The sequence below is a fragment of the Lycorma delicatula genome, chromosome 11 (genome assembly GCF_047948215.1).
Source record: "Lycorma delicatula isolate Av1 chromosome 11, ASM4794821v1, whole genome shotgun sequence".
NCBI lineage: Eukaryota > Metazoa > Arthropoda > Insecta > Hemiptera > Fulgoridae > Lycorma > Lycorma delicatula.
Window position 1 is genome coordinate 41,013,680 of NC_134465.1, and position 497,266 is coordinate 41,510,945.

General features: G+C 31.8%; 3 protein-coding genes and 1 pseudogene across 4 annotated transcripts; 2 read left to right on the top strand and 2 right to left on the bottom strand.

Annotated features, from left to right (window-relative positions):
* The first annotated feature begins 18,700 nt into the window (after nt 1-18,700).
* On the top strand, nt 18,701-91,074 carry LOC142332490 (alpha-crystallin B chain). 2 transcript variants are annotated; one of them, XM_075378939.1, is made up of 4 exons: nt 18,701-19,212; nt 39,093-39,113; nt 65,677-65,860; nt 88,905-91,074. In XM_075378939.1, the coding sequence occupies exons 1-4, from the start codon at nt 19,028-19,030 to the stop codon at nt 89,097-89,099; spliced, it is 585 nt and encodes a 194-aa protein (XP_075235054.1). In that variant the 5' UTR covers nt 18,701-19,027; the 3' UTR covers nt 89,100-91,074. The 2 variants fall into 2 exon arrangements, with proteins under 2 accessions (XP_075235054.1, XP_075235055.1); XM_075378940.1 differs by lacking the exon at nt 39,093-39,113 and having other exon boundaries at nt 18,853-19,212.
* A 36,931-nt stretch (nt 91,075-128,005) lies between these two features.
* On the bottom strand, nt 128,006-482,013 carry rk (G-protein coupled receptor rickets). Its single transcript, XM_075378867.1, has 17 exons — nt 481,744-482,013; nt 278,054-278,125; nt 244,251-244,322; nt 237,347-237,418; nt 217,736-217,879; nt 198,527-198,598; nt 194,809-194,880; nt 182,476-182,544; nt 176,541-176,684; nt 171,780-171,920; nt 166,567-166,632; nt 158,674-158,817; nt 145,258-145,329; nt 141,373-141,665; nt 139,669-139,860; nt 136,635-136,829; nt 128,006-131,877 (listed from the first exon to the last, which is right to left on the bottom strand). The coding sequence occupies exons 1-17, from the start codon at nt 482,004-482,006 to the stop codon at nt 130,340-130,342; spliced, it is 3,621 nt and encodes a 1,206-aa protein (XP_075234982.1). The 5' UTR covers nt 482,007-482,013; the 3' UTR covers nt 128,006-130,339.
* On the bottom strand, nt 203,123-209,276 carry LOC142332229 (uncharacterized). The gene is made up of 2 exons (XM_075378522.1): nt 209,152-209,276; nt 203,123-205,112 (listed from the first exon to the last, which is right to left on the bottom strand). The coding sequence occupies exon 2, from the start codon at nt 204,588-204,590 to the stop codon at nt 203,316-203,318; it is 1,275 nt and encodes a 424-aa protein (XP_075234637.1). The 5' UTR covers nt 204,591-205,112; nt 209,152-209,276; the 3' UTR covers nt 203,123-203,315.
* LOC142332676 (5S ribosomal RNA) lies at nt 462,783-462,900 on the top strand (annotated as a pseudogene).
* Nucleotides 482,014-497,266: the final 15,253 nt, after the last annotated feature.

Here is a 497,266-nt window from a genome sequence, read left to right on the forward strand (position 1 = left end):
TGTTTTAGCTAATAATAAATAAGGAAATTTTTACGATGCATTAAAAAAATAAGTTTTTCATCTCTTGAATTTAGGATCCGATGGGAAACAACATAATTCTGAAGTACAAAAGTCTCCTAAAAAATATTAAATTATGTGAAAAATTTATTCTACTCTTGTGTAAAATGTTGAGCTACAGGATCCACGGCGAATTTATCTCCCCATCTCTTAACCAATATTAAAACATATCACTGACCCTTATTAATTTTATAAAATTTCATAAAAATCGGTAATGCAGTCTGAAAATATGAAAAAAAGCTGACAACATAGTTGTAGGACTTTCCTGTCATGCGGCTGAAGCCGCGTTTCAGGAAAGTCTTAAAACTATGGGTTTTTTTCTGATGCACGACTTACGCACACAATTTAATACTTGCCATTTTATATAAATATAATATTTTTTTCGTTTATTTAATTCAACTAAAGCGGGCATATACTGTATTTAATTCGCGCGGCTGTGGCAGTACTAACGGTGACGGTCAGCACTAACTAAACTAATGTAATTTCACAACCTACATCGAACAAATTTCGCTCGTACGGTCGGAAGACCGGTGTAGCCGCGAGGCTTAACGCACCAGGTACCGAGTCGACCGGGCGATCGAGTTCGAGACCCGTTACACCGAGTTACTTTTTTATATTATTATTCAATTAATTTAATGCTACTATTAACCTGTGACGTCACCACACAGCAATAGTTTATTGATTTTACAAAAAAAATTATAAAAATATTGTAATTTTTTAATCGTTAAAAAATGTAGTCTAAGATAAATATGACCTTAATTAGGCGAAATGTTGAGATACTGTGGATGACCTTGCTTTACAGCCTCATCCCCTCCACCTTTTAAGTTGAAAATTTAATGGTATCAATGCCTCATATATAGAAGTAATCTGACCAAGTTTGATCAAAATCGGTCCAGTAGTTCTGGAGCTATAAGGGGATTTAGAGGCCGACACCGTATACACACACACACGCGCGCGCGCGAAGATTAACATCCGGAAAATTTCCATCCGGTTATTTGTTTTTTGTGTTCCTAGTGAGTCAAAACGTGAAAATCTGGTGAAAACCGCATTTGCTCAGATTGGACCAATTTTTGGTCCAAGTAGAAATAGTTTTCTAGTTTTCTTTATTTCCTAGTAGAAATAGCTATAAGTCTGCTACAGCGATATCTAGACGGGAAAGTAAAAAATATTTTTACTCTAATTTTGACGTTTTTCAGGAATTTAAATTGTAATAATATATACGTAATAAATATTTAATCAAAAAAAAAAATAAATAAAATATTCTAAAAATGTTTAAGGTTATTAATTTTTAAATTAACATATCTCAAGGATACAACTACCTACGGTTAACCATGGCGGAAGAAATTTAGAGGGCAAGCTTGACCTGTTATAGCCTAATATTATTTTTATTTTTAATAAAATATGTCTTTTTACGTATCTTTCACTTTTTATTTTATTGAAGTACGCTTAAATTTAAATCATTTTTTTTCATCATTATTATTATTACTGTTTTTTTAGAAATTTGATTTTTTTTACTCGTAATATTTTAATTTAATGGAATAAATAAAAATAAAAATGAAGAATGATTTAGTTGCATGTTTGTTTATTATAGAGAAAAGGAGAATGTAAAGTGCATTGTCCTATAAAATATGTTTAGTAATAAAAAATATATATAGTACATATTAGACCTAGATATAACAGAATGAATTAAATGGATTTAAAATGGTACTGTACTGTCTAGACTTATGTGTATGTATGTATGTACGTATGTATGCTTGTTATACACGACATATTTGAGTTTAATCATATGTATCTACTAGTAATGTTTGCACGAATGAATTGTTGCATGCGATTAGAAAATGACTTTTTTTGTTTAAAGAATTATTTGATATAAAGCTAATATTTTTTTATCATTTTGCGTATATATATGCATCTCTCTCTCTCTCTCTCTGTCTCTCTCTCTCTCTCTCTCTCTCTCTCTCTCTCTGTGTGTGTGTGTGTGTGTGTGTGTGTGTGTGTGTGTGTGTGTGTGTGTGTGTGTGTGTCGGAAGATTTCTTTTTTAGACCGAAGACAAGTCTGCTGACAAAATTTAGTTCATTTTATTACGTGCTTTTATTTAATTCGCTCTTTGTGTCTGTCGTTTTGTCGGCGGCGGGTGGTGAAAACTTTGTCATCGATTTTTAACCTACTTCTCGATAAGCTAGCGAGCTCAAAATTGGCAGACATATCTATTATGGATGACAGTGCAGTGTGGTGCAGTACTTTTTCATGAATATGTATATATAGTATCATCTCCGTCACGGCTTCGCCAGCGCTAAATGATAATGCGTTTCCCGTCGCGGTCAGGGGATATTTAGTAGTTTCTGTCTAACCAGTTTGCTCTGCCCCTAGGAGCCCTCCGTGTTAATTAAACTCATGTTGGTGAGAATAATAATAATAATAAAAATTAAACCCTGTTCAATTTAATAAAAAAATATAATTTTATTATAATTTCTTCAGAGAAGCAGTTTGGCCGATACCGGACCCGAGACTGAATGATCTAAAAATGGTGATTTCAGAACAGTTGGCATTCATCTTAAAAATATTAGTTATGCTTTTACCCGTTCTTCGTACTGATAAAAATGTAATTTTTCCCAGTTTTTAGCGTTTCCCGAGAAACACTACTGAGAGGTAACCGTTTTTTAAATATTTTTTAAATACTTTTTACTCAAGCAACCGGAGGCAGGTGTAGCAAGTCACTTTACACATACAATAATTAATAGTGGCTATGTTGGTTGATCTGCTGCACCGGATACCGTCGCACCACTTAAAAGTAGAAATAAAAATGGTTTTTAAATATCCCCATTCTAGGGAATATCTCGTTTAATATAGCCGGAAATGGGAAAAATTTGCAATCATTTTTAAAATTATTTTTTTACCTTTCTTCATCCCTTTCGAGAAATCTAAAAATATATTTTTAAATATTTACATCAAGATTACACACAACAAAAATTAAGATGATATTTTAATTTGTAACCGACAAATTAAAAAAAAAGTTGCGATTCAAAAAAAGTTCAAAAATCCATTTTTTCCCTTTAACTCGGAATTTCAAATAAATATAGAAATTAATTTTTAGATATCTACATGTAGATTACACACACATCAAATCTACATTTGTTACAGAGAAATTAAAAAAAAATTATAATAGTAAATTTAATTATTAGTCCATTTTAATCCTTTAAACTCGGAATTTCAAAAAATCCTTTCTTTGTGGGCACTTACACCGTAAGAAGAACATGTATATACAAATACATTTTCATCAACTTACCTTAAGTAGTTATTTCTGGGCCTTGATTATGAATCGCTCACGTATGTTGTTTCTTTAAATATATATATATATATACACAACTGCACCATCATCTCGACTATATATTTGCAGTATTTTTATTAATGTACTTTTTAAAGTAAATAATGCTTCGATGCTTAGAGACTGTTGGACCCCAATATTCACAAAATTTCAGAACAAGTAGTCGCACGCGATTAAATCTGTAGATCATGCTGACCATAGAATGTCTCTATTTCAATAAATGACTTGATTCTTAACAATTGTTTGCAGTGCCCTATGAACACACAAGGAGTATGTAATGTTGCACTGTTTAAAACTCACCTGAATCGAACCGATTAGTTAAAAATATTTCGGCAGTTAGCGTATAGTTCTTGTATGATTATATTCATTTTCTGGTCCAGTAATTGACAAAACACCAAAGAACTACTTTTTTTCTTAAGAAACATTCATTTGTACACCCGTTTTCGATTTTTTGACGCATAATATCGATAAGTTTATTTATGAAATAGATTATGTAAAAATTTTGTCCGTCTGACATCCATAGATTAGAGAGAAAATTTTGGTTACGTCAATCTTATGTAATTAAAATTAACTCAAAAACCTTTTGAGGGTTTTTTGAGTCCTGATGTTTCAATTCTTGAACGAACTGCAATCGATATGGGTTTTAAGAACCCGTATAAAAAAATTTATTCAAATATTTTTACAATATTTTTTTATAAACTTGCATGCCATTTTTTGAAGTGATTTTGAATGATTCGGGGCGATCGCATCGTACTCTGAAAATCATCAAGTCTTGAAGGTTTAAACATTTACAGGTGTGAGAACTGTTTTTACATACAAATTTTTTTATCCAATATTTTAATATTTTTCTCAATTGTACTCTAAATATTGAAACATTACGTCAGTGATTCTCATCCTTTTTAGCTCCACGACACCCAAAGAGTAAAATAAGTTTGTAATGAATATTTCACGAACCCTCGACCACGACCCAATGAAACATAGTTAAAACTATTTAGTTGCGTTGGTAGTGACGGATATGAACATCCATCCATGTATGAGTTGTATAAACCTAAGAAATTTGCAGGTTCCAGTTTCTGTACGTGTTTCTTGTAATTCGGTCTGCTTGCATAATACTCGCTGTGAGAGCGTCATGTTCGAACATATATATGATACGTTTGAACACGTCGTGCTCTCAGCGGTATAAAAGAGGTGTAAAGGAATTGCAGAACGTCAGTTTAGTTACGAATGCATAGGGTGCGTCTGGTGCCTTTATTTAAGTTTTTAAAAGCGTAGTTTCATTGAAAATAATTGAGGTTTCGACTTTTTAGAGTGCGGTCAGACGGTATAATTGTTTTTTTTTTTCAATTAGATTCTTATTCAAAACGAATAGATTTTTGGAAAAACGAAACGAATTATCTACATCCAGGATCGATCGGTAACAAGACAAGGTTTTACGATGACAGTTATTAAGTTTCGGTTTTACCTCGTCGAATGGAAAGCCGCAGTGCTTTGTTTGCTTTCTCTGATGAAAGCATGAAACCATCAAATTGAATTCGACGGTTGAAAATTAAACATTCGGATCTTAAAAGCAAACCCTTGAAATTTTTCGAAAGAAAATTACATACTTCGAAAAATCAACAAGCGTCTATTTGTAAATCATACCGTACTGATAAAATACACTTGAAGTATCTTATCTCGTAACATTAAGACTAGTAAAGATGTCTAAGCCCCATAAAACCTAATATTGCCTGCTAAAATCGATACGGTAAGGTTTAAGTAGGCGTGGAAGAAGCAAAAAATTCCGCATTCTAACGATACGTGTCAAGGCGAATCGATGATATAGTTTGCGATATTACTTACCAGAAATGAATAAATTTGATGAATCGACAGATGTGGTAAACATTTATCATTTCTTGTCACGTAAGATATGAATGGGACAGGGGCAGATCATTCAAAGAAAACATATAGTTTTGCAAATCAATCGTGTAACAGGAGGATACCTTTTAATGTTTTTTTCTGAAGCTACTGAACACTATAACATAGAATTGACAAAATGTATTGCAGTACGTAGTGATGATGCAAAGGCGATAAAAGGAAAGAACAGTAACTTTCTGAAAAAATTAAAAGATCATCTTATACCGACGGCGAAATGGAAGCATGTTTGCTTCACAGACATGCTCTTTTCACAAAAAAAATGCCGGAAAATCTCAAACAAATTCTTTGTAAAGCTGCAAAAATGGTTAATTTTATTACTAGTCGACCGTTTCATAATAGGTTGTTTGCTAAACTACACGATGAAATGGTTGAAAAGAAAAAAATCTCTTCTTTTCCGTACAGAAGTCAGGTGGTTACCGCGGGGGGAAAGCGTTAACCCGGTTATTGGATTCGTGAGTTGAATTAATAATATTTTTCCAGGATAAACAAACGCCATTCTAAATATTTTTACAGAATATTGAGTATATGTTGCTGTGATTTACTTAGCTGATGTATTTTCACATTTAAATTACTTGAATGTACGTGATAAGAACATTATATTAATAACAGACAAGGTTCACATTCTTATTAAAAAGCTTTATATCTGGATTATTCACCTTCAAAGCAAACATTTTGCTATGTTTCCACTCACATCAAATTATATTGAAAAAATTTTGTTTAAAGAAGGCACTATTTATTCACCATAGTTTGGATATCATGAAAATCCATTTTCGTGAGCTAAAATTCGTTTGGTGGAGTATTTTCCGAAAGATAAAAATTTTTGGAAAAGGTGAAGCCATTTAATGAAAACGTTTTTGTACATGCTAAATTATCAATTGAGATTAATGATCGGCTCATAGAAATGTCTGCCGATAAAACGTTACGACTGAAGATTTAGATACGTTTTGGGTTGCTCGTCGAACTGAATATGGAAATTTAGTTACAAAAGCTTTGAAATAATCTCTTTCGTCACATCTTAACTTTCTGAAAAAGGTTTTCCGTCTACGGTTTCGCTAAAAACTAAATATAGGAACGTCTTTTACCACTTGAAAAAAACTTGCTTTTGTGTTTGTTTCTAACGTAGATTCGCGAATAGAAAGACGTTTAAATGAAAAACAAATGCGACCATCACATTAATCAATTTTCTTTACATATGTACTTATAAATGCAATTAAAATGTTTATGATAAATGATTTTTAAAAGCTTTTATTTAATTTGCTTTAGGAATAATCAAATCTTGCAACTGCTATATTTTTTGAGCTAACTTATGAAAATCAATGAAATTTGGTACACGTATGTAACTTCGATGGCAATACAACACTACGGTGTCGGAATTTGATATGACCCACCCCCACGCCTTCATGCGCTACCGCTATGGTAAATTCATGCATTTAATTGAAAATTTTCATTTCTCATGAACTATCCTATGAAAATGATTGAAATTTGGTATACGTATGTAACTTCGATGTGTAAAAATAAATATTTTTACTATTTTTAGTCTTAAAAAAATACAAAAAAAAATTACAAAAATATATTTGATTACATATAAAAAATTATTTTTTAAAAAAGCTTTTATTTAACTAATATTAATATTAACATTAATAAAAGAAAAGGAAACAAATTAGAAAAACCCTCTAAAAAGTAAAAAATAACAATTAAATCAAATTGAGAATTTTAAACAAAAAAATATAATATATTAACAAATATAAAAATGTACTGAAAAGTAAAAAATAAATTATATAAATATCTAATAAATAACCAATAAATAAACGTAATAATTATTAAATTTTAAAATTAAAAGTAATGAAAATATTTAGTTAAATAAAAGTAAAAGCGTGGCGCAGTTTTTATAATTAATTTAAAACAACACAACATTTATTTTTACAACAATTAATCTTCATTTTCATTTTCAATAACGACGCGAGGAAGCGGAAAGGTCTGCTGGAACCTCTCCAGCAGTTGAGACCGACGAACTACAAGTAACAATCTGGGAAAATGCACCCACTCGCTTTCTTTGTACGTGTTCTCATATAATTGAAGTTCATCTTCGAATTCTGCTTGTAATCTAAGCCAAATTGAACGCACTCTTTCCGCTAAAAGTTTCATTTCAATTAATTATGAATTTTTATTTAACGAATTCATAATTAAGATTACAATTATAATAATGATAATAATTAATAATTTTTCAGATTACCGTCAAAATGTTTGATTTTTAAATTTAATTTTTATTTTTAATCTTATTAACCCGTAAAGGTCATCTCGGTGCAAATTTGAACCGTCAAAGAATTAAAACTTGAGTTATTTTATTACAGATAAATAAAGTATATTCATATACTAAACAACCTCATTAAACAAAAAATATATTTTAAAATACAGCAAATGTCTATAAATACTTATTCGAAAAGATTGTTATAAAAACTGCGCCACGCTTTTATTTAACTAAATATTTTCATTACGTTTAATTTTAAAATTTAATAATTATTACATTTATTTATTGGTTATTTATTAGATATTTAAATAATTTATTTTTTACGTTTCAGTGCATTTTTATATTTGTTATATATTTTTTTTTTCAAAATTCTCAATTTGATTTAATTCTTATTTTTTTACGTTTTAGAGGGTTTTTCTAATTTGTTTCCTTTTCTTTTATTAATGTTAATATTAATATTAGTTAAATAAAAGATTTTTTTTTTAATAATTTTTTATATGTAATCAAATATATTTTTGTAATTTTTTTGTATTCTTTTTCTCGTAATATGATTTCAATTTTGTTTACGTGTAAACTTGTAGGCTAACTTTGCGACCCCCTTCATATCATCGCGACCCCCAGATTGAGAAACGCTGGATTAATTCATTAACATTTAAAAACCCTATGGATTATTTAAAATAAGATAAAGTGTAAAGCGGGAAGTTATGCGACGCCGGGTTTGGCCAGCTTTAAGTATCTGGGGTTCCTATAATGATTTTCACTGCGAATACGTTTTGAAATCGTCACCTGAATAATAACATTAAGCGAAAACTCTAACCGAAATTCGAAGCAAGTACCTTCCGGATGAAGACTCCACGATATCATTTTACCGTAAAAGTAGCGAAAACTAAAATTAATTTAATTGCTTATTTATTTAGTTTAATTAGTACTTTATGTCATTCCTAATTATAAACGACAATTTAAATAATGATACTCTTAATTAGGATGATTATTATTTTAATGACACTGGCACTTAACTTGTATTTTTTTATATAATATATTTTACAGAAGTTGAATATAGTCTCTGTATAAACAATGCCAAAACAATAACCTAAACGACAGCTGCAAACCAGCTCGTACGAATATATACTATGTGCTCATTTTACATAAACAGAAGGTGTCGGCGGACTTTTCTAGAGTGACCTTCACGCATTTATATGTTTTTTGTTTGTTTTTTAACTTTATAATTAAAATGAGATGAAAAATGGGTAGATATGTTACTATCATTTTTTTACACCTTTACACCTACTCATTCGTTTAACTTTATTCTCCTTTAATATTTTATTTTTTTATATTATTGCTTTCAGAAATTTAAATTGTTTTATTAGTTAATTGATTCTGTATTTTTAATTATAAAATAATGCAATAAATATGCATGTGTTTTGTATTGTGTAAGTCATCGGATTATTTATAAATTTAGCAGAAAAAATGTGAAGAATCACATTTTTCCACTTTTCCCTCCCACAAGTTCGTCATTTTTTTAAATACAAGTTCGTCAGTATTCTGTGAATACAATTTAATTTCCCCATCCGAGGCGAAATAATATATATACGTAACGTATTGTTTTACAAATGAAAAGGGATTACATTAATTGCTTGCTTTACAGTATCTCCTCCAGTCCTATTCGCTGTAATGAATGTAAGATAACACTAGGTCATTAGTAAGAATTATATTTCTCTGAGAGTAATTATGTTCGTTATTCAGTCCGCCTCCGTGTTGAACAGAGTAAACTGTTGTTTGTGGGGTTGAATATAAGTTCCATTTTAGTAGACTTGGCAACATAATATACAACTATATATTTAGTTGAATAAACGAGGTAATAGGAAACCACTTCACTCCTAACTTTTCGTAACAAGTTTGGCACTAAATACTCGTTAGTCTTGAGAATGGTTGTATTATTAGTTTTCCGTCTAGATAGCGTTATAGCACAGCTATAGCTCTACAAGGAAAAGTATTGTAATCGGTCCAATTTGGGTATATGCGATTTTCACCGGTTTTGACACTTAAGAACCCAAAAAAAAAAACAACCGGATGGAAATTTCCTGTTCATTAATGTAGGTGTGTTCGGTGTCACTCTTTAAATCACCTTATACCTCCAGAACTACTGGACCGATATTACGAAATTTCGTAATATCACATTTTCTTAGGCACATTTGTTAACGATTAAAAAACAACAATATTTGCAAAAAGATTTTTGAAAAATCGCACCCCTATCCCAAAAATATTCTAAACTACTGCTATATTGTGATGTCACAGGTTAGCGGTAGTATTAAATAAATTAAAAATATTTAAAGTGTAAAAAAGTAACTCAGCTTGGCTGGGTCTCGAACTCGATCGCCCGTCGATTCGGTATCTGATGCGTTAAGCTTCTTGGCTACACCGGTCTGCTGATCGTACAAGCGAAACTTATTCTATGTAAGTTGTGAAATTACATTTAGTTAGTACCAAGCGTCGCCGTTAGTACCGCCACATCCGCGCGAATTAAATACGGTATGAGCGTGCGCTTTATTCAGAATCATTGATTAAATAAACGAAAAAATATTATATTTAAATAAAATGATAATTATTTTAAATTAACTTGTGTGTGTAAGCCGTGAAGCAGAAACAACCCAAAGTTGTAGGACTTTACCGGAACGCGGCTTTGTTACAACTATGTTGTCAGATTTTTTTCAGAAGTGACTTGAGATTTATGTCGGATCGGCTATAACCTTTACGGTTATAACCGCTGAAATATAGAAATACTGGAATGGGAACTGCCTATGTCCAACGTGAGCGGAAAACGAACGTGAGACAGATTGATTTAGAGGTGTAGTTGTCATTGTCGCACAGTGCAGCGCATGCGCATTGTACCTAACGTACCGTCCCTTCAGAAAGTGATTCCATAAACTTTATTCCAATAAAACTTTATTGTAGTTAATATTAATTGATAAAATCTCATAATTCTATTTAATTAATAGAAAAATTTCAATGCTTATGACTATTAAATAAATGTTGAGTTAATCATTTTATCATATCAATGTTTTTATAAAAACTTTCTACAATAACTTGAATTATGAAAGATAACTTGCGATTTCTGATGAGAGAGATCGTCACAAGCGGACTGTAGACAAAGAGAGGTATACCTCTAAATCAGGTATCTTTGTTGGCACGGATTTCTAACGCAAGTGCACATTCCAGTATTTCTATATTTCATTGGTTATGACATATAACGTAGTATAAATCTGTTTTTCCGAATTTTCGGTTAATACAGGTCGATAGTATAAAAACCGTGTAAAATTTGTAAGAATTTGGAAGAAAATCGAACAGCGGAAGTAATTAAAATTAATTCTGATTGATCATATTAATTGAAGAAAATGAATAACGCCTGTAAAATAATACAGGCACCTGGACACCCGACTGCTACCACCGACATTTTTTTCGGATCGGGAATGGATTCTGATTCTAAATAAAAGGAATGCATAAATGAAGTGCGAAATATTAAAATTGTTATCTCATGTTATATAGCTGGTTCGGTTTGTTCTGTACATTTATAGAGTATATGTTCCTTCACATTTCATGCGCCCTCATATCGTTATGAACATGTAAAGTTGCAAACGTTTTCGCGGGTGGTATTGGACCATCTTCTGTGTAATCTATTTTTGGTAAAATGTCTTTTTCGTTAAAACATATTACAATCTTTTTTTTTATTAAAACTCTGTGTCGAAAAGCAATTTTTTTTTTTTGGTTTGTACTACGATAGCTTTGTTAAATGACTAATAAATGCGAAAGATTTAGTAACAAAACTTGTACAGAATTTAATTCTGAGCAAACTAATGTAAATATAGCCCATAAATAGTAAATAAAATCTTTTAAAATTCATCTTTTTATTGAAGTAAAACAGAAGAAAAATAGACAGAAAATCGTATTATTCTTTCTCTACCTAATAAACATTATTCTTAATTTTTTTTTTGTCTTCAGTCATTTGACTGGTTTGATGGAGCTCTCCAAGATTCCCTATCCAGTGCTATTCGTTTCATTTCGGTTTACCCCCTACATCCTACATCACTAACAAATTGTTTTACCTATTCCAAACGTCGCCTGCTTATACAATTTTTTCCTTTTACCTGTCCCTCCAATATTAAAGCGACTATTCCAGGATGCCTTAATATGTGGGCTATAAGTCTGTCTCTTCGTTCAGCTATATTATTCCAAATGCCTCTTTCTTTATCTATTTGCCGCAAATTAATTTTTGATGTAAACAAATTATATTTCTGACTGAAGGCTCGTTTCGCTTGTGCTATTCGGCATTTTATATCGCTCCTGCTTCGTCCATCTTTAGTAATTCTACTTCCCAAATAACAAGATTCTTCTACCTCCATAATCTTTTCTCCTCCTATTTTCACACTCAGCGGTCCATCTTTGTTATTTCTACTACATTTCATTTCTTTCGTTTTGTTCTTGTTTATTTTCATGCGGTAGTTCTTGCGTAGGACTTCATCTATGCCGTTCATTGTTTCTTCTAAATCCTTTTTACTCTCGGCTAGAATTACTATATCATCAACAAATCGTAGCATCTTTATCTTTTCACCTTGTACTGTTACTCCGAATCTAAATTGTTGTTTAACATCATTAACTGCTAGTTCCATATAACGATTAAAAAGTAACGGGGAAAGGGAACATCCTTGTCGGACTCCCTTTCTTATTGCCTTTCGTGCGTAACAAGTGTTACGCACGACGAAGGAGACGAACGACCGTTTATCGCCACAAATGAAGAAAACATTGAGCGTGCACGTGACATGAATTTCTTAGACAGACGAGTAACTATCGATGAAGTGGCACATTGTATGCAAATTAGTCACGGATCTGCCTACGAAATCATCCACAATAGACTTGGGTTTCATAAAGTCTGTGCAAGATGGGTCCTGAAACAACTCACACATTTGCATATACAAACGCGCTTGGACATCTGCCGAAAACATTTGGATCGCTATGGTAACGAACGGGACATCTTCTTAGACAGAATCATCACTGGTGACGAAACATGGATCCATCATTACGAGCCGGAGAGTATACGGCAGCGTATGGAATGGAAACATCCAAATTCGCCCTGCAAAAAAAAGTTCAAGACCCAACCGTCCGCAGGAAAACTGATGCTTACGGTTTTTTGGGACTCACAAGGACCAGTACTGGAACATTATGAGGAAAGGGGCATGACAATAAACAGTGCGCGTTATAGTGAGATGCTTACTGCCAAGCTGAAGCCTGCAATTCGAAGTAAACGCCGAGGACTGCTGTCGAAAGGTGTTGTTTTGTTGCACGACAATGCTCGTCCACATACTGCAGCCCACACTGCTGAAACGCTCCAGAAACTCAACTTTGAAGTACCGAGCAAACAGTGAAAGAAGCGGTGCATTCCTGGCTCGCTCAACCGAAAACCTTCTTTTATGAGGGCATCAGGAAGCTTGTGCAACGATAGACCAAGTGCGTTGAAATGCAAGGGGACTACGTTGAAAAATGATGACATGTAAGTTTCCTATTTGTATTGCAATAAAATTTATAACTACACTGTAGATAATAATTGACTTACCCTCGTATTATTAAATGATGGTCTAATAATATAAATGTAAATAAAACCTGATTGTAATTCGTTATTAATTTTGGACCTATATTGATTGGAACTAATTATGACATAAGTCTTGATTATATCAAGTTTCTACTGCATAGTTCATTTCCGGTTGTAAATATTGCCATTTTTGTTTATTGTTTAAAAAAAGATTAAATTGCTATAAAAAAAAAAAAAAAACAAGAATTTAATTGAACAATATATTTGTAATAAGTTATTTGATAAATACACGTAATTTTGTGACAAATTTCGAAAGTGTCACGTTTTGTTATGAAATGGTGTAGTATCATATTAAACGGAGAATTAAAAACAAAATAATATTACTAATGTGAACTTTAAAATAATATTATTAAAATATTTAAATAATAACACAAAAAAAAAAAAAATACTTAGAATAAAATAATACGGGGGTTACGGGATGACTTATTTACTTTAAATAAATCGACCGTGAGTAACAAACAAAATACACATCATGATAAATACGAGTATGTGATTAATTTATACTATGAAAGTAAATCTAAATCTGGTTTCTTGCTTAGCTTATAACCTAATTTCTTAAAAATCCTTTATTATTATCACCGTCACTCCGCCAATTTCCTTGGGGTAGTAGTAATAATAGTATCTATCTTTCATAGGTGGTTTTGAGTTCAAGTCCCGGTTAAGCATGACATTTTTCTCAAGGTACAAAAATTCAATTGTCATCCATCAAAGTAACTATTATTGGACGTCAGCCAATAAGAGTTACATAACAATAACAGTTATATGTATAGATTATTATTATTAATTTTTGTCCTTAAGGACAGTGTTTGAACTTGAATGTTTCACGATTATGCGATCCTAAGTTGTTTTCTCTTCCCAAAATCTTTTCATTCTTTGACTGTGTTCCTTTGTTCAGTCCACTTCGCTCCTGTTTTCTTCTTTTCGAGTTCCTGATTTTATTTCTAACTTTTCTTCTTTCTCCCGTTACTTCCCTGTTTCCCTGCTTGTCTTAGATCCTTTTCTATTTCATGATGCCGATTAGTTTTCCTGATTTATCCGTTCATTACATCAAAGATCCTCTTATTGAGTCTGTTATTGTTCCTTCGCTGTATGCGCCTGTAGAATGTAAGTCTGCGTTTTCTGATAGTGTTCCTGTGAGTGTGTCCGTTCGTTTATATAATTCTTTGGTCGGTCTCTTCGTCCATTTGCCATCTCTATGAACTGCTCTAAAAGTTTTTCTAAGTAATTTCCGTTCTATTTTTTTTCTGTTTCTGTGATGCCCGATGCTCCGATCGTGGTAGTTTCTAATGCGTGCAAGGCCTCGGGTAGCATAACTGTCCTGTACTGTTGAGTTTAGCCTGACTCAATATAATTAACTTTTTACAGTGTGGCCGTGCGAGTCCGTATGCTTTCTGAAGTTTTTTTGTTCTTTTTACGTCAGATGCCCCTTGTTTGATCATCCCATTTGTATATATTCTCCTAGGTTTTTGAATTTTTGGACTTTCCTTACGTTTCCGTATTTTGGTTTTTGTGTCGCTTTGCCTTCCTGGTTTATTGGTTTTTTCTTATGATATTTGTAACCTCATTTTGGCAGCGATTTCGTATAAGAATTCCAGTGGTTCTAGTGCTTCCTGTATATTGTTGCTGAGTATCGCCAGGTCATCTGCAAACGTCAGGCGTCTGATGATCGTTTTGGTATCTTCTACTCTTCCCAGACGTATCTTCTTGATATATTTTTCCCACTCTTTGATAATTTTGTCCGAGACTACTTCGAATAACAACGGTGAGAGCCAGTCTCTTTGTCTGACTGCAGTTTGTATCTCGATTGGTGCTGAAGTTTCCTTCATGAATTTTATCTGAAAGATGATGCCCGTGAGTTTCTATTGCATGAGTGACTTTGTTTTTCCGTTTACGCCGTATTCCTCTAAAGTATCAGAGTATCTATCTATGAAGTCCTATGCTTTCCTAAAATGTACAAAAGTGACCACATAGTTGTTTATCTGTCTAACCTACAACAGTGTTGTCAAGTTCCAGATCTGTTCGACGCATGATTTTCCTTTTCTGAAGCCTACCTAATATATTCACCTAACAGTGGATCTGCCTGTGGTTCTAGTCTACCGAGCAATGCCTTGGAGAGAATTTTGTAGGTGCCTTGTGGTAGTAATGAGATCTCCTGTAGTTATTGGGATCTTCCTGTCACCCTTCTTTTGTAATGTGTGCATCAACACACTTCCATTCCTGTAGAATTTCCTCCGTGACCCAAATTCCCGTGAGAAGTCTGTGAATTTTCTTTGTGATGTTATTTTTATTATTGCCGACCTGCTTGGCAAGATCGAAAGCGTCTTTGCGTTTCACCTGAATGATTGTGATATGAATCCCGATTAAATGTGGTATTTTTTAAATTCTACAAAATTTATTTGTCATAAAGCGTCTCTAATTGGACGTAAGCTTGCTATATTCTTTCACTCAGCGTGTTTCTAAGAGTGTTTTAATAAACTGTTCAGTCTTTCTAACCTCTCTCTCCCTTCCGATAAATATTTACCCCCTATTTTTTGAGTAATGCTTATTTTAAATATTTTGCATACGTTTTTAAGCAAAGTATACGTACAAAAGATTCAAGTTCAAGATATTCAAGATATACGTTCAGTTCTCAAGGTCAAATGAACTCCAAATTAGTTGTTATATATTTTTTTAAAGAAAGTTCAACTTTTTAAGATCTAAAGATTGTGAAGTGCTCTTCTCGATGACTTGCCTAAAATCGTACGTAGTGATTAAAATAATCATCGCTGACTAAAAGAAGGGGAAAAAGTAATTTTCATCTAATAAATAGGGATAGATAGATAGATAAATAAAGAGAGAGAGAGAGAGAGACATATGTACACTGTCGCATGAACTGTCGGCCAAACTTAAGAGACTAATTCAAAACATCAAAATAAAAGCTGACAACAACGCAGTTGTAAGAGTTTCTCCTAACGTGGCTAAAGCCGCGTTCTGGAGAAGTCCTTCAACTGTTGTTTCTGATGGAATATATTCTTTTTTATTATTTAAGTATAATATTTTTTAGTTTATTTAATTCAGTGATACTAACTAAAGCGCGCGCGCATTCTGTATTTAATTCGCGCGGGTGTGGCGGTACTAGTGGTGACGGTCGACACTAACGAAAATAATGTAATTTCACAACTTAGACAGAACAAATTTAGCTTGTACAGTCGGCAGGCCGGTGTAGCCTTGAAGCTTAACGCATCAGGTTCTGAGTCGACCGGGTGATCGAGTACTCGATCTGACCAGATCGAGTAACTTTTTTACACTTTAAATATTATTAAAATGTATCTAATATTATATTAATTTATTTAATTCTACCACTCACATGTGACGTCACAACACAGCAAACTACTACAACAGCATTTATTGGGGTGGGGGGTTGCGATTTTGCAAAAACCTTTTTGCAAATATTGTTATTTTTTTTAATCGTTAATAGATGTACCTAAGAAAAATATTACCTTAATTAGGGGAAATCTCGAGATACTTCGGGTGACCTTGCTCTACAGCCTCACCCCCTTGACCTTTTAAGTTGAAAATTTATTGTCATCTGTGTCCCATATATAGAAGTAATGTGGCTGAGTTTGGTGAAAATCGGTCCAGCAGTTCTGGAGATGTAACGTTATTCACAACCCGACACCGAAAACTCTCTCTCTCACTCTCTCTCTCTCTCTCGCACACACACAGTTTGTTTAAATCTGTTGATAAGTAGCTGATTTTTGACATTATTAGTAAAGTAGATGGCAAAGATTATTCACTGTGACAATTATCTGCCTTTTTTCACTTCCTTAACTGAATAATAATTTCGATTACTAATTATTAATTATTATGAATAATTTTAAAGAAAAGACCGTTGTTTTGGCGATTTAAAAATATCAAAATTAAAATAAAACAATACAAAAGTTAAGATTAAAAAAATAAGAAATTATTTGTAGTTATATTAACTTCCCGTAACAAAAAAAAAAAAAAAAATGTTATAATTGACCTGATGTTTGATAAGATACTAATTTACTTTCTCTAAGAGTACTAATGTTTATCATAAATGTCATCCCTTGTAGAAAGTATAAGTGAAGATGACATTTATTGTGTTGAAATATCACTTACATTTAGGCGGGCGTGATATGCGAAATAATATTAGCATTACCGACGAAGGAAATCTGAAACCTCTTCACTTTTTCTAGGCCTGACACGGAATGCTTGTTATCTTAAAAAATTATATTTTATTTAATACTTAGTTAAAATCTGTCACATTTGGTTATGTTTTGTTTATATAAACTTGGAAATTCTTATTTTGTATTTAGTTTCTGGAGTATTTATTCATTACATTTTATTAAAAATCAAATTCTCTACAAGTTTTGTTTAGAAATTTACTTGTTTATTACCCGTTTGACAAAATTATTTTACGGCAAACATAAAATAGTGTCTACTCTTTGTCTTTTCTCCCAGATTTCTCGAAAACTAAAAACACGTACAGTCTGGGATCTTTTTTTTCTCCAATTTTTCAGGTTAGATTTCATATAAAACCTCTAAATATACCCCATAATTTGAGTTACACTAATTACAGTCTGAATTTTACCGAAGGCGCAAAAATCAGGCGAATTCTTCTTCCGACCGACACTCGCTGACGAAACGTTTCCGAGCCTATGTTTGTATAAACTTTCTTCTTTATTTTCACCGGTAAAACACGTTTTGAAATTTGTTACATTTTTCGTGAATCGCTGTGTATAAAAATTATAGTATTATTAAACTGTCTTTGATAAATCGGTTTTGAAATTTGAATGTTTATTTATCCTAATGACTAAAATTGTTTAGGTAAATTTAATTTATTATTAATATTAAAATCAAAACGTAAAATTATAAGAATTAGTACAATAAACTTTTTCTTTTTTATTAACCCGAATTTTTAGTGTTGATTAATTAATTATTTATTATAAAACAGAAAGAAAGTAGCCGTTACTCATTGTTTGAGAACACAGAACATTTATTTGAACTGATTTACTTTGTTTTGCTATAAATAAATCATTGAAAATAAGGATAAATAAAAATATATTACTTAGAAAATATGTCGTGACTAGTTATGAATAAAATTAAACAAAATTGTGAAAAAATAATTAAAATATTTTTTTATTGTTTATTTAATAGCCTCAAGTTACATTGAAAAGAATATCCATAATTATGCTATTACATCAAAGTATTATTAAATTAAAGATAAATAAATTTAAAAAAAAGAAAATAATTATAAATTAAGGTGTGGAAGTCACGATGTTTGCAGAAAAAAATCAGCAAAGTATACTGCAACTAAGCTGTACTTTGATTATAGTAGAAGTTTTAAAACATTCTAGAAATAAAAAGATGTTAAGTCGAAATATAAATGTAGAATAAAAATTAAGCGTGGGGGAATATTCTTAGAGCATACTGTACTATATTTCTTTCTATGATAACGTACGTATGGTGTATATGCCTGCAACGAGTTGAAACGGATGAAATAGTGTAGTTTGTGAATGCGCGATTGTGAGTAGGAAGATCGCTTATAGAGGGGAGGAATAGTCAGTAGTGCGAGTTGGAGAGACGATGACGTAATGATGTACGTTGGCGTTAACGCGCATGCGTCAGGGCTATTAGTGGAGGGGAAAATTGTAGCCGAGTCAGCTAACGCTAGCCGAGTCCTTTACTTGTTAATACACCTACATAGGTCGGTATCGCCTTGTCGGTTCTTAAAGCTTGTATTACCTTAAATAAATCCATAACGTGTTTACTACGCGTTTAATATTATTTAGTCTTATATCGGACGCGGTTTTAATATTTATACATTTATAATTCTTGATGGCTGACAGTGGTATCAGAAGAACCATTCCCATAAGGTTGGGTGATTTCAGCGTTATAGATTCGGAATTTAGTAATATAAGAGAACGGTTTGATGCTGAAATGCGAAAAATGGAAGAAGAAATGACTAAATTCAGATCTGAACTTATGAATCGCGAATCCAACTTCTTTAAAACTTCTTCAAGGTAATGATATTCTTTTATTATTATACGAATTTCATTACATTTAGGTTATATTGCCGGTATAAAATAATTTTAATTATTTTGATTATATAGCTTATTAATTTAAAATAAACAATTTCTTTTTTTAAATTTATTAGTTTGTTAACGAAAATATATGTATACTAATAATATAATATAATATATAAATATATGTAGATTAGACTTGTTTTAATATAACGAAAAACTCTATAACTCGATTTTTTCAAATTGCCAACGGCGTGTTAGTAGTAAATATTAGTTTTTGAAACAATGTTTTACATTATTGGTGAAAAAACTGCATAATAATTAATGTGGTTTTTAATGAATTATTTTACTTTGATTTTAGGTAATTTAAAAAAAAATAAAAAATACATTGGAATTCTTTTAAAAAAAATTGAGAGCGTTATAATTTTCTCGTAATAAATATGTAAGAATTCTTAACTGGCTTCTGGAAAGTTAAGTAGTCTTAACGCCATTAAAATTTTAACATTAACTGTTATATAAAGCTTAGATAATATTTATTAGGTGTATTATATCTTAACGTTATAGAATATTTATCTCATCGTTTTATCAAACAATTTCTACGACATAGCTTTTTTTTAAATTTGCTTTATCTTTTGTCGTATGAGGGAGTTTGTTATTTCCAATTGTTGAATTCTTGGGAGTCTGAAGTTAACGGGCATGAATGGGCTGAGATCCAGACAAACTGGAAGTAGTGTAAAAAACCAATACTTGAAGTGTATTTGTGCATGTTTTTCTCAGTTGAATTCTTACCCTCCCTCCACTGCTCTCTGAAGTGTTGGACTTATCATCCTAACTTGTACGATTAATTACCTATTTCTGTTTTCACTATTATTTTTGATTTCAAAATCTTGTTTCAAATACATTCTTCACGACTTCCTCTTTCATATACCAAAATGTTTTTGACTTGCATTCATACAACCCAGTTTGGATAATGTGGTTACTTCAACAAATTCCTTATAATTTTATTTATTATTATTATTAAAAAAAAGATATTAATAATATTTTTGGTATTATTTTTATTATTCATAAATCATTTCGCGAATTATGTTGATTCAACAGTTTTTAAATTTGTTTGAAGTTTTTGATCTCTTGCTGAGTAGAGCCATATATATATATATGTGTGTGTGTGTGTGTGTGTGTTTATGTGTGTGCGCGCGCGCACGCGCGTATGTATGTATTCTCGATAAATTAATACAATGTTTTGATTTATAAATCTGTCCCGGTTTTTATTATGGTTGTAATCCATGCATCTAATGTTTAAGTGAAACTAAGATTGCTTTCTTTGAGAGTAATAGTGTTAATTATACGGTCAATTCCAGTGCGGTAAACGGATGAAAGGTGCTGAGTATTACATTCATTCTGGTGTCTCGATATACGACTTATGTTCGGTTCGGTTTAGAAGGCGATCGGGTATCATTTATTTTTCCTTAATAAACCTGGCATGAGATGTTTGTTATCCTGAAAATAATCGTGCCTGTTTAGCCAGTGAGTTGTATTTTGTATCGTCTTCTTCTTTTTCTCTTTAGCCTCCGGAACCATCGTAAAGTATTACTTCAGAGAATGATATGTATGAGTGTAATCTTTTGCACCAGGTTAACCATTCCTGAACCCACCGGGTTGGTCTAATGGTGAACGCGTCTTCCCAAATCAGATGATTTGGAAGTCGAGAGTTCCAGCGTTCAAATCCTAGTAAAGCCAGTTATTTTTACACGTATTTGAATACTAGATCGTGTATACCAGTGTTCTTTGGTGGTTGGGTTTCAATTAACCACACATCTCAGGAATGGTCGAACTGAGAATGTACAAGAATTACACTTTATTTACACTCATACATATCATCCTCATTCATCCTCTGAAATATTATCTAAACGGTAGTTACCGGAGGCTAAACAGGAAAAATAAAGAAAAGGTTGACCATTCCTGAGATGTGTGGTTAATTAAAACCCGACCACCGAAGAAGACAGGTATCCACGATCTAGTATTCAAATCCGTATAAATTAACTGTTTTTACTAGGAGTTTGAACCTTAAAACTTTCGACTTCGAAATCAACTGATTTAGGATGACGAGTTCACCGCTAGACCGACCCGGTGGGTTGTATTTTATATCAGATTGCCTACAACTTACTTGTTTATGGTATCTGATGACTTACATCTGTCTTACTACGATGTTTATTAAATAGGTTATCCTACTGTGAGTGTAGACAACGTGTGAATGTAAGCGGACATTATTTCACCACAGAGACTGGTACAACAATTTGTTATTTTACACTACCCCAGTTTTTTATTTTGGTCGTGTTAAGGAGTTTGATCTAGTCAGAGTCGGATTCTTTGAAAACAGTGATTTTTTAAAAGGTAATCCAGTTTCTACGGTGAAGAGAGAATGAAAGTGTTTATTATAGGCTAAATTTCTTAAGACGTTTCGAACGAGTATTTTTAATATTTTGTTTCAAGGCATCGGGTTGGTCTAGTGGTGAACGGTTCTTTCCAGTTCAGCTGATTTGGAAGTCGAGAGTTCCAGCGTTCAAGTCCTAGTAAAGTCGGTTATTTTTACACAGATTTAAATACTAGATAGTGGATACCGGTGTTTCTTTGGTGGTTGGGGTTTCAATTAACCACACATTTCAGGAATAGTCGAACTGAGACTGTACAAGACTACACTTCATTTATAGTCATACATATCATCCTCTGAAGTATTATCTGAAGGGTAGTTACCGGAGGCTAAAACGAAAAAAACAAGGCAACGGGAAGTTAATTTTCCCCTTATTTTGATGTTGTTCTTTAGCACGGTTTTGCTATTTCATGAGCAAATTATGTTCCCTATCATCATTTATTTATTATTATTATGCTTTTACGGCCAACATGGGACCACTTAAGTCAATTTTAGTTGGATCTTTTCTGAGAAAAGCGTGTTATTTTACTCTTTCGAGCTGCCCAGTAATTCTTCATCCGTTCAGATCTTGCTTTCTTTTCTTCATCCGTAAACACCCTCTTCGTTGTATTTTGTAGTTTGTCTGTCTTTTGTTTAAATCTAATGCTCTTATCTTTTAGCTTTGTAATTTTTCCAGTTTTATTCTGTAGGTCAGTCAGGGAAATTCCCAATTCTTTCATATCTTCTCTAATTTTTTTGATCCATCCTACTTCTAGCTTTTGGAACCAGAGCTTTTCAATGATATTTCTTGACAGTCTTGTTTGCGGTGTCCTTATGAGATGACCGAAGAAAGAGATTCTTTTTTTCCGCATAGTATCAGTAACAGGCTCTATTTCTCGATACACCACCTCATTTGGCACAATCCACCATCGGCCTTCTTTTTGGTGTTTTTTATTGATACACGTTCTGACAATTCTCCTCTCTATTTTCAGAATTTTTTCAATTCGGTTTTTCTGAGTGATTTTGAAAAGGGTCTCGCTTCCGTAGGTGACTTCTGGCTGTACTACAGTTTTATAATGTTTAAGTTTTGTTTTAGCAGAAAGGGATTTTTTGTTATATGTTGACCGAGTTAATTTTTGGGATTTAATCATTTTATTTGTCCTGTTTTGCCATGTCACTTTTTCATTTAAATTATAAGTTATTATTTCCCCTAGATATTTAAATTGTTTTACTATTTTAATTTTCTGATTGTTTACCGTAATGTGCTCTATTACCAGAGGATCTATGGCCATTAGTTCAGTTTTTTCGAAAGAGATATGAAGCCCTATCTTTTGTGCTAGGTTTTGAAGGCTCATGATTTGTGTTTTGGCTTCTTGAATATTATTTGCTAAAAGAGCGAGGTCATCTTCAAATCCTAGGCAATTTAGTGTGATGGAGTTTTTCTTAGTACCCATTTTTATATTTTTGGGATTTATTTCATACCATTTTCTCATGACAAATTCGAGGGCGCAGTTAAAAAGGAGTGGTGAGAGGCCGTCTCCTTGCCTCAATCCAGTTTTTATGTAGAAGGGTTGAGAGAGTTCACCTCTGAATTTCACTCTGGACTGGGTATTGGTTAAAGTTAATTTTATCATGTTTACGAGTTTAGGGTGAATCATCATTTATAATAATAATAATAATTTGTTGGGCAATAATATTTGTTGGACAAGTTATTGTAGGCAAACGGTTTGTATTACCAGGATTCGAGTTTACCAATAAAGCGTGTAACGAGACATTTTTAAATCGATATCCAATATCGTTGTATACCCTTATGTGAATATTTAAATAAATGCAAATAATTTTCGCTTCCCCGGGATTTGAGTTAGGGTCCTCAAATAATAGCTACTACAAATAACTGGTGTTTATTTGACCACTGAGACTGGGTAAATGTATTTTATTTATATTGCTTTATTTTTCTTTAGTTTACGATTATAGTAGCAGCTTATATAATAATGAATTTAGGTATGCCATCTACATACGGCAGATATTTCATTACATAAATAATTTTTATTACATAAATAATTTCATTATTTTTGTGTTTAAAAAAATCACTACTGATTAAAAAAAAAAATGTCAGTGTCCAACGAGCATTTAAAGACCTTATTTCCTCCTAGTTATTATAAATGATTATATAAATAAATAATATTTTTTTTAAACTTTGAATTGATAGGTTACTAGCTCAAAAATACAGTAACTAATTAATTATTTCCGCTGTGAATTCTACAAAATTTCGTCATCTCTAAAATGATGATTAAGAATTCCCGGTATTTCATCTTATTTAACAATAATATTGAGGTTTGTCTTCAATTAAAAAACTGTTTCATTTAACATACTTCGGAAATTCGTAAGCGTTTGATCATCTTCCATTCTCAAGACAATTTTATTATTATTTTTCGTTCAATAAAAATGTATATTGTCCAATCATAAATCTACATTATAAGAATTTAATTTCACAACAATATACTAAAATACTAAACCAAGTGCAGTCCAGATTTGTTGATTTTTTTTTTAATATTTCAGTTTTTAATTTTACTCTTACATTTATGCTATAAAATTTTAACCTTTTAAAAATTTCGTTTTTTAACAATATTTAAAAAAAAAATTATTTCTATTTTTCTGTGGTTAGTTGAAAAGTTTCTCGTACGGAAACCTACTTATTAATTTTTTTTTTTGTCTTCAGTCATTTGACTGGTTTGATGCAGCTCTCCAAGAATCCCTATCTAGTGCTAGTCTTTTCATTTCAGTATACCCTCTACATCCTACATCCCTAACAATTTGTTTTACATATTCCAAACGTGGCCTGCCTACACAATCTTTTCCTTCTACCTGTCCTTCCAATATTAAAGCGACTATTCCAGGATGCCTTAGTATGTGGCCTGTAAGTCTGTCTCTTCTTTTAACTATATTTTTCCAAATGCTTCTTTCTTCTATTTGCCGCAATACCTCTTCATTTGTCACTTTATCCACCCATCTGATTTTTAACATTCTCCTATAGCACCGCATTTCAAAAGCTTCTAATCTTTTCTTCTCAGATACTCCGATTGTCCAAGTTTCACTTCCATATAAAGTGACACTCCAAACATACACTTTCAAAAATCTTTTCCTGACATTTAAATTAATTTTTGATGTAGACAAATTATATTTCTTACTGAAGGCTCGTTTAGTTTGTGCTATTCGGCATTTTATATCGCTCCTGCTTCGTCCATCTTTAGTAATTCTACTTCCCAAATAACAAAATTCTTCTACCTCCATAATCTTTTCTCCTCCTATTTTCAAATTCAGCGGTCCATCTTTGTTATTTCTACTACATTTCATTACTTTTGTTTTGTTCTTGTTTATTTTCACGCGATAGTTCTTGCGTAGGACTTCATCTATGCCGTTCATTGTTTCTTCTAAATCCTTTTTACTTTCGGCTAGAATTACTATATCATCAGCTACTTATTAAATGGAGTGGAAATTATTAACGTGTGAACGTCAGAACCTTCGGACCGTTCTGTTTCCCTATTGGGATCGAAAACAAAATAAAGTTACCCGAAATTAATCTGATTACAAATACTGAAACGGGGTACGTTTACGGGAAAGTAAATAAATTATTTTTCAGATTCATCCGTTACGGTAAATTAAAATAAGTGTCTTATTTAAGTTTAATAATAAATTAAATCTCGTTTGTAATGACTCATGTTTCCCCAACCGGATGTTTATGATGGATTGTTTCTCGATAAGGAATCTGTAGATTACTTTATTGTCTGTGTATTTATAAGATGAGTTTGCATTGAAGGTGCAGCAGGCACCAAACAAATTTTCTTTCTCTAAAAATATCATGTCCATTATACAGTCCTTCCGGTGAACAGAATGATTTCACTTGAATACAGCTGCTTATTGGCTAGTTTACTTACCGAAGTTTGAAAGCGTGTTGGAGATCCATTAGGATTCATCTTGCTTATTAAACCTGGTATGGGACGCTTGTTATTTTGAGATCAGTTATCCAGTTAAAATCTTACATTAGGCCGTCAATAATCTTTTTGGTGTATGTATAAAAACAGAAATTTGAACTTAAAAAACGTCAAGCTACGTCATCTGTAACCGAAAGTTTTACTGACCGTTTAATATTTTTCATAGCTAGTTTTAAAAGTGGCCCCTTAAGCACAACCCAAGCAGTAGTCTTTCGAAAAGTAGATCGTTTTCTAGGTAGGAGCATTTCCGAAATTTCATTTTTAGTTGTATTGTAATGCAAAAGTATTGTAATCGGTCCAATGTCAAGATTCGGTGAAAACAGCACCGGATCTTGACATTTTGACACCTAAGGAATCCAAAAAACCAAAAACCGGATGAAAATTTTCCGGATGTTAATGTTCATATGTACGCGCGTGCGTGTTCAGCGTTTGCCTCTAAATCACCTTATGTATCCAGAACTACTGAACCGATCTTGATCAGACTTGTCCAGATTACTTCTTCATATGGGGAATTGATGCCATTATATTTTCAATTTAAAAGGTCAATGGGGTGAGGCTGTAGAATAAGTTCACCCTCAGTATATCGAGATTTCGCCTAATTAAGGTCATATTTTTTAGGTGCAATTGTTAACGATTAATAAATAACAATATTTTCAAAAAAAAAAATATTTCGCATCTCCACCCAAAAAAATACTGTTATAATCGTCTGCTATGTATTACATCACAGATGATTACTAGAATTAAATAAATTAATAATATTTAAAGTATAAAAAAGTGACTCGGTCTGGTCAGATCTCGAATTCTATCGCCCGGTAGGTTTGGTACCCGGTGCGTTAAGACACGCGGCTACACCGGTCTGCCGACTGTACGAACGAAATTTGTTCTATATAAGTTGTGAAATTACATTAGTTTAGTTAGTTGGCGCTGGTATCGCCTCACCCGCCCGAATTAAATAGGGTATGCGCGCGCGCGCTTTAGTTAGAATCATTGGATTACGAGTAAATAAACGAAAAAATATTACATATAAATAAAATGATAAATGTTTTAAATTAATTTGTGTATATGTGGTGCGCGCGCGTGTGTGTTAGTCGTGCATCAGAAACAACCCATACTTGTAGGATTTCCCGGAACGCGGCTTCAGACGCGTGACGGGAAAGTCCTACAACTGTGTTGTCAGCCTTTTCTGTCTTTAATACATAAATTAATCTTTAATATTAAATTTAACCATTTTTTTAATCTTTGTTTTTCAAAGTTGTCCTAAAATTGAGGGAAAGAGCTCAAAGTACGAGTAACACTTACTTTCTTTGAAATTAAAGATGTTTATTATTTATCCAATCCGTGTAATAATAGAGTGATGTACGGTTGAATATCGTTTAAATTCCTTTGGGTTGTCGTGCTGATAATGCGACAGTCGATCCGGCTCGATGAATAAAGAAACGAGAAGCTGAATCCTATGAAAGGATACTTATTATCTTTGGATTGGTTACGTCATTTTCGTATCTGTATTCTTGTCATGTCTTAATGTAAGGTCTCCTGCGACCGTTAAGTTATGACATCCAACATATATATATATATATATATTTTGTCCTCTGTTAAATGTGCTATAACTACGTGGAAACACGTAATGTGTTATTGTATTGTTAAATACTTAATTGGAAGGCGTACGATTATTATTATTATTTTTCTTCCACTTATAAAAACGGTTGTAGTTCGAGATTTGGAATTATCATTTATAACATATCGATATTTTAAGTTTGAATTTACCTTAATTAAAAACTAAAATTAATTGTTTAATCGATTAAAATTTATTATTATTGATTTTTATTATATAATATGCTGTTGTAATAATAATAAAAAAAGCAAAAAAAAAAAAAAAAACGGCGTCAATTCACGGTTTTATACTGTAGTTGCATCTAATGAATTATATTTGATAATAGAGACAACAGACTGCGCCGGCGCAGTAGTAATTGAATGCAGCTATAAATCAATTAGATGTAGCAGGCAGGGCTGGTGTAATCTTACTAGATATCAGTTGCTGGAGGTTTTTCTTATTTCCTAAATTAATTGGATAATCTTTTATCTTTCTTCTATTGTACTTATCTGTTAATCCAAAACCTGATTTACCATATTGAAAAAAAGAAAAGAAATAATTCCCGGAAAAAATACGTTTTAAAATTTATTTCTTCTAATCTCATAAATCTTAGCCGAAAGAAGATTATATTCGAAAAGATATCTGTGTACAAAATTATTGTTCGTTAAAGAACGTTTAAGTGATATTTAACATGCATCGTTAAAAAAATTTAAAACAACTATTTTTATTTTTTACAAAATATGTACGAATAATCATACGGGGTGCCGTTGAATGACTATACCGTTAAAATTGGAAAAAAATGATATAAAGCAAATGCCCCTTTTTCGAAACGACCTTTATTTTATCTAATATATTAATTCGCCCGATTTATTAGATAGATTCCCGTAATCCTTCATGGGAACGGGTACCAAAAAAAAATTTTAATCGAAAATGTAGGGTTGTAGCACAGTTTGAAAGAATTGAAAAACATAAAGTCTTAACGTAAAACATTTCGGACAACCATTATCCTTACCAAAAGTGGCGGCAATTTAATATTTTTCATAGCTAATTTCAAAACCGGTTTACAGTACTTCTGAAATAACTACTCGATAGTAAAATAAAAAAATAAAATTTACAAAATGCTCCTGGTTCAAAATGATCCATTTTTTCGTTAGTTACGAAGGTATAAAGTATAAGAACTTTAAGTAACTTTTCAACAATTACGTAAAAAATAAAATTTAACAAACGCTCGCATCTCAAAATCTATTTTGTCGTATTAGATGGCTTACACCCTAAGTTACCAAGAGGCAACACAAAAATTGTAAACGAAAAAGGTATTGTTTTGACCGTTTTTATTTATGGATCTGTTGTAGAAGTAGCACTAAACATCTCTGCCTTTTAAATTGACGATATTCACCTAAAAATTTAGTCCCTTTGGTGAATAAAGTGAAGATAATTTAATTGTTAAGCTTTTTATCGTATGTAATTTATGATTTTTGGCATGGTGACACGTAAACAGTATATTCGGGTCTGTAAAGAAATCAACGGGAAATCTCTTTACTCTTTACTTTTCCCTACCAAACCTGGGAATGTATACTAGTTATTCTTGGTAATGGTATGGATATAGTGAATTAATACGATATAAAAAATGTATTTTATATATATATATATATATATATATATATATATATATATATATATATATAAAAAATGTATTTTATATATATATATATATATATATATATATATATATATATATATATATATATATCGGGAAATGTCGATCAAATAAAAAGGCCGACTCAGGGAATTAAAATAACCAAAACAATTTCCTGCAGATAACTGCCTTATTCCGCTTTATTTTCCCCCCCTGTTCGCAATTTGTGTTTTTTAAATGGGATGCCATTTTGTGAATTAAAAGAAAATAGACGTATTTTCTTTAATCATTAATACATCTGTAAATATTAGTTTTCCTAAATTATGTTATATTAGACCAAAAGTTACTTCTTTCATCGTGAACAAAATAATACCATACATATATAACTGTTGAGATCCTTTTTAACATTTTGAGCCATAACTCAGCGGTTTATCAATCGATTTAAACATATGATGTATTATTTTCTTCACAATAAAAGACGTAACTTTTTATCTAATATAAAATAATTTAGGATAACTAATATTTAAGGATGTATTGATGATTAAAGAAAATACATCTATTTTCTTTTAATATATATATAAAAGTTCAAAATTCCATTTATAAAGCTACAAAATTCCATTTTAATATTGCCACGCACAAGCTTTCTGGCAAAATTATCAGGCAAAAAAATCCAGAAAAATCCTTAGTTTTCGAGTTACGTATAACAAAAGATTTTATACAAACTTCTGCTTTAAATATCAAAATCCTGCTATACTAAAAAGTTTACGTGTACGAAGTAGTAAAAAATATTTATAATTTTATATTATATATTCTTACATAAAAAATTGAAAAAAGAAATGGGTCCGTATACTGTACTCTCTGTTGTTCCCAAGAAAATTGTTAAGTTTGCACAATACCTCCCAGAGTCCCTATTGTATACAGTGTCAGGAAAGTTTGGAACGGCTTAATTATAGAAAGCTGAGTGTGACTACGGTATCAAAATAAATGTAATTAATTGCTGTGTAAAAGAAACTACTTTTGTATTGTGTTTGAAATTACTGTCGGCCAACTTGGATCTGCCATATTGAATTCAACTTTATTTTTACTTCCTTGTACGAAATAAAGGAAGTATTGTGATCTCGAAAAATTTCGATTTGCAGATTTCAACGAAAATATCCATTTTAACCATCCCTGAATACATTTTGACTAGTTTCGGGGTGATGTCTTTCGGTACGTACGTATCTCGCATAACTCAAAAACGATTAGCCGTAGGATGTTGAAATTTTCTATCTAGAACTGTTGCTACATCTAATTGTGCACCTCCCCTTTTGATTGCAATAGACTGGATCAAAAGTGTCCAAAAAAGTCCGAAATTCAAAATATTTAGATTTTGGACTTTTTCTTAACTGCGGTAATAAACCCTCATCGAGAGCTTTTCAACGATATATCATAAATGGTACTTATTTTCATTGATTCCAGAGTAAAAGCCAAATAAAATTTTAATTAATGAAATATTTTGATCTTGCATGGGAAGGGGTAGGCACGTCGGTTCGAATCAGACTTCTACTTTTTTTTTTTTTTAATCTATGTTATTGATTTATTAATAATTTTTAACCTCTCATTGTAAAAAAAAATTACAATAATTCAATAATAACTATAAGAAAAAATATCACAAGTTATTAATGAAATAATATTTTATGTACTTACAAAAAAAGTTTTTAAATGTACATTTAAAAAAAATGTGTATATATAGTTTAACAGGCGTATAAAAAGATTACGCCTTAATAAGGAATACGGATTTGAATACTAGATCGTGGATACCGGTGTTCTTTGGTGGTTGGGTTTCAATTAACCACACATCTCAGGAATGGTCGAACTGAGAATGTACAAGACTACACTTCATTTACACTCATACATGTCCCTCATTCATCCTCTGAAGAATTATCTAAACGGTAGTTACCGGAGGCTAAACAGTAAAGAAAGAAGAAGAAGGCGTATAAGGAAGTCATGTGATACCCAAATCAGATTTTTTTTTAAGTAGCGTATTCGATAACGATAAATCAGCTGTTTCTTAATTTATTATTATTCGTTATCTAAAATCGTAATGATAAATTTCGAATAATTAAGTAATGAGAAGAGATTTTGGAAAATGGTTTCCAGCATGAAATTGCAGTCCTAAATGATCCATAATTATCCCCCCCCGCCCCTTTTATCTTGAATGGTGGTTGGGGACGGCCGTTTTACCCCGATATGGACGCTTTTAATGTTCAGTATCTAAAACACGGATGAAGCTATCGATGGGGGTTTTCAATAAGGATTTTCCCGTTCAAATCTACATTGAAATCATGTGTAATGTGACCATTATGATGTTTAAAAAAGTGAAGCTGAATTCAATATAGCGGATCCAAGATGGCCGATAATAATTTCAAACAACTCAAGTGTAGTTTTTTTTTACCTAGTAATCAACTACTTTAAATCTGATATCATAGTTACACTCAGTTTACTATTTCTATTCTATTCTTCGTTTCCAAACTTTCCGGATTTAAAATTAATAGATGTAAAACAAATTGTTAGGGATGTAGGATGTAGGGGGTATACCGAAATGAAACGATTAGCATTAGATAGGGAATCTTGGAGAGTTGCATTAAACCAGTCAAATGACTGAAGACAAAAAATAAATAAATATATATATATTTAATACATTTGTATGTATTATACAATATATTTAAATTTGTATGTTGTATCATTACAACATATTAAATTGCTAACGTGTTTTTAGCCAAGTGAACTTTAGCGGGCGGCGAATTTTTGTGCACATAGGCTGACGGCTGGCTTACCTCGTTATTAACTATCCCGACAACTCTGACATGTACTATGCATACTACGCTACGTAAGTAAATACGGAGCTATACGAGATGTTTTCATAAAGGAATGACTAATTAACTTTTCCACCCGTCCTATAAGTTTATCTTTCTCGCACGCAATTGCACAGCTATACGCCGCCCGCTATATATTTATCTAATAACTCTTGATTCAGTTGTTTACACTATAATGCGGTGTATGCTTTCTTTGTATTTAATTATTGTCAACGGTAATAGATTTTAAATAGCTCAAAAGGCTGATAATTTCTTTCCTAATACTATATATATGTACATTATAGTAATACTATATATATATATATATGCACTCGATTGTGCGTTCATCCTACACACACCGGATGTAATTTCTTTAATGGTTTTTAATTCTGTTGTGGTAAATTACAGCCTAAGAACAGTATTTTATTTGATTTATTTTTATTATACTGGATTAGCGTTGTGTGTAGATTTTTTAATTTTTTTAATTTACAAACGACTCTGTGTAGGCGCAAGTAGGTATGCTGCTAGCCCAGATGTGTTGTTTACTGTGTGTATTGGTGAGGAGGTTTCATTTTAAGGCTAGTTTATTCACCGCTTTTTAGTGGTTTATATTGCAGACGACTGTATACTATTCCTTTCTCTGTTAACGAAGAAAAAAACTAACTTTGTATGTAGGTTTGCTAACAGTACTTCAGTGTTCTATTTTTCCAATAAGAAATATCGTTTATATAATATTTTTTTTATTTTAAATATTGTATTAATGGATTGTTTCTTTTTATGATATCAGTATAAGTGTGTGTAATATAAATAATAAATTGTTAGATTAGATATAACAACTTTTTATATATGTTTATATACCGGTGTATATATATATATATATATATTTAAAATGTACGTACCTATGTATATAATATTAATTTAATAGCTTAGTTTACTATTTTAATCTATTTTGAATTTTTCTTATTTATTTATTTATTGTTTTTTGTTTGTATAAAAAAACACAATTTTTACTCTTTATTCTTTTTCAGGCTAATAAGAAATTACTTGAAATAGGGAGAATAAAAATTATTTTGATTATAATAGTGTGCCTAAACATATAACATATATTTCTTTTGAAGTAAATTGTTATTTTTTTTAAATTTCGTACGGGATCCACAACTTTATAACAAATTTTTTTATATATATATATATATTTTATTAGCCGATTTAGAATGAGCTGACACAGTTGTAGGACATTCCCGTCATAGGTTAAAGCCGCGTTCCAGGTAAGGCTTACAACAGTGACGACTTACACACACAAGTTAATATAAAATATTTATCATTTTATTTAAATATAATATTTTTCCCTTATTTAATTCAATGATTCTAACTAAAGTGCGCGCGCATACTTAATTTGCCGAGTTTGACAGTACTAGCGGCGACGATCGGAACTTACTAAACTAATTTCACAAATTATACAGAACAAATTTCGCTCGTACGGTCGGCAGACCGTTGTAACCGTGAGGCTTAACGCATCGGGTACCGAATCTATCGGGTTCAAACAGTATAATTCATTTCATTTTAGTGTCTCTTTTTCTATTACTTTTTGTTTCTGTCAATATCCCAGTCATATTTCTTCTTTTTTTTCTATACTACCTTCCATCGATTTTCTCCTATATGTCCCTGAATACATTTGTTATTATCGGGATAACATATGTTCGTAAAAATTTGCCTTATCTATCAAATTTTGTAACTTCTTTTTTTCTAGTTTATCCATTCTACTTTTTACATTTTTCTGATAAATATCCAAGCCTTTTCTTCATTTTCTTTTGGATCATCCCATAGTTAAAATCCAAGCGTATCTTGTTCGTTAAGAGATATAACTAACCGTAATGGTTTTAGGCGATCTGACTATGTAAAAAAACGTTGTGAGTCGGTGAATCTTTAAAAAAAATACTCTTGATTATCTGTAGTAGTTTCTGAAGTACGATTTTTTAAAATTATTGCTACCTTTTTCAATGACCCGTATGTTCGCTGCGTTTAAGTTGTACTCGTATAATTTTGATGTAAGAAAAATTTCAACCACCTACGGTCTAAAAACAAACTACGGTCTAAAAAAAGTGACAACAGCATTCATGTATTGTAAGGCCAACTAAGTCGAGTTAGGTCGGATGTTTTTATTGTTGCCAACTTTGTAAATTATAAATAATTATTATTAAATATGATATGTATTTTAAAAAACAACATTACTTTGTTGGCAACATTAAAAGAATGATACGGTTTTAATATTTATATAAAAATGGTATATTAATTATATTTTAAAAGTTAAATCTTGGTTTTAACATCGTCATTTTGTAGATAATAAATTTTTATTTTTTAAAGATTATTACTCTTCTTTTTTTTTTTAAATTAATGCAGTTTAATTAACTGAAATATCGTTTTCTAAGAACTATTGATAAAGAACCTTGACCTGATATTTATTTACTTTTGAAATTGCAGTAACAAACCTTAGATTCGGTAATTCTTTTTTCTCGGGAATAGCTAGCTCTATTCCCGAATAGTTTCTCATACTTTTACGTCTATATTATTTTGAAAATAATAAATTAATAATGTAAACAGGTACTTCCTTTTTTGAGATAAAAATAATTTTTAAAAATAGGCATTGCAATTTTTTATATATATATTTTTAAAATTTTTACTTTAAATAAGAATCGTGTTAAAAAATACTAACAATTTAGTAATTTATAATTCTACGTAATTTGAAAAACTAATCGAAATCATTGAATATGAAACGCATTATTTTTTTTTTGTTTTACTTTTTAATGAATTTCTTTAAAGTTTTCAATTCAATTCTCTTGAATTTTAGTTTTTTTTTTTTTTAGCTTCCTCTTTATCACCAAGTAGACCCATTCGGTAATTTTATTTTTTTATTTTGTAACGGAAGGTGTTGTGGTATAAGATGTTTCCTAATTTAAGTAAGATTTTATTTTGACAAAAAAAAACGTCTTTTTACGTTCCCTCGGTCAGCCAGAATTTCGGAGACAACTCGTGGCCAAGGGACCTATCCCATGATGGCAGACCTCGTTTCGGTCGCCATTCCCGTTTACCTTGAGGGTTCCGCCTACCTGGACTTTCTCGCTGTTCGTTATTTTCACGGTTGTGAGAATAATACTGATAAATAATAATTATAATATTCAGGGTTTATAGAAACCAGAAAAAGAAACTAAATTTCAAAAGACAGAAAAATAGTAAATACGGTAACTAAAGTACACAAACATTTGACGATTAAAAATTCATAACTTATTTCTTTGCCGTGGTGGCAGAAATGTAATAACGATGTGAAAGGATTAGTCTGATTTTTTCTTTAATGAATATCTTTAATTTATAACCTCATACTTCTTGGAGGCGAAGAAATAATTAATATCTTTAATATCTAAACCTTCAAGGGAGCTAGGGCCTTCATCGATGGCTTAAACCTTCCCCGGGATAACAAGAATGTATCCTGAAAATTTGAAAGTAATCGGTAGATCGGTTCTCGGGTGAGCTTTAACAAATAGACAAATTTATATTATATATATATATATATATATATATATATACATACATACATTTTCGAATAACTGTGATCTGTTAGCTGGAGAGTGTACTTGATGCATGCAAAAGTCACCCTTCAATTTACTAACAAACACTCCGTTTGAATTTTGAAAATCGGACGATCGTTTGTAGAGATATTATAAGAGCACCCCCTTGCACCTACCAAAATAGAGATCCAGGGGTACCAGTTTGTTACCGGTTAATTGTGACGATTCGTCTACTTTCCCACGAGGAGCTCGCAATTCCAAAAAAAACCCCTGTAGCCTCACATACAGTTCCCACGGGAAGCCCATTATTTTAAACAGAATTTTTTAAAAATTTATTTAATATTTTATTTAACGTAAATTTAATTGTAGTATTTTTGTAATATTATTCATTCGATTGATTCGAATCGTTCAGTTTAAACCCAGCTCATACAATGATACACTGTCACAGTTCACAGTTCATTAATTCAATTCATTTTATTTTGTGCTTCAACCGGCAAATCTCCACTACAACATATATATTTTCGTGATGAAATATATATAAAAACATTCTCTTGGTTACGCCAAGAGACATGGATAAAAATTTGGTTGGGATTTCGTGTTTGTCCCTATCAAACAATAACCCTGTTCTGTTTATATATATATATATATATATAATTACAGTTTTAAAATGCAAAACTTAAAATGGACAGGTGATTTTTTTTACAAAATGAACAAAAAATACTTATATTTATGTATTTGATACAGGCTTAAGTACGTAAAAAAATAAAATGTGTATCGAATTGAGAATTTTTTTCTCTATTTATATACTCGGTTATAAAAATTATTTCGAGTATAGCTCTTATAGACCAGTTTATTCGCTATAAATTGATGGTAAACTAAATTTAAGCCCTGAAAAATTAGCGTCAGTTTTGAAATAAGGAACAGAGAGAGTATTGCTGGGAAAAAGAGCATTATTAAATCCAAATTTTAAGTGTGTTGTTTTTCTTCTTAACATTGCAATACGGGTGATATTTTAACCTATGAATTGATAACAATTTCCATAATTTATACAGTTAATAATAATTATTACGTGGTATCTTAGGTCATATTAATTATTATAATTTATATTTTGAATTATGTGCAATTATCAATATTTTATTTTTGCTATATGCTTTATTATTATGTATAAACTTTATGTAATGTTATATTTAATGTATTAGCTCATAATTAGTAATTATTCATTTTGTAATATTTCATTATTATTGTAAATTTTCATCTTATTTATTTTTTCTCTCCCTTATGTCATTTATTATTTTAATTTTCTTTCGTAATTCTATATTTATTTATGACATAATAAGATAATATCCTTGTATACAATCATTTGGTTTATATATGCGCGTGCGTGCAACAAGTATACGTCCATATTATGTACGTTAATTTAATTGATAATAGAATTGTTGTAGAGGAACTTTATTGACAGGTTTTTAATGTTGCTTTCGAGAGATATTGAAATCTTAAATGACGTCATAAATAAAATACATTTATGTTTTATTATAAATGAAAGTTGTTTTATTATAAATAGTAATATGTAAAGGGGGCATTTCTCCCTTTCCCCCCGTACTAAATCTCATTTTGTAAACTTGTTACAAAAAAAAAGAATTTTAATTTTGATAAAAAGTATTATCGTATCTTAAACCGTGTTATTGTATTGAGATTTATTCTTTAATTGTCTCTACCAATGAAATATTTCGTTGCATATATAAAAGTTGTTTCCATACTAAACAATTTTGTACGGTTTCCTTTGAAACCTAATTTTACTGCTTATATCGTATTTTATATTATAGGTTTTAAAATCGATCGGCTTTTATAGAAAGCCGATAACATATTTTATATGTTTTTATAGAAAAAATATACCCTAAGATCATTCAGACACACACACGCACACACACACACACACACACACACACACACACACACACACACACACACACACACACACACACACACACACACACATATTAATTGAAACCCTACCACCAAAGAACACCGGTATCCACGATCTAGAATTCAAATCCGTATAAAAGCAAATCCGTATTTGGGATTTGAACCTAAGAACTCTCGACTTCCAAATCAGCTGATTTGGGAAGTCGCGTTCACCACTAGATTAACCCGGTGGGTTTATTTATTATGCGATCTAAAAACGAAAGCATTACCTTACGCTAAAAACGGCTGCTTAAATTGTTCTAGCTACATACGAATACATTGAACTCCTTTTACGGTAATACAACTTATCGTGGATAATGATTTGGACAGTATCAGTACTCGTGCAAATTTCAGCAATTTCCAAAATTTTTACGCGTCTGTCTACGCGAATATCATTAATGCGATTTTGTAAAGCTTCAGTCGAAACTTCCACCGGTCTTCCGCTGAGATAATAATAAAACGGTAATAATTGTTCTTCCGATTTCATTATAAATGTATTATAGTACTGGAAATTTTTTTTAAACAGTTGATATTTTCTATGTCAGAGATGCCAACTCGAACTCAGACAGCCTCAGTTTATTCGATTAAATAGTTTTTCCGCTGTTGTCATTCGTCTCTAGTTATTAAAATTACCATAGTAAAATAACATAATAAATTATGAAAATTGTTTAATTTGGGTAATCTTTTTTTTATCAACGAAACAGCTTTGTTATATCTGATATTTTTAATCTTAATATTGTTTAAGAAGAAATTTATTCCATAACGATTGTTTTTCTTTGATGTTGGTTATAAAAAAAAAAAAAATTGTTTCAGAATATCGTAATAATTTTAGTCGCGGCAAGAAAAGTTACGCACGAGTTAAAATAAGTTCGTACAACTATAATTTCTCTTTTTGTTCAAAAAAGAAATAAATAATATTGACTCGTGGTAATTAGATAACTATATAATAATTTTACAGTCTCGACCTCAAGCTTTAAAATGGATATTTGTTAACAGATTAATAAAACTATCGACTCGTAAGTCTACGTCAGAAAAATTTAACTTCCTTGCTTCTATAGTAGGAGGATATAAGCTCGGTAACTTTTTGTGGTTCGACTACAGTGTTTAAATTTACTTCTCTGGTGTCTCTCCAATAAAACCGCATATGGTGCGTTGGTTTATTTGTTGTATTTGTTCACATTTTTATTTTACTTGCTATTAGCGCAGAGCAAACCACGTGGTGCGCTGACCGGCTTCGCGCAGCCGTTGTTGAGTGCTACCATCTAGCGGAAACAAAGTTGAACTAACAACTGTATAATATATATTATGTACTTTAAAACGTTGTTAATTTATTATACTTATTATTTTTTTATATTTTGTTAAAAAAAGTTATTTTATACTTACGTTTTTGAAACTGTAAGAATAAATAAGTATGGAAGCACCGTGCTTCTTGATAAGAACGATGTATACATGTAATATGCAAATGTATTAATGCTTTAAGTTCATTAAATTTCTGTCACCGTGGGAAGAGAAATATAATTAAGTAAAATTACTAATATTTTTTTCTGTAATGAATAAAAGTACTTAATATTCTCACAAACATGAGGATATGAACGCGTCGACGGTCAGGGGGATGGAGTCCCCTAACCGGTTAGTATTGACTAATAATGAATTATATTATTTTAAAATTATTGCTTAGATATTGTAGAGAAACTATTCACCGTTCTCCAAATATTTGTGAAAATATTTATTTCGTTTACAGTTATGCTATTTTGTTTATGTTTATTACATACCTGTAATTATATTACATTTTTTAAGAGTATAATAATTACGATATTATATTGAAATTAAAATAAAACAATAAAGTAAGGTATTTTATATAACATTTCTCAGTCATCATTATTGTTAAATGTTTACAGGTCTACCGAAAGGACTTATAGGTATGTGTGAATGTCTTATATAAAAGAAATACGAAAAAAGCATATGGTAGTAAATGTTTTTTTCATTGGATGTTGTAGCATTTTTTCTTTTCATATAATTTGTTTGTTATTTTAGCACTGGTGATTTTAATTCAACTATGTTTTATTTATTTGCAGTCTGCACATTTATTAGCAAACGGTAAAGCATGGCCTCTCGTATGTGTTATTTAATTATTTATTTATTTATAAAAAATATGATATTTATGTGTAAATGTATCGTAAAAAGGTCCTAAGGTTGGTTTTATTCGTTCATTGATATTAGTAGCTTTTATAAAAAAGGCTAGGCAGTACATAAGAGATGTTTTCGTGAATTTATGAGATTTATCGGCCGGTTCCTTCCCGATGAATTAAACGTTTTAAATAATTTTCCGTATTAAACAAAATTTACTGATTATGTTACATTATCGATCGGTTCAGGTCATAATGCAAATAAATAACTTTTAGATACTTCGACCTGAAAACGATCTTCACGCGTGTATTTTATGTGAATAATTCACCGATCTGTAATCAATGTACGCTTTCATCTGGGAAAGGAACTGTATTTTATTTTTATTTTTTAAATATATAAACCGAAACAACTCGTTACGGCTGCGTAAGCTTTGTGTAGAGTAAATAATATTAAAACCAACCCACCGGGTTGGTCTAGTGGTGAACGCGTCTTCCCAAATCAGCTGAATTGGAAGTTGAGAGTTCCAGCGTTCAAGTCCTAGTAAAGTCAGTTATTTTTACACAGATTTGAATACTAGATCTTGGATACCGGTGTTGTTTGGTGGTTGGGTTTCAATTAACCAAGTATCTCATACGCGGTAAACCTGAGACTGTACAAGATTACACTTCATTTACACTCATACATATCATCCTCATTCATCCTCTGAAGTATTATCTGAACGGTAGTTACCGGAGGCTAAACAGGAAAAAGAAAAAAAATAATAATATTAAAACCAGCCTTCAGGGCGATTGTAATGCGCGCGTCAGCTTTGAGGTATTTGGTTGGGAGTGGACGATCAAAGTATGCATTTATTTTATTCGTGCGGCATTTATGTATTGCCGTTATGCTTTATCGTTTATTTGAAAGACATGACGTCATGCATCTTTGCAGGTTGCAGTTCCGGTTAACTTGTTATATCATGTCCACGTTAGTATTACGATGACGTAATAAATTTTTGATTATTTATTACAAAAATAAATTGGTTTTTTGTGTTCAGAATTATTGTTGATTCGTAATTGTTTTTATTCTTAATGATTAATCAAACTTTCAGTTTTCTTAAATTCATTTCCTTGTTCGTATATACGGTGGTCATCGAAAAGGGTTGCAGCAATTTAAAAAAATCGTATCTCAAACTAGAGATAATCAAACGAGTATTTTTTTTTTAAATTCACGCAGACTTAAAAAGTTTTTTTTACATATCTTAGAATATTTCAATATGAGCTCCGTCGGTCATTTTGTAAACATCCAGCCGATAATCGACCGACTTCTGCCCAGGTCCGCTGGATCATCAAAGGTGTAACTATGCAGATAGCAGGGTCACCCGTTGTCTTAAATGTACATTCTTGATTCTCTCACTATAAACAATGTTTTTAACATATTTCCATAGAAAAAAAATCTAGGGGTGTCAAATTTGGGATTCTCGGAGGCCAAAGCACAGGACATTCCCTACCGATCCAACGATTATCGAGAGCGCGTCGAACGCCTAGGCTAAAGTGTGGAGGCGCACCGTCTTTTTGATACATTACAGAGATGTTACTTTCTTGTTCAGAGGGGTCAACATGCGGGAAAACGTTCAAAAACTTTGGCGTATATCTTCAACCGCTTTGTCATTCATTTTGGGCCGAATACGCGTTCTTCAACGGTTAACCGCATTTTAACTAACAACAAAACACAATTATGCAGTCTTGTTCGAAAGCCGATGCTCGACACAGACTGGCAATACTCAAATGCGCAAGCAATAAACTGTCCTCTCCACTCCACTCCAGTCGTACCAACATCTTCCTCATTACTTTTTATCCGTATCACACATATATTTGCATTTTAACAAAAATATGCGTTAATATATACTACTGAGTGATGGGACCTCTTATAAGTTGAACAATATATAAAATCAACTATTCTGGTGCTATTACAGTCTGTTGGCAGACAATGAAAGGTTTTATTTTGTTGTAAGGATTGAATAGTTGGCAAGTATAAATAACAAAAGGTTTGACACTCGGATCGTAGTTTTAGTATTTTACATATATCTTAATAGTGTACTGTCAGTTTATATCATTTTTAATGCACCTTGACACGTTAATACATACGTGTATTGTTAATAATCCAAATTTACATCATACAACATTAATTGTAATATTTTTATTTATCTTTTAATCACTTTGACGTTTTTTTTTTTTGTATTTAAAAGCACCACTAATCGTTATTGTCGTTTTGAAATTAATTTTTTCAGACTTAATCTCAAATTTAAGTTTGGAAATTTTTTTTTTTTTAATAGTGTTTTATTATTCTCAAGAATAACTATCATCCAGTGCCAAGTGTATTTACAGCATAAAAAGTGAAATAGTTTCCTATTGATTTATCTACTTACGCGTAAAAATGTCTATCTTTATGTTAAACGCAGGGATCGGTTGTATAATAACAATTTTAGTTATACCTATGATCGATATCTTCTGTAGTTGTGGTTTAATTATGATTTAGGTTTCACTCCGTTTCAGGAGCTGTATCAGTATAATTGTGCAGCCAGGCAACGTTTGAAATATGTAAAACAAATTATTAGTGATGTAGGATGTAGGGGGTATACCGAAATGAAACGACTAGATAGGGAATCTTGGAGATCTGCATCAAACCAGTCAAATGACTGAAGACAAAAAAAAATATATAATTGCATTTATTACTACCGTCATTAGCCCAATAATAAATTTACGCGGTAAAAATGTTTTTACAATTTTTTTTAAACTTCGGTAATCTAGGGGGGGGGGGGAATTGGTTTATTAATTATAGATTTTTCATCGTTTAATTAATTCTTAATTCACTTCAGGTGTAGTGAAACCGTAAAAGGTGGCTTACAGTGTAGTCGATTATTCTACCTGTTTATTTAAAATAAAATGAAAATACCTTTCGTTTCACAGAAATAATATTACTTAATTATAATTTAAAAAAATAATAATTAGACAAACGTGTATTTTCTGTATCTCCATGTTTTACGCATGTTTCAGCTAATGCCTTTAAAACCGTTTATTATTTTATATCGACTTATTTGCATCTTCAAACATGGACTTTCCGATTTTTTATTTATTAGATTTTATATCGTGGTGGTTTCTCAGATCCAAGTTTTAAATGTAGTTTCCCTTGAGCCTTCCAGACAATTACTAGAACGATTCTTTTAATCGCGAATACCACACCTATTTGTTCTTAAAATGTTGTATGTACTGCTCTTGTCAACCTGATGTCGCCGCTTTAAAAGCAGGTTCTAGAATCGAATCCCGCGATCAGAGTATTTTTAAAGTTTCAAAATGTTGAGATTGTATTTTGATCAACGATGAAATGTCTTATCACGCTTAATAAATATGTACTGATGTGGATAAAATATTTATTTATTACTGTAATTTACAACAGATCACTTTTATTAAATATAAATCGATTATGAGATTATAATTTTTACAGAAATTAAAAAAAGGAAGGAAAAAAATTCAAATTATTTTTGTATAAGATATATGAACAGAAAGTTTTCCTTTTTATTTCATTTTTTTTTTTTTTTAAAGGAAACCCTAACGATAAAACTAAAATGTTATTACTTAGTCGAGTTGCATTTTATTGATATAACTTTTATTATGTTGTATTTAAGTGTAATCTTTTATGTAATATGTTGAAATGATTTCAATTTAAGTTTTTATTTGCATTTTTTAAGCTCTGTTTTTTTTTTACGATTTATTTATTAGTTCATTCTTATTAATAACACAATGACGCTATATGTATGTTTATATTTGCTTTATGGTGCACTTAAAAAAAACAAAAAAAAAAAAAAACACTTCAATTGCTTTTAAAATTCGCACTTTTTGGTTTAATTTTTACACGCTTAATTAAGCACTTATTTAATCGCCTGTAAAATTTTACGTCTGGGAATGAAGAATGTTATAACTGCATTATTTGTAAAATATTCCATTTTACGATCATTTGAAATTGTCTATGTTGGTTAGTAAATATGAACTGTGTCTTCTATCGGTTATATTTGTCGTAAGCAGAAGGTTATGACCAACAAGTCGGTCCGGCCCAGGGGAGCTGAGAGAAAAAAAAAAGAGAAGGTTATGTAGGCTACCCGATAATGAAATGCCAGATGCTCTTAAAAATGCTGTGATCTTCAAACCAAGAACGACAAACATCTTATGCCGTTTATACTGGTGAAAGATAACAGTGAAGTAAGTAGCTTCCCTTCGATTATTGTTTTAAATCGAATATAATACTATAAATCGGCCCGGTAAGCTTACCGAAACGCTGCAGGTAATTTTTCGACATTCATTCCGTTAGAAAACAACCTATCCTTTAGGTAGGAATACGTTACGTATATCACAGCTATAAAAAGACTTGAAGTATTTTTTTAAAAAAACAATCTTATAAAAGTCCTGTTTTTTCTTTCATTTTTACTTCCTTGTACGAAGTAAAGGAATTATTATTATTATTATGATAAAATATCAGAGTTTTTAATAAAATAAAATTTTATGTAGTTTTCATTAAAAAAAAAAAAAATGTGTAAAAAGAGATAAATCTCAAACGTACACAGTGTTCAAAAGGTAAGGAAGAGTGTAACGAATCATTCAATTAACAGTAAGGACATTTTTTTAAAAATATTACTCAGAAGTATTGTCATTTGAGATGTTATACATGGCGTTTCATAATGTTCTTAGGAGTTACAAAAATTCAATACAAAAAAGTATTTCACTTACCTAAATGAAAGTTGTACGAGGTGATGCAGGGACTCAAACAGATTTTATTAAAATCTGTAAATGTTCAATATGTGCTCCTCTGGTGACACGGCACACATCAACACGAAAGTCTTGCCAAACTCGTTCTAACATGTCATTTTCGATAGATTTGATTGCATCGATTATGCGATCCTTTAGCTTAGCGATATCGTGGTGCGGCATTGGTGGGATAAACACTCTTATCTTTCACGTAACCCCAGAGAAAGAAATCACATGGCGTGAGGTCTGGTGATCTTGGTGGCCACAGCATAACGTGTTGGTCTTCTTCAGACGCACGTCCTATCCAGCGCCGAGGTAATTTTGTGTTAAGGTACTATCGAACCTCGTTATGAAAACGGGCAGGACAACCATCTTGCTGGAAAATGAAGTCGTTGAGTAGCTGAGGCGTAAGCCATAATTGTAACATATTCAGATATATCATGCCGGTTACTGTCGTTTTCATAAAAAACAACGGCCCATACACTGCCTCACTAGAGATCGCACAAAAAAAAAAAAACGTTTACTTTCGGAGAATCCCGAATGTGTTCCACATAAGCGTGTGGGTTTTCAGTTACCCAAACTGGCACGTTATGACGGTTTACTTTGCCGCTAATATGGAAAGTAGCGTATACCAAGGACCGAAAATTAATTTCCGAATAACCCTCGTATTAACCTAGTGTAGAATTGATTGAAAATTGTACGGTATACTTCACCGTACTTCGATTTTCTAATCCTGAAGTGAACGCTCATCCGATGAGACACTTTCAATCAAAGATTATGAACATGTCCAGATAAAAGAAACGTGCCTTATCTGATATGAAATACATCATCGTGTATATCTGTATATCGACTGTGTTTTTGAGAATTCGTTAATAATAATTAACACGTTTTGTTTTGTCTGTTTTTTAAGTTGTTAGACGATAAAATTTCAAATTTACATCGTGAAGAATCTTACAGCAAGTTGTGATAATTTAAATGTAGATTTTTTCGGACCGGCCTAAATTCTTTGAATTTCGGATACGGTCTCTGAAATCGTAACTGAAGTTCGCCAATTTCGTTTTACGGTTAAAATCGACGATCCCGTTATACGACACTCCTTGCTTGGATACTGGGTTTCGGAAATTTTTCTTCAGATTTTTGACGACTTTCTTGAAAGGATAAGCTTTCACAATATTGCGACCCTTTCCTCGATCGAATAAGACATTTTAGAATTAGATTTTACGAACTATAGTTCTTTGTAAAGAACTAATTTTATGTAAAGAACGTATTTTTTTACAAAGAACTATAGTAGAACTATATTAGTTCATTAAAAATGAACAATAGATTATTTTTTTCATAGTAGTTTACTGTGGACTTTCTTTTTAAACGGTTTTTTTTTTTGTTGAGAATGGGGTGACTTTTTGCTAACAAAAACGCGTCATTTCGCTGTACATTATTTTTTCCATTGTACTGTTAGCATCGACAACTTTATTTCAGATGCTCGAGGTAGAAAAACCCACCTCTGATTACGCTTTCTAAATTGCGATTGGTAAAACTAACCTTTAACTTATTGCAGGTCATTTTATTGAGGTTAGGTTCGTATATTTATCGTATTATTTTTACCAACTAATGCTGCAGTTGTTGAGCATCAACTATCAAATTTTTAAAAAGTAAATACGGTAAAACGATTGGTAAAAAATTTATCGACTCTTTTATTCGGTTTCCTATCATCGTTATTAATGAAACGAATATCATTTCGCTTTCTCTTCTTACATAGAAACGCATTTTATTTGTGTAAAGTAATATAAAAGTTGTACGTTTTTATTTTTAGGTTAATTGAAATCGAAGAATTAATATTAGTTATCATTTTACAATAAAAGTATAAATTACATCTGTCGGAAACCTCTTTATATAAAATATATTTTTTCGCTTTACATATTATAATATCCGTTTCTCTTGGAACGAGAAACAGATATCAGGAGAGAGAGAGAGAAACTGGGTGAATGAAGAATAACGACTTTTAGTTCCTTAAGTTAATGCAGTTAAAGTAATTTATTGCTTACATTTACTCCTACGTGCTTTGGATTTCGTCTTAAAAAGTTTAATTTGTTTATTTTTTGTTTAAAAAAAATGGCAAGCACGCAAATGCAATTTAAGTGACCTTTAGTATTTTACATAAATTGTTCCCTATATATATATATATATATTGTCTGGCGTCTTCTTTATTTCAGTGATCGTTATAATAATACTACATTTTATGCAATTTTGTACGATACGATGTGTGTTTTATTCTTAATGTATCGTGATTTGAATAGTTTCACTAATTTTTTCTTTAGAAATATTATGTTAATCTTTATAAAATATCACGTTGTACCATATTTACAAGGATGATCAAGTTTGGCAACCAAAATAAATTTGTATCGATTGAAGATTGAAAAAACATTTTTGGAAATGCTCCTTATCACAAAATGGAATGGAATGGAATGCAAAGTTGGCAGGAAGTCTATTACTCCCTACTTTATCGCAGAACCTGGACAGAGTCCCTTGCTGCTGGATCATTCTAATCGGGCTTGTTTTTTAAAAGGTTATTTTTTAATCTCGGATCTAATTTTTCAATTTTTGTCTATTATTATTTTAGTGAATTTAAGACGGATTTAATTGCATTCCAATCGGTTGTTAAACCAGCGTTATCGAACCCATTTCATGGGCCGACCGCGGAAGGCTAGGCTTATAAAGCTTGTCCTCCCGACGTAATTCCCCTTCAGACCGTCCACTGAAGCCCTTTCGGTGCTAACTCTTTAATAGGCTAGCAGGAATACGCCACAACGGGACACTAGCTATAAGGAGGGAGCAATGCGTCTCCTTTTCCGGAGGAGTCGCAATTGCTGGGTTATTTTGTCTTATTGTAAGTTTTGAAATAGGAGAGGTTGTGTAGAAGCTCTTCATCCGCTTCTGGTATGGCTGCCCTTCAGGACGCATCTCTGCTGGGCTCTGTTCCGGACTCCAGTCGGTGATGTTGAGGCGAGTGGTTGGTCTTCCTTCTTCTTCTCCCTCTTCTTCTTCCGAAGACATCTTCGTTCTTCTTTGGCCTGCACTTTCCAAGAATTGGTAGTAACCGAAGTTACATACCATTAACCTTGTAATTCCCGAAGCCCCGAAGGGCTGAACGGGGGAAAGTGCAGGTTTCTTCGTTCTTCTGTGCTGTCAGTGGCTGCTGGGCTTGTGACTGCTGGGCTGATGGCTGCTGGGCTCGTTCCCTCTTTCTTCTTTCTTGAAAGGAAAGGAAGGTAATAGGGAACTTACAAATGGTGATACCTATTCGCGATCGCGGTTTTGGGGCGGCGATTATCACAAAACAATCTGTTTTTCAGAATGAGACACCACACTTCCAAGACTACGGGGGACTAAAAATACGGTACTTACGTATTAACGCCACCGCAGCTACAGCTTTATTTAAAAACAAAGTAGTCAATCGGATTTCGGTGGAAAATGGGCCGATATAGAGTTTAACATAGATTCAATAAAAATAACTTTTATTTATTTTATAAATATAATTAACCAAACTTAACGTACGCTCGCTTCGCTCGCTAACCTTGACTAATTAACAGGAGTGTTTTGATTATTTAAATAATAAATAATTGCAATAATCACAGAATTTATTAAATAAATACTCAAAAAATTACGGTGTTGATTAGTCAAGGTTAGCGAGCGTAGGTTAAGTTTGGTTAAATTATATTTATAAAATAAATAAAACCATTTATTATAATTAATAAAGAGACTGTTCATTTTCCACCGAAATCCGATTGACTACTTTGTTTTTAAATAAAGCTGTAGCTGCGGTGGCGTTAATACGTAAGTACCAAAAAATCTAATATTTTAGAATTTTTGTAATATTTAAATTTTTAGAAAATTTTTTTGATAACAGAAAATATTACATTTTTAGAGATCAAACTATGTCGATTAGGTTTCACTTCGAATGGGAAAACAGCTGTCGGTTTCTACGTTTTAATAAACAGACGTAAGAAACAATGTTTTACTACCCTTATTTTTTAAAATAAATACACGCAAATGAAGCGGCTAAAGCCACGTTCCAGGAAAGTTCTACAACTGAGCGTTATTTCTGATGCACGGCTTACACACAACTTAATTAAAACTATTTATAATTTCATTTAAATATAATTTTGTTCGTTTGTTTCATTCAGTGATTCTAATTAAAGCGCGCGCACATACCGTATTTAATTCGTGCTGGTGTGACGGTAAAAGAGGCGACGGTCGGCGCTCACTAATGTAATTTCACAACTTATACCTCGGGTATAGCCACGAGGTATCGAGTCGACCGGGCGGATCAAGTTCGAGACCCGCTCAGACCGAGTTACTTTTTAAATATACATATTATTCATTTACTTAATTCTACCGTTCACCTGTGATGTCGCAACATAGGAAACGACTACAACAGTAATTTTTTGGGGGTGAAGGTGCGATTTTGCAAATATTCTTATTTTTTAATCGTCAATAAATGCGTCTTAAGAAAAATACAACCTTAATTAGGCGAAATCTGGAGATATGAAAGTGACCTTGCTCTACAGTCCCATCCCTTTGACCTTTTAAATTGAAAATTTATTGATATCAGCGCCCCTTATGTAGAAGTAATCTGAGTTTAATCAACATCGGTCTGGTAGTTCTGGAGATATAAGGTGATTTAGAGGCCGACACCGAACACGTACGAAAATTAACATCCAGAAAATTTGCATCCGGTTCTTAAGTTTCTTAGGTGTGAAAACGTCAAGATCCGGGGGAAAACGCGCATAACCAATTCGGACCCACTTTTCCTTCTAGAGCTGTACATCTAGACGGGAAAGTAATAAAGCTTTAAATTTGGACAACGTGAAAAATCTGATGTGAACACCACATGACTTCCTTGTACGCCTGTTAAATTACATACATATTTTTTTTTTTTATAATAAGAGTACATAAATTTTATTTCACTTCTAACTTTTGATTTTTTATCATTTTATGAATTATTTATTTTGACATTTTTTTTATAATCGGGGGTTAATAATTATTAATAAATCAATATATTTAAATTAAAAAAAAAGGAAATGAAGTCAGATTCGAACCGATGTGCACACCCCCTCTAAGATCCACCAAATATTTCATTAATTAAAATTTCATTTAGCTATAAATTCTGGAACAAATGAAAATAAGTACCACTTATGATATATCGTTGAAAAGCTCTGAATGAGGGCTTATTACTGCAGTTAAGAAAAAGTTCAAAATTAAAAACAAAAATTGGATTTTGCGCTTTTTTAAGACATTTTTGGTCAAGTCGATTGCAATCAACCGGAGTGCACAACTACATGTGACAATAGTCGTAAATCTAGAATTTCAACATTCTACGGCTAATCGTTTTTGAGTTATGGGAGATACATACGTACGTACAGACGTCACGTCGAAACTACTCAAAATGGATTCAGGAGCGGTCAAAATGGATATTTCTGTTGAAATATAAAAACCGAAATTTTTCTCCATTATAATATTTTCTTTACTTCGTACAAAGAAGTAAAAAAAAGGTATAAATTTATATTATATAGTATACATAATGCATATTTCAAAATACGAATAAAGTACCATTGCTGTGTGAAATATTGTCAACCGTATAGTTTTCATTACGTTTGTATTGTCGGTCTCTGATCGTTCAGTAATATAAGTACGAGTATTTAGTCTATTCCATTGAACTGGTGAGCCGAAATTCGTATAAGTTTTTCATTATTTTTGGAGCAACTGGTTCAAAAAACACTTTAAGATCCGACTTATTCATTTTCAGGAAATTACAAAGTGGACTTCCATCGTTAAACAATAATCCTTTCGTTAAATTATCCCCTGAAACTTCATTTTTATTTAATTTTTCCCAATTTTTAACGCAATTTTATTATAATATAAGTAATTTACTACTACTTATTACACAGCTACGAACGGGAAACTGCGTGAAATGTTTTAGACGAAAAACATCGGTGTTGTCTGTGTCTGTACAAATCGGTTTATCTCCATCAAGCGGTATATGTTGCTGACCGACAGAGCTTTATAAACTTTTTTTCCCATTAAATAAAGTTTTAAAAAAAGTTTGTTTTTGAATCGGAAGGGGGAAAAATCATTCCATTTAATGGTTCCTTCATTATATAAATAAAATAATTCTATAATATGCACGTCTAAAGATGGTATTTTTATAATCGATAAAGATGTGATTTTAATAGAACTTTTAAAAAGAGTAAAAAAATCGATCCTAAGAACTGAAGTTTGGACGCCGATGTATCGGCTACCGATACATAACAGACTTCATTATTGGATCTGCTATTAAAATAAATTTTCAGTTCTGTTCAGTTTTAAGGGGTATTTAATCATTTTAATTTATAAAAACGAACCGGGTTCTGAATTTGTGTTACGTATTTGCTGCCAAATATTTGTTTAGTGGAAGGAATTTGGCTCTGGCGCGAAGTGCATAGCTGTCAACATGTATATTCCTGAAAAAAAAAAAAACAAAAGCACTGGAATGTTCTCAAAAGACCGTTAACTAAAATGCTTATATAAATTTATATATAGTATTCCTATTCATTACTTTTTTCAAATTAAACATTTAAAAAAATGTTAAATAACGTATTAAAATAATAGGTTATTATTAAATTCCCTGTATCCACGTTTACTTATTTTTTTCTATTTCATCACAGCTCGAAGCTTGTGCCGGTGGAAATATGAAATGGAAGTTTTGAAGCGTATGAAAAATGCCATTACTAACCGGGATTCCAATCCGGGACTACCGGATGAAAACCCTTGTCGCAATCGCTGCGCCACGGAGATCGAATTGCATTTCATTACACATTAGCAATAATCGAATTATTTTACAATCATTAATTTTGCGTACTTATATCATAACTTGCGCTGTTTCTTTACTGATTAGTTTCGGACTTAGTAGTATATATATATATATACTTTACTTTTTCACCTTTCAAGTTTTCTTTTTAATATTAATTGAAGCGGGTATAAAATGGGTATAAAAAAATATTTTAAATATATGCCTTGTTAAGGTACATTATAATTAAACCTTTATTCATTCATCTCACCCTATTTCGGATGTTTTTTAATCAAACAATTTTCATTTATCGGTGATTATGTTTAAGTAGCCATTTTATAGTCTAGTATTGCTGTTTAAATTTTGTTTTTTTTTTTTTAATAATTGTTACGTTCATTTAAAAATAAACTAAATGTAAAAAAAAGCCGACGACAGTTGTTTCTGATACACGGCTTACGCACACGTACACACCAACTTAAATAAAATTATTTATATCATTATATTTAAATATAATACTTTTTCGTTCGTTTAATTCAGTGATTCTAACTAAAGCGGGGCATACTGTATTTACTCTGGTGGGGCGGTACTAGCGACGACGGTCGGCAGCTGGTGTAGCAGCGGGGCTTAACGCGTCAGATCGAGTCTAGTCGACCGTCCGATCGAGTTCGAGACCCGGTCAGACCGAGTTACCTTTTTACATTTTAAATATTATTCATTTATTTATTCTATCGCTCACCTGTGAGGACAGAACATAGCAAACCACTACAACATTATTGAGTAGGGGTTCGATATAAAAAAAAATGTTTTTACAGATATTGTTCCTTACTTTTAATCGTTAATAAATTTGGCATAAAAAATACGACATTAGTCGAAATCTGGAGATTCTATCGGTGGTGACCTTGCTCTACAGCTTCACCCCCTTAATCTTTTAAGTTGAAAATTTATTGGCATCAATGCCCCATATATACAAGTAATCTGACTTAGTTTGGTCAAAATCGGTCCAGTAGTTCTGGAGATATAAGGTGATTTAGAGTTCGGCAACGAACAACGTACATACGAACATTAACATCCGGAAATTTTCTATCTGGTTTTTTGGGTTCATTAGATGTCAAAACTTCAAAATCGCATTTGACCAAATCATTCCGATTACAATACTTTTCTTTGTAGAGCTATAGCCCTATATAGACTGGAAAGTAAAAAACCAGCAGTTCGTCATTGAAACATATTACTCGGGAATATCCCTTAATTGAAAAAAAAAATGCTGACGATAAGGCATCGATGGGAAATATTTTTATGTTTTTTAAAGCGTGGATGATTTGTATTAGGTTATGAAGCATACTAAAAAAAATGTTTTCTGTTTACACTAATGAAATGAAATAGGTTGATTTCCAAGTTATTTTTACTTTTCAACAAGAATAAACACTTTAATGCAATTTGGTTGTCTATGTATGTTTACTTTACTGGTATTTTTATTTAATGAATTTTCTTTTACGTAATGGTTTTTTCTTAATTTATTTTGCAATTCCTTTTTAAGCTGACTTCGTAATAAAAAGAAATGTGCAAACGAATTTCAAAAGAGTAAACATTTTATTTGTATTGTATGTATATAAGTACAAGTAAGTTTTAATATGTACATAGACTTCTCTTTCTCTCTACCAGTGCTAAATGGAATCGTATACTTTTAAAAGAAGCAAAAGCTAGCTAGCCTAGCTATAGTAGATGTTTGGCGGCTGTGGCGACCCGTATACCTTTTCTTAGTGTGCGTGTGTTTTTTAGTTACATATTATCCACAACAGGGGCCGTGGTTGATTATTTTAAGCTACCAAGGTTGATATGCTATGACGTAGTATGGCATCTGTATCTTTTTCTCGTCGTATTTTCTGAACGAAATAACATAGCTTCGTTCATATGTAATATATATTAAATAGTATGACGCTCTATCCCTTCGGGTACGATATCTCTTTGAAAAAACTAAAACAAAAATGTTGAAAGCTAATTTGTTATTTGAACTGTACATAAAAAAGATTTGTATAAGGTTTTTCATTTTTTTTTAACGGTTTTTATTGTTTAAAAATATGAAAATTTATTATAGATGTACGATTTCTGCTGTACACATCTTCAGGTCCTAGATTACGATGTATTAAACAAAAAATGTGTAAAACAATACCGGTTTTTTTTATCGGCTTGAAAATGTAAAAAAAAAAACATATATTTTTTACAAGATTTTCAAAAAATAAAATTTAGACAGGTATAAAAAAATAACGGACGATAATAAAAAATTATTATAGTACGTCATGTAATCCTTATTATGTATCAGTTTGATTCTCAAAATTTCCATGACGTTTTTGTTTGTTTTTTCTCCAAAAAAGTATATTTCGACATCTGACGGGCATTTTGAAATAACGTTGTTAAATTTGCAAACGTAAGGTTCAACTGAAATTCTACTCTTAATAATTTGAATCAAAATCAAAATAATAGTGACCCGTGATGGATGTACATCTGAAAACATTTTATGAATTAAAAAAGTGCTCGTGCAACACCACTTCTTTTCCAAGTACACACAGTTTCGACTGAACAGTACTAAAACATTGTGGTAAATAAGATAATAATAACGAATTTAAATTATATAATCCTTTGTAACAAGATTCCAAGATTCTACTTGAACGAAAGAGTTACCGTTCCAAGAGAGCCATAAAGTAATTTAAAATCTACATCTATTACGCGTCTTTATCATTTTATTTATTTCAATTTCCAATGGTTTCAGTCAAATTGATGCATTGACGATTTTTTTCGGCGACAGTAACACAACAAAGCCGCTCGTCAACATATATAATAGCGCGTAATATGACAGTGTTGTTGTAGATTATTACATAGTTCAATAGGAAATACGTGGCCTATATATTCGGGGAAAAAATAAAGTTAAACGATAAAATTGTTTTTCTCAGAACAATTAATAACTGCGTTAAATATCTACGATTGACTTGAAGGAGTGAAAGTCCAGCAGTTAACTGCTATATATTCCATTTATTCTGTTTGACACCCTGTAACGGCTCCAGATGATTGATTTTATTTCCCTATCAAGATAACACTATAGCTATAGAAGAAAAAGTTTTGTAGTTGGTCCGATTTAGGCATATATGTTTTTCACTGGATCTTCACGTTTTTCACACCTAACGAACCCAAAAGACCGGATGTAAATTTTCCGGATATTAATGTTCGTATGTACGTGTGTATGTTCGGTGTCGCACTCCTTATATTTTCATTATATCTTATAAAAAAAAATTATTATTTTATTTAAACATAATTTTTTTTTGTTTATTTAATTTAATGATTCTAACTAAAGCGCGCGCTCATACCGTATCTAATTTGCGGGGGTGTGGCGGTATTCACGGCGACGGTCGGCACTAACTAATGTAATTGCACCAGTTACATAGAACAAATTTCGCTCGTACGTTCGGCAGTCCGGTGTAGCCGCGACCAGGTACCTAGTCGACCGGGCGATCGAGACCCGGCCAGTCCGACTTTATTACTTTAAATATTAGTAATTTACTTAATTATGACGCTCACTTGTGACGTCACAACATAGCAGACATCTACAATAGCATTTTTTTCGGATGGCTGTGAGATTTCATACAACTTCGATTTTACATTAACTTCTGTTTATGCATTTAAGTTGTGTAAAATCACAAGTTATGTAATTTTACACAAACTCACGTGGTTGGTCTAGTGGTGAACGCGTCTTCCCAAATCAGCTGATTTTTTTAAGTCGAGAGTTCCAACGTTCAAGTCCTAGTAAAGCCAGTTATTTTTACACGGATTTGAATACTAGATATCGGTGTTCTTTGGTGGTTGGGTTTCAATTAATCACACATCTCAGAAATGGTCGAACTGAGAATGTACAAGACTACACTTCATTTACACTCATACATATCATCCTCTGAAGTATTATCTGAACGGTAGTTACCGGAGGCTAAACAGGAAAAAGAAAAAAAAAGGTAATTTTACACATTCCAGAATTTAATTAAAGAAATATTACTTTTTCGAAAATAAAATAAAATTTAGTTTTTTATAATAGTTTTTTTCTTTTTATCAAGTGGTAGTATTTAGCTTTGAACTCTTTTAAGAAAGGTTTTTTTTTGTTACCCGATGAATACAACACTAAATTTTTTTCAGTCGTTAACAACTTTCCTTATTTGTTTATTTCTTATTATATTATGCTTTACAAATTTATAACGTGTAAAATAATTTATGGACAATAATTCGTTTTATTTTTTACGTTGAAATGTATAAAACAGATGTTTTTAATTGATTACCGACATATGTTCTAGTTAAAAATAATTATTTTGATTGCATTTTTTCTTTCTTTAATTTTTGTTTAGATTTAACGATAAAACTTGATGTTAATAATTATTATTGCTTAATAGTAATCAATATAATTAATGTATGACAGTTGCCGTAGTCGTTATTTTAGCGTACTATTTGTTTAAGCCTATCTGTTTGTATTACGTGTGATGTACATGGTTTTTTATTGCGGATAATATTCTACTTGTTTTTGTTTTATTCATTTTAGAATCGACGTGTCGCTATTTAATTTCTAGCTATATGCAAATGTTTCTTTAGTATTATTATTTTAATGTTACAATCGCCTGTAAATTCTGAAGTACCAACATTACGATGTAAAATTATCAGATACTGTATTTGTATTTTATGTAGCATATCCCATTAAGAATTTTAAACAATAAAATCATCGATTATTAAAAAATTAATATTTTATTTTATTTTTTTTGTCACTAATCCCGGGAAAGTATGGTAGGTCAAAGTTTTGGATGCGAGGACTTTTGTAAAACTTGGAAGTTTTCATGACCCTCTTTAACCGAAAATCAGCGGATTTTGAAGTCGAGACTTCTCAGGTTCGAATCCTATTAAAGGTAGTTGCTTTTATTTGAATTTCAATACTTAGATCGTGGATACCGGTGGTGTACTTTGGTGGTCGGGTTTCAATTAACCACACGTCTCGGGTACGGTTGGCTGAGTTTATATTAGACTACACCTTTCATATACGTCACGAACAAGGATACTGCTTCCGGAATATTCATACGAAACTAAATTACCGAAAATCATGAAAAAAAAACTTTCGGATGGTTGTATATATGGGTGTGTATTTTGATAAACGTTTCTGTATTTCAGTCTTGAGTACCGTTTACCTTTCTTAGTTTCATTCTTTTGTTATATGTAGACGCGTTTCGGAATAATTCCATTGTCGCAACTTATTATACTGGTACTTTTATGCGTCGGTAAAAATCCGCAGTTGTAGGACTTTTAAATTCCTACAACTGTGTTATCAGGTTTTTTTTACATCGCATAATTACTTCTGATGAAATTCAACTCGTCATTTCGAGGCGGAATCCAGACGTTCGTTTACCGGAAACGTTCGACAGGAAAAATTCAAAACCGACGCGTCGGCAGAATAAAGTGATACTAACGGTATGTTGGAACTAAAATAAAGCGAAACCCGCATTAAGGAGGAAACGTACCTCTTATTTCTCAAAAGGCGTTATTGTTTTGCACGATAATGTCCGTTCACTTACTTTTTCCTGTTTAGCCTCCAGTAACTAACTACCTTTCAGATTACTTCAGAGGATGATATGTATGAGTGTAAATGAAGTATAGTCTCGTACAGTCTCAGTTCGACCATTCCTGAGATGTGTGGTTAATTAAAACCCAACCACCAGAGAACACCGGTATCCACGATCTAGTATTCAAATCCGTGTAAAAATAACTAACTTTGCTAGGACTTGAACGCTAGAACTCTCGACTTCCAAATCAGCTGATTTGGGAAGACGCGTTCACCACTAGACCAACCCGGTGGGTTAATGTTCGTTCCCATACCGTTCAAAATACACGCTAAGCTATTCAAAAGTACTGTCGTTAGGTGTTACACATCAACTTTACAGTCCCGATCTTGAAACGTCAGATTTTTTTTTTTTGTCCTATCAAAAAGCGTTTACGTGACATGAGTTCGGTAATGGTGAGCAGATCAAAAATGCGGTACAATAATTGTTCAAAATTCAAGATGAACAATTCTTTACTACTGGAATAAGGATCTCGATTTTTATGCGTAACTATAAATTGTTTTAATACGCTGTTTAAAAAAAGAAACATTATTATTATCTTTTTTAAAAGTAATTGCGTGTTTAAAACTTTGTACAATGGTTTAATTTCTATCATTTTTATTAGTTATTAAAAAGAAAACTAGTAAAAAGTGAAATGAAATAGCTTTTTTTTAATTCGCGTTAGGAAGTTATACTCCTGTAATTTTTTTATTTTTACGTAGTACTACTGCTAATTAAATTTAATATTAATTTTCTGAAAAGCACTTAAAATGAATGAAGAGTGTTGCTTAGTTCTTAGTATTAATTATTATTGTTGTTAAGTTTGTTTTTAATTACCTTTTTAAAGAGAATAATGGGTAATTTCTATCTACATTATGTTGTTGTTAATCACTTATAGTTTTTGGTTATTACACGCATGGAAGTTTATATTCACACGTGACTTTTTTTTTAATAGAATTTGTTAACACGTGAATACGTGTTGTCTTTACCATAGGCGCAGTTTAGTTAATACAGTATTGAATTTAATTAAAATGGAGATAAAGTGTTGTTATTTTACTTCCTGTTGTTAATTGAACAGCAAGTTATTTTCATTAATATTATCATAATATGGATTTTAAATTTTAAATAATTTTGTCGTATAATTTTTTTTTAAATACCCTGCACATTGATTTGCATTTATTTATTTATTTAAATGTTTACGCCGCAACGTAATTTTTAAATAAAATTGTAATTTACTTTGGACATATACCGGATGTACAAAAAAGACTGTCGTGGTTTTAAAGCTATCTAATATCTTTTAATTTAAACTTACAGTAATAAATCACAAATAAAAGGAAAGAGTAATTCTTGGAATTTTATCTACGTTTCAATGTGAGCATCCTGCTCCCGTAGGAGAAGATACCCGCCTTGTGACGATCCCGGTCGCCACACCGCTCCTCCGTTGCTATCCCTGATGGCCTTTATAGGAGGTCGTCTTTCAGACCATCTGAACCTGATAACACAACACAGTCATCGGTTTGGTTTCTGTCAGGTTGCCATCAATGCAAATGCCTCCGCAGACATTTCCATCGGTGTATTTACACGACCTACCTCCTAAGCGGTCGACTACGACCGCTTACCGTAACGTACAACCGTCAGGTATCAAATAAATCGATTCGCGGAAGCGCGATCCCCGCGGCTTCCTCTAACACCGAAGGTTTCATACGAACACTCTTCCTATATCTAGCTTTAATTAGACCGTGCTTTCAGATCATTACTTGATCGAGTCTTTAAATTTCAAAAATACTATCTTCGTGCCAACAAAACAAGTGTTGATCGCAACAAGGATAATTTTGTCCTACAATTCAATTTATTCAAAATCCTCTTGATTTACTTAAAAATTAAGAAACAGATTCGCAAATTTAATAAGCCTCTAATGAGGACATACCCTATTTCTCTCTCCTTTCGTCCAGCATGAACAGCTTTTGTCACGCAGCACACATTAAAACGATAGGAGAGTTCGTTCCGTACTTTACCCGGCATGTCTGGATTAATAGAAGCGACAGCTGCTTCAATTCTGCGCTTCAAATCGGGTAGATCGATAGGTTTTTAAAACTTACATAATATTCTGTATATAACCCAAAGGGAAAAACTCATACGGAGTCAGAGCGAGTGACCTTGAAGGACACCGCAGACAAGCTCTGTCATTGGGTACGTTCAAAAGTCATTTGACCTATCCCGTACTGAGTTATGCCGTTTTAGGAATAAATCCAGGAAATCAAGTTTTTTTAGTCAATCTTGCACGTAAGGAAAGAGCTGTGAAGGTATCATATATCCTCTGTGACGCTAGTGGTAGCGTCTCGGCCTTTTATCAGGAGATTCCAGGTTCGAATCCCGTTCAGACATGGGATTTTCACACACGCTACAAATCATCCTCCAAAGCAATACCTAACAGTGGTCTTGAGGGTTAAAAAAAAAATAGGCATATATTTTATTTATGTTTGCTTCAGAGAAAGAAAATTAACGGCAGATAAACATGCCGTCGGAATATCGCAAAAAGAAATTAATTTTGGGAAGTTCTTTTCGTATTATAAATGTTTATGGAGCTTATCTGACGACCAGAGAAGAACATTATGTAAGTTAATTTTTCTGCTAAGTTGTAATGTTCATCACTAAATACAATACGATCAAGAAAGTCATCCTTTTCTTTTTGGAACATTTCGATCGAACTAAATATCGACCAAAAAACAGGTTTAAATATTTTGAAGAAGGCTAAATGTAAAAAAAAAATCGATGTTCGAATGCCACATGATTTAACAATGAAAAATATAATGGATGGAATTTCTATTACCCGAGAACAAATCGACCGATTGCTTTCAGATTTGCAGGATACGTTCATGTCATCCCGGGAAAGGCCATCGATCGAAGCCTCAACTCCCTTGAAGACTTGAGGATGAAGTTGTGAATTAAAGATATTCATTAAGGAAAAAATAGATTAATCCTTTCACTTCATTTTCTGCCTCATGGCAAAGAAATAAGTTATGAATTTTTCATCGTCAAAGATGTGTGTACTTTAGTTACATAGTTGCTATTATTTTGTTTGGTAATTTAGTCCTTTTTTCATGTTTCTTTAAAGCCTGAATACTATTTATCAGTATTTTTCTCACGACCATAAGGATAACGAACAGTGCGGGGGTTCAGGGGGTTGAGCCCTCTGGGTAGATGGGAATGGCGACCGAAGCAACTCTGTGGGTGTCCAGGGCGATGATATCCCTGGTAAATTGTTGATGGCGAGTGGAGCGAGCTCTGCGACCATGGTGTAGGCTCTGGGTAGTGCCGAGTTGCCCCTGAGTTGGCTCTGGGTTCGTCTGGGCCCCGAGGGTCACGGTTCTGCTAGGCGGGTCGGCTAAGATTAGCGTTTTAAAAAGAATATATTTCTTTTATAGTATTGTATAATGCATGATATACGATTTCTTTTTTTAATTATATGTGGAGGATTATTTTAAAATGATTTTATTTTAGGTGTCCTTGATTTTGTTATTTTATCCTTTTCAATGCGATTCATTTTTTATTTTTGTGTTAGATGTAATATAATGATACTATAAATTGGTATTGTTATCCTTATGAAGGACGATGATTATTGTATAACCTTCTGAGTTTTATATTATAACGAATTGAAGTATTGTTATATATATATACATAATATAATATATTGCAATTTAGATATGACATGTTTTAATAACATTACATTACCCGTTTTGTGTAAAAAAAGAAAAGAAAAATAATATCCCGGTCGGGATTCGAATATAACCTCATTTGTACTTATATTATTATGAAAACTAGAAGAAACTGGTTTAAACTAGAAAAAAACTCTTTATTATTGTAATTTAAAAAAAAAATAGAACTGTTATTTCGCTATTTTAATTACGTAATCATGCTATTTTTGTATAATTATAAAATTCTATGTCCTAAAAAAAAAAATACGATCTTTTCCTACGGGTATGTTGGCAAACATGTGAGAACATGGTAATCAGTATTATTTTCTATTTGTTTTTTAATATTATATAAATATATATAATTTTTATGAATTTATAATAAACGTTTAAAGGCTATATCTATTAAATTATTGTTCATGATTTTATTCTAATTTTAGAAGTTAAAAATTTGTATCTATTTTCATTCTTTTTAAACACGAATATATTATTTGTCGATAACTGAACCGAGTAACTTAGTGCATCGTACCAAACGTTTTTCAAACGTGAATTCTTTTTTTGTGAATTTATACATTATATAAATTTATATTTTTATTACTTAAAATTGTACGGTGTTCCTTCGTGTACCAGGATTTTGTTTCTACGGTATTACCTTTATATAAATCGGCGATCATAATTACGAACTGTGGTGGAGTGGTACATCTTGTCCTTATATTTGGTGGTCCAGATTCGAGTCCCGATCAGGTATGGGATTTTTCATATGATCTTGACGTTTTCACACCTAAGGAACCCAAAAAACCGGATGGAAATTTTCCGGATGTTAACGTTCGTATGTACATGTGTGTGGTGTCAGCCTCTGAATCACTTTATATCTCCGGAACTGCTGGACCGAGTTTTATAAAACTCTTGTCAGACTACTTCTATGTATGGGGCATTGATGCCATTAAATTTTCAAATTAAAAGGTCAAGGGGTGAGGCTGTAGAGCAAGGTCACTTTCATTATCTCAAGATTTCGCCTAATAAAGGACATATTTTTTTTAGATGCATTTGTTAACAATTGATAAATAACGATATTTATAATAAAACATTTTTTTGCAAAATCTCACCTCCATAACAAAAAATGCTGTAGTAGTAGTCGTTTGCTATATTGTGACGTCACAGATGAGCGTTAGAATGAAATAAATGAATAATATTTTAAAGTGTAAAATATTAAATCGGTTTCGAACGCGATCGCCAAGTGGACTCTGTACCTGGTGCGTTAAGCCTTGCGACTATACGGGTCTGCCGAAATTACAAGCGAAATTTGTTTATGTAAGTTGTGAAATTTAGTTTGTGAAACATCAGTTTAGTTACTGCCGACCGTCGCCGCTAGTACCGCCACACTTGCGCGAATTAAATACGGTATGCGCGCGCGCGCTTTAGTTAGAATCATTGAATTAAATAAACAAAAAAGTATTATATTTAAATAAAATTATAAATATTTTAAATTGTAGCTTTTATTTATAATTGACATAACTGGATGGGGTTTCCGGGCATTCTTACTTGTACTGAGGGACAACTCCAACGAACGTATATTTCACTGTTTTTGATATTTTTTTTGGGGGGGGGCAATGGTTATTTGATATATAATTTAGAAGAGCTCGATGAAACAAGAAAAATAATACAATTAAAACTAAATCCTGGTCACCCAATCCAAAATGGGGGTCAACATTGTGTTTGTTTAAGATAATTACGGTTTTATGTTCCCCTTTAATCTTTTCGTTAATCGAGTTATCCCGATTTTCTCTTTGGAAATCTTTTCCGATAAGATAGACTGACTCAGTAAACTCCAATTTAGAATATTCGGCCTTCATTGAATGCGGGAGGCAGGAGCGGCTCAAAAATATTAAATGGGATTTACAGTCGTGCGATCCTTTGTTTTAAAGGTCTTTTTCAGATAAGCAAAACCGTATCAAAAATTCTGTCGATTCTACCAAAATGCAAGAGATATTAAGCTCCATCTTCATTCTGTTCACTATAAGGTACTGGCTGGATATTGAATTTCATTACTTTCAGAGTAAGAGGCTTTGACCGGTGATTTACAGCAAATAAAAATTTCTGAAAAATTAAATATTACTCTTCATGGGAGATATTATGTATTGCATATAATATTTTCTCCCACTTCCGGAAAAATTAATTTATACTCACAAAATTTAAGTACATACAATTTTCAACAACTTTTATTATAAACGTATTTTTATTTAAAACTGGGTTTAGAGCTTTCTTCGTTTGTAAAATGTTTTATTTCATCAAAAGTTTCATACAAAAACAGTGTCTTGTGTATTTTCAATTTTTTAACAGTTTTTTTTTTTTAATTTTGAGCTGGGTCTCAATCTTTTTTTTTTTTTTTAATTTGAATAGGCTTAATCTCCTTTTCGGTGAACAATTATTAAAAAAAAAATGGTACTTACGTATTAACGCCACCGCAGCTACAGCTTTATTTAAAAACAAAGTAGTCAGTCGGATTTCGGTGGAAAATGGGCCGATATAGAGTTTAACATAGATTCAAAACAGTCTCTTTATTAATTTTAATAAATGGTTATTTATATTTATTTATTTTATAAATATAATTTAACCAAACTTAACCTACGCTCGCTAACCTTGACTAACTAACATGAGTGTTTTGATTATTTAAATAATAAATAATTGGAATAATTAATTTATTAAATAAATACTCAAAAAAATACGGTGTTAATTAGTCGAGCGAAGCGACCGTAGGTAAAGTTTGGTTAAATTATATTTATAAAAAATAAATATAAATAACCATTTATTAAAATTAATAAAGAGACTGTTCATTTTCCATTTTCATTTTTATTTGAAAGAATTATTTACCATGAAGATTTCAAGACTGCAAATTTTGTTGCAACAGCCACCTGTTTTACCCTAATACATTTATTCTAACTCTTTTATGATTTCGGTCCAAAATAATTATAAAAATGGTAACGCTGCATCTTATGGTGCTTTATATTTTATTTATTTTATATTCACCAGATTTAACAATTACTGTTTCTTGAAGATAAATAAATTTCGTAGCGAAATAAAAAAAAAGTCAAATATACTGGAATTCGAACCCAAAACGTTTAGATAAAAGGTAAAGGCAGACTTTAATTTTGCATTTTCCTCTTACGATTTGTGGTTCAACCTAATTATTTCTTAAGTTTATTTAGTTACTGTGCCTTATATTTTAATTTTATGAACCGAGTTACTGGATCATAAAAAAAGGTTGTAAAACCTAATAAAAAAGTACAGTCTGAATAAAAAGTGAACTACATAAAATAAAATAATACGAGAAAATCGATTAGTATATGTAGAGAAAACCGTGGACGGTGAGGAAGAGGTTAAGTTTGACCTAATAATATATTTTGTTTGTTTTCTTTCATTATGTGTACTACATTTGGTATCCATGGGAACCATTTGTAGACAGACATACGTATTTAATTCATTTTTACACGACTGCCCCAAAAAGGAGTTTAATGTATTTCGTGTGTATGTTTTTTTCCACCGTAACAGCTCAGCGGCTAAACCAATCTAGATGTATGATCTCGCTTTGGAATCCTTACGTTACCGAGAATGTTATACACACACACACACACACACACACACACATATATATATATATATATATATATATATATATATATATATAGATATAGATATATGAGTAGTGGAGATTTGGGAGTTGAAGCACAAACTTTATTGAATTGAATTAATGAACTATGAACTGTGAGCCTCTATCATTGTTAGCTAGGTTTGTACTGAATGATTCGAATCAACCCTTATGAATATTACAAAAATAATAGAATTAAATTTACGTTAAATAAAATATTAAATAAATTTAAAAAAATTTCTGTTAACAATAACTGGCTTCTCTTAGGGACTGCTTGTGAGGCTAGAGAGGATCAGCCAGTAACAAACGGGATGCCCCTGAGGCCCTGTTTTGAGAGGTGCAATAGGGTGGTCTTATAATATTTCAGCAAACAATCGTCCGATTTTCAAAATTCAAACAGGATATTTGTTAGTAGGTTAAAGGCTAACTTTTGCATGTATCAGTTACACTCTTGATCTAACAGATCATGGTTATTCAGAAGTGTTGTTATATCTTTGCGACCGATCCTCCGATTTTCAATATTCAAACGGGATATTTGCTAGTATAATACAAATTTACGATGGAACTAAACCAGAACAAAAAAACAATGTTTTTTTCAGCAGTTGTGTTTTTTAATATTTATCTCTTGTTATACGATTGCCCAAAAAGGAGTGTAAGGTATTTAGGGTGTATATTCAACTGTGGAATCTGAACTGTTGAACCGATCTAGATGTATGACCTCGGTTTGGAATCTCGATGTTACCGAGTGTCATAGGCTAATGGGTTCTATAAATATATACGTATGTTTAAATAAGTTAAAAAAAAAAATAAATAAATTATACTATACACAAAATTGTCACTTTTTAATTTTTATTTATTTATCTTTTGTTGTGAATGCCAGATAGTGATTTATTGCGTATTTTTTAATACGAAAACGCTGATAACATTTTAAAGGAGATCGTAGATAATATAATATAATAGAGTTTGGTGGTTAGAAACTGGTGTACATAAAAATATAGATTTAGAATAAAAATTACAGTAATAATAATATTCTGTTAGAACTGCAACATATTTATAAACTCAATTTTTGAATAAAGTTTAAAAAACGACGCGCCGCATTTTGCACCTTTATTTTCTATGTAATCGGTCTAGGCCCTCCGGGGGGTTGCCGTGGTGGGCGGCGTCTTGAAATGGGATTATTAGGTGTCAAAATTGATTACCTCTTGTGTAAAAATTTTTTTTTTTTTTTAATTATGAAAATTAAATTAGAAATTTAAGTATAGAAAAATCGATGCTAACGAACCAGGATTTTCCGCTAGTTATCGGTAAATTTCAGTGCCTACTTTTTGGTTATTTTTCATTATTTTATGAAGAAAAACAATCACATAAATAAATTAAATATAGGTAAAAAAAAAATTTTTAACACCACTAAAATTAAACGCACTAAAATGTATAAAAATAATTTTAGGACGCTATCTCAGAATGGATTTGACAACAAGCTTTGATGGTGATGTGTAAGATTATGTAAAAGTCATAGCTTCAAATTAAAAATTTGATGTTTCTGCTAATTTTTTTATGTCTGTGATGAATGGCCTAAACAGTGAGGTGCTGCAGACACCCCACTCAAACTAAAAAACCGAAAATTCAATTTCACCCGCCAATCCCACCGTGCGACCGAAAATAATACTGTACTACTTTTCTTCAAAAAGTCGCTAAAAAATTAATTAATTAAATTTTTTTATTTCTATAGTAGTTTGATTCTACTATTAATATTGCTCTTTTTAATGTCTTTATTTATATATATATTTTTTTTTTAATTTTACAGCACCACCAGTAATACAGTATCAACAAACGATGGTTTGAAAGCAGGACCAAATACGTGGCTTGATAACATCAATTCACCATTAATACAAGAAGATGGTGATAATAAGATGTTGAAACTAAGATTTGATGTCAGTCAGTATCAACCAGAAGAAATCATTGTTAAGACTGTGGACAACAAACTGCTGGTATGTATTCTATTTTTATTTATATTATTATAAAGAGTTTCCCAAAATGAACTTATATTTTAAATTTTCCATCAATTTTTTCACGGTAAAACCAGAGTAGATATCTTTGTGATGTCATCAGTATACATTCAGCTTAAATTATGGAAAAGTACACGCTTGAACAACATGTAATTTTTGAAAAAATCATATGGTACATTTATTTCCTATGCATTTTAACGGGGTCATGGTTTGGCGCAGATTTTGGGCGGGGGGGATTAACTGGAGCTTACTTCTTCGAAAATGAAAATGGAAATGCCTCTTTATGCTTTTTTTTTCTGTTTAGCCTCCGGTAACTACCGTTTAGATAATTCTTCAGAGGATGAATGAGGATGATATGTATGAGTGTAAATGAAGTGTAGTCTTGTACATTCTCAGTTCGACCATTCCTGAGATGTGTGGTTAATTGAAATCCAACCACCTAAGAACACCAGTATCCACGATTTAGTATTCAAATCCGTGTAAAAATAACTGGCTTTACTAGGACTTGAATGCTGTAACTCTTGACTTCCAAATCAGCTGATTTGGGAAGACACATTAACCACTAGACCAACCCGGTGGGTTCTTTATGCCTTGTCAGACCAAAACCATTCATAGAGTTCTTCCTCATCTGGCATTACAGATGACATGAACCCCTCTGACAGAAAGCTACATATTTTCCAGTGTCTGTAGATAACAACTTGTGAACAACACGAATTCTGTACGGATGCATCTTTATACACCTGCATGATGCTATGTGGGTACTAGCAACGAAGAGACCAGACCGGCTAGATAGGCATCACACAAATTTCTTGACTAACAGAATATGCAGCTTGCACGTCAATCTACTTTTCTCTTTCAGTTGACTGCTTTTGGCTGCATCTGCTGCATTCCCTGCCTCTTAAAACTTGCCATACAGCTGCTTGTTGGAGGACCTGTTTGGTGCATTCACACCGTACTTTTCTGTGAAGTCATTCTGAGTCCAGGCATAACTCGCACATCTAATGCATCAAGAGACAATCAATATTCTCTGCTGAATTTTGTAATCCATTTTTCCTCAGTTAAAATTGCAACAAAAGAAACATTCTTCCATAAGTTTGCATCACTTTTTGAACACCATATATATATATATATACACACACACACACACACACACACACTTATAAGAATATTAGTGTAAGAATATAAGTATATGCTACATATATTTTGTGTAAAGTATTCGTATATTAATGTGACTTTTTTTTTATATAAAAAAATCAAAAATTCTAGGAAACAATAATAATAATAATTTTAAAGCTATCTTTTAAAATTATGTTCTGTTTTTTCTTTAAAAAAAAGAAGTTTTTATTATTCAATATTTGTTTTTCATTAATGTCTCTTAGTATTTCTTTATTTATGCATATTCTACCTGTGCATACAGGTATTGAAGGTTGTATGACCTTGTATTTTATTGTCAAGTCTTTAAGAATGAAGAGAGAAGTAAGTTTTAGTTTTGCTGCTGGTTTTAATAAATGTTATGTTATCTGAATGACTCTTGAGTGACTGTGTAAACACACATACCACACAATAAGCTCAATGTCTATGACCAAATAAGGTCTTCTTCTCAGACCAAGACAGGAGTCTTTCTACTAGATTAAATGTGTATTTGTGTTATAATATTACGTGTATAATTTATATTGTACATATTGGCAAAATAACTATGCTATAAAATCATTTTTTCTGTCCCTACCTCTCTCTCTCTCTCTATATATATATATATATATATATGAGTGTGTGTGTGTGTGTGTGTATATATATACATATATGCCTTGTGAAAGAGAGATAGAAAGTGTGACCTGATTATATGATTTATATGTATATGCAGTAAAACACACATGATATACACTTCATAGTTCATGTTCCTTTTAATTTGAACTCCATGTAGTATTACTTAAAAAATTTCCAGTTAATTTTTTTTATTTCAAAATAAAAATAATCTAATATTGTATCAAATTTTAATTCATTTATTATTATATTTTTTATAAGAAATAATCATGTCAAGCTTATATTACATCATCGTATTGTAATAATGAGAATCTGTGATGATTGTGTGTGTATAATATTTATATATATATATATATATATTTATGAATGAATCTGTATTTATTAAGATGTGAAACCATAATAAATATTAACTGAAGGGAAAAAATAAAATATGAAATTTGTTAGAATTATTATTTTATGAAATGCTAGAATGGCTTGAATGAGAATAGATTCAATTGTAATGGAACTGTTATTATACAGTTAACCTAGAGACTATTGGATAGAAGCTGAAAAAGTAAATCTAGTAAAACGTCAAATAGTGAGAAAACAAAATTTTTTTAATTTTATAAATTTGGTACTGAATTAAAGACTGTTATCAAAAACCTAACCTTTAAGTTGGCATTAATTTAAAAAAATTAGAATTATAAGAAAGAATTGCAAAAGTATTTCATTCTGTTTTTCTTTCTGTATAGTTATACTGTACTTGAAAAAGAAGGGACTAAAAGTACGGTTTGTAAAATGGAAACAACTTATTGATTGACAGCGGATGTTTACAATAAGAAATTCTTAAGGAATAAAGCTAATATAATGCGCTACAAAACAGTAATTTGCCCAGAAGCCTTGTATGCAACCAAGTGTTTAGGAAAATTTAATGTAAAAAATCATTTAATAGATATGGAACAATCTTAATGAATATTTTTAGACCCAAAAGAACGGAGGAAGGTTATAGGCTAAAATCTAACAAGGAAATTTACCAAGAAGTAAACGATTTTGAAACAGAAATGTGGAAAAGAAGAATGAGGTTTTTTGGCCATATTTATACAATGAGTGACTTACAAAACAACAGCTGGCCCGTCTAGCTAGAACCTGAACCCTCAGAGCTCAGGTCAGTCCAGGTGAATCTCTGAGCCAACTCAGGGAGCTCCTTAGAGCATCCTGGGGCCAAGGGGCCTACCCCATGGCTGCAGAGCTTGCTTTCCTTGCCACTCTCAGATTGCCTGGGACCGGTGCCCTGGATACCTGCAGAGCTTGCTTTGGTCGCCATTTCCATCTACCCAGAAGGCTCCACCTCTTGGACTCCTGCACTGTATGTTATCCTTATAGTTGTGAAAATAATACTGATAAGTAATAAATACTATAATATTCAGGCTTTATAGAAACCTGAAAAAAAACTAAATTACAAAAGATAGAATAGTAACTATGGTAACTGAAGTACACACACCTTTAATGATGAAAAATTCATAACTTATTTCTTTGCTATGGTAGCAGAAATATAATAATGAAGTAAAAGGAGTAATCTATTTTTTCCTTAATGAATATCTTTAATTCACAACTTCACCCTCTTTGGGGACAAAGGAGTAATAAACATTTTTTATATCTTAATCTTCAAGGGATCTAGGGCCTCGGTTGATTGCTTAAAATCTTGCGTGGTATAACATGAATGTAACCTGCAATTTTGAATGTATTAGACCAGTTGGTTTTGCATGATGGGATAACAAACAAACAGGCAAACTTTATATAATAGTATAGATTTCTGAATAACTGATCTCTTAGATCAACAATGTATCTGATGCATGCAAAAGTTAGCCTTCAACCTACTAACAAATACCCCATTTAATTTTGAAAATTGGACAGTTGTTTGCAGAGATACAGAGTACCACATTGCACCTCCCAAAATGGCGTCCTGTTTGTTACCAGTCAATGATGATCGGTCTAGCCTCCCATGAGGTGCTCGCTTACTTTACCACTCTCGCCTTACATGCAGTCCCCACTGGAAGCCCATTGTCGTTAAACAGACTTTTTTAAATTTATGTAATAATATATTTAACGTAAATTTAATTCTGTTAGTTTTGTAATATTATTTATTCGATTAATTGAATCGTTCAGTTCAAACCCAGTTCACACGATAGAGACTCACACTTCACAGTTCATTAATTCAATTCATTGAAGTTTGTACTTCAACCGGCAAATCTCCAATACTATATATATACATATATACAATTTAATTCAGTCAGCATATGCGACTCCCTTCGGAGAAGTGGGCGCAATGCTCCCTCCAAATAACTAGGGCCCTGGTAGGCGTATTCCTGCTAGCCCTTAAGGTGCTGGTACCGAAAGGACTTCAGCGGATGAACTGAAGGGGAATCACACCATGAGTACTGGGCTCAAAAGCTTAGTCTCCCAAGGTCAGACCTAGTAAATAAATTTCATGCTGGTCCATACGGATAGGTATGCAAATTACCAAATCCGCCCATAAATAAAACTTAAAATTTATAACTGCCACTAAATAACACATGAAACCTGCCCGATAATAGAGATATGCAGCAGCAAGGTACATTGTCCAGGCTCTGCGATCTGTAAGGAGAAATATTGAAACTCCCGCCATTCTTGTGTTCCGTTCATATATATATATTATTTTTTCAGATGAAATATATCGTTAGATAACTTTGTCAGTTATGCGAAAAACATAGATAACAATATGCTTACAATTGATCGATTAGTTTTTCGTTTATCTTGAAAGAACAAAAACTCTCTTCCTCTTTATATAATAATATAGATTATTTAACTTTTACAAATGTAAAGATAGAAACTGGGTGGCACCAGGAAGTAAAACCAAGTACTAGAAAAATTAAGTAAAGATTGGGAAAAATAATAACAGAAAAATACTGGAAACGAAGGAGAGAAAAGGAAAAGAAGAAAATGCAACGAGATCTAAAAAGATCTAATCGAAAGAAGAAGAATTTATACTATAGCCGTATATTAAATACTATATTTATTACTTTTATGTTTGACTTGTGCATCTATAATTATGGGACAATGAAATAAGGCTGTTGCTGAAAGAAATTGGCTGTAAATCTCATGGAAGATTTATTCTTAGGCATAAAAAATTTATATTTAAAGATTAATAATAAAAACCGATTTCAAAAATAATTTAAAAGACACAAGTTTACTTCATTTAGAGCGGCTTCTTCTAATTAAATTAAGGAAATTTTAAATAAAAAGAGATAGCACGTGCTAAACAGAGACAGACTAACAAGCAAGTGTAGGTGTTAGTACGTGTATGCTGTAGTTGTGTGTGTGAGAGATTAAGACACTAAATTATTTTTAATTTTTATCTCACGTTATTTAAAAGTGGCCTTATTATGTCACTTTATGATGAAATTGTAGTCTTCTTTCTATTAATTTTAAAACTCATTATTTTAAGATTTAAAGCCCCTTATTTCCTCTTACCTCTCCTTAATTCTTGTCACACCCTCTCTCATTTGCTCATTTAATATAAATCCTACGCTATCATATGCCCACTTATATACATACACATAACGACACCTACACAAATCTCCTTTATAATTCCATTTAAATTTAATAAAAAATTGAAATAAATTAACTGAGAAATGAATATATACGTAATATAATTTTTTAATTAATTAATAAATTAAAACTACTAATTATGTAACGTGAAATTTTATTTTAAATTTGAATATTAAAAACATTAATAAATCTTTTTGTTTAAAATGGTTTAATAAATTATTCCAATTTCGCCCTGACTGTTTTTTTTTAAATATACAAACCAATCTACATCAAATAATCTATCCATTCTTATTTTCTAATCTTTCCATTATATATTAATTCACGAAATCATTGTAATTTGTTTACAGACTTCTAAACCCAGAGAATGTTTGCTCAGTTTTCCCCATCCATATGTGTATATACTTGTATACAATGTAAACTTTAAATTAGTTGTGGATTTTTTTTTTATTGGCCAGTAACAGGATGAAAATTATTCCTGAAAAATTACCATATCATAGTTTTCATATATGTTTAATAAAAACCTGAAATTTAAAAAAAAATGTATGTTAACATTACGTTATAAAAAAAAAATAAAAGCTTAAATTTTATGTCAAAAAAGACACTAAGAAGATGGAAAGTAGGATTAAAATTGGATTTGGGTGTACCTTGCGATTATAAGTTAAAATTTAACATGAATTCTAATTTAGACATTCTCAGAAAACATATTTCTGTGTTTGCTTTTTGACTTTAAGAACTATCAGTATATTGACATGCTGTTTTTTGTAACTCTTGATTAATAGTAAGTTTTCATGTTTGATGTACAGTTTCCATTATATTAATTTTTTTTTCCACCATTAAGGACTCCAAAATAGCAATAATAAAGATGGTGATTATTGTTACTACTCACGGCCACTATATGTTGTAGACTTCTGTTGTTTCATTATTATTATTATTCCTAATGAATACATTACAATCTGTTCATCTAGTGAATAATAATCAATTTCCCATGGCTCGAAGAGATGAGGATAATATGTATGAAATATAAACGAGGTATCTTTTAGAGGTTGTCTATCTGCTCGTGGTCTCCCATTATAGTATGGGAGACCACGAGTGGATAAAAAATAATTTTCTTCACATTTTTTGAATGAGAGATGGATTAATATTACGAGTTAAGTAACAGCAGTGGGCGATTTGAAAAAGTAACTGATGGTACCACTTGCTATAGGAGAGGAGCAATTTGCGGCGAATAGACGTAGTAATACGAGACAGACCATGAACAGTTAGACATTTGAACCTTAGAACCTTCGACTCTAAAAATCAGCTGTTAAACAAGTGAAACTTTCACATACGAGGTGAAAGATTTGTTATATTTATTTGTGAAAGTTGGTAAGACTTATGCAAAGTCTCTTACCATGTTATATTTTTTAGTAAATTTTTGAATAAGTGGAATAACACAAAAGATCATTAATTTAATCAAAATAGTAGTCTTTAAAACCTAATTAATGGTATAACCCTACTTCCATTAAATTGTATACTGTTACGATCGCTTGTCGGTTTTTGTTTATGAGATTATGATATAATTGTGTAGGCTTGAAAATGCTTAATTATGTGTTATTAAATTGCATACATTAGTAATTACTTTAAATGCAGAGGTGTGAAAATTAACAATTTTTAAAAAAAATATATTCGAAATTCAATCGTAAAGAAATAATTGAAACGATTCCTACATAAGTACTATTTTTTTCTTTCTTTTTTTTATGAATTATTAACAATATTTGCTTTTATAAATATGCTAACAAATATCTACATTAGTATCAAAGGTCATAGCAACAAGTAAATGCAAATAAGTTTAACAAAATAAGTCAAGGATATTAGGATAAATAATAAATAACTGTGTTAAAAATAAGAAAATGCAAAGGATTTATACATATACATAACAGAATAGAAATTATAATACGCTTATTTTAATAATAATAAGGTTAATGTGATGCACAAACATGTCTTGAATATTTATTATTGTGATAAAATCTTTAAATTTACAATCAAGAACAATTGATGATGAATCTTACATAGAGTATTTACTGTGTTTAGAACACAGCTTATAAAATGCTTCTTTGTAGTTAAACAAATTGTTCTTCGCATATAAACATATCATGACTGTTTCACGTAAAGTTATATCGTAATTTTATTTATTATTTGAATTAGGTGGGCTCCTCCCCAGTTTATAGGTTTGTATCTTAATAGAAGGATAAATTCTTTATCAGAAGTTAAATAAATATCTTTTCAGAATAAATAGCCAAATTTTACATAAGCTAATTTTTGTATTACAATGTACTCTTTATTAACCACTCCGGTACAACTACTGTTCACTGACATTCTGATTTTTCATTTCATTTCACATCACTTAGTTGTGTTTGTTAAACCCTCTGCAAGATAATATTCAGTTCAATTTTTCAAGATTGTGAAATTTTTTTTCAAGGATTTTTTTTTACTTGTGTATTCTTTTATGTTTTTTCATTGTTAATCTTTGTTTTATTTTTTTGTAATCATTAATAATTAATTATATTTATAAAATTATTATTCTAACTATGGAACAGTAATGTTGACATAAGCTAATCTGTAAAACTTGGAATGGATTCTTTTATATATATATATATATATATATAGAGAGAGAGAGAGAGAGAGAGCAGTAAACTAAAATAGAAAATTAATGAAATTTTTGCCCATTTAAATTGAGTGTGAAAAATACTTTTCTCTCGCTGTATATTTAAAAAACTAAATAATGAGATATTTGATTGTGCGTTTTAAAGGAGTGTTGTGAAGGAATATTAATTAGTGTACTGATTCTGAAGGATAGATTGTTAATCTTTCATTCTAAAATTGAAAATTGTAATTTTCTGTTAGCTAGAGATGGTTTACATAATGAAAAAACTGACACAGGATATATTAATTTATAAAATTGTTCATATTTCTGTATAATTGTAGATTATGATTGTAATTTTATTTCTGTAATTTATGATTATTATTTTATTTTATATGATCGTAATTTATATCATGACATAGATACTTCATCAAGTTACACATATATTCTGATAAAGGACCATGAAATGCCAGTACTTGACAAAAAACTGATTACAGAAATATGTTTGTTGGTCTTTTTTTGTTTTTGCTTAAGATTCTATGAACTTGAAATTTTAATGAACAGGTTCCATGAATATATATCATTAACCAACCATTTCATTCTTTTTTTTATTTTATAGAATTCATGTTACTTACTCTATTCTTTAATATGTATATTAGACTAATAATGACCTAATATACAATTTTAAGCAATTATTTTGCATGAAAAACAGATTTAATTACAATTATAAGAAATTTAAGATTATCTTTCTTGCTTGCAAGATTTTATTGAAATATCTCTGTAGATGTTTATACATGTTATTGTGGTTGTATTTTCAAAATTTTTTGCCTCTGATTAATCAGTTTAAATTATCTTAAGTTGTTTTTAATAGTCTTTCATGGATGAAATATTCTGAAACATCAGTATGTCACTTATTAGATGGCTGCACATCGTCCTGTCACATTCAGAACACTGATATCTTGTGTAATGCAGTTTTTTTGTTGTGGGAACATAAGACACATCTTGATGCATTTATCTTTTTACTGTGTCGTATTTATTCAAGAAAGTGTCGTTCCTTCAAACTCAGTGGTTCTTTTTTGACATTGCCTTCCTTTTTTGTGTTTCTCGATGAAGTGTTTATCAACAATTGCTTTGACTAAAGCCTTTCTAAACTGTAAGGATGTGTACTTTCCTTCATAATTGCCGTACAAAACATGTGCGTTGAAATCAACGCATTTGCATTATTTCTTGTAACAAATCTTCTGTTTCTTACATTCAAGAGGATATATGGCAGGTCCATTTTGTCAACTACTCTTGTTTAAGAGGAGTTGACAAAATAAATCCTCTTGTTTAAATATTATAACGAATGGAACAATGACATTTTGATTCTTAGTCTTTACTTCATCTAGGCAAATTTGATAAACTGCATAGTTGAAATACCATACCACCTGTATTTCATCACAGCATTTTAATAGCATAATTTTTTTCTGATTTTTCACTGACCGCTGTCTTTCATAGTCTTTAAACTTTTACGCAGTAAAATATTTACGGACATCCTTTCTATTACAAAACATCATATTGCTAACTGTTGCCTTAGATCTGTCATTATCTTATCAGTAGCTACAGTGCATTCGGAAAGTTGCTGCACTGGATGGAAGTGTAATGAGAAAACTTTCTTAATTATTACTTTGTATTTTTATTTCATTATTTTATAGAATGGATATTATAACAACTGGAATATTTATAAAAGGTGTTTAAAATGAATTCCTCCAACATTATTGTTACACTGCACACGTTTCAGTTAGTTTTGACACACTTAAACCAGTTGATGTAATGGAATTTATGCCTTTATTGTGGTTTTTAGTTTGTCAATTGTGTATGGTCGGTTGTGATAAACTGATTTTTTGCTGCCCCCACAGAAATTAATCTGGGGGAGTCAAATTGGGTGATTATGCGAGCAACAAACCTCTTGAAATGATTCGTTCACCAAAGACATTTCGTAAAAAGATCATTGACCTGCGCGCTGTGGCATCATCTTGGTAGAACCAATTGTGATTGATTTCCACTTCTGTTAACTGACTACTGAAGTTTGTTCAAAGTAAACAGCACAATACAGATCACTATTAACTGTATTTTCAAAAAAAAGATTGGACCCACAATGCACAATCTACTCACACTGATCCAGACTCCAATTTTTCCTTCATGTAAAGATTGCTTCTGTAATTCATAGGGAATAGTTGTCGACCACAGTCATTTATTTTGTAAATTAATTATAGCTCCCAGATGAAGCCACATTTCATCTGTAAAAAAATGCCATGTCAAGGATACCTACAGAATTTTGGTCAGTAAATCATTTAAACCTTTGACAATAATGTAGCCTTTTGGCATGATCTTTGCTTGTTAAACACACATTACTTTGTAGGGGAAAAGTTTCAAATCTTTTCTTTCAACTTTATGTGTGGTAGTAAGTCCAACATCTTGCTGCTGTGCTAACTTATGCATTGACTTTGATGGACTTTTGGCCATAGCATCAAAAATATCAAACAGCTTCTGTTTGTTTAGTTTAGGTGGTCTTCCACTTTGATCTGCATCTTCAACAGAGCCTCTTGCCTGAAATTTTTTGATAATAGTTCAAACTGCATTGTGGTGAGGAACAAGAGTATTTTGACATTTTTCAGGAAACTTGTGTTTCACTAAATCAGTATAATTTTCACCTTCACGAAAGACTTGCTTAACAAGAAAAATGCGTTCCTCTACCGAAAGAAACATTAAGTTTCTCGCAACTATTGATCCTAATAAATGAAACAACATGAAATGAAGCATGTTCAATCAGTACTGAACAACTGACATCTTAGTTTAATACTGAGCAACACCTGACAAATCCACAGGACAACTGACCGAATGCCAAAAGAACGGAATACTTTGCATAATTCTAAAGTATAATACACAGTGACTTTCCAAACTGTAGTTTGTTCACTGTAGTTGTGGACTACAGTAAAATTGTCTAAATACACACAGTAACTTGTGAAGCGGGTCATTTGTTGAAGAAAGTACACTATTTGTCGCGTGCCTGTAATTGGGGTTCTTCGTTATATCAGCTTCACTCCCTGTATATACAATTGTAATCTGACATGGGTTGAGATAAATCATACGTTTTGATGCCAGTTCTAGCCAATTTGATTCTGATAATCAATTGAAATGACAAAATATAGATAGCAATCCATTTTTATTTTCCTGGAGTGGCTGTGAAGCCTCTGGGAAGTGCATGTGGAGCCTTTAAGGCTCGGCAGAGCATAGATAGGGAACCACTGTTTTAAACCATTACGTACTTGACTGATATAAAAATTAAAAATATTAGCATTAAATGCAAAGTAATTTCTAGATACTAATGACTGCACTTGCTTTATATTCTAGTAACTTATACTTTTTACTTTTAAATGATTTACTTCAAAATGATTAAAAATATTAAAACCATTTTAAGTAAATAATTAAATTTCATCATAAATTCTGAGAAATTAAATGTTAGGATACAGTACATCAAAATACAATACATCAGAAGTCTGAGAATTAAAAAAAAAAATTTTTTGTGGTAAAATTAAAAAAGAATGGAGGAAGTAAACAAGATATCAAAAACAGACTGGCCAAGCAAGCAGAGCTTTCATGGAAAAAATAATTCTGATGATATCATATGTGAATCTAAGAATTAAAAAGAAATTCTGGAAAAAATGTTTTGATTTTCACACTTACTTCATTAATGGAATATGAAAAATGGGGAAAACAAATTAAAAGTAATTTTTTATATACAGTATTATAAAAGGTGTTGAAAATTTGATGGGTAAATAACTTCATAATATAAAGGTGTTACAATGAATTTCAAAGGATAGAAATTTGTGGCAGAATCTTAACAATTCGATCAGTTATATGTTAAAATGTAAGTGCTAACTTAATGCGGTAACTAAAGGATGTTTGTATAAAATAGTAAAAACTGTAGTAGAAAGTAAAAGATAAAGAGTACATAAAACAGATAAGGATGTACGATTTAATAAATATAGTGAGGTTAGAAAATTAGTGCTGAATAGAAAGGAATTGAGAATAGCATAAAACCAATCTGTGCTACTTTATTATGTGGTCTAAAGTAGCACCAGCCCACCTAATTTATTTTAAGTAAAAATGATATATAATTTACATATTTAATGGTAATTAGATGAGGTTAGCAAATGAAGTGAGTGTTAGGTTAAGTTTGGTTAATAATATCTTTTTTTTCCACCCCACCGGATTGGCTTAGTGGTGAACATGTCTTCGCAAATCAGCTGATTTTGAAGTTGAAAGTTCCAACGTTCAAATCCTAGTAAAGGCAGTTACTTTTATACAGATTTGAATACTAAATTGTTGATACCGGTGTTCTTCAGTGGTTGGGTTTCAATCATCCAAACATCTCAGGTATGATTGAACTGAGACTGTACAAAACTACATTTCATTTACACTCATACATATCATCCTCATTCATCCTCTGAAGTATTATTTATATGGTACCTGTTTACCAGAGGCTAAACAGGAAAAAGAAAAAGGGAAAACATCTCAGAAATGGTTGACCTGAGACTGTAGAAGATTAGACTTCATTTACACTCACACATATCATTCTCATTCATCCTCTGAAATAATACCTGATGGTGATTCCTGGAGGCTAAACAGAAAAAAAAAGAAAAAAATAATTTTTCCATGTACTGAACCTTGTACGATATCAACATAATCTAACCAAACTTAACATTGTCTAATTAACATAAACAAATTATCAACATAAACATTAAACATAAACATAAACATTGTAAAATAAACAAATATATACACCATGGTATGGCAGACTGTGTGTATTGTAGTAGTGGACTGCTTACTAAAGTTGATTGAAACAAAAAAAAGAGCAGATTGTTTATTTTAGCTCGGCATGATGATTTAAGCAAGAAAACCCAAAGGAGATTTAAAATTGCTTTTCAGCTCTAACATCTCCCCACTTAATTTCATTCAAGAATGTTACTTCCCAATGTAATAGTTGTGGTATAATGGTCATTATTTCAGGCATGGAATGTTACTGTCTGAGTGTTGTCAAGTGGCAATCACCATTGACAATGATACAGTTACTATTGTTGGATATGGTGTAACAGTAATGTGTTAAGAAAATTCCTTGATACAATAAAAGTTCAATTAGTATTTAACGATAAAAATATGAATAATTTATATATGTTCATTGGTTTTTTCCAATGAAAACAAGATAATTGCACCTTATAACAAATTTTATTTTAAAAACTTACTGAAAAAATTTTTAATACTAGTTTCTTCCAAATAAGTTTTCATTTATTTATTTTTGTTTACTGTTTCTTAACAGTATACACATATTTATATATCAGCATATATGTTCTGATTATTTTCTAAAGTAGCTGCCCATGACCTGTTTACTTTATATGTGTATTATTTGAATTAATTATTTATTTAATTAATGTAGGCGTTGCTTTTAATTACTGTTAATATGCACAAAGAATGATTATTATTATTACTTGGTTTTTAACCTTTGGAATTGCATATTATATGTAAATTTTTTCTTCCTTTTCATACATTTTTCAATTACTGTATGTAAGGACATACAAATTGAAAAGTTGAAAAATATTTATAAGGTTAAACAGGTTTATTAATTCCCTTTTCTAACTGCTTTATTGTAACTATTGTAGCGGGTCAAAATAATGCGAGTATCAACATTTTGTATTCCCAACTAGTGTAGTATTTTATTTGTGTCTATTTTATTTAATTTTGGCAGTTTGGGTGAATTGTAAATAATTTAGAATACTTAGTTAATTTTTTTTTTGAAAATGTTGTAAAGAGGTGAGATCGTTTCACTGCAAAACTGACTGATGACTACTACTTAAAGATAGTGCATTTTAGAGAAAATTCCTATCGGGAAACTTTGAAGGCTATTGTAATATTAATTTAAGAACAAAATTTGCCTATACAAAGAACCAGAAAAAGTCGGTCCAAAAAATCAGATTAGATTGTGAGTTGAACTCTTGCAGGAGTCATGACTTGAGTGCAATGCAGTTAAACATTTATCAGAAACACTTAAATCATATTTTCATGGATGTAAAATAAAAAAAATTGCAAAACATTCTCTCTCCCTCAAATCAGAAGAATAACCTAAATGTACAGATTTTAATCTTAACAGGTTTTTTTTTGTGATATGGGCATTGACTGCTTCAATATTTTGTCCTATGAGAATGGAAATTTGTAGCTTATGAAAAATGAATGCTATGCCTGACTAGGATTTGAACCCAGGATCTCCAGATGAAAGGCTGAGATGCTACCAATCAGCCATGGAGATCGGCAATTAAGAATTAAGTTTTTAAGAGAGGTATTACTCATCTGGAAGAGGCATAACTTGGCTCCTTTTGCAGGTTGAAATAAATAAGGTCCAAAGGTTAATAATTTTCAAATTTTATCTTTTTATAGAATGATTAAATTTAAACATATATGCAAGGAAAATACATATAGTCATATAAATTTTATATAAACAAAAATAAGTAGTATCAACTTATCTTTTTTTTTGTTTTCAGATAATTTTTTTCTTATATTTTATCATTAATTTTCATTTATAATAATAGAAATATGTATTTAATTCTGTAAATAACGAATTATTTGACTGTCATTATATATAAAGATATAAAGTATATAATTTTCATAAGTACTTATTTAGTTTTTGTCTTTTAATTCTTTTTTCTTTTTTTTTAAATAAGGTTTAAAGATTTTAATTGGTCACCATTAAAAATTTTATTATTTTTTTCATACAAAGTCAAAAACAGATTGTAAATACTGAATTCAAATTCAATGCAAATGAAAACTTAAAAACAAAATTGAACAGGCAGATGAAAATAGAAAATAATTTTATGAGCAGCCAAAATGAACATAACAGGACAAAAGCATCAGGTGTTGTGCCATCTTGTAGTTTCTACTACTAATATTTCAAAATTCATTGATCATACCCTGTTGAAAAAACACCTCCATTGCCACCTGATTAGGCATATTGAAAGAAATGAGTAGGACACACTATTACACAATTGGGTTATTGTGAAGTATGAATACCGTGCATGCCACACTATCTTGCAGAAAAAAACAAATAATGAAAAGGATGTTGTGAACAGCTTTTGAAACATTATGACAAGGGAGATGGATTTTCCAATTAAAGAGGAAGAATATCATTTCACCATGAATGATGAACTGAAAGGCACAGCGAGGTCATACATCATAGGTCAAGGAAAGACAACCATCATTCTTCGTTGAGGGATGAGAAAACTGGTTCACCATTGGTAGAAATATGTTGATGTAAACAGTGACTATGTGGTTAATATTAAATTAAGTTTCTTTTGCAAATAAATTAGTTTTATTGTCATCAAATTTCATTTGCAAATTATGAGTTACTGTGCATTACATTTCAGCCACTCCTTATATATATGTTGAATTGGGCTTTTTTTCTCTTCAATTTGATATATACAACCACAATTTCCCAAAGCTTTTCATGACCTTTTCTACAACATTTAGTATAAAGTAAAGTAGATATTAGTATTATTGTCATCTTTTATGACTCCTTACGATCACTTCAGTCAGTCCATTATCCAAGTCTCTTCGATGGGACTGTTTGGGCCTTATGGTTCTCCCAGTACTTTTTCTACGTTCTGATCTTTGTGCCCTTTCTAGTGTTGAAAATGTTTGTGTGTGAGTGTGAAACGAGTGTTTTTGTTCTTCATTTTCTTGTTTAATTTTATCTTATCTGTAATGTCTTCAGGTGTAAGGCTGATTTCAGATCCTCTCTTATTTCTCTGATCCATCTCAATCCTGTCTTTGTGCTTTTCATATTGAGATTCTACTGTACTAGCTGTTTCAGAAGTCTGGAATCTTGCATCCTCATGGTATAACCTAAGAATGCTAGTCTCCTCTTATGCACAGTATCAATGATGAGTTGTAATTCTTTGTACAAGACTTTGTCGGGCACAATCCACCACTGCCCATTTTTCTGGTGTTTTATTGATGCAGGTTCTTCCAATTACTCTTTCAGTTTTCTGAAATTTGTCTGTTTCTGATTGTTCATTTGGGTGTTTCTGCTGTGGATTCTGATTTTATAATGCTGTGTTATAGTGTCATATTATTGCATTTATCAATAGGCATTTTTTATTTTAAGTGTACAAAGTTAATTTTTGTGCTTAGCTAGTTTTTTCTTTTTATTTGGATCGAGGTTTTTTCATTTACGTTGTTTGTTATTATTTCTCTGAGGTATTTAAATTGAGTTACTATTTTGATAAATAATTTTATTATTAAGTGTACAATAACAGTTTTATTATTTTTATTGCACAACCACTACGTGGAGCTGCATAGATCACTTTTAAAAATAGCTGTGAAAAATATTAAATGGCCACCATTTTCTAGTTAGGGTTGTAATCTGATGTTTTTTGCATCAAAAATTTTTTTTCTTTGTTGCCCTTTAGAATGATGGTGTCACAATCCTAATCTCTCAATTTAAAGTTATTGAGTCTCCCCCCTTCCCAATGCTGGGTTGGTTTTGCGATATAGTCTTATACATCAAAATAGATTGAAGTAGATATTTTTTTTATCAGGAGGTAAATAGATTGTTTTATTTTACAAATTTAATTTTTTTATGTCTTTTCTGTGTCTTGGTTGAAAAGTTATTAGAGGATCTCTATATTTAATTTATACCTGTCTGTATATAATATATATTATATTTCAATAACATTTTTATTTATAGAAATCTTCAAAACTATTTCGCCCTTCTCCCATTTGTAAAAAGAAGTTTTTGCCCCCAATCATGATACAAACTCTATGAATCCTTAAACTTCAAGTTAAATGATCACTACATCAGTAGCTTTCCCCCTCTTTGTTAAAAAAAAAATTATATGTACAAAATTGTCACCTGCACATTCTTTAATTATCCTATATTCAAGAGCAATGTTTTTTTTTTTTTGGCAGTCGTGTTTTTTTTAATATTTACAAATATTACGTATTTTAATATTTACAAATATTACGTATTTTAATATTTAAAATATTTACGTATTTTTTAATATTTATCTCTACTGTTTTTATGTAAGATACATTTAATATCAATTTATTTTTTAAAGTAAGATGGAATTGCAGTTTATATAAATGGATAATATTTGTTAATATCATTACTTTTTAAATGAATTATTCAATTTTTATAAATTTATATATATTTTTTTATACTTAAATATAACAATTAATTAAAATTTTAAGGGTGAAAGTAAAAATAATACCTGTTAGCAATATTCACTGATATTGTGCAATATTTCCTCTACCTGTAATTATATGATCGATGAATAATTTTATATTATTTCATTTCTATTGTATTTTATGTTTTTTATTGTAAATGAAATTTACTTAACGCAAGCATAGTATTATTATAATTGATTTGTATATTTTTTAAATGTTTAATCATCATCAGTTGTTATTTGTTTGCGCTAGGTATCGTGCTATATTTTTTTTTTTTTTTTTTTTAGGATCTAATAGTTTTCTTTTTTTTTCTAATATGTATTTTCATTACATGTTTATTCATTTGTTTCTTCTTTTTCCATGTAATTTTCATATTTAATTTACTTAAAGTAATCTTCACTGCTAGATAATAAAACTTATTTTAAATCTTGTTAAATGTTTTTTTACATATTCTTTATCTTAAATTTAACATTTTTATTTGTTTAGAAAAGAATTTTATGTGTTTGGAATGAACATTAAAATATATTAAGATGGATTTCTGCCAGATTTTTTTTTTTTTAATTTTCAGATTTGTCTATTTCTCTTTATTTTACGATTATAGTAATCCAGATACATGCCACATCTTTTTTATAAATGGTAATTCTTGGATAATTTTAGGGCTTATGAATTTTTTCCGTAAAATATACGAATGATTGTTTCCAAAAATAATGAATTATTTTCTAACATTTATTTATTTTATTAGTCAGGTTATATCCAATATCAAGTTTAATGAAACTTACACCTTAAGCAGTGAAGTACTTAAAGACTCAGACCGGTTTTCTTAACTTTATGTTTATATTTTTTTATTGGGTTACTGCAGTTTTTATAACGAAATTTCCTCCCGGTTAATGTAAGTATCATAAATTTTAACTGGTATCAACTGCTGTGTGTGGTGGGCATTAGTCAGTGATAAATATCAAAACCGTGCAGTAATGTTGCATCTGATATTATTTAATTTCACAACTTTGTTTTATTGTAACTGATTTATTAAAATTGTCTTCTGAGACATCTTAGCTTTTCATCCAGAAAGATATGGGATTCAAATCCAGTTGGATGATATTTAATATATTATAAAATTTCTCTATTGCATTACTAAAGCATAAGGTTTGAACTTTTACAATGAATTAATCAGTAAAAACATTTTCTTTTCAAATAATATTTTATCCCTATTTCAAGGACACTGCCCTTGAAATGATCCTGAGGGTTGCAGTTCACTGTTTTATCTAGAATTCAGTTATCTTTCCCTTAAAATTATTATTATTATTTTTATCTTGTAAGTTTGTACACAGATATGATAGAGGATTGTGGTTGTACCAAAGAAAGTCTTCTTCCTGAAGGATTGTAGGTTTGGATGAAACCTATTGCTTGGAGATACTCCCTTGGGCGAAATTTGATATGGTTTTGTTGTCTTTCCATGGGTAAATCATCTCTTATCCCTTCCCAACTTCTTGACATCCTTTACTCATGTTTTTTGAGTTTTGGATGAATATTCTTAGGACCACTATATCTTGATACTAAATGGTTTAATTGGGTAGTTCTGCTGATGGGCTCGACTAGGTATTCTGTTTCTTATTTGGTTGCTGCAAAAAAATGACCTACATGGAGTTGAATTACATTTTAGGGTTGTTGTAAACTTAAGCTCAAAATGTTCAATAAATAAATTATTAGATTTCTATATTAGAACATAAAGTCGGTCTACTTTTAAGTATTTGATCAAATTCCATTCTTAATCAGAAAAGAAATATATTCTGGGGTGAATATTAAATTGAGAAGTTTCATGTACAAATTCATTTCATGATGCACCCACCACCACTTGATCAGTTAGTTGTTTGTTTTTTTTTGTATTTGTTTTTAATTGTTAAAGAAACTTTTTTATAGTTTTTTAAAAAAATATTTCTAACCAAGTTTTGGATTGACTTACAAGGTGTTGCTGGCTACATGAAATTTATTTATAAAAAAAAATTGTAAATCGCAGATATTCATTAAATTTTACAACCATTTTTATAGCTGTAACATTTCATATTTGTGTGTTTCTGTATATATTTAAAAACTTTTCAAAGTTTCTTATTGTTTAATTCCAGTAAATTTAAATTTAGAGTTAGCACAAGTTGTTACCCATCAATTTTTTCCTTTCAACAAAGCATTCTTTTTAAAAATTATATTTTATTTTTCATCTGTAAACAAAAAATGTTAGATGCTATTTATTTATTACCCTGTTTATAGATGAAAATGATGTATTTTTATTGCAGTCTTATGAAATTTGTTTTTTTATTACTTTTAGTTTTGATTTTATAGCATTTGAATTATTTTTGTAAATTTATAAAAAAAGATAATATTATTCTTCTTGTTAACACTTAACTATTTAGAAATAATTGATGATTTATTTGTTTGTGATCAACACAATTGTAATGATGCCAAAAGTTTTGTTAAAAAGAAAAAAACATTTTTTTTAAATATTTTGTGTAAGCTATCTTATTTTAAAATAAATATAAATTGTTTTTAGTAGTAATACTACATCTTATTAAACATGTGTGTAGTGTGTTGCAATTAACTAAAATTACATATGAATACCCTAAATAATGAACTGGTAAGGTTATTTATGTAAAACCCTTCTGCAGCCATGGTTTCATAATCAATTATAAAATATTATTCACTTATGCTGATAGTTATAATATCATTCAAAGCAAGTCGCGTAAAAATTAATGTAATTTTATTCTATGGTGATATTTAAATTTTTTAATGCGTGTTTTTGCTGTTCGAACAGAAAAAACAACCATTTTCGAGTTTTATTGTGTAGCTTTCCTAATAAAGAACTACCATAAAAACCCCACTTAAATTTTTACACAAGAAATCTAGTTCTACTAACTGTCATTTAAATTTCAAATCTGTACTGTTAACAAATTGCGAACTGTTGTTATTCGATTTGTAAAACCATTTTACTTTCTGAACTGTATTATGTTGAAACACGGTCGAGGCTAGTTTTTTGTCATTACTTTTTAAATTGATTAATTTGGTATTTTATAAAAGTTATTGTTATGTACAAAGAAATGATTCTCTGAATTAATTGCTTAAGGGGTTAGGGATTTTTGTATACTTTGCATGTTAATTTACTGATTTTTCGATACCATTTACTTTTCTGTTTTAGATAGAGCTTTCAAATAAAAAGCTATGACTCGTAACTTTTTCTATACAAGGTAGAGCAATTGGATTTTCTCTTATCTCATCATATCTCTTTTTTACATATTTAATGTTAATATGTGATTTTTTTTTTTTTTAAAAAAGAAGGTACATTTTTTACCAATTTACATTTCATTTTAAAATGTGAGGTATGTTTGTTACAACAAATTTATGTCTGGGTAATGGTAATGCTGAAGAGTTTTTTTTTTCGCCCAGAAAAAAATACATCTCTGCTGATTTTATTTAAAAAAGTTATAAAATGTTATTTGAACTACCTTATAGAGCAGGAAGAGATGATACAGTGACAAAAATTTCATCTAGGTATCTGGAATAGTTTTTGAGAAAATGATATCTTAAGTTTAAAAAATGAAATTTACAGTAATTACAAAAATCTGTTACTAATAGAGTCAAGCATGATGTAACTTAGAATTACAATTCTAATGAAGACCAGCACCGTGTTCAGGATCACTATCACCTTCCTCCAACACCTTCGATTTATTAATATTTACATCATTATAAGTTGTCTTAGCATCCAAAATCCATTTTCAATGTATCACTGCTAACAAAGTCTGTTTTTGGTACTCGCTTCCACACACAACTGTTGAAATTTTCATTGATATAACACCATGTAAGGAAGGACCTGTCTTCTGCCATGTTCCATAATTTTCTTCAATTGCTTTAGCAGCAGCCTGCTTCATTGAAATTTTAGCAATACTTTCTATGGTTGGACCCATAATTTTGTTATACCTCTGAAACTTTTGAGGAGGAGATGACAAATCAAGCATCGAACACAACATTCTACTTGCAACCACTCCTCGGTCAATACTACACAAGGCATATACTAATCTAACATTAATTTCATAATATGTAACAACTTGAATTATGTTACAATTCCAAAACCACAATTGTGGTAGAGTTTCTCTACCTCAATTTTAAATGAAACGGCTAAGCCAAATCTGCAAGCTTCAGAAAGAATAAGTTCACCTATCAGACAATATTTACAAACACAAGAATCAGCCATAGCTAGAAGTAAATTATCTTAATTTATAATACAGTGATAAATGTGCCCTTCCACATTTTTAGGATCACTTGCAGTATATTCATTCTATGGTGATGAAAGTTTACTTAATGATATACTGCTTATTGTATTTTTCGATTCAGAAACTTGTGATTGAGATTTCATTTTGTTACCGTGGGATTTGCGTTTATCAACCTTTTTAATTCTGGTAAAATAATATTTGTAAAAAATAAAGTATGTAATACACTTTGTATTATAGATAAAATAAATAAAAATAACACTAACAGCACAGCAATAATCTCAGAAACAAAACTCACTTGTAACGGAGAAATAGGTTATAACTTCAAAACATTGCATTATTTTCCGTTTTCTCAAGTTAAACTTGCAAACTGTGTAGGGTACAGTCAGAATTAAAGATCAGGTGTTATCGAAAGCCCATAAAATTAAAATATGGTACAATGAGCTAGGATAAAATAAAATAAGAAACAATGAAATTGGGAGTAAAAATCTTCTTTGCAAGGTTTTACTTTTTATGATATTAAAGCTTTAAAAAACAATTTGTGTGTGTATTATACACCAAATTAATCATAAAAAAATAATGAACAAAATAAAAATTGGGAATTTTTTTATTTTTAAAGGTTGCTCTAACTTTTAAAGAAGGAAAAAATCAGATGATGGGTTTAATTCTCCTGGCTGCTTACCTGTGGTTACATGATGCCAGATGTTTTTATTATATTTTGAATAAAATACTATATGGTATGAACCTTCTAATTCATTTTGTAGTTCTCAAAACTATTTTTCTGTATTTAATATATGCAGCTTTTATTAAATAAGTAAAATTTGGAATGTCGATAGGAAATTCAATTTTCTTTCCTTTTTTTCCTTGCTGCAGAATAATATCACCTTTATTCTATGATATGTACTGAAAGTTTTTATTTGCATAAGTGTGCTAATAGGAAATAGTTATTACAGTTATAAGAGAAAAAAAATATGTTTTCACAAAACATTCATGTTCATATAGATATTAAAATTCAAATGTTTGATTTTTTTACTAATGTTTTCTTTACATTGCTAAAATTAACTATCGTCCAGAAAATGTAGAATATACATAAATTAATCACTAAACAAAAGAGAATGGAATAAAATGAAAGACCTGTGACAGTATCTACTATTACATACATAGTTTTTTTTTATAAGGTTTGAAACTTGAGCGCATATAGTTTGTGTGCCAACAGTGAGAAAATCTGTTTTTAATCAGTAGCTATTTATTTAATATTAATTCATATTATCGCTGTAGGAGAGTGGTTTTTGTATAATAATAATAATAATAATAATAATAATAATAAAAGTGAGTTTATTGAATCTGAATTGCATACAGTATGATACAATAAAACAGAGTTTAACATTTGGCACATTATTTATAGTAATTTGGCCCATAGGAGGAAAGTTTTTACTAAATACAAGTAGATAATTGATGTCACTGCTTTTATATTTTGTTTCTCTTTAAAGTAAACACATGCATTATATCTATTGATTGCTCAAAATATTTTGTGTTCTTGTTTTAAAATGTTAATTTTTTGCTTTTACAGGTCCATGCCAAACATGAAGAGAAGTCGGACAGTAAATCTGTTTACAGGGAATACAATCGGGAATTTTTGCTTCCAAAAGGAACCAATCCTGAAAATATTAAATCATCATTGAGTAAAGATGGTGTATTAACTGTTGAAGCACCGCTTCCGGCTTTGAATGCTCCAGAAAAAATGATTCCCATTGCACATCAGTAAATTAATTTAAAAAGAAAATAATATGAAAAAAAATACATAATTAAAAAAACAAAAAATAAATAACAAAATATATATAAAAAAAATGTTATATTGTAATACATAAATCAGAATCATTCACTCAATACATTATATTACAATTTTTACGTACATTATATTAAGTTATATTATTATTTATGTTATATTGTACAGGCTATGTCATTGTTATTGTTTGTGTAAAATGTAATTATTATTATTTTTAAATAACGCCTCTGTAATTTGCAAAAGCACAACAATCATGAAATTTATGAAGCTTTCATTGTGTGTCATATTTATATATATATATATATATATATATATATATATATTTATAAACATTAATATCTACGAATATAGGTGTTTGTGAAGTCATACAATCCTTTTTATTGATATATTTAAAAATAATTCACTTTTTTAACAAAAGTTTGAAATAATGTAGTAAAATTTTACATTTATGATATGAGTTTAAATCTAGTTCAGTCAATATATATATATGTATTTATTTATTTTTTGATGGCAAACCGTAGATGGAGATTTTTTATAATTATTCATTGAAGATTGTTAATGTAAGTCGAATATTCAATATTTTTATAAATCTTATTACATATTATTGAAATAGGTAGTGTAACTTCCTCAAAAGGGTTACAAACCGGGTAAAAATCCTACATATTGTTCAAGGAACAATTGTTTTTCTGTTAATACGTAGCAATTGCTATCTGTCAATCTTTACTGTGGAGCAATAGCATCTCTGTCTTTCATTCGAAGATTCTACTTTTGAATCTTACCTAGGCTTAGTGGTTTTCACACGGTATGAAATTCATATTGTCAAAAAAGTGTACCGGTTGTAACCAGCTATCAGTCTGTAATTGCAAGTGTTAATATATATATATATATATATATATATATATATATATATATATATATATAAGAAGAGGTATTATGTATGTTTGTATGTATATATATAAATCCTGTGTACCTAAAATTATATGATTTAGGTTTAAAAGCGACAATTTTTGGTGCTTTAAAAAATGAAAATAAATTGTATAAATATTTTTTTAAATGATTTTACAAACATTCTATATCACTATTATTAATAAATTTAATAGTGCCTAGTATTATTATTATTTTAACTGTGTAATTCTTACTGCATTAAGTAACTTTTTTCTTAGGTTCAGCTATATTTTTGTAGTAGATAATTAAATAATATTCTGTAATTAAAATTAATAGCTAAATCGATTCGATCATATGTTTTTAGAAATTATTATTTGTACTCATAAGGATATTATAAAAAATTTATATTTTTAATAATAGTAGTATAAAAAGAATAAATATATGTTATAATATTTTAAATGTTGACTATAATAGTGGTTAGTCATTAATGTCTTTTTTCTCTTTGTTTCGTTTTGTGTTTGTCTTTAGTATTTGTCAACCTTTATTGTATTCGTAATAAATTTTGTCTAATTTTTGTTATATAATTGATATTTTCAACGCTTACAATATTTTGTAAATTACAAAATTTTTTCATTTTTTTCTTAATAGTTTATTTTTAGCAATTTTAAAATTATTTTAATTAAAATCAATTTTTTCTATTAGTAATAGATATATAATTTTTTTAAATAAAGGGGCACAAGGTATATTTAATTTTGTTTCTTCTTTTTTTTTTTAATAACTTTGGAATTAATTTTTTTTGTTCAAAGTTAATATTCAAATAATGTATATTAATTTATTATATATTTGTTTTATATTATATTTTATTCATAGTAATGATAATAATGTAATCGATTGCAATATAATAAATAAATAAATTTCTACTTTATGTTATGACATCTAATAAATAAATTTTAATTTATTAGTTTTTTTATTATTTATAATTAATAATAATAATAATTTTATTTTAAACATATTGTTGTCTTTTTGTTCTATTTTTTCCAGTATTTATTAAATTATGTTGTTAACTTTGCATGAGTATTCTTTTTTTAGTCACTAAACATTTTTTAACCTTTAACATCGATGATGGTAGAATTTAAAATTTTTTTGTAGGTAGTGAATCTGCCATACCGAATTTTTAATAAATTGAAGACAAGAGTCTTCATTAGAACTTTCAGTGTCATTCTTAGGTATGGTTAAGGAAATGGCAAATTATGAAGTTCTTGAGCAAGTATGTCTACTGGATTTTAGAAGAAAAAAGCTGGCAAAGCTTTTTTTCTTCTAAAATTCTTCTGGGTCAGTTTGGAAACTTTTTAATTGAAATATACAGTATTAAAAATAAAAAATTCCTCGTTATTTAATTAAATCATCTGTTTATCTTAAAATTAACTTAGGATTCGTTAAAAAGTTGGCTTAGTTCCATTTAAACAATAAAAGATACATATTTTAAAGTTGTGCCTTTTATTTTCTTGGAAACTATCAGATTTTTAATCAGCAACGTTCCAAAAATAGAAATTTTTTAATTGTGATGAATGAATTTCTTATTATAAATAATAAAAAAAGAAAAATGTTATTGCAAACTGATTACAAGAAATACTGAATGATGATAAGTTAATTTATTATTTTTTTTAAAGATTTTAATAACAAAAAAAAAAAAACAGATTATAGGAGAGGAAAATGTTTGTATATTATTCCTGTTGTATTTCATACAACACTGTTTCACTGGTAAGGTCGTCGGTTGTTGGCTAAAATTAGCCCATGACAGATTTGATTTCAAACGAAGCCAACTATTTCACAAGTCTTACCAAGACTTAAGAGAGTCGTCTGATTCATTTAACTTACTGAGTTCCTTCTGCATCACATCATTTTCTTTGGCTTCGACTAAATTACTTTAAGTATGTAATTAGTAACGTGTGTAACTCATCTGCTTTTAAACTTTTAATAAAAGTATGTCGTTATTCATAATCTGTACAATGTTCAGATTAATATTGTATAACAGTATTTGACCAAATTAATGGGAAAATGTTTTTGTTTATTACTTGATTAAAATTATCTTATAAAATCATGTTATACAGAAAAAAATGAAATTTTGAATAAATATTAATTTAAAAAGAAACACAATACTTTAACAAATTATGCCTGAAACGAGAATGACATTTACAGATCTAAACATGCTTTGTAATAGTGATTGATTATCTTTGTTATGCAATGCATTCATCAGTGACACATTAATTTAATCCAAACTGTTTTTATGTTATATTTATTCTGGGTTTGATGAGAAAAGATTTGTGTATTTTGTGTGGTGTGAGCATCATCAATTTTTTTCCAGTAGTTCAACATTTTACATGACTACTTCCCCTTACCCTGTTACATTGATTGTCAGATGAGTTCTTGTTAGCAATAAAAATATAATAGACTACATATGTTCAAAAAGCTACAAACTCTATAACAAGAGATTAGCATAGGAATCAAAATCCAAGGGATAGAAATAGACATGCTGAGATTTTCTGATGACATAACAGTCATTACAGGAACTGAGCATGACATCAATGTTACTATTTCAAAAATGAATGAAATTTTTACCAATAACAACAATCTTAAAATCAATAAAGCAAAAATAAAAGTAATAGTCAGTTGTGGATGAGATTAATAGAGGCATACAAATACAGTTAAAAACGAATCTATAAAGCAAATCGAGGGAAATAAGTTTTTATCATAATACCAAAAGTGATATAAATACTTCAAAAATCAGCCTAGCAAAGTTAGCCTTCAATAAAAAGAAGGAGCTACAAAGTGCCAACATTAGTTTAGAAATACAGAAACAATTTTTGATAATATACGTCTGGAGTATAGCTATGTTCCACCGTACAAGAGTGGAGAGCTAAGATTATTAGAACTCCAGAAAAAAAGAATTTAGAAGCATTTGAGATGTGGTGCTATAAATTAATATTAAAAATCAAATGGAAGAGAGGTATTCAAATGATTGAAAGAGAATAAAACCCTAACGAAGGCTGTAACAAAAAAGAAGAGACACACTGATTGTAATATTTACTGAGATTTGAGGGGATGATTTAAGAAAAAACCAGAGGAAAGCATAAACTAGAGTAAATAAGACATATCATGGATGTTGTGAATTGTTAAAGCTACAAACAATTGAAGAGGGACCTGGGAACTAATTGCCAACCAATCTGCAGAGTGATAACAAAGCAGATAGAAAAATAGAATGAAGTTCTCAATTTGAGCTGTATTATATATTCATGCAATATGTTAACATATTATGGCAGTTCTTAAATAAACTTTCATCAATGACATAAGAAAAATAAAATTTGTCAATTCTTTCTTAAAACTATCTATTTTTCAGTTTGGGTGCTCACAAGCACCCAGTCATGGGGTGTTATCACTGCCGAGGAGTTATTTAAGAGATGTTGTACACTACTTTTGAAACTACGAGTAGTGGTGAAAAATATTAAAATGGCTGCAGTTTTGCTTAAGGTTATTCTATCTTGGAAGTTATTACATCAAATTTTTTGTTTTTTAATGCTTTTCTAAATGATGGGCCATAATCCTACTTTTCCAGTTAAAGTTTCTGAGTTCTCATCATGCTTGATGGGTGTAGTGGTGTCATACTCAAAAATAAAGAGCTTCTGCTCTAGGAGCAGTGTTTTGAGGTTGTAGAAGATGTTAAACCTCATTTTTCTATCTTCAACAGTTAAAAAGGAATTTGAAAGTAAATTAGTTTATAAAAAGAAAAAAAAAATTTAATATTTCTTCATTAAATCCTTAGCTTACATTCCGTTACAGGTTATTACTAACTTGTATGAAGTAAAGTTTATTGTGATCGCAAAAAATTTTGGTTTTCAGACTTCAACGGAAATATCCAGTTTGACCATCCCTGAATCCATTTTGACCAGCGTGACATCTGTACATACGTATGTATCTCGTATAACTTGTGAGATGAAATTTTAAATGAAAAGAAAAAAAACTTTTTAGATGAAATTTTTTGAGCAAAATGAAATTTTAATTAATGAAATATCTGGATCCTACAAGAGCAAGGCATGTCGGTTCGAATGCAACTTAATTTCCTTTCTTTTTTTTTTTTTAATTTAAAATATTGATTTTAATAATTATTAATCTCTGATTGAAAAAAAATATTTACAATAATAAAAAAAAATATGAAAAAATCAGAAGTTATTAGTGAAATAAAATTTTATATAATTTTTAAAATGTGTATGTAATTTAATAGGGGTATTAAATTTTTTGGATACATTTTGTTACTATTATTTTTAACATTTTACTTTTAAAAAGTAAAAAATCAACAATTTTTTATCAAATACTATTTTTTTTTTTATCAAAAGCTATTATATGGCATGGTACACCTTATAATTATAAGCAGTTAACTGATATATATTTATGTAATTTAACTATTTCTGCATTAAAACTTTTAATTCTAATTAATTACTGTTAATGTTAAATTATCACAAAATCAACTCATTTTTGCAGTCAAGAGTTCTAAGTCTGAGTCCTAGTAAAGGCAGGTGCTTTTACATGGATTTGAATGCTAGACTGTGGATGCCGGTGTTCTTTGGTGGATGGTTTTCAACTAACCACACATCTTGGGAATGGTCATCTCGATTCCCTCCCGAGGGGAGAAGATCCCACCTCGTAGCGTGTCCGGTCGCTACACCACCCCCTCCGTTCCTAGCCAGTAGTGGCTTTAACAGAGGACATCTTCTCGCCCTCAAACTGATTGCGCACCACAGCTTTCAGTCCAGGCCTCGCAGAGATGCCACCGATGCAGATGCCCCGAGGGACATCTGCATCGGTAACGTTCACCCCGAGATAGTTTTTCGTGTTTATGCCTTCAGAATGAAGACAACGGACACCTGCAGCTACCACGTCGCCCTCAGGAACTAAGCTAGAAGCCTAACTGCGGAACGAAGACCCTGCGCCTAGACCTAACTATTAAAGAGCCAATTACTGAATGTCTCAGATCTGTACTAATAGCCTCAACAACAAACTTTCCCACTAAAGTTTCATACATCGAAATTTAGACCTAGTTCCCTTAAGAACCCCGCTTAATACTCAAAATGAGTTTCTATCTGACTCCGCTCCGGTCTGCCCGGGAGAGGAGAATTAACGCCTACTCCCGCACAGCGCCATCACGGAGTCCCGCGTGACATTCACCATCTTTTGCAGACCGCCGTCAAGACTCCCTTGCATACCCGCCCGCCGACAGCGTGATTCTTAAATACATGCCACCAATACATCTAACCGAGGCACACTGCCTTAAGCGCCTACCTTCGGCCAGTCAACTGCCCAGGCGGTCCCTAGCCACCCAGGTTCCTATCACCTATTAAATCCCTTCGGCAGCCCTGCTCAGGGCGAGGAAGGGAAGGAAGCCAGCAGCAACTATTGTCCACTCTCTACGAGTCCTCCAGTTGACTCGTAGATCCAAAATAGAGTTTACTCTCTCAAGTTCCCTAGCAACTCTGGTACGCTCAACTTCGTACCGGGGACATATGTGAAGGACATGGTCCATGGTGTCATCGACCCTACAGCCCGGACAGAAGCCGGAATCAACCAACCTAAACCTTGCCAATTTATCCCTAAAGGCACCATGTCCAGAGAGGAACTGAGTGGTATGCCGATTGGGGGATACCCAGCTAACTTGGGAATGGTCAGCATGATTTTGTTCAAGACAGCACACTTACCGGTTAATTTACATTTACATTTACACTGGGCTACATCAAGCCTGGCAAGCTGGTAGCAGCCATTGCATTTGCTTATACACCACACATGCACACCCAGCAATTGCTGGAAAACTGTTTGGGAAAAAAAAACAGTTTTTATAAGAGGAGATTGAAGTTAGAAGTGATGTAGCGTACATCTCTAACTTAAGATGTACCCTACTTGAAAAGGAATAGGTTCCTTGATATCTTTTCTATTCCTTCATGTTAAATTTTGATGAATCCATGACAATAATAAAAAATCACAAAACATCATTCATTAAAAAAAAAAAACCCAAAAAATGGAGATTAAAAGGTAATCCAAAATAAAATTTCAATTTTTAAAATATGTCTTCCTTACTTAGTGGTTTTAAAAATTTGAATTTCATTATTTGTCCGTTTTAAAAATAAGAGCTTTGAAAACCTTGAAATGATATAAATTAGTTCTAATAGAGGAAAAGTCTTTTTACAACTTTCCCTTTTTAAAAATGTACAAGTTTTTAAAGGTTTCAATTAAAAGAATCTTTTTTTTAATATAAATCATCTTTATGTGTGGGATGGCTAAAATGTAATGCAAAATCTGGCAAATAAAAAGAGATAATCAAATAAAACAAATGTGGCATAGAAGTATATTTTATGCCTTATTTGGATATATAGAATTATTTATATTTAATTTTCCATTTAAATCTACATATTTTTTCCAGTGGTGAAACTTTTTTCATTTCCATTCAACTATTTGTATTTTACATCATGTTGAAAATGATGAATCATGATTCATCATTATCAATAGGACAGTCTGGATTAGAATAGTTTTACTTTATATATATATATATATACCAATTATCACCTAAAATTAATTATGCATGAAATCAAAAAGTAGTTTACTAATTGTCGAGAAATGTTATAGATGATAGTAAATACAATGACGATAGTCATGAGAAACAGCTGTAAAAGAAACATTCTCTTTACTTAAATATACAGAGAAAACAAAAGTAAACAAATACTGATGAAAAAGCAAATGCCTGTCAAATGTTAGCTTACGTTGCACAAAAGCTAAATGCGTTCAATTTAAATTTGTATAAAAACTAAACTCATCATATTCATCGCCATATGCAATGGAAATCAAACTAATTAACTAATTTTCATCATAATAAAATTTACTCAATTCTTTTATTTACATAACATTTTTATGGACTCAGATACTCCGATTGTCCAAGTTTCACTTCCATATAAAGCGACACTCCAAACATACACTTTCAAAAATCTTTTCCTGACATTTAAATTAATTTTTGATGTAAACAAATTATATTTCTTACTGAAGGCTCGTTTAGCTTGTGCTATTCGGCATTTTATATCGCTCCTGCTTCGTCCATCTTTAGTAATTTTACTTCCCAAATAACAAAATTCTTCTACCTCCATAATCTTTTCTCCTCCTATTTTCACATTCAGCGGTCCATCTTTGTTATTTCTACTACATTTCATTACTTTTGTTTTGTTCTTGTTTATTTTCATGTGATAGTTCTTGCGTAGGACTTCATCTATGCCGTTCATTGTTTCTTCTAAATCCTTTTTACTCTCGGCTAGAATTACTATATCATCAGCAAATCGTAGCATCTTTATCTTTTCACCTTGTACTGTTACTCCGAATCTAAATTGTTCTTTAACATCATTAACTGCTAGTTCCATGTAAAGATTAAAAAGTAACTGAGATAGGGAACATCCTTGTCGGACTCCCTTTCTTATTAGGGCTTCTTTCTTATGTTCTTCAATTGTTATTGTTGCTGTTTGGTTCCTGTACATGTTAGCAATTGTTCTTCTATCTCTGTATTTGAACCCTAATTTTTTTTAAATGCTGAACATTTTATTCCAGTCTACGTTATCAAAAGCCTTTTCTAGGTCTATAAACGCCAAGTATGTTGGTTTGTTTTTCTTTAATCTTCCTTCTACTATTAACCTGAGGCCTAAAATTGCTTCCCTTGTCCCTATATTTTTCCTGAAACCAAATTGGTCTTCTCCTAACACTTCTTCCACACTCCTCTCAATTCTTCTGTATAAAATTCTAGTTAAGATTTTTGATGCATGACTAGTTAAACTAATTGTTCTGTATTCTTCACATTTATCTGCCCCTGCTTTCTTTGGTATCATAACTATAACACTTTTTTTAAAGTCTGATGGAAATTCCCCATTTTCATAAATATTACACACCAGTTTGTATAATCTATCAATCGCTTCCTCACCTGCACTGCGTAGTAATTCTACAGGTATTCCGTCTATTCCAGGAGCCTTTCTGCCATTTAAATCTTTTAATGCTCTCTTAAATTCAGATCTCAGTATTGTTTCTCCCATTTCATCCTCTTCAACTTCCTCTTCTTCCTCTATAACACCATTTTCTAATTCATTTCCTCCGTATAACTCTTCAATATATTCCACCCATCTATCGACTTTACCTTTCGTATTATATATTGGTGTACCATCTTTGTTTAACACATTATTAGTTCCTTTTTACTTTCTTCATCACTAGCATTCTTATATTTTCTACGTTCATCCATCAGCTGCAATATATCGTCTGAAACCCAAGGTTTTCTACCGGTTCTCTTTATTCCGCCTAAGTTTGCTTCTGCTGATTTAAGAATTTCCTTTTTAACATTCTCCCATTCTTCTTCTACATTTTCTACCTTATCTTTTTTACTCAGACCTCTTGCGATGTCCTCCTCAAAAATCTTCTTTACCTCCTCTTCCTCAAGCTTCTCTAAATTCCACCGATTCATCTGACACCTTTTCTTCAGGTTTTTAAACCCCAATCTACATTTCATTATCACCAAATTATGGTCGCTATTAATGTCTGCTCCAGGGTAAGTTTTGCAGTCAACGAGTTGATTTCTAAATCTTTGCTTAACCATGATATAATCTATCTGATACCTTCCAGTATCGCCTGGCTTTTTCCAAGTGTATATTCTTCTATTATGATTTTTAAATTGGGTGTTGGCAATTACTAAATTATACTTCGTGCAAAATTCTATAAGTCGGTCCCCTCTTTCATTCCTTTTGCCCAGCCCGTATTCACCCACTATATTTCCTTCCTTGCCTTTTCCAATGCTTGCATTCCAATCTCCAACTATTATTAAATTTTCATCTCCTTTTACGTGTTTAATTGCTTCATCAATCTCTTCGTATTGATGTAAAAATAATAAAAATGTATTTTGATAAATGTTGAGAATATTAAACTTTTAGTAACATGTAATATGTCATATATTAATAGACATCTGCTGTTTTATAAATATAGAATTCAGTGATGAAAATTTACACAATTGAATTTAATAAAAGTAAAAGAAAATAAATGAATTCAACAGAAAAAAAAGTTATGTGTAGTGAATGATTCAGAAGAGGAAAAAAATTCTATGATGTCAAAAGTTGATTAGAGAATGAAATCATACAGCTAAACTGTTTAAAGCACGGCAAACAAAGCAGTGATTGGGGGATATCTCTATGTTCATCTGTATAAACAAGAAAAAATCTAACACCTATTTATGGATAATAAGTACATACATGATAAGTAAAAGGAAATAAATAAATTGACATGAAATTTGATTGAATTCTGAGACAAGTATATTGTTAAGAAAAAACTATACACCATGATTTTGTAAAAAATTAGAAAATCATACTGCTCCATCTTATTGTACGAGGTGCTACCCAAAAGTTCGGGGAATTTTACCATAAAAATAAAATAGCTTACCATAACTTATAATTTCCACTGTCTCATTCAAAGTAATCCCCTTGAGCATTGATACAGTGATCCCAGTGTTTTTCCCATGATTCCATGCATCCCTGGAAGTCTGCAGGTGTAAGTGTTCGAAGCACATTCTGCGTTTCTTTCTGAATCTCCTCAATTGTGTTAAAACGACGGCCTTTCAATTGAAATTTTATTTTCGGAAAGAGAAAAAAAGTCGCACAGGACAAGGTCAAGAAAATAGGATGGATGGGGAATCACTACCGTCTTTTTGGAAGCCAAGAAATTCCGAATGGCTAGTGATGTGTGCGCAGGCGCATTGTCATGGTACAGAACCCAGCTGTTGTTACCACAGATCTGAACGTTTGCGCCTATTGCTTTCACGTAACCGCTTCAAAACTTCACAATAGAACATCCTATTGACAGTTTAACCAAGAGGAACAAATTCCTAATGGATAATGGCAGCAGGTCGTACCAGCAATGGTTCGTGCGCGAAATTCAAATTCCCCAAACTTTTGGGTAGAACCTCGTATATTCTATTAGGGGTTGCTTCCAGAATAATAAAATTGTAGTGAAAAATTGTTAATTTTAACTCTACGTAACAATATATTGACAATCCAATTTTTGTGAAAAAATAAAAAAATTAACCCAACTTTTTTATTTATTCTTTTGATAGATTAGATAGTACATGACACAAAAATGCAAATGAATGATTACAGTGATATTTAATTTTGCATAGGGAAAGGAAAATCATTTTCATACAAATTTTCAAATCACCCTTTTTTTAATAATAAATGAAATATACAGCAACATATTGTATTTCTGGTTACTACTACTCACCTAATACTATTGGTTTACAAAATATGAAAAATGTCTGTATCAACAAACATTTCTACTGAAAAAATAGAATTCCAATTCCAATTTTTGTGAAAAAGTAAAAAATTTAACCCATCTTTTTTGTTTATTCTTTTGATAGATTAGACAGTACATGATAAAAAAAAATGCAAATGAATGATTGCACTATTATTTAATTTTGGCATAGGGAAAGGAAAACCATTTTCTTACAAATTTCAAATTAATTTTACTATGTTAATGAATAGTAAAATAAGTTTACTGTGCTAATGAATGAAATATAGAATAACATATTGTATTTCTGGTTACTACTTACCTATTGCTGTCAGCTTACAAAAAAAAAAAGAAATTCTGATGACAACAAACATTTCTCTTGAAAAAAAATTGTTGAACCCATTGATGATTATTATTAATCATCCAATTTTTACGAAAAAATAAAAAAAATTAATCAAACTTTTTTATTTATTTTTCTGTTAGAAGACAGTGCATGATACAAAATAAGAAATTAATGATTGGACTGTTATTATATATTATATCTTAAGAAGAGACAGACTTATAGGCCACATACTAAGGCATCCTGGAATAGTCGCTTTAATATTTGAAGGACAGGTAGAAGGGAAAAATTGTGTAGGCAGGCCACGTTTGGAATATGTAAAACAAATTGTTAGGGATGTAGGATGTAGAGGGTATACTGAAATGAAAAGACTAGCACTAGATAGGGAAAATGAATAGTATATTATAAGGAAAAATGGAAAATGAAAAAAAAGATTTAATCATTATCATTGAATATATTTCACATAATTTTTTTGTTGTTTTTGTATTAATATTAAGAACAATAATGTAATAACTTATAAATACAATATATATATATATATATATATGAAACAGATTACCTTTCATACAACATAATTATATATATTATAAATTTCACAAGTATCAAATAGTTTAGTTTAATACATGATATTATAATACATTATACAATTAAAAATTAACATATGTTGTTAATTTAATGTTATAAAAAAATCTATTTGTCACTTTTATTTTCTTTTTATAATAAAAATTATTTATTCTACTAATAAACTATTTAAAATATATTTACTTAAAATTAGACAATACATTAAAGATTTATTTAAAAATGTTTAATACAATTATAAAACATTCATGCAATATATGCTTTATTTATTTACATAACAAATAACACAAAATACAACATAATAATTACATTATATTGGAAAAATTACATTTTTTTAAAAATAATTAATAATTTTTATTTTAATAAAATCACAACCAAATTCATAAATACAAGTTGTTTATAAATGATCATTAAACAAATAAATAAATAAAAATACTAAAAATTCCCAATAAAAATGTGTCATTTAAAAAAAATTAAGCTCTTAATTAAATTATATTTTTATATTAATAATTTTAAAAATAATATTACCTCACAACAGGCTCTTACTTTAAATTACAGGTTTAATTGCTATTAGAAAGTCTTTGGTGATTTATTTCTAAGCGAGAGCCAATAATTGTATGAACCATTCTAATAATTTCTTTTTTTTTAAACCACGGCAGCTCATTTTATTATAGGGAAGAAGTAGTAGACTGGTTTAGATGAAAATTACTAATCGAAAACGGTTGATGTGTTGAATTAGCGGTTTTATATATTATATAATATGTCTAAACAACAGTTAATTCTCTTTGATATATACCGTACTTCTCAAAATAAGTAAAAACTTATTTACACTTAAAAAAGTGTAAATTTACTGATTGATAGTAGTTGCAGTCTTTATTTTTCTTTTGAATATAGTTGAAGTGTTTTTTTCTAGTATACATTACTTTATGAGCAACAAATCAAGACGCCACAAAAAAAAGACCCAGGTAAAATTAGCATGTGTGAGAGTTATGTACAATATATATATATATATCAATAAGGGAATGTATATATTTAAAGTGGGCAAAACAGATCCTATCAATTGCAGGGGAATCTCACTCCTAGACACAACATACAACATTCTTTCATGAATCATCCTCAACAGAATCATAACTCAAGAAAGAACTAAGAGAATAACAAGGAGATTTCAGACCCTGGAGGAGATGTCTGACGCATGATCTAGTATGACCAGATCATGTGTTTCAAGCTAATAAAGCAACAGGAAAAGAAACAGACATGGTGATAACATCTGTTGATTTCAAGCAAGCTTATCCACAGAGAATCCCTGCTAAAAATTCTAAGAAACCTCAGACTACATACCAAATTAATAAACATGATAAAACTGACCCTCACAAATGCTAAATCAAAGATAAAATTCAGAAGTGAACTCTCTGAACCGATTGAAATCGAAATAGGAATACGTTAAAGTGATGGGCTCTCACTGCTATTATTTAACTGCAATCTAGAAATTTAAATGAGGGAATGGCTCAAAAAATTCCCCCAAAAGAAAAAATAGGTCAAAAAGTCAAAACAAACTGTCTGTTTCACTGACGACTTGGCACGGTTAGCAAACAACATCGACTAAGCTAAATCACAGATATTAGAAATTTAAAACAGTGGCCTCAAAATATCATTAGAAAAGACAGAAATTATGCCTCAACAACCAACACGATTAAAAGAAATAAACATAGATGATAATAAAATCAAAATAGTAACCCGATTTAAATACCTCGGAGAAATAATAACAAACAAACTAAATGAAAAAAATCTTGATCCAAATAAGAAGAATCAAACCAACTAAAGCTCAAAAATTAACCTGGTATACTTACAATAAAAAAAGCCTATCAATAAACATAAAAATAAGACATTACAACACAATTATAAAACTGGAACCTACTTTGCGGCAAGAACACTCTCCACCTGAACAAACAACTATCAAAAACAGATTCCAGAAAATCAAAAGAAAAATTGGAAGAACCTGCATCAATAAAAAATACCAGATAGGTGGGCAGTGGTGGATTATACCTGACAAAGTCTTGTACAAAAAGTTAGAACCCATCTCTGATACTGTATATCAGAGGAGACTAGGGTTTTTTAACATATCATGAAGATGCAAGATTTGAGACTTCTGAAATGGCTAGTACAGTACAATCTCAACTCGAAAAACACCAATACAGGATGTAGATAGATCAGAAAAATAAGATAGGATCTGAAGGAAATCGGCCTTACACCTGAAGATACTACAGATAAGATAAAATTAAACAAGAAAGTCAAGAACAAAATCACTCGCTTCACACTCACAAGAAAAAACTTACAACATGAACATTTTCAACAACATGAACATTTTCACAAGATCGGAACGAATTAAGAAGTACTGGAGGACTACAAGGCCCAAACAGTCCCATCACAGACTTGGATAATGGATGGACTAAAGCGATCCTATGTGGTCATAAAAGATAATAATATATCAATAAACGTGTACCAATCTTTTAAAAGTTTTGTCATATTTTACATTAATATTTATACATGGAAAACTGTTCACATGTAGGCGTGGTATTTGATTATATAATTATTGTTAGCTAGTTCTTTATTTAAACGATCAAAAGCATTGTTTACTTCTTTCTCTTCCTCCTACACACCAGACTTAACAGTTTGGTCTATTGTTTGTTTTTAAATATAAATCAATATAGTTAGTCATAGTTAAATCAATATAACCAATATAGTTATAGTTTTTAAATATAAATAAATATAATTAGGTTAAAATAACTGGCTTACTGGAAAGAGATTTGTGCAAAATGATGAAAATTGTCAAAACACCTGCCTATTTTGAAGATTTGGATAAATCATACTATAAAGATAAAATACAAAACTTGATTAAATGATGAATGAGTAAACATTTCCAAAAAAAATTTGGGGCTGTTTCAATTAATCGAAAGGAATTTTTTTTTACTGTTTCATAAAGTTGATGAAATTTGCATACACAACTGACATGAAACCAATCAAAACATGGATTGCAAGTGGAAAACTTGCAATGAAGAAGGTGGAAATTATTTCATCAGCAGAAAAGAAAGATAATGGTCAGTTCTTTCAGGATTTCATCAGCACAAAAGAAAGATAATGGTCAGTTCTTTCAGGATCGAATGACATTAATGTCATTGACTTTCTAGAGAACAGTAAAGTAATAGCTGAGCAATATATATTTGCTGGATTGTCTAAATTAGTAATAAAAAAAGAAAATGACCAGTACTGATGAAAAGGAAGGTCCTTTGACAAAAACATGATGTATAAGCTCACTCATCTGTAAGTATGAGAGCAAAATTGTTTGAATTACACTACAAAATTCTGCTGCATTCTTCCTATTTATCAGACCTAGCACCTTTGGATTATTACCTGTTTTGAAACGTGAAATAGCTTGCTGGAAAAATCTACAAGAAATAAAGTTACTATCAAAACATCTGTCTATTTTGAAGGATTGGATAATCATACTTTACTATAATGATGGGATCGAAAAACTAGAGCATTGTTGAACTAAATAATTGTTAAAAAAATATTAAGTTGAAAATTAAAAGAGATTTGTTCCTCAAAAACTGTGTTTTCTTTATTTCTGTACAGACAAATCAAATACCTAGGTATATAGCAAAAACATTAATAACACAAATCAAATCACATCATGAGCAAGTCTGGCTTTACCCAATGCATTTGTTTTTAAATTGGGTTTGACTCCCAGATTGGAAAAAATCCTTGAACAGTTTCACAGGTCCAGATGTACTGAGCTCTCTACGGTTCAAATTCTTGTAAAGGCAGTTACTTTTATATGGATATGAATACTTGATCATGGATACCGGTGTTCTTTGATGGTTGGATTTCAATTGACCACACATCTCAGGAACGGTCAACCTGAGACTGTACAAGACTGCACTTCATTTACATTCATACATATCATTCTCATTCATCCTCTGACGTAATACCTTATGGTGGTTCCAGAGGCTAAACAGAAAAAAGAAAGATGTACTGAGCTTTGACAAAAGATTGTGTTTTGACGGCTACGAAAAATATCAACATAATAATACAGATGGTACAAGATAGTGCTTACCTAATTTCCAAGGCAGGAAGTAAGAATTCAAGGATTAGGGAAATTCAAATAATTCAGTAATATATTGACCACTATGTTAATAAAATTTAACATTATACGAAATATAAATTCCAGTACTGGATAGAAGAATTTGTTTTACATTCATAATAAATAAATATTTTTTTTAAAAAAGAAAAGAATTTTGACAAATTATACAATGAATAATTTCAATGTAATTATATAATTAAGTAACAACTGAAGAGGCAGGAACTTGCAAAAACCGTTTTTTTTTAAATAATATGGTAAGTTTAACTTATTTATTTAATGTTTTGGTAGTTTATATTTCATGTAATATGTATACACTAAATAATTTGCATACACGTGCACGCGTGCACACACTCGCACACACACGCAAAGATTTATTAAACTTTACTATAATTGCTGCTACCTGCCCCTAGAGCAAATTGTTAATAAAAATATTAAAAATTATAAACATAGATAAACTAAGTCACGCTCTCTCTACTCTTGATAAAATGTTTTACTCTTGTAAAAGTGTTTTTACAGTGTATATATATATACACTGTAAAACACTTCCATCAGTAAGTAAAGAAATCCAAATCAGTACAATTAATTTTCTTTTTGACTGATGATTAATTCACCGCAGAAGCTTGTACATGGGAATGTGAAAATGTAAATTTGTAGCACATGAATAATGAGATTTGTAATGCTTGACTGAGATTCGAACCCACGGCCTCCGGATGAAAGGCAGAGATACTACCACTTCGCCATGGAGAATATAAGTTAATTCATTTTGTACGTAGAGTAGCCGTCACGTAACAGCGAGCTTGGATGATCAGCCGAACGTCACAGCTATACTATTGTTCTCGATTCATCGGCGCACCGTTATTAGTCATCTCTTAGTAGCATAAACATGACGCGACTGTTGTTTACAAAGCGATGTATTTTTCTGTGTTTACAGCGTTAAGAAAGTGATATCATGTTTCAAATACAAAACAATTATTTTTATTTTATATTTTTGTTTCTCTTTATTTTTACGTCAGGTAGAAATCGTGTCTCTCCAAGCTCGCCGTTACTTGGCGGTGACTGTATACTAACACATTTATTTTCCTAAAGAGGTTTATAATTTACAAACTTACAAAAAATTCTGAAAATCTTGAAACTTTTCAGCGGTATAAAAATGACACCGGGCAAATAATATGAAAAGTTTTCATTCATTTGGTAAGATCATTTTATAAACATCATCGGCAAAGTAAATAAAAGATGCAAGTACTAAGTCTAGATCTTACTAGAATTTTCCCGAGGCTTAGTAACTACTAATAGTTTTTGCTGAATAAAGACTAATAAATATCACACGAACGTAGCAATAACTATTCTTTTTTTTACGTCTGATGAAGAGTAGAATAATTTTAAGTTAGACGTAGCCACGACGATGTTTATGCCGGTTCGTGAGAGGAAAAATTACATCCCAAGTAAAGCGATATTAAGGTTTGAAAATGTAGATTTTCTAGCAGAAGAATTTTTAAATCAATTTTGAAGAGGTGCTTTATCGTCCAGGAAAAATATGGGAATTCTTTTCAGATTCCTTGACGACTCAGGCTTTCAGAACGAGATTGCACAGGATTTCGGTTTCGATCGTTCTACTGTGCGTAAAACAAGTTATTTTGTTACGGATAAGATTATCGGTAAAGTAAATAAGTGTCCATTATGCTATGATATAGCGGCGAAGTCCAGTTAGATCCGTAATCTCTCAATACAACGGTTCAGCGTGCTTACCGGGGGGATTCAGTGTAATAACAACGTTCAAACTTCCTCGTAACGCGGAAAAGCAAAATTTTAATCATCTGCATACCAAACAAAGAGTCATCATAGAAAGATTCTTTGGCCAAATCAAGCCGGTTCTGATGAATTACGTTCGAGTATCGGTTGAGAAAGTACCAAAAGTTGTCGCTTGTACATAATGTAACAAAATAGTCGAATGACAGATTTGATTTTGCAAATAACGTGGTAGTAGAAGACGACGACGAAAATTGTGAATATAAAGAACAGAAAAATGAAAACGAAGGAACAAAAATTCGAGGGGAATAAAAGGGTCAAGAAATGTCAATTTCTTGACCCTTTACTAAATGCATATTAACTTATTTTTTCAATCTTTTGTATTTCGTAAATTTGTACTTTTTAGCTTACGTCCTTTTTCTTCTCTCAAAATTTCGTTAAAAATTTAATAAAAATATATGAAAATAAATAATAAAAAGTTTTAAAATAACATGCTAATAACAACATCTAAAAAGTCGCTTTTGCCCGCTTTATGCCCGTTTGAAATTACAGTGAAAGTACGTGTAAGTATAGTGTACTGAATGTACTTTATAGTGTAAGTGCATCAGCCTGCGCGTATGCACCAACGGGTTAAATATTTTTTATTTCATCCATTTAATTTTTTTAATAAACGAAAAAGGTTTTAAGATGTATTTTATTTTAACTAAAGAGGACAAAAAATTACAAAATTTCCCAACTTTTTGTAGTTTGAGTCGACGCAAAGAGCGGGAGCGGTTTTTATTTTTGACATCATTAATTTCATTTTCTATTTGCATTTAATTCAACTCTGTTGAAATAGAGTTACATACTGCAATGAAAATGTAGATAATCCTTTAGTATCATGGTTTTCATAATTTTGCAGCACTTATTTTGACATTAATAATTTTCTTTGAGAGGTTTGTTCCTTTCTCCTGGCTCTTTCTGTTGTTACAGATACGAGTAAGTTACCTTTCTTCGTGCTAATCGCTAAACCGGCGTGAACTTTTGCAAATGCAGGATTCTTTTTTTCATTCATTATTTCAAGAAAATCTTTCACCCGCTGTTTTAATTTTACCTCTTTATTTCCTGTTTCTTTGAAATCAATTTTTTTTTAACGGCTATCTTCGTATTGTTTAATAGTTTAGACAACCGACCAGTGGCGCCTCGCGTATAGGCACTGTAGAACTGCAGCACCCCCTATTTCCACTTGATATTATCGATAAAATTTAATATAATCCTTTTTTCTTTAATTCTTTCTTTATACTTGAACAATATATAATCCTTAATGTCAGTAGCTATCGTCCAGTATATGAAAAAGATACAAAAATCTTTGTATGGAACTGTGCACTTCACAGTTCCAGCGGCGTGGTGTTTGGCTGTTGTGCACATGCGCAAATATGAATTTGATTTAAAGCTGCACGCGAGGCTACGAGGGAGAAAGAGCACTGTTGCTCCCACAGTGCCGACCCTGACGTGCTGGTGGAAGGAAGTTCTTTTTTTAACTCCGCGTGTGTTGTGCTTAAAAATCGATTATTGTCCTGCATCCAGCTATTCTATTTGATTCATTTTTTTCGGTTCTTTTATTTTACAGAGAAATATTGATCTTTTCGTGCAAACGAAAACAAGAATGGATTTCATTTTTTAATGAACAGATCAAGCTTGAACTGTAAAAATTTACGTTAAAGTAAGTAAAAATGATTGATTTTGTTGTTTTAGGATTTTATCAAGTTTCTGAATAAATTTCCTTTTTATACATGTTTGTTTCCTTTTACACAATTTTAAAACAAAGGCAAAATATTTTCTGGAGCAGGACCCCCCAATAATTTTAGCTACGAGTCGCCACTGCAACCGACTGACATTAACCATTTTTGTGACATTTATGTACGAGGTCTAAAAAACGTAATGAGACTAGTTTTTTTGGTAACCGAAGTGTCAGTACTGTGAAGTTACTAGTAAACATATGGTTATATGAACAGCTGATTTATATTAAGTATTAATATTTTTAGTCGATTGTTGCCATTTAAGACGTAAATAAACTTTTCGTGAAACGAGTTTTTGTTATGCGTTACAAAAATGAGTGATACTAATTATGAGCAACGTTGTGCAATCAAGTTTTGTGTTAAACTGTGTAAGAATGCTACTAAAACTTTATAAAAATTGAAAAGGGTGTACGGAGATGCTCTGTCACGACCCCAAGTCTTTGGGTGGTTTAAAGCATTTTCCGGTGGCCAGGTTAATTAGTTGCGGGCGATCCACGCTCTGGAAAACCGTTAACATCAAAAAGTGACGACAATGTTAAGCGAATCACGAGACTTGATATGGTACGACCGGCGATTAACTTTCAGAATGATTACAGAGTAATTGGATTTGAACCGTACAACAGTCCATCAAATTTTGATAAACGAATTGGAACTGAAAAAAGTTTGTGCAAATTTGGTCCCAAAAAATCTCGCTATTGAACAGAAAAACAACAGGGTGGAAGTCTACCGCTATCTTCTAGGACGAATTGAAACTGATCCTGATTTTCTAAAAATTGTTATTAGTGGTGATGAATCTTGGGTATTTGAGAACGACCCAGAAACAAAACGTCAGAGAAAGGAGTGGCACGCTTCAAATTCACCACATCCAAAAAAAACAAAAATGAGCAATTCAAAACCATGCTAATTTGTTTCTTCGATAGTAATGACATTGTCCATAAAGAGTTTTTGCCTACAGAACAGACTGTAAATCAATATTTTTACCGAGAAATTTTTAAAAGATTATGGAAAAGAGTCGTCCGTGTGAGACCAGTCAGCAAAGGCAATTAGATGCTGCATCATGATACTGTACCTTGTCACACTGCACTCTCAATTAATGAGTTTTTGGCAAAGAAAAACATTCCTGTAGTTTCTCAACCACCTTATTCACCTGACTTGAATCCCTGTGACTTTTTCCTGTTCCCGAATTTAAAAAAAAAAAAACATCTCAGAGGACACCATTTTGAACAGTAGAAAACATTAAAAAAATGTAATCGACCATCTGAAGGATATTTTGATTTCTGAGCTTCAACACTGCTGTGAAAAGTGGGAAAACCATTTGAAGGGTTCCCATGGGAACTATTTTGAAGGTGACAGAGTCCACGTATAAAAAGTTTTTCTGAACCAGTTTCATTAATTAATTTATCAGGACCTCGTATACTCCTGAATTATAGTTTTCCAAGTCTTTTCTTTCCGGCCGATACAGAACTCAATTTTGACTTATCTAAAATAACTGAATTTTTAGCCGACAATCTAACGAACTAATTTCTGTCGATTACTTTTCCTGATTCATCTTCATCGTTGTTTATCGACATTTTTGGTGCACGTATCTGACGCAAAATCACGAATGTTATACATCGATTACACTCTACACAAAACAAACGTGTTCATTTACAAGGCTGTGTGCGATACAACTTAACAACAAATAACATTAGTAATATTACGATTTTTTCGGCCGTTACTAAATTCATTTAGTTAAAGTTATTCATTTAGTTTAATTTTTCGGCCGTTAAATTCATTTAGTAATTGTTTAATCAACAAACATTTTGCAAATACTAAAACCGGTTAGTAAGAACTACACATTAGTTACTAACTTTTATTCACTTGACCCCATGTACTATAACACATTATATAATTAATACTTCATTATTTGGTTTTAATTACTTGTAATCATCTTAATATCGTTAATGTATAAAATCTAATGGATTTAATAGTATAAAATGCTTATATTGTCATTCATCGTTCTATATACAGATACATTACAATTAAAAAATATCTTTTTAGAAATTATTAATATAGGCCTACTAATGTATTACAAATCAAATACTAAATCTAATTACATTATTGTATTTAAAAATTATATATCATATTTAAAATTTTGTGCTATACTCTTCCAGAAATAGCTCATGGATAAAAAAATTCAGTGAAACTTAAATTACGTGATAAAGTCGCATAAAATGTGCAGTAAAAAAAAAATTGATTTCATTTATTTTCCAGCTAAGAGTATAAAACTTTATAGGTAGCCACAGAAAAGTAATAATAAAACTTAAAATTATTCAGTACAAACTAGATTAAACAAATAAACAAGAAATATATATTTAAACAAAATAAATCGTATAATAAAAATCTGATTTGGGCACCACATGACTTCTTCGTACGTCTATTAAATTATATATCCAGATTTCTTTAAAATGAAAATTACAAAAAAAATTATTTCATTAATAATTTCTAATATATTTTTATTTTTTTATTGTTATTGAATTATTATTTATCGTAAAAAATTTGTTACAATCAGAGGTTAATAATTATTAATAAATCAATATATTTAAATTAAAAAAAAAAGGAGATGAAGTCTGATTCGTATCGATGTGGCTACCCCTAGTAACAACCAAATATTTAATTAATTAAAATTTTATTTGGCTACAACTCTGGAACCAATGAAAATAAGTACCACTAATAATAAATCGTTGAAAAGCTCTCATTAAGGGACAATTACTGCACTTAAAAAAAAAAGTCCAAAATCCAGATTTTTTTTTTTAATTTTGGACTTTTGGTTCAGTCGATTGCAATCAAATGGGGAGGTGCACAACTAGCTGTTACAACAGTCCTAAATCCAAAATTTCAACATCCTACGGCTAATCGTTTTTGAGTTATGCGAGGTACATACGTACGTACAGACGTCATGCCGAAACTAGTCAAAATGGATTCAGGGTTGGTGAAAAGGAATATTTCCGTTGAAATCAGAAAATCGAAATTGTCAAATAACAATTAAAGCTTCATACTGACATGTTCCTGATGATGAATTAATATCCGAAAGCGCTCGGACATAATAAAAATAGTTGGCAAGTGGAAATTATTATATAATTAAACATATTATGTTTTTACCAATTTTTTCATATGCGTGATGAATTGCTTAAAGAGTGGGCTGCTCTGGTACCCCACTCTTTAGTAGCAAGAACATTAGATTTTGAATTTGAAGCCATGACTTTCATATAATCTTACATATCACCATCAAAGCTTGTTGTTAAAGCCATTCTGAGATACCGTCGTAAAATTATTTTTTATCTTTTAATGCGTTTAATTTAAGAGTGGAGTTTAAACATTTTTTTTTTAATATATTTTTTAATTTTTAATGCATTTAATAAAAGATTGATTTTTCAAAAGCTTATTTTATATATTTTTTATTTTCTACTTTTTAGTCTTCATAAGTTTATACTTTACAGATACGGTAGCGCACAGGTTTGAGCGATTTTTTGAAGTTCTCATGCCTTCTATTTCCAAAACCGCAGACAACAGTATAGACAGCTTTAAAAGTTCATTTATCTCAATTATTATTATTAGTTTACAAAATTATTATAAAAGTTCGATTATTTCAATAATTATATATTAATAAACAAACTTAAAAAAGATTAAATTTACAATATGATACTTTTGTTTGAGCAGCCCTTTCATCGGTCACAATAAGGATAAACGACTCTCTCTACGAGTCCCTCGAAATCCTCAACCTCCACAGCAGGGTTAGGTATATACGTATAATTGAAAGTAGGGAAAAAAGGAATAAAATTAAGGAAAAAGGTGAGAAAGGATGATAAACCGGTACTGCAGCGCAAACAAACAATACTATCCACAGAAAAGCTTGATACCATTTCTACAACCGGTAACGTCCGCCGACAATCCTTCAAAATATCGAGGCATTTTTACCCAGAAGGAAGTAGTAAATTCTTTCTTTGGCCTTACAACCCTTATGAGCCTTCGATGTTTTCCTTCACGATAGCTTTCTACACTACTCTTTAACCCCAGCCGTTCCCTTATTAGCAATTTTGTACCGACTACATCGCTAAAAAAGATTAAGGAATAACCTAGAATTTTATGGTAAAAAAAAACCTTTCTACCGTGCTGATGTACGACCGGCGATAAAAAATTGATGATTAAAAGATTAATGCGATACGTGAAGCTACAAGATTGATTTATTGTCGATTAACTAAAAATGTGTCATTCAAAGCAAATTTAAGTGAACAGACAAGCTGTCTTAAAAGCGGTTTAAATTTTATGTAACCTAGTCAACATAGACGTTTGAAAACAAAACAAAAATAAGACACTTATTAAATAAAAGAATTCTTTTAAAACTAAGATCGAACAAGAAATGAAGTTAAACAAACGCAAATATAAAATAATACTGATAAATGAACGTTAAACAAAAGATATGTTTTTGCGTACAGTTCTGAATTTTAAGTTGCACTTACAAAAAAAAAAGAAGAAATTATAATTAGAAAATAATATAATATAATATTTTGTAATTATTATGCACGTTTTTTAACCTTTGATCAACTTAAACGTACATTTGACTTTTGAAATTTCTCGAAGTCGTTCATCGCATTCATCATGTACTTATAACATTTTAAATCTGTTGATATAAAAAACGTTTTTTGGGGCTTCTTCAAGAAGTCATAACAGTTTTTAAGACACAATTGTACCACTTTACACTTTTTTTTTTTTTAGAAATAAGCCTTTAATATCATGCTGTCAATTACAACCATTTGAAACTCCAAATGGTTAATTTAAACACACTCTACAATATGACAGAATAACTAATTAATTTTTCATATTTTTATAAATGCAAAATAATTAATTTAAAAGTTTAGTATTATGCAGCTCTAATAATAAAAAATTTAAACTGAAGTGTATGTTTTTACAAATTCATAAAATTGTAAAAATATAAAAGTTCTTTATCGTTCAATACAGTCAATTCTGCATTTGAGGTGAACAAAACTTTACTAAAACTATAAAGTTAATACGTTTTTCCATTTAAGTATTTGCGATTAGCATTTCATATATATGTGAAGTCTATTTACTACAATTTATTTCAGGGATTACTTTACTCAGTGTTACTGAGCGAGCGTCAGGTAAGGTTACGTTTGTTTTACTATATTAGTCTAACTGTATTAATAAAACATGTTTGGTATCTTGTCTGATTTAACCTGTACTAAATTCTATAGAATATAAAAGTTACTTTTCATTTATCATTAGATTTTCTATTATTACGTATTCCTTTGTGTTTTATCTATTGAATATTTCTTCTTCCATATTTTGAGCACCTTTGAATGGCATCAACGATTATAAAATAATTTCATTATCGCTGTCTCCCAGATGTCAAACCATTTGGGTTAATCTGGACATAACTTCATATATGCTGCTACATTATATCAGATTATTCAAAAAGGAAGGAGCAGTTATTAAAATCATTAATTATGTTCAAAAGTTATACTGTATAATTATTATTAATTATAAAATGATATCACAAGAATATCATTTTTGAATGAATGATTTACAAAAAACTATTAATATATAAAAAACTTGCTGCACATTTCACACATATCATGAGGAATTAGTAAAACAAAATATAATTACAAAACTTAAATGAAAAGTATTAATCAACTAATAAATAAACAATCAGTTTACCAAAAATTATAAAAAAGGGTATTTCTATCTTTGTTAACATTACATAAAAATAAAAACAACTGGTTTAAAAAACTAAACTAGTATAATTTTAGGCATTCTAAACAAAAAGCATAAATTTATCTTAAAAACAGTCTTAACCACTTAAAAGTCACTGCTCAGTCTGGACACCATTTCACTTATATTGGGTACGGTGAGCCCTATTTTAAACAAAGGACCTTATTCATAATGCCGGGATTAATTTTTCTTCAAAGCTTTGTGAAAAACCAACAAATTAATAGCATGTTTTGTAAAAAGAATTAAATTTTGAAGATTTTAAAATGCATTTATAATACTATAAAAAAACTGGATGTACGTATTTTCAGGAAATAAAAGTGCACTTGTTCACAAATTGAAAAATAATATGCAGTATTTTTGGATTCTGTATATTAATTATACATTTTTGGTTTTATGAATAATTACTTGCATCATTTTTATAAATAATTTATCCAAAATTTGACTATCGTCAATATAGTCTTTTTAATTATAATGGTCAAAAAGTAAACATCAAAATAGCACATCTGTTGTAAAACAAGGTTTTATTTTTATATTTCAAATTAAGTTTATTACACTAAATGTGTGCTGTTTTCATCGACTATCTTTTGCCATTTTTGGGATAAGATCATAATCCCTTAACTATAAGACTTCTATGTTTTCTGGATCAAAAGGTGATTTTCACAAGCCTTTTTTGAAGCTAACTTTATATTGTTAAGTGATTTCTGTATTGATCGAAACAAATAGTGTGGTGGTGCAAAGTGAGAAATATACAGTGGATGCATCAAAACTTCCGAACTAAGCTCTCTCAGTTTATGATGGGTTACCGAATATATGTGGGTTTCTGGCATTTTGGATGCTTTATCTCAACCACTTGACATAATCTTTACAGTTCTTTTACAATTGAGGTTAGAATCAATCATTTAACCGAACAGCAGCAGCTCGTATTGAAAATTCTTTTCTGATCCCACTATACACATAACAACTTTTCTTGGTGAAGAATTTCACACCGCTTCTGGAATTTTACCTATTTCAACCACAAATTTTGCAGTACATTATTGTAATATACCATGCAATTTTCATCACTCATAATGAGTCATTTCAAAAATGATTAGATTTCATTCTGTTTTAGCAACGATTCACAGATGGAAATTTGATCCATTAAATTTTTTTTTATTATTAAATCATGTGGAACCCAAACATTGTTTATTTTTGTATTCAGCCTTCTTCAATAGGTTTAAAATTGTTTTCTGGTTGATATTTATTTTGTTACTGAAATCACAACTACTAGTGTGCTGGTCTTGCTCAGTTTTTCATGAATCCCATAGACTTTTTTAGTCACTGAGGTGCTTCAATATCAAAGTTTCCAGATTGAGGCCTCAGTCAGCTTTATGCCATATATACTGATACTGCAACATGTATATTAACATGTTGCAATTTTTTTTAGCAGCTTGAGTTGCATTCTTTCCTTTTTTTGTAATAAAACTACAAAATGTATAGAATTTCTTCTTCATCTTCACTCATATTCAAGATTTAGTACCTTTTAAATAAATCTAATACATTTTAACCTTTCTAAAAATACTCAGTAGTAAAATCTCACATTTCAAAAGCATACAAGTGTTTAAGATTTGATTATTATTACTAAAAGTTATGCAGTCCCAAAACCATCTATCAAGAAAACACGAAGAAACTTTTCCCCAACCCCAATATTATTACTAAAAGTTCAAAAGATGTCAAACTCACAACTGCAATGGTTTTGGAGAAAATGATTCCAAAAATTAATAATTATAATATTGGCATAGGCACTTCCCAAAAGAATCGAGCATCCCAAGATATAGTGGTGATCACCTTTCCTGCTGATGGAATGGTTTCCACCTTCTTTGGAAAAAATTCTTTGACTACAGCCAGATGTTTAAACTGTTCCTTGTATTTAGGTTGGTAATGGTGTTGCCAAGTTCCATCTACTGTTATGAAATGACCCAAAAATTTTACTTGAATATGTTGAAACAGTCCCAAAACATGTTTAGAAATATTTACTTGTTCACGTGTTTGATCTTGCAGACAGCTTTTACATTTGTAAATATAAGTGTGAGATATGATGATGAACTTGTTTATTGTTTTTGAAATGCCTATTGTCTTAACAGTTTTATGTGCTTTCAATGTTCAACCTCCCCATCACCATATCATAAACTTTTTAATATTTTCTGTAATTGTACCCCCAACAGGCCATCTGGAACATTCACCCCATTTGTTTTCATATGATTACTCCAAAAATAAACAAATCAGTGGTAAACAATTCTAATTGTTGGAGCTGACTCACCATAACATTTATTTGGCTTGGCTTTAGTTTATTATGATTATCTTTTATAATCACGTAGGATCACTTCAGTCAGTCCATTATCTAAGTCTCTTTAATGGGGCTGTTTGGGCCTTGCAGTCCTCCAGTATGTCTTCATATGTTCCGATCTTTGTGCCCTTTCTAGTATTAAAAATTTTCATGTTGTGAGTTTTTTTTATGATTGTAAAGCGAGTGTTTTTGTTCTTGATTTTCTTCTTTAATTTTATCTTATCTGTGTCTTCCAGTGTAAAGCTGATTTCCTTTAGATCCTCTCTTTTCTTTAGATTTCTCTGATCCACCTGCATCCTGTTTTGGTGTTTATCGAGTCGAGATCGTACTGCACTAACTATTTCACAAGTCTAGAATCTTGCATCCTCATGATATGTACAAAGAATGCTAGTCTCCTCTTACACACAGTATCAGTGATGGGTTGTAACTCTTTTCACCAGACTTTGTCAGGCACAATCCACCACTACCCGCAGGAGGTTCTTCCAATTCTTCTTTTGATTTTCTGGAGTCTGTCTGTCTTTGATTGTTTGTAAAGGTGGTAGAGTGTTTCTGCCACATAAGTGGCTTCCGGCTTTATAACTGTATTGTAGTGTCTTATTTTTATGTTTATTGATAAGCACTTCTTATTGTAATTATACCAGGCTAATTTTTGAGCTTTAGCTAGTTTGTTTCTTCTTATTTGGATCGAAGTTTTTTTTTCATTTAGGTAGTTTGTTATTATTTCTCTGAGGTATTTAAATCGGGTTACTATTTTGATCTTATTACCATTTATGTTTACTTCTTTTAATGGTGTTAATAGTTTTAATTCTTAATAGTCTTCTAATTGTGATTTTAGTTTACTGGATGGTTTTGCTTTTTGAGAAGTAACGTATGATCATTGCAAGAAATTCCCTTTCATCCGAATCACAACTGATCGACTCAACCAGTAACCGAATTAACATATATCTTACTGAAAATTGATGTTCACTTTTAGCAGAGACAGGAAATTAAAAAGTACTTCAACAATATACTAAAAGCGCCATCTTTTGAGACTTCGCCCAGACTTATCAAACATCATAAACATAATATTGGTGAATAGATTTATTTCTATTCATTTGAGATCAGTAGAAAAGAATTATCAGTAGTGATCTGTTTACAAATAAATACCAAATAATTTTGTGGTGATCTGACAATTAAGATACAGTTACAGAATATAAATCTTCATATACTGTTGTAAAACAGTCTAATATGTACATAAGTTAAATAAATTTTCAGCCAATAGTTATTAATAAATGCCGAAATCATAACAGTAAAAATCTAACCACCATTGTTCACCTGTGGTGGCCTACAGGAGCCAGTTAATGAAGTACAGGTTTCAGTTGCCAATATTTTATCTTCATCTAATGTTTCAATTTCCTTGAAGTATCAGTTTTTGAGACATTCAACGTGTAACACAGCTTTCAGGTAATAAGAGGAACAGTTTTCTATTTCTACTAAATTATGGTTTTTACACTCTCTGAACTTAACAAATAATGAACCAATAATGCAATAATGTTGTTACTTATAGTTTCCATACTGTGTAATCTTACACACAAATACAAATTTTGTTTGCTTGCATCACACGAGAACCAGTCAACCAACTGCTTTCAGATTTTCAGAATACATTCATGTTATCCCAGGGGAGGTTTTAAGTCACAGATCAGGTCCCCCAGCCAGTTGTGACTTAAAGATATTCATTAAAGAAACAAAAATTAATCCTTTTATTCCATTGTATTTCTGTCATCATGACAACAGAAATATAATGAAGTAAATGGCTAATTCTTTTTTCTTTAATGAATATCTGTAAAATATTTAATATTCACACTGCTAACTACTAATCTTTTGTAATTTAGTTTCTTTATTCAAATATTTGTAAAGTCTGTATACTTACTTTTTCATAGTTTCCTTTCTTAACTTTTCTGTTTTTGTACATAATATCCCCTTTCATTGTTAATTTATTTTCTTCTTCCTTCCATAAAGTTTTTCAGTCTTTTTTATTATGCCCTCTAAGAAGTCTAGGACGATCAAAGTGTTGCTAAGCGTAGCTGAGTTTCACAAGAACAAGAAACCAAAAAGGAAAGAAATCAGTGCATGAAGGTTGAACAAGCGAGAAATGCAAACATTTCTCACAACCATGAGCCTAACGAATCAGTTAGGGGTGCAGGGGATGGAGCCCTTTGGTTAGACGGTCAGGCCAATGAAGCAAGCCCTAACCGGCTAGTATGAGATTAAAAATTTGTGTATCATAAATCATGAAGTAGTGATTTTTTTATTTATTCACTAAAATTTTAATTTTTCACCCTATTTTTCTTATGATGAGAATTGAAGTTTTATGCAGTGTATAAAAAATACCAAGCACCACTGGTATTTATAGTCTATTCATTGACTCTGAAAGGCAGAGATATAGCCGCTTCATTGTAGATGTTGACACTCTAAAACATGATATATATAAGATTATTATATTCATAAATAGTTATTTTGTTCTAGTAAGTACATTATAATAACTTCAGGAAAGGTAGGGTAGGTGTGCTACTTTGTGGATAAAAACAAGGAACTGTCAGAGCATCAAGCAATTAAGTGAGAGCAAGGGAAACTATGATGTAATGTTTGTCATAGCACAGAATTAATTATAAAGTAAAAATTAGACATTATTCAATTTTAAAACTATAAATACATAAATAATAAAAAATTGCGTAAATGAAGGTACTAATTAAAATAAGTACAAAAAAAATAAAAATGTTGATATAAAATATTTTTGAATATTTATTATTTTTACAAAGTGTATTGCCTAAACAAAGATATAGAAAAGATTATCTAACTATTCACAGACATTGTAATGGTGGTAATAAGATGGGATATTGTGTAATTTACTGTTAATTTGTTAATGGAAAATCTTTTTGCAATTTATTTAAATTAATAATAGGACTGTACTAAGGTGATTCCTTATACATCAAAGTATTATCTTGAGTTACATGAAAACAGTTTTTTTATCTAGTTTGATTGATGGTTATTTATAATTTTTTTTAAAGAATAATTGTTTTTTGTTTTTACCAAGGTTTGGCATGTTTCTGTTGCCTATAAAGCAATACTTCTGGATGTTTAATTAAATGTGAAATTTGTTTGGAATTATTCTGTTTTCAATGAAGTCAAACTGTTCAGTATCACTCTGAATCGTCTTAATAAAAGGTCATTATAGTTATTAAACATTTATTATATATATATATGTGTATGTGTGTGTGTGTGTATGTGTGTGTGTGTGTATGTGTATCCTATCTGAAGAACATCATCTCTTGGGCTGACTCAAAAAGTCAGAATGAGTTTTTAAGATATAAAAATTGGCTGTGTCAGATACTTGTTTGGCTGCTCATAAGTTTTGAAAATTAAAAATGTTAACTTATCCTTATGTTTGTATTTATGAATATTTAATCTTTGCTAAAAAGAATGTTCACTTATTATTAAAAATGAATAATACTCACCTTTATCGTACCGTGCCATGAAACTGTTTTCATATAACTTAATATAATATTCTGGTTATGAGAAAAGGTCATATTATTCTTCAAAGTTACATAATCATTTAAAAAATCTTCCCACCAATTTATTTAGAATATAATAAAAAGATTTTCTTCTATATAAACAATAATACTGTGTTAATGAATTGTTAAGATCAGTAATACTAATGAAAATGATAAAACCTTGAATTCTTTGCATCCTGTTTATTATGCATGCTCAAGTAATTTTCATTAATGCTTTCAGAGTTGTGAATTATTTTGTTATTTTTTGTATTTAGTATCGTCTCATTTATGCTAACATTATTTTCCATGTGTTAATAGATTAAATAAATATGGATCAAATTTATATTTCATTTTACAATTAATTGTGCATTTTACGGTGCTGCTCTAATCAAAGTTTTACCGTGATTTTCTTTTATTCTATTAAGATAAATGTTTGAGCAGTTCCTTTTTTTCCTCTGTGAAATATATTAAAAATATATTTTTCCCTGTTCACTACTGACGTGATATATATATAATTATTTTTTTGTTATCAATAATAAAAAATTTATTTATTCATAGAAAACCATGTGTTTACACTCATGGATAAGAAAGAATTTTTAAATTATTAAATATTGTTCTAATGATTCATATTGATAGTTTCCAAAAAAAATGATCTTCAATAGCTAATTTTTATATCTAATAGCTTGCTGTAACGTTTTGAATGAGATGCAATAGATGGATACATTCCAGACAGAAATGTACGTTAACATTATATAATTATTACCATTAGAATTTATAAATATGTAATAAAAACACATAATTACATAATTTTGCTAAACGTTTACCGTGTTGTTACATACACAATAAATATTGTGTTATGATAATATAATAATATGCTGATATTTTAATTATTTAGATATGTAAATTAAATTAAACAAAGATAAATGATATTTTTATTATGATTTATAATCTAATGAAGTGTTAATTCTTTCCGTATTATTTTACTTTTCTAACCCCGATGATTTATTACAGTTCAAGTTAACGACAACAATCGTTATGTTTTCTCACACTACTTTTCTATATCGCAACAATTTACACACTTTTTACATAACTTCATGTGAGCTGGAATCTTCTGCTAAGATTTGTATACTCTATGTGTCAGGATAGTCGAGAAGTTATATTTTAACGCTAACGGTTCCAGTCTGTTAGATTCTAATTAACGTCACATCCTAATGTAGTAAGCCATGGATATAACAGGTTACATGTGCATTGATTATATAAATAAGGGAAACATGCCTGAAAGATGTATGGAGTATAAGGGTGTATGTAAATAAAAATATCTCAAAATTCCTGAAGTATTGGATAAAGTGAATAAAAAAAGCATTTATTTTTAATGGCCTGTTTTTAGCAAAACTTTGCTTCATGTGAATAAAAATAAAAAATTTCTGTTTTTGCATATTCCAGTAATATTTACTGCACTGCATAGTGTTTACAGTAAACTACAAATAAAAAAGTTTTATATTTTTAAATATTTAAAATGAGTTGAATAAATATTCCTTTTATGTTTACTTTTAAGTCGATATAATATCCATTTAATAATGCTACTACAGACCAAGTTGAAAACTAGAAAGGAGTGTTTGTTTCGTAAACATGGTTGTTTTTATGATACGCAAGATCATAAAAATTATTATTAACTGCAAAGGACTATTATCTCATATGATTGTAGATGATTACTACATTTCCAAATGTAGTTCCTTTCAATTATCTTTTAACCAGAGCCAAATGAAAGATGAGAAGGTGCTGTAGAATTATTTTTAAGATGTCTTGTCGATCCTGGCTTTCAATTGCCATAGGAGAGGACTTTAGTATATATACTAAAGTCCTCTTTACAAAGAGAAGTTGCTAGACATGCTAATAATTTGTTGCTTTTTAACAAAGCTGTGAAGAAAAAATAATCCCGGCATTATGAATAAGGTCCTTTAATTAATACAGGTCTCACCCTACCCAATATAAGTGAAATGGTGGCCAAACTGAGCGGTGAATCAAAGTGGTTAAGATTGTTTTTAAGCTAACTTTATGCTTTTTATTTAGAATGCATAAAATGATACTTGTTTAGTTTTTTAAACCAGTTTTTTTTTTATTTTTATGTAATGTTAACACAGATAGAAATACCCTTTTTTATAATTTTTGGTAAACTGATTGTTTATTTATTAGTTGATTAATACTTTTCATTTAAGTTTTGTAATTATATTTTGTTTTACTAATTCCTCATGATATGTGTTTAATGTGTGAAATGTGCAGCGAGTTTTTTTATATATTAATAGGTTTTGTAAATCATTCTTGAGTATTTGTTTATCTGTAACTTTTTTTAATAATTATTATTTTTTTGTTACTTTCATTAAGATGGAGTGTGATATCATAATTAATAATAATTATATGTTATAACTTTCAAACATAATGTTTGTTATAAATGATATAATGTTTACATTGATAAATAATATACGTATTAAACTTTTAGAATAAGATTTTTTTGCGAAATATATATTTTTTTAAAGAATATATAATGTATTATTTATAATCTATTATCAATTTTGTGTGAAGTAAAGGTAAATTACACACTTTTTTCTTTTCATTATATCGATGTACTTTTGAACAAAAATAATATGCGTTATCTTTCAAATAAACATTTATCCACTCAAAGCAGATGAAAAATTAAAAAACTAAGTTTTTCATTTTCCACCTCTTATATAAATATATATCGCATGTATAAAATCATTAATATTTATTTAAACAGATAAACAGAAAATAATTTTGAGTGTTGATCTGTTAACATGTAAGTACTGATTATTTTATCCATGATGTTTGCACATATCTTACGTTATTTTATGAAAAAAAGTATATATAATTGTAAAGAATAGAAAATTATGGGTCTTTTGAAAACACACATTATATTTATATAAAATCCATACATATTTTAAGGTCTTTTAATATCTAAAATATTCATTTTAACCTTTAATTGAGGGTTACATTAAATTTATTCCAGTTATCAGTTAAAAAAACATAAATTTTATCTATTAGGCCTAATAATAATAATACTAAAAAAATACTAAATCAATAACTAATAGAATTACTGATAAAAATTATACAACAAAAAAAAATAATAAAAAAAGAACTCCTGGAATTTATAATTAATTATACTTTTATCTGGGATAAGTAAATAAAAATCATTATTCTGTTATAAGATGGACCTAAACATAGGTGAATATTACTTGTAATTCAAGATTTTGTAGAAAATATTTCTATGAATGAGCTAGTGGCTAATGGTTCCTAAGCTTTGTATTGCGTATGGACTTCAGGCTGATAATAAATATATTCAACATTCACTTAAATTCTTACAGTTTTAATTAATAATTGGACGGTCATGTAATTTTTTTTCCTTGTACACCTGCAGTTCTTAATAAAATTAAATAACAATTATAAGCCTTTAAAATTTTTTTTAATAATATATGTTTTATTATATTTTTCGGTTATTTATTTCAATAAGCAATAATTAAACACAAGTATAAGAAAGAATATCTGTTTATTGGCAGAATGTCAGGCAACATGATTTTTTCAAATTGTAATGATGCATTTAAAGGTATTTATGAAAAATAAAATAAATCTTTATTATTATCATATAGTAAAGGTTTAATACACTATCTTATGCAAATTAATGGAAACACTTAACTGTAAAGGGAAATTTCTTTTAAGTTGGTCACACTGTTGTTTTCAAGGCCGCCTTTGTTGGTAATTAATAAGCTGTACTCACAGTTGTTTATTTTTTATAATCTACTCTGAATTTAAGCATGCAGTATAATGTAAAGTTATTAATTAGATTTAAACTTTATATTGAGCATGTTTAGTTACTACTTTACATCGTGTAATTTTTTGTTGTGACATTTGATTTAATTTCTTACTAGCTTTTGCACAAAAAATGAACCGATATCACAACTCTATGAAAATTATTTAATGTCACAGTGTCAAATTGCAGCATACTGTGGTGTTTAACTGACAATTCCATTATTTGCTGAAAAAAAGAAACTGATTTTATTGAGTCATGAAGAAAGTGTGGCAAAAAAAGAGAGACTACTAAAAGAGAAATATTGCTGACTAGATTATCTAAAGTTGAGCCTCAAAAATCAATCTTCAAAGGGATCTTCACAGGAAAATGGCTGGCTTTGATACTGAAATTTATGATTCAACTGTGCAAAAAGGATGACATGACATCAGTTGAAGAAACAGTTCCTGTCAGGAAATAAGAGGAAAAAAGAAATTGCAATGGATGTCTAATCCATTTACATCATAGTCTATATGATGTAAATAGCAACTTTTGAAGAATGGTCAAAATGTTTTTAGAATTTTTTCAGATGAAAAACTTCATGGTCTTGTTTCTATCAAAGGAATGATGAATAAAGAAAAATATACAGTGATTCTACCTGTTGTGGAAAAAACAGATCTCTATCTCTAGTGAAAAGTAAAAACGTTAAATTTTTACATTTTTATGTAAATGAATAATATCATTGACATAAAATAAATTTAGATTATATATTTTACAATGAATAATATGATGATAATGGAAAATCTCAAAAGCACTATTTATTTATTTATTTTTTTCTGATTTATTAATTTGCACCAGAAGCTTACAAAAGAAGCTTGTATGTGGAAAAATTTAATTTTTTAGCATATGAAAAATGCCATGGTCAACTGAGATTTGAACTCAGGACCTTTGGTTGAAAGGCCAAAATGTTACCACTTTCCATGGAGATCGGTTATATTTTAATAAGTATTCTTACATACACAATTTTTACACCCTTTTTTGATACCTATAAGCAATTTACAATTATAATAACAATTCTGCAAAGTAGACAATTGCAGTCTTGCGCAAATTAATGTGAACAAGAAGTAATTTTTAGTTAGTTATGCTGTATCATTGATTCCGGATGTAGTAGAGCTGTTTCCCTCTATTTCAAGTATTGGCTGAAAATATTTTGTTTATTTTGAGAGGTTATGTATATCGCTTACCTACTTTATTTTGGTTTCTTTTAGTGTAAGTGATCTTGTGATTTCATTAATAAATTACAAAAGTAGTAGTATGGATTTAACTTCTAAGAAAAGCAAGATAATAACATTTTGATGAGCATACTCATATGATTCAAATACAGATAGCAGTAGAATGTAAAGTTAGTCTACATGTAGTTAATAAGATAATTAGACAAAATCTTGGGATGGGTACAATTTCAACCTGACGAAAAGGTCGCTGTGGAGGAAAATGTAAAACCACCTTAAAAGATGATGATATTTTACGTAGAATAAGTAAGATTAATCCTCAGAAAAATAGTTTTCAGTTACAAATTACTTAAAGACTTAGAATCAGCTGGTGTGAAAATTCACAACTCTCCTGTATGCAGAAGACCTTTGGAAAGCGATTGCAAAGCACAAAGGCCTATAAGAAAACACCTTCTTACAGGTGGAATAAGGAGGAAAAGGCTTCTTTGAGCCAAAAAGAACAAAAACTGGAGTGCTGAGACTTGGAGAAAAGTCCTTTTCTCAGACGAGAGTCGTTTTTTAGTTTAGGGTGTAATCATATCATGTGTGAAGAAGTGATGATGAGCAGGTTTCTCCAAAACAGCAAACAAGTTGTAAAAGTGTCCTTTAAAGAAGGTATTTTGGGGTTGCTTCAGCTACTTTGGACCTAAAATTTTAGTACCCTTCTGTGGGACAACGAACAGTGAAAAGTACATTCAATTATTGGGCCCTACCAGAACTTCAAAAACTTAGAAATTTACTTGGAGTCAACAACAATGTTTTTCAACATGTTTTACAAGAATGTGAAGACGTCTTCAAATCTTGTTGAATTTGGTCAACATTTGGTCCCCTGATTTGGTTAAAAAATCAGGGGACCAATTGATGAGTGGCACTCATCAAAGAATGTTAAAATTTTCATATCTAAAAGGAATTCAGCATTTGGACTGGACTGGAAATTCACCAGACCTGAACCTGATAGAAAATTTGTGGGCAATTGTAAAGAAAAGACTGAGAAAAATGGATTGCACTACCAAAGAGAAGATGATTTTTACTGTGATAAAGGTGTGGTTTTACAATCAAGAAATTAGAAAAATATGTAAAAAACATATAGATTCAATGCCTAAAAGAATTAAAATGCTTATTAAAGAGCGAGGAGGACGTATTAAATACTGTAATAAACACTGTACATTCTTTATATATAATAAATTTGATTATTTTTGAAAATATAATCTTGTTCGCATTAATTTGCACCAGATTGTAATAGACATTAAAATATGGTCTAATTTCTTTATTGTCATTAAATTTCAAGTTTCTTCGATAATTATTTAAGCAGTAATAGATGTTTAAAAAATATATATAGCTCTATCTCTATTAATTGAATCGAAATGATATTTTTAAAAGTAATGAATATTTATAAATATAATCATAGATTATTTTAGAATAGAAAAGCATGATGTTCTGTGCTAAATTAGAATTTAACTGGGTAACTGGGTAGAATAGTTAAACATTTTTAAAAAAGATCACAAAATTATTTAACCTCCTGGCTTAGTCTAGTGGTTAAACTCGTCATTGCAAAATTAGCTGATTTTTGAAGTCGAGAGTTCTAAAGTTCAAGTCCTTGTAAAGGCAGTTGCTTTTATATGGATTTCAATACTAACTGTGGATACAATTGTTCTTTGGTGGTTGGGTTTCAATTAACCACATGTCTTAGGAGTGGTCGGCCGAAGTCTGTTCAAGACTACACATTTACCAGTATATTTACAATTACACGACAGACTGTGCACAGATGCCTTTACATCATGTCACTATGCTGTTACTCTGTAACCTGGCATAAATAAATAAAAAATAAGTCGAAATTATTGATTTTAAATCAGTACCTCGCTAAAACAGTTCAAAGAGGAAAACGGCTGAAATACTAAAGATCCTGAATTTAATTCCTAGCTTGGAATACATAACTGATCTAATAGAAAAAAAATCACATATTTAAGAAAAAAGAAAAACAGATCACAAGTATATTATTCCAGAGTTCTTTTTTTTAATTATTGTTAGTTAAAATTAAAATAAATATAAAAATTATGAAATATATTACTAAACAAATAAAATAATTGGATTTTAGATGTACAAATTTTTAAAATAACTTTTAAATGAAAGTAACATTTAGAATTATACTAGCTCTAAAAAATTGAGCAATAACATTCATTCACAATAATAAATACACACAAAATAATTTACAAAATAATAAATATTTAATTAAAAAGAGCATTACCAAAGTATTCTCATTACAATACTTTCCATTCCTACAAATAAAAATGAAATTTTTGGATTTTATTTGATCAGGTGGATTTACAAACAAAAACTTGTCTTTAAATATTTATAATGTTCATCAATATTCATAGAAAACTTTTTTTTTTAATTGTGGTTTAGATTTCTATTTAGTTAATAAATCAATATTGAATAACCGGAGGAAATGAAGTAAATCAGATATACTGTACATTATAAAAGACAAAGCCTGTCATTAGAATTTCATACTTCATCAGTGCAAAGTAATAAAAAATTGAGATGAGGCTAGTTACAAGAGTAAGTTTCATTACGACGAAAAGGTTAATATGCAGCAAGAATTGAGCTTGAACTTGAAAGTTTCTTTAGCCAAATGCTATATCTTTCCTAATTTTCTTTATGGAATGGAGGCATAGCTCCTGAACTCCACAATCATTAAAAAGCTTTACTCTTTTGGATTTATGGGAACGTTTAAGAATATTTCAGGCAAATCGAATCACAAATGGTTAAGTTTTGAAATGAACAGGAAAGTGAACAGAAATTATAAAAACAGTTAAGAACTCTAAACTATTAAATCTTGATTGCATAATATCAGGGATAAAATATGCTACTCTACTCTATGCAGGGAAAGTTCCAAGGAAGGAGAGATATAAGAAGAAAAAGATGAGTATCCCAGCTAAGTAATCTGACAGGGTGATAAGTGACTTGTTACGAGCAGCAGCTTCTATAATTAAGGTCACGGTCACGATGATAATTCCAGAATTCCAATGCAGAAGACAACACTTGAAGAAAAAGAATATATACTATATAAATACTATCTATGTCGAAGATAATCTAAGCAAATTTTTAAAATCTTGGTAAAATTCAATAAAAAAGTCTCAATATAGATTTTTAGTATAATGTTTATTGCTTTTACATTTAAAGTGTTCTAACTTTTGAATCCTTTGTGGTAGAACTCAATATCATTTCTGATAAACTCAAAAATATCCCTGTTAAAGAAATCTTTTATGTCAAAAATCCTTTGTTACAGGGTCTGAAAAAGTAAGGAGGGGAAATTGGGTACTTTTTAACTTAGTAAAGGCTGTGACATTTTCAAATAACTTTCAAAAAGCTTATGTTTAAATTTAAAAAAAAAATAAATCTACAACAAAGTGAGCTATTTTTTTTTTTGTCTTCAGTCATTTGACTGGTTTGATGCAGCTCTCCAAGATTCCCTATCTAGTGCCAGTCGTCTCATTTTGGTATACCCCCTACATTCTACATCCCTAACAATTTGTTTACATATTCCAAACGTTGCCTGTCTACACAATTTTTTTTTCCTTCTACATGTCCCTCCAATATTAAAGTGACTATTCCAGGATACCTTAGTATGTGGCCTATAAGTCTGTCTCTTTTTTTAACTATATTTTTCCAAATGCTTCTTTCTTCATCTATTTGCCGCAATACCTCTTCATTTTTCACTTTATCCACCCATCTGATTTTTAACATTCTCCTATAGCACCACATTTCAAAAGCTTCTAATCTTTTCTTCTCAGATACTCTGATCGTCCTAGTCTCACTTCCATATAAAGCGACACTCCAAACATACACTTTCAAAAATCTTTTCCTGACATTTAAATTAATTTCTGATGTAAACAAATTATATTTCTGACTGAAGGCTTGTTTCGCTTGTGCTATTCGGCACTTTATATCGCTCCTGCTTCATCCATCTTTAGTAATTCTACTTCCCAAATAACAAAATTCTTCTACCTTCATAATCTTTTCTCCTCTGTTTTCACATTCAGTGGTCCATCTTTGTTATTTCTAATACATTTCATTACTTTTGTTTTGTTCTTGTTTATTTTCATGCGATAGTTCTTGCGTAGGACTTCATCTATGCCATTCATTGTTTCTTCTAAATCCTTTTTACTCTCAGGTATAATTACTATATCATCAGCAAATCATAGCATCTTTATCTTTTCACCTTGTACTGTTACTCCGAATCTAAATTGTTCTTTAACATCATTAACTGCTAGTTCCATGTAAAGATTAAAAAGTAACGGGATAGGGAACATCCTTGTCAGACTCCCTTTCTTATTACGCCTTCTTTCTTATGTTCTTCAATTATTACTGTTTTTTAAAGAATGTTTATATATTTGCACTGATGAGGTACTCTGTTCTAAATTGAGGTGTCATTTTTCATTGTAAGCAACATAATTTAATATATTTTAGTAGCACTGTAACCATTAGGCATACAGTTTATTAACATAAATTACATTAATTTTTAGATATCTGGGCGTAAAACTTGGCCCAATTCCTCCAGTTTAAGTCACGATCAACTAAAAGAAAAAAGTGGCTATAAAAATGTATTAAAAAATCTATTACCATATTATGACAAATATTTGGATATGCTCTTTACCTAAACTAATAATTAAGTTACATACATACTAATACATAAATATAATATTAAACCGTACAGATAACATAATATTTATATTCATGAAGGTAATTTTTTATCACTAATTGGCGAATGTTTCTTGGAAGGTTGATGACTAGGAGGTTGTTGCTGAGAATTACTAGCAGTCGACAATTCAGGTGCAGGTGCCGTATGTAAAATCGCATAACAAGGTGTCGATTCATCGTCTTGTTGTACGCTAGTTTCAGCGGCCGACGGAATAGTCGTTAGAAATCTAACGGTCAATCGTGCAGGCGAACCGGGCGGTTCCGAATCGTCTTGTACGGCGCTTTGACGAGTAAGTCTCGGTTTAGAACGGATATCGCTCGAAGCGCTCGATCGTGATACGCGCGACATGGTTGTACTGGCTGTCGTCGCAGAACCTGACGAATCGTTTCTTGAACTGGATAGATTAGAATCCTGCGATGTTTTTCTCGTAACGATCCAAGACGACGCTCTTCGTTTCGGATCTAATAAACGCATCGGAATACCGCAATGATGGTGATTTTGTCTCCACGAATCCGATCTCGACGAACTGAAATTTTCACTCGAGGAAACCGATGAAGCTCGTTTATGCTGCTTCTGTTGAATTTCAGCGATCTGATAAGCATACTGATCGGATCGGGTATGACGTCTGTTATCGTTATCCCTTTGTAAACAACGCGATAACCAACTTAACTTTTTATACACCCACATTCTCGAATCTTCTTGTTGGGACGACTCGTCGCCCAAGAGTTTCATATTACAGCTGCAAGGTTGACAAGGCTGATGAGGATGATTGTGGTCTCTCGACGATCTATCCACTAAACTGTTTGTATTCGCCGGTGTCTGTCGATTACTGAAATTTGAACTGTGTCGACAACGTCCGATACCGCGCGTAACTCGTGATTCTTCGATAGCTTTACATATTAACACGCAATCCTTCTTAAACTGTTTCGTTAGAATAGCGTAAAGGAACGGATTACAACAAGAATTCAAAGGCAAAACGAAAACTGTAAACACTTTAGCCTGCTCTAATGTCACTAACTGAAGACCTAACGCGGCGGTTGTGGAGAAAAATGCGATCGGCGACCAACAAAGAAGATCAGTAAAAACTAATAACGCCATACGTTTTGCGATTCTTGAATCGTTTGAATTCCACGCCTGAGAACCACGAATTGCACAATACATCTTCAGATAACAGCCCATTAAAATAAGGAACGCAACACCGTTAATAAACATTAAAAATACAACGTAAAAAAGACTCCAAGGGCTCGTCGTCGTTTCAAACGGAAGGCATGTCGCAAATTTACGATAATCTGATATACCGAATAACGGTAATATAGCCATAACGATCGCAAACGTCCAACCGCATAACATGATATAACTGGCGTGTTTTAAGGATAATCTCTTGTTAAGGTGCATGGCATGTGTTATCGCATAATTCCTTTCTAATGTTATAACCGCTAGCGTATAAACAGACAGTTCTGAACTTAAAACACCAAGAAATCCGGCTAACTGACAACCAGCAGACATCTGCCACGGAATAGCATACATACGGAATTCACCGAGCGTAGAAGCATCGACCACTGCCAACATACCTGAAATCAAAGATTATAAAATTAAAATCATTAAGTATAAAGCGATAACCATGAATTATTAGCTATCAAAACTGGAAGAAAACCTTTCGTCAGCCATTCTTCATACGGCACTATATGAGCAATCATATGTAAACAACCTACCTGTTGGACATGTAACAAATTTCACTCAAGTCAGCGTTTCTCAACCATTCAGTATTTGCGACCAAATTTCAATCATAATTTTCATCGCCGTCCCCCTCTCATACAATAACAATATATACGATAATAATGTACTTTGAGAATTTTAACGCTAAAGTTACACTACGACCTTAATTACAAAACTTAAGAATTACCAAGAATAAATAAATTTATTGATATTTGGCAACACCGATACGCTACATTGACAAAACAAAATCGATGGTTCTCTATTGCTCTGTGTCTTACGTCCACATCATATCGGACATTCTCGTGGCTTGGCGAGAAGTTCCGATTTGTCTCAAACATTCTGGAACATCTGCGACCGTGTATAAATGATGCATCTCGTTCAATTCCAGCAAGGCTCAGTCGACTCGATCCTTCTATCGTGAATGTATATTTTTATAATTTGCGTGTTAATTGAAATTCACGGTATTAAATATTCACGGCAGTGGATTTATATAGAATCATGGATACATTTTTAAGTGAGCCTAAGCGAGCGTTAGGCGATAGTGAAACATCAAGTGCACAGACGAGCGTGGTTCCGAAAATAAAATCAAGAAAATATTCTCAAGAATAAATAAATTTTAGGTTTACTAGTACTGAACTAAATGAAGAAGAAAAGCCCCTGTGTGTCATTCACTCAAAAATTTGGCAGCAGACAGCATGAAATCTAATAAACTTAAATGACATTTGGAAACGCTTCATAGTGAGTATGTTAACAACTCTCCGAGAATTCTTTGAATTAAAATTAAAATCATATGAAAAGCAAACATCATTTAAAAAAAAAATTTCTGAATGAAAATGCTTTACTTGCCTATTACAAAGTTTCATGTAAAATATCGAGATGTAAAATGCCTCCGCAGTTGAGATTATAGAAACTATGTTTGGAGATAATTTTGCCAAACAACTGCAGTCCATACTTCTATCAATTGATACTGTTGCCTGTCAAATCTCTGACACATTGCATGATCAACAAAAAAAGTTCTGGCTTCCAAAGAAATGAGTCCAGGTCTGAATATTGTGCTAATGATGGTTGTAACCATAGTAAATTATATAAAAATGAGACCCTTAAAATCAAGAATATTTTCTACACTTTGTAAAGACATTGGTACAGTACAATCAGCATTACTGTTTTATTGTGAGGGAAGATGGTTATCACACGTGGGAAATTTTTACAATGTGTTTATAAATTAAGAGATGAAATCGCAATTTTTCTAGAAAAGGAAAACCGACCAGTAGCCGATAAGTTTTGAGATTGTTTACTTGTGATGGAATTGAGCTGCTTGGTCAACATATTTGAGAAATTAAATACTTTGAATCTTCAACTCTAAGGAGCAAATATACATATGTTGGATACTGGTAATAAAGTTAATGCTTTTTGTAGAAAATTGGAATTGTGTAGCAGAAATTTAAAGCAAAAAACCTAGAAATGTTTGCAAATGTGGATGAATGTGTTAAAACTTACAAGACTGAAGAATATCTGAAAGATGTTTTTATAACCACTGAAAATTATTTAGCTGTTGGCAAAGAATTTTAAAAAGTATTTTCCTGCCGACATCAACTTGGTAGCAAGTTATAAGTGAGTTAGGGGTCCATTTCAAAATACTCCCAAAGGGCTACCAACTGCCGAAGAAGAAATCTTCATAGACTTTACAGTAAGTGGCGAAATCAAAAGATAATTTAGTTGTAAACCATTCTTTGAATTTTGGTCAGGTGTGGTTGATGAGTTTTCTGCACTGAAAACAAGAGCATCTGGTATACTATTATCATTTTCAACATTCTACCTTTGTCAAACTGGATTTTCTGCGGTGGGTGCTTTGAAGACAAAATATAGATCTCGGGTAAATATGGAAAAAGAATTCAGAGCGTCTATTTCTTATATTAAACCTTCCTTTGAAAAAATTTCAGGCCCAAGGGTGTTTCTAACATTTATTGAACTTGTTTTTAATTTAGAATTGATAAGTTAAGAATTATATTGGTGTAAATGTGTATTTTATTATTTATTATGTCAGAATGTATTTTGTTTTGCTTTCCTTTCAATAAATTAATAAATTTTTTTAATAATATTTTCTTTTTGATAAGCTCATGCTCCCCCTAATGGAGTGTGCTCCACAGGTTGAGAAACACTGCTCTAAGTTATTATCTTACAACAGTAGGTGTTTTCAACTATGTATAAAAGTGTAAGATCTCAATGCTTCAGTGACAGCTTATTTAAAGGCAATGCATCCATCAAGTGGTTAGTTGTGTGCATGCATGCGTGTGTTTATGTGTGTGTGCATGTGCACATATCACTGCTAATTATCCCTGAAAGGGTTAGCAACTATGACATCTGATGTTCTATCCTATGATGTTCCACAAGTCACTATAAATCTAATGTGGGTTTTTGATTTTGGACCTCATAGGCAGTTGCATCCCTTGTTTGGGTAGGAAATAAAAATGTAGCATTTATAACCCTGGATCAGCAGACCAGGATATATTTTAATCAAGCAGAACATAAGAATTAGCTGGAAGACAATATCAATGATCCTTTAGGGTTAAAATATAAAAGCCTCAAACTACTCATCTACCAAACAGTACGTTTTATAATTCTTAGGACTAGAAAAACTTTTTTTTTATTTTATAAAGTTATAATTTAAAATACAAATAAATCTGACATAGATTTTAATCATAAATATATTTATCGTAAATTTTAAATTATTAATATATAACAAATGATTAAAAATTCAGTAAAATCAAATAATACAAATATTACAATACTACAGTTTAATACTGTAATTATTATTACAGAGGGTGTTCAAAAAGTGACGCAACCGTATGGAAGAATGTTTCCTTCTTTTGTAGCATTGATGAAAATTGAGGAAAAATGTGTTGCACAATGTAGCACAGAATATTCATTGTTTCCTAATACATTAGAAGTGCCAATTATGTCCAGACCTAGAATGCCTTCACAAAAAGGTATGGTGTGGATGCACCAAACAAGTCCTCCAGCTGTATGATAAGTTCAAAGAGCCAGGGAATGCAGCAGATGCAGCCAAAAAAGGTAGATTAATAGCACTAACACCAGAAAAGTCGATCAACATGCAAGCCGCATATTCTGTTAGTCCCAAGAAGTCTGTGTGACGCCTAACTAACTGGTCCAGTCTCTTCATCGGTACTACCCACATGGCATTGCAAAAGTGTTTAAAGATGCATCCGTACAGAATTAGTGTTGCTCACGAGTTATTACCCACAGTCACTGGAAAATGTGTAGTTTTATGTCAGCGATTCATGTCATCTGTAGCGCCAGATGAGAAAGAACTCAATGATTGGTTGCAGTCTGACGAGGCACAGTTCCAACTTGATGGAAATGTGAATGCATCACAGAATTCATCCATTTGGTGTAGGGAATATCCACATCGGCTGCACGAGTCCCCTCTGTATGGATAAAAAGTGGGTGTTTGGTGTGAAATGTCACATAGGCGAATCTTCATGACATTCTTACATGGCGCAGTGAATGGTGAGCACTACATATAGATGGTGCAACAATTTGTTAACACTATACCTGCAGATCAGGTAGAGTACACATGGTTTCAATAGGACAATGCTACAGCTCATATAGCCAACAACACTATGACTTTCTTGGATCAGTGTATTGATAGACAAGTGATTTTGAAGGGATTGTGGCTCCCCTCGGTCTTCTGATTTATCCCCTCCTGACTTTTTCTTGTCGGGATACCTTAAAGATGCTGCTTACAAACCTCAACCTCACACTATTCTCGAATCACACACCAAAATTGAACGATGTGTTTCTGCAATTCCTCAAAAAACTTTACAACATGGGTTTAAGAGCATGCAATGTCGTATTCAATTACGTGAATCGCATAATGGAGTCCACTTTCAACAATTATTGTAACTTATTCATTTTCCCATAAGGTTTCATCACTTTCTGAACACTGTATTATTATTTATATATTAATTTTTATTAATATTCAAAATATTTATTAAAAATGTTGTTTGGAAAGAAATTCTACATTCTTTCTTTTAGTTCATTGTATTTACTATTTAAGTACCCCATAATTAAGTGTAAATAATGTATAATAATCTAAAAATATTATTTTTTTATTTCTTATACTAAAGTTCATAATTTACGAAGCAATAGAGAATACTCAGGTAAATACAATTCTAATTTGTATGAGATTACGTTGTTATGAATCATTTAAAAGCAGTTATGATAGTTTCTCTGCCACCGTTTAGCTATCTGAAAGCTCTGTATAATACAAATATAAAATATTCTGTGAATACTAGGGAGTTTTTAAGCTCCAGCTAAAGTAAGGTTTAATTTTTACTTTTGACATAAATTCATTAAAACTAGACAAATAAATATAATACGCTTAATAATATTATTTCACCTCTAATAATGCACAAATACTGGCAAATGTTATAGAAAAGTTAATTCAAAATGCATACTGATGACTGCACTAATAAATTAATCAATAATTAAATAAATTCAATTAAAGGAAAACAAATTTATATGTATATATTTTATAACAAATTAATTAATAAAACTAATTACAATACAGAGATGAAGTAGTAATATTTACCGAGATAAACACCCATAAAGAAATCAGCTGCAGCCAAATTACAAACAAGAAAACGAGGCACATCGATTTTACTTCTTGAAAATATTAATACGAATACAACTGTACCGTTGCCGAGCATAGCCAATAAGAATACAACCCACACACCGCAACGTAATGTCCACCAATCAAACAAATCAACACATGGAAGAAATGGACCTGAAAAAATGAATTAATAAATAACTTAATTCTAATTATGAAAATATTAGTATAAATTATTTATATATTACACTGTTAATTAATGATATACAAGATAGGTTCAAAAAGTTCCCAGAATTTTCTCATACCATTAATCATACCATATTAATGAGGAAATTATTATTTGGTTTTTATGTTGCTAGCACTCTATCACAATACAGATGCTTCACAAGTTTCCTGTTTTGAATACAACACTAAAGCTGTTTTATTTCATATCATGTGTGTTGCAGCAAAAAATGTCAGGAACTATAAAGTCCGCAATTATAAAAATTTACTTTTTACTAAAAAAAATCATCATCAGAGACATTAGTGATGCTCAAACAAGAATATAAAGAATCAGTTGGCAATGAAGAAAACTAATTTGTTAACAAATTAGTTAACTGAAGAAACATATAGCATGTTGAAAATGTTAGAATAGACAGAAGAAAAACTGGTAAGAAATAGTGTCATTGTCTGTGACCACAAGAGTGGTTGCAGGTATTTAGTTTGGATAGAAGCGAAGGAAAAGTTATGTTCGAAGATGTTTACATATGCAGGATATTGTTCACAATGAATTCATTTCCTGAAAGAAAGATAATAAGGAAGTGAATAAGGAAATGTATATCGATATCCTTTGTTGTTTATTGGGTGAAGTCTGAAGGAGGCATCCTGAAAAATTGGAAACAAAGAACTGAATTGTTTTTGATGACGATTCATTGAAAATTGATCCATGCTTATTAAAGGATACCTAGCATGATACAATTCAACAATTCTGGAGCATCCAACATACTCTACAGCTGATGCCAGCTGATTTTTACTTCCTTCTTTGTCTGAAAAATTCTCTTTAAGAGAAAATACACAAGAAAGCTGATGGACAATGGGATGAAGCAACTGAAGACAATATCTCAAAATAGATCACAGGGGAGTGTTTCTAACAACTTTATAGATGTTGGCAAAACGTGTAATTGCTGAAGGAAACTACTTTGAAGGAATTATACTCTTAAAACTTTTTTCAGATAAGTAGTTTTTTGAAAACTACACTGATTCTCAGCTTCTATGATGGCATCAGTATTCTTTTTATTTTTTTAAAATATTTTTTAAATACTTTTGTTTTATAATATTATCTGGAGTTAAATATGATTTAACTCATTTCATGATTATTTCATTTATTTTCACAACTGATTTTCTTAGTTTTTTTTTTTAGTTTTAGTTCTTTTATTTTTTTCTAAATTGACTTCTTGAATTTTCGAAAGAGATATTTGATTTAAATTTTACATTACTTATGACAATAATCTATCCAATGAAAGAAAATAATTACGAAAAATATTAAATAATGTAAACTAGTAACTGCACAAATATATAATATAAAGTACATAAGATAAAAACAAAATGTTTGATTAAAATAATGCGATAAATATAGTAAAACAGGTTCATGAAGCAGTTCAAATAACATAAGATAATGGGTGTTTTTAAATCTAAATCCTGCTGTAGAACATGCAATTGATGAGGGTTTTCAGCTGTCAGAAATCTGCAATTCTGCTTGTTTACACACCAGCTGATTTAGAAATGTGCCTCATCCGATATGAAAAGACTGTTATCAAAATTGGGGTCGTCATTGTTCTTCTCAATCATTTTATAACAGAATTGTTGTCGCATCACATAGTCTGATGGTTTCAGTTCCTGTACTACTTGAATTCTGTAAGGGTTAAACTTTAAATCACTACGGAGTATTTGGCGGATGGTTGTTCGATTTAGGTTCAATGCTGCTGCATGTTTTCTTGCCAATCGTTGTAGGCTCCATCCAATTGAGGCCCAAACTGCTTCAATGTTATCTGAGGTTCGTTGACCTCCTAGTGATTTCTTTTTAAGAGCTGAACCCATCTCCTTGAAATTCTCAACCCATGCCTTGATAGCATGGCAAGATGGAATGCGACCATGACATTCTAAATTGTAATGACGTCTGAATTCTCATTCAGCAGCAGTCTTACTGTCACCATTCTTGTGAAATGCTTTCACAGCAAATGATCATTGTGTACCGACTCACTGGTCCATGATTACTAAATGGCAGATATTTGTGCACAGAAGGATGCCACTCCCACCTTTCTACCAGCTCCTCAGGGCTGCCACTACTACTTTCAAAATTTCCCATTTTTGAGTGGCAAGCCACTCTGTAATATTCATTTATGTTACTTGGGAAAAACAGAAAAATGGGGATTGCTAAAAAAGTTGATTTCCCAATTATTTTCTAATCTTTCAGAAATAGACAGAATTATGTAAATTTATGAACTTTTACTACCTTCTGTTAGTAATGCTATTTGATTAATACACCCAAAATCTGGAACTAAAAGTTATAATTAATATTTTATTCAATTAATTAAGAATATTCTTTACTTATTACAAATACATCTTCATAAAATTAAGTTAACAGTGGCAAACGGCAAAATATGTGTATTTTACACATTTTGGAGTGGTAAAATTCATAAATTGAATAGAACAGTAAACTGTAAAACTGTTAACCTCTACAGTAGAGTGGTCTTTAATCCAAAAATTCTAAATTTAATTCATGGTTAAGTAAGGTTAATGTTTTTCATATTTAAACAATTTCACATATCAAATAATCATGAATTACCCTTCAAACTTCCTGAAGTAAAAAGCATTACTGATGCAGAAGATTAACAGAACTAATGAAAAACTGAAAAAATAATAAAAATAATTTCTATTTTTGATTGATAACTGAAATACCCAAAATAAAAATAAGAAATAAAACCTAGGACGGTTTAATAATAAAGAAAATAAAAAAAATAGATTAATTATGAATTACCGGGAGCAGGAAGGCACTGTATATGTCCTGGATGTGCATCGGTTTGGGATTGTTTACCGTTGGTACCACTGTTTTCTTGTTCTTCAAAATATTCTTCTACATATGCTGGTAAATTTCCAGGATATGTGAAGTCAGAACCAAAATTATCCCACAATTCATTAATTTGTGTACCAAATTTTTTACTCAGATTTTCTGGAACCAAAACAAAAAATATATAAATAATACAAAAATATTACACAATAAAACAAATTAATGTTGTAACAGAATTAATTAATTATTCTGAAAAAAACTGACGTACATCAAGAAATATCTCTGTTGCATACCAGCTACATAAATATACATTTAATTGCATTCCTTGTTGATAACATTTTGGAAATAGACATCAGATCATCATCCATTTATTTTATTTTATTTGTGCATTTGGAAATTTCTTTTGGAATAGATCTTTTCTGATTTTTACGTTTAATGATTCATTTTACTCACTTTACTAAAAATATTAAAAAAAAAAAAAACTTTTTGAACACTCTTTAGTATGCACAAAGAACACCTGCTAGTTGATGATTCAGTGAGAGAGGGCTGACAGATGGTGTTGCCCTTCTAAAAAGCTGTACCAATCACTCAACGTTTACTGAAAACTATCTAAAAAGTGGAAATTTTATTGAAAATTACTATACATATGTCAGTCTGCCTAATAGTAAGGAACCTTTCTGTAAAATTTCATACAAGTTGTTAAATTTTTCAAAGGTTTGACAAGACAAAGAACATTTTTCAAAAATGAATGAAAAATAATAAGTATATTAGTGGGTGATCAACAATTAGAATTATTGTGTTTGTTCTCTACTTTACAGGAAGACTAGGCAGCCTGTTTCAGCACTCATCTTTTCAGAGGTCTTCCTTTATCTCTTCTTTCATCGGGTTTGCGTTTCAGAATTTTATCTGGCATGTGTTCTTCCGACATTCTATTAATGCGGGCACACCAGTTCAATTTATATTACTTATTGGTCTCTAACAGAGCAGATATCTCTAGCTTATTCCGCACTTCTTCATTTCTCTTCCTGTCTAACCTAGTGATCCAATTGTTGCTCTCAGGAACTTCATTTCTGCTGACTGTATTAAAAAAATTGATCTTTTCATTTTGATCTACATCTTACTATCATATAATAATACAGGTATGGCAAATGTTTTGTAGAATTTATCCTTGTTTTTTTCTTTAAAAGTTCTATGACCAGTTGGTCTACACTTGAGTTGTTTAAAACTTCCTCATCTTTGAAAAACAACACTTCACATCCAAGTTAATTAAAATATGAAATTTTTTCTGATCTTTTTCCTAATCTGATATTTCCCTATAAAGGCTTCAATTTCAAAGTTGATATTTTCATCTTATATTTACAGCAGACCTTTTTTAAGATAAAAATTGCTTTCAGCAGATTAGAATTTAATACAACTAAATCTAAAGTGAACACTATTATGTAATTATCTCAATAATTTATAATAACAGGTTAGGTTAAAGAGGTAAAGAGTGATTGTATTTAATAATTTAAGAGATTAACTGTCTTGTGCTGTATAGGCTTAATGTAGCAGCAAGTAGTAATGTTAAATATTTTGAATAAGTTTGTGCTTTTAGGTCCAAAATAAAGATATTATTAACATAAATATTATATGCCAAAGTAATTAACTAAAGTAAGTAAATATTTAAATACTAACGTAATTGAGGCCATATATCTGTAAGGCTGTTGTTCCACAAACTCATATCAAACTCATTATCAGTTGGAAATAGAACAGCTTCATGAAGAGGTACACGAGGCGGTGGCTCAGCCGGTATTAAAGGTAGGAATGCGCAACAATGGTAAGCATATGATAATACTAATGTCTGTATACGAGGAAAACTTTCTGGTGGTGGGAATTCACGCAACCTTGGATTATTAAATGTTTTCAAATGAAGTAACCGATCCAGTCCAGCTGTCGGCAAACTTGGAAATATATTATTCCCAAGATTCCTGTAATCAAAAATTAAAAGTAAAAAAAAAAAATTTATGAATACCTCACAATTACATTTTATTTTACCATATAAAAATTTATCTGTAGTACTGTTCTTAGCATGAGTAAGCACTGAATTTTAAGCATAAAAATCCTCTTTTAACAATCTAGGGATTATTAATTAAATTAATTTTCTGTTATTTTTACCTACATAAGAATACTAAGAATAACTATGTCTAATTTCAACTTTCTAGCTGTTTGATATATTTTTTTATTTTTGGTTTTTCTGGGCTTTTGTGTTATAATCTCCTGAACACAATATATTTTTTGTAAAAAATATATGTTAAAAAAAGGGCAATTAAAAATTAATTAAAAACTAAAAACCCAGCAACAAAAGACACATCTTCAAAGTAAAAAGCCTGTAATGCATGCTAAAGTGCAAATCTTTGTGCTAAAAGTACAAAGATATATTGCATTATTTATCTCAATTAAAATAATAAAAGTAACATCTGCTTTACAGCAAATGGCATAAATAATTGAAACACATTACAATAATTTATATATTTGATTATAAATGGACGGCCTTAAGAAATCATAATCAGACTTTCATTATCCCCTAGAATAGTTTGCACGTTCGCCCCTACTTTAAACTTGCAACACAATGCCGCATGACAGATACAATCCACAGGGATGTGATGCACTATTAGTTGGCAGTTGCAGTGGGCACTAACTGTTACATTTATTTGATCAACAGATATCCATGAGTGAGCCTATTGTGCCCTATTCACAAATGGTAGATAATAACCTCCCCTCGACAGTTATTTCTGCATGAGGAGCTTCACAGTGACATAATGTTCTTAACTGGGTGAAGTTTAATGCTTATGGTAGCATTCCATTCACTTTGCCGCTTGTCATGAACCACCCTCTTCAGGAAACAGACAAGATCATTGGAAGCAAGACAAGATTGGTGAAAGGAGGCTGAAAATAAGCCTCTTTTTTCCGCATTATCAGCACGCTCACTGTCTGAAATCCCAATATGGCTGGGGGTCCAGCAGAAGCTCATAGTTGTATTAGCGAAATAACACACTCAATTTCATAGATAACAGGGTCGTCTGGAGTACTAATTGCCACTCATGGCACTCATGTTCAGGCATGTACATGGCCTGAACATGGCAGTGTAAGGCACTCATGGTGTCAGAGAAAACAAATACATGTCAAAATGTTGGACTAATTATATTTAAGGCCTTATTAATAACAAAAAGCAAGCGATGAACATAATGGCGATGCTGGAGAGGCCAAACATGTACGTTCTGTTGCCAACCACTAAAGCACAACCCACAGAGTTAATGTTTTTTGAGCCATCTGTATAAACTGTAGCATCAGGATTCAGGCTATTTACAATGTTATAAAATTTGTTTTGCAAAATAACCGGTTTTGTGTTCTTTTTAATATACTGACAAAGATCAAACCAGTAATTAACAAGGGAAGGCTTCCAAGGGGGTAATAAAATGATTAATAATATCTAGCTGTTTGAGAATTGTCTGTTTGAAGAATCAATCATCGTTGAGTCTGTAATAATGGATTTCCCAAATATGAATCACATAGATTTAGTACCTATTCAGTACAAAAATCCATTGTCAAATAAACTGTTTCAGAACTTTTGAAATATGAAATGGATAATCTACTTTTCCTACTTTTTTCATTTAATAAAGAAAATTTCACAATGAAATTTTTTTAAATTTTTTTCATGTTAATAAAGAAGTAAAAAAAACTTTAAAAAATTTTCATAAAATTTCATAATTAGTATATAAGTTTATAAAGCACAGAGTTCATTATGGATTAAACATTTCCGTAGAATTAGGGAAGCCACTGTAGTTTGGATTATTAAAATACGATTATTAAATTGTATTATGCACAATACAATGTTTTTCAATTAGGATACATTACATAATCCATGAAAATACAGTTTAAAATATGGGAAATTAGCATAAAAGATGCTACTGTTATAAGAAAAACTGTTGTGAATGTAAACACATAGGTTAACCAATTTCACATCTCTTCCTAAACCACAGGATTAATTTCAACCAAACTTGGGACAATTGTTACTAACCAAGCAAAAATATTGTGTATTTTAGACATTCCTATTGCAACTGCTGCTGGAGGGTTAGAACCCCTTCCCTTTGGAAATATTTTACAAAATTTTCAAATAGTATTACATTATTTATATATATACAAAAGACAATAGTATAAAAAGTTTACCACCAAGAGTAGAGATTTCAATAATGACTCTTTTCTTATGCGTGTTATTATATAAAAGCGCTTTCGAAGATTTCCCTTATCATCAGTTAATAAAATATATTCTTTTTAAAAATCACACATTAAAATTTAAAACCTAAAATTGTACACATATAAAAATATGTAGTCATAAAAGTTAAAAAGATTAAATACTTTTATTATATATGTTATAATAAAATTTTTTACTGTATTATATTCCTTACTACAGGGCTGCCAATATGAAATTCAACATTTCCTGTTACTCTGTGCTATTCTGTACATGCCCTTTCTTCCAATTCTTTGTGTTTTTATTCAAAACATTATGTTGTAGGGTAACAAACAGGCTAGATTTGACAGATTAAATTTAACAAGGAGGCAAAAAAAGGTTTTACATTTGTTGTGGAAAGTCAACAACAATTTTTGTAAAAAAATAAATGAATGGGTTTATAAAAAAATTATATCCCAGAGCAACACAAGGGGTACATACTACTACCTAATAAAAATGGATGATTCAAACAAAGCAGTGAAAATTGATGAGAGCCCATTCTTGTGACAGAAAGATCACATTAGCTTTGTTTTATCACAACAGCAATAATTTGATGGATGTTCACCCAGAAACAAGATTGTTTTCTAGTTGTTATAATCAGAACAACAGCACATTCACCTATTATCAGAAAATGAATCCTTTCTTCTGGTACTGCTATTATTTCAAATAAGCAGAAAGTATACAGTAATATTAAATTTGATTATCGACATAAAACTGTAAATCATATATATAACTAGTAGACTTATTCTCAGGCATAAATACAAGAATTGTTCTGAGCAAATGAAGATTTGCCAAGCAATATGATAAGGCACAGTACAGCATCGCCATTCTCTAACCAACTCATGCAAATCCATGTGGTGTCGGTGATATATAAAGAATGAGTCCATTCAAAGGATATTGTTATGTTTATTTTGAACACTATTAGGAGACACAAATTTTTTCTTTCTTAAAAATACTCATGTAAATGATAATAGAAAATATCCCACCCTTTTCTACCATTTGTAAGAATTGAGTGAAAAACCAACTCTTTTTAACGGTTGCTCGCTACAAAATGAGGACATACTTGACATGTTCAAGTTACCAGCTCTTCTGATCCTGTCACTCTTTTTCAATCCCTACTTAATTTAACCCCTTAAAAGTTATTAAAAAATAATAATTTTTACTTATTTTTTCCCTAAAGAACCCTTAAGAAAAATTTTTCTAACGAATAATATAAATTCAAGACATTTCAATATTGATTTAAAAATAATTATTCCAATTAAATTAAAATTATATTCTTTTATTTTACTTACAGATCTTCAAGTTGATTAAAAGCAAGGAAAGCATCTGAATGGATATCGCTAATTCTGTTATTCTCAAGGTCTCTATAAAAAGTAAAGAATAAAACATGAGATATTTAATTAAATAAAACAATTAAATATATTTCCTAATCACAAAACAAGCTAATTATTGATCTATTATTAATTGTTATTAATTATTAAATTGAAATCACTTATCACATTGCAATAATTAACATTGTTAATTATTTAAGATGAACAGGTTATGTATATTTGTTTTAGTAATGCGTGAAGACGATAACCGTTACTTGCCGCGCTGTCTGGCCTGCGTCTCTGTTATGTACGGTTACGTAATCTTTCCCCCCTCCAACCGTGTCTAAACGTTCAAGGTTAGACAGTCTATCACTTTAATACATCCCTTATACAATAGCAGGATTGAATATGCTACTTTATAAAATAATTAATCAACAATTCCAAATAAAACGTGCAACTTTACGCTTTACGTTTGCTTTCATTTTTATTTATTTTTGAAATTGTTCTCTGCTTAAGTATTACTTTATATGCAAATTAAAAATTATGTTAAAAAAATCGCTAATTCAAACAGTAGAACCCAATACATTTAGTTTTTTAATCTGATTAAATTGTAGATTTGTGAGCTGATGTCTAAGTTAAGAATCGAACCCGACCCCTTCAGCGTATCAATCCTTTTTTTTCCAGCATATTAATCAAACTTATTTACAGATGATACGTAAATAAAATTGAACAGTCTGGAGAACAAATCAATTCCGTATCTAATATTCACATGAATATAAGCAATCTGAGATAGAAGCATTACGAAAGTAATTATTTGTAGTGACCAAGAATCAATCCCGGGGCCGTAAGATTATGAATAGTGTTTTTTAAAGATGATACTCGGATAAGCATATTATACTGTGAACTGTCTCCAAGATGAGAATAAATCCGGAACTTTCAGTTTGAGTATGCTATTTTTAATTGGCAATACTCAGACAAGCATTAGACGTATAAGCTAATGTTCAAGCCGAGAATCGAACCCAAATCCTTCAGTATATCGTTTGTTATATTACAGAGGTGACAAAATAGATTATAAAAATGAAAATGAGACCCGACAAAATCTAATTTCATGTCTCTTAATGAACTTTCAATAGAATGTTTGGATTATTAATGTTTCATTTATTGATAGCCAGGTATTATTTAAGAACAAAGAATTATATTTTAAAAGATCTAAATAAAATTAAATTAGGCTTCACGTATATACTAAAGTTTATTTATAAGTTTATACGTTTATTTATATTTATAATTATAATGAACGTGTGTGTGTACGTGCGTGCACACACATCCATTGGATTTGAATATTGAATACTGCTGAACTGTAAAATATGGAGATCGGCTAGATATAACTTTGAACTTTAGAAATAACATTAATCATTATCTCCTTACGTACCACTCATGAAAAGATGTGGCCCTGTTATTTATTTATTTTTTTTTTTGAGCTGATAACTATAAAGTCATTCATTAGAGACTGCACTATTATAAATTATAGTATTTTTTAAATACTATTTTAAAAAATACAATTTTTTTAAAATTCCTGATTTGATATTTAAAATATAATAGTAACACTAAAATTATTGACGCGCGCGCAAATTATTGACATGTACGAAATATCAAGCTTGATTACATACATAAAAATTTGTTAGATATAATTAAATAAGAGAAAATCTCATTATAACGCTGGCTGTTTTAGTAATAGGTGCATTTATGAAATGCATTTTAATATTTTCTATAATTATTAAGTTCGTCAAGTCTGATAAATAATAATAATAGTAAAAATAATTTAATATTAGGCAACCTATACTGGATGGTCAGTTGTTAAAAAAAAAAAAAATTGGTCGTGAATGAAACAGTTTGCGAACCGAATTTTTGATGGAATAGTTTTTTCATAACTTTGATTTTTAAAAGGACTAGTTAGAAGATTTGTTGTCAACGGTCGTGCCGTAGTGGGGGGAAGACAGGCCAACGTGAGTGTAAAAGAAATATCTAGAAATCCAGCTAGCAACTGTGTCGTACTGACTGGCGGGAAATTGTCGGTAGATTACTCATATGCATTAAGTGCTCCAAGTTAACATTCACTTTTTTGTTTAGCGTAACCTAATCCATTTATTAATGTCATCCAGTGCACATCTTTTGATTGAGACGTCCCTTATTATTGATTAAGGTGAGTTTTATTTTTTTTTATTAATATTATTACGGTTTTTGAAACAATAATTTGCAGTTGTTTTATTTTGTTTGTGTTATTCAAACTATTTGTGGATTAAAAACGTTAGAACCCAGTTTTTACTCATTTATCTTTAAAAAATAAATTAATAATTATTTACTGTATTTATCTGTTTATAATGTATCCAAATAGTTCTAAATAACAGCAACCAGTATCGCAAAATTAACAAATAAAAATTAAACAAGTTATATGTTTGGTTATATTTTAGGTTATTTGGCCATTAATTAACCAGAGAAGTAAAATTTATAGTACATCTAATTTAACCATATTGATGTAAGTAAAGTGAATTTCATGTTTTTAAAAACAGCTTTTCACGTAGAATTTATTATATTTCATTTTAGATACATTAACAAACTTTAAGTCGGTTCAGTAACTAAAATCATCAGTGATTACATTGAAGGTTTAATTATATTTCCGTTATAAGTTTTAGGGACCCTAATCGGAATCAAACAGGGGGCCTTCTGTTTAACAGTCAAACACGCTTATGCCATCGAATTGGTAAAAAATTAATAATTTTTAGATGTGTATTTAAATTACAAAATAATTTGTTGAGAAACAATGTCAACTTTTTGCAATCAAAACTTCTGAACCGTACGATAAAAATAAGCATAGAAATACTATTATATATATTTTTTTAATTTTGTATAATGTTTTTTTATATATTACCAGTTTATTCGTTTATGAGAATGAATGTGTGCTACATGTGCTGAAAAAAGTAGTGACATTCCTAAAAAAAAAAAAAAATAACTTTATTCACCTCTTTCAAATTAACAGAACGGGTTTTTTTTTACTGCACATACTTCGGCTTACAAGAGCCTCAGTTTATTTCCCGATAACTTTTTTTAATAAATTACAAAACCACTTAATAGGTCCTTATCGCCTATTCATTCAAAATAAAATTAAATGATTTTACTTTACGGAACCCATATTAATCGGCTAATGAACTTTTAACGGTACTTATTTAAAAAAAAAAGAAGAAAAAACTTGAATCTAATCTTCTATTAATATGTACAAACGATGTACAGGTGTTCCTGGACGTATTCACCCAACTTCAAATACCGTACAGGATACAAAAACGGGAAAAAACGTTTATAATATCGACATAAATCCTACTTTGCTTTGTTTTCCTTTTGGACGCCATTTTGTGATTTTTAACCAAAAAAATTATTTCTCTAAGACTTGTGTCTTATTCTACAAAATAAATAATTTAGTCACCTTCAAAAATTTCAATATGGCGGCCTTATTAACTTTTTAATTTTCATTTGTAATTATTTGTTTGATCAAATATTTACTTATTACAAAATTTATTAATTTTTTTATTTTGAACAAAATGACACCTCATTTGTAAAAATCCGTTGACAATCTTTTGCGCACCGTAATGCAAGCTGATCATTCTTTGCCTGTTTTTATTTCCTCCACTAAATGTAATAAAAATTAATCACCTTGGATTACGGTACGCAAGCGTACTGCGGGGTTAACAACTCGATCGTTTGTCAACGTTTTTTCTCATTTTGGGGTCCTAAATTTATACGTCCCGGAACAGCTCGTATAGTCAAATAATTTTCATTAACGCTTTATAAATTGTATATATTTTATAGACATAACATATTTTTAATGTGAATTATGCCATTTACGAGTAAGTAACGTATTACTCATTTCTGCCTACCTTATTTATTTTATACCGACCACAATAAAAAAATTAGTTAAATTATTTGTTTTGTTAAATAAAAACTTAATCAAGTATAATAATTAGAAGCGAGTAAAGGATGTTGTACATGTATGCTTAACAAGAAAAAAATTCACAACGGTAGCGTTGTCAAAAATATACTGATAAACTGCAGCTCCTTGGTTCGATTCGTAAGTAGCTTAACGTTTGTACACCGATTTCAGTTCATGTCATTAATTATTCATAAATGAATATACGAGGTGCGACAATAAAGTAATGAGATTGATGTGAATAAAAATGTTGCTTACCGTTTTAGTCATGTTTAGTGTTTTCTCCTTCAAAGTAGTTCCCCTCTGATTGCACACACTTATTCCAGCGCTTCTGCCATTGATGGTAACATTTCTGGAACTCATCTTCTGTAATATCCTCCAAGACCCTCGTCACAGCTTTTTGGACATCTTGTGTTGTTTGAAAATGGTGTCAATTGACCGCCATTTTGACTCTTGGAAATAGAAAAAAGTCGCACGAAGCGATATCGGGTGAATAAGGTGGCTGTGGTAGTACTGAAATTTGTTTTGAGGTTAAAAATTGCTGTACTGACAGAGCGGTATGGGATGGCGGATTATCGTGATGCAGAATCCAATTATCAGCAATGTTGGCACGCACGCGAAGAACTCGTTTACGAAGTCTTTGTAAAATTTCTTTGTAGAAATATCGGTTAACTGTTTGTCCAGGAGGCACCCACTCTTTATGAACAATTCCCTTGGAATCGAAGAAGCGCACAAGCATGCGTTTCACTTTTGACTGACATGCGAGCTTTTTTTTGGTCTGGGTGATCCCTTTGAGCACCACTGCGAACTTTGGCGTTTTGTCACTGGATCGTATTGAAAAAAATCAACTTTCATCACTAGTGATACGTGTTATCACTGGTGATAACCGGTGTGGTGTTGATCCGTGTGCTCAACAAATCTGGATTGATTTCCGTTTGCTCTAACAGATCAGCTGCCACATTTTTCCGTGTTTCTCGCTGTTGTGTGAGATTTTTGGGGACCAATTTTGCACAAATCTTTCTCATACCAAGATCTTCAGTTAATATTAGACGAACCGTTTCTCGATTGATGGTGAGTTCTTCTGCAATCATTTTCACGGATAATCTTCGATCAGATCGTACGATTTCACGCACCCTGGTCAAGTTGACATTATCCAGGATGGTCGTGCACTGCGGTCTTCATCTTCAACATTCGTTCTGCCTTCACTAGAAATTTTATGCCACCGAAAACCTTGAGCTCTTGACATAACCTCCTCTCCAAAAGCCTTCTGAAGCTTACCATAAGTTGTCGTCGCGTTTTCACCCAATTTAACGCAAAAAGAAATGGCATACCGTTGCGCAATATTTTGCGGTTTTTTTTGTGTGACGAGAGACACAAACACGTGTTCACTTATTACAGCACAACTCACGACTGAGCAGTTGCATCAATGTGCCGCTTGGACTAGAAGTAGCTTATAGACCAAGGTCAAAGATGGTGTGCCTACGCAAGCTGCAGGGTTGCCACATCTTGCAAAGAACAATCAGTCTCATTACTTTATTGTCGCACCTCGTATACTCAGGAATAATAAAAAAAAAATTTCCTTGGAAAGAAAGGAACAAAAATAAATAATATTTAAAATAATATTAAAATGTTCAAGACATTGCCATAAAATTAAACGAACCGTGAAGGCCCGTATAATCGACTGTTAAATAAATATTTATTTCCAAAACAATTATTTCTAACGAAACATTAAAACTAATTTTGGTTATTAAAAATATTTTTTTTTTTAGATATATAAGTAACTTGGGAATTGAAAAAAACGCCAGTATTCGGATAAATGAACATTAGAAATCCGGGTAACTGCAAACCATCTAATTAAATAATTTATTATAATTAACTGAACGCGCATTAAAAGTGATTCGATTGATATTTGAAGTCTGGAATTTAAAAAAAAATATTCTTTATCCAGATAAATTTTCTTGTGTATACTGGCAGAGCTAAGGGTTTTTAATTCAAGGATGTCAGGTTCGAATCCTAATCAGACTCATTAAAAGCGATTGTACTAATACAAAATTTCCATTCAACCAAATTGTAACGGACACATTATTTACAGTGAAGGAAATAAGAAGCATTTGAGGATCGAAATGGATACATCACCTTCGTATGTACCTTTGGCTACGAATTACAGTAGCGCTATGTTTCTTGTCCCTTTTCTTCTCCTTGGGAAAAATCTTTAGAAAAGAGGTTAAATTTTATTTATCTTTTAATTTACCGTTAACAATTTTTTATTATAATTCTAATGAGAAATTGTGAATCTTTTTCACTTGCGAAAAGGTATTAAAAAATTTAAGAATGTTTTACAAAAAAGCGTCAGAAACTTTATCAGTAATTTTTTTAATTACAAAGTTTTAACAAAAATGCACTTTGAACAAGAGAATTAAAAAATAACTACAAACAAGGTTTAAATATTCTACGGTATTGCGCGCGCGCGCGCATACACACTAAAAAAAATTTATTAAAATTGAGAATTATCGCTAAGATAAATGTAATAATAGTTTTTTATATAGAAAGCTTAATCACTGGAGACGAATAAATCTCACTATAATAAATTAACACTGAATACGGATACTAAAAATTAGTTATTTCTTAAAACATGTAAAATAAATATATTCCTCTGCATACACAATCTCCTTAAGATAAATCTTGTATTAAGAGCCGAATAAACGACTCTAACACTAAAATTAATTTCGAAGATACGGTACCTACTTCGATGTAAATATTTAACCATTACTTTGGTTAAAATAAATAAAGTATATTCTTTATCCAAATAGATTGTAAGATACCACGACTCTATCGAATAACAAGATATTAAGAATAAAATATGGGAAATAAAAATATTAAAATACGGACGTAATTCCAATAAAAAATAAATTATATATGAAGAACCGGATAATTGACTGTTACGTAGATATTAATTTCAAAGTATATTTATTTTGATGGAAATATTAAATTACTATTTTTTTTAAATAAATTAAATATCTTTATGACATACATTTTTTACTGAAAGCTTGAAATCGCTGAAGAGAAACATTTTTCTATATAATATATTTCAAGCTGTCACAACTATATCGGATAATCAGTCGATAAAAATTATTTTTGTAAAATAAAATATTACAAAACATAATTAATTTAAAAAAAATGAAATTATGTATGAAGCACGGATAAATCGATTGTGACATTGGTATTAATTTTAGAACGTATTTATTTTTATGCAATTATTTAATCATTATTTCGTAGTAATAAAAATTCTTAGATATTAGCAATAGCTCTCTCTATTCACTCCTTTTCTTCTTCATGATGGTAAAGCTTTTGGTTCAGGGAATAACTTTAATTTTAACTTATAACTTTTAATATATACTTTTTTTTTAAATTCTGTACAATTATATCATTTTTACTACCGATCAAATCTAAGAAAATTTTATCAGTTTTTATGTTTGTAATTACAAAGGTTTTGCTAAAACAAATTTAAACGACAAAAGTTTATTAATCGTACAACGGTATTGGTAAATGAGAATATAACTTCGATTTAAATATTTTAGAGAAATTGTAATTTTTTTATTATAAATAATAAAATTATAAATTGACTCGTTATTAAATTAAAAAAAAAAGTAATCAAAATTTTACCACAAATATTAAAAATATTTTTTTTTACATTGTCCTTATTTGTTAGCTTAATAAGATTTACTCTATACAAATGTGTTGAAAAGACAAACGCGGCGTAGTAGCGATTTACCTTGACACCTATTGAGAAGGTAGTGAAGTCAGGGGGGAATAAATAATCCGTCTAAATGACAACACAGCACCTGTCAATCACATTGATTGTAAAATACTGATAGAAATTTTCATATATAGCCTGCCTGTTAATATTATACATGGTATGTTAGCCGAGAGATCGGAAGTCTTAAATAATTTTCTGTTTCAGTAAACCTTATTATCTGTTAATAAATAATACATTAATTTATTTATTCGTGTGCATGCGTGTGTATGTTGCGCGCGCACACGATTTTATGTAAATATTTTTTTTTTTGTTTTAGCAAAACCTTTGTAATTACAAACATAAAAACTGATAAAATTTCCTTAGATTTGATCGGTAGCAAAAATGATATAATTGTACAGAATTTTAAAAGTACGATTAATAAACTTTTGTCGTTTAAGTAATTCAAGTGTTACAAATCACACTTCAATAACTTTTTTATTTTAATTTTTTAAATTGTATTTACAGTTAGTAAAATAATCACTGTTCTTATACATCCGACCTCTCGGTTGCCCGGATTTATACGTTTCAGTTAACCGTAAAATTTTCTTAAATTATTGTTGCCTTAAGTATTACTCGAATTAGCAGAGATTTTCTTTTTAGAAAACTCAGAGATCAATTCTGATTCAAACTCTTACTTGTGATTCAAATTTTTACATACAATGATGTATATAAAAATTAAATATACATGTGTTCACATTAAATATACATGTTGAAACAGTTGATTTACTGAAAAATTCAAGTAAAACATATGTTTTAACTGCAAACAGCATGATTAATTTTAAATTTATGATGATGGTCATCATTACTTTCAGCGATGTGTGTTATTGATAAATTTACTGTATTTTGCGGCTTTATATCTGAAGGAACATTAACAATAAAAAGAATCATTGACAAATGATGTTACACTTTGTTTTTGCTGAAAGTGATGATGACCGTTTGATGCAGAATCTCATCACAGTTTTTCTTAAATTTACAAGATGAAGAAGTAGATTTATCGAAAAAATGATAGTGAAAAGTGGCTTTGAGGTGAATTGACATTGCGAATTTCGCTCGCGCTAGTATCTCGAGAACGGTTGGACCTAGATGCATGGAAATAGAACCAATCGTTTTGGGTGGTCGCATACCCCTTTTGGGTAAAGCCTTTTAAAAATGCGTTAAAAATGGCCTAGGACGCACCGTTTTCGAGATACGCCCTTTTTTTTAATTTAATGAAAGGTTTACTTGAAAAATCCCGTTTCTTACGTATTATATAAATAAAATAACAACAGCTGTCGATAATTAGCTATTACAACTATAACAAACCCCACCCGCTTATAACAAACTCCACAACACCCGCTTTCGCTGAAAGTAATGATGACAGAACATCATTATACATTTACAGCGTTAACCGAGTAGCTGTTAGATTATCAAGTTTGAACCGTAAGTAACGATCACTGTATGCATTAAATAATGATCAATGATATAACATATATCGCTGAAAGTAATGATGACCCATCATTACTTTCATCATATATTTAAAATTAATCATGCTGTTTGCAGTTAAAACATATGTTTTATTATGAATTTTTCAGTAAATCAACTGTTTCAACATGCAAATTTAATGTGAACACACATTCATCATTAAAAGTAGTTTAATGTATTCAAATAAACCCGTGAAAAGAGACCCTCATATTCGAACGTCATTTTACCTGTTGGTTACTTGTAATTTTGGAAGCATCTCAAACCCGTGTTTTAGTATATATTTTGCAGTAAATCCACTCTTTCAGCTTGTAAATATAACTAGAAACACATGTTCATCTTAAAAAACATGACCACAGGTTCGAGCGCCAAATTGTTGTCCTGACAACAATTCGAACGTCATGTTGACCTCACACCCTGGTGTGAGGTCAACATGACGTTCGAATATGAGGTTTCTGTGCTACTTATCATTGAGTTTGATACCATTTACCTCAAAAACTACTGGATCGGTTTTTTCGTTACATATGTTTCACCTCAGAGCAAGTTCTTAGATTAGTTTTATGGTTATAAGCCGCCAGAGGGCACTGCAGTAGATATGTTTCTTCAAAACGGCTTAATGGGTTTTTCAAATTTTTAATTTTATTAGTTGTTCATAATGTAATAATTAATTTATTATATGTAGTTAATTTACGAAAAATATTCCCATTAATATTTTATATATTGTAAATTATTATTATCTCTTGTACCTAAGCGCGAGCATGGGAACGCATCCGTAAGTTTGGAGAACTTTGGATCTTTTTTATTGAAGATAAAGAAGCCTGAGTAAGCCTTGTGACACTTGTCTTTCCCGATCTCTGAAAATGTTTGATAACCAGGAGAACGAATATTTTTAAATATACAGGCAACTTCAACTGTCATTTAGTGTTTTTATTTTTTATATATGTACTAGCAGATTATATATGTATAGCGAAGCAATATGCTTTGCTATTGCTAGAATTGAATAGATTTGAATCTCTCAATGACAAGAACATTATGGAACTTCACAAAATTTAACCTTTCTGTTTTTCCCTTTTACCCTTTCTCCTTTTCCAGTTTTAATTTTACCATTTTTCCTTTCCCTTCCACATTTCCCCTTTCCCTTTCCTCTCTCACTTCACTTTTCCTCATTTTCGTTTCCTCTTTCCCCTTTCCATTTATTTTTCTACGTTTTCCGCCTTTTTTCCATTTTAACAGATAGCGCTGTTTAAAAAAAAAATACATGTTTTTACCTGTCAAAGAGGTGACATCTTAGGTATATAAAAACATGCGCGTATTCGAATGCAACGTTGTATTAAAATTTCAAAGCAATCAGTGGAAGAACTTTCAGAGGTTTAAGATTTTGAACAAACGAACATTTTCATTTTTATTTATATAGATTGTATTTTTAAAAAAATTACGGTTTGAATTTTTTTTTGTTAATCGATGCTTTCACGTAAGCTGCGAGGTAAATTTTTTTGAAAAAAGAAAATCACTAAAGAAGAAAGCAACTTGCTAACGTATTTGCTTCCAATAAGAAAGGGAAAACTGAATGGATTACGTTCATAGCGATGTTTAATTCATTTTTTTTTATATTATGTAAGTTCTATATTTATTTATATGTTTAACGTCCAGATTTATAATTTTTTTTTCTTTTAATATAACAGAGTGGTAGACAACTTTTTTGATACGTAAACCATTAGCGGATAAATAAACTAAACTGGTTTAGTCGTTGCTGAGTTATGCTCAATTTAATGTCAACAACAGAGAACGTAACATCAATTTGAGGTATTTTTTTGATCGTATGGTCGGATTGGATGGTGAAAATGAATTTTATTTATGTTTTGAGGAATGAAGGTTACAAAAATATCATTCATGTATACGGCTAAAAAATATCTAAAACTATTAGATCAATTTCATTGAAATCTAGATATGCTGTAGTAGTATATCTGAAATTGTGTTTAGTAGTTTAATTTTGATGCTTGTCTGTAATGTCCATTTGTTATTCATAATTATTTTATGAAATTATAATTATAATAATTTAATTTTCTTAAAATCAATAAATATATATTAAAATATTAAATAAAAAAAGATACCTCTTTAGTTTTCTCACTTAATTTATGCTTTGTATATTTCTCATGCAAAAAAAATATTACAAAAAATATACAAAATAAAATAACAAAAAGTCAGTCTTTCTTGTGCAAAACTGCGCTAGAATTTTTTTTCTACTCCTAACATGTTCAACTTTGGAATAAAAACCTACCCCATGGCCAAGTGAGATGATGATAATGATGACAGGTTTAGTATTATAGACTCATGCTGACCATTCCTGAGATGTACAGTTAATTGAACAACCAAAAAGTGCAATGGTGGTACCCACTGTCTAATACTCAAATCTAAATAAAATAAAATTACTTTTACTAGATTTCAACCTCAGAGCCTTCGATTTTGTCAAAATCTTCGAGGGCTGTTAACAACTGATTACGGAAATCTGACTTTTAGCCTATCTGGTATTTATTTCATCATATTATTTCAATTACCAAATAACAGAAATCAAATTAAATCAATCAGAGATCAATGAAATTATCTATCTGTTTATTCATGCAAGAAACACATAATAAAGTATACGCAACTGTATTTGCTCTATTTTTTATGACAGAAAAAGAAATGATTTTTATACTGTTTGAAAACTGCAATCTCTGAACAGGCTTTAAATCCAGAAATATCAGGATAAAAGGAAAAACATTACTGCTTCATCATGAAGTATTCAAGCTGAGTATTTAAACAAATTAATGAGGTATTTATATCATCTTCCATTAGCTTTTGAGCTGTAGGAAATTTTTAAAAGAAAAAAAAGTCTTAAATTTTTTATTGCATGCAAATCATTTATAAAAAAGCCTTCTTCAGAAAGTATAATTTTGAATTGTAATTAAATAATTAAGTCAAATAATAATGTATAATATTATAAAAAACGTGTTAAATCTTATGAGGCAAAACTCATTCGAATGTTTCATGAGAGTTACTCTGTCACAAATATTAATTGACAAGCCTTTTTGTTTTAGTTAATGTTTAGTGAATGCTTTTCATTCTATTATTATTTTTATTACCTGACAAGATCTATAAATAAATTTAATTATTTAATTAATGAAAAAATAATTATTAATAACAGGACAAATCCAACCTCACTACAAATTGGCTTGTGCACAATAAATAAATATCAACATTATTCACACAACTGTTACCCACGTTCATATTATTTTATTCTATTCCATTTATTACTTTACCAAATCTGAACACAACGGTCGATAGATGTGCACGTAACACAAGTATTAATTAGTGGGGTTAATATAGATGTTTATTGTTGCTAGGCCAGTTTTTGTTGGCCTCTTTGAAAATTTCTGCTACCAGGGTATCCAGTCAGTTATTTGTACGATCCATGGGCCCCTTTTTAATCTCAAATGTGCTAAGTAACCGGCCAGACCTTGAACTTGAGAAGAGATGTAATCACTCAGCACAAGTCTGGTAGAGGGTCGGTAAAAACATCTCACACGAACTGCCTTTATACAACCTGTAAAATAGATTGTTATACAAAACGACAATCTTTGTGAACTTTCTGCACCGTTCATTTTAGATTATCAATATAGATTCTACAGAATTTCATAGTGAACTTCTATTTTATTGGGAGTTGGCTATCAAAAATTCTATCACTAAAATTTCTTTATGATCCCAAAACACTGCAGCCATCACTTTTTTAGTTTGAAAATGCCTTCTTTATTTTTTCTTATGAATGAATGAGTAAACTACTCGCTTACACCATTATTGATTATAACATTATTAAATTAAACAAATTATCAACAATGGATCAAGGAGGCACCATGTCTTTCTGGTCGTAAAAAACTGATCACACCATGCATTTATCAACCAATAGGACTACCAGTGACAACTTTCATGTTTAAGTAACCATCACTGAACAGATTCATCTACCGACTCTTGTTGCCAACAAATGTGCTTCGTCACAAAGGTAATTAATTTAATTTCATCAGTTGATCGATAGTAAATGTAAGAATAATCTTTGTTATTTGGTACGACTAATAAATAACAGGTATACTAAGTACATTTTTACTTAAAAATAATGTTTATAATAAAAACTTACAATACTTGAAGTCGAGTTAAACCGTGAAATGCATCTCTTGGTACTTTTGTTATTAAATTATGTGAAAGTAGAAGATCATGTAACTGATTTAATCCTTTAAACAATTTACCTTCAAGCGATGTTATTCTATTACCGGCCAAATCGCTAAAACATAAATAATAAGATAAACATACATGATAATATAGGAGCTTCATAAATGAAAATATATATTGCAGGTTAGATGATAAAAATTGTTAAAGCCATTGATAAACAATATAAATAGTAAGGAAGAAAGATGGAAGAAGAATGGAAGCATTTTAAATGATAATTGGCATGGGAGGGACCGAAGAAGATTTAGCTGGAAGGGAATTGTGAAATATCTCGCTTTCTCTCTTTCAGTAAGCTCCGTTCCGTTAATGTAATCAGTAGCCTACCTTTTTATTATTTTCAGACCAAAAAGAGCTGGTTATTACATAGATATTTATAAATTTATTTACTACATTCCTATTATTTTTTTAATTCGTGTAAGTAATCAAAAGTAGTAAATTCATATTTGCAAATGTTACATTATAAGTTTAAGTTAGATTTTTAATTGAAAACAAAAGAATTAAAAAAATGGGCCTTAGTCGAAAACTAAGTTGCAAACAAATTTTGCAAGATAGATGCAATTTCTATATTGAAAAACTTCAAAAGTTAATTTCTTGAAACTGGCTTGTCCAATTTGAAAAAAATTAGAATGAGTATATTAAATAAAAACTATATTTAAATTACAAGTAGAATAACCATATTTCTGTATACACTTACCACCTTCAAGTGATTTCCAGAAAATTACTATTTCTTTAAACAAGGATGTAATGCAAAGTTCTTGGATGATGTTTAAGTAATAAATTAATGCCTTATTTAAAAATTACAACCATTCCTTTCAAAATAGTGACCTCGAGAAGGTATTGAACAATCCAATGCCTCTGCTATATCTAAAAAGTCTGAATTGCCAGTAATTCTTTTATTCTTGGCAAAGCAGCAGTGTTTCAACTTTTCTTGGATGATGTTAAAGTAATAAATTAATGCCTTATTTAAAAATTACAACCATTCCTTTCAAAATAGTGACCTCGAGAAGGTATTGAACAATCCAATGCCTCTGCTATATCTAAAAAGTCTGAATTGCCAGTAATTCTTTTATTCTTGGCAAAGCAGCAGTGTTTCAACTTTTCTTGGATGATGTTAAAGTAATAAATTAATGCCTTATTTAAAAATTACAACCATTCCTTTCAAAATAGTGACCTCGAGAAGGTATTGAACAATCCAATGCCTCTGCTATATCTAAAAAGTCTGAATTGCCAGTAATACTTTTATTCTTGGCAAAGCAGCAGTGTTTCAACTTTTCTTGGATGATGTTAAAGTAATAAATTAATGCCTTATTTAAAAATTACAACCATTCCTTTCAAAATAGTGACCTCGAGAAGGTATTGAACAATCCAATGCCTCTGCTATATCTAAAAAGTCTGAATTGCCAGTAATTCTTTTATTCTTGGCAAAGCAGCAGTGTTTCAACTTTTCTTGGATGATGTTAAAGTAATAAATTAATGCCTTATTTAAAAATTACAACCATTCCTTTCAAAATAGTGACCTCGAGAAGGTATTGAACAATCCAATGCCTCTGCTATATCTAAAAAGTCTGAATTGCCAGTAATTCTTTTATTCTTGGCAAAGCAGCAGTGTTTCAACTTTTCTTGGATGATGTTAAAGTAATAAATTAATGCCTTATTTAAAAATTACAACCATTCCTTTCAAAATAGTGACCTCGAGAAGGTATTGAACAATCCAATGCCTCTGCTATATCTAAAAAGTCTGAATTGCCAGTAATACTTTTATTCTTGGCAAAGCAGCAGTGTTTCAACTTTTCTTGGATGATGTTAAAGTAATAAATTAATGCCTTATTTAAAAATTACAACCATTCCTTTCAAAATAGTGACCTCGAGAAGGTATTGAACAATCCAATGCCTCTGCTATATCTAAAAAGTCTGAATTGCCAGTAATTCTTTTATTCTTGGCAAAGCAGCAGTGTTTCAACTTTTCTTGGATGATGTTAAAGTAATAAATTAATGCCTTATTTAAAAATTACAACCATTCCTTTCAAAATAGTGACCTCGAGAAGGTATTGAACAATCCAATGCCTCTGCTATATCTAAAAAGTCTGAATTGCCAGTAATTCTTTTATTCTTGGCAAAGCAGCAGTGTTTCAACTTTTCTTGGATGATGTTAAAGTAATAAATTAATGCCTTATTTAAAAATTACAACCATTCCTTTCAAAATAGTGACCTCGAGAAGGTATTGAACAATCCAATGCCTCTGCTATATCTAAAAAGTCTGAATTGCCAGTAATTCTTTTATTCTTGGCAAAGCAGCAGTGTTTCAACTTCATTTTACTTTCCCATCTAGATAGCGCTATAGCTCTAGAAGGAAAAGTATTGTAACCGATCCAATTTGGGTATATGTGGTTTTCACTAAATCTTGATGTCTTGACACCTAATGAACCCAAAAAACCAGATGGAAATTTTCTAGATGTTAATGTTATATGTATGTGTGTTTAGTATTGGCCTCTGAATCACTTTATATCTCAAGAACTACTGGACCGATTTTGACCAAATTTGGTCAGATTACTTCTACATATGGGGCATTATACAATTAAATTTTCAACTTAATAGGTGAAGGAGGGGCAAGGCTGAAGAGCAAGCTCACCATCATTATCTCGAGATGTTGCCTAATTAAAGTCATATTTTTCTTAGGCGCATTTTTTAACGATTAAAAAATAACAATACTCGCCCAAAACTTTTTTTGCAAAAATTACACCCCCACCCAAAAAAAATGCTCTAACTACTGTTGTGTTGTGACGTCACCGGTGAGCAGTAAAATTAAATAAATGAATAATATTTAAAGTGTAAAAAAGTAACATGATTTGGGTGGGTGTCGAACTCGATTGCCCGGTCGACTCGGTGCGTTAAGCCTCGCGGCTACACCATTCTGCCGGCCAAACAAGTGAAATTTGTTCTATGTAAGTTGTGAAATTACATAGTTTAGTTAGTGCTTACTGTTGTCGCTAGTACCACAACATCCATAAAAATTAAATACGGTATGCATGCGAGCTTTATTTAGAATCATAGAATTAAATAAACAAAAAAAAATATTATTTTTAAATATTTTAAATTAAAGTTATGAGTGTAACCCGTGAATCAGAAACTACCCACAGTTTTAAAATTTCCCTGAAACGCGACTTTAGCCGTGTGGCAGGAAAGTCCAAAAAATATGTTGTCAGCTTTTTTCACTCCCGGTAACAAAACAAAGTCAGACCTACCAACTCACTTACTTTATGCGTTTTTTTTCCACATAAGCTTATAACTCACGTACATCAGTATCGAAAACTAACACTGCTGCATTTTGGTAGAGAAGTGAACTTTGGGTAATTTTAATTACAACGTGGTGATTTTAATTATAACATATTTCAATAACTGGTGATGATTCACTGAATATTTCAGTAATTGTGGAATTAGTTGTGTGATAACAAGTTTGAGAAGAAGAAGCATATCATTGGGTTTGTATGAATGGATACAGCGCAGAACCACAGTCTTATAAAGAATGTGCCGATGAATCCTAACTACTTAACCTTCAGTTGGTGAGGTGACGTCATTCTGACATCCCTTAACGTTTGTTAGGGTAACAGGCCTGTTTTTTACCTTTTAATTTTTAGGTACTAGGAATACTTATAAAAAAAATTGGACTGTTACCGCATATCCTTTATTAAAAAACAATGCTCGCCAAAACTTCCCTAAGCCTTTTATTATTTTTTTTGGGTCCAAAATCTGAAATAACCTCAATTTGTAAACGTAATTTCAGTAAAAATTACAAAATTTGTCTACGTAACAAAATGAAATTTGAGTACACAAAGATGAAGTTCCATCTTTATTCTTTCCAGAAAGCCCTTTTTGACCTGTATATGATGTAAAATAAGAATGCTATAGCTCGTGGAAAAAGTGACAAAAATTACTGTATTACCTGTCTGAAAGTAAGAAAATAGTTAATTTCCCAAGAAAAAACATTTTTACAAATATAAAAAAATATTTTTCGGCAATTACACGGAGGGTAGTTATTATACACTAAAAATCATCAACTTCAAAAATAGTGACGCAAAAAAATTATTGAAAATCTGTTAAATTCAAACGGCATACTCCTAATCACCCTCACAGGTTAATTCCGTAACTATCTAATCAAAATAATTAAATAAAGTAAACACACATTCCCTCTTTAAAACCACAGAAAATACGTAACATACACCGTCATAACAGATTAAATCCGTATAGGAAAATAAACTAATGGCAACACACATTTTCTCTTCAACTCTGGAGAATACTCAACATTCACTGCCCTCATAGATTACTTTGGTGGTCTCTCCAAGAAAATGTGATAACATTGGCGGCTGAACTCATTCTGATTTACAGCCTTTTCCATTGTTACATGATTGTCTGTAATTTCAAAGGAATTGACGGAAAAAAAGACTCACATGATTTTGAATCCGAGGAATTTGGTCTTGTAATCCCAAAGAAGGAGAACCAATATTAAAAAAGTAATAAAAATAAGAACAAACAAAGAATTTGGATATCGTAATTTCGAGTTTGTGTTTCTTTTGCTTTTTTCATTTCATTATGATTTGAAATCATACAATTATATTTTATTAATATTATATTAAAAAAAACCGGTAAATATAATACGATATAATAACAATAAAGTATTAAAAAAAAATTGTAGTTTAGTCTTCATAGCAGTTCGTGCAAATCTTTTGCAGACATACTAAACATGAAGGGTTTTTACATTCAAAGCACAAATACGATGTCCGTTTCTTCTTTTTTTTTTGCAGGGCATATACTGCATGTCTTTCGATCTTGCAGCCTTCCGGAAGTTGTTGGAAGTACCTCAGATTCTTGCAATTTAAAAATTCTTTTTAATGAAATTCTTATAACTTGAGAAATTCTTTTATTATAGAATCTTGGCGTTGTAAGGGCTGAAACTAACTTCATTGCCACTACACTCAAATTGTCAAAGCGTCTGTCATAAAACTTGCATGTCTTACGATTGGTAAGCGATATAGGAATTCACTGCATAAGTATCAATTGATCTGTAGAACAAAACCATGGCCACCTCTTTGTACGTTGAATACAAAATTACTAGACATCTTGTCTAAACCATTAACACCATTTTTTTGTGGCATTATAGTAAGATATAATCTGAGGCATATAATTTTTATGGTCATCACCTTTGTTATTATACGTATGACTAATAAGTTTTACTGCTCTGTTACGTTTTGGTACATAAGAAATCAAGGTCATTTGTTTAGTAAAGCCGTATAAACTTTCCTCAATTTTTGGTTTTTTGTCGGGGAGAAATTCAGCTGGGATTTATCGTTTTCTTTTACCAACAAGTTAGCCCTTTACCTCCCGGTTTTTCAACCAAGTCAATTGATGAAAACCAATTTTCCCCAGTTATATTTCTATATGAGCCATAAAAGCGTTTTCCTAGTCGAATTGCGGACTGTGTTGGTTTAGAAAAATTTTTTCTTCTGATAATCCAATTCCATCAGAATCCTTACCGCTGTAAATGTATGCGTTATATAAATAACTAGTTCGAGTCTGTAAAACACATAAATTTTAGTCCGTTTTTATTTGGTTTTTTTTTTTTTTTTTTAGCATAAACAATTTGAATGCGCATCTGCCGCGGAACGGGACTAACATTTCATCTACGCAAGCATTTGAACTAATGGAGTAAATGCGCTGACAGTTAGGAATAAAAACGTTAAATACTTTTGTATACAAAGGTGCCTTTTCAGTGGTTTTCGTCTGAACTCTTGTTTCAGAATTGTCAAATATTAGAACAGTAACACAAAATCGCATTTTTGACATTACCAATCGAAAGATTTCTTGGCCTCTGCCATAGGGTAAAAAAAATTGAGTTGATGCTTTCGCAGTTACATTGCTGTAAGAAGCAGTTTCCTATAAGTGGTTTCAATTCAACAATATCGAGGTCATTCGGTTCAATGATATTTGGATTTTTGTATCTTCTTCTCAAGAAACCGGTTTTTGTTTGTCCACTCCAAAATAAAATGTAAAATATCGTCCGAAAATAGTTTATTCCCTCCAATTTCACTTTCATTTCGAATATTATGCCTGTTACCAGTTCGTAATATATTATGTGCAATCATTCCGATCAACAGTCTTTTCCTCATTTCCTATGGCATCCACCCCTCGATTTCAATCTTTAGCCCGTTCTTGACTATCATTTGCATTTTGTTCCCTATTTTGACTTGTAATTGGTTCATCAATATCCAACCCTCGTTTTCCCATCCATCCAGTTCACGAAGAATTGCTTCTTCGAAATTCTGATCATTCGCGTTCATTTTTACACTGGAAAAAATTAATACGATTTGCTAATAAAATTGAAACAACTAAACGCAAAGAAATTTATATTTAAGTAATAATCCGCATTATTTTAACGTTTTACGAAAAGAAACCGTTCTTACATAAATGGTGAGCACACGTCAGTTTGACATCGGACACTCGCTTGAGAAAAAACAGACTGTATAAAAACCCTTAGTGCACGGCAATCTAACTATAACTAGAATAGATTCAGCTACTACAAAGCACGTTTCATTATGCGATCAATGGTGAGGGTGTACGTAGCGACCAGACGCATGCCATTTGACGTCACCTCACCAGTTGAAGGTTAAACTTTTTTTTTCTTTTTCCTGTTTAACCACCGCCGAATTATCGTTCAGGTATTACTTCAGAGAATGAATGAAGATGATATGTATGTGTAAATGAAGTGTAGTCTTTTACAGTCTCAGTTCAACCGTTTCTGAAATGTGTGGTTAATTGAAACCCAACCACCAGAGAACAACGATATCCACGATCTAGTAATCAAATCAGTATAAAAGTAACTGGCTTTACTAGGACTTGAACGCTGGAATTCTCGACTTCCAAATCAGCTGAATTGGGAAGACCATCACTAGACCAAACCGGTGGGTTAAGGTTGAACATCTAGGAACAATAATCGAGATAGTAGAATTTTATATGTACTCCAATGCTTTCAAAGAATGCATTTTTACTGAATATTGATATGCCTGCTTCATCCATTATTACTGTAAAGTTATCTTCTGAATATTGAGGATTTTGAACCTTCGGTTATACTTATACAAAAAAAAGCATCTTCGGCACGCAGTAATTAAAAACAAAACACAAAGTAAAGAATCATTTGATTTTATAACCTATTTTATATTCATTATAGTAAACTTTTAAATAGTTTAGATATATTTTATTTTTTTCAAATTGTTTTTTTTTTGTCTTCAGCCATTTGACTGGTTTGATGCAGCTCTCCAAGATTCCCTATCTAGTGCTAGTCGTTTTATTTCGGTATACCTTCTACATCCTACATCTCTAACAATTTGTTTTACATATTCCAAACATAGGGTAGGTTGAAATGGGACTGGTTTTACTGATATAAAACATATATCGTAATTCAATAACATGATAAAAATTTAAGTAAAAACTTCAATTTTATTTTACTTCATTCATTCGGGTTCATTTTTACTTTTGAAGACTAATAAGGAAAAATTATAAAATTAACAATGTTATGAAACAGAATTGGGTATATAATAACATAGTATTGCTTTTGATAAACTGTGGCTATTAAAGTTCGGTCACGTGGAATCATTTATATTTTAAATATAAATCAAATTCATATTTAAAATACATTAATCAAAATTTATATTAACATGAGATTTCTGATAATATTTAAAAAAATATATAAATATTTATAAGCATTAATAAATAAATAAATAAAAATGGTACACAAATTTAATAATTAACTTACAGAACTCTAAGATCTCTGCATCCGCCCAAATCAGGAACTTTACTCAAATTATTTGACTTAATATCCCTGTAATAAAAAAAATAAATATAAATATTCACAAGGTCCCACAAATTAACGGAGTACCTTTCAGGACGTGTTCTACTGGAGAAAATAATGAAAAGGTTTATATAAACATAGGTCTGGAAACGCTTTGTTTCCGAGTTAGGCCTAGCAAAAGATTTTTACCCAGATTTTCAGCTCTTCTAATAAAAAGAAGCCTTACTGTAATTTTTGGGATTCAAATTAAGGAGTAAAGTCGGTAGTTTCTTATGTAATTTGAGCTAGTAAATAGGATAAAATAGGTCCCAGACCTGGAGTTACAGGTAGTAACTCCAGGTATGGGACTCCAGATATCCAAGGCAAAACATAAAATTCGGTGTTGAAAAAGAAGTTTTTTTAGGTTTGTAGTACAATAGCTTTGTTAAATGACTAATAAATTCGGAAGAGTTAATAACAAAATTTGTAGAGAATTTAATTCTGAGAAAATTAATGTAAATACAGTCGATAAAAAGTAAATAAAAAATCGTTTTTTTTATTGAAGCAGAACAGATGAAAAATAATCAGAAAAATGTATTATTTTTTGTGTACCTAATAAACATTATTCTTAATATAGCAAAATAAAAAATTAAATACATGAAATGTTAAATGGTAACAGTATAACAAACCTCAACTACAATAACTGTTCGAAATTCTCACCTTCACAATGTACACAGCACTCAGTCCCATGTAAAATATTTACGGTGGCTTTCCATATCATCTCAGTTTCGTTTCTTATAAATTGAATAGTATTTCGTGTTTTAATGAATAACTCTTCTTTAGTACTAACTTTTTATCAGTATACTATAGTTTTCATGCGGCCCCAAATTAAGTAATCTAGCGGCGTTAACTCGGGCCATCGTGGTGGTCAATCAATCGGTCCAGTGCATCCAATCCGATTTAAGAAATTAGCATTCAAGTGATTTCTAGCTACTAAAGAAAAATGTGGCATTGCAACATCGCACTGGAAAATTATTTGTAATATAGTTTGTAAAGGTACATCCTTCAAAAAAGCCGGCAAATTATTTTTCCTGAAATGAATTTGTGCACCTCATATAAGGTTTTAATTGAAAACAAATGGTACCAGAATTTTGCCATAATTAATGCCACACCAAACATTAATGTGAAATCTATGTTGAAAAATAGTTCCACAGTATTCGTTCCATAATTGACTATTTTTAGAATTGAAGACTAAGTTTTTCATGAAAGTGGTTACATCAGTAAATAAAATTGAATTTACCTTATCAGCGTTGTCTAGAAGCCAATGACACAAGTATAACCGCTGGGAATAATTTGTTGGCCGCAAATTTTGAACCGTCTGCAGGAGGAAAGGATGAAGATTTTTTTTCTGTAGGATGTGTCATTTTGTTTTTGACAAATCGATGCGACTTGAAATTTGCCTCGTACTAGTGCCTGGACTACGCTGAATATGCTGAGTCACACGATATTCATCATTACCACCTTGCTTTACTTGGCGTTCAACAGAAAACGAACGCGTTGGAAATAACCCTTTCGCTCGTAAATGTTAATAAATTCAAAAATGTTTAAAAAGAATGTTTATTAGGTACTGAAAGAATAATACGATTTTCTGTTTATTTTTCGACTGTTTTGCTTCAATAAAACCCCGATTTTTAAAAGTTATTATTTACCTTTAACTGGTGTTGTATTTAAATTACTTTTCCCAAAATTAAATTTTCTACAAGTTTTGATATTAAATCTTCTGCATTTATTGGTCGTTTAACAAACCTATTTTACAACAAACCCTAAAACTACTTGTGTTTGGAAACAGTTTTGTGTTTTTTGTTGGATATGTTAAAAATTACTAGAGTTACACTTCTGGTACCCGTTTTATCATATTTCCCAGCTCAAATTACATGAGAAACCACCAAATTTATTCCTTAATTTGGGTTCCAAAGATTACAGTAGGACTTCTTTTTAAAAGAAGTGCTGAAATCCAGGTGAAATCTTTTGCCAGCCATGACTCGAAAACAAAGCGTTTGCAAACCTATGTTTATATAAACTTTTTTTATTAATTTCACCAGTAGAACACGTACTGAAAGTTTCATCGTTTCTTTGTGGGGCACCCTCTTTTTATAAATACAAAGAATTTCTAAAAATAGTGAAAGGTTATGAATGTGTACATGCATATATTCAATTTTAAATTACATTTTTAAATCTAAATCTACTCTGAATAATTACACTTTCAATTGATATTACTTTTATTGCTGAAAATGTTTTCAGTACAGTCGAACAAGTTTTCCTGATAATAGATAAGCTTAATAATCACAACATCTAACAGACACTGAATAAATTGACTGATAACAGAACACTGTTAAAAAAGTTACAATATTAAAGTAAAAAAAAATAAAGTAAAAATAATCTGCCCATGATAACGTACTGCAATGGAACAAATTAGTAGATTACATATGAATATTAAATTTTTAATTTCTATTTTTTTTAAAAACATAAATAATATCTAACTTACTCGTATTTTAATGAACAATTCTATCAGAAATTTGATATTGAACGATGAAATTTGAGATTCCAGGGAATATGGGTTTATAATTCCTGAGTAGTTGGGTACACAGATGTTATAAACTAAATTGTTCCTGAAATATTAGATTTTATGTAAAAAAATAAAAAACCAAGCGGATGATTCCCACGTTGATTAGTAGCAATTATAAAATTTAGGAGTAATTACTTTTCTTTTCTTTTAAATTAATGTTTAAAACAGGTTACACACAAGAATCAAGAAACCCAACCATAATCCTTGCAATGGAAGTACTCCGGTTATCTATAACCAAAGAAATTCAAAATTGAAGTCAGAAAGAATTGTCACAGTATAAGCGTAAATATTCTATAAAAAGGAGGTATTTTATGACCAATTCACCGCCACTGAGTGTTTGAGTGTATACAAAAGAGTATACCTTTACAAGTTATAAATTAAGGAAAGATAAGTTTTACGATATTCTACTAATCAGATTGAAATTCTGTAGTTGAGAATAGCTAGTTGCCTATACCACTAATAACCTTGTTATGAATTAATGTCATTTCAGTATCCATTCTTTTAAGCTACTGCCATGAATATTTAATACTGTGAATTGCAATTAATACACAAATTACAACTTACATATTCATGATGGATTGGATAGTGATATAAGGATCGACTCGACTGAAACTGGCTGGAATTAAATGAGGTGCAGCATTTATACACATTTGTGCAGACATTCCAGAATGTTCGAGACAAATCGGAACTTCTCACGAAGCCGCGAGAATGTCTGCTATGGCAGACATTCTCGCGGCTGTAAGACAGAGAGTAACAGAGACACATCGATTCTGGTTTTGTCAATGCAGCAGTTGGTGTTGCCAAATATCAATAAATTTACTTATTCTTGGCAATTTTTAAGGTTTGTAATTACGGTGGTAAGTATAGCTTTAGCGTCAAAATACTCAAAATACATCATTATTGTATGTGAGGGAGGGTGCATTGAAATTTGGGTTGCAAATACTGAAAGATTGAGAAATGCTGGCTTAATAGCATAAACTGAGCATGTCTGATGTTCAAGTTGTTATTCCTGACAGAAAATATCAACTGTTCAAAAAGAAATTTGATTATTGTAACTTGTTTATTTTAAAATGTGTACAGTGAAGAACAGCATGCTATGTTTTAAGATTTTTATTTGCTAAAAGGGTAAAACTGGATGAAAACAAAACAGTTATCATAGATTTTCATTATAGCAAAAGACCAGTGGAAATTTCAACTGACACTTTACAAAGTCGCATTAATGATATTATTTGCAAGGATGGACTCATAAAAATTTGGGAAACTCAGATATAAATATGAAGTATCGGTACTGTCTAACCCATTATCCAAGTTAAGATGAATTATCGCATGCGTTCAAGGTGGATTCTTAGACAGTCAACTAAAAATCATAGACACCCAAATTCACATTTATACAAAACTTACATGGTGGTTTTTAGCAGAAAATAGTCCTCCTCTTTTAGATCATATAATAACTTGTGATGTAATATGGATTCATTATTTTTATCCAGAACCCAAATGTCAAGTATGAATTGGAAACCTGAGTTCTGCCATGAAAAAATACAAAACCCACGTGTCAGCAGGTAAAGTGATCCTAATGGTGTTTTAGGGCTATAATGGCCCAATTAATTGTTTTTATTTGGAAGAGCACTGCACAATCAAGAACAAGTACCATTGTGACCAGAGCTGGATTTACCATGTTTTGTGCCCGTGGGCAATGGCGAAATTGACTGGATCATTCTGATGGTTAAAACCTGAATCTACAAGTTCTTTTCCTGTTTGGCCTAAGTTTTTAAAAAATTGACAAAGTGTTCTTCAGGATATCCGGAATCATTCACATACCTTAGAATGAAAGGTAACTGGTCATTATGTGTAACATCAGGAGTTCAATCAACGATTATTGAAAAGTATTTTGAGATTTTCCTTTTCTTTATACTCTTTACAACACTTCTACCTATTACCTCAATCAATTTGTCACAAATTGTAGATGAAAGGTAAGATGATTTACCTTGACCAGGGTTTCCATGCTTATCAATGTGCGGTTTTAAAAAAGGTCACTTTGCGATCGGTACTAGGCACATCGTATGTTGTTTCCATTATTACTAGAAACAAAATTACACTATAAAAATTATACCTGAAGATTGCCTTCAGCAAGACAGTGCCACTGCTCATGACTGCATGGACTGCCATGCTCTCGGTAGCACAGTCACCCACACCGTCAACAATGGCTCCGCCACCCAACCCTTAACAACTATATCTCTAATTTAACTGCATGACATTTACTCCATCACATTCGAAGGCCACTCTCGGCAAGACAGTGCCACACCTCACCGCTGCATGGACAATACAACCATATAAATAAAAAATAGTACTCTGACAAAAATGTTTAATTTTTATAAAAGTATTCTATAATTCGTTGGCCAATTCAATATCTATTGACTTAACATGGAAATTATTTATAAATAAATAATTAATACATGAAATTTAGATTCTTCAATTTAAAATTATAAATAAATTAATAATTCTACATCTTATTTTATTTATTTTCTTGAGATGTATATATGCATTGTTACAATGATATTTATTATTAACTCACAAGCTCTTCAGACGTGGACATGTTGAACAAAGTGTACTTGGAACAGAATACAGACTGGCCCGATCCAGCCGGAGTATTTCCAGTGCTGTTGTTCCATTTAAGCTTGGGAACTCTGTTAATTCCCTTGCTTCTGACAAGATCCTGAAAAAAGCAAACAGAAGTTATCATTGAAAAAATATCATAAAATTCATAATCTTTATGTATGTATATACTACAAAAAATGTTATAAAACATTTCTTAATAGGATAGAGAACATAAAACTTGCAACTTAAGTAAAATATCTTGTTATATATATCATAAAGAAATCGCATAATGTTAAAGTTTTATCCTTAATCCTCTTCTTTTTTTTTTAGTAATTAAGAGAAAAGTAAGATGGTCTAAAGGTCAGATGCAATCACCAGAAAAAGATATACATTATTTTTTATATAGGAAGGCAATATCAGGGGAAGGATCAGATAGGAAGTAACCACGGGTGAGTGGATGTAGATCTCAGTTTCATAAAATCTAAATTATACAGTTGATTAAAATAGTAGGAGATATATTGGAGCAACTTAAAATCAAACTGCTACAGATTAAAAAGACAGTTGTAACATGTAACAGTTTATGAATGAAATTAAAAATAAAAACAAACATTAAATTCTACATTTACATTAGCAAAAGTTTACCATATTATCTTTACCATATTTTTACAAAAGATGTTCAAAGCAAGTGATCTGTACAGTGATGGAATTTTGTGATAATCATATTGATCATAATGTTGATGCAAAATGTTGTCAATGCTGTCGATTTCTTGCTAAACGCTCACCTTCACTTCATCTACATTGTGAGGATTTGATTCATAAATTCCTTCAAACAGTCCTGAAGAAAAATATTGCAACTACACTAATCTGAAAAACAAGGAGGCCACTGCTCTCTGCTGACAGTTTGTTTTTCTATAAAAGCCACATGAATGCATGGTAGTAAATCGTTTGATTGCAGCATGTTGCTCCGTCTTCTTGAAAGAAGCTGTACTCTTTTTCAAAATTTGTTAACTATGGTTAAAACTTTTTGAAAATTGTTTAATACACTTCTGCACTAACAGTCTGGTAAAAAATATTGTCTTACTACACGCGATTACCATACTCCATACATCATACCGTACACCAATCTTCTCAACTTGAAGTGGATGTTTTCTTGGTGAAGATTTTCAGTCATCTGATACCTGGTGTTGTACGAATTAACCTGTCCAGATAAATGAAATCGTGCCTGATCTGATATGAAATATATCGGTTCTATCTGTCCATTGATAATCTTTTTGAGAAACCAATTGCAATAATTATGACATTTTGATTTGTCTGTTTTCTTAAGCAGTTGAACAATTATTACACGATACAGATTCAAATTTAAAACATGAAGAATCTTACGGCAAGAAGTGTATTTTACAGTGCTTTGTTGTGATAACTTACATATAGATTTTCTTGGACTGGCAGAAATTCTGTTTTGAATATAGACTATGACTTCTGGAATTCTAACAAAAGTTAGAACTTTTGTCGGTCCCATATTTTGTTTTGTGTTTGAAACCGACCCCTGTATGACAATTTTTTACCCGAATCGTGTATGGTACTCTTTGCTGAGAGACTGGCATTTGGAAATTCTTATATAAATATTTTATGTGTTTCTTGAAAGAATCTAGAACGTACATAAGCTTCCACTATAGCAATCATTTCTTTGATAAAATAAGGTACTTTAGAAAAACACAATCGAAAGAAGAAAACTATACTGCACTTAAGCATGAACAATTTACAATTGACACAATAGATGAGTTTAGTAACATATACAACCATTAGTGGCACTAGTAGTAACAATGATATAGGAGCATTAAAGATAAACTCAAAGAACTGCGGTTTGAGTTGACTTGGTTTGATTTTAAGTTGTTCACTCTGTATAATGGATGATAATGAAAAAAATTTACATGAATAAAATCTATGAAAAAAAATTTGATAGACCACTACATGACAACTCCTCAAATGAAAGAATTTACTAGATATTACTCCTTATGTGATGAAAGATGAAGGAAGAAATAAGATTATATTATATTTTATATGGGGAAATAAAATTTTATCCCATGTAAAATTAGTTATTTTTTGGTTTGGTAGAGGTAGGCTACTGCATGCAGTAATTAATATATTATATTAAATGGAGAATAAAACTGGAATAAATAATTCAGTTATGTTCTACCAGGAATATGATTTAGGAAAACTTTAATTGATACGTTTAATTATTAAGAAGTTCTTTCATTCATAAAAAAATTCTTTTTCATTTATTCTTACTGGATATGTTAAAATTATGTTTATTACAGGTATGTACAGATGTGTAGATATAATATTTACTTGTTAATCCAGAAAATGACCTTTCTAATCTTGCGTACATGTACTTTGTTTTTGTTTTATTTTCTCTTTATTTACAATAAAGAAAATCTTTGCATTTTAACAGTATTTATTACTCATATTTTATGGTTTTATTTCATTTATTTTTCTATACAATACAGAACATCTTCATTTGTATTTAATTTATCTGAGAAATTACAAACATCTCTATTTCTATTCTTCATAATAATTAAGTAAAATTGTAAAATATTATCATGTGTAAAATCACTGGCAAACTTAGGATAAAAATAACATATAATCCCTTTTCCAGAAAATATAACTCGTGTTTGGAATGATTATATTATTTCTCTACATTTCATTTTCTTCTTTACACTAAGATATTTCTCATTTTTGCATTTCTTACAAACAGGTTCTTTTCCTTTCATGACAGAATTCTTTATTGGAGAAACAATATTTTAAATAAGAATAAAACTTAAAAAATGTAAAATAAAATAAAGTTTTACTACGTTAAAAAACGGCAGAAATTGAAGAAATATTTTTTTTTAAAAACTCTTCAAATCCGACTTTTAGTTGTCTAAAAGTCTCAATGTACTTTTAAAAAAGTTCATTTTTTTATATGTAATTTCTTTTATCATTAATATTTCTCTCCCCCCCCCACCACCGTGTAATCAATAAAAAAGTCTTAAATCTTCTCGATTAGGTCAAAAGTGAATTAAACTGACATAAAACAATTAGAACAAATAGAATCTTCCTACAGTTAAACCTTAAACATCCAGAGCTAAAAGTCAAATATACAGTGTCTGAAATGTCCCACACACCGTAGCCAAAATTTGAATATTTCTGTTTCATTTTGTGTTTCAAATAATGATGCTCTTGCATGAGGAACATAAAGAAATTATCCTGTTGTATGGTCATTAATGTTATTCACATTATGAATAACCTTGATGTCAGTAATGAGTTTAATCGACATCATCCTGAATGTCAACCAGTATCGTAACACTGTGGGAAGATTACTTAATGAATTTAAAGGGACGAGCAATATTGTCCTGATCAGAACATGGACTGATGACACAGTTCAAAAAGCTCTGTGGGAGAAAGAAGTCGACCTGGCAAATTGGTCTGGAACTGAACATTCCTCAAATCATTGTCCATGATATCCTTGGAATGGAAAATTTCACCCATTCAAGTTCCAACTCCCTCAAACTTATCAGAAGATGATCTAATTGTAAGATAGAAATGTATGGGTGGTTTTTGGAGAGGATCAAGGATAATCCAGACTTCTTATTCTCTGTACTGTTTTCTGATGAGGCTCTAATTTTTATGTGAAAGGTAAAGTCAACAGACAAAATCTGTGCTACCAGTTGCTGGAGAACCGACATCGATATGAACCCTCCTTAGAGCAGGGGTCTGATCACGTAGCGGTGCAATCTGACATCTGAAATGATCACATCATTGGCTCATACTTTTCTGAAGGTAATGTGGGGGTAGCAAAAAGTACCTACAAATTTTTAGAGATTGGCTAATGTCTGCATTGGATATCATTAAAGAGCATCCAGAATGGATTATGCAAGATGGAGTCCCACCATACAGTGTCGTACACAAGTGGTATATGACACTAGCTGGATGACACCTTCCCTGAACACAGGATTGGTTGCAAGGATTTGTTGATTGAGTTTGAAGATCACCAGATTTGAATCCAATGGGCTTTTCATTCTGTGGGTATCTGAAATTACAGTTGTGCATTTGTGATGTAGCCCATCTACACACCAGGAGGATGAATTCCTGCCATAAACAATCATTATGGCAGGCTGTTTAATACCCTAACCCACCGGGTTGGTCAATTAACCACACATCTCAGGAATGGTCGAACTGAGAATGTATAAGACTACACTTCATTTACACTCATACATATCATCCTCATTCATCCTCTGAAGTATTATCTGAACGGTAGTCACCGGAGGCTAAACAGGAAAAAGAAAGAAAGAAGAAAGAAGGATGTTTAATACCCTAAGGCCATAACAACCTAAAATTCCACCTCCTGACTAGAAATTAACAGAGGATATATTGAAAAAATGTTTTGTTTTCACCTAAGGTGGGAGACTTTTTGGGCAGCTTCACAAGAAATCCTGTTCTCCAGGAAGAGATCAAGTCATTATAGCAGAAGTTCATTGTAATAGCTTTCTGAAATCTTAGCTTTATTACGTTTTTTTTACATTTTTTTGCATTTTTAGTTCAGTTCACGTCTTCAGCAGACCTATTTCTATTTTTTCAGATTTGTGTGGTCACAACAATGATGAAGAAAACGAATAACAATACAATCAATATATTACAAAAAATTAACTATTATAATAATTATAAAAATGATTATTTATATTAAAATAATCATAATACTTACAATTTCCTGAGTTTAGGTAAAAATGAGAATGCATGTGGATCAACGCCAACCAGTGGATTCCCTTTTAATTCAAGTAAAGCTAATCCATGAGACCTCTGTAGTATACCGCTTGGGATATACTTTATTCTATTACCGGACACTGACCTTAACATAAAAAGACATTCAATTACTAAAAACAAAACAATTGACTCCACCATAATGCATTAGATACTTGCCAGTTTGTTGATGTAGGAGTCAGCATACTGGTTTCTTAAGAAACTAGTTCTAGGTTTAATCTCAGCAGTTGACTGTTACCTTTACATCCTTCATCCTGATCACCACAACAAAAGATTATCTTAATAATTCAGAGTATGCCTGTGAGTAAATTAATTAATAAACAAAATAATTAAAAAAGATAACTGAAACAGATGATCAAGAACCAAACTTTTTTTTATTACGAATATATTGCTTTAATAAAGTGAGTAATAATAAACTGGAATATAGGGTCATCGAAAAAGGTTGCAGTAATTTAAAAAAAATCATATCTCAGAAACTACTAGAGATAATCAAATGAGTATTTATTATAAATTCACCAACTCAAAAAGGTTTTTTTTACATACCTTAAACCTGTGGATTGTCCTAAACATCTTGAATTTGCAAGTAAAATATATGCTTAATAACACTGATGATGATAAAACATTTTTAAAACATGTTATGTTTATGTCCATGTCAGTATCAACCACGATAATTTTAGGATACGAGGATCTCAGAAACCCAAGAAAATTATTGAGTACGTCGAGATTCCCCCCAAAAAAAGCGTGGTGTGGTTTGATGTACTATCATGCGATCGGCCTATTCTTTTTTCATGAGCCTACTTCACAGGGAATGTTTATTTAGAAATGCTACAAATGTACATTTTCCCACAAGTTGACCAAATTGAATTAGAAAGTAATGTTGCTCTTATGTTTCAACAAGATGGTGCACACTCACACTTTAGCCTAGGCATTTGACGTGCTCTCAGTGAAAGATTCCCTAAAAAGAAAGATCGCTTTCTCCTGAAAGATTTCCCCTTGTTGGATCAATAGGGCCAGTTCTGTACTTTGGCCTCTGAGAAGCTCAGATTTGACACCTCTAGACTTTTTTCTATGGGAATACATTAAAAACATTGTCTACAGCAAAAAAATCAAGGATGTACATTTAAGATAACAGATCTCCATTGCTATTACCACAGTTATGCCTGCGATGATCCAGCGGACCTGGGAAGAAGTTGATTATCAGCTGGATGTTTGCAGAGCAACTACAGAGCACACACTGAAACACTCTAAGACAGACTGAAGATTGCAAGAGTAAAAAACAAAGATATCAATGTCAACACAAAAGATGCACTTCATAAAATACTGATTGGTAAAGTGAATTAAGATTGTAAAAGCATCCAGAAACTCCTTTCAAAATTGAACTTTTGAAAGGATTTATTTAAGTATTTCTCATCAACAAAAAAGAAAGAAAGGTACTAGAGTTTATAGTTTCTTTGAAAGGATAATATATGTATTTTGAAAGGAAACCAAATCTGTTTATTGTTGCAAGGGGTGATGACTAAATGGATAGTAGTGCGTAAGTTGTATTGTTCAGCCTTATAAAAGGGAAAGCTGAAATATAATGCACAAGAGAACAAAATATTGCACAAAGCGACAGGTGCTGCCATCTTGTACTTTCATTCCCCTGTTAATAATATTTCAAAACTTGTTGACCTACTCCCTCCTGATCATTTTTACGGTATCAGAGTTGAGTACATCTGGTATGTCAACATGTCTAAAACAACATGCAACGATAGAATTTTTAACAGCGCAAAACGTGATTGCTAATGATATTCATAGTCAAATAAAAGCCATATAGTTGATCAAAGTATTGTGAGTCAGTGGGAAATAAAATTTTGCACCTTTGGACGTTTTGACACCTAAGGAACACAAAAAACTGGATGGAAATTTTCCGGATGTTAATGTTCGTATATACATGTGTATGTGTGTGTGTGTGTGCACGCGCGCATGAGTGTGTGTTTGGTGTTGGCCTCTGCATCACCTTATATCACCAGAACTACTGGACTGATTTTGAACAAACTTGTTCAGATTACTTCTATATATGGGGGCATTGATGCCATTAAATTTTCAACTAAAACAGTCAAAGAGGTAAGGCTGTAGAGCAAAATCACCCTCAGTATATCAAGATTTCGCCTGATTAAGGTCATATTTTTTTAGACGCATTTGTTAACTATTAAAAAATAACAATATTTACAAAAAAACTTTTTGCAAAATCGCATTCCCCCAAAAATGCTGTTGTAGTCATTTGCTATGTTGTGATATCACAGGTGAGCAGTAGAATTAAATAAATGAAAAGTATTTAAAGTGTAAAAAAGTAACTCAGTCTGGCCGGACTTGAACTCGATCCTTGGTGCATTAAGCCTTGCAGCTACACCAGTTGACTGACCAAATAAGGGAAATTTGTTCTATGTAAGTTGTGAAATTACATTAGTGCCAACCGTTGCCACTAGTACTACCACACCTGCACAAATTAAATATGGTATGCACATGCACGCTCTAGTTAGAAACATTGAATTAAATAAATGAAAAAATATTATATTTAAATAAAATTATAAATATTTTAAATTAAGCTGTGTGTATAAGCTGTGCATAAGCAATAACTGTGTTGTCAGCATTTTAAAAAAAATAAAATCAAATTAATAATAAAAATATAAATAATGTAACAACAAAAAAGTATATAATTCCTTCATTAAAAATCAAGCAAAAATGTGATAACATGTTAAACTAATCAAAAATTAAACTACTTGCTATCAAATTAATAAAACTTTTGTTTCAAATACTTTTTAGAGCTAATTATCAGTTCCTTCCTCAGTGGAGAAACTGGTAGTTCTGTTGGTAATAATGCGATCTTAAAAATCTTAGGAAACCTATCAAGTATGTAATCAAATAATATGTTTAATCTTTCACGCAGAAAATAGGTCTAAAGTCTTTCATGCAGTAATATTTATCTAGAGTGCATATTTTTTTACAGTGAAACACAGGCAACAAAGGAAACAGAAAGGTAAAGAACAGAGAGGCCCTTCAAAACAAACGATGTGTATATTAGTGGAGGATATTGAAAAGTAGGTGGGTTGATAAAATACAAAATGAAGAGGTGTTAAGAAGAGTAGGAGTAAAAAAGTATGAAAAATTTGTACAGAGGTGCAATAAGTCAGTGGACCATAAAATAAAATTAGGGGCCCAGTACAATTAATTTATGATAGGATGGATGCACAAAATGAAAAAACGTAAAGTTATACAAAGCCTAACATAACAGATAATAGAGGAAATAGGTTGTAATAATTATGTTGGGGTAAACAATTAGGTAATGACTGATGACCAAAAAAAAAACATTTCATTTATGTAGTTCATTTAATATTATTTTTCTTAAACATAATATTCAAGGGTATTAAAATCATATTTTTTATCTACTATTTGTAGAATTTTCATGTAGTGGTTAATATCTGTGTATACGTTCTGTTCCTAGGAGGTGATTTGTAAAATCTGATGTACTGCTATACGTATGTGAGATAAGGAAAATGAATAAAGTAAAGTTGCAGACATTAGAAATTAAGAATCATAGAGAAAGTAAGGTCAGAAAAAAATAAGTGAACAGGTAGGGTGAAAGATGAAGAAATAATGAGAAGAATAAATGAAAATAATAACTAATATTTCAAACAGTTTAGAACAGGAAACTGACAGGCAGGAACATGGCAAGAACTGAGGAGAAATGAGTTGATTAAATAAGACTAGAAAGATCAATGAAAGATAAAAAGAAGAAAGAATGAAATGGATAAAAATTTTAGCTAATCAGAAGGTAAAAGTATAAAATACCAAGAGTTCAACTGGACAACATACCTACCTTCAGGTAGATAATTATATTTATTATAATAATGAAGTTAATCAAATTCCTGCGGAGAATGTACAAAAAGAATAATGAACCATGCTACAAATTTATCAACTGCCTACTGCAAAGTGGTGGCCAATGGAGAGTTGTCATTTTTAAGAAACAGGATTTCATCATGGTAATTTGAATGCTTTAATGAATAAAATTTTCTCCTAAAATAAAAGTCAAATAAATTAAAGAATTTACTGAATATTAAATTTTATTTTTAATTTGCTGGCGTTACTGCTATACAAAATCTAAAGGAAAGTTATATAGATCGGTCCAAAATTTTATTGACATTTATGCAAATGTCGACGTTTCATGACACCCTGAATCGAGAAAGTATTAAAAAACCATATAAATACCCAGAAGATGTACATATGTGTATTGGCCTGTTTTTGATTAATACCTCCAAACTGACTAAAATAAATTTTTTGAAAATGGCTCAAAAAATTATGCGGTATTGACAAATTAAATTTCGGAGAAAATTAAAAAAGAGGAGGGTTAGTCTTCACCATTTTGAATCTTTATATAGCAGTCATAGAAAACTGAGCATTAATATGATGAAAATATTTATTTAAAATATATATATATATTTATTTAAAATTTCAAGATTTAAGTCAATAGGATTTAGTGGTAGGGAAATATTCAACATTATTTTGAATCAGGTTTTTCCCTATATCTTGAAAAACCATTGACCAAACAAGTTGATTTTGAAATCATGAGGTATATGTACATATTTCATCAGGTACAATAGGGTTGAAAATCAGGCCTGATTTTCAACCCCATTGAATTACAGAGCATCACAGTACCCATATTTTTTCTCCATGGCAATAACTGTACAGAGTGTCCCAAGAGATGTTGGACATCGATTCCCCCACGAGGGGAGAAGATCCCGCCTCGTAGTGTGTCCGGTCGCTATACCACCTCCTCCGTTCCTAGCCAGCAGTGGCTTTAACAGAGGACATCTTCTCCCCCTCAAACTGATTGCACACCACAGCGTTCAGTTCAGGCCCTGCAGAGATGCCATCGATGCAGATGTCCCTCGGGGCATCTGCATCGGTAAATTCACCCAGAGATAGTTTTAAGTTTATGCCTTCAGAAGAAGACAACTGACACCTGCAACTACCACATCGCCCTCAGGAACTAAGCTAGAAGCCTAACCGTGGAAAGAAATGTTGGACAAACAAAGGGACTGATTCAGGATATAAAAAATCAAAAAAAATCCATGTGAACAAATCCATAACTTAATTAATTTTCCTGTCATCAGCCATTTTGGGGTTTTCCAATAAAAATGCTCACCTTAAGAAAGAATTAAAATATTTTAATGAAATATTGCTAACCATGTACCCATCATCTTCTAAAACATCAGTAAGTTTGAAAATTTTACCTTTAAAAATAAAAAATTTATGGCCATTAACATTTTTTAATTAGTAATAGCTCTTTTTAACGATTAAAAAGAACTAGAGTATGTAGTTTGTAGTTTGTATCTTTACCATCTAGTGGGTAATTATCTCCTTTTATTTAATTTTGATAATAAAACTGTCATTTGATTGAGGGGGTCAACTGGGACCAAAGATATTTTACTAAGAATTTTGACTTTTTTCTCAATTGTACATTTAATACTGCATAATTTTTAAGGTAAAGCCATTTTTTGATCAAGGGGATCAAATCAGACCCAAATGTTTTTACTAAACAGTTTGATTTTTTCATTTTTTCACAATTGTAATCTAAATGTTACACAATTAGTAATTAATAATTAAAAACCATATGGCATATTTGAAATAAAAATCTGTCAAGAACAAACCCGAAAAAATTATGCAATCCTTTTGCCTTTTTTATTTTTATTTTTATTTTTAAATTGCCCAATTCAGTGAAAACCTGTACATATCCTTAATATTCCTTGTATATTTATTAAAAAAAAGTTGTACTATATAAAGTTACATCAATAATGAATTAAAGTTAGCAAAGTATCAAAAATAATAAAAAAACTTACAACTCTTGCAATGCAGTCAATTTAGTTAATGCTGCTGGAATGTGGGTCAGGAGATTATCATCCAGTTCACTAAAACAATTTTTTATTTATTAATTTACTTAAATGTAAAGATTACCAATAAAAATTAAAACATTTCAATCAATAAGAGTACAAAAAACTATTAATTAATATAATGAAATCAAAATAATATTGAAACAGAGTTAAGTTCTTACGCTATATTAAAATAAACATCAAGATTGCACATTTATTCCAAAGTGATACAGTATATGAAGTAATACAGTATATGAAGTAACTTCATATAGTAGAAATGAACATTCATTGCAAATGCATTTGCAATAACTGCGATATAAAATGCTTACCTCATCCCTCTTAATCAAGCAAAGTCGTTAGAAATATAAGTTTATTTATTTGTGTACATTTATTAATTTTTTGTTGCTAACACTTCAGAGTTTGGTTTTTGTTACATAAATTCTATTTGAAATAACTAAAATTCTTCCTAATTTCAGATCAACTGAGTTGTTCAGATAATTTAAGTCAAGTAATTATCAGGTAGAAGCATTTGAAAATAAAAACTACATAAATGAAATTATTATTTTTTTATTATATAATTTAATTATATAATTTATTTTATAATTTTAATCATATTTTTATCAAAAAAATAAAATAGTCAAAAATCATGTTATTTTTTTATTTATTTTATTGGATGTTTCTATTTGATCATAGACGTTCACTTCTCTGTTTGTTGTATAATGTCTTAAAATTGTTTTATTATTTCTATAAATAAATATATTATTTCAAAGTTGTAATTTCTTACTTGTAAAAACAGTTGTGTAAATTAATTGTATATCAAATTGATATACTCTCATGAAAAAAATTTATGGGAGGTGATAACAATTTAATGTTTATATGATTGAAAAATTTCACAAGAATTTTTTTTCAATAAATTAAAACTTAAACATTAATGGTTCTATATTCTTCACTATCTAATTGCCAGCTTCTTAGGATTGGACATTTAATTTTTTTTTTTAAATTATAACTCCTAACAAAAAAATTTAAACATCTGCCAGGAAATGAACTCTGAATATTTTACACATGTTATGTTAATTTGTTTAATAATTACTCTAAAATTTAAAATCGTTTAAATATTTTTATTTTTCAAATTTAGTGTTTTTAAAATAGAGTTCAAATAATCTCAATTTGCAGCTTTTAATTTAAAATTTATATGTGCTTCTAGTTTTTATAATGTGTTTTGATGCCTGCTGCTGCAAATAGTTCTTATACATATTCTTTGTATCTATGGATGAATTTGCAACCAGTTTACCCAATATAGTATTTACGAAATCACTATAGTTTAATTTATCATTTTCTTATCGTTGAACTGTTTACTTATATGTGCTTTGTTAATATATCTATTGATTATGATAATGTTGACTGCAGTATATTTACATTACATAATTTTTGTCATAAACCTCCCACACTGAGAGCAATATCTTTATAAAATATATACGTAACAAAAACAGAATATAATTATTGACAAAAATAACACAATAACTCCAGTGATTGCACTAACTACTATATTTGGTAAAGAAGATTAACCTACATGTTTTTCATAAAAATAAAACATATAAGCACTGTACAAATTAGCAAAACAGATCTTTGTTGCAAAACCGATCTTTGTTAACTCCAAATTGAAAATATAAAGATATTTATCACAATATGCAAATTTAATAAAGAACATAAGCATCTTGAAAAATATAAAATTTACGATACTGAAACTGAAAAAAGATATGAATAATTAATTATTAACTTAAAATCAATTAATATACGAATTAAAACAAAAGAGATAAATTCATATCATTAACCAATTATGAAATTGTTTTTATAAGCTCAATACTGAGAGGTTATAAAGGTTAACTTTAAGAAGTTAACTCTTAAAGAAGGGTTATACCTACAAAACCACAGAAAAAATAACTGCTTGTTCTAAAAATATTTTTCAAGAAATATATATATTAAGTTAGTGATACACATTTTTATATTTATTTTTCATAAAAATTTAAATCAAACTTTTATCCACCGATTTTAAACAATTTTTATCACAATAAAAATCTTTCTTTATAAAAAAAATAGTGAAAATAAAACAAATTGCATAACTAACTGCCTGACGTTTTACATTTTTTTTCAGTTGATGTACCTTTACGAATCGCTTTGCTAGATAGCTGTACTTGATAGTACTAGGTAGTGTATAAAAACTTGATAATGTACTTGCAATAATAAAATTAAAAAAAAATATATTACAGCTTCTTTTAATAGTAAATGTTGTTATGTAAATGAAAGTACTGAAGATGAAACAATTTTTTTAATTTCCATCACTTCTTTAAAAAAAATAAATGAAAGTATTAATTTACAAGAGATTATACTAGTTTTATTAAAAAAGGAAAAAAATATGATATGAAGTGAATGATATGACTATCAACAAAAAAAAACTGGCTGTGAAATTCAAAAATTGTATATTTGTTTGTTCTAGAAAGGCAATAAATTTTAATAATAAATCCGTAAGATAACAATCAGTAATTCATAAAAAAAAAAGAATAATCTAACAAAACGCAGTGATATCCAAAAAAATTACAATGAAATTGTAAACCGTACAGTAAGAGTCTCGCAGATATCATTTCTTCCGCTCAAAAAACAAAAATTTTTGTAATATAAATAAAACTGTCTTTAACAAAATGATACTGATATCAAAAAAGGTAAGACACTACATCTCTATTACCAAAATCTGTTATTAATTTAGAATTTCTTTAAAAAAAATACATGTTAAATATATGTAATAGACAATAGATATACAATAATTGATAATGAACAACGTTTAAGTGTTCCATATAAGCAAAAAAAAAGAAAAATTTGTTACAAAACTCTTACCGGCTCAATTTAATTTATATGTAATACATGTCACATTTAGAGAAATAATACAATTTTTATGATTATTTGTTGTAATTAAAATAAATAGATAAAATAAAATTAAAATAATTAATTTAATTAAATTAAATCAAATTAAATTTTAAAAAATGTAATAATGCTAAAAATTTTAGCTATACATTGAGGTGAAAAAATTTTACAAAATAGTGTTTGCGATCCAATACTAACACCACAATACATCTTACGAAGGCCCATTTACTGTTAGGTAATGAAACAAATGTTATGCTAAAAGGATAGTAGAATGATTTGAATTGTGGCTGTTACTCCCATGGCATCAAGTATCAAGATTAGTTGCACTGCATGTACAGCTGCTGTAAAAGTAACTTTGTATACCTCTATAGGATTTTATACTAGTATAAAATATGTAATGTTTTTGAGATTAAATAAATTAATATCCCGTTCAGTATTCATTATCTCTAATGAAAAAAATATTTGGTGACAGTAAAATCCTAAATGATGATTACATTGTTTTAAACAAAGAACAACTACAAGAAAATGAATTAGTTTTTTTTAAGTTTTATTTCTCAACAGTGAAAATTTAATTCTTTCTTCTCCCCTTTGGAAAAAAAACTACAAAAAAGCCAAATATTAACACATAATTGCACAAGACATAGTACCACCCCCCCTCTATCCTTACATGGCATCAGAAGGATGAGCTCTAAATACAAGAAAGAGAAGTATTAACTGCAAAGATAAAATCTTTTGAGCTGTGAAATTGGGAAAACTAGGAGTAAAATGGTAAATTAGGAAATTGAACAAGTTATAAATACCAGTGGAGATGTGGAAAGAGAAGGAATCTAGAGTTAGAAAAAGATGTTGATTACAGAATAATTAGGAAAGAGGACGGATTCAATCAAGTTGATGTGATCACAAAAGAGTGTTTGAAAATAAGTGGGTTTTTCAAACCATGTAGATCTATTATTGATTGCCCAACCTGCAGCATTGTAAATCAGGAAAGCATATAAAACTGAATTAATTTTATTTTTAATTTTATGTGAATAAAAAAAAATCATCTGCTTTTTGAAAAGCAGATGGTTTGTATTATAATATAGGAGGCCCAATTTCAGTTGATAGGCAATTCAATTATTAAGATTATTGTGCAACCATTGGACAAGAAACAAAAATTCCCAGGGTAGTTTACAAATTATGTGAACAAATATGAGATCACACAAATGATAAATTGATTCTGTAGGTCCCATGATGCTTAGCATGGAACTAATAGGATGTGACCTATAACCATAGAATTAAAAATGAAGAAGAAGGAATCAAACAAAATAATATGAAGATATTTTGATATCAGCAAAATAATATGAAGAGTAAATAATTTACTAGCATTCCTTCTACTGCCTCTCTTTTGGGTTCTCTAATAGCATACAGTTTGTTAATAGGACGGCTCTTATTTTTGCAAAATTAGTTAATGACATTTTATTTAAATTAAATTAAACGTAAACTAAACTATTACATAACAAATATTAGTGTATCAAATCAGATGTATGTTCCTCACCACCCTCACATTCTGGTTTTACCTAAAATATTTATTTTTATTGTTTTAAAACAAATAAAATTAATTACAAAGTAGCTTAAGAGATAAACTACCGTAAGCCAATTTAGGTAAGTTACATCTACCTACAATTTCATTTATCAGAATGAAGTTGTAGGTAGATGTAACTTACTATCTAAAAAAAATTTAGATAGTGATCAGGTCCATTTCATGGGAGATGACTATGTTTTCTCCAGTGGAAATAGGCAGCTCAGGTCAAGTAAACCTGGTTAGAGAAAAACTCAAAGCCATTTCCAGGTAACAAGAATTCACACTCTTGCTGAAGGCTGAGTAGTTTTTATACTCAGATGGGAACAGCATATCAACAATCTTATGTTGACCAGGTTAATTATATGCCACAAAATAATTAATTTTCCTTCAGAAACTAACAATTTACTGAAAATAAATACAGTGTTTGTAAAGGAAAAACTCAAGCGTTCCCAGAATTATTTAGTACGTGGACAAATCTAACAAAACTATAAACCATAGCTACAGCTCTTCTCCATAAATTAAGATAAATTTCAAATCTCAATTTTTCATCCAGCGTTTGAAATCTCATCAGGCATAGAATTTTTTTATAAACTACAAAATCTCCATCCCATAATCTCATGCACAAGATTTATGCTAATGTAGTAAATTAATCATAAAAAAGCAAGAGGGGGCTAAAGTAATTTAAAAAAATGTTTAGTTGATCTACCTGTTGTAACTTTTCATTCTGTAAGTACCCCATTGATCCCATCTTAGATAAATATTGAATTTTTCTGTTGAATGCATCATTTAAAATATCTTTCAAGTCATCTTATGTAATTTATATTCAGCTGTAATAGGATATTTAAATTTATTTTTATTATATGAATATTAAGTAATTTACTTAGAAATCTGAAACACATAATGTGTGTTTTCTGCAATAAAATAATGTAAAAGCTTAAGGAGAGCGCAACAGAATATTTTATATCAAGTTACTACTGTAATACTATACAATATACACTCATACACATTTGCCTGTGTTGTTTTTTTTACCATAATTATTTATCAGAGTAAATTTTAGTTAACAAACTAATTAGGAAACTGTAGTCATAAACCAGACTAATCACTTATTTTAAAGGGTGTTTCCCCAAAAAGAGAATAACAGTTGACGGTTTCATGTTTTACCAACAGCAAGATTCATGTGTTCTTCCTTATTATTTATTTTCTTCAAAATCTCAGATCTCCTTTTAGATTTCTCATTACTATATTACTGACTTACAGGATAGTATACCTGATTTAATGAAAGTAGTACATTACACACAATATTACTTATTCATGAACAGTTATTAATTTAATACATTTTTTTACAATCAATCATGTACCAAATGATGTGTCTAATTATTTTGATATGTTTATGACAAAAAACTTTATACTCATAAAAACTCAATACTAGTATAAAGCTTTAACTTAAGTGAGAGATTTCATTTTTTTATAAATAATTCATCACTTACGTGCTCAAGGCTTGTGTGTGGGAATGTGATGTGAAATATTTGTAAAATATGAAAAATGCGAAGTCTGACCAAGATCTGAACCCAGAACCTTTAGGATAAAATATGAAAACATTGACGCTTGGCCACAGAAGTCAGCAACTAAATTTAGATATAACCATTTTAATATGCTTCTCGGGTAAATATAACATTTATAATTAAATGAACTATACTTCCATTAATGATAAAATATTTCTACTCTTCACAAAGGAAAAATTGTTTGATCTCTTGTTTGTTAGATGATATATACTTGTTGACAATTAAATTAATTTCAACTGTAAAAAAATTAAATTCTTTTTCACCTAATAAAGACATCTTAATAAAGCAATAAAGCTTGACATTGTTATTAAATATTTGTTAAATCTACATAGCAAACCACATATATCAGAATTTTATTATTATATAATAAAATTACAAAGAATGGAAAAGTAATGATATTAAAAATAATTTGGCACAAATAAAGATAACCTTTTAGAAAAAGAACTACTAGTATTAAATATATAGAAATATTAGAAAGAAGTTCGTAACAATTTTTATGTGGAGTGTAACATTTTATGATAATGAAATGTAAGAAAAAGGATAAGAAAAGAATAGATGACCTTGAAATGTGATGTTGCAGAGAAATGCTGGAAATTTATTGGATAGATAAAGTACAAAATGAAAAAATCCTAAGTGAGAAAATAAATTTGTGACAGTCTCTTGTGAAGAAACAAACTAGGTTGGAGAACCATGTATTAAGACATCAGGTTTAATTTATTTTGTAATAAGAACAGACAGTAGAAAGTTCTGTGAAAAGAATAAAACCTACAGAAAAAGACAAAGTTCGAATGTATTCAGAGCTAGTCAAAAGTGTGGAAATCCCTCAACAACTTTAAAAACTGTTCCAGATAGAATACTGTTACTTTCAGGATAATGTATCGCTCAACTACTTCACCTTTTGAAGAGAAATAAAATTTCAATCCTTACAATAAAATTTCGGTTGGGGGGGGAGCATGGCCCAGAGGTTGAAACTCAAATATTTTAAATGGTAACACCCTTTGTCTGATAAATAATATTAAAGGTCTTGTTAAGACAGTAAAAATGGTATAAATAAAAAGTTGATGTGATGTCTACCCAAAAAATGATGGTAGGGGTTTGAAAATTACTAAATTTAATAAGTTCAAATAATAAAATTAACTAAAAAGAAATTAAACTGAATTAAATTAAAGTTTATACTAAAAGTTAAATTTAAATTTTAAAAGATTAAAAAAAATTTATTTTTCAACACAAAAAATTGTTTAGGTTCCAGTTTTTTTTTGTCTTCAATTATTTGACTGGTCTGATGCAGCTCTCCAGGATTCCCAATCTAGAGCCAGTTGCTTCATTTTGGAATACCCCCTACATCCTAAATCCCTAACAATTTGTTTTACATATTCCAAACGTGGCCTGCCTACACAATTTTTTCCTTCTACCTGTCCTTCCAATATTAAAGCGACTATTCCAGGATGCCTTAGTATGTGGCCTATAAGTCTGTCTCTTCTTTTAACTATATTTTTCCAAATGCTTCTTTCTTCATCTATTTGCCGCAACAACTCTTCATTTGTAACTTTACTCATTCATCTGATTTTTAGCATTCTCCTATAGCAGCACTTTTCAAAAGCTTCTAATCTTTTCTTCTCAGGTACTTCGATCGTCCAACTTTCACTTTCACATAAAGCTATGTTCCAAACGTATACTTTCACAAATGTTTTCTCCTGATGTTTGAATTACTACAGATGACTAATTAAGGTAAACTTAATACAAATGACTACGATCAAAAACTTGAGTTTTGCAAAATTACAATGAACAACATTTGTGCAGATTTAATAAACAATTTATTAAACAATATAGTTTTTAGTGATGAGGTCACATTTTTTTAAATGGCAAAGTAAATCGCCATAACTGTTGATACTGGACCGATATTAATCTACATTGTGAGGCACATACACAGTATCCAGCCAAAGTAAATGAACAGGCAGGTATTATTCTGGTATGATTGATAGGGCTTATATTTACTGATATAAATTTAAATGCAGTTAAATATGAGGCTTTGGTTCTCAACCATATCGTTCCAAACATTCAAAATTTTGTTTGCCTCAACTTTCAAAACATTTGGTTTCAACAAGATTTCTGCCTCATTTCGGTCTTGTGGTACATAAAATTTTAAATAAATTTTTCCTGGAAGATGGATGACCAAAGGGATCAAATAAAATGGCCAGCAATGCAATGGTCTGACTTTTGACAGTTGGATTACTCTACAGGGCCACTTAAAAAGTATTGTTTATCATAATAAGTCCCAAGATATTGATGATTTGCAAAACAGAATTTAAGAATCAAAGCAAAATATCACTACAGAATCATTGAATAATTCAGCATTGTTCTTTTACAACTGACTGGTGTACTTTCATACAACAGATGGAGGAAATTACAAATTTTTTAATATGAAATCTAAGTAAATAAGCAAATGTTATGCTTAATAATTAATTGTTTCCAAATAAAATTATTCTATAAAATCCCTTTAATCAAATCTTTATCAATTTATTCATTTGCAGTGTCTTAAATTATAATTATCAGTGTAATTTTTCTCAAAATCCAAAATTTATCCTGCCACCATTTTTGGTACAGACATCGTACCAATGTTTTATTTATACCATTTTTTTTGTCATAAAGATACCTTTAAAATGATTTATCACACAACAGGTGTAACAATTTAATATATATAAGTTACAACTCCTGAGCTATCCCCAAGAACAGTTGAAATTCTATTTCTCTTCAAAAAAATAAAGTAGTTGACCGATATCTTACACTGAAAGTTATCTGGAATGGTTTTAAAGTTGTTGAGGAGTTTCATACTTCTGACTCACTCTGTGCAAAACTGATAATTGAGGATGTAAGATACAACAAATGTGTCGTGATTAAACAATGAACACGAACAAAAAGAAACAGAGAACAGCATCAAACAACTGGTGATTCCAAAAAAAAATCTTCATGTGCTTTAATTACTTATACTGTAATTATTATCTTTATGTAATAAATAATATGAACCATCAATTTTTTAAATGTATTTTGTAATTTGGATTTGGGAAGAGAGTTTGTTCGTATTTTATTGCAGAAGTAAAATGTTTTTTTTTTTTTAATATTTCAAATGAAGTTTATAAACCAAATAAATGTCATTTGATCGACTTCCTTTTGCCATTTTTGAGGTATAATCATAATCCCACCACTGTAGAACTTTGTTGTTATCTGGATGATAAACTGTGATGAGTAATTTTCACAGGCCTCTTTTATGGCCAACTTTAAACCTTTAAAAAAGCTCAGGTGAGATCAAAGCAAATTGTAGTCTGATGGTGCAAAGTCAGTACTTTACAGTGAAGACCAAGCTCTCTCCTGCCAAAACTTCCTTGTCAAGCTCTCTCAATTTTTTATGGGTGACCATAAAAGATGTGCGTAGTCTGGTATTGTCATGATGGAAAACAACACCTATTTATATCCTATTTATCAATTCTGGTCGCTTATCCTTGATCACTTGGTATAATCTTTCCAGTTGTTGACAATATAAGTTAAAATCGACTGTTTGACTGGCCAACAGCAGGTCATAGTGAACAATTCCTTTCTAATCCCACCACACAAACACAGCATTACTTCTTTTGCCATGAATCCTGGTTTTGCTACTGTTTGTGGAGCAAATAAAATACATTACTGTCATATGCAATGTATTTTTCATTGCCTGGAGATGTTTAATAAAAGGTTCAATTTTGTTCCATTTAACGATTCATAGATTAAAATTTGATATATTAAATTATTTTGTAGTTAAATCATCTTTGTACCCAAACATCAATTTTTTTTTTGTATCCAATCTTCTTTAAACAGTCAATGTTTAATTCATTACTGATATCACAACCATTAATGTGCCAGTGTCGCTCGATTTTTTCTATGATTTCATTGATTTTTACAGTCATGGACCGATCAGATCAAGATGCATCATCAACATAAAAATTTTTTGATTGAAAGCATTTGATCCATCTTTGTGCCACAAGTACTGATATTTCATCATGTACGTAAACATCAAAAATGTTAGTTAGCAGCTTGAGTCTGATTCTTCCCTTTTTTGAAATAAAATTTCTAAATGTATCAAATATTTTTTCTATTTTCATACATTTGGAAAATGCAGTAATCTTTAAATACACTAATATAGTGATAACCTTTCTAAAATTACTCAGTACATGTATTTATTTGAAAAAAATACTTATTACAATCACTGAGTCATCATAAATAATTTCTGAAATACAGGACATAGATCCATTCAATTATTGAGAATATACAAAGAAATTGGTAGAAGGAATCATCAATATACAGTTATGTATTATTTTAATAAACTGCCTCAATAAACTAAAAGTTTAATTTTGAGAATTATAAAAAAATATTAAAAAAACTATAAGATATATTTATCTTGAATGAAGGCTATAACATAGATGAATGCTTAAGATAGTACACTCAGATATTATCATTATGTTTTTTTACCTTTAAATATTAGTTGTAAGTTTTTCTTTTCTTCTTTTTGTATTTTTACTTCCTTGTTTGAAGTAAAGGAAGTATTGTGATCGTGAAAAATTTAGGTTTTCAGATTTCAAAAGAAATACCCATTTTGACCATCCCTGAATCCATTTTGACTAGTTTCTACTTGATGTCTATAGATATTTATGTATGTGTGCATTTCGCATAACTCAAAAACGATTAACCATAGAATGTTGAAATTTTAGATTTAGGACTGTTGTAACATCTAACTGTGCACCTCCCATTTTGATTACAATAGACTAGACCAAAAGTGTCCAAAAAAGCCCAAAATCCAAAAAAACTTTTCATTTTGGAATTCTTCTTAACTGCAGAAATAAGCCCACATTGAAGAGCTTTTCAACGATATTTCATAAGTGGTATTTATTTTCATTGGTTCACAAGTTATAGCCAAATAAATTTTAATTAATGAAATATTTGGATCTTGCAAGGAAGGGACATTGGTTCGAATCAGATTTCATCTCCTTTTTTTTTTTTACATTTAATTTAAATATATTTATTTATTAATAACTAGCAGACCCGGCAATGCTTCGCTATTGCTAGCTTTGAGTGTATATATGTATATATTAAATGAACACAATTGAAAATTTGATAAAACATTACGGAACATCACAAAATTTAACCTTTCACTTTATCTCTTTGTCCCTCCCCTTTGTCCCTATTTTCCTTTTTCTCTATTTCCCTTTTTCCTTCTTCACTTTTCCCCTATTTCCCTTTTACCTATTTTCCTTTTTACCTTCTTCACTTTTCCCCTATTACCTTTTTACCTATTTCCCTTTTCTGATTTTTCCCTTTTTCCAGTATGTAAATCGGTCCAGCAGTTTTTAGTTTATAGCGGACATACATATGAACATTACCTTTTATATAAATAGTAGAAGAAAGTCTGTTTGTATATTTGTTTGTTTCATAAATATTTCGACACCGGCGTCACCTAGCGGTTATAGTTTTTTGCAAAAATTTGTCTTTTCACATAACTATATATTCTGAATATGAGCCAAATCGGACCATGAATATAATTTTTCGAAATATATCAACCCCAGTGCCACCTAGCGGGTCCAAACTAATTCAGAAACCTTCGCAGGCATGCCCATAACAACTCACCAAAGTTTCATTGCAGTCGGATGAACGGTTTAGGAAGGCATAATAGACATACAGACAGACAAACATTCATTCTTATATATATGGATTATTAACCTCTCATTGTAAAAAAAAATACGATTAATAATAATTCAGTAATAACAAAAAAACGTATGAAATTAATTATTTATTTATTTAATAGGTGTACAAGGAAATCATGCAGTGTCCACATCAGTTTTTTTTTTATATATGTATATTGGACTGTGTACAGATGCCTTGGCATCTCTGCAGAGTACTGTTGAGATATATCACTGTACTGTGTTAAACCTGGTATTAAATAAATATTTCCCCTTTCAAAAACACAAAAATGTTATTACATTTGATTAATATTACCAGATTTATGCGTTCCTAAAGTCATCTAATTTTCTGATGCTGTTCTGATTAAAACTTTTCCATAGTTTTACCTTTAATTTTTCCTGGCAAATGGTGGGGAAGTCCTTTTTTTATACATGGAGTAGATACATTTTATCCCATTTATGACATGATCTACATAACACTGATCTAAATAATATTTTTTTAAATATTTAGGTGATATAAAATTTATTTACATATAAAATATGGAAATGTTGTACTTACAGAACTCTAAGTGCAGTCAAATTTGAAAAAGCTTCATCATCTATCGTTGATATTTGATTTCGCTTCATTAATCTGAATTTAAAGAAAAAAGGAAACATTAAAACAAAAAAAAAGATTATAATATACTAATAACTAAAATAAAACAATTACTTTACAATACCTAATATTTTTTTCAATAACTTAACAGCGTAATTAATTTTTAATCTTTAACTGCCTTCAAATTGCTTAAAAAGATTAATAAAATGTATAAATTATCTCAATTCAATCTATCTTGTAATTTAAATTTAACAATGTGTTTCAAAAACAAGTTTCATCAACAGGTGTAAATAAATATAACCAATTTTAGTATAATATTTTATTGAAGATAATTCCTCAATGTATTCCAATAAATACACATAATTATATAAAACATATTGAATTATTATGATTTGCTGCATTTAGTGATTACACATCAGAACTGACATATAACTGCTGAAGAGTGTTGCTTTGTAACAACTCTGCTGCTGCAATTTTTGAGTTTAGGGCAGCTATTTAAAAAACTACATAAAACAATGTCAATAATATTATTATCAGTTACATGGTTTTTTTTTGTTTTTTTTATATTGTTTGCTTATTTAATACTTTGCATACTAGCTGTAATTTTTTATTTAGTTTAATTTTTAGTGGTGACTAACCACTAAAACAACTGTTCATAATGATATTAGTTATAATCAGTTCAGTTGTTAACATTCAAAATTTTATAGATAATATTGTAATTCACAATTATGGTGATGTAAAATTATGTACTAGTAAAACAAAATGTATTTTCTTTCCTTCTTCATTTTCTTTTACAAAGACTGATCAATTATAATATACAAATATATACAGAAAGTTAATAATTAAATAAGGGGACTTTTCGGTAACTTTTAAATATTTAAACAGAAAAATTTAATTTAGCAACGTCACTACTATTTCAAAATGATCTATTTTTTAGTATGAGAGCACTATACCTCAAACATCAGGTGAGCAATTCAAACATTTTTAAAAGAAAGGGAAGGGTTATGAAAGATTATTTTACAGGAATTTTGGAAACAAAAATGTTGATCTTTATTTTTCCAAACATATGTTGTCTAAGGTAACATATTTTACCTTAGAAATTTAAAATATTAATTTTGGGAATGAATTTAATTTGCTCACATTTTCTACTTGAAACAAAAAATAAAAACTAAATTATTTAAGTAAAACTGTCACATGTTCTAGTTGCTTAATGTTGACTTCCAATTACTAGTATTTAGATAAATTTTATCTATCCATTAGAGAGTTAAGACTCCTCTATCTTATATTTTCCCTATTTAAATAAAAAAATGTAACAAAGCAAATTTTAATGCACTATTAAACATAATGCTGTATTTGAAAAATTACTTCTAAAAAGAACATAACCATTTCTAAAGAATAACAACTATCTTATGCTAAGATCATAACATAAAATGGAGTGAAATAATCTGCAATTGCTTTTTTCATTGAACTGAATGTAATATTAAATACCAGGTAAGCAAATCCATCAAAATGCAAGTGAATTCGCCTCTGCTAGAGAATTTTCATTACAAAATTCTGAATTTTGGTATCCATGACATATTGAGTTTAAAAATATATAACAGTTTTGAAATTTATTACAGTACAATTTATTTTAGAGTGATATGTTTAAAGAATGTTCTTGTTTTAAATTATATCTGTTTACGTTGTATTTTTTTAAACATCTTATCTCTAAATAAATATAATATAGTATATAATAACATCACAGCTCTTGAACTGAAAACATTTGAATATAACAACCACGAACAGTGGTGTAATTATAAAATTCCAAGGTTTTTGTCATTCATTCTTTACAATTTTATTGTGCTCTTAACCGGTACAAAGTGTTTATATTCTTAAATTTCTTATCTCTAAACAATAAAGTACAACTAATTGACACATTTGAGTTACTCATAATTTGTGTTTAAACTGGATATATTTTTCAAAAACTCAAAATATAGATCTCAGCAAAATGATGATCTATTTTTATTGGTAAATTATCCTTTATAGGATATCTAGGAATCTAAATATCCTTTCTATGAATCTATTATAAGAGTAAACGGTGAGATATATCACCATTTATTCTTATACTAAATTTCTTCTTCCCTCTGTCAATTCTTTGGGTACAGATCAAACCTATCTAGGTTTTGCATGTTGTGAAATGCAGGGACCTAAAGAAACAGTGCACAATTGTCATCCGGAAAGGAGCTGCTTATGGACTTCATTTCTTATCAAATAGGTGTATAATATGTTTAATGGTTTGAGTACTAAGCTCCCTCTTAATCCATCCCCTCAAAAAAAAAAATGCATAAAACAAGCTTTGAAATTAACAAAGAATCTTCAAAAATCAATGATCCTTCAAAACCTAACCTAAATAGTAATGCCATATAAATCGGCATGAAAATAACAGTTACTTTTAGTTGCAGTCGCTGAAGAAACTTGATTTAGAATAAAAGCTAGATTTTGGTAGTTTTTACAACTTTCACCTTAAATTAAAGTGTACTGTAGCCAATTTAAAAACTGATCTTTGCCTTCTCTGTGCTCATTACTAAGAATATAATCATTCCCAGAAAAAGGAACATTGACTGTTGCTTCTTCTACTTTATGTACTTTAAAAAAGTACATAAAGTATGGACTAGAAAAGTTTTTCAATGCGACTTTAGTTTTTATAATTTTTCAAAATAATTTCCCCCATACGTGGATGGTGGGTGGTGAGTAGGTGGATGGTGGGTGGAGAATGGGTCCTGAACATATTTAAGAATAAAAGTAAATTGGTGCTTCTAATAATGTTCGGTGATTGTATAACAACAACAATTTATTTATTTGTACAGCACTGATAGATGATAATGAATCAGCATTTGTACAATTACTGATAGATGATAATAAATCTTTGTAGCATGTGAAAATTGCCATGCTTGACTGGGATTCGAACCTGGGACCTCTGGATGAAAGGCCGAGATGCTACCTATTTGTTGCAATAATCAACATTACTCAACACATTCTAAAATATATTATTAACTGCACTGTGTGACTGCAGTTTCAGGGTTATCTTGTTTTAAGTTTACATATAAGTTGCTGATAATTTTTTTCGGAGGTACTTAAGGGTTTTTCTGGTTTTTTTTCATGACAGATCACTCATTATTACAACCTGATTGGCACAAACTGTTATAAAAATTAACTGTAAAACTGTTTCAGACCACATAGAATAACACAATAACACAGACTGAAATAGAATCTTTCACTGAACTGAATAATGATGTAAAGCATAACAAATGATGTTATTGTTATTAAATATCAACAACAAAGATTCAACAATATTTTTAATTGCTTATCATCGTCATATTATGGCGCCAAACAAGTGATAGCTTACACTATATTATTATACACATAAAACTTGCACGTGGGAGTAACAGAATAATTCAGCCTAAACTACTGAGATATAACTGATACATGCTGAATTAATATTTATTTCTGTTGCACTGTATTGTGGCATAAGGATTACTGTCCTTTGTACCAGTCATAAAAAAAAAATAGTACAGAGTATAAATCACCAAAGTAAAATGATATTTTTGTTTTAAAACAATATATTACAATAAAATACATATTTTCTACTCAGAAGAGGAATTAATTTTTAAAAAAGTAATAATACTATTAAGTTTTTACTTACAATATAATTAAACTGTTTAAGTCAGGGAATGAGTTGACTGGAATTGATGACAACAAATTGTTTCCAAGATTCCTGAAAAATATCAGTGCAAACATTATTTTACAGTAGTTATAAAAAAAAAACAAAAAAAAAAAAACATGCACTCATTTATATGAAAACTAAATAATAATAAAAAAATAATTTAAAGTGTGTTTTATTTACCAGATTACAAAACAATTTATAAATTAATTCCATATAAATGACATAAGCATCATCAATAAAATAAAACAAAAGAAACTCTCTTAAAAAAAAAAAAAGAATAAAAATATTTTTCATAAAAAAAGGAAATTAATACCAAACTAGATGTGGCTGCTGAAGTCATCAGTAAGGATGGCTACACTAACTGTACACCAAAAAGTAAAATAAAAGCACTAAATCTTCAAACCAAATAAAATAGTAAAACAAAAAAAAACAAAAAAAGGAGAGAAACAGAAAACTTTTTTAATAATTAAATTTGCCTATAAGGTAACCTATATATTTCATTCCCTCTCTTATTTAAATCAATAATTTAGTCTGAACAAAATCCACATTCAGGAACCCCACAATTTCATCAGTTTCAACACTAACCTATAAAATTTTATTTCTTATGCCGCTTAAAACCGAACACCTGTCCGGAAAATGATGTAGTATTGTATATACATCAGATTACAAGAAATGCAGTTTTAATGTTTTGCTCAGGCATCAGTTATCTTATTTATTAATCTGTTTCCTTTTCTTTAATTAATTTTAAGTAGCACCAACTATTATGTTAATTACTATAAATTCCAACACTAACATTGCAAATAATGTAATTTAATTTCTATGTTCTGAAAAAATCAGAATATTAAACATTCTTCTAAGAGAGTGTTTACAGCTATAAAGGCTGTCTCTCACATCCTGATCACCAAATTGTTCTACGGCACCAACTTTTTTTCTCCAAATTCTTTCTCTCCATTACTCCAGACATCCACTGCTTTGAAGATTATCCATGTTTCCTCCTCTCTCCTGGATTCCATTCCAGCATCCTCCAGGCCATCTATACTCCTCCATTTTCTGAACATGCACATACTATTATAGTCTTCTTCCCTCCAAAACATCAATCACTATACCAGTTGCCCCGATTCTTCTTCTGACCTCCTCATTTCTCACACACTACAGTCTAGAAACTCCACAACTCCTGCGCACCACATCCAGTTTCACAGCCAACAAACCTTCCCTCATTTTTTTTTCTAAGTTCCCAAGCATCTGACCTGTAAAATAAAATGCTCTCGATAACATTATTGTACAATCTGTACTTAGTTAATTTCCGTTATCACTTCCGACCATCACAAAGAATTGCACTTCTGGATAGCCATCAGCCCCAAAGCTGTATGATGATTTATATCTTTTACAATATTTCCTTTCTGTGATAATATAAAGCCAGGGTACTTAAAGTCTTCACATGCTTTAATGATATTCCCATCTGTTGTCAAGTCATCTTCTTTTGCACCAGCCACTAGATACTTCGTCTTACTAAAATTTATCTTCAAACCCCATTTAATAAAGGTTTCTATCAATTTTCTTATCATATAGCTAATATCAAACCGATGGTATGATGACCTGATCATCTGCAAACAACATATGTATATGTATATATATATATATATGTACACTCACCATCCACCTCCACTACCATACTTCTACATTTTTCCACCATTCTTCCAATACTTTATCCAAGTAAAGCTTAAACAGAGTGGTAGAAGAACAGCAACCTTGATATAAACCCTTATTAATTTTTTAACACTTTGAGAGATGTTTTTTTCTTATTAAGCATGTCTTTGGTAAGCTTTTTTGATACTTTTATCTCTGTTTCCATGATGTAGTTGCCTGATAAAGTGAAGTTTGCAAAACTTCACTTGAAGGTGTGAAGGGTGTAGTTTATCAAATCCAGGGGGTTCTGAATACTAGATCGTGGATACCGGTGTTCTTTGGTGGTTGGGTTTCAATTAGCCACACATCTCAGGAATGGTCGAACTGAGAATGTACAAGACTACACTTCATTTACAATCATACATATCATCCTCATTCATCCTCTGAAGTATTATCTGAACGGTAATCACTGGAGGCTAAACAGGAAAAAGAAAGAAGGTGGTTCTGAGGCTAGCCCGCCGGGCTAGTCTAGTGGAAACTAGTGTGAGACTAGTGGAACTCGTCATTGGAAATCAGCTGATTTTGAAGTCAAGTTCTAAGGTTCAAATCCTAGAAAAGGCAGTTACTTTTACACAGATTTGAATACTAGATTGTGGATACCGGTGTTCTTTGGTGGTTGCGTTTCAAATTAACCATACATCTCAGGAATGGTTGACCTGAGATTGTACAAGACTACACTTCATTTACATTCATCATTCATCTTCTGAAATACCTTACGCTAGTTCTGAGGCTAGACAGAAAAAGAGAAAAAAATATAATAATAATCTGATATTGCAGTCTTAAAAGGAGAAAAACATTTATTTGATGGTACGAGGCAGAATAAAATAAAGATTTTAAAAGTGAGCAAAAAATCTGAAACATGAAATCCTTCTTTTGTAATTCAGCAACAATGATATTTATAATCTGAAGAGTGGCTCACAGTTGGAACATGATATCAGAACTCTATACTATGATGTGGAAATAACAATAAAAAGGAATAATCTTCTATCATTCATATGCATGTCTGTGACTACAATAAAGGTACAAGTGTGCTAGGATGTTCCTAGATTGCATCAATTCTACAAAAGGCTTTTCTTCACCGGCTCAGGTAAATCAAATAGTGATGTTAGAGAAGATTGAAACAATTGAAGTCATAGTACAATGAAAAAGCAGTACATGTATAACATCTTTGTCTGTATAATTTTATATATTATATTTTCCTCTTTTTTGTCATTACAGAATGAATAGAGATGCTCAACTCTCCCTCTCTATTGAACCTACAGTTCAAGGGGCCATGACTAAGTTACTAACCTTACACATAACATCCATGAAACTTTATACTTTAAAGAAAAGAAAAAAAATACAAGTCATGTTATATATTTGTCTATAAATTTAAAGTTTAAAATCCACTTCATAATAGTTCTATTACTTTTCTGCGAACATTAAAGTATGCCATTTCACTTTCATTTTTACTGAAATTAGTTTTTAAATACTGAAAAAAGTGTACTTTTTAACCAATTCAAAATCTAAGCCTATGTAAACTTACAAACTTTTAAAAAAAGAATGTTGCAATTACTGTTTAATAATTTTTGCTCACTGTTCTTCAAAACTTTTGGGCTTATGGTTAATGATTTTCAAGTAATATCTTTTTCAGTCAGAGATGAATTTTATATGAAATAGATTTTTCAAAAAATTTTTTTAAAAATTTTAATCAAAATGTGCTTAACTATTATTACAGCAGGGTTGGAGTGGTATATGAAAATAAACATTTTTATAAAAGGACTACTATATTATCTACAGTGGGAGAATGAAATTATAATTACTCATTATAGTGCAGTTTTATTTTAAAAATATACTACTTTTAATATAGTTTTCATTGTTAAAACATTATTCATATGAAAATAAATAACCAGCTTCAAAGATAAGACCCCATTTTCATATGACATCTAATGTAATATGACAGTTAGGTATAACCTGCCCAGACTTAGGCAGATTATTTAATTATATATTATTATATTTCATATATCAATTTATTAGTGATTTAATAGTTGTTGTTCATTACTTCACAGATCTAACTGCTCAAATGAAGCATAACAGTTAATTGTTATTCAGATATATATATATAAGTAGATAGAATATGCCGTTCCTAGCACACATGGCGCCAGACTGTCTGGAGGTCAAAGTCCAAGGTCAAGGTCAAAGTCCAAGGTCAAGGTCAAAGTCCAAGGTCAAGGTCAAAGTCCAAGGTCAAGGTCAAAGTCCAAGGTCCAAAACCTAAAACTAATATGATTACTAGAAGATTACAATCATTTATAATAAGTAGTGCGATTTATTCTATTTACAGCTCTACACGACTTTTTAAAAATATACATATTGTTCTATTTTCATAAACCTATACTAACTAATGTAATGTGAATATTTTTCATAAACCTATACTAAACTAATGTAATTACTAGATAGAAGATTATGTTTGCTTTTTTTAATGTGAATAATTAATTTATTTATAAATTTTAAACCTATCCTAAAAACCTAAAACTAATATGATTACTAGAAGATTACATTCATTTATAATAAGTAGTGCGATTTATTCTATTTACAGCTCTACACGACTTTTTAAAAAAATATACATATTGTTCTATTTTCATAAACCTATACTAACTAATGTAATTACTAGATAGAAGATATGTTCGCTTTTTTTAATGTGAATATTTTTCATAAACCTATACTAAACTAAATGTAATTACTAGATAGAAGATTATGATACTTTATCTATTTTACATTTTATTACTATAATATTTTTATAGATTTTACATTGTTTTTAATCAGAATCCAACATAAAAGATATAACAAAAATAAATATATAATTAAAATTTCATATTAAAGAGAAGCAAATGAAATAAAGTAATCATTACTATCCTATTTTATTCTTTTCTGTTTAAGACTTGTTCTAAAAAATCTTCAAATAAATTCCGCAAAGGAATCTGCTGGTTAGCACTTTCCGCTGCAAACACTCCTATAAAAGGGGTGGATTTGTTTGACGTTATAGAAGTAATTGCTTTAGAGAGAGAAGCAAATGAAATAAAGTAATCATTACTATCCTATTTTATTCTTTTCTGTTTAAGACTTGTTCTAAAAAATCTTCAAATAAATTCCGCAAAGGAATCTGCTGGTTAGCACTTTCCGCTGCAAACACTCCTATAAAAGGGGTGGATTTGTTTGGCGTTATAGAAGTAATTGCTTTAGAGGTAGTATTTACCATTGAAGAATTTATTGCAGCATCAGCAGATGGTGGTGTGAGTGAGGAACAAGCGGAAGATATAGTTGCCCCCACCACTGTTTCAGAAAGGTTTTCTACATAGGTGTTGAGAGCACTTGTCATATAACGCTCCTCACCAGTAGTAGTACTAGCAAAACTTGAAGTGGATACGTTCGATCTACAGCTAGATGGACGCATAATAATCGTAGGGGCGGGCTCGTTTTCTGCTGTAGAAGTAGTTGCTTTCGAAGTAATATTTACCATTGAAGAATTTATTGCAGCACCATCAGATGGCGGTGTGAGTGAGGAACAAGCGGAAGATATAGTTGCTCCCACCACTGTTTCGGGAAGGTTTTCTACATAGGTGTTGAGAGCACTTGCCATATAACGCTCCTCACCAGTAGTACTAACAAAACTTGAAGTGGATACGTTCGATCTACAGCTAGATGGTCGCATAATAATCGTAGGGGTGGGCTCGTTTTCTGCTGTAGAAGTAGTTGCTTTCGAAGTAATATTTACCATTGAAGAATAATTGTCTACTGTAGCACTAATAGATGATGGTATGGGTGATGAGCTGGCGGAAGATATTCTACAGCTAGATGGTTGCATAATAATCGTAGGGGCGAGCTCGTTTTCTGCTGTAGAAGTAGCCGCTTTCGAAGTAATATTTACCATTGAAGAATAATTATCTACTGTTGCACTAATAGATGGTGATGTGGGTGATGAGCGGTTGGAAGATATTCTACAGCTAGATGGTCGCATAATAATCATAGGGATGGGTTCATCATCGCAATTTAACACTATAGGAGAGTTTGTAGCTTTAGTGTAATGATGAGTGGTTGCGGTGGTGGAGGATGTAACTATTGGTTGTTTTTCCAAAGCTTTAGTAGCAAATCCTCTTTTCCTTCTTTTAGTTGGTTGATACATATTCTCATCAGCTCCATCATCTGTTAAGTCTATCATATCCATTAGCATTTTAGATTCAGTATCCTTTTTTATTTTATCCACAATATCTTGCATTATAACGAGCATATCGTTGATTCTATTTAGTTTCTTGAACATTATAATGAGCATGTCGCTGATCCTATTTAGTTTCTTCAACATTATGTCCGTGGATGACATCTGAAAAAATCAATTTAAATATTAATTACTTTTTCCCAATAATCGCTTACTAAGTCTTGAAAACAGGTAGAAATTTCTTCAGTCAACCAAGAATCATCAATTTCATCCATCCCTTTCCACTTGACGAGATATTCTATAGTTCCACAATTATTTCGATGATTTTTTATATATTCCACCTTTAGTTTGTGAATATGTACATTACAATCAGGAAAACTATGTGAGGAGGAAGGCTGCGAGTTGTTATCTGTTAGATCGATTAAAGGAGGATCAGGCTTCGGAATAAGTTTCACTTCATCGCAGTCTACATCTATACATTCAAATCCTAACCATCTTCTATAATTACGCTCAAATTCTTTAATTAGCATCCAAGAACTCAACCGTTCAGTCTGTATCCACTCCACATTCTCATAACCTAAACCTTCCCATTTTACTAAATAATATGTCATCCCCTGATGAATGGTTCTATCAAGAATTCCTTCAATATCGACCTCATTAAAGCTTTTGTTCATATTAGTTCCCAACCTGTAATAAATAAAAGTAAATTAAAAAAGTTTTTTTCATGCTAGTTTCCAACCTATAATAAAATAAAAAAAAAAAAAAAAAGTCAATTAGCACCTCTGAAATTTCAAAATTGATATAAACTCAAACACCTCCCTCACCATTTTACATCATTTTTGATGAAGGCCTGGGGAACCGATACGCATTCATATTGCGCAGTGGTTTAGGGTGTTTGAGTTTATGTGAGTGTGAATGTAATGTGTTTTGTTAAGTGTGAATGTGTAGATATGTTGTTGTGTTAGTGTGTAGATGTTATGTTGTTCTTAATCATATTGAAACAGCTTTAGGTAGTAGTGAGGAAAAACGTATACAATGGACATTGCGTAAACGATATGTAGTGAAAGACCTTGATGGTTACGATTGCCCTCCTATCGATTTATTTAGTTCTTCAACAAAAAAAAAAAAAGTATGCCCTTTCGGTGAAAAACATGATTGAACATTTTCCAGACTACTCCCATCCATTCAATACAATTATGAGTTTTCATACAACCTTTTGAGTTCTAGCGGCATATTTTGATGACCATACGCTAATGTATTCTTATAATCTATAGCAACACGCTTATCATCATAGTTGCATAGCGTAAGTTTATTGTGAACTATTGTATCAACTTGATGTTTCTTTGAGCGAAACATTACCATATCCCTATACAGCTGTATATTAGGGTCTTCCAAACATCGTTTATAGTCACTGAAAGATAAATTATTTTTCACCACATTCTTCTTTATTCCTTTCGCCTTTTTCTTTTCTATATTCACAGTTCTAAAAGAGTACATTTTCGCCCGCAATCCTATAAATTCTACAATTGGGATACCATTACACTCATCTTTATATTTACCGAGAACCTTTTTGTTAACTAATGAGAAACATTGGTGAGTTGGAGGATAATCAGAGGTATCAAACCATAAATTAAGTATGGGATCTTCTTTTATATCGTTATAGAAATCATGCGTTCGAATATCGTAAAAAAAGCTATCGGTATCCATATATAGTAGATCTATAGCACTTCCATACCTATGTTTCATAATATCATAATGAAAATTATACATTAAAGTTTTACTCAACTCTAATACCGTCAATCCTACGTATATGGGTTTATTTAACTTTATATTCGTTTTCTGCATCTGGACCGCGCATAAATTTTCAGAATAAATTATTCTATCTTGAAACGTAGGCTTCGCGATCAACTTTAATAGACGTGATTTTGATGATACTAGCTCAATATTAATGCGTTTACGCACATTTTCCATGCATTTGCCGAAAACTGCATTATTCATCAATTTAAAGAAATCTTTCTCGAAGCTGTTTTTAGCCAGCTGCCTATTTGCAGTATTAAACTCAATATATGTCTTCATCCACGCCTTCTGTAAAAATTGAAGTACTCTATATACCTTAGTCACTACTAGGCCATGCGCTACCGCCTGCTTCAAATTAGCATAGTGGCAGACATATCTCTTTTTAGACCAAAGAGTAGTTAAAAGTTTTGGCTGATTGGATCCTGGTGGTTTTCCATTTTCAGGAAGAAAGGGTAAATCATTATGCTTCTCATGAAGCCTCGCTGGATACTCAATATCTACTTCTAGAATGTAGCCTCTTTCAGATTCGTCTTCTGTTTTCAAAACAACCTCAAGCGCAGTAATTAATTCTACATCAGACAACCATCTGAAGTCTTTATACGGCAACCGTTTGCACATTGCCCAACCATAAAGGTTATTGGCATCTATATACATTAAATAGTTTGTTAACTTGTCAACTTTATAGCCTTTCACATAGGGATTATTCGCTACGGCGTGTTTTTTAACACATGTAGTTATACCACCTCGAATTCCTTTCTCAATAAACATATGCATATCATAATCCGTAATAAGATCAAGTTCGACCTCGGTCTTTAGTAACATAGCATCGAATGCGAATCCTGGGGCTGTGTAATAATGTGCGCAATCTAATTGATATTCCCTAATACATAGACTTCTAAAGCTCTCGAATACGTCAGCTAATAGGAGGACATCGCATTTAAGATACAAATCGCTATATTCACCTAAAGTTTTTATATTAAAGCGATGCCAAATTTCTTCCGCTCTCTTATATTCTTCAGCAGATATATGCTTTCCGGTGAGTTTACTATAAAAACTTTCTATTGGAGGAAGTACTGTTTCATCAAGCGTGCTCCACCCAGTAGTATATTCATAGGGGTATACCCCTTTAGTTGTTACGTATGGGAGATCATCTTTTGTGAAAAATCTACCAATATGATGAAACATCTCTAATGGGAGATTTTTCACAAGAGCGTCTAAACTCTCAGCCATGAATCGATATGAGTCTAGAAATTTAACTGATAGATTTTGAGTAATATATTTTACAAATGTGATATATTTCTCTGTACTATTAGCTATTACATCTATTTTTCTATCATCGTAACCTAATTCCTTCACTATGAAATGGAAGTCGTAGTTGGAGCCATTATGTATGAATATAGGTATTGGTTTTTTATTTTGTCGTCTAAAGTTACAATTTCGACATAACGCACCCCGATACTCTCCAGTTAAGTAGCAGTAGTGCCTAATAGGTTTAGTCTTAAATGGATCTAAACATATCTCACATCTGGATGCCGACTGAAAAGATTTTCTATCCTCTTCAGTGAAAATAATCTTTATGTTCTGACATAATGATTGATCTAAAGGTTGGAGTATATGTTTAAGGGTATTGATGAAATGTTCTGCAGCATTTATACCTCTATAAAGCAATGGTTCTGATGGAATAAACTCTCTTATTAGTTCTGGTAGAGTGGAGTTGGTAACGAAATATAAACAATAACTCATTGGTATATGTTTCTCAGTAGTAATTGTGAATGATGATGAAAGTGAGGGCACGTTCTCATCAGATGGAGTCAACAGGCACTCAAAGTCTGCATAGGCTACTATCGGTAAGGGTAATTTGTGGTGATAATTTTTAAATTTCAATGTTGGCGTTCGCCCATCCTCAAGGTATTTAGGTAGAATAACCCTACAGGGGTGATTATTCTTACACAACCCAAGGTGCTCCTTCAATTTTAACTCTGAATTATAATAAGTAAAACATCTTCTACAAATGCTTATTTTATGCTTATGTTTTGTAAGCTGAGAACTGATTAACCTTTCAAAATTTTTTATATAGCAATAATGTCTTTTTTCTCCTGTAGAGAGAAGAAGAAGATCAAAATGCTCCTCTTTCTCCTCTTCTGTAATAAGTAGAGGTTCTATTACCCCTTTTTCAGAGATCTCATAAAGATTAATGGATACCTCGTTTACCTTAGCAAATTTATGAATCTGGTGGATGGGGGTGGGGAAATTAACTACGTTAAAATTGAACTTATTAATAAGTTTAGTGTAGCGCTCATTCACCCGCTGTTTATTATTTCCATCGACATACCTACAAAGAATGGCCCACATGAAACAATAATCATCATAATTCTTAGGGTTTATAATTGCTTTTTTGTCAGAAATACATTTTGGTAAAGGAATGTATGATGAGGATCTAAGAGGGATATAGCGGTTAATTCTTACAAGTAGACCATCTATACTATATAAGGTCCATCCGCTACCTCTACCAATAAATTCCATCTCCTCATTTATTAACTTAGCGATAGACTCTCCTATAACATCATGATAAATACTATATCGCATGTTAATAGTTTTAAATGAAACATCGCGATATTCAAATATGTTCTGTTTAAAATATGTACAATCTAATAAGAGATTGAACTTGATTAATCCAAGACGGATAGAGGCGTTTTCTAAAAGATTAGTTAATTCATTTCTTTGTGCATATAAGAAAGTAGGGATATCGGTTGATACCGTGTTTTTAAAATAATATGTTAGAAGATTGCAGGCGAAAGCGTGCTCTATTTCCTCGAATCTGTTGATAGAGTCGACATATGACAGTCTCGCCCTTTTTGTGTTGAAATCCATCTGAAAAGAAATACTAGCTATAGTAATATATTTTTATTAATTAAAGAAATAAATTTACCTTTTTTAAAAAATCTTCAACTCCACATGTGAAAATGGATAGTAATGATCTCTCTGGCAGGGTTATGTCGACGACCAACTGTTAGATGTAATAGCTGAAGAGGAAGATAGCAAACCTATTATCACAATCTTCTGAAAACTATATCATCAGAAGATATCACCTAACTCATTTAAGAAGAGGTCTAACAACTACACAATTAATCATAAAAATGTAAACAGCAATCCTGCAATTAAGTATATATTTTAAAAATTACATAAATAAGCAGTGTGCAAGTAACTATTCTAAGTGTTATTGAAGAAAGTTAAGAATATGAAAATTAATAAACGGCATAATTAATTATAACCAATTCATAATGAGTTGTAAAATGTAATCAAATAAAAAAAAAAAAAACCACATAATGAATCGTAAGATTAAATTAATAACATTATCAGCTTGAAGTAAAGTTAAAAAGGAAAGAAAAAAAGAAAAGTAAAAACAAATCCTTTTATGGATGAAGAAAATAAGTAATGTTGAAAACAACTATTTCAAGTATTATAGAGAAAAAATTGAAAGAACAACCCTTTTAGTCGCCTCTTACGACAGGCAGGAGATACCGTAGATGTATTCTATGCCCCAACCTACTGGACAAATCATCATGAATACAAAGCATTAGTTAAGAAAGGAAAATATTTAACAGACGATTAAAAGGTTTTTCACAAGCGGTACAACATTTTATTGTTGGTGAGCAGGAATTGCATATTTCTAAGTGACAGCATGGCATAAAAACTACATTCCTCTGATTTTTGCAACATATTTTACATAGTAATAATTTCTTAGTTTCCTCATTTTTAAATCTTTTTCTCATACAATTGCAGACTATTTTATTAGCTCTTTCATCTTTACCTCCATTTATCACATCTCCCAAGTCATCATCACTACTAGCTTTATCGAATGAGGTGACTAAAACCTGCTTTAAATTTTTTCTACATATTATACACTCTTTCACTGAGAATAAACATGATTTACAAACAGCTAAATGCCCACATGGTAAGAAAACTATATTCCTTTCCTTCTCGCGACAAATTAGACAATCCAATTCAGATGCTACAGCCATATCCTCATTTAAGTTTCTTATCCTTTCTCTCATCTCCTTAAATATTTTTAGTACTCCATCAATATAATGTAAACCTTTTTTTACTCTAATAAAAAGACAATTATTACCATAACAACGCGTATGATGAAACCATGGATTATCATCTGCAATCTGATAATGCAAAGCTCCTCCACAACAGAAACAATTAACATTATCACCTCTACCGCTATAGAAAAACCCCGCTTGTACAAGTTTATCAGTTTTAACCTCTTTAATATAAGGAAAAGTTATATAGCTATTTAATCGTGCAGCTTCTAGCGTATACATAGGGAATTTAGGGGCGGTATATTGATATATATTATCCCCATCAATCTCGGCAAAATCGGATTTTTTCTCCATCCTGAAACAGAAAAAATATTTTCCTACAAACCTAATATCATATTTAGACCTTTTAGGTTTTTAGAAGCGCGCACGCTAGCGTGTAGGCTTTTTACGCTTTCTCAGAAGCGTGCACGCTAGCATGCAGGCTTTTTCAGGCTTTTTTTACGCTTTTTCAGAAGCGTGCACGCTAGCGTGCAGGCTTTTTTCAGGCTTTTTACGCTTTTTCAGAAGCGTGCACGCTAGCGTGCAGGCTTTTTTCAGGCTTTTTACGCTTTTTCAGAAGCGTGCACGCTAGCGTGCAGGCTTTTTTCAGGCTTTTTTACGCTTTTTCAGGCTTTTTTTTAAGCTTTTTCAGAAGCGCGCATGCTAGCGTGCAGGCTTTTTTAGGCTTTTTTGGGTTTTTTTTTCAGGCTTTTTTACGCTTTTTCAGAAGCGACTGCAAAATTATTGAGAAAATTCAATTTAATTGAGTGAGGTGATATATCCTGACAGATCAACAGAAAGATTTTTCTTTATGATGATTTACATGATTACAAATCTATTTAATAGGTTAGCTATCAATCAGAATCACCCCAATTACTAGATTCATCCTCCTCCTCTCCTGCAGGGGTTCCACGTACCACATTAAATCCTCTAGAGAGCGCATCGGTACTAATTACATGGAAGGGATTAGATATTATTTGCTCAATAATATTTTCATAATCCCTCGCGCTAATTAATAAGGCGAAACGTGTGTCGAGAGCGATTGCATCGACAGTGAGCATATCAGCAAATCCCACAACACGTTCTACTGTTACTACCTCACCGCAGTGGTAGCAAGGATCGTTCACTTGTGGTGAACTTATATCCTCATCAATTAGTAGAACCTTGTGGAAACACTCATCTTCCAATCTGGAATATCTGTTTCCACGGCTTCGATCAATGAGGGCATGAAGGGATATCACCTCATTATTTGTCAAATTCTTCTCTATGCGCAACCCAAATCGCAATAAGAAGAATGCTCGCACCACATTTGGACGTCGGGGGCATTTGCATAATACAACGCAGTTCTCCCCAAAATCGGCGAGGGAATAATGATAGCGGACTACAGGTTGGTCTTCAGAGGGTGAGAAGTTAGCCCCATACTGCTCTACCTCTGGTTGGGGAGATATGCTACCTCCAACATTATGCCCCTCTCTCATCAAAGGAACAGCTACACCAATTTTTTTCTGCATCCGCTCAGGTAATACCTTCACAATAGCCATCCATTCAAATGGAGGATTTATCACGTCTACAACAGACGTATCTGGTGCGATTACTTTTACCGCTACGTTTGCATATCTAGTAGATGATCTGAATCTAGTAATTTGAGGCTCATCTGACCCCTCTTCTATTACAATCTGTTGGTTGCCAATGCAAACAAGAACCGCTGTTTTTTCCATCTGAAAAACAACTGGTTTAACTTTCATCATATCTATAACACTCCTAAAATTTAAAAGTGCTTCGTTAACACCGCTAGGTATCCGCACTTATTTACATCTAAAGGAGCGCTTCGTTAACACCGCTAGGTATCCGCACTCCCTATAACTAAAAAAGTGCTTCGTTAACACCGCTAGGTATAACTAAAAAAAGTGCTTCGTTAACACCGCTAGGTATCCGCACTCCCCTATAACTAAAAAAGTGCTTCGTTAACACCGCTAGGTATCCGCACTTATATACATCTAAAGGAGTGCTTCGTTAACACCGCTAGGTATCCACACTCCCTATAACTAAAAAGTGCTTCGTTAACACCGCTAGGTATCCACACTAATTAAAACTGTACTCACCTTTTTAGTAGTAGTAGTAGTAGTAGTAGTAGTAGTAGTAGTAGTAGTAGTAGTAGTAGTAGTGGTAGTACTTAGACTTGGTTTTCCACAATGCATGCTGGCTATGCATCAGGCGAGCCTTTATATACCAATTTCAGATCCCCCACCAATGGGTATCAAGCCTTGTACTTTACACTTTCTATTAGGCTTCGTCCTCGGACTTTGATCGTAACCTTGGACTTTGACCTTGACCTTGGACTTTTTGACCTTGAATTTTGACCTTGACCTTGGACTTTTGACCTTGGACTTTGACCTTGACCTTGGACTTTTGACCTTGGACTTTGACCTTGACCTTGGACTTTTGACCTTGGACTTTGACCTTGACCTTGGACTTTGACCTTGACCTTGGACTTTGACCTTGACCTTGGACTTTGACCTTGACCTTGGACTTTGACCTCCAGACAGTCTGGCGCCATGTGTGCTAGGAACGGCATATTCTATCTACTTATATATATATATATATATTAGAGTGGTCCCAATAGGGCAAAATTTTTGTCGAAAAACGTGCACCCCCTGATTTAAAAGTACTCTCAAAAACAAGATTTTTGACGCGTTGATGAACCCTTTCCGTTCGAAAAAAGTCATCCCCCACTCCACTTGAATTTTAAAGGGGATTTAATATGGGTTTTAGGTTATTTTCAAGTCGTGACGATATAGGGCTAGCATGTTTCATCACAAAATTAAAAAAATAACGTATATAAGGGTTTTTGGGGTCGGAGAACACGAATTTAAAGTCAAAAACTTATTTTGACACATTGTAACTGTCAAAATCGCTGTCAATCAATTGACAACTAGCGTTCTTATGAAGGAAAAACAATGTTAGACATTACAAACAACGTTAATTAGGGTTTTTGGGCTCGGAGAACACGAATTTGAAGTAAAAAAACTCATTTTGGCTAGGTACGCTAGCTCTTATTGATGAAGACATCTCAACTGAATTAAAACTGAAAATGGTTGAAAAACTAGCAATTTCGAGTGAAACTTACAAAAATTTATTATCTGCGACAGATGATGATTGTGATTATGATAACGAACCTGCTCACACGAAACTAAAAATGTTAACGAATTGTTAAACAAAGAAATCGACTTTTTTGTCAACACGGAGTGCTTGAATTTTTTTAAACGATTCGAACTTGCGACTAGCTTTCTAGAAATTGATCCATGTAAGTGGAGCGAAAACGAAGATTATTTGGCTGCTTTGAATTGTGTTAAAAATCTAAAGGTCGTCAATGACTGCTCAGAAAGAATGGTGAAGTTGGTGAAAGAATTTAGATGTAAATTCACTAGAGATGAAAGTCAATCGCAATATATACTACAAATTGTAAATGATCATCGCAAAAAACATCCAAATGTATATAACTACATTACATATGTAATGTAATATAATAATAGAAAAAGAAATCATAAAATTTTAACAACATTATTTGAATAATTATATACATGAATATAAAATTTTAAAAATAAAATGAAAGTTGAACTTTTTGAATCTATCCTTCAGATTTTTTTTAATTGACAACGACTTCAACAGTTTTAATGTATCAAAACAATTTTTTCACTTCAAATTCGTGTTCTCTGACCCCAAAAACCCTAATTAACGTTGTTTGTAATGTCTAACATTGATTTTTCTACATAAAAAAGCTAGTTGTCAATTAATTGGCAGCGATTTTGACAGTTTTAACTTGTCAAAATAAGTTTTTAACTTAAAATTCGTGTTCTCCGACCTCGAAAACCCTTATTAACGTTATTTGTAATGTCTACCATTGATTTTTATACATAAAAATGCTAGTTGTCAATTGATTGACAGCGATTTTGACAGTTACAATGTGCCAAAATGAGTTTTTTTACTTCAAATTCGTGTTCTCCGACCCCAAAAACCCTTATATACGTTATTTTTGAAGTTTTGTGATGAAACATGCAAGCGCTATATCGTAACGACTTGAAAATAACCTAAAACCCATGTTAAATCCCCTTTAAAATTCAAGTGGAGTGGGGGATGACTTTTTTCTAACGGAAAGGGTTCATCAACGCGTCAAAAATTTTGTTTTTGAGAGTACTTTTAAATCAGGGGGTGCACGTTTTTCGACAAAAATTTTGCCTTATTTGGACCACTCTAATATATATATATATAAATGTGCAATTTTTGCTAAAACGATTAGTCTCTAATTCTTTAAAAATAAGACATCTACTTCTATTTGTTTTTCATGTAACTCAACACAATACTTCGGTTTATGAGAAAGTAGTTTCACTTATCGGCATCTCTTTTCTTTTGTTCCTAGTTGTTTTTCATTTTGGTTGAGTGTTCTTCTCACCTTTGTCGGGTCCATTCTATTCTTTTTTTCTTTTGAAACCTTTACATGTTTTTAGTTTTCATGTGAATGTGTCTGTGTCGGTGATTCTATCTTTGCTTATTTTAAATCTTCTTTGACTTGTTTAAACCGCTTGGTGTTATCTTTATGTTGTTTTCTTGGTCAGCCTTGATTAGTCAGATCTCCATTCTCATCAAGCGCTCATAGAAGGCAAATTGTATTTCATAATAGAATATGATAGTTTTTCTATTTTCTAGTAAAGTTCATCGTTTTTTCACATTTTCAGACCATCTTTTGTTTTTCTGAGTCCTAGTATTTTTGCTTCCATGTTTTCAAGTTTATTTATTTTTCCCTGGTCTAAAATTGTGCATTTGCTACATATAGAACGTTGGTCTTACCATTGTAGTATAATGCTTAAGTTACAGTCACTACCAAGTAATGGCAAGCTTGGAGCAATGACGAATACTACCCAACGTAAGTTGCATCATGTCTATGCTACTAAGAGATGACTAATCATGGTGTACCACGTTTCAGAGAACAATAGGTGTAGCAATGATATGTAGGCTGATCAGCCAAGCTCAATCATCCTTACATCACGGCTACTGTATCTATTGAGATGGGGAAAATTAATGTATACTACAAATAAATAGTAAAAGATTTATTAATTTATTTATTTATTTACTTTTTTAAGTATAACCATTTTTTACTGAAATATTCATTATTTAAAATGTGATGAAAACTGGAGAAGTTTGCATAAAAATAAAATAAATAAATTAGATAATGAAATGAGAAAAAAATATTTAATAAACAATATTTATAGAGATTTTTTATGTTTTTCATAAAATTTCAAAAAAAACAGTTAAATAACAAAATATAAGTAAATAGTGTTTCGATTGTTTTTATTTAAATAAATTTTAGTTATGCAATAAAACTACAACATATATCAGAAAATTAGTTACTGAATAAATTAGTGTTTTTCCATGAAGCATATTAATTATGTGGCTTCAACTTATAGTAAAAAGATTAATACAACTAAACACTAAGATGTGCATTGTGATAAAGTTGAGGCTTTAAACGTTTCCCGCGTTACAAATGTGTAGCGCAAGTTACATATCTACACCTATAACAACAGAAATAATTCGTATAAATGCCTGTTAATAACTGGCAGTGTATTTACATCGTTTTAATTAACTATTTATCTAATTACCAGTCCTTATATAATGTATATTATCAAACAGGTTAAATAGATAAATAATTTTTAAAAAATTCCCTAAGGACTTATTTTGAAATTCTTATGTATTTAAATTTTTATTCCAAAATCTAGATTTCAATCGGAATTAAAATTACTCCATTCTACATTTCATTAAAAATAAAAATCGTTGCTCTTGTCTAAATAATAAAGAAACTAACAGAAAAAAAATACATTAAAAAAAATCACGATATGGATTAATTTGATTTAATTATCATGAGTAAAAGAAGTTTTCATTTTTCTTGAAACATTGTATTTACTTTTCCGGTTGTAACTCTACTGCTGTTGAAGCAGTATAGATGTAAAGGGAAATAATAGAATTCGACCAACATTTTGGTGTCAGAATGTTTGAAATGTCGATGTTTCAAGATTCCCTTTATCCAAAAAAACATAAAAAAATGTTATAGAAATTTCTGGTTGTATGTATCTACGCACGTGTGTTGGCCTATATTTGAATTAATATCTGCGGATTGGCTCGACATAAATTCTTGGAAGATGGCTCAAAAATTTCTATAAATGTGACATTAAATTTTGAGCAAAATTTAAAAGTTAGAATAATTTTCGCTATTTTAAATCTTTGACTGTTTATTTAATGATCATAAAAATTGAGCTTTACTACGATAAAAGTACTTATTAAGTTATCTACAATTACAAAGTTTTAAGTCGATCTTTTCTAAGTTAAAATATTGAAGATAAGTAATCGATCAGCAATTAAACATTGCATCCGGTTATGAATTTTTAAAATATTTTAACTTATAAAAAAAAGTTTAAATAAAAATGCGCAAAATATAAAAACACTCTTGCGCAGAACTGCGCAAGAAGTCCAACATTTCTTTTCCAACACCCTCACTATTTCTTAATCAGGAAAGCATTGATTTTCAAGCACGTATGGAAGACCAATTCAAATTCAACATAACCTCAATTTGAGATTATGTTGTCTGTTGTCAACCTTTTGAACGTAGCTGAAGAACGACTCAATCAATCTCCATAAAATTTTCTGATGCACAACTTCAGATATACTACTAAGCATATATACAATTAAATGAATTTAATCAAATATTTTTGGAGATTTTCGAGCCACAAAATTTTGTACATTAATATAGTATTTTCGTACTTCTCATATCTCAAAACATAAAGAGATTCAATTTCACCCCAAATCTCACCGTACCACCGAAAGTAATAACGTACTTTTCTTCGAAAAACTGGGGGAAAAAAATCTAAAATATGTGAATGTATTATTAGTATATACTGCATCTCATCTATTTTTTTTATATCTTCATATTTTTATTTTTCTAATGTGTACCTTCAATCTGTTCAACTAGAGAACAACAAGCAACCATTCCCTCTCCATAGTATGATGAGGATGATATAAATGAGATGTAATCTTGTACACACTCAGGTCGACCATTCCAATTTTTTCTAATAAACCAGGTGGGCTATGTCATGTATTTGAGATAAAAAAATTAAATAAAAAATGACGCGATTTCTTACAACCAATTATAACGGCTGAACCACTTCTTTCTTTATTTTATTATTATTAGTAGTGTTAACGACAAACTGGATAATTTTTTTTAACAACTGGATTTCACGGAATTCACATAATTGTAAGAACAACATTCCTAATTTAATTTAAATATTTATATATCGTATAAATAAAAAAAAAATTAAAACGTAAATATCTTACGTAAAAATATACGTACACACTAAGGTAACAAAATGAAACCTAACTTACAAAGCTTCAAGTTGTGTAAGCGATGCTAGCGCTTCAGTCGGTAACGTTCGCAATTTATTATTTTCTAATCGTAATGTATGTAACTGCGTTAAATGTTTAAAACTTCCAGCTTCTACCTTCACTATTTCATTTTGATCTAACTGTCTGAAACAGGAAAAAATTACAAATTCAAAATAGATAATATAATAATAGTATTAATAACAATATAACAATTTTAATGTATAAATATTATGAATTAATATTACATTATATTGTAAATAAAATTGTAAGAAATTCTTTAATATAATGAAATTAATAATATAAAAAACCTGTCGGTTTTTACTTTTATGTTTTTCCAAGGTATAAACAAAATAATAATACTTTTTTAATTCGTCTTTAAATTTTGATTCTTTGAAGTCAGCAAAAATTAAAAGCAACTTTTAACATTTGATTTTTATTGTTGAATAAAAATAAAATACAATTTTGAAGAATCGTGGAAAAAAATAGTTTTATAAATTTTTGAATGTTTTGTATTTTAATTTTCCCGTCTAGATAGCGCTAAAGCTCTAGAAAGAATAGTATTGTAATCGGTCCGATTTTGGCACAAGCGGTTTTCATCGGTTCTTCACGTTTTGACACCTACGGAGCCCAAAAAACAAAAAAAAACTGGATAGAAATTTTCCGGATGTTAATGTTCATATGTACATGTTTTGTGTCGGCCTCTAAATCATCTTATATCTCCAGAACTATTGGAGCGATTTTGTCCAGTCCGGTACATACTAGATAAGTATAGGTATACTTCTATATAAGGAGCATTGATGGCATTAGATTTTCAATATAAAAGGTCAAGGAGGTGAGGCTGTACAACAAGGTCACCACCCTTAGTATCTCCAGATTTCGCTTGATTAAGGTCATACTTTACTTAGGCGCATTTGTTAACGATTAAAAAAATAACAATATTTGCAAAAAAAATTTTCAAATTCGCACCCTTACCCGAAAGAATGCTGTTGGATCATCCGGTCGACTCGGAACTGGTGCGTAAAGCAACGCGACTACACCAGCTTGCCGACCGTGCAAGAAAAATTTGTTCTATGTAAGTTGTAAAATTACATTGGTTTACTTAGTGATGACCGTCACCGCTAGTAATTCGGGCACATATGCCCGAATTAAATACAGCATGCGCGCGCCCTTTAATGGAATAATTTATTTAAACAAATTAAAAAAATATATTTAAATAAAATGATAAATATTTTAAATTAAGTTGTGTGTGTAAGTCGTGCATCAAAAACAACCCACAGTTGTTGGACTTTCCCGGAACGCGGCTTTAGCCGAGTAACGGTCGGCTAAAGTTGTTTTCAACTTATTTCTTTTTTATTGGGTTTCGTTTTTGATGCGGATAAGTTTGTTGTTTTGGAATTTGGAGCCTAGGACTTTTATTAAGATATTCCCTTTTTTGAGCTCCATCTGTTGATCGGGCCGTAGTCAGTGATGGATAATGTTTCGGCGGCACATAGGGCTTCCGGTTTGATTCATGTATAATAGTGTTTTCATTCAATTATAGAGATTTTTTATTGTAAGTGTTTTTGACGAGTTGAAAGGCCAGTTCTACTTTGTTTCTTTCTGTTTCCATCGTTATTTCGTTCTCATATGTATATATATATATATATACACCGATTTGGTTCGGTTATGAGAAAGGCTCTTTTATATTTCTGTTCCATTTTTTTTTTAATAAATAATCAAACCATGTAAAAAAAATCTTCCCATAAATTCATTTAATATAAAACTAAAAAAAAAACATTTTTCTGTATCCTGTTTAACATGTACATATATGTGGTCAAATTAAATTTAAATAGCAGCGCTGCACAGTGAATTTCTTCAAAATAATTTTTATGTTAATAAAATAAATAATTAACAAAATATTTTTTTTATATTTAATATATATATCTTAACATTATTTTATGTGTTTACATTTAAACAATCGATATGGATTTTAATCACGAATATCTTTTATCTTATATTTAATGTTTGTGTATATATATATATATATATATATTTTTTTTTTTTTAATATATTTCTACATAAGCTTGAGACTTGTACGTGGATTATAGAAATGGAATTTTTTAACGTATGAAAAATACCATGCAGATGGCCCAGGCGCTACTACTCCGTCACGGATAATTTATCTTACAATAATGTTATCAATAAAATGCACTATTATGTAGCAATTCAAATAAAAAATTTATTAGTTAACTTTCGTTAAAACTCATTTTGTTAATCATACGTAGTGCTGTACAAATATAAAAAAAAGAAAATTAATACAAATTAAAAATTAATTGTATTAAAATAAACGCCCTTCTGTTGTAGTTTTCTATGAAACGCATAAAACAACATAACATTTAATTTATTTTAATAATGTGTATGTTCAACTAGTGAACAATAAACATCCCCTCCACCACGGCCCAATGAAGATGATATGTGTGACATATAAATGAGGTGTAGTCTTGTACACACTCAGACCGACCATTCCTGAAATGTATGATTAATTGGACCTCAACCACCAAAGTACACCGGTATCCATTGTCTTAACATTCAAATCCGTATAAAAGCAACTACTTTTTACTAGGATTTCAACCTCAGAAACTTCATCTTCGAAAATCAGCTATTAAACAAGTAATAATATGATATGAAAACAAAATTCAGCTGTTCAATATTATTTCAGGATATAGATTTAATTAAGAAAAAAAAAGCCGTAATAAGAAAGGGAGTCAGACAAGGATGTTCCCTATCCCCGTTACTTTTTAATCTTTACATAGAACTAACAGTTAATGATGTTAAAGAACAATTTAGATTCGGAGTAACAGTACAAGGTGAAAAGATAAAGATGCTACGATTTGCCGATGATATAGTAATTCTAGCCGAGAGTAAAAAGGATTTAGAAGAAACAATGAAAGGCATGGATGAAGTCCTACCCAAGAACCACCGCATGAAAATAAACAAGAACAAAACGAAAGTAATGAAATGTAGTAGAAATAACGAAGATGGACCACTGAACATGAAAATAGGAGGAGAAAAGATTATGGAGGTAGAAGAATTTTGTTATTTGGGAAGTAGAATTACTAAATATGGACGAAGCAGGAGCGATATAAAATGCCGAATAGCACAAGCGAAACGTGCCTTCAGTAAGAAATATAATTTGTTTACATCAAAAATTAATTTAAATGTCAAGAAAATATTTTTGAAAGTATATGTTTGGAGCGTCGCTTTATATGGAAGTGAAACTTGGACGATCAGGGTACCTGAGTAGAAAAGATTAGAAGCTTTTGAAATGTGGTGCTATAGGAGAATGTTAAAAATCAGATGGGTGGATAAGTGACAAATGATGAGGTGTTCCGGAAAATAGATGAAGAAAGAAGTATTTGGAAAAATATAGCTAAAAGAAGAGACAGACTTATAGGCCACCTCCTGGAATAGTCGCTTTAATATTGGAGGGACAGGTAGAAGGAAAAAAAAATTGTGTAGACAGGCAACGTTTGGAATATGTAAAACAAATTGTTAGGGATGTAGGATGTAGAGGGTATACCGAAATGAAACGACTAGCACTAGATAGGGAATCTTGGAAAGCTGCGTCAAACCAGTCAAATGGCTGAAGACAAAAAAAAATTAATTATATTTACATTAATTAAATAGCCGTTGGCAACAATAAATTACGACATTCGTTTACGTAAGAAGTCGTGATATAATAATTTTTATACGACTGCCCAAAAAGGAGTGTAGTGTATTTAGGGTGTGTGTATGTAGATTTGTTCCATCGTAGCAGCTCAACGACTGAACCGATTTAAATATATGACTCCCGCATTGGAATCCTTACGTTACCGGGAGTGTCATAGGTTATATACATATACTAGCTCTCCGTCGGAGCTTCGCTCGCGTTATACGGTTACTTGCATTTCCCGTAGCGGCCCATCTTTTTATTTTATATTTTGGTTGCGATTGATCGGGTAATTATTTTATTTACCCTAAAAAATAAAAAAACCCTCTTCCTCTTTATCTAATAGTATAGATAGATTACTTTATTTTATTATATTATTATGCAATATTATTTATTCGATTGATTTTAATTATTCAGTTCAAATTTATTAATTCTATTCATTAAAGTCTGAGCTTCAACCAAGAAATATATATTTATATATACAGTGGATTTAGGTTAATAGAACCACCGGTTATTCGGGGCAGCCTTGTAATTGGGGCATTTTTGTTAAAACAGAAACGTATTGGTATAATTCATGTAAAATTACGTCGGCTTAGAAAAATGCCGCTTAGAAGGCTCACTAGCTCGTTCGTTTCGTTCTTTTATTTCTAAAATATCACAATTTTATTAGCGATTTAAATCGCTCGACTGTTGTTGAATGTTGTATTGAGGGAGGTGACTTCCTTTTATCACTGGTCTGCACAGTACGTAGTGCGTGGCGACACAGTTGACATCATGTAGTTACGACGAGCAAAATGTTTTTAATTTCTTCATTGCGAGTCCATAGTTCATGGTGTATGGTGACGTTGTTATCGTTTTCCCGTAATTAATTTTAATCGTGGGCCTCTCTGTAATAAACACATCGTGTTATCTAACTAAAAAAAAACTAACGGTTCGAATTATTGTGTTTTGTTGCACGAATACGTCCTTTTTTTTTTGTCTTCAGTCATTTGACTGGTTTGATGCAGCTCTCCAAGATTCCCTATCTAGTGCTAGTCGTTTCAATTCAGTATACCCTCTACATCCTACATCCCCAACAATTTGTTTTACATACTCCAAACGTGGCCTGCCTACACAATTTTTCCCTTCTACCTGTCCTTCCAATATTAAAGCGACTATTCCAGGATGCCTTAGTATGTGGCCTATAAGTCTGTCTCTTCTTTTAACTATATTTTTCCAAATGCTTCTTTCTTCATCTATTTGCCGCAATACCTCTTCATTTGTCATTTTATCCACCCATCTGATTTTTAACATTCTCCTATAGCACCACATTTCAAAAGCTTCTAATCTTTTCTTCTCAGATACTCCGATTGTCCAAGTTTCACTTCCATATAAAGCGACACTCCAAACATACACTTTCAAAAATCTTTTCCTGACATTTAAATTAATTTTTGATGTAAACAACTTATATTTCTTACTGAAGGCTCGTTTAGCTTGTGCTATTCGGCATTTTATATCGCTCCTGCTTCGTCCATCTTTAGTAATTTTACTTCCCCAATAACAAAATTCTTCTACCTCCATAATCTTTTCTCCTCCTATTTTCACATTCAGCGGTCCATCTTTGTTATTTCTACTACATTTCATTACTTTTGTTTTGTTCTTGTTTATTTTCACGCGATAGTTCTTGCGTAGGACTTCATCTATGCCGTTCATTGTTTCTTCTAAATCCTTTTTACTCTCGGCTAGAATTACTATATCATCAGCAAATCGTAGCATCTTTATCTTTTCACCTTGTACTGTTACTCCGAATCTAAATTGTTCTTTAATATCATTAACTGCTAGTTCCATGTAAAGATTAAAAAGTAACGGAGATAGGGAACATCCTTGTCGGACTCCCTTTCTTATTAGGGCTTCTTTCTTATGTTCTTCAATTGTTATTGTTGCTGTTTGGTTCCTGTACATGTTAGCAATTGTTCTTCTATCTCTGTATTTGAACCCTAATTTTTTTAAAATGCTGAACATTTTATTCCAGTCTACATTATCGAAAGCCTTTTCTAGGTCTATAAACGCCAAGTATGTTGGTTTGTTTTTCTTTAATCTTCCTTCTACTATTAATCTGAGGCCTAAAATTGCTTCCCTTGTCCCTATACTTTTCCTGAAACCAAATTGGTCTTCTCCTAGCACTTCTTCCACTCTCCTCTCAATTCTTCTGTATAAAATTCTAGTTAAGATTTTTGATGCATGACTAGTTAAACTAATTGTTCTGTATTCTTCACATTTATCTGCCCCTGCTTTCTTTGGTATCATAACTATAACACTTTTTTTGAAGTCTGATGGAAATTCCCCATTTTCATAAATATTACACACCAGTTTGTATAATCTATCAATCGCTTCCTCACCTGCACTGCGCAGTAATTCTACAGGTATTCCGTCTATTCCAGGAGCCGGAATACGTCCGACGATGACAAATTAAAACTTCTTGTTATCGGTAAACCAGGTAAACCACGATGTTTTGGGCGGGTTAGAATGGAGAGTTTACCTGTGCATTACTATTTTAATTAATAGGCCTGAATGACGAGTCTAATTTTTTGCGATTGACTGAGCGCTTGGGACATCGCGTTACAGAAAAAACAATCAACAAATATTTGTCGGTTTATTGATGATAACTATGCTGCCCATCCTAATGTAGATTTACGAAACATTCAAAATGAGTTTCTGCCACCGAATACGACGTGTTTAATTCGACCACTTGACATGGGAATAATAAAAAATTTATTTACCAACGTAAACTAATAAGTTACATTTTACTAGAAATTGAAGGAAATACATTGCTTTCCTCGGCTACGGCTAAAGATTTAGTCCACGTATAAATTCGTTACAGGCTATTCAGTTCGTATCGGATAGTTGGGATGAAGTAAAAAGTAGCACTACCAGAAATCGCTTTACTAAAAGCGGTTTAAAAGTGAATACCGTTGATGAAACTGAAACAATCGATGCTAATGACAATGATTACGTTTTATTTGCAGCACCAGGTCGAAAAGTTTGAAGAGTTTTCAAATACAGACCAAAAAATAGAATGCTATGATGAGAATGAAACCGATGATGAAGAAATAATTAAAAACAATACTGGTACTCGACAACTGGAAGAGATTGAAGAAGATGACAACGAACCCGATATCAAGCGCGTATCTATAAAAGTTGAAAAAAAATTCATTGACGGACTTCAGCAGTATTTTATACAAGAAGGTAGTGAAGGAAGCCCGCTAGAAGAATTAAGAGTCTGTGCGAAATTTGTAGAACGCTAAGTATTAAAAGATAGACGCAAAATAAAATAATTTTTTCAAAACTTTTTTCAACAAGTAAGAAATATTAAAGGATTTTTTTTAATTTTACTATTCATAACTAGCAACTATAACTGTATTTTGTACCTCTATTTTGTTTATCAATCGTTATTTTGTTTTTTTTTTATTACAAAAACTATTCAGTAAGGCATTGTTCCTTAACAGTAGTTCTTTTTAAATGTAATAGGCCTGATTTTATATGAAGCTATGTAATGAAAAAGGATATTAAGTAATGTATTGTATTTTACATTTTATTTTTTTTTGTTGTTTGTGGGCGAAAAACGATTGGGCGTTATCATCGCCCGGTAGTTATTATTAAAAGGGTAATATAACTCCAAAATAATAAGCTATACAAGGTGCAAAGGTAATATTAATCATATAATAAAAATTTACTAAAACAAGCCGAGAAGGCAAAATAAAACCCAAAACTAATATCACAGACAAAGCTGATAAAATAATAGAATAAAGAAAGTATAAAAACTTACCTAACTATGATGGGTTGTGCAAAAATCCCCACCCCGGATAGTAAAATTAAACACATAGAACTAAAAAATCAAATCGAAAATAAAGGTTAAAATTATTAAAAAACTCTCCTTACAGAAAAAACATATATAAGTATATTAATCCTTTGCAGTAACCCAGTACTATGCAAAAAGAGAAACATTCGTTCCAAAACCCTACCATCATTGCCCAAGATATCACGAATGCTGCTGGGTATATTAAATTGACAACGCAACGCCGCATAACATACGCAGTCCACGAGAATGTGGTGTACAGTCATGCGGCAGTTGCATCGTGTGCACAAGGGTGGGTCTCCTCCTGACATTAGATATTCGTGTGTGATCCTCGTATGCCCCAACCGTAACCGGCAGAGGACCACTTCCTCACGACGAGAGTTCCTGCAAGAGGAGCCCCACGGAAACACTTGAGTCTTTAATCCGTCGAAGTTTACTATCGACGGCAGCCGTCCAGCCACTTTGCCACCTTGCTCGCAGCGATTGTTTTATATGATTAATAAAATCAAAGGTAGTAACTCGGGTGGTGAAAGGAGGCTGAATACACGCATCTTTCGCAGCAGAATCTGCCCTCTCATTACCAAGAATCCCAACGTGGCTAGGGATCCAGCAAAAACCTACCCTCTTGTTTCGTTTTTCTAACTCAGCGATTTTATCATAAATGCCAACGACGACAGGATGTCCGGAATAAAGGTTTTCCAACGCCTGGAGAGCACTGTACGAGTCACTGCAAATAAGAATGTTCCTATATTTAGGGCCAACGATACTTAGAGCCCTATCCACAGCGAGTAGTTCCGCGGAGAACACACTCGTAACACCGGGTAGGCCAAACATATAAGTCTATTCATTGAAAACAAAAGCACAACCAACGTTACCGTCATGCTTCAACCCATCAGTGTATACCACCACGTCTGGGTTCGACTTGGTGAGGAGAAACTGGAACACCTGCTGGTAAACAATAGGTGGCGTTGATTGTTTATCATACGTTGTAAGATCAAACGTAAAATTTACACGGTTTATTCTCCATGGGGGATTCGAGCACGGACATGATGGAAAGAACGAGGGAGTGCCAACATTCATACGCTGCAGCAGACGTCGTGTACGGACACCCACAGGCGCAGTACAACATGGACGGTCCTCATACTTCCTCAAATTAGGATTCTTAAGAACCGGGTCAAAAGCTGGGTGATTCGGCTGTCCGCTGAGACGGGCAAAATAAAATAACAAAAGCTGGTCTCATCTATCCCAAAGTGATGGCTCGCCACTGTCTACAAGTAAGCTTGCGATAGGGCTCGATTTAAACGCACCCGTGGCAAGCCGAAGAAAAGAATGATGCACACTGTTCAGCATCTTAAGTACGGTTTGACGAGCTGAGGAATAGGCGACACAACCATAATCCAAACGGGAATGAACAAGGAAGTATTTTATTAGAGTATTTACATTTTTATGTTGTAATTTATAATATTGCTCATGTAATCTTAATGTTAAAAATAAAATCGAGAACAGTAAATCGCTAATTCTAGTTTAAAAATTAGAATACATCTGTATACCGAATTTGTGCACAGCTCCTCATTTTTCGTTAATATCGCTTAATAGGACCAGACGTTTAAAAGGGCCGTTTAGCTCCGGTCCCAAAGTGATTCGATTATCCCGAATTTACTGAATAAACATATTTATATATAAATATTTCGGAAAAAAACACACACACATATATATATATATATATATATATATATAGGTTTTTTCGAAATTTTTCGAGAAAGAACATTTCCAAAAACCTTCTCAGTTATGTCAAGAAACATGGGTAAAAATTTGGTTGCGATTGATCGGGTAGGTTTTTTGTTTATTTCCAACAAACAAAAACCTCTTTTCTGTTTATATAATAGTGTAAATATGCAGCTGAATCAAAAGGAAAGAGAAATAACCTGGAAACTGATTATAGAGCTTGAAATAAGTAAAAAAGATAATACAAACGCATGTCCAAAAACTCTTTGATATCGAGTTACGGCTAGCGAAAAGTTTCGCGCGGATTTCAGTTCCCCCGGTGAAATTTCAGTCGATCAATAATTATGAAAAATGTTGTTTTTAATTATTTAACAGAAATTCACCTTCAAAGCTTCAAACCTTCAAAGCTTTTTAGCTCAAAAAGTATTGTATGTATCAAAAAGTTAGAGAGATAAAATCGTAGCAAATTTTGCTCTACGGTAGATAGAAAAGGAGATATTGAGCAAAAATAAAATAAACCTGCGTAAATTTCCACGTTTTTTCGCTGTAACGTTTTTCTACAGGGTCTCAGTTTCCGCAAATTTGGTTTTTTACTCTTCGTTTTGGTCGTCACAAAATATTCAAAAAGTACAAATACTCGAACTTTTTTAAGATAGCATGTATAATAATTTAACTGGATTATTCGTATCTAGAAGCATGGTGGGTTTGTTTGTTTTTTGTATGCGTTCACATTTTTATTTTGAATGAAGCGAGGTTTCCGAATCGTTCACAATAAAGCGTTGAGATGCGAGTTATTCAAAAACGACTGATTCATCTAAGAAATTTTTCAATTTTTAAAAAAAATTATTTAAATTGTTTAACTATGAGTTTTTTGCTTATTTGTTTGCGTGTTTGGACGCCTCCATTGAAGTAAAACCATTCGAATTGACCATTGTTTCATGTATCGAAGGATCGTTGTTTTTAGACACGCACTGTACACAAGCATCATTACTCCATTAGTAAAATTATATATAATTGTTCGATTTATATTTTAATTGTTTATTTTCAATTTATTTTTTAGGTTTTGTTTATAAATATTTATTTAAAATTGTATTGGTGTTTTGGGGATAATAAAGGAAAAGATTGGGGTTAGAACCGTGTTAAAAAATCACAACTCAAGAAAAAGTTAAAAAAGATCAGAATTTTGAAGCTCTTCGTTGTAAAGGGTTTTGTTGTTGTTAGTACGCTAAATTCATGAACGTTATTTAGTTACAGTTGGCGCATTTAACAAAATCATGTGTAATGAAACATAAACCATGTAACATGTTTGTGGCAGGCCATAGACCTTCTTCTAGTATTAATAAAAAATTTATTAAGGATTGATTAAACAATTCTTGAGATTTAAATTGATATCAATACAAAAAAAAATCGTAAATACTCATCGTGTTAAAAAATGATTGTCAGAGAGTTAAATTGAGGAAATTACTCGGATAATTATTTTCGTCTTGTAACAAAGATTTTTTTTTACAAATTTTATTAAAATTGATTTAGATTTTGATTTGATATTTAATTTAAAAAAAAAAATAATAAACTAAAATTATTAAAAAAAATTGTTTGTGTTAACAGAAATAAATACCAATAATTTATAAAACGTTATATTTTTCATTGTTCGAGGATTCTCAAAAAGTAGATTATATTCTTTGAAAATTCCCACTAAGCGCGCGTAGGGAAAGAAGTACAGAACGATAAAGAAATACAGAGAAAGGAGTTAAGAGAGAAAGAGAGAGAGAGAGTGAGAGAGAGATAGCGGTTTATGCGTGTATGTAATATGATGTAAGACACAAAAGGCGGCGGTATGCGGTCGTTGAATCAAGCGTGTTACAGAAGTACGTCACTGTTCAGTACTAGTAACGGCGGTAGAAAAGCAAGAGGGGCTGAATCGGCGGGTCGGTCGTGTTATACGTAAAGGCACGAAGAGCAAATATATATATATATATATATATATATATAAAGCGTATATATACAGCGAGTGGAACGGGAAAGGACTTCGGTTATATGAAGCGGTCGTTGACCCTATCTATTTCCAACCACCCTTACCCTGTTTAACAATCCAGCCCCTACGTAAAATCTTCCCTTCCTTAACTTTCAGTTACGTTGCGCGCGCACACTTACACATACGCGCCGTTTACTAACATCTCGACACTAGTACATAGTAGGAACGACGACTCGACACACTCCGAGATTTCATCTTAGATGCTACAAGACCCGTTCCACCCCGTCTAACAATTCCTTCATCGCCACTTTCTCCCGCTCCTTTTGCACATACCACCACACTATTACTGCTAACCGCATCCCTTAACCGCACACATAACCCCGGTCACAATATCACCCCCTTCCCTAAAAACCTACCGAACAGGCGCTTTCAAACACCCACATTGCGCACACAAGTATAACCACCCTCAATAATATTAAACGGAAGTAATTGTATGTGTGCGTTTGATATAAATAAAATTGCATAAGTAAATCGATGCATAATATCTTTTATAAACATTATTTCGTAGAATTTCAGTCTAGATCATCTACTTGCATTCAACGTACTGTAAATTAATTCTGTTCAGAATCAAAGTAAATCTAAATTTAAAAAAAATATATAATAAAAAAAGTTATAAACGAAAAAATAAACCCAAATATCTAACACAAAATATGGCAAAATCAAAAGAGCTCTTCAGCTCGAAGTAATACAATCCAGTGGGCTGGATAAAGAAGCCAAAAAAAAACAGGATCACAAACCTCACAAAAGCTTATTTAAATGACTAAAACAAGAAACGAATCTTAGGGTTGAGGAAACTGAGACGTTACACGACAATGATAAAGCCCGAGGTACCCTGCGTGGGCGAGAAGGTAGAAAAGGTAAAGAAAGGTAGAAGGTAGAGGCTTGAGAAGGTAGAAAAGAAAATACTGAAGAAAATACTTGGATCTGGAAAAGCAGAAGACGGTTAGAAATAATGAAAACCGATGAATAATGGAAAAACTATGAAATATACCTGACAGTAGACAAACTATCAGTCGCGAATAGAAATTGGACTTGTCCTGCAGGACAATCGATGTGAATTGACGAAAACGATAGAAGACAATTACAAAGCGGTTCAAAAGGTAAAGAAAATCTAAAAGAAACAAAAATAGAAACACGCGAAATCATAGACCGAGGGTACTTTTTCGTTTTATGCCCCCCACTTTTTTCAAATTTTTTGACATAAAAATTACTTAATATAGCATGTTTTATAATAATATATGAATAAAACATAAGAGAAAACACACTGAGTTGCTGTTTTGTAACGGTAATTTTAAACATATTAACGTACCTTACATATTAACATATCAGTCAAGGTTAATTAGTGAAGGGTAGGGAGCATAGGTTAATGTCAAGCGAAGCGATAACGAGTTGGAAAATCTACCTGAGAGAGGTGTCTGTGATGAACATTTATTAAAAAGGTGGTCCAGGAATGACGGTAGAAATAGACGAGTCCTCGTTTTCAAAAAGAAAGTAGAGGCGGAATTCTTTCAAATCAGTGAGTATTTGGAGGTATTTGCAGAGAAATTATAAATATAATCTAACGAAACTTAACCTACGCTCGCTAACCTTGACTAATTAACAGTAAAGTTTAGATTATTAAATATTAAATTCAATAACTGTTTTTTAATATGGTAATATAGAGAATGTTTAAAATGACCGGCATAAAACACTGTGTTAAAAAGCATTAGATAGTGTATCTAATGTATTATCGGGTTATTTTTATCGCGTTCTAGGGTTACTACGGTATTTCTCTAATGTTTTATTCATCAATTATTGTAATACATGCTATATTAAGTAATTTTTATGTGAAAAAATGCGAAAAATGTGGGGAGCGTAAAACGAAAAACTATCAAGATATTGACACGTTCAGACGAAAACTCTAAACGTGAAAAGGATTTCAAAAGAAAAGAACAAGAACAGAATGGACTCAGCAAATTCGAGAAGTAGACTCAAGCAAAATGAAAAATCACTGGAAACAAAACAAAAAAGATGTTAGTAAGTGATACCAGTTATGGTAAAGACAATTTGAAAATCTTCTCACTAAAGATTAAAACAGTAATATTTTTTCAATTATTACTTAAATCTTTATTTTTATAAGTTAGTGATATTTGAACCACCACAAACCTGTTTATCCTATTTATTCTGTCATTATGTATGTCTAAATTTCTTTTAAATGAAAGCCATTTACTTTCAAATTAAATATTATATAGATTTAAATAAATCAAAATTAAATTTTACACTTATGTTCTACATTGCAATAAAGTTCATTTTTTAAATTTATTCATGTGTTTATACAGAGTGATTTTTTAGTTCTGTTACCCAATTGTTAATGTCTGGTAATTTTTTTCTAAGAAAAGGAAATTTTGTTTTGTGACACGATGTTGGTAACGCTACTTAACCGGTATTGATACGGCAGTGTGAGTTGATTCTCCTTGAGCTGTGTAAACGTTTTTGCCGTTTCCGGTCGTGTTGCGAACAGAATGTCTTTTACCATTGAACATCCAGTTTTCATTATTGAATAATATTTTACTACGAAATCGTACGCGAGTGTAAAAGAATCACATCAAATTAAATTTGTTGGTGTTCCTCCGCCAGAAAAAATGTCAATTTCTAGGCTAGCAAACCGATTTCGAGAGACAGGTAGTGTTTGCAACAGAAAACGTAGCGGTCGACCAACTCGCTTGACAGATGACGTTTTAAAGAATGTGAAAACAAGATTGCTCAATTCTCCACGGAAAAGTTTAAAAGCTCCACGCAAGTCGGTTTGTCATATTCGAGTGTTCAGAAAGCCGCTAAAAAATTGTATCCGTATCGCGTACGATTAGTCCAAGAGCTTCAGCCTTCAGATTTAAACAAGCGATTGCAATATTGCCGTTGGTGTAGGTCTCTCGTAAACGATAACGGAATCGAATTTTTAAACACAGTGTTCTTTAGTGATGAAGCTTGGATCCATCTCGACGGTTATGTGAACAGTCAAAACTGACGAATTTGGGCGGTTGAAAATCCTAACGCTTTACAAGACAAATCTTTGCATCCTGAAAAAGTTGGTGTGTGGTGTGCGATATCTCGTCATCATACAGTCGGACCCATATTCCTCGAACAGACAGTAAATGGTGAAGTATAAAGGAATATCGTGCGCCAATTTGTGTCCCTCCTGGAACCTCAAGAACGGTATTGCTGGTTTCAGCAAGACGGCGTTCCGTGCCACACGTCTCGAGAAACCACAGATTTTCTGCAAGAGTTCTTTTGATGATCGAATAATAAGCAAGGGCTTATGGCCTCCAAGGTCCCCAGACCTCACATCTCCTGACTACTTTTTGCTGGGCTATATTAAGTCCGAGGCCTTCAAAAGCATTCCTCACACTATTGATGAACTTAAAGTCAATATTACAGACTTAATCACGAATATTTCCAATGCGACTCTTAAAAAGGTTTCTGCTAATTTGCTGAAAAGTGTCCGTGCATGTATAACCGCAAGGGGTGGGCATTTTGAGCCTATTCTTTAACAATTATGTAAGTAATAGCTATTTATTAAATCTCTTTTGTAAGTAACAAATAAATTTCTTTATTCCACCTAAATTTCCCTTTCTTAAATTATATTTAAAATTGGGTAACAGGACTAAAAAATCACTCTGTATTTATGAATATACAAAGTATTAAAAAAAAAATTAGTCCCTTTTTCTTAAAAAGTAGCAATATATTTACTATACAATTCTACCAAACCAGACAACAGAACTGTTTTCCTATTACTCAACACAATACTTGAGCGTAAAAAAGAGACATATTACGGTACCGTCGCTATTTTTAATAAATTTCCTAACTATTTAAAAAAATTAGTTATTTCAAATATAATTAAAAGAATTTTTTTTACAGATAATATAATTTTCTCAGTGAATTAACCATACTTATTTATATGATAAGAAAATAATTTGTTATTAAATAATGCAAATTAATTAAACATTTTAAAAAGCTCTAAATCTTTTACTCATTTTTTAATGGATATAAACATTTATGCTAAAATAATTTTCATTAATGCCTTCTGAATTATTATTGTGTTTTATTTTTTAATAATTTAATACTTTAAAATATTTCATTTTCTGTTAATTATTGAATTTACATTTTAAATTATTATTACATTTAACCATATCGATTTTTTTCTATTTGTCCAGTATAAACCGCATTGCAGCTTTTTATTTCGCCTTAGCTCTGTTGTTTCATCTTTTTTCCAGTATTCTTTCATCGTTTTACACTGTCGTTTCTCACTTTTAAAATTGAATCCTCTGCACTTTTCCCCGGTCGAAAATCATACTGGTCTTTGAATTTCAGATTCAAGGAGCACTTTCAGAGCATCGCTAAGAAGGCGTGTGATGACTAGGGTGGTCCACCTCGAACGGGATTTAAATTCTAAAACAATGAAAATTTTGTAATAAGGTGTATGCTAGGCGATTACGCTTTACGCATCGCCTGTTTGAGCGAACAGAATGAGGTATAAAAGCTACCGAAGTATTCTGTTGAGGGCTAAACGTCACCTGTTACTTATTGTTACTGTTACTTAATTGGGGCTATATTTCACATGAGGCAGTTATAGTTATCGCGGGTGTTAAACCGATTGACGTCCTTGCGTCGGAACGCCGGTTACGTTACGCTGTCGGGTGAACAGACTGTGCAGCGTATTCGGGAAATAGAGGAGAAAGGTTTTAGTATTCGGCAGGACGGGTGGGATGAGAGGGCAGACGGGCGGCGGTACACGCACGGTCTCTTTCCAGACATAAGGGCAGTGGGTGTCACCTCATGGATTTCCCCGAACCGGCATATGACTCAGTTCCTTTCAGGGCAAGGCTCATTTCGGTACAGTCTGGCTCGAGTGACTCGGGTCAATGACCTTGAAGCTTAGTATCGATGACGCATCTCATGTGCTGTACGTCTGCTCAAAATATAAGTTTAGATGTACAGAGGTGGTCAGGGAGCTTGAGGGTATCGGTTCGAGTCTGGATCTGCGGGCTTACGGGAAAGTTAGAGAAGAGTGGCGCATTGCTGAAAGACTTTTAAGGTTTTTGGCGCTTGGAAGGACTGTAAAGAAGAATAGGAGCCTGGGTGGCTAAGGACCTGTTTGTGTGCTTTTCCGCCAGAGTAGGCGCATTCGGCAATAGTACCCGTTGTTATTTGGTATGTTCATGACTTAATTGGTAATTTTAGTTGCTTTACTACGGTAGGTGTCAAAATTGTGATGTTGCGAACAATTTTTGAAGATATGGGATTGATGTTTTGTTATAGCTCAATTTGTAAAGTTTTATTTGGTTATCAGTTTTTCAATTTGGTTCTGATTTTGGACAATTCGGTTTAGAAAATACGGAATATAATTTAATCTTTGTTATTTAATGGGTTTTAACACCGATGGAGATGTCTTTCGAGGCATTTGCATCGGTGTCATCCTGATAGAACCCGTATTGATGACTGAAATATGTAATCAAATATTGAGGGTTTAGAAGATGACCTCCGGTAAATCTCATCAGGGCTAGGAACGGAGGAGGTGGTGTGGCGACCGGGATTGTCACTAAAGGAAGACCGGGAGTGTCTTCCTTTATGGAAGGGGGTCAGGGTGTTACTTCTTGCTTTCTTCCGACCAAGGATCTTAATTTGTAGTTTTGTCGATTTTGATTCAGAAATCCTCCTCCTTCTTCTCTAGATTCAGAAACTAAGATTTTTTCTTAATTTTCCTACACCTCTTGAGAGATCAATTCTCCCAATATAAAATTATTCTCAGTATCTCGAAATTTCACCTAATTAAAGTCATATTTTAGTTACGCGCATTTGTTATATTCTCCCGCTATAACGTCGCATTTACGAAAGTTAGGCAAAATACATAACAGCGGAATAAGATATGCCACAGGCGCATTCAGTACAAACCCGGCGACTAGTCTAATGTCGGAAGCCGGAGTAATTTTACTGCATTATAGAAGAGAGATCCCACTGCTAACATATGCAGCAAATGGGCCTTCCTTACCCGTATAAACATCAAAATGTTTAACGATCATCCTTTGGCTGCATTATATGAACATCGTGCTACCTATTCCAGACCAGCAGGTATCACAAATTGACAAGAAAATAAGAAATTGCTTTACCAGAGACATTAGAAATTTCTACAATAAAAAATAAAATAAAATACGACCATGGGTTTTACTAGTGGTAAGAGTGGATCTTTCTCGTGAAAAAATAAAAAAGAAGCCACCAGTAATCATAAGCCGTGGACTTAAGAGCTTTTTACCACCATGGATTCTAAGTCAGGAATATTTATCAACCGTCAGTAGCTACGAAGAACACATAAAAATTTATACCAACGGTTCTAAAACAGAACTTGGTGTTGGATGCTCCATGAATGTAAATGGAGAAGCCTATTTTTGGAAACTACCAGATATGGCCAGTGTTTAAACGGCAAAACTTATTGCCATATAGCAAGCTCTTCGCTACTCGGAACACTAATGCGAAGAGAGAGTGCTAATATGTTCTGACTCTCTAAGTTCACTTACTGCAATTCGGAACAAGAACATTAAGAAAGTCCTTATTGGAAAAATCCTGTCCATTTTGTATGTTATAAATCAACGATGACTGCGATATGTATTTGTATGGACTCCAGGACATGCAGGTATTGCAGGGAATGAAATGAACAGACGAAGCTGCCAGAAAGGCGACAGTGTGTGATAATCTGGATATAATTCCTGTACGAGTGGCAGATGTTAAAAATTTTCTAACCAATACAATAAGAAACCGATGAAGTAATGGTTGGAGAAGATATAATACCGAACTAAAGCAGTTGAAACTTCTCCATTTAAATGGAAAAGTGATGTGAAGCTGACTAGCCGAGAACATGTAGCGGTGACCAGACTTAGAATCGGTCACACGTTAATAATAAATTCATATTTTTGAACCAGCGAAGAAAGACCAACGTGTGGTGTTTTTAATAAAGCACTTACAGTCGTGCATCTATTGGAAGAGTGTACCATATACGAGGGCCTCAGAAAGAGATTTGGACTAAGAAAGAGTATTGGTGCTGATTTGGAAAAAGGATATGAAGAAAAAACAGTTGCTTATCTACACGCCAGTGGACTGCTAAAAGGTCTATAAGTATATAAATCAAACTGTGTTAAAGAATCTCTAAAAGAGTAGTTAATTCTATTTATACAAAAGAAGTCTTGAATCGTAGCACGTACAGGGCTGGGAGATAGCCCTCTTGCCTAGACGCCTGGGCTCGCCTGCATGTAAGAATGGGGTTTCGGGACGTATCCGATGATGGCATGACAAACCCTCGAGGGTGGACTGATGGCGGGGGGGGGGGGGCAAAGGATATGCGCAAGGCATGTCTGAAGCCAAGTAGGATAGGATCGGCAAGGGCAGCCTCCCCGCCGAGGGGTTCTTTGACCGTCCTAAACTTGTCAAATTGCTCTTATGATGCGGGGGGGGGGGGACACCGATGGGTTAAGTCCTACGTGACATTTTATAGGGGGGCAGTCAACTTCCACGGCATCCTGGGGCGGCTGATGCGCTGCTTAGCGCGGTTTCAATTGCCCCGGGGGTGCTTAAAAAGAAGAGAAAGAAAATAATTTTTGGCTACGGACTTTTTGGATATGAATAATGTTGGTGTTAATACAATCTTTTTTACTTTTGTTTTGTGTTTTATTTATTGTTTATTTTTAATGTAAAGGCCCTTTAAACCCTGTAAGTGTTCTCAGTGGTTGTGTTTAATGTTTCTGTGTTGATAATTTTGGTGTTTTTAAATAAAATGTAAGTGTTCTTTACACCCTTACAAATGACGAACTTGATGATAATTTAAACCTTTCTTTTTCCTGTTTAGCCTCCGGTAACTACCGTTTAGATAATACTTCAGAGGATGAATGAGGATGATATGTATGAGTGTGAATGAAGTGTAGTCTTGTACATTCTCAGTTCGACCATACCTGAGATGTGTGGTTAATTGAAACCCAACCACCAAAGAACACCGGTATCCACGATCTAGTATTCAAGTCCGTGTAAAAATATCTGGCTTTACTAGGACTTGAACGCTGGAACTCTCGACTTCCAAATCAGCTGATTTGGGAAGACGCGTTCACCACTAGACCAACCCGATGGGTTGATGATAATTTAAACCTAATTTTAAAGAATGTGACGAGGGCTAATGACCGCAGAAGTCGATGTCCGTCTTAATATATATATATATATATATATATATAATTTATATATACATATATTTATATAAATATAATAATAATAGTAATAATAAATAATAACAATAATAATACGAATAGCAATACTTACAATGAGGTTAACTGAGACAGAGGTTCAAATGCTTCCCACGGTATTTCAACCAGCCCACAATTCCGTAATGAGCTGAAAGAAAATAAAATAACATTAATTAATTAATAAAATTAAACACATATTTTTGTACATAAAAATAAAAAAGAGAGGACCCCCGGAGGAGCAAAGCAAATTTACAAGGGTTACGAAAATCCGAGCTTTGTTCTACCTAACTGCAACATTATGAAAACATCATTCAGATATTCGGCATCATCACTTTATATATAATACATTTAAGGTAAGACAAGCAATGGGAAGTCAATTATCCGAATGTCGATTTTCCGGATATGAAACTAGGAAATTAAAAAAAATTAATACACTACAGTATTTAAAAAAATATACAATACTACTCAAATAATACCTTGCTTCAAGAGGAAATATATTTTTATCGATGTGTGTTTTTATTGGGTCTTTTAATTAATCTTTTTGCATTTCAAATAACGCAAAGTAAATTTAGGCCTGTGTTAAAGTAATTATAAAATTAACGTCTGAAAAGATTGATGAAAACACCACGGTGGAGCGTGAACTATGATGTAATGACTTGCATCTAGGGCCGGATACGTGAAACTTCTCTTGAATGTTTGACTGTCGCTGTGGAGGAGTGATCCTGTGGAGGAGTAAAACGATTACGTGATCTTTCAGCTCATAAACGAAATTCAACATTAAAGTAAGTACAGATTATAGGTATTTTGTTTTAAGAAGAAATAATGTTTTTAAAGCTATGATTTGATTGATGACTATCAGTAAGTTTCATTTAATTAAATGTATTGTAATTTTTTAGATTTTTTTTGTAATTTTTAATAATACAAATTTTGTAATACATACAACTAACTCAATTTTTCTACAGTACTATTTTTTTTTGTAATTTTTACTTCCTTGTACGAAGTAAAGGAAGTATTGTGATTGCAAAAAATTTCGGTTTTCCGATTTCAACGGAAATTTCCATTTTGACTAGTTTCGGCATGACGTCTGTACGAATGTATGTCGCATAACTGAAAAACGATTAGCCGTAGTAGGATGTTGAAAGTTTGGATTTAGGACTGTTGTAACATCTAGTTGTGCACTTCCTCTTCTGATTGCAATCTACTGAACCAGAAGAGTCCAAAAAAGCTCAAAACCCCTAAAAAATTTGATTTTGGACTTTTTCTTAACTGCAATAGTAAGTCCTCATTGAGAGCTTTTCAAGTGGTACTTATTTTCATCGGTTCCAGAGTTATAGTCAAATAAAATTGTAATTAATGAATTATTTGGATCTTACAAGGGGAAGGCATATCGGTTCGAATCAGACTTCATCTCATTTTTTTAACATTTTTTTTTTATTTTAAATATATTGATTTGTTAATTATATTTGAGCTGATTGTAAAAAAAACTTTTTACACTAAATAATAATTCGTTAATAACGATAAAAGAAAATATGAAAAAATATGAGAAGTTATTAATGAAATAAAATTTTATGTACTTTTCATTTTAAAAAAAAAATGTGTATATGTAATTTAATAGGCGTACAATGAAGTCATGTAGTGTTCACAACAAACATTTTTCTTAATAGATTATTTTTTTAATGAAACTTTTTAAAAATCGGTTAGGCAGTAAATTTTAATTTGTTTCAGATAATTTTTGTAAGTCCCGCTTCCTTTTTTTTGTAAATCTCTACTCAATGGTAACGTAAAGAGAGTTCAAAATGTGACGCAACCTTACGGAAGAATGTTACCTGCAGACGCTGGAAAACATGTAGCTTTCTGTCAATGCTTCATGTCATCTGTAACACCACACGGGTACGAACTAGACGATCGGTTTCGGTCTGACGAGGCACGGTTTCGCCTCGATAGATAAGTGAATTCACAGAATTCGCGAATTTGGTGTACAGAAAATCCACATTGCCTGCACGAGTCTCCTCTGCACGGACAAAAATGAGTGTTTGGTGTGCATTGTCACGTTGGCAAATCTTCATGACATTCTTGCACGGCACAGCGAACAGTGAGCACTACATACAGATGGTGCAACAATTTGTAAACACTATACCTGAAGAGCAGGAGCGATATAAAATGCCGAATAGCACAAGCTAAACGAGCCTTCAGTAAGAAATATAATTTGTTTACATAAAAAATTAATTTAAGTGTCAGGAAAAGATTTTTGAAAGTGTATGTTTGGAGTGTCGCTTTATATGGAAGTGAAACTTGGACAATCGGAGTATCTGAGAAGAAAAGATTAGAAGCTTTTGAAATGCGGTGCTATAGGAGAATGTTAAAAATCAGATGGTGGATAAAGTGACAAATGAAGAGGTATTGCGGCAAATAGATGAAGAAAGAAGCATTTGGAAAAATATAGTTAAAAGAAGAGACAGACTTATAGACCAGATACTAAGTAAGGCATCCTGGAATAGTCGCTTTAATATTGGAAGGACAGGTAGAAGGAAAAAATTGTGTAGGCAGGCCACGTTTGGAATATGTAAAACAAATTGTTAGGGATGTAGGATGTAGAGGGTATACTGAAATGAAACGACTAGCACTAGATAGGGAATCTTGGAGAGCTGCACATCAAACCAGTGAAATGACTGAAGACAAAAAAAAAAAAAAAAGAAAAAGAAAAGAGACCTGCAGACCGGGTAGAGTACATGCGGTTTCAGGAGGACAGTGCTAGGGCTCGTACAGCCGACAAACTAAGCCTTTTTTGGATCAGTGTTTTACGGAAAAATGATTCGAAGGGGTTGTGGTCTCTCCTTAGGGTCCTGATTTATCCCCTCCTGACTGTTTCTTGTGAGGATACCTAAAGGATTCCACTTACACAACTGATCCTCACACCGTACCCAGATCGCAAGGCGAAATCGAACGATGTGTCGCTGCAATTGCTCAATAAAACACTTTAGAATACGTGTTTAAGACTGTGCAACGACATATTCAATTATGTGAATCGGATAATGGAGGCTGCTTTCAACAACTATTGTAAGTAACCTATTTTCCGCTAGGTTGCGTCACTTTTTGAATACTGTATTACTCTATCTGTTTTTTTATATATGTTTTGAACTCTTTTTAATTTTAATGAAATGAATTTATATTTCTTTACATTTTTGTTTTTTATTAGGTGTGATATCCATTAAACTTGCTAATGACATGATTAGTACTATGAAAAACGTTTTTAATTTTCCATTTATCCGTATTCGGTCTTGAAAGGTCAATCCGGATCGAGCGTTCCACTGTATTTAAACACATTTTTTTTAAATTACTTTTTTTGACTACTATTACTTAGTTTAAAATAACAGACTAAAATAAAGACGTTTAATTAGCGTAATAAAATAAGAAAAGTTAACAGAAAAGTGACTGAGGAATTAAATAAGATCATCTTAGTTTAAATATTGTTATTATGAAGCGAAATATTACGATTCAAACTGATGGGAAAAAATAATAAATCTCTATGTAAATTAAAGAACAGTTAATCTATTTTTAGATATCTTCATTATTTTACACAGCTATTTTATTACTTAGAAATTCATTATTATAACGATTTCTAAAGTTAGTTTTAAAGTTGTTAGTTACGAAGTTAAAGTTAAGTTTAGCTATTCGACGGAACTAAATATAGGATTTATAACTTATTTTAGCAAGCATTAACAACTGTAATTAATAACTGTCCAAATTAGACATTAACCGATTAATTATAGAGTTAGCTGTTTAATATGGATTTATTCTAACTAGTTCTTGTCAATATTATCTCGGATTTTCTTAGATCGGGGGAAATTCAAAATAATCCAGCCGATTTTGAGGGTACTTAAATCTATAAACAGGAGAATTACAGTTTTAAAAATTAATATTACATGATTGTAAGCCTTTTAAAAAGTTTGTCTTCTCTTAATTAGGTCCCAAAAATAGAGCAGGGAAATTAAAAATATAAATACAGAACGATTCACGACAAATGTAACAAAAATTTTACGACGTATTCTAATGGTGAAAATAAAGAAGTTAACATAAACATAGATTCGGAAAAAAATTCGTTAACAAGTGTCAGGTGGCGAAAAATTTCGGACTGATTTTTGCTCCTTCGGAAAAATTAAGCCAGAATGGAATTCTTAGAATTAAAACTGAGGGCTAATTTAGTGGTTTTATTTTAAATCTGACCTGAAAAATTGAAAAAAAAAAATAGATCCTAGCAGGATATTTTTAGTAGTTTTAAAAAAATACTGGATAAATGACAAAAGATTGGGATCAAAAAAACTATTATAAATTTAGTTTAAATAACCTAATTAAACGGGTAATAAACACGTAAAAGTTAAACAAAACTTGTAGAGAAATTGATCCTGGGTAAAACTCTTTGAATAAAGTCCACAAAAACTAAATACGAACTTTCGAAGTTTATATAGGATTTCGAAGTTTATAAAAACAAAATATATCAAATTTTTACACATTTTAACTTCATATTAAGACGACTAGAGAGGTGGATTATATAAATAACCTAATAGTTTTAGAATTTTTTAATATATTTCCAGAAATTAATTACTAAAAATTCATAAAACTCTAAAGCGATATTCGTTCATATAAGTTTTATCTCGCGTTAAATTTTGATCCCATACCGAAAAGGGAATACGACCGTACTCGAAATAATTGGGTTTTAGATTTTGCTTAACATGTCTAAACCGTCAACAATTAATCACGGAACTAAGCCAAAGTATTTAATTTGTTAGTTAAGGGTGTAGGTTATGGTAGATAGTCGTGGTTGGAAGAGGCCATACGAAGGCGATTGTAGGTTGTGCAAATATACTGATGGAAATGTCTGCCGAGGCGTTTGCATCGGTGGCATCTTGACAGAGGCCAAACCGATGACTGTTATGTTATCAAGTTTAGAGAATTACAGTCTTTTGAATGTTCTCCAGAGTTCCAAAATGACGTTCTTTTAAGACACGTTTCAATTTCGGGAAAAGAAAAAGGTCACAAGGACAAAAATCAGGTGATTGGGGGGAGGGGATTGAGGAACCGTAGGAATGCGTTTTGAGGTCAAAACTTCCCAGACGGAAATGGCCGCGTGACACGGGGCATTGTCATGATGAAGCATCCACTTGTCTGCAATGTCTGGTCTCACGAGAATCACTCTTTTCCTGAGGCTTTTAAGGACACCTTTGTAAAACACTTGGTTGAAAGTTTGTCCTCGAGGAACAAATTCTTTATGCACGATACCCCTGCAGTCAAAAAAGTAAATCGACACGGTTTTGATCATTGATTTGCTCATTCGATATTTTTTCGGTCGAGGAGATGACGGAGTGTGCCAATCTTCGCTTTGCCGCTTTGTTTCAGGATCGTACTCAAATATCCAGGATTCATCACCTGTGATCACACGATTGAAAAATTCTTCATTGTCAATCCTCTCAAGAAGATCGACGCACACGTTTCTTCGATTGTCCTTCTGTTCCTTCGTGAGGTTTTTCGGCACCAATTTCACACAAACCTTTCGCATGTCCAAATCGTTTGTCAAAATTTGATGTACGGTAAAAGCGTTTAAATTTAACTGTTCACTCATCATGCTTATTGTTAAACGACGGTCTGATCTCACAAGAACACTCACACGCTCAACGTTTTCGTCAGATTTTGAAGTTGAAGGTCTCCTTGAGCGAGGTTAATCTTCAAAGTGTTCTTGGCCTTCCAAATATGATTTGTGCCGGTGGAAAACTTGTGCTCTTGATAAGCAATGTTCCCCATAGGCCTGTTTCAACTTTTCAAAGGTCACACTCGCGGATTCCCCAAGTTTAACACAAAACTTAATCGCACAACGTCGCACTAAATTCTGATGCTCCATTTTCGTAACACACAAAAAAACACAACTTCACTGATGGCGCTGTCAAAACGGCTGAACGAAGTTGAAACTCGTACTGAGCATGTGGAAGGAATGAACAAACCGGTCTAGCACAGACCGGTAGACACAGCGTTGCCAGATCGCTCGCAGTGTTACCAATCTCATTACTTTTCTCACACACAACGTATATAGTAAACATAAATAATTTAATTACATACAATGTTGAGTCCAAAGAATACTGGAACGAAAACAGTAAAGAAAAAACTACAAAAAATAGTCTTATTAATCACTCGGAGAATAATTTAATCAAAGAAACAGTGAAACAAATCAAAGAACCGATAAAAGTAACTGGCGGAACGAAATGAATAATTTTAACAATACACAACACTACAGGGTAGCTGATTCACCTGAAATCTGGGATAACTTAGAGATCTTATAATATGCATGGCTTTAGACACCGAACGTCTTCGCTGTTATCCAGGAGATTGACCACGAACTAGTTCACATATTAGTTCAGCCTCATTTTTTATCTTGTACCGAATTCGAAAGGCGAGGTATCTTCTCTCGAACGTTTGGCAATCCCAGATAATCGTGTATTTCAGTGTTTTTTTGCCAACCACGGCGCTTCCGTTATATTTCTCAATAGTTTGTTCTGGAATCGCTGTTCGACTTCGATATTACTGTTACTTGTGCCCCGTATTTAGATTCAGTAGATGCAAACTGGTTTCGGAAACCCCGAGTACAGCAACTGCTTATTAGGTTCGAACCTCTACATAACTATATAAGTACATCTCCCTGAACTTAATTTTAAGCTTCCTCCTTTTCTCCCTGACATGAATCCTCCACGTTAGATGACGATCTAAATCCTATAGTTTATTTGAAGAAAAAAAATTATGTCAAGAGCGAAGCCCGAAAAGATATGAAACCCTTTGTGGATTTTTTTATAATTAAAATATTTTTTAATTCCTCACGAATTTATGGAAGGAATCTTCTCAGATGCCCCAAAATATGTGGAAAAATTAAACAAGTAGTTGCAGATTTTTTAAATAGTATAAGAAAAGAAAAAAAAAAGTTGTATTTTAATACTCACAGACGTTTTAAACGTTGATTTGATGAAAATGTTTTCGGATGAATTCTATCTAATTTATTATCCGCTAATATTCTGTAAAAAACAAAATTAAATTCACATTAATTAAATAAAATACGGTAAATAAATAAATACAGTACTTAAATATTATGACTACTATAATACTACAGATTATAATGAACATCAGATTAAAGTTTCTTCAACGACAATTTCAATGTAATTTATTTCACAAATACATATATATATATATATGACGGGTATATATACCGTCTTTAACGACCGGTGATAACACTAATGAAAAGCGGTCACTTTAAACAGATCAATAATAATATAGAAAATATCCATTACACACCTATTATTAATCCCGTAACTGCTGTTAACGAGTTTACTCGTTTGCTACTAAGTAACGCGTGCTACTACAGAATAGTATAATCGTTTTTACGTTTTCCCGTTCGTAGCTGGAAACGAATTAAATGATTTCATTTCTTATTATACGTATACAAGATGTATAGACTGTAATATAAACTTTATTATTTATCATCGTAATATAATTGTAGATTTACGATGAATACAGGCGGCATTAATTTGTTTAAATCTATCGAATTCATGCATTTATAGGTGTTTAATTTTTTTTAGTAATTTCTCTATGGAAATTTAAAACAGATATTTATGAATAGGCTGATATTGTTATAGAGCACATGGAGTGTTTCATTTGAAATAGGGTAGTTGCTGGTATTATTAAAAACGTTTATCAGTAATAAAATACGAGTTGACTGTTAATAATATTATATATCATCTTGAAAAATAAGTAAATATTCAGTTTTCAAATAAGCAGTTATTATTTTTACTTTCCCGGCTATATACAGAATTTCCCACGAAGAAACCTTCAGGACATGTTCTACTGGTGAAAATAATGAAAAACGTTTATATAAATATAGGTCTGGAAACGTTTTGTTATCTAGTTACGGCTAGCGAAAGATTTTGCCCGGATTTCAGCTCTTCTGATAAAAAGAAGCCCTACTGTAATTTTTAGGATTAAAATTAAGGAATGACGTTGGAGGTGTCTTATGTAATTTGAGCTAGGAAAAAGGATAAAACAGATCCCAGAACTGTAACTCAGATAGTTTTTAAGATATACGATGTAAAACACAAAATCCGGTATCGACAAACATATTTTTTTTTTAGGTATGTAGTACTACAATAGAGTTGTTAAATGCAGAAGATTTAATAATAAAACAACATTTAATTATGAGAAAATTACTGTAAATACAGTCAATAAAAAGTAAATAAAAACTTATAAATCGATTTTTTATTAAAGGAAAACAGACGAAGGTTTTTATTGAAAACGAACGGTTCCAAAATACTGTCATAAATAATGACACACTAAACGTTAATGTGAAATCTATGTTGGGAATTACTTTCTACAGTAACGTGTGGATTTTCTTCGCTCCATAAATGACTATTTTTCGAATTGATGAATCATTTTTCATAAAAGTGGCTTCACCAGTAAATAAAATTGAATTTATTTTGGCGTTATCTATAAATCGATGACAGAAGTTTAACCAACGGGTTAATCTGATGGCCGCAAATTTTGAATCTTCTACAGGCGGAAAGGAAAAGATTTTCTTTCCGTAGGATGCGACACACTTTGTTTTTTGACAAACCAGTGCGACATGAAATTTCCCTTGTAGTGCCTGGGCTATGCTTAATATGCTAAATCATACGATGGTCATCATTAAAACTATTATTTACTTCGCGTTCAACAGAAAACGAAGACTTTCCTTCGTAAATGCTGATACACTGAAGAAAATGTTTTCGTATTTGGAATCCGTCTTCCAGGAATTTTCTCCTGATATTTATGTCGAGCAACTTCAGAATTTCCGTTACAAAATCCATAAAAAAAATTATATTAGCATATTCCTCGTTAGAAAATTGAAACGGCATTTTTACACTATGATATGATAACACCTTCATCTATAACACCACCCTTTATCTGTACTATAATCTATGACAGCAGATTCACACAAAGCACACAATTTTATTGTTGACCAGTTGTTAGTATTAGTATTGCCAACCTATATAATAAAAAACTTTTTAAATATTTCTATAACGTAACATACATTTCAATTTAGTTTTTCTACATTTCGTTTTACCTGTGTAAATTATTAAATATACACAGCTAAAATATTGTTTTACAAATTTCGTATTTCTTTTAAAATTATTTTCAGTAATTATTTAGTGTTTTTGTTTTTAAAAAGAATGTTTATAAGGTACAGAAAGAATAAAAAGATTTTCTGTCTATTATTCGTCTGTTTTGCTTCAATTAAAAAGTTTTTATTTAATTTTTATAGGTTATTTAAATTAATCTTCTCAAAATTAAACTATAAAAATAAATTGTTTTACTAAATTATTGGTATTTATTAATCATTTAACAAAGCTATTGTACTACAAACCTAAAAAGAAATATTTCGACATCAAATTTTGTGTTTTACGTCGAATATCTTAATAACTACAGGAGTTACAGTTCTGGACCTAATTTATCATATTTCCTAGCTGAAATTACGTAAGAAACTTTAATCCTTAATCTTGGTCGTAAAAATTATTGTAGGGCTTATTTTTATTAGAAGAGCTAAAATCCGGACAAAATCTTTCGCTAGTCGTAACTCGAAAACAAGAATTTGCAGACCTTTCTTTATCTGTTTAGCCTCTGCAACTATCGTAAGATATTACTTCAGAGGATGATACGTATGAATGTAAATGAAATGTAGTTGTACAGTCTCAGGTCGACCATTCCTGAGGCGTGTGGTTAATTAAAACCCGACCACCAAAGAACTGGGAGGCCATTTTTGGGGTGATGAGGGATAGTAATGTTCCGAATTAATTAAGAAGGCTGATCCAACGGTATTTACAGGACAGGGTTCTTATTTACCGTACTGGGGCTAATGAGCTTCAATTTGGAGTTTCGAGTGGGGTTCCCCAAGGCTCGGTATTAGGTCAGGTTCTATGGAACCTTGTGTTTTAATGAAGCATTGCATTTGGAATACTCAGAGGGCGTACACCCTATAGCTTTTGCCGACGACTTGGCATTGGTGAACACAACGAAGAGGGAAGAAGAAGTGGCCGCGGCGGCGAATGAGGCGATAACTGTGGTCGGCGGCTGGATGTTGATCAGAGGGCTACAGATGTACCGAAAAACCACAATGATTGCAAGGACTGGAAGAACAAAAATTAACCGTTCTGGGAACTACATAGTAGGGCCTGGTTCCCCTCCTGGTGGTTTTGGGACAAGCAAGAGGATACACAGAGACCATGATAAAAGTCCTGGAACCCAGGTGAAGAGCTTGACTGGAGAGCAAAGGGGTGACGGACAGCCCCCTGCCGATCTGCCGTTCGTCTGCACTTGTGCGGATGGGCGGTGGTAATGAGGCACGGGGATTCCTGACCCCACGATTTCAAAGGCACTCCCGGGGTCGTGCTATGCTCAATTGCTGATCCCGCCTCGGGTGGGGAGAAACGGAGAACTAGGAGCTTTAGTTGGTACAGTGCGGGAACACATCGGCTTAATAATAACATTCAGCCAAACCCGTGCGAGCCCGATACTCCCCCACTTTTGGGGGTACGTAAATGGTATTTCTTCGCAATACCGAAAAAAAAACACCAAAGAACACCGGTATCCAAGATCTAGTATTCAAATCTGTAAAAAAGTAACTTCCTTTACTAGGATTTGAACATTAAAACTCTCGACTTCGTGATCAGCTGATCTCTGATGACGCATTCACTACTAGACCACCCGGTGGATAAGACCTATGTTTATATGAACTTTTTTCACTATTTTCATCAATAGAACATATCCTGAAAGTTTCTCGGTTTCTTCGCGGGACACTCTGCGTAAGGGAAAGTATATAGTAATCGGTCATGAAATCAGCCGGTGGGTTTTTGATAGATTTCGAAAATTCACCTCCTGAGAAATCCATTAAGAGTCCGTCTACACGAATGATATTTTACAAGATGATTCTGCGTTATTGAGGTGGCTCCACGATCTATAACTTATCGTATTAAGACTTTATATTCTAGATCATAACACTCTTGGGCCCGGCTCGTTCCAATCGATTAATTATCGAATCGGTATCCTATCGATTGCCTTCACGTACATTATTCATGGTGTATTAAGCGACGGCTTGTTCCTCTTTTGCTTGCGACATTGTGTTCTGTAATCAAATATATCTATCGTTTTTTCTTATTTTTCAGATATCATTGTTGAGGTCGGCGTACAAATAACAATGATAAAGCGATTATCAAATTAAAATTCAATTTCTCCACGGTCACGTATAAATAAGAATAATTTTCTTATTTAGTACGTAAATCATAAAACAACCGTTACTAGAACCGTGGCTTCAGAATATCGTAAATGGAATCGGATCGTTACGTTTTGAGTACGATTTACGTACGATAAGTGGAACCGGGGTATGCGATACGTTTTAAGTTCTTCTTAAGTTAGCGGCTAACTTAATTTAATTCCCATTTACGATAACGCTAGTATTTCTGTCGCCCGTAAAGAGAAATTACTGGCTGTATTATTAGATGACAAACTCTCTTGGAAAAATCAAATACGAATTCGTTTGTAAAAAGAATCAAACCGTACTGTTTTGCACTAAAGCGCCTTAATAAAATGATAAGTAGTTACATTTACTACGACTACAAATATTCTCGTACAGAAATATAACGTCATCACTTATGACATCCTCAAAAAATCTGAACTTAAAATACAAAATCTGACTGTCAGATAACATTTATGCGCCATAAATATCAATCATGTAGACGAATAAGAATGCTTAACTTACACCTATGTTTATATTTATGAATTTAATAATCGGTCGTTTATCTGTAAAAAATAATATTATTCAACTTTACCAAATAACAACGAAACTATTTCTGTATAAATCAACACGACACTTTGGCTTACGAAAAAAGATCATTATTATGCTAACTTAGTCAATTTTAAAGTCGATAGATGGGTGGAATACATTGAAGAGTTATACAGAGGAAATGAATTAGAAAATGGTGTTATAGAGGAAGAAGAGGAGGATGAAATGGGAGAAACAATACTGAGATCTGAATTTAAGAGAGCATTAAAAGATTTGAATGGCAGAAAGGCTCCTGGAATAGACGGAATACCTGTAGAATTACTGCGCAGTGCAGGCGAGGAAGCGATTGATAGATTATACAAACTGGTGTGTAATATTTATGAAAAAGGGGAATATCCGTCAGACTTCAAAAAAAGTGTTATAGTCATGATACCAAAGAAAGCAGGGGCAGATAAATGTGAAGAATACAGAACAATTAGTTTAACTAGTCACGCATCAAAAATCTTAACTAGAATTCTATACAGAAGAATTGAGAGGAGAGTGGAAGAAGTGTTAGGAGAAGACCAATTTGGTTTCAGGAAAAGTATAGGGACAAGGGAAGCAATTTTAGACCTCAGATTAATAGTAAAAGGAAGATTAAAGAAAAACAAACCGACATACTTGGCGTTTATAGACCTAGAAAAGGCATTCGATAACGTAGACTGGAATAATATGTTCAGCATTTAAAAAAAATTAGGGATCAAATACAGAGATAGAAGAACAATTGCTAACATGTACAGGAACCAAACAGCAACAGTAATAATTGAAGAACATAAGAAAGAAGCCGTAATAAGAAAGGGAGTCCGACAAGGATGTTCCCTATCTCCGTTACTTTTTAATCTTTACATGGAACTAGCAGTTAATGATGTTAAAGAACAATTTAGATTCGGAGTAACAGTACAAGGTGAAACGATAAAAATGCTACGATTTGCTGATGATATAGTAATTCTAGCCGAGAGTAAAAAGGATTTAGAAGAAACAATGTACGGCATAGATGAAGTCCTACGCAAGAACTATCGCATGAAAATAAACAAGAAGAAAACAAAAGTAATGAAATGTAGTAGAAATAACAAAGATGGACCACTGAACGTGAAAATAGGAGGAGAAAAGATTATGGAGGTAGAAGAATTTTGTTATTTAGGAAGTAGAATTACTAAAGATGGACGAAGCAGGAGCGATATAAAATGCCGAATAGCAAAAGCGAAACGAGCCTTCAGTAAGAAATATAATTTGTTTACATCAAAAATTAATTTAAATGTCAGGAAAAGATTTTTGAAAGTGTATGTTTGGAGTGTCGCTTTATATGGAAGTGAAACATGGACAATCGGAGTATCTGAGAAGAAAAGATTAGAAGCTTTTGAAATGTGGTGCTATAGGAGAATGTTAAAAATCAGATGGGTGGATAAAGTGACAAATGAAGAGGTATTGCGGCAAATAGATGAATAAAGAAGCATTTGGAAAAATATAGTTAAAAGAAGAGACAGACTTATAGGCCACATACTAAGGCATCCTGGAATAGTCGCTTTAATATTGGAAGGACAGGTAGAAGGGAAAAATTGTGTAGGCAGGCCACGTTTGGAATATGTAAAACAAATTGTTAGGGATGTAGGATGTAGAGGGTATAGTGAAATGAAACGACTAGCGCTAGATAGGGAATCTTGGAGAGCTGCATCAAACCAGTCAAATGACTGAAGACAAAAAAAAGTCAATTTTAATAAATTGTGGAACAATTTGCAAACAGTTCAACTAATACACAAATACGCTGCGCTCAAAATAAACTTCAATACCGACTTCTGAATCGTGAATTCTTTTTATATTTAAAATTATATTTATCTTATCATTATATCATGTATTTTTATTTAAATAACTAATCTGGACTTTTAAATACACCTACTTTTTTACATTCCCGTCTAGAAAGCGCTATAGCAAAGCTACAAGGGAAACTGTGTAATCGGTCCGATTTCGGCATATGCGGTTTTCATCGAATCTTGACCTTTTGACACCTAAGGAACTCCAAAAACCAAAAAGCCGGATGGAAATTGTCCGGATATTAATGTTCGTATGTAACAGTGGGCGCGTGCTTTAGTTATAATCATTGAAATAAATAAACGAAAAATATTACATCTAAATACAACGATAAATATTTTAAATTGTGTAATCAGTGTGTTGTGTTTAAGCCGTACATGAGAAACAATCCACAGTTGTAGGACAACAGTAGATTGTTTCTGATGCACAGCTGAAACACAGCACACTAATTATACAACTGTGTTGTCAACTATTTTTATTTAATTTTTACTTCCTCTCCAAAAAATAATCGATATATATATAAAAATGAATGTATCTTATGCCTTCCTAAACCGTTCATCCGATAGCGATGAAAGTTTAGTGAGTTGCTGTGGGCACGCCTGCGAAGGTTACTGAATTAGTTAGGACCCGCTAGGTGGCACTGGGGTCGATATATTTCGAAAAATTGTTTTCATGGTCCGATTTGGTTCATATTCAGAATATATATTAATTATGTGAAAAGACAAATTTTTGAAAAAACTATTACCGCTAGGTGACGCCGGTGACGAAATATTTACGAAACAAACAGATATACAAACAGACTTTCTTCTTCTATATATATATAAAAGGTAATGTTCGTATGTATGTCCGCTATAAACTAAAAACTGCTGGACCGATTTACATGCCGGAACAAGGGAAAAATCAGAAAAGGGAAATAGGGAAAAAGGTAAATAGGGGAAGAAGGTAAAAAGGTAAAAGGGGAATAGGGAAATAGGGACAAAGGGAAAAAAGAGAAAAAGTGAAAGGTTAAATTTTGTGATGTTCTGTAATATTCATTTTTTTTTTATGTTATATCATATTTTCAATTGTGTTCATTTAAAATATATACACTCAAAGCTAGCAATAGGGAAGTATTGCCGGGTCTTCTAGTTCTTTATATATTTTGCTCCTTTTTACCTATTTGTTGTTTCAGAAAAGAAGTTAACGAGAGTTTTTTATATCTATATTTTTTCTACATCAACACAGGATTTTAAATCGAAAAAATCTTTATACTACCCACTGCAATGATCTGTGGTGACAAGAAATTTTTTTTTAATTAAAAAAAAATTATTTGAAAATTTATTTAATCTAAGTTACTCATTGTATTTAAAATTAAATAATATTAATTTTTTGATAGTCCTTAGTCTTAGGTATTTCTTGAAAAAAAAAAATTACTGAAAAAATATTCTCCCCTTCCTATAAAATTACAACTTTATTTATTTATAATTATAGTTATATGTTTGTATTTTTAAAAATAAATTTTCTAAGTTTATAATCATAACTTAAGGATTATTTTCTTAAAAATTAATTTAACCCGAATGTTTCTACGCATAATTTTAATGTAATTTACTCATTAAATAACTTAATCGGTTAAGTTAAACTCGTAAAAAATAACTTATTTTAAATTAAAAATTACTCTTTTAATCATTATAATGTTTTTCACGTAAAATTACATTTTCCTGGCAATCATTGTTTTTTGAAAAGTGGAGTATATATATATATATAACGATGTAAAGTAATTTAAAAAAGGTAAATTAAATAAAAACAAAGAGAAAGTAAACATGAAATATAAAGAATAAAAAATAATAAAGAAGTATAGGGTTGTAAAGAACACGAAAAGCTAAGTCATGAGATTAATAATGAATCTAGTAAAACAACATAAACCAAAAAAAAATTCAAAAATTCTGTAAAAAAAACACATTATCATAAATTGATATGCAGGGGATATTTACGTGGTTAGCTTTATAACCTATGATGTCAATATGCAATGCTAATTAAAACAATAATAATAATAATAATGATTAAAAAAGAGAGCAGTCGAGAGGAAATAAGAAAGAGTTTTAACGGGGAAAGGAGGGTATATACTTAGAGCAAGAGAAATGTCATGTAAAATAGCATTAAAAAGATTACAGAGTAAATTAATTAACTGATGTAATCACTGTAGGTAAGAAAAAACTGCACAGCTTAAACGTACACACAAAAAAAAAACACTTAGGAAATGTAAAAGGTCAAAATAGAATAGTTTAAGTCAAACGTGATACACACGATTATATACAAGAGTAGAAGTAAGTTTATTTGATTTAGCGCAAGTTTATGTTTTATGCACATGTATTAACATTCTTGTTCTGTTTTATTTACTTATTTATTTTCTTCAGCTGTATCGATTATATTAAAGTACTAGTTGAATTAACCGGCACGTACATACGTCGATTGTACTGTTTTTTTAAGTATTGTATCGAGAGGAACAATAATTACGAAAATTTTCTAATCTGAAACTCCTTCAAATATTTATTTTCTTTGAATTTAATATCAGATCTTTTTAAGTTTTCTAATGAAACGCTACGCTTGTTGCCGTTATTAAATATCTATTGCGCTTACCCTATCTATACTATTATTCAAAAAAGAAAAACGTTTTTGTTTGTTCGAGATTAAAAAAAAACTACTCGATCGACCGCAACCAAACTTTTACTCGTGTTTCTTGGCATAACTGAGAAGGTATTTAGATATATTTTATCTGTAAAATATATATGGTATATATTTAGTAACTAGCAGACCCGAAAATTCTTCTCTATTGCTAGATTTGAGTATATATATGTAGACTACATTATATTGATATGGAGACGACATTTACGTGGTTAGCTTTATAATCTATCATGTCAATATGCAATGCTAATTAAAACAATAATTAAAAAAGAGAGCAGTGGAGAGGAAATAAGAAAGAGTTTTAGCGGGAGAAGGAGCCTATATACTTACAGCAAGAGAAATGTCATGTAAAAAGCATTAAAAAGATTACAGAGTAAATTAATTAACTTCATATATATATATATATATATATATATATACAGAGTCATTCACGGGAACCGGATGTTTTTCAAGTGGGTTGTACTCGGGCGTTCGTGGTGGGAGGGGCACGTGGCTGGTGTCTGATGTTTCCTTTGTTCATAGCATTTACATTTTAGTCGTTGAGATGGAGCCGTGGACGCTAGACCAACGCCTGCACGCGTATGACAGTTTTGTGCGAAATGACGAATCCGTAACTGCTGTTCAGCGAGATTTCCGCCGTCAGTTTAATATCCATCGTAATGCAAGCGTCCCTTCTCGTAACACAATATTGCGACGGGTAAACAACCTTCGAACAAGGGGTTCAATATTGAAGAAAAAACCACCGGACCCCCGACGAACTGCTAGTACTCCGGAGAACATCGAACGAGTATGGGAAGTCATTGTCAGAACCCCACGCCGCTCTATTCAGAGGCATTCAGCAGCGCTTCAAATGAGCACAAGTACGGTAAGACGAATTCTGCATACATAAGGATGGATCTGCATTTCCATCCTTACAAGATAGCCGTCGTTCAGCAGTTAAACAAACAATATTTCACGCAGCGATTACAATTTTGTCGACAAATGCTTACCGTTTTTGAAGAAAATGAAAATTTGTTATTGTTAATGAGTGACGAAGCCCATTTTCATCCGAATGGCTTCGTCAACAAACAGAATTGCCGGTATCGGGCAGAAAGAAACCCACATCAGCTTCACGAGAGACCACTTCATAGCCCAAAGGTGACTGTCTGTTGTGCAATAGGAAAGGTCGGTGTTATTGGACCATATTTTTTTTGAAGAAAATGACGCTGCCGTAACTGTAACAGCTGATCGTTACATTGCGATGATGAATACGTTTTTCATCCCCGAGTTACGAAACCGGGGAATCGATTTTCAAAATGTGTTATTCCAGCAGGATGGAGCTACAACGCACACAGCGAGGACAACGATGGCTGTTCTCCGTAACTTATTTCTGGGACGGATCGTTTCCAGATTCGGTGACATTCCTTAACCCCGTCGGTCCCCCGACTTGAGTAGTTGTGATTTTTTCTGCGGGGGTTTCTGAAATCGCGTGTGTACGGCAATAAACCGCGTACATTGGAAGACCTAAAGATCGGAATTCGTCATCACGTTACACAGATTGATGTAGACATGCTGCAAAGAATTGAGGCCAGTTACCGTGAAAGGCTACAACAATGTATTGCCCAAAATAGACATCACCTGCCGGACATAATTTTTCGTTCATGAGTAAGTAACAAATGCTTTGATTTAACAAGTCTTTCAGTATCAATAAAACTTTTTTAAAGTAAATATTCAATTTTTTATGATTATTTTAAAAACATCCGGTTCCCGTGAATGACTCTGTATATAGATTAAATGAACACAATTGAAAGTTTGATAAAACATTAACAAAATGAACATTACGGAACTTCACAAAATTTAACCTTTCCCTTTTACTCTTTCTCCCTTTTATTTTTCGTCTTTTTTCCCTATTTTCCCATTTTAATTTTTACCACATTCCATTTCCCCTGTTGTCCCTTTTCTTCCCTCATTTATCTTTCCCTATTTCTCCTTTCATCTTTCTCACTTTCCCCTATTATTTTTCTCCTTTCGCCTTTCCGTTTACTTTTCCCCTTTTTCTATTTATCTTTTTTCCATTTTCCCCTTCTACCGTTTTCCGATTTTTCCCTTTCTCCCTTTTTCTCCACGCGTAAATCGGTCCAGTAGTTTTTTAGTCTATAGCGGACACACATATCGGAAACACTGAAAAAGAACCGTAAAATATTTAGTATAGAGCGTGTTGCTTTTACGTCCAACAGATAGCGCTGTTTTTAAAAAAAGCTATTTTCACCTGTCACAGGTATGACATCTTACCCATCGGGTTGGTCTAGCGGTTAACGCGTCTTTCCAAATCAGCTGATTTGTGAAGTCGAGAGTTACAGCGTTCAAGTCCTAGTAAAGCCAGTTATTTTTACACGGATTTGTACTAGATCGTGTATACCGGTGTTCTTTGGTGGTTGGGTTTCAATTAACCACACATCTCAGGAACGGTCGAACTGAGAATGTACAAGACTACACTTCATTTACACACTCATACATATCATCCTTATTCATCCTCTGAAGAATTATCTAAACGGTAGTTACCGGAGGCTAAACAGGAAAAAAAAGAGAGGTATGACATCTTAGGTATATAAATAGTAGGTTTATAAAAATACGCGTGTATTCGAATGCAACGTTGTGTCAAAATTTCAAAGCAATCGATTAAGACTTTTGGAGATTTAAGATTTTAAAGAAACGAACATTTACATTTTTAGTAACATAGATGAAGTTTTTCCGGTTGAAGCACAAACTTTAATGAATTGAATTAATGAACTGTGAGTCTCTATTGCTTTGTGAGTCGGGTTTGAACAGAATGATTCAAATCGATCGAACGAAAAAAATAATAGAATTAAATTTACGTTAAATAAATTGTAAAAATTTATGTTTAACAATAATGGGCTTCCCATAGGGACTGCGTATGAGACTAAAGTGGTGAGGTATGCGAGCACCTTCTGGAAAGCTAGATCGTGACTATCGACCGGGAACAAACGGGGTGCTCCTGGAACGCTGTTTTGGGAGGTGAAATGGAATGCGTTTATAATATTTTTGCAAATAATCGTCCGATTTTAAAAATTCAAACGGTATATTTGTTAGTAGGTTGAAAGAAAACTTTTGCACGAATCAGGTACACCCTCGATCTAACAGATCACGGTTATTCGGAAATGTTATCTGAAAACGAAAAATTATTTATTAAAACGTTTAAGTAATAAATAATCCGTTACGGTGCTGTACTTCTCATTCGGGCTGCTAAATTCTCATGCTCCTTTCTTACAGCGAGTCATTTCCAAGATATTTTTCAATAGAGGTCTTATTGAAGACAACATATCATGAGTGATTCATTACCAAAGCTAAGCAAAAACTGCTGAAGATAGATTGATGAAAATTTCTATACATGTTCTACTTACAGTGTAACAAATCACTAAGAAAATATTTTTTGAAATTCCGATTTCAAAGGGGTAAAATGGGATAACATGAAAATTTTTTTTTTTTAATTTCGGTAAAAAATGAGGAAGGATGTCATCTTGGTGTTTTGTGTATGTAATCTTCATGTGAATATCTAAAAACCAATTTCTAGATTTTTTTTTTAAATTCCGAGATTCAAGAATTAAAATTGATTTTTGAATTTCTTTTAAATACTGATATTTTTTAATTTATCGGTAACAAATGAAGACCTGAATATTTTGGCGAATTTAATCTTCAAGTGAATAAACCAGTTTATAGATTTATGAAATTTGACTTTGAAAGGAAAGTTAAAAAATGTAAAAAATATTTTGAACGATGATTGTAAATTTTTCCAAACCAGACTATGCTACTAGATATATTCAGTATATTTGGGCATGAAAATACTTTTCAGATAAATATTTAAAAACCACTTTCAGGTTTATCTGAAATTCCGAATTTTTTAATGGGTGCGAAGGTATACGGCGTTGTGGCTCAACCAACAGCCAATGCCACCGTTATTGTATATATGACTGGCCTCACCTGCCTCCGGTTAGTTGTCTACAAAACCTAAATGTGCCGCCGGAACCCTACTCTTTAGTAGCAAAAACTTCAGATTTTTAATTAGAAGCTATGACTTTCACGTAATATTTCTATCAAAGCTTGTTATCAAATCTATTCTGAGATACCGACCTAAAATTATATCTTATCTTTTTCTCCGTTTAATTTAAGAGTGGCGTTTAACATTTTTTTTTTACATTTTTAAAATTTATTTATGTGATTTTTTTTCTTCATAAAATAATGAACTATAACCATAACATAGGTGCCGGAATGTCTCGATCACTAGCGGAAAATGCCGATTCGTTAGTATCAATTTGTAGAGTTAAATTTCTAATTTAACTTTTGTTATATCAATTTTTCATCATTAAAAAAAAAAAAACTTTTATACAAGAGGTAATCAAATTTTGGACCCCTAATAATCCCATTCCGAGACGCCTACCGCCAGGGCAACCCGCCTGGAGGGCTTAGCTACGGAAGCGTGCCGTTGGCACGCCCTGCAGTTAGTAAAATATCTAAAAATCATTTTCAGGTTTTCTTTAATTTCGATTAATTAAGGAGTGGGATGGAGTACCGCATGGATACCAACCAACACTGCCACTGCCATTGTACTGTATGTGAAACGCGACTGGCTGCACTTGCCTCCAATTACTTGATTAAAAAACATGAAATACAAAAAAGTTAAAAAAAAATAAAAAATAAATGAGCAACGAAGTTCGGTAAGATACCTTCTACATCAACAAGAACCTTTTTTCCCTGTTTAGCCTCCGGAAATCACCGTCAGGTATAACTTCAGAGGATGATATGTATGAATGTAAATGAAGTGTAGTCTTGTACAGTCTCAGATCGACCATTTCTGAGATGTGTGGTTAATTGAAACCCAATCACTAAAGAACACCGGTATCCACGATCTATTATTCAAATCCGTACAAAAGTAACTACGTTTACTAGGATTTGAACGTTGGAACTCTCGACTTAGAAATCAGCTGATTTGCGAAGATGCGTTCACTACTAGACCAACCCGGTGGGTTTAACAAGAACCTGGTAAGATACATTTTTACCCGTACGAAGGTCAGGTAAGCAACTATAACTAATATTTTTAAGACGGGAGTCCGACTACTTTGAAACCAGCATTCTTCAAATCGCTGAAGGTTCGATTTCCTTACTGACCAAACTGTTGCTCACAAGAAATTACAATATATTGATATTTTTTATAAATTGAACAGGCTTTAGATTTTAATTGATCATTATTATTCTTACAAGCATGATTTTAATGAACAAAGGAAGGTCCAAGGGGCACAGCCTTCCTGGCTAGAAGGGAAAGGCAAGCGGAGGGAGCCTTGAGCTGCTAAATAACACCAGACCGTGACGGGAAACGCAAGTAACCAAATAGCGCAAGTGAAGCCGCGGTGAGTTGCTAGTATATATATAAAAAAATTTATTTTTAATACAACTAATTTTTGTTTAGTACCAAAAAGTAACGTTATTTGTGTTTTTTGTTTAATTTTTTTTGTCTTAGAGGAGGACTGAAATGTTACTTATTTTTACCGATTTAATAAATTATTATAATTGCTTTTTCTTTTTCAACTTGGCCAGTGTAGACCATGTTACAACGTTTATTTCGCCTTATTCTATTGTTTTCTCATTTTCCAATGTTCCTTCATTTAACTTTGTTATTTCTTTCGGCTAAGCATCTTAACTGCTGGATTTTAATTTTTTTATTTTAGTCTGAAAACTTCCATTTTTCGAATTTTTTCCAATACAAATTCCCTATACTAGATTACCTTTTCAGAAATATATTTTCTTCCTAGAAAAGGCATACCTAGAATTTTCATACCTAGAAAAGGCATTAGATAACGTAGACTGGAATAAAATGTTCAGCATTTAAAAAAAATTAGGGTTCAAATACAGAGATAGAAGAACAATAGCTAACATGTACAAGAACCAAACAGCAACAGTAATAATTGAAGAACATAAGAAAGAAGCCGTAATAAGAAAGGGAGTCCGACAAGGATGTTCCCTATCTCAATTACTTTATAATCTTTACATGGAACTAGCAGTTAATGATGTTAAAGAACAATTTAGATTCGGAGTAACAGTACAAGGTGAAAAGATAAAGATGCTACGATTTGCTGATGATATAGTAATTCTAGCCGAGAGTAAAAAGAATTTAGAAAAAAACAATGAACGGCATAGATGAAGTCCTACGCAAGAACTATCGCATGAAAATAAACAAGAACAAAACAAAAGTAATGAAATGTAGTAGAAATAACAAAGATGGACCGCTGAATGCGAAAATAGGAGGAGAAAAGATTATGGAGGTAGACGAATATTGTTATTTGGGAAGTAGAATTACTAAAGATGGACGAAGCAGGAGCGATATAAAATGCCGATTAGCACATCGAAACGAGCCTTCAGTAAGAAATATAATTTGTTTACATCAAAAATTAATTTAAATGTCAGGAAAAGATTTTTGAAAGTATATGTTTGGAGTGTCGCTTTATATGGAAGTGAAACTTGGACGATCGGAGTACCTGAGAAGAAAGATTAGAAGCTTTTGAAATGCGGTGCTATAGGAGAATGTTAAAAATTAGATGGGTGGATAAAGTGACAAATGAAGAGGTATTGCAGCAAATAGATGAAGAAAGAAGCATTTGGAAAAATATAGTTAAAAGAAGAGACAGACTTATAGGCCACATACTAAGGCATCCTGGAATAGTCGCTTTAATATTGGAAGGACAGGTAGAAGGGAAAAATTGTGTAGGCAGGCCATGTTTGGAATATGTAAAACAAATTGTTAGGGATGTAGGATGTAGAGGATATACTGAAATGAAACGACTAGCACTAGATAGGGAATCTTGGAGAGCTGCATCAAACCAGTCAAATGACTGAAGACAAAAAAAATATGATAAAATAGTAGTAATAAGAAGGAGAGATATTTAAACTTTAATCTGTATGAAACTGTTGGGAAAGTTCTACAATATTGTTACCTTTATTATTATTATTATTATTAATAAAATGCACATAATAAGATTGTGCATGCATTAAGTGAATAAACACTGACTGTTTAAAGAGTAGTAAATCTAGTAGTAGTAGATTGCAAATGAATAGCATCGGCTACAGTTTGTATAAACGACAAAACTGGCAAGGGACAAGCGACATGCAACATGGTCATTATAAATTTACATTGAATTAAACATTTATTCAATAGATCTACATGTTACCACTCATTACATAAATAATTATAATAATAAATTACTGTATTCGGTAATACATTAATAACTGTGTTAATGTTTAATACCGTAATACATTTATTTCTGAATATACAGGGCGTTTCATAATGTTTTTCGGAGTTTTGAAAATTCATTAACAAAAAAATATTTCAATAATAAGAATAAAACAAGTACTGTACGAAAGAGTACTTCAAATAGTTTTATCCAATATACTAGGCAGCTAGTAAACCATTTGATCGTTAGGTGTCGACAATAGAGAAAATGGCTGCCACGGAAAGCGAGAAGTCGCTTTGTGTGTTAGAATTTCACTCGTCAAGTCAGTAATTTCTGTGCAACGTATGTTTCGGTTGAAATTTCGTAAGGAACCATCAAGTAACAATTCAATTCGTGCACAGTATAAACAATTCAGTGAAACTGGTTGTTTGTGCAAGTGAAAATCAAATGGTCTTCCATCAACCTCAGAAGTCAAATTCGAACGTGTGCGTGCAAGTTTCATTCGCAGCCCGTCAAAATAGACTGCGGCTGCAGGCAGAGAATTAGGAATTCCGAAAACAACAGCGTGGAGAGTTCTCCACACGTTTATTATTCAAACCGTACCGTATTATTCAAACCGGTACGGTTTGAATTAATCCAGCGTCTTTCTGATGGAGATAAAACACGTAGGCTCGATTTTTGTTTACAGTTACAGGAAAAGACATTGTTAAATGAAGGTTTTCTAAACAAGATAATTCTCAGCGATGAAGCTACTTTCCATATTAGCGGCAAAATAAACCATCATAACGTGCGAGTTTGGGGAACTGAAAATCCACACGCTTATGTGGAACACACTCCGAAATTAAACTTTTTTTGTGCGATCTCTCGTGAGGCAGTGTATGGGCCGTTCTTTTTTATGGAAACGAAGTAACCAGCATGATATACCTGGATATGTTACAATTATGGCTTATACCTCAGCTACTCAACGACTTCATTTTCCAGCAAGATGGTTGTCCTGCAACCGTTTTCATAACGAGGTTCGACAGTACCTTAACACAAAATTACGCTGGATAGGACGTGCGTCTAAAGAAGACCAACACATTATGCTACGGCCACCAAGATCACCAGACCTCACGCCATGTGATATCTTTCTCTGGGGTTACGTGAAAGATAAGGTGTTTATCCCACCAATGCCGCACGATATCGCTGAGCTAAAGGATCGCATAATAAATGCAATCAACTCTATCGAAAACGATATGTTAGAACGAGTTTGGCATAGACTTTCGTGTTGATGTGTGCCGTGTCACCAGAGGAGCACATATTGTACATTTATAGATTTTAACAAAAACTGTTTGAGTCCCTGCATCACCTCGTACAACTTTCATTTAGGTAAGTGAAATACTTTTTTGTACTGAATTTTTGTAAAAATAAATTTTCTTATTGCAAAATTAAACGAATATTTATCTTCCTTCTGTTTTTTAACAGAGTTCAAGAAAGGAGAAACTCCCAATACGACTATCGAATATAGTCAAAAATAAAAGATACGTAAAAATAATTTTGAAAACACCACTCTTAAATTAAACGCACTAAAAGGTAAAAAATAATTTTTTGAACTTAAACCTTCAGAAAAAATCACGATATTGTGGCAATTTTCGATATGTTAATGATATTTTTGTGTTATATAATGAAAGACAAGTAATGAGTAATATAGTATGAACAGTATGAACTAGTAGTATGAAGACTATCGATAGTCTGCACCACAATGTAAAGTTTATTTTTAAAGAACAGAAAAAAAAACTTAATTATTTAGATTTCACCCGATAGAAGTCATCACAGATTGGAATTCAATATTTACAGAAAGCCTACTGACGTGGATATAACGATATGTGATAAATAAATCCATCCGATTAGCCAAAACATTTCGGCCTATACAGGTATCCTTAAACAGCATTGAAATTACCAATAAGCGGCGCAAATTTTGAATATGAACTTAAACACATAAAGCAAGTACCAATGTTTAATGGTTATCGTCCAGACATTAAAAGTGAATAATCAATTACGGATAAATAAATATACACAATCAAGTTCGCAGAATAGTATTATAAGGGACAAAAAATATATTCAATTTAAATATATAGAGTTCATCGATTTCTAAACGAAACACTGCCTCAACGCCAGAGGGCGTACGGGAGTCCGAAGACTTGGCACTACACTGTCAGCCTCCGAGAACCCGTGATTTTTTTTGTTTTAGGCATATGTGAAACAAAGCGTTTTTGTTCAACCACAAAGATCAGAGTCACAGATACAGAAAAGATATTTGGGACGCATTGTACAAGAATTCAAATACCGTCTCGATGTAATCCATGCGACTTAGTGGGCATATCAGAGAATATTTTTAACTAGGTAAGTGAAATTTTAAACAAGTTTTAATAGTACGAGTATGTGAGAAAAGTAATGAGACTGACTTTTTACTTAACAAAGTTTTTATTTTTTTCAAACAACAATATTATCCCCTTCAAAGTTGTTCCCTTGGGTAGGTATACACCGGCAGAGTTGTTGTTCCCACTCCTGGTAGCAGCGCTGGAAGGCTTCAACTAGTAGGGCTTTTAACTTGTCGGACACAGTCTTTTGAATGTTCTCCAGAGTTCCAAAATTACGTCCTTTTAAGACATGTTTCAATTTTTGGAAAAGGAAAAAGACACAAGGACTCAAATCAGGTGAATAGGGGGGTTGAGGAACCGTAGGAATGCGTTTTGAGATCAAAAATTCCCTGATGGAAATGGCCGTGTGACACGGGGCATTGTCATGATGAAGCATCCACTTGTCTGCAAGTGAATCCAGTGTTTGGTCTCACGCGAATCACTCTTTTCCTTAGCCTTTCAAGGACACCTTTGTAAAACAGTTGGTTGACAGTTTGGCCTGGAGGAAGAAATTCTTTATGCACGATACCTCTACTGTCAAAAAAGCAAATCAGCATGGTTTTGATCTTTGATTTGCTCATTCGACATTTTTTCGGTTGAGGAGATAACGGAGTGTGCCATTCTTCGCTTTGCCGCTTTGTTTCAGGATCGTACTCAAATATCCAGGATTCATCACCTGTGATCACGCGATTGAAGAATTCTTGGTCATTGTCAATCTTCTGATGCGCACGCGCATACCGTATTTAATCCACGTGGGTGTAGCGGTACTATCGGCGACCATCATCACTAACTAAACTAATGTAATTTTATAACTTACGTGAAACAAATTTCGTCTGTACGGTCGGCAGACCGGTGTAGCCGAGAGACTTAACGCACCAGGTACCTAGTAAACCTGCCGATCGAGTTCAAGACCCGGCCAGACCGAGTTACATTTTTTCACTTTAAATACTATTAATTTATTTAATTCTACTGCTCACCAGTGACATCATAAAATAGCAGTAGTTTAGAGCATTTTTTTTGGGTGGGGGTGTGATTTAAAAAAAATATTTTTTCATAATTGTTATTTTTTAATCGTTAACCTAAGAAAAATATAATCTTAATTACGGAAATCTCGAGATACTGAGGGTAACCTTGCTCTACAGCTTGTCCTTTTAAGTTGAAAATTTAATGACTTCAATGCCCCATATATAGAAGTAATCTGACCGAGTTTGGTAAAAATCGATCCAGTATTTCTGGAAATATAGGACGATTGAGAGGCCGGCAACGAAGACATACATATACGTACGAATATTAACATCCGGAAAATTTCCATCTGTTTTGCTGAGTTTCTTAGGAAAACCGCATATGACCAAATCGGACCGATTACAATACTTTCCCTTCTATCTAGACGGGAAGTAATATTTTCAAAATCATCAACAAAGACAACGTAATTTTTCGATTAAACGTTTTTTAATTTACGTTGTATAGCAAAAACATTCATCGGGACGATCACAGAATTGTACAAAATAAAAAAAAAGATTCATTGAAATCGAACCAAATGCATCAAACGAATCAATGCAAATCGGACTACGAACCTCCTCCTTTAAGCCCGTTGAAAATAATTAAAAAAAAGAAATTTAATTAATTTTTTCTATTCCTTTTGAAATTGTAACAAACTAAAGACATAAGATTTTATATATAATACCACGTAAATTAATTAATTAATGTAATACCGTTCCTTTGTCTGTGCTGGGGTGTATACGCTGTGGACGAAAGTTATATTAAGTTAAATCTCTCTCTCTTTCCTTCTCTTTACATATATATATATATATATATATATATATATATATATATATAAAATAATAATAATAACAATTTTGCTAGGGTTTTTAAATTACAACAGACTGCATTAGGGGTCTACACATAATACCATTTAAATTAATTATAAAGAAATACTCGTTCAGTATTTGTGTGGGTGCGTCTGCACGAGCGTGCAACAATTAAAAAAGAAGAAGGTTAAATCATCTATCATTTGATTCCAAATAATAATACAGAGAAGGGTGGTAGAAGATTTTTCTAAAAGAAAATCTGGGTCATAATAAGAAAAGCTATGATGAAAATTGAAGAAGATGGGAATTTACTAAACGAGAGCGCAGTGAGAATAGAAGAAGCGAGGTTATGGTGGGGGGAATAGCGACGCCTTTACTTTCTTTTTGTTGTCAGTAGGCTCTGTTATACATATATATTTCAAACCTTCCCCCCTCTAAGCTTTCAAAAATTTATGTCATCATTTCTTCTTTTTTTTTTTTTTTATCTAGCGTAGATTTATAAAATCAAATATACTGTGTAAAATAAATACTTTCTGATTTCTTTTTTACGGACTAAAAATATTTTTATGTTATTTAAAAAAAAAAAAAATACATATTTATACGTTATCTTCGTTTGATGAACGAATCGATATTTTTTGTATATTTTTCTAAGAATATTTCTTTCTTTTTTCCCAACCAATATTCCCGTTCGACGAATCATAGATGACTATCTCCCACCACTTTTCTTTAATTACCCCTCCTCTCGTCTTTCACGGTAATTATTTTTAACCGACCAACTTTTATCAGATTTACCTCTAGATCGCTTTGTCTACTTATTCATTATTATAAATACTTTTCTATCATTTCCCGGGTTATTTTTAAAGGTCATCTATTAATTAAATGACTACAAAGAACAAAGTATGTGTACTACTTCAAGGTAATCTATTCAAGGTAAAATTAATTTTTCCCGAAAGAGGAGGTATTTGAAATATTATTACGTAAGATTAGTATAATAAAATTCATCTTGTTCCACAAACAGTGTATTTACAATCTGCTCCTTAAGTGGAACCATAAATAAATCGTTTGATAATAAGGACATGATAAGGAGTTCTTAAGGAACTCCCATAATAAGTCAATCTATAACAGATTTTATCAGTAAGCAGTAAGTACATTCGTAAAAAAATATATCTGCCAACACTTCACAATCAAAAAAACAAATGAACAAATAAAAACCAATAAACAAATAAAAAGTCAATAAAAAAAACAAAAAAAAAAACACATAATTACGCGATAGCTAGTTGAACAAAGAACAAAACAATTTGTAGGTGTAACAAAACTTAACAATTATTTTTACCCACGGAACGGAGACGGTATATACGTTTGGGGTACGAGATTGTGTGTGTTAATCATGTCTGTTAATCATGTCATAATGTCTGTTATCATTTTCCTCAAAAACTACTGCACCAATTTTAATGCGGTTTTTCCGTTACATAGGTATCATATCATTGCATTGCATTATATAGGTATCATCTTAGAGCAGGTTGTTAGATTAGTTCGGTTATAAGCCGCCAAGGGGCGCTGCAAAATCCACCGGGTTGGTCTAGTGGTAAACGCGTCTTCCCAAATCAGCCGATTTGGAAGACGAGAGTTCCAGCGTTCAAGTCCTAGTAAAGCCAGTTAGTTTTACACGGATTTGAATACTGGATCGTGGATACCGGTGTTCTTTGGTGGTTGGGTTTCAATTAACCACACATTTCAGGAATGGTCGAACTGAGAATGTACAAGACTACACTTCATTTACATTCATACATATCATCCTCGTTCATCCTCTGAAGTATTATCTGAACGGTAGTTACCGGAGGCTAAACAGGAAAAAGCAAGGGGGCGCTGCAATAACCCACCGGGTTGGTCTAGTGGTGAACGCGTCTTCCCAAATCACCTGATTTGGAAGTAGAGAGTTCCACCGTTCAAGTCCTAATAAAGTCAGTTATTTTTACACGGATTTCAATACTGGATTGTGGATACCGGTGTTATTTGGTGATTGGGTTTCAATTAACCACACATCTCAGGAATGGTCGAACTGAGACTGTACAAGACTACACTTCATTTACACATAAATATCATCCTCTGAAGTATTATCTGAACGGTAATTACCGAAGGCTAAACAGGAAAAAGAGAAGGAGCGCTGTAGTAGATATGTTTCTAATTCTTTCTAATTAATAATTTTACTTCCTTGTCCGAAGTAAAGGAAGTATTGTGATCGCGAAAAATATCGGTTTTCAGATTTCAACGGAAATGTCCGTTTTGACTAGTTTCGGCGTGATGTCTGTACGTACGAGAAACCACTTTAGCACTTTTAACACTTTTGTTATCGCGATAACAAAAAGTAACGGAAAACTATTTTCTTATTTATTAGATTTTATAGAAAATTAATAATCCTGTGTATCTCGTATAACTCAAAAACGATCAGCCGTAGGATGTTGAAATTTTGGACTCAGGACTGTTGTAATATCTGGTTGTATGCCTTCCCTCTTGATTGCAATCGACTGAACCAAAAGGATCCAAAAAATTGCAAAATTCAAAAGAATTTTGATTGTAGACTTTCTCATAAATGCAGTAATAAACCCTTATTGATGGCAAAGATATATCATAAGTGGTACTTATTTTCATTGGTCCCACAGTTATAGGCAAATAAAATTTTAATTAATGAAATATTTGGAAGGGGAAGGCATATCGGTTCGAATCAGACGTCATTTCCTTTTTTTTTTAAATTTAAATATATAGATTTATTATAATTATTAATCTGCGATTGTGAAAATCCTTTTACGATAAATAACAATTCAATAACACAAAAAAAAAAAAAAAAAAATGAAAAAATATCAGAAGTTGGTAGAAATAAAATTTTATGTACATTTAAAAATGTATATACGTAATTTAACAGGCATACAAGGAAGTCATGTGGTTCTCACGTCAGATATCTTTAGTAAATTATAGCCAAACGTTTAGATATCTACAAATGTATTGAAATAATTGCCTTTGCTTTGATTATTATGAAGTAAAAATTTAAAAAAAATTGAACCAACTTTAGATTAAAAAAAAATTTTAAATAAAACACTGCACTGAAAGGAAAGATGGTTCTACTTGTTTGTTATTTCACTTTTATTGATGCAACTTCTTCAAATTTCATGAGAAAATGAATAAAAACGTTTATTTAAGGTAGTACACTTTTTAATGATAAATAACATTTACAAAATACTTAAGAACTTTTAACACTTTTGTTACCGTGATAACAAAAAAGTACCGGAAAATATTTCCTTATTTATTTGTTTTAATAAAAAAATATAGTATTCACTTACTAACGATTGTGAACATAATTATCCAAGCGCTTTCGGATTACTCTTCCGTCATCAGGGATTATTGATTAATTATGAATTTTGTAGTCGTGCATAAAAATGTTTTATAAGTAAGAATTCAAACGAAGATAAAAATTCAAATTATTACGTTCATAACAGTTGATTGTCAAATGCTAAAATAAGTCATGCGTTAAAAGAAAACGTTTTGTCGGTAAGATGTTCACAACTGTTATAAAGTATAAATTAAATCAGTCAGCTAATTTACATTATACATTATTTATGCATTTTATTATTGGTTGTAAACGCTGTTTCTAATTGAAATATTTTATTAAATTTATTATAATTTATATTATATTCTAATTTAACGTATTCTTTTATAGCATTACTATTTGATAATTTTATTTTATCCGTTATATGTGTTTTATTTTGTTATATAATTTAATTATTAAATTTACATCATATCCACTATTTAATGCGATGTTATTTATTTCATTCTTTAGTTTTTTATTGTTGTGTTTTAAGTATATTATTGCTCTGTAAATCAACGAATTAAAAGTTGCTATTTTCTGATTTCACGGATGAAAAGAGTTGAAATGTATTGTCTTGTTTGGTTGGCTTTCTATATATATATCTATATCAATTTTATTATTATTAAAAGTTTTGTTAAATTCTGTATCGAAATAAAACTGATACAAACAAAAAAAAATTTATAATGTTTCTCTAAGCGTGATACTATTTTTTGAAATGATTTTTAGCGTAAATTACAGATCTGTAAATACAATTTTTCTATCAAAATCATTGTTGTCTTCTTCAGTACTGCTTGATTCTTCATCGGTGTTTTCGAAACATATATTCACAAGTGACTCAGGAATTGGAATGATTTCACTGTGAGGTAAAGGCCTGATTGCAGATTGTAATGAAGGATATTTTACAGTATGTTTAGATATTTTAGAAATTCCAGACACACTTGTTAAACAAAAGAAATGATCGGTTACATGTTCCTTTGGTACACGCCAAACCATGCGTACATGTCATAATATGTGACTACGATATGATTTAATTCTTTATCTAGTATCATTTATTTATAGCTTACAAATTATGTCAAAAAATTTAAACAATAAAAAATGAGCTAACAAAATACAATATAGGAGTTTAAAATATTAACTGTAAGTTGAAAAATGAAAAATTCTTCAATTAAAATTTAACGTTTTTTTCAAAAATGGTGAGTGATACAAAGATTCTGAGTTCATATTCGTTTTCAGCATCAAAAGGGAGATTTATTGCATGTTAGGAAACAAAAATTATGTTTATCAGTGTAATCAATGTTCCCTGTCTAAAGCAAATTTAATTTCATTGTTTAAAGAATTCATTCCTTCAATTATTTTTACTTATTTGTTACCGCAACGACACTTTTTTGATGCAACTTCTTTATCAAAAAAAAAAAAAAACAAACAACGTATTAAACAAAAAATATGTCTGTTTCTGTTGTGTGCGTGCGAAGCGAGAATAGGATGCTTAAGATTATGTTGACTTCGTGTATTGACGAATCGTACGTACATCAACATAATCTAACCAAACATAAGCTAAGCTCTTTTCGCTCGCTAACCTCGTTTAATTATCATTAAATAACCTATATTTAACGTTAATTAGACGACGTTAGCGAGCGAAACGAGTTTAGGTTATGTTTAGTTAGGTTATGTTGACATATATATTTTGATATACATTCGGAGAAAACAGCACCTGGGTTAAAAATAAGAAGACCCGTATAGGCAAGGGGCCAGAGATAGTCACCCCTATTAGAGAGGACTATGGAAAGACCCGAACCAGCAAGGGCCAGTACTGGGCACCTCCTGTTTCAGTGGCAATGAACAGATCCAGACCGGCAGGGGGCCAGTAATGGTACCCCCTGTTTGAATGGGCAACAGAACAACAAAAGATCCAACCGGCGGCCCGACGTACCGGACGTACAGCCGGTAGGCGGGAAGGGCCGTTTGAGTTTAAAGCCCCTGCATTGAACCATGCTTTATTTCTGATCCGATGCGGGGGTGTAGGGAAAAAATGTTGATATACATACGATTCGTCAATACACGGAGTCAACATAATATAAAATGATAAGTAATTTTTATTTATCATAAAAAAGTGTACTTTTTCCACCTTAAGTAGAAGTTAAGTTGGAAACACACACGCTACAGATCATTCATCTCATCCTCTGAAGTAATGCTTAACTGTGGACTCGGAGGTTAAACAAACAAAAAAAAAAAAAAAAAAAAAAAAGGTAGAAGTTATTATTCCATTTTCTCGTGAAATTTGAAGAATTTGCATAAAAAAATGTGTACATTCTCAATACAGTGTTTGAAAGTTATTTTTTGAAAACGGCACCAAATTTTAAATGAATTATGAGTGATAGAAATATGGATTACGGTTTTTTAAATTAAACGCTTCAGGCTAATTCCAAATTTTGCGCCGATTTCAAAATGTATGTTTCAAGATATCGTATTGAGGATATATAGGAAAATTATTTTTTCCTTTTCGGTGCTTTTTTATTTGTTTTTTGGAGTCTGTTAAATCTTTTTTTAAAAATCATTTAATTTTTATTTTTAGTTTTGTAACTTTGACAAATATCGAAATATGGGAAAACCTACAAAATAAACCGCTCGTAGAGAAAATAACAGTCTCTTGAATAACAGTCCTTTTTCTCTTGAAAAAGGGTCTTTCAAAACGACTACAAGATTCCAGGGAAAGGATTTGTAAGATTTAAATTCAAGAGTCTGATACCGTAAATGCGCAGAATCTGTCTAAAATGCTGTAATACGTAAAATGTAAGTCGTCAAAAGAGGCTAAGTTAGAAAGGATAGTTGACATGTTTTGACCCACAAGCGCTTTTCAAATTAGATTCAAGAATAAATATCACACTGTTTTTCATAAACGTATTTCTAATGAGATGAAGAAGTATTACGTATATGGACTGTTGTAAGAGAGCGTCGACGAGAAAAAATGCGAACGAAAGAGGTCATGGAAGACTTACTCGTTAACTCAGAATCAAAAATCAAGGGTCGAGTAATCTAAGGCACGTATCTGATTTAGAACCTTTCGAAAAGCAGTAAGAATATTCTACTGCCCAAATTGAAATTTTTTACCCGGTAATTTTTGTAATGTTTCAGTAGCAGTGGGTAACGGCGTGTAATCATTTCGTATTGTTTAAAAAACGTTCATTCAAATTGGTGCTCTTGGTAAAACGTTATGCCGCGACAAATATAAAAAAAATATATTCAGTTCGAAATGGAAACCTCTTGCATTTTTTAGGTTAAAAAATAGAAGACTTATTACATTACTGCCAGAGTCGTATAGAGAACTTGTGAATAACACTAAACGAATTTACACGACCTAATATAATATATTTTATTACTTTTCCGTCTAGAAGTGAAAGCATTGTAATCGGTCCAATTTGGGCACATCCGGTTTTCACGGGATCTTCACGTTTTTACTCCTAAAGGAAACAAAAAACCTGATAAAAATTTTCCGAATATTAATATTCGTATGTATTTGTGTGTCTCTGGTATATAACCTTTTATCACCCTATATCGCCTGAACTACTGGATTGATTTTGACCAAACCAGGTCAGATTATTTCCATGTATGGGGCATTGATGCCATTAAATTTTCAACTTAAAAGGTCAAAGGTTTACGGTGCAGAGCATGGACACCCTCAGTATCTCGACATTTCGCCTAATTAAGGTCTGTTTTTTCTAAGGAGCATTTGTTAACGAATAAAAAATAACATATTTCCAAAATCGCAACCACACAAGTGAACGGTAGAATTGAATAAATAAATAATATTTAAAGTGCAAAAATGTAACTCGATCTGGCCGGGTGTCTAACCCAAACACTTGGTCGACTCGGAACTTGGTGCGGCTACACCGGTCTGCCTACCGTACAGGTGAAATTTGTTCTATGTAAGTTGTGAAATTTCATTAGTTTACTTAGTGCCGATCGTCGCCGTTAATATTGCCACACCCGCGCGAATTAAATACGGTACGTGTGCGCTTTAGTTAGAATCATTGAATTAAATAAACGAAAAGATATTACATTTAAATAAAATGATAAATATTTTAAATTAAGTTGCGTGTATAAAAACCGTTCATAAAAAACCCATAGTTGTAGCCGAAAATTTTATATATATATTTCTTTCTAAAAAAATTTAAACTATACTAAATTTATTGTAATAAATTTAGTATAATTGGAATCGTACGTGCTATACAAATTCGATTACAATATTCCGAAATAGAAATAAGAGTCTGCAAGTACACTCTACTTGAAATACATTACGTAGCTGCAATTGTGTTTATTATATTGACTTGTATTTTACCTTGATTAATTTCGTATTTTACTATTTGGAGTAGGATGTATGTTCAGTTGAAACTAAGCGTATTTCAAAAGAGAACTACTGTTCCTTGTGCGCCCTTCTCATTCAATCTATTTCAACAGCGGAAAATATTTAAAAACAAAATCCATAATTAAAAACAAATAAATTCAAAATAAAATGATAATTTAATAGCTTCAAATTAAATATGATATGAAATTGTTTATTTAAATCTTTTTAGCTGTATTAAATCTTGTTAATTTAAATTTTTAATTTTGTAATTGACATCGTATTTAAATTTATAACTAAGATTTTTTTTAACGTTTTTAATAGATTTGAAAAAAGTAGATTTCCCCAATTCGATCCCCATTTAATTTTTTTTATACATGTTTAACCCTTATTTTTTTATCAATATGCTGATTTCGATCATTTTTTCTTCCCTTGATGATCTTGTAGAACAGGACATTTAAATAAGGAATTAAATTTCCTAAGTAATAGATCTGAATACGATTTTTTCATTATGCTTCGCAAGGGTTTATTATAGAACAATATCATCCTGACATTCCAATTATTTTCACAAAAACAATTGTAAGTATTAGGATATACAGATTGCATCACAACTGTCTCTCGGAACTTTCATAACCTATTCACTTGTAAAAGTAATGTAAAAATATCACATAAACATACGTTCTAAAACGCTTCGTTTGCGAGTTACGGAAAGTGAAAGATTCCGCTCTGATTTTAGCTACCCCGGTGACAAAAAGTCGTAATGAAATTTTTAGGACGTTAATTAAGAAACTCAATTAGAGATTTCTTATTGGTTTTACCTGAAAAATTGAATAAAATAGATCTGAGAACCGTAACTACAGTAGTTTTTGAGAAATCTAGGGTGAAAACCAATAAATTCTGTAAAAAAAATCCCTGTTCTTATGTTTGAAATACAATAAGTTTGTTTAACGGGCAATGAATACATAAAACCGTTAAATAAAACTTAAAAGGAATTTAATTCTGAACAAAATGATGTAAAAGTTGAATAAAATAAACTTATCAAAAAGCAGGTAGGTCAGTTTTGTCTGATCAGCATAGTTAAACTAAAGTATAGTAATATATTTTTATAGACATACTAGCCGGTCAGGCTCGCTTCGCTAGCCGGACTGTATAGCCAGAGGGTTCTGCCCCCTGGACCCTCGACGTGTTCGAATCCTCATGTTTTTGTGCCAATATTAGGAATTTTACACAAATATTTTAAGAAAAGAAATATTAATGTGTACAGAATACTTTTCTGAACATTTTGATGTTTTTGTGTATAAAATAGGCTCGAGGAGTGAGTAGATATAGATTTTAATAGAAATATAGTGTTTAACGTTAACTATGTTGAAAGTCTTGTGTGTGTTAGTGTGAGCTTGCCAGTCTAGCTGCTGCTATTGATGCAGAACGAACCTCGTGATGTGCCGGATGGCTGTGCACAAACGACTCTCTCCCGCTAAATGTAAAAAAAGGATTTTTTTTTTATTGCTAAATATTAACTAATAATCCCTTTCTTTTATTAATAAAATTAAATCAATAAAAGTAATAAATAAAAATTCAAACATTAAATTTAAATAAATATACGCTTAGAAATTAAATAAAATAATCTGTAAATTAATTGACAACGGACTGCTTCTAGCGGAAGAGAGTCGTGGAGGGAGCGGAGTCATCCGCCCGGCGCACCACCATTGGTCCGCTCTGCACCAATAGCAGCTAAAGTAAAAATGTTAACACATATACACCAAACAAAAAAACCCTTGCACCATCATGATCCATCATTTTTTATACCTAGCGATATATTTATATATATAAAATTATTAAATTAAAAAAAAAAAAATGTAGGAGGTACTTTTTTAGAATGATCTTAAGTGAAAATCTGCAGTAATGTGGATGACAATTTATTAATTACACTAATTAATTTTACGACGTTTTGAATTTTTAATTAAATTTTTATCAAAAATCTCAATATTTAGTGAACATAAATATTAACCATACTGCATGTAGCGTATATATTCGACTATCCCCCGCCTACGAATAAGCCACGCACCTCGATTTTCCGGACCGAAAATCTAAAAAAAAATCGAGTATATACCGGTATTTTAAAGTACAATAGATATGATAAAAAAATACGTAAATACGAAAATATTCAAAAGTAAAGAATTTAATTCGTTCATTAAAATTACAATATTAATATTACATTAATAATTAATTACCGTAAGTACTAGTTTAATTTAGAATCAGTAGACCAGTAAAACGAAAAAAATGTATGACGTTGAAAAGGATCATTTCAATACACTTTTTAATCACTGTCAATGTCTGTAGAAGTGTTACCGGTAGTCTCCACGTCACCCTGCCAAAGGTGATCGTCTACATTACCATCAAGTTCATTAGATATTCCGCATTTTTTAAAACTTTTTCTTACTAATTCCATGGAAATTCCAAGCATCTTTTATCCAAACACAAATCTGGGAGTTTGATTCTTCCTGTAGGCGTGAGAAAGAAATTTTCATCAGCCATCCATTTACTGTAAAGTTGTTTTAATACAGATTTGAACGGTTTATTAATGCGTGACATCTAATGGTTGCAATAGATATTCCAATCCGCCTGGATTTATTACTCGGTCTATCATACCCTTTTTTAAACGTCTTTCACTTCGTTGTATGTTCCCGATAAGTATCCATTATTAGCATACCGGAATTTTTTTATTAAGTAAATCTCCTGATCGCTTTCTCCATACACACCTGATTTAATTTAAAATTAAGGTTTAATCCATCCTACCTGATTTCTGTGCTCTGATAATAACTCCATTTACCTGTACGGTGGAAGAACAGAGATAGAAGAACAATTGCTAACATGTACAGGAACCAAACAGCAACAGTAACAATTGAAGAACATAAGAAAGAAGCCGTAATAAGAAAGGGAGTCCGACAAGGATGTTCCCAATCTCCGTTACGTTTTAATCTTTACATGGAACTAGCAGTTAAGGATGTTAAAGAACAATTTAGATTCCGAGTAACAGTACAAGGTGAAAATATAAAGATGCTACGATTTGCTGATGATATAGTAATTCTAGCCGAGAGTAAAAAGGATTTAGAAAAAACAATGAACGGCATAGATGAAGTCCTACGCAAGAACTATCGCATGAAAATAAACAAGAACAAAAAAAAAGTAATGAAATGTAGTAGAAATAACAAAGATGGACCACTGAAGTGAAAATAGGAGGAGAAAAGATTATGGAGGTAGAAGAATTTTGTTATTTGGGAAGTAGAATTACTAAAGATGGACGAAGCAGGAGCGATATAAAATGCCGAATAGCACAAGCTAAACGAGCCTTCAGTAAGAAATATAATTTGTTTACATCAAAAATTAATTTAAGTGTCAGGAAAAGATTTTTGAGAGTGTATGTTTGGAGTGTCGCTTTATATGGAAGTGAAACTTAGACGATCGGAGTATCTGAGAAGAAAAGATTAGAAGCTTTTGAAATGTGGTGCTATAGGAGAATGCTAAAAATCAGACGGGTGGATAAAGTGACAAATGAAGAGGTATTGCGGCAAATAGATGAAGAAAGAAGCATTTGGAAAAATATAGTTAAAAGAAGAGACAGACTTATAGGCCACATACTAAGGCATCCTGGAATAGTCGCTTTAATATTGGAAGGACAGATAGAAGGAAAAAATTGTGTAGGGAGGCCACGTTTGGAATATGTAAAACAAATTGTTAGGGATGTAGGATGTAGAGGATATATACTGAAATGAAACGACTAGCACTAGATAGGGAATCTTGGAGAGATGCATCAAACCAGTCAAATGACTGAAGACAAAAAAAAAAAACTGTACGGTAGGAAGAGTTTTTCTTTTAAAAACAATGTACGGAGGTGGTAATTTTGATCCATCAGAGTAATGCAAGGCATAACACTACAGCTTTTTTTTTCATTACCACCAGTGCGAATCGTAACACTTTTTTCACCTTTTTTGTTTACGGTTTTGTAAAATGCCATTTCAAAATATACGGTGGTTTGATCACCGTTTCCTATTTTAGAAGGCAAATATCATTTATCTTTTCTAAGATTTATTATGTATTTGTGAAAATGTAATATATTTTGTTCATATACGTCTAGAAGTCGTTGAGAAATGGTCGTTATTCGTCTTATTAACAAATCATTTCGCGCAAAAAATCGTGTTATACATCCACGGCTTGCTTTATTTAAAATAGCAGTAATTAAAATAAATCACCTTTTGAGTTATATGAAGGATAGAATTTATGAAGCGATCGCCAGGATATAGATGAACTTAGGGCGAACATTTAACAAAAAATCGAATGAATTCACAATATTTGCATCAGGTGACCGATTACGATCACACCAACATAAAAGCGCATCGCTGCGCAGAAGAACGCTTCGAACGACTTTTATAAAAATGCGATAAATATGTAAACCTCTGCTGATGCAAGTAGAGAATTTAATTTAATTTACGTTTTCATTTTTTAATTCCGTTCATAAAATATTACATGAAACTGTTTTTTTTGGTCTGTAGCTGTTCAGTTTTAAGTTGCTCATCCGATATTACTGTTTCATGCAGCACTTAGTAAATGTTTTATTTTTTTAAATTCATTTTTATTGACTTCAATTTGAAACCGTAATTTTTTTACCCTGCGCTACCACTGCGATTACCCCGGTTGCCACACCACCCTCCGTTCCTAGCCTTGATGTAAAATCGTCCTATAAACCCTTTAAACTTGATAATAACATGGTCATCGGTTGGCCTCTGTCAAGATTCCGCCGATGCAAATGCCTCGGCAGACGTTTCCATCAGTATATTTAAACAACTTACTATCGTCTTCTTCTGGCTTTTTCCGACCACGACCACGACCACTTACCGTAAGTTATAACCCTTAACTAACAAATTAACCGATTCGCGGAAAGGCGGTCCTCGCGCCTTCCTCTAACACCGATGGTTTCACAAGAAAACTTTTCCTATATCTAACATCAATTAGACTACGCTCTCGGTTCATATTATATTTTCTTTAAACATAAAAAAAATATAATATCGTTCGCGCTGTTAAAATAAATTGTAACAAATTGTTTAAATAAATATAACAGATTTATGGAAATCAATGTAACCGTTTTGTTATATTATAACCTCGTACATGACCAAACAACTACGTCACCAAACGTATTTTCTTTTCCACAAGAAGTCTGATAAAAATTTAATTTCTTCGATATAATAACAATATGTTACTCCTACAATAAATATATACTCGTAATATAATGAAAAAAATAATTAAAACTCACAGCTCTTCAAGATCCGGTAAATTAGAAAATGCAGTCTCCCCAAGCTCCGTTATATTGTTACCAGTCAAATCTCTGCAACAACAAAATTAAATATTAAGTTAATATCCATAGTTTAATTATTAACTAAATAAAAGGTTGGTGTTCTAATTATTAATAGATAAGAAAATTAAACGTACCTTCTAGATTATTCCAAGTTCAAATCTACAGAAATTTAAAAAAAGATACACACACACACACAGAGAGAGAGAGAGAGAGAGAGAGAGAGAGAGAGAGAGAGAGAGAGAGAGGAGAGAAAGACAGACAGACAGAGAGAGAGACAGAGAGAAAGTAGAGAAACACACACAGTGTTAATAACGAAAGAAAATCCTTAAATAAATCCCCAACCATTAAAAATAGAAAAGCAAAGTTTAGCAAATAGCTCTACCCTAACATCCCCGAGACTCCAAGTGGGAAGGCATGTAAAAAATGTCAAATGGAAAGAGTAGTTGTAACGTATCATTTTAAAAGGCATTAAAAAAATAAAAATTTGACATAAAAAACATCGGGCTACGATAAATCTAACCAAGATAGGAGCCATTTAATAATTATCATAGCTAATTTCAAAAGTGACGTAGAGTACACCCTCAAATAATGGTTTCATACCTCAAAATAGATCATTTTGAGGTAGGAACACTTGTTAAATATGATTTTTCTTAATATTAACAGTAGAAAAGTTATTTAACGAATCATATGCTTCATTAAAACTTTATATATATTCGAGGGTAATTATCCGCAATTTAGATATGTTTCTGTTTATGTTGGTAGTACTGTTGTGGTGGGTAGATGACGCATGCGTGGTTTAATTGTTATGTCTGTGCAGGTTTGATGCTGCTAGGTTAGTTCCATTATCGCTGCCCTGCCGTTAACCATGGTTTTCTGTTTGCACCAAAGATGAGAAACGTTCAGTGATCCGTTTTTTCTGGTCGGAAGGTGTATCAGGGGCCGAAATTCATTGAAGACTTTCGGTACGGTACGGGAACAGTGTTTTGTCGCAACGGAGTGTCTACAAATTGATTGAAAAATTCAAAAATGGTCGCCCATGTGTTACGCACTTCGAAGGAGCCGGACGACCGTTTACCGCCACAAATGAGGAAAACATTGAGCGTGGACGTGACAAGGTTTTCTTAGACAAACGAGTAACTATCGATGAAGTTGCACATCGTCTGCAAATTAGTCACGGTTCTGCCTACGAAATCATCCACAACAGACTTGGGTTTCATAAAGTCTGTGCAAGATGGGTCTTAAAACAACTCACACAGTCGCATAAACAAACGCCCTTGGACATCTACCAAAAACTTTTGGATCGCTACGGTAACGAACGGGACATATTCTTACACAGAATCATCACTGGTGACGAAAAATGGATACATCATTACGAGCCGGAGACTAAACGGCAGAGTATTGAATGGAAACATCCAAATTCGCCCTGCAAAAAAAGTTCAAGACCCAACCGTCCGCAAGAAAACTGATGCTTACGGTTTTATAGGACTCACAAGGCCCAGTATTGGAACATTTTGCGGAAAGGGGCACAATAATAAACAGTGCACGTTACATTGAGATGCTTACTGCCAAGCTGAAACCTGCAATTCGAAGAAAACGCCGAGGACTGCTGCCGAAAGGTATTGCGTTGTTGCACGGCAATGCCCGTCCACACTGATGAAACGCTCAGAAACTCAACTTTGAAGTAACTGCTCATCCTCAGTATAGTCTTGATCTTGCCCCTTCTGTCTACCACTTGTTTGGTCCACTCAAAGAGGCATTAAGGGATCGTCGATTTACCTCGGACGAAACAGTGAAAGGATTCCTGGTTCGCAGCTCAACCGAAAACCTTCTTTTATGAGGGCATCAGGAAGCTTGTGCGACGATGAACCAAGTGCGTTGAAATGCAAGGGGATTATGGTGAAAAATTATGTATATGTAAGTTTCCTATTTGTATTGCAATAAAATTTATAACTACATTGCGGATAATAATGAGTTACCCTCGTACATATATAGAAATTTTTATAATACAGGCATATAAAACAATTTTCAATCCTAAAATTACCATCACATTATAATATTTTTGTGTGAAAATAAATAATTTCTATCTTTAGAAATATAATCGGATAATTGAAAATTTTAATCGTTATTTTTATTATTAAAAAAATTAAATTATACGATTAACTGATGATGACACTATAACACCGAAAACGTATTCTTTTTATATCTGAGTTAATTAAGTAAAATGTAAATGGTTAATCAAAAGTCATTTAACAAAATAAAAAAAAAATAAAAAAATAAAAATAAAAACAGGAAAACTATATATTATTTATCACAATACATAATAATAACTTTAAATAGCTTAGAAAAATAAGCTAATAAATAATAATTAGCTTATATGCGGCTAAGTTATATGTATTTATATGGTTATATAATGTTATACGGTTATATGGTGGTTAAAAATTGATCTCTATAAAAAACAACATTGGCAAGTGGGTAGAATAACATTTTAAATAAAATAACCCACAACAAGACTAATGTAATGCGTTGTAAAGAGGCAGAAAATTCGCAGAAGAGATACCAAGCTATTCAGACAGCGATTTTGAGAGTATCGATAAAGGAATCATCAGCGATTTAAGTGACAAAGAGATTGCAGGAGAAAATGATTAGCAAACAACTGAAGAAGAAGAATAAGACGAAGATTTGCATTTGGGGCCGTCACACGTAAAAGCTCATGAAAGTTTGATAAACGCGATGAATTCCTCGAAGCGACAAAAGAAAGCAATTCTACACAGATTCTATGAGTAAATTATTATACGATTTTGTACCTCATAAATTAAAATCAATATTAATAAAGTACTCATTAGAATTTTTTAAAAGAAATAGAATTTTTAAAGGAATCCTTTTAATACCGACTGTCAATAAGTTTTATTCTATCAAACGTTCTGTAATTTTTTTCGATATTTTTGTAATTACTTTACCGTCTAGATAGAGCTATTGCAAGTTCTAGAAAGGAAAGTACTGTAATCGATCCGATTTAGCCATATGCCGTTTTCATTGGATCTTGATGTTTTAACACCTAAGAAACCCAAAAAACCACAAGGAAATTATTCATATTTTAGTGAACGTATCTGTGTTCGGTGTAGGCCTCTAAATCACCTTATATCTCCAGAAATACTGGACAGATTTTGACCAAACTCAGCCAGATTACTTCTATATATGGGGCATTGATGTCATTAAATTTCAAACTTAAAAGGTCAAGGACGTGAAACTATAGAACAAAGTTACCCTCAGAATATCAGAGATATTGCCTTCATAAGGTCATATTTTTATTAGGTACATTTTTTAACGTATATATAATAAAAATATTTGCAAAAAAATAAACTTTTGTAAAATCCTACCCCTAGTACAAAAAATGCTCTCAATTACTTCTATGTTGTGACGTCACAAGTGAGCGGTAGAATTAAATAAATGATGAATATTTAAAGTGTAAAAAAATAACTCGGTCTGGCCAGGTCTCGAACTCGATCATCCGGTCATGTCGGTATCTGATGCGTTAAGCCTGGCAGCTATATCGGTCTGTCGACCATGCGAGCGAAATTTGTTCTACGTAAGTTGTGAAATTATATCAGTTTTGTTAGTGCCGACCCGTTGCCGCTAGTAGCGCCACCCGCGCGAATTAAATACGGTATGCGCGCGCGCTTTAGTTATAATCATTGAATTAATTAAATTATAAAAATTAATATTTAAATAAAATGATAAACATTTTAAATTAAGTTGTGTGTGTTAACTGTACATCAGAAACAGCCGACAGTTGTAGGAGTTTCCCGAAATGCGACTTTAGCCGCATGACGGGAAAGTCCTACAACTGGGTTGTCAGCTTTTTTTTAAAAAATGACAACTTGCAGTAACTGATCTTAATTTTTCTTCAATACGATTTTTGAGAGTTTTTCTTATTAAGTTTTTTGGATAAAATTTTTAATTGAACATTTTTTTAATAAAATAATTTGTATTCTCCGAACAGTTTTTCTTTACTGCTGAGGTATGCATATATAGATTATCAACTGCAATCACCACTACCGGTTTGCCACGGTTTTATGGTAGTAAATTAGGTAGATTTCATAAGAAAGCTACCTATTGTAGTGGGTACCATGATTCGACTTCTAGAAAATTTCGACATATCTTCGCATTTAACATCCCCCAGACCTTAAAACCACCGTCAATTTAAAAGTTTATATATACATTTATATATATTTCACTTTCTTGTGGACACGATAACTGCCGTAATTTTGCGCCAATCATTTTCAAATTGATACGTAAAATATAACGACCCAAAATATCGGTCTAGTTTGTTAATGGGCAAAATAGGACCATAGGGGTGGAAATGTGAGAACTTTTTCGAAAAAAAACAAAATATCGCTATAACTTTCATATTAAGTAAAATATCGAATTCGTTTTAAGTTCATACTATTCTTTGGAAAAGGGCCTAAATCTTATTTGGTAAAAGTTTTTGATATCACCAACCATTGGCCCAGGGGGTGGAAAAAATGGGGTTTCGAAGACAAAAAACATCATACCTTCCTTAATAGGTACAGTATCGAATCAGTTTAAAGGGGTCGTTAGTCCTCTAAACATTACCTAAAACTCTTGTCTGTAACGATTTTTGATATGATCGACCCTTACGGTAAGGGATGACTAAAATTTTGGTGGAACTGTAAGAAGATGGGGCTTGTCGTATGATAAACATGTGAAACTTTTTTCACGTGCAACCATTGTCGTATTGAGTAAATTTTAAATTTTTCTTAACTTTAAGGTGGAAATCTTTTTTATTCCCTACTTATCACCGGTGAAATCTAACTCCGGCTTCCGGCGTACCAAAAGTGATTTTTGTTTTAATTTAATAAAGGTAATTTTTGTAAATTTTGACTCTTTTATTAACAAATTTCTACAAATATAAATATTGTAAGGTATTATTGCTATATTTGTTTTTTATTACATTTTATGTATGATGAGTATCTTTTTAATTTTACTAAAAAGTATAAAGTTTTACCTATTTATTACGTGTGATACACGTTAAACATTAGAATGATATATCCAGTACTTATAATTTTCTAATTATTCGGATTTTTTATTATACGGTTTGGTCTTGCAGAAATGTATCCGGATAATCGGCGTCCCACTTTATGTGGGTTTTTTGTTTCAAAAATTAGTTCATATTAATGGTGAATTTATATTTTAGATTAAAATACGTAACCCTCCGGGTTGGTCTAGTGGTAAACGCGTCTTCCCAAATCAGCTGATTTGGAAGTAGAGATTTCCGACGTTCAAGTCCTAATAAAGTCAGTTATTCTTACATGGATTTGAATACTAGATCGTAATACCGGTGTTCTTTGGTGGTAAGGTTTCAATTAACTACACATCTCAGGAATAGTGGAACTGAGATTGTACAAGACTACACTCATACATATCATCCTCATTCATCCTCTGAGGTAATACCTAATCGGTAATTCCCGGAGGCTAAACAGGAAAAAAGAAGATTAATATACGTAGAACATTTTTGAGTTAATCAGATGTTTCCATTATATTATTAATATATCACTTTGGTTTTTATTTTTTGAATTTTTTTCGACAGTATCATCGTTAACCATGATTTCTTTAGACTCGATTAACCGATTTTTATAAAATTTTGTACGATGATTTTTCAATATGCGTCATTTATATATTTAATTTTTCTTACAATCGGTTCTAAGGGAACGGGGTATCTGATAATTTGACTTCTAGAAGAGATTTGGATTTACTATTAGCGGTAATTAAAAAAGTTACTATTAGTAATCAATAGAAAAGATTAAATTATTTTTATTATTACTATAATATCAATAAAGATTCAACTGATCGATATGGAAAATAAATCTATCGACGTTATTTGAAACGACTAGAGGTATGTGTTATATATCTAAAAAAGTAGATTGATTTATTTTACTTACAATCCATACGTATGAGTTTATGCACGCGCACGCGTGTAAAAATAATAAATAAAGGGAGGTAGGAATATGAATTTAAACATAATTAGTTAAATTGATTAAACATATGTAAACATTAATTGTAACAACACAATTGTAAATATTCGAATGACTATAGAATTTATTATAATTGTTCATCGGTAATTAATAGGTTGTTATAAAACAAGATCGTCTAATTATACGTACTATAAAACAACGGAAAAAAAAAACGTGTTTGCATATTATACAAACGTTACATAAACAGTAAATACTGAATTTACAGTAGAAAATATTTGTTTTATGCTAATTTGTTGTACACATAAAATTAACCATAAATTGTTAAATAAACATCCCACATCGGTTAGCGGTTCATTGATATATTACAGAATATAACCTATGCCACACATATATACAAATATATTTATATGTGTATTTTTTATCGGAAAGAATAATTTTACAGTCATTAAATTGCACTAATTTTAATTTAAATCCCGTTAAAAGTAGTAGTTTAAATAGGCGAGTGGATTTTAATTTTTAAAAGTTCTAGTTCAATTAGAAGAGCAATTATTTAAGATAGGTAACAAGCCGCTTCGTATCCGGCTATAACGTAACCGAATGTTAATGCATAATAATAATCAATGATGCAAATCAAAAATGTAAAACATGCATCACCTGTGGGGATCTGGACGAGTAATTTAGAATTCAGATTTCACGAACGATATTTTACCGGGTGATTATTATGTTAAAATAAAATATTAAAAACTTATTATTTATTTCAGCGCTAAGTGTCGTACATAAAATTTAACGATCTGATTCCATAAACGATATCATACCGGGCATTTCTCCAGAGATTGTTAAAATGTTGCTAGTTTTTCAATGTACTCATTGCATTACCTTGCATCATTTTAAACAGAGCGATTACAATTGAAAATTACATTTCTCATTATAAAAATGTTCAAAGAGATAATTTTAGAACGTAAATTATTATCTCCTCTTCTTTTTATATCAAATAAAAATTTAATATCATCATATTTAGAAAACTAATAAATTAGTTTTTATCTCAAATCGGGTTCTTGCTGGAAAAAATATTTACGTTTATAATAAAACTAGCCGGCCCGTCTAGCCAGAACCTGGGCCCTCGGAATCATCCCAGACAAATCTCAAAGTCAACTCAGGGCTCCTCGGATTCGGGCCAATGGGACTACTCCATGGCCGCTTCTCTCGCCGTTTCCAATTTTCCAGAGGGACGGGGCCCTGGATACCCGCATAGCTTGCTTCGGTCGCCATTCCCAACTAACTAGAGGGCTCCACTCCCTGGATCCCCGTACCGCACGTTATCCTCACGGTTGTAGGAACAGTACTGATAAATAATATCCGTGGCGGAAATCGAAGGAATTGATGTTATTTATTTTATATGAAAACGCTACCGTCCGACCATCTGATCAGATGTTATATCTTATCTCGTTTGAAATTCACGAGAAGAAGGGGTCAGTCGACGAAGGGTAGACGTATGATAGACCGATCCAGAGCATCCAGAGACGGCTCGACCGCAAACAACGGGAATTGGGGTACGAGTTGACCCAATTATTTACCGTCCACGGTTGTTTTTAAAGTATACCTCTGCGCGCGGACGTTTAGAATGTGATTACTACGTAAAGCAGTGTTTCTCAACCTGGGAATCACGGTGATATGAAAGAAGGTCGCGAAATTAGCATATAACTTTACACGTAAAATAATGAAATCATTTTATTAGAAAAAATCATTTATTATAAACATTTTTCTTACATAAGTACACGTGAAAAAAAAAACAAATTAATGAGATGGTTGTATTTGTTTATTATTAATTTAGTTTACATTAATACTCGGAAAATTTTTATCCGGTTTTTTGGGTTCTATAGGTGTCAAAACGTTCCGTATCTTGACGTTTTGACACTTAAATAACCCTAAAACCGGATTGGAAATTTTCCGGATGTTAATGTTCGTATGTACATGTGTGTGTTCGGTGATGGCCTCTAAATCACTTTATACTTTCAAAAATATTGGATCAATTTTGATCAAACTAGATCAGATTACTTTTTTTTATAGTGATCATAGATGCCATTAAATTTTCAATTTAAAAAGTCAAGGAGGTGAAGTTGTAGAGCAAGCTCAACCTCAGTATTTTTGCATAATCAAGGTTACATTTTTCTTAAGCAGTTTGTTAAGAATTAAAAATAACAATATTTACAAAAACAGTTTTTGAAAAATTGCACCCCCCCCAAAAAAAAATGCCTTAAACTACTGCTATGTTGTGACATCACAGGTGAGCGGTAGAATTAAATGAGTGAAAAATATTTAATGTAAAAAAGTAACTCGGTCTGACTTGATATTGTACTCGATCGCTCGGTTGAGCGTTGAGCCTCGCGGCTACACCGGTGTACAGACCGTGCGAGCGAAATTTATTCTACGTAAGTTGTAAAATTATTAGTTTAGTAAGTGACGACCGTTACCACTTATACCGCCACAACCTTGCGAATGGGTAATACGGTATGCCCGCACGGTCTAGTTAGAATCATTAAATTAAATAAACGAAAGAATATTATATTTAAATAAAACGGTTAATATTTTTAATTAAGTAATATGTGTAAGCCGTGCATCAGAAACAACCCATATTTGCAGGATTTTCCTGGAACGCGGCTTTAGCTGCGTGACGAGAAAGTCTAACAGATGTGCTTTTTCTCCTTACTTGAGGCCCACCCATTGTTTCTCTGAAAATTTAGATTCATTTACTACTTTTCTTAAAGTCTGTCGAAAGTTATTTCTTTAGAAACATATAATTGCTCTTACATTTTTATTTATTTCTATGAAACATCTTATTTTGGTTTTCCTTTTTTCGAATTGTTTTGTTAATTTAGATTCAACCATTTTATACGTGACGATGATAAAATTTGAGTTTTTTTCGTTTTCTCATTGTACTTCTACTTTTTTCAAAATTTTGTTATGTTTCTTCTGATTTATTATTTTTTTTGTCTTCAGTCATTTGACTGGTTTGATGCAGCTCTCCAAGATTCCCTATCTACTGCTAGTCGTTTCATTTCAGTATAGCCTCTACATCCTACATCCCTAACAATTTGTTTCACATACTCCAAACGTGGCCTGCCTATACAATTTTTTCCTTCTACCTGTCCTTCCAATATTAAAGCGACTATTCCAGGATGTTTAGTATGTGGCCTATAAGTCTGTCTCTTCTTTTAACTATATTTTTCCAAATGCTTCATTCTTCATCTATTTGCCGCAATACCTCTTCATTTGTCACTTTATCCACCCGTCTGATTTTTAACATTCTCCTATAGCACCGCATTTCAAAAGCTTCTAATCTTTTCGTCTCAGAAACTCCGATTGTCCAAGTTTCACTTCCATTTAAAGCGACACTCCCAAATATACACTTTCAAAAATCTTTTCCTGACATTTAAATTAATTTTTGATGTAAACAACTTATATTTCTTACTGAAGGCTCGTTTAGCTTGTGCTATTCGGCATTTTATATCGCTCCTGCTTCGTCCATCTTTAGTAATTCTACTTCCCAAATAACAAAATTCTTCTACCTCCATAATCTTTTCTCCTCCTATTTTCACATTCAGTGGTCCATCTTTGTTATTTCTACTACATTTCATTACTTTTGTTTTGTTCTTGTTTATTTTCATGCGAAGTTCTTGCGTAGGACTTCATCTATGCCGTTCATTGTTTTTTCTAAATCCTTTTTACTCTCGGCTAGAATTACTATATCATCAGCAAATCGTAGCATCTTTATATTTTCACCTTGTACTGTTACTCCGAATCTAAATTGTTCTTTAACATCATTAACTGCTAGTTCCATGTAAAGATTAAAAAGTAACGGAGATAGGGAACATCCTTGTCGGACTCCCTTTCTTATTACGGCTTCTTTCTTATGTTCTTCAATTGTTACTGTTGCTGTTTGGTTCCTGTACATGTTAGCAATTGTTCTTCTATCTCTGTATTCGAACCCTAATTTTTTTTAAATGCTGAACATTTTATTCCAGTCTACGTTATCGAATGCCTTTTCTAGGTCTATAAACGCCAAGTATGTCGGTTTGTTTTTCTTTAATCTTCCTTCTACTATTAATCTGAGGCCTAAAATTGCTTCCCTTGTCCCTATACTTTTCCTGAAACCAAATCGGTCTTTTCCTAACACTTCTTCCACTCTCCTCTCAATTCTTCTGTATAGAATTCTAGTTAAGATTTTTGATGCGTGACTAGTTAAACTAATTGTTCTATTTTCTTCACATTTATCTGCCCCTGCTTTCTTTGGTATCATGACTAACACTTTTTTTGAAGTCTGACGGAAATTCCCCTTTTTCATAAATGATACACACCAGTTTGTATAATTTATCAATCGTTTCCTCACCTGCACTGCGCAGTAATTCTACAGGTATTCCGTCTATTCCAGGAGCCTTTCTGCCATTTAAATCTTTTAATGCTCTCTTAAATTCAGATCTCAGTATTGTTTCTCCCATTTCATCCTCCTCAACTTCCTCTATAACACCATTTTCTAATTCATTTCCTCCGTATAACTCTTCAATATATTCCACCCATCTATCGACTTTACCTTTCGTATTATATATTGGTGTACCATCTTTGTTTAACACATTATTAGATTTTAAATTATGCACCCCATAATTTTTCTTAACTTTCCTGTATGCTCCGTCTATTTTACCAATGTTCATTTCTCTTTCCACTTCTGAACACTTTTCTTTAATCCACTCTTCTTTCGCCAGTTTGCACTTCCTGTTTATAGCATTTCTTAATTGCCGATCGTTCCTTTTACTTTCTTCATCACTATCATTCTTATATTTTCTACGTTCATCCATCAGCTGCAATATATCGTCTGAAACCCAAGGTTTTCTACCAGTTCTCTTTATTCCGCCTAAGTTTGCTTCTGCTGATTTTTAAGAATTTCCTTTTTAACATTCTCCCATTCTTCTTCTACATTTTCTACCTTATCTTTTTTACTCAGACCTCTTGCGATGTCCTCCTCAAAATGAGGACAAAATGATTTATTCCTCAAAATGATTTATTTAATTTATAAATATTATCTTTGAGTTTTGGGCCGTGAAATTTTCTTAATTTTTTTTCTTCACAATTCAGTCTATTTTGTTTTTTTAATAAAGTAAATCTAATATCCTGTATTTAAGTTTTTCTTAAGTAATTTACATGAATTTTTTCAGAATTAAATTTTCTTCATATTTAATTGAAAAAATTAAATTTTATTAACCATTTAACAAAGTTGTCTTACGTTAAACCCAATAATGTGTTTATTTTAACCCCTAATTTTGTGTTTTGTCAGATATTTTTAAAACTAACGAAGCTACAGTTCTGGGACCCATTTTTTTTTTTAATTTTCAGATCAAAAACCATAAAAATAACTAAATTATTCCCTTAATTTACCTTCTCAGAATTAAAGGAAGTCTTCATTAGTTCGAGGGGAAACTGAAATCCGGGATAACTCTTTCGCTAGCCGTAACTCGCTAAGTTTTTTGGAGCCTATGTTTATATGAACTTTTTTTTCCTATTTTTAGCTATAGAATTAGCTACCGTGATATTTCCGTATAGTTTTGAATCACTCTGTATAAAGATTACTGTAAAACTAGGTTTTATGGTTGTTTTAATTTCGCTTTTTTTGGATAAGGATTTTTTATTGTAAATGTTTCTTGTAAGATGATAAACTACTTCAGTTTTTGTGTTCTGGCTTTTATTCCTTATTTTTCTTAAACAGTAAGGGATGATATTTTACCTTATTATTATATTTTTGAACTATTTTGATCGATTATTTCTCTGATATTTCTATTTTTAGGATTCTACTTTTATTAGAAAATCATGTTCATACGAAATTTTAGACCGATTTTGTTTGCACAATTTGTAATATTTGAATTTTATTTTCTTCTCTCTAATGTCTTTTACCAAAATTACCACATTAATAGAAATCCTAGACCGTTTAAATTTAAAGATTTAAACGATTTTATATTTTTGTTTTTCTTAAGTGTTTGGATTCTTCATAGAGCAATCGAACAATATTCATGAGAGACAATTCACCTTGTCTCACTGAAATTATCTAATGTTTTATCATTGATTTTAAATTCTTTAAATATTTTAACAACAAATTCTTTATGTATAAAATCATATCTTTTTTGAAGTCCACAAAAATAACTATTAATTATACCTTTCTAATTTTTTGGCATTGTAAAATGAATTTTAGATTGAAGATTAAAACATTATTATTATTATATAAATAAAAACCATTAAGAATTAAAAGAACAATACGTGTTTAGTTTAATAAGTAATCGTAACATTATATTTAAAAAATAAATAACACATTAAAGAATAAAATAAGGCAAAAAAAAAAAAAATGGGACGAAAGAACAAAATGAAAAAATAGAAGCACAGAAGATGATATTTACGTGACAAGAATAAAACAGATATGGAAATGAAATGCAAGGATATGCAGAGAATGAAAGACACTCGACTGGAAATTGTAAGAGAGAGAGAGAGAGAGCTAGAGATATTGAGTTTAAAAGAGAGGGTGCACAAGTAAAGAAAAAATGATAAAAAAGAGACAGATAAATAAAGGAATAAGAAGAAGAATAAAGTTGAAAAAGAAGTAATATTAAAAGAAATTTGGTTGATTCTGATAGCAATGGTGATGGTTTTAAATCTATCACAGGCAATAATTCATCACTGAAAATAAAAAAATATTACAAGGAAGCAAACTAAAGCATATATATATATATATACATACACAAGAAATAAAGAGAGAGAATGACAGAAAAAAAGGACGCTAGTGACCTATAATCTATAAAACGTTAAGTTTAAAATTAAAAGTTCAGTTTAGTATCTCATGGCTTAGAGCAAATTAATACAAATATGATATATGGCTTAAATTAAAGGTGTACACTTCACTTTTTTATTTATTGAAACACAAAACCCTTTATAAAAGTGGTATGAAAACTTTATAGTTTTCAGTAAAATCAAAAAATAAAAATTTTACAAAAAAAAAGTTAAATGGCTTACGACTAAGCAGCTATTAACCATAAAGTATTTGATATTACGTATTGTATTTGAATAACTCTTTCCGTAGATATCTACAAAACTACAAGAAAAACACTTCTATATAATGATAATTTTATTTAGTAAAGTGTTTTAATTACTGAAACTTCCTAAGTAGAGTAGGAGGAGTAGTTGTCTTAGTAACGCGGCTAGTAGGGACTGTTGTCATGGTAACTTGGAGTTAGTGTTGTTGCCAAAGGTTACGAAGTAAAAACGACTGAATAGATGGCTGTCATTACGTGTACAGTCGATTTTTTTTGTTTCTTTATAGTTCTAGATAGGAAGCCACATAACAATATCATAGCTTCTTTTAAAGTCGAGTTACACGTAAAACAATCAGATCACAAATTATATCTATTGATTATAGCAATCTGAGTGTTACGGTAGGGTTAAAAATTAAAATACCGTTCCATTTTTCTTTCATTTAAAGTCTACTCTTCAGCACTTCAAAAATGCATTCATTGTTGAAAATTAATTCCAAAACCGAAAAAAAATAATAATGCTACCGAATCAACCAAATAATGTATCGATCATTAGCGGAAAATCTCGATTGTTAGTATCAATTTCTAGAGTTAAATTTCTAATTTAACTTTCGTTATATCGATTTTCATCATTCAATAAAAAAATATTTTTACACTAGAGGTAATCAATTTTGAACACCTAATAATCCCATTCTGAGACGCCACCCGCCAAGGCAACCCACCCGAAGGGCCTAGATGCGGAGGCGTGCTGTAGACACGCCCTGCGCAGTTAGTATATAAATAAAACAAACATTTGTATGCTTGTCTTTAAGTGGATAAATGTATATATAAAAAAATACAAAAAAATTTCAAAAATATATTTGATTACATATAAAAAAAAATTTTTAATAAAGCTTTCATTTAACTACTATTAATATTAACATTAATAAAATAAGAAAACAAATTTGAAAAACCCTCCAAAAAGTAAAAAAATAAGAATTAAATCAAATTGAGAATTTCAAACAAAGAAATATAATATATTAACAAATATAAAAATGCACTGAAAAGTAAAAAAATATAAATATCTAATAAATAACCAATAAATACATGTAATAATTCTTAAATTTTAAAACTTAATGAAAATATTTAGTTAAACAAAAGCGTGGCTCAGTTTTTATAATTTATTTAAAACAACACAACATTTATTTCTACAACAATTAATCTTTATTTTCATTTTCAATAACGACGCAAGGAGCCGAAAAAGTCTGCAGGAACCTCTCCAGTTGAGACTGACTAGCTACAAGTAACAAATTTCGAGTGGGAAATGCACCCACTCGATTTCTTTGTACTATATTTTAAAATACAGCAAATGTCTATAAATAGTTATTCGAAAACATTGTTATAAAAACTGCACCACGCTTTTATTTAACTAAATATTTTCATTACTTTTAATTTTAAAATTTAATAATTATTACATTTATTTATTGGTTATTTATTAGATATTATATAATTTATTTTTTACTTTTCAGTGAATTTTTATATTTGTTAATATATTATATTTTTTTTGTTTAAAATTCTCAATTTTATTTAATTCTTATTTTTTACTTTTTAGAGGGGTTTTTTAATTTGTTTCCTTTCTTTATTAATGTTAATATTAATATTAGTTAAATAAAAGTTTTTTTAAAAAATAATTTTTTATATGTAATCAAATATATTTTTCTAATTTTTTTTAAGACTAAAAAAAAATAAAAATATTTATTTTTAACCATCGAAGTTACATACGTGTACCAAATTTCAATCATTTTCAAACGATATAGTTAATGAGAAATGAAAATTTTCAACTAAATGCATGAATTTAGCGAAGGGGTAGTGCGTGGCGGCGTGGGGGTGGATCATATTAAATTCCGATACCGTAGTGCTGTATTGTCATTGAAGTTACGTGTACCAAATTTCATTGATTTTCATACGATAGATCAAAAGATATAGCAGTTGCAAGATTTGATTATTCCTAAAGCGAGTTAAATAAAAACTTTTAATAATTCGCCTTAAATATTCTGCGATGTGACTAATTCTTTTGTAAAAATCACCATAAAACATTTTTTGATGCGTTTAGCCCTTAAATTACTCACTTTTCTGGTTTAATTAGGGTGTAGTAGAACGTAAACAGAGAATGAATATTCTATTAAAGTAATATTCTCGGATTAAAAAAAAAACACCAGAAATTGCAAATGAAACAAGGAGCTTAATGAATTCGATAATCATAGAAAATGATGTTTAAAATACATCTGCTACCGTAAAAAAATATAAATATCAACCATTTTTTTAAGAAAATTTTGCGCGCATCAGGTACACTCTAGATCTAACAGATCAAGGTGAAATATATATATATATATATATATATATAAAGTTTGCCTGTTTGTTATTGCATCACGCGAGAACTCCTTTTACTTCATTATAATATTTTTGCCACTACGGCAAAGAAATAAGCTATGAGTCTTTCGTTGCCAAAGGCGTGTGTACTTCAGTTACCATAGTTACTATTATTCTATCTTTTCCAATTTGGTTTCTCTTTCAGGTTTCTATGAAGCCTAAGTACTATAATTATTATTTATCAATATTATTCTCCCAATCATGAGGATAACGTATAGTGCAGGGGTCCAGGGAATGGAACCCTCTGAAGTAGCGAAAAGAGCTCTGCGGCCATGGGGTAAGCCCCTTGGCCCCGGGAGGCCCCGATATGCCCCTGAGTTGGCTCTGGGAATCGCCTGGGTTGATCTGAGCCCGAACGTTCAGGTTGTGGCTAGATGGATCGACTAGTACACAATACGTGAATATCTGCAATAGACGCTTGTAAGTAAAACATCTGCACCTATTACCATATAATTGCTGAGTCAACTGGTGGTTAAGAAGTCTTTAGTTTAAATTTTTTTCAACATCTATAACTTGGTAAAAATCTATTTAAAACTAATATTTTAGGAATTTTTTTAACGGTTAGACAAAAAACGTAAAAAAGATCAATTTATTTAGATTTTTTTTTACCCATCTAAATAAATAAAAAAATTGAAATAAATATTAATAAGAATAGTACTTCAGAGATGTAAAAGAAAAGAATTTATAGACGAAAGAATAATGAAACGATCAAATTTCTTTGCCTTACTTATAAAAAGCTTAAAACGGATAACCACAATATACAAAACGTCATTTAAATTGGCGGATAACGTTGCTGTATTGCATTATCATGAAAGAAAAATCGTACAAAATATTAGATTATACCATTAGATTCAACAATCTTTCTGCGTAAACTGTATAAAACAACGTTTGCATGTATTTTTCATTTTTTCTTTTTATTAGTGTGAAAAACCTCTTCGAGAGAATGTAACACATAAAGAGCTGATGGTGCAAGATCGAGAGTCTAAGGTGAATGTGAAAATACCTTCCGACTTATAGCTACCTTTTCGACTTATAGCTTCCCATCTCTTAAGGGTATGGGGACGAGCGTTCATACAAAAGAGCCTTTCAGAGATAGAACCGAGACATTTCCTTCTTATCAAAGATTTCACTTTATTTTCTAATACATCCCAAAAGTACTTGATGTGGATAGTACATTATTCTTCTAAATGATCGCGATGAATTGGACCTTTTATAGTCTTAAAACACCTTTATTAACCCTTACTTTATCGGTTGACTCATAGGTTTTGAATTTTTTACTTCTTCGTCTAAATAGCGCTATACCTATAATAGCGCTACCTATGGGTCTAGAATGAAAAGTATTTTAATCGGTCCAATTTGGACATATGCGGTTTTTACCGGATCTTCACATTTTGACATTAAGAAACCCAAAAAACCGGCTGGAAATTTTCCGGATGTTAATGTTCGTATGCACGTGCGTGTGTTCCGAGACGGCATCTAAATCACCATATATACGCAGGACTATTGGAACGATTTTGACCAAACTCGGTCAGATTATTTCTATATATGGGGCATTGATGCCATTGAATTTTCTACTTAAAAAGGTCAAGGTGGTGAAGGTGTAGAGCAATATCACCCTTAGTATCGAGATTTCGTAGACGAAATCTAGTTTAAGTCGTATTTTTCTTAGTTACATCTGTTAACAATCAAAAAATAATAACACTTGCAAAATTGCTGCCCAAAAAATGCTGTTGTAATCGTTTGCTATATTGTGACCCCACAAGTGAGAGATAGAATTAAATATATTAATAACATTGAAAGTGTAAAAAAGTAACTGGGTCAGATTAAGATCGAATTCGATCGCCCGGTCGACTCGATACCTGATGCGTTAAACCTCGCGGCTATACCGGTCTGCCAACCAACGTATTTAGTAATGATTCTAACTAAAGCGCGCGCATACCGTATTTAATTCGCGCGGGTGGCGGTACTATATAAACTAATATAATTTCACAACTTACATAAAACAAATTTCGCCTGCATTATAAAGAGTGTCCCATATAAAACGCAATCCATCAATCACTCATCCATGAAATTTCAAACGTCAAACTTACTCCCCTACTCGTTACTGAAATGGACTCGTCCAACATCTGAACATCGCGGCGACGCAGTAGAACACTACTGATACAACAACAATGCAATCATAACGTTCAGTGTATTGCTAGAGACAAGATGGTGTTTTCGCTAGATGAACGTGTTTTCATTGTTGAGTCGTTGTTGAGTACGAAATCAGTGGTTGCAGTGCAAGATTTGTTTCGCCATAAGTACCCAGATAAACCGGCTCTAACAAAATATCAGTATTAAGGTTAGTTGCGAAATTTAGTGAGACCGGTTCTGTTAATAACAAGGAACACAAAAGATCTGCGTCAGTGTTGAATACAGATACAGTCGCTGAAATCAAAGACCGATTACTCGCCTCGCCAAATAAATCGATCAGACGTTTGTCTGCTGAAATTAATTTGTCTATTTATTTAGACAAACAATCGGGCGACCAACCAATTACAATTACGACCTTATCGCATCGCATTCAAACGGTTCATCAACTTCTTGAGCCCGACAAAGAAAAACGGCTACAATATTGTCAACGCTTCCGTCGATTTCTGCGTGAGGGAATTAATGTTATGGATTCGTTATTTTTCACACATGAAGCGTGGTTTCATCTGGATGGCTACGTAAACGGCCAAAACAGTAAAATTTGGAGTGCTGAAAATTCCCACGTTTAAAATGAAAAACAATTACACCTGCAGAAGTCGGGCGTGTGGTGCGCGATATCGCGGAAGAAAATAATCGGTTCTTTTTTTTTCGAGTACACCATTAATGCAGATCGACATCAGTTTATTTTATTTCAGTTCATTGCAATCTTGGAAGTGGAAGACCGGCACTGCTGGCTACAACATGACGGTGCGACATCGCACTACGCAGGTATAACTTCTGATTTCGTCGAGGAATTCTTTGGTAATCGTGTTATCGGTCGAGGCTTGTGGCCACCAAGATCTCCAGATTTGACTGCGGTGGATTTTTTTTACGGGGTTACCTCAAAGTAAAAGCCTACAGCGACAAACCACGAACACTTGAACAATTGAAAGTCAATATTGATCAAGCTGTATTAAATATCCAGCCACAAACTTTGAAAAAAGTTGCAAGAAACGCTGTAAAAAGAATTGAAGCTTGTATTCAAGAAGATGGCGGCCACTTCCAACATTTATTCTAAATGTAAGGTAACGGATGGTAATAATAAAAATTACATTTACATTTACACATGCCTTTTTATTATTACAAGCAGTTCTGGAGATATAAGGTGATTTGGAGACTAACAACGAACACACACACGAACATTAACATCCAGAAAATTTTCATCCGGTTTTTGGGTTTGTTAGATGTGAAAAATCAAGATCCGGTGAAAACCGCAACACTTTTCCGTCTAGAGCTACAGATCTATCTAGAGGAGAAAGTAAAATTTTATCCATCTCGTTTTTCTTCCACGGATGACGTTGTAAGCGGAGCCGACACTTTTAAATAAACAGAAGATAAAATAATAATGAATTTTTTTTTTCAAGTACTGACTTTTTTACGTTAGTGGTGCCAACCTGAATGTCAAACGACTTTAGATAATTCTGTTCGATAGTTTTTCTGAGTTATCATTTGTTTCTTTAATTATTATTGGACGTCCTTTGTAAAAAGAATTGAAAGGAGTTAATAAATTAGTAGTATAAATAAATAATTTAAGTATTTTGAACAAAAATATAGTAAAACTACATAATTATTAATAATTTAGTGTTGTTTAAAAATTATGACACAAAGAATTAATTTTCCTCATCCTATGAAAAACAATAAATTATATTATTATTTTAAAAAAATAATAATAAAAAGTAGTACAATGATAAGGAATTCCAATTAGAATAGATTATACAGACGAAAAGATAAAAACAAGTTATAAAATAGTATGAACGTTAGGGAAAGTGGGAGAGGGGCAGACCGTGGAAACGAGGAAAACAATCGATGGAGAAAATAATGATAATAAGCATACTCGGACTCTTTCCTTAAAAATAAGTATCAAAAGAACAAAACCAATCGATTTATTTTTATGGGTTGTCACACCGAGGAGGATATCACCGAACAAAGAATTCTGGGATTTATAAAACTTCCTTCAAATGGAAATCAAATTTTTGAATGATGATTTTTTTTTTCTCTCTCTTATATATAGATCATTTTTGTTGATATAGAATAAGGATATAAGGGAGGGAGAGTTGAGAGACAGTGACAAAAAAGATAGGATAAAGGAAATAAAGAAAATAAAATAAAATAAAAAGATCGGTATAAAAATGAAAAGGGATGAAAATGATACTAAACCGTCCTAGTCGGTGCTATAAAGTTACCATAGCAACGGGGATGACGATGACGTCATCGACTGCAACCAAAAAGAGACATTACGAAATAATGTTTTAAATTTCCTTTTTCGCACTATATTCTTTTATTGCTTCTTATTATTTATTTCTTTTTCTTTTTAGTATTATTATATTATTATTATTATAAAAATCAATCTATAAAAATCCTGTTCTTTTTCATGAACTTATTTACTATAAAAATATATTTTGATAAGCCCATATTTTTTTTTTTCATTTCAAAAAGAGATTAATTTTCTTTTCTAGTTTTATTAAATATTTGTATATTTTAAATTAAAAATTATTTTATTGTAAAATAAAATTTTTTCAATGGTTTTTTTTTTTAATTGACTCCAAAAAATTAAATGCTACTCAAATCTACCAATATATATATATATTTTAAAGATGTGGTTCCGTTTTAATTTTTTCCATACAAACATAAACAAAAGATATTTTAATAACGGAGGCATTGAAGATGTACCACGTTCAGGTACGCTTAGAAGTAGTTAAAATTTAGAGATCAAATAACTTGTTGAAGACATAATAATAAAAATGATTTTCATTTAGGATAAAATATCAAGAAAAATTTAACGGAAGTTGTATAGACCGAGATTACTTAATTTCGTAAAGATGGTTTTGACAGAAGGTTGAAATTTTATAAGGATCTATTATTCGATATGAAGCAGATCCTTATTTCTTTAGTTTAGAAATAAGGTCTAGCAAAACAAGTTTCAAACTAAAAGGCCTAATAAACCTAATAATTGTGTTTATCGGTCTAGCGGAGGTCTTGAGTGATTACAGAGAAGGAACTTTCTTTAACAGGAATTTATATTTAGTGTATGATCTCAATAAAGGAATTTTTAACCTCTTTCTTATTTCTTATGGGATTCTTGTAAAATAATTTCAGAGTAATTAAACAATCTTGTGTTTATATCGGTCGTCCACAATGTTTGTCTGTAAGATGGAGCCTTCCACTTTTATCTTTTTCTGTTTAGTCTCTGGAACCACCGTAAGGTATTACTTCAAAGGATAATGTATGAATGTAAATGAAGTGTACTCTTGTACAGTCTCAGGTCAACCGTTCCTGAGATGTGTGGTTAATTGAAACCCAACCACCAAAGAACACCGGTATCCACGATCTAGTATTCAAATCTGTATAAAAGTAACTTGCCTTTACTAGGATTTGAACCTTAGAACTCTCGACTTGCAATGACCAGTTCACCACTAGACCAACCCGGTGAGTCTCTCCTCATCACGATCTGTAAGTAATAAACTGCCTAGATCAAGCTTTTTCTGAACAGTTAGGATATCGAAGAATAACTATCGCGAAATGACCGTCACGTTCATTTGATTTGATGTTTTGCGATTTTTCCTTCTCTGAAAATAGTAAAAGAACGATAGTTTTTTTAAAATTCAAATCGTTGTTTGAAACGCTTTAAACTGTCGGCTTTTTTTTTTGTCTTCAGTCATTTGACTGGTTTGATGCAGCTCTCCAAGATTCCCTATCTAGTGCTAGTCTTTTCATTTCAGTATACCCTCTACATCCTACATCCCCAACAATTTGTTTTACATACTCCAAACGTGGCCTGCCTACACAATTTTTCCCTTCTACCTGTCCTTCCAATATTAAAGCGACTATTCCAGGATGCCTTAGTATGCGGCCTATAAGTCTGTCTCTTCTTTTAACTATATTTTTCCAAATGCTACTTTTTTCATCTATTTGCCGCAATACCTCTTCATTTGTCACTTTATCCACCCATCTGATTTTTAACATTCTCCTATAGCACCACATTTCAAAAGCTTCTAATCTTTTCTTCTCAGATACTCCGATCGTCCAAGTTTCACTTCCATATAAAGCGACACTCCAAACATACACTTTCAAAAATCTTTTCCTGACATTTAAATTCATTTTTGATGTAAACAAATTATATTTCTTACTGAAGGCTCGTTTAGCTTGTGCTATTCGGCATTTTATATCGCTCCGGCTTCGTCCATCTTTAGTAATTTTACTTCCCAAATAACAAAATTCTTCTACCTCCATAATCTTTTCTCCTCCTATTTTCACATTCAGTGGTCCATCTTTGTTATTTCTACTACATTTCATTACTTTTGTTTTGTTCTTGTTTATTTTCATGCGATAGTTTTTGCGTAGGACTTCATCTATGCCGTTCATTGTTTCTTCTAAATCCTTTTTACTCTCGGCTAGAATTACTATATCATCAGCAAATCGTAGCATCTTTATCTTTTCACCTTGTACTGTTACTCCGAATCTAAATTGTTCTTTAACATCATTAACTGCTAGTTCCATGTAAAGATTAAAAAGTAACGGCGATAGGGAACATCCTTGTCGGACTCCCTTTCTTATTAGGGCTTCTTTCTTATGTTCTTCAATTATTACCGTTGCTGTTTGGTTCCTGTACATGTTTGCAATTGTTCTTCTATCTCTGTATTTGAACCCTAATTTTTTTAAAATGCTGAACATTTTATTCCAGTCTACGTTATCGAAAGCCTTTTCTAGGTCTATAAACGTATGTGGGTTTGTTTTTCTTTAATCTTCCTTCTACTATTAATCTGAGGCCTAAAATTGCTTCCCTTGTCCCTATACTTTTCCTGAAACCAAATTGGTCTTCTCCTAACACTTCTTCCACTCTCCTCTCAATTCTTCTGTATAAACTGTCGGCTAAAAAGTCATTAGATTTTACAAAAAGGGACAAAACCTTATTTAAAAATAAATGTAATTCTTTGGTTTTAACAGTTCTAAGAATGCGTAAGGATAAAAGGTCGATACTTTGTGTCCTTTTCTTAAACATGTAATAATAAAATACCTTTAAAAATGAAAAAAAAAAAAACATAAATAACCTTTAATTAAAAACAATTAATAAAAAAAACAACTTTTTTTAAACTTTTTCTTATTAATAATAAGAAAACTTCATTGTTACCCCATCAAGGGGTTTAAATGATATTTCAAAAAATAAAAAATGTATGTGTTTTACAACAATAGGTGTAACAGAAATAATAGGTGTTTAAAAAAAAATTAAGAATATTTTATATGATTACCGTGTTTTTTATACGGAGACAAAATAAAATGAAATTCGAAAAGACAATACTGTCAACAACAACAAAAAAAAAAAAATGGTAGGAATCGTTAACAGAAAAGAAAGTATTTATTTTATTAATCATAACCTAAGTTTATACTGTAATAAATAACACTTATTTAATAAGAAAACAAAAGAACAAAGAATACGTCATCAAATCAAATCAAAATGAGTCTAATACGAAAAGAAATCACACTCGCAGATAAATTCACATTTAGGAAGAAAAAACAAACAAAAAATGATGATGAAATAAACGATAATAATAAAGAATAAAGGAAAACAAAGACGTAGAAGAACCACTGCAAAGCGTATAACGTTATTACAAAGTTATGCGCCATGTTATTTTATAGATACGATGTTAATAAGTAGATACAGTTGTTTAGAAGAAGGTTTAAAAGAAGAAAAGGGTTAAGATTAGAAGAGAATTGGAGGACTTTGAGTTGTGGGGAGGCGATGGTGAGTGGTAGAAAAAGGGATAGACAATTTTAAAGGGTTGTAGATAGAGAGAAGTATGTCGGTGCGGTACGGATTGAAATGAGTAGTTCTCGTTCGTTCCGAGAAAGAACCAAAAGAGGGGAGGTGAAATGGTCTATGCCAGTAAACTATGAAAAGGGGATGCAGGGAGGATGTAGCGATAAAACGGTCGTTGCCGCGGTGGCCCCCGTCCGTCGGTCGAGTCGGCGGGGCCGCAATGCGCGCGCTTTTAGGGTGTCCCCTCCTGTCTGTCACTTTGGCTTTTATTGCCTCTTATCAGAACCCCTCCGCCCTTAAACCCGACTAAATCTCTTTGTCCTTATCCGCGTTCCCGAGTTACTGTATCTACTACGGTCTTATCCCGGCGTTGGATACGGACTCGTCGACCGTCGACAACAGTGTCTAGCAGCGGCACCGCTTCTACTTTAGCCATTATATTGGCGATGGCTTCCGTAACCCCCTATCCGATAACATGCCACCACCGACCTCTTCAAAACTATGTATATTAACTTTACTGCAGTACACATTAAGTGTACGTTAAACTGTTCTGCTTCTCTTGCAGGAGCTATCGAGGTGCTTGTCGAATGACACTTAACATTAAACCGATTTCATTGTTGTAACCTAATGAAATTCTTTTAATTATGTTTAACGATAGTTTCACATGTGTGAGTGTGTCTGTGTAGCGCGCGCATGCAAGAGCTATCATATGAATATGCATTTTTACTTCCTTGTACGAAGTAAAGGAAGTATTGTGATGGCGTAAAATTTCGGTTTTCAGATTTCAACGGAAATACTCATTTTGACCATCTCTGAATCCATTTTGACCAGTTTCGGCGTGACGTCTGTACTATATATCTCGTATAACTCAAAAACGATTAGCTGTAGGATGTTGAAATTTTGTATTTTGGACTGTTGTAATATCTTGCTAACACCTCCTCCTTTTGATTGCAACAGACTGAACCAAAAGTGTCCAACTAAGCCCAAAATATAAAAAAAGCATTTTGATTTTGAATTTTCTTAACTGCAGTATTAAGCCCTCATTGACAGCTTTCCAACGATACATCATAAGCGGTACTTATTTTCAATGGTTTCAGAGTTATAGCCAAATATAATTTTAATTAATGAAATATTTGAATCTATAAGGGGAAGGCACATCGGCTGGAATCAGACTTCATCTCTTTTTTTATTTTTTTAATTAACATTATTATTATTATTATTTTTTTTAATTAAATATATTGATTTATTAATAATTATTAACCCGTGATTGTAAAAAAAACTTTTACAATAAATAATTATTCAATAATAACAATAAAAAAAAAATCAGAAGTTATTAATGAAATTAAATTTTATGTACTTTTAATAATGTGTATATTTAATTTAATAGGCATTATTAGATCTGTGTATATGTAATAGGGTTGATGAAACATCTGATTATGTAATATTAATTGAAAATTATAATTTAGAATGGCATTATTTTTATATTCTATTAGCAAATTCTTATAAAAATTGTATATTTATTTTTAAAAAAATAATTTTATTTAATTATTTGATAGGAAAATAAAATACATTTTTGAATTGTATTCAATTTAGAGTGATCGTTGACAATTTTTTTACACTTGCACGCAATATGCAAAAGATTTCTGGTGTGTCGTAATAATTAAACTATTCCGTTTAGTAAACTTCATGTGTACCGGTTACAAATATTAATTTTCACCTTACGGTGTAGAATAATCAGTTTTTATTACTGGATTATTTCGTAAACAATTTATTTAAGGAGTAATCAAAGGAATTTTACACTAACCTAATATTTCAATATTTGATGTTAATAAAAACTAATATTTAGCAATTGGGTAACTGTTCACTTTTATTAAAGAACTGGAGGATCGTATCTTACTTTTAAATGAAACAAGATTAAATGAAGTGCAGAAAAATGTGTATATGTAATTTAACAGACGTACAAGGAAGTTATGTGATGTTCACATCACTTTTTTTTCCAAATACTATGCATTTAAATAAACATTTACGATATTACGTAATACTTTTTTATTATTTTTTAAAATTTTTTATTTTAAAATATTAAAAAAAATTAATAAATTTCTTTAAACTATTTTCATTGAATTAAAGATATTTTAATCAATAAAAAATAAATCTAATTTTTTCAGTGACTTAAATCATTTTTAAATTAATACTACATTAATTTTATTTTATTATTTTTGAACTTTGGGGTTGTGTACAAATTTAAGAGGCGTGTTTTTAAAGTAAGGTCCGTTCTGAAATAAAAACAAAACTTATCATTTGGTGGCCAACCTGTTGATTTTGAAAAATATAAAAATATATAAATAAAAGTAAGGCCTGTAAAGCCTTCTAAGACATATATAGAGTGATTCAGGAGGATAAGGCAATACTTTGACAACTCATTCTAGAGGCTAAAAATAAGAAAAAAGTTCATATAAACATAAGTCCGAAAACGCTTCGTTAGCGAGTTATACAGGGTGAAAGATTTCGCCCAAGTTTCAGTTCCACCGGGTAAATTAAGGCTTTCTGAAATTCTGGAAAGCGCAATTACGGGACAAATTCAGTTGTTTCTTATGGTTTTGAGCTGGGAAATCGAAAACAATAGGTCCCAGAACTGTATCTCTGTTAGTTTCTATGATATCCCATGTAAAACGCCAAAAAAAGTTCAATAAACACATTTTTTTTACGTTTGACGTACAAATAACGTTGTTAAATTGGCAATAAATCATACACTTTTTAAACATAAATTGTGGAGAATTTAATTATAAGAAGATTGATGTAAATAATGTCAACAAAAAAGAAATAAAACTTTAAACATGTCGACTTTTATTAACAACAAAACCGACGAAAACTTAGAAGAAAATGTTAAAAAAAAAAGAAATGTGAAATGTGTAGGAGCTCCATCAAGTTGGTAATACATTTCAATTCGTTTTGCTAAGGGGATATTTTCCAGCAATATAATAAATTCATTACGTAAAAATTCCAGATAATTCTCCCTGTGACACAATGTTGTAGTATGAAAGGATCAATTAATTGGTCATCTATGATACCACACCAAACATTCACTGAAAATCGTTGCTGGAAATTTTTTTCCACTGTAGCATGTGGGTTTTCTTCAGACCACCGATTCGCATTCTGTGTATTGTTTATTCCGTTACGAGTGAAAGTAGCTTCAACCGAAAAAAGTATAAATGGAATTAAATGTTGATTCCTATTTAACCCATTCACAAAACTGCAGCCGGCTGGAGTCACCATGCTGGAGATTTTGCACTTTCTGAATATGAAAAGGATGCAATCCATTATTATTTAATTTCCTCCATACTCTACTTTTTGAAATATTGAGCCGTGTTGCAATTAATCGGGTGCTCTTTGCCGGACTACGTTCAACCATCTGCAGAATGTTTTCACCTTCATCAGCATGATTTGCTTGTCGTTCAGAGGAAGTATTAGCGCTGGGAAGTGTACCATTCTCACGAAGATTATTAAAAATTATAATAAATACTTTACGATTTGGTACAACACGAACAGGATACCTATGTCGATATTCCGTAACCGCTGCCGCAGCACTTCCATTGCAAAATCCATAAATGAAAATCGTATCGATATAGTCGGCATTAGTGAAGATACGCGGCAATTTTCAAAACAAAACTAAACAGAATTTCACTTTTTTTAACAGACTTGATTTTTATGCACTGTCAAATGAATACAAAATTACACTTCTTAACAGTGTTTTGAAATTTTTACGATAAGAATTCGACGTAATACTGAAAACACGATTGATCAGCGAAAGGTTATTCAACACATTACCACAATTAACTGACAACAATGTATTTAAACAAATTGTGATGAAAAAAATCATTGTTGCCAACTTGTTTTCCGTAGGTTTAAAATTATTGTACCTACTAGACACGTCTGTTTTCTTTTTTTTGTAACATTTTCTTCTAAGTTTTCGTCGTATTTGTTATTAATAAGAGTCGACATGTTTAAAATTTAATTTCTTTTTTGTTGACATTATTTACATCAATATTCATATAATTAAATTCTCTACAATTTATGTTTAAAAAATGTATGATTTATTACCAATTTAACAACGTTATTGTACGTCAAACGTAAAAAAATGTGTTTTTTGAACTTTTTTTGGCGTTTTACATGGGATATCTCAGAAACTAAGAAAGATACAGTTCTGAGGCTTATTGTTTTCGATTTCCCAGCTTAAAAACCATAAGAAACAATTGAATTTGTCCCGTAATTGCCCTTCCCAGAATTTGAAAAAGCCTTAATTTACCCGGGGAACTGAAACTCGGACGAAATCTTTCACTCTGTATAACTCGCTAATGAAGCGTTTTAGGACCTATGTTTATATGTACTTTTTTCTTATTTTTAGCTTCTAGAATGAGTTGTCAAAGTTTTGCTCTATCCTCCTGAATCACTCTGTATATATATATATATATATATATATATATATATATATATATATATATATATATATAAATTACACTGTTAATTATTTTACATCATTAATTATATTAACTTTATTTTACTAATTATTTTACGAGAGTAAAATTTTGAGTTACGGAACCCATGCTATTGGTACCTCTCTACACGGTTTTTTAATTTTTGTAACCAAAAATTAAATGGCATCAGATACCCGGATTCTGAAATAATCGTACAAAATTCCAAAAATGTCAGTTAATTCGCTCAGAAGATACCGCGCAAAACTTATGAAAAAAATTAGGCTTACTATCCCTCCCACCATACCGTGAATAAAATTACCCAAATATAACCAAAGCGACTTGGTAATGTAATAAAATTATATAATTAACAAGAATAAGAGATCATGTAAATTACAAGATTTTATTTTGAGTTCAACGATTAAATAAAATTAAACTTTTTTCCGTCACCGCTGATTATGGAAATGTGAATAAGAAACACCAACCAAAAGTATTTTAGTACCTAAATGACATTAAATTACATGAGAAAAATTGATTTACTCTTCGACAAAAAATTTCTAGATACGGAATCTATAAAGTAAATAACAATATCTCTCTGCTTCTTCGACCGATTATGGGCAAGATTTACGGCTTCAACCAATCCCATATACATAAATAATTAAGCTAAATTTTATATCAGATTTTTTTTTAAAGTACGGTTCGTTTTAAATTTGTCATCTATATACGCGATGTAAACAGATGGCGCTTGCGTCGTTCAGTTATATCAATCGACAGTCAGCTGTTAGCAATAATAACGTAGTAATTTTGTTGTTAATGGTTTTTATTTATGTGCTGCAATTCGTGATCCTGAAAAGTGTGATGCCGTCCACCATATACGAGAAATAATCCAATTTTTGATGGCCAAAAACAATTCTTTGCTGAAAGTCGATAATATTAAGAGCGACACTAAAATAAGATGGCGATGCTCTTCGTTTTGAGATGAGCGAAGAAGAACGTTCACCATGAAGAACGTAGCGGACGACCGTCGGTGATAACCGATGACTTGATTGAAAAGTTGACGAAAAATTTCGAGAAAATCGGCGCTTCACCGTGTCACAGTCGTCTCTGATGTTCCCTGATGTTTCAGGATCATTGATTTATGAAGTTTTAACTAAAAAGAAGGGCTACAAAAAATTGTATGCCGGGTAAGTGTCCGAAAAGTTAAACCGATAGACACGAGGAAAAAAGTCTTGCTGCAAAGCATGAATTTTTTCGGCGTCAGAAAAAGAAAGGCCTAAAATGTTAAAGTAAAGGCTAAATTGTATGGTCGTGACTGGATACGGAACCTGAATTTTTTATTCGAACATCGAGATCAAACAGCAGTCGATACGATAGCGGTATTCATCATTTCCTTGAATGAAGAAGTTTAAACAACAACGTTTGGTAAAAAAGCTTACGGTTACTGTTTTCTGGGACAAAACGGAAGTTTCGGTCGACGAGTGATCACGGAACTACGGTGAACACAGATACGTATTGCGGAACTTTAAAAAAAAATCTTATTTAAGCTATAAAAAATTAAACGACATGGGATGCTATCCCGCGGGATTTTGTTTTTGCATGCGAAAATTGCTATCCCGGCTACTTACGGGGAATCAAACGGTGTAGTAATTGGAAAAGTTTAGTTGAAAAATCGTCAATCGTCCACCATATACTAACTTTTCTTTCTTTTTTCCTGTTTAGCCTCCGGTAACTACCGTTTAGATAATTCTTCAGAGGATGAGTGAGGATGATATGTATGAATGTAAATGAAGTGTAGTCTTGTACATTCTCAGTTCGACCATTCCTGAGATTTGTGGTTAATTGAAACCCAACCACCAAAGAACACCGGTATCCACGATCTAGTATTCAAATCCGTGTAAAAATAGCTGGCTTTACTAGGACTTGAACGCTGGAACTCTCGACTTCCAAATCAGCTGATTTGGGAAGACGCGTTAACCACTAGACCAATCCGGTGGGTACCATATACTAACTTACCATATCTAACTTAACTCCCGGTGCTTTTTTTTACCTTAAATACGAGTAGCTTTATTCAAAAAGGTTTGATGATCACAACGAATTGAAAAATGGTGTTACTGCCTGATAAATCACTGGTAGAGGAATTTCTTGAAGAGGCTAGAGAAACTCAATGAAAAATTTGTTAAAGTTGAAGGCAGCTATTTAGAAATGTAGTTTTTATGCGTAAGAAATAAAGTTTGTTCATATTTTCACTTTCATGTAGCATCCGCAGAGCTATAGCTTTAAAAGGGAAAGTATTGTAATCAGTCCAATTTGAGCACATACGGTTTTCACCTGATCTTGAAGTTTTGACACCGAAAGAACCCAAAAAGCCGGATGGAAATTTTCCGGATGTTAATGTTTGTGTGTATATGTGTGTGTTTCGTGTCGATTTGTATATCATCTTATATCTCCAGAACTGTTGAACTGATTTTGACCAAATTTTTTCATATAACTTCTATATATGGGGCATTGATGCCATTACATTTTCAACTTAGAAGGTCAAAAAGGTGAGACTATAGAGCAAGGTCACCTTCAGTATCTCGAGATTTGGCCTAATTAAGGTCATATTTTTCTTAGGACATTTCTTAACGATTAAAAAACAACAATATTTGCAAAATCCCACTTCCACTCCAAAAAATACTCTAAATTACTGCTATGTTGTGACATCACAGGTGAGCAGTAGAATTAAATAAATGAATCATATTTAAATTTAAAAAAAAAAGGAACTAGGTCTGGTTGGGTCTCGAACTCGATCGCCCGGCAAACTCGGTATCTGATGTGTTAAGCCTCATGGCTACACCAGTCTGCCGACCGTACAACTGGAATTTGTTCTATGTAAGTTGTGAAATTGCATTAGTTTAGTTAGTGCCGCTACACCTGCGCGAAACGATATGCGCGCGCGCTTTAGTGAAAAAATATTATATTTAAATAAAATTATAAATATTTTATATTAAATTGTATGTTTAAGCCGTGCATCATTTTATTATAAATCGGACGTTACTTTAAATACACGTCTCGTACATAGGTAAGTACATACATATATATATATATATATATACACAACTTTTCGACATTTTTCAATGGTAAGAGTTGTATTGATTAGAGAAGGTCATGAAACAAGAAGATTTTCTTGATATAGTATACGGCATAACTACACAGCCGAGACTGAAAAAAAAAAATACGATAAAATAAAAAAGTATAGTTTACGAGTATATTGCATGACAGTAAAACATAGTAATAAATAAAGAATTTAAAAAAAAACATCTTTTTGATCTAGCAATAAGTAACGAGAACCGTATAGCACAGATTAATAATAGTAAAAATTGTCTCATGAATATACTGGTAGGTATAATTTATATTAAAATTTTCTTTTATTTCAAAGTAATAGTATAAAAGAGAAAGGAAAATTAAATAAAATTAGTAAAGGAAATAAAATATAACGACTCGTAAAGGAATTTCTTTGTATTGTTTGAAGAAACGAAAGACGAAAGAAATAATGCAAAATAAACTTTCAAATAAAAGCAGTTGTTCTATTATCTATTTAACTAAGTAAAATAATAATAATGTTTCTTTGCATGCTTTATTAAATTTTCCCCTTCTTTATCGACTATATTTATTTAATAGTGTTACATTAAGTTAACAGTTATTACAAATAGATTATTACCTACTCTTCCTGCGTTACTTTCATTCATCATACGTTATTATTATTACTATGAAGTATAATTAATTACGATAATATAAATAATAAATTACTTTAATCAATCAAATAAACGATATTACGTATTTATGTATTTACATAGTGTAATAAAGAAACAGAATAATACTAATAAATAAACGTATTTAATTTAGTAATTGCTTATCATCAATGAAGTTCCGGGTTTGAATCCCAGTCAGGAGTACTATTTTATTTATAAATTCTAGAAATTTCACATTATGTTCCCATAAATACCCTTCAAATTTATATTAAGAAAAAAAATAAATAAATGAATTAAAAGTAATGGTTTAATTACCATTAAAGAACCAAAATGAATGTCGGGTTCATCATCCGACATTCATCTCAGTTGAAGTCGATTTCATTCCAGACTGTAGCAAGTCGGGCGTTACCTCCACAACTGCGGCGTTAATTTGAAACCTTAGTTCGGAAAAGATCAACAAACAATGAGGTAGATAAACCTGATTTTTAATGAACCAACAAGAAAAGATATAGCGAGGCAAATATGGGAAGCGAGATGGCCGTGCAATTGAACCTTCAGACCGATTCACCGACCTGGGAATCGAGTATCAAGAAAATTTCGGATTTCTACGCGGTAGTAAGGTGGTGCCCCGTCATGCTGATAGTAATGGCGCGTCCATCTTGGTCATCATTTTGAAGCATGTCTAGATAAGCGATACCATTACGGTTGCTTTTTGGAAAAAGAACGGATTATCCAGTTTTTTTTTTGCTTAGGACACAAAAACCATTGACCTTAGGGCTATTCCGAATGTGCTGCAAAGTTTCACGAGGGTTTTTGCTACCCCATATTCGGCAGTTATGGATGTTCACTTTGCCACTGATGAATGACTCATCACAAAAAATTAAATCGTCTAAAAATGTATCGTTATCTGCACCCATAATTTCCACAAAAAACTGATTCCGGGCAACTTTGAAATAGTATGTACACTTAATTAACTAAATTTTAAATAGTAAAAACAAACTTTTTATTTATTTTGGGGCTCCCGTACTCAATGAGAAGCATTCGGGTAAAATTACTTTTTAAGAAAATAATTCTTAAGTGCTTATAATAAATTTGGAACAAGAATTTTTTTTAAATTGTTTAAAAAAATTCAAAGATACATCCGTAATTCTAAATAAACAAAGTTGTAATTTTCTAGGAAGGAAGTGAAAATCTTTGAGTAATTCCTTTTTTTTTTCAAGAAATACTAAAGAGTAAGGGTTATCAAAGAATTAACATTTTACAATTTTAATGGCGTGGATGACTAGGAGATGGATTAATATGTAAAATATTATAAAACGTTTTGCTTGTTTGTTATCACAACCATTAGATTGGGACTGGCAAAAAATCTTTACAACGGTTTGAAAACCTATCGATGTATAAAATATATAGATGCAAAAATCCCATAAACTCTTTTTCTGAAGGAAGATTTTGGGGGTGGGAGGTGAATATTAATAAAAGCTTTTGGTGATCTGTGATTTTGATTAAAAAAAAACTTCAACTTTTGTAAGAAAATGTTTTTGCTAAAGTGCTCCGTTAAAAATTTGAAATTTTATTTCGGCCAAAACACCCCTTTTTCCAGTTTTTATTCAAATTTAATACACTCTTTCTTCCCGAAGGTAATACGTATTTACCAAGTTTGAAGAAAATCGGCCAACGGAGTCCTGAGTTAGAAGCCCAAATACAGGACAGCATACATTCATACATACGCACTAACATCCGTTTGACAAAAATAGATTTTTTGGACTTGCAAACATAGGAATAAAAACGTTTTTTCGAAGATTTTATGCACTTTATCTAATTTTTTGTTTTTCATTTTTAATGTCTCTTTAAATCAAAAAAACTTAGAAATAGACCAATTTTCTAGATTTCCTTTTTGACAGATTTGTATGCTTTTCCGTTATAGGTGTAGCTGCTATCTCAGCATATATCACTATAGCCGGGAAATTCATTTTTTTAATTTTGTAAAGACAAATTATTCAATTAATAGATACATATTTGAACAAAATATGTTAAATTTAAAACACCCGATATACTTATTAGGATGACAAAGAACGGAGTGGTAGTACCTCACGGAAATTTCGGGTTCGTATCCCGGTCAAGCATAACATTTTTAACAAGATACAAAATTTATATATGTAATAAACTTAAAATTTAAATCAAACTTGAAAGCTTGTTAACTTAGATTAATTTTAAGTTAGTTGAAGATTTATTAGCTTAAATTAAATACGAAGCTTGAATTAGTAAAAATGGAAAATAGATTAGTAATTTATAAATTGAAATACAATTTACAATGAAGGAGATGACATGTCGTTTAAATTTTAAAAAAAGTAGCAGCGTGGATGAAAGGTTGGCCGTTAATTAGGTGCTATTAAACCAACCCACCGGGTTGGTCTAGTGGTTAACGCGTCTTCCCAAATCAGCTGATTTGGAAGTCGAGAGTTACAGCGTTCAAGTCCTAGTAAAGCCAAGTTATTTTTACATGGATTTGAATACTAGATCGTGGATACCGGAGTTCTTTGGTGGTTGGGTTTCAATTAACCACACATCTCAGGAATGGTCGAACTGAGAATATACAAGACTACACTTCATTTACACTCATACATATCATCCTCATTCATCCTCTGAAGAATTATCTAAACGGTAGTTATCGGAGGCTAAACAGGAAAAAGAAAGGTGCTATTAAATCAATAAAAGCTGAAACCTTTTGACATGAAGAAAACATTTTTTTTTTAAATTAAAATTCCTTTCCCGTGCTTGCATAAAAGAGATTTAATTAATTTTCACAAGAAATATTAAAAAATAATCATTATATCATAAATACCATTAATCAAAAAACATTATTTTATAGATGCGTGCATCCGAGCATTTATTCGTCCGTTTGTGCGCGTGTGTAAAAGAAAAACGTGCGCGCGCACGTGTATGTGTAGAAAACGATGTAGAATTAATTATCCTATTCTCAGAATTAAAAAAAAATATTTATACGAAATGAAATAAAGTGTCACTTTACTAATTTTTATATAAAAGAACTGACGGTAGGGTACAGGGATAATTTCGATATCGGAAAATAAACGATGAAGTACGAAAGAAGGGTATTGCAATCGATGATTTAATGCGGGTTAGTTTGAAAATCATTATGATCATAACGATGATGATGATGATAACGATCCTTGTTACGAAAGGATAAGAGAAATATAGAAAGAATTGAAGGGGATAAAATAACGTTGATAAAGTAGAGTAGACGGTAAAGGGAAGTAAAATTCTCTAAAGTGGCAAACGAAGAGAACGAATGAGAAGAGATCAGTCGGGGTTGCGGGGAATGGAATGAGAGAAGTATGAAGTCGTACGTCACCGTTTCACAGCCAGGCAAACTTTTTCCATTTACCCCGCACGAGTGAGCAGTGATTTAGTATAGCGGTTAATTAGCCCCCCTCCAAATGACTCGACTTAACACACTCACACGTTTCAACAAGCGTCGCGACGCTGTCAACCGCAGCTGACGCTCTTAAAATACAATACAACCCATAAATATGCACTTTGTATTACTTCTGTACCGTTCATTTTCTCACTTTAAATAATGTAGGAAAAAAACCAAATAATAAAAGTAATTTAAAAATAATAAAAAATTCTAAAAATCATTTTAAATACGATTTTATTCAAGAAATATATATACATTAAAATGCTGTTACAATTATATAACGACTGATTTTATTTACGTTAATCCTAAGTAATTCAAACAAAGTTTCCGAAAATGAACGACGACTGGTAGTTCCGATGTATCAGATTGTATCCGTTTGACCGATTTGAAAACGTTCCGACAAATTAGATATTTGTGAGTATACTCTTATAAAGATGAAAATACAGAAAAGTTACTTTTTATCGAGTTTATCGTAATAAATTGTTACATTTATGCTTACTTACTATCTTTTGTCAAAATTTCTAATCGTTATTTCAAATATGAAATGTAACCAAATAATAATTTATACTCGTACTTTTTCTTATTTGAAATGAGAAATGGATAAAATATTTAGCAAAACAGGAAAAATAGAGAAATGAATATAAATAGATATGCACTTAAATTGATCTCCGTACCCCGCGTTTAATATTCCTTCTACATTTTAATCCACCTTCCATTTTCCCAACCTATCCCAATACATATGCTTCGTGAAGACTCGATTCCATTAATTTTAATTACGATCTCACTGTATATAATAAAAAATAAAAAACTCCTATCGTCTTTCAGCAAATATTTTACCATTTTCTATCAGAGACAAATCCAAACAGAGTAGTATACACATCCTACTGATGGGTCGAAGCAGAATGATACCGTTGGGTTCGATTTTGTTGTAAATGACAGAATTTATATGTTTGGTCTACCTGGTATTACAAGTGTCTACAGTGCTGAACTGAACGCCATCAAAATGGCCTTGAATATCATTAAATCAAAATATTGTCACATCCTTTTCTGTGGCGATTAGTATAGTGTTCTCCAAGCTTTAGAGGATTTGTATTCCAGACATCCTATTGTCACCGAAATACAGAATATAATCTCTGAATTAAATCGTCGCAGCACACTGGTGAATTTCTGCTGGATCCGTAGCTGTGTGGGAATTCTGGGTAACGAAAGTGTAGATTCCGCTGCTAAAGATGCATACAGCCGACCGTCTTTCACCACTCGAGTTACAACTACCGATTTTATTAATTCCTTTAAACATACAATTCTAAGTAGGTGCCAAAGTGACTATACTGCGGATAATAAACCCCGACACATCAAAGATACGGCGTTACCACGGGGCTCTTCATGTAGAAAAATTCACCGAGAGGAAGTGATCCTCTGCCGATTGGATACCAGAGATATTCACGGATACCTGATATCAGCGGAGAGCGCACCACTGTGCGTTCGATGCGACTACCGCTTAATTCTGCACCACATCCTTGCGGAGTGCGTGTATTATGCAACCTTACGTCTCAAATTTAAATTTCCGCGGGACATATGGCGCGTACTAGGAAATGTATACTAGACCGGGTATTGTTACTTCTATAAAGAATAATATACTCTACAAGATGTTTTTTTACAAGAAGGGTGATCAAGTTGAATCCACTGCATTTCTTCTAGTCTTCAGACCGTTAGAGCTGCAGTATGGAGCCTGGCGTTGTCGTGGATAAGGATGGCCCCCCCAAGTCGTTTGTTCTCGTCTTTTACAGCGATCTCGTTCAACAGCTCGCAGTAGTAAGCAGTACTGAATGTGCGTTAATCATGTAAAAAATCAATGAGCAAATGCTTCACCGGTCGAAAAACACGGTAGAAAAAACCTTGTCAGCTGACAGGCGAGTCTTGGCTTTCACTGGGGCTGACTCCCCTCTCCTCTGCCTCACCATACTGGCTTCTTTCGACTAAGGAATTTAGTAGTAGACCCACGTTTCGTCGCAGGAGGCGCTCTGACTCTGAAAAGCATCACCTTCTTTCGTAAACCTTGCTGTAAACCTCTGATAGACCTCCAAACGCCTCAACTTCTGATCTGCGATCAAAAGGTGAGAAATCCATCTGGCACACACTTTACTCAAATGTAGGTCGTTTGTGATGATCGCTTGACAGTTCCCGTAACTTATTCCTACCTGTTCTGCAATTTCTAATATTCTCACCCGTCGCTCGTCTTCAAGAATGTCTCGAACCGCGTGAATGTTTTCGTTTGTAATCCTGGTCCGAGGACGGCGATCATGTTCCTGATTTTCCACTCGTTCTCGTCCTTCCTTGAACTATTTATGGCAGACAAACATACAAATCCTTGATAATTTTGGTCCCTAAACTGTGCAGTCAATCTACGGAAAATTTCCGTCGTTTGAACTCCTTCCCGAGCAAGAAATTTTATAATTATGCGTTGTGCAGTAGAGCTGTGCACCTGTTGCTTCGACAAAGTGAGCATTACTGACGAATTGGTTGGAAGTGTGGGATGGCCGACTCTCCCCACTCCTAATCACCCCATCCAAGCACAGGCCCAGTCCTACCAACGTAGATGCTCAGAAGAACAAAAATACCGTTTGTTTGATTTACTGTCGTAGATAAATTTTGTAAAGAAAGTTATTTAATCCATGATTTTCATGAAGCTAGATTATTTTCGTAAATAAAGTTTTTCATTCGTAATTTTCATTAGATAAATAAATTTTATTAATAAAATAAATTAATACTAGCTGGTCAGGGCTCGCTTGACTAGCTCTTCTTGTCTACAAAGGGCTCCACCCCCTGGATCCCCGCTGTGTTTGTTATCCTCATGGTTGTGAGAATAATATTGATAAATAACAATTAAAACCTGAAAGGTCCCCTTGCTCAAAAACGTTTCCCCTCATTCTTGACATTATGATACTCACTTCATAACACCCTCCCCCTCACCGGACGGGGACTGCAGTCTCGATCTATAACTTAGACGCTTCTTATGAATTACAATATGAATTTATCCAGAAGATTTGAAAGTAATCGGTCGGTTGGTTCTCATGTGAAGCTCTAATACCCCCTCATACCTTCCCGAACGATTATTTCGAAAATTATCAAATTTGATGCAAAGTGCCGATTGGTGTCATTAGATTTTTTCGGCTTTCTTTTTGAATTTCCACCCCAAGATTTTTCTAACTTTTTTTGAACGATATATTACTTGGAATATTGTGCAATATCATAAATCCAGTAAAAATGCATGTTCTTTTTAATGATTAAATAAATTATTTTGGGTAAACGAGAGTATTATTATTAGAAATTCATATAATAAATAATATTTCTTATAAATCATAATTACAATTACTTTTATAAATGTAATAGGATAGTTATTTTACTATACGATAGTTCTATCTACTTCAGGATGAAACTCATACATATATTGAAGTATGAAATTGAATTGAACAAATCTTCCTCATCCTTACGTTGGTAACGCCGTAGAAATTCACATAAATAAGAATCTAACAAATTCTACTTTATTAGCCTTCATTAAATATTGCATCATTGTTGTACATAATTTTTATATTTAACGTTAATTAGACGAGGTTAGCGAGCGAAGCGAGCGTAGGTTATGTTGATATACGTACGAGTCGTCAAAAAACAAAAATTGAAAAAAACAGAAATATAGATCGTTAAAAAAAAAAAAAATTGGTGGGGAGGAAGTTCAGAAAGAGTACTAGTCATTTTAGGTCCTCTATTAGAATATAAGATTTATTTTTGTCGACTTTGTATTTTATTTTTCACAACAGTTTTTTTTTATAGTTTAGATTTTGATTCTATAAAATTAAATGACATTATTTTTCTTTTTTTAGTGTATATATTACTTTATAAAGTTTAAATAAACCGTAATTTTATTTAATTTTTTTTGTATTTTAAACTTTTTAGTTCCTGAAATGAATAAAATTATTCGATTAGAAATTTATTTTATAACCACACTTTTGTAATTAGTCACGGCATAACCCAAAAATATATAAACAGTTATAACTTTCTTTCACAAATAAAATTATAGAATTAAATGACAGCTTTTGTACAACGAATATGAAAATCACAAAAGACAAGTAAAAATTAATAAAGTTTAGAAAAAAAACAAGTGAAATTAAAAAAAAAGAAGAATTAAAAGAGGAAGTGAACCAAGTGAACAATCTGAGAGTAGATTAAAAAATACAATACAATGTTTATCAGAAAAAATAGCTTTAAATTCAAAACAACGTTATAACGATACATTAGAATGCGATAGTTTATATCGCTCATAAATAAACTAATAGAAACATCACAACAACTGCAATGTGAAGCTAGATAGGAACGTGATCGTTTACGTCATTTGCAAATTGGACTGAATTTCCCGTAAAATTCAATTCAGAGACTGTCTGGAAATGAACTTTTCAACAAAAAGAAACAAACTTATCGACCTCAGGTTGAAGTGTTATATAGAACTTAAGTAGCTTACATGTACAAAATACTGCTAAACACATCATTAACATTAAGAAAATCTGTCGAACAACTATTCCGCCGACATAGAGCCGACTTTGAATGCACGCAGTCGTGGATGAAGTAAATCAACAAAATAAAAGAGAACAATACACACTCTGTCTCTCTTCTTGCACTTACTCCTTCTCCCTCTTTCAGACAACTTCAAGGATATAAGTTAGAAATCGCATACCTTGGAAACAAATAATTCTCTATTGAAAACAATTTCGTGAAAAGTTTTCCACCACATTGCATCGTTAACCTCAATGAATTCGTATGCAAATTTTGAGATTGCTAACTTTATCAGAAAGAGATTAAAATCGACGGAAAAGCTTTTACCATCCCACTTGCGACAGAACAATAGATACGAAAAGCGAGTTAAATAAAAGCGAATAAATAGAAATTTATAAGACACAAGATAAAACCGCGTTTTAAATTAATCCGGCTGTTGTAAGAACACAAACACGTTAAAATTTAAAACCAACGAAAACAAATTTATTTGTCATAGCCTCCTACGATCCATATTTTATTCTGATGAAAACTCATGGGTTTTAGAAGAAAATAGCATGACGGCGTAAATTTGATTAACAAATATATTTGATTTGGAAATAAAAAATATAACATGTAACTTTATATAATTTGTTATCATATCGAACCTAAACTGGGAAAATATCAGGATAGATTTAGGAAAAATAGATTTTGCGAAAAGCAAATTTTTAATCTCAAAAATATTATGAAATATTGTATATGTCAAAACAGAATATATGTTATAACATTTATTGATTTACAAAAAGCTTATGATTCGGTAGACAGAAGACCACTTTTTTCAAAATTAACAGAATTAGGTTTAGATAATAAAACCGCAAACTTAATGAAATACGTACTCTAAAATAAAATTTCTGAGAGAATTATCTGATCCTCTTCCCATCGAAAGCGGCGTAACACAAGGAGATGGACTTTCTCTATTACATTTTAACTGTTCTCTTGAAAAGGTAATTAGAGATCGGAGAAAAAATTTAGACAATAATAGTGCAATACACTGGGAAATAAAGAACTAAAGATTAGCTAAAAAATGGAATGAAGCTAAACAAAAAATTAAACAATTAGAAAAACAAGATGCTAAAAATCGCGTTTGAGAAAACAAAAATTTTGACTGTTGATAAAAACTGCCCGAATTTCCTTAGTATAAATAATACTAAGGGCAGAATTAGTGGTAAGGTTAGAGTAAGTGGAGTTTTCAGATGAAAACTCGGAGAACGGATCGGTTGGAATTCTTTAGATAAAAAAGCGTTAACTGTTTGAGCTAATAAAATGGAATTAGCTTTCTGGCTAACGAAAAAACGCACATAACAAAGGGCTTTATCATGTAACTCAAAATTCTGGCACTATATAACAGCCCTATATGCGGCAAAAACTCTTTGCAACAAACGGCTACTAGAAAATCTAGAAAAAAAACTGATGTGGACACCACATGACTCCCTTATACGCCTATTAAATTACATTACGCATTTCTTCTTTTTTTTTTTTTAAATGAAAAAGTACATAAAGTTTTATTTCATTAATAACTTCTGATATATTTTCATATTATTTATATTTTTATTGTTATTGAATTAATATTTATCGTAACTATTTTTTACAATAAGAGGTTAATAATTATTAATAAACCAATATATTTAAATTAAAAAAAAAATTTCAAAAAAGGAGATGAAGACTGATTCGAACCGGTGTGCCTTCCCCTTATAAGATCCAAATATTTCTTTAATTAAAACTGATGAAAATCTGTTATAATCTTTGGAACTGATGAAAATAAGTATCACTTACGATATATCGTTGAAAAGCTCTCAGTGAGGGCTTATTACTACAGTTAAGAAAAAGTCTAAAATCTAAATTTTTTGGAAGGGAGGTGCACAAACGGGGGGGGGGGGGGTGCACAACTAGATGTTATAACAGTGCTAAATACAAAATTTCAACATTCTACAGCTTTTGAGTTATACATACGTACAGACGTCACACAGAAACTAGTCAAAATGGATTCATGGATGGTCAAAATAGATATTTCCATTGAAATCTGAAAACCGAAATTTTTCGCGATCACATATTTCCTTTACTTTGTATAAGGAAGTAAAAAGAAAGCAAAACTATAAGAAAAGTTTTAGCTCCTAAAATTCAAAATAATCAGGTAAAATTATTTCCAAATAACAACTTTATACTTGTCCTCTTTTTTCTTTCTTTTTTCCCTTACACCCTTGGACCGGGTCAGCAGTCAAGCATGACTCAGTCGACGGAAGTGTCCTTGCGATTCTAACGGGCCTCCCCGTCGGCCAGCAGTAGTTCCGGCATGGCAGGTCGGCCCGCCGGTTTTGGATCTTCTTATTTTAATTTGTCTGCCTCTAACTTCAGAGGAGGAGGTAACCGGGCCCGGATATGCCATTCCTGGGAGCCCGCACCATCCGCCGGGACTCGGTCTTTTCTTCTACTTTTTTTTATTTTTTTGACGCGGGAGGTTCTGAGACCCCGTGCCTCTTCACTGCCGCCCACCCGTGCAAGCACAGGCGAACGGCAGCTCAGCAGGGAGCTGGCCTTCCAATCCGGCTTCAGTCTGCCCCTGTTCTTTTTAATCGTTCTCCATCCGCTTTAGGATGTCTGTAATCAGCTTCTCCATGTTTAGCCATTCCTTTAAACACTTCAACATGTACGGTATAGCGGTTTCAGGTGTCACCCATTCAAGATTACAATTTTACTTAGAAGTTATGGTAGGGGTTCCTGCAGCCCGCACTATATGCAATTCTGGAACATCCTTCTACCAGATCGGTAAAGATATTCTCCAAATTCTCCGTGACCTCAGAGGAACTGTGTGATATGATATCCAACCTTTCCTTGTCCTCTCTCCAGCCACGGCTCCAACCTGGATATGAGTCTGCGCATCCAGGCGCCATTCCACACCGTGTCCTATGCCTCCTGTCATTCTTCAGGTATTAGTGCCGTCAAATCTTCTTTGGTCATTCCCTCATATTGTCTTTTTCTCTGCAAAGCTCTGAGACGAATCAGGGGACCCCAGCTAGTATCCCCACCGACTCTGCAGACACCGTTCTGTAGAGACACCTATTTCTTAGTGAAAGATAAACTAGCCTGTTTCGGTAAGTTTGTATCTAAAATTCGCGATCATAGTTTTGGGAAATTTAGTACTTTTTAACCAGATCCGAATTTTCGGACGAAAGTTATAAACATGTCGAAAACGGTCGGTCCAGAATTTACATGCCTTGTCGCCATACGCGCCTACGTTGCTGGCCCCACGCCTCAAATTTGTCGGGAGCCTGCAGTTTTTTTAACTTCGACCTTTTGGGACCGGAAACCTGCCCCCAAGGTAATTATTCACCCCTGGACATCTTCCGCCAACGTGGATAGGATAATCTTAACCGGCATCGTCAACACCGGGTGCCACGATCGTTCAGTTTGAAGCATAAACCCAATTATGTTCTCTGGGGTAAGCACGCCTAATTTTTCTCAAATATATGCTTCCCTACGTAGCAGGAACCAATGCAAACGAACACAATCTGTTTTGCGGTGACCTCCTCCCAGCAGTAATCGCAATCCGCGGAGGATCTCAGCGTTCGCGCGTACAAGTACGCCTCGAAACAATCGTGATCGGTAAGGAACCGGGTCAACTCGTTTCCTAGTTCCCCATGTTTTCGGGACAGTCATCTCTGGAAGTCCTGGATCAGTTTACAGTTCCATCTGTCTTTCGTCGACTGATCCCATCTCTCCTGCTACCTTTGGAGAAGCGATGTCTTCGCACCCGCCTTTCTTGTTCCCCTGTAAATTTCCCTCTTCCAAACTAGTCGACCCAGGGGCTCAAGTCCTGCCACTACACCGGCGGCATTGCCTGATATGGTCCTATACCAGCAGCATACACTCCATACATTGTATGTTTGCTAACCTCTTCCTTAACTATTTCCAGACGTTTAGGATATATAAATAAATTGATTATTATAGTAATAACTTATAAGAGGTAATATCGTAATTTCCTCCTCTTACTGAAGGCTTCTTTTTCCATCGCTACTCTTCATTTTTTTCCGCTACCCTCTCCCAGTTCAGTCATCATAGAATCCAAATATCTGTAATTTTTTTATTTTTCTTATTCTTCCTACAATGGTCTTTACCGCTAAATCCTCTTTGTTATTTATTTCCAGTATTTTAATTTTTCCTATATTTATTTTTATTCCGTACTTCATAGATTTTTTTTTCATAAAAAGGTACAAGTTAATAGTAAGTAGAATTTTTTTGTAGTTTTGTAAAAAAATATTAAGTGGTAAAGAACAACATTAAGAAAAATTTCAATATTTAAAAGAGGGAACGTGGATGGAGGAGGTAGAGAGACAGAAAGGGATATGACTATAATACACAGAGAGAGAGAGAGAAAAAGAGAGAGTTGTAAGGGGTTTAAAATCTTTCCTTTACGTATTATAAAACAAAAAAAAAAAACGAAATCAAAAACAAAAAAAAAATATAAAGTAACCAATCGGAAATGATGCAGCTGGTCCGTAAAACTTATATTTGTAACCCTCTCTGTGATGGATAAATGTGGTCGAATGGTTAAAAGAATCTTTAAAAAAAATCCGATTTCTAGTATTGGAATGGTTTTATTTTTTTGGCACAAAAACACTGAGTCTGAAGAATAAAAAATGATATAAAATAGCATTTTTATTTAAGTTCAAAACTGTTAAAATTTTATTTTTATGTAAATTTTCGTTCTATTTTTCAAATAAGTATTATTATAAATTAACATACATAAAAAATTATTGTAGCACTGGAAATAATAATAATAATAATAATAATAATATGAAATGGTAACGGATGTAGAAAATGGAGATCAACAAAAAGGTTGTTATATTTCAAAGTGTATAAAGTTTTTTTTAAAAGGTAAAATAAGGTTTTTATAGTTTCACGTTAGATTATATTGTTTTTTTTTCTTCTTTTTTTTTAATACTCAATTTCCGTTGTTAAATTACTAAATCAATAAGTTAGAAATACAGATTTTAATCCTATCGAATGAATTGATACGTTTGATTTGATATGATATAATGGAAATAGTAATTTATGTATGTTAGATAACAATACACATTTAATAATGGCTTTTCGCTCCATTTATTTTCAATACTACCCACTACATCATTTCCTATTCAGTTCATATCTGGTCTATATCCGTTAAAACTGCTTATTAAAAAAAAAAATACATATTTTTTTTAACAGAATTGTCTTTGTAGTAGGCTTTACCCTGTCCCCTGCTAATCGAATAGGGGGTTTACATTACTACGTTAAAGCAGTATGTTAATATATACTATTGAATTAAAGGCACTGTCTGATAAAAATATGTAGAGTTAACCTTGTAGAACTACATAATTCTATAACCGACAATATAAAAGAGGGTGATGATACTAGTCCACAAGAAAAAAATAAAACAATTTTTTTTTTGCAAAAATAAATAAAGCGGATCATTTATTACACATAATAATACAACTATATTATATATATATATATATATATATATATATATATATATATATATATACATATAACATCAGAAACGATTAAATATACTTCAATATGTATAAAAAAAAGCTTAAGTATTCGTCAGAATGGCTCGACGGAAAGCACGGTAAACCTTAATCAGAGCAGCATAACAAAACACCCGATTAATTATAAAATTGTAAATAAACGTATTTATTTATTTTTGATTTTTTTATAAATAGAATTAAGGGAAGGAGACGGATTATCTTTTCTGCTTTTCAACCTAATCCTGGAAAAAATATTAAAGACCTTCTGGGAAAAGAACGAAAACGAAATAAGGATAGGGACAAAAACCAGCGGAACCCGGCCTGAGTAGATGCCTGGCCTATCCGGATGACTTACTTATGTACAAGGAACAGAAGAAGAAGCGTTTCAATGGTCACAGGATCTAAAACGGACGGCTGAGCGAGCATGCTTACAGATATCCTTTTGAAAAATCGGAAATAATGCCAAGCATCATAAAAGAAAATTAGCATAGAACACGGAAGTCTTAAAGCGGTGTTTAGTTTTAAATATCTTCTTTTTCCTGTTTAGCTTCCGGGAATTACCTTTCAGATAATACTTCAGAGGATGATATGTATGAGTGTAGTCTTGTACAGTCTCAGTTTGACCATTCCTGAGATGTGTGGTTAATTGAAACCCAACCACCAAAGAACACCGGTATCCACGATCTAGTATTCAAATCCATGTAAAATAACAGACTTTATTAGGATTTGAACGCGGAAACTCTCGACTTCCAAATCAGCTGATTTGGGAAGACGCATTCACTACTAGACCAATCCGGTGGTTTAGCGTTTAGGTTTAAATACCTAAGGGAAACGATAAATTACAACGGTACGGATCGAGCTGCTATAAAAGACAGAAGAGACAAACCTTTTCTTGACCGACGACATCTACAATAAAAAAATCTCTCAAAAAGGGCTGAACTCAAGACTTAAAAAAGTGAAAACTTTAACTGATCGACCTTTTTTTTCTTTTCTGTTTAGCCTCCAGAACCAACGTAAGGTATTAGTTCAGAGGGTGATATGTATGAATGTAAATGAAGTGTAGTCTTGTACAGTCTCAAGTCGACTGTTTGAGACGTAAGGATAATTGAATTTCAACCACCACAGTACACCGGTATCTACTGTCTAGTACTCAAATCCATATAAAATCAACTAAGCTTTACTAGAATTTGAACATCAGATCCTTACAAACTTTCGGCTATATACAAAAGATAATTAATTGAATTCTCGGGTATATATAAATTTACTTCTGAAATATAATCTCTACCGTTAAATATTAATTTATTAAAAACTTCTGTATCGTTGTCGCCACCCAAACTTATCTAAGTAGTTACTTTTATACGGATTTACACACTAGGGTGTGGATACCGGTGTTCTTTGGTAGTTGGGTTTCAATTAATAACATATCTCAGAAACGATCGATCTGAGACTGTACAAGACTAGACTTCATTTACATTCATGCATATCAATATCTGAAGTAATACCTTATGGTGGTTCCGGAGAATAAATAAAAAAGAAGAGACGCACGAACCGAGCATTTTGTCAATTTAGGATTCATTGCACTACTTCACTATATTACGTAAGATATTATTATAAAAATTGTGATTAAAGAAAGGTAACAATTGTGAAAAATACCTCACCCTCGAGATTATTCGTCGCCTGACGTAATTAAACTACGTACTTTTAAAAGTGTTATTTATTACAGGAAAATATTCTAGGCTAATCAACTTTAAAAAATTCCTAGTTATAAATCAATTTACAATAACTACTGTATTCACTTTTTTTTTACTAAAATTTAACTTAATATTTTATACTGGTATTATTATTTATATTAATTGCACTTCAATTATATAATTAAATAGCAAAACTGTATATATTCTTCTTAAAATTAGTAGTCTTTCATATCAGAAATACATAACAAATAGACGTTAATAGTAGCATGCCAAGCCAAGAAATTTTATACCAAATTGCCCGCATTGTCTATCCTCTCTTTAAATATATATAAAATAAATAAAATATTACAAAATTATATGTTATTCAACAGTTTGACTGCTATAAGACCCGTTTCTGGAGCTTAAGTTATATGTGCAGCCGGTCTATGAGACCCGTTTTGATGTCTCAGTGTAATAGTGATTTCTATCTGCAAGGATCTTTATAAAAACTCATATAACAAGACGAAAACATTATATTGGAATAGGGAAAATTATAACGACCTAAACGGATTTCTTAGCTTCTTTTGCACTGCCTCGATCAAAAGTTAATCAGCTTATTTTTCTAAAAATTAAAAACTTACATTATTGTTATAAAATAACACCTGATTTTAACAAAATAGATTTATTATGTACAATAATTTTATTATTTAGGTCAGCAAACACATTAAATCGCGATGTCGGGGATGTGCTGTGCAATATGTGTTTGGATTCTATTTCTAAATCCCTATTAGTTATACATATAAAAAAAAAACTTTAAAATAGTGTACTTATTCTTTTCCGTTAGAAATATTTTATTTTACCGATGTCAGAGTACCTTTTGAATTATGTTATTGCAAAGTGATAGATAAAATAAAAATTGTTTGGTGATATAAAAAAGAACTGACACAGTATCGCACGACGTACCCAACTACTGATAGTTTTTTTCTATGTGTACATTGAAATCTGTTCAACTACTGAACAATAAGCAACCACCCCTCCGCTGAGAATGATATGAATGACATATAAATGAGGTGTAGTCTTGTACAGATCCTGAGACGAGTGGTTAATTGAACCCAACCGTCAAAGCACTTATTTTTATTCTATATTTTTTTAGCAACAGTACTTTTTTATGCTATATGTTTTGACGGATTGTTTAGACTCGACTTTCCGTAGGGTATAGAAATTATTGCAGTTGCTGACGACCTGGCATTGGTGATGAAGGCCAGAACCGAGGAAACTTTATGTTCAATTGAACTTAACCGAAATTGGACTTTCAGAAATGAATGCACTGGGTAGAAGCAAGTACAGGAATAATAAAATTAAATGAATTCCAAGAGGCTAAGAAAACAAAAATAAAACTAACAACGGATCATCTGGCAAAAATGGCAGAAGGTGGAAGAACAGCCTTAGAAAAGAGGAAAAATGTGAAAAAGAATCTGTTCCCCGTTCCACAGTAATACAATTCGTCCTTAATAATAATGAATAACTGATAAATTGTTTGTAAAAACCGTCATAAATAGAGCAGCAGGACAATAAGAAAAAAGCTGGTAACACAGTTGTTTCTGATTTACCGCTTACACAAATATACACGGACAATTTAAAATATTTATCATTTTATTTAAATGTAATATTTCTTTCTTTTTTTTTTACTTTTAAGGCCGCAAAGGACCACTTTAGTCAAAATAATTCAAGTCTTTTTTGCCAATCTTTTGGCCTTTAAGTTCTTAGCTTTTACTTTCCCCCAATATTTAGTAATTCTTAATGATCTTGCTTTACGATCCTCTTCTGAATAAATCTTTTTTGTATAATTAAAAGTTCTTACTTTAAAGTTGGTATTCGGATCTTTAATAAAAAATTTTAATTTTTCGGATTTATTAAGTAAATCTTTGTAAGTCAAATTTAATTCTTGCATGTCTTCTTTAATTTCTTTGATCCATAATGGCGGATTTTTTAAAGACCAAAATCGATCGATAATTCTCTTAGTAATCCTATCCTGCCGTAATCTTAACAAGTGTGCACAGAAAGAAATTCGCTTCTTTTTCATAGTATCGATTAAGGATTCCAAGTTTTCGTACAGAAATTTATTAGGCGATAATCTGTACTGATTTTCGCGTTTATATTTTTTGTTTATGCAGGTTTTAAGAATCCTGCGTTCAACTTTAAGCAAAGGTTCAGTCCTATTTTTCTGATTTAATCTAAATAAAGTCTCGCTCGCGTAAGTAATTACCGGTTTAACCAGAGTTATGTAATGTCTAATTTTAGTGTTAATCGAGACCGATTTTTTGTTGTAAGTATTTTCGGTTACCTGTAGCACATTAAATAATTTATTAAGTCTTTCGATCCAATTTTGTTTTTCGTTACGATTACAAGTAATGATCGCTCCAAGAAATTTAAATTTTTCTACAAGTTCTACTTTGTTTCCATTAATATTCACAGAATTAATAACTAAAGGATCTATAGCCATCATTTTAGTATTTTCGTAAGAAATTTTAAGTCCAATTTTATTCTCAAGTTCTTCTATACTTGTTATTCGTAATCTGCTTTCTGCGATACTATTAGATAATAAAGCTAAGTCGTCGGAAAATCCTAGGCAATTTAAATTTAAGTTATCTCTTTTGTATCCTATGTGAATATTTTTTAGATTAATTTTATACTATTCGCGCATCAGAAATTCTAGTGCACAATTAAATAATAAAGGCGAAAGTCCGTCGCCTTGTCTCAGTCCGTTTATTTAATTTCTTTCGTTTATTTAATTCGATTCTAACTAAAGCGTGCGCGCATACCGTATTTAATTAGCGTGGTACTAGTGGTGACATTCGGCGCTGAGAAATTTATGTAAATTCACAACTTGCATAGAACAACATTTGCTTGCATGATTAGCAGATTGATGTAAACGCACCAGGTACCGAGTCGATGGGGCGATCGAGTTCGAAACTCGGCCAAACCGAGTTACCGAGTAAATATTATTAATTTATTCTACCGTTACCTGTGACGTCACAACATGAAAGACGACAACACAATTTTTTGGTATAGGGGTGCAATTTTGTAAAAACTTTTTTCGGCAAATTTGGTTATTTTTTAATAAAACAAAAAAAAAATGCACATTTTGTTAACAAACGTGCCTAGACTTTAATTAGGCAAAATTTCGAGATATTGAGGCTGATCTTGCTGTACAGCCTAAGCCCTTTGACCCTTTTGGTTGAAAATTTAACGACATCAATGCCCCATACATAGAAGTAATCTCACCAAGTCTGGTCAAACTCGGTCCAGTAGTTCTGGAGATATGAGGTGATTTAGAGGTCGACCCCGAACACACACACGTACATTAACATTCGGAAAATTTCCATCCAGTTTACTGGGTTCCTTAGGTGTCAAAACGTAAAGATCCGGTAAAAACCACATATTCCCGAAGTGGACCGATTATAATACTTCCCCTTCTAGAACTGTAGCTGTGCTGTAGCGCTATGTAGACCAGAAAGTAAAGTTAATTGTTATGGAGTCAGTTGATCATTTGTAAAAAAATGTTTTGTGTTTCGTATGGACCCAAAATTTGCGTTAAAAAAGTCAAAAATGGTATTTTTTCGTTTTCTTTAATTTTTTGATGATAAATTAATATCATAAAATACATACAGAATAATAGAAAATCATTTAACTGTAAAATCAAACTACTGTTGATATTTTACCATTGTTATTAAATGAGTTAAGAATTAATCTTGAAATTCATCCAGAAAAATGTTTACGGTATCATATTATAAATATATCGTAATGTAATCGCTTTGGTAAATTTTATTGTACAATCTTTAACTGAATTTTTATATTTTATTCGGTTCACTTCCTTACTTCTTTTTTTAAATAATTTAATTGAAGTGATAATTGTGTTAAAATTAGTGTGTAAGGACGAAATTGGGTTCACAATTCGTTAAAGAAAATCTCTTTGAAAAGTAATTACTGGTGTTGGCCTGCTTTTTCTTTTATTTTATTGAATTTGGCCGTTAAGCCAAATTAAATGCGAGTCGGAAAATGTTTTCCACGTTTTTATCCGTAGAAAAATAATTTGATTAAAACATTACGATTTCAAATAAATAAATTTATTGTATTAGAAAAAAAAATTAATATTAAAATAACCTATTATTCTCCAATGATTAGATTCTAATTAGTACAATAATTTTTTTTTTTCTTTTCAATTTATTATACAATTTACTTTTATTTTAATTAACTAATCAAAAGGTTTACACATAGCTACTACAGAAGATATAAGGTATGATAATCGATTAACATTTTGAATGTAGGAGTGTTTTTTTAAAAATCGAAACGTTTCACGATCCTTTCTTCCCGAAAAACACAATAAAAAAAATCTGATGTGGATACCACATGACTTCCTTCTACGCCTACTACATTACATATACACATTTTTACTTTCTTGTTCGAAGTAAAGGAAGTATTGCGATCGCGATGAATTTCGGTTTTCAGATTTCAACGGAAATATCCATTTTGACCGTCTCTGAATCTATTTTGACTAGTGTCATCGTGTCACATCTGTACGTACGTATTTAAAAAAAATGTGTATATGTAATTTAATAGTCGTAAAAGGAAGTCCATGAGGTGTCCACCACCAGTTTTTTTTAAAATGAAAACTATATAAAATATTATTTAATTAACAACTTCTGAAATTTTTTCATTAAAAAAAAAAAATTTTTATTGTTATTACAGAATTATTAATTATCTTAAAAGTTTTTTATACAATCAAAGGTGAATAATTATTAATAAATAAATATATTTAAATTAAACAAAAGAAAAGTTAAAAAAAAGGACATGAAGTCTAATTGGAACCGATGTGCCTTCCCCTTGTAAGATCCAAATATATCTTTAGTTAAAGTTTTATTGGGCTATAACTCTGAAACCAATAAAAATAAGTATCACTTATGATATATCGTTGAATATTCTCAATGAAGGCTTATTACTGTACTTAAGAAAAAAGTCCATAATCCAGATTTTTTGGATATTAGGCTTTTTGGCCAAATTTGGTCAAGTGGAATGCAATCAAAAGGGGAGATGCAAAACTAGATGTTACAACAGTCGTAAATCCAAAATTTCAACATACTACGGCTAATCGTTTTTGAGATATGCAAGATGCATACGTACGTACGTACAGACGTCACGCTGGAACTAGTCAAAATGGATTCAGAGATCACCAAAATAGTTATTTCCGTTAAATCTGAAAACCGAAATTAAAATACTTCTTTTACTTCGTACAACGAAGTAGAAAATGAAAAATTGCGGAAGGATATTTGTGTACAAGTCATACTCTGATAAATATTTCAAAACTGCTAAAACATTAAAAATTTTAATTTGATTCAAATATTTTTAGATATGGGTCATTAATGCCGTTAAATTTTCAACTTAATCGGACAAATAGGGTTAGATACTTACCTCCGTTTTAAAATTTCAGTTTTCAAAATGTAGGAATTTGAAATTCGGAACAGTAGTACTAATAAATTAGTTATTTACAGTAATGAAATTTTAAGTCGTCGGACTTAAAGGCGGTGAATATTTCTGTCTTTTTCTTATAAAGTATGTTTAAAAATGAATATCGGGATTTTAAAGCTATGTAATATTTTTCACCTTTTACCTACATCCGTTAGTTATACATAAATTGAAAGAGAAATTTAAACAGTTTTAGCTGTGCACAAGCTCATAAACTGTTTTCTGTATCTTTTGCTAGGTAGCGCTGGTAGCAAAGATGGCGATCCCCTGACAGAAAGCGTCTTGGTGTTTCGTAATTTGCAAAGTGTGAATCTGTAATTGCCGTTCAAAGAGCGTTCCTTTTGAAGTCCCGTTGTGTTCCGCCGAGGGGAAATAACATTGGTAGATGGAAAAATCGAAACCGCTGGCTGTATTTGTAAAGGGAAGAGTACAGGACGATCGAGTGCATCTGAAGATAATGTTGAACATGTAAGAAAGTCTTTTGTGCGTAGTCCTAAAAATCTTTTCTCAACGCAATACGAACCGCAGAACCATATTTGGCAGCAAGATGGTGCGACTCCTCGTTGGCATAACGCTGTACGTGATCGGTTGAATGAAATTTTCCCTGACCGCTGGGTCGGTCAAATTCAGTTGGAAGGTAGAAAAAAGTTGTCAACGTGGGAGTAAATAGACGGACGTCGTATTATTCGATTCGATTACCGTCGATATGGATATGAAAGTTATAAAATTTAAAGAGCTCAAAAGAGAAGAGGAAAAGAGAAAACAACGTCTGGTTAGAAGGGAAAAGGAAAAAACAGAGCGAAAGAATAAAAAACTATTGAAACACCAGAAAAGGTACAAGAGAGAAAAACGAATGCAAAATGTTGACTAACGTGGTCCTCAGTCAAAAAAAAAAGAAAACCATCAACGAAAATAAGGCACGAATACGTAAATAAAATCAAAATACACAGTAACAACTAACTATTAATTGATTGTGGGGGACCAGTTAATAAGATTGTCAATCAGCTGTTGTTACTGTTGACCTGATTGGTGCAGGACTCCAAATAAAGGTATACAGTTATTTTAAACTGGATTTCAGTGCTACTGTTATCTAAGTGTAATTATAATACATACTCTATATGCAATTTAATTATAATTAATTTTTTTTTGTTCAGTCTTTTCATGTGCTATTTCCTTCATTATTTCATCTATTCTTCGTTTATTTTTTTAATTATAACAAATATTTTATATCCTTTGTTTTCAATTTTTTTCATTATTTATTCTAACCTTGTCTTCACAAACTTTTCTCTTTTACATTTCTTTTCATAAAAAAAAAAATTAACTACTGTTTAATTATTTAATAAAAACTTAATAACTTATTTCGTCTTATGTAAGCAATTCTATCAAAGTTTTTTGCGGACTCGTTTTAATATGACTTCATTTTTTAACTCTTCCAGTTAACTTTAATTTCAAACATCTTTATTTAATTTATTTACTAAAAAAATTATATTTTTTTTGTCTTCAGTCATTTGACTGGTTTGATGCAGCTCTCCAATATTCCCTATCTAGTGCTAGTCGATTCATTTCGGTACACCCCCTACATCCTGTATCCCTAATAATTTGCTTTACATATTCCAATCGTTGTCTGCCTGCACAATTATTTCCTTCTACCTGACCCTCTAATATTAAAGCTACTATTCCAGGATGCCTTAATATGTAGCCTATAAGTGTCTGTCTCTTCTTTTAACTATATTTTTCCAGATGCTTCTTTCTTCATCGATTTGCCGCAACACATCTTCATTTGTCACTTTATCTACCCATCTGATTTTTAACATTCTCCTATAGCACCGCATTTCAAAAGCTTCTTCTAATCTTTCTTCTCAGGTACTCCGATCGTCCAAGTTTCACTTCGATATAAAGGGACGCTCCAAACATATACTTTTAAAAATCTTTTCCTGATATCTAAATTAATTTTTGATGTAAACAAATTATATTTCTGACTGAAGGCTCATTTCGCCTGTGCTATTCGGCATTTTATAACCTGCTTCGTCCATGTTTAATAATTCTACTTCCCAAATAACAAAATTCTTCTACTTCCATAATCTTTTCTCCTCCTATTTTCACATTCAGTGGTCCATCATTGTTATTTCTACTATATTTCATTACCTTCGTGTTGTTATTGTTTATTTTCAAGCGGTAGTTCTTGCGTAGGACTTCATCCATGCCGTTCATTGTTTCTTCTAAATCCTTTTTACTCTCAGCTAGAATTACTATATCAGCAAATCGTAGCATCTTTATTTTTTCACCTTGTACTGTTACTCCGGATCAAAATTGTTCTTTAACATCATTAAATCCTAGTTCTATGTAAAGGTTAAAAAATAACTAGGATAGGGAACATCCTTGTCGGACTCCCTTTCTTATTACGGCTTCTTTCTTATGTTCTTCAATTATTACTGTTGCTGTTTGGTTCCTGTAAATGTTAGCAATCGTTCTTCTATCTCTGTATTTGAATCCTAATTTTTTAAAATGCTGAACATTTTATTCCAGTCTACGTTATCGAATACCTTTTCTAGGTCTATAAATGCCAAGTATGTTGGCAAGGTTAGATTTATTTTTCTTTAATCTTCCTTCTACTATTAATCTGAGGCCTAAAATTGCTTCCCTTGTCCCTATACTTTTCCTGAAACCAAACTGATCTTCTCCAACACTTCCTTTACTCTTCTCTCAATTCTTCTGTATAGAATTCTAGTTAAGATTTTTGATTCATGGCTAGTTAAGCTAATTGTTCTGTATTCTTCAAATTTATCTGCTCCTGCTTTTTTTGGTATCATGACTATAACACTCTTTTTGAAGTCTGACGGAACTTCACCTTTTCCATAAATATTACACACCAGTTTGAAACACAGTTGTAGGATTTTCCCGGAACGCGGCTTAGCCGCTTGACGGGAAAAACCTACAACTACTAATCTTGTCTGTTTTTTAATTACTATTTTGTATGTTATTTAGATACATATTATCATTATTACTGTTATTATTATTGTTATTGTAATTATTATTTATTTTGTTTATCCGAGTATGTTTACAGAGTAATAAATTGTATTTTTAATCTCTCAGTATCCTCGAACCGTGAACACGCGTCAATACGTTTTAATCTAATTTTTAAAAAATTATCACTTACTATCCGTTATATAATGTTAAGATTTTTTTTAGGTACAGACTTCAGGTCTATGCCGTTAGGTAATCCAGAGAATAAGTAAATTGAGAAATGCTAATTCAAGAAGCACATCAAGGCCAGAAGCTATCTGATCTCGTTTTTATTTTGTGGTTACAGTTCTATTGCTGCTGTTGCACTATATCTTTAAATAGCAAATATAACAATAGAAAAAATATATATATCAACTAAATTTTGGGTATCAGGTTTTTTGTTAACGTCGACTTTTAAAGGATCTCTTTGTTCAAAAAACATAGAAAATATTTAGAAATTTCCGAAGATGTATGTACGTACATATAAATTGGTCGGCGTATATTTTGATCAACACCTCCGGATTGGCTTGACAAAAATTTTCAAAAAAAGTTCCTATATATTGGGCACTGATGGAATTTTATTTTGAAAGGAGAGTAGTTTTGGTTTTTTCAAATGTTTTACTTTTTATATAGTGGTCGTAGAGAATTGACCGTACAATCAAAGTGGTTACTAGATTGTTTGAAATTGAAATTCCAATGTTTTAAGTCAATCGGATTTAGGAGTGGAAGATTAAACATTATTTTTAAACAGTCTTTGCCTTTATGTAAAAAACAGTGGATAAAAATAAAAATTAAATTGGCAAAAAACATATATATATATATATATATAGAGAGAGAGAGAGAGATAGAGAGAGAGAGAGAAAGGTCCGGCAGAAATAACTTCCCGATTTCCAATCACTGTTGGTAGAGCGCTAATACTACACGGCGTGCTGTATCGGTACCCCATTTTGTAGCGGATATATTGCAATTTCAGTTACGACCATGGCGTGGAGTAGTGAGAATAGCGTTACCGTTATTGAAACGTATTTTAAAAATGGTGATTTGTTATCGACACGCAACGATTATTTCATTCACAGTTTCGGCTAGGTCGACACGCCGCGGTACCCGATAAGAAGACAATTCGGTTATGGGTGCCAGTTTTAGAGCTACCGGTTCAGTTTTGAAGAAGAAACCACCTGGTAGACCACGAAGCGTTTGAACACCCGAAAATATTGAAGCGGTGAGACAAGCCGTTACACAACCTTTTTTCGTCGCTCAAACACGTTACTGCGTTACAAATTTTTGATCAGACTGTAAAGAGAATTTTTCACGACGACATACAGTTTCATCCATACAAAATGATAGTCGTGCGGCAGCTAAATGAACGTGACTGGATTAGCCGTATCGCTTCTTGCCACGTTATTCTGGAAAATGTTCCGGTTAACTCGATTGTTATATCAAGTGACGAAGTCTATTTTCATTTATGGGTTGTGTTAATAAAAATATTTTCGATTCTAGGAGGAAAAATAATCCACTTCAACTTTATGAGCGCCCTCTGAATTCTCGAACGTGTTAGTTTGTCGCTCAAATTCGAATAACAGGGCCATAATTTTTTGAGGAAGAAAGGAAATCGATTACGGTAACTTCCAAACGTTATACAAAAATGTTACGCGAGTTCCTGCTACCAAGACTTAATCAATTCGGAAATCAAGCCGAAAATTTATGGTTTTAACAAGTTAGGTTGCTCCTCACACAGAAAATCGATGAATTTTCTCAAAGAAATGTTTTCCGGTTGTCTTACTCTCGACTAGGAGAAATCCCTTGGCCCGCAAAGTCACCCGATCTTGCAGCATGTGATTTTTTCTCTGAGGCTATCTAAAGGCTGAAATATTTAAACAGAAGCGTAGATCATTTAAAAGCTGTTAGCCATCAACATATCATTGCAGTACCATTTGAAATGACAAGAAAAGTAATGCGGAATTTCAGGGAGAGGTTAAAGACCTGTATAAATAGTGAAGGTGGGCGTATGAAAGATATAATTTTTAAAAATTAAATAAAAAATAAATGGTAAAAAAATGTTCTTTCAGAATATCTTTAATTTTTTTAGAATCTTGTTGTAATGTCTATTTTACTTACATTTCAAATCGGGGTTTTTATTTCTGCCGCACTCTGTATATATATATATATAAATATACAACATTATTTATTTTATTAATATTATATATATACAACGTGTACATAAATATGTACTGAAATAATTTTCAATAGCAGCTGCAGAGTTGAGAACTATTTTTTATATTTTATATTTTCATGTATTTATTTTAATATTATTTCTATGTCTTATACTTTGAAAATTTAATTTTATAATTGTGTCATTAATGATGCTGCTATGACCAACTTTATATAATAGTTTCCCTCAAAACCATCCAGGCAAATATTGCCTGGAGGTTCCTTTTTATCTGTGGAATAACATATTTATGATTTGTGACGTGATCTATATATTATATATATTATTCCAAGTCGATCAGAATAAAAAAAAAAAAAAAATTATTTATTGGAAACTTTGATAATTATCGAAAATATTCAATTATTATATTAAAATTAATTTTAACTATATTTCTGAAAATATATAACTATTTTTTAACGCAAAATATAAAAAGTGAAAAAAATTAAACTATATAATAAATAAACAAAGAAGATATAATTAAGGGAGAAACGAAGCGAAATAGCACAGATAATATATACATATATATTACAACATGAACAATTGACCCGTAACAAGTCACTTAAATTAATGCGATAGAAGGGGTTTAGATGAGGAGAAGGGTGAAAATGGAGAAGGTGCAACGATACAGATAGCAGTGGTTATAGGGAGGGATTATATGTTCAAGGGGGGAAAGAGATACAACGAGAGAGCGGTAAAGTAAATGAATGGAGGAGAAAGAGGCGTTGAAGATAGGGGTTAGTTTAAAGTTGATTGTACTGTGCTACATAACTACAAATAAACGTATATACTACACTAACAAATAGTAGTAGTAGTAGTTGAGAGAGAGAGAATGGTGATAAAACCGACTACTGGCGGAAGTACGTGTTATATGATATTGTTACACTAGTATCTATCTATCAAATGTGACTCGACTCAAGAGTTTACGGTAGTAAGGTTACGTACACCCGACGGTAATGATGGGAGATAGAAGACTGGTGAAAGGGATAAGAGAAATTACTTTTGTCGTAAGTTATACCCTGTATTGTATGGCAGCCGCAATCGTAACGTATTAGTGTAATGGCAAAATGCACGCGATTTAAAACCAAAATAAAGGAATAAAGTGGTCTATCCCGAATAATAATAACAATGAAGTTACTGATGCGCAAACTAAGAAAAACTCAGGAAATACAACTCATTTAACAGGATTCCTGGATTCCATCTGACTTCTCCCACACACAAAAAAAAGAAAAATTAACAAATCATAATATTTATAAGTATAAACTTTTATTACTATAGAGATAATAAAAATAAATAAATTTATTTAATAAATATTTATATATCAATGGTTTAAATCAAAACAACAGAATATTGCATTGCACCAATTATTCGACTGATTATATCTTTGCTGATTATTTTGAAGAATAATAAATTGCATTAAAATAATGAAATAACTAGTAGATTAGAGAAAATAGAACTCGACAATTTTATAATAAATTCCAAAAAATTAGCTTTAAAATTTAAAAGTAAAAAAAACTGGAATTAATGGATATAAAAAGTCAAATCAACTCAAAAAAATAAAATTTATACGTTAGAAAATAATTTGATAAATTATTAACATAAAAAAGCATTGTTTCCAGGAACGCTGGATAATATCAATTAATAAATGTCAAACAAATACTTCAATTATATCATTTTATTTTCCAAATATTTATTGGAAAGTTAATTTTGAAAAATCTAAAAACTGTTTTTTTTTTTTTTATTTTTACATGATAATTACACACACCAAAAATTAAGTTGATATCTTAATTTCTTAGCAAAAAAAAAGTATATATCCGGTTTAAAAAAAAAAATCCATTTTAACTCTTTAAACTCGGAATTTCAAAAAATCTATAAATAGGTTTTCAGATATTCACATTACACACACCAAAAATCAAGTTGCTATCTTTATTTTTTAGCGAGAAATTAAAAGAAAACACAGTAAATTTCAATGCTAATCCATTTTAAAACTTTAAACTCTGAATTACAAAAAAAATGCCTTTTTTAGTATGCACTTTCACTGTAAGAAGAACATGTACAAAAATTGTCATCAATTTATCTTAATTTATTTTCCTGGGCGTTGATGAATCAGTCAGTCAGGCATGTTCTTTTATATATATATATTGGTACCGTGATGATCTCATGACCAGTGAAGCCAAAAATCAGGCCAAAGATGGAATATACGAGGTGTGTGAGAAAAGTAATGAGATTGCTAACACTGCGAGCGATCTAGCAACTCTGTGTCTACCAGTCTGTGCTAGACCGGTTTGTTTATTCCTTCCACACGCTCAGTACGAGTTTCAACACGGTTCAGCCAACACATTATTTTTGACAGCGCCATCAGTGAAGATGTGTTTTTGTTGTGTGTTACGAAAATGGAGCATCGGAATTTAGAGCGACGTTGTGCAATCAAGTTTTGTGTTAAACTTGGGGAATCCGCGAGTGTGACCTATGAAAAGTTGAAACAGGCCTATGGAGAACATCGCTTATCAAGAGCACAAGTTTTCCGCCGACACAAATCATTTTTGTAAGGCCGAAAACACGTTGATGATCGATCACGCTCAGGGACATTTTCAACTTAAAAATCTGACGAAAACGTTGAGTGTATGAGGGTTCTTGTGAGATCAGACCGTCTTTTAACAATAAGGATGATGAGTGAACAGATAAATTTAAACGCTTTCACCGTACATCAAATTTTGACAGACGATTTGGACATGCGAAAGGTTTGTGCGAAATTGGTGACGTAAAACGTCACAACGGAATAGAAGGACAGTCGAAGAAACGTGTGCGTTGATCTTCTTGAGAGGATTGACAACGACCAAGAATTCTTCAATTGTGTGATCACAGGTGATGAATCCGGGATATTTGAGTAAGATCCTGAAACAAAGCGGCAAAGAGAAGAATGGCACACTCCGTTATCTCCTCGACCGAAAAAATGTCAAATGAGCAAATCAAACATCAAAACCATGCTGATTTGCTTTTTTGATAGTGGGGTATCGTGCATAAAGAATTTGTTTTTCCATGACAAATTGTCCAACCAAGTGTTTTACAAAGATGTCCTTGAAAGGCTCAGGAAAAGAATGATTCGCGTGAGACCAGACATTGCAGACAAGTGGATGCTTCATCATGACAATGCCCCGTATCACACGGTTATTTCCATCAGGGAATTTTTGATCTCAAAACGCATTCCTACGGTTCCTCAACCCCCCTATTCACCTGATTTGAGTCCTTGTGACTTTTTCCTTTTCCCGAAATTGAAACATGTCTTAAAAGGACGTCATTTTGGAACTCTGGAGATCATTCAAAAGACTGTGACCGACCAGTTAAAAACCCTACCAGTTGAAGCCTTCCAGCGCTGCTACCAGGAGTGGGAACAACTCCGCCGGTGTATAGCTGCCCAAGGGATCTAATTTGAAGGGGATAATATTGTTTTGTTTGAAAAAATAAAAACCTTAGTAAGTAAAAAGTCAGTCTCATTACTTTTCTCACACACCTCGTAATATATAGCCTAATATCTGAGCTAAATTTCTACTATTTTGGTCGGCGGGTTTTCAATATGGGTACTAAAAACTGTTTATAAGTAATGTTGAATATTCCCCTTATCCTAAAATCCGATCGACCTATAACTTTGGAATTTTAAATAACGATAATAATTTCTAATAAATACTTTCATCGTACTAAACTCAACTTTTTACGATCGCTATACAAAAAGTCAAAAATCCAAAATTACGAAAACTATCCTTAATTCCACTAATGATCCATTTATACGGTTTTACCCGTTTTCGAAGAATTTATTTATAACCAATCCGGATATATTAATCAAAATACAGGTCAATACACGTACGTAAATATACGTACATTTTGAAAATTTCTATAAACGTTTTTCACTTTTTTGGACTAAAGGTTTTTTTTGGACTACAGTATAGAAACGACAACGTTTATAAAAAATCCGAAAATTTTGGATAATCGCTGTACCTTCTCTTTATAGCTATGCTGCTGCAACAAAAAAAAGTAATGTAAAGATATTAATAATGACATTATTACAAGATTAAAACTCACTAATTAAAAGAAACTGTAACGAAATGACATTTACTGTATTTTTATTAAAAAATTGAAAACAAAATTAAAAAGGTAATGAAAATTAATTAATAAAATCTAATGATTTTAATTCAAATTAATAATAATAATAATCTTAGGTCGAAGTGAGAATATATTATTGCAGCAATAGAAAAGTAAACGAAGTCTTATCATTGGTTTAAAGGTTGACGTAAATTGATGTACAGTAACCATGACAACCACTATAGATCAACACGAACATCAGCAATTGTCATATCTCTCTCTCGTCTTCCTCATCAACCCACATACCTTAATGTACCTCTAAACCGTATAAACCATTCCACCGTTCTCATTAAGTACAGTATGTGCGCTTGCACGCGGAAACATTATATCTTCATTATATTTCACCTGCGAAAGATCGAAATTAATAATATTTCTCTTGTTTAGATTAACGAAAATGTTTTGACGATTTCAAACTACATTTTTTCTTTTTGTCGTTTTGATGAGAATATGGCCTAATCAACGCAATTTATCGATTTCCAAAACTAAAACGGTTAATTTACCTTAAAATATAAATGAATTGTAAAGATAATTAATTTTTTGTAATGAAACAAATAGACGTAGATGATCACTAACGCAAAATGTTGATTTCCAGAGTAATACATTTTATGAAAAAAAAAATTCTTTAAGGATAATTTAAATTTCGAATTTTTAATTAATTACAAATTTTTCCTATAGAGTGGTACATTTGAGGAAATAGTTAATATATATTCTGGAGGAGGAAGTCGAATCTCTTTTTATAATAATTATAATAAATACGAGTAGTAGTTTTCGTTTTTAATTTATACGTTAGAATCTCAATTACTTTCTGGCTTAGTTAACGCTACAGGAAAGCTTTAGCTCTAGAATGAAAAATATTGTTATCGGTCCGATTTAGATATATACGGTTTTTATCGGATCTTGATGTTTTGACACGTAAGGAACAGAAAGAAAAACCAGTTGGAAATTTTCAGGATGTTAATATTCGTATTTAGGCGTGTATGTTCGGTGTCGGCCTCTAAATCACCTTATATCTCCACAATTACTAGACCGATTTTGACCAAACTTGATCGGATTACTTCTATATATGGGGCATCGATGACGTTAAATTTTTAACTTAAATGGTCGAAGAGGTGAGGGTGTATAGCAAAGGTCACCCTTAGTATCTCCAGATTTCACCAAATTTAAGTCATATTTTTCTTAGGCGCACTTGGAAATGATTAAAAAAATAACATTATTTGCAAAAAAAAACTCGCAAAATCTTATTCCCATCCCAAAAAAATGCTGTTGTAGTCGACTGCTATGTTATGAGGTCATAGGTGGACGGTAGAATTAAATAAATGAACAATATTTAAAGTATAAAGAAATAACTCGGTACGGCCGGGTCTCGAATTCGATCACCCGGTCGACTTGGTAACTGGTGCGTTAAGCCTCGCGGCTACACCGGTCTGCCGATCGTACAAGCGAAATTTTTTCTATGTAAGTTGTGAAATTACATTAGGTATTTAGTGCCAACTGTCACTGCTAGTACGCTCCAACCGCACGAATTAAATGCGGTATGCTTTAGTTATTAATACACTTTAGTTGGAATTACTGAATTAAATAAACGAAGAAGTATTACATTTAAATAAAATGATAAATAATATAAATTGTGTGTGTAAGCCGTGTATCAGAAACATCCGCAGGACTTTCCCGGAACGCAGGTTGTCAGATTTTTTTCTGAGCGCACAACGAAGTATCGTCACCAACATCTGGACACGATATTTGTGTAGCAGAAAAATAATATTAAAAATTAAATTAAAAAAATAAAACCCAGTAATTTAAAACCATAGCGTACGACGTATGCTAAGTGCGAAATAAAACCAAAATGAAATGTTACATTAAGAATCGAAATTAACACAATAAGATTACCATCTGCCATACCCTAAACGATATAACTAACTGAAAGATATTATACAAAAATCAAATATTTGAATAAAAACGGACGGCCATAAGGAACGGCCCTAAGAAACTGTAAAACAATCGATTACATGTCTCATTGTTTTCTAAGATATTTCGAAAGTTAACCTCAAGTTTAAACTTCCGACGCAATGCAGCGTAATAGACACAATCAAAAAGGGCGTGGTGAACTGTAAGTCGGCAGTCGCAGCGAGCACATAGGGGTACTTCTGTTTGTGTCATCAGATATTCATGAGTGAGCCTTTCTTTCTTTTTCCTGTTTAGCCTCCGGTAACTACCGTTTAGATAATACTTCTGAGGATGATATCTATGAGTGTAAATGAAGTGTAGTCTTGTACATTCTCAGTTCTACCATTACTGAGATGTGTGGTTAATTGAAACCCAACCATCAAAGAACACCGGTATCCACGATTTAGTATTTAAATCCATGTAAAAATAGCTGGCTTTACTAGGACTTGAACGCTGGAACTCTCGACTTCCAAATCAGCTGATTTGGGAAGACGCGTTCACCACTAGACCAACCCGGTGGGTTTCATGAGTGAGCCTAGGTTGCTCTATCTTAAACGGCAGATCATAACCTTCTCTCGACGGTAATTTCTCCATGAGGAACTCTAAGGTGACACGGCGTTCTTACTGGACGAAGTTTATTGTTGACGGTAGCATTCCATAAACTTTACCACTCATCACAGATTACTCTCATCAGAAAACAGACAAGATCTTCAGAAACAACACGATTAGTTAAAGGAGTTTGGAAATAAGCCTCTTTTTGCCTTAAAAATTATAATATGTCTGGGATCCAGCAGAAGACAAGTTACGTTGAGTCATTTGAGAAATAGCACACTAAATCTCACAGGATCTCTAAAGGCTAAGAAAAAACTTCAAATGGGAAATTTCATTTCTTATTCCTTTAAAAGAAAAAAAAACTACGGGGTTTCAAGAAGAAATAAAGTTTTTATTTTGAGATTCTCAATATTATTTTATATGTAAACTTAAAGCGACAACAATTAAATTTTTATTTTACACATTCTCAATCAGATATCACCTTAGTTAGCCTGTTGTACAGGACAATCTCTGAACCCACCAGTTTGGTCTGGTGGTGAAAGCGTCTTCCCAAATCAGCTGATTTGAAAGTCGAAAATTCCAGCGTTCAAGTCCTAGTAAAGTCAGTTATTTTTACACGGATTTTAATACGAGATCATGGATACCAGTGTTCTTTGGTGGTTGGGTTTAAATTAACTACACATCTCAGGTATGGTCGAACTGAGACTGTAAAAGACTACACTTCATTTACACTCATACATATCATCCTCTGACGTTTAAACTGAACGATAGTTACCGGAGGCTAAACAGGAAAAAGAAAGAAAGGCTAAGTTCCAACCTTTTAAGTCGAAAGATTAACGCCCTCAATGCCCCATATATATAAGTAATCTGACTAAGTTTGGTCAATATCGGTCCAGTAGTTCTGGAGTTATGAGGTGATTTAGAGGCCAATATCGAACAAATTATATACAAACATTAATATCCGGAAAATTTCCGGATATTAATCCGGTTTTTTGGTTTTTTTTGTTCCTTAGGCGTCAAAATGTCATGATCGCGTATACCCAAATCGGACCGATTACGATACTTTCCAGTCTAGAGCTATAGCGCTATCTATACAGAAAAATAAAATTTATGATTTTTTTTCATAAATATGCGCACCTGTTTTTTTCGTTACACCTTAATTTTTATTTAGTGGTAAAAGTAATTGAAATTTTCGCACACACACACACACACACGGACGGACGGACAGACAGACAATCAATTAATCGGTAAAACATATATTCAGTATTCTAAAAAATGACTGTTATTCTTTATACCTTTCAATTTTCCTTTAATCAGTTAGTTGAAAAAAATATTAATAAATAAATATTTTTAATTTAACTAAGCGTTTATTTATACAAGAAAGTTTACACAAGTATTCACCGATCGATTACAACACTTCAGTTTTAGTACTTCCTTCTCTAATACACAAACACACCCGCAATCACAGAAATCAATTGAAAAGTTTCAGTAGTTAAGTGGGATCTCTATTTAACCGAACAGAAACTAAAATAATTATTAACATTACACGGGCTAAAATGGCTGTGTAGTCTCCATGAGATTACTGAACGCTACAACATCCCCTCCTTTCTTCATATTAGTTAAAGAGAAGTGTATCCCCACCCGTATAAAATGGGTACATTTCCCTTACGAAATACAGTTAAGATTATATAACCGAAAAGCTTATCATCGTGATCCCATCATCAAACCGTATCCTATTGTCCTCCGATTACAGTCCAAACGTTCCCACTCTTTAAACGTTATTACAACCGAAGAAAATTGCAGATATAGTTAAACTTGTGGGAAAGGATTTAATTAACAGTGAGAATTGTTAAACGGACCCCGCTTACTTAAGCTTAATTAGCTAACCGTATACGGTTAAAGTTTCACTGTTATCCCTGGAGGAGAATGGGTGTATATAAATAAATAAATAAATGAAACAACATTACTCGGGTACAACACTTAACCTAAACCTGGTTTTAGGTTTAACCAGCATGTAAACATTCATTCACGGTCGAGCAAACGAATCGGTACATTTGTGTTCTCCTACGCGCTTGTGCGTCTGAATGAATACAACAGATAAAAAAGTATTATAAATTATTATTGAAATAAAATCGTTGTTATATGTGCAAAAAAAAATTACAATAATAAACAAATAACCTAAAAATATACGCGCATTTCGATTGTTAAACGATTATCATCAGTATATCAAGAAATATTAAAAATCTTATATATATATACACGATGTCTGGTCAAAAAATACGTAGACTAACGTCATAAAACAAAATGTATTTTATTTAGAAGTTACTTGTCTGGATCCCCTTCAAAGTACTCTCCTCCCAGACGCACACACTTATCCCAACGGTGTTTCCACTTCTGGAAACAGTCTTGGAACGCTTTTTTTGTGATGTTCTTCAGTCCCATCGTCGCATTTGCCTCAATCTCGTGAATCGTCTCAAATATTCTTCCTTTCAAAGGTCTTTTAAGTTTGGGGAACAAGAAGAGGTCAGAAGGAGCGATGTCAGGTAAATAGGGTTGGTGGGTAAGAACAGTAATCGAGTGTTCGGCCAAAAACTTACGAGTTCTGAGGATTGAATGGGCTGAAGCGTTGTCATGATGAAAAAACCATTCAACACTCTTCCACAATTCTGGCCTTTTCCACCGGATAGCGTCCCGCAGACGTTTTAGAACTTCAATGAACTACTCTAATGGTTAAACGTCGATTTGCCCGAACCCCAGGGTGTTGATTTTGTCTACGTGTGAGTCGTCAGTTGACGTGAAAGGACGTCAAGGACGTTCATCGTCTTCAATCGACTGACGACCACCTTTAAAACGTCCATGCCACTTAAAACATGTCGCTATGCTTCATAACAACGTCACCCTAAGCCGTCTTGAGCATATCAAAAGTTTCACTTGCAGATTTTCCGAGTTTCACACAAAATCTCACAGCAACTCTTTGTTCGTTCAAGTCACTCATTCTAAAATCCGCCAAACGAAAAAAAAACACTTCACAAACAACCGCATAGCTAAGCAACTAATAATGATATTTGCAATCAAAAAACTGCGTTGTAATCAGCTGATCTGTACGAACATGGCGACGCCAAGCGGATTTGACTGGAACCAACTGTACCCGCGCAATTCAAACAGTCTAGTATTTTTGAACAGTACACACACACACATATATATATATATATATATCCTATAACCAAAATGGTTTTACTTAAGACCTGATATTAGATATAAATAATTTCTGAATCGGGAAAAGTAAATTTCCAGATTCAAAGTATATCATTTCAAGCTTACTGATGAAATTTATGAATGTAGCGGTTTATCGTTTGCTCCACATACAAAGCCAAAAAACGAAGAATAGAATATATTATGCGCAATAGAAAGAATATGTAGCTGTACAACTGAAATCTTCATTTGGTTCAACAAATAGGAACTGGTTATAAAATAAAAAATTACTAATTTCAAAGAAAGCCATTCTTAATAGGCCCTATTTTATCTGAGGTATTTTTCATTTATTTATTTCACAAATCCCAATAACTACAGCCTTGTAAGCGATAATAATTGATTTTTTTTTTGTCGCAATGTTTAATTCAGAGTCGGTTCCAATTTACTGAAACCATAAGTAAATTTGAATATAAAAAAATGACATGTAGAGGTTTTCATTGAAATCGCTAAAAAACTTGTTTGTTTGTTTGTGTGTGTGTGTGTGTGTGTGTGTGTATATCTTACACAGTATACGTATATATGTAATAAACAATAAATACATAATAAACATAAATACATTAATAAACATGAGTCCAAGTTACATAGATAAAGGTCAACACATAAAAAGCAAAGAAAACACCCACCAAGTGTTATTAATCACACAAAGAATCACTAATCAAATAAATAAACACTGAAACAAATCAAAGAATTGGCAACAAAAGTAACTGGCGAAACGAAATTAAGAGTTTTTGATGAAGCACATCACCCTAGAGAAGCTGATTTGCCTCAAGTCTTGGGGAATTTACAGATCTAATATATTCTGTCGCTTCAGGCACCTGTCGTCCTTGCTGTTATCCAGGAGATTGACTACAAGCCAGTTCACATGATTATTCAGTCTCGTTTTGTATCTTGTACCGAATCACCGTATCTCCGCTCGAACGGTTGGCAATCCCAGATAATTGTGTATTTCATTGTTTTGTTCTGGAATCGCTGTACGACTTCGATGTTACTCTCACTTGTGTAACCCCGTAGTTGGATTCCGTAAATCCAAATCGGTTTTAGGAATGCTGAGTACAGCAACTGCATATTAGGCAACGATAGTTGAGACCCCCTGCCTAACAACCAGTACGTCTCCCTCAACTTAATGTTAGGCTGCGTCCTTTTCTCCTTGATATGAATCCTTCACGTCAGACGACGATCGGATGTAGTCCTAGGTATCGCACGCTGTTAACATGCGGGATGAAAACGCTGTTAAACTGAACTCGTGAGCAGTTCTAACCGTTCGTTAATTAGAACCAATATAGTTGCAGTTTTGCAGAAGCTACGAAAGGATTAGCATCCACAGCCAGGGCTGCTGTGTCATCCGCAAACGATGCAACTGTGATGTCCTCCGAAGTACGAAGGTTCGCTGTGAAGACCGATTATAGAACCGGCCCCAGAACTGAGCTCTGAAGAACACCCGACCCAGACTATAAGAATTCAGACAAGCCTTGATTGTACCCCACCGGGGAAAATATCCTTTCACGTAGCTGTAGAGGATCAAGTAATACGGTTGAGAAAGTCTCTGTTTCAATTTATATAACAGGCCAGGATGCCTTATCAAAGTCCTGCTGTACATCTCAAAAAACAGCCGAACAGTACATCTTCTCTTCTAGGCACTTCCTGATATAGTTGACAATCCTGTATGTTCGTTCGATTGGAACAAATATGGTAAAACGATGACTCAACGTTTTTTGAAAAATAAGCAAGACGTCATGTTTAAGATAAATAAAAATAAAGTCATGATAAAATTTTTATTAAAATCGATTCAACCGTTTTAACACCAAGTTGAATTAATGAAATAGATGGAGAAATTAAAAAAAAAAAACATTATAGAAGTGATAGGAATTGGTTTCAATCTAAGGGAAAGTACTTGGGTATCTGCTTTTCATCCGGAAGGTCCTTTGATCAAATTTCGATGTAGGGCGCATTTTTCATATACTACAAAAGTTTCCTTTCATATTCCCAGCAAAAGATTTAAGCTTACATGGTGAAGCAATAATCGATCAATGAATAACATTTTTTTGTTGATACCTTCAAGGCGAACGTATCTCCACGTCCTTTAGACCGATTGTAGTAAAAAGTAAATGGCACCAGTGACTTATGCATCGTTCCAAATTTCATCCGAATCGATCTGTCCAGTCTGAAAATAACAACCCACCGGGTTGGTCTAGTGGTTAACGCGTCTTCCCAAATCAGCTGATTTGGAAGTCGAGAGTTACAGCGTTCAAGTCCTAGTAAAGCCACTTATTTTTACACGGATTTGAATACTAGATTGTGGATACCGGTGTTCTTTGGTGGTTGGGTTTCAATTAACCACACATCTCAGGAATGGTCGAACTGAGAATGTACAAGACTACACTTCATTTACACTCATACATATCATCCTCTGAAGAATTATCTTAACGGTAGTTACCGGAGGCTAAACAGGTAAAAAAGAAGAAGAAGAAGTCTGAAAATAACAAGAAAGTAAACAGGCCAAGAAATACATATGCGTGTAACTTTCAAAGTTAAATTTGTTATATTTATATTTTTTTTAGAGGGGGTAATAATGAAACGGCAAGATCTACAAAAACAACCCGGACATGTAAAAAATTATCCCTATTATCGTATTTTTATTTATATACGAGTATAACGTATACCATTACAATATAATTACGCAGCCAGAAAAATAAAAATGGTGAAATGATATCATGCTATTATTTTTTTTTTAATAAGTAATACATTTATCTTTTATTCAATAGTTTTACGGTGAAAGTCACGAGAAGGTAACATTTTTTTTTTTTTGTTAAGTAAATTCAGAACACGTAAGCAAAGTTCTAAGATTATACGAGGCTTATCAATTTCAAAGAAGGTGAGGTGATTTGTCCCTTCTATAAGTAAATTTATATGTTACAAAAAATAAAATATTAACTTACTTATGTTTAAAAATATTTCGTTTAATATCATTTACGTAATTTATTTTTATCTAATAATATCACGACATAATAATTATAGAACGTTTTTTTAAAAAAAAATAATATTTTAAAACATTTTATTTGATTAGAATAGTAATTTTTTTGTCACTAAAAATGTCCAATTAAAGATTAAAAAAAATGTTTAAATTTTAGTATAATTATAACAGTAAGATGTTTTCTAAAAGATAAAGAGCTAATTTAGTATGAACCTGTACGTAATATAACTAAGACTTTATACGTTACAATAATTAAAGACTTGACCTACGTAATTTTACTGATAACCCGTTTAATTAGTTGCACGCTACCGTGCACTATACGTTACTTCCTGTACATGTGATAATAATACAACAATATAAAATATAAACACACAAATATACGTATAAACGCACAGATAACCTATATAGACGACAATGAAAAAGAATGTTTAAAGGGTCAACTAACTTAAAAAGTCACAAAAAATTTTAAATAACGACAAAGAGTAGAAGTATCAGGAAAAGTATTTTTATTATCGCGAGTATAAGTGAACATATATTACAGTTACTTATACGCTGTATATTTATACACATATACTCTGTTTTATTACAACAGAAAATTTAAGTGCAATTTATGAGTCCTACAAGTGTGGGTTGTTTCTGATGAACGCCTTACACACACAACTTAATTAAAAATATTTATCATTTTATTCAAATATAATATTTTTTCGTTTATTTAATTAAATGATTCGAACTAGAGCGTGCGCGCGCGCATACCGTATTTAATTCGCGTGGTTGTGGCGGTACTAGCGGCAACGATCAGCACTAAGCTAATGTAATTTCACAATTTTCAGAGAACAAATTTCGCTTGTACGGTCGGTAAACGGGATGGGTATAACCCCATTCCCGGCCATTTAACAAAGTTATTGTAAGTCAAACATTAAAAAAATGGGTGTTTTACACCAGATTTCACAAAAACTACTTCAGATACGATTTTGGGACTTATTTTATTCATTTTTTTTTAGGTTAAAAACCATAATAAATCACTAATTCTGCCTATAATTAACGATCTAGAAATTTCACGACCTCATTTTACCGGAGTATTTGAAATCCGAGCGAAATCTATCACTAGCCGTAACTCGCAAACGAAGCATTTTAAGACATGTTTATGTGAACCTTTTTCGTTAGTTTCACGAATAGAATAGGTTATGAAAGTTCTGGGAAAACTTTGCGATACACGCCTGTATATATTCTGATTATTGAACATAGACGTCCGATATATATTACTCACAAAAAATGTGTGTGTGCGCGCGCGCGTCTGTTTTGATTCTTACTGCGCGTAGGATAAGGTTGATATCACACAGCTTTAGCCGGGTTCCTGAAAAGTACTAAAACTGTGAATTTTTTCTGATGCACGGCTTACACACACAACTTAATTTATAATTTTATTTAAATGTAATACTTTATCGTTTAATTCAGTGTTTCCAACAAAAGCGCGTGCGCCTACCGTATTTAATTCTCGCGGTTATGGAGGTAATACCGGCGACGGTCGGCACTACTTAAACTGATCTAATTTCACAACTTACATGGAACAAATTTCGCTTGTACGTTCGGCAAACTGGTGTAGCCGCAATACTTAACGCACCAGATACCGAGTTTGCCGGGCGTTCGAGTTCGAGACCCATCCAGACCGAGTTACTTTTTTACACTTTAAATACTATTCATTTATGTAATTCTACCCCTCACCTGTGACGTGAAAACATAGTAGTTCACAAATTTTTTTGAGGTGGGGGTACGATTTTAAAAAAAAACATTTTTGCATATATTAATCGATATATATTTTATATATCGATAATTTTATATATCGGCAATTAGAAAAAATAAACGGCATTTGTAGAAATAACCTGACGAAGTTTGGTCTAGATCAGTCTAGTAGTTATAGAGATATTAGGCGATTTAAAAGCACACACCGATCACACACACACACACACACACACACACACCACATACATACGAACATTAACATCCGGAAAATTTCCATGCGGTTTTTTTGGGATTTTTACGTGTCACAGTGTCAAGATCCGGTGAAAACCGCTTATGCAGAAATCGGACCGATTACAGTTCTAGAGCTATAGCTCTACTGTAGCGATATCTAGACGGGAAAGTAAAAAAGCAGGCAAAGCGTTGCCAGCTATATAACGATAACTGGTTTAGTCCTAGACAATTCTTTTTTCAAATATACCACAGGATTTTTTTAATCTTGTAACTCTTATTAACACACCGGTTTAGTCTAACGGTAAACTTTTCGCCCCGAATCAGCTATACAACACCAAATTTTCCAAGTCGAAGGTTGTGAAATTTAAACTGTAATAAAGGTAAGTGAATTTTATATGGATTTCAAAACTAGACAATGGTTAGCGGTGAACAACAATGTGAAAATTAATAAAATTTTTAGACATTTTCGTAGGTATTGCAACAGGACCAGTATAATGAACCAGGGTAACGGATTCCTTCCAATTAGAAAAAAGTATGAGAAAATAATAATGAAAGGAATCCAGAAAGGAACTGAAGGGAATCCTTTTCTAATGCTAACAGATTCGTTTAACAATCTGTTTTTTGTAATACCGACATTAACACCTCCATCAGCTGTTCGACGAGAAAGGTTACCGGACCGGAATTCACGGGAAAATGTTAGGGCGCGGACGATGAGAATCATTACGCTTCAACAACGAAGGAATGAGACGGGGACAGGTTCCGCAGGCCTGGATGTACTACCAGGTACAAGCGGGAAACCTACCGGGTTGGTCTAGTGGTGAACGCATCTTCCCAAATCAACTGATTTGGAGGTCGAAAGTTCTAGCGTTCAACTCCTAGTAAAGGCAGTTACTTTTATACGGATTTGAATACTAGATCGTGGATACCGGTATTCTTTGGTGGTTGGGTTTCAATTAACCAAACATCTCAGGAATGGTCGAACTGAGATTGTACAAGACGACACTTCATTTACACTCATACATATCATCCTCGTTCATCCTCAGAAGTAATACCTGAAGGGCAATTCCCGGAGGCTAAACAGTAAAAAGAAAAAGGTTCCTGCGGGAACAGTCAGTAGGGAAGTCATTAAGCGAGAAGTTTAAACTTTTGTAATTTTATCTTGTTGTTAATGCAATATTAGGTGTTATGATTATGTTTTCAGTAAATTAGGCTGTATTCTGGTTTTTAATAATTTAACAGTCTGTAAGCAAATCTTGTCCTTATTTAAATTACTATTTTCTATATTAGTACAGGCAATTTGTCATCAAAATAGGCTGTATTTGAAAATCCTTACCTACCGATTGATGTTTTTTCCATATGTTAGGGGTGATGAAGGAAGCTTAACTCCAGATTTGTAACTTCCCCCTCCAATAGATTTTTGAAAAACTCAAAAAGTTTTTGAAATGCGTTTTTCTCTGAATCTATGCATTTTAGAGAAAAGTTTTACAAACAAAAAATGTAGAGGACATTCTCCTCTACAATTAATGACTTTGAAGTTATGCCGTATAATTTGAAATTGAAATACTATGTGGCCCTGAAGTTGTAAAAAACGTGTTTTTTTTTTTTGGTTTTTCACCAGAAAAAAATTGTTTTTCGTTTGTATTGCATTTGGAAAAGTTGTTAATCTCAACAAAAAAAGACAACTTTTATTCAAACAATTTTCTTGTACGACTTAGCATTCTAGAGTTATAGCGGTACAATGACAACGCAGCGGTCCTATTGTTACTGTAGCCGGGGAAATCGGGATTGTTCGCGACTAGACCGGTTTCGAACAGGTGCCCAATTCACAACATTTTCACAAGCTACAGCTCCAAAACGGTAAAACATTCAAGAAAATTGTTTAAATAAAAGTTGTCTGTTTTTTTGAGATTAACAACTTTTCCAAATGCAATACAAACGAAAAACAATTTTTCCGGTGAAAAAACACGGTTTTCAAAACTTCAGCGCCACCTAGTATTTCAATTTCAAATTATACGGCATAACTTCAAAGTCATTAATTGTAGAGGAGAATGTCCTTTACATTTTTTGTTTGTAAAACTTTTCTCTAAAATGCATAGATTCAGAGAAAAACTCTTTTCAAAAACTTTTTGAGTTTTTCAAAAATCTATGGGAGGGGGATGTTAAAAATCTGGAGTTAAGCTTCCCTCATCACCCCTAACATATGGAAAAAACATCAATCGGTAGGTAAGGATTTTCAAATAAAAATTACAAATTGACTATACTATATCATATATTAACTATTATTATAATCGTTATTGTTATTTTGCTGTTGTTATTATTACTATTATTATTTTTATTTACTTTATCTTCTATGTTTTTAGAGTAATAAATTGTATTTATAACAAATTTTTAGTTTGTTAGTTTCTCATTATTCTGGTACAACCGCGGACACGTGAAAATATGAAATTTTTTTAAAGCGATTCTTGTTTAATGATTTGATTGTATAGTTTTCTATTTTTTTTTTTTTTTTTTAAATTAAAAATTATACTTCTTATTGTAATTAATGTACATATATTTCTCTATTTCCTCTGTTTGTTGAGCAAGCGTGCGTAAGAGTGTTTTTGTTTTTTATGGAATTAGAAAAAGATGACAGAGGATTTATTTCAGCGGACAGTCAAGTTGGACCATCAAATACGGATAATGTTAGTACTATTGTATGTGACTTGAATTTAATAATGGATATCTTCTTTGTTTTCTCATTTTTTACTTTTTTTTTGGTTTTGTTTATTATTATGTTTATTATACCTTATTCCACTCAGTCAACAATAACATAGTAATATTATTATCATTACATCCTTTCATAATAACAAAGTACGAGTGAAGAAAGAAAACACTGCGTTTATACAAACAAAAAAAAACTGATAAATATATATAGATAAGATATATATCAAATAATAGTCGGTGCGGCGCCTATTTAACTTTTCAGTTCACTGACTTCTAAAGCATGATTGTTTACTAAATGTTATTTACAAACAGAATACTAAATAGTAATTATTTCACACTCTGAATAATTTAATTATCAACAACAACGGGTGAGAAAAAATTATAAATTTTACGCAGGTACTAAAATAAAATAAAAAAAAAAAATTGGCTCAAGGTAAACTCGTTCAAAACTTCCGCGTATCAAAATTACCATAAAAATATCATGTCTGATATTAAAACTAAAATATGCTACATGTGTTATTATTTAAATAAATGATTTAATTTTTCAGATTTAACATTTTAGTTTTTATTGAAACCAGAAATAAATAATAAAAATAAATAAAACCGCATGATTCTGTGGACAGAGAACTGTTTTTCAAACTTTGAGAGAATACAAATTCGACCAGAAAACTTCCTTAAACTAACTCCTCAAACACAATCTCTAAATTTAGATTTACGATAGAAAAAATCGAACCTTTCCTAGTCGCAATTGAGATAAGGTGGTATTTTAATATCACCGATCCTATTTCGACTTGGTTTTGGACAAAATAATTGAAATCTTTTGACAGATACGGGTGCTAAGATCCAGAAGCCGAAAAGTCAAAATAAGATGCCTAGCCTTTTTCACGACGTGGCTCTTTTAGCGAAATCGAAGGAAGACGCAGTAGCACAAACAGAAAATTAAACAGAACTAGACCAAAAAGCAGGCATACATGTATCCTTCACCATGACTAAAATCATGAATAACATTAAATCATATTTATAAAAGACAATATGGGACTAAATACGGAAAGATAAATGTCACCGACCGCTTTAAGTGCCTAGGAGAGATTATAGGCAGAACAGGAATAAATAAAACGTCGATTGAAACTGGAAAATCTTAGATTTATCATCAAAGATATCTATAATAAGAAGAATCTATCAAAGATGGTAAAATTAAAGATATACAACTGTAGTAAGACCAATAATTTTAAATGGCACTGAAACATTACACCTAATCGACCTCGAAAAACTATTCAAGATCGAAAGAAGCTTAATTGAGGAAAATCCACGGTTCAAAGGTATATAGTCTGAGATCTAACAAAGAGATCTCCCAAAACAAAAAAAAAAAAAAAAAAAAAAACTAGCGTTAAGAAAAATAAAATTAAATTAATTGGGGCGTACGATCAGGATGGACCCAAATAGATAAAACAATCAAATCTTTGACGAACTTGGAACAGGAAAAGCAAATGAAATTACCCGAAACAGATGAAACCTCCAAAGGATAGGCTTGAAAAAAGAGGACTGTTGTGATAAAGATAACTTCCGAAGAATAATTTACAATTTACAAGTTTTTGTGGCATAAAAAAAAAGGACAGGAAGACAATGGACTGATGAGGAAACGAAGCCACGCCGAAAAAATATCAGAAGCTGTGAAAGAAAAGAAAAGAAACTAAATAGAATCTATATTGGCGTGGTCCTAACTATCTTTGCACGGACAAAAAAACAACAGATTATTTTGTAACATACATTTAAGAAATTTTCCCTGTAACTTCAAAACGTACAATTCCGTTGCGGGTTTTCTTTCAAGGTCGATTATGGGCTATGAGACAGTTTTCTGATGTTCATAAATATGTGTCACGAAGACTTATATTTAGAAAATTGAATATGCTATATTATATTTATGATTCTATACAGATTTCAAATTAGATAGGACATATCGGTATGCTTTGATGGCTGGAGTTCAACAAACCATACATCTTAGGAACGATCGACTTGAATCTAAACAATACTGCACCTCATTTTCATGTCATACACATCTCATTAAGCCATGGGATTACTTATAGTTCCAAAGATGAAAAGATTGCAATATACACATTAGAAAAAAATATTTATGAACGTACGTCTTTTCTAAAAAAAATTAGCCACTTATTCTTAAAAATATCCACCGTTATGAAACCAGATAATTGAAATGTTTTAACTCAACACAATAGTCAGATTTTTAAAAAAATTAAGATATTATCGAATCATTTGAAAAAATCGACCCACTTATCTATTTAATATACAATTAATCGATTTTCTTTTGGAGAACAAAACTACTTTGTCAATGAATTTTTAAATAATACTAATTAAATATATTTAAAAACTTTTGAATTTTTACCATCCCGTAAACGGTTAATAAATCGGGTGATTCAAAAATGATTTCACAATTTTAAAAGCATATAAAAAAATCTATTGAGATAACTTATAGATTCCATTTAAATCTTATTTCATAGAAAACATATCGAGTTTGTCACCCGACATTAACTTTGATTCGATATGGCTTTCATTTGCAATGCAACATACATGCCATCTGAAGTCGATTTCATTCCAGACTGTAGCCGGCAAATCGGGTGTTACCTCTGCAGCTGCGTCGTTAATTCGATGTCTTAGATCAAGAAGAGCGGCAGGTAAAGGTGACGTAAATCCGATCTTTAATGAAACCCCACAAGGAAAAATATAGCGGGGTCAAATAAAGGGAGCGAGGCTGCCGTGTAATTGAACCTTCACGACCGTTCTACCGACCTGGGAATTTAGTAACAAGAAAGTCTCAGACTCCTAGGTAGTAGAAAGGTGGTGTCCCGTCTTACTGATAAGGGTGTTCATCTTCGTTATCATTTTTAAGCATGTCCAGATAAGCGATACCATTACAGTTGCCTTTTGGAAAAAGAACGGATTATACATTCTTTTTTGCTTAGGACAAACAAAGCATTGACCTTAAGGCTATCGCGAATGTGCTGCAAAGTTTCACGAGGGTTTTCGCTACCCCATATTTGGCAATTATGGATGTTGATCTTGCCACTGATGTATAATTCATCACTAAAATTTACATTGTCTAGAAATGTATCGTCTGCAATACTATCCATCGATTTCACAAAAAAAAAAAACTGTAGACGAGCAACTTTTTCGTCATCTATAATGCGTTGAACCACGGTCAGTATGTACGGCTTCAAGTGCAATCGTTTACGTAATACGGACCAAACAGTCGTTTGTGGAATGTCAGTCTCACGCCGAGTTGATTTCTTCGGATTACGTGCAAAACTTTTTCTAAGTTGTTTCACAGCAGCTTCAGAAACGCACGGGAGGGGGATACTGTGATTTTGTACATTTAACAAAACAACCTGTCTCGACGAAGATTTGGTGCCAAGAGTAAATTGCACGCTACTGGAAGGCTCTCTACCGTACTCTCTACGAAAATTATGTTGAACTGCAGTTGATATTTGAAAATCGTGAAGCCAAAACAAACAGCACGCACGTTCAGCACCAGTAAATATATCCATTTTTATCCAACGCTGGTGACGCCGGCCTCCGTGGCGCAAGTGGTAGCATCTCGGCCTTTCATCCGGAGGTCTCGGGTTCTAATCCCGGTCAGGCATGGCATTTTCACACGCTACAAATCATTCATCTCAACCTCTGAAGCAATAGCTAACAGAAGTCTCGAAGGTTAAAAAAAAATCACACAATGCTGGTGGCCGAATTCGGCACTAATGAACTACAAGATGACTCAAAACCTGACGTGTTTTGCTATGAAATAAGACCCCAACCGATTCTGTAAATTATTTAAATTTTTATAAGCTTTTAAAGTAATGAAGTCCTTTTTGAATCACCAGATATTCGCTTAGTTAATTTTCAATATCGCCTTTTCGAGTCGTGAATTATTTGCAGTTAATGCTATTTTTTTTAATTTAGTACTCTCATGTATTTCGTTAACATTATTTTTTGTGTTTATGTTTTTAAACGGTTCATAAACTTGTTTGGTAATCTATTCCGATAACTTTTTATTACAAAATGAAGTAATATTCAAACAATTTTACGATTATATACAGGAATCTCACGAAGAAATGAAAGCATTTCAGGACATATTTTTCAAATTAAAACAAAGAAAACAATTTTATAACAATATTGATACGGAAAAGTATCGTTTTATTTTGTTATAGACTGAGAAAAATTTTACCCTGATTTCTGCGGTGAGGGTCATCACACTGATATTCTTGCAAGGTTAAATTGAAGAGTAAATTTGATGGTTTAATAAAGAAGAATCGGTGACAAAAATGTTCAATGCATTTATATATTAAGAACGACCTCAGAAATGGAGATGAATGTAGTTAAAACAGCGAAAAATATTTTGAACAATTATTTTAAAACGTTTTTATTTATTTATATCTAGTTTTTAACTGATTTTATTACTAGACATTTTTCAATACTGAATTATTCATTGTTACGGTTGAAATAATGAGGTAGTTTAATTCATTAAACCAAATATTTTCATAGAGTCGACATAACTTAACTGACCAAAGCATGCAACAGATGTAGGTTGTGTACCATACCGGTTATGTACTATTTAAAACGTAAATGGATTTTATTTACGTGAATCCTTTAATTGATTGTTTTGCATTTAAAATTTAATTTTCTTTAATTTAAAATTTAACATCAGCTATGACATAAACAACTGGGCCAGACATAATGAAACTACAAACACCAGTTTATACACCTACAAAACTTTTGAAGATGAATAATAAAAAAACTATTAATTTCAGAAAAAAAAGTCTGAAATGAAATTTCAATTTTTTTAAAAAGAATTTGATTCTGCTGTAAAAATATAGGTTCCTATTTTAAAAAAATTAAGTTGACCTTATCAAGGACAATATAAGTTTTGAACCTATTTCCCCGGTGAAATGGAAAAAAAACTTTAATAGGAAACATTTTTTTCGAAAATGTGTAATTTTTGAGATATAGATGCGTCTCAGTTTAAATGAACCATCCGGTATATATATTTGTAAGATTTCTTTATAAATTTTCATCCAAATTTTTTCTGTTACCGATTAAATATCTAATTGAAGAAATTATTTTACGTCAAACTTTAAAAAAATTGTTTGACTCGATTCTCTGTGTTAAACAGTGCTTTTCAAAAAAGAAATACTGTATACTAAAAATACGGTTCTCAGATCTATTTCATTCAATTTTTAAAGTCAACAACCGTAAGAAACCATCTAATTTACGCCTTAATTTATGTTCCTAGAATTTCAGAACTGATGCAATTCTATTAGGAGCAGAAATTTTTTGTAATATATAATATAAAAATTAAGGGCATCTGGATCTATGTTTATATGAAGATTATTCTTTAGTTTTTCTTGTAAAATGTATTCTTAAATCTTTTCCATCGTACAAAAATTACATTAAAAAAACCAAATTGAATCATTAGGAATTATAAATTACATTTAAATGTATGCAGTATTAAGTGAAACTTCAAAAAAAAACCGAAGAAAAGAAAAATCAACAAACAAAATAAGATAAAAGGAATATTGTATTGGGAGAGAGTGAGCTTACAACATAACTTTTGACAATACGTGAGTGCAGTTAAGAGCTGTTAAGTACAACTGTGTAACAATATGTACCGTAATGTAAAAGAGAAGAATAGCCTTGCTCTAAATTATATCTATAATACAAGAAGTAACTCGTTTAAAGTTAATGATTTACATAATATTACACAGTATTGTATCTACATTTTACACTTTTACCGTATTACATATTCATTATTATTTTTTTTTGCTTTCATCTCAATTCATACAAGTGAAATAACTAAATAAATATATAAAATGAATTATATATAAGAGACAGCGATTGTAAATTACAAAGATTTGATATATTAAAGAAATATACTTGCGTCATGGTGACTAATGATATAGATCTTTTAAATACTGTTAGAACAAGCTAAATCTTTGCCTTTTTTAAAAATCTTAATAAACCGGAATCATAATAAAAAATAAAATCAATCGAGGAAAGTCGCTAGCGCCCCCTCAGGAAAGTATGACAACTTGACAGAAAAGCGGCGACGCTACCTTTATAATTTTTAAAATAAGGTTTATTGACACCTTCCGTACCTTCAAATTCATTTTACTAAGTAAATAACAAACCGTGTGTTTTTATGAAGGATTGTGTTTATGAATCCATAATAAATTTGTCCCGTGTGTTTTCGAATGAAAATAAATCGAGTAACGATGCGAGTTACTTGGTCGATTCCATTTTTTTTATAATACGAGACATATTGTTTTTATCCTACACTGAATTCTACAGGATGAATTCAGTAAGATAGGAAAAAGTTATTAAGAATACTGTTTAAAAATAAGTCTCATTACGTTTTGTTTATCGCATCTCTTTCGTTAAAATCTAGTATATAAATGGTTTTATTAAGAAAAAAAAACATTAACTCAATATAAATATGTTTAGGCGTACAGATTTATGTAGAAAAAATATATTATATTTTAATATAAAAGAAATCGCATGTAATAGGAAAATGATCGAATGAAAGTTTAAGCTTGACAGAATACGTTTTGATTTAATTTTTTGCGTAGAGTTGAAAATGGAATTACATAGGTTCAACACTTAATATATAGGAAAACACTTGTGTAAGTGGTCCAAGTAAAGTTAAGCACTTAAGATAACGCTAGAGATAAATCACAGATAGAAAAACATAAAAACACTGTCCTCGATTTCACTATATGAAAACAACACTAAAAATAGAAATAATATTCGTCGGTAAATAGAAATAGTTGTAATTTGTAGAGTATTGAAGTGACGTTCATCATAAAACGACAGAGTCAACCTGTGTTCCCACTCCTAAGTTCCTTCTATAGGAACGGTTAGATCCCCACGTCCAGCAAATGGAAACATTTCAGTCATCCGATGTCATCGCTGTTGTCCAATACATTTACTGACTAATAATTTTTATGTATGTCTCATCTCTGTTTGTACCACGAGTTAATTTTTTGGATCTGTTCGTAAGGTAGAGATGCATTTTCCTATCCCTAAATCCGCAGCGCTTATTAAGAGCCTTACCGATTTATTTTGAAATCTTTCAATTATCAAAATATTGTTATTACTTGTTGTACCCCCGTAGTTATAGTACCTCATCACAGGAAAGGAATATGAATACCGATTTTTGCGTAATGTATATTTTTAAAGACATGCGGGTCGGGAATGAGATTGTCGAGATCAAACCGGCCCAAAGTACCTCGGTATGATGATAGACCGGACCACACACTTCTGAGCGGCTATTGAGAGCCACCAAAAAGCTGTAAGAGCGCTTTCAGCAGGCTCATGGCGAATGGCGGCGGACTGAAGGCCAACAGACAACGACGGTGTGTTCCATCCTTTTATACGAAGTGTGGGAAGTGGAGGTCGCGAGCCGGTGAAGACCGGGGAGGAACGGACTCGCACGTTCATCGCCTGGCAAGACACCTGGGACCGCGAGAAAAGAAGACGAAGGACCAGTAGGCTTATCTCTCTGGACAGATCGGCGGCATTGAGAGGTGGAGTACTACGCGACCCGGTTTTTAACGAATTACGGGTACTTTTAACCCGTTGGAGCGTTTACATCCATGCCAGAGGGAGCGCCATCCCCCAAATGCCTCTATTGTCCTGGTGTACAGGATGACGCTGAGCACACCTTTTTCGAGTGTGTACGGTGGGCGGCAGATCGAGGGACACTAGATCTCGGAGCACTAGCACGCAGAATGCGGTTGCGATGATGCTTCGGGATCAGAATGTGACCAGATTCGTTGAGGGCATTCTTAGGATCAAGAAGAGCGACCTGGATAATCCTGAGCCAGGTGCAAACTAGATGGCAGCCTTCTCAGGATATGATAAGAGGACTCGGCCCGACGTAATGTGTAAAACGGTACCGGGCCGAGTTCTGGTAGAAAGGAGGATGGTTTTAGGCGGTAGTCTACCGATGGTGGATGGATAAGACCACCAGTGGGAGCCTGGCACTCCATGAGTAAATGTATTTCCAACTCCAAAAAAAAAATTACTCTCGTTAAAAATATTATTATTATTGGAGGACAACAACTATAGCCTTCACGCTTAGGAGACAATAATATTAGACCTCGTGACCTCATTTAAATAGTTGTGTACCAAGAATATTTTCACTAGGTTTTGTATACGAAATTCAAGGTGAATTTTTGTATCCACAAAGAATAATAAATATTTATAATCTAGCCTAGGTAAATAAAATAATATTTTTTTAAAATATTTAAATAAATATATATATTTAATAAATAACATTTTTTATTTTTACTTCCTTGTACGAAGTAAAGGAAGTATTTCTTTGATCGCGAAAAATTTCGGTTTTCAGATTTCAACGGAAATATCCATTTTGACCATTTCTGAATCTATTTTGACTAATTTTGGCGTGACGTACATATCTCGTATAATACAAAAACGATTAGCCGTAGAATGTTGAAATTTTGGATTTAGGACTGTTGTAACATCTAGATGTGCACCTTCCCTTTTGATTGCAATCGACTGGACCAGAAGTGTTGTCCATAAAGCCCAAAATCCAAAATATACGGATTTCTAACTTTTTCTTAATTGCAATAATAAGGCCTGAGTAAGAGCCTTTCAACTATATATCATAAGTGGTACTTATGTCAGTCGGTTCCAGAGTTATAGCCAAATGAAAATTTAATTAATGAACTATTTGTATCTTATAAGGGGAAGAAACATCGGTTCGAATCCGACTTCATATACATATATTTTTTTAACTTTTTTTTTAAAATTAAATATATTGATTTATTAATTAATTATTAACCTCTGACTGTAAACAAAAATGCAATAAATAATAATAAAAATATATATATATATATATATATATATATATATATATATATATGAGAAAAATCAGAATTTATTAGTGAAATAAAATTTTATTTACTTTTCATTTTAATTAAAACATTTTTACACAGGTTAATAATTATTAATAAATCAATATATTTAAAATTAAAAAAAAGTTAATAAAAGATATACGTATATGAAGTCGGATTCAAACCGATGTGTCCATGGTTACGGATCCGATACGTTCACATTTACACCGCATAACTACTTGAGCGACGTGCAACAAAATTAATATATAAACTAATATAAAATGCCGATACGGACGCCACAAAAAAATGTGATGCAATGTGGTGTCCACCACAATGCAATTGTATAACTGTCCATTTTATTAAAGAATTGGAGAATCGTATCTCACTTTCAAATGAAATAAGTTTAAATGGAGTGCAGCAAAAAATGTGTATATTCATTTAATATGCGTACAAAGAAATCATGCGGTGTCCAAATGGGGGTTTTACTTTCCCGATTACTAAGGAAAAGTATGGTTAAGGAAATTTTCCAGCTGTCAATACCAAGAAAATAAAAAAAGGATGACAAAATATTAACAAAAATATATTTACGTACGTGGTCAAAAACGTATTTTTTTATCATTTTTGCAAATATCGGCGTTTTATTGTCCCCCCTCAATCCAAAAAAAGACAAAAACCTTCTGTTGTTCTGTATTTTAATAAATATCTCCGGACTGCTTAAACATTAAAACTTGAAATTTTGCTCAAACTCTGTATATCTATATATGAGGTATCGATGCCATTAAAATTTGAACTTAATTAGAGAAAGTGGTGGAGTATTACTATATGACATGTTTACAGTACTGAAATTTTAAGACGGTCGAACGAGGGATGAGGATACATTTATCTTAATTATTTTATAGTCTTTGTTATATATTTAAAAATGAATAATTAAAAATTCATTTACGTAAATTCTTGCATTAAGTTTTAGTCCTGTAGAAACAAGAGAGTACGTATAGCCGTACCCCAAATATAATTTTTTTCTTCAATTTTGATTTTAGTAGACGATTAAATAATTATTAATTAAAAATATAAACTGTACAAATTAACGGAATTACACACGCGCGCGCGATAATTCTAGGAACTACTTGTACAACTGAATTCGTTGTTTGTGAAAGCATATACAGGGTATCCCATATAAAACGCAACCCATCAATCACTCATCCATGAAATTTCAAAAGTCAAGCTTACTCCCCTACTCGTTACTGAAATGGACTCGTCCAACATCTGAACATCGCGGCGACGCAGTAGAACACTACTGATACAACAACAATGCAATCATAACGTCCAGTGTATTGCTAGAGACAAGATGGTGTTTTCGCTAGATGAACGTGTTTTCATTGTTGAGTCGTTGTTGAGTAAGAAATCAGTGGTTGCAGTGCAAGATTTGTTTCGCCATAAGTACCCAGATAAACCGGCTGCTAACAAAATATCAGTATTAAGGTTAGTTGCGAAATTTAGTGAGACCGGTTCTGTTAATAACAAGGAACACAAAAGATCTGCGTCAGTGTTGAATACAGATACAGTCGCTGAAATGAAAGACCGATTACTCGCCTCGCCAAAGAAATAGATCATACGTTTGTGTGCTGAAATTAATTTGTCTAAATCAACTGTTCATCGGGCGACCAAACGATTACAATTACGACCTTATCGCATTCAAACGGTTCATCAACTTCTTGAGCCCGACAAAGAAAAACGGCTACAATATTGTCAACGGTTCCCGCGATTTCTGCGTGAGGGAATTAACGTTATGGATTCGTTATTTTTCACAGATGAAGCACGGTTTCATTTGGACGGCTACGTAAACAGCCAAAACAGTAGAATTGGGAGCGCTGAAAATCCCCACGTTTATCATGAAAAACAATTACACCCGCAGAAGTCAGTCGTCTGGTGCGCGATATCGCGGAAGAAAATAATCGGTCCTATTTTTTTCGAGTACACCATTAATGCAGAACGATATCAGAATATTTTATTTCAGTTCATCGCATTCTTGGAAGAGGAAGACAGACACTGCTGGCTACAACATGACGGTGCGACATCGCACTACGCAGGTTCAACTTCTGATTTCGTCGAGGAATTCTTTGGTAATCGTGTTATCGGTCGAGGCTTGTGGCCACCAAGATCTCCAGATTTGACTGCGGCGAATTTTTTTCTACGGGGTTACCTCAAAGAAAAAGCCTACAGCAACAAACCACGAACACTTGAACGATTGAAAGTCAATATTGAACAAGCTGTATTAAATATCCAGCCACAAACTTTGAAAAAAGTTGCGAGAAACGCTGTAAAAAGAATTGAAGCTTGTATTCAAGAAGATGGCGGCCACTTCCAACGTTTACTCTAAATGTAAGGTAATGGATGGTAATAATAAAAATTACATTTACATTTACACATGCCTTTTTATTATTTCAATACTTACCAATATAAGGTTGGGTTGCGTTTTATATGGGACATTAAAAATGTCCTGTATGTCCTGTATTAAAATCACGTACGCCACGACAATCTATGCGTGGGTGAATCGGCATCCAAGTCGTATTTAAAGCTGGTAAATCTTTTTGCATTCCGTTACAGACAAACAAGGAAAAATAACCATACTTTCATCCTTTACAATGTTTTACTACGCCGATGTATGAAAGTGGTTTGCTCCAGATCTATTCGGCTATTTAGAATGGATGTTTAAATTATTTTGATATTTTTAAAACAAATATTTGCTTTTGTATTTTGCTAGAACAGTTAACTGCATTTTTTTTTTTTACTTCATTTTGTTATTCTAAAATCCCGGTCAAAAATATTTGTTTTAAAATGTTTAAAAGTTTTTTGATTTACGTCAGTTCAAGAGGAATATTTAAGGTGCATAAATTACTGAAAGCTAAAAAGCATTTGATTCCTACTTGGACTGACCATAAGAGGATTTTTAACTTTTTTTCTTTACTTACAGTTCTTCTTTTTAAAAAAAAATTTGATCTCTTTTTCAATTTTTTCATATGCATGATGAATAGCATCATGCATATGAAAAAACCCCGCCTAAAGAGCGGGGTGCTGCAGCATCCCGCTCTTTAGGCTATTCATCTATGACTTTCACGTAATCTTAAATCAAACTGTGTTGTGAAAACCATTTTCAGATACCTTCCTAAAATTATTTTTACATTTTAGTGCGTTTAAGTGGTGTTTAAAAAACTTTTTTTCATATTTTTTATTTTTTTACGTGATTGTTTTCTTCATAAAATAATGAACTATAACCAAAAAGTAGGCGCCGAAATGTACCGATCACTAGCGGAAAATCCCGATTCGTTAGCATCAATTTCTAGAGTTAAATTTCTAGTTTAACTTTCGTTATATCAATTTTCAACATTGAAAAAAAAATTACACAAGACGTAATCAATTTTGGACAACTAATAATCCTATTCTGAGACGCCGCCCGAAGGCCTAGTTGAATTATAAAAATATAAAAAAAAACCGTAATAAAGCGAGTATTAGCAAGATATAAGTGTAAAGTATTATTAGATTTGTTTTTTTCTTTTTTAATAGTTTTTCAACTGTTTAATGCAATGAAGATTACAAAAATAAAAATCAAAAAAACAACTGTGAAAAGTCATTAAATAAAATTGAATTAAACGCAGATTATTCATATTGTAATTAAGTTCTAGTGATTTTATTAAATTGTATCTATAAATAACATAAAGCAATAAATTTTAAAAAGCAAAAGTAAAGGTTGTTTATAATTATTACAATAAAACGTATGAATGAATGAATCAACGAAAGGATGGATAAAATAATATTGATGTAAATAGGACAACGGCAGCGCCCACATTTGCATCACACACTTACACATTACAGATCATTAAAGTGTAATTGTCGCTTGTAAAACAAAAAGATTTAGCAACCGTCATTATTAATAATATTATACTACAAATAATTATTTATTTCGAATTCAATAAAACCCCGGAATAAATTATTTGTTTATATATCATCAAATAATATATTTATATAAACTATAAATTATTAGTTAACTTTCACAGCCGTTATAATAACATATGTATAGTATCAGTGACGGTCAAAAAAAAAACGACCCACCCAGATTTATATATTTTTAAACGTTTTGAAGACCTTTCCAAATACGTTTAATCTTGATTACCCAATCCTAAATGTTGGCGTTTTTAATGCTTTTAACCTTCGATCGCGAAATTTGGTGAAATATTTCGTAAATATTTGGGGAAATTATTCAATTCGTTGTCCTTCAAGGATTAAACGATTTGTCCGTATCGCAATATATTTCGTGGTTTTTCCATTCCAGTACGGCGAAAAAATATTACAGATTTAAGAAATCTAGAGTCGTCCGTTCTCTCAATCCCACCGCTCATTTGATAACGATATTAAGCGATGTAAAAATTCTTATATCGTCATTGAACAGAGTCCTAGCCGACTAAAAGTGCAGTTTAGTTAAACGCTTAACACCGCTATCATTAGCGATCGTGAATGTTTACTCTCTAGGTCTAGTGGTAAACGCGCCTTCGCAAATCAGCACATTTGGAAGTCGAGAGTTCCAGCGTTCAAGTCCTAGGAAAGGCAGTTACTTTTATACGAATTTGAATACTAGATCGTGGATACCTATGTTCTTCGGTGGTTGGGTTTTAATTAACCACACATCTCAGGAACGGTCGAACTTCTTCTTTTTCATGTTTAGCTTACGGTAATTACCTTTCAGATAATACTTAAGAGGATGGATGAGGATGATATGTATGAGTATAAATGAAGTGTATTCTTGTATAGTCTCAGTTCGACTATTCCTGAGATGTGTGGTTAATTGAAACCCAAACACCAAAGAACACCGGTATCCACGATCTAGTATTTAAATCCGTGTAAAAATAACTGACTTTACTAGGACTTGAACGTTGGAACTTTCGACATCAAAATCAACTGATTTGGGAAGACGCATTCACCGCTAGACCAAGCCGGTGGATTAGGAAAGGTCAAACTGAGGCTGTACAAGATTACATTCATACATATCCTATGAAGTAATACCTGACGGTAATACCCGGAGGCTAAACAGGAAAAAGGAAGGTCGACCGTTCCTGAGATGTGTGACTGCACATCGGTATCCACAATCTAGTATTCAGATCTGTATAAAAGTAACTGACTTAACTAGGCGGAAAACCAACTAGCTATTTCTTTTGGAACGTGATTAAATAAGGATATAAAAACTTTACAACCACTGCTGTAATATATTTACACTAACCGCTCATGAAGATATTATTCTTGACAAATTTACGTCTGAAACCTTTCTTAATAAAAACTATACTAAAAGTACCACTTACATCAGTTCAGCGGTCTCTGAGTTTTATACTATTATCTTTCTAATTTATTTATAAAGTATAAATTATTTTAATCCAATACATATTTCAATTGTTTTTATCATGCGATTAAAAAAATAAGAATAACAATACAATTTATTTTTATTTTTAGTATTTTTTTATATTATTATTTTTAATATTAAAAATAACCTAAAAAATAAAACGCGACATATATATATATATATATATATAAATTAATGAAGTTAATGATGTATGAAAGAGTAGCAAAGATTAAATAGAATACAATAGGGTAATTGTTTAAAAGGTTAATGCATTTTGTTATAAAAAGACACATTACAAAATATAAGGAAACAACATTAAAATGTCCAAAAAAATACAGGACAGGGGTGTGTTTGTATTAGTGCATAAATTACATTTGCAAACCGGCACGTACTGAATTCGTAATGATAACAAACATACAGAACTGTACCGCTGTATAATGTAGGCAAATGTATAAGAGAAGCTTTAAAGGATGGAAGGAGATGATGATGCTGCTGATGACGGTGGAAGGGTTGATAGGATGGAGTGGAAAGGACATTAGTTACTGTTGTAGTGATGCTTTTGTAGCAAAGAACAAGACATGATAGGGTCTTGTATGGTGTACGGCCGCACGCTCATTCTTGCGTGTCCTGAATTATTACCATTGACATTTGAATATAAAATTAAGTTACGATTAGTACAACACTTTATTCATTAAAATTTTATTTTAAAAGTCAATTTAAATTTTATAAGAAAAAACAAAACAAAAACACTCACTCTCACTTTGTCCCTCTCAATCACTCTCTCTCACTCTCTCTCTCTCACACTCAAAAACACACACACACACACACACACAGAGAGAGAGAGAGAGAGAGAGAGAGAGAGAGAGAGAGAGAGATGTAATTTTTTCCTATACAATGTAAATTAAAATAAAAAAAACTCCTGGTAATGATGTTGCTGAAACTCTGACGAGATTTTAATTTTACTTTCTCGTCTAGATAGCGCTACAGGAGAGCTGTAGCTTTACAAGGGGAAATATTGTAATCGGTCCAATTTAGGCATATGCGGTTTTCACCAGATCTTTAAATTTTGATACCTAAACAACCCAAAAAAAAACCATAAAAACTGGATGGAAATATTGGCATGTACATGTATGTTTCACGCCTTATATCTCCAGAACTACAGGACTGATTTTGACCAAATTTCAAAAGATTACTTCTATATACGGAACATTGATGTCATTAAATTTCCAACTTAAAAGGTTAAGGGGGTTTGGGTGTAGAGCAGTGTCAGCCTCAGTATGTCAAGATTTGATCTAATAAGGTAATATTTTTCTTAGGCATATTTGTAAATGTTTAAAAACAACAATATTTGCAAAAAAAAACTTTTTCAAAATCGCACTCTCATCACCAAAAAAACGCTCTAACTACTGCTATGATGTGATGTCACACGTGAGCGGTAGAATTAAATAAATGAATAGTACGGGGTGATTCAAAGAACCGAGAAATTCTGAAAGTTGTGTTGGTAGCCGTGGGCGATTGGTACCACTTGATAAGTGGCGCCAGCCTCTCTAACCTAACCTGTCATTTAGTTGTCATGGATTCTTGGAGTGGTGCGCAACGTGCATTTGCTACCAAAGCGTTTTACAAAAAAAATGACAGTGTGGAGGGAGTGTGAAGAGAATTTCGCCATCATTTTAATCTGGGACGGCACGACCGTGTTCCATCAGCACATGCAATTAAAACATGGATATCTAATTTTGAGGAAACTGGTTCGGCAATGAAAAAGAAACCTCCAGGCCGTGAGCGAACCGTCCGTACACCACAGAATGTTCAACCTTAACAAGATGCTGTCACACGAAGTCCACATCGGTCAATCCGTCATCTCTCAGCATCTTTACAATTGCGTAGTTTAAGTATTCGAAGAATGTTAGTGAAGGACTTGCAATAACATCCACACAAGTTGCAGATTCAGGAATTGAAACCGAACGATGCAGTTGTGCGAGGACAATTCTGTAATGTAATGCTTCAGAAGATAAATGATAACGAAGAGTTTGTTCACGAACTGTGGATGTCAGACGAAGCGCATTTCCACCTCAGTGGATTTGTTAACGAGCAAAATTTCAGATACTGGGCACAAGAAAATCCTACGCAGCTACACCAGCGTCCGTTGCACAGCCAGAAAGTGCCCGTGTGGTATGCTATGTTATCTTACGGTGTTATAGGCCCTTATTTGTTTGAGAATGATAACGGTCTTGCGATTACATTGACGTCGGCTCGTTACGTAACCGTGCTTGAAACCTTTGTTGTGGAACAACAAAAGCGATTTCCACAGGTTTTTAACACAGCCTGGTTTCAACAAGACGGAGCAACGTCACATACTGCACGAACATCGATGGTACGCCGATTGTTTGGACAACGTGTCATTTCACGAAATGGTGACATTAGATGGCCTCCCAGATCGCCTGATCTCTCAGCTTGCGATTACTTTTTGTGGGGTCACCTTAAAAGCAAAGTGTTCCACAGTAGACCTGCTATAACGGAAGAACTGAAGGCAAAGATCCGAGAAGAAATTGCGGAAATTCCAGTTGAGATGTTACGTCAAACCATGAACAATTTAACGAAGAGACTTCGTGAGTGTTTACGTAGAAGAGGAAGTCACCTCCAAGATGTCATCTTTAAAAAATAAACTAAAATGTATGTATCCTAAAATGGCAACATTTCGTCAGTTACATGAAATAAAATTCATTTTCTAAAAAAAATTTTTCATTAACGTTATTTAATTTTTTTAATTTCCCGTTTCTTTGAATCACTCTGTATATAAAATGTAACTCGGTCTGGCCGGGTCTCGAACTCGATCGCCAAGGTGCGTTAAGCCTCGCGGCTACACCGGTCTACCGACTGCACAAGAAAAATTTAATTTACAATCTACTTACAAATCTAATTACATTAGTTTTGTTAGTTCCAACTGTCGCCGCTAGTTACCGCCACAACCTTGCGTATTAAATACGCTATACGCACGCGCTTTGTTAAAATCACCGAATTAAATAAACGAAAAAATAAGTTGTGTATGTAAGCCGTGCATCAAAAACATCCACACTTGTCAGCTTTTTTTTTTTATACTGGTGGTAGAAATTCAGCCTTTCGTTTAATACGATGAAAGTTTCTATTAAGTTATTTAAAAATCATTATTCATATTTTGTATATATATTCTGCCGACTTCCACGGTGGACTGACCTTTCGTCCGGAAGGTTCTGCGTTCGAATCTCGGATCATTCATGATATTTATTACAAAATAACTGTGATTGTTTTTCTTGTTTCTTTGAGAATAAATAACATAAATTTATATGTCCGTAAAATATTCTTATCTGTACAGGGTTCTTAATGATTTAAATTGTATACTACGATACCTGTTGTATAATATTTTCAAATATCAAAAAAATAAATAAAATACTCAGGTGTAGCATGAAAAATTGTTGGGAAGACTTTGATATTTTTACTTTATATTTTTATTTTTGATATTTTTACCATTATTATTATTATTATTATTATGAAATTTATTATTATTAAATTTAGAGTTTTAAACTCGTAGACAAACATCCAATGCGAGTAGCAAACTAAGTTCAAAAACGTTATTTATCTTTATTTTACATTAAAAAAAATCATAGAAACGTTCAAATATCATAACTATTTTGTGATGGAATATCTGAACGTCGAGTACCCATTATATATATTCATATGTAACGTTTTTATAAAGGTGAACCTAATTCATCTCTGTCATCTTTGTTTGATAAAAAAAAGAAAAAAATACAAGAAAAATACATCTCATTTCTATATAAATGCTATTCATTTTGTTATACTTTTATAAATGTATCAGTCCATAGGACTTATGAATGAATCGGTTAAATTATACGGAACAAATTCAATACTATTATTTTTTTCACACAATAGCCTATTTACAAATTATCATAGTAACTTTTCATTTGCCAAAAAAAAAAATAAAAGGAAAGAGGTCATTAAACCATAGTTATCTTCATTAGTATTCATGTTTTGTAGGCAATCCTCCACAGCTTAGTTGTCTTTTATTCGGAAATTTCTGGGTTCGAATCTCGTTCAAATTTGGCATTATGAAATTGGAATTTCTTCTTGTTACTTTGAGAATGAATATGTAAATAACATAGATCTATATTTTCATAAAATATTTTCTTGAAGGTCAATCGAAATTTTATCAATGATCTGATATAAAGCTTAGATTACAATGGAAAGGTGTAATGAACTACTATTTTAATATATAAATTTTTAAAAATGTATACTTAACCTGCATTTAAATATTTCTTTTTAAAGGAAAAATTTAATGAAAGAAAGTGCGGGTGTAAATACATGAACTTATCAGGACAAAAGTTATGTAAAAAAGCTGATAACAGTTATTTCTGATGTACGATATAAAAGCATAACTTAATTAAAAATATTTATCATTTTATTTAAATATAAAATTTTCTCGTTTCTTTAATTAAATGATTTTAACTAATGCGCGCGGGTGTGGCGGTACAAGCGGCGACGGTTGCCCGTTTTGTGGCATCATCCATTTTATATTAATCTCTTTAGTTAGAGGAAGGGGACAAAAAGGAAAAAGTTTTATCTTATATAGGAGACTATAGGAGTTGTTGAATTTTTATTGTGTATGTTGAGAAATAAGTTATTTATTCTATAAAGCTACAAAACTATTTAAAAAGAGTTGAATTGTTTTTTTTTTTGTATTCAGTCATTTGACTGGTTTGATGCAGCTCTCCAAGATTCCCTATCTAGTGCTAGTCGTTTCATTTCAGTATACCCTCTACACCCTACATCCCTAACAATTTGTTTTACATATTCCAAACGTGGCCTGCCTACACAATTTTTCCCTTCTACCTATCCTTCCAATATTAAAGCGACTATTCCAGGATGCCTTAGTATGTGGCCTATAAGTCTGTCTCTTCTTTTAACTATATTTTTCCAAATGCTTCTTTCTTCATCTATTTGCCGCAATACCTCTCTATTTGTCACTTTATCCACCCATCTGATTTTTAACATTCTCCTATAGCACCACATTCAGTTGAATTGTATTAATTTGTATTTTTACTTTCCCCACTAGATAGCGTTATAGCTCTAGAAGGAAAAGCATTGTAATTGGTCCGATTCGGGCATGTTCGGTTTTCACCGCATCTTCACACCTAAGGAACCCAAAAAATCAAAAACCAGATAAAACTTTTCCGGATGTTAATGTTCGTATGTACGTGTGTTCGATGTTGGTCTTTAAATAACCTAATATCTTCAGAACTACTGGACCTATTTTGACCAAATTTGGTCAGATTATTTCTACATATGAGGCATTGATGCCGTTAAATTTCCAACTTAAAAGGTCAAGGGTAGAGCTGGTAGAAAGGTCAAGGCTGTAGAGCAAGGTCACCCTTAGTATCACGAGATTTTAACTAATTAAGGTCTCATTTGTCTTAGGCGTATTTGTTAACGATTAAAAATTAACATTATTTACAAAGAAAAAACCTTTTTCCAAAATCGCACCCTAACCCAAAAAATGCTGTAAACTATTGCTATGTTGTAACGTCACAGGTGAGTGATAGAATTAAATGAATGAATAATATTTCAAGTATAACGCGGTCTGGCCGGGTCTCGAATTTTATCACCCGGTCGACTCGGAACCTGGTGCGTTAAACCTCGTGGGTCAACTCGGTGTCTGCTGTGTTGAGCCTTGTCGCTACACCGGTTTGCGACCGTACAACCGAAATTTTTTCTATTTAAGTTATGAAGTTACATCAATTTAGTTACTACCGACCGTTGCCGCTAGTAGTGTCACAACCGCGCGAATTAAATAGGTATGCGCGCGCGCTTTAGTTAGAATCATTGAATTAATAAATGAAATATTATTATCTTTAAATAAAGTGATAAATACTTTTAATTAAGTTGTGCGTGTAAGGAGAAAAGATTATGGAGGTAGAAGAATTTTGTTATTTGGGAAGTAGAATTACTAAAGATGGACGAAGCAGGAGCGATATAAAATGCCGAATAGCACAAGCTAAACGAGCCTTCAGTAAGAAATATAATTTGTTTGCATCAAAAATTAATTTAAATATCAGGAAAAGATTTTTGAAAGTGTATGTTTGGAGTGTCGCTTTATATTGAAGTGAAACTTGGACAATCGGAGTATCTGAGAAGAAAAGATTAGAAACTTTTGAAATGCGGTGCTATAGGAGAATGTTAAAAATCAGATGGGTGGATAAAATGACAAATGAAGAGGTATTGCGGCAAATAGATGAAGAAAGAAGCATTAGGAAAATATGGTTAAAAGAAGAGACAGACTTATAGGCCACATACTAAGGCATCCTGGAATAGTCGCTTTGATATTGGAAGGACAGGTAGAAGGAAAAAATTGTGTAGGAAGGCCACGTTTGGAATATGTAAAACAAATTGTTAGGGATGTAGGATGTAGAGGGTATACTGAAATGAAACGACTAGCACTAGATAGGGAATCTTGGAGAGCTGCATCAAACCAGTCAAATGACTGAAGACAAAAAAAAAAGTTCGTGTAAGTCGTGGATGAGAAACAACGTACAGTTGTAGTTTGATTGAATCTTCAACTAATCATAAAAAATATTTTCTCTCTTTATAAAATTTATAAAAAAAATATTGCGTATAAATAACTTTTATAGGTAGGTTTTTAATTATTAAATTATAAAGGATTGTTAGATATTAACCTAATTTAGGTTATTTAAAAATAAATTTCGATATCGTAAATTTATTGTCAATATTTTTTAATCTTTTCTTTCTTTTGTCTAAACAATTTTTCTTTAACGAATTTATTTTCGTTAAAAATTAATTTTATTATTATTATTATTTTATATTTGTACTAATTACCTTGAGTATTAAATATAAATAATGTCATTTAATATAGTTTGCGTAATGCTATTTAAATATTATTACTGTACAGTAAAAGTTAGTTAACAGACGCATATAGTGTTATTTGATCTGTATACGTAGCCTGGGAACTGCTAACACCCCATACTAAATCACACATAGGGGAACTTGTTACGAGGTCGACCGTATATATAATAATTATCTTATTGTCTGAAATACATCGCAAAGGGGGCACAAGAAATGCCCCCTTTAATACATGTATATATGTTTGTGCACGCGCATGCGGGTGTAAGTTGGTATTCCAACGATAATTTATACATCTATGAATGGAGAAATTTAGTGAAACTTTACCGCATTCGTGTACTTAAACCTAAAAAGGAAGTGAATTTGACGGGAAAGAAAATACATTTACCCTTTTTTATTTTTAAAGGGCTTTATACATTTTTAAACGTTTCTATTTTTAAAACTTTTTATTTCGTTTAACGTTTTTTACTTTCTGTTTTTAAAGAATTTCAAATTATTTTTATTTTTAAAAAACCTTACTAATTAATTTTTTTTTTTTAATTACCTGCTGATTTCCTCTTAATTCTTTAGATAAAATTAAAAAAATAAACATCAATTTTGTTTGTTACATCATCATCATCAGCACATATTCAGGAAATAGTATACACATTTTACGGACTAGTTCAGGATGTATAAATAAATAAAAACGTTCGTGTAAACAAATGTTCTGTTTCGCTTCGGTTTCCCTGTCCACTATTATGTGTTTTGTCAAAAAAATTTATATTTTAAGAAACGACAGATATTTTAATGAAATTTGATGTAAATGTACCCGAAAAAATCTTCTCTATGTTTAAAAATTATAATATGACGGTTATTTAAATGTTTTAATCATTAACAGCACGGTAAATATTAATTTTATCCAACTGCGTTTTATTAAGTGAAATTTTAAACCTTTTATGGTAAAAATAAGACAACTAAGTTATTTAAATCGATCGATAAACAGCCGAAATACGATTTTTTTTTGTTTAACCTTCGGGTCCACAGTTAGGGATGCTTCAGAGGATGAGATGAATGATTTGTAGCGTGTATGAAAATACCATGCCTGACCGGGATTCGAACCCGGGACCTCCGGATGAAAGGCCGAGACGCTACCACTCGCGCCACGGATGGATTTCTTATAATTAAATTCTCTACAATCTATGTTTAAAAAATGTATGATTTATTGTCAATTTAACAACGTTATTGTACGTCAAACGTAAAAAAAATGTGTTTTTGACCCTATTTTTGGCGTTTTACATGGGATATCTTAGAAACTAAGAGAGATACAGTTCTGGGACTTATTTTTTTCGATTTCCCAGCTCAAAAACCAAAAGAAACAATTGAATTTGCCCGTTAATTGACCTTCCCAGAATTTCAGAAAGCCTTAATTTACCCAGAGGAACTGAAACTCGGGCGAAATCTTTCACCCTGTATAACTCGCTAACGAAGCGTTATCGGACTTATGTTTATATGAACCTTTTTCTTATTGTTAGCCTCTAGAATGAGTTGTCAAAGTATTGCCCAATCTCCTGAATCACTCTGTATACGAGGGAGATATCCCTCGTGTATATACAGAGTCACTCACGGGAACCCCGGCATCCCCGATTTTCAAAATGTGTTATTCCAGCAGGATGGAGCTACAGCGCACACAGCGAGGGCAACGATGGCTGTTCTCCGTAACTTGTTTCCGGGACGGATCATTTCCAAATTCGGCGACAATCCTAGGCCCCCTTGGTCCCCCGACTTGAGTAGTTGTGATTTTTTTCTGTGGGGGTTTCTGAAATCGCGTTTGTACGGCAATAAACCGCGTACATTAGAGGACCTAAAGATCGCAATTCGTCATCACGTCACCCAGATTGATGTAGACATGCTACAAAGAATTGAGGTCAGTTACTGCGAAAGGCTACAACAATGTATTGCCCAAAATGGACATCACTTGCCGGACATAATTTTTCGTTCATGAGTAAGTAACAAATGCTTTGATTTAACAACTGTTTCAGTACGAATAAAACTTTTTTAAAGTAAATATTCAATTTTTTATGATTATTTTAAAAACATCCGGTTCCCGTGAATGACCCTGTATATATATGTGTAGCAGTGGAGATATGCCGACTGAAGAATAAACTTTAAGAATTGAATTAATGAACTGTGAAATGGAAATATCTATCACTGTATGAGCTGGGTTTGAACTGAATGATTCGAATGAATATTATAAAAATAATAGAATTAAATTTACGTTAAATAAAATAAAATCAAATAAATTTTTTTTTAAATTCTGTTTAACAATAATGGGCTTTCCGTGGAAACTGCGTGAGAGGCTAGAGCGGTCAGCTGTATGGGAACACCTGGTGGAAGACTAGATCAATCATCACAATCGACTGGTAACAAACTAGGTGCTATTCGGACGTTGTTTTGGTAGGTGCAATGGAATGCTCTTATAATATTTCTGCAATCAATCGTCTGATTTTCAAAATTCAAACGGGGTATTTGTTAGTAGGTTGAAGGCTAACATTTGCACTCTCGATCTAACAGAACACAGTTATTCGGAAACGTATATATATATAAATCAAATTTGTCCATTGTTTGTTACTACATCATGTGAGAACCCGCCGACCGATTACTTTCAAATCAGGATACATTCATGTTATCCTAAGGAAGGTTTAAAGCCATCGACCGAAGCCTTAGCTCCCTCGAAGGTTAAGATATTATAAATATTCGTTACCCGCCCCCGAGGAGGGTGAAGTTGTGAATTAAAAATATTTAATTTTTAATTATTATATTTCTATAACCACGGCAAAGAAATACGTTATGAATTTTTCGTCGTTAAAGGTCTGTGTACTTTAGATACCATGATTGCTATTATTCTATCTCTAGCAATTTTGTTTCTTTTTCAGGTTTCCATAAATTCTGAATACTATAATTATTATTTTTCAGCATTATTCTCACAACCATCAGGAATAACGTACAGTGCAGGTGTCCAGGAGGTGGAGCTCTCTGGGTAGAAGAAATGGCGACTGAAGCAAGCCCTGAGGGTGTTCAGGGCACCTATCATCCGGAAAATTGGGAATGGCGAGCGAAGCGAACTCTGCGGCCATGTGGGAGGCCACGAGGAGCCCCTGAATTGATTCCGGGATTCGATTGCGATGACCTCAAGCTTCGAGAGTCCAGGTTATGGTTGGATGGGTCGGCTAGTATATACTCGTGTGTGTGTGTGTGTGTGTGTATATATATATATATATATATATATATATATATACAAAGGAAAACGTTTACAAAAATATTTTGGAATTTTTAAACGAGGGGGATTCCTTTCCTTATCTTGAAAGTATATTTTCTTTGTAATTTACGTGATATGGATGAATTTTATTAAAATATTTTTGTGGGCAATAAAATTTAAAGCAATTTTTGAACCGAGTAATTATTGTATCTTCGATAGAGAGTTCAATTCCGATAAATAAGTAAGATTTTATATTCCTGTAATTTAGCTAGAAAAACTTTTTAAAAATAAATTTTTCAAAAACGGTTCTTACAAAATTAATATGTTTATTTTTGGATCGATTAAAAAATTATGTTAAATTAAATAGTATTTTATAAATATCGGTTTAAGGGAATTCACAGAGATTCGTTGTCTTTTTTGTAGAATTTTTGAAGAAAAGAATGCTGGACATAATTGATTTATAAAAACTACCATGGATTGTATGACTATATCGGTACAAAACGTAAAGGATTTAATTTGTTTTGTAGTATATAAAAAAAAAATATTACCAACAAAATCACATAAAACGAACAGCTAATATATTCTTCATTAGTACCCAAAAAATAATTCAGTTTATTAAAAAAAATTTTTTTTTTGAAAATTTAATTTTTTGCTATCCCAGGATTACAAAGCAAATATTTCTATTTCTTTGTACGAAGTAAAGAAGTACTGTAATCGTGAAAAATTTCGGTTTTCAGATTTCAACAGAGATATCCATTTTCGCCAACCTTGATATAGTTTTGACTATTTTCGGTGTGACGTCTGTTCGTACATACGTACGTATGTATCTCGCATAACTCAAAAACTATCTTTCCCGGCTGCACGCAGGGAATATAGGAAGATATATATACTCACGGAACCTCGTAAAACCAGATGTGTCTTTCGCCACCGCTCAGTCCACATTCTCGTGGACTGCATATGTTATGCGGCGTTGCGTCGTAAGTTTAATTTACCTAGAAACATCCGTGATATCTTGTACAATAATAACGAAAATTTGGACTGGATGTTTCTGTTTTTGCATAGTAACAGGTTAATGCAAAATATTTAATGTTATCATATATATTTTAATGCAAGAAGAGTTTCTGATCATTTTTAACCTTTACTTTCAATTTAGATTTTTTTGGTTCTATGTCTTTAATTTTATTATCCGAAAAGGGAGCCTTTTGCACAACCCATCGGAATTAGGTAAGTTTTATACAGTTTCTTTATTCTATTATTTTAACTTTTATATTTTAAAGATTTCGTGAGCGATATTAGTTTTGAGTTTTATTTTACTTTCTAGACTTTTGTTTTAATAAATTTTTATTATATGATTAATATTAATTTTACACCTTATAAGTTTTATTATTTTGGAGTTACTTTACCCTTTTATTAATAAAATTCCGGTGATAACGCCTAGGCGTTTTTCGCCCCCCCCCCTAAAAAAAATACTCAAAAACGATTAGCTCGTAGAATGTTGAAATTTCGTATTTAGGACTGTTGTAACATCTATTTGTGCACCTCTCCTTTTGATTGTAATTGACTTAACCAAAAATGTCCAAAAAAACTTAAAATAAAAAAAAAATTGGATTTTGGATTTTTTCTTAACTGCAGTAATAAGTCCTCATTGAGAGCTTTTCAACGATGTATCATAAGTGGTACTTATTTCCGTCGGTTCCAGAGTTATAGCCAAATAAAATCTTAATTAATGATATATTTCCATCTTACAAGGGTAGATTTTAAATCGGACTTCACTTCCTTTTTTTTTACATTTTTTTAAATTTAAATATATTGATTTATTAATAACTATCAACCTCCGATTGTAAAAAAAAAATTTTTACGATAAATAATAATTCAGTAACAATAAAAAATAATAATATGAAAAAAATCTGAAGTTATTAATGAAATAAAATTTTATGTACTTTTAAAAATGTGTGTATCTAATCTAATAGGCGTACAAGGAAGTGTGGTGTTCACATCAGATTTTTTTACCTGCAAATACAGAAGCGTTACTGATTTTAACCAAAAAATAAATAAAAACTCTATTTTAGAATGTAGTAACAAATATTAATACGCAATTATTATGATGTTTAATTACAAAGCATTTTACTGGGTGGTCATTGCTGATTGCACCGAAGATTACCAGAGATCAGAAACTGGATTGAACTGAAATTCATTATGCGGTTGGTTTCATTACCGGTCGGTATCATTGCGTGTGATATGTGTGCGGTTAAACGTGTCGTGTCTGTAGATGAGACGAGATCAGATGAGAAGCCTATATGAGGATGTGGGTTGTATACGCTGTCATTAGCAATGCTTATTGCCTCCCCCTAACCGCTCCTCCTCACCCTTTTATTACACTTACTCCATAAATCTCAGTATCATTCTTTCTCTTTCTAACTAATAAAAAGAGAAACAATGATACCTAACCGCTATATTAGAGAGAGAAAGAATGAGTGATTTACAGTGGTGGGGAGACGTACAGTTTGAGTGAGAAAATGTCGAGAGAGGTGGGGATGATCTAGCGGTTGGAGTACCAGCACCAAATGTTGTTAACCCCCATCAATTTTTACAACATACATACATTGCATTAAAACTCATTTGATTTAATATTAACCGAACTAAAAACATTTTATTAAACAGTGTATTATTCACATAAAAAAATTAAGTTTTATTTTCTAACGAAAAATAGAATTCATCAAATAACTATTATGTTTTTTTTTTATAAAATAATTTATAGTGCACCCGGTTACAAAATTTGAAGCCCAGGTGAATCCCGGAGTCAACTCTTGGACTCCTCGGGGCCTCCCTGGGCATACCCTATGGCTGTAGAGTTTGCTTCGCTCGCCATTCCCAATTTGCCAAGGGGACCGGCGCTCTGGACAGCCGCAGAGCCAGCTTCAGTTGCCTTTCCATCTACCTAGAGGGCTCCACCCCATGGTTATGATAATAATACTGATAAATAATAATTATAGTACTCAGGCTTTATAGAAACCTGAAAAAGAAACTAAACTATAAAAAACAGAATAATATTAACTACGGTACCAAAGTACACACACCTTTGACGACGAAAAATTCAGATTTCTTTGCCGCAGTGGCAGAACGCGAAACGGATTGATCTATGTTTTTCCTTAATGAATATCTATAATTCACAACTTCACCCTCCTTGATGGTTGAAGAAATAATGAATATTTTTAATATCTTAACCCTCATGCGAGCTAGGGTCTCAGTCGATGACTTAAAACCTTCAAAAATTGGGGAGGAGTGCGATGGGGTGCCACCGTAATATCAAGGCAACCGCTCGTCCGATTTTTACGATTCAAACGGCATATGTATCAGCAGGTCGAGCGCTAACTGTTTAACGAATCGGTACAATCTTGGTCGACCGGATCTTGGTTATCCGGAAAGTAAATCTTTTAGCTCTATGTTGTGATTTCACTCACACACCGTAAAACGTACCGATCCGATCTTTCGCTAAATACGCTCAAACCTGTCCGCTAGCGCAGCTGTAAAGTATAAACTTATGAAGACTAAAAAAAGTAGAAAATAATAAATATATTAAAAAAAAAACTTTTCAAAACCATTCTTATATTAAATGCATTAAAAAGAAGAAAATTTAAAAAAGTAAAAATATTTTTTTAAAACGCCACTCTTAAATTAAACGTAGTAAAAGGTAAAAAATTGTTTATTAAAGCTTGCTGTAAAATCCATTCTGAGATACCGTCCTAAAATTATTTTTAACCTTTTATTGCGTTTAATTAAACAGTGGTGCTTTAAAAAATGTTTTTACATGTTTTTTTATTTATTTATGTGATTGTTTTTGTTCATATAATAATGAACTATAACCAAGAAGTATGCACCGGAATGTATCGATCACTAGCGAAAAATCCCGATTTGTTAGTATCAATTCTAGAGTTAAATTTTTCTAATTTAACTTTCGTATCAATTTTCATCATTCAATAACAATATTTTTGCACAACAGATAATCAATCTTGGATACCTGATAATCCCATTTCGCCCGCCATGAAACCCGCCCGGTGGGCCCGGCTGCGGAGGCGTGCGGTAGGCACGCCTTGCAGTTAGTACATTCAATAAATGTATCCAAAACTTTTAGTGATTCAATATAGAGGTCGGTAGGCATAATTTTCTCTCTAAAAAAAAAAAATTAAAATTATTTAAAATTCATTAATTGTTTATATGAAATAATCGAATAATTGAAATCCGATCTCATGTAAATATATATATATACATATAGAGTTATATAGAGCTCTCTCTCTCTCTCTCTCTCTCTCTCTCTCTCTATATATATATATATATATATATATATATATATATATAGAGTTAAGCCAAATTCTTCAGTATGCAAATTTAATTCTGTCACTTTTACAACTGGTAGAAAATTTTGGTTTCTGCTGTCGGCAATAATCAGCTGATATAATTTGTATTCAACTGTTTTTCAATTCATTTATGGACCCGCATTGCGATCCAAGTTTAGGATTAAACTTATCGGTCAAAATTTCTTCATACAATTCATAAAGGTAATTTTGATAAAAGGATAGAATTTTGTGAAGAATTTATTATTGCTTATAAAGTCGATTCTTATTTCTATATTTCAGTGATACGGTCTGATGACGCATACTTTAAATCAAACGGCATAGTAAACTGTCGTAATTGTTTATCGACTTATAAAAGTCCTCTTGGAGTAATAAAGGAACTTAACGTATCTGTAATCGATGTTCATTGTGGGATCACAAAAAAAGAAATATTAGAATCTTACTTCATCTATAGTTTTCATATCTCGAGATGTTATTATCGAAACATTAAATAATTCTTTGAATTTGACATTTTCTTTGGCAGCAAGATGGGGAATCACAATTCCCTTCAAGTTTGAAACTACTTCTATCTAATTCTATTAGTATTGTATATTAGAATAGATAGAATATTAGATAGTTGTATATTGTCTGTTAGATAGAATTGTAGATTAGAATTGAATTGTTGGATTGTTCGTCGATGTCCTATCATCGACGAACAAGAGAATGCTCACCGCGATTTGCACCGCTACGAATATTTTCAAATAATATTTTTAACGGTTAAATATAAATAAAAACAAAATTATGAAAAATATTTACTTGTACAGTCACACCTATTAATAATAAAAATACAGAAATAAAAGACACCTTTTATTTCATGATTTTATCAAACATTCTCCTAAAAACATTTGGAAAATTCAATTTCAAATCCGAAATGGCAATACGATAATTTTTCTTTTAATTCCATCAAAAAGAGTTTCTTCAATATTTAAGGATACTAGGAATGCGTTCAAAACCATTCCCATCGTTCTGTACTTTTTTTAATTCATAATTTCTGCCCGTATACGGTTTTTAATTTCAAAAGAAAGAAAAAAAAAAATAGTAAAAATGTCAAAAAAATAGTTTGACCTTGAATCCAACAGGTGTGTCAACTTCTAAATAAGAAATTATTTAACGGTTGTTACTTCCAGTATAGTTCTTAAAGATTTACAATCTTTAAATTACGTTGATGTAAAATTGTGATACTGAAAATTTGATATACAATATCGGATGTAGTGTTTACTAAGAGTTCGTAATATGTTATCCGTCACTAGGATTGCCATGGAGGAGTCAACCTTCTCGTCCGACGATAAAGTGTGAAAATGGTTGTTTCGCGGGTCTAGTAATAAAATCTTTCAACGACTACCACAGTTTTTGCGTTTTCTCTCGGTGATTACGCTGAATATATTAAATAGGTAGCTGGCGATACTTTCTTATATGTTATAATCATATTTTTGGAATAAGTATCAAGGAACGGTTTACACAATTTTCAATTTACCATTTTGTATAAAATAATCCTGTTTTTTTTTTTTTACTAGTCGGTTACCTTGTTCAATAATAAAACAATAGATAGATTTTACTTCCTTGTACGAAGTAAAGGAAATATTGTGATCTCGAAAAATTTCGGTTTTCAGATTTCAACGGAAATATCTTTTTTGACCATCCATGAATCCATTTTGATTAATTTCGATGATGGTTCCGTAATGGTGAGTTTGGATGCATTATATCAGCCTTCAATTAATGAATGAAAATGATTAAAAAAAATAAACAGAACGTTTCAATCTCCGTGGCGGAGTGGTAACGCCTGAACCTTTAATCCGGAGATTTTGCGTTCGAATCCCGGTCAGATATGGTCATTTTTCTTTCATACGTTATAAAAAATCCACCCTCATACGGCAAAATGATCAAAAGCAGTCGACGCCTGTTATCTCAAAAAATTAAGAAACTTTCTTTATAATAAAAAACGATCGACTACACTTGAAAGTTTTCTTTTTTGTTACTCCTCAGTAGGTTTATACAGGATGATTTTTTAGTCCTGTTATCCAATTGTTAATGTCTGGTAATTTTTTTCTAAGACACGAAGATGGTAGCGCTACTCAACCGGTATAGATACGGCAGTGTAAGTTGATTCTCCTTGAGCTGTTTAAACTTTTGTGCCGTTTTTGGTAATGTTACGAACAGAATGTCTTTTTACCATAAAACAATGAATTCTCATTCTTGAACAATATTTGCTACGAAATAGTACGCGAGTGTAAAAGAATCACATCAAATTAAATTTGTTGGTGTTCCTCCGCCAGAAAAAATTGTTAATTTCTAAGCTAGCAAACCGATTTCGAGAGGCAGGTAGTGTTTGCGACAGAAAACGTAGTGGTCGACCAACTCGCTTGACACATGACGTTTTAGAGAATGTGAAAACAAGATTATTCGATTCTCCACGGAAAAGTTTACGAAAACTTTCCACGCAAATCGGTTTGTCATATTCCAGTGTTTAGAAAGCCGCTAAACAATTGAAATTGTATCCGTATCGCGTACGATTAGTCCAAGAGCCTTCAGATTTAAACAAGCGATTGCAATATTGCCGTCGGTTTAGGTCTCTCGTAAACGATAACGGAATCGAATTTTTAAACACAGTGTTCTTTAGTGATGAAGCTTGGATCCATCTCGACGGTTATGTGAACAGTCAAAACTGTCGAATTTGTGCGATTGAAAATCCTAACGCTTTACAAGACAAATCTTTGCATCCTGAAAAAATTGGTGTGTGGTGTGCGATATCTCGTCATCGTATAGTCGGACCCGTTTTCCTCGAACAGATAGTAAACGGTGAAGTATACAGGAATATTGTGCGCCAATTTTTGTCCCTCCTGGAACCTCAAGTACGGTATTGCTGGTTTCAGAAAGACTACATGCCACAAGTCTCGAGAAACCGTGGATTTTCTGCAAGAGTTCTTTGATGATCGAATAATAGGCAAGGGCTTATGGCCTCCAAGGTCCCCAGACCTCACATCTCCTGATTGCTTTTTGTGGGGCTATATTAAGTCCGAGGCCTTCAAAGACAATCCTCACACTATTGATGAACTTAAAGTCAATATTACAGACTTAATCACGAATATTTCCAATGCGACTCTTAAAAAGGTTTCTACTAATATGCTAAAAAGAGTCCGTGCGTTTAAGAGTCCGTGCAAGGGGTGGGCATTTTGAGCATATTATTTAACAATTATGTAAGTAAGCTTTTTATTAAATCTCTTTTGTGAGTAACAAATACATTTTTTTATTTCATCTAAATTTCCCTTTCTTAAATTACATTTAAAATTGGTTAACAGGACTAAAAAATCGCTCTGTAGAATATTATTTGAAAAAGTTGTAATTCTATGTAAAAGAAAAGATTATTTTTAAATTTTAAATATTCCTACAATATTACGATTAATATCTTCTAAAGTGAGTCCGTATTTAAAATTTAAATAACCGTCGAAATCGTGGGAACTGATTATAAATGAAATAGGTTTATCAAAGAGGGATAAAAAAAAACAAAAACGACTATAGGAATTAACAAAGTTTAAGTCCCTAAGTTAGAAAACGTTAAACAACGTCCGGTAAATAAAACAACCGAATGAGTATAATGATATGCGGCTACATAATTTGTATGTAAATACCCGTATCTTACTCGTTTGAAAGTATAACGACTTTGTTCCGTCTACGTAGAAGCTTACCGCATCAAATTATACGAATAACAAGGATGAGTAGTATCCTAAAATATTTCAATAAAATACAGACAGGATAATTCATTTTTATTATTTCCCATTTTTTATTTATTTGTTTTTTGGTCGTCGTTCATTCGATTTATTTAATTAACTTTATCTTCATCTCTTTATATTTTCCATTAATATTTTACCTTCAAGGAATTTGGTTCGTTCTTCATCTTTAATTATTTTCTTTTATATAAATTATAAATAACAATTATATGTTTATTATAGCAGTATTTATACCACGGTACTCACGGAAGTGAGTGATACAAAAATTAAGCTTCAAATAGCGTAGTTTAGTTTTTTTTTAAAATACAGGCAATGAATTGCATTTCCGGTCAACTTATGAAATTCATTTTTAAAAATCAATTCCATAACTTTATTAATTTATATCTTTAAGATAAAGTAATTTCTTTTTTACTTCGTTGTATAAAGTAAAAGGAAGTGTTGTAATCGCCAAATTTTTCCGTTTACAGATTTCAACGAAAATATCCATTTTGACCATCCCTGAATCCATTTTGACTAGTTTCGGCGTGATGTACGTATATATCTCGCGTAACTCAAATACGATTAACCATAGAATGTTGAGATTTTGGATTTAGGATTGTTGTAACATATAGTTGTTCACCTCCTCTTTTGATTGTAATGGACTGGACCGAAAGAGTCCAAAAAAGTCCAAAATCCAAAGTCTTTTGTTTTTTGGACTTTTTCTTAACTGTAGTAATATGCCCTCATTGAGGGCTTTTGTACAATATATCATAAGTGGTAATTATTTTCATTGGTTCCAGAGTTATAGCCCAATAAAATCATAATTAATGAAATATTTGGATTTTACAAGGGGAAGGCACTTCGGTCGAATCCTACTTCATCTCCTTTTTTGTTTTAATTTAAATATATTGATTTATTAATAATTATTGACCTCAGATTGTAAAAAGAAAATTCCAATTAATAATAATTCAATAATAACAAAAACATTGTAAAAAAAAATGTTATAAAAAAAATATATAATTTAATAGGCATACATGGAAGTTATACGGTGTCCACATCAGGAATTTTTTGAAAAGCAATAACCAAAATTAAGAATTCTTCTTTTTCACAATTTTATGTAAAAATGTTTATTTCCAATTTTATGATTCGATTTTCTAGGAAGTGGCAAAAACGTATGCATATTTTTTTTCAAGAAATAGTAAACATTAAGGGCTATCTAGAATTTTACATTTTAAATACACTGGTAACTTTAGAGATGGATTAAAATTTAAAATTAACTTTTAAAAATTAAAAAAATATTTGTTGTTACATACCATCGGATTCGGATGGGCAAAAAAGTTTTATACTGGTTTGAAGGCCACTATAAAATTTTCTATCGATATAAAAAATATTGACGTAAAAACTTACAACTGCTTTTCTGAAACAAGATTTTGCTTCAGAGAAAATTTTTGGGGATGGGAAGTATTAAATAAAACCTTTTGGTGATTAGTAATATCGATAAAAAAAATTCAAATTTTGAATGAAAAATGTTTTGCTAAAGTGCCCCGGTAAATATTTGAAATTTTATTTCGGCCAAACACTCCCACTCCTTTTACCAATTTTTAAAAAAAATTTAATAATTATTTCCCCCGAAGGTAGTATTTGTCTACCGAGTTTGAAGGAAATGGTTGGCGGGGTCCAGAGTTATATGACCAAATACAGGCCAACATACGTACAAATATCTGACTGACAAAATAGATTTTTTAGACTCGGGAGCATTAACCCACCGAGTTGGTCTAGCGGTGAACGCGTCTTCCCAAATCAGCTGATTTGGAACTCGAGAGTTACAGTGTTCAAATCCTAGTAAAGTCGGTTATTTTTACACGGATTTGAACACTAGATCGTGGATACCGGTGTTCTTTGGTGGGTTGGGCTTCAAATAACCACACATCTCAGGAATAAATTACACTCTTACATATCATCCTCCGAAGTATTATCTGAACGGTAGTTACCGGAGGCTAAAACAGGAAAAAAAAAGACTTGCGAGCATTGGAATAAAATTTTATTTCGATGATTATTTACAATTTATTGAATTTATTTTTAGTTTCCTGTCTTGACAGCGCTATAGCAGAGCTGTAGTTGTAAAAGGAAAAATATTGTAATTTCCGGATGTTAATGTTCGTATGTACGTGTTAGAGAGAGAGACAGGGAGAGTGTGTGTATGTGTGAGTGAGAGAGATCGTGTGTGTGAGAGAGAGAGAGAGAGAGAGAGAGAGAGAGAGTGTGTGTGTGTGTGTGTGTGTGTGTGTGTGTGTGTGTGAGTGAGAGAGTGATAGCGATAGAGGAAGAGAGAGTGAGAGTGATACAGCGATCGAGAGAGACAGAGAGCGCATTTTCGGTGTTGGTTTCTTAGTAACCTTTTATCTCTAAAACTACGGGACCGATTTTGACCAAACTTGGTCAGATTAATTCTACATATGAGGCATTGATGCCATTAAAGTTTCAACTTAAAAGATCAAGTGGTGAGGAAGTAGAGTAAGGTCACCCTCAATATCTGAGATTTCCCCTAATTAAGGTCATATTTTTGTTAGGCACATTTGTTAATGACTAAAAAATAATAATATCTGCAAAAAACATTTTTGAAAAATTGCATCCCCTCCCCCAAAAATACTGTAAACTACTGTTATGTTGTGACGTCACCGGTGAGCGATAGAAATAAATAAATTTATAACATTTAAATTGTGAAATAGTACATCGGTCAGGTCGAGTCTCCAACTCGATCGCCCGGTACCTGGTGTGTTAATCCTCGCGGCTACACCGGTCTACCGACCGTACGAGCGAAATTTGTTCTATGTAAGTTGTGAAATTAGTTTAGTTAGTACCGCCACATCCGCGCTAATTAAATACGGTATGCACGCGCGCTTAACTTAGAAATATTGAATTAAACGAAAAACTTTTATATTTAAATAAAATGATAAATATTTTTTATTTTTTATTTTTTTATTTTATGTGTTGTGGGTGTGTGTAAGCCGTACATCGGAAACAACTGTGTTGTCAGCTTTTTTTAATGAATCATTATACTTAAGCGTATTATTTGGTTGTATATAATCTGCATATTTAACGTTAATTAAACGAGGTTAACGAGCGAAACGAGCGTAGAATATTTCGTCTAGGTAACGTTGATATATTTAGGATCCCGTGTGCGACGAATCGTACATTTTTTTTTTTTTTTTTTTTTTTTAACCTCCGGGGCCGCAGTTAAGCATTACTGTACAGAGGATGAGATGAATGATTTGTAGCGTGTGTGAAAAATGCCATGCCTGACCGGGATTCGAACCCGGGACCTCCGGGTTAAAGGCCGAGACGCCCGCGCCACGGAGTTACTTTAATATGTCGGTTCAGTTTATTTGATTCAATTTTTATTCAATAAGTCTAAAAAAAAACATACAGTTTGCCAAGAAAAACAAATTGCACCGTGATACCCACTTCTTAGATAGAGTCGAGATTTAAGCCGAAGCTGAAATATATGTGTGCCGAATTTATTTTTTATTTTTTTGTCAACGTGTTTAAGAGACATGGGGCAAAAACTATACAGAGATAATGTTGAATACCCTTCACCAACAAATGCGAATTACTTGAAACTTTGGAGTTTAAAATATCTTAATAAGTGCATAAATCGTCCGACTCAATTTTTTACGACTTCTATACAAAAAAAAAGTAGAAAATTAAAAATACCGAAAACTATCCTTCCCCTTATTTAATTTGACCCAAAATGTACCGCTATCAATGTTTCATAAATTGAAAATTCACGAGCAATTTTCGAAGAATTTATGTCAAGTCAGACCGTAGATATTAATCAAAATAAACAGCAACACGCGTTTCTTACACACATATATCTTCCGTAAATCTATAATTTCTTTTGATTTTTTGGAATAAAGGAGGTCTTGAAACGTTGACATTTGCTAAAATTTCGATACTGAAAATGTTGATGTACAATATCGGATGTAGTGTTTACCAAGAGTTCGTAATACGTTATCCGTCACTAGGATTGCCATGGAGGAGTCAACCTCCTCGTCCGACGATAAAGTGTGATAAAATGGTTGTTTCGCGGGTCTAGTAATAAAATCTTTTAACATGAATACCACAGTTTTTTTTGGGTTTTCTCTCGCTGATTACGATGAATATTTTAAATAGGCAGCTGGCGATACTTTCTTATATGTCATATTATTACGTTTGGAACGAGTATCAAGGAACGGTTTACACAATTTTCAATTTACCGTTTTGTATAAAATAATCCGGTTTTTTTTTTTTTTTACTAATCGGTTACCTTGTTCAATAATAAAACAATAGATAGATTTTACTTCCTTGTACAAAGTAAAGGAATTATTGTGATCTCGAAAAATTTCGGTTTTCAGATTTCAACAGAAATATCTATTTTACTATCCCTGAATCCATTTTGATTAGTTTCGATGTGACGTCTGTACGTACGTTTTTCGCATAACTCGAAAACGATTAGCCGTAGGCTGTTGAAATTTTGGATTTTGGAATGTTGTAACCTCTAGTTGTACACTTTCGCTTTTGATTGCAATCGACGGAACCAAAAATTTCCAAAAAAGCCCAAAATCCAAAAAAAATTAAATTTTGGATTTTTTCTTAACTGCAGTAATAAGCCCTTATTGATAGCTTTTTAACGATATAATCATAATTGGTACTTATTTTCATTGGTTTCAGAGTTATAACCAAATGCAATTTTAATTAATGACATATTTGGATCTTACAAGGGGAAGGCACATCAGTTCAAATCACACTTCATTTCCTTTTTTTTTAACTTTTTTTTTTAATTTAAATATATTGCTTTATTAATAATTATTAACCTCTGATTGTAAAAAAAATTACGATAAATAATAATTCAATAATAACAATAAAAAAAAATATTAGAAGTTATTAATGAAATAAAATTTTATGTACTTTTAAAAATGTGTATATGTAATTTTATAAGTCATGTGATGTTCACATCACATCTTTTCTTTTCCCGCGATAAGAAAAAATTATAGCACATAAAATGATTAAAAGGCGTTCGCGTCATCTCTACGCCTGTTCTTTTCCGGAAATTTTACTAGATAGATACTCGTAGATGTACATACCGCCGTACTTAAAGAACAACGTCACTTATCCGCGCATTGAAGAGAACGAAAAGCGGTTTATCAGTATTACGATAACGGGCCTTAAACTTGAGTACACGTACTTTCTGTAAGACAATAGTAATAATTACTCGAGTAAAACTTATTATGCTTTATATTCAACGTAAAAAAAAATTAAGCATCATATTTTTCTGTCGACTAAATAATAGAGGCTATTTAAAAACAATAACTGATTTGAACGGCCATGTATTAATAATTATGAAATGACTTATACTCTAATAAAATCATACGTAAACATATTAATTTAATTTATACAATCCAATTAACATATTATGCAAATTATTCTAATTTATTTTGATATGTTTTTCATCTGACTTTGACATCAGGAACTACTTGTCTTGATTTCCTCATTTATTATTTTTTCTGAATCACACGCCGATAAGAGTACGTTAAATCAATTAATTCTTTATCTTCTTTTGTATTTCGCCAATAAGCTTTCATTGTTTCGGACATGGCTTTCTTCTGTTCTGTTTTTTCCACGTTTTGACTAAACTTTGCAATTGAATTTCATTGTTTAAAATTTTCTTTAGTCGATTCTTTATTTAACGGTTTCCTATATTATATTTCTTGGAACTATCTGTTCTATGACTTTATAGAATTAAGAAATTCAAAGACTTATTTTATGAATTTGTTGTTGTTCATTCTATAGAGATAGTAATTTTTATTTTCATCGTGTCTGTGATTCTTTATTTTATGTTTGTCCGAACTGCCCATCTCTAGATCGTGCGAACAAACTTTATTTCTCCTTTGAATCTTTAATCTTCTACCATTTCTCAGTCATCATTTTTCCTTATCTTTTTGTTTGCTTCTCTGATTTTTCTGTTGTATCCTCTTTCGTTTCGAGCCATTTTAAATCTTTTAAACTCACGTACTTCGTTCTTGAAAATTTCCCTACGTAAAATATTTTCTTCTTGTAATACGATCTCTTGGAGGTCCTTTCCTACATCACCACTGGATCGGTCTAGCGGTGAACTCGTTATCGCAAATCAACTGATTTAAAAGTCGAGAGTTTTAAGGTTCAAATCCTAATAAAGGTAGTTACTTTTAAACAGATTTGAATGTTTGATCGATCGTGGATATCGGTGTTCTTTGGTGGCCGAGTTTCAATTAACCACACGTCTCAGAAATAGTCGCCCTAACCGTTCATTTCATGTAAATTCATACATATCATCCTCTGAGGTAATACCTTACGGTGGTTCTGGAAGCTAAACAAAGAATAGGAGAATATCCTTTCCCATCTCTAGAAAAAACTTTTTTAAATTCTGAACGTATCAAAAAAGTTAAAAATCTTTCTTGTCAATTTTTTTTATTCATTCTCTTTATACAGAGTGTTTTTTAGTCCTGTTAACCAATTTTAAATGTAATTTAAGAGTAGGAAATTTATGTAGAATAAAAAAATGTATTTGTTACTTACAAAAGAGATTTAATAAAAAGCTATTACTTACATAGTTGTTATAGAATATGCTCAAAATGCCCACCCCTTGCGGTTATACACGCACGGACTCTTTTCAGCATATTAGCAGAAACCTTTTTAAGAGTTGCATTGGAAATATGGAACCCGCCCGGAGGGCCTAGCTGCGGAAGCGTGCCATAGACACGTCCTGCAGCTAGTTTGTACCGAAACATATTAGGATTCTCTTAACAGAATAAAGTTGGCTTCAAAAATGCCTGTGATCATAGTTCCCTCTAAGCTGTGCGGGTGCGAATGATTTTAGAGAAATAAATATCTCTGCGCAATTTATTGCTGTTGCAATAAATTTATTTTCTGCGCGTCAACAATCTACTATTTTAAATATGTAAGGTGTACTCGATGACCCGTTTAGTTGAGATTACTGAGTAGCGTACACAGGGAATTACTATTCACAATAAAAACATTCTATTCATCGCACAAAAAATTGTCATGTTTACGAGTGATGGAGCCAGTGTTATGCTCGGGAAGAAAAACGGGGTAGCAGCAAATTTAACTGAACAACACTGTGTAGCACGTAGGGAAGATTTAGGATTAGATAATGTACGAAAAAATGTATCTATTATGCAGGATATAGAACAGTGTACTAAATGTTTCACCGAACTGGCATCAAAAAAAAAAAAAATTGAAGAATATGCTCAAATGTTGTTATGTCATTTAAACCGATAAATGAAGTCAGATGGTTATTCAGGTACTTCGAAAGTGTTTTAGTAAAGTAAAAAATTACGATACATTAAAATTGAATATTGTAAAAGTCAGACAACCGAATTGTCCCCATTTGTAAACACTGAACAAATTCTAATTCACAATATCGGGTAGCAATATTTTTTCTGAAAGATAATTAGACTAGCTTATACCCTTGTGCAAATAGTGATTTAACAATTACTGATGCTCATCGGTATGTAAAAATTAAAAGTAAACTATAACTTAATATTTAGGACACAAAATATTTTTAACCGATACTATAAGAGAAGTATTACCAGAACGTCAAAATGATATCGATACATCGCTATAATTCGATTTATTACAAATGTATCTTCACTTAGAGAGCAAATTTCCATATGAAGAAATAAATGATGGGCAAGCATTTGATAATGAAATTATAATAAATTCGGGAAGCAATTTTGATTTCGGAAAGCAAAATACAATACAGCTTTTCAAAAAAATATTCAGAATTTACGACAAATAGAAATGATGATACACATAATATACGGAACGAATACTCAAAATTGAAATGTACAATTCAGAGAAAACTAAACTAGGATTATTCAAGACTTTTGGCGATTCTTTAACCTTTGTCCAAACTAACCCTGAATTTAATTAATCTTTCCTTTCTGTATAACGTTACGGGAAGTTTTCAAGCATCCAGCGCAGACTGCGAACGTGGATTTTCTTTTATGAATTCCATATACCGAAACATACTAAAAGTAATCACTCGGGTGCCTTATGAGAATTAAATTACGTTTAGCCAACGGTCAAGAAATAAATACGAATGAAGTTTACAAAGAATGGATTTTATTGAAAGACATAAAGTTAAAAAAGTTTAAAAAAATGTTAATTTAAAATAAAATAAGTTACTTAATTGTTTCGTTTAAATATGAAAATATTGTACAATTAATACATATGTATATAATGACAATAAAACATTTTACACAAATTGGTTTTTGAATAATTTTTTTTCGGTTACAATTGATTTTTGTGCGCGTAGCTCTGCAAAAAAAGGGGAGCTTTTTCTATGAGAATCACTTACAGTTTTTCTTCCAGAAAGCGCAGATCTACTCGGACGAGATACGATATTATCTCAATATTTATATCAAAAGATGGTCGATCAAAACGGTACGTATTTAATTTATCAAAGTTCATTTGAAATATAAAAAAAAGCCTTGTTTTACTTTTACTTTAAAATACGAGAAAATGTTTCATCAACCCATTATACCGGGTAGGCCAAAGATTATTTCCCATGAAAAAAATTATATTTTTTCTATTAAAATATAATTTTTCTTTCTTTTAAATAACACTCTAACAAGATTAATTTTTTAAAAATACGCCCTCCAAGAAATAATAAATACGAGGGTACGTCAATTATTATCCGGAATTTAGTTATATTTTTATTTATGTTGGTAATACTGTCGTGTTGTGTAAATGACGCGCGCGTGGTTTAATTGTTGTTATGTCTGTGCAGGTTTGATGCTGCTAGATTAGTTCCATTATCGCTCCCCCGCCGTTAACCATGGCTGCTCCGCTTTCTGTTTGCACCAAGCAAGAGCAACATTCAGCGAACGGTGTTTTGTGGTCGGAAGGTGTATCAGGGAATAATTCATCGAAGACTTTCGGTACAGTACGGGAACAGCGTGTTGCCGCAACGGAGTGTCTACGAACGGATTGAAAAATTCAAAAACAGTCGCACAAGTGTTACGCACGACGAAGGAGCCGGACGACCGTTTACCGCCACAAATGAGGAAAACACTGAGCGTGCACGTGACATGGTTTTCTTAGACAGACGAGTAACTATCGATGAAGTGGCACATCGTCTGCAAATTAGTCACGGTTCTGTCTACGAGATCATCCACAACAGACTTGGGTTTCATAAAGTCTATGTAAGATGGGTCTTAAAACAACTCACACAGTCGCATAAACAAACGCGCTTGGACATCTGCTAAAAACCTTTGGATCGCTACGGTAACGAACGGGACATCTTCTTAGACAGAATCATCACTGGTGAAGAAAAACACGGATCCATCATTACGAGCCGGAGAGTATACGGCAGAGTATGGAATGGAAGCATCCAAATTCGCCCTGCAAAATGTTCAAGACCCAACCGTTCGCAGTAAAACTGATTCTTACGGTTTTTTGGGACTCACAAGGCCCAGTGCTGGAACATTATGAGGAAAGGAGCACGACAATAAACAATACGCGTCACAGTGAGATGCTTACTGCCAAGCTGAAGCCTGCAATTCGAAGAAAACGCCGAGGATTGTTGTCGAAAGGTGTTGTGTTGTTGCACGACAATGCTCATCCACATACTGCTGAAACGCTCCAGAAACTCAACTTTGAAGTACCGGATCGCCCTTCGTATAGTCCTGATCTTGCCCCTTCTGACTACCACTTGTTTGGTCCATTCAAAGAGGCGTTAAGGAGCCGTCGATTTACCTAGGACAAAATAGTGAAAGAAGCGGTGCATTCCTGGCTCGCAGCTCAACCGAAAACCTTCTTGTATGAGGGCATCAGAAAGCTTGTGCGACGATGGACCAAGTAAGTTGAAATGCAAGGAGACTATGTTGAAAAATGATGTACGTGTAAGTTTCCTATTTGTATTGTAATAAAATTTATTACTATATTGCGGATAATAATTGACTTACCCTCGTATAATTAAATTTTACTTGGAATGTCAGAAACTGTTTCTGAAACACAATAAAATTTTTTAAATTTAAAAAAAACTAGAAAATCAGCTTCTGGCGTAGCTATCTGCGCAACCGTTTTGAAATTTGAACAGACCGGATCAGCGGGAGATTTCAAAAGATCAGGAAAACCAAGATCTTCCAGAAATAATAAAAATATTGAATCTGTAAGGAGCACTATGTAGGAGGATGCCACGTCATCACGTAATCGACTCAGTCGGGCATTAATCGAATATCATTAAGCAGAATATTGCGTAAAGACTTAAAAATGTTTCCTTACAGAATCTAATCAGCTCATAAAATGGACTCCAACGATTACTGCATTCCGCCTGGAATACTGCCTGCAGTTTATCAACACTGACGATTCCTTTTTGCCTAAATTGTGGATGAGTGACGAAGCCCATTTCCATCTTAGCGACTACGTCAACAAACAAAATACTAGTTTTTGGGGTACTGCTACTGCCAATCAAGATACGCACGAACATTCTTTGCAGCCACAAAAAGTTACGGTGTGGTTTTGATCAGGCCGGATCTTTTGAAAAAAAAAATGGTGTTTCGATGACAGTAAATAGATACAGATTTCGGCAAATTGTTGAGAAATTTTTCATTCCGGATCTTGGAAATGACGTTAAAGAGGTCTGGTTCCATCAAGATGGAGCCACGCTCACACAACCAGAGCCTGAATGGAGTTCTTTAAGTCAAAATTTGCAAATCGAATAATTTCAGATAAATAGATTTTCGTTGGCCTCAAAGGTCACCGTATTTGATAGTTTCTGATTTTTTTTTTGGGAGCTATTTGAAAGAAAAACTTTATATAAATAAACCAAAAAAATGTCGAAGATCTAAAAAAAAAAAAAACAGAATTCTAGCCGAAATAACGGCAATACCGGAAGAAACATCCGTTTTAAAAATGCAAATTGTGTTAAAAAACGTCTAACTTTGTGAAAGATTTAGAGATCAGCATTTAAAAAATATTACTTTCAAAACCTAATTCAGTAAATTATATTTTGACTGAAATTTAATTTAAATTTTTAAAAAAATCTGAATTAATTTGTAAAGTTTTATTACAAAAAAAAGTTGAAAAGTTACTTTTGGCTCACCTATATACAAAATTATATATAGGTAATATAATGTAAAACAAATATTTATTTATTTACTTCACATACATATATATGCACACAGCCTCTCTCTTTCATACACACACACACACACTCTCTCTCTCTCTCTATATATATATATATATATATATATATATATATATATTCTAAATTTAACGGAATTTTGAATTTTACATGTAAATCAAAATACTTTATTATACAGATATTTTTGTAAATTAACAGCTTTACATTTGCAATTTTATAGACGAGATATAAAATGCATTATAAAGAAAAGGTACCAGCAATTTCTCTTCCTTTTAAATTATCCCTCCTTTATAATTAGTTAAAATATCATTCCGTTACGAAAAGACAGGAAACACCAAAAATAAAGGAATAAAATTCTTTTTAACGTACATTATATATAATGTAATAGATTATGAAATTTTATATTGCAAACATTTCCGGTAAAATTACAATAAAATTGGAATATAAAATTATTTTTATAACGTTTTATAATAATAATAATAAATAAAAGAACATACATGATAACATTCCTTTCAAGCAAATGAAATGAACTAAACAAATAAGAAAAAAATAAATAAAACAAATGAGGAATTGTTTAACACACATTATTTTAAAATTTAAATGGAACAAAATGATACGACAATATACCTCCCCCACTTCCATTTAAACAGTTCTCTCTTACTCTAATCTTGAATATTTAAACGAATTCCATTCTTGGCAGCATCAAACAAAAACTCTTTTTATAGCACTTTATATATATATATATATATATATATATATATAAAATGAATATGTGATGAAAATAAGTGGGATGATACAAATAAAGATAAACGGTGAAATATAAGAAAGACATAAGAGACCGTCAAGAAAATAGGCTTGAACTGACAGAATACGAATTGTTTAATTTAAAAAAGAAAACATATAAAAGCTTTTTGTTATATATAATTTTTTTTTAAATCATATACAAAGCCGAAATGAATTTAACAGATTGAATGTCACATTATTCTTTAATTCTAATTAAAAAATAAAAAAAGAGCGAAAATTCGAGGACTAAGATAACAACTGGCGGTTCTATATAGACGAGGTATGACGTGAGCTGCGGTACACACCAACAGTCCTTTTAATTTTTAAATGACAAATGATTTTTAAATGACCTTCCTAATATTTATTATTTCTCTAAATCCGACGTCGGCCATCGTACTTTTATCTTATTTTTAATTACTTACTCTTCTTTACTTCATTGTTATTTTTTTCGATTGTCCAAGTAGAAGATTTAAAAGATTTGGACTGTTTTTTTAAACTAACTTTCATTTCGATGTTGTTACTGATAGTTGGGATTCAATTAATGGTAATACGTAATAGATGATTAGATTAATCTGTTGTAATCAAGTTTACAGTATGTAAAAAAAAAGATGAGAAAAAACAAAATTAAAATCTAAATTGAACGATAAAGCGCGTATAAAGTCTCTAATTTTAATGGACGGTACAAATAAAAAATAAATATATCTTCAGAACGCATTATAAATACATAATGTAGAATATAATAAGTATTATAAATAATACATGTAAAATACTGAACCTTGTTCTGTTCTGTTAATTACTACAAAATTTCCAGAATAAATGAGGAAAAACTAAATTTCAAACAGTTTTCAATTCGACGTTCCATTACATAAATTCTATTATACATTTATACTGTATAATGTATGTGTACTGAAAATGGAATTAGATGTTTAATTTGAGGGAAAATTAATATTGTTTCTCACTTCTTTTTCATTTAAAAGCATTTATGTTATCCAACGCCGACGCCAATCCCTCCAGTTTTTACTCCGCTTGGATTCTCTACCCGTGATTTAATATGGTCTATGTAAACAAAATCATATAATCAATTATCTCAGATAAATTAATTAATTAATGTCTAGTTGTGTTTACTATGCCACGAAATCAATATTCCTGCTCTAACCGCAAATATACGAGATATAAACCTGAGATGTGTTCACATCATCAATTCTAAACAATATTGAATTACGATTCCAAATATAAACTCGTATGCGTGCTTGAACATATACACACTCATACAAAGTAAAATTCAGAGGAAAATAAACCGAAATTTAATTATTTAACGTTTAATAACAGCTTAAAAGATAAAAACGAATTAAAAAGGTTTTTTTTTTGGTCTCTTGTATTAGTCTCCTTCCGGGGTTTTGCTTTAAATACTGTGAATACAATTAATATAAAACACTATTTATCAATATTAATTCAAATATCTATTTGTTGAATTATATAATATAAATAAAATACAAACATGTATTTCAATTAAATGTGACAAATTAAAAAGAATTAATTTAACTTTTAAAATTAATTTTTAAAATTAAATAAAACAATTCCAAATATTGTATCTAATAAAATATGTTTTTTAGAGAATACAAAATTCAAATTATTTAGAAAATAATTTTGAAAAAATAAATAGGGAATTTTTTTATTTTGAACGATTTTCAAAAGTTATGCACGACTTACACGTACAACTTAATTTAAAATATTTATCACTTTATTTAAATATAATATTTTTCCTTTATTTAAATCAATGATTCTAACTAAAGTGCGCGCTCATGCCGTACTTAATTCGCTCGGGTGTGGCGGTACTAACGGCGACGGTCGGCACTAAATAAACTGATTTAATTTCATTACATGGAACAATTATCACTTGTACGGTCGGCGGACCGATGTAGTCATGAGGCTTAACGCGCCAGGTACCGAGTCGAACGAGCGATCGAGTTCGAGACCCAGCTAGACAGTGTTACTTATTTACACATTAAATATTATTTAATTCTACCGCTCACCTGTGACGTCACAACGTATCAGTCGACTTTTGGGGTGGGGGTAGGAGTTTGCAAATATTATAATTTTTTAACAAAATTCGATTAAGAAAAATATGATCTTAATTAAGCGAAATCTCGAGATATGAGGATGAACTTGCTTTACAGCTACGCCCTTGTTCTTTTGAATTGAAAATTTAATGGCATCAATGCCCCATATATATATATATATCTAAAGTAATCTGACCAAATTTGGTTTAAATCGGTCCAGTAGTTCTGTAGATATAAGGTGATTTAGAAGCCAACACGGAATACATACACGTACATTCGAAGATTAACATCCGGTTTTTTTGTGTTCCTTAGGTGTGAAAACGTCAAGATCCGGAGAAAATCGCATATGCTCAAATCGGGCCGATTATAATACTTTTCCTTCTGCTATAGAGCTATCTAGACGGGAAAGTAAAAATAATAAATAAAAGAATAATTTTCTTCATTTTTTTAATTGACCAAAAATTTATTAATGAAATAAATATGTCTAAATTAGTTGAAAAATTATCGGAAAGTAAAATAAGATTACATTATTACTTTAAGATTACATTATTACTTAAGATTCATTATTACTTTTACGAAGTAAATTATTATTACGAAGTAAGTATTATTATACCAAGTATAGAAAATACATTAATTGGTATAAATATTGTTTATTAATTCGTTACAATCTTTTTTATTTGTAGCAAATTTTCACTAGTTTTTGGTAATCCCTACTTAATGTTTGAAATTAAATTTTATTTTAAGAATTTCTATTTCGAAATCTTGATTTTTTTATGACTTCTGTAAGCCAATAGTACACAGTTTATTGTTCGTTTCTTTTAAATAATTACTTTTTTTAACCTAAGTATTTCGGTTAAAGACTATAAATGTTTGCCAAATTAAATTTTTCTGGGAGAATAAAGTGTTTAATTTAATAGTAGCTGATGGTGGCAGGAGGTTTCATAATGTTCTTAGGAGTTACAAAAATTCAGTACAAAAAATTATTTCACTTACCTAAATGAAAGTTGTACGAGGTGATGCAGAGACTCAAACAGTTTTTGTTAAAATCTATAAATGTTCAATATGTGCTTCTCTGGTGACACGGGACACATCAATACGAACGTCTAGCTCTTGCCAAACTCGTTCTAACATGCCATTTTCGATAGAGTTGATCGCATCGATTATGAGATCCTTTAACGCAGCGATATCGTGCGGCATTGCTGGGATAAACACCTTATCTTTCACGTAACCCCAGAGAAAGAAATCACATGGCGTGAGGTCTGGTGATCTTGGTGGCCGCAGCATAATGTGTTGGTCTTCTTCAGACGCACATCCTATTCAGCATCAGATAATGTTGTGTTAAGGTAGTGTCGAATCTCGTTATGAAAACGGGCAGGACAACCATCTTGCTGGAAAATGAAGTCGTTGAGTAGCTAAGGCGTAAGCCATAATTGTAACATATCCAGGTATATCTGCCGGTTACTGTCGTTTCCATAAAAAAGAACGGCCCATACACTGCCTCACGAAAGATCGCACAAAAAACGTATACTTTCGGAGAATCCCGAATGTGTTCCACATAAGCGTGTGGGTTTTCAGTTCCCCAAACTCGCACGTTATGACGGTTTACTTTGCCGCTAATATGGAAAGTAACTTCATCGCTGAAAATTATTTTGTTTACAAAACCTTCATCTAACAACATCGTTTCCTGTAATTGTAAACAAAAATCGAGCCTACGTGTTTTATCTCCATCAGAAAGACGCTGGATTAATTGAAGACGATACGGTTTGCAAAATAAACGTTTACGGAGAACTGTCCACACTGTTGTTTTCGGAATTCCTAATTCTCTGCCTGCAGCCGCAGTCGATTTTTGACGGACTGCGAATGAAACTTGTACGCACACGTTCGACATTGACTTCTGATGTTGATGGATGACCAGTGATTTTCGCTTGCACAAGCAACCTGTTTCACCGAATTGTTTATACCGTGCACGAATTTAATTGTCACTTGGTGGCTCCTTATGAAATTTCAACCGAAACGCACGTTGCACAGAAATTACTGACTTTGACAGGTGAAATTCTAACACATAAAACGACTTCTCGCTTCCTGTGGCAGCTATTTTCTCTACTGTCGACGCCTAGCGAGCAAATGGTTTACTAACTGCCTAGTATATGTGGAAAAAACTATTTGAATGAAGTACTCTTTCGTACAGTACTTGTTTTATTTTTATGAGTGAAATAGTTTTTTGTTAATGAATTTTCGAAACTCCAAAGAACATTATGAAACGCCCTGTATATATATATATATACAGGGCCTTTATATATAACTTTTTTTTATAGACTAATAAAAATAATCTTTATATTAAATGTTAAATGTTTGTTATTGATAATTATTTTTGCTTTATAACAAAGCGAATATAAAAATTCTCCCCGAAAAAGATTGTGTTTTTTTCTATTTGGAAATAAAACCGGGGTAACAATTTTATTAAACTTTTTTCTTAAATTTGTGCAGAAGTTGAATTAAAATTGTTGGATCTTAGATGATATTAATAAAAATTATTGGTTATTGGAATAAAGGAGGAAAATAAAGCGGTTACGTATACTTTTAAAGAAATGCATGGATTTACTGTTATTGACGTCTTGGGTATGTAGGCATCCGAGTTCCGTAACTTACGGGTTCACGCATCTCCGATAATTCGGATAGGAAATGATTTTTACAAAAAATTTATTAGAAAATAATTTCAAGGAGTATTTCCAGTTTCTTTTTAATTTTTATTACTTTTTTAATATAAATCTATATATATATATATATATATATATATGTATGAATATTAACTTAAATGTAATTTAATTAAAATACTCTCATACTCAAACAGTATGCAAGAAATTTTTTTATGATGTGTGTATGAACGTGTACTGTCACCTGAGGAAGCTTTTTTTTCTGTTTAGCCTCTGTGAATCACCGTCAGGTATTACTTCAAAAGATGTTTGAGTATGATATGTATGAGTATAAATAAAGTGTAGTCTTGTAAATTCAAAGTTCGACCATTCCTGAGATGTATGGTTAATTGAAACCCAACCACCAAAGAAAACCGCTATTCACGATCTAGTATTCAAATCCGTATAAAAGTAACTAACTGCCTTTACTAGGATTTGAACATTGGAATTCTCGATTTCGAAATCAGCTGATTTGCGAAGATGCATTCACCACTAGACCAACCCAATGGATTCACTTGAGAACTAAGTGAAACGTAGTGTATTTAATTTATAAGTTTGTATAGTTGATTGATTAACCAAAGAAATTAATAAAGATAATATTTTTAAGTAAAATATGTCTTGTTGTATATATTAAATTATAATTTATTAATATTTCTTTTAAAATATAAACTCCTTATCAATATTTCTCCATCCTTAATCCGATTTTAGTGACAAAGTTTTTTTTTTGTTAACTTTTTAAAGATTAAAAACTGTACTCGCCCAAATTTAAGTAAATAGAATATGTCCGCCTATCTTTAAAAGGGATCCAGTGGTCATTTAGGAAAGTCCAATGAAGAAAAGAGTATAAAATCTTTAATTAACAATTACTCTCTAAATGCAGTATTATTTTGATGATAAGGCGTCATTTGGTCGTAGAGACCAACTGGGATCCATCATTAATTTTAATAAGAATTTTGATCTTGTTTTACAATTATTCTTTAATACTAAATAATATTTAAGATAAAAACTTAGTTTAACTAAGAGGATGAAATTGGAGGATGAAATTTTTCAATGAAAATTTTGAATTTTTTCTCAATATTAAAAAAATTTCTCAATATTTAAAAACTCCTTACGGTGTATTTTAATAAAAATTTGTAAGGACAAAGATATAAAATCATTTGCCGTATCTTTCATAACAATAATATTAAAATAATCATCGTAAGTTTTAAAGATGAATGTTGAAAAGTAAAAATTTCAATTTTAATACCAATTTTTTACATTTAAATCACGTGAAACAAAAAAAAGTTTTCGGTTTTTAAATACAATGTTAATGTAACAAGCAAGGAAAAAAATGCTGTACGTATCTGAGTGTTCCTCGACAGAAAGTCGAATTAAGTTAATGTAACAAGCAAGGAAAAAATGCTGTACGTATCTGAGTGTTCCTCGACAGAAAGTATTAAGCGACAGGTGGATCTGAACGTAAGCAGAACCGGTATATATCTGCCGGCAGAGGTATACACACAGAACTTAATTACATCCTACTTTTAGAAAAGAGAGATAAACTATTTGATGCGATTATAAAATTCAGAATAATTGTTATATGGATCTGAAAGGCGAGATTTCGGTATAAAGACAGTGAAGCGTTGGTTTTAACAAGGTAATTAATTATAAAAGGATACTTAATTGGGCAAAATTCATTCCTAATGAAATAGAATTAGAAATGGGACGGGAAAACATTATAATTTCAATCGAAAACAAATTATTGTAAAGCTCTTCTGTATTTTGTAAATTGTTTTTCCTTCAGACGATATAGAACTAAATAACGCTTTACTTTCTCTTGTTAATTTTCCATCTTACAGGGCGCATCATTACGATAACGCAAATGATCATTAGTTTAATTAAATTGTGTGGTAAATCGTTCAGATACATTTAAGCAAGCATAAATAGTACACCTGGTTTTTGTTAGTATTATATTACGTAAAAACATCATGAACATAGGATACTCTGAATAGAATATAGAAAAGATTATCTGTGTGCGTCTATATATATATGCGTTTATTATACAGAGTGTCCCATATAAAACGCAACCCAACCTTATATTGATAGGTATTGAAATAATAAAAAGGCATGTGTAAATGTAAATGTAATTTTTATTATTACCATCAATTACCTTACATTTAGAGTAAATGTTGGAAGTGGCCGCCATCTTCTTGAATACAAGCTTCAATTCTTTTTACAGCGTTTCTTGCAACTTTTTTCAAAGTTTGTGGCTGGATATTTAATACAGCTTGTTCAATATTGACTTTCAATCGTTCAAGTGTTCGTGGTTTGTTGCTGTAGGCTTTTTCTTTGAGGTAACCCCGTAGAAAAAAATCCGCCGCAGTCAAATCTGGAGATCTTAATGGCCACAAGCCTCGACCGATAACACGATTACCAAAGAATTTCTCAACGAAATCAGAAGTTGAACCTGCGTAGTGCGATGTCGCACCGTCATGTTGTAGCCAGCAGTGTCTGTCTTTCTCTTCCAAGAGTTCAATGTAAAATATCCTGATATCGTTCTGCATTAATGGTGTACTCGAAAAAAATAGGACCGATTATTTTCTTCCGCGATATCGCGCACCACACGCTCAACTTCTGCGGGTGTAATTGTTTTTCGTGATAAACGTGGGGATCTTCAGCACTCCAAATTCTACCGTTTTGGCTGTTTACGTAGCCGTCCAAATGAAACCGTGCTTCATCTGTGAAAAATAACGAATCCATAACATTAATTCCCTCACACAGAAATCGCGGGAACCGTTGACAATATTGTAGCCGTTTTTCTTTGTCGGGCTCAAGAAGTTGATGAACCGTTTGAATGCGATAAGGTCGTAATTGTAATCGTTTGGTCGTCCGATGAACAGTTGATTTAGACAAATTAATTTCAGCAGACAAACGTCTGATCGATTCATTTGCGAGGCGAGTAATCGGTCTTTGATTTCAGTGACTGTATCTGTATTCAACACTGACGCAGAACATTTGTGTTCCTTGTTATTAACAGAATCGGTCTCTCTAAATTTTGCGACTAACCTTAATACTGATGTTTTGTTAGGAGCTGGTTTATCTGGGTACTTATGGCGAAACAAATCTTGCACTGCAACCCCTGAACAAATCTTGCACTGCAACCACTGCAACGTACTGAAGTACGACTCAATGAAAACACGTTCATCTAGCGAAAACACCATCTTGTCTCTAGCAATACACTGAACGTTATGATTGCACTGTTATTACTATCGGTAGTGTTCTACTGCGTCGCCGCGAAGTTCAGATGTTGGACGAGTCCATTTCAGTAACGAGTAAGGGAGTAAGCTTGACTTTTGAAATTTCATGGATGAGTGATTGATGGGTTGCGTTTTATATGGGACACTCTGTATATGTATTCTGAAAATTCAGATATTTTATCATTTTAGTTACCACTGTGTTAATTGATATATATATATATAAAACAGAAATACAAGCAGTTAATGAAAACAATTACTATACATTACATATAAAAAATCTAACAAAAAATAAATAAATAAAAAAAAAGATTAGCCAATAATACGCTGCACCGAACGATCAGAAGGCAAAGGATTTAGTATAGAGCAGTTATGCCATGCAAGCGTAAAATTATTAGGGTTAGAACGACATTAGATATACAGAAATAAACACAAACCTCAAAAGATAGACCGATAAAGAGGACCGAAGAAGCACACATTTTAAACAGCTGCATACTATTCACCCATATACCAATATGTACACACATACGTACTACATAAGCGCGCACACAACACAGGACGTGTCAGATAAACTTCAATTTTAACATTTAACAAACCTCTTATTACGTAAATTTAGTTATAATAAATACGGCTTACGCCTCATCCCACTTATTTTTAAATAAATATATATATACACAACACACACACACACACACACAAGCATTCCATAGCTTTACGGTTATTTAATAGAACAGTGGTATATGAAATAAGTAATTGTTCGTTAAAGTATGAAAACTTTTATTGCCTTTTAATATATATACATATATGTGTGTGTGTGTGTGTGTGTGTGTGTGTGTATCGTAGGTCTATTCTATAGTCCATATTTTCCACTTCAGGAGCACGTCTAGATTTGTTTATGTTTTATTTGCTAGAGCAAGCATATCGAACGACCACTTAAACAAAACAACGATTTACGTCATGAACAAGAATTTTAATGAAATTCTTGTTCATTAAAATGTTTCTAATTTATTCAAATAATAAAATAGATTTAATATTATAAATTGGAAGCATTAAAATACTAAATTTTCATCTTTCAACCGAATAGAAAGGAGATCACTACTATATTAAAAACGCAATGATCAGCTATTTCATACGAGTATCTTTAGCATCTATTTTTAAAAACCTTAAAAATATTAAATACTATTTTATAAATCAGTAACTTTAAAAATTAAAACATTTCACCGGTTGAAATCGTACTGATGAATCTATCAAGTATTCCACCTTTTCCTCGAAGGAAACCTTGCATACGAAAGATTCCTTTGCATAGGAAAGATCAGAATATTGACAAATGTACGTCGAATACCTTCTACCCAGCCACCTGACTTCTTATGACGTCACAGTATAATGAATAAAACACTATTATAAAACTACAGTAAGCCTATGTTTATTTTTATAAGCAGAGTCGATTGATGCGCAGTAGTTCATTCTGCTTAGCTCTGGATACGTGTTGGTGTCCGTGAGCGGGTGTATACAAAATGGGCAGGGGAACAAATCGTTACGCTGAAGTAGAGAATGAGTATTTAGTTTTCAACTAAACGATAGATGGTATGTCTGTTTCGCCCCACCCTGGTACCATAACAGTATAGTTTGTCAACCGCGTTTTAAATACCCCTTCCGGTACTCTTTCCGAATTTCTCCCCAAAGTTATCCTATTTTTTTTTTTTAAACGATGTATGAAAAATCGAACGAATATTAACATAACCTACGCTCGCTAACCTCGTCTATTTAACGTTAAATATACAAATTATATACAACAATGATGCAATTTTTAATGCATGACTAATAGAGTTGGATTCTTATTTATGTGAATTTCTATAGCGTCACCGACCGACATAAATATGAAGAAGATTAGTTCAATTTTAATATTTCAACATATTAGTGAGTTGCATCCTGAAGTATAAATATCGTTTAGTAAAATAAATATTGTATTTTTTTAATAAAAAAACGTAATTGCAATTATGATTTATAATAAATATTATATATTATGAATTTTAAATTATACTCTCGTTTCTCCAAAATAATTTCATCGAATCATTAAAATACTTGCATTTTTAATGAATTTTGATATTGCACAATATTAAAAATATATATCGTTAAAAAAAAATAGAAAAATGTTACGTGCGGAATTCCAAAAGAATGCCCCTCTTTCATCACTTTCTTTTTCCTGTTTAGTCTCCGGTAATTACCGTTTAGATAATAGTTCAGAGGATGAATGAGGATAATATGTATGAGTGTAAATGAAGTGTAGTCTTGTACATTCTCAGTTCGACCATACCTGAGATGTGTGGTTAATTGAAACCCAACCACCAAAGAACACCGGTATCTACGATCTAGTATTCAAATCTATGTAAAAATAACTGATTTTACTAGGACTTGAACGTTAGAACTTTCGACTTCCAAATCAGCTGATTTGGGAAGACGCGTTCATCACTACACAAACCAGGTGGGTTCCTCTCTTTCATCCCACGTGAACAAAAGTATGTTTACTACAACTGACTACGAACCGTCGTTCGTAATCCTTCTAACCGACTTCTTTATGATGTTATTGTGGCAGCATTGCCGAGGGGATATATAGACAGTATTGTGAAAATACAACAGACATAATATAAGGTTTATAATACTTTTTTCTTTTTTTTTTTGTTTAACCTCTGGGAACACCGTTACGTATTACTTCAGAGGATGAGATGAATGATTTGTAGCGTATGTGAAAATCCCATGCCTGATCGGGATTCAAACCCGGAACCTCCGATTGAAAGGCCGAGATGCTACCACTCGTGCCACGGAGGCCGGCAGGTTTATAATACTGAAAATTTTAAGCCCGATCGACTTAAAATTTCAGTACTAAATCGAATTATATAATTTTACAGATATTTATTTAAGAAAAAAAACAAACATTAATCATTTTTACTACAGTAAATTTATGTTGCCATTGTGAGAGAAATATAACAATGAAGTAAAAGGATATTCTTTTTTTTTAATGAATATCTTTAATTCACAAATTCACTTACGAGGGAATTAGGGCCTTGATCTGTATCTTAAAACCTTCCCTGAGATAACAAACAAAATGTGTACTGAAATTTTGAAATCATCGGTTGGTTCTTTCTCGAGTAATGCTGTGGCAAACAGACAAAGTTACGCATTACAACACATAAAATTTTTAAGTAGTGAATTTTTAACATAGCTCTAACCTAAGTGTTTTCCTTTCTAATCCCCAAAACATAAATATAATTTTATATAAATATTTATAAACAAACATGAAATAATAAAAACATTACAATACTATAAAAATCAAAATGAAGAAAAATTATGACAAAAAATTTAACTGACAACTGTATAATAAATTGTAATGTTTATTATAAATATTATTTTATTTATATTAATAGTTATTCTATATTTATTTATTTATATAAAATTTCAAAAATACTTATCTACAATAAAACTATCTACAATATTTAAAAAATATATTTAAAAAATAACTTTTAAAAAACTATCTACAATAGTTTTTTTTTAACAAAATGTAAAATAAATAATCTATATATATATATAAAAATGAATTTTTGTCTGTCTCTTATGCCTTCCTAAACCGTTCATCCGATAGCGATGAAACTTTGGGGAATGGTTGGACGCATGCCAGGGAAGGTTTCTGAATTAATTTGGACCCGCTAGGTGGCGCTGGCATCGAAATATTTCGAAAAATTGTATTTATGGTCCGATTTGCTTCATATTCAGAATACGTTTTACTTACTTGGAAAGAATTATCTCTGCAAAAAATGAACCCGCTAAATGACGCTGGGGTTGAGATATTTAGAAAAATTATATTTATGGACCGATTTGGTTCATATTCAGAATATGAATATTAGTTATGTGAAAAGAAATATTTTTGCAAAAACATACCCGCTAGGAGGGACCGGTGTCGAGATATTTACGAAACAAACAAATATACAAACAAACTTTTATAGTATTAACAAACTTTAGTATTACCGGCGCACCTAATTTCAATTTCCTACGACGCCCCGACAAAATGTTGAATTTTTAAAATGTCGGTAAATACCCGACCCATTAATTTCAAAAATTGAATGGCACATAAAATTTAACAGAAATAGTAGAGAGAAATTTCAAGTGTCAATGTTCAGGCAGTAAGGAGATATTTATTAAATACAGACAGACGTACGTATGCATCCTACCGAAATTTTCTATATTTTTTCCGTTTTCCGGTTAGACGGTTCATGGGAAATCGAAATTTATTCATAAACCCTCACACTCAAAATTCTGATCGATTCTTTCCCTTATAACTACAGTTATTGCAGTCGCTAAACATCTATTGTCAGAAAAATAGACAGAGGTTTTTAAATATTAAAATTAAACCATTTTAAATTTTAAATATATTGACCAATATATAAACTTTTTATTTTTTATCTTTTTGTGTAACTGACCTGTCATTGCTATTTTATTACCAATCACATATGTCCAAGGAAAAATATATTAATTTTTTATGCGTAAGGTTTCATGCGTAGAATAAATACGGTTTTATACCAAATGAGGTGTGATTCTGTTTACAATAAAAGGCTTAATATTCCTTTTATCTAATAAAACGTACTCTGATAAAACTAAAGATAACAGAGATATAAAAAATAATAAAATAAATTTACGAACGTGTACTCACAGAGTTTTTTATTTATTCGAGAAAGTCGGTGTAATCATGACATGTACCAAATATAATGATTACTCAATCCCATATTGAGTTATACAGAGTGTATCACGAAGTTCTGAGACTTTAATAAACTATTCTACTCGTGAAAAAAAATGGAAAAAGCTCATTTAAACAGATGTCCTAAAATGTTTCGTTTGCGAGTTACGGCTCATAAAAGATTTCGCTCGGATTTCAGCTACCCCGGAGAAATAAGATCGTACTGAAATTTTTAGGACGTAAATTAGGGGGTAAAATTAGTGATTTCTTATGGTTTTGATCCGAAAAATTAAACAAAATATATCCCAGAACCGTATTTGCAGAACTTTTCAGAAATCAAGGGTGAAAACAAATAAATTGGGGTAAAACCCCATGTTTTTTTATGTTTGACGTACAATAATTTGTTAAATGGGTAATAAATACATAAACACTAACAAAACTTACAGAAAATTTAATTCTGAACAAAAGTGGTGAAGACAGGTTGTATAAAATAAAGAAAAGTAAGCAAAATTCATATTTTATTTAGAAATACCACACTAGACCAAACTGCATTATACACACCAATTTGTAATAAACTAGCAGACCCGGCAATGCTTCGCTAGTGCTATATATATATATAATTATATATATATATATATATATATATATATATATATATATATAGAGAGAGAGAGAGAGAGACAGAGAGAGAGTGGGAGAGAGAAAGTTTAAATGAACACAATTGAAAATTTGATAATAAAATTAAAAAACTGAACTTCACAAATTTTACCTTTCACATATTCTCCTTCCCCTTTTCCCTTTTCAACTTCTCCCTTTCACCCTTCTCCCAGATTCCTTTTTACCCTTTCCCGTTCTCCCCTTTTCTCTTTCCACCTTTTCCCCGTTTTCCATTTTCCCTTTTTCCTTTTGCCCGCGCGTAAATCGGACCATTAGTTTTTTGGTCTTTAGCGGATACACATACGAACATGCCTTTTATATATATATAGAATAAAAAGTCTGTTTGTATATTTATTTGTTTGTTTCGTAAATATCTCGACACCGGCCCCAAGTAGCGGGTATAGTTTTTGCAAAAATATTTCTTTTCGCGTAACTAATATTCATATTCTGAATATGAACCAAATCGGTCCATAAATATAATTTTTTCAAAATATCTCAACCCCGGCGTCATCTAGCGGGTTCATGTTTTGCAGAGATAATTCTTTCCATGTAAGTAATTCTGAATGTGAGGAAAATCGGACCATAAATACAATTTTTCGAAAAAATCTCGACGCCAGCGCCACCTAGCGGGTCCAAACTAATTCAGAAACCTTCCCTGGCATGCGTCCAACCATTCCCCAAAGTTTCATCGCTATCAGATGAACGGTTTAGGAAGGCATAAGAGACATACAGACAGACAGACAAACATTCATTTTTATATATATAGATGTTCAAAAAAGAGCCCGCCATTTTCAATACATTTCTCGGCACGATTCTGTACTGCTTTTGTTGCTGTTTTTAGTTCTTCACGTCTGTCCTTAAATTTCTCTACCGATCCGTAATGCGGACGATTAATTCCTCAAGAGAATGAATTTTTGTTTTGTATACAATATTTTTTCATCCATCCCAGACGCAAAAATCTTAAGGTTTTAGATCAGGCGATCTTGGCTGGCAGGAATTTAGATCTCCACGACCGATCCGTTTCTCAGGGAATGATGATATAAGCGATTAGAAACAGTAGAAGAGAAGCAGGGAGGCGCGCCATCGTGCTGAAAGTAACTCTGCGTCTCGGCGCTAGAGCAACATCTTCATACAGCTGCGTTAATTTTTCTTGAAGAAGTGAAAGTACACCTCAGCATTTAAACAGCGGTGAAAACAACTCATTGTGACGTACGTTGACGCTAAACTTATCTTACATCATTCTGTTCAAAATTAATTCCCTACAAGTTTTGTTTAAACGTTTGACGTGTTTATTACCCGTTTAACAAAGTTATTGTACATCAAACATAAAAAAAACAGGTTTTTCACCCAGATTTCACAAAAACTAATTTAGATACAATTCTGAGACCTATTTTATTCGATTTACAGATCCAAACCCATAAGAAATCGTTCATTTTGCTCCTTAATTAACGACCTAATAATTTCAGTACGACCTGATTTCACCGGAGTAGCTGAAATCCGAGCAAAATCTTTTACGAGCCGTAACTCGCAAACGAAGCATTTTAAGACATCTGTTTAAATGAGCTTTTTACATTTTTTCACGAGTAAAATAGGCTATTAAAGTCCCAGGAGAACTTCGTGATACACTCTATACTTTTATTTAAAATAACAAAATTGCGGATAGATTAAAACACAAGAAAAATTTTTTTTTTTTGTGAAACATGTTTTGTTGAATTTCGTTTTGGTACCCGATTATGGATAGCTTCGTACATTTTATTGTAATACTCTGTTGTATAAATAGTTTTAGAAAATAATAATTGTATTAATTACAAGAAGAAAAAAGCGAAATTAATTTTCGGCTAATTAACTTTAATATTTCATATTTAAGTAAGTAATTTATAAAAGTAATTTATAATTAATTATTTTATTTAAATTAATTTATATACTTAAAATAAGATGGTACTTTCTTTGGTTTGAATTTGATCTATATTATCATAATAGAGAATATGTTATTAAGAATTGTTTATTTTGGCTATTGTTTCAGAAAGCGAGAGAGTGAATGACATACTATACAAATAAATACTTGCTGTGCTATGCTATTCCACTTTCTAATCTGTTACAGTTTCAGTAATAGGGTGATAAATTGTTTACACCCATCGTACATTAATTATTTATTTAGTGTCAGATTTGCCTCATTTTTTTTCTTATTCTTTCGTCTATACTTGGCGTTAACGATGAATTTAAAGCTTAATAACTCGGTAAACAGCCTTCTTTCAAAAAAAAGATAAGAAAATCAAAATATCCTTTTATTGATTATACAGATATAAAAATATTTTTAAACTAAAAAACACTTATAGATGAAATTAAATTTTTACTTTACCGTCTAAATAGCGGTACATAAGAGCTATAGTTCTAGAAGGGAAAGTATTGTAGTCGGTCCAATATGGGCGTGTGAGTTTTTCACCGGTTCTTGACACCTAAGGAGCCCAAAAACCGAACGGAAATTCTCCGGATGTTAATATGTACGTGTGTATGTTCGGTATCGACCTTTATTTAATTCACCTTATATTTCCAAAACCACTGGACCGATTTTGACCAAACTCGGTCAGATTACTTCAATGTATACAACATTTATGCCATTAAATTTTTAACTTAAAAGGTCAAAGGGGTGAGGCAGTAGATCAAGGTCACCCTCATCATATCTTGAATTTTGTCTGATTATAATCATATTTTTCTTAGATGTATTTGTTAACGATTAAAAAATAAAAATACTTTTAAAAAAATTATTGCAAAATCCTAAGACACCGCAGGGTTATTAACTCAATGCTGTGAAAGTATCATACTTCTCTTTACAACAGTTTCGCCTCCACAGTTATTTATGTCTTTAATTATTAAATGATGTTTTGGTCTAGTATAATTGTACGAAAATTAAAATAAAATATAAAAAAAGTCTTTCTAAAATTTAATATTTTTGTTAATTTTTTTTTTTAATAAGAGCTAAATCGTGCGTGGAACAAATCTTCAATTTAAAAAATATATTAAGACTAAAGAGCATTGAGAGGTATTAACACCGTAGTAACATTTGTAGATTTCAAGAAGGCGTATGATTCGATAGACAGACAGTCAATGATGGAAACGCTCAAGCAATTCGGAGTAGACAGGAAGACGCAAACATTAATAGGACAAACGTTGACAAATACGCAGTCCAAAATAAAATTTATGGGAGAAATATCAGAGCCTTTTGAAGTTAAAACGGGATTGAGGCAGGGAGATGGGCTATCGCCAATATTGTTTAATCTAATCCTCGAGAAAATAATAAGGGAATGGCGGAAGAAGAAAGAGGAAAACGGATTAAAAGAAATACGACTAGGAGCTGGTAAAAACCGAATAAAAGTGGATTGTTTGGCCTTTGCAGATGATTTAGCAATAATTACAAAAATGTTGAAGAGGCTAGAGAATCGATAGAGTTACTAGAGTAAATAGGCATAAGGACAAGACTACAGATATCTTACGAGAAGAAGGAATACATGGAATACCGACATCACAAGGAAAAATAAATAAAAACAAAAGGAGGGAATATCAGGAGAGTCGATCGTTTCAAATATCTTGGAGAAATTATTCAAGCTAATGGACTCGATGAGGCAGTTAACACGGAAAGGACCAGGAAATTAGAAAGAGCATACGGGATAACAAAGAATATCTACAACAAAAAGAGTATATCATACGGATCAAAAATAAGACATTACACTACCGTGCTCAAACTAGAGGCACTCTACGCATCAGAATGTTTGATACTCAGGAAGAAGAATGAACTGAAGGAGATGGAAGTACGTGAAAGAAGAATCTTGAGGAAAATATTGGGACCAAGAAAACTAGAAGACGGATCTTACAGACTAAGAAGTAACGAAGAATTTGATAAAGGGAACAACGAACCGCTGACGTCGACGATGAGAAAACAAAGGGTGAAGTTCTACGATCATATACTTAGGATGACGGATGATAGGTTAACGAAGCGCGTCTTTAGATTTTTAACAAATATGAAAGCGACTACGGATTGGGTCGTCGAAGTTAAGAAGGATCTCAGTGAACTACAACTGAACGAAGGCGATGAGTGTAACAGAACTGAGTTTAGAGATAAAATTAATAAACACATTTTCCGGAAACTTACAGATAAGACAAGAACTGGGAGGCAGTGGACTGATGAACAAAAACAAGTTAAACGAGACGAAATTAAATTGTACTGGAAAAAACAGACGGAAGACATCTGTTGTGTAAAAAGTTCAACGCGGTCCAAAGAAACCATAACGAAAAAAAAATAGCTAAATAATAACATAATAAAATTTATTACTACAAATATTAATTTTCAATAAGTTAAATTAAAAATAACAGAAATAAATAAATAGAACTAGAAATTAGAGTAATTAAAAATTGGGAGCAACTATCAATTAGCTTAATGGATATGTAACCTACAATACAGTATTGAACCGATGAGATAAATATTTTTATTATTATTATTGTAGCATAAACTATATATTATAATTAAGCATAAATTAATGGGTGTGGTACGCAAAAACAAAAAAAAAAACAAAACTAGAACAAATTACGAAACAAATTTTGCTTTTAATGTCCAATAATTTGTCACAATCATAAGTTAATAAAAACTAATTTACTATACGTACTCGCTCTCAACACATTTTTCGATGAGTTTAGAGATTACCAGTAATAACTTACTACATAAAAAAAAATCTAAAAAACAAATATCCAGAATTTTACTTTATTTCCCACGTATGTTTCATTCAAATTTATGAAATTCTATTTTATTACTAAAATCTTTTCAATAAAAAATTAAAGAAAAAAAAAACGGGTAAAAAGTATGCTGCTGTTTTAACTTGAGTATTTATAGACTCGTTCTTTAACAGGAATAACAAACGTATTTGTCGTTTATAATTTCGTTAAACATTTTGGATTACATCGACATTCTGATTGTAGAAGGTGTGAAAGTTCAAGAAAAAATTTAAAAAAAGCTAGCAAAGAGTCGCATGACTTTTCCGGTCTCGCCGGTAAAGTAAAACTTCATAAAAATATAACTTTAATGAAAATAATCAACAAAAGCGCTTCTCATTTTTCGTTTAGAATGTACTTTAATTTGAAATAACCCATTAAGTAATGAAAAAATATTAAATTTTATTTTTTAAGAGCGAAAAAAACAGAAGATTTTTTTAGAGGTGGAGAATAAATTTTAAAAAACATTTTTACTAAAAATACTCATACATGTATAGGTTAAGCTTACGAAATTCGCTTAAGTAAAGTTTTCTCTAAATCTAACACCTCCTTCGATAAAAGCTAAAATAATAAAAATAAAATTTTCAAAGAAACGTTTTGAAAAAGAACAAAATCATATTCGTCTATGTCAATTTTAAGAGATGAGAGTTGATTATTTGAAAGTTTATTTTTTGTTGAATAATTTACATATGCATTATAAGTAACAAAATTGCCTTAATAAAGCTAAGCGCCTTTGAAGAAAATCGAAGTTGCTTTTTACGATATTCTCCACTCCTTTATTAAGAAGAAAAATTAATACGATCCATGCTCTCATATATAGAAACATTTGACCCAAATTTGTAGAAAATCGGTTCGGTCAAGCCTGAGATATAAGGCTAAAAGCAATGCGACACACATACGTATATACACTTGCTGGTCAGGGCTCACCTCGCTCGCACGAACGTCTAGTGTTCCCTAGCGACCCTCGATGCAATCGTATCCTCAAGTTTGGGAGCATATAAGTATTTTACAGATGTTCAAAAGAAATAGTGGATAGAGAATATTTTTCTGAACATTTTAGTGTTTTTACACGTAAAATATACTTAAGGAGCGAGTAGATATATAGAATTTAATCATTTTTAATAGAAATATAATGTTTAACCCCGTTGTTTAACAAGGAAGTCGGTTTGGGGACGCCGTCTTCTTCGTTTAGTTTTGTGTCTGTTCGCGTTACCGGGCCAGCTGCTGCTCCTTACTCTGCTGCTATTGGCGTAGAGCGGACCGCGTGATGCGCCGGGCGGTTGCGCGCAGCCGACTCTCTCCCGTTTCCTGTGATCTCTTAGCCTTTCTTCCGACAATCCGTTGTAACGTACTTTTAAATAATTCATTAAATAAAGAATCGATTTTTGATTGCTAAATATTAACTAATAATCCCTTTCTATCATTAATTAGTTTGAATAATGATTATATAGATAATTAATTTAAATATTAATAATTGTTAATTTTTGATTTGAATTTCATACTAAATTAGAAATGTTTATTATAAAGTTGTTAGGTAAATTTTTTTCCAATAAGTGGTAACGGTTCATTGAAAACAAAAATGTGAGCAAACACAACAAACAAACCAACACACCGTGCTTTTTATTGGAGCGATATACATACGAAGAAATGTTTTTTTGGTTAAGAAGAACTAGTTGGACCGTAAAACGTAAAGATTTGCAAAAAAAAACCGATATTCGATTTTTGACACGTTCACCATAGTTTCCCCCTTTAATATAACTCTTCTAGCTATGTTTGCCGGGAAAGTAAAATACAAAAATACTTTATATATATATATATATATATAGAGAGAGAGAGAGAGAGAGAGAGAGAGAGAGAGAGAGAGAGAGATAGAGAGAGAGAGAGATAGATAGAGAGAGAGAGAGAGAGAGAGAGGGGGGGGGGAGAGAGCTGTTTCCCGCGGCATCGTTTCCCCGAAGGCCCATTAGATTTTAATATTAAAATTGTAAAAATTTAAAGGTAGATGTTTTAATGGGCATATTGGCTAACTTGTCCGCTTTGGCAAAAATTGTGGTCTTGCCAAATTTATTTTGTCACCATTTTTTTTTTTTTAATTTTAATTTATTTGATTAATAATAATAATAAAAATTTAATTAATCGATTCATATGTTATTATTTGCAGAATATTTTACATTTCCGCTAGCATTTATCAAAACTAATTTGAGTGTTTTTCTCCATTCTTTTGTTGTTGTTTCCTTTTCCAGAGGCATTGTCACTCAAACATTTATAGTTGACGCGTTTCGAGTACTTCCATTCTCAAAAATATTTTTAGCACTCTACTTTTGAGAATTGAAGTACTTCGAAACTCTTCAACTACGAGTGTTAGATTGACCCAATGCTAGGAAGGGCACAAAATGACAGTCAAACCTATTATATTTTATCATTATTATTATAGATTTAATAATTAAAACAAAAACATTTTAATCACATATACTAGTTTATACAAAAAAAATAAAAATAAAATTTACTATAAATTATCTTTCATCAAACGATTTTATACTTTTGAATTCGTCAAAAAAAAAAAAAAAAAAAAAAAAAAAAAAAAAAAAAAAAAAAATATAACATCGAATATATCGATATAACACATCGGCATATAACACATCGAATATATTTTTTTCGTACCCGTACTGGTAAATATTTACGATTTTGAATCGAACAATGAAATTATAGACACTGTAATTATTACCGAAAAAGTAATAAACTAAACCTCGTGTTCACAGAAAATGTCGAGCGACAAAGTAACAATATTTCGCATCGAATTCGATTACCAAAACGATGTAGAGAGTGGACCGGCATCGTCTCCTCGAAATCAATCATTACTCGTAACATATTATTGACATTTAGAATTTTCATACAATATTTTGGTCTGACGCCTCCCCCAAATTTGTCTTTTGAATAACTGTGAAACATGTCCCTTTCTGTTTTCAAAGAAAATTCTAAAATCCTATTTTCACGACCAAAATAACGCGCCGGTTTCATAAAATCGTTAAAGAATTTGCCTTCCGTTTGCACACTCCAAAAAAATGGTAAAATACGTATAATCTTATTTCTAAAGTAGTGTCTAAACAACGACATTAACATCTTCAGTTCCTGAAATATAGAATTTCCAACAAAAACATTTGCCGCCCGCTTTTCAACCTTTTATAGATTTATATACCCTCCAAATTTCACCTATCTAGGTTAAGCGGTATTTGAATTCTCAATGCGGTACAACTAATACAAAACAGTCCTGTTGAAATACGAAAAGCCACCAAAAAATTGATCGTCGATCAAAGTGCTGAATTCACTTTGGTGAAGGACAGTTTCAGGAGATTATTTTTGTAAGTCTATTTTTTTAAGGGCACCCGGTACCCTCTTTTTTAAAGTTCAATTTTTTTTTATTTCTGTTATTTAAAATGTTATTTTGTGCTTATAAAACAATATAAGAAAAAAAAATTAAGTGGCAAAATTAATTTTTTTGTTAAGCACTACTCACCAAAAAATCTGAAATTTGAAGTTTTTACTTTCTTATACGAACTAAAGGAAATACTTTGATCGCGAAAACTTTCGGTTTTCATATCCGGTTCATTCAGTTTTCGGATATTTCAACGGAAATTCCCAATTTGACCATCCGTGAATCCATTTTAACTAGTTTCGGCGTGACCTCTGTACGTACGTATGTATCTCGCATAACTCAAAAACGATTCTTACCCGTAGGATTTGGAATTTTGGATTTAGGACTGTTGTAACATCTAGTTGTGCACCTCCACTTCTGATTGCAATCGACTGGACCAAAAGTGTCCAAAAAAAGCCCAAAATACAAAAAATCTGGATTTTGGACTTTTTCTTAACTGTATAATAATCCCTCATTGAGAGCTTTTTAACGATATATCATAAGTGGTACTTATTTTCATTGGTTTCAGAGTTATAGCCAAATAAAAGTTTAATTAATGAAATGTTTGGATCCTACAAAGGGAAGGCACATCGATTTGAATCTCCTTTTTGCCTAATTTTTTTAAAAATTTAAATATACTTATTTATAAATAATTATTAACCTCTTGTAAAAAAAAATTACAATAAATAATTCAATAATAACAATAAAAAAAAAATTGAACAAATTTAGAAGTAATTAGAGAAATAATATTTTTTGTACTTTTCATTTTAATTCAAAAATTACTACAGAGGTTAATGTATTATAATAAAATTAATGTATTATAATCAATATTTAAAAAACAAAGTTAAAAAAAATATATGTATATGAAGTCGGATTCGAACCGATATAAGCATAGTAACAATTTTTGAAACTGTTTTAAAACATGAAGCTGGAACCTGGTGTGCCTTAGAACAGACTATTGTATCTGCACCACAATTTACACAACGGTACGGCGATTGCATAGATTTTTAATATGCCCAAAGCGTTGGCAACGTTTGCATTAGACCACTTCTTTTTTAACAGACGGAGCTTCAAAGTTTACACGTCTATCGTCAAGCTTCGTTTGACGATGTAGAACGTTAGTAACGTCTTTAACCACGTCGCTTAACTTCATAAATTCAACAATGATTACTCAATACATCAATGATTTGTCTTCCGTGTTATGCATAACCACACTATATGCGCTTTTTCATGTTTAAATTTTTTATGTACAACGACTGATATTGTTTTCAAGCATTTTTGACGTAATAATTTTATATGTTTCAATATCAACCGGCAGAAATAATTGTGACAAAAAATTTTTCAATTCGGTAATTGCATTAACGCCTGTTACTAAAATAGGCTCCGGTTTTATACGTTTGCATGACAACCTTTGTTGTCAGCAATGTTTTCAAGAAGACTAAATTTATTTGACTTAGGAACAGCAAAAGTAGATGAACCAGCTGATTGTACGCGAATATTAGGTTTAATATTAGTTGTGCGTTGCGTTTTTCGCCACTGGAATTTCATCGTTCTGCCAACTGACATATTCATTTTGTATGCGCAATACTGGTATTGCTTGACGGGGAGGGTTTGCCTCACTAAAATCCGTAATATCACTTTCACTCACTACTCCTGAAAAGTCACTCGTGTTATCAATAATGTCGTCTCTAATTAACTTACGCAGCGCCGATTTCCGAGTGTCCTGTAGACACTTTGGAAGCCCACGTATTCTATTACCTGGTAGATTACGATTTCCAAGTAGGTTATTGTTTTCATGCGATGATTCGTATGGAGTAACAACTTGTTGGTCCATATCAACGCGCTAAGGTTATGTTGCTTATTCAAAAACGATAACGAGTAAAAATATTCCTTCTTGAAACAATACTAAGATAATACACAATATAGTCTATAGATAATATAGTCTACAATATAATACTTGGTTATATTCGGTATAAGATAAATTTTCTCTTGAACTCACTAGACACGTCTGTCTTACACAAAAACAGCTGTTGAACTTGTATCTCGCTTTCAAATAAAATAAGTTTAAATGAAGTGCCGCAAAAAATGTGTTTATGTAATTTAATAGGCGTACAAGAAAGTCATGTGATATCCACATCACATATTTTCTAAAAATTATTTCTTTTTTGTTGGCACTGTCTAGTTATTATGAAAGGGAAATTTAGCGTTTATACAGGGAAATTTTGTAATCTATCACCGCATTGTACATGAATATTTTTATTTCTTTTTTTTTCAATTGCATGGGCTTACGATTACGAAAACTCAAAGGAGACTTAAAGATTGTTGCGTTATTACATGGTAAAAAAGTTTCAGGAAAAGGACGACCGACAAATAAAATTCAGGGCTACTACGATGTCGCTATAAAACAAATTACATATAGTGTAATACGGGCTATTTATTTTCATAAAATCTCGAAAGTAGAAAATCCTTCACACGGGCTTAGTCCGAATAATGAAAATACGTGGTGTAAATAACTTGGCTAAAATAAATATAAAAAAAACAATATTACCATAAATCTCATTTACATAATCCGATCGAAACAGTAATAAAGCCGATTTTTCAAAGTCTTGCTGATATTACTCCTCTAAAAAAATGTTTGCACGTTCTCACACAGAACCCCGATAAATCTTATAAAAATGTTTTACGGTTAAGAGTACCAAAACGTGTTTTTATCGGGTTGAAAACTTTATTTTGTGGTACTTATGATGCTGCCTTAATATACAACTATGGGAATTCAGGTCACGTTAGTTACACAAAATTTTGGAATGGAACCGGATGAAAACACGTTATGCGCGTTAAAATCAATGGACTATCAACGAATAAAAAGTGCCGATAAGAAAGCAAAAATAATTTATTTACTTGGAACTAAGAAAAACAGAACAAGTACTCAACCAGAATATAAGAAGGATGAGGAAAAAGACCAAGACAATTCAGAATATGGTGCAAGGACGCATTGACCCGATGTAAATGTTTTTAATCGTTTTCAGAAGATTGCGTGTTTTTTAACTGTAAGACCCGTTATCCCATTTACCGCTTAAAGTAGGACGATGGAATTTTTACAGCGCGTTTGTGTATGTAAGACAAACTAGTGAAATTTTTTTAAGAACTAACGATTTATATTTTCTAAGATACATAACTTTTTGTACAAAAAATCAGCTTCAAAAATAGGAAAACTGAATAAAAATTTTAAGTGAAAAGATTTTTTTAGTAAAAGTATGAAAAAATTCAGTAACTAAAATAAAGACTTTAAAAAAACTGTGCAAAATTTGCCTATTGTGTGCTGATATAATGGTGTAAAGATTCAGGGTTATTTAAAAGACTGATTTAATTTTTAAATAATCTTATAAATGTTCACTTTCTTGTTGCTCCTGTTTAAATGTTGGAACTTTAATCTTCATTTAATATAGGACTTTTAAATTTAAAGATCTTTGGTTTCGGTCGGATTCATTCGGCTCTTTACACTTCACTCGGCTCTTTTTGAACACAATCGGCTCCTGACGATTCAGCGGCTCCACATATAGTATAAAAGCAAGCTCATCACTTAATTCGGACAGCTCTTGATTATCATTACATTTATGGATTCAATAATATATGTAGATTCATATGTACGAGGTGCGACAATAATGTAATGAGACTGATTTTTCTTTGCAAGATGTGGCAACCCTGCAGCTTGCGTAGGCACACCATCTTTGACCTTGATCTATAAGCTACTTATAGTCCAAGCGGCACATTGATGCAACTGCTCAGTCGTGAGTTGTGCTGTAATAAGTGAACACGTGTTTGTGTCTCTCGTCACAGAAATAAAACCGCAAAATATTGCGCAACGGTATGCCATTTCTTTTTGCGTTAAATCGGGTAAAAACGCGACAACAACTTACGGTAAGCTTCAGAAGGCTTTTGGAGAGGAGGTTATGTCAAGAGCTCAAGTTTTTCGGTGGCATAAAATTTTTAGTGAAGGCAGAACGAATGTTGAAGATGAAGACCGCAGTGGACGACCATCAACCTCACGGACAGATGTCAACTTGACCAGGGTGCGTGAAATCGTACGATCTGATCGAAGATTATCCGTGAAAATGATCCCAGAAGAACTCAACATCGATCGAGAAACGGTTCGTCTAATATTAACTGAAGATCTTGGTAGGAGAAAGATTTGTGCAAAAATGGTCCCCAAAAATCTCTCACAACAACAGCGAGAAACACGAAAAAATGTGGCAGTCGATCTGGTAGAGCAAACGGAAATCAGTCCAGATTTGTTGAGCCGTGTTATCACTGGTGATGAAGGTTGGTTTCAATACGATCCAGAGACAAAACGCCAAAGTTCGCAATGGTGCTCAAAGGGATCACCCAGTCCAAAAAAAGCTCGCATGTCAAAGTTAAAAGTGAAACGCATGCTTGTGTGCTTCTTCGATTCTAAGGGAACTGTTCATAAAGAGTGGGTGCCTCTTGGACAAACAGTTAACCAATATTTCTACAAAGAAATTTTAGAAAGACTTCGTAAACGAGTTCTTCGTGTCCGTGCTAACATTGCTGATAATTGGATTCTACATCACGATAATGCGCCATCCCATACTGCTCTTTCAGTACAGCAATTTTTAACCTCAAAACAAATTTCAGTACTACCACAGCCACCTTATTCACCAGATATCGCTCCGTGCGACTTTTTGCTATTTCCAAGAGTCAAAATGGCGGTCAAGGGACACCATTTTCAAACAACACAAGATGTCCAAAAAGTGTGATGAGGGACACAAACACGTGTTCACTTATTACAGCACAACTCACGACTGAGCAGTTGCATCAATGTGCCGCTTGGACTAGAAGTAGCTTGTGGGCCAAGATCAAAGATGGTGTGCCTACGCAAGCTGCACGGTTGCCACATCTTGCAAAGAAAAATCAGTGTCATTACTTTATTGTCGCCCCTCGTATATGAATACTATTTACAATTCACAATAAAAATAATTACAAACGCAACTACATAAAATATAATTTATTTATATGAATCACAGGAATATTTAAGCAAATGGGTTTTAAAGTCAGAAAAAATAACATTAACTATGTTTGTATGTTTTTTCTAAAATATTTAATTCTTTGTTTTGTATTATTGAAATATCTGTTTATGTAGTATATGTAGTTAAAATATGCCACATTTTGATAAGTTTTATTTTTAATAAACTTCGTAATTTTTACATTTGTATTTAGTTTCTGTAAACTTTATTCGTTACATTTTACTCAGAATCAAATTCTTTACGAGTTTTGTTAAAAACCTTTACGTGTTTATTTCCCGTTTTTTAAAAAAAAGTCATTTTACGCCAAACATAAAACATTGTTTTTCCACTTCAATTTTTTTTCTTTACCTCAGATTATTCGAAAAATTATTAAAAATATAGTTGTGGGGCCTTTTTCTTAGGTTAGATTTCATATAAAATTAAATTTAATTCATTTTTCATATGAACTAATATAATATAATTTAATTTAGTATTTCATGTAGAACTAAATTTAGTTCTTGATTTGGGTCCTAGGAATTACAGTACGGCTTAATTTTGTCGAAGACAAAAATTTGAGCGAAAACTTTTGCCAGCCGAAACTCACTAACGAAGCGTTTTCGAACCCGTGTTTATATTGAACTCTCTCTCTCCCTTTTTCCTGTTTAGCCTCCGGTAACTACCATTTAGATAATACTTCAGAGGATGAATGAGATGGATGATATGTATGAGTGTAGTCTTGTACATTCTCAGTCGACTATTCCTGAGATGTGTGGTTAATTGAAAGAAAACCCAACCCACCAAAGAACACCGGTACCCACGATCTAGTATTCAAATCCATGTAAAAATAACTGGCTTTACTAGGACTTGAACGCTGGAACTCTCGGCTTCCAAATCAGCTGATTTGGGAAGACGCGTTCACCACTAGACCAACCCGGTGGGTCCATGTTTATACGAACTATTTTCATTATTTTTACCAGTATAACCTAAAAGTTTCTTCAATTCTTTCTAAATCAATTTGTATATACGCAAAATAAAAACGTTACATGAAATCTGTAAAGGATTATTATTTTTCTAAGTCTGACTATATAAATATATTCTTCATCTACAAAATTCCAAAAAAATAAATACATTTAAAAGAAGAACTAAGGTTAATGGAAACTAAAAATAGTAATTGCGTGATTTCTTGAAACAGAATATTTTTTAATAGCAGAAATTCTATATAAAAAAATTAAGAAGATAAAAACAATAAAAGTTTTTTATTTTCAATTCATTAGAATAGATGATAAAAATTATCACAAAATAAAGCAAATTATTACGACAGAAACGTATAGCAATAAATAAATATTTATAAATCATTAATAAAATATGTTATTAAAAGTTCTTAATTAATTTAATTGAATAAATAAATACAATTGCATTCTTTGTAATATAAAATTAGTTAAAAAAAAAAACTGTCAACCAATTACAACTGTGGGCTATTTCTAATCCACGACTTATACACATAACTTAATTTAAAATATTATCATTTTATTTAAATATAATATGTTTTCGTTTATTTAATTAGATGATTCTAACTAAAGCGCGCGTTCATACCGTATTTAATTCGCGAAGTTGTGGCAGTACTAGCGGCGACGGTCGAAACTAAATAAACAGATGTAATTTCGCAACTTACGTAGAACAAATTTCGCTATTAGGTCGGCGGACCTATGTAGCCACGAGGCTTAACATACCAGGTACCGCGCGATCAAGTTCGAGACCCGGCCAGACCGATTTTCGTTTTTACACTTTAAATATTATTCATTTATATAATTCCACCGCTCACCTGTAACGTCACAACATATCAGACAACTACAGCAGCATTTTTTGTGGTGAGGGGTGATAGTTTAAAAAATTATTTTTGCGAATATTATTATTTTTTAACAAAATGCTCCTAAGAAAAATATGATCTTAATTAAGCGAAATCTCGAAATACTAAGGGTGATCTTTCTCTACAGCATCACCCCTTTGATCTTTCAAATTTTCAACTTAAAAGGTCAACGTTTGGTCATATATAGACGTAATTGGACCAAGTTTGGTAAAAAATTGGTCCAGTAGTTCTTGAAATACAAGGTGATTTAGAGGCCAACACAGAGCACACACATGTGTACATTATACGAACATCCGGAAAATTTCTATCCGGTATTTTGGGTTCCTTAGGTGTAATTTACGAAATTTACGTAATAAAAAATCGCTTTTGCATAACGCTAACTCCGATTTTACAAAATATTTATTTTTCCGGGTGCGTTATATGGAGCTGAATGTTTGGAAAATTTTTGGGATAAAGATCTTTTTAAAATAAAAATAAAAAATTAAGAAATATATACGGATCCGATTACCGATGAATTGAAAAGTGAAACAGAAATTTATAAAAATACAGAAAAAATAAAAGGCACCGTCCGAAGAAGATAACAATTTTACGGAAATTTATACAAAACGAGCGAAAACAGATTGACAAAACAATATTTAAATTTTATAACAATACAACTATTAAAACTATCTGGTTTAAAGAACTAGAACACGATTTTAAAACTTTAAAAATCTCCAAAGAAACCTGTTTAAATTGAGACCGATTTAGAAAATTAAACAAAGAATCTAAGTTTCCAGAGAAGAAAGATCAGAGGAGTATAGGAAAAAAACACAGAGTGGAAAAATGAAAAAAATATTGGAAAAACAAAAGAAGTTCCAACAAGATCCTTAGTGGTCCGGACGAACAAAATAAAAAAGTAAAATACTATTTTGAAAAGTTGAAATGTAATTAAGAATATGCATCGCCGAATCCAGATCTAATAAAAAGAGAGAGCAACTCTAACCATTATTTTTATAATTATATGTTAATCCGCGATAATAAGTTTTAATTTGTTCAGTTTTAAACTTTTACATTTTTGTAACAAAATTATCAGATAAGATTAAATATTTTTTAATTAATCAAGTAATTTACATAATATATTATCTGACAACTCTTATCTTTTATATTAATATAATTTTACCGATAAGTTAGGCAAAATAATTTGGCCGACCTGCAATGAATAGATAGGATTTCGTGTGGAAGTCCTGGGTTCGAATCCCGGTCAAGTATGTTATCTTTTCATACGCTACCGACTCCCACCAGGTTTACGACCGCAGCGTGCCCGCTTTTTTACAATAAGAATAAAAAAATTTAACTTAAAATTTTCAATCGGTTAAAATTAGCTTCGGTTTTATCTCTGGGCGACGAATGTGGTTTTTGAACTTTTACAAAAATTTAATGTTTCACATTCCAAAAAAAAGGTTATAGATTTGAACGCGCTCGTAAAATATATTTTTCATCAATGTTTTACTTCAATAAAACGATCGGAAAATTTTGGGAATATTTTCTGTTTAATTTATCTTGTTATTTCTAAATTAATTAAAATCTGTAATAGTTTATAAATAAAGGGGTAAATTTAATGTTTTTTTTATAAAAAACGACCTGAAAAATTGAAAAAAAAAGAATAATAAAAAAATAGATTCTAGAACTGTATTTTTAATAGTTTTCGAAAAATTTTAGGTAAATGATAAAAAATTGGGGTTCGAAATACACATTATTTTATGTTTGGCGTAAAATAACTCTGTTTAACGGTTAATAAACACGTGAATATTTTAAACAAACTTATAGAGAATTTAATGCTGAAGAAAACGAACGAATAAAATACAAGAAACTAACAAAAGTAAGAATAACCCCTTAATTTGGGTCCGGTTAATTTTACCAAAGGCTCAAAAATTAAGGCGAAATTTTGTATAAGCTAAAACACCAAGTGTAATTTATACAGTCTCTAAGGAACAGAACAAGTGAATGTTATAGAATCTTTTAACCAATTTTTTTTACCTCAGCATAAAAGTAAAACAAGGAATAGATATTGATTGAGCAAGGAATTAATTACAAAGTTTTGTTTATTTTATTTTACTTATTCCGGTTCGTAAAGAATCCTAGCGTATATTGTTTTCGATAAATTATTAAATATTGGCAGACGCTACTTTAGTTTTCCTCCTAAAACAATCTCATAATCTCGATATATCAACGAATTGTGCAGAATATTAAAAGATTATCATTAACAATAAACAAAAATTACAAGAAATGTTCTCTTAGAATCCTAGAAAAATCCACACTTAGGAAAAGAAATCCAAATAACTAATTATGTTAACAATAAATACATACGTTTCCCATTTTTGATTTTTATTTCTTTGTACGAAGTAAAGGAAGTTTTGTGCAGGCGAAAAATATCGGTTTTCACATTATTTCGACAGAAATATCTATTTTGATCATCCCTGAATCCATTTTGACTAGTTTCAGGGTTACATCTCCCGCTTTTTCCTGTTTAACCTCCGGTAACTACCGTTTAGATAATTCTTCAGAGGATGAATGAGGATGATATGTATGAGTGTAAATGAAGTGTAGTCTTGTACATTCTCAGTTCGACCATTCCTGAGATGTGTGGTTAATTGAAACCCAACCACCAAAGAACACCGGTATCCACGATCTAGTATTCAAATCCGTGTAAAAATAACTGGCTTTATTGACTTTCAGGGTTACATCTGTACGTACGTATTTCGCATAACTGAAAAACTGTTTTAGCTGTAGGATGTTAGGAAATTTTGGAATTAGGACTGCTGTAACATCTAGCTGTGCACCTCCCCTTTTGATTGCAATCGACTGAACCGAAAGCGTCCAAAAAAGCCCAAAATAAAAAAAAAATGGATTTTTGACTTTTTCTTAACTGCAGTAATAAGCCCTCATTAAGACCTTTTAACGATATATGCGTATCATGATTTATTTTCATCGGTTCCAGAGTTATAGACAAATAAAGTTTTAATTTGTGAAATATTTGGGTCTTACAAGGCGAAGGCATATCGGTTCGAATTAGACATCGTCCTTTTTTTTTTCTTTAGCTTTTTTTTTAATTTAAATATATTGATTTATTAATAATTATTAACCTCCGATTGTAAAAAAAAAATAATAATTCAATAATAACAATAAAAAAAAAAAAGAAAAAATATCAGAAGTTATTAATGAAATAAAATTTATATACCTTTCACTTTAAAAAAAATGTGTATATGTAATTTAATAGGCGTACAAGGAAGTCATGTGAGGTCCACATCAGATTTTTTTAAAGGTGCGTTAGTAAACTTAGGATTATATAAATAGTAATATTTGTAATAGTTTTCTGCGGTAAAAGTTTGAAATATAGTATTACAAAATAAAGAAATATAGTGTATTATTTTGTATGTATATGTTACGGTAAATTTGATTAATCCGGTGATTATACATAATTACCGGTGAATTTGATCAATCATGTCCAATGTTGGAGAATCTAATAAATATATACTAGTTTATTAAATATACCGATTTTACATATTCTCTAAATTATCATATTTTACATATTATTAAAATAACGACTCGTCTATAAGGAGGAGTAATTAGTGAATTTATGATTTAAATAATCAAAATACTACTGTTAATTAGTCGGGGTAGCGAGCGAAGCAAGTTAAGGTTACGATGGTTTTTTGGGTTCATCTTGTTTTACGTTGGTTTTTTTTTTTGTTTGTTTAACCTCCGGTCCCGCAGTTAAGCATTTTTTCCGCAGAGGATGAGATGAATGTTAAGTAGTGTGTGTGAAAAATGCCATGTCTGACCGGGGGATTCGAACCCAAGACCACCTGGTGAAAGGCCGAGACGCTACCACTCGCGCCACGGAGGCCGGCAGGTTACGTAGGTTAGGTTATCATAACCTAACCAAACATAACCCTTCGCTTGCTAACCTGTCTAATTAACGTTAAAATGACATTATTTTACAACATTGGAGGCGATTAATCAAATTTACCGGTAATTATTCATAATCTCCGGATTAATCAAATTTACCGTAACATAAAATAAACACGTAATATAATATAAGGTACTAGGATATCATATGTACAATTGGGTGCTATCTTCACGCACGCACGCGTGCGCGCACACTCACAACAAAACACGTAGAATGTATATTCCTCTTTCTCTAAAGTGGTTTTCTCAAGGTCAGAGCAGTTAATACTTTCACCTCAAATCTTATCCGTTATCAAAAGTTTTAGGTCGATCGGATTTAGGGGTTGCATATATAGAAAATTTATTTCTACACAGTTTAGCCTCACATCTCAAAATCTATTACAAAATAAGTTAAAATTTTGCAAAAATATTTCACTATATATATATATATATATATATACTATTATATAAAAAGGAGGATGGTTTTTGTTTGTTCGGGATTAAAAAAAAACTACTCGATCGATTTCAACCAAATTTTTATCCTTGTTTCTTGGCCTAACTGAAAAGGATTTTAGATATAATTCGTCTCAAAAAATTTCGTAGAACTAACCGAGCGATTACTTTAAAATTTTCAGGAAAACTTCATATTACACCACGGAAGATTTTAAGCCACAAATCGACGCCCTAGTTGTCTTGAAGGTTAAAATATTAAAAATATTTATTATTTCTTGCGTATTCTTTTATATTAATTCTTGTGTAATTTTTAAAATTCTTCTATAGCACCGCATTTCAAAAGCTTCTAATCTTTTCTTCTCAGATACCTCCGATCATCCAAGTTTCACTTCCATATAAACCGACACGCCAAACGTATACGTACAAAAAATTTTTCCTGACATTTAAATTAATTTTTGATGTAAACAAATTATATTTCTGACTAAAGGCTCGTTTCGCCTGTGCTATTCGGCATTTTATGTCGCTCCTGCTTCGTCCATCTTTAGTAATTCTACTTCCCATATAACAAAATTCTTCTACCTCCATAATCTTTTCTCATCCTATTTTCACATTCAGTGGTCCATCTTTGTTATTTCTACTACATTTCATTACTTTCGTTTTGTTCTTGTTTATTTCCATGCGGTAGTTCTTGCGTAGGACTTCATCCAAGCCATTTATTGTTTTTTTCTAAATCCTTTTTACTCTCAGCTAGAATTACTATATCATCAGTATATATATTTTATTGTATATATGTATAATAAAAAAAATAAAAAAATAAACCCCCTACCTTTTAAAATTGAAGAATATGTATGTTTTTGTTTTTGAGTAATCTCCCTTCGATTTCAATATTAAAAGATTGTTTTGGGTACTTTATACATTATATATAGGGCTATCTAAAAACGTCTACAATTTTCAAAAATTAGAAATCTGGGACTTTGAAAACACAAAATTGTCTTGAAAATTTTTACGTTTTTGGTTTAGCCTTCATTAAAGGGAGTCTCAGTTTTAGAGAAAATTTTATTTAATCGGATTTTGCCTTAACCTATACCTACCTATATATGACCTTAACCCAAATATGAATATCTTTTGAAAATTAAAAAAAAAATTATTTCCACCTCTATAAAAAGTAGTATCCTGTTGTTTGTTTTTTTTTACTCTAACTCTTTCATTTTTTATTATTAAAACAATTATTTTTTCTTTGCCGCTCTAAGGGCAATTAAAATTTAAATGATTTTTGCCCCTATAATATACCTCGGACGCAAAATAAGAAGCGATTCTTTTCAGTACTATCGTAAACGTTCTTTATTTTTTCGATATTTTTACAAAATTCCTTTTTAAATTCATTATTTAAAAAAAATTGTTTTTCCTAGATTGTCTCCGCAGAGTAAGCGAGCTTCCAAAATCAAATCGTAACTGAAACTGGGAAATTTTTATGTTTAAATTTTACTTTGGTAATCATTATCTATATATATAAAAATGAATTTTTGTCTTTCTGTATGTCTCTTATGCCTTCCTAAACCGTTCATCCAATAGCGATGAAACTTTAGGGATTGGTTGGAGGCATGCCAGGGAAGGTTTCTGAATTAGTTTGGACCCGCTAGGTGGCGCTGGCGTCGAGATATTTCGAAAAATTGTATTTATGGTCCGATTTTTATCATATTCAGAATACATGTTACTTACATGGAAAGAATTATCACTAAAAAAAAATGAACCCGCTAGATGGCGCTGAAGTTGAGATATTTAGAAAAATTATATTTATGGACCGATTTGGTTCATATTCAGAATATGAATATTAGTTACGTGAAAAGAAATATTTTTGCAAAAACTATACCCGCTAGGTGGGGCCGGTGTCGAGATATTTACGAAACAAACAAATATACAAACAGACTTTTTTATTCTATATATATAAAAGGCATGTTCGTATGTGTGTCCGCTAAAGACCAAAAAACTAATGGACCGATTTACGCGCGGGCAAAAGGGAAAAAGGGGAAAAGGTGAAAAGAGAAAAGGGGAAAACGGGAAAGGGTAAAAAGGAAACTGGGAGAGGGATGAGGGTTGAAGGGTGAAAGGGAGAAGTTGAAAAGGGAAAGGAGAATACGTGAAAGGTAAAATTTGTGAAGTTCAGTTTTTTAATTTTATTATCAAATTTTCAAACTCTCTCCCATTAACTCTCTCTCTCTCTCTCTCTCTCTCTCTCTCTATATATATATATATATATATATATATATATCACTTTTTTATTCTATATATATATATAAAAGGCATGTTCGTATGTGTGTCCGCTAAAGACCAAAAAACTAATGGACCGATTTACGCGCGGGCAAAAAGGAAAAAGGGGAAAAGGTGAAAAGAGAAAAGGGGAAAACGGGAAAGGGTAAAAAGGAAACTGGGAGAGGGATGAGGAAGAAGGGTGAAAGGGAGAAGTTGAATAGGGAAAAGAGAATACGTGAAAGGTAAAATTTGTGAAGTTCAGTTTTTTAATTTTATTATCAAATTTTCAAACTCTCTCCCATTAACTCTCTCTCTCTCTCTCTCTCTCTCTCTCTATATATATATATATATATATATATATATATATATATCAACAGCGAAGCATTGCCAGGTCTGCTAGTAATCAATAAAAAAGCGCCGCTGATGCGGGGCTCCAAAATAAAAAATAAAAAAAATCGTAATTTTGTTTGTTACTTATATTTAAATGTATATTATGAGAATAAAAATAAGACTTTTTAATGATTGATTGGTAAGTATTTTGCAACGATTGTATGCTTGACGCCGGCGTAATGTACAAATATTCTTCTTTGACAATTTTACAGATTCAGCTGTAAAAACTATTAATAAAATCTAATGAACGCCTCAAATAATAAAATGTATACAAAAATTATTTACTTATTTAAAAAATAAAGTAAACTAATACCAAACAATGATACTATAGTTCAGCGTGATTTATACTTACCGTTAATAAAATCACGACTAATTATGAAATTTCAACAAGAAACAAGCAGTTATCGACGGGAGACTAGATATTTTGCTAATAAGTATAAATGTGAGGGCAATTTTATTTAAATTAAAGCGCATTCTGAAAACATTACACGAAGTTCATTTAAATAACGGATCGAAAATATTGTATCATATTGTATCACAGTCTTTAAAATGAAAAATATTTGTCGATTTACACTTACGTAAGATTAATCGACGTACATAACCTTATCAAATTAATAGCGTAGATAATAATAAAGCAGATAATTTAAAAATGATGCTGCAAATATTTTAATATCTTTTTATAAAATGCTTAATCTTTAATTGTATTATTTAATTATCTATTCAATCGACTAGTGTTTACCTTAGGACTAAAACCTATTTAAAAATTTAATACGTATCACTTTTTAAGTCTAGGTAACGTATGAATGTAGTTTATATAAGCATATAGTCTAGTCTAATTACACATCTCATCTCATTCATCGTATATTTCATTTTAACAAATATCTAAAAAAAAAAGCGGAAACAAGTGATATTTCTTTCGATTTTGCAGGCGATTATCTCGCCGCTTAATCAAAAAATGTATTTTTTCTTTCCCGTCTAGATAGCGCTATAGCTCTTGGGCAAAAGCGGTTTTCATCGAATCTTCACGTTTTGATACATAAAGAACCAAAAAAAACCGGATAGAAATTTTCCGGATGTTAATGTCTGTATGTATATGTATGTGTTCGACGTCGGCCTATAAATAACCTTATATCTTCGGAACTACTGGACCGATTTCGACCAAACCTGGTCAGATTACTTCTATATATATATATGGGGCATGATGACATTTAATTATCAACTTTAAAGTTCAAGGGGATGAGGCAGTACAGAAAGCTCATCCTCAGTATCTCGAGTTTTCACCTGATTAAGGTCATATTTTTCAATATATATTATATAATCAAAGTCAAATAACAATAATCGCAAAAAAAATGTTTGCATGCAAAATCGCACCCCCATTTCAAAACATGCTCATTACTACTGAAACAATATGACGTCACAGATGAACGGTAGGATTAAATAGAAAAATAATATGTAAAGTGTAAAAAAGCAACTTCGTCTGGCCGGGTCTCTAACTCGATCGCTCGGTCGACTCGGTACTTGGTGCGTTAAGCCTCGTGGCTACACCCGTCCGGTCTGCCACCGTAAAAACGAAATTTTTTCTATGTAAGTTGTGAAATTACATCAGTTTAAGTAGTGCCGATATTACCGCCATAACCGCAAGAATTAAATAAGGTAGGAGCGCGCGCTTTCGTTGGAATCACTGAATTAAATAACCGAAAAAGTATTACATTTAAATAAAATTATAAATTAAGTTGTATGTATAAGCCGTGCATTAAAAAAAGCACACAGTTGTAGGACTTTTCGGGAACGCGGCTAAAGCCGCGGGATATCAACCTTATCCTAAGATATTAAGTGCAATAAAAATCAAAACAGACGCACGCGCTCACACACACACACACACACACACACACATATTTTTTGTGGGTAATGTACATCGGATGTCTATGTTCAATAGTCAGAATATATACAGGGGTATATCACGAAGTTTTCCCAGAATTTTCATAACCTATTCTACTCGTGAAACTAACGGAAAAAGTTCAGATAAATATGTCTTAAAATGCTTCGTTTGCGAGTTACGGTTAGTGATAGATTTTACTCAGATTTCAAGTACTCCAGTAAAATGAGGTAGTGAAATTTTTAGGACGTTAATTAAGGGGCATAATTAGTGATTTATTATAGTTTTTAACCTAAAAAAATGAATAAAATAGGTCCAAAAATCGTATTCGAAGTTTTTGAGAAATCTGGTGTGAAACACCCAGTTTTTTTACGTTTGACTTACAATAACTTTGTTAAATTGGTAATAAACACATAAAACTTTTAAACAAAAGTTGTAGAGAATTTAATTCTGAACAAAATGGTTGAAGATAAGTCGAATAAAACAAAGAAAAGTTAGAAAAATTTGAATTTTATGTAGAAACAGTACACTAGACCAAAGCGCATTACGTACCAGTTTATAATAAATGTTCAAAAATGAGCCCGCCATTTTCAACACATTTCTTTGGCTTTTTTTTAGTTCTTCAGGGTTTCAGTTGATCAGCCGCATCCATAATACGAACAATTAATTCCTCACAAGAATGTATTTTATTTTGTATACAATATTCTTCATCCATACCCAGACGCAAAAATGTAAGATGATGAATTAGGTGACTTGGTGGCCTGGAATGTGGATCTCTACGACCGAAGCCCTCAAGAGGGAACTCAAAATGTTTAACGGAAAGGATACAAAAATGGAATATCATTTTAAAGAGCGTTGATAAAAAAAGATTTTGGAGTAAAAATTTCGAACGTTGACAGCTCTAACTAAAAAAAGCAACCATTTACTATTTTTCAGATCTCTTTTTCTCTTTCTTTTTCTTGTTGCCTCCGGTAACTACCGTTTAGAAAATACTTCAGAGGATGAATGAGGATGATATGTATGAGCGTAAATGAAGTGTAGTCTTGTACATTCTCAGATCGACTATTCCTGAGATGTGTGGTTAATTGAAACCCAACCACCAAAGAACACCGGTATCCACGATCTAGTATTCAAATCCGTGTAAAAATAACTGGCTTTACTAGGACTTGAACGCGAACTCTCGGCTTCCAAATCAGCTGATTTGGGAAGACGCGTTAACCACTAGACCAAACCGGTGGGTTTATTTTTCAGATCTAGGTTCAAAAATGTTCTACAGGGACTCCTTATGTTGCGATCTCGCTTAAAATAGATTTATATTTACATTTATAATTTTTTTTATTGTTTCACAGGCCATAGAAGAATGAAGAGGTCTTCGGAAGAAGAAGAAGATGAAGAAGAAGGAAGACCCACTACTCGTCTCAACATCACGGACTGGAGTCCGGAACAGAGCCCAGCAGAGATGCATCCTGAAGGGCAGCCATAGCAGAAGCGGATGAAGAGCTTCTATATAACCCTTCCTCTAAAACTTACAATAAAAATTAACACAAATCAGCAATTGCGACTCCTCCGGAAAAGGGGACGCATTGCTCCCTCCATAAAGTTAGTGCCCCGTTGTGGCGTATTCCTGGTAGCCTATTAAGCGTTAGCACCGAAAGGACTTCAGTGGACGGTCTGAAGGGGAATTACGTCGGGAGGACAGGCTTTATAAGTCTAGCCTTCCGCGGTCGGCCCATAAAATGGGTTCGATAACGCTGGTTCAACAACGGATTGGAATGCAACTAAATCCGTCTTAAAATCACTGAATAATAAACAAAACTTAAAAAATTAGACCCGCCATTTAAAATAACCCTTTTGAAAAAAACAAGCCCGATTAGAATCATTCAGCAGCAAGGGACTCTGTCCAGGTTCTGCGGTAAGTAGGGAGAAATAAACTCCCGCCAACTTTGCATTCCATTCCATTCCATTGTTTCACAGATGAATAACATTAAACGAACTCCTATTTAGTTAGGTGTTTTTTATATCAAATTTTTTTGATTGTTAATAACATTTAAAATTGTTCTTCAAACCTTTACCCTTTTCGTTTAAAAGCTATGAAATGTTTCCTGCCCATGAGGACTTGGAGTTCATTCAGAAAAACAGATCGCTTCGAGGAGGAGCATTTATTTTTTCTGAATTTAACTGTTGAAAAGTTATTTAAGAACTGCCGTACTTTTTTAACAGTCTATAAAAATTCGCGAAAAACTTACGTATCTGAAATTTATATTAAAATGAACAATCAACTTAAAACTATTAAAAAAAAAAAAGAAGAAAAGTATATCAATTTTCGAATTCTGTAAGTTCTGTTAATGATGTTAAAGAACAATTTAGATTCGGAGTAACAGTACAAGGTGAAAAGATAAAGATGCTACGATTTGCCGATGATATAGTAATTCTAGCCGAGAGTAAAAAGGATTTAGAAGAAACAATGAACGGCATAAATGAAGTCCTACGCAAGAACTATCGCCAGAAAATAAACAAGAAGAAAACAAAAGTAATGAAATGTAGTACAAATAACAAAGATGGACCACTGAATGTGAAAATAGGAGAAGAAAAGATTATGGAGGTAGAAGAATTTTGTTATTTGGGAAGTAGAATTACTAAAGATGGACGAAGCAGGAGCGATATAAAATGCCGAATAGCACAAGCTAAACGAGCCTTCAGTAAGAAATATAATTTGTTTACATCAAAAATTAATTTAAATGTCAGGAAAAGATTTTTGAAAGTATATGTTTGGAGTGTCGCTTTATGTGGAAGTGAAACTTGGACGATCGGAGTATCTAGAAGAAAAGATTAGAAGCTTTTGAAATGCGGTGCTATAGGAGAATGTTAAAAATCAGATAGGTGGACAAAGTGACAAATGAAGAGGTATTGCGGCAAATAGATGAAGAAAGTAAGCATTTGGAAAAATATAGTTAAAGAAGAGACAGACTTATAGGCCACATACTAAGGCATCCTGGAATAGTCGCTTTAATATTGGAAGGACAGTTAGAAGGAAAAAATTGTGTAGGCAGGCCACGTTTGGAATATGTAAAACAAATTGTTAGGGATGTAGGATGTAGAGGGTATATTGAAATGAAACGACTAGCACTAGATAGGGAATCTTGGAGAGCTCCATCAAACTAGTCGACTGAAGACAAAAAAAAGTAAGTTCTGTCAACTAACTATGTGAAGAGAGGAGAGTACCTTCAAATTCCTGCCAAAGGACAACTGACTATAAAGTTGCCAACCGGTAAGCTATTTATGCTTATTATCTATCGTTAATATTACGTGAATTTAGGGTTATATTTTATGTAAAATGAAGATTTTGGACTTATTTTCCACAAAATGAAAGAAGGAGTTGTTAAGATGAATAAAAATAATACCTTGTAGCAAAATTTTTACAAGAATAATAAAAGGAAGTTCATACATTAAGGTATCTAGAACTAAATATTTTGTTAAAAGATGAAAGATTAAATCACATAAACGAAAAGGATGACGATATTTAAAATATATGAAAATTATAAAGAATAGTACAGAACGGAAACGAATGATGGAACCATCAAATCAGTCAATAAATGAGGACGAAAAATAAACAAGAAAACAGGAAGAGGAAGAGGAACAGAATTAAAGTTGAAAAAAAAATTGCGGTCGAAAATAGATCTAGTCGAAAGGACTGTAATATGACAGTAACAGTAAAAATAAATGAAGATAACGAAATGACATGCGACCGACATAAATGGAGTGGAATAAATAACATCACAGATCGTCCATGTCTGAACAAATATTTTTGACAGTTGAAAAAAGATAATGCGGTAGAAAAACTAAAGAAATTTGAACAGGTTTTAAAAACGAAAACATATAAACAAACAACAGTTAGTACATAATATTTTGTGTTACTACTATTAAAACACACACACACACACACACATATACGGGAGCGATGCCAAATTTCAATTATTTCCTGCGCGCGCATAACATCACACATATACAGGAATATAATAATATACAGCAACCAAGAGAGCTATCTACCACGTAAAATACACACACACACACACACACACACACACGTACAAACACTATATACCCGGCCATTGACCCTAAAATGACGGTCCGATCGTCCGACGAGTAGCCGACTAGTAATATAATGTTGGCCACACGAGTGTATGTGTGTGGCAAAATAATACATGTGTGTATGTGTATGGTAAAATATAATTGCTATGCAATCAAGTTGTAAAAAAACTTGGAGGCCGTTCGTTGACGCCACGTGGTCAGATCGCAGTACAGTTTTGTTACTTAATGATATAGTATACTGTATGAGAAATGCCTCGGTTTTTATAACAATGCTATACTCGTAAATTTAATAATGAATTTCATATATACATATATATCTTTATACTACAATAAAACTGGTGGGCTTTAAAAATCTCGTAGAATTATGCCAAGTTAAAAAAAAAAGTGAAAACGCTTATAAAAAATAAGGATTTCAATTTAAAATAAAAATTATACAATTTTTACATAAATTTAAATATTTGCGGAAAAAATCGGTAATATAACCGTATATATCGATTATTATTTTTTTTAATTCAATGAAATGTACTACAAACAACAAACTGAATTATGCTTTAATTACGACACAAGTTTTGATATCATTTTACTGTAGCATAACTAAATCAGAAAGCATTTGTAAGGTTTGAGTAGTTAAAATTGTTAACAAAAAAAAATTATAGCTAAGAATATATATATATATATATACTTAAGCGCACACACACATATATTTTGAATTAAAAAAATAAATCTTATTAAATTCAGTTTAGGTGGAAGATCTATTAGGAACAATTTTATTGCTAAATTTTAATATTTGAAGAGAAGAAAAAAAGAACTTTTTTTTCTAAAATCACAGTCGATTTTTAAATAGTTTGTTAAATACACCAAACAAACGTTTAACGTACTAAGCTGATTTAATCTAAGCCTTAATTGGTGATCAGAAAACAACTGTTTACAGTTTCCAATGATTTATTTACATAGACACAAAAGAAATGATTTACAAACATATCTGCTTTAATGTTTGATTTCAATCTGATAACATTAATTCCATTAGTTAAACTGACTTCAAAAGAACAGAATGTCTTAATTAATTCTTTATTTTATATATAAAGAAAAAAATTCCTATAAACATCGATTCGGAAACGTTTCGAAAGATTCCGCTATGATTTCATTACTTAATTCTATTGCTCACCTGTGACGTTTCAACACAGTAACAATACAATTACGACTACAACAGCAGTTTTTGGGGTGAGGGTGATTATGCACAATTTTTTTTGTTGAAAATATTGTTAGTTTTTAATCGTTAACAAATACGCCTAAAAAAAAAAATATGACCTAAATCAGGTGAAATCTCGAGATCACTGGGGATGACCTTGCTCTAAACCTTCATCCCTTTACCTTATTTATACATTGAAAATTTAATGGCATTAGTGCCCCACACATACAAGTCATCTGACTGTTCCGCTCCGGTGCTGCGATCTACTGGGTGCTGGCGCTAACGGAAAGTGAGACTCGTACTAGTATTCTACGTTAGAATCTCGCCCAGTGTGGTCGAACTTTTCATTTCGTCCGGATGGACAATTAGTGTTAGTTATATTCTACGTAAGAATCCTGCACAGTGCGGTCGTATTTTCATTTCAGTCCAAGGGCACTCATAGTTTCTTGATAATGTTCAAGTTCAAGTATAACTAAAGTGTCATACATTCTTAAGTTTAATGTAAATATTGTAATTCAATTAAATTGTCAATGTGACAACAAATTAAATATAACGATTCAAGAAGAACATAGAGTTGCTTCATTTCATCATTTACCATCTCATCAAATAAATACAGTCCACATTAGCTCCAAATTCTACCACTGACCAAATTTGTTCAAAATCGGTTCAGTAGTTTTGATGATACAAGGTGGTTTATAAGCTGACACCGAACACATATTTGCACATACGAACATCCGGAAAATTTCCATCCGGCTTTTTATTTTTTTTGTGTTCCTTAGGTATCTAAACGTCAAAATCCGGTGAAAACCGCACTTGCCCAAATTGGATCGATTGCAATATCTTCCCTTTTACAGATATAGCTCTGCTATAGCGATATCTAGACGGGAAAGTAAAAATGGGTTTTAGAATTGCATATCTCCATTAATATCGAAAAAATTGCTTTAAAAACTTAAAATTGCTGTAAAACAATTGGATTTTAGTAAATCGCCTTTTTTAGGTTTGGTGCAAATATACTTTATTAAAATGCCAAAAACGAAATAAAACTTTAAGATAAAATTTGTAAAGAATCTAATTCTGAGAAAATGAATGCAATTTAAAAATATAAAGATCGAATAATTTTTTTAAAGATCAATCTTTATTGAAAATCAAACCTCTAAAAGTATTTTCGCTATACATGATGAGTTGAAAGATAGACTTCGTTCTCTCAGATAATTTTATTTCAAAAATCTATTATTATTTTGATTACACTGATAAACATAATTTTTGTTTCCTAACATACGATACATGATTTTAATCTGTATTTTTTTTTTTTTGTTTTCTTTTATGCTGAAAACGAATATGAACTCAGAATATTTCTGTTACCCACCGATTTTGAAAAAAATTTTAATTTTAATTAATGGATTTTTTCATTTTTCAACGTATAGTTAGTATTTTAAGCTCCTATATTGTATTTTATTAGCTCATTTTTATCGTTTAACTAACTAATTTGTTAGTTAAACAATATAAATTAAATTTATTTACAAATTAAACTTACAAATTAAATTTATTTTAATTTGTAAGCTAAAAATAAAAAATACTAGAAAAAGAATTAAATCATACCATAGACACATATTATGAGATCATATCTAATACTGAAGAGAGAGCCTTTATGGAAAAAAATTGTCGTATATGTGCAAGTCAAAATACGTAGCTGAAAACACAGCTGTTTTGTTTGTATTACGCACTGGATTTAGGAATGAATTAATTTTGTACAGTCGTACGGTTGTCTTAAGTTTGTTAACAGTGCAGTGTCATAATGGCTCGAAATTTTGTAAATGATGTGGATGCCTTTTGTTAAATATGTGGTGAGTTTACCTAAAATCAAACAAAAAAAACATTACACCTTTAACCCAAAAAAACATATCGTTTGTACTTTCAGTGTAAAATCAGGATAAGACGTGGGCTCCTCATATAGTATGCACTAATTGTTTGTATATTTAAAAGGATGGCTGAAAGGTACACGAAAGGCTTTACCATTTACATTTATTAAAAAAATCAAGCTGAACTGTTAGGATCAAGACTGCAAGGTTAAAATTTACTTCAAAAAAATAAAAAACTTTCAGGCTTTCGAAGCCGACAAAAAGAACTTCCTCAGCACTTTATTGATGAAAATAATTTAGTTTATTGCACAAATATTGATGAGCTTATGTTGCACTTAGGACAAGTTCATAAACCTGAGGACTGGCGCCTTTTCATAGATTCGTCCAAGTATAGTTTAAAAGTGGTTCTACTACACAACGGTAACAAATATCCTTCGATACCAATCGTTTATGGTAAGAATTTGAAAGGAAAACGATGTAATGAAAGATGTTCTTACAAAAATAAATTATAAAAAACATAGCTGGAACATATGTGGTGATATGAAAGTTATACCTATTTTGTTAGGCATGCAGTTAGGCTATATTAAGTACATCTGTTTTCTTTGCGAATGGGACAGCCGAGCTAGGTATAAACACTATGTTACCAAAGAGTGGAAGAAACGAGACAACTTAACTCCAAATGGGAAAATATTATTCATTAGCCCTTAGTTGAACCTAAAATAAAATTTTCTCCTTCTCGATATCAAGGTAGGACTAATGGAAAATTCTTTAAAAGCAGTAAAGAAAGATAGTCTCAGATTTTTGTACATCAAGCAAAAATTTCCGAATGTAAGTGAAGGAAAAATTAAAGAAGGAATATTTATTTGTTGGTTCTCAAATAAGAGAGTTGGTCAAAGATGATATATTTAACTGGATGCTAAATAATGTAAAAAGTGCAGCTTGGGCTTCATTTAAAGACGTTTGCAAAACTTTCCTCGGCCAGTTAAAATCCGACAATTACCACGATATTGTTAATCAACTTCTTACTTCATACAGAGCTATGGGATATAATATGTCTTTGAAAATACATTTCCTCCACTCACATGTGAATTTTTCCAGGACAACCTCGGAGACGTAAGTGAAGAACACTTCCATGATGAACGTTCCACGATGAACATTTCCATCAAGACATTTCGGTGATGGAAAGCCGCTATAAAGGAAAATGACATACTAACATATGCAACCGAGTACTGTTCGACATTAATTCGGGTTGTGCCTGAGGCTATTTATAAAAAAAAGCATCAGAAAAATCATTCTAACACAGGTATGGCCATGAAAAATTATAAATTTTACAGATTTTAACTATATTTTCCCTAATTTTTTTGAAGCGTAATTTATTTAAAACTAAGGGTGATAGAAAAATTGTATTTACAGATCTGTAATGTACGCAAAAGAGCAATTCAAGAAATGGTATCACACTTAGAGAAACTTAAAATATTTTTTTTGTCTGTTAGTGTTATTTAATGAGCTTAGTAATAATACATCATTAACTGCAGAAAATGTCCTCCGCCAGTTTTAATGTCTTCTCCAAGATTCTTAAAGTGATGGTTTTTTTTTTAATTATTATTTCTTAGGGGTGAAACGTGTTTATGTACAAAAATTAATATTTATTCCCGGATCTTTCAACATCCGTTCAAAGAAATTTAAATTGAGAGATTTGGAATAACACGTTTTTAGTTCTCCTGGGGCTCTCCACCTATTTTATAAATGTTTCATCGATTCACTGAGACACACAGTAATCAGAGCGAGTTGGCCTCTCCGACTTTTTGAAAATATATATGTATTCGCTTTACCAGAAGGATATTTTGATGAGTAGAATGTTAAGTACTAAGCATTAAGCCTTTATTGATATTAATATTAAGTATTAAGTCTGTAAAGTACGGTAGAAACTTCGTAAAATATTTTATAAAAATATCTTGGTAAAATATTCTTCTGATACAACTAATTTAAAATTTTTACAATACTTTATTCTTTCACTGGAATTATCATCATCGATTAGATTAAATTATTAATGCTAAATTATGCATTTTTTTAACACTCCGTGCTAAACTATGATAAAAGTTATCATCTTTTATCACTTGTGTTAAAAAATACTAAACGTACTACCGCTACCGCTGTATTGAATTAAAAGTTAGAGAAAAAATTTTTAATTCTTCGTCCCGGCAAAAATTTTGAAATTTAAAGCGGCGGTAAATGGCAAACTCATTTATGAAATTTTAATGTTAACAGTGTCCCGATTATAAAATATTTAAGTAATACTTTAAATTACATCGTTAGGGAAGTACGAAGATATTTACAAAAATACTGGCAAAAATACATATATTCTTCCGGAATTTTCCGTTTTCTTTTTTTCGAGGTTTTGGTTAGAGAGCATCATGGATAAGTTAAGATTTGCAAAAACCCTCACACCGAAAATTTTTACAGATTACCATACTTTCCGTTGCTATAGATATAAATGCTGTAGCAAACTATGTTTGAATCGAAGGGAAAACGAAAATTCCGTAGTACCTTTAATTTTTTACAGATTTTTTAACTACTAATCAAATATATCACGTGATTACAGAATACGTGAAATTTGAGGTATTTCAAACGATTTAAAATAATCTCTCTCTATACATAATACGCTAACGAAAGACGACGGCTTTGGACCATTTATAAGACGCCATCAACACAAACCCCCATTAATATGTATTGCTAGATAGAGAATTACCCGGCGAGTGTGCATCAAACAGATTTAACACGAAAAAGAAAGTGAAAAAAGTATTGAAAGTGTAAAAAGTTAATCAAAAATCCAATTTGTTTCACTGGCCCATTGATGCGTCGAATCACCACAGTCTGGTCGCTGTGATGTAACCAGAAACAGTGAATTAATGTTTTGTACTAAGGTATTAATTACTTCTGCGGTTATATTTTTCCTGTTTTATTACAGTTTATTATCAGCGCAGACAAAGCTGCCAGAAAGGCAACAGTCTGCGATGATTTGGATGCATTTCCTGTAAGAGTGGCAGATGTTAAAAACCGTCTAACAAACATAGTAAAAAACAAGTGGAATGCTGAATGGAGGAGTTTAAATACAAAATTAAACTCGGTGAAAACTTCTCCACATAAATGGAAAAGCGACTTTAAGTTGACTCGCCGTGAACAAGTAGCTGTGACCAGACTTAGAATCGGTCACACGCGATTGATAAATTCATATTTGTTAACCGGCGAAGAGAGATCAATGTGTGGTGTTTGGAATAAAACACTTACAATTAAGCATCTAATAGAAGAGTATACAATATATGAGGGACTCAGAAAGAGATTCCGTCTAAGATGTGACATTACTGCTGATCTGGATAATGGAAATGAAGAAAAGATAGTTGCATTTTTACACGCCAGTGGACTTCTTAGAAGTCTGTAAAAGTTGAAAAAATTTATAAAGCTGTGTTAAAGAATCTCTAAGTGGAATTCATTATGTATATGGGAGTCTCGAAGCGTGGCGCGTGTAGTGACGGGAGGTAGCCCTCTTGCCTAGGCCATCCTGGCTCGTCTTCATTCAAGAGCAGGGAGTCGGGGTGTATCCAATGATGGCATGGGGGACCCTCAAGGGTAAACTGAGGGCGCGAGGCTATGGGTAAGCGCAATGGATGCCTGTAGCCTGTTTATAAGGATTCAACTGTCACGGCATCCTGGCGCGACTAATATGCTGCGTCACAGCGGTACTTGTCGCCCCGAGGGTGCTTAAACAAATTAATAAACGAGACAAGTAGAATAATGATATGGTATGGTATTGTATAGACATATATTTTTTTAATTTCATGTTCATTGAGATTTTTATATCAATTTTTAATATCGGGGCCCTTTACACTCCGTAAGTGTTGTGTTTGTCTTTGTTGTTTTTGTCTTAATGTATTTTGTGAAGTTTGTGCTTTTAAATAAAATGTAAGGGCCCTTTACACCCTTACATATGACGATCCAGATGGTGATACTAATTTATTTAAAAGAATGTGACGAGGGCTAATGACCCTAGCAGTCGATACCCGTAAAAACAAGCAGAAAAAAAAATAATAACTTTATTTTATTTTTTCGATCAAATAATTTACAGTAATAATAAAATTTAATTAAAAAAAAAAAATTAAAAATAATTCGCAATTTCAATTAATATAAATATTGTTTTCTTTTACATCTATTCGGATTAACCGGAATTATAGATTAACGAAATACAGATATTCGATTTAATCGGATTGTTATTATTTAATCGGATATTACAAATAACTAAACTAAAAAATTAAATTTATGAAAATGGTGATCGCATTAAAACTTATCCGATAAACTGGTAATAAAAAAAAAAAAAATTATAGAAAATAAATCCGTCATCAATCATCTAAGCTTTTCTATGAAAAAAAAGGAAAAACAACTTTCCTTTTACCACAAAATTGATCTATTTTCTACCACAACTAATATTTATACCAATAAAAATAATAATTTATATTATTAGCTCAAAAGAAATACTAAAGTGATAAATACTTATAGCTCGGCTAAATATTTCAAAAAGGCTTAAATTTATTATGATAAAACGATTTTGGCAAGCTATATTTAATACATATATATATCAAACAACAAAAAAAAACTAGTATGGACCGTATTAAAACGCACGCTACACGGTCCATTATTATATTAAACAGACTATACTTCATTGTACATAAAAATATTTTTATTTTTTCATCTTTCCATTTCATTCTATTTATCTAACATTTCTATTTTGTACTGCTCTTTTAATATTATCTATACTCGGCCAACAAAACAGAAAACGACAGATAAAACAGATGAGTTTTATTTCAGCGCAAACACTTTTAAACTCGAAAATATAAGGAAATGGATTGTCGGCGCCCGAACGAACCCCTTTCTCGATATATATATATATATATATATATATAACGATATCTTTTGATTGCAAGTCAGGTCTGATCATGTGGAAAATTTATTGGGTATTTTATTTAAGTGTGTGCGTGTGTATATATATATATATATATATATATATATATATATAGCAATGAATGTGTGTGGATGTACCACCGCATGTGATGTTCATCTCTTATCATTTAAACTTAAGTAATACATTATTATATATATTATAATTTATAACAAAATAAATTTTAAAGTTCATACAAAGTTTTCAGTTTTAAAAAGTTTTATTTTTATATTTATTATACTAATCATCGATTAAAGATAAACAAACAAAGAAGAATTTAAGCGGCGATGTCGTTGAACTTCCTCGATAATAATAAACAGCTTAAATATTATTAATTATTTTATCACGATAAAGTTTATCAACTAAGTTTATTAATTTTATTCCATTTGATTTATCTTTTTAGTTCTGCATTCTTTTACGAAGGTACAAGGAAGTATTGTAATCGCGAAAAATTTCAATTTTTTTGATTTCAACGGAAATATCCATTTTGCCCATCTCTGAATCCATTTTGACTTTTCTTTCTTTTTCCTGTTTAGCCTCCGGTAACTACCGTTTAGATAATTCTTCAGAGGATGAATGAGGATGATATGTATGAGTGTAAATGAAGTGTAGTCTTGTACATTCTTAGGACTTGACTTGCGTTCAAGTCCTAACTTTACTAGGACTTGAACGCTGGAACTGTCGACTTCCAAATCAGCTGATTTGGGAAGGCGCGTTCACCACTAGACCAACCCGGTTGGTTGAATCCATTTTGACTAGTTTCAGCGTACAGTACGTACGTATGTATCTCGCATAACTCAAGAATGATTAACCATAGTGTGTTGAAACTTTGGATTTATAACTGCTTTTCTTTCTTTCTTTCTTTTTCCTGTTTAGCTTCTGGTAACTACCGTTTTTAGATAATACTTCAGAGGATGAATGAGGATGATATGTATGAGTGTAAATGAAGTGTGGTCTTGTACATTCTCAGTTCGACCAATCCTGAGATGTGTGATTAATTGAAACCCAACCACCAAAGAACACCGGTATCCACGATCTAGCATTCAAATCCATGTAAAAATAACTGGCTTTACTAGGACTTGAACGCTGGAACTCACGGCTTCCAAATCAGCTGATTTGGGTAGACGCGTTCACCACTAGACCGACCCGGTGGGTTGGATTTATAAATGCTGTAACATCTAATTATTCACCTCCCTTTTTTTTTAGTTGCAATCGACTGGACATAAAGTGTCCAAAAAAGCTCCAAAAACTTTGGATTTTGGACTTTTTCTTAACTGCAGTAATAAGCCTTCATTGACATCTTTTCAACGATATATCATAAGTGGTATTTATTTTCATCGGTCCCAGAGTTATAGCCCAATAATATTTTAATTAATGAAATGTTTGGATCTTAGGAGAACTGGTTTGAATCAGACTTCACTTCCTTTTTTTTAAGTTTTTTTTTTTTAATTTAAATATATTGATTTATTAATAATTATTAACCTCTGATTGTAAAAAAATTACAATAATTATAATTCAGTAACAACTAAAAAAAAATTTAAAAAAATACAATAAATATGTAATATAAACAAAAATAAAAGATATATGTAATTAAATAGGCGTAAAAGGATGTCATGTGGTGTCCACATCAGATTTTTTTTAATAAAAATAAAATTAATTTCTTAATCATAACACTCTTGGCTAATAAAAAAATTTAACAGTTAAAAATTAATAACAGATAGCCACTTTTCCATTTAAACAATAATTATTAATATAAAAATTCATGATTTATGAAGTATAAAAATTCACAGACGTATAAAAAAAAATTTTCCAATAATAACAATAAAAAAATTAAAAAAATATGAAAAAATCTTTATTTATTAGTGAAATAAAATTTTATGTACTTTTAAAAATGTGTATATGTAATTTAATAGTCGTACTACGAGGAAGACATATGGTGTCCACATGAGGTTTTTTATTTACTAGAAAAATAAATAATTAAATACCAAAAAAATTGTTTTAAACGAATTTTTAGCTACTTTGATATTTAATTATTATTTTTTAATTATATTTTCATTTTATTAATTTATTTTTTAATTAAAAAATAATAAATTTATTTTATTCTGATTTGATTTTTTATTTAAAATAAGAAGCTGGCTAAAAACTTGCATAACTCTTTTACAGTAAAGGAGTGGATTAAACAGGAAACATTGCTTACCGACATAATTCATTCGGGGTTTAATTTTCTAGATTGAAAAAAATCGATGAAGGGAGAGTACACAAATTATTTTTGGTTTGAAGTGGGTTTTTCCCCAAAAAAACGTTTTAAAGGTAATAAATATTTTGTAAATAATTTCTCAAAAGATTTAAGAAAATTTGATTATATTTTAAGGGCTAAGATGGGTAAAACTATAAGCAATTATATTTTAAGGGCAAAAACTATAAGCAAATGTTTTTATAAAATTCAAAATTATCTTTTTACGATATTACGCAACTTTATTACATTTCTAGTCGGTTTTAGAATGAACGCGTAAAAATGGGTTCAACCGTTTTTAAATCGATACTAGTGATATGTAGGTATTTTAATTAAAAGGGTTATAAGCCAAATTAACATCATTACATGTAAATAAAACGAACGAAACCATATACCGTCTAATTAAAAATGGCTGGTCAGTGAAATAAATTGTAACAGTACTTGGTATCGATGATTTAATTAATGTATTAGACAATAAGTCAACGTATAAAATTACTTTGTTTTACTTGTATAAAATTACTTTTAAGAAAAGAGAGTAATGAAAAGATTTAATACAAACATAGGTCTGGAAACGCTTTGTTTTTGAGTTACGGCTAGCGAAAGATTTCGCCCGGATTTCTTACTGTAATTTTTGGGACCCAAATTAAGTAGTAAATTTTTTGGTTATCTTTGTAATTTGAGCTGGGAAATAGGACGAAACAGGCCCCACTACTGTAACTTCAGTAGTTTTTACGATATCCGACGTAAAACACAAAATTCGTCAGAATGTAAATAAAGTCAGACAAATATAAATAAAATTTCCTAAATTCAAGTTCCGTTGAATAAAAAATAGAGTGCATCAGAAAAATCTCACAATTAAAAATATAATAATAATAAAATGAAAAGAATAAGAAGCTAAAATAGATCTCTACTATTACATAAAGAGGAAGACGGTTTCTGTTTGTTCGGGTTAAACAAAAATACTACTCGAACGATCGCAACCAAATTTTTACCCATGTTTCTTGGCATAACTGAGAAGGTTTTTAGATATATCTCATCTCAAAAAATCTCTAAAAACCAATATATATATATATATATATACAGTAGTAGTAGAAACTTTAATGAATTGAATTAATGAATTTGAACTGTGAGTCTCTTATCACTAAGCGAACTAGGTTTGAACTGAATTATTCGAATCAATCGATGAGTAATATTATAAAAATAATAAAATTAAATTTATGTTAAATAAAATAATATTGAAGAAATTTAAAAAACATGTTTAACAATAACGGGCTTCCCGTAGGGACTGCGTGAGAAGCTAGAGTGGTATGCGAGCACTTCGTCGGGGTTAGACCGACCATCATCAACTTGGAACAAAATGGGTGCCCCCTTCAACTACAAATATTAGAGTGATAATGCAAGGAAGAACAGAAAATAGCAATCAAACCAAGTAATTTTAGTATTTTTTTGTAATTTAATTTCTATTCTGTTTTGTGTATTTTGAGAAAACTTTTTGGGAGATTTCGTACCATTAAGAAGAAGTGGTTTGTTCTGTTTAAAGTTGTAATATTTTTAAGCCGCATCTTGGTCGTCCTTGTTTTAAATTGAATCCGAATTATTCAAAAGTAACATTTCTTATGTATTAAATTTATTTATATAAATTTTCTCAGTATTAAATTCTCAACGATGTTTGAAAAAAATATTTATTTGTTTACCGGTAGTTTAACAAAGCTTAAAATAAAAAAAAATAAAAAATTTGTTTTACTTTAACGTTTTAGATTTTGCAACAATTTTTAAGCAGCCTATTACAGGTATAATTCTGAGAATTATTTTATTTAATTCTTCAGGTAAAAAGTATACAAACAAAACCACCAAATCTTTTAATTAACTTGGGTTCAAAAAATTTCAACACGACTTCATTTTAGTCTTAGAGCAGAAACTAGGAAGAAATATTTCGCTAGCGTCATTCTAAAATAATATTTTTCCAGTCATATATTTATAAGAATTACTTTTTTTATATCGGGTTTTCGAAAAGGAGTTTCGGGATTTCAAGAGCAAATAAAGTTTTTATTTGTAACCGCTGAAAAGAATTTTACGCGTAATCTTGAACAACAATTAAGTTTTAGTTTACACATTCTCCGATACATAGCAGCCGCGTTAAACCGTTGAACAGTCAAAGCTATTACGAACCTGGGCTTCAGTTCCAGGCTTCAGTTCCAAACTTCAAACGAATCAATTTGAACAAAAAACTTACGGGCTCGTGTTTTGGGACATAAAGAAGTTTTCTTGGTAGAATTTATGAAACCGGGTACGACAATTAACCGCAGTTGTTTATTGTGAAACACTGACAAAGTTTAGGCGAGCGGTAAATAGAATAACGGCGAGGGATGCAAATGAGAGGGAATCGTTTTTTGCATGGCAATGCACAACCTTTCGCTAATACTAAGGTTTTACTTAAAATTTTAAGTGATATTTTTACCGTCCCCCTTATAGCCCTGATAAACCATTTCATTTACATTTGTTCACAAAAATGAAGAATCGGCTTACTACTCAACACTTCTAAAGCGATGATGAGCTCATAGATGGTTAACGAATGGATGGGTACTTTGGCCGCGCCGTTCTTTTAACAGGTAATAGAAAAGTTGGTGTCACAATACAAGTGTTTGAAATCGGGCAGGGACTATATCTAGAAGTAATATAGAGTGTTCAAAACGTGACGCAAACTTTTAGGAAAATGAGCAATAATAGGTGAAAGTGGCCTCCATTATAGAATTCATATAATTGAATAAATTCAATTCATATAACTGAATAAGAAATAAACACATGTTGTAACGTTTCTTGAGGAATTGCACCGACACATCTTTCAATTTCGCTGAGCGATTCGGGAACGGTGTAAGAATGAGTTTTGTGAAAAACATCCTTAAGATATCCCAGTAGGGGGGGGGGGGGATAAATCAGGAAATCCAGAGGCCACAAACCCTTCGAAATCACTTTTCCTCGAAAACACTGATTCAAGAAAGTAATAGTTTTGTTGGCTGTACGAGCCGTAGAACCGTCCTGCTAAAACCACGTGTAATCTAGCCAGTCTGCAGGTTTTGTGAAAAACATCCTTAAGATATCCCAGTAGGGGGGGGGAATAAATCAGGAAATCCAGAGGCCACAAACCCTTCGAAATCACTTTTCCTCGAAAACACTGATTCAAGAAAGTAATAGTTTTGTTGGCTGTACGAGCCGTAGAACCGTCCTGCTAATACCACGTGTAATCTAGCCAGTCTGCAGGTATAGTGTTTGCAAATTGTTGCACCATCTATATTGTGCCGTGAAAGAACGTCATGAAGATTCGCCTACGCGACATTGCACGCCAAACACCCACATTTTTGTCAGTGCAACTGATGTGGATTTTCCGTACTCCAAATGCGTGAATGATATTCATTCACGTATCCATCAAGGTGGAATTGGGTCTCGTCAGACCAAAACCGGTTATTGAGTTCTTCCCCATCTGGCGTTACAGATGACACGAACAACTGACAGAAAGCTCATACATTTTAATAAAGTACTGACCTTTTTTTTTTTTTTAACTCTCCCAAGATGACCAGCCCACGCGAAAAAGCTTAGCACAGTCGCCTCAGGGTTTCATAGCAGCGCAGTCTGCCCTCCCTAGCTCGTCCGAAGTCGGACATCCCATCGGGGTCTCCCGTGCCTCCTCGAAAACATACTAATCACCTCTTCCAGTGATCAGAACGTTTCTCCGCAGGAGAGCTACCCTTTCCGTCCCTATTATTCCTGATGAAGACACACATTTCGTTTACCCTTCACAGTTACGCGTCCCCCCATGCACACCTCGAGGGTCCTCCATGCCATCATCGAGGAGCTCCGACCCACCCACTCTTGCGCGTGAGTAGGCCCGAACACCCTACGCATACAGGCTGCCTCCCTGGCCCCTACACGCATCAAGATGGACTTGTACATGTCCTCGATCCTCCACGCATTCTCATGACTCCTCATTACTTGTTGCGCTCCGTGTCTCCCTCGGCGTCAGCAGTAGAGCACCGCACACAATATCCCCCCACTCCATGTCCGTCGGTATATCCGGCAGCATATTCCAACAACAACCTGAGCAAAGACACATAATACAATCATAAATTCCTAACCTAACAAAGTACAACTACAAAAAAAAAACATATTTCGACGCCTCTGATGACATTGAGGGCCGTGTGAACGTCAAGGGGGTTGGTTCCTTCTCCCTCTTCGCTGTTAGTACGAGACGATAAACTCTACCTCCCTCCATCCATTCTCACTCTGGAGCATGTGTCTGACAACGTTATCTGGTGTTACGGCCAACGTAATCTGACGTCTCTCGTTCTCTCACCTGACACAGTCGAACCAGGTGTCTCTTGAAGCGATGCAGATAGCTATCAAAGTTCCTGTGGCCCGAAATTAGTTGAGTGAGGCAGTATCCAAATTCACCATGCTTACGTTCCACCCAAGCACTCACGTCCGGAATCAGACGTATAGTCCACCGTCCTACCTGGCTCGCCTTCCACCGTTGCTGCCAGATGGCCATGATCTGCGCCCTTGCATTCTCTTTGTTTACACCTTCAAACCGAAAGCATTGTTCCTCCACCAATAGGTCTATTGGCGGCTTTCCCGCAATGACGCAGATCGCGTCAACTGATCAGAAAGCTACATGTTTTCCAGAGTCTGCAGTTAACAACTCGTGAACAATGAATTCGGAACGAATGAATCTTTAAACCCTTTCGTGATGCCGTGTTGGCACTACTTACGTATAGACCGGACCGGTTAGATAGTGTCGCACAGACTTCTTGGTACGAACAGAATATGCAGCTTGCACGTCGATCAACTTTTTCTGGTGTTTCGGTCGACCGCTTTTGGCTATATCTACCGCATTCTCTGTCTCTTGGAATTTATCGTACAGCCGCTTGATGGTGGACTTGTTTCGGACATCCACAACGTACTTTTCTTTGAAGGCATTCTGGATCTGGGCATAACTGCCACATCTAATGTATTGGGAAACAATGAATATTCTCTGCTGCATTTTGTAACCCATTTTTCTTCAATTACTTTCAATTAAACAAGCAATAAAATAAGGAATCATTCTTCCATACAAGCCGTCACTTTTTGAACACTGTATAACTGTGCACGTAACTTTAGTATATAGTAAAATTTTTTTCAATCTATTTTGTTTATTTTATTTATTAGAGCGGAGGTTAATACATAAATAGCCCTCGTGTATTACTAATATTAAGATAATGTCAAAAAATTTGTCATAAAAATACTATTTTGATGTTTTTAAGTGTTTTTCTAATATTAATATAAAAGTTATTCATAAATATCATAGTTTAAATTTTTTAAATATATTTTTTATTATTTAAAACATGTTTTTTGTCTAAATAAGAGTGAAAAAGTAAGAAATTTCTAAAATATTGTAGCAGAATTGTTTTTATTGTTTTTTAAATAGCTTAGAATTAAATGATGATAAAAGACAATATAACAGTAATTAATAATAAAATCATTAAAATTATGAAAGTTAATTATAAAAGGAATATTATAACAAGACTGAGACATGTACAAGTATAATCTTTCGTAAATGAAAATACTTCCTTGTCCACGAAATATAAAGAACGAAGCAGAATTTACTGAAACTGGAAAGAGGCCAACGATACCGACAACCTAACCTCCTTCATCTCATTTTGACTATAATAGTATGGAATTTAATTAATTTAATTAATTATCAAAGTTAGTAAATACAAGGGGATGAAACTAAAGTAAATGGAAGGGGGAAAACGAATATACTACGTACAATGTAAGGGGGGATGCAAAAGGGCGGTGGTACTATTATTGTTTTGGAGAACGGTGTAGAAAATTGTAGAAAGGGGGGATTTAGGCATCCTAAAGTCCGTCAGATTTAAAGGGACGGATAGTTAAAGGGAGGGTAGGTAGAAAGGCAGGTCGACAAGCGGTATGTAGTTGTGACGTAAATATACGAGTCGAGTAAGGGTACACTGTGGTAGGGGAAAAAGACTAGATACCCCTTTCTCATTCTCTTCACGGTGTAAGTAAAATATATATGGGGGAGGGGGTAACGAACTAAATAGAGCCACTGACATCGCGCAGTGTAATCTCATATTCTACTATCCCTAAAGTAATTTTCTATTACGGTTTACCTTCAACGCGAACAATTAGACGTACGTGTAAGTTAATAATACTTTTACGTCGTTCTGCGTTCATAAATTAAAAGTATAATAAATTATTGTTTGTCATCTTCAAGCATCTAAGTAAATTTGATATATCGACAAATTTTTAATTGTACTTTTCATCTTTCATTTTTTTATGATAAAAGCTTAATTTAACATTTTTCATTTATAGTAATAATGATTTATCTTTCGGGAACACGATAGAAAAGAATTTAAATTTCGTAATACGGGTTTATTTTACTTTTCCTCACATTTTTCATCATAATTAAAATAATCTTTTTGTTCCACAATTTTGCAGTATCTATGTTACATAATTGGACATTATTATTCTTGAATACGAACTCAGCATGGTAGTTGCGCCTATTTCCTGTATAAATGGGGTACAACACCGACGCCCCTTTGTGAGTGTGGTGAAAATCAAACTGTTAAATACATCGCAGAAGTTTGCGTATGAAGGGAATCCTGAAGAATTCCTGATATGGCGACTCCAGTATCAGTAACATATATTATTTGTTAAATCTTTGTTTGTGATTTTTGACTGTAATTGGTGTTGTGTTTTGGTGCTAAATAAATAAAGAAATTATTCTTGGATGGTATCTTACCATCCAAGAATAATTTCTTTGCAAAATTTCTTTACTCGTTTACAAACTTAGGCGGAATAAAGAGAACTGGTAGAAAACCTTAGGTTTCAGACGATATATTGCAGCTGATGGATGAACGTAGAAAATATAAGAATGCTAGTGATGAAGAAAGTAAAAGGAACTATCGGCAAATAAGAAATGCTATAAACAGGAAGTGCAAACTGGCGAAAGAAGAGTGGATTAAAGAAAAGTGTTCAGAAGTGGAAAGGTACACCAATATATAATACGAAAGGTAAAGTCGATAGATGGGTGGAATATATTGAACAGTTATACGGAGGAAATGAATTGGAAAATGGTGTTATAGAGGAAGAAGAGGAAGTTGAGGAGGATGAAATGCGAGAAACAATACTGAGATCTGAATTTAAGAGAGCATTAAAAGATTTAAATGGCAGAAAGGCTCCTGGAATAGACGGAATACCTGTAGAATTACTGCGCAGTGCAGGTGAGGAAGCGATTGATAGAATATACAAACTGGTGTGTAATATTTATGAAAAAGGGGAATTTCCGTCAGGCTTCAAAAAAAGTGTTATTGTCATGATACCAAAGAAAGCAGGGGCAGATAAATGTGAAGAATACATAACAATTAGTTTAACTAGTCATGCATCAAAAATCTTAACTAGAATTCTATACACAAGAATTGAGAGGCGAGTGGAGGAAGTGTTAGGAGAAGACCAATTTGGTTTCAGGAAAAGTATAGGGACAAGGGAAGCCATTTTAGGCCTCAGATTAATAGTAGAAGGAAGATTAAACAAAAACAAACCGACATTCTTGGCGTTTATAGACCTAGAAAAGGCATTCGATAACGTAGACTGGAATAAAATGTTCAGCATTTTAAAAAAATTAGGGTTCAAATACAGAGATAGAAGAACAATTGCTAACATGTACAGGAAACAAACAGCAACAGTAACAATTGAAGAACATAAGAAAGAAGAAATAAGAAAGGGAGTCCGACAGAAGACAAAAAAGGGAGAAGGGAGAAGACAAAAATAAAAAGGTATCTTATTATTTTTTTTACTTTCCCGTCTAGATAGCGCTATAGCAGAGCTATAGTTCTAGAATGAAAAGTATTGTAATCGATACGAATTGGGCATATGCGATTTTCACCGGATCTTGACGTTTTGACATATAAGAAACCCAAAAAAACCGGATGGAAATTTTCCGGATGTTTTAATGTTCGTATGTACACGCGCGCGCGTGGTGTCAAAATCTAAATCACCTTATATCTCCAGAACTACTGGACCGATTTTTACTAAACTTAGACAGATTACTTCTACATATGGAACAATGATGCCATTAAATTTTCAACTTAAAAGATGAAGGAGGTGGAGCTATAGAGCAAGGCCACCCTCAGTGATCTCGAGATTTCGCCTAATTGTCATATTTTTTATGCGCATTTGTTAAACATTAAAAAATAACAATATTTTCAAAAAAAGGTTTTTCAAAATCGCATCCCTTCCAAAAAAAATTTGTTGTAGTCGTCTTTTATGTTGTGACGTCAGAGGTGAGCGGTAGAATTAAATAAAGGAATAAATATTTAAGTGTAAAAAAAAAAAAAAAATATTTAAACTGGCCGTTAGTACCGCTACATCTGCGCGAATGAAATACGGTATGCGCGCGCGCTTTATTTAGAATTATTGAATTAAATAAACGAAAAAATTTTATATTTAAATACAATGATAAATAATTTAAATTAACTTGTGTGTGTAAGCCGCGCATTAGAAACAACCCACAATTGTTTTCAGCTTTTTTTCATTGAACCATCAAATTTATACTAGATAAATTTTTAAACGTGTTCACCCTATCCTTAACGTCAACTTCCTTCCTCTCTCTTGAAGAAAAATGGTTTTTGAAATAATTTTCTTTTTCAAATGATCTTATTGTTTAACAATATTTTACACTCATCGGCTTTATCAGTAAAATAATATTTTAAACATACAAATTAGATCACTAATTACAAGATACCCATACTACGTTGAATACACCGGTTCTCGTCTACTCACCAAAGTTAAGCAACGTCGGGCGCGGTTTGTACTTGGATGGTGACCGCTTGGGAATAACGCGTGTTAAATTATTTTTATTAATAATAATATATAATTAATTCTAGGTTTTTTAAACTCAATCTCTGGCTTTTCTTATTTTACAAGGGTGTCTATATGAAAATTTTACTCTTAATACTGTTTTTAAAAAAACATCATTTATCAAAAAATATTATAACTAAAAGACGTTTGAAATTTTTTTTTAAATATTAAAATTTTCCTAATGATTAAAAATAAAAAATGCTATAAAAATGTACAGTTTTACTAATTACATTTGAATTTTTGTTTCTTTAATTAAGGCATTGAGGTATAATATTAAAAGGTATTTTCAGCTTATTTGACTAGAGTAGGGGTTGAAGTATTAAAAAATAAAATGTAAAAAAAAAATAGTTCTTTATTTATAAAGCAACATTATTTTACGCGTTTTATAATATATTAGCAGGTGGCACTTATTTTTCAAAATTTTTTAACATTTTACAGGTTAATACAAAGAAATCTAGTAATGGATGAAAATGTTATGTCATGAACCGATTTGAGAAGAAATATCTTAGAAATTGGCCGGTAAAATTTACAGAAAATATACTTAAATGGCCTGTTATATATTTCGATCGACTTAAATATTTATACAAAAATTTATTTTTTTTGACGATAGGTATTTTAATAGAATTCATGAAATAAACAGTATTTATATAGTTTTGTGTCAAAAGGCTTTATACCATGGTCGATTATAACTAGTGAAATAACTACCATCATATCGTTTTAAATAATCATTAATTTAATCATACGATTGTATTAATAGTCTGATTCCCAATAATATCAGGTTATCTAAAAACCGTTTAGTCTGGAGGGAAAAATTGAGAATAGATTTATTGTTACTGGAAAATAACATATGAGATCATAAAAGTTCCTAAAATTGGCCGCTCACAAACGGCGAGTTGGTGTGGCGAGAGCCGCATTGTCGGACCGTATGGGAGTTCCTGGATGCGGTTGCCTTGTTCTACCGACATCGGTAGTTTATCTAAGGGTGTAAGACTCCTACCGTGCTGCTGTGGGAAGCTAATCTAGAGATACTGGCGGCCATCAGCCAGTTAAAGCTCCAAGCGCTTTAATATGGTGGACAGGTACTTGCTGGCATTCAGCGACCTAGAGTGAAAGGAAATTGTCTTTTTAGTATAATAACAAGGGATGCGCCTCCCCGTTTTAGTTTTGTGACAAGTGAGCGGTTGGGACACGTAAGCCGGTGGTGTATGGAACCGTGCTTAGTCCGCTGTTAGGTAAGCTCATTAGGAGCTATTAGACAACTGGTCAACCCATCGGGTTGGTCTAGTGGTTAACGCGTCTTCCCAAATCAGCTGATTTGGAAAGTCGAGAGTTACAGCGTTCAAGTCCTAATAAAGCCAGTTATTTTTACACGGATTTGAATACTAGATCGTGGATACCGGTGTTCTTTGGTGGTTGGGTTTCAATTAACCACACATCTCAGGAATGGTCGAACTGAGAATGTACAAGACTACACTTCATTTACACTCATACATATCATCCTCTGAAGAATTATCTAAACGGTAGTTACCGGAGGCTAAACAGGAAAAAGAGAGGGGGGGGGATTAGACAACTGGTCGCTAAACTGTTTGTGGCACTGTTTGAGCCGTTTGTGGCACAGACATTTGGTCATATGCTTTAGGGCGACCGAATGGGATGGTGGCGTGAGAAATGCCAGTTAAACCAAATATCGACTGATATTATCTACTTTAAATATTACAATATTTATTTTAAATTTTTAAATAAATGTTTCCGATAGTAAATTACTAATGAAATAAATTTTGAAAGCATACCGTTCTACAATAAACTTCAAAACACTTCCCCTATACAGCTTAACAATGTGTTAAACCTCAAGTAATATCCTTTTATAACTTGTGGTATCATGTTTGGTGGTGACAAGCACATTCGTCAATTATTATTCTTTTCGATTCATCTTCCGAAAGTTCTTCCACCAGGTGTAGCTTATAAGGGCCAAATTTATTTGTTTTAATAATTTTTTGAACTGAAAAATAATTGATGTCATGTCAGACAACAGCTTTCCGAATCGACGAATGTGGGTCTTCAAAATAGGTCTGCGATAGATCTAATGACTGAACCGGTTGTGACAATTATCGGTGTGTCGGTGCGAGGACGATTGATTCTTTACAGTACCGGTTTTTTCAAGTCGCTGTACTGTCTTGATCACAGTCGATTTACTTACTGGTTTTTTGTTTGGAAATCTATTTATAAATAGATCACATACGTCTTGTTAAAGTCGAACTCGCACATCATCGACGGTGTTATTCATTCGGTTTCACTTAAAGAAAGTATTGTTATTTGATGATTTAATACTTAATAAAACTAAATAAATGAACGAGGAAACTAATAAAAAACCTTGCATCAAAAAAACATATTTGAACCGCTAGGACTAAAACTTAATTTTTTTTCCGCTCTCAAATTTTACCATTACAAATAAGTTGAATTAAAAAGATGTAATTGACAAGTTAATAAGTTGCATTGTTTGAACTTAATACAAACTTCATTCTTGTAAATTAACATCTATCTGATTTAATCGACTAAATTTGTAATATATCTTTATTTAAGTATAAACACTGGAAGTTAATTTTTATTTAGAAAATAATATCAGTTGATACAGCCGTTTAAAATAGATGTAAAGCCGTGTAAAATAGATGGAGCATACAGGAAAGTTAAGGAAAATTTTGGGGTACATAAATTAAAATCTAATAATGTGTTAAACAAAGATGGTACACCAATATATAATACGAAAGGTAAAGTCGATAGATGGGTGGAATATATTGAAGAGTTATACGGAGGAAATGAATTAGAAAATGGTGTTATAGAGGAAGAAGAGGAAGTTGAAGAGGATGAAATGGGAGAAACAATACTGAGATCTGAATTTAAGAGAGCATTAAAAGATTTAAATGGCAGAAAGGCTCCTGGAATAGACGGAATACCTGTAGAATTACTGCGCAGTGCAGGTGAGGAAGCGATTGATAGATTATACAAACTGGTGTGTAATATTTATGAAAATGGGGAATTTCCATCAGACTTCAAAAAAAGTGTTATAGTTATGATACCAAAGAAAGCAGGGGCAGATAAATGTGAAGAATACAGAACAATTAGTTTAACTAGTCATGCATCAAAAATCTTAACTAGAATTTTATACAGAAGAATTGAGAGAAGAGTAAAGGAAGTGTTGGAGAAAAAGTATAGGAACAAGGGAAGCAATTTTAGGCCTCAGATTAATAGTAGAAGGAAGATTAAAGAAAAATAAATCTAACCTTGCCAACATACTTGGCATTTATAGACCTAGAAAAGGTATTCGTTAACGTAGACTGGAATAAAATGTTCAGCATTTAAAAAAAATAGGATTCAAATACAGAGATAGAAGAACAATTGCTAACATGTACAGGAAACAAACAGCAACAGTAACAATTGAAGAACATAAGAAAGAAGAAATAAGAAAGGGAGTCCGACAGAAGACAAAAAAGGGAGAAGGGAGAAGACAAAATAAAAAGGTATCTTATTATTTTTTTTACTTTCCCGTCTAGATAGCGCTATAGCAGAGCTATAGTTCTAGAATGAAAAGTATTGTAATCGATACGAATTGGGCATATGCGATTTTCACCGGATCTTGACGTTTTGACATATAAGAAACCCAAAAAAACCGGATGGAAATTTTCCGGATGTTTTAATGTTCGTATGTACACGCGCGCGCGTGGTGTCAAAATCTAAATCACCTTATATCTCCAGAACTACTGGACCGATTTTTACTAAACTTAGACAGATTACTTCTACATATGGAACAATGATGCCATTAAATTTTCAACTTAAAAGATGAAGGAGGTGGAGCTATAGAGCAAGGCCACCCTCAGTGATCTCGAGATTTCGCCTAATTGTCATATTTTTTTATGCGCATTTGTTAAACATTAAAAAATAACAATATTTGCAAAAAAGGTTTTCCAAAATCGCATCCCTTCCAAAAAAAATTTGTTGTAGTCGTCTTTTATGTTGTGACGTCAGATGTGAGCGGTAGAATTAAATAAAGGAATAAATATTTAAGTATAAAAAAAAAATATATATATTTAAACTGGCCGTTAGTACCGCTACACCTGCGCGAATGAAATACGGTATGCGCGCGCGCTTTATTTAGAATTATTGAATTAAATAAACGAAAAAATTTTATATTTAAATACAATGATAAATACTTTAAATTAACTTGTGTGTGTATGCGTATGTAAGCCGCGCATTAGAAACAACCCACAGTTGTTTTCAGCTTTTTTTCATTGAACCATCAAATTTATACTAGATAAATTTTTAAACGTGTTCACCCTATCCTTAACGTCAACTTCCTTCCTCTCTCTTGAAGAAAAATGGTTTTTGAAATAATTTTCTTTTTCAAATGATCTTATTGTTTACTCATGGCTTTATTAGTAAAATAATATTTTAAACATACAAATTAGATCACTAATTACAAGATACCCATACCACGTTGAATACACCGGTTCTCGTCTACTCACCAAAGTTAAGCAACGTCGGGCGCGGTTTGTACTTGGATGGTGACCGCTTGGGAATAACGCGTGTTAAATTATTTTTATTAATAATAATATATAATTAATTCTAGGTTTTTTAAACTCAATCTCTGGTTTTTCTTATTTCACAAAGGTGTCTATATGAAAATTTTACTCTTAATACTGTTTTTAATTTATCAAAAAAATATTATAACTAAAAGACGTTTGACATTTTTTTTTATATATTAAAATTTTCCTAATGATTAAAAATAAAAAATGCTATAAAAATGTACAGTTTTACAAATTACATTTGAATTTTTCATTAAGGCATTGAGGTATAATATTAAAAGGTATTTTCAGCTTATTTGACTAGAGTAGGGGTTGAAGTATTAAAAAATAAAATGTCAAAAAAAAAATAGTTCTTTATTTATAAAGCAACATTATTTTACGCGTTTTATAATATATTAGCAGGTGGCACTTATTTTTCAAAATTTTTTAACATTTTACAGGTTAATACAAAGAAATCTAGTAATGGATGAAAATGTTATGTCATGAACCGATTTGAGAAGAAATATCTTAGAAATTGGCCGGTAAAATTTACAGAAAATATACTTAAATGGCCTGTTGTATATTTCGGTCGACTTAAATATTTATACAAAAATTTATTTTATTTGACGATAGGTATTTTAATAGAATTCATGAAATAAACAGTATTTATATAGTTTTGTGTCAAAAGGCTTTATACCATGGTCGATTATAACTAGTGAAATAACTACCATCATATCGTTTTAAATAATCATTAACTTAATCATACGATTGTATTAATTGTCTGATTCCCAATAATATCAGGTTATTTAAAAACCGTTTAGTCTGGAGGGAAAAATTGAGAATAGATTTATTGTTACTGGAAAATAACATATGAGATCATAAAAGTTCCTAAAATTGGCCGCTCACAAACGGCGAGTTGGTGTGGCGAGAGCCGCATTGTCGGACCGTATGGGAGTTCCTGGATGCGGTTGCCTTGTTCTACCGACATCGGTAGTTTATCTATGGGTGTAAGACTCCTACCGTGCTGCTGTGGGAAGCTAATCTAGAGATACTGGCGGCCATCAGCCAGTTAAAGCTCCAAGCGCTTTAATATGGTGGACAGGTACTTGCTGGCATTCAGCGACCTAGAGTGAAAGGAAATTGTCTTTTTAGTATAATAACAAGGGATGCGCCTCCCCGTTTTAGTTTTGTGACAAGTGAGCGGTTGGGACACGAAAGCCGGTGGTGTATGGAACCGTGCTTAGTCCGCTCACGCTGTTAGGTAAGCTCATTTAGGAGCTATTAGACAACTGGTCAACCCATCGGGTTGGTCTAGTGGTTAACGCGTCTTCCCAAATCAGCTGATTTGGAAAGTCGAGAGTTACAGCGTTCAAGTCCTAGTAAAGCCAGTTATTTTTACACGGATTTGAATACTAGTTCGTGGATACCGGTGTTCTTTGGTGGTTGGGTTTCAATTAACCACACGTCTCAGGTATGGTCGAACTGAGAATGTACAAGACTACACTTCATTTACACTCATACATATCATCCTCTAAAGAATTATCTAAACGGTAGTTACCGGAGGCTAAACAGGAAAAAGAGAGGGGGGATTAGACAACTGGTCGCTAAACTGTTTGTGGCACAGTAGCCGTTTGTGGCACAGACATTTGGTCATATGCTTTAGGGCGACCGAATGGGGTGGTGGCGTGAGAAATGCCAGTTAAACCAAATATCGACTGATATTATCTACTTTAAATATTACAATATTTATTTTAAATTTTTAAATAAATGTTTCCGATAGTAAATTACTAATGAAATAAATTTTGAAAGCATACCGTTCTACAATAAACTTCAAAACACTTCCCCTATACAGCTTAACAATGTGTTAAACCTCAAGTAATATCCTTTTATAACTTGTGGTATCATGTTTGGTGGTGACAAGCACATTCGTCAATTATTATTCTTTTCGATTCATCTTCCGAAAGTTCTTCCACCAGGTGTAGCTTATAAGGGCCAAATTTATTTGTTTTAAGAATTTTTTGAACTGAAAAATAATTGATGTCATGTCAGACAACAGCTTTCCGAATCGACGAATGTGGGTCTTCAAAATAGGTCTGCGATAGATCTAATGACTGAACCGGTTGTGACAATTATCGGTGTGTCGGTGCGAGGACGATTGATTCTTTACAGTACCGGTTTTTTCAAGTCGCTGTACTGTCTTGATCACAGTCGATTTACTTACTGGTTTTTTGTTTGGAAATCTATTTATAAATAGATCACATACGTCTTGTTAAAGTCGAACTCGCACATCATCGACGGTGTTATTCATTCGGTTTCACTTAAAGAAAGTATTGTTATTTGATGATTTAATACTTAATAAAACTAAATAAATGAACGAGGAAACTAATAAAAAACCTTGCATCAAAAAAACATATTTGAACCGCTAGGACTAAAACTTAATTTTTTTTCCGCTCTCAAATTTTACCATTACAAATAAGTTGAATTAAAAAGATGTAATTGACAAGTTAATAAGTTGCATTGTTTGAACTTAATACAAACTTCATTCTTGTAAATTAACATCTATCTGATTTAATCGACTAAATTTGTAATATATCTTTATTTAAGTATAAACACTGGAAGTTAATTTTTATTTAGAAAATAATATCAGTTGATACAGCCGTTTAAAATAGATGTAAAGCCGTGTAAAATAGATGGAGCATACAGGAAAGTTAAGGAAAATTTTGGGGTACATAAATTAAAATCTAATAATGTGTTAAACAAAGATGGTACACCAATATATAATACGAAAGGTAAAGTCGATAGATGGGTGGAATATATTGAAGAGTTATACGGAGGAAATGAATTAGAAAATGGTGTTATAGAGGAAGAAGAGGAAGTTGAAGAGGATGAAATGGGAGAAACAATACTGAGATCTGAATTTAAGAGAGCATTAAAAGATTTAAATGGCAGAAAGGCTCCTGGAATAGACGGAATACCTGTAGAATTACCGCGCAGTGCAGGTGAGGAAGCGATTGATAGATTATACAAACTGGTGTGTAATATTTATGAAAATGGGGAATTTCCATCAGACTTCAAAAAAAGTGTTATAGTTATGATACCAAAGAAAGCAGGGGCAGATAAATGTGAAGAATACAGAACAATTAGTTTAACTAGTCATGCATCAAAAATCTTAACTAGAATTTTATACAGAAGAATTGAGAGGCGAGTGGAAGAAGTGTTAGGAGAAGACCAATTTGGTTTCAGGAAAAGTATAGGGACAAGGGAAGCAATTTTAGGCCTTTTTTTTTAACGAAAAATTTAGATTCGGAGTAACAGTACAAGGTGAAAAGATAAAGATGCCACGATTTGCTGATGATATAGTAATTCTAGCCGAGAGTAAAAAGGATTTAGAAGAAACAATGAACGGCATAGATGAAGTCCTACGCAAGAACTATCGCATGAAAATAAACAAGAACAAAACAAAAGTAATGAAATGTAGTAGAAATAACAAAGATGGACCGCTGAATGTGAAAATAGGAGGAGAAAAGATTATGGAGGTAGAAGAATTTTGTTATTTGGGAAGTAAAATTACTAAAGATGGACGAAGCAGGAGCGATATAAAATGCCGAATAGCACAAGCTAAACGAGCCTTCAGTAAGAAATATAATTTGTTTGCATCAAAAATTAATTTAAATGTCAGGAAAAGATTTTTGAAAGTGTATGTTTGGAGTGTCGCTTTATATGGAAGTGGAACTTGGACGATCGGAGTATCTGAGAAGAAAAGATTAGAAGCTTTTGAAATGTGGTGCTATAGGAGAATGTTAAAAATCAGATGGGTGGATAAAGTGACAAATGAAGAGGTATTGCGGCAAATAGATGAAGAAAGAAGCATTTGGAAAAATATAGTTAAAAGAAGAGACAGACTTATAGGCCACATACTAAGGCATCCTGGAATAGTCGTTTTAATATTGGAAGGACAGGTAGAAGGGAAAAATTGTGTAGGCAGGCCACGTTTGGAGTATGTAAAACAAATTGTTGGGGATGTAGGATGTAGAGGGTATACTGAAATGAAAAGACTAGCACTAGATAGGGAATCTTGGAGAGCTGCATCAAACCAGTCAAATGACTGAAGACAAAAAAAAAAAAAAAAAAAAAAAACAGCCGTTTGTTTAATTTGTTGTTAATTATTATCAATATTTATAGAGCTATTTAAAGTTTGTTATTTTATGCATTATGAATGTAAAATGTAATAAAATTGTTAATGCACCTTGTTTTATTGTTACACGATTTTTTCGTCGTTACAACTTTGAATGCTTATAACTCGATAACGAAGGCGTTAACAGAAAAACGGGTTCCGCCATTGTTTTTCTTGTAAAATCTTAAATTGAAATCATATGTGATATGATTATGTATCACGATGTGATATGATACTGTGTGGGTGTTATTTAAAAAAAAATAATTTTGATTCAATATGGCGGACAAAAATTAAAAACCCACCATAATGCAGATTTTTTAACTATGTAGAACTCCATTTGTTTCTGCTCCCAAATACCTCTCAGATACGCAGTAAATAGCTGTTCCATATTTAAATATCATCCGGTAGGGGAATGTATAATAAACGACATGCAAATTTATTTAAAATTATTTTAATTTTTGCAAATTGTTTCTGAGACTTTGTGTTTAAAATTTTAAGTTCTTAAAAAATTGAATTAATTTTTTTTAACTAAGTTTCATTTTCATGTAATGCTTCAAGTAGTAAACCCTTTCTAACTCAGATTAATAGAGAATGTCTGCAGCGTACAATGTAAATAAACAGTAATAACAATTTACTATTCAAGAACGTAATCTTTTATCTTTTACTTTAGTATTCATACGGGAATTCTTCATAAAGCGTATTCACAGTAACCCGACCCAAAACGGAGACCGGTGCTGCATTTATAAATTTCTTGTTACAGGGTTACAAAACAAGAAGTGCCGTTTTGGACGCAGGGTACAATAAAACAAACGAATAAATCTTTTAGTCAGATCAGTAGATAATAATAAATATTAAAAATCACACAAGGAATGGATAGATATATTACTCCAGGGATAAAAAAAGGAACTGCCCGAGTATTTACCTGGATGAACTGTATAACTTTCACAGATGCGTAGGGTAAAATGGGAGATGTATTTAAATTTAAAATAGTTTTTTTTAATTAAAAAAAAATATTTTTTGTTAGCACAGACTATCGCAATGGATCGGTTAAAAAGGTTGTCTAATAGTTTAAAGACCTATTAATGTAAAAATGTAGATGCAAAAAACACCCAATAACACCTTTTCTGAGGCAAGATGTAACTAAAAAAGAAAAAGACATAACGTAATTTTTTTGGGGAAGGCATGAATATGTAAATAAAAGTTTTTGATAATTTGTGATCTTAATAAAATAACTTCAACATTTGAATGAAAAATTTTTACCAAAGTGCCCCAGTAAAGGTTAGAGAATTTATTTCGGCCCAAACACTCCCACCCCTTTTTATAATTTTTGCAAAATTGTAATTTTGTAATACATCTTTTCTTATTAATAATGAGAATGTATTATAAAAAAAAGAAAATGAAAAACCAACATGGTATAAATCCTTTTCTGTCTAGCCTCCAGAACCACCGTAAAATATTATTTCAGAAGATGAATGAGGATGATATGTATGAATGAAGTGTAGTCTTGTAGTCTCAGGTTGACTTTCTTGAAATGTGTGGTTTATTGAATTCCGACTACTACAGAAAACCAGTATACACGATCTAGTATTCAAATTCCAGCCTTTTCTAGGATATGAATCTTAGAACTCTCTAATTTGTAATCAACTGATTAGCGATGATGAATTCACCATTAGACCCTTGGTTCTATGTTTTTAATTTTATTATCCGAGAAGGGAGCCTTTTGCACAACCAATCGGAATTAGGTAAGTTTTATACAGTTTCTTTATTCGATTATTTTAACATTTATATTTTTAAGACTTTGTAGTTTTATTTTACTTTCTTGACTCTTGTTTTAATACATTTTTATTATATGATTAATATTAATTTTACACCTTATAAGTTTTATTATTTTTGAGTTTATTATAAGTACATAAATAATTACTTTAAGTCTCTTTAGTGAAAAGAATTCTAATAAATGCAAACTTCAGTAAAAAAGTATATAAAATAATAAACAAACGCTGAAATTCAACTTAAAAAAAAAAATAAATAAATAAAAGTTAAATGATCATAAGAAAAGTGGCAGGCAGTTTATATACGTCAGAGAAAATAATAAAAAAAAAACGACTGCGGAACTAAGCCTAGTTAAAAAAAAAAAAAGCTAGTGCATTATGCATGAACTAAGCAACAAACCTAGGATGTATACAAAACAAAAACGGTAAGGAAAAGAAATAATAAAAAAATCATTCTAAAAGAGAAAGTCGGATAAAAAAGGATAGAAAAAAAGGGAATATATTCTATTTGTTCGCTTCTTGTTTTCCTATCGATTTTATAAACTAAACAAAAAAGAATAAGAAGAAAAAAGTGGGAATAAATAAACCCAAATAAAGAAGAACGGAAGGAACTTCTACTAATACCGGAATCAATCCATACCCGCTACCCGCTAAAGCAATTTAAGTCGCTTCAATTCCGACACACAACAAATCGCACTCACACAAATACACACAGACTATGTACGATATACACAGACATATCAAGTTTTCAAATGCTGTAATTTACTGTCCAACTGTATTCAAAAGATCTATGTAACTTTTACAAAAAAAAAAAAAAATTACTACAACTTTTTTTTCTAATTTTAAGTTCAAAAAAAAAAACAAATTTACTCTGAAATAATATTATTCAAAACAAAAAAGTATAAAAATAAGATAATCTATTGGCTTATTTTTGTAAATAAATAAATAAAAAAGTTTTATTTAAAATATATTCAAATGTAAAGATTTGATTTTATCAAATAATAAAAAGGTTGGAAATTTTTTATGGTTAAAGAATATATTTTTTGGTCAATTTTTAATATTTTTAATACGTATCGAAGCTTTTGAAATGTGATGCTATAGGAGAATGTTAAAAATCAGATGGGTGGATAAAGTGACAAATAAAGAGGTATTGCGACAAATAGATGAAGAAAGAAGCATTTGAAAAAATATAGTTAAAAGAAGAGACAGACTTATAGGCCACATACTAAGGCATCGCTTTAATATTGGAAGGACAGGTAGAAGGGAAAAATTGTGTAGCCAGGCCACGATTGCAATAACAAAAATAGCAAAATAATCTTAATAGCAAAAAAAATTTGCATACAAAAAAAAATCAGAACAGAACTGAGATATACGAAGGTCGTTCGGAAACTTCTAGCCCTGAAAAAACATACAATTTTTCAGAACTTTTTTTAAATATTCATCTTAGTCATTTCGCACGATTTTCCAACTTTTAAACATTATTAGTACGATGCAATTTGTCCAACTATACAAAATAAATGATTGTCTTAGCTTTGACGTCATCCTTAAAGTAAATCTTCATCCAGAATGCCGTTTCGTCAGGTTTGGGAAAAACCTAAATGAGGCATTTAGGTTTTTATTTAAAAACGTTTTGAAGTGTCACGGAGCTCACTTTGAGTATCAAAATTTCATTTGACACTTCGAAGTGTCAGTGAAATGTGAAAATATATATGTAAGTGAAATACATATATATATATATATATATATATATATATATATGTTTGGAATATGTAAATCAAATTGTTAGGGATGTAGGATGTAGAGGGTATACTGAAATGAAACGACTAGCACTAGATAGTGAATCTTGGAGAGCTGCATCAAACCAGTCAAATGACTGAAAAAAAAAAAAAATACGTATCCTCTTATTTTGCTACCGATTGTAATTCATTAAATAAATATAGATTCAAAAATATTTTACATACATGTTATTTTTTTTTATTATAAAAGCAGATAATACAATTGTAGTACTTTCTCGATGAACGGCTAAAGCCGCGTTCCGGTAAAGTCCTACAACTGTGGGTTATTTTTGATACACGACTCACACACAACTTAGTTGTGATAAAATATTTATCATTTTATTTTAATACAGTTTTTTGTTTATTTAATACAACGATTCTAAAACAACAGCGAGCGAGCATACCGTATTTCATTCGCACGGGTGTGGCGGTACTAACTAAACTAACATAATTTCGTAAAATTATTGTTCAACCGTCGTATTTTTAGCAAAGGTGAGATGCTCAATTGTAACAAGGATAACAGTTTTAGTTCATTAAATATCGATCTATCGATCTACACGATTCATAATTATGGATATCAAACGATTTGATAGCTCTCGTTTGTATTTTGAAAACCCGTTTAAATTTTTTGAGGGCGGCCTCAAATTTTGTCCATGGACGGACATATCTATTTAATCGGTTCATTCTATCGCAATTTGTCTTCGATAAATAAATTTTTATCTATCCAATTTACATAAAAGACGTAGTCGGCGATATGAATTACAGGTTTCACTGGTTTACATGTTTTTAACGCCAATAGATTTACAATCTATCGGAATCGCTTTTAAATGACACATCTTTTTCTTTTTTTGTTTTTCGTAATTTTTATATGTATTCTTAAAATAATTGTTTAATGTTGTTAAATAGTTACTAATTAATTTTTTTTTTGATGATTTATTCATCATATAATCTTGAAGCTTGTACATGCGAAATACGAAATGGAAATTTTGTGGTGTATTAAAAATACCATGCCTGATCGAGATTTGAACCCGGGATTCCCAGATGAAAGGCCAAGACGCTACCACTCCGCCACGGACATCGGCTATTTGGTTTATTTACATAATCTCTTTTTTTTATTATTTTATTACGCTTAATTTAATTTGTTTTTAAACTTCTGAATCAAAAATGTATTGACAACAATCAACAATCACGCGGGTAAGTGTTATGACGAGTAAGAAAATATATACTGTGGGTTCCCGCGATGGACCGGGGACTCCTGGGGTCCGTTAGGTGTGAATGAATGAAAAGACCGAGACCCGGCAGGCGGTGTGGGTTCCCGGATACGCTTTGGCGGCTTCGGCTCCTGCGCCGTCGGTTTGCGGCTGGCAAAAGGAAAGACCGAGACCCGGTCTCAGGCGGGGGGGGGGGGGTGCTGGGAACGGCATAGCCGGGCCTGGATTCTTCCGTTGGAGATTAGAGAGGCAAGCAACTAAAAGATTCGAAAAGGACACGTCCCCGAGTCGAGTATACTTAATTGGATATCCGGCTCCGGGATGTAGGGGGAAAAAAAACAAAAAAAAGGAAATAGATACTAAAATATTTTTAATGGTGGGTAAATTTTTCCAGTTTCTTTTTGTTTTTGATAAAGCTTTTTCTCTTTTTTTATAATTTTTTTCCAGTTGTAATAACCTTACAACAAATGAAAGTAAATCTTTTCCGGTTGTTCTTTTAGAACATTGATTCCCAAAGTTGTCCAGGTGGACCCTCAGGGGTGCACGGGAGACTCGACGGGGGTCTACGTTGGCGTGACAAAAAAATGGGGGTTCACAATTCGTAAGCGGGGGTCCACGAAAATTCATTTGGTTTCGATAGTGAAGAACTAAAATGTTGGCTTGACTTTGCGTATCAATCAAGACAGATAATGTTTTGAGAAGCTCAGCGACTGTTACTTGCAAAAACTTGCATATTCCATATTCACTACAACGAACGTGTCGAGACTTGCCGCCGTCCGCAACGCTTGTTCAGACGTGCAAAGGGACGAAATACGACTTGTGGTGTGTGTGGTAGCAATCTTGCATGAACTTGTTTGATTCTTCACTAATATAAATATTTTTTTGATCGGCCAACTTTACGTTTTTGACATCCACTCACAGCACAGTCAATCAAAAATTAACTAATTAATTCTCACTTTTTTCGGAAGCTGTTAGTTCGTGGAACTCAGCCGTAAAGCAAATTTTCATAGTTAGATCTAATCTTCACATTTTCCGTCGACTGGAAATATGGTAGAAACGTAGCTGCAGGGGGTCCTCCGGAACCAGCAAAATTTTGAAAGTGGTCTATGAGAAAAATAAGTTTGGGAACCTCTGTTTTAGAACATATAGAACTACTGGTAATAAAATTGGCCATTGCCGTTTAAACGTTTAGTCCAACTATCCTCAAAAAATCCCATTATTTGAATGTTGACGACCATGATGTCGGGTGTTAATAAGAAACCAAATCCATCAAAAAATAATATAATAAAAGTAATATTAGATACCTTAATTTAAAAGATATATTTTTCAAGGAACAAAATGTTTTTATTCATGATCTAAGACAGTAGAAACTTACGATCTAAGACGGTCGTAAGTTCGATTTCTGGGAAAGATATCAATTTTTTTTGTAAAAAAAAACGAACAAAACAAAAGAAATATTTTACCGCAACATAAAGTGAATTACCCGGGAACGGGTTATTTCATGTATACTTCAAAAACAACAAAATTAAATAATTAATAAAAACAATGAGGAATATTACACAGTGTATAAACAACACGTAGAATATGGTTTTTCTTAAATGGAAAAAAGTATAGACCTACTATTATAAAAATAAACTTAATGTTAACCTAGAACGAAAATTATGCTTCTTTTTTAAATACTATTTAACATTAAAAAAAAGTTTCAAATTTAATTAAAATAAAAGGAAGAATAAAAATAAAAACAAAATAAACTAACTCAATCATTATGTCGCCGAGATGGAAAAAAATACTCGCACAAATTAAAGAAATTAACTACAATGCATGCAAAACATAGAAAACAAAATTACATTTACATCAATCTTATGACCGTTGTTGCCAAAGTTAAATTAATCTATTTTTTATTCCCCTTCTAGTTAATGATTGGCGAGTCGGACGATAAAAAAGTAATGAATCGTTTTTACGAAGTAAATCTCTGCTCTGTTCGATATAACATTTAAAAAGTATTTAAATTGACTTTAGTAGCTGTACAAGATTACGTTTCATTTACAGTCATACATATCATCCTCTGAAGTATTATCTGAACGGTACCAGAGGCTAAACAAAACAAAATGAATGATGTAACTGCAGTTACAAATAAAATGAACAACATCGAATTTTTATTAGATTGTGTTGTTATGGTAACAGACAAGGTAGTTATTTTATATATTTATTATGATTTCGTGTTTTTTTTGTTTTTTTTTTATACACAATGGAGGCAATGAATCGAATCAATAATGTCGAAATTGAATTATTTTTTATTATTATTACGCGGTTATAATAACAATAAACGATGTTTTCATTTTCATAATTATTATTTTACAATATCCGTTATTACCCTATTATTATTACGTATATAAAACAACCTAACTTTCATTTTTATAAACTCATACTCTAATAATCTGTATAAAAATGTATAGCTTTATAATATTACAAATTAAACACACAAATTGTTATAATAAAGCCGCTTTCAAAATTTTACTTCCGTATTATATCATGAAATCGATATTACAAGTGGATGATATGACACTTTTGACCCAAAAACATAGAATGAGAAGAAATCTTCTCAAAGAAAAAGTAAAAAATTATGACAACAAAAATACACCGAATTCCTTAAACTAAAACTTTGCGAAAATCGGAAGATTTATCGTGTTCAAACATCTTAATTCTAAATTTATAAATTATTCTTGAACATTAATTTTGTTAGAGATTAGGCAAATTCCATTCTGTTCAACCGATTTCTTAGAATTATTTTTTCTTGGCTATATCTATATTTAAAGGAGAACTGTTTTTCTTTTTACATATATTTTTTATACACTCAAGGATAACGATTTCTAACATACGATTGAAAAACATCGGTGAGAGTACATTACTTCGTTGTAATCCTGTTTTTATTAGAAATTTCATCTAAAAATTTAATTTTAGAAATAGTATTGGTGTAGTATTTCCGTAATTATATTTCTAGTTTAAATAATACTAAAATTAATAGAATTAATCTACGTTAAATAAAGCAAAATAATATTAAATAAATTTAAAAAAATTCTGTTTAAAAATAATACATAAAAATATAATTTTTTTTTAATATGGACTTCATTATTTAACTTTTCCAGTCAACTTTAACATCAAAAATTTTTATTTAATTTATTTACTAAAAAAATTATATATTTTTTGTCTTCAGTCATTTGACTGGTTTGATGCAGCTCTTCAAGATTCCCTATTTAGTGCTAGTCGTTTCATTTCAGTATACATCCTACATCCCTAACAATTTGTTTTACATATTCCAAACGTAGCCTTCCTATACAATTTTTTCCTTCTACCTGTCCCTCCAATATTAAAACGACTATTCCAGGATGCCTTAATATGTGGCCTATAAGTCTGTCTCTTCTTTTAGTTATATTTTTCCAAATGCTTCTTTCTTCAACTATTTGCCGCAACACCTCTTCATCTGTCACTTTATCTACCCATCTGATCTCTTAGCATTCTCCTACAGCACCGCATTTCAAAAGCTTCTAATCTTTTCTTCTCAGATACTCCTAACGTCCAAGTTTTACTTCCATAGCCTTTCACCAAACATATACTTTCAAAAATCTTTTCCTGATATTTAAATTAATTTTTTATGTAAACAAATTATATTTCTGACTGAAGGTTCATTTAGCCTGTGCTATTCGGCATTTTATATCGCTCCTGCTTCGTCCATCTTTAGTAATTCTATTTCCCAAATAACAAAATTCTTCTACCTCCATAATCTTTTGTCTTCTTATTTTCACATTCAGTGGTGTTGGCTTCTAAGTAACCTTAGACCTCCAAAATTACAAGACCGATTTTGACCAAAGTCAGTCAGATTACTTCCATATATGGGGCATTAATGACATTAAATTTTCAATATAAAAAGGTTAAGGGGGTAAACTGTATAGTAAGATCACCCTCAGTATCTCGAGATTTTGTCTAATTAAGGTCATATTTTTCTTAGGCGCATTTGTTAACGATTAAAAATTAACATTATTTGCTAAAAAAAAGATTTTTTTAAATCTCACCATCCCCCAAACAAAATTCTGTAAACTACTGCTACGTTGTTACGTCATAGATGAGCGGTAGAATTAAATAAATGAATAATATTTAAAATGTAAAAACATACCTCGATCTGACTGGGTATGGAACTCGCTTGAGATTAAGTCTCGCCGCTACAGCGGTCTGCCGACCGTACAATTCTTTGTAAGTCGTCAAATTACATTAGATTAGTAGTGCCGCCGCACCCACGCGAATTAAATATATACGAGCCCGCTTTAGTTAGAATAACTGAATTAAATTTAAAAAAATAATATAATTAAATAAACTGATAAATTAAGTCGTGCGTGTAAGCCGTGCATCGGAAACAACCCAAAGTTGTAGTACTTTCCTGGAACGCGGCTTTTAGCCGTATAACGGGAAACTCCTACAACTGTATTGTCAGCTTTTTTTAAGATAAGCTAAGACTTCTGTGTATTCTTAACTGTTTTATTATGCTTCGTTGGTAATCTGCACAAAATTTGGACTTTCTAAATCCACCTTATAATTTTCCTAATTCTCTATTTGTATTTCAGAAAATATTTTTTACAAAACGGGTAACAAGAATATTCCACGATAGTTGTTTACAATAGACCAAAAATATCTGTTTTGTTGCCCTTTCGATTGATAAGATGAAACAAAGCTGATTTCTATTATCTAAATTTTTCCGTTCACCTTAAATTTTAGAATAATTATGAAATGATAATTGTCGAGTATATTTTTAAAATTCCGCTGTTATTAAATCTTGTCCAGATGTTTTAATATCGGTATGATTTTTAATTATTTTATTATTAAACATTAATATTTATTAGAAATAAATAATTTTTGTTTGCTTGATGAATTAATTCACCACAGAAGATTACAGAGAAGTTTTTATGTCGAAATATGGAAAGGAAATTTTGTAGCGTATGAAAAATGGCATGCCTGACCGAGATTAGAATCGGGACCTCCCAGATGATAAACCGGGACGCTACCATTCCGCCACGAGAAGGGTGAAAGGGAGAAGTTGGAAAGGGAAAAGGGGAAGGAGAATAAGTGAAAGGTAAAATTTGTGAAGTTCAGTTTTTTAATTTTTTTATCAAATTTTCAATTGTGTTCATTTAAACTCTCTCTCTCTCTCTCTCTCTCTCTCTCTCTCTCTATATATATATATATATATATATATATATATATATATATATAGCAATAGCGAAGCATTGCCAGGTCTGCTAGTATAATTATAAAATTAACAAAAAAGAGAACGCGTATATATAATGAAATTTTAACGAAGAATTTTATGATATTTAATTAGAACTTGCAACAAGTATTTCAAAAGTTATAGGGGCAACATCAAAACAGATCTCTTTTTACAAACCTCAATCGCTATGAAACCAAGTAAAATAAAAGCTTTTCGTTACTTTTTTTTCTTTTTTCAAATGTCTAAAAGGTTTTCTGACTGTTTCAATGCACCATTAAAGAAAATATCTTGCCTTACATCAATTGATTTAAACGGTTGCGTATAAAAAAAAACCCCAGTTTCAACGGAAATATGATACAAATTGAAAATTGAATAAATATATACATATCCTAGACAGGTATTTTAAAAGTTATATCCCCTATTTTTTATAACCCTATTTTTAAGGTTTTACACAATAAATTGAAAATAACAAATTAACTAAATATTAAATTTTGAAAAAAATATTTATTAAAATTAATTTTTTCCATTTACTAGTTTTTCTTAATTTAAAAAAAGAAATTAAACTTATTTAGTACTTTCTATTTTATCAGAACTCATTTTTCTCTTATAAAATCTAATTAAAAATATTAAAATTATCGAGATGTGTTTGTCTATCATTTATATAAAATTAAAATATTACGCTATTACTGCAATCTATTGACAGATAATACAACTATTGTTTTTGCTATCGTAATTTGAATAACTTGAACTAAAATCTATAACTTCCTTACGCCGTTTATCACGTTCAAATTTTACTTGTACATTATTATATTTATTTTTTGTTTATTTTTATTTATTTTTTAGTATTTGTATGTTTACATTCAAAGATTTGTTGTATCAGTAGGTTTTTAAGCTCGAAAAAATTTACTACGGCAAATAAATTACTGGGAAGTGTTCGGAAAAGTATATAGAATAAAAGCGTGCCCTAGCGAACATGAGCGAGTAACTGTTTAATTTTAATTAACAAATTAAGGAAAAATATTTTAGTTTTTCGCCAATACCGGCTTTATTTATAATCGCAAGTAAAAATAAAAAAAAAAACACCAACAGACAGCTGAGGAAATTTCGCGTTAAAAACCTCCCGAGCTCTTTTTTTTTTTACCAGCAAAATTAAGGGAGCTGGCAAATTTCACGATAAACACCAAAATCGCCCTATATCTAGGTAGGTATCTTAACTAGAGGGCGCGCAATAAATAAACTTCTATAACTCTGTTCCTGTTAGAGATAATTAAAAAATACATAAAGGTAAGGATACATAAGAACCGAGGCTATAATAAGTTAAATTTTCGAAGTATTTTTTATTTCTGATCGCCCGTTAATACGGATCTACCGTGAAAATTTCCAAGTTGTTGATAAACGCTTACAACAATAAAGAAATTGCTAGAAATATAAAAGTCAATATACCATTTTGTTCTTTAACTTGCTCGTACTATACTATATCATCTCTCTCTTTTTGGATTAGTCTCTATGTTAAGGTATTACTACAGAGGATGATATGTATGAATGTAAGGTCGACCGTTCCTGAGATGTTTGGTTGATTGAATTCCGATCACCAAAGAACACCGGTATCCACGATTTAGTATCAAAATCCATATAGAAGTAACTAATTTTACTAGGATTTGAACCTAAAATCTCTTGATGATTTCAAAATCAGCTGATTCGCGATGGCAAGTTAACCACTAGACCAGCCCGGTGGGTAACTCATTCCATAAGGGATACCTCTATATCTTATTTAATTGTTTAGTTATCAACGTTTGAAAATGTCACTTTTTAGAAAAAGCGTGTTTTGATACCTTGTTTACTTAACCTTTTGACGAGAAATAGAACTTCAACCCCCTCTTGGAGGGTTGTAACAAATATTTTAAATGGTAACACCGTTTGTGTGATAATTCATTTTAAAGGTCTCTAAGACCTTTACAGAAAAACTGTATAAATGAAAGATTGGTACGATGTTTTCATCCAAAATGACGGCAGGATAAACTTCGCTTTTTGAAAATTACTAAATTTAGTAAGTTCAAATAATAAAATTATATAAAAAGAATTTAAATTGAAATTTATATTAAAAGTTAAATTTAATAATTAAAAAATTGTTTTTGTTCCAATTTAATGAGTAAATAAATAAAAATATTGTCTCCTAATCATAATACTGGACCAGCTCGGAGGGCTAAATTTATTTAAAAAAATTTCTTCGATTTCCAAAAATCGAATTACGCTGATTACATTACAAATATTTTTTTCAATATATTAAATCTATTTTCATTAACACATTTTTACTTCCTTGTACGAAGTAAAGGAAATATTGCAATCGCGAAAAATTTCCGTTTTAAGATTTCAACGGAAACACCCATTTTGACTATCCCTAAATCCATTTCGGCGTGACATCGGTACGTATGTATCTCGCATAACTCAAAAACGATTACCCGTAAAATGTTGAAATTTTGGATTTAGGACTGTTTAAACAACTAGTTGTGCACGTATCCTTTTGATTGTAATCGACTCGATCAAAAAAGCCCAAAATCGAAAAATTCGGTTTTTGGACTTTTTCTAACTGAAGTAACAAGCCCTCACTGAGAGCTTTTCAACGATGTATAATAACTGGTATTTATTTTCATCGGTTCAAGAGTTATAGGAAAACAAAAGTTTAATTAATGAAATACTTGAATCTTACAATGGGGAATGTACATTGGTATGAATCCTAATTCATTTCCTTTATTTTTTAATTTAAATATATTTATATATTAATAATTATTTACCTCCGATTGAAAATACATGAAAAAATCAGAAGTAATTGATCAAAGAAAATGTTATGTACTTTTCATTTTAATTCAAATATTATTACAACGTTAATAATTATTAATATCTCAATATATTAAAAAAAAAGGTTTAAAAAATATATACGTATATGAAGAAGTCGGATTCGAACCGATGTGTCCATGTTTACGGATCCAACACGTTCTCACTTAGACCACATAACTACTTGAGCGACGTGAAACAAAATTAATACATAAAATGCTGATACGGACACCACAAAAAAAAAATAATATGGTGTCCACCACAATACAATCAAAAATCTAAACTAGAATTCTATACAGAAGAATTGAGAGGAGAGTGGAAGAAGTGTTAGGAGAAGACCAATTTGGTTTCACGAAAAGTATAGGGACAAGGGAAGCAATTTTAGGCCTCAGATTAATAGTAGAAGGAAGATTAAAGAAAAACAAACCAACATACTTGGTTTATAGATCTAGAAAAGGCATTCGATAACGTAGACTGGAATAAAATGTTCAGCATTTTAAAAAAGATTAGGGTTCAAATACAGAGATAGAAGAACAATTGCTAACATGTACAGGCCAAACAGCAACAGTAATAATTGAAGAACGTAAGAAAGAAGCCGTGATAAGAAAGGGAGTCCGACAAGGATGTTCCCTATCTCCGTTACTTTTTAAACTTTACATGGAACTAGCAGTTAATGATGTTAAAGAACAATTTAGATTCGGTGTAACAGTACAAGGTGAAAAGATAAAGATGCTACGATTTGCTGATGATATAGTAATTCTAGCCGAGAGTAAAAAGGATTTAGAAGAAACAATGAACGGCATAGATGAAGTCCTACGCAAGAACTATCGCATGATAATAAACAAGAACAAAACAAAAGTAATGAAGTGTAGTAGAAATAATGTATATGAATATAAAAATAGGAAGGGAAAAGATTATGGAGGTAGAAGAATTTTGTTATTTAGGAAGTAGAATTACTAAAGATGGACGAAGCAGGAGCGATATAAAATGCCGAATAGCACAAGCGAAACGAGCCTTCAGTAAGAAATATAATTTGTTTACATCAAAAATTAATTTAAATGTCAGGACAAGATTTTTGAAAGTATATGTTTGCAGTGTAGCTTTATATGGAAGTGAAACTTGGACAATCGGTGTATCTGAGAAGAAAAGATTAGAAGCTTTTGAAATGTGGTGCTATAGGAGAATGTTAAAAATCAGATAAGTGGATAAAGTGACAAATGAAGAGGTATTGCGGCAAATAGATGAAGAAAGAAGCATTTGGAAAAATATAGTTAAAAGAAGAGACAGACTTATAGGCCACATACTAAGGCATCCTGGAATAGTCGCTTTAATATTGGAAGGACAGGTAGAAGGAAAAAATTGTGTAGGCAGGCCTCGTTTGGAATATGTAAAACAAATTGTTAGGGATGTAGGATGTAGAGGGTATACTGAAATGAACGACTAGCACTAGATAGGAAATCTTGGAGAGCTGCATCAAACCAGTCAAATGACTGAAGACAAAAAAAAAAACACAATACAATCGTGTAACAGTCCACTTTATTAAAAAATTGGAGGATCGTTTCTCACTTTCAAATGAAATAATTTTAAATGAAGTGCAGCAAAAAATGTATATAAGTAATTTAATAGCCGTACATGAATGTCATGTGGTGTCCACATCGTATTTTTACTTATACAAAAAATTTGTATTAGAAATTAGTGGTAAAAAATTTTAATTTTTTTACTTTATAACGGTAAACAACTACATAAACATATAATAATAACACTTTTTACTTGTAGAACATAATTAGCTAATAAGTAATAATACCTAATAAGTAATAATATAGCTAATTAGGTAATAAGTAACTAAAATATTACTTACAGTTTGATTAATGAAGAAGGTAGATTATTTGGTACAGACGGAAACGATGCGCCGCGGCATAATACTTCTCTCATATCATCATCGTCGCAAAGGCACGAAGGATGATAACCACAATTGGGGGAAGCAGTCGGACCGTCATCATCAGTGACAATGAATACGCCCCCGACGGACGACGATAGGCAGACCATCTCCAGAAGCAGCGGCGGCCAAACTATCGTAAGCACAAGCGATAAAATTACCGCAATTGCAGCCGTCACATTCATACCTCCTTACCACACTCCTGCAAACAAATAAAACAAATTTATTATTTAAAAAAAATAAAAATTATACTCACGCATACATAAAAATTTATTGAGTAAGCATCGTTACTTTTATTTATTCACGTCCTCACGCTTCAAAAAATAGAAAGCTGACAATTGTAGTAGTTTCTGATGTACGGCTTACACACAACTTAATTTAAAATATTTTTTCGTTTATTTAATTCAATTATTCTAATTTAAGCACGCGCGCGCACACGGTATTACATTTGCGTAAACGTGGCGGTAATAGGGGCGACTGTCGGCACTAAATAAATTAAGATAATTCCACAAATTGAAAAAAAAACAATTTCGCTCGTACAGTCAGAAAACCGGTGCAGCCGCGAGGCTTAACGCATTAGGTACCGAATAGAACGGTCGATAGAGCTTGAGACCCGGCCAGACCGAGTTACTTTTTTACACTTTAAATATTATTCATTTATTTAATTCTACCGACCACGTATGACGTCACAACATAGCGGTCGACTACAACAACATTTTTTTGGGGTGAACTGTGATATTTCAGAAAAGTTTTTTTGCAAATATTGTTATTTTATAATCGTCAACAAATGCGTCTAAGAGAAATACGACCTTAAACGCAATCTCGAAATACTGATGTTGACCTTGCTCTACAGCCTCACCCCCCTTGACCATTTAAGTTGAAAATTTAATGTCATCAACTCTTTGTCTCACTTTAATATACATCAAATCTGACCGAGTTTGATCAAAATCGGTCTAGTAGTTCTGGAGATACAAGGTGATTTAGAGGCCAACATCGACCGCGCGCGCGCGCGCGCCACACACATACGTACATATCAATATTCACATCTTGAAAATTTCCATCCGTTTTTTGGGTTTCCTAGGTGGTCAAAACGTATAATCCGATGAAAACCGCAGATGCCCAAATTGGACCGATTACTTTCCCCTTTAGAGCTATAGATCTGCTTTAGCGCTATCTAGGGAAAGTATTAAAAAAAAAAATACTGTAAAACTTAAGAGTTCAGTTATTACGTCCTGCAGAAATTGATGAATTTGAGTAAAATGATTGTTTAACGTTGACGATAGCGTAATTTATGTTATAAGATAAAGTAGTAATCGATAACTATTCTATTGTTTTATTATATCATGGGAATTTATCTATTTTATGGAAGCTATAAGCACGGCTCTCATTATCTAGTATAAACCATATTTATGGTAGTTTATTATTATCTCTAGTTTATAAATTATTATCTCATTGTAATTAATTCTCATATGTTATTCAGTAGAAATTACTCTACAATGCATTTATAATAACGTTTTATCGTTTTAACCTTGAATTCTGCAACGGTAAAAGATTGGCAACAGCTTTTGATGTATTTTTTTAGTACATAAAAAGAGATTAAAAATTTGACACTTCCAAGTTTTACCTTCCCGTCTAGAAAACGCTATAGCTCTAGAAGAGAAAGTATTGTAATCGGACTTATTTGGGCATATGCGGTTGAATGATATTTATGAATGTGAATGAACTGTAGTCTTGTACAGTCTCAGGTCAACCACTCCTGAGAAGTGTGGTTAACTGAAACCCAACGACCAAAGAAAGCCGGTACGTACGATCTAGTACTCAAATCCATATAAAGTACCTTTACTTGGATTTGAACCTTAGAACTGTAGACTTCGAAATCAGCTGATTTACGATGACGAGTTAAGAATTACACCAGCCTGGTGGGCTACCCTCAGTATCTCGAAATTGCGCCTATATAAGATCGTATTTTTCATAGGCGCATTTGTTAACGATTATAAAATAACAATATCTGCAAAAAAAATTTTCGAAAAATTGCAGCTCCACCAAAAAAGTGCTGTTAGTCGTCTGCTGTGTTGTGAAGTTACAGGTGATAGGTAGAATTAAATAAATTATTTTTTTTCTTCTTTTCCCCGGGGCCGGATCCTGCAGTTAAGTATTACTCAGCCCAGGGAAGTGTCCTTTACTCTAACGGACTTCCACGTCTCGGTCCGCCGGTCGGATCTCATTTTGCGCCCCCTCAAACCCCCAGAGTAGGATCCTCCAGGCCCGGCTATGCCGTCCTTACGTCCCCACTCCGTGAGCCGGGACTCGGTCTTTATGCCAATGCCTCTAACGGGGAGACTCCGAGTGGGGCATTCCCGCCGGGACTCGGTCTTTTTGAATAATATTTAAATGAATAATATTTAAAGTGTAAAAATGTAACTCGGTCTGACCGGGTCTCGAATTCGATCGCCCGGTCCTCTCGGTATCTGGTGGGTTAAGCCTCGCTTTTACATCGGTCTGCCGACCGCACAAGCGAAATTTGTTCCATGTAAGTTAGTTTCCATTAGAGTTAGTGCCGACCGTCGTTGCTGGTAACGCCACACCTACGCGAATTAAATACGGTATGCGCGCGCACTTTAGTTAACAGTCATTGAAATAAACGAAAAATTATATTAAAATAAAGTGTTAGATATTTTAAATTAAGTTTTGCGTGTTATGTGTGTGTAGGCCGTGCATCAGAAACAAACCATGTCATGCGGTTAAAGCCGCGTTCCGAAAAGTCCTACAAGTGTGTTCTCAGTTTTTTTTTAAATCCATTTTTCGAGGGTTAAATTAAAAGATTTTTATTTTTCTTACAACCTGCTTATTTCCTTCTGCCAGGATTACTCGTGATGACGTTCGCGTAGTAATTATCACTCATTAAACAAGTAAATGTTGTTTTTATAAAAATGTAAGTACAGAACATCTACAAGTATGAAAGGAGCGTAGCTCAACCTTACTATAACGTTAAATTTTACGATTATTAATTAATTTTTGAAGGTAGAATAAATATTTAAAAATTAATTAAAATATTTTTATTTATGGATTTTAAGGCCATTAATAAATTTTGGAGTTAATCAAAAGGAAGGATAGGTATCTACTCCCATTTTAAAATATCAATTTTTCTCGGGTATCGTATGAAGTCGGAATTCAAGACCGGATCTTTTGGCAGAGAAATAATTAGCTTAATTGTTTTACAGCTTTTGTTATGTATCTCCAAAACGGTTTATTAATAACTCGTGAAACTTCTGTTAAGTTTTTGTCTGATCTTACGAAAGGATACGTCATGTGTACCCAGAATTTTTTTTTGGGCTTGATATATCTTTTTTGGTTTTTATTTTTTTTGTAAACTCCGGGTCCGCAGTGAAGCAATTCTTTCCGCAGAGGATGAGATGGGTGTTTTGTAGCGTGTGTAAAAAAATGCCATACCTGACCGGGATTCAAACCCAGGACCTCCGGATGAAAGGCCCAGACTCTACTATTCGCGCCACGCAGTGCTTGATGTATCTACATTGATTTAACCATTAAGCTACTTATTAAACCATACTATATCAATATATCAGTGCGCAGAATCTTTTAGGCCCCTGATATTGTAGTATTCGATTTAAAATTTTATTAGGCTTCTTCAAATATTATAAAAAAACAAAATATTCAGCGAAAAACTTAATTAAAATGTTTCCTTACAAAGTTATATTAATTTTAAGGATTACGGAACAGAAAAAAAATTATCGTACTAATTTTCTTGTTAAGAAAATTACTTTTAAAAAAATGTTCAATTTATAAATGGCTAAAAAGAAAAGCATGGGCACGCTTTAATTATAAAGTAGTTGTACACGAGAACACGCCCCAGGCTTTTCTTTTTAGTCGTGCATAAATAATTTTTTTTTAAAAATTAAATTTCTAGAAAACAAAATTAGTTTGAATTGTTTCTTATCTGTTTTTTTTTTTTTTTTTTTTTTTTTTTTTTGTTCGTCCGGACCGCTAAGGCTCACGTTTACATAAGAGTTTGGAATTTTTGTTTTCCCGGTTTTTTTTCAGTTTGTTTTTTTCCTACAGTCCTCCCTCTCTGGAAACTTAGATTTTTTAATTAATTTTCTAAATTGGTCTCTATTTAAACAGGTTTCTTTGGAGATTTTTAATGTTTTAAGATCGTTTTCTATTTTTTTAAACCGTTTTCTAATTTTAATAGTTCTACTGTTATAAAAGTTAAATATTTGTTTTGTTAATCTATTTTTGCTCGTTCTGTGTAAATTCCCGTAAAATTGTGATCTTTTCCGGATGGTACCTTATATATTTTTTCTGTATTTTTATAAATTTCTTTTTCACTTTTTAGTTTATAAATTCCGTTCTGGTAATCGGGTCCATCTGTTTTAAAATTCTTTTTTCTATTTTATAATGGTCTTTATCCGAAAAACTTCCCAAACATTCAGCGCCATATAACGCCATTTTCTCTTCTAGCGCTTTCTTTTCTAGATTGGTTGGCGTTCATACTTCTCTGAGATATTTAAATTTTGATTCTATTTTAATATCGTGAATTTTTATTGTTTGTAATCTATATATTTATTTGGGAAAATACAGTAACTTCCAAATCAATCTCATCTGATTTTTACCTCATCATTTTTGAAGTCTTCGTATTTTATTTCATCGGACTTAAATTTACAGTTTTTTTTTTTGCGTAGGAGGATTAAATATATTGTTCTTCCTATTCGTATCAAAACTTTTAATGAACTTAAGATCAAGTGGAAAAAATGTATTTATTAAATACATACAAAAGATCAAAGAAAAAGAGTAACTAATGTTTAGATAATTTTTAATTATATTCTTTAATGTCCTTTATCGTTACCGGTATATGAAACGAATGAAGTTTATTTTAAAGATTTAAAATATTTCAATAGGTTTGTATGTTGCTAGGCAATTTGATAAAAACCCATCGGGTTGGTCTAGTGGTTAACGCGTCTTCCCAAATCAGCTGATTTGGAAAATAGAGAGTTACAGCGTTCAAGTCCTAGTAAAGCCAGTTATTTTTACACGGATTTGAATACTAGATCGTGGATACCGGTGTTCTTTAGTGGGGTTGGGTTTCAATTAACCACATATCTCAGGAATGGTCGAACTGAGAATGTACAAGACTACACTTCATTTACACTCATACATATCATCCTCTGAAGAATTATCTAAACGGTAGTTACCGGAGGCTAAACAGGAAAAGAGAGAGGCAATTTGATAAACAATATAATAGATTTATTTTTATATTAGAAACATTTATCCGGTATGAAATAAAACTTAATATTTTTAATTTACGTTAATTATTTAGCTAAAATACAGGCTAGTCGTATCATTTTTAATATTTAAGTTTTTTACATGTTAACATTTATTGTCGGTTATTACTCAAAATAAAAAAAAAGACGCTGTTACCGTAGTTATTGTATTATGTAAATAAATAATTCATTGACTTTTATCCAAATGCGTGCTTTATTACTTAATTTTAAAACAAAAACTTTATATATTATATAAGTGTTAAAAATAAACGAGTTTATTTATAAGAGTTCAAAAATCAAATGAGGTCAATGATTCTCAATGACCTCATTCTGAACCCTTTTATTTTTTAACCCAGTTTTGAGCTACCTTTTTACCTAATCTGACTTCATCATATCTCTAATATTTGGTTTTGACGGATAAGCCACTAGACATATTTTTAATAAAAATACAATTGTATTATTATTAAAAATGTGAGTTACAATTCTGATACCTCCAATTATTATTAAGAAATTACAATCAAGCGGAACAATATAGCAATTTTTATCTATAGTCAAAATTGCTATTCAGTTGTTTAACAGCTGAATTACAAAGTCGAAGGTTCTGAGGTTGATATTCTAATAAAAGTTAGCCGCTTTTATACAGATCTGAATAGACAGTGAATACCGGTGTACTGTGGTTGTTGGGGTTCAATTAACAATATGATTACACTTCATTTTCATGTCATACATATCATCCACATCTCATTGGACTTTGAAATTGCTTATTGTTCACTAGTTGAACTGGTTAGGAAAATAAAATACAAAATTTTCTCATTCAAAAAGGCAACTAGTACAGCTGTTTAGAAGAATGCCATTTGTTATCCCTCTCTAATTAAGTCACCTCTTTGTAAATATTAACTTTTTTTGTTCGTCCGGACCACCAAGGATAATGTTTGCATAATAATTTGGAACTTCTTTTATTTTCTTAATATTTTTTCATTTTTTTTCACTGTATTTTTGTTTTTCTTCCTCGGTTCACTTTATTCAGATACTTCTTTTATACTTCTCTGGAAACGTTTTTGATTAATTTTCTAAATCGGTCAATGTTTAAACACGTTTCTTTAGAGATTTTAAAGTTTTAACATCTTTTTCTACTTCTTTAAACCGGCTAGTTTTAATAGTTAAATATTTGTTTTGTTAATCAGTTTTCGCTTTTTCTGTATAAATACAAGTAAAATTGTAATCTTCTTCTCCGGACGGTGTCTTTTTGTTTCACAATTTACTTTTTTTTTTTGTCTTCAGTCATTTGACTGGTTTGATGCAGCTCTCCAAGATTCCCTTTCTAGTGCTAGTCGTTTCATTTCAGTATACCCTCTACATCCTACATCCCTAACAATTTGTTTTCCATATTCCAAACGTGGCCTACCTACACAATTTTTTCCTTCTACCTGTCCTTCCAATATTAAAGCGACTATTCCAGGATGCCTTAGTAAGTGGCCTATAAGTCTGTCTCTTCTTTTAACTATATTATTCCAAATGCTTCTTTCTTCATCTATTTGCCGCAATAACTCTTCATTTGTCACTTTATCCACCCATCTGATTTTTAACATTCTCCTATAGCACCACATTTCAAAAGCTTATAATCTTTTCTTCTCAGATATTCCGATTGTCCAAGTTTCACTTCCATATAAAGCGACACTCCAAACATATACTTTCAAAAATCTTTTCCTGACATTTAAATTAATTTTTGATGTAAACAAATTATATTTCTTACTGAAGGCTCGTTTAGCTTGTGCTATTCGGCATTTTATATCGCTCCTGCTTCGTCCATCTTTAGTAATTCTACTTCCCAAATAACAAAATTCTTCTACCTCCATAATCTTTTCCCTTCCTATTTTTATATTCATATACATTATTTCTACTACATTTCATTACTTTTGTTTTGTTCTTGTTTATTTTCATGCGATAGTTCTTGCGTAGGACTTCATCTATGCCGTTCATTGTTTCTTCTAAATCCTTTTTACTCTCGGCTAGAATTACTTTATCATCAGCAAATCGTAGCATCTTTATCTTTTCACCTTGTACTGTTACTCCGAATCTAAATTGTTCTTTAACATCATTAACCGCTAGTTCCATGTAAAGATTAAAAAGTAACGGAGATAGGGAACATCCTTGTCGGACACCCTTACTTATTACGGTTTCTTTCTAACGTTCTTCAATTGTCACTGTTGCTGTTTGGTTCCTGTACATGTTAAGTGTTTCTTTAATAATGTTAATTGTTTTTATGTCTATTTTAAATTTTTATAATATTTTAAATAAAAGCTTTTGATATATGGAACCGTAGGTTTTTTGTTATTAATTTATTTTTTGAAGAAAATAATGTTTTTAAAAAACTTTTTTTTAGTTTTTTTTTTTCATCTATTTCCTCAAGAGAACTGAGTTGTTTAAAATCACATTTAAACAAATTAAATTCTATTAAGTTGTAAAACCTCTTCGTAATGTGTTAATTTAATCATTTTTTTTTTTTAATGCTATTTTACTTTTAGTTGTTTTGCAAATAAAAACCATATTTATACGCAATTTTATTCTATATTATAACCTGGGATAATTATTTTTCATTATTATAAATGATACCAGTTATTTACAAATATATCACCGAATATTGTGCATAGATTTTAGAAGTTTATTTACACTAGTTACATTAAAATCCACGTCAATAGCTACCTAGATCTACTAATACTGATTCGACAGTCACAGTCAATCGGATCGATAGCTACATCTTATCGATTCAGCAGCTTTCCTGAAGATGTTCCCCTTGTATTATACAGAATGAGCAACTTAGACCCGAATCCACATTGAAACCGCTGTCCAATACTATTTATGAAAGACTCTCACACAACTAGCGCGACTAGTGGGTGTATATATTACTACTGATTATTTCTGTTGTTTTTCAGGTGGTTACGTGTCAGTGCAGTGTACGTTTTGTTGCAGTGCATTATTGTGAGTGCAGTTGTGTTAATGTAAACCCACCGGGTTGGTCTAGTGGTGAACGCGTCTTCCCAAATCAACTGATTTGGAAGTCGAGAGTTCCAGCGTTCAAGTCCAAGTAAAGCCAGTTACTTTTACACGGACTTGAATACTAGGATCGTGGATATCGGTGTTCTTTGGTGGTTGGGTTTCAATTAAACACACATCTCAGAAATGGTCGAACTGAGAATGTACAAGGCTACACTTCATTTACATTCATACATATCATCCTTATTCATCCTCTGAAGTATTATCTGAACGGTAGTTACCGAAGGCTAAACAGGAATGAAAGTTGTGTTAATGTAAAATGCCTTATTCAATCCAGGAGATAGCTACAGTTGAGTCCTATATTCATTCTGGATCTTTGAAGAATCACAAGTATTCATAGAAAAATTTCCGAATGCCTGTATCCCAGCGAAGAGTAGTATACACGATTTAGTTAAAAACTGGCGTATAACAGATTCGATTTTTAAGTGCAAAACGAAAGAGGGAATCTTCCGTTAGGACTCCGTAGGCCACTGCCGATACTGAAAGGAAAATTACTACCGGTCAAAAAAAATCACTTTGCAAGTTATCCCAACAAACCGGTGTTGCACATCCTGTAAAATTCTTCACGAATTTGATTATTGCAACGGAAACGACTTGATTATTGCAACTTCTCGAAAAGGCTTCTCGAAAACATTGCTGGTGAACAAATAGACCCGATGTAGTATTTCATATCAGACGAAGCACAGTTTCACTTATCCGACCATGTCAATTCGCAGGACATCAGGTACTGAATAGCGAGGAATCTTCACAGGATATTCGAGTGTCCACTTCACGATGAGAAAATTGGTGTTTGGTTTGTCGTTTCCGGTAATCGTATAGTGGCACCAATATTTTTTGACCGGACTGTCAACACACAAGTTTACCTCACAATTTGAAGAATTCTATGCGTAGTTAACTGATAATTAAAGAGAATAAAGCTTCTTCCAAGAAGACGGAGCAACGTTTCACACATCAAACGTTTCACTGAATCGCGTTCGTGGAGCTTTCACAAATGAACGAGCTATCTACAGAGGACGGTGGACTCCCCGTTCCCCAGAGTTGTGTACTTCCGATTTTTTCCTTTGGAGCTACTTAAAGGAGAGAGTTTGTGCATGTAATCTCCACAATATTCATGAACTGAAGGTTAACATTCAACGATAAATCAACGCAACTGACAACAACGTTTTGCGTCAAACGACTCTCAATATGATCAATCGAGCAGAAAATTGCATCGATGCCCAGGGTAGTCATTTTGAACATTATTTGTAACAGTAACGTAAATAAATGCAACAACAATTAATTTACGTTTTATGTTTTTCTTATTTAATTTAATCCGTATCATTCATAAATTTCATTCCAACATAACCTATCGATTCTGCAACGGTTACGTTATGGGTTCGGTTTTATGTTGCTCATCCTGTATATAGACGTAGTTATGAAATTACAAAATATAGAAATACATGAAATTAACAAAGGAATGTCGTATTTTACACGGCGACTTACGCAGCTGTGAAAATTACGACGTCATACACAATAGTGTATGACATCGGGAAATCAGTTTAATTATGGTAGCAAGATTTGAATAAAACACGTAAAGAGGAATAAAACGGGACCCAAATTTCTTTAACTTTGATTACTTTTATCTTTTCATAATTCAATACTTTCAATAACTTTAAATATTGTGTATTACATTTAAGTCAAGGCTAAAATAAAAATTACATAAGATGAACACTGCTACATTCGGCCTCTACTATGAACTGAAATATTGACAGAACATTTAGAAACACTCTGCGGGAACCGATTTCTAAAGTCGTTTACTAAATTCGTTACCTAAAATTGTTATCTAAAATCAATTTTCAAAATCGTTTTCCATTTTGTATCTCATCTATTGATTTCATGGATTTAAGTAAAAATTATAATAATAATCATTACTATTTAAAAACCCTTTTATTTAATCTTTAAATTGATTTTTATTTAATTTGAAATAAAAATCTGTCAAGAGCGAAGACAGAGAAATTATGTAATTCTTTAACATTTTTTTTTTTTTTTTTAAGATCAATTCTAATACTGAAATATTAATCTGCTTATTAACTGAGTATGTCAAGGGGGCATAACAAAATAAAAGCGTGAAAACCTTTTCTTCGAGACATTTTTTAATTTTATTTTGAAAATAGGATATATCTTGAGAAATAAAACGTTGAATATCGTATTATTTCTTTTTTTTATAATTTAAGGGAGAGGTAAAGGACCGTAAAAGTTTCTTCTGCTACATGAAATTTTAATTTTTTCTGACAGTAGAACGAATTTTGAAAAATAAAATTTGAATATCATACTATTCCAACTTTTTACGAGAGTAAATCAAGAAGGGGTGTGTGAATGGAGTTAGGGAAATTAAAAAATCATTCGACTCCCAATGAAGGTATGGTTGGTTGTGATTACACAACCACGGTAACGGTTGAAGCATTGTAGTGGTCTTTTAGTTAACGGTTGAACCACGGTTTAAGTGTCCTCAAATCTTGCAAACTTAATTAACCTGATTTTTCAACGTCATACAATGATGAAATTTTATTCAGCGGGGTAAGTCGGATGACAATACAATATTACATCGTTAATTTCATATATTTTAATATTTTATAATACACAGTAAAAGGGAAACATCTTGAGGAAGGGACTGAATCGATAAGTTGTAACTATCGATCCGATTGATTTTGATTGTCGATTCAGTATGGGTAGATCAGGTGGCTGTTGAAGCGGGTACTTATATAACTAGTACAAATTTACCTTTTAACTTTTACTTCCTTAATATCGATAGAAAATTGGCGGACTAACTGTTATATAACGCATATTCTAATTTTTAACTATAACAACAGGTATTTTGACCAAATCATAGTGCTACTGATCACAAGAGTGCATTTTTGTAGTGTATGAAAATATTCCAAGACAGACCTAAATTCGACAGTTGAAAGGTAAAGAACCTTCCGGTTGAAAGGTAACGACCTACCACTCCGCCACGGAAATCGACGTAAAATTCTACTTAAAATCGTATCACTTTTCCGATCCGGTTTGTGTGTTTTGTTCCGAATTCAAGTTGAACTTCTTCAATTTACGTTTAATTTTAATAAGCATATTTAATCAATTTTTTCAGAATTAAATTCTCTACAAAGTTAACTAGATATTTTTATTCGTTCATCGGTAAATTAACAAAGTTATTTTATTCCAAACCACTTCTTTATTTTTCCTGTTTAGCCTCCGGTAATTATCGTTCAGATAATACTTCAGAGGATGAATGAGGATGATATGTATGAGTATAAATGAAGTGTAGTCTTGTACAGTCTCAGTTCGACCATTCCTGAGATGTATGGTTAAATGAAACCCAACCACCAAAGAACATCGGTATCCACGATCTAGTATTCAAATCCGTGTAAAAATAACTGGCTTTACTAGGACTTGAACGCTGGAACTCTCGACATCCAAATCAGCTGATTTGGGAAGACGCGTTCCCCACTAGACCAACCGGTGGGTTTATTCCAAACCTAAAAAAGTCTAATTTCCGACAAAAATCTTTCGTGTTTTACCCCGTTTTTTTTCAAACCTAACGGAGATAGAGGTCTGGGATCATGTTTGTTAAATTTATTAGATTGATTCAATAAAGAAGCATTGAATTTATCCCTTGATTTGTACTCCAAGAATTTTAGTACGATTTAATTTCACAGAGGGTGCACAAAGCAGCGGTAAATATTTCGCTAACCGAAATTCGCTAACGAACTGTTTTCTGGCCTATATTTATATGAACCTTTATCTTATTTTTGGCTATAGAATCATCACCGTAAGATTTCCGTGCAATTTGGAGTCACAGTGTAAAATAAAACTCTGGAAAATAAAAATTGTATTTTACGAAATTTTCTTTAAATTAAACATTAATAATTTTTCGGTGGCTGCTTTTAGGTAGATTTAATAAGAAAGTTACCTATTGTAATGGGTACCAGATTCGACTTCCGGAAAATTTCGACATATCTTTGCATTTCACATTCCTCAGACTCCAAAACCACGGTCAGTTCAAAAGTTTACGTAGACAATTATATATATATATATATATATATATATATATATATATGTTGTTTTTTTTTCACTTTCTTGTGGATATGATAACTGCCGTAATTTTGTGCCAAATTTTGAGTTTTTAACGGCCAAAATCGGACCATGTGTGTGGAAATAAGGAGGCTTTTTCGAAGAAACAAAATATCGCTATAACTTTCTTATTAAGTAAAATATCGAATTCGTTTAAAGTTTCTACTATTCTTTGGATAAGGGCCTAAAAGTAAAACTTTTTAATATGACCAACCATTGGCCCAGGAGGTGGAAAAAATGGGGTTTCGAAGACAAAAAAAAATCATACCACCCTTAATAGGCAGAGTATCGAATCCGTTTAAAGTGGTCATTAGTCATCTAAATATTACCTAAAACTTTTGACTGAAACAATTTTTGGTATGTCCAACCGTTAAGGCAAGGGATGACCAAAATGTTGCTGGAATTGTAAAAAGGTGAGACTTGTCGTATGCTAAACATGTGAAACGTTTTTCACATGCAACCATTGTCGTATTGGTTAAATTTGACGTTTTTCTTAATTTTAAGGTGGAAAATCTACCTCTGCTTTCTGGCGTTCCGAAAGGGATTTTTTTAAATAAAAGTCTCTCTATTTTTTAAATAAAAATCAGGAAAGTTATGCAACCTTTTGTCGGCTGTTTTATTTTTATTTTTTTTTGTTGAAGTGTTCGTAATTTAAATTTTTATTATTTTTTTATTTTAATAAATACTGTGTATTTTTTAATTACTTTATTTATAATTTATGTATATTAACGATTTTTTTATTTATTTATAAATTGTTTAACGGTGTTATATTTTTATTAAACCAAATTTTATTTTAGTGTTAAATCAATAAATAAATACGTTATTTGTATGGTGCAATACATACGCTTAAAAAAAAAAAAAAATTTTTTTTACAACCACTACTAAAAAAAAGTTATCAAATTTTGGATTGGTACAGTTTATGAGTAACATAGCTTTCTTTTTTTTTTATAAATATATAAAATATAGTTGTTGGTTTATGTTGCGAAATATTTTATTTTCTTCACTTTAGCTCTGCGTATTCATTTGAACACGTGAAACTTTTTTCACATGCAACCATTGTAGTATTGAGTAAATTTTTCTTAACTTTAAGGTGGAAATCTTTTTTATCTCTTACTTAGCACCAGTAAAATCTACGTCCTCCGCCTTCCGGCGTGCCGAAAGGGATTTTTTTAATTTGGCGTCGATTTAATGTATTTATAACACAAACAAAGAATGAGAAAAGTACCGATAAAATAAAGGTTATTTCATTTTCCTTGCTTATTTACTGGTATTAGTTTTGATTTCTTATTTAAAATAAAATAAAAGATCTACTACACGAAAAAAACGAACGGTTTCCTTATGCGTGGAATCTATTTGCAATTATAAAAAGGTGAGAAACGGACGTCTTGATAATAAAGATAAGCAAACAAAAATAACAACCAGACGTATAGAGAATATTAATGAGAATAACTCTCACGGATTAAGCAATTTTTTTCAAAATTAAAATTATTTTTAAGTAATTGTAATTGTGTGAAATTACTTTGAAAATCAGAATGCTGGAATCTAGCTGCAAATGACTTCAATATAAATACATTATTCTAGAATTAGATTAAAAAAAAATGAAAGAAAAATTAAAGTTGCCTTTAAAAATTAATATAAAACACATTTTCATTTACGTGACGAAAACTAAAATGGGACATCAGTATACATTTTCTACAATGTAAGAACAAATCTTAGAAATAAATTTTTATTTTTTTTTTATTTTGATCGATTCCTAATATATTATATTTGTATCCCGTCATGAATCGATAGACGTGCTACTCCACAGATAAATAAAAAAAATCGAATTCCTCCGATATGTATCTGGACGGCTCATCGTAAAACTTGATTAGAGCAATTTTACAAAATACAAAATTAATATTAAAGTTTACATTAATTATTTAAAATATACTCGTCTGAAATAATATTAACGTGAATACGAAAACATACAAATTTAAAAAATAATTTACAATTCAAAACACAAAAAATTATTGAAATTTTTTTATGAAACCATTAGTCTCCAAATCATTGTTTTTTTGTACCGCTCCGTTCAACAGGTACAGAATTTTTTTTTGTCTTCAGTCATTTGACTGGTTTAATGCAGCTATCCAAGATTCGCTGTCTAGTGCTAGTCGTTTCATTTCGGTATACCCCCTACATCCTACATCCCTAACAATTTGTTTTACATATTCCAAACGTGGCCTGCCTTCATAATTCTTTCCTTCTACCTGTCCTTCCAGTATTAAAGCGACGCCTTATTATGTGGCCTATGAGTCTGTCTCTTCTTTTAGCTATATTTTTCCAAATGCTTCTTTCTTCATCTATTTGCCGCAACACCTCTTCATTTGTAATTTTATCCACCCATCTGATTTTTAACGTTCTCCTATAGCACCGCATTTAAAAAGCTTCTAATCTTTTTTTCTCAGGTACTCCGATCGTCCAAGTTTCACTTCCATATAAAGCGACACTCCAAACATATACTTTCAAAAATCTTTTCCCGACATTTAAATTAATTTTTGATGTAAACAAATTATATTTCTTACTGAAGGCTCGTTTCGCTTGTGCTATTCGGCATTTTATATCGCTCCTGCTTCGTCCATCTTTAGTAATTCTACTTCCCAAATAACAAAATTCTTCTACCTCCATAATCTTTTCTCCGCCTATTTTCACATTTAGTGGTCCATCTTTGTTATTTCTATTACATTTCATTATTTTCGTTTTGTTCTTGTTTATTTTCATGTGGTAGTTCGTGAACTTATACAGTAATAAAAAAAAACAAAATGATTTAAAAAATGAAAGTAAAGTAAAATAAAACTTACGTACCGTAATTGTCCTCTGCATTAATTAAATACTAAAATGTTTTATTAACATCTGCCTCATGCAGAGAGCCCGATACTTTTACGGTAGCTAACTTGACAATTAATAAACTAGACGGTACGTGTCCGTTCACTCATGTAGGGAAGTAGAATTACTAAAGATGGACGAAG

What these genes read in the sequence shown, in the direction of transcription:
- LOC142332490 (XM_075378939.1), top strand. Translation starts at nt 19,028, where the DNA reads ATGGCTGACAGTGGTATCAGAAGAACCATTCCCATAAGGTTGGGTGAT. An exon ending in TCTACCGAAAGGACTTATAG is followed by an intron (nt 39,114 to 65,676) that starts GTATGTGTGAAT and finishes TTAATTTTACAG; the next exon opens with CACCACCAGTAATACAGTAT. An exon ending in CTGTGGACAACAAACTGCTG is followed by an intron (nt 65,861 to 88,904) that starts GTATGTATTCTA and finishes TTGCTTTTACAG; the next exon opens with GTCCATGCCAAACATGAAGA.
- rk (XM_075378867.1), bottom strand. Translation starts at nt 482,006, where the DNA reads ATGAATGTGACGGCTGCAATTGCGGTAATTTTATCGCTTGTGCTTACG. An exon ending in AATCAACGTTTAAAACGTCT is followed by an intron (nt 237,419 to 244,250) that starts GTGAGTATTAAA and finishes ATTTTCTTTCAG; the next exon opens with CTCATTACGGAATTGTGGGC. An exon ending in CTGTCTCAGTTAACCTCATT is followed by an intron (nt 217,880 to 237,346) that starts GTAAGTATTGCT and finishes TTCCTGTTTCAG; the next exon opens with ACAGTTAGATCAAAATGAAA.
- LOC142332229 (XM_075378522.1), bottom strand. Translation starts at nt 204,590, where the DNA reads ATGTCATCCACGGACATAATGTTGAAGAAACTAAATAGGATCAGCGAC.